Source organism: Bubalus kerabau, chromosome 4, assembly GCF_029407905.1.
Source record: "Bubalus kerabau isolate K-KA32 ecotype Philippines breed swamp buffalo chromosome 4, PCC_UOA_SB_1v2, whole genome shotgun sequence".
Lineage (NCBI taxonomy): Eukaryota > Metazoa > Chordata > Mammalia > Artiodactyla > Bovidae > Bubalus > Bubalus kerabau.
In genome coordinates this window covers 16,361,382-16,938,097 of record NC_073627.1, presented here as the reverse complement: position 1 = coordinate 16,938,097, position 576,716 = coordinate 16,361,382, and the positions used below count along the sequence as shown (strand labels likewise).

The following is a 576,716-nucleotide window of genomic DNA, read 5'->3' as shown; positions in this document are numbered from 1 at the left end:
AAAAATCAATGATTCTTGCTTGCATCAGTTATTACTATGATGGTTGCCAAGTGGCAGTTTTCTACTTTCATCATTTGATCCATACTTACTGGTTAGTTTTCTTCTGTAAGGCAGAAATTTCGCTTCTCCTCCATTTATTTATTTAAATATATATACACACACAGATTCATGTGTTCTTATTTAATGAATCCCTTGACTTTTTTTTTTTTTTAACAACTCTCAAGAACACTTTGTTGTTGTTGTTTTGTCTTTTTTTGTCTCCTTTCCACCTTTTGTTGCTTTTTCCTATTGGAATACAGTTGATTTACAATCTTGTGTTAGTTTCAGGTATACAGTTATACACACACATGTATTCTTTTTCAGGTTCTTTTCTCTTATAAGTTATTATGAAATATTGATTATAGTTCCCTGTGCTACATAGTAGGTCCTGTTGGTCATCTGTTTTATATACAGTAGTATGATGTACGCCAATCCCAAATGCCTAATTTATCCCTCCCCATCTTTCTCCTTCGGTAACCATAAATTTGTTTTCTATGTCTTTGGGTCTATTTTTGTTTTCAGTTCAGTTGCTCAGTCATATCTGACTCTTTGCGACCCCATGAACCACAGCACGCCAGGCCTCCCTGTCCATCACCAACTCCCGGAGTTCACCCAAACCCATGTCCATTGAGTCAGTGATGCCATCCAGCCATCTCATCCTCTGTCGTCCCCTTCTCCTCCTGCCTTCATTTTTGTTTTATATACAAGTTAATTTGTGTCTTTTTTTTTTTTTTTAGATTCCACATATAAGCAATAGCATCTGATATTTGTCTTTCTCATCTGACTTACTTCCCTTAGTACGATTATCTCTGGGTCCATCCATGCTGCCACAAATGGCAATATTTCATTCTTTTTCTATCAGATCAGATCAGATCAGTCACTCAGTCGTGTCTGACTCTTTGCGACCCCATGAATCGCAGCACGCCAGGCCTCCCTGTCCATCACCAGCTCCCGGAGTTCACTCAGACTCACGTCCATCGAGTCAGTGATGCCATCCAGCCATCTCATCCTCTGTCGTCCCCTTCTCCTCCTGCCCCCAATCCCTCCCAGCATCAGAGTCTTTTCCAATGAGTCAACTCTTCGCATGAGGTGGCCAAAGTACTGAAGTTTCAGCTTTAGCATCATTCCCTCCAAAGAAATGCCAGGGCTGATCTCCTTCAGAATGGACTGGTTGGATCTCCTTGCAGTCCAAGGGACTCTCAAGAGTCTTCTCCAACACCACAGTTCAAAAGCATCAATTCTTCGGCACTCAGCCTTCTTCACAGTCGAACTCTCACATCCATACATGACCACAGGAAAAACCATAGCCTTGACTAGACGAACCTTTGTTGGCAAGGTAATGTCTCTGCTTTTGAATATGCTATCTAGGTTGGTCATAACTTTCCTTCCAAGGAGTAAGTGTCTCTTAATTTCATGGCTGCAGTCACCATCTGTAGTGATTTTGCAGCCCAGAAAAATAAAGTCTGACACTGTTTCCACTGTTTCCCCATCTATTTCCCATGAAGTGATGAGACCGGATGCCATGATCTTTGTTTTCTGAATGTTGAGCTTTAAGCCAACTTTTTCACTCTCCACTTTCACTTTCATCAAGAGGCTTTGGAGTTCCTCTTCACTTTCTGCCATAAGGGTGGTGTCATCTGCATATCTGAGGTTATTGATATTTCTCCTGGCAATCTTGAGTCCAGCTTGTGTTTCTTCCAGTCCAGCGTTTCTCATGATGTACTCTGCATATAAGTTAAATAAACAGGGTGACAATATACAGCCTTGACGAACTCCTTTTTCTATTTGGAACCAGTCTGTTGTTCCATGTCCAGTTCTAACTGTTGCTTCCTGACCTGCATACAAATTTCTCAAGAGGCAGATAAGGTGGTCTGGTATTCCCATCTCTTGAAGAATTTTCCACAGTTTATTGTTATCCACACAGTCAAAGGCTTTGGCATAGTCAATAAAGCAGAAATAGATGTTTTTCTGGAATTCTCTTGCTTTTTCCATGATCCAGCGGATGTTGGCAATTTGATCTCTGGTTCCTCTGCCTTTTCTAAAACCAGCTTGAACATCAGGAAGTTCACAGTTCACATATTGCTGAAGCCTGGCTTGGAGAATTTTGAGCATTACTTTACTAGTGTGTGAGATGAGTGCAACTGTGTGGTAGTTTGAGCATTCTTTGGCATTGCCTTTCTTTGGGATTGGCTGAGTAATATTCCTGTGTGTGTGTATGTGTGTGTGTGTGTGTACTGCATCTTCTTTATCCGTTAATCTGTCAGTGGACTTGAGGCTGCTTCCACGTCTTGGCTCTTGCAAGCATGCTGCAATGAACATTGGGGTGCGTGCATCTTTGTCAATTACGGTTTTCTCTGGATATATGCCCAGGAATGGGATTGTAGGATCATATGGTAGCTCTGTTTTTAGTTTTTTAAGGAATCTCCATACTGCTCATCATAGTGTCTGCACCAATGTACATTCCTACCAACAGTGTAGGAGTGAATCCCTTGACTTTTAGGCCTTCTGCATCATGTTTGAGGTATTTCTCTTGTAAACAGCACATGGCTAGACTTTTTTTTTTCCCACACTGACTTTATAACCTTTAAGCAGTGAGTTTTATTCCTTTATATGAGTTGTGAAAATAGTATACATGGACTTATTTCTGTAAAAAAAGATGTAGATCTACACATACTGATGTAGAAAAATGTCTAAAATGTAGTTTTTAGGAAAAAAGCAAATTGCAGAAAAGTATGTACAGTTTGAGACCATCTGTTGGGGGAAAACATATTTGTATACATATTTCCATAGTCATGAACATTTCTGGAAGGTTATACAAGAAGGAAGTTAACCTTGGTTACTTCTAAGTAGCTGGACTGGATGTGGGGCATGGGGTCTGTTCATAGTTCAATCTATTAGTTAAATTTTAGCTTTGTGATCAGGTGTTCTTTTCTTTCTTTCTTTTTTATAAAAGGTATTTATTTGGCTGCTCCAGCTCTTAGCTGCAGATCTTCACTGTGGAATGTAGGATCTTGTTGTGTGTGTGTGTGTGTGTGTGTGTGTGTGTGTGTGTGTAGGTTGCAGCATGTGGAATCTTTTAGTTGTGGCATGTGGGATCTAGCTCCATGACCAGGGGCATCTTAGCCACTGGACCACCAGGTAAGTCCCTTTTCTTTCCTTTTTTTTAAAAAAAAAAACTTTATTTATTTCTTTATTGGGTGCACCATTTTTTTATTGGATGATCCCATGGCATGTGGATCTTAATTCCCTGACCAGGGATCAAACCTGTGGCCCCTTCAGTGGAAGTGCAGAGTCTTAACCACTGGACCATCAGGGAGGTCCCTTTTCTAATTAAAAGGCCCACTGTTTGCCACTAGAAGCTCACAACATAGGACAGTGACTGAGCAACACTTCACTGTGCATTTTGGAGGCAGTTAGAGGAAAGCCCTGGTGGGCGCTGTAAGAGCCAGGCCAGATGAGGGGCAGGGGAGGCCCCTGCAGAAGACAACATCTGAGTGCAGTTCTGAAGTGGGGCGTCTTGGCTTCATGGAAAGATTGTAGGCACTGGAATCAAGCAGGCCTGATCTGAGTTCCTGTTTAGCTACTCATTAGCTGCACGCCTTTCACCAAATTCTGCAGGTCCCAGGGGATCATTGGGAGGATTAGAAATTGTAAAATGTGCATCCAACACCGAAATAGTGCCCATGTCAACATTTCATGTGCTTTTGAAGAACGCATAGGTGTTAAGCAAGGGAAAAGCGTGCTCAAGAGGGACAGGCCATCACTCGGAGGAAGAGCGTGTGGTTTACCAGCCCCAAGCTCTGGGTGCTGGCCTGGGGGAGTGCGGGTGACACGGGACAGCTTAGGAAGAGCCTTAAATTCTATGCTAAGGAGTCTGATTTGTATTTTGAGGGCAAGGGGCATCTATCGAGGGATTTTTTTTTTTTTTTTTTGGCTGAGCTGGGTCTTAGTTGTCACATGTGGAATCTCTTAGTTGCAGCATGTGGGATCTAGTTCCCTGATTAGGGATGGAACCTGGACCCCTTGCATTGGAAGTGTGACGTCTTAGCCCCTGGACCACCAGGGCAGTCCCTATTAAAGGATTTTAAGTGGAAATGGTTCTAAGACCAGATTTGTAATTTCAAAAGGTCATTGGCAACAGATTGAAGGGAGAGGGACTCAAAGTCCAGTGAGGTTGCTGCAGTAATCCAGAAGGTAGGTGGAGACATGAACAAAAGTGCTTGGCTATGAGGGAGGTGGACTCATGAAGACCTTATCACCTATTGGACGCGAGAGTGGAGAAGAAGGAAGAAGTCCAAATAACTTTGTCTTAAGCATGGTCTATGTGGTGGTACATGCAGACAAACAGGTGGAAGAGTAGATCTGGAGGAAAGAAGAGTCTAGCTTTAGGCATATTGAGTTTAAGGTGTCTCAGGTATGTATAATCACTGGATATGTGAGGCCAGAACTCAGAAGGGAAAGTCTGTGCTGGTCCAGCACAGACTTTCCCTTCTGAGTTCTGGCCTCATATCCAGTGATTATACGTACCTACTCTGTTAGTACAAGGGAGAAGGCAATGGTACCCCACTCCAGCACTCTTGCCTGGAAAATCCCATGGACGGAGGAGCCTGGAAGGCTGCAGTCCATGGGGTCGCAAAGAATCGGACACGACTGAGCGACTTCACTTTCACTTTTCACTTTCATGCATTGGAGAAGCAAATGGCGACCCACTCCAGTGTTCTTGCCTGGAGAATCCCAGGGACGGGGGAGCCTGTGACTCTATGGAGTCACACAGAGTCAGACACAACTGAAACGACTTAGCAGCAGCAGCTGTTAGTACAAGAGAGGATGGATGGCCAGAAAGGCAATGATTATTTTGAGTCAAGATCAAACATAACAGGGTAATGACTTGGTCACAATTACTTGGTCTTAAGATTATTTTTTTTTTTAACTGTACTTAAAAAAAAAAAATTGTTTGGCTGCACTGGGTCTCAGTTGTGGCATGCAAACCCTTGGTTGTGGCATGTGGGATATAGGTCCCTGACCAGGGGTCAGACCTGGGTCCCCTGTATTGGGAATGCAGAGTCTTAGCTACTGGATCACCAGGGAAATCCTGGTCTTAAGGTTTTAAATAGAGGTTGATTAAAAGTGTCAGTATCAACAACCATCAAGGCCTAAGGGAGTATGAGAGGCTTAATGATGACACCAGGAGGCTAGTGCTATTAAAATAACCAAATAATATTAGATGTCTCCAGCAAAAGCCTCAATTGTTTGTGCTTCCAAGGGGAGCTATTAATACGACAAGTGTTGAAACACCTTTGGCAAGTGGTAGACTTCACTTGAATCTGACAATTACGTTATTTCTTCAGATTAGAGATCTAAAGATATGGATTGGAGAGTAGCTGATAAAGCCTATTAAATTAGATGAATTCTAAGCAAAACATTTGAAAGCCTATATCCAAAATTTTGAGTGTGGTTCACTGTGGTTCATCAAACCAGTCAATCCTAAAGGAAATCAACTCTGAATATTCACTGGAAGGACTGATGCTGAAGCTCCAATGTTTTGGCCACCTGATGCGAAGAGCCGACTCATTGCAAAAGACCCTGATGCTGGGAAAGGTTGAGAGAAGGAGAAGTGGGTGACAGAGGATGAGATGATTGGATGGCATCACCAACTCAGTGGACACGAATTTGAGCAAACTCTGGGAGATGGTGAAGGACAGGGAAGCCCAGCATGCTGCAGTCCATGGAGTTACAAAGAGTTAGACACAACTTAGTAACTGAACAACACTGTGATTCATAGCAACATCCGTACGAGTATAACTAGGAAAAATCAAAGTTGCATTAAATAAAAATGAGAATTCCAGAATATTGGCTTCACAGCAGGCACCCTATGTAACTGATAGGGTAACCTGCTGTGAGGGAGGCTTCCCATGGATGCTTTCAACCTGGGTCCCTAGATGAGGGTCTTCACAGTTGACAGAGCCCTACAGATGGTTTGCAGCATATTATGTGAATGTGTATAAGTGTACATTTTCTGGGGAGAGAGGCCTCCAAACCACTATTATAGAAATTAATCCTTTTCTTTCTCTGGCGTCCCTCTTCTTTTATTGATTTCCTATTATTTTCTTTTTTGTTCATGCCTGGGGCTTAACAGACCACAAAAGGAATCTGCTTACCCCACGGTCTAGCCCGGTTTATCCACATATGGTTGAAATGACTGCTGACTCTTGGTCTAGAACAGCTATTTCAAGCATCCCACCTTGTTTTCTATAAAAATATATACTAGAACCTCCTCTGAATTATTTTGTTTTATCTAACAAAATCTTGCATGGAGACCAGTTTAGAAAACTGATTTTTTTTTTTTAAAAAAAAAAAGCTCTGTATGTACCCAAGTAGGGAAGTCTGGTCCCACCCACCAGGCCATCCCATAGATGTATATTTGAGGTATATTTTAAAACCACTGGTGTAATGGGAATCTAGAAAAAATGGTATAGATGTACCTGTTTGCAGGGCAGGAATAGAGATGCAGACAGAGAAGGAACCTGTGGACACAGTGGGGAAAGGGGAGGGTGGGATGAATTAGGAGAGAAGTGCTCACACACACACACACACACACACACACACACACACTACCATGTGTAAGCTGCTGTGTAACACAGGGAGCTCAGCTTGGTGCTCTGTGATCTAGAGGGGTGGGATGGGGGAGTGGGAGGGAGGGGATATATGTATATTTATAGCTGATTCACTGTGTTGTACAGCAGAAACTGACACAACATTGTACAACAATTATACACCAATAAAAAATAAAACCACCAGGGTGTTGGGGTGGAGATCAACTCCATCAGAGTCCCTATAGGGAAGCAGGATCACCCACAGTGCCAAGAAGCACAGATAAGAATATTTCTGATCTGCTAGGCTTAAAAGATTAACCCGATGGGGTGGCTCTTAAGGAGGGAAAGGAAGCCAGCCCTGGCCTGTCCTGGTTAGTTGAGCTGTCGAGGGTAATGTGAGTGAAACTGATGTTGCAAGCCTGATATCTTCATCAGTTCCATCAGCTCAATTTCATGCCTACAAGGCACACCCCAGGTTGCAGCTAAATTTCTCTGCAGAGAGTGGGCTATTGTAAGAGCCTTCAAGTAGGAGAGTTTAGAGGGCTACATGCAAATCCATCTTTAATCTGGAAAAAAAAAAAACAAACAAAAAAACACTTCTACTCCCCTGGACTTTGGTGTCCACATTGTAAGCCTAGCTCCTGTGCTTCCCCATCCAGTTTTTAAAATGTTTTCTGTCTTTCTTTATTCGTTCATTTTTGACTGTGCTGGGTCTCTGTTGCTGTGCACAGGCTTTCACTAGTTGTGACGAGCCAGGGCTACTCTCTAGTTTCAGTGCTTGGGCTTCTCACTGCAGTGGTTTCTCTTGTTGCGGAGCACAGGCTGTATGTAGGGCGCGGGGGCTCAATAGTTGCAGCACATGGGCTTAATTGCCCTTCAGCATGCAGGATCTTCCTAAGGATTGAACCCACATCCTCTGTATTGGCAGGCAGATTCTTTACCACTGGACCACCAGGGAAGTCCCCACATCCAGTTCTTTGATGGAATCCATTACACCTTGACCGCAGTTTTCTAACTATCTGGGCTCAACTCTGAAGCTGCCTTCATTTAATGCTTTTATCCCCCTCCCTCCTCTATCCAGATGTTTTTTTTCAGGGTACATTTATTTGGCTGCACTGTGTCTTAGTTGCAACAGGTGAGTTCCTTAGTTGCGGCACACAAACTCTTAGTTGGAGCATGTGGCATCTCATTCCCTGACCAGGGATCGAACCTGGGCCCCCTACGTTGAGAGCACAGAGTCCTAACCACTGTGCCCACCAGGGATTTTATCCCTTGCCCAGCTTGTCCTCGTTCCCTGCCACAGCCTCGCCCCGTTTCCTTCCTGTAGGAGCAGAAACGGCAGAGAGAATCACCTGGAGAGGCCATTGCTTTATTCCAGCTGCCCAGCAATTTCTTTGTAACTCTTCTCTTAAAGCCCGTGTCATGTTATTTTTAAATATCTTCAGTGACTATATTTCAGGGATTGATGTTTCAAATGGCCAGACATTATTCAAGTTCATGCACCACAGCAAAGACTGGGACTGCTCTTTGGGTCACCAAAGTTTTAAGATTTTATTTTTCTCTCATAATTTGCAATCTGGGCTCCAAAAGATATTCTGCTGGACTCTAACTGTGAGGACAGGGAGGACTGCTCATCACTTTATGCTCAGCTTGGAAGACTGTAGGTGCTTATATAATACTTGCTGAATGAATGAGTAGGACTTCCAAAACTGTCCGGAGCAGAAGCAGCATCCTTCGAACAAGTACATGATCTCTCGTGACGTCAGCCATCCTAGGACCCCACTGGCTGAGCACAGCAATCCTGACTCGTGTGTTCTCCCCCTATTCCCTCTGCTCACGTGGAGATATACTGCCAATGAGTTGTGAGCCCAGAGAGTCAGTAACAATTAAATCAGGAATGTAAACCTTGGGATCGTCTACATGTTGAAGCCACGTGTGCAGATGCTGTTCCCAAGGGAACCGCTGCCGAGGCTGCTGGTCAGTACCACGTGTCTAAGCCTTTCCATGATAAATCGTTATTGCCAGAAATCTTTACAGAATGTTTTCAAGTACAGCTCAGTGCTTTAGATAGATTTGTTTTTCTCTTCATGTGGTGGAATCACATCTGGACATTAGTTAGATGTATTTCATCTAAAAATAGCATTTATCCAATTTACTGTCACTTGAGGAGAGAAACCTTTTTTTTCCTTCATTCTTTTTAAAGGCAGACTCCACTGATAATTCTCTGCAGGCTAACGTGGCTCGCTGCCATTTCATAGAGTTAAAAATAATAAAGGTATCAGGTTGTGTGTGTGTGAGTGGATAAATGGAAGTACAACAAAGTAATGGTTTTTATAGATGGAAAAAATATGACCACTGCCTTCTTATGGCCCTTCTTTTTTTTTTTTTTCTTTCAAGTTATCACTGATCTTCCTGGTTATGTGGTTAAGCCCTAAACTCAGCAGCAGGATGAACATCATCCAACTCTCCTGAGTAATTACACCAGGGCCATAGGACATGACTTGGGGGATTTTTGTCTTAGGCTGTCTTCTTATCAGTGATCATTTCATCTCATCAATCAACCATTTGGGTTTTAGAAAGAAAGGCGGAGAGAAATGAGAAAGGAGTCCAGAATAAGAGATGAAGGAAAAAAAGAGTAGCAGGGGTTCAAGCACCAAGCTCCTGGAGCCCTCTGGAACACTTTGCACATATCTGAAGGCAGAAACTGGAATTAAATGTTACTGAAGAAAAATCCACACGCTGCTCCTTCCACCTAAGGTGCTGACCTCAAGTAAATCAGAGTGGGTTCAGGAAGAGACTGTATGGAAGGAAGCACTGACTAGTCAGCCCCAATTTCACCTCTGTCAAGGCCATTGGTGGTTCTGGAAGTATATATCTTCAGGGACAGTTCTTGGACCTTTCTTGCCATGTGACACTTGTCCTGTCTCCCTAAAGAGAACTCTGGCTGCTGCGCTATTTCTCTAAAGACACTTTCTTATTCCCCACCCCACCCCCCGTTTACCAATGAAATCATTATTGTCATCAGTGTGATAGGATGATTTCTGTTTTTCTTTTCTCTCTTTTGTTCTGATGTGAATCATTTTTAAAGTCTTCATTGAATTTGTTACGGGACTTCCCTGGTGGCTCAGTGTTAAAGAATCCACCTGCCAATGCAAGAGACATGGGTTCAATCCCTGGGTCAGGAAGATCCCCTGGAGAAGGAAATGGCAACCCACTCCAGTATTCTTGCCTGGGAAATCCCATGGACAGAGGAACCTGTTGGGCTATTCCACTGGGTAGCAAAAGAATCTGACCCAGCTTAGCAGCTAAACAACAACTGAATTTGTTACAGTGTTGTTTCTGTTTTATGTTTTGGTGTTTTGGCCATGAAGCCTATGGGATTTTAGCCTCATGGGATTGAACCTGCACCCCCTGCCTTGGAAGGTGAAGTCTTAACCACTGGACTGGCAGCAAAGTCCCTGTTTCCCTCTTCAATGCACCTTCCGGCCAGAGTTCATGGATCTGACCCGTCACTGTTAGGAGGTGTTGTCCCTTGCCTGTCAGAGTGGCTTCTCGGGCCTGTCAGTAGGCCCTGAGTTTGGAGTTCCTTTCCATGCAGCAGGGAAGGGTTTGACTGACTCCACATCCTCTCCCCTTCTCATTTGTGACCTCCCCTGGGTGGAGGTGTGAGATGGGAGGTGTTAGCACCACAGCCTGAGCTGTGGACTTGAGCCACATTGGCTGAGCTAAGTGGCAGTTCACTCCAGGACCTTGATACTGATGGTACCGTGCAAGCCTGCAAATGATTTGCCCACTGGGACAGGCTTAAACACATCTGCTCAATTTTCTTCCAATGCATGAACACAGGGGCCTTCTAATTCCTAAGCATATCCAGACTATAAAAACTTCTGCAGCAGCAACCCTGAGATTGGAACTGTCGAGCCGTTTTCATTTCATGAAGTATTTTTATAGATTTTTTTTGCTTCAGATACATCTTGGCATAAATGAAACAACAGACTTAACATTTTAAGAGGAGACTCTCATTTGCTTTCAGTTAGTTGCAACCTTCATTTCTCAGCTATAAAAATTTAACAGATATGTGAGTATCACGGGTGGAATGAAATTAATTTTTACCACCCACAATAGTTCATTAGTGAAATAAGGAAAGTATTTAATGGATTTGTGCTTGGTGCACCTAAAATTATTTCACCGTAATGAAAGGTCTTGAAAGACTAAGAAAAAGTATGATGACAATTAAATTGCCTATCTGAACAGTATTACTGTAGAGAAGGAAAACAGACTATTAAAATAGCTCATTGTAGAGTTGAAAAAGATGGAGAAATCCATGAAGGAAGCATAAAGATGTTGCAAATGGAAGGAGAATCTTTTAAAAAACAAAAAAACAACACGATTCTTGTTCTTTCTTTGCATGAAGTCCCAGATTTTCAGGATCTTCCATTTCATTTTGGGGGGGGTTATGACTTGTTAGATTCCTAAGCAAGCTCTATTTTTCTGCTTTAAAAGGTAAACCTTAATTTTTCCCAAATGTACAAAAAACCATAAAAAAAAAAAACCCAAACCAAATGTACAGTAAAACCTTGTAGTTTTCATGTTTGGAAACCTACTAATTAACAATTTGACACTCCTGGGACTTCCTTGCTGGTACAGAGGCTAAGATTCTGAATTCCCAATGCAGGGAGGGGGCTGGAGTTCGATCCCTGGTCAGGGAACTAGATCCTCCATGCAGCAACTAAGACCCAGTGCAGCCAAATAAATAAATACTAAAAAAAAAAAAAAAAAGAATTTGACACTTCTGATGGGAAAAAGGCCAACAGGGCAGAAAGACAATGGGAGGGAGTATTTAATAAACAAACTTGCCTTCAGCCCTTGAATAGTGTCCTGTCCTATATAATGTCAGAGGTGGAAGGGATCTTAGCAGCCATTTAGTCCAACATCCTTTTTTACAGATAAAGAAGTGAAAGCATAGAAAAGGCAAGTGATTTGCTCAAGGGCACACAGTTAGTGGTCGAACAAGTAGAGAATTCAGTTCAGAGCCTTCTATCACGGTAGATCAAGACTTGCTAGCACTTCAGCACGAATCCATTGTTACACCTATTGAAAGAAAGAGTTGTTCAGTCGTGTACAACTCTGTGACCCCCACGGACCATACAGTTCATGGAGTTCTCCAGGCCAGAATACTGGAGTGGGTAGCCATTCCCTTCTACAGGAGATCTTCCCAACCCAGGGATCGAACCCAGGTCTCCTGCATTGCAGGTGGATTCTTTATCAGCTATCAGATCAGATCAGTCGCTCAGTCGTGTCCAACTCTTTGCCACCCCATGAATCGCAGCACGCCAGGCCTCCCTGTCCATCACCAACTCCCGGAGTTCTCTCAGACTCACGTCCATCGAGTCAGTGATGCCATCCAGCCATCTCATCCTCTGTTGTCCCCTTGTCCTCCTGCCCCCAATCCCTCCCAGCATCAGAGTCTTTTCCAGTGAGTCATCTCTTCGCATGAGGTGGCCAAAGTACTGGAGTTTCAGCTTCAGCATCATTCCTTCCAAAGAAATCCCAGGGCTGATCTCCTTCAGAATGGACTGGTTGGATCTCCTTGCAGTCCAAGGGACTCTCAAGAGTCTTCTCCAACACCACAGTTCAAAAGCATCAATTCTTCAGCGCTCAGCCTTCTTCACAGTCCAACTCTCACATCCATACATGACCACAGGAAAAACCATAGCCTTGACTAGACGAACCTTTGTTGGCAAAGTAATGACTCTGCTTTTGAATATGCTATCTAGGTTGGTCATAACTTTCCTTCCAAGGAGTAAGTGTCTTTTAATTTCATGGCTGCAGTCACCATCTGTAGTGATTTTGGAGCCCAGAAAAATAAAGTCTGACACTGTTTCCCCATCTATTTTCCATGAAGTGGTGGGACCGGATGCCATGATCTTCATTTTCTGAATGTTGAGCTTTAAGCCAACTTTTTCACTCTCCACTTTCACTTTCATCAAGAGGCATTTTAGTTCCTCTTCACTTTCTGCCATAAGGGTGGAGTCATCTGCATATCTGAGGTTATTGATATTTCTCCCGGCAATCTTGATTCCAGCTTGTGTTTCTTCCAGTCCAGCGTTTCTCATGATGTACTCTGCATATAAGTTAAATAAACAGGGTGACAATATACGCCCCCAGGAAAGCCCTATTATACTGTCAGTTTTTATTTATGCATTTAATTGAAAGAAATAAAATTCCTTTGAAATGTCCTCTAATGCAGACTTTTCACAGATCCTGGTTTTTTTTTTTTTTTATTTAAAAAATTGTATAATTCCTTTACAATGTGTTAGTTTCTGCTGTAAAACAAAGTGAATCAGCTGTAATTACACATATACCCCCTCCCTCCCACCTCAGATCCCATTTCAATATTAAGTCCTTTATGCTCCATGCCAAGATTAGATGAATGGAGTCAGAAGGTTTTCCTGCAAATCCTGTCCCAAGCCAGTGGGTAATATGCATCCTTTGGTTTGTTAGGTCAAAGAATGGTGACCTTCCTCAGACTTTGGGAATCCTGTTGGTTCCATGAAGCTTGTTTGTCTGCATCTTACCTCCCTCTGCTCCTCTTAAAAAGAAAAAAACCTAAAAGTTTACTTATTGGTTGCGCTGGGTCTTAGTTGTGGCATGCAAGATCTTCCATCTTCATTGGGGGTAGCGAGATTTCGTTGTGGCATGCAGAATCTTTAGCTGCGGCATGTGGGATCCGGTGCCCTGACCAGGGATCAAACCTGAGTTCCCTGCATCAGGAGCATGAAGTCTTAGCCACTGGACCACCAGGAAAATCCGCTTCTGCTCATCTTGACTCTAGAAGAGGAAAAAAGCAAGGAACAAACCCCAGATTTCTTCCTTGTTGTCTGATGACATTGCACCAAAGCCACAGTTTTACCTTTCTGGTTTTCTAGCTACTTGTGTTTTTATCATCTGAACTTAAAAATAATTTAAACGACAGATAGGTGTCTTCTGGAAGGTCAAGAGAAGGGTGGGTGTGAAATCTAGAATTCATTGTGTATCTTGTCATTTTGTTCTAATAATTCAGTGCTTAACTGTGCTGGGCATTTGATGTGTAAAGGCCAAGAACGAAAAAAAAAAAAAAAGATATGAGGGTCCCCATACTCAAAGAATTGTTAGTCTGGGGGAACTAAAATAAAAACTAGAAATTATAGGTGGGTTGAAAGTGAAAAAGTGAAAGTGTTGGTCACTCAATCGTGTCTGACTCTGCGATCACATGGACTGTAGCCCACCAGGCTCCTCTGTCCATGGGATTCTCCAGGCAGAAATATTGGAGTGGGTCATCATTCCCTTCTCCAGGGGATCTTCCTGACCAACGGATCAAATCCGCATCTCTTGCTTTGGCAAGCAGATTGTTTACTGTCTGAGCCAGCAGAGTGGGTTATCTATAATAAAATAACCACTACAGCTGGCTCTGGCTAACTTCATAGAATGAATCACATTAGTCTCTTCTTTCTGCCCATCTGTGGAGTCTCCCTTCCCTCATCACCCAGAGGGAGAGAGGGGCTAACAGGATTGGAAGTAGGGCAAGGCAAGTGAGGTGCTTGCCTTGGGCACATCATTTAAGGGGGCACCAAAAATCCAGCTAAGTCAAGATTTTAAATAGTGCATTAAAATTAATGCAAAAACCCCATGAACAAAATATCAATATTTAAACAGAGGACAAGTTCTACTGATTTTTCCTTTTTTGCCTCAGGCTAATATAGTTTGGTATGACATTTGGAGTTAATATCCAGAAATAAAGCAGAATGTGTGTGTATGTGAGAGAGAGAGAGAGAGAGAGAGAGAGAGAAAGAAAAAAGAAAGAGGGAGGGAGAGAGAAAGAGAAGAAAGAGGGAGGGAGAGATGAATCATAAAGTGAGAAGAAATCTCAATGCCCCAAATTTAGTTCTGTCAAGTTTATAGGTGAGGAAACTGAGAAGCTGAAGTTTCATCTTAAGCCAATCACAGGTATTTATTTTTTAAACTTTTTACTTTGTATTGGGGTCTAGCCGATTAAGAATGTTGTGATAGTTTCAGGAGAACAGCGATGGGGACTCAGCCACACATACACATGTATCCATTCTCCCCCAAACTTCCTTCCCATCTAGGCTGCCACATAACATTGAGCAGAGCTCCCTGTTCTGTACATAGGTCCTTGTTGGCTATCCATTTTAAATCTATCAGTGTTTACATGTCCATGCCAAACCCTGTAATTATCCCTCCCTCGCATCATTCCCCCTGCAACTGTAAGTTCCTTCTCTAAGTCTATGAGTCTCTTTCTGTTTTGTAAGTTCATTTGTATCATTTCTTTTTAGATTCCACATAGAAAGGATGTTATACAATATTTCTCCTTCTCTGTCTGACTTACTTCACTCAATATAACAATCTCTAGGTCCATCCGTATTGCTGCAAATGGCATTATTTCATCTTTTTAATGGCTGAATAATATTCCACTGGATATGTGTACCACATCTTCTTTATCCATTCCACTGTTAATGGACTTAGGTTGCTTCCGTATCTCGGCCATTGAAAACAATGCTGCAATGAACACTGGGCTGCATGTATCCTTTTGGATCATGTTTTTCTCCATATATAAATACCTAGGAGTGGACTGCAGTGTCATATGGTAGCTCTATTTTTAGTTTTTTAAGGAACCTCTGTACTGTTCTCCATAGTGGCTGTACCAGTTTACATTCCCACTAACAGGGTAGGAGGGTTCCCTTCTCTCCAAATCTCTCCAGCATTTGTTGTTTGAATCAAAGATATCTTTTTAAAAATTATTTTTAATTGGAATATGGTTGGTTTACAATATTGTATTAGTTTCAGGAGTATAGCAAAGTGAATCAGTTATACATACTCATTTTTTTAAGATTCTTTTCTCATATAACAGATACCTTTATTTATTTTTTTTAACAGATACCTTTAGAAACACCAGAGTTTGGGACTCTTAACCACCAGTATGTAAGTATGAATACTTACATACTTATACGTACACAGTAATGGTTTCCAAAGCAGAGGAAACTTGGCTCCCCGCAAAGGAGGCAAGCTAAATAAATTGGTCAATCAGGGCATTTTAATGGGCTATAGACATAGAACTTTTAAAATAGCTAAAGGCCCCAGAGCACATGGAGAGTCTCTCTGTATCCTTTGCATGTGAGGATTCCAGGAAAATAAGGCATGGCCTGAAGACCCAGCCACTGCCTGAGTTTGGATGGCAGTGCTTGCAAGGGGTTGAGGGGTAGGAGGGGTCTGGGTTTCAGGCTCAACTGATATTCCGCATGCCCTGGCTAGGAGACCCACCTGACTTTGGCCATTGGGGCAAATACTCTTGTCCATGTACCCCTGCCTTCTTCTTTGCTGTGCTCAAAGGGGACTTTGCTGGCATGGCTTGTCCTCACATTGGCATGAGTTGGCCTTCAGGACTGGATATGTGCTTTGCTTCTGATTCAGCTCTATGAATGATTTTGGCCAACTCACTGGAGTTTGACAGTAAGGGTTGGGGCCAAAGTGTCAGAGTAAGTATCCTTTTGCTGCACTTTGTCCTCAGTGAGTAGAGGTTCCCTGGTGACCTTGCAGAAGGAGTGGATGGTGGAGGGAAGGAAGGTTTGGGTGTTCCAGGGCCTGGCCCAATTCTGGACGAGTGATACAGTCCTCAACCTACAAATAACCATCAACATCCCATTTTGACAAGACTTAGAATACAGTCCAGTTACGTGGTGATGACGAAAATTCCTGTTCTTCTTGCTCCTTCCCATCCAAGTCTCCAGGGAAACACTCTATCCTGTGCACATGTGAGGGTTCTGACACCAAGAGTTCTGAAAAACTGATCAACTTGTCCTGGGTGGCTTGGGACTTTCCCACTTTTAGCATCAAATACGCCAAAGTCCCAGGTGACCCCTCAGTCCCAGGCAAACCAGCACAGTTGGTCAGCTTCAGTGACCTGCAGCCAGTGGTCACTGGGCCACATGGTGATCTCAAGAGTCATTAGAGAGCTAGCGCATTTGGCCTTTTTTTAAAGCATAGGATGGAACCCCGAGTGAGTGGAGTAAAGGGGCAGCTGAACTTGCTTTTCACGTTTGGGCATGGGAACTCTAGTAAAACTAGTCCTTCAGCCTCTGATAAGAATCAGCTGCTTTTGGCCAGGATCAGCGCTGAGTGCTACACTTCCAAAGCAGTGAGAGTTTATTACTACCCTCATGGAACTTGGGCTGCGGGCCAGAGGTGTCTTGTGAGGACTCTTGGGTAATCGGCAAGCAGTGACGCCAGCGGTACATTTGATCCCTTGTCACCATCAGAATTAGGGCAGAGGAAATGAAGGCAGGAGCTGCAGGACCCAAATCTCCAGGGACAGGCTTTCCAGCAGGATACACCCGCCTGTACCGTCAACCTCAAAGCATCTCCACAGGCACCAGGCTCAGCCTGACCTTGGCCAGGCCTCTCTCCAGGGACAGGGCTGATGGAGCTGTGTGAGCCCCTCAGCACCTGAGTGGTATGTAGCAGTCTCACACCTGGATGTTTCAGAGGCAGCTGAGGACAGGAAGGCAAAAGAAGGAATGGAGGCAGGATCATCAGAGTTACTGTTTCCTCTTTGGTACGTCTGTGCCTGCACACACTCTCCAGTCTGATCAAAAACCATGGAGAACTCTTATGGTTGGAATCAGAAGTGTGAAGTCCCAAATGAAACCAGAAATGAGAGCAGAGTAAGTGTCTGTGTAGCAAAAGAGGTGAGGGTGCCAAGCAGATCAGGAAGATTTTCGGTATTCAGGGTCTTCCCTGGGGCATGTTCAAGGCATCAGTTAACTCAGGATATCTTAAAGGCATCACCGAACCTCCAGTGATAACTTCCATCACACTGGAATACACAAAGGCTGCAGAGGTTTCAAAGAGATCACATGCGATGGGACAACAGAGTATGGTTATGAAATGAGTAGTAGAAAAGCATGGGAAAGAATTAGAAAGATTGGGAGGAATAACAGATGAGGGGTGGACAAAGGCTCTGATCAGGGAGCTGGAAGGGGTTTAAAGAACCTGTGTTGAAGGAGATAATAGTCTTGTCTTCTTTTTAAAAAAAAATTTTCATTGGAGTAGAGTTGATTTTCAATATTGTGTTGTTTCTGGTGTACCACAAAGTTCATCAGTTATACATACACATATATTCACTCTTTTCAAGATTCTTTTCCCATGTAGGTCATTACAGAGTATTGAGTAGAGTTCCTTGTGCTATACAGTAAGTTCTTTTAGATATCTATTTTATATATAGTAGTATGTATATATCAATCCCAATCTCCCAGTTTATCTTCCACTCTTTTACCTCCTGCCCTGGTAACCATAAGTTTGTTTTCCACACTCGCGATTCTATTTTGATTTTGTAAATATGTTCATTTGTACCATTTTTCTGCTGCTGCTAAGTCGCTTCAGTCGTGTCCGACTCTGTGCGACCCCATAGACAGTAGCCCACCAGGCTCCCCCGTCCCTGGGATTCTCCAGGCAAGAACACTGGAGTGGGTTGCCATTTCCTTCTCCAATGCATGAAAGTGAAAAGTGGGAGTGAAGTCGCTCAGTCGTGTCCGACTCTTCGCGACCCCATGGCCTGCAGCCCACCAGGCTCCTCCGCCCATGTCTTGGCTATGGTAAACAGTGCTACAATCACAATGGAGTGCATGTATCTTTTCAAATTATGGTTTTCTCTGGATGTATGCCCAGGAGTGGGATTGCTGGATCATATAGTAGCTCTATTTTTGTTTTTTTAAGGAATCTCTGTACTGTTCTTCATAGTGGCTGTACCTATTTACATTCCCAACAACAATGTAGAAGGGTTCCTTTTCCACACTCTCTTTGAATTTGTTGTTTGCAGACTTCTTGATGAGAGCCATTCTGAGTGCTGTGGTGATACCTCGTTGCACTTTTGTTTTGCATTTCTCTAATAATTAGTCATGATGAACATCTTTTCATGTGCTTTTTGGCCACCTATATGTCTTTTTTGGAGAAATGTCTACTTAGATGTTTTGCCCATTTTTTAATCAATTAAAAAATATTTATTTGACTACATCAGGTCTTAGTTGTGGCACATGAGATCTTTGTTGTGGTTCACGGACTTTCTAATTGTGGCACATGAGCCTAGTTGCCCCAAGGCATGTGGGATCTTAGTTCCCAGACCAGGGATGGAACCCAAGTCCCCTTCACTGCAAGGTGGATTCTTAACCACTGGATCATCAGGGAAGTCCCCCACCCATTTTCTTTCTTTCTTTCTTTTTTAATTAAGCTTCATGAGCTGTTTGTATATTTTGGAGATTAATCCCTTGTCAGTCACTTCATTTGCAAATATTTTCTCCCATTTTGTGGGCTTTTTGTTTACGGCATCCATTCTGTAAAACAAATGCCACTGATATTTTTTGCTAGGGATTGCACTGAATCTGTATATTGTTTTGGGCAGTATTGTTATTTTCGCCATATTGATTCTTCCCATCTAAGAGCAGGGTATATCTCTCAGGTTGTATCATCTTTGATTTCTTTCATCAATAACTTATAGGTTTATTCCTAGGTATTTTATTCTTTTTGATGTGATGGAAAATGGGATTGTTTCCTTAATTTCTCTTTCCGATCTTTCATTGTTAGTGTATAGAAATGCAAGAGATGTCTGTGTATTGATTTTGTATTCTGCAACTTCACCATATTCGTTGATGAGCTCTAGTAGTTTTCTGGTGGCATCTTTAGGATTTTCTGCACACAGTATCATGTCATCTGCAAACAGTGACAGTCTTACTTCTTTTCCAATTTAGATTCCTTTGATTTCTTTCTCTTCTTAGGTTGCCATGGCTAGAACTTCCAAAACTATGTTGAATAAAAGTAGTGAGAGTAGACATCTTGTCTGTTCCTGATCTTAGAGGAAATGCTTTCAGGTTTTCACTGCCGAGAATGATGTTTGCTGCGGATTTGTTGTATATGGCCCTTATTGTGTTGAACCTTATAGGTTCCCTCTATACCTACTTTCTATAGAGTTTTTACCATAAATGAGTGTTGAATTTTGTCAAAAGCTTTTTCTGCATCTATTGAGATGATCATATGGTTTTTATTCTTCAGTTTGTTAATGTGGTGTATCAAATTGATTGATTTATTATACTGAAGAATCATCGCATCCCTGGGATAAATTCCACTGGATCATCATGTATGATGCTTTTAATGTATTGTTGGATTCTGTTTGCTAGTCTTTTGTTAAGGATCTTTGTGTCTATGTTCATCAGTGATATTTGCCTGTAATTTTCTTTTTTTGTGATATCTTTGGTTTTGGTACCAGGATGATGGTGGCCTTGTAGAATGAACTTGGGAGTGCTCTTGCCTCTGCAGTTTTTTGGAAGAGTTTCAGAAAGATAGGTATTAACTCTAAATGTGATAGAATTCCCCTGTGAAGCTATCTGGTACTGGATTTTTGCTTGTTGGAAGTTTTTTTTAATCATGGATTCAATTTCAGTACTTGTGCTTGACCTGTTTTTATTTTCTATTTCCTCCTGGTTCAGTTTTGGAAGGGGGTACCTTTTTAAGAATTTGTGCATTTCTTCTAGGTTGTCCATTTTATTGGCATATACTTGCTTGAAGTAGTCTCTTATGATCTTTTGTTTCTGTGGCGTCAGTTGTAACTTCTTTTTCTTTTCTAATTTTATGGATTTGAGTCCTCTCCCTTTTATTCTTGATGAGTCTGGATAAAGGTTTATCAATTTTGTCTTTTCAAAGAATCAGCTTTTAGTTTCTTTGATCTTTTCTATTGTTTTCTCCATCTCCTTCATTTACTCCTGCTCTGATCTTTATGATTTCTTTCCTTCTACTAACTTTGGGTTTTGTTTGTCTCTCTATAGCTGCTTAGGTATAAAGCTAGATTGTTTGAGATTTTTCTTTTTTCCCAATATAAAATTGTATTGCTATAAACTTCCCTCTTAGAACTGCTTTTGCTGTGTCCCAGAGGTTTTGGATTGTCATGTTTTTGTTGTCATTTGTCTCTAGGTTTTTTTTTTTAATTTCCTTTTTGTTATCTTCAGTGATCCATTGATCATTTAGTAACATATTGTTTAGTCTCCATGAAAAGTGAAAGTGTTAGTCACTCAGTCATGTCCTACTCTTTGCGACCCCAAGGACTGTAGCCCGCCAGGCTCCTCTGTCCATGGGATTCTCCAGGCAAGAATACTGGAGTGGGTAGCCAGTCCCTTCTCCAGGGGATCTTCCTGACCCAGGGATTGAACCCAGGTCTTCTACACTGTAGGCCGATTCTTTACCATATGAGCCACCAGAGAAGCCTCTGTGTTTTGTGTCCCCCTCCACCCTCCACCGTAATTGATTTCTAATCTCATAGCATTGTGGTCAGAAAACATGCTTGATATGATTTCAATTTCCTTTAACTTACTGAGGCTTGATTTGTGCCCCAAGATGTGATCCTGGAGAATGTTTCATATGTACTTGAGAAGAAAAGTGTATTCTGCTTTCAGATGGAATGTTTTATCAATATCAATTAAGTAAGCAGAAAGTGAAGAGGAACTCAAAAGCCTCTTGATGAAAGTGAAAGTGGAGAATGAAAAAGTTGGCTTAAAGCTCAACATTCAGAAAACGAAGATCATGGCATCCGGTCCCACCACTTCATGGGAAATAGATGGGGAAACAGTGGAAACAGCATCAGACTTTATTTTTCTGGGCTCCAAAATCACTACAGATGGTGACTGCAGCCATGAAATTAAAAGACGCTTACTCCTTGGAAGGAAAGTTATGACCAACCTAGATAGCATATTCAAAAGCAGAGACATTACTTTGCCAACAAAGGTTCGTCTAGTCAAGGCTATGGTTTTTCCTGTGGTCATGTATGGATGTGAGAGTTGGACTGTGAAGAAGGCTGAGCACCAAAGAATTGATGCTTTTGAACTGTGATGTTGAAGAAGACTCTTGAGAGTCCCTTGGACTGCAAGGAGATCCAACCAGTCCATTCTGAAGGAGATCAGCCCTGGGATTTCTTTGGAAGGAATGATGCTGAAGCTGAAACTCCAGTACTTGGGCCACCTCATGCGAAGAGTTGACTCATTGGAAAAGACTCTGATGCTGGGAGGGATTGGGGGCAGGAGGAGAAGGGGACGACAGAGGATGAGATGGCTGGATGGCATCACTGACTCGATGGACGTGAGTCAGTGAACTCCGGGAGTTGGTGAGGGACAGGGAGGCCTGGCATGCTGCGATTTATGGGGTCGCAAAGAGTCGGACACGACTGAGCGACTGATCTGATCTGATCTGGTCTAATCTGTCAACTAAGGCTTGTGTTTCCTTATTAATTTTCTGTCTGGATGATCTGTCCATTGGTGGAAGTGAGGTGTTAAAGTCTCCCACTATTATTGTGTTTCTGTCCATTTCCCCTTTTAAGATGTTAGCATTTGGCTTAACCAGATATCGCTTTGGTTAGCGTTTGAGGTACTCCTTTACTGGGTGCATATATACTTGTAATTGTTATATCTTCTTGGATTGATCCATTGATTATGCAGTGTCCTTCCTTGTCTCTTGTAACAGTCTTTGTTTTAGTCTATTTTGTCTGATATGAGTATTGCTATTCCAGCTCTCTTTTGGTTTCCATTTGCATGGGATACCTTTTTCTATTCCACTTTCAGTCTGTATGTGTCCCTAATCTGAATTGGGTCCCTTATTGACAACATATATATGGGGTCTTGTTTTTGTATTCATTCAGCCAATCTGTGTTTTTGGTTGGAAGATTTAATCCATTTACATTTAAGGTAATTATTAATATATATGTTCCTATTGACATTTTCTTCATTGCTTTGGGTTTGTTTTTGTAGGTCTTATTTCTTCCCTTCTTTTTTTCTGTTCTCTTGTGGTTTGATGACCATCTTTACTGCTGTGTTTCAGTTGCTTTTCCTTTTTTGTGTGTGTATCTCTTGTAGTTTTTTGGTTTGCGTTTCCTATAAGGTTTTAATATAGCAATAACCAGGCGTCCCTGGTGGCTCAGATGGTAAAGAATCTGCCTGCAATGTGGGAGACCCAGGTTCAATCCTTGGGTCGGGAAGATCCCCTGGAGAAGGGAATGGCAACTCCAGTATTCTTGCCTGGAGAATCCTATGGAGCCTGGCAGGCTATAGTTCATGGGGTTGAAAACAGTCAGACACGACTAAGCAACTAACACTTTCTACACACACAAAGGTTAAGTTGCTGGTCTCAATTTCAAACGCAGTTCCCATTTTCTGTACTTGTACTCTTCTCCTCCCACCCCCCACATCCCACCCCACCCCACCCCTCTAGATCATCACAGAGCAATGAGCTGAGCTCCCTGTGCTATACAGCAGCTTTCCACTAGCTAGCTATTTTACACATGGTAGTGTATAAATGTTATTGTTACTCTCTCAGTCCATCCCACCTTCCCCTTCCCACCCTGTGTTCACAAGTCCATTCTCTATGATTGCATCTCTATTCCTGCCCTGCTAATAGGTTCATCTGTGTCATTTTTCTAGATTCTATATATGTAGCATTAACATACCATGTTTTTCATTATCTGACTTTACTCTGTGTGACAGACACTAGGTCCATTTACATCACTACAGATGAGCCAATTTTGTTTCTTTTTATGGCTGAGCAGTATTCCATTATATATATGTACCACATCTTCTTCATCCATCCATCCGTCAACATTTAGGTTGCTTCTGTGTCCTGGCTATTGTCTGATTCTTTCCATGAATATAACTCTCTTTAAAATTAGTCCATAAAGATCAGAATATAAACTGTGTAAATCAGAATGACCAGTGTGGATAAATGAGGTCTTTGTAGTATATTTGTAGTACTGAAAAGGCTGGTTCTACATTAGGGACAGCTGATCTTCACCCCACACCTAGAAGGGAGGGTTTATTACTACTTGCAGCAAGAAAGGAGAACATTGGGGATATTTCCCAAAGCAGTGTCTCGCCAAGTAGCAAACTGGGGAAAGTCTTAACTGTGGGTACATGCATATTTGTGAAGGGGCTTTAAAGGTAGGCAGAGTCCAAGTTTTAGTTGATTGAAGGGGACAGGCCGACCTTTAGTGCCAGGGAGGTGCTGACCGCCGGCTGAAGCATTTGTTGATGACATTTCTTCACTCCTCGGTTAATGCATATATTCCTTTTGGCTTTGGTTCCTATTATTTAATTCCCCAGCTTCTATTCTTTTTCTGTCTTCCTGTATTAAAGGGACTAAGTGCCCACATGCCCTTTCACCCTGCACACAGCCCTGCCTTTCCTTTCCCCACCACCTCACTCCCCCGCCACCTCCCGAAGCTGCTGCCCGTCCCCATCCTCTCTGAGGCTCGATTGCTCAGCTTTGTCTCCATGTCCATGAGATCATATAGCCATCACCCTCTTACTTGAACTTGTTTGAGTAGGTTTCTGTTCTTGCAATCAAAGATGTGTCTTGAGCCCTTATCTCTTCCTTCCTCTGTTGTAGGTACCCTGAGGGGTTGCTCAGCCTCCCTGGTGTCCTTCAGGACATGAAAGACCTCCAGGCCTGCATGCTCTGAAGATTCAGAATATTTAGAGATCGGCAGATGGTTGGTTGAATTTTTTTTACCTTTTGGGGGAATGAAATGTTCTTGACTTGTGGACAAAGCTCTTAGGCTCCATTTAAGCACCTTGTTAAGACCATTGGATGAATGTTGTTGGGCAAAACAAGGATCCACATGGAGACTGCCACTGAGGCCTGCCTAGGCGGTAGGCTTAGCTGGATAGAAAGTGGTCAGGGATTTCTTTAATTTTATTTAAGAATGAAAAACACAAAACTGGGAAGGAAAGTGGACTTCATCTCCCTAAATGGAATGACAGTAGAACAGAAAAACCTTTTTCTATCTCCAGAAGGGAATTGCGGCAGGAGAATAGGAGCTTTACGGGGAATTACTGGTATTATCAAAGGCTTTTCAAAATAGACTTGAAATGAATAGCTGTGCGCTCATTTTATTACTGCCTTGTGAGTTTACATTTTGTTTTTGTACGGTGTTTTTCTCCCCCTTATGAGACGGTTGCTAGGGCTTGTGAGCAAATAACCTTTATTGTGTTGAATTTGGGACTGAACATAATTATCTCATAATTTGGGTTCAGAGTGCCATTTTTGACAGTTGTATTATGAGCTTTTAGAGGAAAATTGAGGCCACATGCGGTAAGCTGCTTCCTATTCAGTTGCCCTTCAAGTTATGGTGTCTCAGCTTTCCCTTCCCCCACTACTCGGCGGTAGTGCAGCCTCGGGACCAGATGCTGCCGGAGGCAATCATATGATCCAGTGTGGGCACCACCACACTCCAGCACCATCTCCTCTGAAAAGACCCTGCCCCTGTCAGTGCCTTTCCCGGATGACTCTGTGGACATGCATCTCCAGGGATGCTCCTACCAGGAAAGTTGTGAGTCAACAGAAGTTTTGTAAATTGCATCAATGTTCCTAGCAACCTCCTTGACCATTTCAGAGACGCTTCATCTTCATTTCTGACTGTCTGTCTTGTGGGCGGCACTTTTTCCCTAACCTGTCCTACAGCATTTCTATAAAGGAGGGTAATGCACTGTGAACAAACTCGTAAATGTACCAGGACAGCACACTGCTTACAGAAATCCTTAAATAACCGTCTTTTTTTTTTTTTTTTTTTTTTTTCTGTTCCTTCCTATTGCCTAGCAGAAATTTGGGTTCACCTAGAAGCAGGTCTAGAGAAAAGAGTTAAAGGGCAGATGGTTTATTAGAGAAGGCACGCCAGGAAACACCAGTTGTTGTTGTTGTTCATTCGCTTCGTTGGGTTCGATTCTTTGTTGCTGCAGCATGCCAGGGTTCCCTGTCCTTCACTGTTTCCCAGAGTTTGCTCAGATCCATGTCCATTGAGTCGGTGATGCCATCCAACACCAGTAGGAGAGGGCGAGTGGATACAGGCAAGGGAAGGAAGTCAATACAAGGTGCATCTTGGAGCCGGTTACTACTTAGGCAAGGTAGCGGGTCTCGGTCCTTCTGGGGATCTCTAGGGAAGCAGTGTAAAGACACCCCTCAGATCTGTGCCACGTGAGGGTGAGGAACTAGGGTTATTTATATCAGACTCCTTCAGTCACTGGTGGAGGGCTGCTTCTGGGGGAGAGAGTGGATGATATTTAATCATTTCCTAGCACTCTACCTTCTACCCAGGCAGGGCTGTCGAAATCCAAGGCAGCTCTTGGATGGTAAATGCTGGCAAATGGAAGCCAGGCCAAATGTAAGTGGCTGTGGGCAGGACACCAGCGCATCTGCTACATTCAGCTTCTCCGTCATGCCTGGGAGTTACTACACCCACTCTTCTTCATCGTTAAGTGTCTTCTAGCTGAATTCTCTGCAAATCAGAAAAAGGTTCTTAGAAACTTATTATTAGGAAAGTGAAGTTTTCCTTCAAAATATTTTCTTTATATAGAAACACTAGGAAATGGAACCAGTGGCCACAACCAAGGCTTAACATCAAGGCTTTTCAAAATGCTCCATCCATCACTTGCAGTGGATGGAGGATATAGAAGCAAGTATAGGCAGCCTTTATAGTCCAGATTGTTTTTATTCCACCGTCAGTGGATTTCCATGATTAGCAAAGACTTGCTTCTTAGATGCTTTTCTTAAAAAATATATATTTTTATTGGGGTATAGTTGCTTTAGAATGTTGTATTAGTTTCTGCTGTACAGCAAAGTGAATCAGCTATATATATTTATATTCACTCTTTTTTTGGATTTCCTTCTCATTAAGATCACCACAGAGCACTGAGTAGAGTTCCCTATGCTATATTCAGTTGTTGTTTAGTTGCTAAGTCATGTCCAACTCTTTTGCAACCCCATGGACTGTGGCCCACCAGGCTTCTTGGTCCATGGGATTTCCCAGGTAAGAATACTGGCATGGGTTGCCATTTCCTTCTCCAGGGGATCATTCTTGACCCAGGGATTGAACCTGTGTCTCCTGCCTTGGCAGGCAGATTGTTTCCTGCTGAGCCACCAGGAAAGCTGTGCTATACAGTAGGTTCTTGTTAAGTATCTATTATACAAAGTAATGTGTACATGTCAATCCCAGTCTCCCAGTTCATCCCACCCCTTTCCCCTCCTTGGTATCCATGTTTGTTTTCTATGTATCTTAGACAATTTTTGAAAGTGTGTGCGTATCTCTGGGTACCTCATGAACCATGGTGTGGCAGGCAGACCATCTATAACTTGCCCAAGTAGGCAGGCTCCAACAGAGGTATGGGATGCTGTCCTTTTGTTTGTAAGTACCAGCTGCAAACACCGACAACTGAAGAGAGTGAGTAAACCCAGGCATCCTAGTTTCTATATCTTGGAGGCCCTGGAGCCTCACGTTCCCGGTGAGTCCTGCTTTGTCTATCCGTAATGGCTCTGTGGCAGCTGAACAAACCATGCCTTGGGTGGTTTCCTACTATTTTGAGGGTTGAAGAGTCTACGTTCCTAACATAGCATCAGATGAGGATCTTGGTGCTGAGAATTAAGCTCATGGAGTCTCTATTGCACAGAGATACTACACATGAGTGGAGCTGAACTTCCCTCAAGAGGCATACTGATGGACTGGCATTTGGCAAAATGGACTCCAGGTCAGTTCTGCATCAGATCTGCCTAAGTGGCAGCCTGTATCAGATCCAGGGACCATTTCTATGCTGACTCCTCATTCTAGTCCCTGATATGTAATTTGTGAGGTTTCAGAGCTAGAAAAAACTTTAAAGATCATCCAGCCAACCTATTTTGCTGATAAGGACCTTGCATTCCAGCGTGGTTGAGTCACTAAACCCAAAGTCAAACAGGGAGTCAAGAGCTGGGCTGAAGGGAGAGAAAGCCAGTCTCTTCTCACTTCCCATGCAGTTAATAAAGCAGCAGAGGTTCTCAGTGGATTCAGGAGAAGTAAACGTTTGGGGCCACATTTATTTCTGGTATACCTGCTCAGAACAGTGCAAGGCTGTCTGGGAATCTGAAGACTGAGACTCTCATGGCTCTCACACCGTCTGCTTGAGCTCTTTGCTTCCCAGCTCCCTTCCCTTACTTCCACTCCCCATTCATTCTCCATCCTATTTTCACTTCTTTTGTTTGTTTTTGGCGCCAAAACCCAGGAACTATTTTTTCTCTCTTCTTATAGCTCATGTCCTTCATCCCAACTCCCTAATTCCCCTTCCTCCACCATTTCTCTGTTCCCACTCTACCAGGTTCTTCCTCTTCTGCACTACTATATTTCTCTTTCTCATATTTATCTATCACGTCTCTTAGCTGCTCTTTCCTAGGCTCCCTGGCTCTCCCCCTCTGCCATCTTGGATCCCGGAAGCATACTTGGTTATGGTGGTAGGCAGCTTCTGTGATAGCCAATGATCCCCAGCTGGTCTCCCTGCCCTCATGGAATCTCTTTCCTCTTGGTACAGGATGGACCTTGTATTAAATAACTCAGTTCTAATGAATAAAATATGACCAAAATGATGGGACATCATTTGTAGGCTTAGGTTTAAGGGGGCTGTGGCTTCCATCTTTGACTATGAGAAAGCCAGCTGCCATGTTGTGAACTGTCCTACTGAGAGGCCCACGGAACAAGGAACTGAAATCTCCAGCTAACAGCCAGCGAGGATCTCAGATCGGCTTACCATCACATGAGTGATCCTCCTCTTGTGGAGCCTGGAGACACCTGCAGCCCCTCTGATACCTTGATGGTAGCCTGTGAGAGACCCCCAAGTCTGAGGCCCCCTGTCGAGATGCTCTTGGATTCCTGACTCACAGAAACTGTAACATAATAAATTAAAAAAAAATTTTAAGTACTGTTGATTTACAATATTGAAATCTCTGCACCCCTTTGAGAGCCCACCAGGCTCTTCTGTCCATAGGATTCTCCAGGCAAGAAAACTGGAGTGGGTTGCCATGCCCTCCTCCAGGGGATCTTCCCGATCCAGGGATCGAACTCATGTCTCTTACGTCTCCTGTGCTGGCAGGTGAGTCCTTTACCACTAGCACCACTTGGGAAGCCCCTTTGGGCTACTACAAAATATTGAGTAGAGTTCCCTATGATATATAGTAGGTCCTTGTTGATTATCTATTTTAATAATAGTGAAGTGTTTGTTTTCATCTGCTAAGTTTGGGGGGCAGTTGGTTATGCTGTAAAACTAAAAATGCACAGTTGTCCTTTACAGACCTCCTCTCAGAAGTGCCTGTGCTCTCTGAGCAAGTTGCTGTGCTGGTTGGGCCTCAGTCTCCCCATCTGTGAGGCCTGGAGCTTAGAGTCTAGTGAGTGTCCCAAGTCTCCTGTCCATAAGGCTGTGTAGCCTGTGAAGTTGCAGCAAGCCCTGTCTATTCAACTGTTCAGCATAGGAAGCCTGGTTAAACCTGCACGTCTTTGTACATTAAGCTCCACATCTTTATATTTGCCTCAGGTTTTTCATCCTAGTATCCGAGGTCTGTTTCTAATTTCTGACAGAATCGCAGTGGCCCACTGTGTGCCTCGCTCGGCCTGACGCACCAGTTGCATTTTGGAGTCACGGCTATTGTCTTCTTCACTGCTAATCTCTTGTTTTGCAAAATCCCCATAGAACCTGTGAACAGAGAGAGTTGCCCTGGTGCCTGATCCAGGCACTCTGTGGCCCCCAAACAGGGTTGGATGATAGACAGACAGACAGCCTGTCTGCCACCCGAGGCATCTTTTCTTGCTTAAAAACTTGCTCCCCAGATTGCAGACTCCTTTCAAATGCTAGCAAAGACTGGAACATATTAAATAAGAGCAGAGCTGAAATTGGATGGAATGTCTCAGCCACTTAGATTCAGACCTTTCTGGGGAGCACGTGAGAAGGGGCTGGATGCGTGAATAACATAGAAGATGTCTTCCATACCTGTCTCATACCATTCAAGCCTTAAGCAATGGTAACATAGTTTTTCTTAAACACGGCCTATAACCCAGGATCCATCACTTATATATGGTGTCCATGGCAACCAGGCAATGGTATGGGATCCCTTCTCACTGGGGAATTCCTTTTATGGCTCATTTCCGAAACCAGCATGGCCAGTGCACGAGTCTGCAGTTTCCCAGTTGCTTAGCAACCAGCTCCTATGCTCTAGTCACTAGGAACAGCAGACAGTTAAAAAACTGTCATCAGAATCATATGTTACATTCTCTCTACTTTGTCTCTTTAGAATCAAATAATTAGTGTGTGATAAGGATGCGGGAAAGGGCACCCACTCCCTGCGGTTAATGCCTCCACTGCTCCTGGCGGGCTGCTGCAGGCAGAGGGAGGGAGGAAAATGTTAGCATGCTTTCAGCTGGTAATTAAGCAGCGCAAGCCATCTGCACATTGAAAGCTCTACATTTTTCACATCTCGTGGGGGCATCGAGTAAGTACAGGGCCAGCAATCTGTGTACTTCATTCCCTCCCCCAAAGCAGAAAAGCCAGGCTTCACCCACAGGTGTTCACTGGACCACCGCTCCTTGGCTGAAATTCCTGGGAGGGCTGAGTTGGTTTGTTGGGTTTTTGGTAGAAAGGCAAGGAAGGAGGCCATGTGGCCCCCTTGAGTGACAGCCTTGGTTTTCAACCAGGGGTGATTTTGCCCCCTCTCTCTTTCAGGTGACATTTGGCAAGGTCTGCAGACATTTTTGGTTGTCATAACTGGTGAGGGAAGGGGATGTTATTGCTAACTAGCAGGTAGAGACCAGGGATGTTGCTAACCATTCTATGATGTTTAGGCAAAGGACAGTCCCCAACAACAAATTAGTAGCCTACCCACAATGCCAGTGTGCCGAGGTTGAGAAACCTCAACATTTAGAGAAATCAGATCTACCGCCTTGTTAAAAACCAACACAATAGCCAACTAGACAAGACAACTTGTCAAAATGTTGACAAGGTAAAGATGGGACTGATGAAAATCCACTCAATAGACAATTCCAGGGACTTCTCTGGTGGTTCAGTGGTTAAGACTTCACCTTCCAATGCAGGGGGCAAGGGTTCGATCCCTGGTCAGGGAGCTAAGACCCCACATGCCTCATGGCCACTAAACCAAAACATAAAACAGAAGCAATATTGTAACAAATTCCATAAAGACTTTTGAAAAATAGACAATTCCAACTGGAATTTCTGTATGCATGGGACTCCTCTGCCCCTACCAGCACTCACTTGGCACGTGTAGAGCAAAGTCCCCCAGGAGTTTGTGGCAATGGAGGAACCTCTGAGGTTGCCTCCCTGTAGGAAAGAGAGAGAGAAGGGATGCAGCTTTGGCATTAGACAGATTGGGTTTCATATAACGAATCCCTTGACTATGCACTGGGGCCTCTTAGTAAAAGACCTAAGAAGACTGTCTTCTCAACTCCAAAATGGGTTTTGTGAGAACTACATGTCAGAACACGTGAAAGCCCTGACCCCTATCCAGCTCTATTTCCCTTTGTGTCTCAGCCCCAGGACCCCAATTGTTCTTTCTTGTACTTTGAACTTTTGAGGAATATGAACAAATGTGCTGATCTTACAATGACTGAGGTCATTTTATTTAGCCATGAGTCAAGGACAGAAGCATCATTTGGAGGATTGTTGGCTGGTTGGGTGTGTGCGCACGCACATGCCTGCTCAGTCATGTCCAAGTCTATGACCCCATGGGCTGTAGCCCACCAGGCTCCTCTGTCCATGGGGATTTTCCAGGCAAGAATACAGGAGTGGGTTGCCATTTCCTTCTCCAAGGGATTGTCCCAACTCAACACAGGATCAAACCTGTGTCTCTTGCTTTGGCAGGCAGAGTCTTTACCACTGCACCACCCGGGAAGTCCAATGTTACCATTAAGAGTGTTACAGAGCCTCCATTTTACTGGTTCTGTGACCCTGAAGAGTTATTTAACCTATCTGAGCAATTTCTTGTCTATGAAATGGGGATAATTATTACCTCTTGTGTTATTATAAAGATTAAAGATCATGTATAAAGTGCCTAGCCTGGTATCCAATAAAAGGTAGGCACTTGATAATATGACAATATACATATCATGCAGGCACCTTACCTTATTTTTTTAAAGATTGGCATGTGTAATTCTAACCCAAGATCTTTTCCACTCATGATGAGAATTAAGCTAACGCTGTGTGTTAGGAAGACACAACTGGCCTCTCTATTTCATCTATGACAATCAGATTTCACTCAGTCATATATGGTAGTTCCAGTGGGCACAATATTATGTAAGCAGTTTGGAGGCTATTTCTATTTTCAGTCTGTGCTACCTCTTTGTGGGGGGTAACGAATGCCATACATTTAGTAACCATTTTTTTACTTGCTTGAAATCTTGAGACTGTCTCAGGACAATTCCTAGTTCTAATAAGTGTATTTTGGTCTGTGTTCCTATTACCTGAACCTTTAGTAATTTTCTAGACTGTAGCACATCCCCTGTACCCTCCACCCTGTCCTGAAACAGAAGCCTGTCCAATCCCTGGGCCACTTGAAATGCCTCGTCACCTTTCTCAAAGTGCATCAACCCGAGCTACACATTCCTTACAAAGGTAATATTTTCTGTTTTTGTTCCTTATTCTTCCTAATAATTTCACAAAACACGTAGGCCTCTGTGGGCCCAGAGTCTTTGCTGCACACGCTTGCAATGAATCCCAAGTCCTTTTTCTGGGTCACAACAGCTGGTTCATAGTGGCAGTGCCATCTTCTATAGTTTGTACTCTCCCTCCCTGTCATGCCCTTATTCTCAGCAAAGTTTGTCTGCTAAGATTTTGCCCACTCAGCCAGCCTCATTTAATCTCACCCCCGTTGGTTTCTTGTTCAACACCCAACAGAGACAGTCTCAAGTCTCTAAACACTTAGAAATTCCACTGCTTATTCCAGACGGTTGAGTGATCCCACCTAATTTTGCCCAATCGACTCAAGGAGTACAGCCCTCACATGTCACTGCTAAGATTTTTCTCTTCCATGGGGGGATAATCAAATGATAAATTTAGAGGTTGCTTGCTCATCTTTTCCAAGCAGAATGATAGACTCTCACCTGGAAGCTGCAACCACCAGAAATGGCAGAAGGATATTTCTCAGACATGCATGAGCCCAGCTCCCCAGAATGCAGCAAACAGGAGCCTCATTTCTGAACAAGTGACAGAAGCCAGATCCACAGTCACCCCATGGCTGTGAGTGGGGAAAGCTTGAGGTTTCCCAGGAGGACCAGAAGCACTCAAAAAATGTGGCAACCAGAGCAGTGGCTAAGAAAGAGCCCAGGCAGGTTGGGGGCATCAGGCAGCTGAGTGCTGACACCATGTTTGGGATCCAGGATGACAGGAGACTTAAAACAGGGTACTATCAGAGCTCTGAAACAAGGCAAGGTTTTATCAGGGGATGAATCTGAGTTCCAGGAATGAGAGTAGTACAACTGAACCGAGCTGAAGACAGAGGCTTAAAACAATAGAGCACAGGGGTTAACAGAGAGGGAGGGAAGGGGTTGATGGCTTCTCTGGGGGCAAAGAATCTTCTCTGTATTCCTGTAACACTAGTACAGGCTCCTAGAAGGTCTGTCAGTTGATCAGTTAGCAGGTAATGTTGACCTGTGTACTCTGTGGGCATCATGCTTTGCACAAAGTTCCAGCAGAATGCTAACCTCATGAAGTGCCCAAGAAAAGCATTCTACAATCAATAAGTCTGGGATTTTTGCAAACTGCAAGTGCCTCTTGGAAATCTACAGTGTATATAAGCATTTTAGAAGCTCAAACTTCTATGTTATAGAAATCTGTGTGTTTTATTCAATGTTTCTCCAACAGTTGACAACAGGATTCTTTTGTTACATGAAAACGATGAGCATCCTGTGGACATATTGTGAGAGACATTGTTCTAGAGAATTCCTAACCTGGTGTTCCCAGGCCCTTCACAACCTGGGCCCACCCTTGTTTCCCAACTTTTCCTTTATTTTCCTACATTCCAACCACATTGAACTCTTTCCCCTTGTACCCGCCCCTGTTTCACATTTCCTTCTTTACTGTTACAGCAAGTGATTCACATCTACCCCCAGAAAAGGAAAAAGTGCTGAGCCTTTCTCACTTCGGCACCCGCCCTCCCCACCCCCCCACCCCCACCACCACCATTTCTAGTGATCTTTTAAGGATCAACTCAAAAGAGACACTCTGCCCCAGCCTCCCTGTTTCTATAAATGATCCATTTTCTCCTCTGATCCTTTGTGTCACTATATCTGTTACTTTTAGAGCACTCAGTACTTTTTGATTTGTATGGCCATTTACGCCTTTCTTATTAGAATACAATCCATGACGGATTCATTTTTATATTCCTAGCCAAGAATACAGCTCGCTTGTAGGATTGTTCAAGGGAACAGAAAGTAAGAAGCTATGAACAACAACAAATGATGTCCAAGGCAGAAGTTTCTCAATGCTCAGGCTAGAGATGGCAGCTCCTCTGGCTCACCTGTTGTCGACTCATATACTCACCTTTGTGAACAGACTCATCTATCATCACGTGATGCCCCTGGGGCCCAGATCGCCTCGCGCCCCACAACCACCACCACAATGCTTTTCAACACAGTGCTCTGGAGAGTCCCAATCAACAGGTCAGGGTTGGCATGACAGAGAAATCTAATTGTCATCACTGATTTGGACTTTTCCATGAAGTGAAAGTTAGAGGTTAGCAGGCTGAGCGTTGGAGGTGTTAATAATTTGGATCAAGGACTGTCCATAACAGAAAAGAGCAATTAGCAAAACTATTCATTATACTTTCATGTTCATGTCTCGTCTCAAGGCTAATTATTTGTATAATTAACATGTTACCAAATGCAAATAATTGATGAGCCTGATCTCTTAGAATGGAACACGAGTCTTGTGAAATGTAAATAGCTGTGAATTACTAACAGTTTCCTTTACATAGCCTAATAGGGCAACGCCTGTAAAATTAAACCTTTTTAGTGTAATCCCATGTATGCTAACAGACTGACAAAGTAAAACAATACGATGTGTGCTTAAAGGCACTGAAAAAGCACAGGTTTTTAAATTCTCACTCTACTACTTTCTAGCTGTGACCTTGGGCAAGTTACTTAATCTCCGTTTACTCATGTTATTTATAAATCTCAGTTTCCGCATTTATGAAATGGGTGTAACAGTGGCCCCTAGTTCACAGGATTGTTGAGAATTAAATGAGGGTTGACTCATTTGTAAAGAGTGCACAATAAATGAGAGCCATTGTTTTCATTATTATACTTCGTGTTGCTTGGATTTTATACAGAAAGAAATATTAGAGGAATACATGTATATGTGTAGCTGAATCCCTTCACTGAAACTATCACAACATTGTTAATTGGCTATACTGCAATACAAAATAAAAAATTCAAAACAAAAAAAATTCGAGGGAAAGGGAATGTATACAGATGTCCCTGCTACAACACCATCTATGTGTTCCTGTAAAGTTCCTATGGTCTACAGCATAGCCCATTGAAAAGAACTGAACTGCCTGGGATAAAAAAAAAAAAAAAGGTTGGGAAGACCACTCAAAAAACCAATACAGTTTTGTAACCCAAGCACTAACAAAAACAATGTCAGTACTAACAAAATATTAGCCCTACTAAACCTTAGCTTGAACACAGCACACTGCATTCCTTGAATTCAGGGACTGCTGGTGCTTTTTTGAGATAAAAGTCCTGGAGAACATTCATTTCTAAGAGGGATCAGTTTAATCAAAATTAAACATGTGATTTAAGGAGTAGTGTTGTAGTTTAAAGGGAAATGTCTTCACAGATTCATCGTCTGTACCCTGAACTTCTCGTAGAAAGCACAACATGATGATAACAGGGATTCTTAAAGTCACTGAATCAGTTACCTTCTGCAGCTAAAAAAAATTCAGCTTTTCTTAGAGGTAGTTACTATAAGAAAGAGTGCCTCTGTGTCTCTGGTTGCTTCAAAATATTAACATGCTAAGAAAAATAATTGCATAGGAAACAACATGACTTCCGTGTTATATCAATTCCCTATTTACCTATGGCAGGTAAGGTAATTCACATGTAAAACACATGTTGTAGCAGTACAGTTTGCATTGCCTATCTCCTACCAGTTGCTGTGACAGGAGCTAAGTATAATCATATGATTTAATCTGCACATTTTTAATCTAAGGTGGTGGGTATCCTTATCTCTGATAAGGCTCAGGGACATTAACTTGCCTGAGCTCACAAATTCTTAAGTAGCAAAGCCAGAACTCCTCTTTGGAATCGAACTGATTCCCAAATTCACATTCTTTATGACATTATACCCTTTAGAGTGGATGCAACAGGAAAGCAGACAGATACCCCTGGCTGTGGTGATGAGTAAAAGCCTGATTCCTAACCACAAATCACTAACACTTAATCTCATTTAATTCTCACCACACCCCTCCTACTTAGCTATTCTTATCACCACTTTATAGATAAGAAAACTGAAGCTCAGAGGAGTTACAATTGGCTGATAGCCAAGCCAGGATTCAAAATTAGTCCTGCTGCTAAGTCACTTCAGTCGTGTCCAACTCTGTGCGACCCCATAGACAGCAGCCCACCAGGCTCCCCTGTCCCTGGGATTCTCCAGGCAAGAACACTGGAGTGGGTTGCCATTTCCTTCTCCATGCATGAAAGTGAAAAGTGAAAGCAAAGTTGCTCAGTCGTGTCCGACTCTTAGCAACCCCATGGACTGCAGCCTACCAAGCTCCTCCATCCATGGGATTTTCCAGGCAAGAGTACTAGAGTGGGGTGCCACCCAGTTCCTAAACTGGGGTGTTTCTCCCTATGTCCTATATATGTCTTTATGTTTAAAGACAGCATTCCTAAATATCTTAGTGTGTCTGCCTGCTAGTTTTCTAAAAAGCTGAGTTATACATCCCCACTCTCCCATTCCCTCAGTGGGTGAATTTCACTGCATCATGTGCACACACACACACACACCTGGAAATTCTCACAGCTGCAATTTATCAAGCATGCTTCATAGCACAACCATAAAATACTAGCCTCTCTCAGTGTTTATTTTTCTCTTTGTGCTATTTAAATTTGCCTTTTGAACAGCCTAGAAGAGAACCTATAACTAGAAAATGGTTACCTACTTAGGATTCAAGAAAAGCAATTTGTTAAGCAGAATATCGTTTCTTGATTCTGTTAATGTATTTTTATTTTGTAATTCTTAAAAATAAAAAATAAACTACTATTGCCCTCTTGGTTAAAGGAGTGACAGTGTATTTGATCAACAAATTAACAAATACCAGATTTTTTTGCCATAATAATGCTGTTCTTCATATGGAAATGTGATACCAATCTATTGATTGGAAAGCTAAGTGAAATTAGGAAAGCCATGCATCAACAAAATAAGAAGTTTGAAGAAATGGAAACCATCAAACCCCAAATAAATCCTAAAGCTGAAAAATACAATGACTGAACTGAAGAATTCAATAGAGTTTCAAAAGCAGACTCAATTCTGCAGAAGAAAGAATCAGTGACCTAGAAGACAGGACATTTGGAAAGTGAAAGAATGAAAGAGAGTGAAAAAAAGCCTATTGAACCTGTGGGATATAATCAGTGGAAGCAATATTTGCATTATGAGAATTCCAGAAAGACAAGAGAAAAATGAACAAAGTATGTTTAAGGCAATAATGGCTGGACTTCCAGTGGTTGAGAATCCACCTGCCAATGCAGAGGATCGCTGATCTGGGAATGCTGCAGAGCAACCAAGCCCATGTGCCACAACTACTGAGCTTGTGTTCTAGAGTGTGTGAGCCACTGTTAAATTACATGCTGCAAGTACTGAAGTCCTCACACCTAGAGCCTGTGCTCCACAGCAAGAGGAGCCATCCCAGTGAGAAGCCCACATGACACACAGAGCAGCCCCCACTCACTGAAACTCGAGAAAGCCCACAAGCAACAAAGACCCAGCACAGCCAAAAATATATATTTTTTATTTTTAGAAGTTTTAATACTGGCTCAAAACTTCCCAAACTTTGGGAAAGAAATGGACATCTAGATCCATGAGCCCAAAGGACCTCAAATAAGTTGACCTTAAATAGGGTTACACCAGGACACATCATCAAATTGTCAAAAGTCAAAGAAAGAATTTTGAATGCAGCAAAAGAAAAGAGAAGGTATCTCACAAGTTTATCAGTAGATTTCTCAACAGAAATTCTTTAGGCCCGAAGAGAATGGCATGATAAATCCAAAATATTCTGAATGTCTTTTGATACCAGTATGCTTTGATTTCTTTATCTTATTATCTTGTGTAACTTCTACAGGTTTCTCCCTTGTGGGTATCATGAGGCTTTTATAAAATAAGTTAAAATACCCTATTTTAAAGTGATAACCTCAATAGAATTCTGACTTTTACACTTTTCATTCTCCAACCCCCTCCCCCCATCTTTTAGATTATGTTGTTGGTTTATGTACAATTTATAGTGACAGAAAAAAAAATAATAAACCTATCAACCAAGAATTCTATACCAAGCAAAGCTGTCCTTGAGAAATACAGGAGAAATAAAGCCTTTCCCAAACAAACAAATGGTGAGGGAGTTCATCATTAGACCAGCCTTACCAGAAATGCTAAAGGGAGTTCTTTGAGTGGAAATAAAAGGATGCCACTCAACATCATAAAAACATAAGAAGGCAATGTAAAACTCACTGCTATTGGTAAATATATAGTCGAAGTTAGATTCTGTAATATGGTAACAGCAGTATGTAATTCACTTACAACCCTAGTTTAAAAGTTAAAAAATGCTGCCACTTCCTCTGACCACACCAGTCCCAGTGGGTTGGGCCCTGCTGATGCCATTCCACCCCCACCCACCTGGGCAGGTGAGTGCACTCTGGGGCAGCCTCCACAGGAGATGCTGGAGGGAGGCCCCCACACAGAGGTGGGGGCGAAACCACAGCTGAGCCTCAGAGGCTGTGCAAGAAGAGCTGAGAGATCTTGCAGCTGTAGGAACCAGAGATTTACACCCCTGCGGTTGGCTTTGTGAAGTCAGTGCCTGGGGAACATCCAAATGGGGGATGGGTCTGGCTTTAGCAGATGTGGGCTTTGTGAGCAAGTACACATAGGGATTGGACCAGGCCAGAATCTGAGCTTCCTTCGTAACTCCCACAGCGGGTCCAGGTGCATGATTGCTGCAGTCCAGGGACCTGACTTCAGTGAATCTGTACAGGTGGCCTGGTGGAAACAATGCCTGAGAGACATCAGGGCCAACTGCCAGCATACTCACGGTTAAGGTGGGGCTGAGAGCAGTTCCAGTGACGGTGCAATTTGTGAGCACAATGGGTGAAAAGTGACACAGCAGAATACACTCACAGGTGAACAGCTCAAGAGGAGGAAAACCCAGTGACCTCTCTCAGTGAGAGTGCTCCAACTCTGCCTACCTCACACTGAAATCAGCAACCCAGCTCAGAAACAGATCTGGGGCCCCCTATTCTAACAACTAGGGAGCAAACCCTACCCCTGACAGGGCAGTAACCACCACAGAACAAGGGAGAGGCCCCATTCAATATGCAGTGCAGATTCAAGTCACCACAACATCAGACATACCTCCTATCAAGGGATAATGGCCAGTGTACATTCAGAAAAGAGGTGGAAGACATTTATACTATAAACAGCCCTTGCATCAAAAAGTATTAAAGTCACACAGGCTACACAGGAAAGTTCCCACATAAAAATAGCCCTCCAAGTCAGTCTTGAGGGTCAGGCATTGGGAGGAAGAACTCCAAGAGCATTTGGCTTTGAAGGCTAGCAGAGACTGAGTGCAGGAGCTCCACAGGGCTGGGAGAAACAGAGGTTCCACTCTTGGAGGGTGTATTCAAGACTCTGTGTGTAGTGGGACCCAATACAAAGCAGTACCTCCATAGGAACTGGGGCTAGACCTAACTAGGGGCCTTGAAAGATCTTTTTTAGAGGCAGAAGTTAACTAGCTCACCTTGGGGGCAAGGACACTGGTGGCAGAGACCCTAAGGAATATTTATCAGCATTAGCTCTCCAAATGATCCCCATTTTGGCAACAAGACCAGGCCTCACCAACCATCTACAGGTTCCAGAGCTGGAATGCCTCAGGCCAAACAATGAGCAAGACAGGAACACAGCTCCACCCATTAGCAGACAGGCTGCCTTAAGTCATACTGAGCTCACAACTTCCTCAAAACACACCATATGACACAGCCCTGCCCACCAAAGGGATAAGACCCAGCTCCCCCGACCAGAGGGCAGGTACCAGTTCCTTCCACCAGGAAGCCCCCATAAGCCCCTGGACTAGCTTCATCCACCATAGGGCAGACGCCAGGCATAGCAATAATTATGATCTTCAGGCTGCAGACAGGTGACCACAAGCACAGAAAGTTAGATAAAATGAGATGACAGAGAAATTTGTTGCAAAGAAACAAGGTAAAAATCCACAAGAACAACTAAATCCAAGAGGAGATAGGCAATCTACCTGAAAAAAAAAATCAGAGTAATGATAGTAAAGATGATTTTTAAAATCTCAGGAAAAGAATAGAGGCACAGCTTCCCTAGTGACTCAGTTGGTAAAGAATTTGTCTGTAATGCAGGAGACCATTTGCCAATGCAGGAGGCACAGGTTCAGTCCCTGGGTCAGGAAGATCCCCTGGAGAAGGAAATGGTGACCCACTCTAGTATGCTTGCCTGGGAACCCCCATGGACAGAGGAGCCTGATGGGCTACAGTCCATGGAGTCAAAAGAGTTGGACCCAACTTAGTGACAAAACCATCACCACAGATAAAGAAGATACAAGAAATGTTTAACAAGCAGCCAGAATATTTAGAACAAACAGAAATGAACAATAAAATAAATGAAAAATACACTGGAAGGAATCAAAAGCAAAATAAATGAGGCAGAAGAACAAATAAGTGAGCTGAAAGATAAGATGGTAGAAATCACTGTCACAGAACAAAGAAAAAATAATGAAATGAGACAGTCCCAGAGATTTCTGGGACGATATTAAATGCACCAACATTAACATTATAGGAGTCACAGAAGGAGAAAAGAAAGAGAAAAGACCCTAGAAATCTTTGAAGATATTATAGCTGAAAACTTCTCTAACATGAGAAAGGAAACACAAGTCCAAGAAGCACAGAGTTCCATATAGGATGAACTCAAAGGGTAACACACTGAGACACATATTAATCAAATTGACAAAAAGTAAAGACAAAAAAAATCAAAACCAAACAAGGGAAAAGCAACAAATAGCATACAAGGAATTACTGTAGGGTTACCAGCTAATTTTTCAGCAGAAACTGCAGACCAGAAGGAAGTGGCACAATATGTTTCAAGTGGTGAAAGGGGAAAATCTGCAAACAAGAATATTCTACCAGCAAGGCTGTCATTCAGGTTCAATGGAAACTCAAAAGCTTTACAGACAAGCAAAAGCTAAAAGAATTCAGTACTACAAAGCCAGCTTTGAGCTTCTCTGATAGCTCAGTTGGTAAAGAATCCATCTGCAATGCAGGAGACCCTGGTTCGATTCCTGGGTCAGGAAGATATGCTAGAGAATGGATAGGCTACCCACTCCAGGATTCTTGGGCTTCTCTTTTGGCTCAGCTGGTACAGAATCCGCGTGCAGTGTAGGAGACCTGGGTTCGATCCCTCAGTTGAGAAGATCCCCTGGAGAAGGGAAAGGCTATCCACTCCAGTATTCTGGCCTGGAGAATTCCATGTGTATAGTCCATGGGTTGCAAAAAGTCAGACATGACTGAGAGACTTTCACTTTCACACCAGCTTTACAACAAATGCTAAAGGAACTTCCCTAGGTGGGAAACAGACCAACAACTTAAAACAACCTTGTGTGTGTGTGTGTGTGTGTGTGTGTGTGTGTAGACTGCTATATCAAAACTTCATTGAAACAGCAAACCAAAGGACTACAATAAATACATGCATGAAAAAGAAAATGCAATCGAAACACAACACTAAAGATAGTCATCAGAGAACAAGAGAACAAAAGGGAAGAAAAAAGACCTACCAAAACAAAAAACCAAAACCACAAAGCAATTAAGAAAGTGCCAATAAGAAAATATATATCAATAATTACCTTACCTGTAAATAGATTAAATTAATCAAGAAGAAATAGAAATTATAAAAACAGACTAATCACAAGTAATGAAATTGAAACTGTGATGAAAAAATTCCCAATAAACAAAAGTCCAGTACCAGCTGACTTCACAGGAGAATTCTATTAAACACTTAGGGAAGAGTTAATACCTATCCCACTGAAACTCTTACAAAAAATTGCAGAGGAAAGAAAACTCCCAAGCTCATTTTACCAGGCCACCATCACCCCAGTGTAGGAACCAAATATACTACAAAAAAAAAAACACTATAGGTCAATATCACTGATGAACAAAAACACACAAATCTTCAACAAAAATACTAGCAAAGGGAATCTAACAACACATTAAAAGGATCATATACCATGAACCAGTGGAATTTATCCCAGGGATTCAAGGATTCTTCAATATTTGTAAATCAATGTGATATACCACGTTAACTGAATAAAAACTATATGATCATCTCAATAGATGCAGAAAAAGCTTTTGACAAAATTCAATACCCATTTATGAAAAAAAAAAAAAACTCTCTAGAAAGTAAGCATGGAGAGAATATGCCTCAACATAATAAGGGCCATATATAACAAACCCACAGGAAACATCATTCTCAATGGTGAAAAACTGAAAGCATGTCCTCTATTGTGGGGAACAAGACAAGGATGTCCACTCTTACCACTTTTATTCAACACAGTTATGGAAGTCTTAGCCACAGCAGTCTAGAGTAGAAAAAGAAATAAAAGGAATCCAAATTGGAAAAAAACTGTTTGCACATGACCTAATACTACACATAAGAAATCCTAAAGATGCCACCAGAAAACTCTTGGTGCTAATCAATGAATTTAGTCAAGTTGCAGGATATAGAATTACTGCACAGACATTTCTTGCATTCCTTCACACTAGCAACTCCTTCATGGATCACAGCATTGTTGTAGTAAAGGAGCTTGCATAACTCAGTGAAGCTATGAGCCATGCCATGCAAGGCAACCCATGACACATGGGTCACAGTGAAGAGTTCTGACAAAACGTGGTCCACTGGAGGAGGAAGTGGCAAACCATTCCAGTATTCTTGCTGTGAGAACCCCATGAAAAATATGAAAAGGGAAAGATATGACAGTGGAAGATGAGCCCCACAGGTCAGAAGGTGTCCAATATGCTACTGGGGAAGAGCAGAGAGTGATTACTAATAACTCCAGAAAGAACGAAGTGACTGGGCCAAAGCAAACGATGCTCAGTTGTGGATGTGTCTGGTGGTGAAAGTAAAATCCAATGTTGTAAAGAACAATACTGCATAGGAACCTGGAATGTTAGGTCCATGAATCAAGGTAAACTTGATGTGGTCAAGCAGGAAATGGCAAGAGTGACCATCAACACCTTAGGAGTAAGTGAACAAAAATGGACATGGATGGGAATGGGCGAATTTTATTCAGATGAGCATTATATCTACTACTGTGAGCAAGAATCCCTTAGAAGAAATGGAGCAGCCCTCATAGTCAACAAAAGAGTTGAAAATACAGTACTTGGATACAACCTAAAAACAACAGAATAATCTAGGTTCATTTCCAAGGCAAACCATTCAATATCACAGCAATCCAAGTCTATGCCCAAACCACTAATGCTGAAGAAGCTGAAGTAGACCAGTTCTATGAAGACCTACAACACCAAAAAAGATGTCCTTTCCATCATAAGGGACTGGAATCCAAAAGTAGGAAGAGAAGAGATACCTGGAGCAACAGACTTTGGCCTTGGAGTAGAATATGAAGCAGAGCAAAGGCTAACAGAGATTTATCAAGAGAACACAGGTCATAGCAAGCATCTTTTTCCAACAACACAAGAGACAACTCCACATGACCATCAGCAAATGGTCAATACCAAAATCAGATTGATTATATTCTTTGCAACCAAAGATGGAGAAACTCTATACAGTCAGCAAAAACAAGACCTGGAGCTGACTATGGCTCAGATCATCAGCTTCTCATAGCAAAATTCAGGCTTAAACTAAAGAAAGCAAGGAAAACCACTAGGCCAGCCAGGTATGACTTAAATCAAATCCCTATGAATATGCAGTGGAGGTGGCAAATAGATTTAAGGGATTAGATCTGGTACAGAAGGTGCCTGAAGAATTATGAATGGAGGTTCATAACATTGTACAGGAGGCAATGACCTAAATCATCCCAAAGAACAAGAAATGCAAGAAGGCAAAGTGGTTGTCTAAGGAGGCTTTGCTGAGTAAAGAGAAATGAAAGGCAAGGGAGAAAAGAAAAGTTATACCCAACTGAATGCAGAGTTCCAGAGAATAGCAAGGAGAAATAAGAAGGCCTTGTTAAATGAGCAATGCAAAGAAAGAGAGGAAACCACAACAGGATGGGAAAAACTAGAGATCTCTTCAAGAAAACTGGAGATATCAAGGGAACATTTCATGCAGTTTGGGCACAACAAAGGACAGAAACGGTAAGGACCTAATAGAAAAGATTAAGAAGTGACAAGAATACACAGAAGAATTATACAAAAGAGGCCTTAAAGACCCAGATAACCACGAGGGTGTGGTCACTCACCTAGAGCCAGACATTCTGGAGTGTGAAGTCAAGTAGGCCTTCGGAAGCATTACTATGAACAAAGTGAGTGGAGGTGATGGAATTCCAGCTGAGCTATTCAAAATCCTAAATGATGCTGCTGTAAAAGTGCTGCAATCAATATGTCAGCAAATTTGGAAAACTCTGCAGTGGCCACAGGACTAGAAAAGGTCAGTTTTTCAATCTGAAAGAAGGACAAGGCCAAAGAATGCTCAAACTACCATACAATTGTGTTCATTTCACAAGCCAGCAAGGTAATACTCAAAATCCTTCAAGCTAGGTTTTTGCAGTTTGTGAATTGAGAGCTAACGGATATACAAGCTGGGTTTAGAAAAGGCAGAGGAACCAGAGATCAAATTGCCAACATCGTTGGATCATAGAGAAAGCAAGGGACTGCCAGAAAAACATCTGCTTCACTGACTATGCTACAGCCTTTGACCGTGTGTGGATCACAACAAACTGCGGGAAATGTCTTTAAGAGATGGGAATATCAGACCACCTTACCTGTCTCCTGAGAAACCTTTAAGTAGGCCAAGAAGCAACAGTTGGAATCTGACATGAAACAATGGACTGGCTTAAAACTGGGAAAAGAGTACAACAAGGCTGTATATTGTCACCCTGCTTATTTAATGTATATGCAGAGTATATCATGCAAAATGACAGGCTGGATTAATCACAAGCTGGAACCAAGAATGCGGGGAGAAATAAACTCAGATATGCAAATGATACCACTTTCACACAAAAAGTGAAGAGGAACTGAAGAGCCTGTTGATGAGGGTGAAAGAGGACAGTGAAAAAGCTGGCTTAAACTCAACATTCAAAAACTAAGATCATGGCATCTGCCCCATCTCTTCATGGCAAATAAAAAGGGGAAAAGTGGAAGCAGTAACAGATTTTCTTTCCTTGGGCTCCAAAATCACCACAGATGATGACTGCAGCCATGAAATTAAAAGATGGTTTCTCCTTAGAAGGAAAGCAATGACAAACCTAGGCAGCATATAAGAAAGCAGAGACATCACTTTGCTGTCAAAGGTCCATATAGTCAAAGCTGCTTTATATAGTAGTCATGTATGGATGTGAGAGTTGGACCATAAAGAAGGCTGAGTGCCAAAGAATTGATGCTTTTGAACTGTGGTGCTGGGGAGTCACCTTGAGAGTCCTTTGGACTACAAGGAGATAAAACCAGTCAATCCTCAAGGAAATCAACCCTGAAGATTCATTGGAAGGACTGATGCTGAAGCTCCAATACTTTGGCCACCCGATGTGAAGAACTGACTCATTGGAAAAGACCCTGATGCTGGGAAAGGCTGAAGGCGAAAGGAGAAAGGGGTGGCAGAGGGTGAGATGGTTAGATTGTATCATTGACTCAATGGACATGACTGAGCAAAGTCTAGCAGACAGTGAAGGACAGGGAAGCCTAGTGTGCTGTAGTCCATGGGGTGGCAAAGAGTCGGACATGTCTTAGTGACTGAACAACAACAAATATACTAGTGACACAGGACTAGAAGGAGAAATTAAGGAAATCCCATTCACCATTGTGTGAAAAAGAATAAAATACCTAGGACTAAACCTACTTAAGGAGGCAGAAGACCTGTATTCAGAAAACTATAAAATACCGATGAAAGAAATCAGAGAGAACACAAACAGATGGAGAGAGATACCATGTTCTTGGACTGGAAGAATCAGTATGGTGAAAATGAAAATATTACCCAAAGCAATATACAGATTTAATTCAACCCCTATCAAATTACCAATGGCATTTTTCAAAGAATTAGAACAACAACAAAAAAATTACAGTTGGTATGGAAACACAAAAGGCCTCGAAGAGTCACAGCAATCTTGAGAAGTGAAAATTGAACTGGAGGAATCAGGTCCCTCACTTCAGACTACATATACCACAAAAGATAGAGTAATCAAGACAGTATGGTTCTGACACACACACACACAAAGAAATGTGGATCAATGGAACAAGATAGAAAGTCCACAGATAAAATCATGCACCTAATCTACAACAAAGGAGGCAAGAGTATACAATGGAGAAAAGACAGTCTCTTAAAAAAGTGTTGCTCAGAAAACTGAACAGCTGCATGAAAAAGAATGAAATTAGAACACTCCCTAACAGCATACATGGGCTTTCCTGGTAGCTCAGACGGTAAAGTGTCTGCCTACAATGCGGGAGACCCGGGTTTGATCCCTGGGTTGGAAAGATCCCCTGGAGAAGGAAATGGCAACCGACTCCAGTATTCTTGCCTGGAAAATCCCATGGACCGAAGAGCCTGGGAGGCTGCAGTCCATGGGGTCACAAAGAGTTGGACACGACTAAGCGACTTCACTTTTCAACAGCATACAAACAATAAAAATCCTCAAAATGGATTTAGAGACCAGAGAAAACCATAATTCAACGAGACACATGAACTCCAATGTTCACTGCAGCACTATTTACAATTAGCCAAGACATGGAATCAAACTAAAAGTCCACTGACAGATGAATGGATAAAGAAGATATGGTACATGCATACAATGGAATAGTACTTAGCTATAAAAAACCAAAATAATGCCATTTGCAGCTACGTGGATGGACCTAGAGATGGTGTTACTGGGTTAAGTACATCAGAGAAAGACAAATATCATATGATATCACTTATATGTGGAAACTAAAAAATGGTACAAATGAACCTATTTATAAGACAGATGTAGAAAACAATCTTATGGTTACCAGGGGGAAAAGGTGAGGTGGGCGGGGGGGATAAATTGGGAGATTGGGATTGAAATATACACACTGCTATATATAAAATAGATAACTAATAAGAACCTACTGTATAGCACACAGAACTCAATTCAGTACTTTGTAATGACCTATATAAGAATCTAAAAAAGTGGATATATTTATATGTAGAATTGATTCACTTTTCTGTACAGTAGAAATTAACACAATATTGTAAACCAACTATACTCCAGTTTTTTTAAAGATAAGTTCAGTTCAGTTCAGTCGCTCAGTCGTGTCCAACTCTTTGCGACCCCATGAATCGCAGCACGCCAGGCCCCCCTGTCCATCACCAACTCCCGGAGTTCACTCAGACTCACATCCATCAAGTCAGTGATGCCATCCAGCCATCTCATCCTCTGTCGTCCCCTTTTCCTCCTGCCCCCAATCCCTCCCAGCATCAGAGTCTTTTCCAATGACTCAACTCTTTGCATGAGGTGGCCAAAGTACTGGAGTTTCAGCTTTAGCATCATTCCTTCCAAAGAACACACAAAATATTAAAAAAAAAAAAAAACGAAAAACTTCAATAACCTACAATAATCTCTTACTGGTTTCACAATATAAAAAATATTTAAAGTATACCATCACAATCTAAAATGTGAGGGGGAAGAAAAGGACAAGTAAAAGTTTTGAAATGCTGTTGAAGTTATCACTTTAAAATAGGGTGTTATTATTTTAATATACTTTATGTAAGCCTCATGGTACCCACACGGGAAAATTATCTGTAGTAAGTACACAAAGGAACATGGTACAGAAGTTCTGATACATGATGCTGATACCAAAAGATATGAAAACACACTCACAAACAGCAGCAGCAGAAGAAATAATGTATCTACAAAAGCCGGAACATATTAACAAAGTGGCAATCATAAGTACTAACCTATCAATAATTACTTTTCTTGTAGATGGATTAAATTCTCCCATCAAGAGATACAGAATGGCTGAATAAATATAAAAACACGATCCAATGATATACTGCCTATATGAGAGTCACTTTAGCCTTAAAGCACACAGACTGAAAGTAAAGGAATGGAAAAAGGTATTTCAAGCAAAAGCTTAAAAAAAAAAATAGAGCTAGCTGTCAGACTTATCAGACAAAGGTATAGAGGTAGCTATCAGATACTTAGACAAAACAGACTCAAAACTAAAAATGGTAAAAAGTGATTTGGGAGAATGGCATTAAAACATGTATAATAACATATAAGAAACGAATCGCCAGTCCAGGTTTGATGCAGGATACAATAAGCTTGGGGCTGGTGCACTGGGATGACCCAGAGGGATGGTATGGGGAGGGAGGTGGGAAGGGGGTTCAGGATGGGGAACATGTGTACACCCGTGGCGGATGCATGTTGATGTATGGCAAAACCAATACAATACTGTAAAGTAAAAAAAAATATAAATAAATAAATAAAAATGGTAAAAAGAGACAAAGGTCATTAATGATAAAGGGATCAACACACCAAGAAGATGTAACAATTGTAAATATTTGTGCGCCCCCATGGAAGCACCTAAATATATAAAGGAGAAATTAAAATATCTAATAGGAGAAATAAACAGCAACATAATAGTAGTTGGGGATTTTAATACTCCACTCTCAGCAATGGATAGATCATCCACACAGAGACTCAATAAGGAAATAGTGGATGTGAACAACACAAAAGAGCAAATGGACCTGACAGACATATAGAACACCACTGACAACGGCAGAATACAAATTCTTCTCAGCCACGCATGTAATACTTTCTAGGACAGACCATATACTAGGCCACAAAACAAGCCCTAAAAACTTAAGATTGAAATCAGTCTAACTGTTAATATTTCTGACTATAATGATGTGCAACTAGAAATCGATAACAGAAGGAAAATTGGAAAACTCACAAATACATGGAAATTAAACATTCTCCTGAGCAACCAATACATCAAAGCATCAATTAAAAGGGAAATCCTGTAGATTTCAGTTATAATTGGGCTTCCCAGGTAGTGCTAGGGGTAAAGAACCCACTTGCCAATGCAGAAGATGTTAAATGTAATCCTTACCAAGAGTCCAATAGCGGTTTTTTTTTTTTTTTTTTTTTTAAATTTAAGAAAAAGAGATCATATTTGTGCCCCCATAGACTGTAGTCCCGGAGAAGGCAATGGCACCCCACTCCAGTACTCTTGCCTGGAAAATCCCATGGACGGAGGAGCCTGGTGGGCTGCCATCTATGGGGTCACACAGAGTCGGACACGACTGAGCGCCTTCACTTTCACTTTTCACTTTCATGCATTGGAGAAGGCAATGGCAACCCACTCCAGTGTTCTTGCCTGGAGAATCCCAGGGACGGGGGAGCCTGGTAGGCTGCCGTCTATGGGATCACACAGAGTCAGACACAACTGAGGTGACTTAGCAGCAGCAGCAGCAGCAAACTGTAGTCCACCAAGCTCCTCTGTCTGTGGGAATTCCTAGGCAAGAATACTGGAGTGGGTTGCCATTTCCTTCTCCAGGGGATTTTCTTGACCCGGGGATTGAACTTACATCTCCTGAGTCTCCTGCATTGACAGGAGGATTCTTAATCACTGAAGCCACCAGGGAAATCCCCATAAGGTGCATCAGTTCAGTTCAGTTCAGTCACTCAGTCGTGTCCAACTCTTTGCGACCCCATGAATCGCAGCACGCCAGGCCTCCCTGACCATCACCAACTCCCGGAGTTCACCCAGACCCACGTCTATCGAGTCAGTGATGCCATCCAGCCAGGTGCATACTTAGAGTTAAAAATAAATTCTGGGATGTAATGTACAGCATTGTAACTATAGTTAACAAAACTATACTGTATATTGGGCTTCCCTGGTGGCTCAGAGGTTAAAGCATCTGCTTCCATTGCGGGAGACCTGGGTTCAATCCCTGGGTTGGGAAGATACTCTGGAGAAGGAAATGGCAATCCACTCCAGTACTCTTGCCTGGGGAATCCCATGGACGGAGGAGCCTGGTAGGCTACAGTCCACAGGGTCGCAAAGAGTCGGACAGGACTGAGCGACTTCACTTTCACTATACTGTATATTTGCTAAGAGTACATTTTGAAAGTTTTAATCACAAGTTAAAAAACCTTGTAACTATGTGGTGATGAATGTTAACTAAAATTGTGGTAATCATTTCTCAACAGATACATAAATCAAGTTATTATACTGTACCCCTAAAATTGACACAGCATTATATGTTAATTATGTCTCAATAAAGAAAAAAACTTTTTTCTTTCAGTGTTGGTTTGTATCTTTCAGTGTTGGTTTGAAATTGGAGATACCAGCATGAACTTATGATTGTATGTGTTTGCGTGTGTGTCCACTTGCTGTGAGCGCCTAGAAACAATATCACACCAGTAGCAATCAGCACATTAAGAATTAAGATCTTGATTTCAAAATTCTGAAAGCAAGCACTGGAGAAAAGACTACTTCCAGGTCTGAAATGGGAAAAGTGTAAGATGAGCCTAGAAGATCTTGTTGCACTGGAGAGGACTTGAAGATGCTCCTAGTTGCCAGATATGAGAAAATATGAGCATCATAATAATGATAGTGATAGATTATAACCTGCTTAGCAAAATAGGAATCTATGAGCCCATATTGACAGAATGTAAATGAAAAAATAAATGTGGGAGAGGCGAGTAGCAAGGCAATAAGAATATAGAGGAAATGATGAAGTTGGGTAGTCATCAATGGATGCTAAAACCTGTGGGTAAATTTTTTGATGTGGAATAGCATATTTACATAGTCTCAAAGTAGTTCCCAAAATACTACTAATCACAAAGGGAAAAAGAATAACTTTATAGTGGAGGAATTGAGCAAACATTATTTAACCTACAGATCAAATTTAACATCACCAACATTGGGAAAAACCTCTACTCTGTGGCATGATGTTTTCAACTTATTTTCAGTTTGCTCAGAATATGCATGTGTGCATTTATGCACACACATATACAGAATGATAAAAGCAAATGAGACAAACCAATTAGCAGACACAGGGGTATAAGGGCTTTCCTTGAACTATTCTTGCTTGCAACTTAAGATTGAGGGTCTTGCTTGCAACTTAAGATTGGGAGCTTCCCTGGTAGCTCAGACAGTAAAGAATCTGCCTGCAATGCAGGAGACCCAGGTTCGATCCCTGGGTTGGGAAGATCCCCTGGAGAAGGAAATGGCAATCCACTCCAGTATTTTTGCTTGGAGAATACCATGGACAGAGGACCCTGGTGGGCTACAGTCTACGGGTCACAAAGAGTCAGACACAACTGAATGACTTTCAAGATTGAAGTTATATCAAAATAAAAAGTTGTCCAAAAATGTTAGAAAAAATGCGAGGAGACAATATTCCATGGGTTGTCCGTGTTTTCTTTTCCTATCTTGTGAGCAGGGACACTGGCAGCTTTTGTCCCAGCCTAACTTTTCATGGATGTTTGTATCATTTAAGAGCCTTAGAAGAAAGAGATTGTATCCCCTACTGGAACCAAGGTCAAGTTTGTTTACTGTCAAATATAATAATATAATGTCTCCCTACAGGGCAAAGTTTGAGCAGGATTATTTGCAGTCTATTTAAAAATTCAGATCACCTGAACTTAAGGTTCCTCAGCCTTGAGACATATCTACTGTGTGCAGAGAATCCACCTAGAGCCCTCTATATTGCTCTTTGAGACTTTGAGGGCAAGAGGAACCAATGGAATCATGAAGCTTATATTGCTGGATGTTCCATGAGTAATAAAGTCCTTTGTCTCTGACCTTAGAGTCTGACATTATCTGCCAGGAACCAGGAAACCATGACAGGCTAACTTCTTAATTTGCATGTAGGGGGAAATCTCAGAACCATCATAGTTCTTGGCCAAAAAACAAAAGCAGTGAAAATGAGAACTGTCAACCAATTTGCCAAATGTTGATATGTATTGTTCTCTATCGTGCTGTGTGATTTAGCAGACCCCTTAAGGAAGGCATGGGCTTCCCAGCTGCTGCTGCTGCTAAGTCACGTCAGTAGTGTTCAACTCTGTGCGACCCCACAGACGGCAGCCCACCAGGCTCCGCCATCCCTGGGATTCTCTAGGCAAGAACACTGGAGTGGGTTGCCATTTCCTTCCCCAATGCATGAAAGTGAAAAGTGAAAGTGAAGTCGCTCAGCCGTGTCCGACTAGTATCGACTCCATGGACTGCAGCCTACCAGGCTCCTCCACCCATGGGATTTTCCAGGCAAGAGTACTGGAGTGGGGTGCCATTGCCTTCTCCGGCTTCTCAGGTAGCTTAGTGGTAAAGAATCTGCCTATCAATGCAGGAGACACAGGTTTGGTCCCTGGGTTTTGAAGATCCCCTGGAGAAGGAAATGGCATCCCACTCCAGTATTCTTTGCCTGAGAAATCCCAGGGACAGAGGAGCCTGACAGGGTGTGGTCCATTGGGGAGCAAAAGATTCAGACACGACTTAGGGAGTGAACAAAAAAAAGAAGGTATGGGAAACAATATATATATATATGTATAGGGGGGAGTGTGGCTAGGGGGGACTCTGGAAGAAGCAGAGAACTAAACCAACCAAAAGAGAAGGAAGGACGGAACAAACAGAGCAGAAAACAGTCATCAGGGAGCAATGATTAAGATCAGAATTCTGAGATTTACAGTAATAGAAGTAGTAAAAATTCATTTTGGGGGGAATCTGGAGGCATTGTTTGCTTATTTCTCATCACCTGTGTACACATAAAATAGAGACTGGAGTAAATGTCTCCATTTGAGTTTTTAAGCTAATGGGGGCCAGAGAAAGTGACTATTTCTTTATTTTGCCCCTAGTAGCATATAACTCAATGATAAACCCCATAAATAGCTTTTAATTGATCGATTCTGTAAGATATAGCCCTGTTTTTGTGCTGGTAATAGTGGCAGAAAATTAGTTTTCATGAATCTCCCTATTATTTTTAAAAAATACCTTTAAGTCATTATAAAAATTTAATAAATGTTTATCATTAAAGAGAAAATATCAGAAAAATTAGATCACCCTCTTTATACAATCCAGAGAAAAATCACTGTTAATATTTTAGCTTATTTTCACTTTGTACAAAGTTTAAATTCTACTGTCTACAACTTTCTATCTTGTTTAACTTAATATTATATTAAACTATATTTATATCATTCAATTTTCTTTGAAAGCATGACTCTAATGGCTGCATAAGATTATATCTAATGAATCTACCATCATATATCTGTAATTGTTTTTCTGGGTTTTGTCATTTATACTGTTTTTAATTTTTTGTTTTTATGGGATAAACTCTGATTACTTGTTTAGGATTAATTTCCATCAGTGGGATTACTGGATGAAATCATTGTCAACTAGCTTTCTAGAAAAGTTCTGCTACTTTGCCATTCCATATAGAAACTTTCTGGTATGTATGTATTACCTAGTGAAATCAACCAAATTTAAGTAAAAACATGTGTTTTAATTAACATTTATTAATGGTTTAAATTTTGGAATATAATTATTAACCAAAACAGTATGCTATTCGCATAAAAACAGACACGTAGATCAATGGAGCAGAATAGAGAGCCCAGAAATAAACTCATGCAAATATGCTCCATATATTTAAGACAAAGGAGCCAAGAATATGGAAAAATACAGTGTCTTCAATAGATGCTGTTGTGAAAACTGGACAGCCATGTGCAAAATAATGAAACTGGACCCCTATCTTATACAAAAGAATTAACTCAAAATGGATTAAAGACTTGAATGAAAGACCTGAAACCATAAAACTCTTAGAAGAAAACATTGGCAGTACGCTCCTTGACATTGGTCTTGGTGATGAAAATTTTTTAGATTTGACACCAAAAGCAAAGGCAAAAAAAGCAAAAAAATAAAACCAAAAATCAAGTGGGACTACATCAAACTAAGAAGCTCCTACACTGCAAAGAAAACCATCAACAAAATGAAAAGGTAACATACCAAATGGGAGAAAATATTTGCTAGTCATATAAGAGATTAATATCCAAAATGTATAAAGAACTCATACAATTCAATAGCAAACAACCTGATTTTTAAAATGAGTAGAAGATCTGAACAGACCTTTTTCCAAAAAAGACATACAGATGGCCACAAGGTACATTTTTATGTATTTCAGGTACATTTCAGGTGTTCAAAATCGCTAATCATCAAGGAAATGCAAATCAAAACCAAAATGAAATATCATTTCACCCTTATCAGAATGACTTGTTACCAAGTCTTGTCACCCTTGTTACCAAAAAAAGGAAAGAAATGACAGATATCAGTGAAGATTTTGAGAAAAGGGAATGCTTGCATGCTGTTGGTGGAAATATAAATTGGTTTAGCCCCTATGGAAAAGGATATAGAGGTTCCTCACAAAATTAAACATAGAAATACTATATGATCCAGAAATTTCACTTCTCAGTATTTATCCAAAGAAAATGAAATCACTAGCTTGAAAGGATACATGCACCCTCCTCCACCATACTCACTGCAGCATTATTTACAGTAGTCAAGATATGGAAGCATCGTAAGTGTCCACTGATGGATGAATGGATAAAGAAAATGTTACAGGAGGAGGGCATGGCAACCCACTCTAGAATTCTTGCCTGGAGAATCCCATGGACAGAAAAGCCTGGCAGGCTACAGTCCACAGGGTCTCAAAGAGATGGACATGACTAAAGCAACTGAGCACGAATATCCGTGTGTGTGTGTGTGTGTGTGTGTGTAGCGGACTATTACTTGGCTATAAAAAAGAAGAAAATATTATCATTTGCAACAACATGGATGGACCTTGTGGGCATTATGGTCAATGAAATAAGTCAGACAGAGAAAGACAAGTACTATATAACCTCACTTGTACTGGGAATTTAAAACAAAAAGTCAACTCACAGATATAAAGAAATTGGTGGTTGCCAGATGTAGAAGGTGGGTATGGGTGGAATGGGTGAAGGAGGCCAAAAGGTTTAAACTTCCAGTTATAAAATAAATTAATACTGAGGGTATAATGTATAGCAGGGGTTATGCTTCTGAAAATCACTTTAGGAGTCATATAATCTATTTCATTGATCTAGTTATAAATTCTTATGCTTTATTAAGCTCCTGCTTACTAGGATAGCAATTCTAATTATATTAAATGAGCATGTTAATTTTTAAGGCATTTACATTTCCTTCACATTTAGATTTAATATCTTTATATGTCTTCCAGTAATATTGTATGCTTTTCTTCATATAGGTTATAACTTGAAACTTTATCCTACTAGGTCTTCATTCATTTTTGCCAGAATCCAAGTTTCACTCACTTTTGCCTTTTACACATTCTCGCATCTAGCTAGGCTCAATGATTTCAGTTATTTAATGTAAGGCCGCATAGTATAACCGCCTGCTCTCAAACTTTTGTGTGCATCAAATCACCTGAAGAGCTTGTTAAAACACAGATGTTCTGATTTAGTAGTTCTAGAACTGGGTCCAAGAATTTGCATTTCTAACAAGTCCCCAGATAATGCTAATACTGCTGGTCCAGAGATTACACTTTGAGAACCACTGTTTAGACCAATGCTTCTCAAGGCATTTGTATGCTTTAACACGCATACTTTTCCAAACACCTTGTTAAATGCAGACTGGTTCTGATTTAGTAGATCTTCAACAGGACTGTGTGATTCTGCACTTCTAACAAGCTCCCAGATAATTCTCCTTGTGCTGGTTCACATATCATATTTTGGGTATCAAGGGAATAGAATGAAGAGTGTGGACTTTGAATTCAGAGAGAATTGAGCTTTTGTTGGTGGTGGGGTTTTTTTTGCCACATGGTATGTGAGACCTTAGTTCCCTGACCCAGGATGAAACTTGTGCCCCTGCATTGGACGCAGAGTCTGAACCACTGGGTCATCAGGGAAGGCCAAAGATTTTTGTTTTTTTTCAGAACTGAGTTTTAATGCTGGTGTATATGAACTAATGGATGACCTTGAAAAGAAGTTCCTTTTCTTCAGTTCAGTTGCTCAGTCGTGTCCTACTCTTTGTGACCCCATGGAAGGCAGCACGCCAGACCTCCCTGTCCATCACCAACTCCTAGAGTTTACTCAAACTCATGTCCATTGAATCAGTGATGCCATCCAGCCACCTCATCCTCTGTTGTCCCCTTCTCCTCCCGCCTTCAATCTTTCCCAGCATCAGGGTCTTTTCAAATGAGTCAGTTCTTCCCATCAGGTGGCCAAAGTATTGGAGTTTCAGCTTCAGCATCAGTCCTTCTAATAAATGCTGCTGCTGCTGCTGCTAAGTCACTTCAGTTGTGTCCGACTCTGTGCGACCCCATAGACGGCAGCCTACCAGGCTCCCCCGTCCCTGGGATTCTCCAGGCAAGAACACTAGAGTGGGTTGCTATTTCCTTCTCCAATGCATGAAAGGGAAAAGTGAAAGTGAAGTCGCTCAGTCGTGTCCGACTCTTAGCGACCCAATGGACTGCAGCCTACCAGGCTCCTCCATCCATGGGATTTTCCAGGCAAGAGTACTGGAGTGGGGTGCCATCGCCTTCTCCATTCCAATGAATATTCAGGACTGATTTCCTTTATGATGAACTGGTTGGATCTCCTTTTAGTCCAAGGGACTCTCAAGAGTCCTCTCCAACAGCACGGTTCAAAAGCATCAATTCTTCAGTGCTCAGCTTTCTTTATAGTCCAACTCTCACATCGATACATGACTACTGGAAAAACCATAGCTTTGACTAGATGGACCTTTGTTGGCAAAGGTCCTTTGCTTTTTAATATGCTGTCTAGGTTTGTCATAGCTTTTCTTCCAAGGAGCAAGTGTCATTTGATTTCATGGCTGCAGTCACCATCTGCAGTGAATTTGGATCCCTCCCAAAAAATAAAGTCTCTCACTGTTTCCACTGTTTCCCCATCTATTTGCCATGAAGTGATGGGACCAGATCCATGATCTCAGTTTTCTGAATGTTGAGCTTTAAGCCAACTTTTTCACTCTCCTCTTTCACTTTCATCAAGAGGCTCTTTCGTTCTTCTTTGCTTTCTGCCATAAGGGAGGTGTCATCTGCATATCTGAGGTTATTGATATTTCTCCCAGCAATCTTGATTCCATCTTGTGCTTCCTCCAGCCCAGCGTTTCTCATGATGTGCTCTGCATATACGTTAAATAAGCAGGGTGACAATATACAGCCTTGACGTACTCCTTTCCCTATTTGGAACCTGTCTGTTGTTCCATGTCCAGTTCTAACTGTTGCTTCCTGACCTGCATACAGATTTCTCAAGAGGCAGATCAGGTGGTCTGATATTCCCATCTCTTTAAGAATTTTCCAGTTTGTTGTGATCCACACAGTCAGAGGCTTTGGCATAGTCAATAAAGCAGAATCGGATGTTTTTCTGGAACTCTCTTGCTTTTTTGATGATCCAACAGATGTTGGCAATTTGATTTCTGGTTCCTCTGCCTTTTCTAAATCCATCTTGAATATCTGGAAGTTCACGGTTCACATACTGTTGAAGCCTGGCTTGGAGAATTTTGAGCATTACTTTACTAGCATGTGAGATGAGTGCAATTGTGTGGTAGTTTGAACATCCAGCATTGCCTTTCTTTGGGATTGGAATGAAAACTGACCTTTTGCAGTCCTGTGGCCACTGCTGAGTTTTCCAAATTTGCTGGCATATTGAGTGCAGCACTTTTACAGCATCATCTTTTAGGATTTGAAATAAGTCAACTGGGATTCCATAACCTCCACTACCTTTGTTCACAGTGATGCTTCCTAAGGCCCACTTGACTTCACATTCCAGGATGTCTGGCTCTAGGTGAGTGATCACACCATCGTGATTATCTGGGTCGTGAAGATCTTTTTTGTATAGTTCTATTGTTGCCACCTCTTAATATCTTCTGCTTCTGTTAGGTCCATACCATTTCTGTCCTTTATTGTGCCCATCTTTGCATGAAATATTCCCTTAGTATCTCTAATTTTCTTGAAGAGATCTCTAGACTTTCCCATTCTATTGCTTTCCTCTATTTCTTTGCACTGATCACTGAGGAAGGTTTTCTTATCTCTCCTTGCTATTCTTTGGAACTCTGCATTCAAATGGGTATTTCTTTCCTTTTTTCCTTTGCCTCTCACTTCTGTTCTATTCACAGCCATTTGTAAGGCCTCCTCAGACAACCATTTTGCCTTTTTGCATTTCTTTTCCTTGGTGATGGTCTTGATTCCTGCCTCCTGTACAATGTCACGAACCTCCATCCATATTATTTAGGCACTCTGTCTATCAGATCTAATCCCTTGAATTTATTTGTCACTTCCACTGTATAATCATAAGGGATTTGATTTAGGCCGTACCTGAATGATCTAGGGGTTTTCCCTTTCTTCAATTTAAGTCTGAATTTGGCAATAAGGAGTTCCTGATCTGAGCCACAGTCAGCTCCTGGTCTTGTTTTTGCTGACTGTATAGAGCTTCTCCATCTTTGGCTGCAAAGAATATAATCAATCTGATTTCAGTGTTGACCATCTGGTGATGTCCATGTGTAGTTTTTTTTTTTTTTTTTTTAATAAAATGTTGTTGTTGTTCAGTTGCTAAGTCATATCCTACTTTTTGTGACCCCATGGACTGCAGCATGCCAAGCTCCTCTGTCCTCCACTATCTCCCAGAGTTTGCTCAAATTCATAGTAAAATACTTTATATGAAGTCAAGAACAATAAAATTATTTTATGAAATAATACTGCCTGGCACATAGTAAGTACTTAATACAAAGTTGTTCTCTGTCTCATATCTCAGAAATATATCTGCCCTACAGAATTTTCAGTACCAGAGTCAAACCAAAGTCCCAGAGCTTTTGTTTACAGATTAATCACAGATACCTTCACTTGAATCTCTAAGGTAGTATTACTCTGTGTTCTCTAGATGTTCTTGGTATTCTGTGATGAAACTCGGGAAACAATTTCATCGTTCATTTTATTCATTCACGATGCACATGAACACATTTAAAAATTCTGCACTGAAGCAATCTGTATAATTTTAAGATTATATTTTTTGGTTGTAAAATTTCTATTTTTCTGTTGAGATTTCCTATCTTTTCAATCATTGTGAGCTTATTTTCTCTTATAATCATTGAACTTTGTTATAATGGCTACTTCACATTTTTATTTAATTTATTGGAGCATAGTTTTTAATGGATTATTTATTTTTTTGTATTTAGCTGTGCTGGGTCGTCTTTGCTGCGTGCAGGCTTTCTCCAGTTGCCACGAGTAGGGGCTACTCTCTAATGGTGGTGTGCGGGCTTCTCATTGCAGTGGCTTTTGTTGTGGGGCACAAGCTCTAGGTTGGGCGGGCTTCAGTACTTGTGGCACACAGGCTTGGCTGCCCTGTGGCATGTGGGATCTTCCCAGATCAGGGATGGAACCAGCATCTCCCACATTGCAAGGCAGATTCTTAACCACTGGACCACCCAGGAAGCTTTGGAGTATAGTTGATTTACAGTGTTGTGTTATTAATATTTCCAGATATACAGCAAAGTGAATCAGTTACACATAAACATATATCTACTCTCTTTTTTTTAAGTTTCTTTCCCCATATAGGCCTACTTTAAAATTACTGTCTGCAGTCCCATTATCTGGGTCATCTAGAGGGGCTGGTCTCTGTTGATTATCACATTTCTTTGTGTGCTGAATTTTGGATTGCATCCTGGACATTGATAATAATACACTGTAGAAATCCTGAATTCTATTATCTTCCTTTAAAAAGTTTGTTTGTTTTTTTAGTAGAAAGATAATGTGGCTGAGCTCAAATTACACACACTTATCTTTTCTGAGAAGGGAATCAAATGAAATCTCAGTATACTTCTTTTAGGGTTGCTTGGAATCTGTACCATACATGCATGGTACAAATATCTGACAGATTTGAGCAGAATTTATGCATAGAATGTGGGCCTTCCCCTTTCTGGTTCTTTTTCTGAAATTCCTTCCATTTTCTAGCTGCTGTGGTCACCCAAACTGTGTCTTCTAGTTCTTCAACTCAGTAATACTGAGTTTTTATTTGAGTTTTAGCCACTCTGCTTGGGGCAGCTCTCAGTAGGGGCCTGCTTTATATGAAGGCAAACAGCTGTAAAAATGGGAAGTTCATCCCATGCCATTCCCTTGTGAATAGTGTTGGCCACATTCAGTATCTGGCTCCTGGGCCATCACTGGAAGTGGAATCTCGCTAATTTTCTTTAACCTAGCATTCCCTAAAGAGATTCTTCTTTTGGTAAAACCTTACGAGTATATCACAAGCCTTAGTATTTCATAGAACTTATTTGGGGAGATGCCATTCTAAGATTTTTATCCTGGGAGACTTAAAAAATGGTGATAAAATTAACAGATTAGATAGTTAAAAAGCAAAATGGGTTTTGAGGGAAAGATGATGAGAAAGGCATTAAAAATGCAATCTCTCAATATTCTCTAAGGGACGTTCAGTGGGAAAAGTGGTGGTTTTCCATGATAACGCTCTAAGAAATTATGGATGTACCCCAAAATTACTTAATTCTTCTAAATCTATTAGGCAGCTGAGATCTACAAATTTTTCTCAACCTTTCTCAAACCTGTTTATGTTGTCTACTATCATTTAAGGTCACAGTTAAAGAGAAAACAAGATGTTTGTTTGAGAGATTAAGGCCTATAATTTTGCCTAAAGTCCTTGGGCCCAAATGCTGATAGCAGGCCATAATGGATCTACACAAGGAAGTAAATAATACCAAATACCATATGGAATCTACACAATCAATATTCTTAAATATTGGGTTGGCCAGAAAGTTCATTTAAGTCTTTGTACACTTTTATGGAAAAACCTGAACAAACTTTCTGGACAACCAAATAATTACTTTTTTTCTGGCCTCTCATTTTATTAGAAAAAGCAATTAATAATTTGATATTAGAATATGACATAGGATCGTATAGTTGCAGCCTAACCTATTCCTGTTTTATTTTTTATTGTGATGGATATAAAAGTAATAAGATAAAACTAAGCCTTGATAGCTGCTGTTTAGAAAAATAAAACTTGGAGATAAAGTGCCTTTTTGATCACAGTAGAAGATTAAGTTATTTTCATTATGATTTTACTGTCAAGTAAATTTTATTGTATTCTCTTTCTCAGAAAATTGGCAAACCATGTGCCATAATGGAATAGTGAGGGAGGATCTCAAGCTTAGAAGCCAGACACCCTGGGGTTTAATAATTCTTCAGTGTTGTAAAAATTAAATTAGATAACATTTATGAAATATATACTGTATATAAAGTACCTAACATAATGCCTGACATTCAGTAAACTATTGGTTTTCTTCTCCAATCTGGTTTTCTGGGACTGCAAAAAGGAAATTGATACCAAACATGGATAGGAATATTTTCCTATTATTATTTTAACTTTGGACAGGCAAAGGAATGAAAGAAATGAGTCTTTCTCTTGACAGATCAACAGCCTAGATCCCAAATGAAACCAAAATTTACAAAAGATGAACCTGATCTTCTAGCATTTTTAATCCAGTTTTTAATGTACTTCATGAGAATTGTTTTCCCACTTATACCTTTATTCCCAAAACTGTCAAAATATTAATAGAAACTTCCTACTTAAGTTATATTTATACAAGCACATAAAGGGCTTTTTAAAAAATTAAATTCACTTTTGGTTGAATTAGATGGAATCTTTTAGAGGAAATAAATCATTCTCGTAACAGTGAGGAAGTTGACCTTGTGGACTCCTTCCTGAGAAGGATGTTTCTTAAGTCCTGGATCAGGACTGCAAGGCAAATCTTTTGGTGACTGCAAGACAAATTCGAGATCTGGAGACAATGAGCAGTTTCCCTCACATCCACACTCCACAGGCTCTCTATCTGGGTCCTATTGACTTTACCTTTGTCTTCATTCTTTGTCCTTGTTACATAGACTGATACATTTGAGATAAAAACCAATCCGAAGGTAGGAAACCTTTAAAGATGAAAATGAAGGGGGACTTCCCTGGAGATACAGTGGCTAAGATTCTGAGATCCCAATGCAGGGGGCCCAGGTCCCATCCCTGGTCGGGGAACTAGATCCCATATGCTGCAACTGAAGATCCTACATGCTGCAACAAAAATGGAAGGTCTTGCATACAACAACTAAGACCCAGTGGGGCCAAATAAATAAGCACATAAATATATATATATATATATTTTTTAAAAAGATGAAAATGAAGCTGTTCACTATGGTCCATTGTGAAAGAGGTCCTTTGATTCTCGTGTCACAAACGGAGCAGAATAAAAGATGGGATTAGTAGAATGAGATGGAAGAGGGGTGGGGAGGGCAGAAATAATGAGACAGACAGTGAGGCCCTTGGTTTCTCAGCCCACAAATCCTGACTATGTTGAGATATGGGTGCACAGACTTTCTAAAGATGGCTGAGAAGTCACCTGCTAACTGCATTCTGCATGTTGGATTTGGAAGGAATAGGCTTTACCCAATACCTCTTTTGTTTTTTTTTTTGTTTGTTTGTTTTTTATTTACTGCAGATACATGTGCCAGCCCCCGAGGAAACTGATGATAACCAATTGTCTATATGCTTTTGTTAGTGCCTCTTTCCTGCTGTGCTTGGCTACGTAATTACTGGAGCCCGTGCAAACACCGATTGTCAATGTGAGTAATTTCACATCCCATCCATTTAGTGAAAAGCTGTGAAAGTTGATCTCGGTTCTGCGGTAAGACTGGAACCAGACACAGGCTACCAATGCCTTGGAAATAAATATGTGCCCATCATTGTTTTCATTAGGTGTTGCTGTAACTCAGCCTCCAGGGAAATGAACTCAAGACTGGCTGTCTTTCTGTAGAAGTTCAGATGTATTCTCAGTTTGGTGAAGTAGGCTGTCAGTTTCATTTATTGTTAAATTTTTGTAGTGGTTGTCAAGTGAGAGGTTGGCAGCCTCAAAGAACACAGTTCTCTGTCTTATCCACGGACTGGGGACATTGTAATTTGATACTTGCCAACAAAGAGGAATTCGTCCTTCCAATTTGGATTATTGTTGGTTTTTTTTTTTTTTTTCGTTACAGGCTGTTTATGGTTTCAAATGTTTTCTTAAAAGGACAGCAAAATTAGCCTTAAGTAGTATTTCTTGGATTGCTTTTAACAATGGCAATAAGGCCAAAGCTTCTAGTCTTGACAGAAGTGGTTTCTTTACAACTTGCTTTTATCTTGCCAGAATAAGAAACTTAAAAATGTGTTTTTGTTATAGCTAAAGACCATGTTTTAGCTGGTATCTTCCACAAGGAGAGAACAACCTGCAACCTCCTGGATTCTCTCTTTAGCTTTGTGCTCCTGAGGCAAAAAGTAGGTTTGCTTATTTGTTTGTGTTTTATAGAGGACTTCTGCTTCAATTAGCACGTTTAACATAACAAGAATTTATATGGCCATAAGTTCTGCACTTCACTGCAAGGAATCACCGTTTTTAAATGACATTTACTTACCAAGAGCTGTAATCAAGATGAAAATCTTTATCTTAAAAATTCACCTTGGAAACAGAGGCAAAACAAAAAAAGGCCTAACTAGAAACTATTTTCCAACTCTTCTTTTCCCCTTGCAGGTGACACTGGCCCCACTTTGATCTACAGACATGATATCATCTACAGGGTGCACCCAGCGCCAAACTGCTGCATTCTTTTGACCAAAACAGTGGTTTTGTGCAGCCTTACAGATGCAGGCTGAATAGCTTCAGAGTTGGCCTGTGTCTTCACAAACAGGTCAGAGCAGATTTGAGTTACACAACCCCTGTAGACAGAGCTGCTTTCCCCATAGCCAGCTGGCGAGTTTACATTTGTCAATTACTTCCTTCAGGGCCCGGCTCAAGATTAATTTCCTCCAAGACTCCCTCTTTCACGAATTTACCTCACTCAGCCATTCCCTTCCACCGCATCTGCTGATTACTCATCTGATGCTCTTTGTTCTGCTCTGCCATGCACTGTTATGTTTTACCTCGTGATCATTCTCTAGATTTTTACTTTATCCTTCAGCTAAATTAAAACTGCCTTGAAAGTAGGGCCTGTCTACTTCTTTTGTGTACTTCTATAGCACATAAGTATAGTGCAATAGGTACATAGCTTCTTCATAAAAGAGGAATGCTTTGTGGTTATTGTCTTGGGGCTGGGATCCTGCCTTTGCTTTCTGTGCCTGAAAACCAGACTCGCCGCTTCCACACCATGGGATGTCCCCAGTCTGCTCTGGTGTTGGTGTGCTGCCCTGCTATATTCTTCTCTGCTCTGACCCCAGAAATCGGTCACAAGTTTCTCTCCTAACATCCCATGGATTTGATTTTCCCAAAGGTTAGATTTTCCATAATCAAGATAGTAAGGGTAGGGAGGCACAGAAAAGAGATCTGCAAAGAATGATATTAAGTGGATAGTAGAGGATCCAAGAAGGAATAGAAGGGTACTTGCTTGGCCCAGTGGCTAAGACTCCATGCTCCCAATGCAGGGAACTCAGGTTTGATCCCTGGTCAGGGAGCTGGATCCTGCAGGCTGAAACTAGGAGCCTACATGGCCACAACTGAAAAAGACCCTACATACCTCAGCGAAAATCTTGCACTTGGCAATGAAGATTCCACGTACCACAACTAAGACACGGAGCAACCAAATAAATAATTTTTTTTTAACTTATCAGCTTTAAAAAGAAGGCGGCGGCGGCATAGGAGGGGCTTCCCTGATGACTCAGTGGTAAAATATCCGCCTGCCAATGCAGGAGACACGGGTTCGATCCTGGGTCTGGGTAGATTCCACGTGCCACAGAGCAACTAAGCCCATGCCCACAACTACTGAGCCTGAGCTCTGCCACAAGAGAAGACACTGCAATGAGAAGCTCTCATATCGCAACTAGAGAAAAGCCCTAGCAGCAACAACCAAAAATAAATAAATAACAATAATACACACACACACACACACACACACACACACATATATATATATAAAGAAAGAAGGCATGGGAGCAAACCTGTAAGTTTTGGAGAGAGTGGTGGGAAGAATAGGTAGCTGGAATAAGACATAGCAAAGAGCTTAAACTCTTCGAAGGCAGCTCAGATTGGGGAGGGGCTGGGGAAATTTAAAGCAAAAGTGTTCTGAATCAATGCTGATTTGAAGACTAGAGTTGGACACGACTGAGTGACTAAACTGAACTGAGATAAAGATGCTAAGGCCTCACACATGCTGAGGGCATACGTGACCATGTGCAGGGGTAAATATGAAGCCCCAGGATAAACAAGGCACTTTTTCTGGAATGTCTATTTTACTAAGCAATTGTTGAAATTGTTCCATCTCAAATGAACTAGCTTAAACAAACCTACCTGCCTTTTATTGGCAGGACTCACTTATTTGGAAAGCCCATGCAACTTCAGGTACTGCTGGATATACAGGTGCTCCAATGATGTTGTCAGAACTCTCTCCATCTATCTGGTCTGCTTGCCCCCTTCTGTATGGAGGCTTTCTCCAACTTACACTTAAGCTGACTGTTAGCAACTCAGATCCTTATTTACCTTACTTAGCCAACCACAAGAAGGAAAAGAACTTTTTCCTTATATCCATACACCTATGAAAAGACAGGGCTTCCTTGGTGGCTCAGGTAGTAAAGAATCTGCCCGCAATGCGGGAGACCCTGCTTTGATCCCTGAGTTGGGAAGATCCCCTAGAGAAGGGAATGGTACCCATTCCAGTATTCTTGCTTGGAGAATCCCATGCACAGAGGAGCCTAGCAGGTTACAGTCCATGGGGTCACAAACAGTTGGACACTATTTGAACAAATAACACTTTCACTTATGAAGACACTGCAATTGTTCCTTGCTTGAGATATGTGCTGTGTCAGTGGGGTGCCATGATCGGTACAGAATTGGTACCCTTCCCTGGTCCATGCCAGCAGCTCAGCCCTGTGACTAGGGATCAAAGCCATTATGAACAATACACCCCCGGCAATGATACAGTAGGTGGACAGTGATTTCCCTCAGGAAATGATGCTGGCAGACAAAACCATCATGTCCACTACATGCAGTGTTAAATAATTTAAAACATTTTATATTCAAATAAACCCACTTTGGGCTACCAGCAGGGTTGAGGGTACATGGTTTAACTTTTTCTGTTGGTATTGGAACTGATGAAAACGTTTGAGGAGCACTGACCAATACACATGGCTTTTTAACGCCGCAGCTACTGTGTTAGCTGTGACTGTCCTTATCACACTGGATGTTGTGCTTTTCAAATGGAAATCTGACACTGTCTGTAGGTGTTGTAAAATTGCAGGGCCTGCATTTCCAATTTCATAGCATCAATCTTCTTGCTCCAAAGACTAGACAGACCTGGGGCTGTCAAGACTTGTGGGCAGCTTACAAAAAAAGCCAGTCATGGGTATTGCCACCCGTCTTCACCCCAGAGGAATGGATACAATAGAAAGTAATAGGAGGGATAAAAAACGACTGGAAAAGTCACAGGAAAATGTGCATAAGTATATATATATTAAAAAAAGACTAGCATGGGGAAGCACGTGGAGTCCTACTTCTCCCATCTAATCTGCACATTCTTGATCCACCTAGCACTCAGCCTACCACGATTTCATGCTCCCCAAATTGAGGCAGAACCCCAACAGTAGCAACAGACACATCAGTACCCCCACCCTTATCCCCTTGCCTTATCACTCTGGTACAAGACGATTAGACTTCTGATCACCAGCTTTTGCATTTCCGTGTCTGAGTTTTTCTGGCCACTGCTAGTGTGGCTGGAAGTACCCAGATGTTATACTCCTGTGGCAGCCTTCAGACAGAGTGACTGTCCAGAGGTGAAGAAATACCCCAGTTCCCTGTGCCTTGGATGGGATTACTCTGAGGAATGTTCAGCACCGGCTCTCAGCTCACCCAGTGTGATTGAGCTCCAGTTGTTCATAGTAGCTGACATGCGAGTGTGCACGCATGCTCAGTCATGTCCAGTTCTTTGTAGCCCACCAGGCTCCTCTGTCCTTGGGATTTTTCAGGCAAGAATATTGGAGTGGGTTACCATTTCCTCCTCCAAGGGATCTTCCCAACCCAGGGATCAAACTTGCGTCTCCTCTGTCTCCTGCATTGGCAGGCAGATTCTTTACCACTTGAGCCGCCTGGTTTGGCAACACATCTTTTATTGTCTAATATCTGCTCCCTCCCTTATATCACCCACTCCCACACTTACACCACTTAAACTACTTGCACTTGAGTCCTTATCTCAATGTCAACTTGTGGAGGAACCCAAGCCAAGATGGAGGTTTCAGGTAAAGTTTCAGGAATTTTCTTGAGGCTAAGGAAGGCTTTCTGTGGTTTTGGATAGGAACAGTGGACCCATTATGCAAATATCCACTACAGTCTCTGTTGACGCATTTGGTTATTAACCCTTATGATATTAGGGCTATTCTGAGGTTGTAGAACTACCTGAGTCAATATGACCCCATAACACCTCTGTGGATTAGTTGCTATTGCATAACAATAGTAATCCACCATAATAATAACAATCCTTTATTATTACAGTTCATGCATCTAGAGATTGGCTGGGGTTGGCTGATCTGGACTGAGCTTGCTCATTCATGGGCAGTCAGCTGAGGCTCTCTTGCAGACTGAGCTTAGCAGGGCAACTCTGCCCATGTGTCTTTCCCTCTTCTCCGGGAACCAGCCAGTCAGCCTGGGCACATTCTTCTCTTGGCAGTGGCAGAGGTGGAAAAGTAAGATGTTCAATGGAGCAAGTCCTTCTTTAAGCCTCTATTTATACCATACATATGAATGTTCCTTTGGCCCAAGTAAATCAGATGGCCAAACTCAGAGTCAAAGGGTAGGAAAATCTATTCCTTCCCTCTTGAGGAGGATCTACAAAATGCCCTGGTAAGGGACATAAAGAGAGGAAGGGATTAGAAACTGAGGCCAAATCTACCCCACACCTATAAATTTGTCCTCATAAACCTTCACCTTTCTACTTACCTGTCTCCTGGGAGAGTCCCGCAGGAAACACTTGACTATCATCACTTTTTGTAACTTTTGTAAATTACATTCTGACTTGCTTAGGAAGGATGTTTATCTCTGTCTCTGACAGTCAACAACCTGTTTTTACAATTTAAAGCAGATTCAATAAAGGTGACCATCTGAACTTGCCTTAGTACTGAAGGAATGAATTTGAACTGAAATGTATATTTCAAAAGCTGAAGCATGACAGGAGAAACCAATTAGCAACCAGGCAGCACTGCTTCAAGACAGCACACAGATTTCCAGAAGTGTTTAATTGGAGGGATTCCTTTTCATGATGATTCAGACAGTGTTATTTCTTAAACTTGACATAGACGATCCTCCCGCCTTCCCCAGACATGCTGAAATGGCAGTGAAATGGAAACACCTATCATCAGTATTCGGTGCAGCCCCTTTTTTATGTATTCTCTGTCCATCAGAGTTTAAAAAAAAAAAAAAAAAAGATTTATGACTCATTGTTTTTCAAGGATGCTGCTTCCTCTGCAGTTTTTCAAGTTGTTTTTAGATAAGGTATTTCTCCTTGTGCATACACTGCCCGCTGAAGTTCTTTTTATATCCCAGGTTCGTATGTTTACGGGCCCATTAGGCAAACTTCATAACACTGTTTTCTGCCCCCCAGTTGTCTCTGGTGCTTTGAAACAGATGGTCCTCAAAAGAGAAAGAAAATGTGCCTAGATTCAGCCAGAGCCATGAAAAACAATCATACCGTCTGACCCTGTCCCTCTGATGATAACCTTTTATGAGAGCTCTGTTTCCTTAGATCTGCCTTTTGGGATTGCCTTTGTGCCACTTCTGAAGTGGTAGGTTTCTGAGGTCCTCCAGGGAATTGTCCCATTATCTGTGGGAGCACGAGAAGGAATTTTACAGTAACTCTGCTACAGTGAAACATTTGCCTTGAGGCCGGAATCGAAAATAGCAGCTGGAAGGACATTTGGAAAAGAGGGGAAGGAGGAGGTGTGGGAGTGCGAGAGAGGTGGAGGGACAGAGTTTTTCACATTTGGATGAAAAACACTAGCTCCAAGGCAGAACTGAGACAGGCCTGGCATCTCCCACCCTTGAAACTATCCCAAACTCAATTCTCTGAGGGCTTGGCTCTCAAAGCCGGTGATTTCAGTGCCGAGCGTGCTGGCCGGGGTCAGCGCACTGCTCTTGGCAATGAACAGTGAGCACCAAGATTCCTGGATGTCGACCAGCATCCCTGGCCTCTCTTCCATCACACCAAGAGGCGCGGAAAGACTGCTGCTCCTCCCACAGCAAGTTAGCATCCAAAACAGAGACCAGTTTCCTGGAGTAACTAGGAACTGAATGGCTAGTGTCAGCCCTCTGAACACTTGAGGGAGAGATGCTCAACTCCTACCCATAAGTGTCCTTGCAGTAATGGACACAAGTTATAGAAGGTGAGGGGAAGAGCCTAAGACAAATAAACAAAGGGATGTAAACTGGGAATGAAAGTGAAAGTGAAGTCGCTCAGTCGTGTCCAACTCTTTGCGGCCCCGTGGACTGTAGCCCACCAGGCTCCTCCGTCCATGGGATTCTCCAGGCAAGAACACAGGAGTGGGTTGCCATTTCCTTCTCCAAAACTAGGAATGGAGGCACCTATATTATCATGATGTAAGAGGCCGTGGCAACTAGCCTGCAAATATGGCCCCCAGGGAACCATGCTTCTCAGTACTAGCCCTTCATGCCCTTATAAAATTTCCTCCCTTGAATGTGGCTTGCCTGTGACTTACTGATCACTAGTAGAATATGGGTTAAATGACAATGTGGGACTTCTGAGACCAGGTCATAAGAAGCCATGCAGCTTCTGCCTTGGTCTCCTGGGCCAGTGGTCCACAAACTTTTTGGCACGAGGGACCAGTTTCATGGAAGACAGTTTTTCCATGGACGGGGAATCAGGGGGTGTTGGTTTGGGGATGATTCAAGTGCATTACATTTATTGTGCAACTTTATTTCTATTATTATTACATTAGCTTCAGATCATCAGGCATTAGATCCCAGAGGTTGGGGACCCCCTGTCCTAGACAAAAGGAGATACTTCTTTGGGACACTCCTTCTCGAACCTGGCCACCAAGCCCAAGCCACACGGAGAATCCAGGGGTAGACATTCTAGTTGACAGCCCAGCTCTGTTCCCTGTTGACAGCCTGCATTAACTGTCACTTCAGATGACTCTCGCCCCAGCTGCCACCTAATGGCAACCACATGAGAGACCTCAAGAGAAACTGCCTGGTTGAGAACACTGGATACATAGAACACGAGATAATAAATTTGTGTTAAGCCATTAAATTCAGTGGTTTGTAATCCAGAAGAGGTAACCAGAAGTTACATATTCACAGATGTCCATTCACATGGACAGATACACTTATGGATGGAGCCATCCATTGATAGATCAATTGAATAGTTTTTTATTTACTCGTTTATTAATTTCTCCACAAATATCTATGGCGCATACATGTTCCAGGCACTGGGCTAGTCTCTGGAAAACAGTGGTGAACAAATTAATTATAGTGCCTGCCTCCAAGGAGCTTACAGTGGGTGGGAGCCTGTGTGGTCAAGAAAGCTTCCTCTGAGATGTGATTTTTATTTTTATTTTTTGGCCTTCCCTAGTGGCATGTGGTATCCTAGTTCCCCGACCAAGGATTGAACCAGTGCCCACTTCAGTAGAAGTACAGTCTTAACCACTGGACCACCAGGGAAGCCCTGAGGTGTGATTTTTTTATGAATAAATTTATTTTTTAATTGAAGTATAATTGTTCTACAATATTGTGTTGATTTTTCCAAACATCAACATGAATCAGCCACAGGTATTCCTATGTCTCCTCCCTCTTAAACCTGCCTCCCACCTCCCTCCCCATCCCACCCCTCTAGGTTGTTGCAGACTCTGGTTTGAGTTCCCTGAGTCACACAGCATATTCCCACTGGCTATCTATTTCACATATGGTAATGTATATGTTTCCATGTTAGTCTCTCCATACATCCCACCCTCTTCTCCCCTTCCCTGTGCCCCCACCCCCTTGCCATGTCCATAAGTCTGTTCTCTACTGTCTGTGTCCTGAGGTGTGATTTTAAAGTGGATATCTGAAATATGAGGAGTCAGCCACGTTAGAGGTTGAGGTAGGTACAAAGAACTTTCTAGAATAAGGGAATAAAGGGAATAGTTAGGACATAGCTGGATGGCATCATCGACACAACGGACAAGAGTTTGAGCAAAGTCCGGGAGATAGTGAAGGACAGGGAAGCCTGGCGTGCTGTAGTCCATGAGGTCGCAAAGAGTAAGACGTGACTTAGCAACTGAACAACAAGTACCCTAAAGTGGTGAGCATGGAGTACTGGAAGAACTGAGAGAAAGCCAGTGTACTTGAGCCGAAGGAATTCTAGGGGAGAAATACTGCAGAGGGAGACCTGGGCCACAGTGGGCAGTCTTGCAGGCTGTGATAAAGGGTCTGGATTTTCTCCTAAATGCAGTGGAAAAGCGTGAAGGGCTTTTAAACGGAGAAGTGACAAAATCCAATTTACATTTTAAAAAGGTCACTCAGGCAGCCCGATTGGAAGAGGGCAAGAGGGGAACCAGGGAGGCAGTCATCCAGGTGAGATGATGGAGGCCTACGAAACGCCAGTCTAAGAGCCTAAGAGGCACCAAACGGCACCTGCTTCCCACTGTGTCACTGGGGCCACCGCTCTTCAAAGTGCCCCAGCTGCTTCTGTTCTAAGGTAGCTGGTCTGTGGCCTGTGTTTCTGACTGATGACAAATGCCACAAGTCCATCAGTTCACATCCGGAAAATCTCTAATTGTTTCAGCCATGCAAACGCTCCCCCTTGTTCTATCCTGATAAGACAAGCAAGGTTTACAGCTAACCCGCTCCGGTGAGGGTATGCGTCAGGTGTATTCAACAAGCTTATTCCTCTCACCCCTTCTCCCCATGCACCCTCACTTCACACAGGACACCCACCAGCCCAGGGTGCCTATTGGCGAGGAGCTACAGCAATATCAGCATCCCCCACGCCGCCATCCCCACCCTGGAGCCAGCATCTTGGGACACTTTACATTCCAAGTGCCAGCCCATCTGGTTGACCAGATTTATTGCCTGGGTGAAGCTGTCTTTCCTGACCAAGTTGGCTGCTGTTACTAGCAGATACCAGGTCCTTGCGCTGTCATTAAATTAGTTGTGAATAAAAGGGAACCAGAGTAACTAAAGCCTACAGTCCTCAGAGGCTAGAGAAAACCTGTCAATAGTAATTATTCCCCAGGATTGTCATTACAAAGGTATTTAGCTCTGTAGGCTCAGCTTCCCTCAACTTTCTCAGGGTTCATAGACTAGATTTTCATAGAAACTGCCAGCCACATTTCTGACCAAAAAAGCCAGTCTGCATATAAATATGTGTGTGTGTGTCGGGGGGCAAGCACTGAACGAACCCTGAGGGAAGAGATCTCATCACTGATACCCTGCCTTCCCATCAAATCTGCTTCCCCCAGGTCTCCTGCCTCCCCTAGCACCATCTACCCACTGCCTGTCTGGTAGTCGGCCTCGACCCTCTCCCTCCCTCTCTCTACCTATTACCACTCACTGACTCTCTCCCGAAATCATTCACTCCCTCTGCCCACTACTACCTTAGCCCAGGACACATACGGCAGCAACCTCTCTGGTCTTCACATCCAGATTCCTCCCGTCCACTTTCTGCAGCTTTGTTCTCTTTTAAAAAATATTTATTTTATTTTGGACTTCCCTGTGAGTCAGTGGTAAAGAATCCGCCTGCCAGTGCAGAAGATGTGTGTTCGATCCCTGGTCCAGGAAGATCCCACATGCTGCAGGACAAATAAGGCCCTGGACCACAACTACTGAAGCCTGTGCTCTAGAGCCTGGGTTCCGCAAGAAGAGAAGCCACCATGATGAGAAGCCCTTGCACCTCAACTAGAGAGTAGCCCCCGCTCACCACAACTAGAGAAAAGCCCATGCTGCATGGAAGACCCAGCACAGCCAAATAAATAAATAAAATTCGAAAAAATACTCCATTTTGTTTATTTGGCTGCACGGGTCTCAGTTGCAGCATGCAGGATTTTTAACTGCAGCTCATAAACTCTTAGTGGCAGGATGTGGGACCTAGTTCCCCAACCAGGAATTGAGCCTGGGCCCCCTGCATTGGAAGCATGAAGTCTTAGCCACTGGACCACCAGGGAAGTCCCTGTAGCCTTGTTCTTAACTCCTCAAACTCCTCCCTCCCTGCTCCCACCCCATCCTCTCTGCACCAGCCATCTTAATGGACTCTTAGCACCTCAAATAAGCTTTCTCTGAACTCTGGGCCTTCCCATTTACTAAGGAGATGGCAAACTAGGATCTTCGAGCCTGCTACCTGTTTTGTAAATAAAGTCTTGTTGGAACACATCCACACCCATACACTTATGTTTTGTCTACAATACACATAGCAACATATTTTTACATACAACAGCCGAGTTGAGTAGTTGCAACAGAGACTGCATGACTTGCAAAGGCTTAAATATTTACTATCTGATCCTTTATAGAAAAACTCTGCTGCTAAGGGGAGTATGAAGGGGAACGGATACAGGTATATGTATGGCTGAGTCCCTTCCCTGTTTACTTGAGATTATCACGATGCTGTTGATCGGCTTTCCCCCAATACAAAATAAAAAGTTTGAAAAAAAAAAAAAAAGGATAGTTTTACTACTCCTGCCATACACTGTTCCTTCTGGCTGGAACTCTCAACCCATGTCCTTTTCCCATTTCTGTTCCTTCCTGCTCTTGACCTAGTTAACAGCTAATTAATCCTTTAGCTCTAAGCCTAGAAATAGCTTCCTCCAGAAAGACCTCCATGACCACATCCCATCCACTGAAAACATTTCCCTAGCACTCTATTATTTTACAACAACAATTACAACGGCCTACTAGTCTCTCCCTTTAGACTATGAGGTCCTTAAGTACAAAGATCGGGTCTTACAGACCAGCTTCTCCATTTGAGGGCCCTGGGGCAAGAGTATAAATTCCCATATATCATTTGCCTAAATATTAAGCGTTATAAACTACAAGCTAGCAAACAGGTAAATAAACAACCTTTAAACTCTTGTTACCCTGACAAGTATTCCTTCATATGTGGTGAAAAGTACACATCAAGGTACTGTTTTGATATGATTAAAAGCTGGCAACATTTTAAAGACAATTATGAGTGAATGAGTATTCCAATGATGGACCAATGTTTATCTGAGTAATGAAAATGACACACAATTTAGGAACTACTGTATTATTTTATAAATTTATTTTTGTCTTCATTTTGGCCAAACCACATTATATTATTATAATCTAGGTTTTCACATAATGTGTGTTCAATTGCTTGTAATAATCTAAACGATTAAAAATAACATTTATTAAAAGTACAAAAAATTTGGATTACTTACACCCAAAACGTAAAGTAAAAATAAGGAAAACGTGATTTTATATATGCTATTTTTCTTCTAAGTTATTCAAAACCATGCATTAAAAAGGCAAAATAAGGGAATTCCCTGGCAGTCCAGTGGTTAGAACACTGTACTTTCACTGCTGAGGGCCCAGGTTTGATCCCTGGTAGGGCAACTAAGATCCCATACCATGCACAGCACAGACCAGCAAAAAAAAAAAAAAAAAAAAAAGGCAAAATAAAACATATAATGAATGGCAAAATTTTACATTGAAATTGTTTAAAGTTAAACATTAAATTTAATTTTGTAAAGATTTGATGAAATCTTATTAAATAGATACATAAATAAAAGGATTTCAATTCTAGTGTGCAAAGCCTATTAGTTGACAATGTAAAGAATTGGCATCACTCTTCATATAGTATATCTAGACCTACAAATGCACAAATGTAATACGAATGGTTTAATACAGTTAATATCATATGATTTCATAAGTACTCTGAGAACCATAAATTGGAAGGGTACTAAGAGAAGAAAATGGACCCTCAGCCCCACTGCAAAATCATACGTCGTGTTGCAACAATCTACTACTGGAAGGAAGGTTTGACCACATATTTAATTTGCCTTGATCTTACCTGGGACTTCCCTGGTGGCTCAGACGGTAAAGTGTCTGCCTGCAATGCAGGAGACCCAGGTTCAATCCCTGGGTTGGAAAGATCCCCTGGAGAAGGAAATGGCAACCCACTCCAGTACTCTTGCCTGGAAAATTCCATGGATGGAGGAGCCTGGTGGGCTATAGTCCATGGGGTAACAAAGAGTCGGACAGAACTAAGCAACTTCACTGAGACCTCCCACTGCTCAAATTCTCCCTGTGTGCCAAAGAAGTGTTTTTCTCCAACATCAGCAGTGGCGCAATCCACAAACCTCTGTGGTATTGACAAAGTCATCTAGAATTTTGAGGACATACTGTCAGGGATGTAGTGAATCATCTCCCTGGGATCTGAATAAGCTGCAAAGAATCATTGCTTAGAGTTATAGGTCATACTCTGCCAATGCTCAGCATGAGGGTGCAAGTGACAGAAGCAACACGTATTCTTCCATAAATTTGTGTCTGTGTATATTGGTAATATGCGTGACTTTCTAAAGTGAGGAACCAACCCCTGGTAGGGGTCCCTCTCACTGGAGTATAAGGACAATATGGTTCTCTTGTCTAGGATTGTATCCCTACTGCTTACTATAGAGTCTGGCACATAGTAGGTGCTCAGTAATGCCAACTTGGTTACACTGCAAAGGATCTATTATTTTGGACCAGTGAGACACTAATATATAAATGACTGGTCTCTGGCCTCTACACCACCATTAGGGTATATCATCTATTACAGGGGTCTGCAAAGCTTTTCTGTAATGGGTCAAATAGTAAATAGTTTAGGCTTTGTAGGCTACTATTGTCTTTGTTGTAAATACTCATAGTGCAAAAACAGCCATCAGTTCAGTTCAGTCACTCAGTCATGTCTGACTCTTTGTGACCCCATGGACCGCAGCACGCCAGGCCTCCCTGGCCATCACCAACTCCCAGAGTTTACTCAAACTTATGTCCATCGAGTTGGTGATGCCATCCAGCCATCTCATCCTCTGTCATCCCCTTCTCCTTCTGCCCCCAATCCCTCCCAGCATCAGGGTCTTTTTCAATGAGTCAGCTATTCGCATGAGGTGGCCAAAGTACTGGAGTTTCAGCTTTAGCATCAGTCCCTCCAATGAACACCCAGAACTGATCTCCTTTAGGATGGACTGGTTGGATCTCCTTGCAGTCCAAGGGACTCTCAAGAGTCTTCTCCAACACCACAGTTCAAAAGCATCAGTTCTTCGGTGCTCAGCTTTCTTCACAGTCCAACTCTCACATCCATACATGACCACTGGAAAAACCACAGCCTTGACTAGATGGACCTTTGTTGGCAAAGTAATGTCTCTGCTTTTTAATATGTTGTCTAGGTTGGTCATAACCTTCAAGGAGTAAGTGTCTTTTAATTTCATGGCTGCAGTCACCATCTGCAGTGATTTTGGAGCCCAGAAAAATAAAGTCTGACACTGTTTCCCCATCTATTTCCCATGAAGTGATGGGACCAGATGCCATGATCTTAGTTTTCTGAATGTTGAGCTTTAAGCCAACTTTTTCACGCTGCACTTTCACTTTCGTCAAGAGGCTTTTTAGTTCCTCTTTACTTTCTGCCATAAGGGTGGTGTCATCTGCATATCTGAGGTTATTGATATTTCTCCTAGCAATCCTGATTCCAGCTTGTCCTTCTTCCAGCCCAGCGTTTCTCATGATGTACTCTGCATATAAATTAAATAAGCAGGGTGACAATGTACAGCCTTGACATACTCCTTTTCCTATTTGGAACCAGTCTGTTGTTCCATGTCCAGTTCTAACTGTTGCTTCCTGACCTGCATATAGGTTTCAACCATACAAAAACAAGTGTGACTGTTCTCCAATAAAACTTTATAAAAACAGGTGGCTGACCATCACCTTGATATCAAAACCAAAGACACCATTAAAAGAAGAAAACTACAGGCCAATATCTTTGATGAATATAGAGGCAAAAATTCAAAAAAAATATTATCAAATCTAACAATACATAAGAAAGATCATACACCACGACCAAGTTGGACCACCCCAGGGTCACAAGGATGGTTCAGCGTATGAAAAATCAATATGATACACCACATCAACAAAAGAAAAGGCAAAGACCACCTGATCATCTCAACAGATGCTGAAAAAGCATTGGATAAAAATTCAACAGCCATTCATGCTAAAAACTCTTATGGAAGTGGGTATAGAGGGAACATATCTCAACATAATAAAAACTATGACAAACACACAGCCAATATAATATTCAACAGTGAAAAACTGAAAGCCTTCTCACTAAAATCTGGAGCAAGACAAGGATGCCCACTCTCATCACTTCTCTTCAACATAGTACTGGAAGTCCTAGCCACAGCAATCGGACAAGAAATAAAAGGTATTCAGATTGGTAGGGATGACAAGATACTATACATAGAAAACCCTAAAGACTCCAGACAAAAACTACTAGAACTAATAGATGAATTCAGCAAGGTAGCAGGATCCAAGATTAACATATAGAAATGGGTTTCATTTCTTTACACTAACAATGAAATATCAGAAAAGGAATGTAAACAATCTTTTTAAAAGTCCCATCAAGAAAAATAAAATACTTAAGAATGTAAACCTCAAGGAGGTAAAAACTTATATGCTAAGAACTACAAACCATTAATAAAGGAAATGGAAGATTATTCAAAGAAATGGAAAGCTATCCTATGCTCTTGGATTGGAAGAAATACTACTGTTAAAATAGGCATACTACCCAAAGCAATCTATAGATTTAATGCAATTCCTATCAAAATACCCATGACTTTTTTAGTTTACAGAACTAGAGCAAATAATCCTAAACTTTATATGAAATCAGAAAAGACCCAGGATTGCCAAAGAAATCCTGATGAAAAAGTACAAAGCAGGAGGCATAACCCTCTTCGACTTCAGACAATACCACAATGCTAAAGCAATCAAAATAGCATAATATTGGCATAAAACTGACATATGGATCAGTGGAATAGAATAGAGAGCCCAGAAATAAACTTACACACCTATGGACAATTAATCTTTGACAAAGGAGTCAAGAATATACAATGGAGAAAAGACAGTCTCTTCAGGCAGTGCTGGGAAGCTTGGACAGCTGCATGTAAATCAATGAAGTTAGAACACACCCTCACATCATACAAAAATAAACTCAAAATGTCTTAAAGACTTAAATATAAGACACCACAAAGCTCCTAGAAGAGAACATAGGCAAAACATTCTCTGATATAAATAGAAATAAAAGCAAAAACAAACAAATGGGACTTAAGCTCATAAGCTTTTGCACAAAAAGGAAATCATAAACAAAATGAGAAGACAACCTGCAAACTTGGAAGAAAATTTGCAATTGATGTGACTTAATTTCCAAAATATACAAATAGTTCATACAATTCAAAAGCAAAAAAACAAACAACCCAATCAAAAAATGGGCAGAAGACCTAGTTTCTCCAAAAAAGACATAAGGGCCAATAGGCACATGAAAAGATGTTCATCATTGCTAATATTAGAGAAATGCAAATCAAAACTACAATGAGGTATCACCTCACACCAGTCAGAATGGCCATCAACAAAAAGTCTACAAATAATAAATGCTGGCACAGGTGTGGGGAGAAAGGAACTCTCTCACACTGTTTGTGGGAATGTAAGTTGGTGCATCCACTATGGAAAACAGTATTAAGGCTCCTCATAAAACTAAAAATAGATTTGCCATGTGATCCAGCATTTCCACTGCTGGGCATATACCCAGACAAGACTATAATTTGAAAAGATACATGGACCCCTATGTTCATAGCAGCACTATTTATAATAGCCAAGACACTATTTATAATAGCCAACCCAAATATCCATCAACAGATGAATGGATAATGAAGATGTGATACATACAATGGAATATTACTTAGCCATCAAAAAAATGAAATAATGCCATTTGCAGCAACATGGATGGACCTAGAGATTATCATACTAAGTCAAGTACGTTAGAAAGAGAAAGACAAATACCATATGATATCACTTATATGCGGAGTCTAAAATAGGACACAAATGAACCTATCAGCAAAATAGACTCATAGATATAGAGAACAGATTTGTGGTTGCCGAGGAGGAGAGAAGTATCAGGAATTTGGGATCAGCAGATACAAATTATTATATATAGAATGGATAAACGACAAGATAAACAACTCTTCAATACTCTGTGATAAACCGTAAGGAAAAGAATATGAAAAAGTATATATATGGATAAATCAATCACTTTGCTGTATAGCAGAAATTAATGGAACATTGTAAATCAACTATACTTCAATAACATTTAAAAAGAAACAACAACAAAAATCAGATGGCTGGCCAGATTTGGCCCACAGGTCATGGTTTGCCAACCCCCATACTGGAGCAGAGGAGGAAAGGGACAGTGCTGATGGAGATGAGGAGGCAGAACTGGAAAATAGGAGGTGGAATTATCAGGAGCTGATGACTGCTGAGGGCTTGGCCACTCTACCCTTATCCCCTTAATTACTCTGCGTGCCAGTGGAAGCCCAAGCTGAAACTGTGTCGAGATGCTAAAGGCCTCCCAGACGCTGGCTTTCCTTTATCTGGGCTGCTGCTCCTTGGCCTCCCTGGTTAGTCACCGCATTTGTCTTTTTATAGGTATCTCTAGTTTTCTGTCTGGCTCAGTGCTTCTCCAACCCAGCTTGTGCATTAGAATCACTCAGGGAGTTTATGAGAGAGATCCCTGTCTAGACTCTCGACCAGGTATTTTAGTTTGCTTGGGATGCCATAACAAAATACCACAGATGGGGTGGCTTAAACAAAGATTTAGTTTACTCAGTTCTGGAGGCCCAAAGTCCAAAATCAAGGTGCTGTCAGGGTCGGTTTCTGGTGTAGCCTCTCCTAGGTTTGCAAAGGACCCCCTTCGTGAGTCCTCATGTGGCCTCTCCTCTGTGCATGTGCTGCGAGAGCGCATGTGGGAACTCTGGTATCTTTTTTTTAATTGGGGTACAGTTGCCTTACAACATTATGTTAGTTTCTGCTGTACAACTAAGTGAATTGGTCGTATGTATACATATACCCCTTCTCTCTTGAGCCTCTCTCCCAACCCATCCCCCTCCCATCCCACCCACCCAGGTCATCACAGAACACAGAGCTGAGCTCCCTATGCTATACACCAGGGTTTTTTTTTCTTATAAGCATACCAGTCCTAGGGCTCTATTCTTATGACCTCATTTAACCTTAATACCTCCTGAAAGGTTTTCTCTCCCAATACAGTCACATTGCATTGCAGGTTAGCGCTTCAGTATATGAATTTGTTGGGTGGGGGCGGGGGTTAGTGTGGGAGAGACAGAGTTCAGTCCTGTGATATTGTGATTTACAGTAAGAAATATATATTTGGTCTTTGTCCACTGTTCTAGCACGTAGTTCCTAAAACCCTTGTGAAGAACCATAGGGTCATCTTTTGTTATACTATCTAGCTTTGCGCTCAGTTCTTGAAATAGCTTTAGGCTAAAGCAGAAAGGTGAAATGGGTGTCTTTTGTTATTCATAACAAGCCCCTATCAACCTCACTAAGTTTATGTTAATGAGGTAATTTTTGGAAAGCTCCAGAGGATGGGGCTGGCTGCCAGGGGAACCGATCACTTTTAGAGGGGTGGGGCCTATAGTTCCACATCCCAGGCCCCCACCCCCATCTCTAGGGAGCAGGGAGCTCCTGAGATTGAGTCCATGAGTCCAGTTGTTAGGGGAACCACTGACTGAAACCACTTGCCCTGGTCAGCTAGTAGCCACTTGCATGAGTTGTCTTACAATGGGAGGTCCTGGGAAGGAATGTGGAAATAAGAAGCTACCACCTATGGAAAGAATTCTGGAAAGGTCAAAAGGAGAGAGGAGACAGATGCCAGTCCATATGTCCTACCAACCTCCCAGAACCCTCCTCCCTGTTATCCATCTTGTCTGAGAGATGCATGCATCACCAGGAAGGACCTTGGGTCAGAACGATTGGCCAGAGACAACCCGGAAACTAACCCCATCACCATAAAGCCTGAGACTGCAAGCCACATGGCAGAGCAGTTCTCCTGGGTTCCCTTACCCTGCTGATCTCCTCCCAGATGCCTCTTCCCAACAGTCTCTTGCTTTGTCAGCACTTGTGTCTCCTTGGACATTTCATCTTTGAGTATTAGACAAGAGCCCACTTTTGGGCCCTGGAAGGGGTCCCCCTTCCTGCAACACACTCACCAATGGCCTATAATCAAATCATAGCTATGTAATGAGCCTCCTATAAAACCCCAAAAGGACAGGATTTGGACTGGATACAGCTTCCAGGCTGACGAACAAGCAGGCACCCACGGGAAATTGGCGCATCCGAAACGCGACTGGGACAGAAGCTCCTGTGCTCAGGACCCTCCCAGACCCTTCCCTATGTATGTCTTCATCTGGTTATTCATATCCTTTAATGTCCTTTGTAATAAACTGGTCATCTAGTAAGTAAACTTGATTCCTGACTTCTGTGAGGCAAGCTAGCAAAGTAAACAAATGGGAGGAGGGGAGCCTGGGAAGCTCAGATTTTAGCCGGTCTGACAGAAGCACAGGTGAAAACCTGGGCTTGCACTTGGTGCCTGACGTAGGGGAGGCAGCTTGTAGGACTAAACCTGCACCCCTCAGTGTCTGCCACTATCTCCAGTGTCAGAGTTAAGTTAAACCGTAGGACACCCAGCTGGTATCACAGAATTGTTTGCAGTATGGAAAATCTACACATTTGGTTTCAGAAGTGATGTAGTAGAGAATCAGAATTAGAGGCGACGCATGGGAGGTGTGTCTTCTCTAAGTTCTTAACACCAGAGTCTTGGATTAATTGGTTCAGGTGAGGCCCAGGTACCCAGAAAAATCTGATGCTCAAACACAGTTGAGAAGCCGCTTAGATTGGATATCCTGGTTCGGGTCTTATTCTCCCAGCTCTGTCATTCCTCCAGGACAAATCCAATTAAAAGCTCATCATTTCTGCACTTGAGCTCTTCTTTGACCCAGTCTCCACTTCAAGGTAAAGAGAAGTGGACACTATCTGGAAGGTAAGGAACTAGAGGAAGGAGATTTCAGGGTTTCTGCCTGGACCATTGGCAGGGCCATTCACTTGGTGGGAACCATAAGGGGCAGGTCTATAGGAGAAGCTGATGTGTTTGGCTTTTCCATGCTGACTTTGAGAAGCCAATGAGACAGTCCCATGTTGCTGTCAATAAATAAGTCTGGAATTGAGATGAAAGGTCTTGGCTAGAGACAAAAGATTCAGTCTTGAATCAGCCAAATTACACACATGGAGTGATTGAACCAGGGCAGAGCATCAGAAAAGAAAACATGGAGAATTCTAACACTCGAGAGGGGTAATCTTGTTTCCAATGAACAAGACTAGCAAGGACCCATTTGAATTAGTTAGGAAACTGAGTATAAAGGACAGGGTAAAAAGGAAGAGAAGAAGTCAACTGTAAGTTACAACCAAGAAGCTAAGTTTAACAACATCTGAAGCATCTCCTGGATCTGACAATTAGCAGGCATTGGCAAACTTGGTGAGATATGGTGGCGCCTGTGGATACCCTCAGTTTGTCCCTGCTCTGAGCCCTGGGGGGTTGACCTGTATGGGCAGCATCAGTGGATTTCCTGGCCCCACGGTTTCAGGCTGGGCTTGGCCAAAGGAAAGCATTGACAGGAAATCAGAGGGAGAGAGGAGAGGAAGGTGGAGGTCCATAATCTCTTCAGTTCCAGTTTGAGGAGGGTCACCAGAGACTGGCCACACTCTCTGATAAAGATCACCACTCCTATTGGGTGCTCCTCTCCGCATAGTACTCTCTCAAGCTCTGCTCCTATAAAGGCTCCTTTACCTTTTCCTTCAGGACAGTGACAGCTTCCTGCTGTTACCTGGGGCGCCATACTTGGCTTCCCTGTATCCTGTCAGCATCTTTGTAAATAACCCTTATATAACCACCCCCCACCCCCGCCGGAGAAGGCAATGCACCACACTCCAGTACTCTTGCCTGGAAAATCCCATGGACAGAGGAGCCTGGTAGGCTGCAGTCCGTGGGGTCGTGAAGAGTCGGACACGACTGAGCGACTTCACTTTCACTTTTCACTTTCATGCATTGGAGAAGGAAATGGCAACCCACTCCAGTGTTCTTGCCTGGAGAATCCCAGGGACGGGGGAGCCTGGTGGGCTGCCGTCTATGGGGTCACACAGAGTCGGACATGACTGAAGTGATGCAGCAGCAGCAAACATTACCAAATTGACACCCTTTCTAATTCCCTGAAAGTAGTTCTACAAAGTTCCATAAGCAGTGGATACAGATTGTTATCTTTTCATTTCCTGGTCAACATTTTATGCTGTTAGAGTTTAGGATTTTTTAAAAACTCTGATGACTGTAAAATCGCTACACAAAATCCAGTATACAACTGTTGCTATTAAACATAAATATGCTTTTGGAGTAGAAAATGCATGTACACAACATAAACTTCAGAGAGGACAAGAGCACATATAGTAGAAAATAAATCTTCCCCCAAACCCTGTCCCTCAGCCACCTAACTCTGTGGCCTGTATTCTGTTTCTTGTGTGTTTTTCAGATATATGTAACTGCGTAGAATGTATGAATGGGCCAAAAAGTTCATTCAGGTTTTCCCATAACATTGTGGAAAAACTCAAACGAACTTTTTGGCCAACCCAATACGTAATAAAACATTAAGACAATTCATTCCATTGTACTTCTTCTGTCTCAGTAGGTTCTACACATTTTACAAACTCAATGTTAATTATTTCATTTTTACCATAAGCCCTGTTTCTATAGATCCCACAAGCATAGGTTTGGGTGACAACTTGAAGAGCTTCCATTCCCAATGTCAAGGGCCCATCAATTCCAAGGGTCCCATTACAACTGCTCTAAGGGGCTTGGGGAACATCTATCGCTATATCAAGTGCTATTCTTCTAGAGTTTCCTAGAAGCTTGTGGACTAGGTCCTATTATTATCTGTCATGGTACCATCAGGAAAACAGCACTCCAGGTATTTCAAATAGGAAGGGGTTTAATGCAGGGAATTAGAGGCTTTCATGACTCTGGGAAAACTACAGGAAAGATGGTGGTTAGAATCTCTTTCAGGAAGTCTGAAAGTACAGGGATCATAAGGAAGCTACTGCCATTATGCCATTTACTGCCATCTCAGCTGCCTGTAGAGCAATGGGAGGATTCTCAGACCACCCGCCTGAAAGCTGTAGGCAAAATCCCAAGTCAGCCATTCCATCTGCTGCTGCCCATATTTTGCCCATAACTGCCTCTAGAAGGGGCTTCCCTGGTGGCTCAGATGGTAAAGAATCTGCCTGCAATGCAGGGGACCTGGGCTCAACACCTGCGTTGGGAAGATTCCTTGGAGGGGGGCATAGCAACCCCCTCCACTATTCTTGCCTGAAGAATCCCTACGGACAGAGGAACCTGGCAAGCTACAGTCCATGGGGTCACAGAGTCAGACATGAATGACTGAGTGGCTAAGCACACAGCCTCCAGAAGACAATGGCTTCTCCTCTTCCCTGCCAGGTCTCATGCAAGTGCCTCTCATTAGTGGAGTCTAAGACAACATGTTCTCCTGTGGGAAAAGACAGATACCGAATAGCCACAAACAGCAACTAAAAGGGTTTTCAACATGCCTGAAACTCAACTGAATAATTTGTGGTGGGCTTCCCAGGTGTCACTAGTGGTGAAGAATCCACCTGCCAATTCAGGAGATGCAAGAGACAAGGGTTTGATCCCTGGGTCGGGAAGGTCCCCTGGAGTAGGAAATAGCACCCTACTCCTGTATTCTTGACTGGAAAATTCCATGGACAGAGGAGCCTGCCTAGCTACAGGCCATGGGGCTCCAAAGAGTCAGAATCGACTGAGCACTCTCCCTCTATACATAGGTGATTTTATTACTTAACTTTATGGTATTACATTCTGCCTCTATTAGAGGCAGAGCCCATGAGAATTGGTTGGATAGCTATGATGTACTTCATAAGTTTTATATAGGGTAACAGTAATTAAAACACATTATTGATTGGGGGATTTTTGCAGAAACTAATGCCTGTGGCCAGCTGTTTGTTATATAAGTGAACACTGAAACATCTCTGGTCAATAATACTGGGTAACAAAAGGTGGATTCATACATCTCTGGTCATGAAGTTGTTAAGCATCTATTTTACCATCCAAGATCACCAAGTATGTGAGACAGACTTCGGGAAGAGTAACAGAAAAGGAAGGAAAAGACCGATTTCCTATTCTCAAGCAAGCAAGCTTTATTCTTTCAACAAACTTTGAGATCCTACTATATGTTCACGTCAGAAACCTGAGGAAAGCAGAACTTGATATGGACTCATACATACGAAATCAAGGATAAAAATCTGAATATGAAACAAACTTATGGTTACCAAAGGGGAAAGGTGGGGGAGACAGACTAGTTGGGAGTTTGAGATTGACATGTACACATGACTATATTTAAAATAGATAACCAGCAAGGATCTACTGTATAGCACGGGAAACTCTGCTCAATATTCTATAATAACCTAAATGGGAAAAAATTTTGAAAAAGAATAGATATATGTATATGTAATAACTGAATTGCTTCGCTGTTCACCTGAAACACAGCATTGTAAATCAACTACAGTCCAATAAAAAAATAAAAATTAAAAAAAAACATACTATTTCATAAAAGGTAAGTACAAATTTCAAGATAGAGATTACTTATGGGGAGAGTGGGGATATAGGCAGTTTAAACTGGATGAAATGTCTATGTTTGTATATTTTGCTTTTACTTCTATTGTTCCCTCTGACTGAAATATTTCATAATAAAACAGACTAAGAATGTCAGAAACCGAAGTTGGGCTGTGCTCGATCTTGGGTCAGAGAGTTTCTTGGGAACCAACCTTTGTGGTGCTGATCAACTAGATCAAGAAAAGAAATTATACACGCTGCAATAAAAGATAAATTTAGTGTTGGCATAAACTTTTCATTTTTATATCAAGGTGTTCAACTTGAAATCTTTCTGGCTTTGGGAGGGAAGATAGAATAAAGCCAAAGTCCTACCTTTTTGTGATTCTACATCCAACAGAACGCTCTACAGACCAAAAACGCAAGTATAAAGGGATATGAGATAGGGGGGTGAGCAGCACGAGACAGGGTTTCGCACAGAAGAAGGAAAGGGAAAGAAAAGAAGGGGGGAAAGGGCAAGCATTCAAAATTCACTTACAGTTAGGGCTATATATATAAAATGCCCTGGAAAATTAAAAGACAAGACATGTTCCCTGGCCTCAAGGGACCTAAGGCAGGATCTGCTCAAAGGCTCAGAGGTGTCTAGGAGGAGAATGAGTTTGCCATGTGCTTTGCAAGAATAGTCTCATTTTTCAATTCACACATTAACCTCACAAGGCAAGCACTTCTGAGCTTATGTTTCAGGTAAGGAAACCAAGGCACAAAGAATTTCCATAACTTGCTCCCTTCCAGCAAGAACTAGAGCCAGGAGTTTATGTCGGCACTATTCTTCCTAAAAAAAAAAAATTTTTTTTTTTTTTTTTTGGCTGCACTGCACAGCATGTGGGATCTTAGTTCCCAGTCCAGGGATTGAACATGCATCCCCTGTGTTGGAAGCACTGAGAATTTTTTTTGTTAAGAGGTTTTTTTGGATGTAGACCATTTTTAAAGTCTTTATTGAAGTTGTTACAATATTGCTTATATGTTTTATGTTTTGGTCATGAGGCATATGGGATCTTAGCTCTCTAACCAGGGATCAAACCTACATCTCCAGCATTGGAAGACAAAGTCTTAACCTCTGGACCACCAGGGAACTCTGAATGTCGGCACCATTCTTAACTGATGCCCTCCCTAGGGCAGAAAGACTCTGGTGGGCAATGGAAGTGCTATCTCCTAGAAAAATGTGTCTCTAGAGGGTAGAAGTATAACTCATTCATTTCTCAGCCCCCTTCTCCAGGTCCCACAGATATATTTTCTAACTCTGTATTATTTTTAAAAATCATATTTCTTTCTTCTCTTGCCTTTCCTAATTCCCTTTTCTCCAAGCTTATCTTCTCTTTCTGTCCCGCTGCTCTCCCAAAGCCTGAAATATATACATAACAAATGTAAGCTATGCTTTTAGTCTTTCCAAATTGTCCTCTCTATTTGGGTCTATGCTTGGAGGAGATGGAAAAGGTGACCTCTTAGACTATAATTCTCCCCTCTGTCCAGCATCATTCCCATCAGCTTACACAGTTTAGTACTCTCATCTGAAAATATATAGGCTTTCCCAGTGCCTTAGCAGTAAGGAATCTGTCTGCAATGCAGGAGATCCAAGAGATGCGGGTTTGATCTCCAGGTCAGGAGGATCCCCTGGAGGAGAGCATGGCCACCCACTTCAGTATTCTTGCCTGAAGAATCCCATGGACAGAGGAACCTGGCGGGCTACGATCCATAGGTTCACAGAGTCAGAACTGAAACGACTGAGCATGAGAACTTAAAAAAGTATATATACACAAGTATATATATATGCATATATATTCATATAAACTATTTTTAAGAAAATAGTCCTTGACCCCTCATGCTCCTGCAACTGTATTTCTCTATTCTCCACTTACAGTGCCACCTTATAAAAAGCTGTCTGTAGCTACTGTCTTCATTTCTCACCTTTTCATTCTCTCTTCAACCCACTTCATTGGCTCTTGCTTACCCTCTATGCTGACATCTCCCAAATATGTATTTCCTGCTCCAACCTTCTTAACCAGCTGTCTGTGTGCCTGCTCAGTTGTGTCCAACTCTTTGTGACCCCTGCCTACTTCACACCTCATGTGGATGTTTAATTTCCAAATTAACATGCTCCCAAGGCAAAACCTGCCTCTTGAGAAACCTATATGCAGGTCAGGAAGCAACAGTTAGAACTGGACATGAAACAACAGACTGGTTCCAAATAGAAAAAGGAGTACGTCAAGGCTGTATATTGTCACCCTGCTTATTTAACTTCTATGCAGAGTACATCGTGAGAAACGCTGGACTGGAACAAGCACAAGCTGGAATCAAGATTGCCAGAAGAAATATCAATAACCTCAGATATGCAGATGACACCACCCTTATGGCAGAAAGTAAAGAGGAACTAAAAAGCCTCTTGATGAAAGTGAAAGAGGAGCGTGAAAAAGTTGGCTTAAAGCTCAACATTCAGAAAACTAAGATCATGGCATCTGGTCCCATCACTTCATGGGAAATAGATGGGGAAACAGTGGACACAGTGTCAGACTTTACTTTTTTGGGCTCCAAAATCACTGCAGATGGTGACTGCAGCCTTGAAATTAAAAGACGCCTACTCCTTGGAAGGAAAGTTATGACCAACCTAGATAGCATATTAAAAAGCAGAGACATTACTTTGCCAACAAAGGTCTGTCTAGTCAAGGCTGTGGTTTCTCCAGTGGTCATGTATGGATGTGAGAGTTGGACTGTGAAGAAGGCTGAGCACTGAAGAATTGATGCTTTTGAACTGTGGTGTTGGAGAAGACTCTTGAGAGTCCCTTGGACTGCAAGGAGATCCAACCAGTCCATCCTAAAGGAGATCAGTCCTGGGTGTTCACTGGAAGGACTGATGCTAAAGCTGAAATACTTTGTATAGCTCCATTACCCAGTATACTCCATATACTCAGTATAGCTCCAATACTTTGGCCACCTCATGCAAAGAGTTGACTCACTGGAAATGACCCTGATGCTGGGAGGGATTGGGGGCAGGAGGGGAATGGGACGACAGAGGATGACATGGCTGGATGGCATCACCAACTAGATGGACATGAGTTTGAGTGAACTCCGGGAGTTGGTGATGGACAGGGAGGCCTGGCATGCTGAGATTCATGGGGTCCCAAAGAGTCGGACACGACTGAGCGACTGAACTGAACTGAAGGCAAAATCTCCTTTCCCCAGCCAGATCAATGCCTCTTCCAGCCTGAAGCCCCCCCTTATCTGGCAAAAAGCTCTAACAGGAGCCCAGAGAGCCTGGGGGCATTATCCATTTTCTCCTCCCCCCACCTTGAACCCACCACCAAGAGCTATCTAGTCTACCTCAAACACATCCCAAACCTATCTATCTGCTTTGCTCCATTTTGATCCTGATCCAAGCTATCACTATCTCTTACTGAAATTGTTATAGACAGTTTATATAATCCATTCTCCATGTGGTAACCAAAGTAATATTTTTATACTCAAGTAATATCATTCCTCTGCTCAAAACCCTTCAATGTCATTCCATCATGATTAGTATAAATTCTGGCTTTCGCGGCTCTATATTGCTAGGTTTCTGGTCCTCCCTCTGACCAGATCACTCCTTCTGCTGCTCTCCAAGCCCTAGCCATACTATCTTTCTGTTCCTTGTGCAGGTTAAGGTTTGGAACTTCTGTATTATTTGCTCCCTCTCCCTAGATTATCAACTCCCTTGATCTTCCATTGCTGACTTCTTCCAATACTCAGGTCTCAATTCAAATGTCACTTTCTGTGGACTTCCTTGGTGGTCCAGCGGTTAAGAATCTACTGCCAATGCAAGGGACACAGGTTCACTCCCTAGTCTGGGAGGATCCCATATGCTGAGGGGCACCCAAAACGAGAGGCCACAACAATGGAAAGCCAGGGCACTGCAACAAGGAGTAGCCCCAACTCATGGCAACTAGAGAGAGCCTGTGCACAGCAATGAAGACCCAGCATAGCCAAAATGAAATTAAAACAACAACAAAAAACAAATGTCACCTTCTCAGAATGGCCTTCCCATATCACCCAATTGAAAACATTCACTCATCTGCTATCACCCTATCCTAAATTATTTGATATTAGCACTTACTGGGGCTTCCCAGGTGGTGCTAATGGTAAAGAATCCGCCTGCCAATGTAGGACATGCAAGAGACATGGGTTCAATCCCTGGGTTGGGAAGAACCCCTGGAGTAGGAAATGGCAACCCGCTCCAGCATTTTTGCCTGGAAAATTCCATGGGCAGAGGAGCCTGGTAGGTTACAGTCCATGGGGCCATAAAGAGCTGGACATGACTGAGTGCGCAGGCATGCACCCACACACACAGAGTGCTTATTACTACTTGATGCTTCATTGCTTTGTGTGAGTCCATCCACATTAGAATGCAAGCTCTGCGAGAGCTGGAGCCTCATCTTTCTTGTGTTTTGCCAAACACCCTACACTACTAAAAGGGTAGTTTTGCCATACACACTAAAGGGTGCCTAGCACATAGCAGGTACTCAACATTTAATAAATTAGTACAAGATACGATCTTTGAAATCTGGGACCATTATGACTCATAAACCTCTACATAATTTCCCCAATTGCCTAATGACATTGCTACAGATCTTATGAGCTCTCAAAATATGATTCATGATGATGAAAGCATAGAAAATAAATTTCCTGTAAAAATTCTGGAGAGACAGGGAAAGAGAAGATCTTAATGTTTGCTTTTATCTTAATGAAAAGCCATTTTTTCATTTTTCTTAGGGGGCATGAGGGGCTTCCAAATTGTTTCAGATTTCATTCATTACTTCTATTACTCTTAGTGAAATTTTCCGGTGAAAATCTGTTATGATAAATCTAATAGTTATACTAACTGCGGTCCACCAAATATGGGATTCTAGTCGAATATGGGATTCTCGTCTAGGTCTAAGGTTCAGACCTTTGAACCAATAAGTGGTTGATGAGTCCCAAGGGCAAAGCCTCCCCTACACCCTCAGTCTGTCACACTTAACCTCCTTTCCCCCTTCTACCCTGTGAACTATAGAAGCAGTGAGTATTTACAATTATTTGAGAATTCTTCTCTTGCATCAAGAAACAATGTCAAGAATTCCACGCCCTGAAGAATTTTCTAGGGTTTTCGAGTCTCTATTATGAAACACTTTTTTAAAAATGGGTTATAGGCACTTTTCTATCCACTTTGTATAACTCAAATAGATTGTGTAATGCCTCATGAAGGGCCTGAATACGCACCACCCACATCTCCAGTCTAAAACTAGGTTATGAGTAAAATGAAAACTCTGCAAAAAAAAAAAAAAAAGAAAACTCTTTCTCATAAAGTCCTCAGCTCGATTCATATCTCACAGGCATGGAAATCCAGATCATGTAAAGAGGTCAAGAACCTAAATAATTATTCAGCTCGTGATGAACAGTAACAGACACTCCCTCTAAAATTGTGGAAATTCTCATTTCCACACTGAAGCCAAGAGAACACAGGCATGACGTCAGCAGGCAAGAAACTGAAAGGGTACTTTCCTTATCTACCTGAAAGTTCTTGCCCTATTTCATCCTGAACAAAAGCAAGCCTGCCACACCTAGGGTTCAGGGAATTTTAGGGTGGAGGAGGGGTAGGATGGAATGGAGAGGCTTTATCTAGTCTGGGAAAGTGCCCAAGTGAAAACAATTGAATACCAAATCATTTTCCCACGAGGCTGGCAGAGTTCTCCATAGACTGTTAAGTTTCAACCATTCTGCAAACTCTATGAAGACATCTTTAAGGCGCTACTTTTTCCCCCCTCTGGGGAAATGTCTTCACTCTAAGAGGTTAGCCCAGGAAGATAACATTATCTTCAGACCACAACAAAGCCCCTAGTCCCCTCATATTGAAATTCCTGTGCTCCACCCTAATTGAGTTTAGGAAACTGATAAGACAGCTGTGAAAATAGAGTGAAAAACATTCTCTCTCATTCAAATCAGCTGGCACGGTTTGCACTTTTGAAGAAAAGACCAGGAGATTGTGTTTTTTTTCCATTTTTAAAAAAAATTGGTTATGGACCAAAACACAACTAAGCAACCACACTTATATTGTTGCAAAGTCAATTTGTCAACGCATTAGCTCATATATAGCCCATGTGTACATAATCATTTAAAACTCTGTATTATCAACATCTTAAAATGTCCACAAACATCAAACATAGAGCGAATAATACAACAAACCCCAGCTTGATACCCAGCTTCAACAATTATGCACATAAATTCATTCCATTTTAATGTTTGTATAATAAGATACACAATTCTGCTGTGAGAAATATGCCCAAGCGTTTAATAGGTTATAACGTGTTATGATACATAATAACTTCTTCAGAGTTTTGGGGCAAAAGAATAAAAATTCACAAATTCTGGCTAATTGGCTACAACTCTGTCCAAACTATTGAAAAAGCTGCCCTATACAATGTTTTAAAAGGCAGTTTTATCACTTCCAAGTTAAAGAGTATCATATAAAACATCGGCCAAGAAGAGGCTTAGCTTTCCTTTAATGAACACACACATAAATGATAACTATAAAATTACTAATTAGCCTTACATGCAAATAGGGACTTCTAAAGAAATGAAAGATACATTTATCAGCTCAGGTTACCGTAACATCATAACTGGGTGGCTTAAATAACAGAAATTAATTTTCTCACGGTTGTGGCGGCTTCAAGTCCAAAATCAGGGAGCTGACATGGTGGGGTTTGCTTCCTGGTTTGCAGACGGCCCAACTAGCTGGCTGCTCAAGGCAGAGTGAGTGCATGAGCTCACTGCTATCTCTTCTGATCAGACACTGATTCCCCTCATAGATCCCACACTCCTGACCTCACCTGAACCTAATTATCTCTCAAAGGGCCTCCTTAAGTACCATTGAATTTGGGGTTGGGGCGTCAACATACAAATTTGGGGGATATGCAATTCAGTTCATAGCAAAAGACTTTTTTACCCCCCTTCACTTTAAGCTCTTTTCTTTGCAAGTTACAATTATGCAGATATTATTTATTTGCCTAGCAAATTCTTGTAATTCTGGTGCAAACACAAACTTTGGACAAGTTCAAAACAAACATCACAAATTCCACATTAGATAAATTTTATGGAAGAGGTTTTACAGCATGTGAAATAACTAACCAGTTAGTACCTGTCAAACTATTACACTTCTCTGGGGATACATTTTTCCCTAAATAAACTGATAAGGGGCAAAAATAATGAGTATGTAGGGCTTCCCAGGTGGCTCAGTGGCAAAGAATCTGCCTGGCAATGCAGGAGACGTGGATTCGATCCCTGGGTCAGGAGGATCCCGTGGAAGAGGAAATGACAACCCCTTCCATATTCTTGCCTGGAAAATTTTATGGACAGAGGAACCTGGCAGGCTGCAGTCCCTGGGGTCACGAAGAGTCAGACACGACTGAGCACAAGCACCAGCAAGCCGGCTTTCTGAGTATGCTCCTGGACCTGAAGGTGGGGGCAGAGTGGGGAGGGCAAAGCTGATTTTACAACAAACAGGCTACTCTAGGGTTTATGGAGTTACTTATCAAAGATTACCTAATGATACTCAAAAGAAATACCAAGATTTTCTAAAAGTAATCTGAATTTAAACCCTGCTTGTGCTTTTCTAAAGAGCAGTAATTTTTTTATTAACTGAAACTAGGATGCTTACCAAGAACCTGGAAAAACACCAGGCTCTCAAAATTCCCCTTGAATCTTCAAGTGGGCAATTCATTATTCTGTTCCTGTCCCGTGGACGCCCAGCTGTGGGTGGCTGAACTCTCTGGCAAAGGTGACCCCACTTGGAGAAGTGAAGTCCTGATTGCAGAGCACTGCTGAGAGTTCACCTTGGGATGAAAAGGGGCATCAGTTCTCTTCATAAGGACTCTCTGACTACAGATGAAAGTGCTTTAGGGACTCAGGGCCAAACCTCATGAACTAAGTGGGGGGCGGGTGGGGAGAAAAGGTACTTTGTGAAGGGTATTTGAGTTGCTGATATCATGCGATATAACTTAAGAATGATCTGTAACTGACCATAGTGAAACTTTGTCTTGACATTTTCCTGAAAATGGGAAGTAAATATTGAAAATCACTACTGTGTATAAAATAGATAACTAATGAGAACCTACTGTATAGCATAGGGAACGCTACTCAATGCTCTGTGGTAACCTAAATGGGAAGGAAATCCAAGAAAAGAGGGATATATTAATACATATGCAGGTGGCTGATTCACTTTCTGTGCAGCAGAAACTAACACAATGCTCTAAAGCAACAATGTTGTTCTTTAGTTGCTCAGTCCTGTCTGACTCTTTTGCAACCCCAGGGATTATAGCCCACCACACTCCTCTGTCCATGGGATTCTGCAGACAAGAATACTGAAGTGGGCTGCCATTTTCTCCTCCAGGGGATCTTCCTGACCCAGGGATCAAACCCATGGCTTCTGCTTGGCTGGCAGATTCTTTACCACTGAGCCACCTGGACCCCAAAAAGCAATGATCAGATCAGTCTCTCAGTCGTGTCCGACTCTTTGCGACCCCATGAATCCCAGCACGCCAGGCCTCCCTGTCCATCACCAACTCCCGGAGTTCACGCAGACTCACGTCCATCGAGTCAGTGATGCCATCCAGCCATCTCATCCTCTCTCCTCCCCTTCTCCTCTTGCCCCCAATCCCTCCTCTAATTAAAAAAAAAAAAAAAGAAAATCAGAATGCTTAGATTGAGAAGTAACAACAAATTAACTCAAATATGGCAAATTATTATATATAGTCTTATTTTATTACTGTTTGCAAGGCTAAGAGTGTGGGCTTGGGATTTCATGAAGTTCTGAATTCAAATCTTGACTCAGACGTTCAGCACCTATATGACCTCAGACTAATTTCTAAGCCTCCCCATTTCTCCTTTGGTTTTTTAAATCTATAAAATAGAGATAATACTACCTACCTTCACTAAGTAGTCGTAAGGAATAAATAAAATATATAAACAGCTTGGCAGAGTATCTAGTATAGAGTAAGAGCCAAATAAGTGGTGACCACTATTTTTAGTGTAGCATAATTGAACTTCAACAATTATAATTCCTTGCAAAAGTCTGAGTAAAAGATGGCCTTACTTAACAACCAGAAACTTCTCAAGGGGAGGAAAGTGAAGTTCAAAAACTCTTGTGAGTATTAGTTTGCATATCTTTGGGGGATACTGAAAGGTGGTAAGCAGGTGTTTTTTTTCTTTTTTTTTTTTTTTAGCACTTTCTAGTATCCTTTCCTGGAGAAGGCAATAGCACCCCACTCCAGCACTCTTGCCTGGAAAATCCCATGGACGGAGGAGCCTGGAAAGCTGCGGTCCATGGGGTCGCTGAGGGTCAAGCATGACTGAAGTGACTTAGGAGTAGCAGTAGCAGTATCCTTCCAGTTCATAGGTTTTGGGAGCTTATTTGCTGCTTACATAAGAACCTGTGTCTTCCTGAAGTCTCATTTTGCAGCAAATAGTGGGAATATTTACCAAGCATTTTTCAGAAATAAGAGGTAAGAAATTCAAGGTTCTGGGGATACATATTCTGGGCAACAACATAAATAAGGAGTCTCAACATAATCTACAAAACCACTAAAAATAATAGTTTACTTCCCCAGTGATGTAGGAGTTGCTTGAATGGGCTTCTCTGACGACTGCAATCACAGTGAAAAGACCAGCTTGAGCTGATGGTAGCCCTGGGGTGCATCCAGCGAGACAGCCCAGCCTAGATACACCTGTTTCTCATTTATGGCAAGAAAAGCAGTGTTTGCCTCTGAGAGTGTGAAACTCATCTGCAGATTTCAAGGGGGAAGCTGGAGGCCAAGGATTAAGTGAGAAGACATGAAATCTTTTGGTAAAACATTGTGAAGTGGTAATATGAAAATGACGCTCTCGAGTCCTATTTCCCACCCATGAGGTGCTTGAGAATAGTTGATTTGATGAAGACGAAGAAAAAAATATTCATGAGCCAGAAAATGAGAAATGTAAGTCTGGCTTTGTGGTCTCCTTCCTCACTACAAATATGTTCTGTGTACTAAGAACTATGAATGAGGTGGTGGGAAAATCAGCATTTAGGAATGGTGTAAATCAAGTTTCACTGTCGGAATTCTAGAACAGGGGGTGATTAGAAAAGTGTGCTTTGTCAGTGTGAAAGTCTTGCCACTGCTGCAGTTGGCCTTCTGTTAATAATATATCTCTGGGTAGGGACTAGTGATCCAGTGGATAAGAATCCGCCTGCTAATTCAGGGGACACGGGTTCGATTCCTGGTCAGGGAAGATTCCACATGCCTCGGAGCAGCTAAGCTTGTGTGACATGGCTACTGAGTCCACAATCTAGAGACCCTGAGCAGCAACTGCTGAAGACCATATGCCTAGAGCCTGTGCCCTGCAACGAGAGGCCACTGCAGTGAGAAGCCTGTGCCCTGCAAAAAAGAGTAGCCCCCGTCTCTGCAACTAGAGAAAGCACACACGCAGCAATGAAGGCCCAGTGCAGCCAAAAATAAATAAAGTTAAAAATATGTATGACATATATCCCTGGGTAGAATTATGGCATACTGGTGCCCAAGAGGGCTCTTGCTGTTGTGAAAATCGCTCAGTTGTGTCCGACTCTTTGCAACCCCATGGACTATACAGTCATAGAGTTCTCCAGGACAGAATAGCAGGAGCTATTTCCCTTCTCCAGGGGATCTTCCTAACCCAGGTCTCTCACATTGCAGGTGATTCGTTACCAGCTGAGCCACAACGGCAGCCCAAGAACACTGGAGTGGATAGGCTATCCCTTCTCCAGCAGATCTTCCTGACCCAGGACTCGAACTGGGGTTTCCTGCATTGCAGGTAGATTCTTTACCAACTGAGCTATGAGGGAAGCCCCAAGAGGGCTCTAGTTCATCCAGATTTGATAGGATCCTGACAATCATACCACTCTGTGGGCCTGGGACTCTGTGTTACAGGTAAGGTGTTCAGGTCTCTTCATCCTAAAGGCTTTCATAGTGTTTCTCAATCTTGGGTAATATAATGACCCATTCTTTTTTTTTTAATGAATATTTATTTAATATTTATTTGGCTGCATCCAGTCTTAGCTGTGGCACACAGGATCTTCCTTGTATCATCTGGACCTTTCACTGCAGCCCACGGACTTTCTAGTTATGGTGCTTGGGCTTCAGTAGTGGCAGTGCTTAGTTGTTCTGCAGCATGTGGGATCTTAGTTTCCCGACCAGGGATGGAACCCACCTCCCCTGCTTTGCAAGGCAGGTTCTTAACCACTGGACCACCAGGGAAGTCCTTAAAATGAATTATTCTAAGAGGAATGAAAATTCTCCAGTGATTCTTATATTTATTTAAATTCAGTTCAGTTCAGTCACTCAGTTGTGTCCAACTCTTTGTGACCCCATGGACTGCAGCATCCCAGGCTTCCCTGTCCATCACCAATTCCCGGAGCTTACTCAAACTCATGTCCATTGAGTCGGTGATGCCATCCAACCATCTCATCCTTTTTCATTCCCTTCTCCTCCTGCCTTCAATCTTTCCCAGCATCAGGGTCTTTTCCAATGAGTCAGTTCTTTGCATCAGGTGGCCAGTATTCCAGTTTCAGCTTCAGCATCAGTCCTTCCAATGAATATTCAGGACTGATTTCCTTTAGGATGGACTAGTTGGATCTCCTTGCAGTCCAAGGGACTCTTAAGAGTCTTCTCCAACACCACAACTCAAAAGCATCAATTCTTCGATGCTCAGCTTTCTTTATAGTCCAGCTCTCACATTCATACATGACTACTGGAAAAACCATAGCTTTGACTAGATGGACCTTTGTTGGCAAAATAATGTCCCTGCTTTTTCATATGCTATCTAGATTGGTCATAGCTTTTCTTCCAAGGAGCAAGCGTCTTTTAAGTTCATGGCTGCAGTCACCATCTGCAATTATTTTGGAGCCAAAAAAATAGTCTGTCACTGTTTCCATTGTTTCCCCATCTATTTGCCATGAAGTGATGGGACCAGATGCCATGATCTTAGTTTTTCTGAATGTTGAGTTTTAAGCCAACTTTTTCACTCTCCTCTTTCACTGTCATCAAGAGGCTCTTTAGTTCTTCACTTTCTGCCATAAGGGTGGTGTCATCTGCATGACTGAGGTTATTGATATTTCTCCTGGCAATCTTGATTCCAGCTTGTGCTTAATCCAGCCTAGCATTTCGCAAGATGTACTCTGCATATAAGTTAAATAAGTTATTTAAATTATCCTTAGTATAAATGTTATCTTAGTATGTACACAAATAGAACTAGGTGCAGGTCTTCCCTGGTGCTTCCGTGGTCAAGAATTCACCTTGAAATTCAAGGGTCACCTGGTCTGGGAAGATCCCATGTATCATGGAGCAACTAAACCCGTGGGCCAGAACTACTGAGCCAGCACTCTAGAACCCATGAGTCACAGCTACTGAGCCCATGTGCTGCAGCTACTGAAGCCCTAGAACCCGTGCTCTGCAACAAGAGAACCCATTGCAATGGGTAGCCAGCCCCTGCTTGCAGCAATCAGAGAAAGCCCATGTGCAGCAACAAAGACCCACCACAGCCAAACAAAGAAACAAAGAAATCTATAAAAAAAAATAAAACTAGGTGCAAATTCCTAAAAGTTATACTTCTTATAAACCAAAGGCTTTTTTAAAATAATAAATTTAAATAAAACTAAGGAGCCAATGATATTTAAATAGACAGTACTAATTTAATGAGATGAATGATGCTATTTTGCAGCAACTCCATAACTGATTACAGAGTAAACAGGGTACTGATTGCCACAGGGTAGGCTCTTTTGATGTTGGTGCATTTATGAAATAATCTCTCCATTTTTCTTTATTTGAACTATTAGATTATTTTCATTAATACAGTGGTAATGCATTATTTCCATACTAAGGTCAACTCTATTCTTATTTGCCTGGGACAATTAGGAATGCCATGTCATGCCAAAATGATCACAGACACAAAGCAAACAGGAGCAAAATCCTGAGACAGCACTCAGTGATAAAGTATTCATCTTACTCTTAGTTACAATGTTCTATATCTGGCATTGTCCAACATGGCAGCCCCTGGCCACATGTGACTATGGAGAACTTAAACGGGACTAGTGTAACCCAAGAATGGAATTTTTATTCAATAATTAATTTTCATTTAAATAGACATATGTGGCTAGTGGCTACTGCGTTGGACAGGGCAGCATCCTAGTTCATGTATTTATTATAATTTTTTTAGATGATCATTAAAATGAAATCACTAGTTGTTTGAGTGAGGGAATGTATTTAACCCCTCTCAACCTCACTGCCTTCTTCTATAAATTAGGGATAACGAGATATAATGCATATAACACTTAGTACCCCACTCCAGTGTTCTTGCCTGGAGAATCCCAGGGACGGGGGAGCCTGGTGGGCTGCCGTCTATGGGGTTGCACAGTCGGACACGACTGAAGCAACTTAGCAGCAGCAGTGCACTTAGTACAGTGTTAGGAACAGAATCAACACTCAATCACTAGAGATGTGAATGGGTGAGAGGCCAGGAGGAGGGTTGGCGCTTTTTCAAATTCTCCATCACTGGCCCTTCAAGCCACCTCTGAGTGTGCTTACTCTTTGAAACATGCAGTTGGGACTTCCCTGGTGGTTCAGTGGCTAAGACTTCACGCTCCCAAAACAGGAGGCCAAGGTTCCATCCCTGGTCAGGGAATGAGATCCCACACATTACAACTAAAGATCCTCCATGCCACAACGAAGACCAGGTGCAGCCAAATTAATCAATAAAAATAAGTCCTTTTAAAAAAAAATGTTCAATTTTCTCCATTTTATGTTAAGTGCTAATGAAGGCATCTTTAGACAGCATTGCTATCTTTATTCATCTATAACAGGAAAACTAGGCAAAACTAGAGAAAAACAGTGTTTTTTATGCACATGTAGCTTTGATTAGTCACAAACCTTCCAATTAGATTATCCTCCTGATCCCCTTCTGTATTGAAATTTTGAAGCTGCCGGTGATCTTAACTCATAGATGCATCAAATAGCCAAAGTGTTTAGACCTCATTTTTATTTCTTTGGAAAACAGGAAGCCTAAAGCCCTCTCAGGTTGTAGTGGACCATTATGAAATGGGTTACATCATACTACAGTACTTCCTGCCTCTCTCGCTGCTCCAACAGGGAATGCTCTTCCAATCCCCAGGCCCAGCTCACACCCCATCTGCACCTGGCAAACATTCAGCATCATTTTCCAAAATCTGCTCAAGCTTCACCTCATTCATACCACCTTTCCTGACTCTCCCAGGTAAAATTTATCTTCTCTATCTCTGCCCTCACCATGTACTAGATACCAACTTCCATCATAGCAACCCTAAGTTTTCACATTCATTTCACATGTATTCTCACTTTGTGTTAGGGACTGAATTGTGTCCCCCACAGAAAAAGATGTGTTGAAGTCCCAACTCCTTGTACTTCAGAGTATGACCTTATTTGGAAATAGGGTTGTTGCAGATATAATTAGCTCAGAGAAGATGAGGTCATACTAGAGTAGGGTGGGCTCTGAATCTATTATGATTGGTATCCTTAATGGAAGAGGAAAAGAGACAGAGACACAGACAAAAGAGGGGAGAATGCCATGTGATGATAGAGGCAGAAATTGAAGAGCTGCAGTTATAAGGCAGAGATTGCAGGCAAACCACCAGAAGCTAAGAGTCTAGGAAGGATTCTCCCATGTGAACTTCAGAGGAAGCGTGGCCCAGCTCTTAACTTGATTTCAGACTTCTAACCTCCAGAACTCTGAGATAATAACTTTGTGTGTGTGTGTTTTAAAATAATAGTGACAGGGCTTCCCTGGTGGCTTAGACAGTAAAGAATCTACCTTCAATGCAGAAGACCCAAGTTTGATCGCAGAGAGTCTGACACGACTGAGTGAATAACACTCAGAGTTAGTGATGATTTTCCTATTTGGTTTTTGGGCTGCACTGGGTCTTAGTTGCAGCACTTGAGATCTTCCATCTTTGATGTGCCACATAGGACCTTTTAGTGTGTTGCACAGACTCTCTAGTTGTGGTGTGTGGGCTCAGTAGTTGCCATGCATGGGCTAAGTTGCTCCATGGCACGTGGAATCTTAGTTCCCAGACCAGGGATCAAACCTGCGTCCTCTTGCGTTGCAAGGCTGCTAACCACTGGACCACCAGGGAAGTCTCAAATTTGTTTTTTTTTAAGCCACTTAGTTTGTGGTACTTTATTATGGCAGCTCTAGCAAACACCTTACTAAACCACAAGCTCCTTAAGGACAAGGATCTTAATTGATATATTATTGGCTGTTGTCATGGTGTCTGAACCAATATGTTGGATGTTTAAATAATTGAACACACAACCTATTCCTCTGCCCCTGATGGTTCAGACGGTAAAGAATCCACCTGCAATGCAGGAGACCTGGGTTCGATCCCCGGGTTGGGAAGATCCCCTGGGGAAGGGAACAGCTACTTACTCCAGTATTCTTGTCTGAAGAATTCCATGGACAGAGGAGCCTGGCAGGCTATAGTCCATGGGGTCGCAAAGAGTCAGACATGACTGAGCGACTTTCACTTCACTTCTTCAATCTGGTCTCAGATCGGAACAGCAGAAAAACACTTTAAATACATTCAGTGCTGCTGCATATGGCCACACAGGCTAGGCACTGCATGGCTCCAGAGCTGTGTGATGTGGTGACCTTCAGTTATTTATTATTGTGTAACTAAATCTACATAAGGAAAGTCAATAGAGCTGTGAACCTCCAGGCCATCTGTTAGAAAAACACTACTATTGGGAGGTTCAGCTCTTACCCAGCCTAACAGGAGAAGCCATAAATAATTATCCTCTAGATAGGGAATCAGTGAACTACAAGCTTGGGCCAAGTCCAGCCTGCTGTCTGCTTTTGTAAATAAAATTTTACTGGAACACAGCCACACTCATTGATATACATATTGTCTACGGCTGTGTTAGTCCTACAAAGAGAGAGTTGAGTGGTTGTGATGGATAGTGGTTGTGATATAAAACCTAAAATAGTTCCTCTCTGGTTCCTTACAGAAAGAGTTTGCAGAGCCCTACTCTAGATAATAGACATTGGTAGACATTGCCAGAATGTTTTATATTAAGTGGTAAAAAATTCCACCTTGAAACTGAAACCATTCATTTTGTCACACTTTGGAAGATTCTACATTACTACTGTTAATATCAGCACACCAGAAAGAAAGCTATGTGTAGAAAATAATTCATTTCTTCCTCAAAAATGGGATCCAAGGTTATATATATATATATATATAAGTGTATACACTTATTTATGTGTGTATGTGAATAGGGAGTGTGGGTGGAGTAAATTTTCAAGCAGCTACAACATATGCAACTGACAAAATTAGGTGCTCTATAAAGGGAATTTTTTGAACCATGTCCAGCTCCCCAAATGGGAGAGAAGAGAGAAATGGATGGAGATCTGTCATGAAGTCCAAGAGGAGAAATGTTATTCCAATGTTTATGAGAACAGTCCTGCTTGCAGTTTTATTCTTTCTGGAAAGTATTGTGAGAAGTCTTTGACATTTCTGAGAAGCCCCTTATGCATCAAGTACATGCCGTGTGACCCCATCACCCTGACCTCAGCTGATTGGGCCAAGGCTGGACACCTGATCCAAAGGTCAAAGACCAATGTAATGGCCTGATCTAAGGACTGTGTTCAATAGGGTTGAGTACTAGCCATACCTATCTCATGCTCACTCTCGGGGAGTTTAGAGACTTCTGGAGATAGTGAATCTATGTACCAAGATTAGCAACAGTGGACTTCCCTGGTGGCACCTGGTCTGCCTGCCAATGCAGGGGACACAGGTTTGATACCTGGTCTGGGAAGATTCCACATGCCATGGAGCAGCTAAACTGGTACGCCACAACTACTGAGCTCATGCCCTAGAGCCAGGGAGCCACAAGAAGAGAAGACACTACGATGAGAAGCCTGAGCACCACAACGAAGAGTAGCCTCTACTCACCGAAACTAGAGAAAAAGCAAGTGCAAAGCAACAAAGATCCAGTGCAACGGCCCCCTCCTCACACGCACACAAAATTAAATTTTATATATATATATATAATAGCAAAAGCAAAAATAGAGTGTACTTGTCACCACAATGACAGGACAATTGTTACCGAAGGGGTAGGTAGAAAACCTGCTCACAACAGCAACACTGCATCCTGAGCGATGCTGCCATTTCTGGGGGTGCCACTGGGGCGCTGTCATCGACCTTTGTCCAGTCTGTTCCATTTTCCTGTTACCATTGGGGGATGGGTTTAGCTCAAGGTCAGCTCAACTTTTGTACTTCATCACTTCATCCACTCGCTTCCCATCCTCTGGACCCTTACCTGACTGTCCTTTATTTGTAACTGCCTTGCAAATGCTAACCGTCTACCAACCCAACTATGTACTTCTCTACTGTCTCTATGTGAGCAGTTTAGGGCTTACTCAGCCCCTAAATACATTACCTAGCCTCTGTATTGGTGCATTATAAATCACAGTTTCCATCCTAGGCTTGTCTATTTGGAATTCCTTGTATGTATGCATATGTGACTCATTCTCCTATTCCTCACAGCTGATACTGCAAAGCTTCCATGCTTTCCAGGCTTCCAACTCCATTGCTCACCCTATATCCAACCACAGAGAAAACAAAGGTATCTGACCCCTGTTTCTAGACTCTCCCCAATAACTGAAGTAAGCCTGTACCCTTTCTTTCCTGCTTTCCTGTTTTTAAGGAAGAAGTGAAGCTACTCTCATTCAAAGCTAATTCCTCTACCTGTGCTCCAAATCCCAAGATCTTCCATTCTTGAGTCAAGCCTTGTTTCTACACATATTATTCCGTCTCATTCCTGATCTGTCATTTCTCCCTTGTCCATGGTCTCTCTCCTTGTGCACAGGTATATGCTCCTCTCTCATCTCTAAAAAAGTCTTTCATGACTCTTCATAACCTTCTAGGTAACATCTTATTAACTCATTCATTTAAAGGCTATTCATCTTAAAAGATATGGGAAATTCTGCTCAATATGGAGAATGGAGGTAATTTAAAAGAGCCCCATTTCCAAGTCCATGCACATAGAAATGCTGCTTAAAATATACTCAACTATTTTTTTTCTTAAATAAATGAGCTCAATAAATAAATAAATTATGTTAAGAGGTAAGGAGTAAGATCATACTGAAATAGGGTGGGCCTCTAATCCAGTTTTTTCTTTTCAGTATTTAATTCTTTCCACTTATAAAAATAAATTTTTAGTGGAGTATAGATGTTTAACAATGTTGTGTCGGTTTCTACTGCACAGCAAAATGAATCAGCCATACATATACATAAATCCTCTCCCGTTTGGACTTCCTTTCCATTCAGGTCACCACAGTGCATTCAATAGAGTTCCCTGTGCTATACAGTATGTTTTGATTAGTTATCTATTTTATACATACTTATCAATAGTATGTATATATATGTCAATCTCAATCTCCCAGTTCTTCCCACCCCTCCCCTTCCCCCTTGGTATCCATACACTTGTTCTCTACATTGGTGTCTCTAGTTCTGCTTTGCAAATAAGATCATCTATATACCATTTTTCTAGATTCCATATATATGCATTAATGTACCATATTTGTTTTTCTTTTTCTGACTTACTTCCCTCTGTATAACACTCTCTAGGTCCATCTGTGTCGCTACAAATGACTCAATTTTGTTCCTTTTTGTGGCTGAGTAATAAATAGTAATAAATAGGACTTCCCTGGTGGCTCAGACAGTAAAGCGTCTGTCTACAATGCGGGAGACCTGGGTTCGATCCCTGGGTCGGGAAGATCCGCTGGAGAAGGAAATGGCAATCCACTCCAGTACTACTGCCTGGAAAATCCCATGGACAGAGGAGTCTGGTAGGTTACAGTCCATGGGGTCGCAAAGAGTCGGACACGACTGAGAGACTTCACTTCACTTCACTTCAATAAAGAGTCCAATGAATATATGTAACTGTAATCCAGTTTGTTGGGTGTCCTTGTGAAAAATGATGTCATGTGATGAGGCACAGGGAGACCGCCACATGATAATGCAGGATTGGAGGGATGTATCTACAAACCAAGGAATAGTAAGGACTACAGGCAAACCAGGGTAAGCTAGGACTGGGCAAGCAAGGATTCACTAACAGGTTTCAGAAGAAGTATGATTTTGGATGTCATGTGAGAGTTGGACCATAATGAAGGCAGAGTGTTAAAGGATTGATGCCTTCGAACTCTGGTGCTGGAGAAGACTCTTGAGAGTCCCTTGGACAGCAAGATCAAACCAGTCAATCCTGAAGGAAATCAACCCTGAATATTCATTGGAAGGACTGATGCTGAAGCTGAAGCTCCAGTACTTTGGCCACTTGATGGGAAGAGCCAACTCATTGGAAAAGACCCTGATGCTGGGAAAGATTGAATGCAGGAGGAGAAGAGGGCATGAGATGGTTGGATGGCATCACTGATGGAATGGCCATGAACTTGGGCAAATTCTGGGAGATGATGAGGCACAGGGAGGCCTGGCGTGCTGCAGACCACGGGGTCACAAAAAGGCAGACACGGCTTGGCGACTGAACAACAACAACAGCCTCCAGAACTGTGAGATAATAAATTTCTGTTGTTCTAAGTCACCTAGTTTGTGGTTCTTTGTTATGGCAACTAACTAGGAAACTAATGCAGATGGCAAACCTATCTTTCCTCTCTGCCACACCAGTTTAAGACATTCAGGACAGAACTGTCTTATGTGGGATGAGCAGAGAAAGAATGTGTGCGTAAAGGATCTGGAGGCTTCATGGAAAATTCCAAAATAGGTTCAGAAAGTCCCTCAGCCATTCAGTTCACGTCATATCTATGAATGTGAAGAAGTAAGTTCCACACTTGACAAGTTATGTCATCAGGTAGAGTCCACCAGGGAAAATTACATGTTATGCTGGGCACCATCCCCAGTGTTTATCGTTGTCCATCTTACCACCCCCAAATCCAGGGTGATACCTGCAGACCTCCCTAATTATACCCAGGATGCTTCCTTCTGTTCTCTGTTTTTGTTTTTTAAAGGCTTTTTTTTTTTTTTTTAAGATTTATTTATTTATTTTTGGCCATGCTGAGTTTTTGTTGCTGTTCGTGGGCTTTCTCTAGATGTGGCAAGTAGGGGCTACTCTGTTGCAGTGCATGGGCTTCTCATGGTGGTGGCTTCTCCTGTTGCAGAGCACAGGCTCTAAACATTTTCGCTCAGTTGTTGTGGCACACGGGTTTAGTTGCCCTGTGGCATGTACGATCGTCCCAGACCAGGGATCGAATCCATGTTCTCTGCATTAGTAGGTGGATTCTTAACCACTGGACCACCAGGGAAGCCCAAGTGTTTTGTTGTTGTTTATTGATGTGGACCATTTTTAAAGTCTTTACTGATTTTGTTACATTATTGTTTCTGTCTTACGATTTGGTTTTTTGGCCATGGAGCATGTGGGATTTTAGCTCCCTCACCTGGGATTGAACCCGCACCCCCTCGATTAGAAGGTAATGTCTTGACCACCTGAAGGTCCTAGAATTGACTCTTGATGTGGCACAGTCTATCAGTTCAGTTCAGTTGCTCAGTCGTGTCCAACTCTTTGCAACCCCATGAACTGCAGCACGCCAGGCCTCCCTGTCCATCACCAACTCCCAGAGTCCACCCAAATCCATGTCCATCGAGTCGGTGATGCCATCCAACCATCTCATCCTCTGTTGTCCCCTTCTTCTCCTGCCCTCAATCTTTCCCAGCATCAGGATCTTTTCAAATGAGTCAGCTCTTCTCATCAGGTGGCCAAAGTATTGGAGTTTCAGCTTCAAACATCAGTCCCTCCAATGAACACCCAGGACTGATCTCCTTTAGGATGGATTGGTTGGATCTCCTTGCAGTCCAAGGGACTCTCAAGAGTCTTCTCCAACACCACAGTTCAAAAGCATCAATTCTTCGGTTCTCAGACTTCTTTATAGTCCAACTCTCACATCCATACATGACCACAGGAAAAACCATAGCCTTGACTAGACAGATCTTTGTTGGCAAAGTAATGTCTCTGCTTTTGAATATGCTATCTAGGTTGGTCATAACTTTCCTTCCAAGGAGCAAGCGTCTTTTAATTTCATGGCTGCAATCACCATCTGCAGGGATTTTGGAGCCCGCAAAAATAAAGTCAGCCACTGTGTCCACTGTTTCCCCATCTATTTCCCATGAAGTGATGGGACCAGATGCCATGATCTTAATTTCTGAATGTTGAGCTTTAAGCCAACTTTTTCACTCTCCTCTTTCACTTTCATCAAGAGGCTCTTTAGTTCTTCACTTTCTGCCATAAGGGTGGTGTCATCTGCATATCTGAGGTTATTGATATTTCTCCCGGCAATCTTGATTCCAGCTTGTGCTTCCTTCAGCCCAACGTTTCTCATGATGTACTCTGCATATAAGTTAAATAAGCAGGGTGACAATAGACAGCCTTGACGTACTCCTTTTCCTAATTGGAACCAGTCTGTTGTTCCATGTCCAGTTCTAACTGCTGCTTCCTGACCTGCATACAGATTTCTCAAGTAAATATTTCTCAGGGTATTTCTGAGGTCAAGTGATATTTCTTGACCTCAAGTGAAATGTCTTTGAAATTTCAAAGATATTTCTCAGGTCAAGTGATCTGGTATTCCCATCTCTTTCAGAATTTTCCAGTTTATTGTGATCCACACAGTCAAAGGGTTTGGACAAATATGTGATGACATGTAGCCACTATTAAAATGTTATATAGAAGAGTTTCACCGCCCTGCAACCCCCTGTGCTCTGCCTGTTCTTCTCTTCTCACCCCCTGGACCACCAGGAAAGTCCCTGCTCTTTGTTTTCCTCCCTACTCCCTACCCCCAACAACGATTTTTTTCCCCTTCCTGGCTTACCTTGGTTTTGCTTTAAAGCTGGCAGTGGCATCCAAAATAATTTCTTTAATCCCCTTGGAAGAAAACAGAGTACCAAAATATCTAATCCCTGCTCTAGCACTTTAATCCACATATATTCCTTTGAATAATATTAAAACTCTCCCTGGTGCTGCTGTCAAGACAAGGAGTTGGGGGTGGGGAAGGCAGGGAGAGACAGGATCCGTGTCGCCAGGAGAGGAATAGAGGGTAAAAAGGAACATGAAAGCAGACATGGAGGTGGGCGACTAAAGGTCACCAGCCTTTCCTCCTGAAATGGATGTTCTGAAACCTCCTGACCCCTGGGAAAGAAGCGTTTTCCAATGCTTCCTCGCCTTCTGCTCTGAATCTCTGGTATTCTGATTTTTAGAAGTGAAAAAAATATTTTGATTTAAGCCATATGGCCTTTTCCTCCTTACACTGGAGCTGTAGAAAACTCAGAGGGGCAGGTGTGGAAAGCAATAGCGGCAGAGTGGGTGGGTACATAGGGTCTGCGTGTCTATAGCTCGTGCAGCTCCGTAGCTATGGCAACTGTGTGCAATGCCACTCGCATAGCATCATAACATGGCCCTAGAGTTACCCCTGGCTCCTCAACTATTCCTTTTTATTGCACTATCTGCGCTGCTGTTTCCTAGCTACCATAGCTCTGATACAATTTTTTGAAGTCCTGCTTAAGTACTGTTTCTGTCTGTTATGCTTGTTGTCAGTACACCTCAGTTCATCTGGTAGGAAAATAGATAGCCAAACCAGAAAGCTACTTCTTACAGAGATTGTTAATTGTTAAACAATTGTCTGTACTAGATATAGGAAACAGATTTATGGTTACCAAAGGGGGAAGTCAGGAAGGGAGGGATAAATTAGATGTTTGGGATTAACAGATATACATTACTATATATAGAACAGATAAACAACAAGGACCTACTGTATAGCATAGGGAACTATACTCAATATCCTGGAATAACCTATAATGGAGAAAAATCTGAAAAAGAATACTTGAATATATATAGTGGTGCTCAGTGGCTCAGTCATGTCTGACTCTTTGGGAACCCCATGGACTGTAGCCTGCCAGGCGCCGCTGTCCATGGGATTTCCCAGGCAACAATACTGGAGTGGGTTTCCATTTCCTCCTTCAGGGGATCTTCCCAACCCAGGGATCAAAACCGCATCTCCTCTTGGCAGGCGGATTCTTTACTGCTGAGCCACTTGGGAAGCCTAGATATATATGAATCACCTTGCTGTAAACCTGAAACTAATACAACATTGTAAATCAACTATATTTCAATTAAAAAAATTGTTTGTACTTGTTAGGTTCTGGAGGCAGAATCTAACTGGATTGCCCGGATCTCTGGTCTGGAAAAAAGACTTAAGACTTTCTAGTTCTATAAGTCCATGCTAGATTCTTTTTAGAGCTAATGATAGTATTGAATGATTGCCCGCCTACTAAAGATCAAAAACTTTTTTGCCAGTTGTTACAATTTCCTAAGTACAAGAGCCATAAAATTAAAATAAAATTTATAATGTATGCAAATATATTATATCCTATGGAGCATGTATAAAGTAATTTATGCATATGTACCCCATAAAAGAAAGCTGCACTGTGTTAATTCTAAGCATATATACACAAATGGTTTCTTTCATTTGTTGTTAAAAGCAATCCCCACAACCTCAGAAATATTTCTGCTGTAATTAAATTTAAAGGTTTTTTAAAAATTCATGTGAGTTGGCAATTTACTATGTTCATATTTTAGCTTCCTTATGTTTGGTCATTAATTGTGGTATCCTAAACAGCTAAGATTTAAAGCCCTTAACCTTCTCAGACCCAAGCAGAAGCAAAATGTCAACACCCATAAGTTATGAGCAGACTCCCAGAGGGACTGTAATACAAAATACACTTATAATTGAATTAACTCAGGAGAGGATTCTGGGAAGATGACAGCATCAGTAGCATATTTTTCATCTCTCTGAATTTTTACATAAAAACAGACAGAACAAATGGATAGCAAAACCTAAAACCCATGAACAACATTTTCAACAAAACCAAGTAACAAGGTGTTTTCACAAACTCCAAAAATGCAAGCAGAGGGGTACCAAGCATCAATAGCCCCAGGATCTTCATGGTATCAGTTCCACGTGAAAAAAACAATAAAGAAGTTACACCTGATGGACCTGAGAACAGGAGACCCCCAAAATAGCCCAAAGGCATTGACTGGGATGAGGACAAGCAATGTGAGAACACCAGCTGAAGCTGGAAGGGGTTTTAACCAAAACCAGTGTGCTCAGTCACTCAGTTGTGATCAGCTCTTTGCAGACCCATGGACTGTAGCCTGCCAGGCTCCTCTACCCATGGGAATAAGGTCTGATGAAGCTGGAGCAGCCTAGCTCCTATGAACTCGCAAAACCAACCTCTTCGTAGGACAGAACCTCAAAAAGATAAAATACTTGGAATAGAATAAAAGTTAATAGGACACGGACAACAGACAGGAGGGAAAGAAAACCTCCAGACCAAAGTGGTGAAATACCATAAAGCAAGTTGCCTGATTTTTTGACATGCCCCCAAATCAGAGGAAGTTTTATGAAGTAAGGAAAGTTTTCCCGAATGCCACCTTATAAGAAAAGTTCAGAAAAACTAGGGACTTCTCTGGTGGTCCAGTTGCTAAGACTCCATGCTCCCAGAGCAGGGGGCCTGGGTTCAATCACTGGTCTGGGAACTAGATCCCTCATGTTGCAACTATTCATAAGTAAGCTTTCATATGCCACAACTAAAGATCATGCATGCTGCCACTAAGACCTGGCACAGACAAATAAACTGAAAAAAAAAGTTGAGGGAAACGAATTTCACATTAAAAGAAGCAAGAGAAAAATTTCGAGGTCACATAGTTCTTTGAAGGAAAGAGAAAGGGAGACAAAGAGCTGAGTAACATCCCAACAGACAATGAAAGCACTCTACAAAGACAACCATAAAACAGATGACAAGCGTAAACTTCTAGTTCCAGATGAGCTAAAAGACACTAAGAACATAATAAAAGATATGAAATAACAGAAATAAAGAATTTGAAACTCAGACAAGAAGTGATAGGATTCTGGAAATAATAAGAAATAAACAATAATTTAAGAAATAAAGAGTATTCTAGAGAGGAAATAAGAGCAAATAAATTGAACAGTAGTGCCTGACAAGAAATCAGTCAAACAGAAGAAAATATTTTTTAAAATTTTTGGATGAAGGGACAAAAAAGGATTTGAAAGAAAGTGACAGATACTGAAGAGTGACGAAGAAGATCCAAAATACGGACAACAGAAGACCCTAAAGAAGAAAACAAAATAAGAGAACAATTAACAGTAAAACTATATTCAAGAAATTCTTTCTGGAAAAAATATTTGAAATGACACACTGGTAGAACATTCCAGAAGCACAGAATGACAAACTCTAGTAAAATTACTAGACATCTATGAACTCAAGAAATATTATTCCAATGAGCCTTTTCTGAAGAATCTACAGGTAAATGAGCTTCAGACAAAACAAAATGACTGGGGAGACATCAGTGTAAGGCTTGGTGGTAAACATTACAGTTTCTTACATAAGTAAGACCAAGTGAGGGCGCAAAGAAAGAGTATGTTATATAATGGCTATATGCTCTGACAATGTCGATGTAGTTCAACTATAAAAAAAGGAAGCAGAACATTAGTAAAAAAAATTTTTTTTAAGTTTATCCACAATGGTGATAGTATTAGTACTGGTAGTAGTATTTCGAGATTGTCCTGGGAAACAAAAGTTGGAGTTCATGGTCTATATTAGTCAGGGTTCTCTGGAGAAACAGAACCAGTAGGATGAATGGATGGATAGACAGCTAGATAGATAATAGAAGAGATTTATTATAGCAATTCTTTTTTTTTTTTTTGGCCACCCTACCCGGCTTGTGGGATGTCAGTTTTCTGACCAGAGATCAAACCCGTGCTGCCGGCAATGCAAGCGTCGAGTCCTAACCACTGGACAATCAGGGAATTCCTAAGACTTATTATAGAAATTGACTCAAGGATTTATGGAAGCAAGTCCCATTATCTTCCATCTGCAAGCTGGACACCCAGGAAAGCTGGTGGTATAATTTAGTTCAAGTCTGAAGCCCTGATCACCAGAGGAACTGATGATTCACTCCCAGTCTGAGGCTGAAGTCCTGAGAGAGGGGACCCACTGGGGTAAGTCTTGGAGTCTAAAGGCCCAAGAACCTGAAGCACCAAGGCTAGAGGGCAGGAGAAGATGGACATTCTAGCTCAAGAGAGAGACAGAAAATTCTCTCCTCCTCCACTTCTTTGTTTGGTTCAGACCCTCAACAGATTGGATGATGCCTGCCCATTTTGGTGAGGGTGCTCTTTGTTACTTAGTCTACTGATTCAGATGCTAAAGTCTCCAGGAAACACCCTCACAGACACCTCCAGAAATAATGTTTTTATCAGCTATTTGGGTACACCTTAGCCCAGTCAAGTTGGCACATAAAATTAACCATTACAGGGCTGCTTAAGGAGAAAGGACTCTGATAAACAAAGAAGGTTTTAAGTTAAAGTCCTGGAAGGGCTATGCCCTAGAATGAGGGTAAGCCAGTCTTACCTGGATAAAGACAATGTGCCTGAAGTGTACCTCACTGCCAGAAGGTGAAAGGTGAAGTCTTCTTTGGAAAATAGCACCATCATCCAGAGTCTTACAATTTTATAAAGTCTAGCATTCAAAAAAAAAAAAAAAAAAGATCAGTAATGCCAGGAAACAGGACCCAATGATTGAAAATCAAGAGACAAAATAGACCATGGAGGTAAACCTACAGGGGACAAACATACTTGAGTTATTTATTTAGTCACAGCTGTAAATATATATATATATATATATATATATATATATATATATATATATATATATATAAATGTAATTAGTATGTTCAAGGAATTATATGAAAATATGGATAATTTCAGCAGAGAATTGGTATTAATAAAAAAGAATTTCTTGTGAATCCTAGAATTAAAAATTATAATAACTAAATTAAGAATCCAATGGATGGGTTTAACAGTATTAGACCTAGCAGCAGAGCTTACTGAACTAGAAGATAGAGCAATAGAAAATATCCAGATTGAAGCACAGAGGAAAAAATGTATGGAATATAGAGAAAAGAATATGAGACATATAGGACATGATGAACGGTATCATTATGATTGTCACTGGAGTCCCAGAGGAGGAGAGACAAGGAATGTGGCATGAACCATATTTGAAGAGATACTAGCCAAGAATGTCCCCAAACTAATAGAAGACATCATGGTATAGAATCAATAGGATCTATGCATCTGTTGTTCAGTTGCTAAGTCATGTCTGACTCTTTGCCACCCCATGGACTGCAGCATGGCAGGCTTCCCTGTCCTTCACGATCTCCCAGAGTTTGCTCAAACTCATGTCCATTGAGTCAACGATGCCATCCAACCATTTCATCATCTGTGTCGCCCCTATGAATCTGAATCAGGATAAATACAAGGAAAACCACACTTAGTCAAACCAATGAAAACTAAATGCTAATATAAAAATGTTTAAAATCAGCCAGAGTGAAAAAAAGTACATTATCTTCAAATGAGCTACAGTAAACTTGACAGTACAATAAAACTTTCAAAATAAATGATGGAAACCAGAAGACAATGGAATTACATCTTTGGAGTGGGAAGAATTACAGCAAACTTAGAATCCTATACCTAATAAAAAATAGTCTTTAAAAATTAAGGTAAAACAGTGACATCTTCATAAGAATAAGAACCTACAGAGTTCATTGTCAACAGATGTGCACTAAAAGGAAATAATAGAAGGGATTTTTCAAGTAGAAGTCCAAGAATCTGAGCTAGGGGAATTCCCTGGTGGTCCAGTGGTTAGGATGCTGCTCTTCCACTGCCAAGGACCTGGGTTTCATCCCTGGTTGGGGAACTAAAATCCCACAAGCCACATGGTGTGGTCAATAAATAGTTTTTTTTTTAAGTTTCAGTATTAAAAAAAAAAAAAAGAAAGAAAATGAACTAGAAGCCCAGAAACGCAGGAAGGAACAAACAGCACCAGAAAGAAGATATCTAAACTGGTACCAATTGTTCAAAACAAGAATAATAATGATGTTGTTGTTATTGTTTAGTAGCTAAATCGTGTCCGACTCTTTGCAACCCCATGGACTGCAGCACACAAGGCTTCCCTGTCCTTCACTATCTCCCAGAGTTTGCTCAAACTCACATCCATTGAGTTGGGGCTGTCATCTAACCACCTCATCCTCTGTTGCCCTCTTTTCCTCCTGCCCTCAATTTTTCCTAGCATTAGGGTCTTTTCCAATGAGTCAGCTCTTTGCATCAGGTAGCCAAAGTACAGGAGCTTCAGCTTCAGCATCAGTTCATCCAATGAATATTCTGGGTTGATTTCCTTTAGGATTGACTGGTTTGATCTCCTTGCAGTCCAAGGAACTCGCAAGAGTCCTCTCCAGCACCACAATGCAGAAAGCATCAATTCTTTGGTGCTTAGCCTTCTTTAAGGCCCACCTCTCACATCAGTGCATGGCTACCAGAAAAACCACTGTTGTTCTTCAGTCACCCAGTCGTGTCGACTCTTTGGAACCCCAAGGACTGCAGCACACCAGGCCTCCCCATCCCTCACCATCTCCTGGATTTTGCCCAAGTTCATGTCCATTACATCAGTGATGCCATCCAGTCATCTCATCCTCTGATGCCCTCTTCTCCTTCTGCCTTCAATCTTTCCCAGCATTAGGGACTTATCTAATGAGTTGACAGTTTGTATCAGATGACCAAAATACTGGAGCTTCAGCATCAGTCCTTCCAATGAGTATTCAGGGTTGATTTCCTTTAGGATTGACTGTTTGATCTCCTTGCTATCCAAGGTATTCTCAGGAGCCTTGTCCAGCACCACAGTTCAAATAAATTCTTTGGCATTCATAGCTTTGACTATACGCACCTTTGTCGGCAAAGTGATGTTTCTGCTTTTTAATATGCTGTCTAGGTTTGTCATAGCTTTTCTTCTAAGGGCAAGCATCTTTTAATTTTGTGGCTGCAGTCAGTGTCTGCAGTGATTTTGGAGCTCAAGGAAACAAAATCTGTCACTGTTTCCACTTTCCCCCCTTTTATTTGTGATGAATGGATGTGATGTTTAAAAAGCTTTTCATAGAGATGGAACAAACATCCACTGCCACTCAAACACGGCATATACATTCTTGTCTCTGGGCCTATGGTCTCTCCCTTGCTCATTCTCTAAAGCCAAATTTACAACACAACATCTTCAGGAAGAGTTCACTGACACTTCAATTATATCTCTTCTCCCACCCTCTAACTCAGCACCATGTTGTATGGCTCACTTATTCAAAACCTAAACTGACAACTTTTTGTGCTGTTTTTTTTTTTTTGTTTTATTTCACTTTGTGTTTCTTGGTTTCTTCTGTAAATTTAATGTCTTTTAAAAGTGTCTACTATATGTTTTCTATACAGTATGTGCTCAGTAAATATTTGTTGGATAATTAAATCTGTTGAAGAATAAGTTGGTAATGAGTGAGATGACCTTGTGTTTTCTAGGACAGAACCTTCTATCCATTAGTTAATAAACTGTTATACTGAGATTTGATAAAGGTAATTACTATAAACATATATAGGAAAAGCTTTAGTAACTTCTGAGATGAAAGAATCACAAGGGACAGATTAGATGTTCATCTTTAATCTTCTGGAATTGATTTGATACCTGTTTAATGAAATCTTTCTTGGTATCACTGTCAAATGTCTACAACTGGTTGGAGTTTATCACAAATATGGTATTTAGTTTTTGTGAGTTGTTCTATTACTAGATGCTAAAGAAATAAAAACCACAGCTCTCTAACTCTTCAAAGAACGTAAAATCTATTAATAATTTGGGGCTAAAACATGTGCACACAACACATTTTGAGATGAAATCCAAATAAATATTTTAATAGCTTCAAGAAAAAGAGAGTATAGTGTAAACGAAAGCTGTAATAGCTAAGGAAACTAAAAATAATAAATGATCACATTTGCGATGTGATTCCTAGGAAAGGCATATGAAAAGAGATATGTTCTGGTTTTGAAGGTTAGATGGGAATATATAGAAGAGAAAGGGCATAGATTTTTCTAAGCAGGGAGAAGAACACCCAAGGCAAAGAGTCAAAATAGTAAGTCATGTTCAAGCAACTGTGTACAGATAAGCTTGAAGAATGGAGTGAATATGTGAATCCAGAAAGAGGCAGAGTTGATAGAAGAAATCAAATATGTTTATTTTTGAAATAGTGTGGGTTCTCTTTGTCTTTTCAACAGAAATAAGCTTCACCATCAACAGCCCAGTCTGACCCTTTAGCTGATCTAATGACGATCCCAGCTTTGTAGGCTATTATTTGCAATAATTTCTGCCATATGAGTGTAATGGGGAAAACACATTGCAAAGTGAATTACTTTTGAAATGGATTGCATGCTGACATTTGGGAAATTAGATCCTGAGCACAATGCATCCTGATTATTTGAGGTGCCGTCTCATCCTGAAAAGATAAATTCAGTCCAACAGTTTTTTAAAATCTGCAAGTTAAATTAAAGTTCTATCCTTTGGGAAGGTCCTTCTAAAAACTTTTGGTCACTATTCAGATAAATAATCATGGGCAGGGATTGTTATTAGCCTAAATAATCTAATTGGGTCTGAGGAGTCCAGAAATACCATCACTCAAACATATCTTCTTTATTTCTTTATTTTTTATTATTTTTGGCAGCATCATATTGCTTTGTGGTGCTCTTCATTGGGGTGCCTGGGCTTAGTTGTCCCAAGACATGTGGGATCTCAGTTCTCCTACCAGGGATCGAACTTGCATCCCCTGCATTGAAAGGCGGATTCTTAACCACTGGATCACCAGGGAAGTCCCCCCAAACATATTCTAGGCGAGCCCCGAGCAGCTACTGCCAGCCTACCCCCATCTTATGAAGAATTCTGTGGTGCCCATTCTGTGTGCCCAAATGTCTCATTGCCACACATGATTCTGCTCAGTTGGCTTTCTTTCCATTTTCTGAAAAAGCACAGCTGTGCTCTCTAATGAAGAACAAATGGCTCTTCACTTCTCCATTCCCACTCAGCAAACTCCTCTGGGACCACTGGTCCATCTTGTCATGAACATATATTTGCTTTGGCCTTTCCTCCTCCTCCAATAAGTTTTTGTGTTGATGGGCTTCTGAGCTGAACCACAATGAGTCCTGAATCTGGGAACACAGCTAGGGAATGAGTTTGACAAAGGCCCTTCTTAAAGCTACCATAAATGTTGCTATTTGAAAGCAGAAGCCTCCCTATTTTACTGAATGTCTTCAATCTGTGTACCAAATTGAACAATGCGATGAGAAGATGGGAAGATGGGCAGAGAGAAAAACGAGACCTACAAGAAGATTAGAGAATGAATCTGGAAATTAATTAGGAATTCTAGAGAGGAATTAAGGATATGAATGCAATAGTTCAATTCAGTCCCTCAGTCATGTCTCACTCTTTGCGACCCCATAGACTGTAGCACGCCAGGCCTCTCTGTCCATCACCAACTTCCAGAGTTTACCCAAACTGATGTCCATCGAGTCGGTGATGCCATCCAATCATCTCATCTTCTATCGTCCCCTTCTCTTGTCTTCAATCTTCCCAGCATCAGGGTCTTTTCAAATGAGTCAGTTCTTCACATCAGGTGGCCAAAGTATTGGAGTTTTAGCTTCAACATCAGTCCTTCCAATGAACATCCAGGACTGGTTGGATCTCCTTGCAGTCCAAGGGACTCTCAAGAGTCTTCTCTAACACCATTGCTCAAATGTATCAATTCTTCAGCACTCAGCTTTCTTTACAGTCCAACTCTCACATTCATACATGACTACTGGAAAAACTATAGCTTTGACTAGATGGACCTTTGTTGGCAAAGTAATGTCCCTGCTTTTTAATATGCTATCTAGGTTGGTCATAACTTTTCTTCAAGGAGCAAGTATCTTTTAATTTCATAGCTGCAGTCACCATCTGCAGTGATTTAGAAGCCCCCCCAAATAAAGTCTCTCACTTTTTCCATTGTTTCCCCATCTTTTTGCCATGAAGTGATGGGACCAGATGCCATGATCTTAGTTTTCTGAATGTTGAGTTTTAAGCCAACTTTTTCACTCTCCACTTTCACTTTCATCAAGAGGCTCTTTAGTTCTTCTTCACTTTCTGCCATAAGGGTGATGTCACCTGCATATCTGAGGTTATTGATATTTCTCCCGGCAATCTTGATTCCAGCTTGTGTTTCATCCAGCCCAATGTATCTCATGATGTACTCTGCATAATAAGTTAAATAAGCAGGGTGACAATATACAGCCTTGACATACTCCTTTCCCTATTTGAAACCAGTCTGTTGTTCCATGTCCAGTTCTAACTGTTGCTTCCTGACCTGCATACAGATTTCTCAAGAGGCAGGTCAGGTGGTCTGGTATTCCCATCTCTTGAAGAATTTTCCACAGTTTATTGTGATCCACACAGTCAAAGGCTTTGGTGTAGTCAATAAAGCAGAAGTAGATGTTTTTCTGGAACTTTTTTGCTTTTGATCCAATGGATCAAAATGATCCAATGGATGTTGGCAATTTGATCTCTGGTTCCTCTGCCTTTTCTAAATCCAGCTTGAACATCTGGAAGTTCATGGTTCACATACTGTTGAAGCCTGGCTTGGGGAATTTTGAGCATTACTTTGCTAGCGTGTGAGATGACTGCAGTTGTGTGGTAGTTTGAGCATTCTTTGGCATTGCCTTTCTTTGGGATTGGAATGAAAGCTGCCCTTTTCCAGTCCTGTGGCCACTGCTGAGTTTTCCAAATTTGCTGGCATATTGAGTGTAGTACTTTCACAGCATCATCTTTCAGGATTTGAAATATCTTAACCTCAATATCTCAAGGTGATTCCATCACCTCCACCAGCTTTGTTCGTAGTGATGCTTCCTAAGGGCCACTTCACTTCGAATTCCAGGATGTCTGGCTCTAGGTGAGGGATCACACCATTGTGATTATCTGGTTCATGAAGATCTTTTTTGTATAGTTCTGTGTTTTCTTGCCACCTCTTCTTAATATCTTCTGCTTCTATTAGGTCTATACCATTTCTGCCCTTTATTGTGACCATCTTTGCATGAAATGTTCCCTTGGTATCTCTAATTTTCTTGAGGAGATCTCTAGTCTTTCTCATTTTATTGTTTTTCTCTATTTCTTTGCATTGATCACTGAGGAAGTCTTTCTTATCTCTCCTTGCTATTCTTTGGAACTCTGCATTCAAATGGGTATATCTTTCCTTTTCACCTTTGCCTTTAGCTTCTCTTCTTTTCTCAGGTATTTGTAAGGCCTCCTCAGACAACCATTTTGCTTTTTTGCATTTCTTTTCGTTGGGGATGGTCTTGATCCCTGCCTCCTGTACAATGTCACAAACCTCCGTCTGTAGTTTTTCAGGCACTCTATCTATCAGATCTAATCCCTTGAATCTATTTCTCACTTCCACTGTATAGTCAGAAGGGATTTGATTTAGGTCATACCTGAATGGTCTAGTGGTTTTCTCCACTTTCTTCAATTTCAGTCTGAATTTGGTAATAAGGAGTTCATGATCTGAGCCACAATCAGCTCCCAGTCTTGTTTTTGCTGACTGAATAGAACTTCTCCATCTTTGGCTGCAAAGAATGCAATAGTGGAAGGTTAATAATTTCCATATAAGTGAAATTAGATTGCTATTTTGATCATTAAATTGATCTAAGCATGCATATAACCATGGATTTTCATATAAAATAATAGCTCTTCTTCACAAACTTGTACTCAGGAGAGACCTGAGTTTGAATTCTGGTTTTATTGCTTACTATATTAATGATCTTGGTTCTATTATTTAATCTCTCTAAACCTTCATTTTTTTCTTTATAAAATGAGAATGCTAAGAATATCTACCTCAATATGTTAATGTGAGGATAAAAAAGCTAATAGTTATAAAGAGCTTAGCACTTTGCCTAGCATGCAACAAGCACAAAATAAATGTTAACTTTTATTATTTTTGAAATTTATGTTAAGTCTAATATCTCTAAGGCAATTGGTTTATATTCACTAGGAGGAGTGTCTAATTAAAAGAATCTTACATTGAGTCTTTGGGGACAGCAAATTATCGCCCTCTGACTGATCTTTTTGTATTTTCATTGGGTGGGCTTAAACGAAGTTGCACCTGTAAATATAAATATGCCTCTGATACCACTGAGCAAGGTGTTTTCTTTTTTCTTTTCAGAAAGCTAGGCAAATATTTAATAGTTAATAGAGTCTGCAATTTTCCCAAAGCAGATTAAGTGAATACCCCTAACACCAATTCTAATAGTTAGTTTATTTTCATTACAATACTGCAATTTTATAAATCAGGAAACTGTATCAGAGAAAGAGTGAGGTTATTGCCTACTGGACACATCCACTTGACCATTTTCCAGGTGTCTCATGCCAAAGTTTGGTGCAAAACTAAAGTTATTATTTAAGCCCACACATTTCTTCTTTTTATATTTTTTTTCAGTTAATGTCACCACCATCCACCCACTGACCCAAGCCAGAAATCTGAGTCACCTCAGCCTTCTCCCTCCCCCTCATGCCTCATCACACCAAGTTTTGTAGAGTTTTACCTAATATTTTTTGAACCTGACCTCTTCTCTATTCGTACCACCAGAGCTTTCATTCAAGCTTCCACTACTTCTCATCAAACTACTGCAACTGTCTCCTAACTGATCTGATACTAGCCATGCTGCCTTCATAGCAGTTTTCTACACAGCTGCCAAGATGATGTATCTAAAACACAAAACTGATCATGTCAATTCCCAGCTTAAATTTCAATGATTCCTTACTGCCTTAATGAAGCCCAGGTTTCTTAGTATGACCCTCATGATCCCAAAGCACACCTCTATCTTAGTCCTAACCAAGTTCAATTAAAATGAAGTACGTATATGATGATCTCCCCTTTTAGACTCTGGCCTCTTTAAAGGTAGGAACAAAGTCTTTTCACCTTTGTATCTGAGCATCTAGCAGCATCAGTAAAAAATTGTTCAACTCAAATGAAATGGTGATTTTAGGTTTGAAGTCATGTGGATCAGCTGATACTTTTTAAAGTGACTTTTATATTTTAAAAATGAGATGTAACTCATGTACCATAAAATTTACCATTTTAATATATTCAGTGGTTTTACTATATTCACAGTTGTATAACCATCATGACTATCTAATTCCAGAACATTTTTTATCACCTGAAAAAGAAACTCTACCCATTAATGTCCTCTTTCTATTATTCCTTCTTCCTCATCAAGAAAGTGAAAAGATAATCCACAGAATGGGAGAAAATATTTGCAAACCATATATCTTGTAAAGGACTATTATCCAGACTACATAAAGAACTCTTACAATTTAACAATAAAAAGACAAACAACCCCATTAAAGAATGAGGAAAGGATGAAAATAGCTATTTCTCTGAAGGAAATATACAAATGGCCAATAAGCACATGAAAATATGTTCAACATCATTAGTCATTAGTGAAATGCAAATTAAAACCATAATGAAGGGAATTCCCTGGTGGTCCAGTGGTTAAGAATCCACCTTACAATGCAGGGAATGCATGTTTGAGCTCGGGTCTGGGAACTAAGATCCCACATGCTGTGGGGCAACTAAGCCTATGCACCACGATTATTGGGCCAATGCACTCTGGAGCCTGTGCACCATACCAAAGATCCTGTGTGATGCAACTAAGACCAACATAGCCAAAAAATGTAAAAATTAAAATAAATAAATATTTTTTAAAAACTACAATGAAATACCACTTTAGACCCAACAAAATAGCTATAATCAAAAGAACAGACAACAGCAAGCATTGGAAAGGATATAGAGAAACTAGAGTCTGCATACATTGCTTGTAGGAATGTAAAATGGTACAGTTGCTTTGGAAAATAGTTTGGAAATTTCTCAAAATGTTAAAAATGGTACATACAGTGGAATATTACTCAGCCATTAAAAAGAATGAAATAATGCCATTTCCAGCAACATGGATGGACCTGGAGATTATTATACTAAGGGAAGTAAGTCAGACAGATAAAGACAAACATATGATATCACTTGGAATCTAAAAAAAGTGATACAAATGAACTTATTTACAAAACAGAAACAGACTCACACACAGACTTAGAGAACAAACTTATGCTTATCCTAGGGGCTTCCTTGGTGGCTCAGTGGTAAAGAATTCTCCTGCCGATGCGGGAGATGCAGGTTCGATCCCTGGGTGGGGAAGGTCCCTTGGAGAAGGAGATGGCGACCCACTCTAGTATTCTTGCCTAGGAAATCCCATGGACAGAGGAACCGGCAGATTATATAGTCCATGGGGTCACAAAGAGTCAGACATGACTTAGCAACTAAACCACCACCACCCTGAGGGGAGAGTAGGGGAAAGGGATAGATAGACTGGGAGTTTGGGATTGATATGTACACATTGGTATATTTAAAATAGATCACCAACAAGGACCTACTGTATAGCACAGGGAGCTCTGCTAAATATTCTGCAATAACTTAAATGGGAAAAGAATTTGAAAAAGGAAACTTGTGTATGTATAACTGAATCACTTTACTGTATACCTGAAACTAACATAACATTGTTACTCAACTATAATCCAATATAAAATAAAAATTAAAAAAGAGAAACAAAACCAGAGAAGCATCCTCTCCCCTCCAAAAAGGTTAAAAATATAGTTACCAAATGATTCAGGAATTCTACTCCTAGGTATATACCCAAGAAAACTGAAAATGTATATTTGCACAAAAACATGTATATAAATATTCATAGCAGCATTATTCATAATAGCTCCAAAGTGGAAGCAACTCAAATAGCCATAAAATGATGAATAGATAAATAAAATGTGATATAGCCAAACAATGGAATATTATTCTGCTACTTAAAAAGGAATGGAGTATTGACAATGCTACAATATGGATGAACCTCAGAACATTATATGAAAGAAGCTATACATGAAAGACTACATTTATATGAAATATCCAGAAAAAGCAAATCTATATAGAAAGAAAGAGAGTAGTAGTTATCTAGAGCAGGAGGGAAAGAGATATGGGGAGTGACTGCTAATGGGTAAACAGTTTCTTTCTGGCGTGATGAAATGTTCTAAAGTCTATGGTGGTGATGGTTGCTCAACTCTGTGAATTTACTAAAACCCACTGAATTATTTAAAGGATGAATTTGGGGGGCTTCCCTGGTGGCTCAGTGGTAAACAAGCCGATTGCCAATGCAGGAGATGCAGGTTCAATCCCTGCTCCAGGAAGATCCTACATGCTGTGGAGCAACAAAGCCCATGTGCCTCAACCATTAAGCCTGTGCTCTGGAGCCCAGGAACCACAACTACTGTGCACCCTAGAGCCCGAGCTCTGCAACAAGAGACGCCACTGCAATGAGAAGCCTGTACACCACAACTACAGAGTAGTCCTCCGCTCACCACTACTAGAGAAAAGCCTGTGCGACAGCAAAGACCCAGCACAGCCCAAAAATAAACAAACAAAAATTATTTATTTAAAAAGGATGAATTTGATGGTATGTGAATTACAGTTCAACAAAATATTTTTATTTAAAAAAAAAAGGCCAATAAAGGGGGGAGGGAAAGGAACGTAAATACAAAATTGGCCATTTACACTTAAAAAGATAAAAGAAAAATAAAACAGATGGCTAGCCTGTATTTCCTGTCTTAAGAAAGGCTAAACTGAGGATCTGATCAGGTCAGCAGAAATTATTACTATGATAAACTGCTTGGAGCAAGAGAAAAGAAAGGGAATTTAAATATCTTTTAAAAAATGATAATATAGGTCAAGGAGGCAGAGGAGGAATTTGACATTTTCAAGTTCATCCTACAATTCAGGTTTGAACAATTGTTTCCAATTCAGGCTGCGAAGGCACTCTTGGAAACAGCTATCTAGTCCTGCCTGTTCTGATCAAGGTCTTGAAAGCATAACTGAAAAGTGCTGGCACAGTTTATCCCAGTCTAGGGCTTGGCTACGATGCCAAATTTAGCCTCTGGCAACTTCTTTTTGTTGAGAATCCCCGGGGACTCGTTTGACCTCCTTTTGGAGAGCTGCAAGGGAATTCGCTTCTGGATGGTGGCCTGGCAAGCAAGGAGTGGCTCAGCCAGCTGCCTAATCTTCTATTAAATTAATGATCAAGTGTACCTGGACACCTTCACTGGAAGATCAGTTCTCTATATGTGGGGGTTGGACTAGGAGTTTTCCAGATAACCCGAGATAATTGCCAGCATTAAATATTATAATCACCTTGAGAGGAATTCTTTTAGAATGTATTATATACATTTCTGCCTTTTTGTTCTTAGGCTTCTTTTTTCCAACTGATAATGAAAGTATTACATGCATGAGCTTCCCTGATGGCTCTGTGGTAAAGAATCCTCCTGCCAGTACAGGAGACATGGGTTCGATCCATAGGTTCGGAAGATCGATCCCCTGGAGAAGGAAATGGCAATCCACTCCAGTATTCTTGCCTGGGAATCCCATGGACAGAGAAGATTGATGGGCTACAGTCCATAGGGTTGCAAATTAACAAAACGTGGAAAATATACTATTCTCCTTCCCTAGAGTTAACCACTGCTAATAGCTGGATGTGTATTCTTTCAGACTATTTTTAAATATATTTATAAGCATGGATACACACACATACACACAACTTACAACTGACACTTAAAGCAGGTTTTTTAAAAACTTAAAAAAACCCCCACAGATGGGGGACTTCCCTGTGGTCCAGGGGTTAGGACTCTACCTTCCAACGCAGGGGACATGGGTTCAATCCCTGCATGGGAACTAGATCCAACATGCTGCAGAGCAACTAAGCCTGTGCATGATAACTACAGAGAAGCCCACACACCCCAACAAAAGATCCCAATGAAAGATCCCAGGAGCCACAACTAAGACCCAATGTGGCCAAATAAATAAAAAAAAAAAAAAAAAGAAAGAAAACCACAAATGGGATCATACTCTACCTCTTGGTTTGTCACTTGCTATTCCTTTCAATACATCCTGGAGATCTTTCCATGTCAGTACATTGTCAGTACAAGTAAATCTACCTTATTCTCTTTTATGCCTGCACAACATTCCATGGAATGTTTATAATATAATTTATTTAACCATTCCCTATTGATGAATATTTCCTACATTTTCTCATTATGATTTCTAAATATGAACTCATACATGTACATCTTTGTGTATATGTGAGATACTTGAGGGTACAGATCCTACGAAGGAGGATTACTTAGATTTTGATACATCTGGAAATTATTTTTACAACTTTTTACTTTGAAATAATTTCAAACTCACTGAAAAGTTGCAAGGGTAGCATCATGAACTTCCATAACCTGTTCACCTTGATTCCCCAATTGTTATCATTTCATTGCATTTTCTTCTTCTCTTCTCTCTGTTTCCCCACCCTACATATATGTTATATACATACAGTTTTTTTTTTTTCCTTGAACCATTTGAGGCAGCTGATCCATTGTGGACATGAAGCCCTAACCTCTAAATACTTCAGTGTACATTTCCTAAAAACAAGGACATGCTCCTATAGAACTTTAACACAAGCATCCAAATTAGAACACAGATATATAAAACTTTGAGTTCACACAAATTCCTCCAATCCAAAATTACAGAGTTCATTATGGGCTTCTCACTTTCCATGTTTGCAACTCCCTCCTCCAAAAGAGAGAAGCCTGCTTTCACCATTCTCCTTTATTTCCTTGTTTGCCCAACAACACTGGATAACATTAAACCTTGCAGGCTGTTGTCTCGTCAGTCCTTGACCTTGACTGTGCCGGTTTCTGGGAAGGTGAAGAATTAATTTATTTTTGAATATTGTGATATAAGAAATATATCTTTTGTTTGTTAGTTTAACAGATAACCAGGGGCTTCCCTGGTGGCTCAGTGATAAAGAATCTGCTTGTCAATGCAGAAGACATGGCTTTGATCCCTGATGTGGGAAAATCCCACACGCAATGGAGCAACTAAGTCCCTGTGCCACAACTACTGAGACTCTGCTCTAGAGCTTGGGAGCCGCAGCTACTGAGCCCACTCACAGCAACTACCGAAGCCCCTGTGCCCTGGAGCCCATGCTTCACAATAACAGAAGCCACGGCAATAAGCAGCCTGTGCACCTCAACTAGAGAGGAGCCCCCCCTGCACTCTGCAAGCAGAGAAAAGTCAGAGCAGCAGTGAAGGCCCAGCACAGCCAAAAACAAACAAATAAATAAATAATTTTTAAAAATGGATAATCAACTGTCTCAACACCTATTTTCAATTATTTTGAAATGTCTCCCACATATGGTTGTATCAGGATTTGATGATCTATTCCCTTTCATTAATCTATTTTTATAACTTTTTTTGGGGGGGCTATGCCATGTGGCATGTGGGATCTTAGTTCCCTGACCAGGGATGGGAAACCGTGACCTCTGCATTGGGAGTGCAGAGTCTTAACTATTGGGCCACCAGGGAATCCATCAGTAGTCTATTTTTTAAAATTTGTGATCCATTACCACACTTTTATGTGATTACATATTTTGATATCTGGCAAGAAGAGGCCTCTCATTACACTTTAAAAAATACCTAACTATTCTTAAGTGTGCATTCTTCCAGATGAATTTTAGAATTAGCATATCAGTTTCATTAACAATCCTATTATAAATTTGATTGGAATTGCATTGATTTAGTAAATTATTTGGGTAAAACGGCATCTTTACAATATCATGAGTCTTCCCATCTGGTTGCATGGTATGTCTTTTCATTTGTGCAGTTTAAAATTTTCCTTCAGTGGATATTTCTAGTTTTCTTTACGAGGGTATTGCACATACAGTTTTTTTCCTAGGTTTAAAAACCTTTTTGGTGGCTGTTATTAGGGAGAGCTTCTTATCTTCTTTCTATGTGTTCTGTACACTGTACAGATTATGCTACATATACAGTTTTGTATCATGTTTTTTTTAATTGTTTTAAAACTATATATTTATTTGGTTTAATTGTTTTAAAACTATTTATGTATTTGGTTGCACTGGGTCTTAGTTGTGGCACACAAGTCTATCTTCGTTGGGGCATGAAGGATCTTTACACGCAGCCTGTGAACTCTTAGTTGTGGCTTGTGGGATCCAGCTCCCTGACTTTTTGGATATGATTAGAAAGTAACAAGGGAGAAAGCAATGGCACCCCACTCCAGTACTCTTGCCTGGAAAATCCCATGGACAGAGGAGCCTGGTAGGCTGCAGTCCATGGGGTCGCTAAGAGTCAGACACGATTGAGCGACTTCACTTTCACTTTCCACTTTCATGCATTGGAGAAGGAAATGGCAACCCACTCCAGTATTCTTGCCTGGAGAATCCCATGGACGGAGAAGCCTGGTAGGCTGCAGTCCATGGGGTCGCACAGAGTCGGACACGACTAAAGCGACTTAGCAGCAGCAGCAGAAAGTAACAAAGGGCTTCCCAGGTAATTTAGTGATAAAGAATCCTCCTGCCATGCAGGAGACATGGGTTCAATACCTGGTTTGGGAAGATCCCCTGGAGAAGGAAATGGCAACCCACTCCAGTATTCTGGCCTGGAAAATCCCATGGGGCCTGGTGGGCTACAGTCCATGGGGTCACAAAGAGTCAAACACGACTTTGCAACTAAACAACAACACATAACAACAACAGAAAGTAACAAAACTGTGAACAAACAAATGGCGGTGTCACATTTGAGTTGATGCAGTGAGAATCTGCGTGGGGACAGAAGTCATGCAAGACTGACCATGGAAGGCCATTATCTCCTTAAACTGGCAATTTCTGGCCTTGCATGCTCACTCTGTGGTGTTCATCTACACACTTGACTTTTTAAAAAATATTTATTTATGTATTTATTTGGCTGCATTGGGTCTTAGTTGTGGCATGTGGGATCTTCACTACATCATGCAGGATCTTTCCTTGTAATGCCTGAGCTCTCTAGTTGTGGCACACAGGCTCAATAGTTGCCGTGTGGAGGCTTCATTGCTCCAAGGCATGTGGGATCTTAGTTCCCCAACCAGGGTTCAAACCCTCATCCCCTGCATTGCAAGGGGGATTCTTAACCACTAGAGCACCAGGAAAGTTCTACACACTTGACTTCTTTGCACTTCTCAACGTGATATAAAATCTCTCATATCTTCAGAACCTGACTATGTGCCTTGTGGAACTGTTTACATAAAGTCGAGTGCTGCACAACTCTGAGACAGGCTGTATACTGAATATAATCTAATTTTCTTGATTACTCAGGACTCATACAGACTCAGATAGAAAATTTTTCTTCCCCAAGCCCTATGGAGGTACGTGGAACTCTTTTACCCTGTGTTAAAGGCACTAAATTGCTATGCTTTTTGATCATTAAGTCGATATTTATGCCTCTTTTCATCTCTACCTGCTTACAGACCTGCAGCCTTCTCTTCTCACTGCTATCTGCGTGTCTACATGGGATAGTTTCTCCTCCCTCTTCTAGTTTACTGCTTTTAATTTTTTATGTGTTTGGAAACCAGATTGCCAGGTCGCTTAGAATCGAATCCAAGTAAAAATTAATAGCCTCTGAGAAAGGGCTTCGATAAATCCCTAGGAGTAATGGGCATGATCTCTAGGGCATGGACTTCGGTGAGCTCTATTTTGTTTTTGCAGAGGTCTTTTTCCATCTCCTTTATTTCCCTGATTCCTTGCTGTACTTCAGATAGATGAGATTGTCAGAGAGCAGAGTTTCACACAAATGAAGTTGCATTACAATCACCAGGTTGGTAGCATAACATTAAAATGCCCTCTTTCCTTTTCCTCTACTGAACTCTGATTCTTTACTTCCTTTTGTTCTTTTCACTGTGTGTCTCAGGTTGCCTAAACCTAGAGAAATTGTTTCTGGAGTTTCAGGTCCAGTCAAAACCTTCATTTCCCTTGCCTTTTCTGTCTCCCACCTCTTTTCAATAATTAAAACATCTCCGCATTTCACATCAACAAAGCTGTAATTCCCTTATATTAAAAAAACATTTCCTTGGTGCAAATGAACTTACTTACAAAACAGAAATAGAGTCACAGATGTAGAAAACAAACTTATGGTTACCAAGTGGGAAAAGAAGCGAGGGAGAAAGGAGTAAATTGGGAGATTGTGACTGACATATACATACTGCTGCTGCTAAGTCGCTTCAGTCGTGTTCAACTCTGTGCGACTCCATAGACGGCAGCCCACCAGGCTCCCCCGTCCCTGGGATTCTCCAGGCAAGAACACTGGAGTGGGTTGCCATTTCCTTCTCCACGTATACATACTACTTCATATAAATAGATAACTAATAAGAATCTGTTGTATAGAACAGGGAACTCTACTCAGTACTATGTAATGACCTATATGGGAAAAGAATTTTAAAAAGAGTGGATATATGTATAACTGACTCACTTTTCTGTACAGCGGAAACTAACACAACATTGTAAATCAACTATACTCCAATAGAAATCATTAAAAATAATTTATCTAAGGCCTCTTTTGATTAAAAAGAAATTGTATACTCCATTATATGAAGAAAACATTGACAACTTACACAACTCTACTGCATTCTTAACCTTTTTTCTCAGTCATAGCTCATTGATAAGGGCTGTGGTACTAAACCATGATTGTGTGGTCATTCTCTTTACACCAGTCATTCTCCCTTGGTTACTGATGGTCTCTCTTAATATTTAACTAACTGGCAACTACTTAGGTGCTTTGAGTGAGGGGATGTGGCAGGTTCAATGAAACCCATACAATACTGGAGAATCAACTACAACTTCATGTCTTACTAGTAGGGGGTCAGTGGCATCATCTTTATGTTTCGGCACAATAAATACCCTCAATGGTGACAGTTTTGTAATTTCTTTAGCATGTTGGCCTAAAAAAAAATGTTTCAACTATGAGTGTAAAATGGGTGGTCATCAATGTTCACTGTTTTAACTCTGGATCAACTCAAACTTTCTTATACAGTGATTCCTCAGTCATTTTTCAATACATTGAATTGTGACATTCATGTATTTGCACATGAATGAACATTTTAAGCTCTTACAGGGTGGAACAGCCTACCAATCAAGAGTTCATTTCCAGCAGCAGCATCATTTTCAATATTTGTTTATGCAATTATTTGAACATTTTATTGCATCTTTATCACTAGTTATAAATACGAGTAGAAAATGGAAACACTGATACTAGTAATAAGAAGCATGCTGTGTGCTTAGTCGCTCAGTCGTGTCCAACTCTTTGTGACCCCAAGGACTGTAGCCTGCCAGGTTCCTCTGTCCAAGGGATTCTCCAGGCAAGAATACTGGAGTGGGTTGCCATGCCCTCCTCCAGGGGATGGAGTCGAACCCAGGTCTCCCACCTTGCAGGTGGATTCTTTACCATCTGAGCCACCAGGGAACTCCAAGAATACTAGAGTGGATAGCCTATCCCTTCTCCAGGGGATCTTTTCAACCCAGGAACTGAACCAGGGTCTCCAGCATTGCAAGTGGATTCTTTACCAGGTGAGCTACCAGGGAAGCCTCCCAATTAAGAAAATCAGTTCAGTTCAGTTCAGTTCAGTTGTGTCGACTCTTTGTGACCCCATGAATCGCAGCACACCGGGCCTCCCTGTCCATCACCAACTCCCGGAGTTTACCCAAACTCATGTCCATCGAGTTGGTGATGCCATCCAGCCACCTCATTCTCTGTTGTCCCATTCTCCTCCTTCCCTCAATCTCTCCCAGCATCAGGGTCTCTTCCAATGAGTCAACTCTTCACACGAGGTGGCCAAAGTATTGGAGTTTCAGCTTCAGCATCAGTCCTTCCAGTGAACACCCAGGACTGATCTCTAAGATGGACTGGTTGGATCTCCTTGCAGTCCAAGGGACTCTCAAGAGTCTTCTCCAACACCACAGTTCAAAAGCATCAATTCTTCGGTGCTCAGCTTTCTTCACAGTCCAACTCTCACATCCATACATGACCACGGGAAAAACCATAGCCTTGACTAGACGAACCTGTTGGCAAAGTAATGTCTCTGCTTTTGAATATGCTATCTAGGTTGGTCATAACTTTCCTTCCAAGGAGTAAGTGTCTTTTAATTTCATGGCTGCAATCACCATCTGCAGTGATTTTGGAGCCCCAAAAAGTAAAGTCTGACACTGTGTCCACTGTTTTCCCATCTATTTGCCATGAAGTGATGGGACCAGATGCCATGATCTTAGTTTTCTGAATGTTGAGCTATAAGCAAACTTTTTCACTCTCCTCTTTCACTTTCATCAAGAGGCATATTAGTTCCTCTTTACTTTCTGCCATAAGGGTGGTATCATCTGCATATCTGAAGTTTTTGATATTTCTCCTGGCAATCCTGATTCCAGCTTGTGCTTCTTCCAGCCCAGCATTTCTCATGATGTACTCTGTATATAAGTTAAATAAGCAGGGTGACAATATACAGCCTTGACGTACTCCTTTTCCTATTTGGAACCAGTCTGTTGTTCCATGTCCAGTTCTAACTGTTGCTTCCTGACCTGCACATAGGTTTCTCAAGAGGCAGGTCAGGTGGTCTGGTATTCCCATCTCTTTCAGAATTAAAGATGATGCTGTGAAAGTGCTGCACTCAATATGCCAACAAATCTGGAAAACTCAGCAGTGGCCACAGGACTGGAAAAGGTCAGTTTTCATTCCAATCCCAAAGAAAGACAATGCCAAAGAATGCTCAGTGCTGTGCTAAGGCACTTCAGTCGTGTCCGACTCTGAGCGACCCTATAGACGGCAGCCCACCAGGGTCCCCTGTCCCTGGGATTCTCCAGGCAAGAACACTGGAGTGGGTTGCCATTTCCTTCTCCAATGCAGGAAAGTGAAAAGTGAAAGTGAAGTCGCTCAGTCGTGTCCGACTCCTAGTGACCCCGTGGACTGCAGCCTACCAGGCTCCTCCGTCCATGGGATTTTCCAGGTGTGAGTACTGGAGTGGGGTGCCATTGCCTTCTCCGAAGAATGCTCAAACTATAGCATAATTGCATTGATCTCACACACTAGTAAAGTAATGCTCAAAATTCTCCAAGCCAGGCTTCAGCAACACATGAACCGTAAACTTCCAGATGTGCAAGCTGGTTTTAGAAAAGGCAGAGGAACCAGAGATCAAATTGTCAACATCTGCTGGATCATCGAAAAAGCAAGAGAGTTCCAGAAAAACATCTATTTCTGCTTTATTGACTATGCCAAAGCCTTTGACTGTGTGGGTCACAATAAAGTGTGGAAAATTAAGAAGATATATTTCCTTGCTGCTAAGTCACTTCAGTCGTGTCCGGCTCTGTGCGACCCCATAGACGGCAGCCCACCAGGCTCCGCCGTCCCTGGGATTCTCCAGCCAGGAACACTGGAGTGGGTTGCCATTTCCTTCTCCAATGCATGAAAGTGATATTTCCTTAATGTAATACAATTGAGCAAAGGTGGAGTCATTAGCCACATATAAAGCAGGGACACTATCCTTGGTCAGGTAGATGTTAGTACAAAATTAGAAAATATACTATATGCTGGAAATACTTATCAAAGATCATATCTTAAACATGATTTGAAATAGCAACTGAATACTATTTTCAGCTCTTTTGAGGGAAAATGTTCTTGTAATATGCATGCATTTAATTTTTTCATAATTGGTTTTTGTATATGTTAACAGGATTGTATTAAGAAATTGGGTAGGAATGGGGAGGAAATAAAATAGGGGTTCACTCTTAGAGAGTTCCGAGTGGAACTTATACTCCTTTTCCCTTCCCAGTGTCTTTCGTTGAATTTACATTATCAGTACTAAGTACCTTCAAGCTCTGTAGAGAAGGAAGAGGTCTGTGCCTAAAACACAAACAGATGTGCTTTCGGCCTGTTGCTTCTGTGTCCTTTGCTGACTTCCCTTTCCCCAAATAAAGGCATTCCTCAAGGTTCAACCATAAACGAGGGTGTCTGATTTTATTTAAAACATTTTTTATTGTTTATTTTTTGTATTTATGTTTAACTGAAGGATAATCGCTTCACAGTACTGTTAGCTTCTGCCATACCTCAACATGAATCAGTCGTAAGTATACATACGTCCCCTTCCTCTTGAAGCTCCTTCCCACCTGGGTGTCTAATTTTAAATGGTAAATTTATTTTCAGAGTTTCAAGTTGTAACAAACTGAAAGGGCATGGTGGACTTTCCTGGTGGTCCAGTGATTAAGGATCTGTCTGCCAGTGCAGAGGACAAGGGTTTGATCCCTGGTCTAGGAAGATTCCCCATCCTGCAGGGCACCTAAGGCTGTGTACCCTAGAGACTATGCTCTGCAACTGCAGAGAGAAGCCTGCACACCGCAGCTGGAGAGTAGCCCCTGCTCATCACAACTAGAGAGGGCCTGCACGCAGCAACAAAGACCCAGTGCAGCCACAACCAAAGAAATAAACAAATCTTAACAATAAAAAGGGCATGGCAATAAGATGAGGGTTCTTTGAGGAAGTTTGGTTGCAAGGTCAACTAGATCCAGAGCTGTGTCCTCAGTCCTGTAGGGCCAAATTCTAGCCTGTCCATAACGTAGAGTGGACTGGACTCTATGTTATGGATGGACTCTAGGTCAAAGGGTGATTAAAGCTAAATAAAAAATCACAAGAAATGATATTTTCCACAGGGCCAATTTTTAATTTTATTATGCAAAATTATACATGGATTAGAGTGCTTATGGTGGTAAGAGTAGTATTTTCATCCTCTCATTTTTACAGATCTTGATTATTTAAAAAATTTAATTCAAAAACATGTATTTAGCATCTATATGAGATAGATGCCACATGAGATAGCTGCTGAATAAATATATATACATAATTAGTATCAGTTCAGTTCAGTCACTCAGTCCTGTCCGACTCTTTGCGACCCCATGAATTGCAGCACGCCAGGCTTCCCTGTCCATCACCAACTCCCATAATTAGTATACACACACATATATATATACACACACATTAATTCTTAGGTAGCATGTGCTATTAATTGTAATTAAAATCTTCCTTTTCATTTTTTATTCAAATATTCTATATCTGTATTTTAATTTGGATTTTGTCACTTACTGTGGGATCTGGGGCAAATCATTTTGAGTCACAATGTTTTCATCTAGTAAAATGGGCATAATAATTTCAATCCTCTGATTGGAATCATTTCACATGTTATTTTATTTGCTCTAATCCTCATTAGAGCAAATAAAATAACATGTGAAATATCTAGGCACAGGCATGTTACATTGAATGATAACAATCCACAGAGACTTTCTATTGACCAGGTACTTCTACCTGTACCAACTTAAGCCTCACATCAACCCTATAAACTACACCTATAAAGGTGTAGTTTTCAAAGCCCAATTCACAGGTGAATATCTTGAAATCTAGAAATGTAGAATAACTTGCTTATGGTCATGCATTTAGTATTAGGTAGGCTAAAAAGTTCGTTCAGATTTTTTAATACATCTTATGGAAAAACCAGAACGAATTTATTGGTCAATCCAATAGACTACTGAGTTAGGATTTGAGTGCAGTCAGTCTGGGTTCAGGGTCCATGCTCTTACACACTTGTGCTATATTTCCTCTCCCTGAGTATTTATTATCTTCCTTTTCTCACCTAAATTCCAACTCTCTACTGACTATTTCCACTTGGGTGACTTTCCATTATCTTAAATCAGGAATTTCCACCTGGAGCCTATAGGGTGGGTTTCAATCAATATATTCAACCTGTAATTAATTCAACTTTATATATAAATGGTGGAAATGTGGCTCAAACAAGCATAGCCATGGAGGAATTTCAACAAATGTCCTGGGATCCAAGGATAGGAGTGTGATGAATCCATGAGCTCAAATCTATTTGAGCATTCTCTGTTTTCCAGGCTCATAGGTTAGGAAAAACATCAGTTAACAGTACCCATAGCTTCAGCTACTAGGGAGAGATTGACTTGATCCTTTGGATGTAAAGTACAAACATTCCAAAAAGGGCCTTAAAGTGCCCAGCTGGCATCAAGAGCTCTCTGGCAGTCAATTCCATGGGTGTCCATTAAAATCGTATAACATGTCTAAGTACAAATACACTTTTTTCCTCTGAAAAAAGGATCCACTGATTCTGTCAGATTCTCAAAAGAAGTGATTTGTAACTCAAAAGCAGTAAGAAAACTACTACAAACACAAAGTATGCCAAAACCATCTCTTTCTTCTATACACCAATCCTTCTGCCTCCTCTGCTTCTGTCACAGGGAGCAGCCTTCTAGACAGTCTTGTCGCCTCGTTGTATTTTGATTTCTCACTGTTCTTTACCCTCTGCGTTCAGTTATTCAGAAATAATAGTAGTAGTGCTCAGTCGCTCCATCCTGTCTGACTCTGTGTGGCCCCATGGACTGTAGCCCGCCAGGCTGCTCTGTGCATAGCATTTTCCAGGCAAGAATATTGGAGTGAGGTGCCATTCCCTTTACTCCATGGGATCTTCCCCACCCAGGAATTGAACCCGCATCTCCTGCATTGGTAGGTGGATCCTTTACCACTAGTGCCGCCTGGGAAGCCCCCAGTTATTCAGAAAGGTCTATTAATTCTTCCCATGCAATGGCCGTTGAATTGTTTCTTGCCATCTTTACTGCCACAATTCTTGACTATAGTTGTCTTCTTCTTTACCTCCTTAAATGATATTAATAGCATCTTCTTAACCAAATGATTATTACTGGTCCCGCCTTGCTCAGGTCAACTCTATTAGATTATTTTTTAAAGATATTTATTTATTTATTTGGCTGCGCCAGGGTTTAGGTGTGACACGCGGGCTCTTTCACCTTCACTGCGGCATGAGACTTCTTAGTTGTGACGTGCAGGCTTTCTTTTTGGTTGTGGTGCCCATGGGGGCTTCTCTAGTTGCACTGCATCTGCTTAGCTGCCCCAAGGTGTGGGATCTTAGTCTCCCCCCTGCAACCAGGGATTGAATTCGTGTCCCCAGCATTGGAAAGTGAATTCTTTAACAGTGGACCACCAGGGAAGTCCCTGGTTCACATTTTAAAAGATATTGTATTCTGTGTTCTCATTCACATCTTATATCCTGAGGTTAACTGATAAAGGTGTATGTTTGGGTTCAGACTGGGACTCTGCCAGCCATCCAGTGTGACCTTGACTTAACTAACTCCTCAGAGCCTCTCTAGCACCCTTATCTAGAAAAATGAGATAATAATACTCACCTGATAGGATGCAGTGAGAATTAAATGAGGTAGTATATACAAGGCATTTAGTAAAGTATTTGCAGCCAGTAGGTACTGGGAGCATCATCGACTCAACGGACATGAAGTTGAGCAAACTCTGGGAGACAGTGAAGGACACAGGAGCCTGGCATGCTGTAGTCCATGGGGTTGCAAAGAGTCAGACACGACTTAGTGACTGAAAAGTGAAAGTCTCTCAGTCCTGTCCAACTCTTTGCAACCCCATGGATACTCCATGGAATTCTCCAGGCCAGAATGAGGGGGTGGGTAGCTGTTTCTTTCTCCAGGGAATCTTCCCAAATCCAGGGATTGAACCCAGGTCTCCTGCATTGCAGGCAGATTCTTTACCAGCTGAGCCACCAGGGAAGCCCAGTGACGGAACAACAGGCAAACAATCAACGATGGTGGAGTTATGACTCTATTCGGTAGGGAGTTAAAGGCAGGCCTGGTGGTTTACTTAAGAGATTTGGAGGTATGGGGAAGACCTATGCCATACGCAGAGGTGAGTAACTGTGCAGAGTTGATAGAGCAAGGAAGCTCATTTTGAACGGTATAGATCAGCAGTACCCAACGTTTTCGGCACCAGGAATCTGTTTCATGGAAAAGAATTTTTCCATGGACCAGGGTGGGGGTGGGGGGATGGTTTGGGGATGATTTAAGCACATTACATTTATTGTTCATTTTATTTCCATTATTATTACATCAGCTGAACCTCAGATCATCAGGCATTAGATCCTAGATGTTGGCTGCTGCTGCTGCTAAGTCACTTCAGTCGTGTCCGACTCTGTGCGACCCCACAGACGGCAGCCCACCAGGCTCTGCCGTCCCTGGGATTCTCCAGGCAAGAACACTGGAGTGGGCTGCCATTGCCTTCTCCGCCCAGAAGTTGGGACTCCTGCTATAGATGGCTTGGGAAGTTGGGAGGTATACTGTATGGTTGGGTCACTTTATGGACAGTTATTTGCAGGTTCCTTTTACACGGCATACATTAAGTCATAGACTAAGTTACCATCTTGATTAGAATGGAGTTTTAATAGGTAAAAAAAAAATTAGCATTCTCAGGATTTCAGGTATTAGTGACAGAAAAGGGAATCCAGGGTGAGGAGTTAAGAACACAGGTGGCTTCTCTCTTCAGTGCTGCTCCCCATCCCTACTGTACCCCACCCCTTCCTCCATCAAGGACAGATTGTTTCTGCCACAAAGTTAAGAGCATGGCAGCACATTGCAAGACCTATGTGGAGGAAAACTGGCTGACTAGAATCATGTTAGATGATCTAAACAGCGAAAGAATAAGTTCATTCCAGTGGACACTGGCATTGCTCAGTGTGAACAAGGGATCTTGGAAAGGTCAGCCAAAAGAAATGGAGACTGATCTTTGGAAGTATGATGAGGATAGTGAGTCAGAGTTACTCACTTCATCAGAGCAAGAGACCCTGTGGGTTATAGTTATTAGAGCTTACTGTGGGAAACTCCCAATAAAGAGCTCTGCTGCTAAAATTGAACAATTACGGTGTTTTTCTAATTTCCAGGAAGAATGGATCTAAAGGTTTTCATTTTGTGAACTGTTATTAAACTTTGGGTTTTTCTAGTGAAAAGTTGCAGACAAATTTCAAAGGAAAAACACAGATGCATTATTTCTTAAAAATACACTATTTTTTTTTAATATGGGGGAGATCTGCACAAACATAATATAGCCAGATTTAATGCTGGTAAAATTGTGTCAAGTCCATATGGCAGGATTCAATCTAACAATATTTCATGGTGTTCCACAATAAGCACCATAATTTCTGAGTGCCGCCACCTGAACTAGTTTGAAAACCAACACATTACACCCCTGACTGCCTTTTGTTATTTCTTGGGGGAAAGGAATGTTATTAGCTCAGTGAAACTCACAGGCAAAGGCTTACAATCAAAGTAGTCTTTAAAATAAATAAAAAAGACCCAAAGAGAATTAAATAGGGTAAATTTGAGTGCAAGAATAACAGAACAATAGCTAAAGTTTCCTGAGCACTTATTTTATACCAGGTTCTGTGGTAAGTACTTTTCAAACATAATTTCACTTAACCTTCCCAACCATCCTGTGAGGTAACATCACCCATATTAGATGCCTGCGTGCACGCTCAGTCATGTCCGACTCTTTTTGACCCCATAGACTGTAGCCCGCCAAGCTGCTCTATCCATGGAATTTTCCAGGCAAGAATACTGGAGTGGATTGCCATTTCCTACTCCAGGCCCATATTAGATAGATGAAGAAAAACAAGTCTCAGACTTGCTCAAGGTCATATAGGCTGGGAAGTAGTAAGTGACACTGAGATTCAAGGCCAGGTTTCCAGACTTCAATCGTGATACTGTTGTAATGCCTCTTTGGTGTATACTATTTTTACAAAACTCCAAAATTTTAGAGATACAGTAAAGCCCACCAATCTTTTTGCACCAACATTAACCCTTGTAATCATGAACTAGACTAAGATAGTGAGCATTTCCAGCAACCCAGAAGACTCCCTCCTGCCCCCTTCTTAGTCAATTCCTCTGAAGTAATCACCACTTTGCCTCTATCACCATAGATAAATAGGTTTTAGTTAGAGCAATCTAACTTTCTGTAGTTATCACCAAAAGATCCCATATACCAATCCTTCATCTTGCCAGTTTAGCTGTAGTATTTAAAGCTGCTCTAGCTCTGACTTTTTAAGAACTCACTGTAGACACTAGCTGTTGCACATGGCTTCATATTTCTTTCATTATTCTGAAATTAACACCAACTTTGAAAAGAAAAAACACAAAGAAAATCCTGGAGGAAGCAGATTAAAGGACTGTTGCCAAAACTCTCTGGGCTCCCCAGGTGGCTCAATGATAAAGAAACCTCCGGGCAACGCAGGAGACACAAAAGGGGCAGGTTCAGATGCCTGGGTCAAGAAGATACCCTACAGGAGGAAATGGCTAGCCACTCCATATTCTTGCCTAGAAAATCAAATGGACACATGAGCCTGGTGGGCCATAGTCCATGGGGTCACAAAGAGTTGGACAGGAGTGAGCACCAAACCTCTCTATGGCAGAAACACCACAGACACAGTTTGCTTGACTGAAGTTAATCTGGTGCATCAATTTCCAATCCTGGTGTCTCGTTAGGAAACAGATGACCAGGAAAAGTCATCTCAGTTCATGGAACAGAAGACTAGCCAGGCAAGACTGGTAATAGTGATAGCTTTGCATCATTTTACAGCATGCCAACAGATTTATGTCCAGGTATCTTCCACAGTTGAATTGCTGCTCTAAGAGAAAGAAAGAGTAAGGAGAAGAAGATCTAGGTAGAGTCAAGTGAGGGAAATAGGACCTCAAGGAGGCTTTACTGCGGTGGCTTTCCGTGCTTGGCCTACTAGCTGTAACTACATTACTTCTTGTCCAACCAGGCAGTGACAGAACCGGCGTCACAACTTCACCTCAGGCTCTCAAGCTGCCGTTGGTGAATTTCAGCAATGATTCTAGAAAATAGATCTCTCTTCTCTTTCTCTCCCCTCCATTCCTGGTTTTGCACTTCATTGTTTCCTGCACCAGTTGACTTCAGACAGCAATTTGAAGCTGTCTACAGACTACAATTGAATATCAGGGAAAGAAGAACTGACAGCTGTGGGACTCAAAGATTCTAGGAGCGACATGTGTATGAGGTGACTTAAGTGGGGGGAAATCTAGAGGACCGTTCTGGCCATCAAAGCAGCAGGACAGGCCCAGAAGTGGGCGCACGTGACAGCAGCAGCACCTCGAGAGTGACATCACTCGGGGGGCGGAGCCGAACCATCCCAGGCCTTGTCTGCTATTGAGCTGCCCTCCCCTCTTCCCCACTGAATGCCCACGACCCCGCCAGTCAAAGCCCCCTGAGGAAACAGAAATGCCCGGACCTTACAGAGCGGCAGAACCAGGGCCCAGCCTCTCGGCGCAGAGACGGGTTCGGTCTCGGCTCTCTCTCCTCGCCACTCCCCACCCCCAAACGGTGGAGGGGGCGGGGGCGCGCGCGCTCCACCACGCACGCGCCCCCACGCACGCGCTCTCCCTCCGCGCTCGCGCTCCTCCCCACCCCGGCCCGGAGGGGGCGGGGCTGCGGGCGGCCTCGGAGGGTGCGACGCCCCCGGCGCGGCGGCGGCGTTAGCGAGCGGCCGGCTGGGCGCGGGTTGCAGGGCGCGCTGCTCCGGCGGGGCCCGCTTGGCACAGCCGCCTCGTGCGAGCCGCCCGACCGGCGGGGTAAGCTGCGAGCGCTCCGAGCGTCGGACCCGGGGCCACCGGCGCTGCCCTCCCACCGCCGCCCTCGGTGCCTCCTCTGGGCGGTCCCGCCCCCGTTCCCATCCCCCTCGCGCTCACCTCCCGGCTGTGCCGCGCGCGAGGCGGAGCAAGTCGCCCGCCGCCGCCGCCGCGCTGAGGGGCGAGAGCCTGCACCCGCGCCGCCGCTGACAGGGGGACCGCCGCGGGCTGCGCTCGCCGCCGGGAGGCCCCGCCGCGCCTTTCCCGGACGCAAACCCACCGCGGGCGTCGGAGCGCAGCGAGGTGCTCTGGGATCGCGGGCGGCGCCGGCGGGCGGCGCGGTCCTCACCGGAGACCCCCGGGACTGGGGCTTGACCCGGGGGTGCAGCGAGCCCCCCTCAGAGCGGCAGGTGAGAGACCGCGGGAGCCCGGGAAAGGAAGGTCGCTTCAGTGACAGGGGCGTTCGCCTCCGAAGCCCGGGCTCCAGGGAGAGGGGTGGAGGCGAGCGGGGAGGCAGCGAAATGGGCAGCGGAGTGCCTCCGGTGTGGAGGGCGTGGGGAAGGTTGGTTCCCAATGTGGCCCTCGGGGTGGCTTCGGATGAGTCCGGGATCGGTCACTTAGGTGTCACCGAAGGTGTCATGGAATTTGGTACCGAGAGAATCTCCGGATGACGGGGACCCCAGGAGGAGATGCCAGGCAGATTGCTAAACGTGGCAGGGAAGGTGGTGCAGAACGAGTTGCAAAATGTGCCCCCAGAATGCAGCATAAAAGTAGTTGTGAAATGTGCCAGGTAAGGTACAGGGTGGGTTGGCCTGTATGGCGTTGAAATTCACAGCAGAAGTGTTCTTTAGTGATATCGTTAATTCCTCTGGGAAAGGAGGCGTAGTCTAAGAAGAGATTAATAAGGCTCATGGCTAGATATTTTATCACAGGAAATCGAGAGGAGCTATGATATGCTATTTTTTGAGACAGAGTGAGTGCCCACGTGAAAGAAACAAGCAAATTGTGTCTGGTTGTGAGATGGGAAAGAAAAAATAGGGCTAAGATAATTCTGGTTTGCCGTCAGCGTGTAGAGCACTGATACAATTGCAGCCTGTGTTCTATTCCAGGTGTAGGATGTTTAAAATGGTTTTCATCAAACATAAACAATGATAATTAATATTAGGAAGATTTGGGTGTCTTTCACTGTCTTCTCTCCTCCCCTCCAGGAAAAGAAAAAAAGAAAAAAATACAAAAGACACACACAAAAACCCACCCCACATCTTGACCATAATTCTGAGTTCAAGATCATTAGGCAAAGGGACATTTTTTCATAGGTGCCCCTTTCTTCATTTTTATACAAGTGAAAATTTCTGGAATGAGGAAAACAAAACAATATGGTGAACAAAAGGGATAAATTTTCAGGCATTTTGAGGGTTGGAGCCAAAAGCTGTTGCAATGGTTAATTGCGGTAAATGACAGTAGTGAAATATTCTTGATTGTTGGGGTAGCAAAATAGAAAAAAGAAATTGAATACAGTAAAGGTGGCATAAAAAGCAACAACATGGATACTGTCAGTGGAGCGCTTCTTTCAGCCTTTCCCAGGTAGATCATCTTAGGAATGTGAGCACAGAAATATTAAACATTGTCATCCCCCCTCCATACATACATGCGTGTGTGTGTGTATATATATATATATAAATATAATTACACATGCTGCAAAACATTGTGACTTCCATTTAAGAAGAACATCTGTGTTTTGAGAGGATTGTCAGAACATAGCTGGAATTTCAGAAGTAACAAAAGACAGCTCCATGAGCTATTTAATGTAACTTATATACATTCAGTGAGTGTCTGTATACTATGAAACAAGCAGAAATGGCTGCATGTGTTCATTAGGGTATAGTTAATTATTGATGAGATTTTAGTGCCTTCTGTTGCAGTTCTTGCAGAGAAATGGAGTTATTTGCCTGAATGTTGTTCTTAGAAGAACATTCGCCAGATAATCTGAAAATTCATACTGATTGGCTTCCTCCTGAATCCAGATTCAGCCATTGAGGGATTGTTTGCTTCAAAGACAAACCTGATTTTGCTCCATGATTAATTTTGGGTTTTAGTCATTTCTGTTGATGTGTCCCTCACTTTGGGGGTGAGTGGGGGCTAAAGCATGAGGAGAGGGCCTGAAGAGAATAAAGAGCGATTCTGTTGGATCTTCCTGTTTTGTTCTGACTGTAAGCCATATGTACTGCCACCCCCTACTGTCTGTAGGAAGAGGTGTTACAGAGCCCCATTCTTTTCTTGTTATCACTGCCCCCTTGTGTAAGGGAAGAAATTGAGAGTTGTACTTTGGGAAACCAAAGCTCTCTTCAGATTGTTCTTGATAGAGTGGTTATGGAGATTTATAATCACCTATTCAGAGTCAGGGCTTTAAACTTACTATCATTCAGGCTTCAGATTTAATATCTGTTTTTAATAGTATCAATTATTGTCAGTAATTCAAATTGCTAAGAATGTTTTTCAATATGTTTGAGAGTAATGTCATACCCTTACATAGCACCTACTCTGTGCCAGCCCTGTTATGCAGGTTTTAATCGGTTCCAGCACCCTACGAGGTATGTACTGTTATTTCCATTTTACAAATGAGATATTGAAACACTGAGATGTTAAATATCTTGCCCAGGTTTATTTAGCTAGCAAGTGGAAGAGCTGAGTTTCAATTCAGGAACTCTGGCTGCACACCCTGTGCTCTTCATAAGTGTAGTATGTTGCCCTCTCAATCAAATTGGTGTTGACACACATCATTAAAATGCAGGTGCCCATCATACAAAAGCAAATATATAGATGTGGATAAGCCCAGGTAGGTAGTAAGACACATAAATGTTAAGCCTACAGATACACCAAAAAATACTTACAATAACTGTAACTTATTCAGTTGCAAATACACCGAAAAATACTTTATGTTACTTACAACTGTACAAAAATCTTGGTTATTTAAAGTATGAATATTTCTCTTTAGGAATTTATTTTTGTAGTTTTATTTCTGGGATTATGAGTAGAGGAGTGTCAGTACTTTTTATGTGGTTAAGGAAATATTTATGAGGGAGGTTTTGGTTTTGGGGGGAACTTTGGAGTTGAAAGTTTTACTTTCAAGTAGTTTGGTGTGTGTGTGTGTTTGTGTGTGCACATAGTGTTCAGTAAAGTTTTACTGGTGCCTTTAAAGAAATAGTTTACTGGTGCCTTTAAAGCGATCTCTGTGTAGAGCAATAGAAATAATTTTCTATAGAGAAATTATTGATTTTTCCTATCTGCTTACATTTTTATGATCCTATTTAAAAAAGAACAAAAATGGGTCAGATGCATTACCTTTTTCTTCAACAAATATTTGCTCAGGTTTTTCTTACACTTACTGTTTTATAGATATTGACTACATATGAAATAATATTTATAAAATTATAAAATTTGTAAAGTATAAAAGAATAATCATGCAGCCAACACGTATATACCTTCCACACGGTTTAAGATATGAATATCACCTCCTATACTTAACAGTTATTTTCTTCTCTTAGTCAAACTTTCTCCCATTCTGTGAATCACATGTCATGTAGTCAAACACTTACTTCATTTTTATATACATTGTTTGATAAGACAATTCAATATAATCTACTGATTATGACTGAGACTAATTCATGTATGTGTATATACTTTAGTGTATTTAATAAATTGTCTTAGAGCCAAGTCCTGCTCTATATTTATATTGGTCGTTGGCTCATTTTAGCATACTTGAAAAACCTGATTTTGTGTTTGCATCTTTATCATAAAGTTTTACTAAGATGATTAAACATTAGTAGATTATTTCCCTCTTCCGTCATTGATTCTTGACTGTCCTGTGCAAGCTCTCTAGCTGCCCCCCACCCCCAACTTCCTTAAGGCCTTTGTTCTTTTAGTATTTTCTGAATGACTCTGTATGCATTGTTTTGAATGGAGAAGGAAGTAAGCCTGGAAAAGAGTATACTAAACCAGTGTTTCCAAAAGGGGAGTTTTAAGGTAGTTGATACTAATTAGATTTAAGGAAGAACAAGTATGATTAAAAGAATGCATCAAAATTCTCTCCTTGTCGTATTTCTTCCTCTTAGAATTAAAATTGAATCTCTGAGATATACTGATTGGGCACACTCATTGAATTATGTTGGATTGTACTTATACAAGGGCTTCCCAGGTGGCTCAGTGGTAATGAAGGAGATGCAGGTTCAATCCCTGGGTTGGGAAGATACCCTGGAGGAGGAATTGGCAACCCACTCCAGTATTTTTGCCTGGAAAATCCCATGGTAAGGGTAGCCTGGCGGGCCCAATTCCATGGGCTGCAATTCCAGTCCATGGAATTGCAAAGAGTCTAAAAGAGTCTACATGACTAAGCGACTGAGCTTATACAGGTGCTCATACAGGATCACCAGTGTTTTCTGTCATATTTGTACTGATGGTACCCAGATTTTATTTCAAGGAACTAGAACAAACAATTTCAGATGGTTGTTTACTTTTCTAGTACTAGTCTGATCAAGGTGTCAAATATTATAAAATAGTTTGAAAACTAGTTTAATTGTTTGGAAATTTTTTTCTCAACATTGTATCTGCTCAGAGCCTATGGTTATGGAATACTGCTGTCATTTGGAAAGAAGACACTGTGTAAATAAATAGTTTTGTCTTAGTTATTATACCATGAAAACACCACTGGGTTTATTTGAATAGCATCTTTTGCAGTAGTTTGTATTAGATGAAGATTGTTTATGACTGAAAAAATGAGTCAAGGAGCTGTGTGTGTGGTGATTGAGACTACATCATGACCTTGATGAGTCTCTAAAAATTGATGGAGAGAAGTAGGTTACAAGAAGAGCTTAAAGACTTAACGTTGTGTTTCCCCACCCGATGGTCCTTTTTCTTCCTTTTAGAGGATATTTTTACCTTAAATATTTCAGATTTAAGATAATACTGGATGGAGAATGTGATATTTGGGCCTGGGTTTTAGAAGGCTAAAGCAGTTTGAGGATGTAATCAGAGAAAAAAGTTTCTGGTGGGGATCTTTCATATTCTAGAAAGCTTTAAGTAAATAATTGTAATTCCATAATTTTTTTTCTGGAAGCACATTTCCTTTTTTAGGTCAGTTTATTTTCTTTACAAAATCTTTATAAGTCATTGAAAGCTGTGTTTGTGGATGTTACAAGCATTAGGTAAGTTGCTTTTCTATGGGCCACACATTACCACAGTGTCTTATGTTCAGCTTCTGTTTGTTCTTGAATAGTGAAGGGTAAACATGACTAAGTTTAAGAGGCAAAGAGTTAACTTGATGTTAGTAATTGTTCACCTTTATCCTTTCCTTCCCCGTGATACTAATTTCTGCCTTTATTGAGTGCGTGATATATCCCACCTCTCAAATGCCTTTCTTTTGATCAGAACTTGAGAGATTCTGATGTCAGTTATTTAAACTGAGTAGTTGCATTATAGTGAATAATCTTGTTGGTATGCTTCTTAAAAAATTTAATTGCCTTGGTGGTGTTTTATCTGAAAAACTCGTCTTACGCCTCGTTAGGACACCCATATTATGTCTAACTCTGAAGAAGTTTTTGACAAAATGTATTATTCGATTCTACCTTTTTTTTTCCTTCGGAAGAGGTATCTCAAGTGGAAAGATTTGGAGCACAGCCTGTAAGAGAGCATTCTTCCTTGTTTGCTCTGGTCTCAGTCTCATATATATATATATTTTGTATACGTATAACAAAGTCATTGTTATGTGAAAAAACCATTGGTTTTCCAGGTAATCATGCTTATTTCCTTGTGTGTAAAACCATGCTTGCATTATAAGATTATATTAGATGACATATCTGATCATAGGGGGACAACATGAAAAATGGCACCAGTTTTTTTTATCGCCATGGAAACTCTTTTTCCTTTCCTTAGGATCTAGCCTTATAAATGGATTAGTTATTAAATTTGGAAATGGGAGTGGGTATGTAGATACTGTGATTTAATCATTTAGGCAGGAGACTCCACCTCAGATCTCACTAAATTCCCTCTGCTAATTGAAGGAAGTCTCTTCTTAGCCCTTTGTTCCTAACCTTGTGTTTTGGGGGTCTCACAATTTCTAGCTGTAATAGCTGAAGTTTGATAAGGCAAAGTTAAGGAAGCTTGATGGGTATTTGTACTCTAGAATTCTATTTCAATTCGAATTCCATGGAATCCTGTAGAGCTCCTGAAGACTGTGAATTAGGGTGAATGAAGGTAATTAGCTTTAGTAGGCATGTGGGATGAAGACTTACTACTACACATTCAAATCCTGCTTCAGCGTCAGAGAATCTTAGCTCTTCCTTTTTAGGGATTTAAAGAGGAAGAGAGACTTCCTTTGGAAGTTGCTCTTCAGACGTTGTTATATTGTAGGATGACAATGCTATTGTTTGGTTGTAAGAAACTTTTGAAATCTTAACGATCCTGAGACCCCTTGTATAGTAGAGAGAACATGAACTTGTGAGTTTTTGAATCCTGAAAACAGGTTCAGATGATCACTCTGTCACTTACTAGCTGTATGAGGAGTTAAAACCTCTCTTGCAGGGTTTTGATGATGATGAATAAAATAATATCAGTGAAAAATCCATAGGACAATATCTAATTCTTAATACTCATTTTTTTTGGAGAGTGTCCTGGATTTCTGGTTTTTTGATGTTCTTCACATAATTCCTCCCCATGATATTTTGCTAGTATTGTCAGTCTAGCTTTTCCTTGTTGTTTTGTCTTGCTCTTCTTTTCAGCCTAGTAAGGTATTAAAAATAGAAACCTATGGTAATTCAGCTACTCATTAATTTATGTCTTGAAATTTTCATTTATGAAAGATTTGATAAGAGCTGAGAGAAAAAGTTCTTGAATAACTGTAAACTTAAAAATAAAAACTCTTAGGCAGACTCCTAGTATGCATTTCTGTTGGTTCTGTTTCCCTTTAAGTACTACATACTTGTGAAAAATTAATTTTTAATTTCCTCTGAAAATAGCAAACCACGACACTTCTTGGGACATTGAGCCCTTTGGCAGATTTTTTTTTTTTTTTTTAATTTGATCATGCGCACATTTTCTACTTTTACAAGCATTTCTCTTTTTCGTGAATAACCAAAACTTCCTCTGTGTGATGACTGAATCCCCCGCTTGCCTGCCACCGTGCGCCATGTTGTTAGCTTTTTGTAATTTTCCTCTTTAAAAAATTTATAAGTGACAGTAAGTCAAGGTGGTTGATTGTGATCTACTTAATAAAAAGGACTTATCTACAGTGTAAAGGAGCAGCCGATGGCACCCCACTTTAGTACTCTTGCCTGGCAAATCCTATGGACGAAGGAGCCTGGTAGGCTGCAGTCCACGGGGCCACACAGAGTCGGACATGACTGAAGTGACTTAGCAGCAACAGTATAAAATAATATACCAGAAAGAGTTTGCCCCTCTTTTTCCAGTATAACAAGCTAGTATTCAAAATCTCATTTTTTCCCCAAGCTTTGATGATTTCTATAATGTTTTGCCCATTTCTGCTCATCTGTGTGCATATCATGCAAACAGTAATTCATTGACTCTTTTTCTTTAACGTGACTCACTTTTTATCTTAGATTTATCCTTGGTTGTCATATTATACACACCTAATAAGTTTGTGCTAGTAAACTAAAAACTAGTTTATCATGAAGACATCTTGCCTTTAGAAAGGCCACTCATATGCAACTTTGGTTCCAGATTGGATCGTTTTGTATTTTTAAGTAAATGAACTTCATAATGATACCTCTTCTTATTTTAGATAATATAATTCTGTTTTGCCTTTGGATGTATTGGGTAGCCATTTATTGAGTGAGTGAGTGAGTGAGTAAGTGAAAGTTGCTTAGTCCTGTTCGACTCTTTGTGAATGGACTTAGTCCATGGAGTTCTCCAGGCCAGAATACTGGAGTGGGTAGCCTTTCCCTTCTCAAGGGGATCTTCACAACCCAGGGATCCAATCCAGGTCTCCCACATTTCAAGTGGATTTTTTACCAGTTGAGCCACAAGGGAAGCCCAAGAATACTGAAATGGGTAGCCTATCCCTTCTCCAGCGGATCTTCCTGACCTAGGAATCGAACTGGGGTCTCCTGCATTGCAGGAGGATTCTTTATCAACTGAGCTATGAGGGAAGCCATTTATTAGTTGTCAACAAATGTTAATTTGTCATTCATTACAGTAGATAACTGTTATCTCCTTCCCCCACCTTCTACTTAAAAAAAAAAAATTCCAGAAGTATTCCTCTGCTTGCAGCCACGGAAATAAACAAACCAGGGATGAAGAAAGAAAAAAATATTTTCCTCTCCTCCACTTTTACCCTTGTGCTAACCAGCATTAACTAACACTTCGAGTATTTTTTTTTTATCATCTTTCTCTTTGCTCAGAAACCATTAAGCATGTATGAAAGTGAAAAAGTGAAAGTTGCTCAGTTGTGTCCAACTCTTTGTGACCCCATGGACTATATAGTCCATGGAATTCCCCAGGCCAGAATACAGGAGTGGGTAGCCCTTCCCTTCTCCAGGGGATCTTTCCAACCCAGGTCTCCTGCATTGCAGGTGGAGTCTTTACCATCTGAGCCACCAGGGAAGCCCAAGCATGCATATATATATGTGTGTGTGTGTGTGTGTGTATATATATATATATATAAACACATATATAGGCTTTTTGTAACTTGCTTTATTCATTTAAGAATATATCATAGCTAGCTCCAGTTTAGTAAATGAAACTCTAATTAATTTTAAAAAGCTGAATAACATTGCATAGCATACAGCACCATAATTTAGTCTGTTTTTCTCCACCTGATGGATATTAAGATTGTTTTCCTCTTTTGCTATTACAAACAGTAGGCCACTCTTATTCATGAGTAGACAAGCAAACATTCTAAATAAACTATTAGCAAAATAAATCTAGCAGTGCATATAAAATAGATACATCTTGATCCAGTAGAATTTATTCCAGGGAAGCAAGAATACTTAAATATGAACATTTTTTATATTACTGAAGTTAAAGATAAAAAGTATATGATTATCTCTCTCTTTGTGGGGGAGTTGGGGGACTTTGTATTGTGTTTGTGTAAAACAGCAAAAGGAGATTCCTGCCCGTTCGGACGGTAGTCTTAAGTTTTGTACAGTCCTTTGATCCTCAAAGTTGATAGACAAAAACCGTTTTTCTGGAGTCTTTAGGTGGACTATGTAGGACCTGGACTGTGACTCTGACCTTGGCCTTACTACCAGCTTTTGATTGCCAAAGTCTAGTCCTCTTGACAGTATGGAAATAAGCATCCTTCTAGAGATTGGGATGGATGATATGGGTGAGCCTGTCCAATTTAGGGCTGGCACTTTTTAAGATCTTTTATTTGATTACCTTTGGGCTTAATGACCACCTTGTTGGCCTCTGTACAGGTGCTCATTGTCTTGGAAACATTGGCTGGAATTTTTCTGAGGGCTTGCTTGTTGTGCTTGTTGGCAGAATATGTGTTCCTTAGGATCTATTTTTCTTGAAGTCATTTCTAGGACTGGTCATATATGATATTTTTCTTGGATTCGGCCACATCTCTGTTGCTAGCTGCAACTCGGGGAGGGTTGGAGACTGGAAAAAAAGAGACCTTGACTATCTTGCTGCTGCTACTGCTGCTAAGTCGCCTCAGTCGTGTCCGACTCTGCGCGACCCCATAGACGGCAGCCCACTAGGCTCCTCTGTCCATGGGATTCTCCAGGCAAGAACACTGGAGTGGGTTGCCATTTCCTCCTCCAACGCATGAAAGTGAAAAGTCAAAGTGAAGTCGCTCAGTAGTGTCCAACTCTTAGCGACCCCATAGACTGCAGCCTACCAGGCCCCTCTGTCCATGGGATTTTCCAGGCAAGAACACTGGAGTGGGGTGCCATTGCCTTAATAGGTGCCAGAAAACATTTGATAACATTTTGGAGTAATTTCCTCGGAGTGTGTGTGGCATAATTTCTGAATGTTTGCTTAGGTGAAGATGCCTTTCTTTTCTCTTGATCAGTTAAAGGTTATCTTGACTGGATATAGTGTTTTTGGATCATAATCACTTTTCCCCCCCATATAATGTAGATACCTTATTACCACTGTCTTTAAGCTTCTTGTGCAATGGAGAAGTCTGATGCCAGTCTGATTCTCCTTTCTTTTGAAGTATTAGTAACTCATTCTTTATCTTCTGCACAAAAAGTCTTCCCTCTTTTATGTGCGCTGTGATGATCAGGTCTAATCTCATCATGTACTTTATCATTTTTATACTATGAGAAACCAAATACTGCCAGCTCATCTCTGATTTTATGGAGTCTGTTTTCTGTCTGTATAGTTCTGTATCTCTCACTTTCTGCCTTCAGTTTTTCTCTTCCTCTCTTCTTATTCTTTACTGTTTAGTGATAGTAAAATCATTTTGATCATTCTGAGTTGATAATCTCAGATATACCTTGTACCTTTCAAAATGTAGTCTCAAATTTTTTTTTATTTCAGTGAAGTTTTTTTAAATTATTGTTTTTACTATATGTTCTATTCCTTGCTTTGATCTTCTTCAGGAATTCCTATCAGTTGTATGTTCAATCTTCTTTGCCATCTTCAATATTGGTCACTTTTTCTCAGATCTTTTCAATCTATTTTTTGAGTTTAATTTTTTTCTCTTTTTTACCTTCTGTTTTTCTTAAGGGACTATCTTTTTATTTACTCTTGTCTTCGTTTCTGGAATATGTCTTTCCTTTTATTTTTAATTCTTACTCGAGTCATGTCTCATTTTGTGTTTTTATAATTCTTGTATTTGTTTTTCTTTCGTGTCTTATGTCATTTTCCTAAGGTCTTTTCTCATTCTGAAATAGCAGGTTTTAATTTTGATCTGTTACGTGGGTATGTCTTTCCAGCACGCTTTCATTGTCTGCAGTGATGTTATTCTGCTTCATATTCTCTTTTCTTTTCTGGTTGCACTGGGTCTTCGTTGCTGCATGCCCAGGCTTTCTCTAGTTGTGGAAGGTGGAGGGAGCTACTCTCTAGTTGGGTTCGTGGGCTTCTCATTGTGGTGGCTTCTCTCATTGCAGAGCTTGGCCTTCAGTAATTGCAGCACGAGGTCTCGGCAGCTGTGGCTTGCTGGCCCTGGGGTGCAGGGGCTTCAGTAGTTGTGGATCAGGGGCTCATTAGTGTGGCTCGTGGGCCCTAGAGCGTGTCGGCCGCAGTGGTTACAGCACGCTGACTTAGTAGTTGTGGCACACGGGCTTAGTTCCACGACACGTGGCATCTTTCTGGACCAGGGCTTAAACCCGTGTCCCCTGCATTGGCAGGTGGATGCTTACCCACTGTGCCACCAAGGAAGTCCCTGTGTTCTCTTCTTATAACAACTTTATGTGGGATTGACCTTGATATATTTCTGTGACTCATTTTTACTTGAATTTACTTGAAATTAATTACATGCATCTTTTAGAATGTGACTGGGTTCAGGAAAGCTTCTAACTTTACTGAGCTTTTTATTCTATTGTTTTTGTGTGGTGTTTAAAAATATGGGGGCTTGCTTTCTGAGATTTCCTAAACTCTTCTAGAGGAGGTTCTTCTCTAGTAGTTCTGGACCTTCTCTTCATCTCTCTTGCCTGATCTGACTCCACCCCTTTATGACCATGAAGCCCTTCTCTGCGCCTTCTGAGTCTCACTGTCTGTCACGCAAAACTCCCTTTTATCTTTAACCTCCTCTACTAAACAGCACTGTCTTCATTCTCTAACTGAAACTTACCTTTTGCCTGAGGGCACTTACTTCTCTTGGCAAGTTCTGAAGTGGTGGTTCCTCCTAGTGAGGTGGGTTAAGTATTCTCTTTGCTTTCTCATAGTTGCTTCTAGACTTCTTCTGGGTTCACTACTAGTCTCCTGCTTCTGCACTTATAATTATGGTGATTTCAGTATTCATGTAGATGATCCTTCTGATATTCTGGCCTCTTGACTTTCTCTTCTCCACTGATCCTGTCTTCTGTCTCAGCCATTCACTCTGTTGCACATCCTTTGCAGATATTTTTAAAGTCTCAGTGCATCTGCATTAACTGGGGAGCTTTGGCAAACTACAGGTGCCAAGGACTAACTCCCAGAGATTCTGATTTGCCTGGTCTGAGGTGTGGCCTGAGATAATGTTTTTGACAGTTTTCCACAGTGACTTTAATGCACACTCAGGATTGAGAGTTGCTGTCCTAGAACTCCCTGTGACTCAAAACTACAACTTTCTATACTGTCGGTTTCTGGCATTTTACTCTCCACCTACCACCTCTATTTTTTCAGGCTCATTTATTACCCAACAACCTTAATTCCTTGATCTCACAGGGACCTTTTAATTTACCACCTTTTTGCTCTTCCTCAGTGCATTCATGTCCTCAGTTTTTTCTTTTTTACCTTCAAACTAGCTGAATTCCCATATTGCATCATTACAGTTGATCTTCTCCATCTACCTCAACCCTCTTGATTTGACCTTTCTTCTTTGGTGGTTCTTGCCTGGTTAAAACCAACTCTACCAAGGATTTCCCTGATGGCCCAGTGGTTAAGACTCTGTGCTTCCAAAGCAGGGGGTGTGGGTTCAATCTCTGGTCAGGGAGAACTGAGATCCAACGTGCTGCATGACATGGCCAAAATTTTTTTTTAAAAATTCAAAAAGTTTAAAACCAGCTCAACCTGTTGTACGCCTGTGCAATTGTAGCTGAATGTGGCTGGAGCAGAATGCCTGTTGACTTTCAATTCTTGGCCAGTACCCGATGACTTTCAATTCCTTGCTTAGTGCTGCCAAGCACTGTATTATTGTAGTTCTTCCATACTGCCATTCACTTAGATGATCCTATCTTTCCCTTGTACTCAAATTTTCCACATTCCGCTTTCTGTCTTCTCTTTCAGCTAATGACTTTGCTTTCTATTTACTGAGAAAACAGAAGAAGTCTTCTCACCACCTGCATCTTTACCAGTGTTACTGTGAATTGTCTTTTCCTCTCTTGAAGGCCATTCCCACTGAGCTCGTCCATTAGAGCTCACCCCTTCTTGCCTTCTCAAAGACATTCTTCTTGTAATTCTTGCCTGTCTGTCCTTTTCTGGATCACTGTCAACAGAATAAAAACATTGTAATTTCTTTCATCTTAAGCCTTCTTTTGACCTTCTTCCAGCAACTTCGCCATTTCTTATCTCAATTATACCAGACTCTGCAGAAACAGTTGTCTTTGTTCACCTTATCAAACTCTCCTTTTTACAGCTTTATTGAGGTATTACTCACATTTAACAAAATTCACCTCTTGTAAGAGCATAATTCAATGATTATTATGCATCACCATCATCCAGTTTTACAGTATATCCGTCACCCCCCAAAATTTCACTGAGCCTATTTGCATCCAGTCTCCATTCCAGCCCTATCCCTAGGCAACAGAAAGGTCTGCTTTCTGTTTCTATAAATTGGCCTTTGGACATTCATATAAATAGAATCACACAATATGTAGTTTTGTTTTATACTGTTCAGTCTTTTGCTTCTATCTCTTCATCCAGCATAATGTTTTTGAGATTAATCTATGTTGCCCATGTATCAGTACTTTTATTTTGATTGCTGAATATTACTGTTCTTTTGTGTAGACATACTGTGTTTTGTTTATCCATTCACCAAATAATGGACTTTCTGATTTTTTCTGGTTTTTGTTTATTATGAACAATACCGCTATAGACATTTGGGTACAGACTTTTTTTTTTTTTAATGATTCACAGATGTTCCTTTTGCTTTTGAATATTTATTTGTTTATTTTGGCTGTCCTGGGTCTTCATTGCTGCATGCGGGCTTTATGTAGTTGTGGCAAGTGGGGGCTACTCTCTAGTTGTGGTGTGCAGACTTCTCATTGCATTGGCTTCTCTTATTGTGGGGCGTGGCCTCTAGGGTGTTTGGGCTTCAGTAGTTGTGGCTCATGGACTTAGTTTCTCCTTGGCATGTGGAATCTTCCTGGACCAGGAATCGAACCTGTATCCCCGGTGTTGAGTACAAACTTTGAGTGTGGTTATATGTTTAATTTCTCTTAGATTCCTAGAAGTGGAATTGCTGGGTTTCTGATCCATTTTAAGTTAATTTTTTATGTGGTGGATTTAAGCTTATTTTTCTGTGTATGGCTATTGAGTTGCCCCAATAACATTTGTTGGAAAGATTATTCTTTCTTCCTTCGAGTTGTTTTGGCACAATAAAAAAAATCAATACCTAGGGTATTAGAAGGGATTATCAACCTCCTTTGGTTATCTTGACACCTGGAACTTGCTATTAAATCCCCACGTAGTCCATTAGTCCATTGTTGCTCCAAACAGGACTACAACCTCTTGGGGATACTGACTCTTCCTGTTCTCTGGCCACTGAGATGGCTACTGTGACTGGCAGTGCTGCACATTGAATCTTGTTTGGCAGTGGCAGCTAAGCTGCTGGTTTTCATGACCTTCCCACCATGGTTGAAGGCTGCTTGTTGCAGACAGAAGTTCTTTTTGGGAAGGAAGAGAGTTCAGTTCAGTTCAGTCGCTCAGTCTTGTCCGACTCTTTGCAACCCCATGAACCGCAGCATGCCAGGCCTCCCTGTCCATCACCAACTCCCGGAGTCTACCCAAACCCATGTCCATTGAGTCGGTGATGCCATCCAGCCATCCCATCCTCTGTCGTCCCCTTCTCCTCCTGCCCTCAATCTTTCCCAGCATCAGGGTCTTTTCAAATGAGTCAGCTCTTTGTATCAGGTGGCCAAAGTTGGAGTTTCAGCTTCAACATCAGTCCTTCCATGAACACCCAGGACTGATCTCCTTTAGGATGGACTGGTTGGATTTCCTCGCAGTCCAAGGGATTCTCAAGAGTCTTCTCCAACACCACAGTTCAAAAGCATCAATTCTTCTGCACTCAGCTTTTTTTATAATCCAACTCTCACATCCATACATGACTACTGGAAAAACCATAGCCTTGACTAGATGGACCTTTGTTGACAAAGTAATGTCTCTGCTTTTTAATATGCTGTCTGGTTGGTCATAACTTTCCTTCCAAGGAGTAAGCGTCTTTTAATTTCATGGCTGCAGTCACCATCTGCAGTGATTTTGGAGCCCCCAAAAATAAAGTCAGCCACTGTTTCCCCATCTATTTACCATGAAGTGATGGGACCGGATGCTATGATCTTAGTTTTTTGAATGTTGAGCTTTAAGCCAACTTTTTCACTCTCCTCTTTCACTTTCATCAAGAGGCTCTTTAGTTCTTCTTCACTTTCTGCCATAAGGGTGATGTCATCTGCATATCTGAGGTTATTGATATTTCTCCCGGCAATCTTGATTCCAGCTTGTGCTTCCTCCAGCCCAGCGTTTCTCATGATGTACTCTGCATATACGTTAAATAAGCAGGGTGACAATATACAGCCTTGATGTACTCCTTTTCCTATTTGGAACCAGTCTGTTGTTCCATGTCCAGTTCTAACTGTTGCTTTCTGACCTGCATATAGGTTTCTCAAGAGGCAGGTCAGGTGGTCTGGTATTCCCATCATCCCTGGTGGCTCAGACGGTAAAGCGTTTGTCTTGCAATGCAGGAAACCTGGGTTCAATCCCTGGGTTGGGAAGATCCCCTGGAGAAGAAAATGGCAACCCACTCCAGTACTCTTGCCTGGAAAATTCCATGGACTGAGGAGCCTGGTAGGCTACAGTCCATGGGGTCGTGATAGAGTCAGACATGACTGAGTGACTTCACTTTCTTTCTTTTCAGGATTTTCCACAGTTTATTGTGATCCACACAGTCAAAGGCTTTAGCATAGTCATTAAAGCAGAAATAGATGTTTTCTGAAACTCTCTTGCTTTTTCGATGATCCACCGGATGTTGGCAATTTGATCTCTGGTTCCTCTGCCTTTTCTAAAACCAGCTTGAACGTCTGGAAGTTCACATATTGCTGAAGCCTGGCTTGGAGAATTTTGAGCATTACTTTACTAGTGTGTGAGATGAGTGCAATTGTGTGGTAGTTTGAGCATTCTTTGGCATTGCCTTTCTTTGGGATTGGAATGAAAACTGACCTTTTCCAGAAAGAGAGGAGCCACAGGCAAAAAGATGCCGCAGGCTTGCTTTGCTGTAATCAAATGCTTTTAGTTGATTTTCAGATTGCTTGAAAGTCAAGATCTCCATTCTCTTTTGAACCCGTTCCAACGAGGCATGTTCTCCCACCATTTCACTGAAACTGCTTATTACGATCATCAGTGGCTTTCACGTGGCTTAATCCATTGGTTGTTTTTTAGTTTCTATCTTGCTTGAGGTATCAGCACGATTTGATAAAATTGATTACTCTCTCCCCTGGAAAGGCTTTGGCTTCCAAGATGCCACTAACTCTTGACACATAATCTGTGTCATGGATGCTCCATCTTAGTGAATTTCTTTCACTGACTCCTTCTCATCTTCCCAACCTAGAAGTTTAGTGCTTTAGGAATTTTCTCTCTCTTGAGAGTTTGGCTTCCCTTTTTGCTCTCTCAAGTGATTCCCTCTTCCTTTCCATCTTTATATAACTCTCACATCACTGGATCTAGAGATGGAGTAGATAGTCTTTTTATTCCCCTTTTCAGCATTCAAATCATTCTCCTCACTTTCCTAAAGTTATCTAGCTTTGATTCTCATGTCATCAGATTTTATTTGCTACCACCCCTTATTATTGCCATTGAGCGTATCTCCTGGTTCATTCCCTACAGTGACTTCTGATGCTTCCTACCCAGAGTTAGGCCAGACTTCACAAGCTAAGGGCATAGCCCTAAGATCACTCTCACTTCAGACACCAGCTGCAAGTGTCTCCCTCACCTCTCACTCACTGGCTTCAGATTTGAGAGTTCTTAATACTGCCTCAGATTTGATAATTCAGTAGAACAACTTTTAAAACTCAGGGAAGTGCTGTACTTATGGTTGTAGTTTTATTGTAACAAAAACGATACAAAGCAGAACAAGCCAAAAGAAGGGACACAGGGCAAGGTCCAAGAGGCTCTCAGATGTGATGCTTCTGAAATCGGGCTATGTCACCCTCCTGGCATATCAGTGTATTGTGTACACAGAGTTTCCAACCAAGGAAACTCATCTGAGCTTCAATGTGCGGAGTTTTTATTAGGGTTTCAGTAGTAGTCATGATTGATTTAATCATTGACCTCTTTTAATTTCAGCCTTCAGCCCTAACCTACCTTTGTGAAGGTCAGACTGATAGCCTGTGGCACAAAGCCTCAACCCTCTAAACATATGGTTGGTCTTTTTGGGATAGCCAGTGCCCATCCCGAGTCCGTACCCTCGAACTTCCACCTAATTTCTCTGTTCATTTTGTAGCTAACCCTTCAAGAGTTGTCCATATGCTCTTTCCAGTTTTTTTTCCTCCTCCTCTTTTTTTCAGTTTTGAAATGAAAATATACAAGAAAGTTGGAAGAATGGTACAAAACCATGTCCTTCATGTACATTCACCAGTTGTTAACATGACATTATTCTACCTTGTACACTTTTTTTTGAGTAGTGTGAGGGTAGGTTGTAGTCATGTGTTTACATCTAAAGACTATAGTATTTGTTTCTTAAGAATAAGGACTTTCTCATCTATCTCCTATAATTTTCGAAATCAGAAAATTTAGTGTTGATATAATACTTTTATCTACTCCACAGTCCACGTTCAATCCTCTCTCTTCACCCAGTGTGTCCTACAGCATCCCCCTCACCCTGCCCCTGTCTGGGATTCATTCTGCTGTCATGCACTGCGTTCTGCTGTTGATTTAGTCTTTAAAATGGAGCAGTTCCTTGGCCTCTCTCATGTTTCTTGGCATGGGCACTTTTGGAAGAGTACAGGCAGTTATCTTGTAGACTGCATCTCGGTTTGGTTTGTCTGTTTCCTTAGATTATATATTTGCAGGGCAGGAATACTGTATAGTGACGTATCCTTCTCAGTACCTCGGAGGCATGTAATTCTGATTTGACCCATTATTGGTAATATTGACTTTGGTTACTTGGTTAAAGTGGAGTCCACTGGGTTTCTTCACTGTAAAGTTACTATTTTATTTTTTGTAGCATATAAGTAATTTGTTGGAAGGTATTTTGAAATTATGTGAATCTCTTGTTGCTCATCAAAATTTTACCTACCAGTTTTAGCATCATTAATAATTCTCACTGGAATTAATTATTACTGGGTTGGTTGCCAAATGAGAGTAACCCAGCCACTTTGTCTGTACTTATTAGTTGATATTCCGTTATGACAGAGCCAGCCAAACCTCCCTGTCTCTCTTCCTTGAATTACAGTATGAGCTTATGGGTTCCTACTTTATTTAGCAGGTTATGATCTATTCCTGTCATTTATTTTGAAGCTCAGATTGTTCCAGGTTTCCCAGTGGATCCAGCTTCAGGCCGGCTTCTTTGTTGTGTGTCCTTATCGTTATTATTAGCTCTTCCTTACTTTTTTGGAACAACAAGATATTTGGGCTCCTATTTTGCTTTCCTGCCCCAGCAGTAGAATCAGATGCTTCTCAATATGAAACCTGGGATTCCTTTTTTTTCTTCTTTTAATTGAGGTATTATTTATAAGCAGAGATATGAACATTCAGTTTAATAGATTTTGACAGTTGCGTACATCTGAATAAGTATCACCACAGACAAGATGTAGAATATTTCTGTCTTCAAAGTTTAGTCATAACCTCTTTCTTCCAGTGCTCCTGCCCCACAGCTGAGAGGCAGCACTTTGTTAAACTCCTACCATAGATTAGTTTTCATTGCGCTTCTGCTTCATGTACATGGAATCGTACGTTAAGTAGTTTTTGGTCTGGCTTCTGTATCAGTCTGAGTCCAATCATGAGAGACAAACTATATAGTAATTTGAACATCAAACATTTAATATAAATAATTATTGACTATAACAGAGAAATGCAGTAATGAGGCGTTGGCTGATAAGAAGTAAAGAATGTGTGTGTGTTAGTCTCTCAGTCGTGTCTGACCTTTTGTGACCCCCTGGACTGCAGCCTGCCAGGCTCCCCCGTCCATGGAATTCTCCAGGCAAGAATACTGCAGTGGGTTGCCATTTCCTTCTCCAAGAAGTAAAGAACGTAGGAATATTAAAAGCTATACGGAGAGGCTACTACTCCAGGGTAGAGTACTCTCCCCAGCCACCAGCTGATATTCAGACCTTGTTGAACAGAGCATGGCCAGAACTCACTGAATGGTAGAGAAATTGCTGTGATGCCACACTGGCAGAACTTTCTGGAAGTCTGCCCTTCAGAACTCACTGAAGATCACCCCGCCAAGGAAGGCTATACAAGGGAAAGGGTCTCACCTAGGGCAGTTCACTATAAAACCACCAGAGCGAGGGTCTTGGGAGACGGTGCAGGTCCCTGCGTCCTCGTGGCCACTGTGCAGTCTGCAAGAGAACCCGGAGAAGCTGTAGGACCCCGTGGGCGCCCCACTAGAGAAGGGGCCAGTGCTGTGGGAACCAGGTCCTGGAGAAGCCGTGTGCACTGTCCGGCCTGCTGAGCAAGCACGCTGGGATCCAGAAACAAAATGCTTTCCTCCCGAAGTTTTTACTACAGCTTCTACTGACAAAGCTTAACATTATGCCAGCTGGCAAAGGAAAAAAAATATTTAAAGGGCTCAGATCCATTTCCACAGAGCAGGCAAAAAAAAGGATGAATTTGGAACTGAGAGGCAAAATTGGATTATTAGCGCAGGTTACATTTTCTTACTTCTTTGGAATCTTTTAAATTTTTGAGAATAGTAGAGACCAAGTGATACTATTTACCTCCAGAGAAGAGCTTATGCTACCTCTGTTTAGGAAGTAGAACGGAAGGCTGAGTTCTGATTTATCTTTGACCTGTGGCTGGGCCTTGTTGTACCTGAGTTTGTTTTAGTTCACTGTTTGCTTCAAATGTATTGAGGGTGGTGTCAGCACTGTTTTTTGTCAAGCGGGCTTGGTATCTGACCACTGGGGTTTTCAGAGATCTCTTATGCTTTACAGTCGTGCCCCCAGCTTTTTGAGATGAGTAATATTTCTCTCTGTTTTATAGCCTTGGCTGCCAAATGTTTTTGCTTTGTCTTTCCTGTCTTTATTCTTCTCAAAAATTAGCATATACATGCATATTTTATTTTATCTTTCTTACAGGAAAAGTATTTGCATACTATAATACTCATGTTTTGCTTTTTTTTTTTACTTAGCATATGATAAAATCATTTTATATTACTTCATAGAGAGTTTTATTCTCTATTTTTTTTTGATCGGTTGTATATAGTACTCCATGGTGTGTGTTTGTGTCAATGGTTTTTTTAGTCAGTCTCCCATGTTTGGCTATTTATGTGGTTCCCATTATGTTGCAGTAAGAAATTATACTGTAATGAAAAATCTTTGATGTATGTATTTTCACATTGTTAGAGTATATTCTCTCTCCAACCCTTTCCAAACAGAATTTTGCCCTCAGTATTCTAGTGCAGCTACTCTTGTCAAGGACTTCGGTGACCTCCATGCTGCTAAATACTGTAAACAATTCTAAGTCCTCATCTCATATGAACTCAGGCTGCACTCACTCCTTTGATAGTGTCATTCAGTCTTATGTCTTTATTTACTATCTACATGTTGATAACTCCCAGATATCTGTATCTAATCCACGTTTCTTTCCTAGATTCCAGACTCATATATCCAGCTGCTTACTTGACATTTCTACTTGGGTGTCTAATAGATATCTCAAGCACATTTGCCGGAAATTAACTTTTCATTGTTCCATCTCCCACCCCCAAGCCCCATCTATTCAACCTGTAGTCTTTTCCATTTTGCTGATGGCAGCTCCATCCTTCTACTTGTTCAGAATGTCGAGTCATCCCTGATTTCTCCCTTCCATTCCCCGTATCCAATCTGTCAGGAGATCCTTTAGCCATACTTTAAAAACATCTGGAATCTGGCAGCTACTGACCACCTCCACCCAGGTCTGAGCTATTAATCCTAATATTGCTTACCTGGATTACTGTAGCCAGCTTTCTAACTGGTTGCTTCTACAGTTGTATTTTCAAAACGGCAGCCAGAGTGATCTTTTAAAAATATGTCAGATCATGATTTTCTTTAGTATCTGCCCTCTGACTTCCCATCTTACTCACAATAAAAGTTAAAGTTCTTCCAGGGGTTAATAAGGCTTAGACATTGTGGCTCAAGTCATTTCTGTGATCTCATCTATGTTCCTAACCCCTCTTGCATGCTGATCCCTTGTACTCAAGGTACACAGGCCTTCTTGCTGCTGCTGCTGCTGCTAAGTCACTTCAATCGTGTCCGACTCTGTGCGACCCCATAGACAGCAGCCCACCAGGCTCCCCCGTCCCTGGGATTCTCCAGGCAAGAACACTGGAGTGGGTTGCCATTTCCTTCTCCAATGCATGAAAGTGAAAAGTGAAAATAAAGTCGCTCAGTTGTGTCCAACTCTTAGCGACCCCATGGACTGCAGCCTACCAGGTTCCTCCGTCCATGCGATTTTCCAGGCAAGAGTACTGGAGTGGGCTGCCATTGCCTTCTCCACAGGCCTTCTTACTGTTCCTTAAATAAGCCCAAGCGTCTTTCTGGCTTAATGACCTTTGCCGTTGCACTTCTGTTTCTTCTGCCTAGAATTTTATGCCCCTTGCATAGCTTGCTTTATCATCCTGTTCGGGTTTTTGCTCCTCTCTTTACAGTTACAACCCTCTGATGTCTCTTTCCCTCAGCCCTCCGGTATTCTTGTCATTGCTGCGTGCTTTTTTCCCTCCTTTAAGAGTTTATCATGTTGTGATATATACTATGTACAAGTTACTTGTTTATATAAATATTTATCAAGATCCTGAGCTCACTAAAGGGATTGCTGACTGGTTCCTTGCTATATTTCCAGTACTTGGAATAGTGTTTGTCATGTAGTAGATAATCAGTAGTTGTTGAATGAGTAATATTGAATGATTGAATTAGTCCTGTCTGAAGCTCAGAGCTCTTTAAATGTTAAGCTTTAATCATTTTTTTCAACATACAGTGTTTCTCAAACTTTAGCCTGCCTTGTGGTCAGAAGAAGGAAAAACTGAAATTTCCATTTACTGTAGAAGTACATCTAGAATAATTGTTTTAAATATTATAAATGTATGTGAAAATTATCAGAAAAAAAAATGGTAGAAAAAAATAGGATTTTTATAGGGCTTCCCTGGTGGCTCACTGTGAAGAATCTGCCGATGCAGGAGACATGGGCTTGATCCTTGGTCCAGGAAGATCCCACGTGTGTGGAGCAGCTAAGCCCCCGCACTACATCTATTGAGCCTGTGCTCTAGAGCCCGGGGAACTGCACCTGCTGAATCCCTAGAGCCTGTGCTTCACAACAAAAGAAGACACTGCAATTAGAGAGTAGCTCCCACTCGCTGAAACTTGAGAAAAGCCTGTGCAGCGATTTAAGACCCAGCACAGCCAATAAATAGATAAAATTAAGAAGAGGATTTTAATAGATCTTGCAGGACTCACAAAGGGAAGGAATGGGGTATTAGAGGGGGACAAGGATAATTTATAGAGAATATAATTTAAAGAGTAAATAGAATAAATATGTTGCTTAGATGGCAAGGAGAGATCTGACAGGGTGTAGGTGAGTGGGGTTTAAAGTTGTTAGTAGGTGAAGTTTGTTCTTTTTTGTGGGAGTGGTATTCTTTACAGACATTAAAAAAAGTTTTTTAAAATTTTTAATTGTAAGATAATTGCTTTACAATAAATGTTGTGTTGGTTTTTTGCCATACTAAACTTGGTTCTTAAAGCTTATGTCTCTTTTTACCCCTGATTTTATTTTCTGACTCTGTTTTCACACTTTGCTCCTTTCCCTGATTGTAGAATTACCTATCTATTCTGACTGTCTTGCTTTATATTATATTACATACTCTTCTATATTATGATTCAGAAAATTATCTTGGTAGTATTGTCCTTTGGCTGTATGTGTGCATGCTAAGTCGCTTCAGTTGTGTCCGACTCTTTGTGATGCTATGGACTGTAGCCCTCCAGGCTCCTCTGTCCATGGGATTCTCCAGGCAAGAATACTGGAGTGGGTTGCTGTGCCCTCCTCCAGTGGATCAAACCTGTGTCTCTTATGTCTCATGCATTGGCAGGCGGGTTCTTTACCGATGATTTGTAATTTATTTCATTATTTTAAGGTAAGAGCTCTGTTTTTTTTTTTGTTGTTGTTTTTTTAAACTACATCTTTTCTTAGTCTTTATCTGTCATTCAGTTCAGTTCAGTTCAGTCGCTCAGTCGCGTCTGACTCTTTGCGACCCCATGAATCACAGCACGCCAGGCTTCCCTGTCTGTCACCAACTCCTGGAGTTCACTCAAACTCACGTCCATCGAGTCGGTGATGCCATCCAGCCATCTCATCCTCTGTCGTCCCCTTCTCCTCCTGCCCCCAATCCCTTACCTCTCCTTTAAAATTTTTACTTTATCTAAAATAGAATTCTTAGTTCTAGTTGTATTTACTTCCTGCTCCATCCCTCTTATCTGAGCCTTTATTTTCTGATTTCTTACAGCTGCCTCGGGTTCGTATAGATTCCATAGCATCTAGGATTTGCATATTGTGGTGTGGATGTGCTGTAAACATTAGTGAATGAACTTCTAAGCTATAATAATAGAATTTCTACCCAGTTGTATTTTTTTCTTCTACCTCATCAGGGATGCCTTTCTTGATTAAAGCCATTCATTCTTTGAGCCTATACTGATGGAATGTTTATCTTAATGAGTACAGTATAATACCCCATTTTTAATAACTGGGTTGTGTGGTATATATGTGTATGTGTGTGTGTTAGTTGACATCCTACTGTTTCATTGCTTTGCTGATGAATAATTGAACATATTCTGCTAAATGGGAAGTTTTGTGGAGTAATTGTTTTTACCTATCTTTTGGGTGGATTCTTTGCCTGGTGCTTGTATACACATGTTAGAGTGTGACAGCTTCATATGATGGAAACTCAAGTAGAGTGACTTAAACAAAGAGTTTTTTTTTCCCCCCCTTTGGGTAACAGGAAATATGGATATAGGCAGTCCAGGGTTTATGGCTTTCCCCCCATGCCATCAAGACACTGGCTCCTTCTGTGTTTCTTCCCTGCTATCCTGGGAGGGAGGCTTTTGCACTGTGGATTGCAGGATGTTTACTTCCCAGACATCTTAGGTTTTTTTTTCTTCTTCTTTTTTTTTTTTTTTTTGTAGCAAAACAGTAGTTTTCTTTCAGTCCTTGCTCCTAAGGACTTATGCTTTCGTCTCATTGGTTACAGCTGGGTCACGTGGCTGTTGCAGGGAGTCTGGGAAGTTTGATATTTTAAGCATTACAGATGCCTTATCCAAAATTAGTGTTCTGTTAATAAGGAAGAAAGTGAGAATTTGAGGTAGGCCACTTTAGCAGTTGTTGGATGGTATGCAGTCACACAACTCTCCATTCCTTAAAGCAGCCTTGCAAGTTAGATAGTGTGTTGTTTGTTGCACAGTAGAAACTGGGAGTCACAGAGGCTAAGCAGTTTTTTCAGAGTCATATAGCTAGTAATTGATAGACTCAGGGTATGAATATATGTGAGTCTCTCTCCAGTGACCATGCTCCTTCCATTACATGAGCTCTTTATACTGTCCTTTTAGCAGTCTAAGTAAAGAGTTTGTACAAATAGTATTTAAGATATCTTAATAAAATGTGACTTTTTTTTTTAGGCTAGTTTGTTCCTGTTTAAAAAATTATAGTGAACACCACCAGAGGGTTTCTGATGCTTGATCTTCTGGATATGTAAAACCGATGAAATTCTTGTTATGTCAGAATCAAGATAAATTGTGAATGCTTTGAATAACTTTTTTGAGGTTCAGATAGAGAATTATCACGAGGACTGGGCCTGACTCTTCAAATTACCCTAGGCATAATGATATTTAATAAGCTGGGGATTGTCAGAAAGTGAATCATTTCATGTTTTTTTTCCTCTTTTTTTTACTGAGTTCATTAGTGTTCTGTGATTTATAATCACCAAAACACCTAAATACTATTGCAGTTGACCCTTGAACAACATGGGTTTGAACTGCACAGATGTACTTGTACTTGGATTTTTTTTTCCAATAGTACATATACATTAGAAGTGAGTTGAATCTCTGGATGAGGAACTGTGGATACAGAGGAGCTACCTAGATGGAGGGCTGACTATAAGTTATAGGTGGATTTTTGACTGCTCCAAAGTTGTTCAAGGGTCAGTTGTATTTCTTAGCATATCTGACCAAAAAACCAATATGTCAAACCATAAAATGTCCCTAGTCTTATATTGATCAGTGTCCTCAAATTGGCGAAACAGTACCCATTTTGTTTTATATCCTTTAAATTTTTTATTTGCAAATATTGTTACTTTATATACCTGTTTGGGCTGCATCTTTTTTCCCTTTGTAGTCTTACTGGGAACTACTTATTAAAATGTGTTTGTGTAACTTATAAAGATGTCAAAGAGCTTATAATAACATGTGTATAGGTGGATATATGACAACAAGTAGAAATTGTTAATTGGGAGAAAAGCGTAAATTCTCTTCTTCTCCACTCTCCTCCTCTGCCAGAATTCAAGTCTCCTAGACCTCAAGATTTATAATTTGGTTGGGGAAGAAGGTTTGTCTTAAGGAATAGTGGGAATTTCCTTATCTTTCCCAGTGGGGAATCTTTGAATGTCAGAATAATTAAACTTATCCATTCACAAAATATTTACTGAATTTTATATGCCAGACATGCTAAAGACATTTTAAAACATTTTCTCATAATATATAGGGAGGAAGTGATTATAGGCACAGGTTTGGGAGTTTGACAGGTCTGAGTTCACTTGTTTTGTTTGCTGGGTGTGTGATTTGTGGCAAGGTATTTGATCCCTGGAAGCCTCAGTTTTTTCATCCTATAAGACTCATTTCATAGGATTTTGTGATGAAATGAATGTACCTAAAATGCTTATCCAGTTTCTGGCTAAGTGAGCATTTCAATAATTATCTGCTGAAGTGATGATAATGAAGATGTAGTAGGGAGTCAATACAATGGAGGGAAAATGAAGGTTTTTTTGGGGGGGGGTGAGGTGGGGACAGGAGACTAAATTGTAGGAATAAGAGAAATAACATGATTAGAAAAGCGTATTAGGAAGATTGACATCCTCCGTGGTTTATATAGTCAACATAGTAAATCTCTACTAAATATAATCTTTTTGATTGACCCGTGGTATTTCTGCTTGATGAGAACAATAATTTTTCTTGAAAGTAAGGGACAACTCTCTGGGAAATCAGATTGCTTTGGTCTCAGAATGTCTTAGACTGGGCCTACTTTCTTGCTTTAATTGCCTTTTTGTAGATTTTCTTCAGCTTTCCTCATACTATACTTACACTTAAGCTTCCTCTGTACAATAATGAGGTATTTTTCTGATTGTATGTTGAGAACAGCAATGGTGTTCATGTGTAAGAATGATTTTTGAAGTTTAAATGCAGTTGATGTACAGTGAGTTTGTGTATTAAGTTGTAGTAACAATTACTTTGGGTTGTAGTCCAAAATAGGCAAGTCAGGATTTGGGCGGAAAATACGGGAATATTTTTTAATGGTGTACAATTTGGGCTACATAACTGGGGTAAATATAATAAGACGATCCTCAATATGACTTAAATACCCCAGATTTACATATGCAGCACTCAGGGGCAGCTCTGAAGTTCTTTTCAAAACACAAAACCAGTGCCAGCTCCCACTTCTTCAGCATGCCCAGGAAGTGAGCATAGAGGCAGAAAGAAGCAAGGCTCTCCACTTCCTTCATGATGGAGAAAAGAAGACATAGTTTTTATGTAAACTTTCCCTTGAAATTTATCTCAGAGAAGCTATGAAAAATTATTTTACTTATGCAAAAGTCTACTCTGGGAAGGTGACATTTTTTAAAACTTCATTTCTTTATCATGGCTGTGCTGGGTCTTCGTTGCTGTGTGCGGGCTGTCTCTAGTTGCGGCAGGTGGGGGCTACTCTTAGTCGCCGTGTGCAGGCTTCTCACTGCAGTGGTTTCTCTTCTGGTGGAGCACAGGCTGTAGGCGCAGAGGCTTCAATAGTTTGTGGTGCACAGGCTTAGTTCCCCTGCCGCATGTGGACTCGTCCCAGACCAGGGATTGAGCTCACGTCCCCTGTGTCGGCAGACAGATTCCTATCCACTGTACCACCAGGGAAGTGCATGGGACATTTTTAAAAGGAAGAAATAGGCAGCTAGCGTAGGAAGCCTGTTATAAATCAGGAATTAAGGGGTTTAGAAAAGTGATGATCAGAAGATATGGGAAAAAATGACAATGGTTTATATCCCCAATTAATTCTGATTTTCATTTGATACTTTATTGTTTATCAATCGCTTCGTAGGTGCCAGACTGTGCTAAGTGCTTTTTACTTGCTGTAGTTCCCTTAATTTCCACAACAGATGATTGGAAAGGTACTTTTCTATTACTAGGTATAATTTACAACGTGGGAAATTGAGGCTTTGAAAGGCTGGTTTGTTCATGCTCACCCAACTAGTAACTGATGAGGGGAATGTCCCCCAAATTGCGATTCTTGCCATTACACTATTATGTCTCTTACTTGCTTTGTGTGATGATTCAGGATAGATATTGGGAAACGTGATTTCTATTACTGGTTCTGACTTGGCGAAAATTCTGGGAAAATTGAGCCATCTGCTTTGCATCTTCTTCTGAGCCTTCTTCTCATCAAACTTGGCCTCCCTTCTGGTATCTCTGCTTCCTGTGTCTGTCAGTTTCAGAAACCAGAGGCTGGTACTGGCATTATCCATAAATGTTTGAAACAGACAGCTGGGAATAGGGTAGAAGCCAAATAAAGGGATATATAGCATTTTTGAAATTTTGAAAATGATCCGAATCGATCAGTTTGTTTGACTGTGTCCATATTTCATAATGAAATAATGGAAAAGCTTGCCTTGACAGACAGATAACCTGATCAGAGTAGTTAATTTCTTACTACAACCAATCATCATTATTGTTATCCCTGCATTAACTGTTTTGGTCAACAAAAGTTACTGTTTTTGTAGGTAACTTATTTTGATCTCCTTAATGATAACATAGCTATTGTATTAATTGCTTTCAAGACTATGAGTTCATTGACAGTTTTGGGTTTTAGAGTCTGAGACCATCCAGTCATTGCTTGCAAAGTAAATTATTTCCCAATTAATGTATTGATATAGATGGATTCCTGTTGTTATAAGCCTTATTAGTGTTTTGTCACTAATAAGAATGTTTGATTACAGTGTCTTGTGTAAACTGTCCTAGAAACCATCCTTAGGTTCCTTGGTGGCTCAGACGGTAAAAGCATCTACCTACAATGTGGGAGACCCGGTTTCGATCCCTGGGTCGGGAAGATCCCCTGGAGAAGGAAATGGCAACCCACTCCGATGTTCTTGCCTGAAAAATCCCATGGATGGAGAGGCCTGGTGGGCTACAGTCTGTGGGGTCACAAAGAGTCGGACACGGCTGAGTGACTTCACTTTCACTTTCATGAAGAGAGTGGGTTTTATGATTGTATTTTTAAGATAGGGGATATGATGAGATCATATTACTTACACTTTTTTCTTTATTTTTTAGCCCCTAAAAAATGGTCAGTAAGCCAGCAGCATAATTTTGTGTTAATTCATTAGGATTATTTTCACCCACTATCTAAAAGGTGGGTAGATAAGCATGTAAAGTTTTTTGTACTACTGGACATTGTGTGAATACCTCTATCACTGAGTTTTATAATAAGCATTTTTAAGGTTTCTTATTCACCTATCAGCTCTAAGTTTCTTGAGGGCAGGATGGTGGCACTATCCTAGTATCCAGCATTGTGCTGGGCACATATTAATAGACACTTAAGAAATGTTTTCTTAATCCTGTCAGTAATCTCTCTCTCTTGTAAATTCCATTACATTTTGTATTTCTCTTGTGATACCTCACACTTTCTATTTTGCATTTTACTATGGTTCTCTTTTCCTTAATTCTGGTTACCAGACTGGATACTCCTTTTAGGCAGGAACTGTTCTTAACCTTTGAAAAGTTTCCTTCTATTCAAGGCCTTATACTCAGCTCATTCATAATAAATGTTGAATAAATAGTAGATCAAAAAACATTTTATTTAAATAATTTATTTCTAGGTTAATATTTCTAGTAAAATTTATTACTAGGTTAAGATTGGAGGCAGTTTTGCCATCTGTATTTTTTGTGTTTTAGAAGCAGAGGAACCTTCTTAAGTGCAAGAATATAATTTGTAAAGAATTTTAGCTAACCTCTGTTACTAAAATAAAGTTTTTGTTGCGTGTGTATGTGTTTTGGTTGTTTCTTGATGTTATTTATAAGAATGCTTAGTGCCTAAACTTTGTCTCTAAAATAGCAGTGTAATTTTAACTTCACAGGCAAGCTGGACTGGTTCATTATATGGTTTGGAGAAACCAAGGGAAAGCAAACGATGCAGGAAGTGGTAGTGGCAGTTCTGTAAATACTCCACTTTTCACTTGACCTTTTACTGACCTGGTGACAAAACACTTCTGTAAAGTAACTTTGAACTATTTTATTAGAAAATGGGTGTATTAAGAAGGATCTAAACTTAAAAATGGTCTTCCCTAATAGCTCAGTTGGTAAAGAATCTGCCTGCAATGCAGGAGACTCTGGTTCGATTCCTGAGTCAGGAAGATCCGCTGGAGAAGGGATAGGCTACCTACTCCAACATTCTTGGGCTTCCCTGTGATTCAGCTGGTTAAGAATCTGCCTGCAATGTGGAGACCTGGGTTTGATTTCACATTGCAGACATCCTGGAATATGAAGTCAAGTGGGCCTTAGAAAACATCACTACGAACAAAGCTAGTGGAGGTGATGGAATTCCAGTTGACCTTTTTCAAATCCTGAAAGATGATGCTGTGAAAGTACTGCATTCATTATGCCAGCAAATTTGGAAAACTCAGCAGTGGCCACAGGACTGGGAAAGTTTTCATTCCAATCCCAAAGAAAGGCAATGCCAAAGAATGCACAATTGCATTCATCTCACACGCTAGTAAAGTAATGCTCAAAATTCTCCAAGCCAGGCTTCTGCAATACGTGAACCGTGAACTTCCAGATGTTCAAGCTGGTTTTAGAAAAGGCAGAGGAACCAGAGATCAAATTGCCAACATCCGCTGGATCATGGAAAAAGCAAGAGAGTTCCAGAAAAACATCTATTTCTGCTTTATTGACTATGCCAAAGCCTTTGACTGCGTGGATCACATTAAACTGTGGAAAATTCTTAAAGAGATGGGAATACCAGACCACCTGATCTGCCTCTTGAGAAGCCTATACGCAGGTCAGGAAGCAACAGTTAGAACTGGACATGGAACAGCAGACTGGTTCCAAATAGGAAAGGAGTACATCAAGGCTGTATGTTGTCACCCTGCTTATTTAACGTATATGCAGAGTACATCATGAGAAACGCTGGGCTGGAAGAAGCACAAGCTGGAATCAAGATGGCCGGGAGAAATATCAATAACCTCAGATATGCAGATGACACCATGCTTATGGCAGAAAGTGAAGTGGAACTAAAAAGCCTCTTGATGAATGTGAAAGAGGAGAGTGAAAAAGTTGGCTTAAAGCTCAACATTCAGAAAATGAAGATCATGGCATCTGGTCCCATCACTTTATGGGAAATAGATGGGGAAACAGTGGACACAGTGGCTGACTTTATTTTTCTGGGCTCCAAAATCACTGCAGATGGTGACTGCAGCCATGAAATTAAAAGATGCTTACTCCTTAGAAGGAAAGTTATGAGCAATTTAGATAGCATATTAAAAAGTAGAGACATTACTTTGCCCACAAAGGTCCGTCTAGTCAAGGCTATGGTTTTTCCAGTAGTCATGTATGGATGTGAGAGTTGGACTGTGAAGAAGGCTGAGTGCCAAAGAATTGATGCTTTTGAACTGTGGTGTTGGAGAAGACTCTTGAGAGTCCCTTGGACTGCAAGGAGAGCCAACCAGTCCATTCCAAAGGAGATCAGCCCTGGGATTTCTTTGGAAGGAATGATGCTAAAGCTGAAACTCCAATACTTTGGCCACCTCATGCGAAGAGTTACTCATTGGAAAAGACTCTGATGCTGGGAGGGCTTGGGGGCAGGAGAAGGGGACTACAGAGGATGAGATGGCTGGATGGCATCACCGACTCGATGGATGTGAGTTTGAGTGAACTCCGGGAGTTGGTGATGGACAGGGAGTGCAAAGAGTCGGACACGACTGAGCGACTGAACTGAACTGAAATGATATCTAGTACAGGTCAATACAGCTCATAGTTTTTAAATTTGTAAGTCTATACTGAATGTATTGCTCTGTGACTTGCTTTTTTGCACTTAAAGCTTGGAGGGTTTTAACCTTAGAATAGATGTACTGCATACCGTTTAAACTATACATAGTGTTCCATCATTCATAGTATTTCGTATGAATACTGTGAAATTTGATCATTTCCCTTTTAATGGGTCATCCCTTCCCTTCTGCCTCCCTCATTCTCTTTTTTAAAAAAATTAATAAGCTTTATGTTTTAGAGCAGTTTTGGATTCACAGCAGAATTAAGGAGAAAGTGCAGAGTTCCTGTGTACCCCTATCCCCACATACATACAACCTTCCCTGTAGTCGATATCCTGCATTTCAGTGGTCCATTTGTTAAAACTGATGAACCTACGTTGACACATCATTATCACCCAAAGTCCATGGTTTACATTAGGGTTCATCCTTGTATATATTCTGTGTGTTTTGACAAGTGTATAATGACATATATCTACCATTATAATATCTTACAGAATAGTTTCACTGCCCTAAAAATCCTCTACTCTGCCTGTTCATCCCTCCCTCCCCTTCAGCTCCAAGCAGCCACTGTTTTTAGTATTCATAGCTTTGCCTTTTGCAGAATGTCATGCAGTTGGAATATTACAGTATGTAGTCTTTTTAGATTGGCTGCTTTCACTTTTTTAATATGCACTTAAGTTTCCTCTATATCTTCTCATAACTTGATAGCTCACTTCTTTTTCATGTTGGTGATAATCCAATACCTGGATCCTATAGTTTATTCGCTCACCTGCTTAAGGACATCTTGGTTGTTTCCAAGTGTGGATAGTTATAAATAAAGCTGCTATAAACTCCCACGTTGTCCTTTACTTTTCATATGCTGCTAGAGGGAGCATCCTCATGTGGCCATCACAGTAAGATGATTGAGCATAAGATGGAGCCTATTACCAGTTTCTCCTCTTGCTTGAGAAGCTAATTGCCCTGCATTCCTTCCTGTGCCCTCAAATCTTGAATGAGATTGCATAATTTGAAGCTCTTCAGTGCAGTTCAGAATTGATATGTTAGGGAAATTATCAGAGTTTATCTGTGGACAGAACTCAGGTAATTCTGTTCAGTCCAAGACTTCTCTGGATATAACCTGTGCAAAAAAGTTCTAGAAGACATTTTATGATTGTTGTATATTGTAGTGGATATTCTAGATTTCCCTTAGTCCTTCCATCTCTTATGTTTTCACTCTTTTATCTTTGATTATGTACTTCCAAAGTTATTCCATGGAATGTGTCTGAGACATTTCACAATTTACCTATTCAATGGAAAGCCATTCTTGATAATATACTGGTCATTCTACATGCCTTTCAGAGATGAAAAACATGCAGCTTCCAGATAGTGGGCAAATGATTCTTCTTTCTTGTATTGATTTTGTCCTTTTATTGTTTATCTTTTTTTTAATGTAGAGTTTTTCAAAAGTTCCAGTTTATGCAGCTGGATTTATTTTTTTAACTATTATTCCCATGGTTCACATTATTGCATCTGTCATTGGTTATTTCCTTTTCCCGTTATAGTTATGTGCATACTCTTTTGAGCTCTTCTGTCCTCTCTCTTTTAGATTATTTATGAGTCCATTTTTTGGAACCTGTTAGGTCTTTAAACAAATATTTGCTAAATGCTTTTTATGTACCAGCTTCTGTGTCAGGTGCTAGGTTTTCTCTGGTGACCTTGCTGATGTGGAAAAGTTAAAGGGAATACTGTGATTATTTAGCCCAAATGGTACAGATGTGCTTAGGAGTTAATTATATTATTATATAAATATTTAAACGAAGGAGGCCTGTTGTGCTCCTTTTTGAGTAACAGAGTAAGAAAAGGGCTTTAAGTGTGCAGGAGGGGTGAACATTGAAAATGAAAATTGATTGCCCACTAATAAAATAGTTCAAAAAGGTATGAGATATATAGGATATTGAGCGTCCAGCCTTGATGGAACATTAGGATGAGAATAGTCATTACTTCCTGAACTGTTCAGACCAGGTGTCACAAACATAAAAGCTTAGGGTCCGTGTAGATAACATAAGGTCTGAATCAGTTATAAGACAATTAGAAATGATTGGGGTTCTATGAATGTTATTTGTTATTCTCCTGCCAGAGATTCACTTGCCAGGAATTTGATTTCTCCTAGAGAGTTAACATTAAAAAAGAAAAAATTGGATCTGAAACTTGGAAAAGTAGAATGAAATTTAGCCATATATTACTCTCATAAATCAAATTAGATCAAACTGTCATTTTCCACTTAGCTTCAATTTTGTAGTTTCTATATTAATATTTTATTACAATAAATTTTCTAGTGGGGTGTTAACTTAAAGTCATTTTTATCAAAATGTAGCAATGAGATGGATAATTAGCCTTAAATAAGTGTTTTATGTTTCATTTCATTCTTTATACATTTTAGTCAATTTTTATAAAATGTTTTAGGACTAGCAAAGACAAAAAAACCTCTGTACTTCAAAAAGTGATTATAATTATAATTAATTTCACTCATCAGTTTTTCTTAACTTTAGAATGTTGTCTTGGTTTATTTTTAGGTATAAAATTTTTAGTCTTTTTGACTCCTAGTTTTAGTAAATTTTAAGTAGTAATTTTTCTTCTAATAATAATCTGTACCTATATGTTTGTTTTCCTTTTGCAACTTTGAAGAACTGTACATAGTAGTAAGGTCTGAGTTAGGCAAAAGTTGAAGTATGACTAGAATTTCTTGGTTTTTCTTCAGATAAAAATTTGAACTTGCCCAGAATTCGTATACCCTTCTCTGACACACAGTCACCTTAGTCTTTATTCCGGTTAGTTCATAACCGGTTTTTGTCTATTGAAATTATATTAGTCCCTTTACCAAGTTCATAATCTAATGAATCAAGTCTTTGCTCAATTTTTCATTGATTTATTTACTAATTTAAGAAGTGTTGAAAGCCTACTATGAGCTGGGCATTGAGTATAAAAAGGGTAAGATGAGGTTGCTCTATGCGGGTTTTCTTTGAACAGTGATATACCAGCTGAAGAAATTAATTGATAAATTTATTAAGTATTTGGTACCTACTGTTTACCAGGTATTATTCTACAGTTGGATAGCATATTCAAAAGCAGAGACATTACTTTGCCAACAAAGGTTCATCTAGTCAAGGCTATGGTTTTTCCTGTGGTCATGTATGGATGTGAGAGTTGGACTGTGAAGAAGGCTGAGCGCCGAAGAATTGATGCTTTTGAACTGTGGTGTTGGAGAAGACTCTTGAGAGTCCCTTGGACTGCAAGGAGATCCAACCAGTCCATTCTGAAGGAGATCAGCCCTGGGATTTCTTTGGAAGGAATGATGCTAAAGCTGAAATTACTTTGGCCACCTCATGCGAAGAGTTACTCATTGGAAAAGACTCTGATGCTGGGAGGGATTGGGGGCAAGAGGAGAAGGGGACGACAGAGGATGAGATGGCTGGATGGCATCACTGACTCGATGGACATGAGTCTGAGTGAACTCCGGGAGTTGGTGATGGACAGGGAGGCCTGGCGTGCTGTGATTCATGGGGTCGCAAGGAGTCAGACACGACTGAGTGACTGATCTGATCTGATTCTCCAGTTATGGGCTTATCACAGTGAGTTAAATAAGCAGCTTTCATGACCTCTTGACGATTATATTCTAGTAGGGGAACTGATAATAAACAGGTTATAATATATCATTTAGAGATAAATATTTGAAGAAAAATAAAGGCTAGAAAGAGATGGATGAGAGCTTTGGCACATACATCATTACACCCAGTTGCTCCCCTTGAGTTAAAGGAGGTGGTCTTTTGTACCCCTGTACTAATGAGTCATTGGTGGCTGTCATCAGTACTGAGCAGTTCTCTGCCAGTAACTCCTGAGGATATGGATGTGCTGATCCTATAATGAGGATCAGGGTGGGACATCATGGTGTCCACTAAAGCAGGATCTTTTTTCTCCCCCCACCCCCAAATGAGTTGTATCAAAATTTTTCTTTATGCGTTGGCAAAGACTAACGCCAGTCTGTAACAGTACTTAATTTTTTTTTTTTTTTGCTAGAGTAAGGTAAAATATGTTGAAGTGTATAGTAGTGCCACACACAAAAATAAACAAACATTTTAAAAACAAGAACCAAATGGAATACTACTTATGGAATTTTTAATTTGGATCACTGTATTTAGAAATTTTGTTTCAGCTCTTTTAAACAGACTTATTAAGTGTTTCTTATTTAAGAAGAGATGCTGAGGAGGAGGACAGCCCATGTTTGAACATCAAATATGGCCTTAAGCATTTATTAGCAGTGCAACTGTGAACATGAGATTTCACTTTTCTTTATTTCAGCTTCCTTTTAAAAATGAAGCAGATACTACCTGTGTTAAGGAGGTTTTGATGAGGACTAAATTAGATCATATATATATAATATTTTGCATAGCATTTTCTCACTTGTATACACACAGAAAATCTGATACATAATTGTTCTAAGAAAATTTTAAGAGTTATAAAATTTACTATTCAAATTTCATTGTATGTTTTAAAACATGAAGTATATTTTTTATATACTGCAACATATAATTTTTTCAAGTCTTTCAAATATTAGTGAAGTAAGTACCTATCAAGCTTAGAACTTTTGCTTCTCAGATAGTCTTTTAAGATTAGAAGGGGAAAAAACCCTATAAATTGACTCTCTAGATGAATACATAAAAGGAATATTTCATAAATGCTTTAATATTTTTAGGATTCATCACCACATTTATTTTCACTGGTAAAAAGAATAAGTTATTTGTTAGTATTCACTTTAAATCTTTGTTTTATATTGTATCTAATGGCCTTGCTAAATTCATGTATTAATCTAATAGTTTATAAATTCTTTTAGATTGTCTAAGCAAATCATACTGTTTGTGAAAGTGGCATTTTTGTTTCTTCTCCATTTTTATACTTTATGTTTCATATTCTTATGTTTTTGTACTGACTAAAGACCTCTTGGACCATGTTAAGTGCAAGTGGTGATATTAAGTGGTCTTATTCTTCAGTCTTGGGGAATGTTTGCAGTCATTCACCATTACGTATGATGGTTGCTCTAGGCTTTTAAAAAGATACACTGTGTAGTATTAAAGAACTTCTCTTTATTTCTAGTTTTGTATAAGTTTTTAAAAAATCATGAACAAGTATTAAATTTTATCAATGCTTTTGTTTCACTGATAAAATTAAATTATTGATAAAATTAAATTATCTATTGATTATATGGTTTATTTCTTTTTTTACATGGTTAATTGATTTTCATGTGTTAAGTCATTTTTGCATTTTTGAATTAAACCTCCACTTCATCCTGATCTATATATTGGTATATTTGATTTTGCCAGTATTTTGTTTAGAATTTTTGTACCTATGGCAAAAGAGAGGTGTGTACTATTCTTTCTTATAGCAATCTTTTTGGCTTTTGTTAGCAAGGCTTCTGCTATCTTTAGAAAACATGTATGGAAATACTCCCAATTTTTCTGCTGTCTGGGACAGTTTGTATAAAATTGGTATTATTGCTTCTTTAAATTGTTGAAATCATCTGGTCCTAGAGTTTCTTTTGTGGGAATGTGTTTTTACTTCACTAAAAAAGTTCAGATTCATAGACTATTTAGCATAGTTTTACATTTAACACATGTATACCCACTGCTTAGAATCTTGTGTTCGCATATTGCTATAATTGCTCTATTATATGTGTGCCTTCCTTTCTTCATCCATCGTTTTGTCTTATTTTTTAATGCATTTCAAAGTAATTGGATATATAAGTATGCTTTCCTCTAAATATTGAAGCATGAATATCATTAAGTAAAGTTCAGTATTTTCTTTTATATTAAGTAAAATTTATATGGAATATAATCCATAAATTTGGTGTGAACATTGACTTAGTTTTGACAAATACATGCATTTGTGTATCCCAAGCTCCCTCAAGATACAGAATATTACTATCACTGGAGAGTTTACTCATCCCTTTTCTTAGTGAATTCTCATATCTGCCCTAAGAGACAACCGTTCTGATTTTGTAATTCTAATTTTTTCTTACCATATTATTGCATACGTTTTAATGTAAGATGTTTTTACTCAGTGTAATATAGAGATTGATCTGTGTTGTTGAATATATGAATAGTTCATACCTTTTAATTGCTGAGTAGTATTCCACTGTAAGAAAACATCATAGTTTACCCATTTTCCTGTTGATGGACATCTGTGTTAGATTTTGGCTGTTATTAAATCTGCTGTGAAAATTGTACTAGTCTCTTTAAGCACCTGTGTTTTCATTTCTTCTGGGTAAATATGTAAAGGGTGGAGTCATATGTTAGGTTTATGCTTTGTTTTAAAATAAACTCTCCAAAGCAAATTGCACCATTTTACTCCTGAAATGGTATATTAAGAGTTTCAGTTGTCCTCCATCCTGGTCAATATTTGATATCAGACTTCACAAAAGTAGTTCTTATGGTGGGAATACAGTGGTGGCTCACTGTAATTTTTACCTGCCCAGTGACAGATGATGTTTGTCTATGCAAATCTTTCACCCTTTTAAAACCTGTCTCTTATAATTGAATTGTAGATATTTTAATATATCTTGGAGATATATTTGTGTTTATGTTAGATATGTTTTGTTAGATGTTAAGATATGTTTCGTACATAATTTCTCCCAGTTTGTGACTTGTCTATTCATTTTCTTAATGCTATTTTTGATGAGCAGATTTTTTTTTTTAAATTTTAATGAAATTTTATGGTTATTGGTTTCTGTGTCTAAGATTCCTTTGCCTTCTAAATAATGAGGATATTTTTCCTGTGTTTTCTTCTGAAAGCCTTATGATTTCAGCATTTATGTGATGTTTGATTTACTTTGAATTAACTTTCATGTATAGTGTGTGAGACACAGATCAAGGTTAATTTTTTAAAAATAGATATCTATTTGTTCCAGCACAATTTGTTGAAAAGACTTTGCTTTACCCATTAGTGATTGTTGAAAACAGCTGACGGTGTAGGTATAGGTCTTTTTCTGGACTACCTATTGTGTTCCATTGATCTATTTGATGAATCTTAGGCCAGTACTGTATTGTCACAATTACTGGGTCTTGTAAGTGCTTCAGCTTTTTGTTAGTTTTCAAGATTGCTTTGGATGTTCTAGGCTTTTTGCATTACCATATGCATTTTTAGAATCAGCTTCTCAGGTTCCACATACACAGAAAATGCCTGCTGGAATTTGGCTGAGATTGTATTGTTTCTTTAGAACAATATATGGAGAATTTATGTTTTAAAGATATTGAACCTTCCATTCTATGAACATAGTATACAGGCATACCGTATTTTACTATACTTTGCTTTATTGTGCTTGGCAGTTACTGTGTTTTGTTTTGTTTCACAAAATTGAAAATTTGTGGCAACCCTGAGCCAAGCAAGTCTGTTCGCACCATTTTTGCAACACTATTTGTTCACTTCATATCTCTGTCACATTTTAGTAATTCTTGCAATGTTTCACATGTTTTCATTTTTTATTATATTTTTTCTGATGATCTGTGATCAATGATCTTTTTAAAATTGAGGTTACAGTATTAGTTTCAGGTATACAGCATAAAGATTCAATAATTTAAAGATTATACTGCATTAAAACGTCTTACAAGACAATGATTATAATTCTGTATGTTATATAGTATCTTGCTTATCTATTTTATGCCCAGTAGTTTGTAGCATATCCCTTATTTGCTTGTCCCATTTGGTAATGCTAATTTATTTTCTATATGTGATCTATATGTGATGGTATATCTTTTCTCATTTTATATTTAATCTTTATGTGTCCATAGTCTTTTAGTAGAGTATTTAACAGAATAACAATATAATTTGAGTTTAAAGCTACCATCTCACTGTTTCCTATTTTATCCACACATACTATGCTTTTTCTCTCACTTCTTACCTTCTTTGGTTCACTCATATATTTTAATTATTCTCTCTCTCACCTCAGTAAGCTTTTAATAGCTATGCTAGAAAGTACTACATGAATTTTGAGTTATTGCAGTTTTCTGAAATTATTACTTCTGCCACATCCTGTTCAATGCAGATGGATATCTTGGACACTTTAACTCTGTTTATTCCACTCCTGACTTTTTTGTTTTTGTTGTTATGCATTGAAAAATCTCTGTGGGATTCCCAGGTGGTACATTGGCATAGAATCCACCTGCCAATGTAGGAGGTGCAAGAAATGTGGGTTTGATCCCTGGGTCAAGAAGATCCCCTGGGGAAGGAAATGGCAACCTACTCCAGTATTCCTGCCTGGAAAATTCCATGAGCAGAGAAGCCTGGTGGGCTACAGTCCATGGGGTCACAAAGTGTTGGACATGACTAAGGACCCACACTCATCATATATTTTAAGCTTAACAAGTTATTAATGTAATTTTTTTTAACAATTCTTGTTCATTTATATTTGCCAATATACTTACCTTTTTGTGGCTCTTCCTTCTGTGTTGTTTTTCTAGCTGTCATTTTCCTTCTGTTGGAAGAACTCTGTTTTCGTATTTCTTTTACTGATAAATTCTTTTTGTTCTGAATCACCTTTATTTTATTTTAATTTTCAGAATATTTTAAACTGTTCATAGATTTCTCGATTGACACCTCTTTTCCTTCAAAAATTTTAAGAAGTCATTCCATTTTCTGTGTCATTCATCATTGCTGTTGAAAGTTTCCTCTCAGTCTACTGATTGTTGCTTCTTTCAGTGTGTTTATTTTTTCCCCTAGCTGTTTAAAGATGTGGCTTTACATCTTATCAGTATTAGGGAATTCTTGATTATTATCATTTCATATATTGCTTCTTTCTTATTTTCTCCTTTCTTTTCTTCTGGGATTTTAATGATATGTATATTAGAGTCTTTCAAAGGATTCCATATGCCTCTCATACTCTTCCATATTTTTCAGCCTTTAATTTCTGTGTGCTTTGGTTTGGAGATTTGCTGTTAACCTCTGTTTTAAATTCACATTTGCTCTGTTCAGTCTGCTGCAGGTTTCAGGTACTGACACATGGGAAATTTTGCTGTTAAGAGCAAGCATAAAGGAGCAGTAATTGGACCATGTGGGAATAAAGAGAGGGGCTTACTTATTGGCTTTTGGTTGGGACATACTAGCATGTTTATGTTATGACTGGAGTGATTCTGTAGAGAGAAAAAAATGAAAGCTGTGTGAGAGAGAAAAGAAAGATGATTTTTAGATGAAAGTTCTTAACAAGGTGAGAGAGGACATAGCAAAATTAAGGAGTTTTCTTTTGACGGGAGTGGGACATACAGAGGTTGGTATTAATAGTATATGTGTACTGATGGACTCATGTATCAGTAGTCTTGTGAGATGAAATTCTGGCTTGACCAGTGGAAAATACACAGCTGCTGTGAGTTCTGGACTCTTACACTTTGGGTGTATGTTTTGGGAAAATTGTCCAAGAAATGGAGAGTCTTGTGGTAAACTGCATTTATAGCCACCTAATTGTTTTCTGTTTCTGTGTGCCCTCAGTGATATCTGCCTTTGTCTCTTAGGGAACTCAAGTGTTATACTTTAAAGGGAATACCTAAATGTCTAATTAAATTAAATTAAATGAACGTTTCTGTCATATAGTTACAATTTCTGTATTATATATGTAAACAGAGTGGTTGATTCCTAGTAGCACATTTAAAATGAATTCTTAATAGTATTTGCATAGCAAACCAAGTTTTCTAACATATTTCCCCACATTTTCTTTTGTAGTTTTGTGAATCCTAGAATAGTACAACCATGTTTCGAAATAGTCTCAAGATGCTTCTTACTGGAGGAAAATCAAGTCGTAAGAACAGATCAAGTGGTGAGTAGCTCTGCTTCATTTATTTTGTGTTATGATTTGGAAAAGAAAGTTATCTTAGGGATCTGAATTAATGCTACCACAGTTCATATATTTTATTAAATGGCTTATGTAATTTAGCAAAAGTTTACATTCCTATAGGTCGTCATATTCTTTATTAAGAAGAACACTTGAACACTCATCAGGAATAGTCAAGTAAATGAACAGTTTGTGAAAGAAAAATGCTTATTTCAGATATATGAGAGTGTAGTGTTTCTATGTAGTACACATTAAAGACCTTCCAGACTTAAATTTACTTTATGAATTAACCTGTAAAATTATTTCAGTCCCAGATACTCTTTGAGGAATGAGACTAAAAATAATAGAGATAGTCCTCAAAGGGTTATACAAAAAATGATATGTAAATTGAACATTTTTACAATCATTAAAAGATACTAAAAAAAAAATAAGTGTGTAATTCTTAGACTTTTAAGGTAAAAACAAACCAAACCTGTATAGATAGTTTTTTGGGAGAAATCTTGAAGATTAATACACTATATAGTGGAGAGTGAAAAAGTTGGCTTAAAGCTCAACATTCAGAAAACGAAGATCATGGCATCCGGTCCCATCACTTCATGGGAAATAGATGGGGAAACAGTGGAAACAGTGTCAGACTTTATTTTTCTGGGCTCCAAAATCACTGCAGATGGTGACTGCAGCCATGAAATTAAAAGACGCTTACTCCTTGGAAGGAAAGTTATGACCAATCTAGATAGCATATTCAAAAGCAGAGACATTACTTTGCCAACAAAGGTCCGTCTAGTCAAGGCTGTGGTTTCTCCAGTGGTCATGTATGGATGTGAGAGTTGGACTGTGAAGAAGGCTGAGCACCGAAGAATTGATGCTTTTGAACTGTGGTGTTGGAGAAGACTCTTGAGAGTCCCTTGGACTGCAAGGAGATCCAACCAGTCCATTCTGAAGGAGATCAGCCCTGGGATTTCTTTGGAGGGAATGATGCTAAAGCTGAAACTCCAGTACTTTGGCCACCTCATGTGAAGAGCTGACTCATTGGAAAAGACTCTGATGCTGGGAGGGATTGGGGGCAGGAGGAGAAGGGGACGACAGAGGATGAGATGGCTGGATGGCATAACTGAATCGATGGACATGGGTCTGAGTGAACTCCAGGAGTTGGTGATGGACAGGGAGGCCTGGCGTTCCGCGATTCATGGGTTCGCAAAGAGTCGGACACGACTGAGCGACTCATCTGATCTGATCTGATTTGTTTTCTACAAATGGATTGTTGATTTTTATCATATTTTCTTTCATTGATGTGTAGCTATTTACAATATTGTGTTAGTTTCAAGTGTACAACAGCAAGTCAGTATTTTTGCAGATTATATTTCATTTATAGGTTATTATAAGAAAATGGGCATAATTCTCTGTTTAGTTCAGTTTGGTCACTCAGTCGTGTCCAACTCTTTGCGACCCCATGAACCGCAAAACGCCAGGCCTCGCTGTCCATCACCAACTCCCGGAGTCCACCCAAACCCATGTCCATCGAGTCGGTGATGCCATCCAACCATCTCATCCTCTTTTGTCCCCTTCTCCTTCTGCCCTCAATCTTTCCCAGCATCAGGGTCTTTTCAAATGAGTCAGCTCTTCTCATCAGGTAGCCAAAGTATTGGAGTTTCAGCTTCAATATCATTCCTTCCAGTGAACACCCAGGACTGATCTCCTTTAAGATGGCCTGGTTGGATCTCCTTGCAGTCCAAGGGATGCTCAAGAGTCTTCTCCAATACCATAGTTCAAAAGCATCAATTCTTCGGCGCTCAGCCTTCTTTATAGTCCAACTCTCACATCCATACATGACCACTGGAAAAACCATAGCCTGGACTAGATGGACCTTTGTTGGCAAAGTAATGTCTCTGCTTTTGAATATGCTGTCGAGGTTAGTCATAACTTTCCTTCCAAGGAGCAAGCATCTTTTAATTTCATGGCTGCAGTCACCATCTGCAGTGATTTTGGAGCCCAGAAAAATAAAGTCAGCCACTGTGTCCACTGTTTCCCCATTTATTTGCCATGAAGTGATGGGACCAGATGCCATGATCTTAGTTTTCTGAATGATGAGCTTTAAGCCAACTTTTTCACTCTTCTCTTTCACTTTAATCAATAGCCTCTTTAGTTCTTCTTCACTTTCTGCCATAAGAGTGGTGTCATCTGTATATCTGAGGTTATTGATATTTCTCCCAGCAGTCTTGATTCTAGCTTGTGCTTCCTCCAGCCCAGTGTTTCTCATGATGTACTCTGCACATAAGTTAAATAAGCAGGGTGACAATATACAGCCTTGATGTACTCCTTTTCCTATTTGGAACCAGTCTGTTATTCCATGTCCAGTTCTAACTGTTGCTTCCTGACCTGTATACAGGTTTCTTAAGAGGCAAGTCAAGTGATCTGGTATTCCCATCTCTTGAAGAATTTTCCACAGTTTATTGTGATCCATGCAATCAAAGGCTTTGGCATAGTCAATAAAGCAGAAATAGATGTTCTTCTGGAACTCTCTTGCTTTTTCCATGATCCAGCGGATATTGGCAATTTGATATCTAGTTCCTCTGCTTTTTCTCCCATCCAAGTACTAACCAGGCCCGACCCTGCTTAGCTTCCGAGATCAGACGAGATCGGGCGCGTTCAGGGTGGTATGGCCGTAGACCCTCTGCCTTTTCTAAAACCAGCTTGAACATCTGGAAGTTCACGGTTCACGTATTGCTGAAGCCTGGCTTGGAGAATTTTGAGCATTACTTTACTAGCATGGGAGATGAGTGCAATTGTTCAGTAGTTTGAGCATTCTTTGGCATTGCCTTTCTTTGGGATTGGAATGAAAACTGACCTTTTCCAGTCCTGTGGCCACTGCTGAGTTTTCCAAATTTGCTGGCATATTGAGTGCAGCACTTTCAGAGCATCATCTTTTAGGATTTGAAATAGCTCAACTGGAATTCCATCACCTCCACTAGCTTTGTTCATAGAGATGCTTCCTAAGGCCCACTTGACTTCACATTCCAGGAGGTCTGGCTCTAGATGAGTGTTCACACCTTTGTGATTATCTGGGTCATGAAGATCTTTTTTGTACAGTTCTTCTGTGTATTCTTGCCACCTCTTTATATCTTCTGCTTCTGTTAGGTCCCTACCATTTCTGTCCTTTATCGAGCCTGTCTTTGCATGAAATGTTCCCTTGGTATCTCTAATTTTCTTGAAGAGAGCTCTAGTCTTTCCCATTCTGTTGTTTTCCTCTATTTCTTTGTATTGATTGCTGAGGAAGGCTTTCTTATCTCTCCTTGCTATTCTTTGGAACTCTGCATTCAAATGGGTATATCTTTCCTTTTCTCCTTTGCTTTTCACTTCCCTTCTTTTCACAGCTGTTTGAAAGGCCTCTTCAGACAACCATTTTGCTTTTTTGCATTTCTTATTCTTGGGGATGGTCTTGATTCCTGTCTCCTGTGCAATGTCATGAACCTCCATTCATAGTTCATCAGGCACTCTATCAGATCTAGTCCCTTAAATATATTTCTCACTTCCACTGTATAGTCATAAGGGATTTGATTTAGGTCATGCCTGAATGGTCTAGTGGTTTTCTCCACTTTCTTCAATTTCAGTCTGAATTTGGCAACAAGGAGTTCATGATCTGAGCCACAGTCAGCTCCTGGTCTTGTTTTTGCTGACTCTATGGAGCTTCTCCATCTTTGGCTGCAAAGAATATAATCAATCTGATTTTGGTGTTGACCATCTGGTGATGTCCATGTGTAGAGTCTTCTCTTGTACTGTTGGAAGAGGGTGTTTGCTATGACCAGTGCATTCTCTTGGCAGAACTCTACTAGCCTTTGCCCTGCTTCATTCTGTACTCCAAGGCCAAATTTGCCTGTTACTCCAGATGTTTCTTGACTTTATACTTTTGCATTCCAGTCCCTTATAATGAAAAGGACATCTCTTTTGGGTGTTAGTTCTAGAAGGTCTTGTAGGTCTTCATAGAACCATTCAACTTCAGCTTCTTCAGCATTACTGGTCGGGGCCTAGCCTTGGATTACCGTAATATTGAATGGTTTGCCTTGGAAACAAACAGAGATCATTCTGTTTGTTTTGTTTTTTTTTTTGTTGTTGTTGGCAAAGTAATGTCTCTGCTTTTCATTTTTTTTATTTTTTTTTTAATTTTATTTTATTTTTAAACTTTACATAATTGTATTAGTTTTGCCAAATATCAAAATGAATCCGCCACAGGTATACATGTGTTCCCCATGTACTGCATTTCGGACTCTTTTGTTGACTGTGATGGCTACTCCATTTCTTCTAAGGGATTCCTGCCCACGGTAGTAGATATAATGGTCATCTGAGTTAAATTCACCCATTCCAGTCCAGTAAATCCTTCTTTCTATTATATTCCTTTAAGCTTTTCCGTTTCCTATTTTTATGCATTTGACAAGTTTTCATGGGTGGTATGGGCTTCCCTGGTGGCTCAGTCTTAAAGAATCTGCCTGCAGTGCAGTTGACACAGAAAACTGAGGTTTGATCCCTGGGTCAGATCCCCTGGAGAAGGAAATGGCAGCCACTTCAGTATTCTTGCCCAGAATACCCCATGGACAGAGGAGCCTGGCAGGCTACTGTCCATAGGATCACAAAGAGTTGGACACAACTGAAGTGACTTAGCATAGCATTGTTGGTATATTCTTTTTCATTCTCTTCAAAATATTTTTTAGCACTGCTTGTAATTTCTTCTTGACCCATACGTATTTAAAGTATAATTGTTTATTTCCAAACAGTTGATGATTTCCTGGTCATCTTATTATTAACTTAGCTAATTGTACTTTTATCAGAGAACCTATCCTGTATTATTTTACTGTTTTTATATTTATTGAGGTTTTCCTTATAGCTTTGCATACAGTCAGTTTGGTCTAATGTTCTTGATGTACCAAGTAATGTGGATTCTGCAGTTACTGGGTACAGTGTAGGTCATTTTTGTAAATGGTGATCCTCAAATCTTTTATGTCCTAACTTTTAAAAAATTATTTACTAAGAAAGGTATGATTAAATCCTATACTATGATTGTGGAATTGTCTATATCTGGAAGCTTTCTTATTAGGGAAGATCCCTGGAGTAGGAAATGGCAACCTACTTCAGTATTCTTGCCTGGAGAATCCCATAAACAGAGGAGCTTGGAGGGCTATAGTCCATGGAATCGCAAAGTCGGCCATGACTGAGCCACTAACACACACACACACGCATGTGCACACACCCGATGATGAAATGTTCCTCTTTATTTTTAATAATGCCTTTTGCTTGAAAGTTGACTTTGTCTAATGTTAACATAGCTGTCTAGCATTGTTTGGATAGTATTTAAAAGGCATAATTTGTTCTGTTCTTTTATTTTCAACGTATCTATATGATTATACTGTTAGTAACACATAGCTGCATTTTCTTTTTGTATTCATTCAGACAAGTTTTTCCTCTCAAAGGATTTGTTGGAATACATTTACATTAATTCAGCCAGTGATACAGACTTCCCTCGTAGCGCATTCAGTAAAGAATCTGTCTGCAATGCAGGAGACCCAGGTTTAATTCCTGGGTCCAGAAGATCCCCTAGAGAAGGAAAAGACAATCCATTCCACTCTTCTTGCCTTAAGAATCTCATGGACAAAGGAGCCTGGCACGCTGCAGCCCATGGGGTTGCAAGAGTCAGACATGACTTAGTGATTAAACCACCACCAACCAGGGGTATATCTGGGGTTGAATATAACATTGCTCTTTGTTTTGTGCTTGTCCTGCCTGTTCTATGCTTTTTCCCCCCCTCTCTTTTATTGCTTTATTTTGGATTGATCAGAATATTTTTTATATTCCATATCTCTCCCTACTGATTTGGGGATTATGAAGTCTTATTATAATTCATTCAGTAACCACTTTAAGATTAAAACATTAATCAAAGTTTGGTGTCAGTTGGTACTTTTACCCTCTCCTTGGACAATGCAAGAGTCTTAGAATCTTTACATTAGTTTAAATGGTTTTTATTTAAACTCCACAAGACATTATTATTGTTGTTTTATGTAGTCACTGTTACATAGATTTATTCACAGATTTGACCTTTTTATTGATTTTTATTCCCTGCTTCCTTCACTGTCTAGATGGAATCACCAAATTTCTTTTTGTTTATATAACACCCTTTATAATTTCCTTTAGTTGGAATCTTGATGTGGCAGATTTGCTTCTGTTATCTGAAAACACCTTTATTTTGCCTTTATTTTTGCAGGATGTTTTTGCTGGGAGTGGAATTATATATTGTCACCTGTTTTCTTTCAGCACTTTGAAATATTGTTCATTGTCCTCTGGCTTCTTGAATTACTTCTGGTGAAAAGTTAGCTATCAGTCTAAATGCTCTCTGCAATCTGTCTTTTATCTCTTTGTTTTTAGTTTTCTAGATGTTACATTGATGTGTGTAGGAGTGCTTTTCTTTTTAATCTTTCTTTGTTTAGCTTCTATTTATGTTTGGTAGGGTTTTCCGAATATGTGGCTTGATGACTTTCATCAGTTTGGGAAAATTATTTCTCATTATCTTTTTAAATTTTATTTTTCCCTCTTTTCTATTTGTTCTTTCTTTCTGGGACTCCAGTTATGCTTTTGATAGACTACATGTGTGCCATTTATGTCTCTTACACTTTCTTTCTATCCTTTTGTCTCTGTGCTTTATGTTGGATAGTATAAAAAAATCTGTTTTTGTTGTTGTTGTTCAGTCGCTAAGTCATGTATGACTCTTTGCAACTTCATGGACTGTAACATGCCAGGATCCTCTGTCTTCCACTAGTTCCCAGAGTTTGATCAAATTCATGTCCATTGAGTTGGGTGATGTTATCTAACTATCTCTTCCTCCACCACCCCCTTCTCCCTTTGCCTTCAATCTTTCCCAGCATCAAAGTCTTTTCCAGTGAGTTGGCTTTTCTCATCAGGTGGTCAAAGTAGTGGAGCTTCAGCTTCAACATCAGCCCTTCCAATGAATATTCAGGGTTGATTTCCTTTCAGTCAGTTCAGTTCATTCACTCAGTTGTGTCCAACTCTTTGCGACCCCATGGACTGCAACAGTCCAGGCTGCCCTGTCCATCACCAACTCACGGAGTTTACTCAAACTCATGTCCATTGAGGCAGTGATGCCATCCAACCATCTCATACTCTGTCGTCCCCTTCTCCTCCTGCCTTCAGTCTTTCCCAGCATCAGGGTCTTTTCCAGTGAGTCAGTTCTTCGCATCAAGAATGGCCAAAGTATTGGAGTTTCAGCTTTAACATGAGTCCTTCCAATAAACATTCAGGACTGATTTCCTTTAGGATGGACTGGTTGGATCTTCTTGCCGAGCCAAGGGACTCTCAAGAGTCTTCTCCAACACCACAGTTCGAAAGCATCAGTTCTTTGGCACTCAGCTTTCTTTAGAGTCCAACTCTCACGTCCATACATGACTACTGGAAAAATCATAGCTTTGACTAGATGGACCTTTGTTGGCAAAGTAATGTCTCTGCTTTTTAACATGCTGTCTAGGTTGGTCATAACTTTTCTTCCAAGGAGCAGGCGTCTTTTTATTTCATGACTGCAGTCACCATTTGCAGTGGTTTTGGGCCCAAGAAAATAAAGTCAGCCACCGTGTCCACTGTTTCTCCATCTATTTGCCATGAAGTGATGGGACTGGATGCCATGATCTTAGTTTTCTGAATATTGAGCTTTAAGCAAACTTTTTCACTCTCCTCTTTCACTTTCATCAAGAGGCTCTTTAGTTCTTTGGGACTCGCAAGAGTTTTCTCCAGCACCACCATTCAAAAACATCAGTTCTGGTTCTTAGTCTTCTTTATGGTCCAACTCTCACATCCATACATGACTACTGGAAAAGCCATACGCATCTTTGTCAGCAGCACCTTTGTCAGCAGAGTGATGTCTCTGCTTTTAATACAGTGTCTTGGAGAAGGAAATGGCAACCCACTCCAGTGTTCTTGCCTGGAGAATCCCAGGGACGGCGGAGCCTGGTGGGCTGCCGTCTATGGGGTCGCACAGAGTCGGACATGACTGAAGCAACTTAGCAAGGAGCAAGTGTCTTTTAATTTCATAGCTGCAGTCACCATCTGTGGTGATTTTGGAGTCCCCCCAAAAAAAATTTCTCACTGCTTCTACTTTTTCCTTTTCTATTTGCCGAGAAATGATGGGACCAGATGCCATGATCTTAGTTTTTTGCATGTTAGTTTTAAGTCAACTTTTTCAGTGTCCTCTTTCACCCCCATCAAGAGGCTCTATAGTTCCTCTTCATTTTCTGCCATTAGAGTGGTATCATCTGCGTATCTGAGGTTGTTGATATTTTTCCCAGCAATGTTGATTCCAGCTTGTGATTCGTCCAGCCCAGCATTTTGCATAATATACTCTGCATGTAAGTTAAATAAGCAGGGTGACAATATACAGCCTTGACATACTGCTTTCCAAGTTTTGAACCAGTCCATTTGTTTCATATCCAGTTCTGCCCCTCCCCACCACCCCCACCATGTCCAGTTATAACTATTGCTTTTGACCCACATACAGATTTCTCAGGAGATAAGTAAGGTGCTCTGGTATTCCTGTCTCTTTAAGAATTTTCCACAGCTTGTTGTGATCCATACAGTCAAAGGCTTTAGTGTAGTCAGTATAGCAGAAATAGATTCTTTTCTGGAGCTTCTTTGCTTTCTCCTTGATCCAGAGAATGTTGACAATTTGATCTCTGGTTCTTCTGGCACTTTGAAACCCAGTTTGTGCATCTGGAAGATCTCAATTCACATGATGGCGTAGCCTTGCTTGAAGAATTTTGAGCATAACCTTGCCAGCATGTGAAATGAGCACAGTTGTATGGGAGTTTGAACATTCTTTGGCATTGCAGTCTCAAAGAAGGGAAATGCCAAAGAATGTTTGTTCACTAATTCACTCTTCATTGGTCTATAATCTGCTTTTAACTGCATTCAGTTCTTAATTTTAGTTTTTGTGCATTTCAGTTCTAGAAATTCCATTTGCTTTATTAATTTTTTTAAAATTTGGAAATAATTTTAAGTTTGCAGAAAAGTTGCAACAATAATGCAAAAAATTCCATATACCCCCCCACAGATTCATGAACTTTTCACTGTATTTGTGTCAGCATTCTCTTTCCATGTGTACATACACAGAGCATCTCCTCTCCTCTACTTCACCTTTTCTGTCTCACTCACTCTTTTTTATTTTTTTAATGTGGCTTTTTATACGTTTTATTTTACAATAGAAAGCGTTTAAACATTCTTTTGCAAAACAAAGAATAAATGTGTGAAGCAAATCTAATTAGCCTCCTAAATTCTTTTTTCTTGGTAAAACTATGGTTTATCAGATCGTTTGTTCAGAACAAATATATGTGTGTTCTGGGAATGTGTTTTCAAGAATTATTACAATCTAATTAATCAACAAATGTTTATTAAGTACCTACTCTGAACAACAGAGAAGGCAATGGTAACCCACTCCAGTACTCTTGCCTGGAAAATCCCATGGACGGAGGAGCCTGGTAGGCTGCAGTCTACGGGGTCGCTAAGAGTCCAGCATGACTGAGCGACTTCACTTTCACTTTTCACTTTCCTGCATTGGAGAAGGAAATGGCAACCCACTCCAGTGTTCTTGCCTGGAGAATCCCAGGGACAGAGGAGCCTAGCGGGCTGCCGTCTATGGAGTCGCACAGAGTCGGACACGCCTGAATCGACTTAGCAGCAGCAGCAGCACTCTGTACAAGATTCCACTGGAATTGTTTCATTGGCTTATATCTTCAGGTATTTGAAGATGGGTCAAATGCATCATGCCCCTTTACTCTTAAAAACTTCAGTATGTATTTCTTAAGGAGATTACTGTTTATAACCACAGTACATGGATTCACCTCAAGCGATTGTTGATATAATACTTTCATCCTGTTTACCATTTATTCTCTAAATTTTGTCAGTTTACCTAGTGACTTTGAAATAGAATTTTATCCCTTCCTTTCCAAGATGCAGTCCAGAAAAAGGTATTACATTACTTGTTATGTCTTTTTACTCTCATTTAATTTGTTATGGTTTCATAGCCTTTCTTGACATGTTTGAAGAATAACTGAACTGCTCCTAATTGTACTTTTTTTTTTTTTTTTGCAGTGATTAGATTCAGGTTATATATCTATGGTCTGAATGTTACATAAATGTATATTGTTTTCTTCTTAGGGCATTATAGCTGGAGGCACACAATGTCCATCTGTTACTCATATGTGATTCTGATGACCAAATCAGGGTACTCTCCACTTTCTCTGCTGTACAGATAAGAATTTTCCCTTTTAACTTGAAAACAATTTATAGGTAGACACCATTAAGTTTTTTTTTTTTAATTCTTTCTGTTCTTTGTGAGTAGTATTTCAATCTTGTCTCTTAACCTGTCTGAAAAATGGTAAGTTGCTATTTATATCTATATCTGTCTTAAAGTCTGTACCTATGATAGACACACTAAATATATCTGTTTCTCTTGGAATTTACTTACATAATTATATTTCCTTCTATGCCAATTTTTTGTGTGTGTGTGTGTGAGCTTTTTATTTTGGGTTAATTTTAGCTTTATAGAAGAGTTGCCAAGATAGTTCAGAGAATTCCTGTATACTCTTTACCTGGTTTTCCCTATTGTTGCATCTTTGTTACCATGGTGCATTTGTCAAAACGAAGAAACCAACATTGGTACATTGCTATTAACTAAACTCCACATTTCTATTTGGATTTCATTAGCTTTTTCATTAAAGTCCTCATTGTGTTCCAGAATTGAATCCAGAGAACTATATAGCATTTACTTATTGCATCTCTCCAAACACTGATTGGATTTGACAGAAGACAAATAATAGTTGACATCACCATACTGGTTAAGTTCCCCCAACTCCACTGACCACATTTTGAAAGAAGCGCACATATGCGTGTGCGTGCACACACACACACACACTCACTCACTCACACATTCATACATGTCAGAGATCTGAACTGCCCTCAAATTTGACATTTAAAGAACTAGTTTATCCAAAATTTGTCTTCTGGCCAAGAACTGTGATTTTCTTAGTTTTTCAACTTTTGATACCAGCATTAGGATTTTCTGTCCCTTCATAGCAACTAATCCATATGAAATAGGTAGTAGGAAAAGCCTAAAGCCATATTAAGAAGCAGATGCTGGGTAGACTTTTTGCCCTGAGCACTAGGTGAGTGATTCATTTCTAAATACTATGCTTATTAGAGGTAGGCACCAAATTTGTGCTTTAGCAAGATTACCAGTCATTGTATTCTAGACATTTGAACAACTGCTGCTTTAGTAGAGATCATATTATTAAACCCATATATGTCAAGATTCTACTGTAGTATTAAAGCTTATTATTTTGATTTACTAGGCATTTAATTATGTCTATAATGATTTTAGGGGGTCTTATTCTAGTATTTTTTCTTTTCCATGGTTTTTCATGTGAAATGTTTATAATTTAGAGTAGTTATAAAAATAGTGATTTGTGTTCTGTATGGCAGGAATTTGTAGAGAAGCAGTCTGTTTTTCTTAAAGTGTTCACTGAGAAATTCCAAAGCAAGAATAAATTTGATATTAAAAGGAAAAAATGTGTTTATGGAATGATATCATTATTGTTTTCATCATCACAGTTTTTTTTTCTTTAATCATTAGTGAATAATTGGGTGGGTGCTTTATTCTTTATATTATTATTTTTGGCTCATGGCATATTTTTAAAATTAGTAAGGTAAGTTTTCTCATGGCTTAATCATTTGTTTTGTTTTAGAGAACCATTTTAATTTTTAGTTTGAAAAGAATTCATAATAAAGGAAATTGGCCATTCTAATTCATTCTTTGAATAGTTGATCTGAACTTTTATGTGGGCCACTAGATGAAGATTTAAAAAATAGATTTTATGTCAAGTAATAACAAATGAATTTTCTCAGGCAAAGTTTTCCCTCAAAGGACATGTGAATATCAACTTTGAATTTTGTAGCTTACTTCAGATTTATAATGTGGAAATTGTTTCTGATGTATGTAGGACTTGGAACTCTTGTGAAAAGACAACTGTGTGGTTCTTTTGAATTATGAGTGATAAAGGAAAAATATGTGTTTTTGTGTTTTATAAAATTTAAATATTTATATATTTTTTAACTGTTGTTTTTATTGTTTACAATCATGCAAGTAATTAGTAAAAATTCCAGTATGGTTCTTTGATATAACTATTGCCACTATTTGGTATCATTGTTTTGGTAAATCATCATTCAGGTATGAGGGGAAAAAATACTATCAAGTTCAGATTATTCAGGAATTCAAAAAGTATAGTACCCCTAGTATAACACAGCCATTGGAAGAAAAAAATATCTTGAGGCTATCTCCTTTCCAAAATAAAAAATGAGCATGAGAAAGCAGAAATGCAGAAAGAAAAGTAAGCAAAGTAAATAAAACTATAGTTAAATGTAAATAATTCCTGATAATATACTACAAGTATAATTTGTTCCAGGAAAGCAAAGATGTTTCTGTATCAGAAAATCAACACAAGTTTTTACTTAGAAAAAAAGTAAAACCACATTATTATATCATTATATTCTGCTAAAGCATTTTATAAATCTGAGCAACCATTAAAAACATCATTAATATAGAAGGATACTTTAATAAAGGGTATTCACCAAATCCAACAGCAAATACCATTCTAAACAAAAATGAATCAGCCATTTCCATAAAAACAGAAACGTGATAGAGATTTCTCCTATTATCAACCTTTTTCAAAATTGTTTAGAAGTTCCTAGTATCCAGTAAAGACAAGAAATTGGAAAAGACAAGACAACGCCATTTTTATTTTTAGGCAAGGTAAAAAACCCAGAATCCAGTAAATATCTATTAGAAATAATAATGTAATTTGGCAAGGTGATTGACACTTTTAGCTCTGCCAGTATTTACTGATTAGGAATGTAAATGAGAAAAAAAATTACATTCACAGGTATAACAGCCATCAAATTCTCAGGAATAGATTTAACAGGAAACTTTATTGAAGTGTGTAAGACTTTGGTTCAGTTCAGTTGCTCAGTCATGTCCAACTCTTTGCAACCCCATGGACTGCAGCACGCCAGGCTTCCCTGTAAGACTTGGACAGATGGAAAGACATATCATGCTTCTGGATTTACATATAAATTTATTTCAGTTCCATTCAGGAAACAGGTTCATTTTCAGTTGGATTCAGTTCAGTTCAGTCGCTCAGTTGTGTCTGACTCTGCAACACATGGACTATAGCACATGAGGCTTCCCTATCCGTCACCAACTCCTGGAGCTTGCTCAGACTCATATCCATCGAGTCGGTGATGCCATCCAGCCATCTCATCCTTTTTTGTCCCCTTCTTCTACTGCCTTCAATCTTTACCAGCATCAGGGTCTTTTCCACTGAGTCAGTTCTTCACATCAGGTGGCCAAAGTGTTGGAGTTTCAGCTTTAGCATCAGTCTTTCCAGTGAATATTCAGGGATGATTTCCTTTACAGTTGACTGGTTTGATCTTGCTGTCCAAGGAACTCCTTAAGAGTCTTTTCCAGCACCACAGTTCAGAAGCATCAGTTCTTTGGTGCTCGGCTTTCTTTACAGTCCAACTCTCATATCCATACATGACTACTGGAAAAACCATCAGTTCAGTTCAGTTCAATTCAGCCACTTAGTCATGTCCGACTCTTTGTGACACCATGGACTGCACCACACCAGGCCTCCCTGTCTATCACCAACTCCTGGAGCCTACTCAAACTCATGTCCATTGAGTTGGTGATGCCATCCAACCATCTCATCCTCTGTTGTCCCCTTCTCCTCCCACCTTCAGTCTTTCCCAGCATCAGGGTCTTTTCAAATGAGTCAGTTCTTCGGATCAGGTGGTGAAAGTATTGGAGTTTCAGGTTCAGCCCTTCCAGTGAATATTCAGGACTGATTTCCTTTAGGATGGACTGGTTGGATCTCCTTGCTGTCCATGGGATCTCAACTCCAACACCACAGTTCAAAAGCATCAATTCTTCAGTGCTCAGCTTTCTTTAGAGTCCAACTCTCACATCCATACATGACTACTAGAAAAGCCATAGCTTTGACTGTATGGACCTTGGTTGGTAAAGTAATGTCTCTGCTTTTTAATATGCTGTCTAGGTTGATCATAACTTTTCTTCCAAGGAGCAAGTGTCTTTTAGTTTCATGGCCGCAGTCACCATCTGCAGTGATTTTGGAGCCCAAGAAAATTGTCTGTCACAGTTTCTGTTGTTTCCCCATCTATTTGCCATGAAGTGATGGGACCAGATGCCATGATCTTAGTTTTCTGAATGTTGAGTTTTAAGCCAACTTTTTGACTTTCCTCTCACTTTCATCAAGAGGCTCTTTAGTTCCTCTTTGGTGGTGTCATCTGCATATCTGGGGTTGTTGATATTTCTCCCAGCAGTCTTGATTTCAGCTTGTGCTTCATCCAGCCTGGCATTTCACATGACTTACTCTGCCTAGATATTAAATAAGCCAGGTGACAATATACAACCTTGATGTTCTCCTTTCCCAATTTGGAACCACTGCGTTGTTCCATGTCTGGTTCTAATTGTTGCTTCTTGACCTGCATACGGACTTCTCAGGAGGCAGGTAAGGTGGTCTGGTATTCTTGTCTCTTGAAGAATCTTCCACGGCTTGTTGTGATCCATACAGTCAAATGTTTTAGCATAGCCAGTGAAACAGAAGTAAAATAACTTTAAAATTCTATGGAAGAATAAATGAAAATAATGAAGTATGGAAAGGAATCATTGATTCTGGTATGACTTATAAGATATTAAAACTGATAAAAATGCATGGTTACATAGGCAAATAGGCTATATTTGTCTGGGACAGAGAGGAAGAAAATCATAGTATTAATAAGGCCAGAGCATTATTGCCACTTCATTTTGTGGAGCTGTCCGACACATTGTAGGACACAAATGCCGTTATGACCAAAAGATACCTTTTGAATGTTGAACAGCCAAAATCTGTCTTTGACTTGGACTTAAGGTAGAGATAGGATGGAGGTATTGGAGTGGAATTGCTGGTCATTTGGAGAAAGGTGCAGGGTTTTGTGTGAACAAGTGCTTTTGTTTCTTTGGGGTAAATGTCCACGAGTACAGTTCCTAGGACATGTTTTAGTTGCATGTTTTGTTTTTAAAGAAAGTTCCGTCTTTTTTTCAGAGTGTCTGTACCATTTTACATTCCCACCAGCAATGTGCAAATACTCTTAATTTCTTCTCATCCGTGCTAGCATTTAGTGTTGTCACTGTGTATGTATATTGGTATCTCATTGTAGTTTTAGTTTGTGTTTCCCTAGTGACTCAGTGATACTGAGCATCTTTTCATGTGCTTATTTGCTTTCTATATGTCTTCTGTGGTGAAATATCTCTCCATGGCTTTTGGTTGTCTTCTGGTTGAGTTGTTTTTGTTCATGTGTTAGGTTTTGAGAGTTCTTTATGTAATATATTCTAAACTTTGTCAGATAATGTTGTTTGCAAATATTTTCTGTCAGCCTATTGATTGTGTTTCTATCCCTTAGCAGAGTCTTTTCATAAAGTTTTTAACATGATGAAGTCCAGTTTATTGTTTTACTTTCATAGATCATGATTTAGTTTCTGTCAACAGATACTTATTTGTTAATCACTAAGTACTGGGTAGTCAAGGCTATGGTTTTTCCAGTAGTCATGTATGGACGTGAGAGTTGGACTATAAAGAAAGCTGAGGGCGGAAGAATTGATGCTTTTGAACTGTGGTGTTGGAGAAGACTCTTGAGAGTCCCTTGGACTGCAAGGAGATCCAACCAGTCCATCCTAAAGGAGATCAGTCCTGAGTGTTCAATGGGAGGACTAATGTTGAAGCTGCAACTCCAATACTTTGGCCACCTGATGCAAAGAGCTGATTCATTGGAAAAGACCCTGATGCTGGGAAACACTGAGGGCAGGAGGAGAAGGGGATGACAGAGGATGAGATGGTTGGATGGCATCACTGCCTCAATGGTCATGAGTTTGGGTAAACTCCAGGAGTTGGTGATGGACAGGGAGGCCTGGCGTGCTGTGGTTCATGGGGTCGCTAAGAGTCGGGCATGACTGAGCAACTGAAGTGAACTGAGTATACTCTCTGAAATATGAAATCTCTTGGTATTTGAGTTTGAGTTAATTTCTCTTTAATCACTTTATGAGCAAAAACTCTGCCCATCTGTGAAAACAGGGCAGTTTGTTAGAAGAATTTGTTATAGGCATTCCACCCCCACTCCTCACTGCCCCTAATTGGGCATTGAAATTAATTAAAACCTTCACTGCTCTCCGAATAGTGAATGCTCATAACAAACTATAAAGAAATATGTACAGCAGTATTCATATAAATATATTTATGCTATAAAAGTATCTTTTTCCTTCCAGGGACAGTAAGTTTTATTTCACTAATAAACCATGAAATTACAGCATAAGCTTTTCAAGGGTTTTTACCTTTTCTGTACCTTGGTCTAACAAATTTGGTTAGAAAACACTCCTATTTAATATGAAGAAAGGATTTTCTTATTTAATTATAGAGCTGCAACATCTTTTGTAATAAAACCCAAACCTGTCATATTTTTATTGACTACTGTTTCACTTTCTGGCCCTTGGCCATCTATTTGCCCAATTTGTTTTGTCAGTTGAGATGTCTACTCTTTATGAAATTCATTTGTCCTTGCCAATTAAGATAGGCTGTCATAGAATTTGAGGTGAAAAGTCATTAGTGAAAGTGACAGAGTGTGCCTGTATTAAAGAGAAGAAGGATTCTTATTTGGTGGTAGGCTGCGAAAATGAATATGACTGAGAGTGAAGAAAAGTGGTGAGAACCTTGAAATTGCATTTTGAAACATATCTGATTTGACTGGTTTTATTTATATTTCAGGTATTTGTAGCAGTTTAGCAATTAAACTAATATCACTTCTCATCAGATAGACACATACACTTGCACTCATATTTTCACCTCTATTTCCAATTTTGTTTTTGTCCTATTTATTCAGAGTTGTTTGAGCTATGCTAAACTTCACAAGATGAATTGTCATGACTTCATCTTTTACTGTGCTTCATGTATCATATAAATTATTTATTTCTTGAAAGTTTATTGGAACTCAGACATAAAAATGGCTAGCCTGAGTTTCTTGGGGGGTTTTTTAGGTAGTTTTTTGACAATATTTTGTATTTTATTGTCATCAGTCTAATTAGGTTTCCTCTAGACCAGCTTGGATAATTTATTATTTTCCTAGAAAGTGTCCATTTCATCTGTTCATGGCATTTCCCAGTCAAGAATCCTGGAGTGGCTTGCCATTTCCATCTCCAGAGGATCTTCCTGACCCAGGGGTTGAAATATTATTTGATTTATAATATTCTCCTTATTAATTTTTTAATAGTGTGATTTTATTGGAACATAGCCACACCCATTTGTGATAGAGACTGTACAGTCCACACTCCTGAAATATTTATGATACAATCCTGTGAAAAATATTTTACCAGTTGAGGTTGGTTTTCTTTGTTTTGTATTTTACTCTGACTGTATTTTGATCAGATCTTATAACTACCTCATGGATGCTAGAAAACAGAATGTATTTACTCTTGATAGAGTGAACTTTACTCATTTTTTAGCTACTGTATGTTAATGTTGACTTTCTGATACTTTTTCCTCAAATCTATCTAGTTTTTGTATTTAAGATGTATCTCTTATAAATAGGTAGTTTTCTTATTGTTAAATCCAGTCTGATTATCTATTTTTAAATGGTCTATTAAGCCCATTTCACTGACTATATAACTACTGATGTGATTTGGTGTAAGTCTCATCTTTTTTTTTTTTTTTTTTTTTGCATTCCATGTGTTCCTCATTCCTTTTTTCCCCTGCTCTTTGTCTTTTTTAGAATTTATGAAATATTTTAAATTCTATTTTCTTGGGCTTTTAGCTATACCTTCTTGGATTTTTTTTAAAAAAGAGACTATGTAAAGAATTGGGTTTCCCAGTGGCACAGTGGTAAAGAATCTGCCTACCAATGCAGGAGATAAGGGTTCATTCCCTTGGTCCAGAAGATCCCCTAGAGGAGGAAATGGCAACCCACTCCAGTATTCTTGCCTGAAAAATCCCATGGACAGAGGAGCCTGGTAGGCTACATAGTCCATGGGGTTGCATGGACTGTAGGTTGCAAAGAGTTGGACATGACTGAGCAACTGAGCACACACATGCAAAGGGTTACCATATTCATCTTAAACTTTTTATGGTCCAACTTGAATTTTTATTCTACTACTTTATGAGCACTGTAAGGACTTTAGGATATTTAATTCTACTTATATCCCACTTTTTGTTGTCCTGTATTTTACTTCTACTGTGGTTTATATGCCACAATACATTTCTCTTGCTTTAAGTAGTCATTAGTTTTTCAGATGTTTTTCAAATGTCTTTTTAAAAAGTTGGCTCATATATCTCTTTCTTCTAGTATTCTTCATTTCTTCTTTTAAAATGATGTTTTATCTGGAATAACTTTTTTTTCACCCTGCAGAACTTTCTTTGCATTTCTTGAGGTGTAGGTCACTATAGTGAATTATCTCAGCTTTTGTTTTCTCATAATATTGTAATTTTACCTTCATTTTTTGAAGGCTATTTCCCCTGGGTATAAAATCTTAGATTGGCACTTTTTTTTTTCTACACTTTAAAAGATGTTAATTCTGTTATCTTTTGTTTCTGATAATAAGTTGGCAGTCATTCTCATTGTTTTTACCTTGGAATGAAATGTGACTTATTTATTTAGTCTGATTGATTAAAATTTTTTCTTTATCTTGGGTGTTAGCATTTAGCTGTGATGTACCTTTCTTCCTGTTGTTTGGATTTATGTGTTGAGTCTATGTGTTGAAGTCTTTCATCAGTTGTGGAAAACCTTAGCTATTATTTCTTAAAGGATTTCTTCTATTCTTTTAGCATCTATGTTTTGGAACTTTAATTTGTACTTAGATTGTTTGACATTACCTCATGCATCTCAGGGCTTCTCAGGTGGCACTAATGATAAAGAACCCGCCTGCCAGCTCAAGAGATGTAAGAGAAACAGGTTTGATCCCTGGATTGGGAAGATCCCCTGGAGGAAGGCATGATAACCCACTCCAGTATTCTTGAGTGGAGAATCCCATGGACAGAGGAGCCTGGTGGGCTGGCGTCCCCAGAGTTGCAAAGAGTTGAACACAACTGACACAGCTTAGCACAGCACAACACATGCATCTCAAACTGTGTTATTTTTCTTAGCTTTTGGTAATTTTTTTCACTTTGGTCAATTTTTGTTGGCCTGTCTCCAGGTTTATTGACATTTTTCTGCTGAGTTCAGTCAGTTTTTAAGTCTAGTTGGTTAATTCTTAATTTAGATGTTGTTTTCAATTATAGAATGTTCATTTGGTTCTTTTTAAGATGGTTCACTTCTCTGATGAAATGTTTAACCTTTTCATCTGTTGTTTTTCTGTTTTTAACCTTCTTTTTTTCCTAACTTTTATGTAATAGCTAAAAATAATAGTTTAATAGTTGATATCTCTGCTAAATCCAACATTTAAGTCATATGTGCATCTGCCTTCTTAATTCTTTTGTTTCTTCACACATCTCATCATTTTTCTGTTGTGTACCAGATACTATGTTTCTGTAGAGGTTAGAGTAAATATTAATAGTATTTTTCTCTAGATGAAATAAAATTTATATTTTAAGGCAGGACAAGAAAGATTAAACATAAAATTCTTTGTGTTTATTTGGAACTTCTCCCTCCCTAATGTGCAGTGTGCATATGCATTATATATCAACCTGAGCTTCTGAAAAATGAGAGTGTCTGCTTAACCATAAACCATCTTTTTTCTTTCTAACACTAGCAATGTAACTTCTTAAAAGAATAGTATTTTTTCCCAGCTCTGTAGGGAGTCATGGTGACTTGCTGTTTACTTGCTGTTTGCTTTGTGTTTACCTGGACTGTTGTATCCTTGGTGAACTTTATGGAAAATATCAGTACGTGATTTTGACATATGATCGTTTGTCTCAAAAATGTATTTGACTATGCTTTCAACTTCTAACAAGTGAAATAGTTCTCAGAGCTTTCTGTGATTCTGCTTTCTGGATTGTAATCTTCAGTTTGGCTTGAATAAAATTCTCTTTTTTCTATTTGATAATTGAATTTTCTGTTGAGACTTGAGAAGGAAAGCCTTTTCCTGTGTAAGACAGCTATGATGAGGGTCTGGCTCTCTTGGATTTGATGGAGGGTTGAGGTGGATAAGGCCTAGGTTATTTTGTCTCAGTTTAGTTTGTCTCAATTCACATGTATTTCTGATGTCCAGGTAGAAGTCTCTTCTGTGTGTATGTCAGTCCTCTCTCTTTAACAGGACTCTGGGATCTAAGTACCATTTCATTATGGTCTCTTGCTCAACATTATTGTCAAACTTCCAGCCCCCCAGATTGTTGTCACCTTGAACTTGGTAGAATGCCTGTTTGGAGAATCAGGGGGCAGGGAAAACTAGCTTTGAATTTGTAGAAAGGGGTTTCTTCACTTTCTATACCAGGAGTTGACACACAGGGTCTCCAGACTAAATCTGGCCTACCACCTGTTTTTGTAAATAGAATTTTGTGTGGACATGGCCATAATCATTTGTGTATGTATTGTCTATATTGTCTGCTTTCATACTGCAAGAGCAGAATTATGTAGTTGGAAAGGAGATTAAAGTATTTTCTGTTTGGCCCATTATAGACAAATTTGGTTGCCCCTGTTCTACAATGTCAAACCCATTCACAGGGTTGTTAAAAAAATTTGCTGATTTCTCTTACCCCCCTCCATTTATTTGTTGTTCTTTTTATTTTTTAATTTCCTTAATTTATTTTTATTGAAATATAGTTGATTTATAATATTGTGTTATTTCACAATAACCAGTCTTTGTCTTCCTACCCATGTTTTGACTTAGTAAATATCTGTAGTGATCTTAAACTTCATCAGATTTTATAAACCCTAATCTTCAGTTCAGTTCAGTCACTCAGTCGTGTCTGACTCTTTGCAACCCCATGAATCACAGCACGCCAGGCCTCCCTGTCTATCACCAACTCCTGGAGTTTACTCAAACTCATGTCCATCGAGTCGGTGATGCCATCAAGCCATCTCATCTCTGTCATCCCCTTCTCCTCCTGCCCCCAATCCCTCCCAGCATCAGGGTCTTTTCCAAACCCTAATCTTAGAACCCTATTAGATTTCAGTAGGTTTTAGTATAAAGTTTAAAGTCTTTCACTGTACTTACAGAGACCTTGATAATAACACTGCCTGCCTCCCCAACCTTCTTCTTTTTTTAATAGACTTTTTTTTTTTAAAGAGCTCTTTTATGTTCTTGACAATATTGAGGGAAAGATACAGAGATATCCCATGTACTATCTGCCCCTCATATGCCTACAGCTTTCTATTTTTAACACTCACTGAGCTTCCATCTCAGCCTCCACCACATTCAAATCCCCTTGTTACCCTTTCTGTCCTTACTGTTGTACATATGCCTCTTTGAGATATTTTTCTTTGTTTGCACGGTTTATATTCCTTAATAGATGTAAGTCCTACAGGTTCACTGACTGTATTATTCCCAGCATCTAGAATGGTGCCTGGAAATTAGTAGATCAATAGATATTTGTTAAATTAACGAATAAATTTACTATATTCTCTGACTCAGTAGCACTCTCCCTACTCTTATCTTGCTGCTATATTAATTTTCCTGATTAGAAAATTCTTAGCTTGGCACCTGACCTTACTTAACTTCCTTCTCTGGCTTTATTCCCTATAACTCTTACTCAGAAACTTTCTACTTTATCCAAATTAATCTTAAGGCTTTATGTTTTCTGTGCCCCTTTGATCATGACATTCACCCTGTCTGGAATAAACTTGCCATTATACTTGTCTCTTCTTTAAATCCTACCCAATCATTAAAGTCCAGCTTATATCTTATTCAGGTTCACAGTGATCACTCTTGTGCCTCATGTACTCTAGTGTTTATTCCTAATGTGAAACTTAGTGAAGTGAAGTCGCTCAGTCGTGTCCGACTCTTTGCGACCCCATGGACTGTAGCCTATCAGGCTCCTCCGTCCATGGGATTTTCCAGGCAAGAGTGCTGGAGTTGATTGCCATTTCCTTCTCCAGGGGATCTTCCCGACCCAGGAATCAAACCTGGGTGTCCCGCATTGCAGGCAGACGCTTTACTGTCTGAGCCACCAGGGAATGTGAAACTTAAGGTAAATCCATGGGATTTTCCAGGCAAGAGTGCTGGAGTGGATTGCCATTTCCTTCTCCAGGGGATCTTCCTGACCCAGGAATCGAACCTGGGTCTCCCGCCTTGCAGGCAGACGCTTTACTGTCTGAGCCACCGGGGAATGTGAAACTTAAGGTAATGCCTTTTATTACATGTAAACTTTCTAGACATGCTTCGCTAACATAGTTTAACTGTCCTCAGGGTAAGAAGTGTTCACTGCCTTTTTACCCTCCACAGTTCATACTGTCATTATATTGACATTTATATTTTGTTGAAAGAGAATGTAGGAAGTCATTTGGTTACATTTCTTGTCTTTGATAGAGCATGTGTTAAGTAACAGTTAACTTACATTCCCTGTGTTCTATATTTCACAAGGGAAAGTACTTTAACATGTTATTACCTCATTTAATCTGTACAGCAAATACCATTCCATTTTCCAAATGAGAGGTAAAAAGGTTTACCTGAGATTTAAAGAGTTTATCTAGTGTTTGTAGCTAGTAGACATCCATAGGAATAGAAACAGTTGAATTCTCACTCTTCCGTATATTGCCTGTCACTGAATAAACGGGACAGTTAGTAATGGAATTAAGTCTAAACTGAGATCTGAACTCTAAAGGACATTTCTTTGAAGTAGTGAGTCAGTTTTTAACAAATCTTAAGGATTAAGGATTATATCAAAGCAAAAAGTAGCCAAGAGTTTGGTGACTTCCTTTGGTAGTTGAAAGAAATTTTATTATTTTAAGTTGTGTGTATTTTTGCTCTCTGTTTTTTCTTTTTCTTTTTTGATCTCTCATTTTTTCTGATCATCATGAAAACATGTTAAATATGCATAACAATTAGACATTGTGAGTTGGTTTGTCAGTATTTTGTATGTTTATTATTTGAACAGTCACCTTAGATGTAAACTAATTACATGAGTATCTTTGACTTTCCTGATTTTTAAATGGACTCTAATTCAATTGATATTAATTTTAAAAATAAAAAAAAAATTATACCATTTTTAAAGGTTACACTCCATTTACAATTATAAAATATTGGCTATATTCCCTGTGTTGTACCATATATCTTTGTAACATATCTTACACCCAATAATATGTATCTCTCAGCCTCCCAGCCCTTTATTTTACCCCTCCCCTGCACTGATAACCACTAATTTTTTCTCTATATCTGTGAATCTACCTTTTTTTAAATTAAATTCACTAGTTTGTTGTATTTTTTAGATTTCATAAATGAGTGAATCACTGTTGTCTTTCTCTGACTGACTTACTTCACTTATCATAAAGTCCAAGTGTGTTCATGTTGGTGCAAATGGAAAAAATTTCCTTTTTTTTTTTTTTTAAGGCTGAGTAGCATTCCATTGTATTTTATACCACATCTTCTTTATCCATTCATCTGTTGATGGACACTTAGGTTACTTCCATATCTTGGCATTTGTAAATAATGCTACTGTGACCATTGGGGTGAATGTGTCTTTTCTACTTGGTCTTTTTTTTTTTTAAATCAGATATATACCCAGGAGTGAAATTGCTGGGTCATATAGTAGTTGCATTGTTAGTTTTTTGAGACACCTTCATACTGTTTTCCACAATGGCTGCACCAGTTTACATTACCACCACCAACATGCGAGGATTCCCTTTTCTTTGCTATCATTTCTTACATGTTTTCTTTTTGATGATAACCATTCTGACTAGTGTGATGTGATATCTCATTGTGATTTTGATTTGCATTTCCCTGATAACTAGTGATGTTGAGCATTTTTCCATTTACCTATTGGCTATCTGCGTTTCTTCTTTGGAGAAATGTCTATTCTTTTCTTCTGCCCATTTTTTAATCAGGTTATTTGTTTTTTTGATGTTGAGTTTTATGAGTTGTGTGTATTATGTTTAAATAAATAAAAATAAATAAACAACATTTTTAATGCAGTAGAATATTGGTCTCGGTTATTTTTCTGCCCATACAGTCCTACAATATTTACTGAAAATGTTAGGGAGTCTTAACTACAGTGGAAAATATGAAGATTAGAATTGAAGGAATTAAGTTAAATAATGGCTCCAAATAGTTGTGGATGTTTTCTCATCCATTCTTACAGGCTTAAAGTAGAATATTTGGGGATGGGCATGTGGGGAAAGAAGGTTGGCAGGCAGAAGCAAAGGCCATTGTGAGAAATTTCAGCAGTGAGGTGCCCAGTACAGTCATTAGAGACTGCTGTGAGTTGTTTAGAATCCTGTGTCCTTCCATAATTCTATAAGATCTGGTCTTGATTACTTTTGGCTTCATTTCCTTTACCTGTACCTCTTGTTCTTGTTCACATCTTTTCAGTCATATTAGCCTCCTCCTGGCTTAGGAGTTTAATGCTTGTTCCCTTTGCCTGAAATGATAGCTCCCTTTCTCCATTAGGGACTTTATTTAGAAGTTTCCTTCTAATTAACGTCAAACCCTAACCCCTTCTTTATGTCTCCCTTTATTCTGTCTCCCCTTTTATATTTTCTCTCTGTTGTAATTATCACTATCTTATGATATATCTTGGGTTTTTTAAAAAGTATGTGTCCTTCCTATCTAATACAAGTTTCATGATGAGTTTATTCTCTTTTCTACTGCTGTATCTTAGCACCTGCCTGGCATATAGTAAATACTCAGTAATATATGTTCCAAGAACGAGTAACATTTTAAAGAAGATAACTCTGGCATCAATGTAAAAAAATGGACTGTAGTGAGGAGATACTAGTTGAGATGATGAAAAGGCTAAAGAAGTGACAATAGGAATAAAGAGGATACACAGGAAAGACATTTTAGAGGTAAAATAGGAAGGAAATGTCCACCCACTCCAGTATTCTTGCCTGGAGAATTCTGTGGACAGAGGAGCCTGGTGGGCTGCTGTCCATAGGGTGGATACGACTGAAGCAGTTTAGCAGCAGCAGCAGAAAGGATTTAATTAGTAGAATGGCTCAGAAAGGAAAAGAATGGGAGGAAATAATTTGTCCTGAAATTTCCAGATAGAGAAGCTGGCTAACTGGTGACATTGCCTTATTCCAAGCTTACATTAGGTACACAGCGATTCGTATATTGAATGAGTAATTATCCAGAGATAGTTACCTTTTGCACTAAATTTTGCTTTCAAATGTAATTTATTTAAAAGTAAATAAATTTCTGTTTTTTTCTATTTCTATTCTTCTGGATTCCTTTCTAGTTTTCCCTTATTTGAGCTTTGGGATTGTGCTTCCCCTGAACTTCAGGAAAGTTTAATGTCACAAGCCTTTTTAGTACTGCATTGTAATACTCAGTATTTCATCCCAAAGATCCGTTTTCACCATCCATTGTCTGCTTTCATAGTTTGGTACCCTTATAGTTGACTGTTACATTCATGTTGCTAAAGAAGGAAGCTAGAGGAAGCTATATAGGGTTTATGCTGTCAGCCCAAGCCCTTTTGTGAGTGATATTTTCTGATTTAAAAGAAGTAAATGTCCATTCTTCCATTTAGTTTCTGCCTATCTTCAACTTGTACAGGGTGCTTAAAGTTTGAAATAGTGGTCTCTTAATACTGATTGCAGTTCCCTTGATACAACTGTTTTTGACTATTAATTCAAGCTTACATATTTTTAACAGCAAGGCTTTTTAAAAAGAGTAAGTTATTTAAACTGGTTTAATTTGCACACTGTTCCTGAGACCAATTTCTTTAAAAATCCAAGTGTATATTAGATATGTACTTAAAATCGTACATTCATATATCTGAGAGTGTGCAGATTTGAACAACAGATTAGACTATTTAGGAAATAGTCTAATTTTTAATTTAAAATTAGATTTAAATAGTGAGTTAAATATGTAATTTTTTAAATGCTTTATTTTTCATAAGCATATTTTAATATATAGTAATACTTTTATCCAGTTAAAATTGTTGTTTTAACATCAAATTTTTACAGTGAATATCTAGCTTTTTGTTTTCTTAGAAAATTTTACATATTTCAAATAAATAAAACTCTTATAGATTTGTTTTCTGTAAATTTGTGATATTCTATAGTCTAGTCATCCCTTAATCTCCTCATGTATAATATAATCACACTCACTTCCACTTGTGATATATGGGAATTTTAGTAAATATACATACATGTACTCATGATAGTACAAGTTAACAATAGAGCCAAGAAATAAATGAATTGCTAAAAGGAAAGTAGTATCTTTTAAAAATTGCTATGGTATAGCATTCATAGACTCTTTCTAAAAAAATATATTTATTTATTTGGCTGCATTGGGTCTTAGTTACTTCTCTCTATTGGTGGCATGTGGGCTTGCTTTCCCTGCAGGGAAAACAAGTTCGATCCCAGTGCAGGGATCGGCCCCTCATCCCCTACCCTGTAAGGCAGATTGTTAACCACTGGGCCATCAGGGAAGTCCCACATGCATAGACTCTTGTCCTCAAGGAACTCTAGAATATATTTTTATAAGAGGAAAAGCACCTGTAGTACAAGTTGTATGTCTTTAAAGAAACTCAGTAACCAAAAATTTAACCTTAAACACAAGCTCTGCACACCCACCTCATTTTCTTAAATTTTTTTGTGTTCATGTTTTCTTTGATTTCTTGGAGAAAAATAGGTTAATTCGCTTTTTCTCTAGATTCAGAGTATTCTGACTTGGGAGTCATGATTTTCTTTTATTCATCCATCAGTATCCTGTCATCAAGAATCCTGTTTTTTTTTTGTTTTTTTTTTAAGAAGAGTTCCAAATGTATCTTCAATGCCTTGAAAGCCGTATCTGCCAATAGATGAAGGTGGGGGACCATGTGGTGTATTCTAGCAGCTATAAGAGTTCTCTATTCCTGGAAACTAGGGTGAATTAGAAAGTTGCTGAAAAGAATGGACAGATAATCACTCAACAGTTAATGCAGTGTTTTGTGTTACATGCTAAAAAGTTAATGTTATATCCTTAAGGCCTCAATGAGCCATTGTAGGATTTTAAACTGGTAAGTAAAGAAAGATTTTAACCTCTAAACTTAGTACCTCTGCCCCAGATTTATTAAATTTGAGCTTTCTAGAGGAAAGAAGAATTTTATGTTAAAATTTAAATTGGATTAGATCTTATAGTCATTTTTTATTTGCTCTTATAGCAGTTAGAATGGTTATAGTTACCAAAGATCTAATTTAGAATGACCCAGATATGAAGGGAATTTATTAGTTCACATAATAAAGAATTGTGGAGGTGTGGTGATTATAGATCAGTTAATTCTGAAGCTTGATAGCATCATCAAGGACCCAGTTTCTTTGCAACTTTCTGCTCTGCCATTTAAGAATTTTTGTTATTCTTCTCAGGCTTATCCTTGTATAGCTACACAAGGACTGCCATATCTTCAATTTGGATATCCACACACTCTGTTGTTCAAAGTCAGGTAGAACAACTGGCCCTTTCCTGGGTCCATCTTTAAGATGAAGAAGAACTTTCCTAAAAGCTACTGCTTTCCCATTTGCCTCATGTGCCACTGGCCAAATTACAGCACATAACCTTTTTTATACCAGTTCATGGAATTGCAATGGATATTCTTAAGATTCCTTTACTAATTAAGGTTTGGCTCTGAGGCTAGGGAGAAGATCAGCCAGCCTCATTTGAAAAATAATAATAAAAATTGGGATTTTATTAGTATAAAAGAAGGTAGATAACCAGTGGAGCCTACCACTTTGATTTACTGATGTAGTAAATTTGTTTGTTACTGATGTCCAGATTTGTTTGTTTTTTTTTTTAATTAGTGGTGTTTCCCATGCCAAGAGTTAGAAAGCAAGCCCATATTTGCCCCCAAATAGGAAAGACACGACCTCTTTACATTTGTCAATAATGCTGATATTTTGCTATGAATTTTTAGGTGATACAGAGCTGCTGTGGTGTGATTCAGTCTCTTTGAGTTTTACCCACTTTGAAAATCTTTAAAGACTTGGTTTCTGATCTGCAAAGCTGAGGATTGGGTCCTAAACCATAGGATTTTACTCCTAACCATAGGACAGAGACTTTGCCTGGTAAACAAACCTGCCAGTCATCTCAGAAGACAGATTTCTGTGATTGTTCCTGGTCAGGAGAATTCTTTTTGTGTCTATAAGGGACCAGGTTTTCAAAAACAAATATTTGGAATAGATTTGTCTGCTTTTTTTTTCAGTCAGATAACCACACACACACACTTGTAAGAACTTGCCTGCTTGAGAAGGGGAATGTTTAGTGGGAGAAAGACATTATTGAAATAAAAAAAATTTTTTTTTTTTTTTTTTTTTCAAAATAATGCCTAGGTTTACTCTAAAATTTTACATTTTAACAGCCTCATTCTGTTACTGCTGATATTTTTCATATCAGCCATTTCTTTACTCAGAATTTTGTGTTACCTTGCCATTCTTTGTTCCCATCTTAAAGACTGATAGTCCAGCTGCTAGTAAATCTCCATCCTGTTAACCTTCCAATTGCTTCATACTCTGAGGCTCCAGTACTATCAGATACTATTTAAATGCTGCTTTCCCTCCTCCCTCTCTGTGTTCTGTCTTTTCACCCCTGATTATACAGTGAGCACCTACTATGGGCCAGGTAAAGTCCTGAGGGGTGCAGTTTATTTACAGCTATACGACATAGATCCTGTTAGATTTGATTATATGGTACAAGTAATTCAATATGATTAAAATATAATACAAGAAGTATTATGATAAAGTTCTACACAGGATACTGTTGGAGTATAGAGTAAGGACTCCATCTGAGCCTGGGAAATAGAACAGTTCTTGGAGGAGGTAGTGGCTCTCATTGAACCTAAATGGTAGTTAGCCATTCTGAGAAATGGAGAAAGGTAAGTTTCAGGCAGAGGATACAGCAGATATAAAGCCATGAAGTTGTGAGAGAGCTTGACAATTAGTAGATGGAATAAGGATTGCTAAAGGGTAGTTCCCAGAAAGGGGGTGTGTGTGATGGTGGGCAGGCAAAATAATACATCATCTTTAAGAGTAATTGCAATGGCAAGCAAGTGAGAGTGATCAGAACCTAAAATAAGAGGGTGGCAGTGAGCACGGAGAGATGTCAGGAAAGGATCAACTGAACTTGATTGATTGGGTGTGGGTCCAGTGAAGTAAGAGCCATGGCTTTATTCATTCACTCAACAGAATACTGACTGAATACTTGTGTGCTAGGCACGGTTAGAGCTACTGGAGGTACAAGTGGTGCTATAGATCAAGTTACTGTCCTAGATACAGTTCAGTCTCTCAGTCGTGTCCAACTCTTTGGGACCCCATGGACTGCAGCATGCCAGGCCCCCCTGTCTATCACCAACTCCTGGTGTTTATTCAAATTCATGTCCATTGAGTTGGTGATGGCATCCGACTAGCTCATCCTCTTTCATCCCCTTCTCCTCCCACCTTTAATCTTTCCCAGCATCAGAGTCTTTTCAAATGAGCCAGTTCTTCACATCAGGTGGCCAAAGTATTGGAGTTTCAACTTCAGCATCAGTTCTTCCAATGAATATTCAGGACTGATTTCCTTTAGGATGGACTGGTTGGATCTCCTTGCAGTCCATGGGACTCTAAAGAGTCTTCTCCAACACCACAGTTCCAAAGCATCAATTCTTTGTTGCTCAGCTTTCTTTATAGTCCAACTCTCACATCCATACATGACCACTGGAAAAACCATGGCTTTGACTAGATGGACCTTTGTTGGCAAAGAAATGTCTCTGCTTTTTAATATGCCTAGTTATGTAGTAACTCACAGGATTGATTCAAGGGTGACACCTTGTTCTGGCTTGGGTGCCTGGGTGTACTGTGGTTGCCATTCACTTGAGGTTTGAGGGGAATGTAATGAAATCAGTCTCAGGACAGTAAGTTTGAGGGGATGATGGGATATCTGGGGGAAGTTAGATATTTGGGTTAGGCTTCCGGATGAGAGGGCAGAGTAAGCGATTTTATTGGGGCTAGTGCACTGGGACAACCCAGAGGGATGGTATGGGGAGGGAGGAAGGAGGAGAGTTCAGAATGGGGAACACATGTATACCTGTGGCGGATTCATTTTGATATTTGGCAAAACTAATACAATTATGTAAAGTTTAAAAATAAAATTAAAAGCCAAAAAATAAAAAAATAAAAAAAAATAAAATATACTATCAGTTCAGTTAAAAAAAAAAAAAAGAACTATATAGTAGTGATTGAAGTTTTAAAAACTATCATAAGGTAAAATTTACTTGGGAGGTGTGTGTATGACATTCACATTCAATTAGTTTTAATACACTCATTGATGTATGTAGCTGCTGCTGCTGCTAAGTCGCTTCAGTTGTGTCCGACTCTGTGCAACCCCATAGATGACAGCCCACCAGGCTCCCCCGTCCCTGGGATTCTCCAGGCAAGAACACTGGAGTGGGTTGCCATTTCCTTCTCCAATGCATGAAAGTGAAAAGTGAAAGTGAAATCACTCAGTCGTGTCTGACTCTTCAAGACCCCATAGACTGCAGCCCACCAGGCTCCTCCGTCCATGGGATTTTCCAGGCAAGAGCACTGGAGTGGGGTGCCATTGCCTTCTCCGATGTAGCTGCCACCACACAATCAGTGTACCTGATGGTACAGATTCTGTTATGATATCCCTTTCTACTCATAACCTTCCCCCACCACTAATTCTAGAAACCAGTGCACTATTTATTCTCTATCTCTGTAGTTTTTAAAATTTTTTCAAAGAGTGTCATTTAATGGAAAATGGAATAATATGGCTTTTTTAAAACTGGCTCCTTTCGTTCAGCATAATGCCTTTGAGATTCATTCAAGTTGGTCCTGCACCATTGTTCTTTTTTATTGTCCAGCGATATGCCATTGTATAGATATAATACAGTTTGTTTATTCATTCACATTGTTTATTCATTCACCCACTGAAGAACATTTGGATTGTTTCCCATTTTGGGGCAATTATGAATAGAGCCACTATAAACATTCATAGACAGGTTTTTGTGTGATCATAAGTTTTTATTTCTCTAGGGTCAGTGCCTAGGAGTAAGACTGTTGGGTTTTATGGTAAGATTATGTTTAACTCTATAAGAAACTGCCACACTGTTTTTCAGAATGACTGTACCATGTTCATTCCCAGCAGCTGTGTATGACGGTTCCAGTTGTTTCACGTCCTTGCTCGCACTTGATATTGTCAATATACATATTTTTCATTTTAGCCACTCTGTTAAAATGTGTACTGGTATCTCATTGTGATTTTAATGTTCTCTAATGGTGAATGATGTGGAACATCTTTTCATGTGCTTATTTTGCTTTTTGTATATCCTCTATGGTGAAGTGTCTGTTTAGATCTTTTGTCTAGTTTTTAATTAGGTTGTTTGTTTTCTTACTATTGAGTTTTGAGAGTTCATTGCATATTCTAGATATAGGTCCTTTTTGGGATATGTGACTTGCTTGTTTTGTTTTTCTCATAATGGTGATTTTTGCAGAACAAAGTTTTAATTTTGATGAAGTTTAATTTTTTTTTTTTAATGGATCATGGTTTTGGTGTTTGTGTGTGTGCACATGCTGTCTCTCAGTTGCGTCCAACTCTTTGCAGCTGCATGGACTGTAGCCCACCAGGCTCTTCTGCCCATGGAATTTTTCAAGCAAGAATACTGGTGTGGAGTGTGTTACCATTTCCTTCTCCAGGGGTTCTTCCCCATCCAGGGATTGAACCTGCGTCTCCTGCATTGGCAGGCGGATTCTTTACCACTGAACCACCTGGGAAGCCCCCAGGCGTTTGGTATCATAGCTAAAAACTCTGCCCAACCTAGCCATAAAGATTTCTCTTACTTTTTTTCCTTAAAACTTCTAAGTCTTTTTATATTATGTCTGAGGTAAAAGTTGATGTGTATGTTTGTTTTTTTTGCATCCGCATGTGCAGTTGTTCCAGCACCATTGTTTTTCTTTCTTTTTTTTTTTTTTTGTTCCAGCACCATTGTTGAAAAGGCTATATCTTTTTTGCTCTAATTGGTTTTACACCATTGGCACCAATCAGTTGACCATACTTGCTTGGGTCTGTTCTGTTCTGCCGATCTGTTTCTTTCAGTTTACCAGTACCACACTGTCTTGATTACTGTAGCTTTATAGTAAGTCTTAATACAGAGTACCATGATTCTTACCACTTTGTTGTTTTTTCATACTTGTTTTAGATATTTTAGATCCTTTATCTTTCTATATACGTTTTAGAAATGTATGAAAGATGTAACAATCTATGAAAACATCCTTCTGGGATATTTGTTAGAATTGCATTAAATCTGTGGAATTGGAGTAGAATTGAAATCTTTCCATGTGGGATCTTCCAGTCCATGAACATATGTTTTTCATTTATTTAGGTCTTATTTGATGTCTTTCATCAGCACTTTGTAGTTCTAGCATACAGATCTTGTATTTGTTTTGTTAGCTTTGTAACTATTTCTTTTCTTTTAACAATTGTGTGTTTGAAGTTTTGGTTTCTAATTGTACATTGCTAAATATATAAAAGTATAAATGAATAACTTAAAAATATGATTTTTTTTCACATTGTGCTGTGACCTTGCTAAACTTAATTCTTAATTTTAAGAGGCTTTTTGGGAGAGGGGATTGTTTGCTTTGGATAGATTTGTTTGAATTCTTTAAGTGTAAAATAATGTCTTTTGAGAACAGGGATAGTTTTATTTCTTCCTTTCCAGTCTGTATGCACTGATGAGTACTTCTAGTCTGATGATGGCTAAGAGTAGTGAGAGGGTGTCCTTGCCTTGGTCATGATCTTTGGGGTTTACCACTAAGTATGATGTAGGTTTTTTGTAGATATTCTTTATCCAGCTGAGGAAATTTCCCTCTACTCCTAGTTTTGTGGGTTTTTTTTTTTTTTTATCATGAATAGATTTGAAATTTGTTAAATGCTCTTTCTACATCAAGCGATGTGATCAAATGATTTTTCTTTGAATCATTAATATTACGTGAGTGATTTGTTTTTGTTGTTCAGTCTCTAACTCATGTCCAGCTCTTTTTGACCCCATGGACCGTAGCCTGCCAGGTTCCTCTGTCATGGGATTTCCCAGGCAAGAATACTAGAGTGGGTTGCCATTTCCTTCTCTGGGGGATCTTCCCCACTCAGGGATTGAACCTGAGTCTCCTGTATTGGCAGGTGGATTCTTCACCACCGAGCCACCTAGGAAGCCCACATGAGTGATTATGAGAGTGATTTCCAAATGTTGACTAGCTTATTAGCATTCTCAGGATAAATCCCTCTTGGTGTATGTGGTTGTTGTTGTTGTTTTAAATACGTTACTGAATTTGATTTGCTAATACTTTGTGGAGGATATCTGTTTTTATATTCACGAGAGATGTCGGTCTATAGTTTTTTGTAATACCAGCTTTGATATCACACTGATTTTGTCTTCATAAAATGAGTTGGGGATTTCCCTTTACTCCTGTTTTCTGAAAGAAATTATGTAGAATTGTTGTTTCTTTAAATGTTTGTGAATGTAGAATTCACCTGTGAAACCATCTGGGCCTGGATATTCTTTTTGAAAAGGTTTTTTAATCACAAACTTTATTTAATAGTTATAGGGATATTCAGGTTACTATTTAATCTTGGGTGAGTCTCAGTAGTTATTAATTATTTATTAAAAGATGTGTTCAGAAATCCAAGTTTTGCTACTGACCAGCTATGTGACCTTGGGAAAGGTACTTTAAACATGACTTAATTTGTTCATCTGAGAAATTAAAGCGTTAGATTTGTCTTCTTTAGGTTTCTCTCAGTTTTCAAATTCTGTAGTTCTGGTAGAATGAGAATGTGTATGTTTGAAGTTTATGTGAAAGAATTGTGAGCCTCTGTTTTTTGTTTCATCTGTCAGTGTTTGAACAATGGTTTACTTAGATTCACTTTGCCTTTTAACAGAGAAGTTCTATATTTTCTTCTTATCAGTGGATTATTTGTTGATGAAAAGTTATGGTTAGAGGCAGGCCTTTTTATATACTTATTCATGACATACTTAAATGGTATGTGAAAAATTACTTTTATAAGCTATTTATATAAGAAGATGTGAGACATACCACATTGCTTTCTAATGTTATACTTTCTTGAAGAAACTATTAAAAATTTTTTAAATGTTAGAAATATTTCAGTGATTATTCTTCTGAATCTTCATAATTTGGTAATTATTCTCCTGATTTAAAAAGCCACTGTTTTTTGGTGACTTAATAAAGTCTGTGTAGGTATTTTCTGTGAAATTCATTGTCAGAAGATGCATACTGCTGTTTGAATCCTGTACATTTATTGGGTTAAAAGAAAGTGAAAGTAGCATACAGATCTGCTGCTGAAGGAAACATGAAGTTGCAGGCTGCAGCTGGAGGATTTTACGTAGGCACCTGTGGGTTTGAGTGCGTTCAATATACAGACCGCAGTGGGAGGCTGGCACTGCCTCTGCTGGCTCCACTACACTCCTTCGCTGCTGTTCTGCCGATTTCTCCACTGTCCAGAAGACAAAATGCTGCAGCACGTAGAGGGCATGGGGAAAAACAATCATCAGTATAATCCAAAGGTGGGTTTGCTACACGGAATGGCAGAGAAAATTACTTAACAAGATGAAAAGCTTAGATATGGTTCAGTATGTCAGATATCCTTGGCTGTTTTAATATTTGATTACGGCCACTTAAGAATGAAAATGTATAGTTCTGAAATTTGCATGCCCTCTCTCTATAGAGGTTTCAGGTATATTGCATGTGTAGCATTGATAAATGCATGCCTGGCAGCTTATAAACAGATTTATATTTGTACTAAATATGTATAATGTGTATATAGAGAAATAGATGTACATGTACATGAATACATGAAGGTTTTTTTTCAAGCACTAGTTTTTTTTAAAAGTAAACCCTGAGAGGTTTTTTATTTTCTGTTGCACATTTGTCGCAGCTCCTGGTATTGTTCTTTTCTTATAGTGTTCATTTTTATAATAGTAGAGAGCATTAGTAGAGCATTCTCTGGTGAGATGGAAAATAAGTAGAATGAACACTGGAGTTGGCACTTAATATTTTATTGATGAGTGTGATGCAGTGTGAGTTCGCATTGCACATAGTCATGATTTAAATGATTACCTCTTTTAGGAAAGCAAAATGTTAGTAAGATCGGCCATGTTTTAGACAGTGAGTATAAAATAAGGAGAGGAAGTAGGACAAGTAATATTTCTCTGTCCTTGGTTTCTTGAGCAACGCTCAGTGTTGACTCAAGGCACTGTCATTTCAGAAGTACAGTATAGAAACAATTGAACATCAAGCATAAAAAAACATGGAGGTTTAGTTTCCCACCCACTCCCGGAAGCACTTATGTACTCACATATTTTGGGTGTCGGTGACTGCATGTTACTGAGGAGCTGTCCAGTTGAGACAAGATATATTTACTTAAGCCACACCCAACAGACTCAGCTTTTTTATGCATTCGGTCACTATTTTAATCCTCTGCTAATTTGTAAGCATCATATGTGGGATGCCTTTAAGTTGTAAAAAGAAAGAAAAGACTAGATTCACAGGTTCCAGCCGAATCTGTTCTGAATATCTGAGTTGTTATATTAATAGCACAGAAGAGCAGTGTTTTAAGTTATGCAGTGTGATCTCTAGCAGGGAGAGAGAGAATATGAATATTTGTGTGGTTCCAGTATAAGTGTACTGCAAGTATTCTGATCATATAGGTAACAGTGCTGCTCGTAGACGGTTTTTTGGTTGCTGTTGTGGGTGTTTAATTGGGCTATGACATTTAGAGTTCAGATTCTCTTGTTTGAGAAAATATTTAAGTATGAAATACTTAATTTTTCTGTGCTTTAAAAAATTAGTGAAGATTAAGCCTAGGTTTAAAAATCCATGTTTTATTCTATACTAATGTCATGTTGTATGTGGTAAGAATTGACAACTGTATGGCTGTTTGGTGCTGTGTTGAATTACCTCACCCACTTTACTGTAGACAGAAATAAGGAGGGATCAGTATTGATCTTATTAGTCTGCAGAGGGCTCATATTTTATATTTGCAGAAACTCTTTCTTTTAGACAAAGCAAGCTCACGCTATCTTCTCCTCCCAAAAGAAATATAACCTTCTCATCTGTACTATATTCCTTTGATTTTATAGAATGACACAGAATAATAATATGGGATTTTTATGTGCCAACTTTAGTGACAATAGATAACTAACTATAGATGGAAATACACTATATTATTAGGATGTTTCATGTATCTTAAGATGTTATATAACCCTGATGGAATGTTGCAGATGAAACAAAGAAATCTGATTGGTTCCTCACAAGACACAGCAGCCTTGAAAACCATTCTAACCAGAGGTTTCTACAGCAGCCTGGATGGTTAGTTAGCATCACAGTAAAAACAGAAAAATGCCTTGGAGACAGGGAGGGGTTTGGAAGAGAAAATGAAGTTCTTAAAAGCACTTTGGTAATCCTTATCCTTGAGCATTATATTTTCTTGCAGGGTTTTTTCCCTCTTCAGACTCTTTGTTGTTGTTTATTGTTACTTAAAGGAAGTGTTGTATTCTATTAAGTTAACAAACTTTCTAGATAGTATTATTTAATGAGCTAGAAGAGCCTCTTAAAAGAGTGTTATGCTAAGTGATGGAATGGGTTAATGAATAATATAATTTCAAAACATGTATTAAATATAGGTGAATGGGACTTACTGGGTGAAGAGGAAGGATGGGATAGAAAAGAGTTCTGAAGAACAGCACACTGGTAGAAACTCGTTGGTCCTACCCTTTCCCATCATATTAAAATTGCTTTAGATAATTTGTCATCTAAAACTTTAGTGATATTTGGTGAGGGCACGTTAATGTTGACATTCAAACAGCAGGCTATTGCAAGTCAAAACAGGTGAAGAATTGTTTGCTGTCTGCTGGCTACTAGAAACACCCTTGAGATGTGAGAACAATATATGTTAGCTTTTATGTGTTTTTTATTCTTGGCTAGTTGGCCTCCTGGAATATAGTTATAAATTGCAGCACCATATATCCAACCCCTTTATCCTTTTAAAAAACATGTAAAATACATTTGTAGTTTATTCTATTAAAATTTGAAAAGTCTTATATTTAAACAGTGATAGGTCAACTTCACTTATAGAACCTGGGAGAAGGAAAAATTACTGTGTGCAGGAATGAGCATTTATATTAAGAAAATAATGATTACTTTCAATTATTATACTGAAAAGAAGAAGCATGTTTAAAGAGTTTATCTAATGTATCATATCTAATGTATCATTTTATTCTGATATAAGCCACCATATCTTCTGTGCTTATTTTGTAAATTATCCGATATGCTAATAGAGCCAGGCTGATGGCAGCTGGCTGCTAGTGTTACAAGCTGAAAACAAAATGGCTGGAAGGATTAGCACTGTAAATTTTCGGTAGAGAGCTGGATGCAATTAAGATATCTTTTGTTGAAGGAGAATGTTGCAAAGTAAGTTGATGAGGGAATAACTAGATGCTTTTGACAATAAAGAAACATCATTTTATTAAAGAAAATGTACAAATACTCTTAAATAATAAAAACCAAACGGTTTCATGCTAAAGAGAATAATTCGTTTTCAACTAAGCAATAAAAAAATTCTTGTTAATATTCATTCAACCATCTTTGTCTTTATAGTTCTAAGATTCAGGTAGTTTCTTAGGGTATTATTTATGATTTCACAGTAACAGTGTAGTTAAGAATAAAAGAAATTAAAAAATAAAAACATCCTTAGAACAGGGAAATTTAGAGATAAGTTTCTAGAAGTTTTATTTCTTTGTGAATCTTTCAGATTAGCATTAGATTTGTTTATTTATGAATTTTTTAGATGAGAACCTTTCAGGAGGATAGAGGAAACAGAATAACGTACAAATTTAGAGATAAGAGTGAGAATATAGTTTAGAAAATGACAACGTCCATAGATTTGTATATTAGTAACGATTTTTTTATGTGTAATAAGAAGCCTTTTCCATTGATTTTTAGCAATTGTTGAAAGATTAAATGACATTAAAATTGTTGATGGCCTCAGATGGATTGAGAATTAGAATCAGGAATTGTTACTTACTTAGGGTGGAGAGAGCACATTAGGTCACATGCCTGTCTTTCGGTGTAGATGGCTATTTACTGTAATTGAGCAAAAATGTAAATTTCTCATTTCCACTTCTCTAGCACATAGTACACTGTCCCAGCACTTGGTGGGTACCCAGTATGATGAATGAATAATAACAGCAAACACATACACACACACACACACACACACACACACACACACACACATAAATACAAAAAAAACACGTAAAAGACACACATACATACATACATAAATACACAGTTATATTCATTTAATTTCCACAACCTTATGGGATAAAGTCTATTATTTTATTTTACTCATTTAGTAGCAGCAGAGATAAAGAAATAGAGACAGAGAAGAAGTTAAATGACTTGACCAAAGTCATACAGTAAATGTTGGAGCCAGGATTTGTAGTTATGTGGTCCCAAACTCTTTGATCATATCTTCCTTCAGTAATTGAAGATTAAGATACACTAGTACTCAACAGTATCCTTAGCCCTCAGGAACATATACTGTGACACACACTTTGTCAGAAACTACAGAGCAGAGAAAAAACCTTTCTGCTACATCTCTTTCAAAATTGCTCTGATATTTTGTTTTCTAAAATGTTTTTCTATCACTTAGCTATCGCTGATGGTCCATTATCAGCTAATGCAGATGTCAGTTCTAAAAGCTATTTAAAAGTCAGAGCAAGTGTAGTCAGGAAGCAGTTGGAAAACACATGAAGCTTTCTACACTCCCCAAAATGACTGCCAACATCTAATCAATCAGTCATCAAGTCCCGCTGATGAAAATTTATGAATATTTCTCAACTTTGTCTTCTCTTTTCCTCTGCCATTCTCACATCTTTATATAGGATTTCCTCTTTTCTCACTTAAATCATTAGGTTGGTGCAAATGTAATTGCGGTTTTGGACCATGAATTTTAAATCATTGTAGCTAGGCTCAAACACATCTTTATAAATCAAAATAGGAACCATTACACTCAATACATTTTTTGCTAGTGAGAAGTAAGTTTGTTTATTCCTATAGCATAAAAATCTGTGCTTCAGGACTTGACGAACTCTTGGAAAGCATTTTCTGCCTCCATCTGGTTGTGGAAGCGTTTTCCCTGCAAAAAGTTATCAAAAAGCTTGAAGAAGTGGTAGTTGGTTGGCAAGAGGTCAGGTGAATATGGCAGATAAGGCAGAATGTCGTAGCCCAATTCATTCAACTTCTGAAGCTTTGTGTGGTTGGGCGTTGTCATGAAAAAGAACTGGGCCCTCTCTGTTGACCAGTGCTGGCTGTAAGCATTGTGGTGTTTTGGTGTGCCTCATCAATTTGTCAGCACAGTTCTCAGATGTAATGGATTCACTAGCATTCAGAAAGCTGTAGTGGATCAGACATGCAGCAGACCACCAAATAGTGACCTTGACTTTTTTTTGGTGCAAGTTTGTCTTTGGGAAGTGCTTTGGAGCTTCTTCTTGGTTCAACCACTGAGCTGGTTGTCACCAGTTGTCATGAAAAATCCACTTTTTGTCCTACGTCACAGTCCAATCGAGAAATGGTTTGTTGTTCTTATGTAGAATAAGAGAAGGAGACACTTCAAAATGATGATCTTTTTGATTTTCAGTCAGCTCATGGGGCACCCACTTACCAAGCTTTCTCACCTTTCTAGTTTGCTTCAAATGCCCAGTGACCATAGAATGGTCAAGGCTGAGTTCTTTGGCAGCTTCTTGTGTATTTGTAAAAGCATCAGCTTTGAATGATGACTCTGAGTTGTTGTCACCTTCTGATGGCCAGCCACTGTACTGCTCATCCTCAAGGCTCTTGTCTCCTCCTTGAGCCACCCCTGCACTGTACGTTCATTAGCAGTTCCTGGGTCAAATGCGTTGGTGATGTTGTGAGTTGTCTCTGCTGCTTTACAACCCATTTTGAACTCAAATAAGAAAATTGCTCAAATTTGCTTTTTGTCTAACATCATTTCCATAGTCCAAATATAAACAGCAAGCAACAAGTCATTAGCAAAAAAAAAAAAAAAAAAAAAAAAACGAAAGAAAGAATTGTGCATTAAAATGACATATAGTTCAGTTCACTTGCTCTTTCGTGTCCGACTCTTTGCGACCCCATGGGCTGCAGCACGCCAGACCTCCCTGTGCATCACCAGCTCCTGGAGTTTACTCAAATTCATGTCCATTGAGTCAGTGATGCCATCCAACCATCTCATCCTCTGTCATCCCCTTCTTCTGCCTTCAGCCTTTCCCAGCCTTAGGGTCTTTTCAGATGAGTCAGTTCTTCGCATCAGGTAGCCAAAGTATTGGAGTTTCAGCTTTAACATCAGTCCTTCCAGTGAATATTCAGGACTGATTTCCTTTAGGATGGACTGGTTGGATCTCCTTGCAGTCCAAGGGACTCTCAAGAGTCAACACCACAGTTCAAAAGCATCAATTCTTCGGCACTCGGCTTTCTTCACAGTCCAGCTCTCACATCCATACATGACTACTGGAAAAACCATAGCCTTGACTAGACAGACCTTGTGAAAGGACCATGTGAAAATTATATGAAATTCAGATTTGTGTCCATAAGTAAAGTTTTATTGTAGCATAGCCATACTAATTTAGTTATATATTGTCTATGGCTGCTTTTGCACTATAGTGGCAGAGGTGAGTAATTGCAACAGAAAACATGTCTGCAAAGCCTAGAATATTTGTTTTCTTTTCAGAAGTTTGTGGACCTTTAGATTGATTCACAGTCTGTGACATTCATGGCAGATATCTTCTCTCAGTCTCTGTCTGGTCTTAAAACTTTGTTTTTGGTTATGAGACTAAAACTCGAAACTCATATTGAATAGAAGTTTAAAATTTTAATTTATTCACATTTAACATTCTTTCCCCCTATTTTGTTTCAGAAATCTTTCTTTAAGAGATCACAGATATATACTTCTATATTTTCTTAAAATGGTTAAAGTTGTGTTTTTCAGTTTCAGATTTTTAATTTTTTTTTTCTTTTTTCAATTCATTTTTGGTGATAGGGTTATGGTGTGAGAATGGGATCTTATTTTCTTTTTCTCCTATGGAGAAAGACAATTTTCCCACCCTATTTGTTGTCTAGTAGCCTTTCCTTACTCCAGTGTTTTTTAGTAATGCTATTTTGTCATATTCAAAGGTCCTTATTTACATGAAAGTCTGTGTTCTGGTTCTTTATTCGGTTCCTTCCATATTCTTTGATTAAATATTTTTATATTCTGTTTGATCCTAATGATCTCTAGTATTCAACCACTTCATCATTGTATTCACATTTCCTAGTTTCTTGGGAGAAAAATACAGAATGGTAATACTCTAGTAAGAACCTTACTAATGACAAGCTTAAAGAAAGGAATATTATTTTTGAGTTTTGTATATTATGTATATCAATAGAGTCAACAAAAACAAGACTGGACATGACTGAGACTCAGGTCATGAGCTCCTTATTGCAAAATTCAGGCCTAAGTTGAAGAAAGTAGGGAAAAAAACCATTAGCCCATTCAGATATGACCTAAATCAAATCCTTTATGATTATACAGTGGAGGTGACAAATAGATTCAAGGGATTAGATCTGATAGAGTGCCCTGAAGACTATAGACAGAGGTTTATAACATTGTACAGGAGGCAGTGACCAAAACCATCGAAAGAAGAAGAAATGCAAGAAGGCAAATGGTTGTCTGAGGATGCCTTACATATAGCTGAGAAAGAGAAGTGAAAGGCAAAGGAGAAATGGAAAGATATACCCAACTGAATGCAGAGTGCCAGAGAATAGCAAGGAGAGATAAGAAAGCCTTCTTAAGTGAACAATGCAAAGAAATAGAGGAAGACGGTAGAATGGGAAAGACTAGACATCTCTTTAAGAAAATTGGAGTACCAAGGGAACATTTCATGCAAAGATGGGCACTGTAAAGGTCAGTAATGGCAAGGACCTAACAGACGCAGAAGAGATTAAAAAGAAGTGGCAAGAATACACAAAAGAACTACATAGAAAAAAGTCTTAATGACCCGGATAACCACGATGGTATGGTCACTCACCTAGAGCCAGACGTCCTGGAGTGTGAAGTCAAGTGGGCCTTAGGAAGTATTACCACGAACAAAACTAGTTGAGGTGTTGAAATTCCAGTTGAGCTATGTCAAGTCCTAAAAGATGATGCCGTTTAAGTGCTGCACTCAGTGTGTCAGCAAATGTGGAAGACTCAGCAGTGACCATAGGACTGGAAAAGGTCACTTTTCATTCCATTCCCAAAGAAAGGCAATGCCAAAGATGGTTGGAATACTATACAACTATGCTCATTTCACAGGCTAGCAAGGTAATGCTCAAAATCCTTCAGGCTAGGCTTCAGTGGTATGTAAATCAAGAACTTCCAGATATACAAACTATGTTTAGAAAAGGCAGAGGAATCGGATATCAAATTGCTAACATCTATTGGGTCATAGAAAAAGCAAGGGAATTCCAGAGAAATATCTACTTCTGCTTCACTGATTACACTAAAGCCTTTGTGTGGATCCCAACAAACTGTGGAAAATTCTTCAAGAGATGGGAATACCAGACCTCCTAACTTGCCTCCTGGGAAACCTGTATGCAGTCAGGAAGCACCAGTTAGAACCAGACATGGAACAACGGACTGGTTCCAAATTGGGAAAGGAGTACATCAAGGCTGTATATTGTCACCCTGCTTATTTAACTAATATGCAGAGTACATCATGTGAAATGTGAGGCTGGATGAAGCGTAAACTGGAATCAAGATTTCCGGGAGAAATATCAATAACCTCCGATATGCAGATGACACTACCCTTATAGCAGAAAGCAAAGAAGAACTAAAGAGCCTCTTGATGAAAGTGAAAGAGGAAAGTGAAAAAGCTGACTTGAAACTCAGCATTCAGTAAACAAAGATCATGGCATCCGGTCCCATCACTTCATGCAAAAAGATGGGCAAACAATGGAAACAGTGACAGACTTTCTTTTCTTGGGCTCCAGAATCACTGCAGATGGTGACTGCAGCCATGAAATTAAAAGTTGCTTGTTCCTTGGAAGGAAAGCTATGACAAACCTAGACAGTGTATTAAAAAACAGAGACATCACTTCACCTACAAAGGACCATATAATCAAAGCTGTGGTTTTTCTTCTAGTCATTCACGGATGTGAGAGTTGGACCATAAGGAAGACTCAGCACCAAAGAATTAATTCAAACTGTGGTGCTGGAAAAGACTCTGAGAGTCCTTAGACTGCAGGGAGATCAAACCAGTCAGTCCGAACTGATTTCCTAAGGAAATCAACCCTGAATATTCACTGGAAGGACTGAAGCTGAAGCTCCAATACACTGGCCACCTGATGCAAACAGCCAGCTCATTGGGAAAGACTCTAATGCTGGGAAAAATTGAGGGCAGGAGAATAATGGGGTGACAGAAGATGAGTTGGTTGGATGACATCACCAACTCAATGGACATGAGTTTGAGCAAACTCCAGGAGATAGTAAGAGACAGGGAAGCCTGGCATGCTGCAGTCCATGGGGCCGCAAAGAGTCAAACACAACTTAGTGACTGAACAAAACCAACAATGTATGTTAAGGTCATGTTGTTAGCTTTAATAACATTTTTTTCTTAAATCATTTTGATTGTGAATTTTCATTTTCCTTGCCATCATTATCACAAATAACACAGTAAAGATTAGGTATTACACATAATATCATGCTGAGTATTTGAAAAAAAAAATTTATGTATAAACCAGTGCCAGCAAAGTATTACTTAGTAATACAGGGTAAGAATAATTTATTTGTGAAAATTGAAGCTCTTTAGATAATATATGATTTGTGGGCCTTTTTTACTTTGGGCTTTTCAATGTCATTGTATTTAAACGTAGTTATCAGTCAGAACAGAAAGATGATGTGCCTCAGGAATGAAGTGGGGAGGGAGAGATTTGAGTTTTAGTCTGTCAGTAGCTATCTTTCTTTTTAGGGAAGAAGAGAAATAAATATGAAGCTTTCTTTTATTATGAACTATATGATATAAAATTCTGTGTTATTAGTGCAGTTGAAACTTATCTTCATATATGAAGGCAAGAATTTTGGGTGAAAAAAGCATTTTATCCTGACTCCCTGAGTTTATGGTAGTTATTTCTCAGGTTTCTGCTCTAGATATCCTGAGGGTAGAGATTAGAAAATGAAAGAAAGCCAATATTAGGAAAACAAAGGGAGAGCTAATTAGAAATGAAGCTGGAAAAAAATAAAACCTTATAGATCATGTTAAGAATTTTTATCTCATCTGACGGGAGAGCATTTAAACATTTTAAACATTAAATGGGATAACTACTGGATTTGCATTTCTAAGTGATTACTCAGAAGAGTAATATAAACATTCAAAAGAGAATGGATACAGGAATGGATGCAGATTGGATATGGAGACAGGAAGATGAATTCAAGAGATATTTAAGAAGGAGAATCACAATATTTGGTGATGAATTTATTGAGATGGGGAGCTTTGCTACAGAGTGTCAGGTTTGAAGGGTGAGGGAAAGGTCAGAATTTCATGTTTGGATATTTTGAGTTTGAAGTGTATTTGAGACATTGAAATAAAGATTTCAAAAAGCTAGTTGTTATGTAGATGGATCTTTCCAGTTTTCAAGCAGTTAGATGAGTAAGGAGCGCCCTCGTAGAATAATGGATTTTAAAGTAAAGCAAAAATATTTGGGTTGAGAATCATTACCGAACTCTTATTTGAGAGTGGCTAACTTGGTTTTCAAGGGATTAAATTATTCTATTTCTGGCCCTTCATGTTTCCCTCCACCTAGTTCTAAATTTAGAAATTGATGCTGCTCTAAATCAGATTTTAAATTGAGTCCTTGCTTAGAGTGACTTATTTTTTCTCTTTCCCAGTCTCCCACCTTGTATCCTATAGCTTGGTTAATGACATTGTAATTAGTGCAGTGAAATACCCAAGTTAATAATTCTAAGGCAGCCAGAATTTCTTCCTTTTACTCATTTCACCTAGGCAAATTAATTAATTCAAGAGTTAATTTTTGAGCACATCTTATGTATTGGATACTGTCCTAGGCATGGGGATAGAACAATGAAGGCAAAATGATTTACTCTCATGGAACTTAAATTCTAGTGGAGAACATGGCCAAAATTAAGATAAATAAGTAAAATGTAGAATATGTTAGTGATATCTACTAAGAAAAATGAAGCAGGGAAGGGAGAAAAAAAAGTATATCTGTGTAAATATGGTGTGTGTGGGTGGATACAGTCTTACTTAGGGGTGGTGAGGGAAGGCTTCATAGAGAGGACAGTTACGTATCAACCTGAGGTAGGTGAACAAACAAGCCAAACGGATATCGAAGGAGAAAGTATTCCAGGCAGGGATTTTGATATGGGTACATTCTTGGGGTGTTTGAAACATAGTGAGGGGAACCCAGTACCCCTCAGTCAAGCCAGAGAGGCAAGAGTAATAGGAAGTGAAGTCAGAGAGGGGATTATATGGCACCTTGACCTATGAATTTTGACTTTTATTCTTATTAAGATGGGGGAATCTTTGAAGGGTTTTGAAGAGAGGAGTATCATAGTCTGATTTGTGTTTTCATAGAAGCATTCTGATTGCCATGTTGAGACTAGGTTGAAGCCAGGCGGGGGCAGGGAACCAGGTTATACATGAAGGTGGCTTGGACCAGTAGCAAAGGGTGAGAGGTAGTTTTGATATGTTATGAATGTATGGCTGACAGGATTTACTGTTGGCTTGTATGTGCAGTGAGAGAGAAAAAGATGGGTTAAGGATGACTCCAAGGTTTTTGACTTGAGCAACTAAAAGAGTGAAGTTGCTCTTTACAAAGATGAAGAGGGTTGTGAGAAAAGCAGTTTTATGGAGTAATATTAAAACATTAAATCTTGAGATGTCCTTCTGATATTCATAGTAGAGATGTAGGGTAGGTAACTCCATAAATATGGATTTAGTTCATGGATGAGGTCCAGGCTAGAGATATAAATTTGGAAATCATCAGTGTATAGATGAAACATAAAACCATGGATCTGTTTGAGATGACCAAGGGAATTACACAGCAAAGAGTACAAATCAGAAAAATGAGCCCTGGGGCAGTACACCATTTAGAGATGAGGGAAATGAGAAACAATAAGCCAGGGAGACGGACAAAGAAGGAGCCACAGAGGTAGGAAAGTGTGGGCTCTTGAAAGTTAAGTGAAGAGAAAGCTCCAGTATGATTAACAGCATCACATGTTGTCAATCAGTCCAAAAATAAAACTGACCATTGGATTTAGCAGTGGACTTTATAGGGGATCTTGGTAAGTGTAAATTTTTTGAAGTAGTGTGGGCAAATGCCTGGTGGGAATGGATTTAAAGAAGAAAAAGAGAAAGAAAATTAATGACAGTGGTTAGAAACAACTCTTTTAAATGGATACAGAGTCTTTGTTCTAAGTCCCAAATAGTCCATGAATCTAGCTTTTCCTCTATATTCTTAATATTAGTGCATTTATTCAGGCATTCTTTTCTCTGGACTTATTGCAGCTATCTCTTTGCCTTTAGCCTGGGACCCCATAGTGCCAGTTATATATGCATTCCAAATTTATCTTCTCGGAACACTAGTCAGATCATGCTCCTCCCCTGCTTAATGCCTGTCATTTTCTTCCCCCCACTTACAGAAGAAAGGTCAGATTGATCATCATGAATAATGATTATGCCTTTTGTGATTTTGCCTCTGCCAACTTTTCTACTTTTATATCCTGCCTCTTCCCCCTACTTGCTGTTCTCTAGCCATTACCAAACTCTTTGAACTTCCCTCAGTGCATGATGTTCTTTTATTCCCACCTGTCTTTGCAAACTGGTACTGTTCCTGAACATCCCATCTCATACTTTACAGGCTGTGACTCCTCTGAGGCCCAGATTAATAGAAAGAAGCAGAGGCTATTCTAGTTTTTAGAATCTTAGGAAACTTTACATTTAGATAAAATCATCATCTCGGTAATATAACTTATCAAGCCCAGTACAAATTTGGACATTCAGACTAGTTAACTGTAGGTTAAACTCTTCTCTGCATTACGCAATATTACCCCATTTAGTCTACAACATCGCCACCCCCAAGTCACCAAAATAAATGATAATAAAAGGTAAACAGAAGAAAAGAGATCAAAGAGTAAACCTATGAATATAATCTTTGTCCTTAACTGAGAGATCATATCCTTCCATGCAGTTAGTAGCTTTGACCTTCAGCATTAGCACTGGAAAATTTCGGATGGATTCAGTTCATCACTATCACAGCACAACTTAATCTCTACTCATATTTCCCAACTATGGCTGCAATTTGGAATCATCCAGGGAGCTTTAAAGAAATATTCCTGTCTGGGATTCAGGCTCAGTTATTCTTACTTAATTGATTTGGGAGAATAGCTGGAGTTTTGAATATTTTTCAAAATCCCTGGGTTCCTAGATCATTCTGATGTGCAACTGAGATTGAGACCCATATATGTCCTCCTCAGCATCTGGTTTCAATAGATAAGAACACTAAATATAAAGTATGAAGTGAAGTGAAAGTCACTCACTTGTGTCTGGCTCTTTGCAACCCCATGGACTATACATTACATGGAATTCTGTATGCCAGAATACTGGAGTGGGTAGGCTCTCCCTTCTCCAGGGGATCTTCCCAATCCAGGAATTGAACCCAGGTCTCCCACATTGCAAGCAGATTCTTTACCAGCTGAGCCACAAGGGAAGCCCAAGAATACTGGAGTGGGTAGCCCATCCCTTCTCCAGCAGATCTTCCCAACCCAGGAATCAAACCAGGGTCTCCTGCATCACAGGCAGATTCTTTACCAACTGGGCTATCAGGGAATCTCCTAAAAAATACATGTGTATATATACAGTTATTGTTGACATTCATTTATATTTTTAACTATTACAGATTGCTATGCTGGACGTTACTTTAAAGCTTCAGCTTCACAGAATGTAAAAAAATAAAATAAATTGACAGAGACAAAGAAACCTCCAATTCCTTCTGGCTCTATCATTCTATGCTTCTAAGAAGTATTTATGTGTGGAGATATCTATGCATACTAGGAAACTCCATGTGGAGAAGAAAATGTTAGATCAAGCTCAAGAACTATAGTGAACTCTACTGAGTACCCAATCCAAGAGGAAGAAGTTTGAAATCAGAGATTATTTCAAATTCACCTTGGAATTTTTTCATCTTGTTTTCATCTCCTACAACCATATTGTTAGAGCTCCTTAACATGTCATGGTATGTCTGTGTATAGATGCAAAAATAACTCTATTCCCTTTTGCAGGGAGGTGACCTTGAATGGTGGAGAAGAGAATGGGCCTTAGAGAATCAGGCCATCTCAGATCTGAGTCCTGCTCTTAATAATTCTGTAGTTGTGACCATTTTTGCTTAAAGTCTCAGCTCTTGTTTCCTGATCTAGTAAAAAAAAAGAAGAAGAAGAAGAAAGCTAATATTTATTTCATAAGGTTTTATTGAGAATTGAGTGACATGAATTCATAAGACATTGACCATAGTCCCTGGCCCATAATGTAGACCAAGTAGGTAATGACTATTTTCATTAATGTTGGCGCAGTCTAAGAAGCTTGAGCTTCACTTTTTCCTTTTCAGTTATGTAGGATATTTAACGAGTTTCATGCTATTAATAGTGTGTCCTCTTGATATGATTAGGATGGCAATTTGCCTCTGTGTCTTTCTCCCCAAAACCTATAATCTGAGTCTAATCCCAATCCAATCATGAGAAAAGCATTAAACAAACCCAACATTTGCTGGATCATAGAGAGAGCTAGGGAATTCCAGAAAAACATCTACCTCTGTTTCATTGACTATGCCAAAGCCTTTGACTGTATGGATCATAATAAACTGTGGAAAGCTCTTAAAGAAATGGAAATACCAGACCATCTTACCTGTATCCTGAGAAACCTGTATGCGGTTTAAGAAGCAACAATTAGAACCCTGTATGGAACAACTGTTTGGTTCAAGATTGAGGAGTACGACAGGGCTATCTGCTGTCACCCTGTCTGTTTAATCTACACTGAGCACATCATGAGACATGCCAGGCTGGATGAGGTGCAAGCCAGAATCAAGATAGGGGGGAGAAACATCAACAACCTCAGATATACAGATGATACCACTCTAATGGCAGAAACCAAAGAGGAACTATAGATCCTCTTGATGAGGGTACAGGAGGAGAGTCAAAGAGCCACCTCAAAACTAAATATTAAAAAAAATTAAGATCATGGTATCCAACCCCATTACTTCACGACAAGTAGAGGGGGAAGAGGTGGAAGTGGTGACAGATTTCCTCTTCTTTGGCTCTAAAAGCATTGTGGATGGTGACTGCAGCCATGAAATCAGAAGACGGTTGCTTCTTGTCAGGAAAGCGATGACAAACCTAGACAGTGTGTTGAAAAGCAGAGATATTACTCTGCCAACAAAGGTCCGTATAGTCAAGGCTATGGTCTTGCCAGTGGTCACGTATGATTGTGAGAGCTGGACTGTCAAGACGATGGAGTGCTGAAGAATTGAGGTTTTCGAACTATGGGGCTGGAGAAGACTCCTGAGAGTCCCCTTGGACAGCAAGAGATCAAACCAGTCAATCTTAAGGGAAATCAGCCCTGTGGATTCATTGGAAGGACTGGTGCTGAAGCTCCAGTATTTTTCATGTGATGTGAACAGCTGACTCATAGGAAAAGTCCTGATGCTGGGAAAGATTGAGGGCAGAAGGAGAAGAGGGTGTCAGAGGATGAGATGGCTAGATGACATCACGGGTGCAATGGACATGAACTCGGGCAAAGTTCAGGAGATGGTGAGGGACAGGGAGGCCTGTTTTGCTGTAGTCCGTGGGGTTGCAAAGAGTTGGACACTACTGGGTGACTGAAGAACAACAACAACTTAGTGTTAGGCTTGTGCACCTTGAAAGCACAGTCATCAGCGTTTAAAATACTGACATTATTACTGGTGATTGCTCCATTTACAATTAGCAGAGCTGTTTTGTTTCCCTGTTATTAGTCATCATTACTGATGCACTAGCTCCATCATGAGAATCAAAACATTCTGTTGAGCAGAACTTTTCTTGAGCTACAGATCAGACTTTCTAGGACATTTTGGATGCCTTAGGCAAATAAATTAATAACTCATCATAAAAAAGTTACTCTTTTTTCAATTTAGAGTATACAGGCTAGGTCTGTGAAAACCTGTGAACTAGGCAGTTTTATATTCTGGCAAACTTTGAAAATATCTTATAGTATGCTTTTGAAAAGTAGGGGGAGCCTGATGGGCTGCCGTCTATGGGGTCGCACAGAGTCGGACATGACTGAAGTGACTTAGCAGCAGCTATAGTACTGATGGCCTGCTAATCAGTTGTTTGTTTGGTGTACAATCCTTTTTCTCTTTAGAGAAACTCTGTACATGTCTTCTTAAGAACTAAATAAACTTATAGGTAGATCTGAGCTTCCCTATGAATATTTTTACTGAAAGATAAAGATTATACTTCTCCAGGGGACCTTCCCAACTCAGGGATCGAACCTGGGTCTCCTGAATTACAGGCAGATTCTTTACCATCAGAGCCACCAGGGAAGCCCCCCAAAAGTGTTAGTCACTCAGTCGTGTCTAACTCCTCTTTGAGACGGCATGGACTGTAGCCCACCAGGCTCCTCTGACCATCGGATTATCCCAGCAACAATACTGGAGTGGGTTGCCATTCCTTTCTCCAGGGGATCTTCCTGACCCAGGGGTTGAACCCAGGTCTCCTGCATTGCAGGCAGATTCTTTACCATCTGAGCCATCAGGGAAGCCTGTATAGAATACTTTTGAAAACTACTAGCTGTAGTACTGATGGCATGTTGACCAGTATATTTTGTCTGGTGTGGAATGTTTCCTTTTCTCTTTAGAGAAACTCTGTGTATATTTTCTTAAGAACTAAATAAACTTTTAGATGGGCCTGGGCTTCCCTGTGAGCATTTTTATTGATAAATAAAGATTATGGAGATTGAAGTAGAAGATAAGGTCATAGTGCTTTAGAATGATGCTGCTCATCTTTTCTTTTTATAGCAATAGTTGGGATAAGAAAAGATAAACACTGAACTTCTAAAACTGTATCTCAAACCATTTCAATACCACTTTTTTGTTTTTTTTTCCTTGACTTGATTTGATAAAGGCATTAATTTTAGAGCTGGGCCTTGACAAAATTAATTCAACTTCTTTTTTTTAAGGAATAGCTATATATTCCAAAGTTGGCACTGAAAATACCATATGAATAAGGCTTTCAGAGACAAGCTTTGAACATTTTACAGTCCAGAGATAGTCATATAAATAATTATTATTCAGTGTGGCAGTGCTGTAAAACAGATAGGTATAATGTGCTTTGGAAGCACAGAAGAGGGAACATTTAATTCTGATAGGCCACCAGAAAGTCTTTACAAAGAAGATAGAAAGTGACATTTAAGCCATCTTTTGGTGAAAGGATGTTGTTGATCATGATGATGATAGATGAAGAGTACAGTTATCATTTAATAAGTGTTTACTTTAGTGCCAGATGGCATGCTGTGTTTACTATTACATTCATTTCTCACCACAACTTCATAGGGTGTTACTGTATCACAGTAACACAGAAGTATGTAAATGAGTGATCATGACCATATTCTAATAAAATTTTATGGACACTTAAAATTTCAATTTTATACCATTTTTATTTGTCACAAAATATTATTTTTTAAACTTTTTTCCAGTTACTTGCAAATGTAGAAACTATTCTTAGCTCACTGGCTGTCTTTAGGGAAAAAAAAAAGGTAGCAGGATGGATTTGGCTTGTGGACTAGTTTACTGACCTGTGCTTAATATGACGAAGGGGATTTATTGGGTAACATAGTCCAGAGATAGGATAGTTTTCTTCAGTAATTCAGTATCCACAAGGATCTTGATGTTTTCTATCTTTCTGCCAGAATTTTCATAGTGTTAACTTGATCCCATATTGTAAGATGGCAGAGAGAATATCCAGGGTCTCCATGGGTTATCTTCCTTGTCTAGGAAGAGACAAGACCTTTCCCAGAAGCTCTTTCTAATCTCTCTTGAACTTAATCCATTCAGATTTTACCACTTCACAGGAACCATACTATATCAAATACATTAACCAAATTCAGTGATCAGTTCTCACTGTTTATATTACTTGACCTATCAACATTTGATCTTTTCCCTTCCATGAACTCTTTACTTGACTTCTGTACTCTTCTGGTTTTATTCCTCTTCTCTGACCACTACTTCTTACTGTCTGCTGGTGTCTCCTCATACCCACAGCCTCTGCATATAGAATTCAGCCCCAAGGCTTAGACCTCTGACCTCTTTTCTCTCTCTCTCTGTCTGGCTCTTGTCTATACTCCCTTGGGGATATCATGCATTTAAATGTGATTATGTAATGACTGTATTCACGTATGTCTGTCCATATCTGCTTATTTGTCTAATAGGCATCTCAAACTCAGTATGTCCAAAACAGAGGTCCAAACACTCTTCTCATCCCCAAACCTGTTCTCTCACAAGTTGCAGATCCATCATTTACCCCAAATGTCAGAATTAATCCTGACTTCTTTTCTTTATTTTTCTCTTCTGACAGCAGATTCTCTCCACTATACTTCAGAATATATCCAGAATCTGACCGATTCTCACCACCTCTACTACTCCCTTAGTCCAAGTGCTCATCTTTTCCTGGGTTTTTGCAGTAGACTCTTAGTTGGTCTCTACTTGTGTTCTCTTTCTACTTCAGTTGCAAACGACTACCCCCACTACCTTAATGATTTCTTTGTTATTGTAAAAGGCAGTGGAGGGTCTGGGAATGAAGCCAGATTTCTGAAACCAGAGACTTAATTTTAGGAATGCTGTTAGGTTGGTGCAAAAGTAATTGCAGTTTTTGCATTGTTGAAATTTTCCATTTAATGTTGGAATACATTCTAAGTAAATGTGATTATTTTACACATAATTTTAATGTACATTTCTCTCTTTTATTTTTTTTGTAAATGACATTACTTGCTGTTTATTTTATATTTATTTTAGACTATAGAAATGATAGCAGACAAAAAGCAAATTCAAGCAGTTTTCTTGAGTCCAAAATGGGTCATAAAGCAGTGGAGAAAAGTCACAACATCAACAATGTATTTGACCCAAGAACTGCTAATGAGTGTGCAGTGCAGTGGTGGTTCAAGAAGTTTTGCAAAGGAGATGAGAGCCTTGAAGGTGAGCGCAGTGGCTGGCCATCAAAAGTTGACACCAACGACAGTTGAGAGCTGTCATCAAAGCTGATTCTCTTACAACTACATGAGAAGTTGCCAAAGAACTCAGTGTCGACAAATTCTGTGGTCATTTGGCATTTGAAGCAAATTGGAAAGGTGAAAAAACTTGATAAATGGGTGCCTCATGAGCTGACAAAAAGTTGTCATTTTGCAGTGTTGTCTTCTCTTACTCTATGGAATACCAGTGAACCATTTCTCAGTTGGAGTGATGACCAGCTCAGTGGTTGTACCAGGGAGAAACTCCAAAGCACTTCCCAAAGCCAAACTTGTACCAAGAAAAGGTCATGGTCACTGTTTGGTGGTCTGCTGCCCATCTGATCCACTAGAGCTTTCTGAATCCTAGCAAAACCATTACATCTGAGAAGTATGCTTAGCAAATCGATGAGAAGCCCCGAAAACTGCAACACCTGCAAGCCAGCATTGGTCAACAGAAAGGCCCGACCACACATCTCCCAACCAATGCTTCAGAAGTTGAACGAATTGGGCTACAAAGTTTTGCCTCATCCGCCATATTCACCTGACCTCTTGACAACCGACTACCACTTCTTCAAGCATCTCAACAACTTTTTGCAGGGAAAACACTTCCACAACCAGCAGGATGCAGAAAATGCTTACAAGAATTTGTCGGATGCACAGTTTTTTTATGCTAGAACAATAAACAAACTTATTTCTCATTATTAAAAATGTGTTGATTGTAATGATTTCTATTTTGATTAATAAAGATGTGTTTATAATGATTTAAAATTCATGGTCTGAAACCATAATTACATTTGCACCAACCTAATACGAACTGTGATTTTGGGGAAGTTCACTTTACTTATCTGAATCTGTCTTACATTTAAAATGGGCATAATACTTGTTTCCTAGAATTATTGTTAGTATTAAATGGAATAATGTAGAGACCTACTGAACCCATTGCCAGTAGAGAATAGATACTGAACAAATTGTAGTTCTTTTCTCTTTTCTACACCAAACTGATGAGCTGTTTTTCATCTTTTCTGTTTATCGTTGTGCTTATGTAGCCAGGGACCATCTTCTGTACTTATCTCTTTGTAAATAGCCCTTGGCTAATAAATAAATCCAACCTATGTTCCTGGGCCTTTTGCATTTTCATTACATTTTGTATGCCATCTAGTTCATGTCTGTCCTTGTTGGCATTAAGTGTGTAGAGTTCTTGTAGATTCACACCGGATAGTAAAACTTTATGTGCATAATAGATTATATGTATGTAGTCATAGTACCTCCCACCCCTTCTATTAAGGTCATATATTTATGCTTCTAAAGGAGGATTGAAGACAATCAACTTTAAAATCTTAATTCACAAAATCAAGTCTGATATTTATTCCGGCACATTATCTAACTGAGAATGCTGTAGTGGGCTGGGGCTACCTTATTTTTCAGCTGTAATATTTTGATCCTAGACTGAGAGGAATCATCATTTAAAGTATCCTTTACTTGCGGCAAAGGAAACATTTGTCTTGGAATTAGGCACTGTCTTATTAGACTTTCTCTAACTTAAATTTCTTTGTAGGAAATCACTAAGTACAGAATATCCATATGTGGTTGGTTTTTGTTTGTTTGTTTGTTTAACTAACATTGTTGTAGTACCTTTATAACCTGAGTTGAAAGCTGTTCACCTTAGGAAGTAAATATTCCTATGACATTTTTCCCTTTTAAGTAATGGACGAGGAAGTCTATTAATAATGTTTCTTAGTATTAAAAGTGTATTGTTCTGTATCACTTGCTGGATTTAATTTAGTATGCTGATTAAAAAACAAATGTTCTCTGATCTAGGAAATCTAAGCTCTGATTTTAAAAACTAGCACTTAAGTTGGACAATCAAGTCTTTTTTTTTTTTAATTTTGTACCTGTTATATATAAAGACTATGCCAAAGCCTTTGACTGTGTGGATCACCACAAACTTTGGAAAATTCTGAAAGAGATGGGAATAGCAGACCACCTGACTTGCCTCTTGAGAAATCTGTATGCAGGTCAGGAAGCAACAGTTAGATCAGGACATGGAACAACAGACTGGTTCTAAATAGGGAAAGGAGTATGTCAAGGCTATATATTGTCACCCTGCTTATTTAGCTTATATGCAGAGTACATCATGAGATACACTGTGCTGGATGAAGCACAAACTGGAATCAAGATAGCTGGGAGAAATATCAATAACCTCAGATATGCAGATGGCACTACCCTTATGGCAGAAAGCAAAGAACTAAAGAGCCTCTTTATGAAAATGAAAGTGGAGAGTGAAAAAGTTGGCTTAAAACTCAACATTCACAAAACTAAGATCATGGTCTCCAGTCCCATCACTTCATGGCAAGTAGATGGGGAAACAGTGGCAGACTTTATTTTTTTGGGCTCCAAGATCACTGCAGATGGTGAGTACAGCCATGAAATTAAAAGACTCTTACTCCTTGGAAGGAAAGTTATGACCAACTTAGACAGCATATTAAAAAGCAGAGACATTACTTTACCAACAAAGGTCCATCTAGTCAAGGCTATGGTTTTCCCAGTAGTCATGTATGGATGTGAGAGTTGAACTATAAAGAAAGCTGTGAGTGAGTGAAGTCGCTCAGTAATGTCCAACTCTTTGCAACCCTGTGGACTGTAGCCTATCAGACTCCTCTGTCCATGGGATTTTCCAGGCAAGATACTGGAGTGGGTTGCCATTTCCTTCTCCAGGAGATCTTCCTCACCCAGGGATTGAAGCTGCGTCTCCCACATTGTAGGCAGATGCTTTACCGTCTTAGCCACCAGGGAAGTCACCAAGAAGAAAGCTGAGTGCTGAAGAATTGATGCTTTTGAACTGTGATGTTGGAGAGGACTCTTGAGAGTCCCTTGGACTGCAAGAAGATCCAGCCAGTCCATCCTAGAGGAGATCAGTCCTGAATATTCATTGGAAGGACTGATGCTGAAGCTGAAACTCCAATACTTTGGCCACCTGATGCAAAGAACTGACTCATTTGGAAAGACCCCGATGCTGGGAAAGATCAAAGGCGGAAGGAGAAGGGGACGACAGAGGATGAGATGGTTGGATGGCATCACCAACTCGATGGACATGAGTTTGGGTAAACTCCAGGAGTTGGTGATGGACAGGGAAGCCTGGCACGCTGTAGTCCATGGGGTGGCAAAGAGTCGGACATGACTGAGCAACTGAACTGGACTGAACCTGTTATATCAGTGGGCTTTCCTCTGTGAAGTTTAAATAAGTGTATTTGAAGAAAGTCTGAACATCTGAACTCAAACTTGATGAGTAAATTTTAACTTAAATTTTAACAGACACAGTTCTGTTCTACCTTCTACACCCCAGGATGAGGTAATCAGTCTTATGCAAATAGTTTGACTTGCTCGATGACTGAAGGTCTTCTGTTTTGTCCATAAATGTAGATGTATGTATAATGTGTGGGAGGTCTTATCTGTAGTGAAGAAAGTGTGTCTTAAGCAAAGCAAAAAGATTTAAAATACTGTACATCATTGCAGTCTTGCTATTTTGGATAATGGAGTCATTGATTGCATAAGCATACCACAAACACTTCTAAAGAGCTTGAACTTCTTCTCTACACCATCTTGGGTCAATGGTGAGTTTATTATTTTTAAAAAATCTTTAACTGTTACTTTTACCTGAGAGTTAATCTCAACACTTATGACTAGCCTCCTCTGGGGTAAGACATGGTTAAGATTTCAGTCTTAGAGGAATGAATTGCTTAAATTTACTGCCATGGTTTTCAGATTTAATTTTTAAAATTCAGGCAATTTAAACATTTTAGATTATGATGGTATCAGAATTGATGACTTTTTGTCTTGCCATTGGCTGGATGACTCAAAACTGTCTTAAACCATTACTGTCTGTATTTTTCCTGTAGGTTGTTTATTGATACCCCAACATTCTGAAGATTGTGCAAATTTAATACTATTTGAAGTCTTGTTTTTTATTTCTTTTTCTCCTTTTATTCTTTAGAAAGACAGTGCTGGTAGGGGGAAATGTCTGTATTTTAGTCATATTATTTATCACACACTTGAAGGGCATGTTTTGATGTTAAAACAGAATGTGATGTGTATAATATAATTTTATCCACATGGAAAAATGAAAATTTAAGACATGCCTGAATATGTGTTGCTCATTGTAATTTATTCCAAAGTAAAAGAGAAGAAAGAAATTTGCATTAAAAATTAGATGATTACTAGTCAGTAAAATTGATTAGGAGTATACTTACACATCCTGATACAAGATACCACAGATTTCTGGTACAGTTGTATCTTTTCATAAAATGAACCATAATTTCATAGTAATTTAGGACTTCATAATACTTTCTTTTTTCCTTTATCTGTTGAGAGACCTGGGTTGGTTGTTTGACCTGTAGAATTTCCCACAGTCGGTATTTTGTTGATTATACACTCAAGAACAGTCCAACCTTTTTTTTCTGTCCTTCGATTTTCCTGAAAAGTGACAGCTAGATCGAGAGGTTTGACCAGACCCAGGTTTGATTGCTTTGGCAAAACTGTGTTTGTTGTGTTTCTATCATCAGGAAGTATATCATGTCCAGTTTTGTTTTGTTTTTCTCTTTTTTGATGTTATTAGCCATTGTTGCTCAATGCCTACAGAGATATTAATTAATCTCAAGTTGTGAAATAGTGGTGTTTTATCTTTTGTTTCCCACTTATTACCTGGAATAATTTTAAAGAGAGCTCTTTCTTATATACTTTTTGGCTACTAGTACAGTTCATATAGGAAATGTGAGATGAATTGCTAATTCTTTCATTTCCCCAGTTTTCAAGATAATGAACTAGATCCGTCTCAACCTCAGAAAGTGACCAGTTAGTGTGGTGGTGCTATGGGTTTTTTTTTTTTTTTCTCTCTTTTTTCAGTGTCATTATGATCTACAATCAGTTGTACCCTTAGTTAGTTAGTTCTTTGGCAGAGCTAGGAAGAGGTCCATGGGACGATGATACTCCCTGAGTTCTTGCATGTTGATGAGCTGTTTCACTCAGTCTTTCTGTTATGACCTCAGTTTTACATTGTTTTTGATAGTGTCTTTACTGTTGCATATGTCAGGGTGATCCAAGTTCAACTAGTACATTTCCTTTGATAAACCAGCTAGTTCTTTCTTTTAATGGAGAATGGCATTTTAGGATCACAGCCTGGGCCCTAGGGATGGACATCACTACTTAATCAGTCAAGGTGCTAGATATTTTAAATGGACAGAGCTAAGGCATATGTGTGACTCATAAGATTGTACTAATGTTTGTAATATAGATTCAATACTATAGAGTTTTTATTTAACTTCTGTATTGTTATACCTATAGTTCCTTTCTTCCACACTGAGAATTCTGATTCTGCAAGGGGACGATGTCAGAGTATCCAATAGTTATTCATTGCTTTATCCCTCTTTTTAAAATACAGTGGTCTCACAACTTTACCACTACCAATTTTGATTACTGAAATCAGTTTTTTTCTGTTTGTTTATTCTTTCTCCATTTGTTTTGGTTGTACTGTATCTTCATGCTCAGATTTTATAGCTATTACATACTATAATCTAAGACCCTAATTTAGGGTTAATTCTACAGTCAACCCTATGTTTATTGCTCATCGCCAGTCCTTATTTAATGTCTCTCTAGTCACTTTGATTGCCTCAAATGAGTTCTCTGTTAGAGCTAGGAAGAGTCCCATAGGAACAATATTCCCTGAGTTCTTGCATGTTAGTAATAGTTTTTCTTTCTTCTTTATACTTAAAGGTAAGTTTTACTCATTGTAAAGCCTGTGACTCAAACTTTCTTTGTGTTTCAAATATGTTATTCCATTTTCTTCTATTGTTTTCCCTTCTTTATCATATGATACCTAAATACTCAAATTATTTTTTTCCTTTTTTCTTTATTTTTTTAATTTAAATTTATTTATTTTAATTAGAGGCTAATTACTTTACAATACTGGGATGATCCTTTTTTCTTTAAAGTCTAGTAATTTTAGTAGAAAATGTCCTGGTCCATTGATCTAACTTGATTAAGTAGTACACAAGGTGCTCTTAAAATATGTAATTTCACATATGAAAGTGAAAGTGCTAGTCACTCAGTCATGTCTAACTCTTTGTGACCTCATGGACTATAGCTCCAGGCTCCTCTGTCCATGGAATTCTCCAGGCAAGAATACTGAAATGGGTAGCTTTTCCCTTCTCCAGGGGATCATCCTGACTCAGGAATCAAACCCAGGTCTCCTGCATGGCAGACAGATTCTTTACCATCTGAGCCACCAGATATAATAGTTTTAAATATATATGTATGTACATGTGTATATATAAATGTATTTATACATGTAACTATATATATTACATATACATAGCCACTTTTTTCCCTCTGAAAAGCTTTCTGGTTTTTAGTATTTGTTCTGTCCTCTCACTTCGGTTTTCTTCCTTAGGGACTTCTATTTTTATCCTTATACTAGATCTTCTTTGCCTATCTCCAATATGTATCCCCTTTTTGAAAATACTTTTTAATCTATTTCTTCCTTTTAAAAAATTTGCTTAAGATTTTCTTCCATCTTACTTTGTATTTCTTTTTAAGATCTTTTGTATTTATTTGCTCTTGTATTTCTTATACTTCAGACTTCATTATTGAAATGATTTTTGTTTGATTTCTAACTCTTTCTTGGTTTCTGCCTTGTCATTTCTGAGTTTTTCAATTCTGATTTGTATTGCTCTTTCATGTATTATATAATTTTCCTATGATCTCTCATAAAACATGTAATTTTTATTATAGTGAAACATATAGCCCTAAGGATTATTTGACATACTATAGATAAATAAGCAGCTATAATTAACTTAGACATTGCTTTAAATCAAGGCTTTTAAACTGAAATTCTGTGAATGAAATTCAGAGTAGACTACATTGCTTCATTATACACAGAGTAGAGTATGTATGTTTGGTGGTAGTTTAGTTGCTAAGTTGTGTCTGACTCTTGCTACTCCATGGACTATGGCCCACCAGGCTCCTCTGTGCATGGGATTTTTCAGGCAAGAATTCTGGATTGGGTTGCCATTTCCTTCTAAAGGGGATCTCTCAACCCGGGACTGAACCCAGGTCTCCTGCATTGCAGGTGGATTTTTTACCAACTGAGCCACCAGGGAAGCCCTGTGTATATGTTTGGGTGTCAGGAAAGAACGCATTCACTTTCTTTAGACTTTCAGATGAGGGTGTAAACCATCCCCAGAAAAATAAGGGTGAGAACCTTTGATTTGTGTATGATAAGAAAACAAATGACAGATATAGGAATTTTAAGATAAAGATGTCATCAGGGCTGGTATTACATCAGCTTCATTATCTATTTGCTTATGGTCTTTCTGATTTTGTTCAGATGGAGGAAGCGAGGAACCACCGGATCGAAGACAGTCAAGTGTAGACTCTCGCCAAAGCCGCTCTGGGCAAGGTAAGTTTTCATTAAATTTATTAATAAATTAAAAAGGGAAGATATCAGCTCTTCCTTTCCAGTACTTAATCTGAGGACTGAGGTTTTCACTGGGTCTAATTTAGATATTCTCATTTCTCATTTAGGAGTTTAAATGTTATAATCTAATTGGTTCTAGGTGATAATCATTTCAGTTCAGTTCAGTTCAGTTCAGTCGCTCAGTCATGTCCGACTCTTTGTGACCCCATGAATCGCAGCATGCCAAGCCTCCCTGTCCATCACCAACTCCCGGAGTTCACCCAGACTCACATCCATCGAGTCAGTGATGCCATCCAGCCATCTCATCCTCTGTTGTCCCCTCCTTCTCCTGCCCCCAATCCCCCCCAGCATGGTCTCTTTTTTTAAACGATATTAAAGTTTTAAGTAATTTGGAGCACTGTGGTATATGTCTGGGTAACACTTTTGGAATATAGCCAAAAGTAAATTTTTAGAGGTAGTCTTTGTTGCAAGTATTATTATTCTGCCTTTTAAAAGTATTTGTCTAAAAAAAAAAAAAATTTGTCTTAAGTCTCTCAGAAGAAATAGGTTTTGTTTGTAATTGCTCTCAAAGATTAGGGTCATTTTACTTCTTTTCCTTTTCTGTTTAAAATTTATTATTGTAGGCTTTTGAATAGTTTTTTTAAGTGACAACCTTAAAACTAGGTTAAAATACTCTATCAGTGGATTTTCAGATAGGCCCTCCCTAACTAACATTTAAATTTTGCAGGACTAGCACCTCCACGTTCCTTTTTCTTTGTAGTATTTATCACCTTTATTTTCTCCATCTAAAACTAGAATGAATGTTCCATGATTTCAGAGATTTTTGGTTTTCTTTATTCACTGTTGTATTTCCCGTGCCAAGATTAAGTACCTGGTAGATAGTAGTTACTAAATAAATAGTGTTGGATGAGTGAAGTCATTTCCAAAAGAATGAGAGTTGGAACCCAAGCCAGATGAATATATTATAAAATTTAAGGCAGTAATTACTGAGCTTAGTTTTTAGAAAGTCTTTATTTACAAACAAAATAAAGCCTTAGATATACAAATGTGAGGTGTTTTAATCCTGTAAAAACTCTGGTTCATTTATTCTATAATCCTTCTCTTTTTCTCAAACTTTGCTCTTCCCAAGTTTTAGAAAGTACTATTTTTACTAAAACTGTTTGCTGCAGAATAAAAAGAGGAATAATATATGCAGATTGATTTGGAATTTTTAACCTACACTAGTACTTAATCGGAGAAGGCAATGGCACCCCACTCCAGTACTCTTGCCTGGAAAATCCCATGGACAGAGGAGTCTGGAAGGCTGCAGTCCGTGGGGTCACTGAGGGTCGGACACGACTGAGCGACTTCACTTTCACTTTTCACTTTCATTCATTGGAGAAAGAAATAGCAACCCACTCCAGTGTTCTTGCCTGGAGAATGCTAGGGACTGGGGAGCCTGGTGGGCTGCCGTCTGTGGGGTCGCACAGAGTCGGACAGGACTGAAGTGACTTAGCAGCAGCAGCGGTAGCAGTACTTAATCATTCTTAATATGCATGCATTATAAATACATTAGAAACTTGTCCTATTTTCACTTTTTTCCCTTATTATAAGTATTTTGATACAAAAAAAGAAATTAAAAGAAAAAGATGAATTGTAATATAAAAGAAAATCACACACATTATACACGTTAAACTTAAATAACGCTTTATGTCAGTGATCTCAGTAAACCTTAGTGGGGGCAGTGAGATATAAAATGAGCTTGTGTATATAAAATCCTTGTTGGGCTGCACCCTGCAGGCCTGCATGCCTATACTTGCCCAGCCTCAAGACAGAAGAAAGAGCCCAGACTCGGCAACAGAGGCATCGGTGATTTAATGGATAGGAGACTCTTACACATCTGAAGCATGGTCCTGTGTGTGGCACAGCAGGCAGGACATTGCAGCACTCTTTACTGCTGGGAGAGGAAGGAGTGGGTGGAAGTCTTTACCATGTATAGGGGAAATTGACTTTCAGTTCAATTCAGTTGCTCAGTCATGTCCGACTCTTTGTGACCCCATGAATTGCACGATGGCCTCCCTGTCCATCACCAACTCCCAGAGTTCACCCAGACTCACATCCATCAAGTCGGTGATGCCATCCAGCCATCTCAGCCTCTGTCGTCCCCTTCTCCTCCTGCCCCCAATCCATCCCAGCATCAGGGTCTTCTCCAATGAACCAACTCTTCTCATGAGGTGGCCAAAGTATTGGAGTTTCAGCCTCAGCATCAGCCCTTCCAATGAACACCCAAGACTGGTTGGTCTCCTTGAGGATGGACTGGTTGGATCTCCTTGCAGTCCAAGGGACTCGCAAAAGTCTTCTCCAGCACCACAGTTTAAAAGCATCAATTCATTGGTGCTCAGCTTTCTTCGCAGTCCAACTCTCACATCCATACATGACCACAGGAAAAACCATAGCCTTGACTAGATGCACCTTTGTTGGCAAAGTAATGTCTCTGCTTTTGAATATGCTATCTAGATTGGTCATAACTTTCCTTCCAAGGAGTAAGCATCTTTTAATTTCATGGCTGCAGCTACCATCTGCAGTGATTTTGGAACCCAAAAAAATAAAGTCAGACACTGTTTCCACTGTTTCCCCATCTGTTTCCCATGAAGTGATGGGACCAGATGCCATGATCTTCATTTTCTGAATGTTGAGCTTTAAGCCAACTTTTTCACTTTCCTCTTTCACTTTCATCAAGAGGCTTTTTAGTTCCTCTTCACTTTCTGCCATAAGGGTGGTGTCATGTGCATATCTGAGGTTATTGATATTTCTCCCAGTAATCTTGATTCCAGCTTGTGCTTCCTCCAGCCCAGTGTTTCTCATGATATACTTTGCATATAAGTTAAATAAGCAGGGTGACAATAAACAGCCTTGACGTACTCCTTTTCCTATTTGGAACCAGTCTGTTGTTCCATGTCCAGTTCTAACTGTTGCTTCCTAACCTGCATATAGGTTTCTCAAGAGAAAGGTCAGGTGGTCTGGTATTCCCATCTCTTGCAGAATTTTCCACAGTTGATTGTGATCCACACAGTCAAAGGCTTTGGCATAGTCAATAAAGCAAGAATAGATGTTCTTGAACTCTCTTGCTTTTTCCATGATCCAGCGGATATTGGCAATTTGATCTCTGGTTCCTCTGCTTTTTCTAAAACTAGCTTGAACATCCGGAAGTTCACGGTTCACATATTACTGAAGCCTGGCTTGGAGAATTTTGAGCATTACTTTACTAGCGTGTGAGATGAGTGCAATTGTGCGGTAGTTTGAGCATTCTTGGCATTGCCTTTCTTTGGGATTGGAATGAAAACGGACCTTTTCCAGTCCTGTGGCCACTGCTGAGCTTTCCAAATTTGCTGGCATATTGAGTGCAGCACTTTCACAGCATCATCTTTTAGGATTTGAAATAGCTCAACTGGGATTCCATCACCTCCACTAGCTTTGTTCATAGTGGTGCTTTCTAAGGCCCACTTGACTTCACATTCCAGGATGTCTGGCTCTAGGTGAGTGATCATACCATCATGATTATCTGGGTCGTGAAGATCTTTTTTGTACAGTTCTGTGTATTCTTGCCACCTCTTCTTAATAGCTTCTGTTTCTCTTAGGTCCATACCATTTCTGTCCTTTATCGAGCCCATCTTTGCATGAAATGTTTCCTTGGTATCTCTGATTTTCTTGAAGAGATCTCTAGTGTTTCCCATTCTGTTGTTTTTCTCTATTTCTTTGCATTGATTGCTGAGGAAGGCTTTCTTATCTCTCCTTGCTATTCTTTGGAACTCTGCATTCAGATGCTTATATCTTCCCTTTTCTCCTTTGCTTTTTGCTTCCCTTCTTTTCACAGCTATTTGTAAGGCCTCCTCATACAGCCATTTTGCTTTTTTGTATTTCTTTTCCATGGGGATGGTCTTGATCCCTGTCTCCTGTACAATGTCATGAACCTCCGTCCATAGTTCATCAGGCACCTTATCGGATCTAGTCCCTTAAATCTATTTCTCACTTCCACTGTATAGTCATAAGGGATTTGATTTAGGTCATAACTGAATGGTCTAGTGGTTTCCTCTACTTTCTTCAATTTAAGTCTGAATTTGGCAATAAGGAGTTCATGATCTGAGCCACAGTCAGCTCCTGGTCTTGTTTTTGCTGACTGTATAGAGCTTCTCCATCTTTGGCTGCAAAGAATATAATCAATCTGATTTCGGTGTTGACCGTCTGGTGATGTCCATGTATAGAGTCTTCTCTTGTGTTGTTGGAAGAGGGTGTTTGCTATGACCAGTGCGTTCTCTTGGCAAAACTCTATTAGCCTTTGTCCTGCTTCATTTGTATTCCAAGGCCAAATTTGCCTGTTACTCCAGGTGTTTCTTGACTTCCTACTTTTGCATTCCAGTTCCCTATAATGAAAAGGACATCTTTTTTGGGTGTTAGTTCTAAAAGGTCTTGTAGGTCTTCATAGAACCGTTCAGCTTCTTCAGTGTTACTGGTTGGGGCATAGGCTTGGATCACCGTGATGTTGAATGGTTTGCCTTGGAAATGGACAGAGATCATTCTGTCGTTTTTGAGATTGCATCCAAGTACTGCATTTCGGACTCTTTTGTTGACCATAATGGCTACTGCATTTCTTCTGAGGGATTCCTGCCCACAGTAGTAGATATAATGGTCATCTGAGTTAAATTCACCCATTCCGGTCCATTTTAGTTCATTGATTGCTAGAATGTCGACATTCACTCTTGCCATCTCCTGTTTGACCACTTCCAATTTGCCTTGATTCATGGACCTGACATTCCAGGTTCCTATGCAATATTGCTCTTTACAGCATCGGACCATTCTTCTATCACCAGTCACATCCACAACTGGGTATTGTTTTTGGTTTGCCTCCATCCCTTCATTCTTTCTGGAGTTATTTCTCCACTGATCTCCTGTAGCATATTGGGCACCTACCCACCTGGGGAGTTCCTCTTTCAGTATCCTATCATTTTGCCTTTTCATACTGTTCATGGAGTTCTCAAGGCAAGAATACTGAAGTGGTTTGCCATTCCCTTCTCCAGTGGACCACATTCTGTCAGACCTCTCCACCATGACCTGTCCGTCTTGGGTGGCCCCACAGGGCATGGCTTAGTTTCACTGAGTTAGACAAGGCTGTGGTCCATGTGATCAGATTGGCTTGTTTTCTGTAAGTATGGTTTCAGTGTGTCTGCCCTCTGATGCCGTCTCACAACACCTACCATCTACTTGGGTTTCTCTTACCTTGGACGTGGGGTATCTCTTCACAGCTGCTCCAGCAAAGCGCAGCCTCTGCTCCTTACCTTGGACGAGGTCGCCCCTCCTGACCTTGAATGTGGAGTAGCTCCTCTTGGTCCTTCTGTGCCCGTGCAGCCGCCGCTCCTTGGACATGGTGTTGCTCCTCTCTGCTGCAGCCCCTGACCTCGGACATGGGGTAGCTCCTCTCGGCTGCCGCCCCTGACCTCTGCTTCCCTGGTGGCTCACACAGTAAAGAATTGACTTTAGGTTGGCTCATTGGTTACCAGGGAAACCAGCAAAGGCTCCCCTCACTGCCCCTTTGATAAGTTATCAAAGTGGTGGAGATGTTCTGATCTAAAGGTTACACCAGGCATTTACTGATTAGGCTCTGTGATTAAGAGGGAAAGTCAGTTATATGAGTAGGGTATGGGTGAAGCAGTGACTGGTTAAGCAGGGGATGTACACAGAGCAAGAGAACAGCCATCTTGGGTGGCCTCACCATATAACCCTAAAAATAAAATTAGCACAAATTAATAGAAAAAGATGATACTAATACTTATTGAAGTTTAATGTTATTAAATGTCAGATTAAATGTCAGATGTAAATTTGGGAGACTATTAATTTACCTTATACCTCTGAATTATGTCAGTTGAAATAGTTTTCAAATCAATGAGTGTAATTGAATTTTAGTAACAATAGCTGAACTAAATAACAAAAAATCAGTGATTTTTCATGATCTTAGCACAGCTGCCTGATCTCCCTTTATTCAAATGACGGAAATAGAAGTACAAAGCCATTTATAATGACTTGGAATGAATAAGAATCCATATTACCAGTAGTAAAGAGATAGGATGGATACATACTTCTACTTTTGCTCCTTCCAGAAACCCATTAAAAGATCAGTAAAGGGGAATTAGAGAGGAGACAGCATCAACACGATTTTAGAAACTAGAGAGTATATGAATAATTGAAGACTAAGCGTTAAGCTCAGTAGCAGTGAAAATCAAGAAAATAATCCAGCGTATCCTCCAAAAGACAGAAAGTTCAGGAATGGCAGCCAGTAGAAGTGAAAGGAGGACTGGGTGAAGGTTGAAGAAGCCTTTGGACCCTGGGATGTCGTCCTCAAAGTAATCTAGCCAGTCAGCTGGACAAGTGCCCAGCTCTTCACCCCTAACCTTGGCAAAGTCCAGAAACTTACTCTTTGGAGAGGGCAAAAGTAGAGACTCTAGGACAGAAGACATCAGCATAGTGGAAGGCAAGAACCCCAGACTAAAGATCACCCTTTTAGTCCTCTTCTCTTAATTATGCAGAGAAGGCGATGGCACCCCACTCCAGTACTCTTGCCTGGAAAATCCCATGGATAGAGGAGCCTCGTAGGCTGCAGTCCATGGGGTCGTGAAGAGTCGGACATGACTGAGCAACTTCACTTTCACTTTTCACTTTCATGCATTGGAGAAGGAAATGGCAACCCACTCTGGTGTTCTTGCCTGGAGAATCCCAGGGACAGGGGAGCCTGGTGGGCAGCTGTCTGTGGGGTCGCACAGAGTCGGACACGACTGCAGCGACTTAGCAGCAGTAGCAGCAGCTCTTAATTATGAGAGCTAATCAAGGATTACTGGATATTTGAGGAAACCCTGTAGTGTATGAAAATAGAGATTAAATAAGGTAGAGCAGCTTGGAGAAGACAAATCTTTTGCAGAGGAAAATATTAGAACCATTATTAACATCCTCAGGGAAATAAGAGAAAACAATACAGCCATGAAATAAGAAGGAGTTAACTATAAAAGAGTAGTACTCTGATTTTTAAAAGAGGCTCTCAGGCATTAAAATTTTGATTTCAGAGATTAAAAAAGCTTTGTAGAAGTACTTAGAAAATTAATAATGAAAAAATCTGGTAAAAAGTTGAGCAAAAGGACAGAGGTTATAGAACAGAAGTGAGGAATATGAAGAAATTTACAGGAGCTGTCCAGGAATTTCAATATTCAAATAATAGTGGTTTCCAGAAGAAACAGAGGAAGTGAGGAAGAAATCATCAGGATGATTAAAAAACATTTTCTTGAGCTAAAGAACATGAGGTTGAAAAGGCTTATTGAGCGCTCAGTACAATGGATGTATATAAACACAAACTAAGACACATCAGGGTGAAATTTCAAATCCCTGGGCCAAACAGATCTTTCCATGCTTCCAGAGAGGGGAAAGATTTGTTAACTAAAGTAACAGGAATCAATTGGCTCTGGACTTCTTTGTGGTAACTTTAGAAACTAAACAGGCAATGGCTCATCACCTTCAAAATTCTGAAGGAAAGTCATTTCAACCTCATTTTATTTCATGTGCATTGAAAGTATTAATCAGATATATGAGTGAAATTACGATGTTTTAAGACATGTAATGTTTTCTGGTTTTTTTGGTTTGTTTGCCTACCTTGTACCTTTCTTAGAAATCTGTTGGAGGGTGTGATCCATCAAAATGATAAAGTCAGACAAATAAAAACAGAGAAAGATGGCAGGAAATAGGAAATTTAACAAAAGAGAAAGGTAAAGAAATCTTCCACATACAATGACAGAACAGGGTTGAAGGGCAAACAGACCAGATTGGAGTAGGTTAGAAGCTTACAGAAGAACCATTCTCAGGAATGAGATTGTTAGAAATCTGATGCCTTTAATTATCTTTAGGAAAGTTGTAAGTAATTGATGAAAGACTCAGGGTTGAATTGGTGATAAATACATAAAGTAGTAAGTGAAAAAAATTCTAAACACAAGTAAAAAAATAAATAATTTATAGGAAAGGAGATGTTAGAACAATTTCTTAGTCCTTAGGGTAGTGTCTAGAGTAGCTGATGTTCATGTCAGTCACTTCCAGTAGTAAACCTTATCAGTTTACCCCAATGTGATACAGACATTTTTATTTGATTTGGACCATTATGGTCTAGGGCTTCGCTGGTGGCTCAGATAGTGAAGAATCTGCCTGCAATGCAGGAGACCCAGGTTTGATCCCTGGGTCAGGAAGATCCCCTGGAGTATGAAATGGCAATCCAATCTAGCATTCTTGCCGAGAGAATTCCATGGACAGAGGAGCCTGGTGGGCTACAGTCCATGGGGTCGAAAAGAGTCGAACACGACTGAATGATTAACACTTAGCAAATTATGGTTGGGAAGTAGTGCTTTAAAACAGGGTGAGCAAATCTGGCCTGTGTTGCCTGTATTTGTACAGTTGACAGGTTTAATTTGCTAAGCCAGTTTTAATTATTTTTATATCTGTGCTCATGTGGGATATTGGCCTTTAATTTTCCTGTCTTAGGATGTCTTTGTCTGATTTTTGTATCAGGGTACTCCTGGTTTCATAGAGTAAGCTGAAAGTTGAAAGATAATTCTTCTTCAATTTCCTGGAGTATATTTTATAGAATTGATATTACTTCATCCATAAATGTTTGATAGAATTTTCCAGGGAAACCGTCTGGGCCTAGAATTTTCTTTGTGGGAAAGTTTTAAGATATAAATTAAGTTTCTTTAATAAATATAGGACTATTCAAATTATCTATTTTTTCTTGACTGTCCGTTTAAAAGCTGTGGCATCTGTAGTGGTGCCACCTCTCTCATTCCTGATATGGATGATTTTGAGTATTCTTTCTCTTTGTTCTGGTCATTCTAGATGGAGATATGTCAATTCTGTTGATCTTAAAGGATCAGAGTTTTCCTTCATTTTCTGTATTGTTTTCCTGTTTTCTTTTTTATTGGTTTCTGCTTTGTTGTTGTTGTTGAGTCACTAAGCCATGTCTGACTCTGAGACCCTGCTGCCTGCAGCACACCTGGCCCCCCTTTCCTTCACTGTCTCCCGGAGTTTGCTCAAATTCACATCCATTGAGGCAGTGGTGCTATCTAACCGTCTCATCCTCTGTTGCTCTCATTTTCTAGTGCCTTCAACCTTTCCCAGCATCAGGGTCTTTTCCAGTGAGTCACCTCTTCACATCAGGTGCCCAAAGTATTAGAGCTTCAACTTTAGCATCAGTCCTTCCAGTGAATATTTGGGGTTGATTTCCTTTAGGATTGACTGGTTTGATTTCTTTGTAGTTCAAGGGACTCTCAAGAGTCTTCTCCAGCACTGCAGTTCAAAAGCATCAATTTTTCGGTGCTTATTAGCCTTCTTTATGGTCCAACTCTCACATCTGTACATGATGCCGGAAAGACCGCCATAGCTTTGACTATACTCACCTTTGTTGGCAGAGTAATGTCTCTGCTTTTTAATACACTGTCTAGATTTGTCATAGCTTTTCTTCCAAGTAGCAGTGTTGTTTAATTTCATGGCTGCAGTCACCATCCACAGTAATTTTGGAGCCCAAGAAAATAAAGTCTGTCACTGTTTCCACTTCTGTTTGCCATGAAGTGATATAACCAGATGCCATGATCTTTTTTTTTTTATGTTGAGTTTTAAGCCAACTTTTTCACTCTCCTCTTTTACCCTCATCAAGAAGCCCTATAGTTTTTTCACTTTCTGCCGTTAGAGTGATATCATCCGCATATCTGAAGTTATTGTTGATTTCTCCCAGCATTCTTGATTCCAGCTTGTGATTCATCCAGCCTGGCATTTTTCATGAATGTACTCTGCATATAAGCTAAACAAGCAAGGTAACAATAAACGCAGCCTTGTCATATTCCTTTCCCAATTTTAAAACAGTCTGTTGTTCCAAAGAGTGTTCAAATGACCATACAAAATGAGTTGCACTCATCTCACATGCTAGTAAGGCTATGCTCAAAATCCTTCAAACTAGGCTTCAGCAGTATGTGAACTGAGAACTTCTAAATGTACCAGCTGGGTTTAGAAAAGGCAGAGGGACCAGAGATCAAATTGCCAACATTTGTTGGATCATAGAAGTTGGGAATTCCAGAAAAACGTCTAGTTTTGCTTTATTGACTATGCTAAAGCCTTTGTGTGGATCATGATAAACTGTGGAAAATTCTTAAGATGGGAATACCAGACTATCTTAGCCATCTCCTGAGAAACCTGTATGCAGCTCAAGAAGTAACAGAACCAGACATGAAACAGTTGACTGGTTCAAAATTTGGAAAGGTTTGTGCTTTGCTCTTTATTGTTTCCTTTCTTCTTCCTGCTTTGGGTTTAATTTTCTCTTCTTTTTCTAGTTTCTTAAGGTAGAAACTAAGATTGCTGATACTGGAGCTTTATTTTCTAATACAGAAATTTTAGTGCTATGAATTTCCCTCTGTGTATTGATTTAGCTGCATTTCACAGACTTTAATGAATAATGCTTTTATTTTCTTTTATTTCAAAATACTTCCAGTTCCCCTTTTGGTTTCTTCTTTAACATGTATGTTATTTAGAAGTGTGTTTATAAAGTTTTCAAACATTTGAGAATTTTCTACATATTTTCCTCATATTAATTTCTAGTTTAATTTTGCTATGGTCAAGGAATACACATCCTATGAGTTAAGTCACATTTTATTGAGACTTGTTTTATGGCCCAGGAAATTATCTTTCTTAAATGTTCTTTGTGTACTAATTAAACTTAAAAGCTTTTGCACAGTGAAGAAAACTATAAGCAAGGTGAAAAGGCAGCCTTCAGAATGAGAGAAAATAATAGCAAATGAAACAACTAACATATAATTAATCTCCAAAATATACAAGTAGCTCATGCAGCTCAGTACCAGAAAAATAAATGACCCAATTAAAAAATGAGCCAAAGAACTAACAGACATTTCTCCAAAGAAGACATACAGTTGGCTAACAAACACATGAAAAGATGTTCAGCATCACTCATTATCAGAGAAATGCAAATCAAAACTTCAATGAGGTACTATCTCACACCAGTCAAAATGGCTGCCATCAAAAAGTCTACAAACAATAAATGTTGGAGAGGTTGTGGAGAAAAGGGAGCCCTCTTAACACTGTTGGTGGGAATGCAAACTCGTGCAACCACTATGGAGAACAGTGTGGAGATTCCTTAAAAAACTGGAAACAGAATTGCCATATGACCCAGCAATCCCACTGCTGGGTATACACACTGAGAAAACTAGAATTGAAAGAGACATGTGTACCCCAGTGTTCGTTGCAGTACTGTTCACAGTAGCTAAGACATGGAAGCAACCTAGATGTTGCATCCGTCAGCAGACAAATGGATAAGAAAGTTGTGGTACATAATGGAATATTACTCAGCTATAAAAAAGAATGCATTTGAGTCACTTCTAATAAGGTGAATGAAACTGGAGCCTATTATACAGAGTGAAGTACGGCAGAAAGAAAAACACCAATACAGTATATTAACACAGATATATGGAATTTAGAAGGATGGTGAAGATGATTCTATATGCAAGACAGCAAAAGAGACCCAGATGTAAAGAACAGACTTTTGGACTCTGTGGGAGAAGGCAAGGGTGGGATGATTTGAGAGAATAGCATTGAAACGTGTATATTACCATATGTGTAATAGATGACCCGTCTAAGTTGGACGCATAAAACAGGGCACTCAAAGCCAGTGCAGTGGGAGGGGATGGGGAGGGGATGGGAGGGGGGTTTGGCACAGGGTGGGGGACACCTGTATACCTGTGGCTGATTTATGTCAATGTAAGGCGAAAACCAAATTGTAAAGTAATTAGCCTCTAATTAAAATAAATTTTTTAAAAATGTGTATTATGCTCTTTGGAGGGGAGGTAGAAGGTGCTACAAATGTCAGTCTGGTCAAGTTAATTGATGATATTGTTCAAGTTTTCTGCATCTTTGCTGACTTTATATCTGCTCATTCTGTCAATTACTAGGAGAGGAATATTGAAATCTCAGACCATAAGTGTGGATTTATGTATTTCCCCTTGCAGTTCTGTTACATTCCTCATACCACTGATCCTTTGGTCAGAATGGATTTAAATATTCCCTACAGCTGCCATTGGCTTCTTTGATGGCTCAGTGGTAAAGAATTGACCTGCATTACAAGACACACAGGAGATGTGGGTTTGATCCCTGGGTCAGGAAGATCCCCTGGAGAAGGAAATGGCAACCCACTCCAGTATTCTTGCCTGGAAAATCCCATGGACAGAGGAGCCTGAGGGGCTACAGTCCATGGGGTCACAAAGAGTCGGACATGACTGAAGCAACTTAGCACATGCTTACTTCATTTTCACCTAGAGCCAGAGCCCTTCCATTTTATTATATTTTGTGTTTGCCTGTCTAGAGGGTAATATTCAAAATATTTAATAATTAGTATGCCATAAATACCAACCAACCACAACAGATGCCAGTCTGTTCAGAACAAACGTTGTTTAGTCGCTAAGTCATGTCCAGCTCTTCTGTGACCCCATAGACTGTAGCCCGCCAGACTTCTCTGTCCATGGATTTCCCAGGCAGGAATACTGGAATAGGTAGCCATTTCCTCATCTAGAGAGTCTTCCCAACCCAGTGATCGAACCTGCATCTCCTGCATTGGCAAGCAGATTCTTTATCACTGAACCCTCATGGAAGCAACAAACATTGTCTTTAAACATCTGTTACGCCTGTAGAGGGCCAAAATGCATGATAACCTGCCCTGCCTGATTGCAGATACAGTTGCTATTTAATGTCTCTTCTGGTGGCTTCCCTGGTGGCTCAGACTGTAAAGTATCTGCCTACAATGCGGGAGACCTGGGTTCAGTTCCTGGGTTGGCAAGATCCCCTGGAGAAGGAAATGGCAACTCACTCCAGTTTTCTTACCTGGAAAACCCCATGGACGGAGGAACCTGGTCCACTACAGTCCATGGGGTCACAAAGAGTCAGACACGACTGAGCCATTTCACTTTCTTTCTATAGTTACAATGGCAAACATGTAAGATAAGGTGCCTGGTGAGGTGTCTTATCCTTTGGACATGAAGGCTCTCTCCTGTGTGTTAACTAACTAGCTTGGCCTTTGTTCTGTCGCTCAGACACAGTGGATTCTGACTCAAATGTACCCACACTCACTGTCCTAGTTTAGGGGGCAGAGACCTCTGATGTCATCTGCTCTCAAGTGTAGGAGATGGGAGATGGCCTGACTAAATCAGATTCCACCCCACTCCTTAAGATTGCTGCCCCTGGGCACTTCCTGCTCCTTGCATCTCTTGCTTTTGTGGTTAAAACAGACCTGGAAGCACTCTCATCTTTCACAGTTATCCTCCTACACATACTCTGGGCTATAATTTGCCCACTCCAGTTGCATCTAGTTTCTGTCTCCCATGGATTTCTGAACATTTCTCCTCCATTATTGATTTTTTGTTTTGTTTTATAATGCTTTAAGAGTTTATTCTTTTTTAAGATACATTTTCTGTCATTTCCACACCACCTATGTTGTTGCCATTTTCATCTGAGCTACCATCATTTCTTTACTTTACTACTGTTAGAGTGTCCTAACTTTTTATTTCTATTCTTGCCAACATATAATCTGTTGTCCATTTGATAGCTTTTACTGCTTTTGTTAAAACAAATCAAGCCATTATTTCCCCACATTTGAAAAGAAATTCTCTAGTGTCTTCCTGTCACATTCAGAATAAAGTGTAAAGCCTTTATCATTCCTTGTGTAACCTGACCTGAGCTGCCCTTTTCCTAGTACTTTACAACCTCCCACTCCCTTCATTATCCACTTTGTTTCATCTCTGTTGGCCTTTTTGCTTAAACATGTTAAGAGTGTTTTCAGGGCCTGTACGTTTGTGCCTTCTTGACTGAAGAACTATGGGTTTCTGCTTGGGAAAGAGTGGCCTTCTCTTTGACCTCCTAAACACTCAGCTCTAATCTTCGTAATAATTGCCACTACTCGTGTTTATTTACTTGTTCATTGTTGTCTGAGCAACTGGAAGATTAGTTTCATCTGAGCAGAGACTTTGTCTAATCCACCACTCTAGCCGTAGAACACTTGCACATAACGTTTTTTCAGTATTTGTCGAATGAAGGAACGCTCGAATATCTAGCAGTCAGCGTGCATGGGAATGTATGTGGATATACCCAGGGCACATGTGAATCCAATATTCACCTCTTACTTACGTAGCTGAGGAAGTAAAGCAGCAGTGTGAGAAATTTGTTGGATGTGTGTAGTTTGTCAGACTGTCAACTGTCTGTTGATTTGTGAAATGAGGCTCTTTTTAAAATAAGACTGTAAACCTGATTGTGACAGTTTGACCCTAGTATAATCTTCTAAGATTGCGTGGTTATTTTCTGCTTTCCATTGTAGCATTTTGTATATTATTGGGTTATGTTATTTACTATATTTGGTCTTATTTGTCTGTTGGATCTCTATTTTTCTTAGCAGTCTAGAAGTTCATTAATGGTAAGATCTTAGCGTCTAGCACAGTGCCAGTGTCCACATTTAGGCCATTGAATTGATGAAGGAAGCTTATCAGTTCTAGGAATTCTGTTTCTGTATTTTAGGAATCATGGGCTACTTCATCAAAATTGTTTTTTTGTTTTTGTAGTAGCTCCATTTTCTGAATCAAATGATTTTTCATTATAGATAATCTATACATAAGCAGAACTTACTGGTTCTAAATACTGAATAGATACATGAGCCATTGTGATATGGTTGAAACTCAGTTTTGATTTACTTCTGCAAAGATAGCATCACGCAGGCATTAGACTCTGGTATGCAAGATGTATATTAGTATAATAATGCCTAAGATCACTCATGCTGGAAGACTGGGAAATTGTACAGTGTTTGAGTTTGTGTAATTCCCATTATTTGTAGCCAATTTCATTTGATTATTACACATTGGTGTATCTATAGTAATAATAATACTAAATTTTCAAATATGCTGTCTCCTGGTTCTTTGTCTTTGCTTATAAATATAAAATTTATAAAAGTGAAATGCTCATGCACTTGAAACACTTACAAATTATTCTTTAGTCTGGTGACAATGATTTCTTTAGTAAACCAATAGTATTATATAGAATGGTAAGGAAAATGATTTCAATATTCAGTATATCATTTCTTCATCTCAGTGTAATAGTGTAACTGGCATAGTGGCATCACTCATGTACAGGATTGTTTTGTTATTTTAGTACTTTCTCATTCTGATAAAAATTGTTTTGCTTTCAACATAGATTGCTTTAGGAATAAAGAAAAAAATTAATAACACATATGTGCCGGGCTCTGAACTAGGTGTCTTCACAGAATCCTCATTTAATTCTCTAATTTAATTTAATTTAATCCTCATTTAATTCTCAGAATAATGCTGTGAAGTGTGTATTATTTTCAGTAGAAAAATATTTCAGACTTTAACACTAATCTACACAGAAAGTTTCAAATCAGCCTTATTGGTAGCATGTGTTTAGAATCTTTTCATTCTGATATTTAAAACACAAATTTGTTTGTTGGTGGTTGGATCAACAGACTTGAAAAGATCTGATCTTAAATGATAAACCTCTCCTTGTGTGCTAAGTTGCTTCAGTTGTGACTGACTCTTTGCAACCCTGTGGATTGTAGCCCACCAGGCTCCTCTGTCCATGGGGTTCTCCAGGCAAGAATACTGGAGTGGGTTGCCATGCCCTCCTCCAGGGGATCTTCCCAACCTAGGGAATGAACCTCAGTCTCCTGCCTTGTGGGCAGATTACCACTGAACCACCAGGGAAGCCTGCCGAAGTGTCTCTATTTCTAGTCGTCTGTGTCTTCTGAGATTTAACTTCTTATTGATATTCCTTCTGTAACACTTTCTTCCAAAAATATTAACCTTGAAATTGGCCCTCCGGTCACCAGTTTTTTTTTTTTTTTTTTTTTTATTTTATTTTTAAACTTTACATAATTGTATTAGTTTTGCCAAATATCAGAATGAATCCGCCACAGGTATACATGTGTTCCCCATCCTGAACCCTCCTCCCTCCTCCCTCCCCATTCCATCCCTCTGGGTCGTCCCAGTGCACCAGCCCCAAGCATCCAGTATCGTGCATCGAACCTGGACTGGCAACTCGTTTCATACATGATATTTTACAAGTTTCAATGCCATTCTCCCAAATCTTCCCACCCTCTCCCTCTCTCACAGAGTCCATAAGACTGTTCTATACATCAGTGTCTCTTTTGCTGTCTCGTATACAGGGTTATTGTTACCATCTTTCTAAATTCCATATATATGCGTTAGTATACTGTATTGGTGTTTTTCTTTCTGGCTTACTTCACTCTGTATAATAGGCTCCAGTTTCATCCACCTCATTAGAACTGATTCAAATGTATTCTTTTTAATGGCTGAGTAATACTCCATTGTGTATATGTACCACAGCTTTCTTATCCATTCATCTGCTGATGGACATCTAGGTTGCTTCCATGTCCTGGCTATTATAAACAGTGCTGCGATGAACATTGGGGTACACGTGTCTCTTTCCCTTCTGGTTTCCTCAGCGTGTATGCCCAGCAGTGGCATTGCTGGGTCATAAGGCAGTTCTATTTCCAGTTTTTTAAGGAATCTCCACACTGTTCTCCATAGTGGCTGTACTAGTTTGCATTCCCACCAACAGTGTAAGAGGGTTCCCTTTTCTCCACACCCTCTCCAGCATTTATTACTTGTAGACTTTTGGATCGCAGCCATTCTGACTGGTCACCAGTTTCTTATTCTCTTACCAGTTTCTTATTATCTTAGTGTGCTCGAGATGTGTCAGAATGTGTTTATATATATCAGTCACACCATATTTTTAATGTGAGTTATAGTAATCATATTAAGTAAAAAAATTATTTTTACCAAACAATGTAGACATACAAAAAGGATATGTTAGGGCTTCTTCCTCTTCCGCTCCCTGGAAGTAACTAGTATTAACTATATTCAGTCTGCATCCTTCCATGTTTTCCCCTAAATTCATACTGGCACAGGCATGGATGTGTGTATTTGTGTTAGTTGGAATATTTAAACATATAAAATGCAATTTTAGTTTTCTTCTCCCTCAGTTAACAGTATAGCATGGCCATCCCTCCAGGAACATACTTAAATTCTAATTTCTTAAAATCTGTATAATCCTTTTTAGCTAAATAATTCATAATTTATTCCACCGTTTCCTCATCTATGACTGTTCAGATTTTCAGAATGGTTCATGATAATTTATTTAGCAATATCTTACACACTTGGAATATGCAACCCTAAGCACATTTTGTGTCAGAACATATTAAGGATCCTACTTAATATTATGGTAATTGGCCTAGTGAACACTAGAAGGCTTATAGAAGTCACTCCTTGCTTATACATATTTATGAATGAAAAGGAATAAAAGTAGAGCAGCTAAAAATGTTGGAAAAGGTATGTTGGACGTTTAGAAATATTTTCATTTAAAAATTTATCTGAATTTTTCTGGTAAGAGATAAAAATGACAAAACCTCTTTGAAAAACTTCATGAATTTTAATGAAGAGTCATGAAGAGTTGAGTAACAAAGGATGAGGAAGGAACCTACTAGTGAAGCCTAGGGTAAAATTATTATCTAGTAAATACACTTCGTGCTTTGTTTTGTTTGAGGACTAGGCTGGATTTAATGTTTTATTTTTACTGAAAAATTCAAGCGTTGGTTCCCACAAGGGGGCAGACTAAGACAATCTGAAAACCTTGACACTATAAGCAATATTTATTTTAAATTCATAATATATTTACTATGAAGGAAGAGGAAGTCTCTAGAGACTAGAAATGAGTAGCGAGACAACTGACTGACCATCCTGAGAAGGGTACCATATTGGAGGCATCCACCTGCCTCTTCCCCAGTACATGTGTGAACTTTTGGTGGGTTGGACACTCAGCTGTGGCTATAGTCAGGTTGGCCTTGGTAAGCAGAAGTCCATATTGCAGAGCCCATGTATAAACTGCATTCCTGCTATCATGGCCTCTTTGTTAACAAGCCCATTGGACAAAGATAGAATGGCTGGATAAAGAGACTAGCTGAGTCCTCTAAACTGGTCATCTTATTTCCAGGGTTATTAAGCACCTTCTCTGTAGAGTTTGCTCTTTGGTAAGCATTCACAGGGCACATAAATTTTTTCATACTCTGTGCCCTTTCAATGAGGTCTGTCTATATACCTTATCTCCAGAATTCCTTGTCACCAGTTCTCTAATTATTCCTTCTGAATCTCTGGATATCCAGTCATACCATTAAACACCATCCAGGAGTTGGTATAGAACAGTATCTCTGTCACCTCTCCTTCCAGGCAAAATGAACGACTAGATACCCTGTTCAAACTTCTGCCCCAGAAGGTGTTCCCTTCACCACTGTCCTTCAGGACTACCCCGGAATCGTGCAGTAGTAGTATTGTTAGCTGCATGTTATCATGCAGAGCTATGAGTCAACCAGCTTACTTTTTTTTTCCTTAGGTTTTTTGTAGAGAATTCTCCATGAGATAAAATATTAATGCGTCCAAGTGGAGAGAAAATAGTACTATAGCAGGAATTAGGAACCTTGGGCTTCTGGGCCACTTGCTTATGCAAATTATTTATGCATTCAGAATCTGCTCAAGCCCAGTCTCCTGTACAACTCTTCCTTTTGATAATGAAGTACTTCAGTACACACTCATGGCTTCCCTTGTGGCTCAGCTGGTAAAGAATACACCTGCAATGTGGGAGACCTGAATTCGATCCCCGGGTTGGGAAGATCCCCTGGAGAAGGGAATGGCTACCTACTCCAGTATTCTGGCCTGGAGAATTCCATGGACTGTATAGTCCATAGGGTCACAAAGAGTCGGACGTGACTGAGTGACTTTCACTTCACTTCAATACACAACCAACCATAGTGTTTTGTTGATCCAACAGAGCTTAGTTCATGATGGGCTGCCCAGGTCACATGGTAACATGGTGGGCCATGTCAGTCAGTCAGTTCAGTCACTCAGTCATGTCTGAATCTTTGCAACCCCATGGACTGCAGCACACCAGGCCTCCCTGTCCATCACAAACTCCCAGAATCTACCCAGACTCATCTCTGTTGAGTCGGTGATGCCATCCAACCATCTCATCCTCTGTCATCCCCTTCTCCTCCTGCCTTCAATCTTTCCCAGCAAAAGGGTCTTCTCAAATGAGTCAGTTCTTTGCATCAGGTGGCCAAAGTATTGGAGTTTCAGCTTCAACATCAGTGCTTCCAATGAACACTCAGGACTGATCTCCTTTAGGATGGACTGGTTGGATCTCCTTGCAGTCCAAGGAACTCTCAACAGTCTTCTCCAAAACCACAGTTCAAAAGCATCAATTCTTTGGCGCTCAGCTTTGTTTATAGTCCAACTCTTACATCCTTACATGACTACTGGAAAAACCATAGCCTTGACGAGATGGACTTTTGTTGGTAAAGTAATGTCTCTGCTTTTTAATATGCTGTCTAGGTTGGTCATAATTTTCTTTCCAAGGAGTAAGCATCTTTTAATTTCATGGCTGCAGTCACCATCTGCAGTGATTTTGGAGCCCAGAAAAATAGTCAGCCACTGTTTCCCCATCTATTTCTCATAAAGTGGTGGGACCAGATGCCATGATCTTAGTTTCCTGAATGTTGAGCTTTAAGCCAACTTTTTCACTCTCCTCTTTCACTTTCATCAAGAGGCTCTTTAGTTCTTCTTCACTTTCTGCCATAAGGGTGGTGTCATTTGCATATCTGAAGTTATTGACGTTTTTCCTGACAATCTTGATTCCAGCTTGTGCTTCCTCCAGCCCAGTGTTTCTCATGATGTACTCTGCATATAAGTTAAATAAGCAGGGTGACAATATACAGCCTTGACGTACGCCTTTTCCTATTTGGAAACAGTCTCTTGTTCCATGTCCAGTTCTAACTGTTGCTTCCTGACCTGCATACAGGTTTCTTAAGAGGCAGGTCAGGTGGTCTGGTATTCCCATCTCTTTCAGAATTTTCCACAGTTTATTGTGATCCACACAGTCAAAGGCTTTGGCATAGTCAATAGAGCAGAAATAGATGTTTTTCTGGAAATCTCTTGCTTTTCTGATGATCCAACAGATGTTGGCAATTTGATCTATGGTTCCTCTGCCTTTTCTAAAACCAGCTTGAACATCTGGAATTTCATGGTTCAAATATTGCTGAAGCCTGGCTTGGAGAATTTTGAGCATTACTTTACTAGCATGTGCTGCTGCTGCTGCTAAGTCACTTGAGTCATGTCCAACTCTGTACGACCCCATAGATGACAGCCCACTAGGCTCCCCTGTCCCTGGGATTCTCCAGGCAAGAACACTGGAGTGGGTTGCCATTTCCTTCTCCAATGCATGAAAGTGAAAAGTGAAAGTGAAATCACTCAGTTGTGTCTGACTCTTCAGGACCCCATGGACTGCAGCCTACCAGGCTCCTCCGTCCATGGGATTTTCCAGGCAACAGTACTGGAGTGGGTTGCCATTGCCTTCTCCATACTAGCGTGTGAGATGACTGCAGTTGTGTGGTAGTTTGAGCATTCTTTGGCATTGCCTTTCCTTGGGATTGGAATGAAAGGTGATCTTTTGCAGTCCTGTGGCCACTGCTGAGTTTTCCAAATTTGTTGGCATATTGAGTGCAGCACTTTCACAGCATCATCTTTCAGGATTTGAAATAGCTCAACTGGAATTCCATCACCTCCACTAGCTTTGTTCGTAGTGATGCTTCCTAAGGCCCACTTGACTTCACATTCCAGAATGTCTGGCTCTAGATGAGTGATCACACCATCATGATTATCTGGGTCATGAAGATCTTTTTTGTAAAGTTCTTCTGTGTATTCTTGCCACCTCTTCTTAATATCTTCTGCTTCTGTTAGGTCTGTACCATTTCTGTCATTTATTGAGCCCATCTTTGCGTGAAATGTTCCCTTGGTATCTCTGATTTTCTTGAAGAGATCTCTCGTCTTTCCCATTCTATTGTTTTCCTCTATTTCTTTTCACTGATCACTGAAGAAGGCTTTTTTATCTCTGCTTGCTATTCTTTGGAACTCTGCATTCAAATGGGTATATCTTTTCTTTTCTCCTTTGCTTTTCGCTTCTCTTCTCTTCACAGCTATTTGTAAGGCCTCCTCATACAGCCATTTTGCCTTTTTGCATTTCTTTTTCTTGGGGATGGTCTTGATCCCTGCCTCCTGTACAATGTCACGAACCTCCGTCCATAGTTCATCAGGTACTTTGTCTATCAAATCTAGTCCCTTAAATCTATTTCTCACTTCTGAGCAAGCATTTATTCTATGGCCCTGTGGTAAGCCAAAAGCTGTTTTTCACAAAATGGTAATAGTTATTTGCACAGGATGGCATAGCTTTTTCATAAAATTCTAGAGATCTGCCCAGAGTTCACCTAAAGTTGTGCAGTAACCATTGAAGAATCCCTAACTAGCACTGATACATCAAGCACTTGGGTTATATAAGCCAAGTGGCAAAGCAGCTGTTACAGCAGCCCATAAGTGTTGCAGAGCCCTCAACTGTTGTGAGCCTCCTCACATCAAACAATCTTGGTAAATGGTTCATAGTTGCCTACCCAAAGGAGGTACAGATGGCTTCAAAATTCCAAAGAGGTTTCTTGGGCATTGTACCTCTTTCTCAGTATTAAAACAGAGTAGGTGCAGCACCTTCTTCACCTTGGAAGGGATGTCTTGAATTGCCCAAAACCGTACGGCTCACGGAAAGTTTACCAGCGTGGAAGACCTGTGAATTTCTGTGGAGTTTATTTCCCACCCTCTGGCATGCATGCATGTGTTTTATCACAGTATTTAGATCAGTTGCTGCCTCTTGTTCACCAAGTCTTATCAGCATGAAATTATCAAAGTAGTAGACCAGCATGGTGCCCTTATAGAATAGAAAGGCAGTTAAGGTCCCTGTGGATTAGATTATTATTAAGAGCAGGAGAATTAGTAGGTAAGCACAGTGAAAATGTATAGCTGGCCTTATAGCTGAATGCTTACTGTTTTGATGATCTCATTCTCAGGTCTGTAACTGCAAACCTTGTGCCAGGAGTATGTTGACTTTCTTTAGGAACAAAATCATACCTAAAGCAGCAGCAGCAGTGGTATTCACAACCTGAATAAGTTACAAAAATGCACTGTCATTCTCCAAGATGTGTCTGTCTTCTGCACAGGCCGTGTGGATGAGTTGAATGGGGATGTAATAAAAGTCATCAAGTCATCATCCTTCGCTCCTTCCAGTGTTTAGTGATTGGATCATACTTTTTATGTTATACTCTGGAAACTAACTGAACTTCAGTACAGTAGTCATTGGCCACATATAGCTGTTGAGTATTTGAAATGTGTCTGGTCTAAAAGGAGATGTGTTGTATGCATGAAATACACATCAGATTTTGAGACTTTCTGTCTTTCTGTTCATTCAAGAATGTTTGCCTTTACATTTTGAAGCATTGTTGTAATAGTTGCTTTAAGGTCTTTGGTATTTAATTCGAGTATGTATAATCTTGGGAATAACATCTGTCTATTGACTTTGCTTTCTCATGTTGAGACGTTCGTGTTTCTTCATATGCCATATGATTTTAGATTATATCCTGGATGTTTTGAGTATTATGATATGTGACCCTAGGTTTTATTTAAGTTCTAAGGAGAATGTTTTGCGCGTGTGTGTGTGTGTGTGTGTGTGTGTGTGTTTGTGTATGTCAGTGGCTGGTTGACCGGATTATATTCAGGCACACATTCCTACCTGCATTCTGGGCCTGTGGTTCCAATGTCCGTTCAGTTTTCTGAGCATTTCATGTGATTCAATGTCCATTCTGGGACCAGAGTGGTAGTAAGTACATCTTATTGTTCAGTTCTCAAAGCCTGTGGTAAGGCTGTTCAGGGTCACACCATGCACACAGAACTCAGAAGTGAGCCCAGAAGTTCATATACAATTTGATGGGATTGTTTGCTTGTTATTCCTCCGTACCCCAGTGTTACCAACATTTTCCAGTCCTCAGACTCTCCTTTAGCCCTCTGGCTAATTCCATTCCATTGTTCAGTTCCTGAGACTGTGTCTGTATCCAGGTCAAGTGATAAGCAGAGAGATTCAAAAAACAATGAGAATTTGCCTCACATTCTTGGGATTATAATTCTTGGGGTCATGAAAAAGAGCTCCCTTCTCCCAGAGTTCTAGGTACTTGCCCGTCACCATGAACATCTCTTTGCTGCTACTGCTGTAGAATTGGTTGGATACCAGAAGAGAAGAGAAGAGAGGAAAGAGGGATTTCCCCCAGTCCCTCACACCAACATGTTGCCCCCTTTCATTTTCCTCATGAGAAAGGGAGGGATTTTCTTAGTCTTTTCTTAACCTCATGAACACTTCTGAATTTGGGGCTGTCTTTGAGTCCAGGCCGGGCAATTCCTGAGAAAAAACATGGTAAACTCACACAACTTCAGTGGGACTTCATATTCTGTGCTCCTTTCTGAATCTACCTGCAACTGTTTATTTTCATAGCCTTCAGATAGCTTCCCTGATAGCTCAGTTGGTAAAGAATCTGCCTGCAATGCAGGAGACCCTGGTTCGATTCCTTGGTAGGGAAGATCCCTTGGAGAAGGGATAGGCTACCCACTCCAGTATTCTGGCCTGGAGAATTCCACGGACTGTATAGTCCATGGGGTCACAGAGTCGGCCATGACTGAGTGACTTTCACTTGATGTATTCTTTTTGTTTGGTTTTTGTTTGTGTATTTACTTTTACTAGATTTTATATTTTAGAGTAGTTTCACTTTCACAGCAGAATTGAGTGGAAAATACAAAGTTTCTGTTTGCCCCTTGCACCCACACACCCATAGCCTCCCCTACCAGAGTGGTACATTTACAATAGGTGAACCTGCATTGACACATCATTATCACCCAAAGTTCATAGTTCACATTATGGTTCACTCTCGATACTATACATTCTATGGAGTTTGACAAATATATAATGGTATATATCCACTATTATAGTATCATATAGAAAGACTTCCCTAAAAATCCTCTATACTAACATAATTTCTATAGTCTAAAATAAACATAAACAGCAAGTAATCAGTCATTAGCAAAAAAATAATAATAAAGCAAGAAATGCACATTAAAATGATGTATAACCTAAACATGTTTATTTAAGAATGTATTCTAATATCTTTCCCTCTCTACAGTCCCTGGGAACCACTGATGTTTTTACTGTTTCATAGTTTTGCCTGTTTCAGAATGTCATACAGTTGGAATCATACAGTATGTACCCTTTTCCGATTGGCTTCTTTCACTTGGTAATATACATTTAAGGTTCCTCCATGACATCTCATGACTTGTTAGCTCATTTTTTTTTAATGCTGAATAATATCAGTTGTTTGGATGTCCTAGTGTATCTATCCATTCACCTACTGAAAGGGCATCTTGGTTGCTTCCAGGTTTTGACAGTTGTTAATAAAGCTGCCATTAATATCCATGTGCAGGTTTTTGTGTCGATTTCAGTTCGCTGAAATGAGTTTTCAGTTCATTGGGTAACAAGGAGCATGACTGCTGGATTGAAAGGCGAGAGTATGTTTAGTTTTGTAGGAAACTGCCAAGTTGTCTTCCAAAGTAGCTGTACCGTTTTTTCGTTCCCACCAGCAGTGAATGAAAGATGCTGTTGCTTCACACCCTCACCAGCATTTGGTGTTGTCAGTGCTTTGGATTTTGACTGTTCTAATAAGTGTGCAGTGGGATCTTGTGTTGTTTTAATTTATAATTCTCTAATGACATATGGTGTTGAATATCTTCTTCATATTGCTGATTTGCTTCTGTAGTGAGGTGTCTGTTCAGGTCTTTTACCCATGTTTTAATTTTTTTTTCTTGTCATTGAGTTTGTATACTTTGGATATTTTTAAATTTTTAAATATGAAGCTTGGGTTCTCATTTTCTTAGCAGTGTCTTTCACAGAGCAGACATTTTAAATTTTAATGAAGTCTAGATCATCAATTATTTCTTTCAGGATCATGCCTTTGGGACTGTTTCTGAAATCTCATCACCATACTCAAGGTTATCTGGATTTTTCCATGTGATATTCCTGGAGTTTTACACTTTTGCACATTACATTTAACTCTGTGATCCATTTTCAGTTAATTTTTTGTGAAGGATGTAAGGTCTGTGTCTAAATTTATTATTTGAATTATGGATGTCCAGTTATCTAGAGATCATTTGTTGAAAAGACTTCTCTTTTCTCTGTTGTGTTGCCTTTGCTCCTTTGGTGGTATTTACGTGGGTCTGTTCTGGGCTTTCTGTTGTGTTGCATTGATTTCCCTGTCTCTTCTTTCATCAGTACTACGCTGTCTTGATTACTGTAGCTTTGTAGGACGTCTTGGAAGTTCAGTAGTATTGGTCCTCCATCTTTGTTCTTCTCCTTCAAATATCAGGTTGGCTATTCTGGGTCTTTTGCCTCTCCACATCAATGATAAAGTCAAGGTCAACAAAATAAATTACTGAGATTTAATTGGGTTTGTAGTAAGTCTCAGAGAAGGCATTGGCACCCCACTCCAGTACTCTTGCCTGGAAAATCCCATGGACGGAGGATCCTGGTAGGCTGCAGTCCATGGGGTCACTAAGAGTCAGACACGACTGAGCGACTTCCATTTCACTTTTCACTTTCATGCATTGGAGAAGGAAATGGCAACCCACTCCAGTGTTCTTGCCTGGAGAATCCCAGGGACGGGGGAGCCTGGTGGGCTGCCGTCTATGGGGTCGCACAGAGTCGAATACGACTGAAGCGACTTAGCAGCAGTAGTAAGTCTATTAGTTTGAGGAGAATTGACATTTTTATAGTTTCGGTCCTGTGCATTCATGAACGCGGAGTTTCTCGCCATTTGTTTAGATCTTCTTTGACTTCTTTCATCAAGAGGTTTTGTAGTCTTCCTCCTGGTCTGGTGCGTGTGCTGTCTCCTTGTGCTGCGTTGTTGTGTTTGTTTGTTTGTTTTTATTTAACTGTGCCTTGTAAGTTTCTGCTGAAAGGTGAACATAGTATACTGGATAAAATTAACTGCAATAAATAATAATGTAATTTTAATGTGGGAGTAGGGGGGGCAGCATCTTTCATCCTGTGATTTTGGTGAGCTTGTGCCCCTGCACTGTGAACTTTGCCAGTGCCTCTGAGTTATTGTGTTCCATTGATTTTGTGTCCATTCTTTTTGCCAATACCACCTGCTGTCTAGATTGCAGTGACTTCACATTAGTCTTGAAGTTAGGTACTGCGAGAGTCCAAACATTGATTTTATTGTTCAGAATTAGTCTATCCTAGTTCCTTTATTTTTACGTAGAAATTTAAAATCAGCTTTTTGATTTCTACAAAAATAATTGCCCACTGGATTTTCATTAGGATTACTTTAAATCTATAGATTAGTTTGACACTTAGCATCAAAAAAATCTTCTGATCCAGGAACATAGTATATCTCTTCATTTAGGTCATCAATTTCTTTCATCAGTGTTTTGTAGTTTTTAGCATACAAATATTGTACATATTTTGTTAGATTTATTCCTAATTTCATGTTTTTAACGGTGCTGTTTTAATGTTACTGGTTTAATTTTTTTTATTTTCCACATATTCATTGCTGGAATATAGAAAGACACCTGCTTCTTGTATATGGACTCTGTAACCTTTGAGTTTGCCTAACTCACCTTTTTTGTTTTCCTAGTGGCTTTTTTTTTTTGTAGATTTCTCAAAATTTTTTACCTAGGCAGTCATGCTATCTGATACATGACCCTGTACTAGTTATTACTCTTCTCTTGGCCTGTTTCCTGCTTGATATATGGACTTGTTATGAGACTATTACTGAGTAATGGAGTGATATAAGTTAAAAGGACGTTTGGAATAATTTTAGGCAAAACTCCTTTGTTTGTGAAATATGTAAAAGCCCATTGGTTTTAAGTTTATCACTGTGCTGTGTTTTGTTTCTCTGAGTACTTTTTAAGAATAAGCTTTTAATAACATATAAACTGGAAAATTCACAAATTATATCAAAAGCCTTTAGCATGATAATTCATTAATGAATTATCATGCTAAAGGCTTTTGATTTATAAGTTTTATTTGTGGTCATTTATGCAACTTGAAAAATTAGAAGGCAGTTCTGTAGAACAGGTATGGCCTTCGGCTGAAGAATTTCTTTAATAACTTGAAATTTAGTATTTCCTAATCATCTGTACTGAATATAATACTTAGTGAAGACTGAAGTTTTTAATGAATCATAATTGCTCCTAACATTACTTTAGTGTCCATATACTTGGTATCCTTGTGCTTTCTCAGTGCAACTTTTGAATGCTTAATTACCAGGTACCTAGCATAATTGAATTTTTTTCTGTGATATTAGCAGTTTATTTTCTCTGCCCATATCTCTATCACATTATTTTAGTAATTTTTATTCTGAAGCAGGACAAAGTGAGTAGTAAGAAAAAGAAAGATAGAAAATGAAGGTTGAATAGTTTGGGGTGCCAGTAGATACTATCTTGCATGCATACCAGGTCGCGTCAGTCATGTCTCACTCTTTGTGATCCTATGGACTATAGCCTGCGAGGCTCCTCTGTCCATGGGCATCTCCAGGAAAGAATAATGGAGTGGGTTGCCATGCCCTTTTCCAGGGGATCTTCCCAACCCAGGGATAGCACCCATGTCTCTTCCATCTTCTGCATTGGCAGGTGGGTTCTTTACCACTAGCACCACCTGGGAAGCCCCAGATACCATCTTACATGCTTGGTAAATTGGATTTCAATTTTTTTACTTCCTTACTGGTTATAAAATTGTTCATCCATTCCTTTTACTGTGTAGCTTTTTCGTGGTTCCCACTGAAATGGGCCAAGTGTATTTCCATGCTCCATTGATGTCTTAACTTGGACTTACTTGGGCCAGTAAAGTGTTAGTGAACAGAGGTCTTAAATACACTCTTCTGATTTAACTTGGTCTCCTGCAGCCCTGTGATCTTCCATGGGAAGAGCATGCCCCACGTATTCACTGAAACATATTTTTATAGTTTTTTCTCTATAGCTACAATGAGTTCAAGCACAATTTATAGGGCAGAGAAGATAGAGGAAAAATATTTTTAAGCAGAAAAGTAAACTAGGACATCCATACTGGACTAATTGCAGTATTATTCCTTAAGGAGTATTATTAGAGTCTAAAATTATCAGCCAAGATTTAACATTGGAAAATTTCAAGTGAAAAGAAGTATTTCACTAAATCCAATGCATTCTTCTAGATGCATATATATTTTTAAAAAACCTAATTATGATTTTTCTTTAACTAGGGAACTATTACACTGATGATATACCTCTTTGTTTGTAAACATGTAAAATACTACATGCAAGTGCACGTGCTCAGTCGTGTCTCTTTGTGGCCCCATGGACTGTAGCCCGCCAGGCTCCCTCGTCCATGGAATTTGCCAGGCAAGAATACTGGAGTGGGTTGCCATTTCCTACTCCAGGGGATCTTTCTGACCCAGGGATCGAACCTGCATCTTCTGCATTGGCAGGCAGATTCTTTCCCATTGTGCCACCTGGGAAGTGTAAAATACTATAATTCCATATAAATTATAGTAAAATACTATAATTCCTTATAAATCAGTCTAGACATGAGACTGAAAGCCCCCAAATTAGAAATCTGTTAAGAAAGAGACTTGACAAATAGGTCTAGGAGATATAGTATTCATCTGATCACAGCTCCAGAGAGAAAGAGAAAAGAACCATTGGAAGAGAAGAATTAGTCACCATAGCTAAAGGAAGGACCTAGTGACTAATGAGAAATAAAAAGTTAAGACCTATTCTTGTAAAAGTTCTGAAATCCAAAGATAAGGAATAAGTCCTAGATTTCTACCAACAGAAGTTTTGGGGAAAGATAAGAGGGATCTGGACTATGGTAATAATAGAAGAAGTGAAGAGAACACGGCAGATTTGAATTCTATTTGAGACTGATAATCTGCAGAATAGCTATTGCATTTGTTGCAAAGGGATGTGATGGGAAGAAATGAATGATTACTAGGCTTTTGGTTTGAGTAAATACATAAGATATGTAATATTTTTAATTGAGACAATTTTAACCATTTTATTGTGTACAATTCAGTGGACTTGAGTACATTTACAGTGTTGTGCAAACATCACTGCTGTATAATCCATCACCCCAAAAGGAAACCTGTACCTGTTAAGCATTCAGTCCCCATTCCGGTAGTCGTTCTTGGAACCCTAATCGCCTTTCTGTCTGGATTTGCTTTTTCTGAACATTTCATATAAATGGAATCATACAACATGTAGCATTTTTTAGTCTGGCTTCTTTCACTTAGTATACTGTTTTCAAAGTTTTATCTGTGTTGTAGCATGAATCAAGCCTTCGTTATTTTTATTGCTGAATAATATTTCATCATAATATATGTCACATTTTCTTTATTGATTCACCAGCTAATGATGTTTGAGTTATTTCAGTTTGGGGCTATTTTGAATAATGCTGCTGTGAATGCCCTGGTTTTTCCTTGAAAACCTGTTTCATTGCCTTTGGGTATACACTTAGAAGGGGTTCGACTGGATTAGATGGTAATTCTGTGACTAACTTTTTTTTTTTTTTTTTTTTTTTTGGGGTTTTATTTCCTTTTATTTAAAAATATCTAAAATGGATTCAAATGGATTGACACCATCAGCTAACTATTTACATCTACTATGATTAACATGGTTTGATACAATCATAAAAATAAAATGATTAAATAATATGCTTAACTTGAAAAATTTTAACTATGCATTAATTTATTGAGAATCTATTGCAAAATTTTCATTCTCTAGAATTATCCCTTGTATTAAGAAGTATATTCCTAAAAGGAAAAAGCTAAATGATTGAAAACTACAAAGTAAAAGTCAATTTCTTATTTATAGTATGAGACATTAAGTCTCATATCCAAAAATCCACTTTGTTAAGATATTAAGTATTATGATTTTGAAGTAAGTTCATTACTGACCTTACTGTTAGAAGGATGCTGTAATTCTACACAAAGTTCTAAAATTATACCTCAGATTAGAGGAGCATCTTAGTAACATAAAAAATAAAATGGCTTGAGGGTTGCAATATTGATTTTAAAATTGTTTCCTGAACCAATTATCAATGAGGCATATTTGTTCCCAGTAACTCTTTAGTTAATATATGCCTGTCCTGTTTGATGATTATTTTTTAATCTTTTCTCACAGACTCATATTGGCCTTTCCATGAGTCAAGAGATGGGCTTTCATGTTATTTGACTGAATAAATTTCTTGCGACAGCCTACAAAAGGACACACGTAAGGTTTCTCCCCAGTGTGGATGCGCACGTGTGTACGCAAGTTGAAGGACAGGGAGAAGCGTTTTCCGCACCCTTCAAAAGTGCACGGAAATGGCTTCTCGCCAGTATGAACCAGAAAATGTCTTTTTAGCTTTGCACTCTCCTTGAAGGCTTTCCCACATTCTGCACACATATGATCTCGGGGATTATGAACGCGGAGATGCTTCCTCAGGGATCTTTTATTCTGGAACTCTCTTATGCATCCGTTGTGAGGACAAGCATGTCTTTTAGGAGCACCATATTCTTTATTTGTACTTGGCCTCCTAGTGCATCCTGTGAGCTGTTTAGGTTCTGAAAAGTCCATGTTCGGTATTCCTCCTGGAGGAAGCTTCTTGCTTGTCTTGTACTCAGGAAGCTCAACAAGTGAATTCTCTCCAACCATCTGTTGAGGAAATTCTTGTTTTGTGTCCCTTTTCATGTATTCCAAGGAACATTCAAGAAGTGAGCTTGCCGCAAGAACCTGTTGAGAAACGTCTTGTTCTGATCCTTCTTTCAGACGTTCAAAGGGCTGAAGGAGTGGGTCCTCTTCCACGACAGGTTCAGAAAACTCACCTCTTATTATGCACTCTATGTAACAGTCAGAGAAGGTAGCATCTTCGACAACCCGGAAGCTAGCCTCATAGCACACATCCTCATCACCTAAGATGCATGTCGTGTCGGGAGGTTCCCGCTGGGCTGGCAGTGACTTGTCCGTGCTGGCAGCTCTTCTCCCCAGGCCTTTCTGGCTAGGTATCATTCCCCTTTTCTTCAGTTGCTGGTCCATGGTGTCCGGTTAGTTGCCTCTTTGAAGGTTTACACCAGGATAGATCAACCGCTTCTGGGTGGGAGTGATCAGCCTGAATTGTCTTCAGCAAGCACCCATGCTACGGTGAGGCACTCTATCTCCTATTCCAAGTCCTTTCGAATGTAAGATGTAGAAGAAACTGCTCTGTGACTAACTTTTTAAGGAACTGCGAAAATGTTTTAGACAGCAGCTATAACGTCTCATATTCCCACCAGCAGTGCATGAAGGTTCTAGTTTTTCCACATCCTTACCAACACTTCCCTGTTGTTTTAACAGCATCACACTGAGTGTGAAGTGATACTGCATGTAATACCGTGTGCTTGTTTTTTAAAAAAATTTCCCCTCAGTTTTATTGAGATATGATAGACAAATAAAAATTGTATATATTTAAGGTGCGCAATATGATGTTTAATGAATACGTACATTGTGAAATGATTGCCACAATCAAGCTGATTAAGATATCCATCACCTCACATGTTGGCCCTTTTTGTATGTGTGAGAATATTTGAGAGCTACTCTCTTAGCATATTTTAAGTATACAGTATATTATTATTTGCTGTAGTCACGGTGTACATGAGGTCTCCAGAACTTACTCATCTAATAACTGGAAGTTTTTACCCTTTGACCAACATCTCCCTTTTGCCTCTACCCCCTAGCCCCTGGTAACCACCATTCTCCTCTCTGCTACTATGATTTTCACCTTATTTTTTTAGATTCCACATATAAGTGAGATTATGTGGAGATATTTCTTTCTGTGTCTGGTTATTAGCATAATGTCCCCCAGGTTCTCTGTTGTTCCAAGTGAAAGGGGTCCTTTTTTTTTTTTTAAGGCTGAATAGTATTCCTTGGAGAGAGAGAGAGAGAGAGAGAGAGAGAGTGTGTGTGTGTAAAACCACATTTTCTTCATCCATCCATCCATCGGCAGACCCTGAGGTTGTTTCTATATTGTGGCTCCTTTGAATAATGCTGCAGTGAACATGGGAGTGCAGAGATCTCTTTGAGATAGTGATTATATTTCCTTTTGGTGTATACTCAGAAGTAGGTTAGTTGGATCATATGATAGGTCTATTTTTAATTTTTGAGGACTCTCCATTACTGTTTTTCATAATGGTTGTACCAATTTATATTCCCACCAACAATGTATAGGGGTTCCTGTTTCTCCACATCATTGCCAGTACTTGTTATCTTTTGACATTTTGATAATAACTGTCCTAACAGGTATGCGGTGGTATCTCATTGTGATTTTGATTTTTGTGATTGATGATTGTTGATGTTGATTGCTTTTTCATGTGCCTGTTGGCTATTTGTATTTATTCTTTGGAAAATATTTATTCACATCCTTTGCCCATTTTTAATTAGGTTTTATTTTTGTTATTGAGTATGGGTACCTTACATATTTTTAGTATTAACCCCTTATCAGATATATGGTTTGCAAATATTTTCTCCCATTCTGTAGGTTGCTTTTTCATTTTGTTGATGCTTTCCTTTGCTGTGTAGAAACTTTTTAGTTTGATATAGTTTCACTTGTTTTTATTGGTTGTACTTTTGATGTCAAATCCAAAACAAAATCATTTTCAAGATGAATTTCATGGATTTTTCCTCCAAGGTTTTCTTCTAAGAGCTTTATAATTTCAGGGCTTATGTTTGTCTTTAACCCATTTTCCGTTGATTTTTGTATGTGGGGTCAGACGAGGATCCAGTTTCACTTTTTGCATGTGATTGTGCACTTTTTCCAATACTGTTTATTGAAGAGACGGTCCTTTTCCCATTGTGTATTCTTGGTGCCCTATCAAAGATTAGTTGACCCCATACGCATGGATTTATTTCTAGATTCTCTGTTCTCTTGCACTGATCTGTGTGTCTGTTTCTATGTTAGTACCAAACTGTTTTACTACTGCTTTGTAATATAATTTGAAATGAGGAAGTGTCAGCTTTGTTCTTCTGGCTCAAGATTACTTGATTACATTAGCTGTTTAGAGCTTTTGTGAAAGATTGTAAAGGAATTTTAGGATTGTTTTTCTTTTCTATTTCTGTGAAAAAATGTCATTGGAATTTTTATAGAGATTACATTGGATCTGTAGATTAGTTTGGATAATAAGAACATTTTAATTATTATTACAGTCTATTAACACAGGAAATCTTTCCATTTATTTATGTCTTCAGTTTCTTCATCAGTATCTTATAGTTCTCAATGTACAGATCTTTCACCTTGGTTAAATACATTCCTAAGTATTTTAATCTGTTTGGCATTAAGCATACTACTTTAAATTCTGTTCCTTATTGTTCTGTGTTCCCTCTGAGACTGTTTATTTTGGATAGTCTTTCTGACTTGCTTTTTTCATGTTATGTTTCTTTGTTATTGTTAGTTAAGGGTCAGATATTATATATGAAAATGGTGGAAATAATCTGAGACCTATGATGATGTTATCTTCCTCTGAGAAGATTTATGTTTGTTTCTGGCAGGCGCAAGCAATCTGAGATTGCCTTGATTAAATTTTGTGGTACACATTTGGAGCTGAACTTCAGTCCTGTAAAGGCCAGTCTAGTTTTGGTTTATACTCACTCCTAGAGTGTAGCCCTTTGGGGTTCCAAACAAAGTCCCTCTTAGAAACTTGGTTCTCCCAGCTTGTCCTCCCAGCTCTGTAAAACTGTCAGTGAATTCTTAGCCTTTCAGATGCCACAAAATGAAAAGTGACCCCACATACAGGTCTCAGTCGTCTTGTAATTCTTCATCATGTCATTAACTCTCCAGTGCCTTTAGGAAGATTTTAAAAACATATACAGTTGTAGTTTTCTTAGGGCAAATTGGTCTGAAGCATGTAATCTGCCATTACCAGAAGTAGAAGCCAACAGCATAGCCGTGGAAGTAAACAACATATCATTTACTCTTTTTTTAAATGTTTGAGCAGATTCAAAAATCACTGTATAATGTTAGTCTTACCCACTTGTATTTTCATGTACGTTCTTGGAGAAAGAGAATAAGAAATAGTTACAATGATCCTACCAGGAATTACACAGATTACATTGTCAAGCAGATGAATATCTTCTTTCATGTTGGTCTTATCAGGGACAATTGAAGATCGATGTTCTAATTATAACACTTGTTGTGTTGTACTACAATTATTATTTTTTAAAGATTTTTTTTTTTATGTGGACCATTTTCAAAGTCCCCGTTGAATTTGTCATAATATTGCTTCTGTTTTATGTTCTGTTTTTTTGGCCATGAGGCATGTGAGACCCCAGCTCCCTAACCAGGGGTTGAACCTGCACCCCACCCCTGCATTGGAGGTGAAGTCCCAACCACTCGATCGCCAGGGAAGTTCCCTGTAATTATTGTTTATATGACTACGTTGCTCATGAAACAGTGAACCCTTATAAGGAGGAATCCTATCTTATTCTTGTTCAGTTTCTTAGTGCTAGACCTCAAAGTAAGTACCCAGTAATGGAGAAATGAACGAATGTGTTGGGAATACCTTTTTTGTCTTTTCAGAGTGAAGAATCAGTATCAGTACACACCGTGCTGAGTCATCCAGAAAGGTCAGTTTTAATAGAGAAGAATTTTAGGAGATGAACCTCTTCTCACCAGCTCTTTCGTCCTGTCTTCTCCTGTTTCACAGGTGGCATCTCCACAGAAAGCGACTGTGCTTTTGAGCCAGACTACGCCGTCCCACCACTTCCCGTGAGTGAAGGTATGCAGCACATTCGGATTATGGAGGGCATGTCTCGCTCTCTTCCATCCTCCCCCTTACTCACACATCAGTCTATCAGTGTTCGGCTCCAACCTGTGAAGAAGTTAACTGGTAAGGACTTTACCTACATTGAGTATGTTTGACAGGAAACCTAACAGTATGCACTCTAGATCATAGCAAATATGTTTATGTGCATCTCTAGGTTTTTCCTCATTGGCCTTTCTAATGTCACAGACTCTTGCAAAGTAGAGCTCCCACTGATTTTAATTTAGGAAATGAGACTAGTGCTCCGTTTGACAGATTGATGTATTTATTTTCTAAATGATCCATCTGTTGTGGACATATTTTTCCAGGCTTTCAGGAAATTTCTGGTTTGCGAGAATATACTGTTGTTCTGATTGCATTTATCAGCTTGTTCATGTCAGATTACCAGATGGAGATATTGTAATTTTAGAATAATGAAAGCTTGATAGTTCAGTAAGGGTACTTATTTTTTGTTTGAAATCTTGATTTGTATTTTTCATACCTATTTTTAACAGCTGATTTAGATGTTAACCTCTCCATGGTACTCTCCATGTTTACCTCTCCAACTTCTTAAAATATTCACTATAGTATAGGTTGTGGATTGACTTTAACATGATCTCACAGTATGTATGGTACAGTCAGATCAAGTTGTTAGGTATCAAACTGTGTCTTTATTAAGTGAACTTTTATCTCTTAAAGATTTTTCAGGAAAGAAGTTAATATGTTAAATGATACTTAAGTGCAAAAGTATGTATTCCTGGGTCATTTTATTAGATTTCTTTTAATGTTATTAGTTTATATCCAGTATCAGTAAGTTGACTGGCATTGAATGGATTATGAGTGTATGGAGGCAAGAAATGAAGTCATTCCCAAAGGATGTATTGACTTCCTCCTATGTGTCTGGCATTGAGTTAGACAATAGAGTTGATTATCAAACAACAGTTCAAAAGAAAATAAAATGATGGGGGGAAATGAGATTTTCAGATTCTTCCATCTATTTTGAATAAAACTTGTATTACAGTGTTTATAATTTTCATTAAAATGATAGTATTTATTCTGTAGACAGAGCATAAGAGCATAAGTTATGCTCTTATATTGTTTATTTTTGTTTTAGGCATCTTCAAATGACTGACTCAAAGTCTGTTTTGATTCTTGGATTAGGTGAAAATCAATAAAATAGCTTAATAGCATTTTACTAAAATACTTATTCCTTCTGTTATCTAAAAATAGGAAAATTATATGTAATTGGTCTTGAATAAAAATGTCAATGCTTAGAAATTTCCCCTTTTTCTTATAGTTTAAGGTATTATTGATTACTGAAAATGCAAATAACCAAATCTGATGGCTGGCTACCAAGTGATGTGCTTCATTTTACCACACATATGGGAAGAAATAGCAAGAAAAATTGTTTCCTTATTTAGCTGTATTGCCCAAGATTTTAGAGATACCACTTTCCTGTCCCATTTGACTACCCCAGTTTGAACTTCAGGTTAAATAGACAACCTTTAGGTAACCCAAAAGATAAGTACATATAACAACAAAGCCAACAACATGCCTGAAAACAGAGCTGGTAGAGGGAAGCAGCAGTAAGTATCCTTGGTTAATTACATGTGTGAACTATTCAGGTTTAATATTATGGTGCTTGAAAGGTAAGTATCCTCTCAGATAATTTTGTTTTATTCACTGAAGAGATTTTCAAAGCCCTAAGAGTTTAAAGTTTGAAGATGCATTTTAAAATATCTGAACAAAAGAAGTCTATCTCCTGAAAGAGGATGCCATGAAAACTTTTCTGTGGCAAATTTTCGGCCAAGTGAATTAGGTGATAAAAATCTTCTGGTTTAACCCAGAATAAAATTACTTCGGAATTTAAATTAAAAAGATTATTTAGTAGATTACTCATCAGTTATCTTTCCTTTCCTAATTATATTTTGGTATAAATAAGTAAAAAGAACATTGAATGGAAAAAGATTAGCTGACCATAAGGGAATGTCCTCCAGAGAATTGTTCTTAACAAAATACATTAATTGAATATGGCCATTAGGGCTACACTTACTAATTTATCCATTTCCATTCATTTAAACTTCCAACTACCTTATCTTGCTTATATTCATATTACAACCAAACTGAATTAGTAGGGCCAGAATAGTTACCTTTTTCTGTTTTCTTTCTGACTTTATCTAATATTTAGTCCCCTGTCTCTGCTACCATCAAGGGGGTTTGCTCGCTTTTCTGTGCTCCTTACTTATCATTAAACAAATATTTGTTTAGGACCTACTGTATCAGGCACTGCTCTAGATACAGTAAACAGAGTGCAGGAAAAGACAATTGAAGCCCCTGCCTTCGAAGATGTTTCTATTCCAGTTGTGAGGGAGCTGTAATAAACATATAACCAATAAATAAATAATTTTAGATAGCAAGTACTGTAAGCATAATAAAGTAGGAAAAGGAAGTGAGAAAGACTGGGGTAGAGGTAGGTTTCTCTCTATGGAGTGATTGGGGAGAATCAGAGGAGATGTTTGAACTGAGGCTCAGTGATAAAGAATGTGCCTGCAGTGTAGGAGCCCCATGTTCAATATCTGGGTCTGGAAGATCCTCTGGAGGAGGGCATGGCAACCCACTCCAGTATTCTTGCCTGGAGAATCGCATGACAGAGGAGTCTGGCTATAGTCCACATGGTCTCAAAGAGTCAGACATGACAGAAGGTACTTAGCATGTACACATGCTGAATAACAAAAAGAAGCCAGTCATGGGAAGGTCTGGGGTCAGAGCCTTCCAGGCAGAGGGAACAACCAGAACAAAAGTCCTAAAGCAGAAATCAGTGCTGGTGAGTTGAAGAATTAGAGAGAAGGCAGTATGACCTCAGCAGAGTAAGTCAGAGGGGAGGGGTGTATCAAATAGTTGAAGACATGGGCAGAAGCCAGAGTTTTTTATGATCATGGTAGGGAACCTACTCTGTAGGATTTTTAGCAGAGCTGGAATGGGAAATATGATCTGATTTACCTGTTTATCAGAACTTGATGGCACATGTGTTATGAGTGGCCTGTGAGGGTCTAGAGCAGCGGTCCACAACCTCTTTGGCACTGGTTTCATGGAAGACCATTTTCCCAGAGACCAGGTTGACGGGGTTGGTTTAGGGATGATTCAAGTGCATTATATTGATTGTGCACTTTATTTCTATTATTATTACATCAGCTCTACCTCAGATCATTGGGCCATAGATCTTGGAGGTTGGGGACCCCTGGTCTAGAGAATCCCACATTCATTAACCATGGGTGTGTTTTCCAGACCTTTAACAAGTCTTTACCTTCTAACAAGTTAAGAGAATATTGAAGGACAATCTTTCTTTTTGTTTGTTTTATCAAGTAAAACATAACAGAGTAACATTTCCCTATTACTGTTTTTTTATAACCTTTGTACTTTCAACATGTTTGTCTTGGTCCTTCACACAGTTGTATATGAAGATCTATTTCCAAATACTTTGACTTATCTTTAGTCTCACGGGAGTGAGAATGGGGAAAGGCCTGCTCAAGAATAAAGATATGTAATTTGGAGCTTGAAAACTATGTGTGTGTGTGTGTGTGTGTGTGTATAGTTAGTGTGTGTGTGTGTGTGTGTGTGTGTGTGTGTGTGTGTATGTTTAAAGTATATATAGCTCTATCCAGTACAAAAACAGGTTACAGTAAAAATGGTTAAGAGAGGAATGGGTTCTGTGGTCATGCTACTTGTGTCTGTACTCCCTGCTTCTGTTTCTCCACCTGCAGAGTGGGGTTAATGATCCCTCCTACCTCATGGATAGTCAAACCTGTCCCTTGATGGTTACCAGTTGCTTAATACATGCATAAATACATGTATTTGTTGTTGTTGCTAAGCCATGTCAGACTCTTTATGACCTCAGGGACTGCAGCACACCAGGCTTCTCTGTCCTTTGCTATTTCCCAGAGTTTGCTCAAACTCGTGTCCATTGAGTCAGTGATACTATCTAACCATCTCATCCTCTGCTGCCTCTTCTCCTTTTGTCTTTGATCTAAATGCTCAGAATGTATGAGCAGTTATTGTCGACAAAACTGTTTAAATTTGGTGAGAAGTTTTTAAAAACTCTATTGAACATTAGATACCAATTTGGAACTTTAAAATTTGTCATGTTTTAAAAATTATACTTTTTAATGAGTAATAGTAACAATGATAACAATTCTCATTTGAGTGCCTGTTGTGTGACATACCATATAAACACATATTCTTCACATGTATCTCTATTTTACACATGAATAAATGAAGCCTTAGAAAGGTAAAATGTCTCGCTCAAAATAATACAACTAAGAAAAGATCAAAGCCAGAATTAACACCTAAGCCTTTAAACTCCAAATGAGGTTCATTTTACCAATGAAAAAAATTGAGGTTTATAGAATTTACCCAAGGCATCTGGTATATCAGTTAAGACTTTTTGTTTAAAAAAAAAAAAGTAATAAGACATAGCCATGGTTTAAGCAATAAAGGGAAACGAGAAGACCTGGAGGTTGGTCATGCCTCAAGGTTCATTTGACTTAGTTGGATATTGCTTTGCTTTGGGGGGAGGCACGGAAGAGAGTGCAGAAACACACCATCGGCCCTAGTTAATTCTGTGGTAACAGAATTGCCACTGTTCTCGAGCTTCTTATTCAGTGATCTTTCCAAGATGTTTTTGTTCATAATATCATAAAGTCCCTTAGGGTGCTTCTTAACATGTAGAAGCCAGTAGTTTATTCATCAGCACTTAATGAATTTACACTCTGAGTTTAGTAGAAGTTAAATTTTGAGTATTCATACTGTTAGTAGAGCTGTAAATTGGCTCACTGTTTTTGTAGGACAGTTTGAAATAGGTGTCAGAATTGTAATGCTCATCATCTTTGACCCAACAATTTTATTGCTAAGAGTTTATTTTATAAATAAATTTGAACAAATTTAAAAATTATGTGTGTGTATATGTAATATTGTTTATGTAGTAAAAAAAAAAGACAGTCTATTTATCAGTAATAGTCATCTATTTATGTTTTTAAACGATATGCAAGCATATACATATCACTGCTAAGTCACTTCAGTTGTGTCCGGCTCTGTGTGACCCCATAGATGAAAGCCCACCAGGCTCCCCAGTCCCTGGAATTCTCCAGGCAAGAACACTGGAGTGGGTTGCCATTTCCTTCTCCAATGCATGAAAGGGAAAAGTGAAAGTGAAGTCTCTCAGTCGAGTCCAACCCTCAGCGACCCCATGGACTGCAGATTTTCCAGGCAAAAGTACTGGAGTGGGGTGCCACTGCCTTCTCCGATACATATCACACACGCATTCATTTGGTGGTGAAGCGGAGAAATGATAGCTTGAACTCAGAAGCAGGAGGAGGAAGACGTGAACTTTGTTGTACGCCCTTCTGTAATGTTTGTGTTTCTATGTGTAAAACCCTTTCTCAAGAGGCAGTCTAACAAAATGGACCCTGACTGCCCTTTCCTAATTGTGTCAGCTTGTGCAAAGTTGCTTCAAGTCTCTATACTTCAGTTTCCTTGTTTCTAAAATAAGGATTAAAATAGTATTTACCTCATAGAACTGTTAAGAGAATTGGATGGGTTGATTTGTATAATGCTCGTAAGACAGTGTCTGGCATAGAATAAGCAGTCCAGTAAATGTTAATAATGATCATTATTAAATTTTAAAATAGATTTAGGTGAAATAAATAATAAAATAGATTGCTGTCAGCTGTCAAATATGAATTCTGAGCCTTTGAAACATGACCTTCAAGTAATTTATTTAATTGCCTTAAGTAAGTCCCTCTCCTGTTGTAGGGAGTTAACATTAGAATACTGATGTCAAAAAACAAAGAAAATACTGATGTCAAATGGATTAGTATCTAGCCTCTGGGAAAAGATTTTTTGGCCTGATTTTTAAAGGATTTGCTACCAATAGGTTGTAATGACCATGTGGCAGTCCAATTTAGATGGTAAATAATTCACAATATCCAGTACAATCATGCTGCAGCCTGGTTATTTTAGATGCTAGCTAAGGCCAAAATATTGTTTTCATTATTCATAAAATGAAATTATTAACTTGTTTCTGAGACATCCTGGGAAAATTGCTTAAAGCTATTTTGACATTAAAAAGAGCCTACATAGTTTGATACATTGTAGTGTACTTATGATATGTTCTTTGCAAAGGAATAATTGTCTTGCAATTTTTAGAACCACTGAAATTCAAGATGTACATTAGTAAATTTTATTAGAAAAAAAATAACAGGTTTGCTATAAAGATTAACATTTCTTAAACATAAAACCTAGCTAGTGTATAATAAGCATTGATAAGTGTTACTTTTCTTTTAATTTTATGCCTTGGATAAAGTGGAAACATAGTTTGAGAAAATTATTGAAAAGCCACTTTGGAAATATAAAGAGCCTGGAGATCATGTTAGTCTCTGTAGTCTGATTTATCTCAGTGTACTCATGCTACTATAACAGAAGAGTAAATAACTAGGTTATAACTAGGGAGTTATAACCAAGGAGCAAGTTGGGCAGGGTGGCAGTGGATGAAAAATTCCTAAGAGGAGAAATCAAGGGTAGGGGAACTCTTGCTGAAGATCTGGGTAATTAGACACAAAGTGTGGGATATTCTTGCTGAACTGACTTCGTAGGATTCTTGCTACAGCTGGGCTAAGCTGAGGCCTTGTCAAATAATTGGGTTTGACATCAAACAATAGGGATTGGCTACAAGGGTGTGTTGTACTACACAGGGAATATACCAGTATTCTGCAATAACTGTAAATGGAGTGTCACTTTTAAAAATCGTCACTGGGACGACCCAGAGGGATAGTATGGGGAGGGAGGAGGGAGGAGGGTTCAGGATGGGGAACACATGTATACCTGTGGTGGATTCATTTTGATATTTGGCAAAACTAATACAATTATGTAAAGTTTAAAAATAAAATAAAATTAAAAATAAAATAAAATAAAATAAAAATCGTCAGTAGGTAGATGGGTGGCTACCTACTGATGGCTCAGTGGTAAAGAATCCACATGCCAAGCCGGAGACAAGGGGTTGATCCCTGGATTGGGAAGATCCACTGGAGAAGGAAATGGCAGCTCACTCCAGTGTTCTTGCCTGGGAAATCCCATGGACAAAGGAGACTGGAGGGCTACAGTCCATGGTGCTGCAAAGAGTCAGACATGACTTAGCAACTGAGCAGCAGGTAGGTAGGTAGGTAGGTAGGTAGATAGAGGACTCAGAACAGCCTGATTACATTTTAGTTAAGGAGACAGTCTCTGTCAGCATATATATTTTGAACACCTAAATGACAACATACATTATCCAACAGAGTTCTTTATTTAGTGTTTGCACATACAGGATTTGCAAGATAATTAAATTTGCTCTTTAGATTTTTATAGAAACATAAGGTAGAAGTTTGTATTAATATATAGCAAATACTTTTCTACTAATTTTTGCATATTTGAATGGAAGTTATTCATACAGAATAAAAACATTATGCTATCACAGTATTTATTTATAGTGGAATTATGTAAGGTAGTTGTAGTATTGCTGTGTAAATTCCACTGAAATACAGTTGTTCTGTCTTCCTCTCTGTTCAACCACTACTAGGTGAAGTTTGCAAAAATGACAGAATGTCCCTTTATGGAGAAAGGGCCAAATCCTCTGGTGAGGATCGGCAATGTAAAGGAACCTCTGGACTCAATTATTCAAACATTTGAGGGTCAGTTGACTTAGCCAAGTATATGCAAAATTGTAGGAAACCATGATAGTATTTTTCAATAGATCTCTTGTCAGTATTTACCTGTGGGAAGTCGTCCTTTTATAAACTTGTGCTCGGTTTCCCATTTCCTTGTATCTCTCTAAATGGTCATTGCCTCCTACAATGTATTCTTTTTTTGTTTGAAAATCAGTATTTTCTAAAAGAAAATAGTGTCTTCCTAGGAAAATTACAGCATATACTACAGATAAGGATAATTCCCAGCTAGATGTTTTTATAATTTTCCTGTGAAACAGTTATTATTGACTATCATCTGTGTTCAAAAAAAAAAAAGATTCCTGAGATGTGTTCTTTTCTTTGATGTACCGTTTAACTGGGAAGCAGATGAGCTGATTCGCTACTTTCTTTTTCTGTCTTAGCATTATTAATTGTTTGGTTCTGACTTTGATCATAGAACACTGAGTCACCTTGGCTAGTCTAAACAGAAAGACTTTCAGTAAAGGTTTATGATGGCTTTCAGAACCTCTCAAGAAGGCCTGACTGCAGTCAGACACTTCACCACCCTACAGTCCTAGAGGAACAACATGACAACCTCCGTCACAGTTGCCCTGGAGGAGCCAGATGCCTCTTCACCGCAGAGTTTATCATATACTAATGGGTTTTCTTTTTCCCAGTGTGCATATATGTGTTTATGTGTATGTTTGAGTGCTTTTATTAGAAAACAAATACTGAAAGTGAATTTACTATTCATTTAACTCAAGGAGACAGAAGAAGCATAAGTAAACATAAAAGAAGTAATCAGAAAAAAATTAAAAGCAAAAATGAATACAAGTAAAATACAGAATAAAATCTTTGATCAGTGAAGCTGCAAACAAGTTCATTGAAAAGATTAAGAGAGTAGAAAATTCTTTTGACCAGTATAATTTTCCATCATAGTGGAAAAGAGGAGAGAGATGAGTTAAATAAATAACTCATAGGGCACATAGAGCAAGAAGTGAAATAGCCACTGATAATAATGTTCTTTGTTGTAATAAATATATAGTATACAGGTTTATAGTAGGACCACATAAAAACTAGATAAATGGAAGAAAACAGACTGTAAAACTGACTCAAGTAAACAAAAATATGACTAGCCCAGTAACCAGAGAAATCAAAGAACCCTAAGAATCAGCAGGTCCAGATGATTTTGCAGTTTTACTAAACTTTTAGGTAATAGTAATAATAGGTAATGTTTATTGAGCTGTTTCTGTGTTCCAGACAGCTTTACATAGTGAACAGATTGAATCTTCATGGCAATCTAAGTGGATAGTCAGTGGCTTCTACGTCAAAACTTTCAGTAGTGGCAAGCTTTCTGCTTTGTCCTTAGCCTGTTCTTTTGTTGAATAGTTTTAACCATCAATTTTCTATTTAAAAGTGAAAGTGTAGTCACTTAGTCATGTCCAGTTCTTTGCAACCCCATGGACTGTAGCCTGTCAGGCTCCTCTTCCGTGAAATTCTCTAGGCAAGAATACTGGAGTACATTGCCATTCCCTTCTCCAGGAGATCTTCCTGACCTAGGAATCAAACCCAGGTCTCCTGCATTGCAGGCAGATTCTTTACCGTCTGAGCTACCTGGAAAGCCCCAATTTACATATGTGCAAATATCCTCTGTTGTTTCCACCTAGTACTTGTGTTCATTTATGACATAAATGAACTTCCGCTTTCACACAGCAGTCCTTTATATCCTGGAAAGCCATTTTCATATCTGCTTTCTCTAGCTTAAGAGACTTGTTTAAGACCTATCCAGTATTAAGGTGGTACTACATCTGTGTTACTTTCTTTATCTTCTAGTCTGATAATTATATCAAAATGAACATGAGATAATTTCAGAATTACTTTCCTTTGTGACCCTTTATTGACTCTCAGTGAGCATTTTTCCTTTTATTAAGATTTTGTAGAAGCTATTATGATATTCATATGTTCTCACTTTCTAGTCCTGTAGTCCTCCTAATTTCCTGCGTGGATTTACAAAGATTTCTATTAGTAGTCTCACGTTCTGTCTTCATGTTCTTTTAGAACTCAAATGTAAATTGTGTGGTCCTGGATTTCAGGTATGTTTTTAAACTCATAACTTGGACTTCAGTTACTTCTTAACAATGTTTATTTTACCCTTTTTAGTTTAAATATGATTAATGGAGAAGATTACAGCAGAATAAGGAGTGAGTAATTGTTCTGTCTCTTGCTTAGAGGCAGGATGTTAAGCATGACAAACTCTGCAGTCAGTTAATACTTGTTATACAGGGTTCAAGCCCTGGCTTTGCCACTTACTAGCTGTATGACCTTGCTCAAGCCACTTAAATCCTCTGAGCATGTTTTCTAATCTGTATCATAATGGTATCATTATTCTTATAATTTCTGCCTCACAGGGTATTGTATGGATTAAATAAGATAATATGTATGGTCAAGTACAGCTGATTGATTCGTAAATGGAAGCTTAGAACAATATCATTACATTTATTATCTTTCCCATACACTGGATCTGGCCTTCTCATGTTTATGTTATTTATTATTATTTTTTATTATTCTCATGTTTTATTCTAAGACTATCCAGACCTTCTTTTTTTTTTTTTTTTTTTTTTGCTATCTTAAAAACAGCTCTTCTCGTTAGGGGCTCTGTTCTTCCTTAACAATATAATTAGAGGATTTTCCACTCTTCATCTTTGATTATATCCTTCTCCCCTTGTATGTTTCTATTCTGGACACAAATCCATATTTATCAGAGAATTCATGGTATGCCCATGTTTCTTTATATTATTTCGTACATTTGTGGTTGTGTAAATTCCTTTTTAATTTTTAATCTATACTCTCAAGCTGGCTTCTCTGTTAGAATTACTGACTATTGGCCCACAACTTCCTTTCTGTGTTTTTTATTTGGAAATCTACTTGCCTAAAATCTGAAGTGTAGAGTTGACTTTTTCCAGCATTCCTATTAGAGTGGTGACCCAATACAGAGATGTTTGTGTAGATACATTTCTCTGTGTGCCAAGCGGTCACTGTGTCAAACCTGTAAATATGGTTTGACAGTTACTGCCGTGAACCCTGTTACCGTCAGTACTGTGCCCTGGATGTAATTCTCAATATTTAAAAGGGCCTAAAAGAAAATGTACATTTACTTGTCGTAAAGTTATAGAGGCTAGCTTATTTTTTTTGGATGAAACTATATCACCTTTTCTGTGATCAGCTTATGTTTACTTGAAACTCCAGTTAATAGTTTGTTATATCTGTTTGAATTAATAAATGAAAATTTTGGTAGATAAAATCTCTTAAAATTTAAGTCTGTGTGGAGGAAAATAACAAAAGGAATCCTGACAGGTTAAAAAATTGACAATTACTTGGTTAATAATCTCTGATACTCTTTTGAGCTAACGTGGTGTTTCTCAGAACTGAATATCACTTTTAAAGATGGTAGTGAAGTTTATAGAAAAAAAAATTCTTCATTGTCAAAGCTTCCTTTGTGATTTCCCCCAGAAAACTTACCACAGTTTTCTGGCACAGTTCCTAGGAAGTCTATTTTTAAGCCTAATTGTCCCTGTTTTCCCTACTTACCTACCCACCTGCTATGCAATATGAGCAGTTCAAAAAGTGTCAGATGTTGAATATAAGTACTAAATAATATTGGTCATTAGTAATACCCTTCAGTCACAAAGTATTATGAAAGGCAAAAAAGTAAATATCCATGATTCAAAAGAAATCCTCTCAGTGACTCTCCAGACAGGAAGTAAATTATAGCATGGGATTATATAAAGCTTGTGTGCTCAGTTGCATTTGACTCTTTGCAGCCCTGTGGACGACTCTTCTGTCCATGGAATTTTCCAGGCAAGAACACTGGAGTGGGTTGCCATTTCCCATTCCAGGGGCTCTTCCTGACCAAGGGATTGAACTTGCATTTCTTGCATCTCCTGCATTGGCAGGCGGATACTGTACCACTGCGCTGCCTGAGAAGCCCCATTTAAAGCTTAGCAGAGAGTATATATTCACTTTATAATAACAGAACTTATTATAATGCTAAACCAGTTTTTTTTCTCATTATAGAAAATTATGTGCTCTAAATGATGTATTCCACTTGTAAGAATAATAAATCCATTGTTACTGTTAAGTGGCTCAGTCCTGTCCCACTCTCTGTGACCCCATGGACTGAGGCATGCCAGGCTTCCCTGTCCTTCACCATCTCCCAGAGCTTGCTCAAACTTATGTCCATTGAATTGATGATGCCATCCAACTATCTCATCTTCTTTGTCTCCTTCTCTTTCTGCTGTCTTGTCTTTCTGAGAATCAGGGTCTTTTCCATTGAGTCAGCTCTCCACATCAGGTGGTCAAAGTCTTGAAGCTTCAGCTTCAGCATCAGTCCTTCCAATGAATATTCAGGGTTGATTTCCTTTAGAATTGACTGGTTTGATATCCTGGAAGCCCAGTGGACTCTTAAGAGTCCTCTCCAACACCACCATTAAAAAGCATCAATTCTTTGGCACTCAGCCTTCTTTATGGTCCAACTCATGGCAGGACAGAATTCTCCCTCTTTGATGAACATTTTAAACACCAGAGGGCAGAGTGTTTCAAAGGACATTTTCTTTATCATAAATACATTATCCCATTATCATTCCTTCTTTCATGTCATTGGCTGCATATTAAAAAATAAGAAATACGCCCGTTTCAGAGTCATCTTTGTGTCTGAGTGATCTGTTTTGTTTAGACAACAACATGAGTGATATTCTGATATATACAAGTTAGTTAATCTATGTTTTCCCTCCTTTTCTAGTTAAAGTCTGTACTTCTGGCTTCTGAAAGTGACTATATGTACATCTATTATCATTTAGTGATTTTCATACATTCAAGATTTACTTAGTGAATTAAAATGAGAGAAAGGAGATTGATAAGTACACGCTTTTAGGCTTTTAGTTCTGCTGCTGCTGCTGCTAAGTCGCTTCAGTCGTGTCCAACTCTCTGCGACCCCATAGACGGCAGCCCACCAGGCTCCCCCATCCCTGGGATTCTCCAGGCAAGAACACTGGAGTGGGTTGCCATTAGTTCTACTTATCCATAAAAACTTTCTGAAAAAGCCACCTGCCAGCTAATAATCTTTTTCAAATATTGGGATTGTAATTTAGAGATCACATTGAGGAAATTTTATTCAAGGGTTAGGTAATAAAGTCAACATATCAAGTAAAAACTGTATATAATAAAAGTTATCCCCAGAAATCCCTTAAGTACCATTCATAGCATTCATTAAGCAGAAATACTGCTTCTCACTATGTCCAACCTTGCCAGTTTTTAAAACTTCTTTACTGACCACCAGATGAATAGTTGGCTCATGGGTAGAGGCCACATTATATGATTTTTAAAGAATATGTTTCCTTTCTCTTCTCTGTTAGTCATCAGTCTTCTCTTAGATGTTGAAGTCCTAATCTGGAGCAGTAGCCATTCCTGGGAAAGAAAAAAAAAACAAAATTAGAATTGAGCCAAGGCTTGAGTTTCTATAATAAGTAGTATGAATACTTTCTTACTTCTGTGACAATAGAGAATTCATATATTCACCTTTTCATAAGTATTACCCTACCTTTAAACACTATAGGGTTTAGCACTGATGTTTGCTGCTGCTGCTGCTGCTAAGTTGCTTCAGTCATGTCCGACTCTGTGTGACCCCATAGATGGCAGCCCACCAAGCTCCACCGTCCCTGGGATTCTCCAGGCAAGATCACTGGAGTGGGTTGCCATTTCCTTCTCCAATGCATGAAAGTGAAAAGTGAAAGTAGAGTCACTCTGTCGTGTCTGACTCTTAGCGACCCCAATGACTGCAGCCTACCAGGCTCCTCCGTCCATGGGATTTTCCAGGCAAGAGTACTGGAGTGGATTGCCATTGCCTTCTCCAAGCACTGATGTTTACTCCTTAGCAAAAGCTTATAAAGGGAGATGATTGGGAAAAGAATAAAAAGGATATAAAACTCTGTGTAAGGTTTAGAATGATTTACCTAAATTAATCATAAGAGAGTTAAAAATTAGTACTCAGGGGAATAGCTTAGTCCCTTAAATCTCTTCCTACCCTTAAGTTAAACGTAATTTAAAAAAATAAAAGCAAAACCTATGTACTTTGTCTTTTAAAATATCTTAACCACGTCCTTATCCCTATCAGCCCCTACAAAGCATAAGCAACATTAAAATGAAAATCAGTGAAAAAATGATTTGTTACCCAGGTTTGCGTTTTTTCCAAAAGTATTTTGGAATCTAACGTGGGGATCAGCTCAGCATGATTTGGAGGAGAAGGGAACTTTCCCTCTTTTTTTCTGAATTACTGAGTTACTGGTATTTTAAAAGATACAAAGAGAATTTCCCTTAAAAATAACCACTGAGGCCAAAAAAATTGATTAAAAAAAAAAACACACACACTAGGTAGATTAGTCTATCAGGGTAACAGAGAACAGAGGTATGCTATCCATGAAATTTTCAAATCTTACCTGTTAGTTGCTCAGTCTTGTCCGACTTTTTGTGACCCCCATGAACTGTAGCCTGCCTGGCTCCTCTGTCTATAGGATTCTTAAGTCAAGAATACTGGAGTGGGTTGCTATTTTCTTCTCCAGGGACTCGTTCCAACCCAGGGATAGAGCCTGGATCCCTGAATTGCAGGCAGATTCTTAACTGTTTGAGCCACCAAGGACGCCTTCAAATCTCACATAAATGCTCATTTTTAGGTTTGCCTTACAATTTCCTAGTTAACTGAGAGAAAAAGTAATTGAAGATGATTTGAAACAAGTTTCTTATTTCGCATGGTCTTTAGTGTTACCATTCTATAGGGATCACTTATACTTCTTTATCTCCAAGTTATTATCTAAAGATGTTCATAAGTTACGTTGGGCCAGTAGAATTACATGATTATCTTTATACACCATTAACACTAGTCCATGGAATCTCTGTTTATCATGATTCCAAAATGAAATTTTGTTGTTTTTATTTGCCAGGTCATGTCCAACTCTTTTGTGATCCCATGGACTGTTGCCCACCAGGTTCCTCTGTCCATGGGATTTCCCAGGCAAGAATACTGCAGTGGGTTGCCATTTCCTCCTCCGTGGAATCTTCCTGATCCAGGGATTGAACCCACATCTCCTGCATTTGCAGGCAGATTCTTTACCACTGAGCCAAGTGGGAAACCCCAAATGAATTAGCTCCTGTGGCAAATATGTACAATATGTTGACACCAAATATTCAAACATAAAAACTAGCCTGAAAAAGTATTTACTTTTTTTTTCAGTATTTACTCTTTTAGACTATTTGTCATGTCTATTGAGTTCTATTGAAATCCATTTTTCCTTTTCATCTTTGCTATTTTGCTTAATTAGGTATTTTAAAATAATACGACATAGATTTTTAGAGTTTCAAGCCTTTGCCTTGCATTATTTTATTTCCACAGTAGCTTTAGGAGGAAAGTAGAAAATATTTTGTTACCTACCCATATTTTACTGATAAAGAATTTGAGGGTTGGAGTTAAGTGACTTACCCAAGGTTATATCTAGAAAGCAACTGAACCATTATCAAAACACAGAAGACTCTCCAAGTGCATGCCTTTTCTACTACATTGCAGTCCTTTTATTCACATTTTACTGAGCTTATCATCATTTATGGAGAGTAATGCACCATAAATTGATGACTAACAAATTATAATTATCCCAAAATTATTATTACAGTGGTAAGGCTGCCCACATGAGAGAACAGTATAATAAAACAATTATCTAATTGTTTTGCTTTACTTTGTTTCTGAATACTTCATTAAGTATGTGGTGATGGGAAAGAAACCCATATTGATATGATACAGAACAATTCCATGTAGAATTGCCCTATCTAAAATAGGTGTATAGTACCAGTGAACCACGCTTCAGAAGACGAGTGAAAGATTGTTTTCTCTGAACAAGTCAGTTCAGAACCTTGTCTCCAGTACTGCAGAGTGCCATTACCACTGCTGAATCCAAACATTGACACTTTCCCTAGCTCCCTCTTCTCCATGGTTCTTTTTTGAAGCTCTTCTGCCATCCCCTGAAAGAAAAGGGACTCCTCTGGATTCCAGAGAGGTGAGGAGAAGCTGTGACGGGAGAAAAGTTCTCCAGGCTCAGGGCAAGGTCATCAGAAGCATGAAGTGGGATACTAACCCGTTCTCAGCAGTGACTGACATAGGAATTTCCTTGATCACATATGAAGGTTGTGAGCATTTTCAGGGCAGTTAGTGTCTTTTGCACCTTTCTCTATCCATAAGGAATACAGAGGGTAGTATGCCTCTCTTTGAAATTGAAAGCATGGCTACTGTATTAGTCCACTGATGATTCTGCAGTTTTGGTGTATCTGGATGCTCCATCTGAATGGAAGGTGTTTAATCAGGTTTTTAACATCTCTATTTAGAAATAAATTTTCTGCTGTCTCACATTTTAGTTCCTTATTTATTATTGTCTAATTTTACCATTTAACCCGATGAAATGTAAAGGTATTATAGGCCCATATTCACTTGCTAAAGTATTACTGATTTATTTAGAAACCTCAATTTGCAGTTTTTTGTTTGTGTCTATTTAGTTACTGTATTTTGCAATACATATTCGCATAGTTCTGATTTAGGAATTCAGAAGAATAAGATCCAAGGAGGAATCAGTAAGAAAGTAGTTTATTGCTTTAAGGCATGAGGAGCTTACAGCTCTTTAATATAAATTGTTCCCAGAATCCATGTCACAGCTCCTTATATGGCGCTGCTTTTTTTCCCTTCGGTTGCTATGACAACAGCAGCACTGCACCATTCATCAGCTCTGGACCTGGGCTGCATTGCTAGCCTTCCGTGTTACTCCTGAATGTTAAGAACATCCGTGAATCATTCACTATGTTAACGCTGCGCCATTAGAAACCTAAGAACCAGTTCTTCCAGCAATTTGCTCTAACCGAAGGATAAAGTAAACTGCGCCACAGAGAAAAATTATGTAAAAATATTTTTTTCCTAAGAGAATCTTACAATCTACATTTGCTGCAGTATTCTGAAAGGATAAGCTTATATCAGGCAGTCTAATGAAAAGAACTCGTCTATGTAATCTTTCTTGAAATCATTAGCTGTTCAAAACAAATACCACCTTGAATCTCTGGATACAGGAAGAAGCAGGTGATGTTGTTAGGGGTTCTAAGGTCCTCTGGGAGCATCACTTGTGCTTTGGGACCATAACAGCATCTGCTAGAAGAAGTATCACCTGTAACGCACAGTAAGTTCTGGGCAGTGTGAATTGCTGGCTGGAGGAGATTAAAGTGTGGATCATTACTGATGTGTCAGATCTGATAACAGCATGACTAGTGAATAAAAAGAAGCCTTTCAGGTTTTCAGGAGAAAAGACTGTATAGTATTGACTCATGAGGAAGAAAAACTAAAGCCTGTGAGTATGATCAGTAGAGTATTTGTGTGTTACAGGGAATTTGTGTGTTACAGGGGTTTCTGAGCTGTGAGGCCTACTTTGAGCTTTGTAGAAAAAGAAACGCAACCTAAGAGAATTTTACACTTAGTTTTCAGGGAAGCCATTAAGAAATGTCATTAGGCACATTATTTAACTTTCAATTGTGTGTTCTTTTACTGGTGTGTGTATATATATAAATCTTTTTTAAATAGTTTTATATTTTTAAAAATAATACTTCACTGTAAGGAGAGCTGTTTAAGTCAGTGTTTTAATGAAATATGAAGGTCAGGTTGTCTTTTTTTGTTGTTGTTAGGTTGTGATTCCAGAATAGATTTCTACTTCCTATTGCAGTATCTTATAAATAAATATATTTTAAAAAATTAACAGTATGGAAAACTAGAATTTTGTAAGCGTATTTCTTTAGTACATCAAATATTTCTTATTTCATTAACTGGAGTGCTTACAGATGGATGTTCTTGCATAGTTTAAGGATTTTTTTTTTAACTTGACCTTATTTGTTAGTTATGTTGATTTATATTGTCTGTTTTCCCAGGTGAGAGGGGTGAATTAGAGAGTTACCATTCATACTTGTATTTTTAGACCACTTGGTAATTATCAATTTTAAGAGAAATTGGATTTATAGATTAAATTTTCTCAAAAGACTCTGCTTATCTCTGGCTTTTCTTTTTTTAGTTCTTTAGCTAACCATGACAACTTAGAAATTTACTAAAAGTAGGAACTTGATTTTTCAAAATTAGAATATTTAGACTGATCTTCAGCCACCTAACAAAAGAAAAAAGCATTTCATCTGGGCTTATTTTTTCAGTTATTTATCTTCTTAAATTGTTCTTAAATACATGTTGTTCAGAGTAGATAGATTCCAAAGACATAACTGGTTTCCTTTATTTTAGATTAAATTACTGTAAATCTGTACGTATGACTTTGCCTAATGTTTAAGAACCTTTAAGTAGGGAGAATTAATATATTAAAGGATAGTGAAAGTACCAGTCACTTATACTTACTGTCATTAGTAGTAATATTTTACTTCTATTTGAAAACCTGTAATTAATAGGTTAAATTGATTCACATTTTAACCATTTCTATGTAAGAAAATATGAATTTTAAAATTTATATTTAGTAAATTGTACATTGTAAGTTAACACTCCTTTTTGACTAATCTATCTCATAATTGTATATATACAAAGGGTTTTATATTCCATTGTCTCTGAAACCACAATTCTCATTAATAATAACAAAGACTGATTTGGATATTTTTAATAAAGATAGCATTTTTAATAACAGATTTACTCATTTTAAAGTAATCTCCCTTGGCAGATGCTATGATTTTTTTTTTTTTTTTTTAATGTTTGGGTCCTTGCCTAATGGATATATTCCTGAAAGATTATATGTAAGTGTATTTGTTTGTAAATTGTCTAATTTAAAATCTGCTAGTGAAGCTCCTTATTTTGAGAACTTCTGCATTTGATTTGATGAATCTGTATATCGTATCCTAGGTTTTCTTAAAGTAAGAGCCATCCAGTTTATTTCAGTATCTAGGGTTTCAACTTGCAGATTTAACTGGCAGCATTCTGTGAAAAATATTAAACCTTATGCTTTGGACTTAAAGTTTAACCCCTCAATTTCAAGATAGTCTGAAATCTTTTAAAGTCTTTACAATACTTTTCATATAACAGATAACTGGGTAAAATTTTAATTGAAAGCAGGCATTGCTTTCATTTGGGGGGAAAAGGTCTAGTGAATAAATAATATATAAAATCTATAAGTATAAAAGGCTTAGGTTTCTTTCCTAGTTTCCATTAACTAAAACTTGTCATCCTAATACCAATTCTGAATGTTTGGAAAATTGTTAGTACCACTAATAAACTTTTACTAGAAAATAAGTTCCTTATTTCTCTCAGGATCTACATTAAGATTAAAAGTCTCATATTGGCCATAAGTTATTTTAAAAGAGTGATTCCTAGTTATTATTTCTCATGGGCATCAGTTCTAATGTATCTCTGATAAACGTGTCTTCTTTCCACCCCAGCATTGTATGTTAACGCATTTGGGGGACTTCCCTGGCAGCCAGTGGTTAAGACTTTGCCTTCTAATCACAGGGTGCTGGATCAATCCCTGGTCAGAGAACTAAGATCCCATGTGCCTCTTGGCCAGAAAAAACCTCAGAACATAAACAGAAGCAATATTGCAACAAATTCAATAAAGACTTATTTTTTTAAGTTTTAAAAAATTAAACATTTTGACCACTTTTGTAATCTCTGCAGCTTGGAACACGTTTACCTCTCTGAAGTTTCTCTTTTATAAAATTAATGAAATAATGCCTTTTGTAGTGTCATTGTTGGCATTAAGAAAGAGGATATATATGTGAAATACCTGGTATAGTAGTTAGCACAAAGGAAGCATTTTCTGAGTAATAATTCTCTACCCTTCCTCTTCATTGTCCAGCAGTTCTTAGGCTTTTCTTTTGGGGGTACCTCAAGACATAGGAATTTGAATGCACATCCAAGGGTTCTGGGATGTAGCCTAAAGGGGCATTTACAAAGCAAATCTGGGAGTTTCACAAGAGTCTCATATTTTCCCTTTTAAAATAGTCTACATTCTATATTTTTAAATCATAAGAATGTTCCCCAAAACATCTTTGAGTAGAACTCAACTCTTCAGGAAAATATGCCACATTTTCTCCTATAAATTTGCATACCCCAACATACTGCTGCCTGTCCTTAGGAATTCCCATATTTAAAACATACTACTCAGATCTCTTCATCTGGGTATCATTTTATTAGGAAGTAAAGATCATTTATTAAAAGACGTATGTGTTTCTCTGGAGATACAGATTAAGAATCAAGCGGCAGAGATGAAAAATTAATCTGGTAAAAGCTGAAGGGCCATTACTCGGTTCAAAAGAGCAAGTAGTGGTCTGGAGCTGGGTCGAGCTGTTGTGGACGAGAATGGAATACGTTCACGTCAGAAATGAAGAACTGTGATGGAGGAATTAACAATTTTAACATTTTTAAAGCTGCAAGAAGTCCTGAAATGTACCTATTTAACTGCTTAATCCAGCATCTCTGAAACTTAGATCAGTCTCCCCCTTTATTCATAAACTCCTACAAAATCATGTGCAACAAGTAAGTGTTCTAAGGAGTACATTAAATAAGTGATCAAAAGAAAGTTATGTCATTTAGAAGGAAAGAAGAATGGATAACTGGGGATTCAAGTTGCATTATTCAATGGATAATGGAACAAAGTATGAAAACAATCATCGAGCACTCCAGATGATTATGGAAAAGTTACATTTTATTCAAATTCCCCAGATAAGTTGTGTTTTAATATTTCATAGTATTCTTTTTAATGAGAGAAAAGGTATTTATCATGTGTATTAGAAAGTGAAATGATAAAGTGACTTGAGTGAGAACTTGAAACAAGAGTGTACAGGACACGGATTTGTCTAGGCAGTTTTCATAAAGGATACTGTGGAAGAGAGAAACAGGACTGGATTGAGGAGGCCTTTGGTTTGGTAAACTAAGTGGTAAACTAAGGTGGTAGCAGTGGAAAAGGTACAAAGAGAAGATTTTGAGGAATAAGTACATTGATGACTGACCAGTTATAGAATCAAGGAAATATGAAAGGTCTGTCCAAGATGAGTCCAAGACTTTAAGAATGGAATTGGTTGCCTCATTAATAGGATCAGAGAGATTAGGGCTGCTGGTTTTGAGAGAATGAGACACTCGGTTCAGGTGATGAGATAATAGAGTGATATGGGTTATGTAGTTACAATGCTTAACAAGAGTAAGATTTTAAGATGTGAATTTGCAAATTATACCCTTAGAGAGTAGTTAAAACCCTTAGAATAGGTAAACATTTCTTAAGAATGAGAATTGAACAAGTAAACCGAAAAAGATGGGAAATAAGCATTTTGCAAGGGTTTACCAAGCGTTATCACTTTAACTCATTTGAACTTTTCAGTGGCAGTTTGAATTATGGCCATGAAAACAAGACCTAATCACCTTAACCATTAAGCAATTCAGGCATTAAGAGATCAGTATTCCAACTTGGGTCTTTCTCTAACTATAGTTCCTACTCTCAGGAATGAAGAGGTAAACCTTAAGGAATACTCCACTTAAGGAACCAAAAGAGAAAAACTCATGTTAAATAGGCAGATGAGATGAATAAGCAGTCTAAAAGACGCTCAGAGAACCAGAGTGGTACAACTATTACAGGAGAACCACAGTGGTGTAACTATTACAAAAGCTGAGGTTTGGGAGGGTTTTAGGGAATATTTAATCACTATTTTCAGATTCACTTAGAGGTCAAGAATACAGGTTCACATGGGGCCATGAATCTGTTTTTATGTGATCTGCTTTTTGCTTTCCTGAACTGGAGCCCAAACTCCTAGCTGCAGTGCTCTGCATTAGGCAAATAATTGGATTCCGTTTCTTTACAGAGGAGAAAGGAGATAAAGCTGTGTAACAGAACAGGTGGGAGTGGAGCTGAGAGAAGGAAGTATCTAATGAGAAGTTCACAGCCCAGTGCACTTACAGAGTTCTAGTAGTTTTTTGGTGTCTGATACATAGTCACATACAGGACTCATCAAGGCTTTTGAAGTTAAAATGTTTCTCTTAATTTAACATCATTACTACAGTAAATTTCCCAGGAATTGAACCGGAGTCTCCTGCACTGCAGGCAGATTCTTTACCAACTGAGCTATCAGGGAAGCCCTTAACATACTTAAGCTATCCCTAAAGCAGGGTGACTGTTCTCCATTGACTCCTATGGTATGGTGTAGTAGTTCAGGTTCTGCCACTTAACTAGTTTTGTGATACTGAATGTGTTAATGTAACCTGTGTTTCAGTTTTCTCATGTGTGAAATAGATGTGTAACAACTCCCATAAGGTTTGTAAGGATTAAGTGAGCTTTTATAGATAAAATGCTTACAATGGCCTCTAGTAGATAGTTAAGTACTGAATAATAATAATTGATGCTGATGTCACTTATTGGCAGTTGCAAGACCTGATTTATCTCTTTTTGTACCTCTTTTACTTTTCCGGTTTCTCCTTTAGTGAGAAGGGAAGCTGTTTTCACTACTACTTCTTCAGTTCAGTCTCTCAGTCGTGTCTGACACTTTGTGACCCCATCAACTTCAGCACGCCAGGCCTCCCTGTCCATCACTAACTCCCGGAGTCCACCCAAACCCATGCCCATCGAGTCGATTATGCCATCCAACCATCTCATCCTCTGTCGTCCCCTTCTCCTCCTGCCCTCAATCTTTCCCAGCATCAGGGTCTTTCAAATGAGTCAGCTCTTCTCATCAGGTGGCCAAGTATTGGAGTTTCATCTTCAACATCAGTCCCTCCAGTGAACACCCAGGACTGATCTCCCTAAGGATGGCCTGGTTGGATCTCCTTGCAGTCCAGGGGACTCTCAAGAGTCTTCCCCAACACCACAGTTCAAAAGCATCAATTCTTCGGCACTCAGCCTTCTTTATAGTCCAACTCTCACATCCATACATGACCACTGGAAAAACCATAGCCTGGACTAGATGGACCTTTGTTGGCAAAGTAATGTCTCTGCTTTTTAATATGCTATCTAGGTTGGTCATAACTTTCCTTCCAAGGAGCAAGCGTCTTTTAATTTCATGGCTGCAGTCACCATCTGCAGTGATTTTGGAGCCCAAAAAAATAAAGTCTGACACTGTGTCCACTGTTTCCCCATCTATTTGCCATGAAGTGATGGAACTGGATGCCATGATCTTAGTTTTCTGAATGTTCAGCTTTAAGCCAACTTTTTCACTGTCCTCTTTCACTTTCATCAAGAGGCTCTTTAGTTCTTCTTCACTTTCTACCATAAGGGTGGTGTCATCTGCATATCTGAGGTTATTGATATTTCTCCCGGCAATCTTGATTCCAGCTTGTGCTTCCTCCAGCCCAGCGTTTCTCATGATGTACTCTGCATATAAGTAAAATAAGCAGGGTGACAGTATACAGCCTTGACGTACTCCTTTTCCTATTTGGAATCAGTCTGTTGTTCCATATCCAATTCTAACTGTTGCTTCCTGACCTGCATACAGGTTTCTCAAGAGGCAGGTCAAGTGGTCTGCTACTTGTTAGGTTATTTTTTAAGTGAGTTGAAAGTATTAATGAGCAGAAGGTATAAAGCATAACTGGATTTAGAAAACATCTTGCTGTCAAGAGCAGTGGGTACTGGTGTTGACTTCTCTCTGTAACATTGATCCAGTAACTATTAATGTGCAGAGTATTTCATTATGAATTTATATTACTTCCAGTGAAAACTAGTTTTGTAGTCAAACAGAAACAACTGAGAAGTATATTATTTCCCCTTCTTTGTTGAATTTAAAAGAACCCCCTTCCAAAAAAGTATGAATAAATATGTTGTCATATTATTATGATATGATGGCAAACTTAGAATTATGGTAATGTTATACATTCAGTGCACAGTAGGTTTTTCCATTTTAGCATTTATTACAATATAAGTTTTAAACTATTTAGCAATGTGGTGGTGGTGGTGGTGGTTTAGTTGCTAAGTCGTGTTTGACTCTTGTACCCTCATGGACTGTAGCCCACCAGGCTTCCTCTGTCCATGGGATTTCCCAGGCAAGAATACTGGAGTGGGTTGCCATTTCTTTCTCCAGGGGATCTTCCTGATCCAGGAATCAAACCTGGATCTCCTGCGTTTCGGGTGGATTCTTTACCATCTGAGCCACCAGGGAAGCCCCATTTAGCAGTGTAGTATAAAGGCTGTATACCATACTTTGTCGACTCTGGAGCCAGACTGTTTGGATAGGAGTCCTGACTGACACTAGTTCTCTGTCCTTGGGCAAGTGATTTAACCTCTTCTGTGCCTCAGTTCCCTCGTCTACAAAGAGCAGGCAATAATAGTATCTACTTCGTAGGGTTATTGTGAGGATTAAATGAACAAAATACTTGAACAGTTCAGATCATGATTGCTCAATCTGTTACCATGTTAGTTAGCATGTGTGTAATTCATCTCTTGTCTCATTACAAGGCAGAAGCAGTATTTATCCTGTTTATTATTATATCCTCAATCTTTAATATAATGCCTGGTATGTAGTAGATGGAGAAGGAAATGGCACCCCACTCTAGTTCTCTTGCCTGGAAAATCCCATGGACGGCGGAGCCTGGTAGGCTGCAGTCCATGGGGTCGCTAAGAGTCGGATACGACTGAGCGACTTCACTTTTCACTTTTCACTTGCACGCATTGGAGAAGGAAATGGCAACCCACTCCAGTGTTCTTGCCTGGAGAATTCCAGGGACGGGGGAGCCTGGTGGGCTGCCATCTATGGGGTCACACAGAGTCGGTCATGACTGAAGCGACTTAGCAGCAGCAGCATGTAGTAGATGTTCAGTACACATTTGTTGATCAGTAAAATATTCTGAGCTTACCTAGGGCCTCAGTAATAGTCTTAGCTTGAATACTTTCAGCCAAGCGGACCAAAGCAAATAACTCATGTAATGTTAAGAGCCTTTGTTCACTGAGTGGTTTTTTTGGTTTTTCTGTTTTTGGTTTTTTTTTTTTTTTTTGGATGAAATCTTAAAAAGTCACTGTTTCATTTATTGGTCATACTTGTGCCAGTAAGCATTTTTAAACTGAGGCTGGAAGTAAGTGTGACAAATGAATGAGGCTCCTTCTCTCCTCCTTGATTCTTAGGATTCTCTATAGACTTTGTAATGCCTAGAAAAGGAAGAAATAGCTTTCTTCATGCCAGTTTTGACCCAGTTTGAAAACATCTTGCTGAAAAGTTGCTCTAATGTGTGAGGTCAGTTTACCTAGGTCTGAGGTTGGAGACATACTCTAGGTATGGCAAAGTTTCTCATTTTTAAGTACCATAAAAGGTCAGATGTAACTTGGCAAGACTGAAGTTGAAATCTGCTCTTATTTTGTTATTTTCCCCACTAGGCGTTCTCAGTTGTGTTGTGGAATCTTCTTCATTGTACGGGGTGCACAGTGTTAGCTACTCACACCCATTCTGAGGATAAATCATTCCTTTAATGAGCAGTTTCTATATCCAGGTCAAAATGTAATCTACTCAGCATAGATTATTTTAAACAATATTCCTTTTGTCTAGGCAGTGTGATTTGGAACCATGGGCTACCTCTTCTACGTTGAATTTAATTTTAATTCATATTTCCTAGATTATGCCTTGGGTTTTGAAAAGTCATTTTTTTGGCCAACATCTCTGTCTGAAGTGGCTTTGTTTTATGTTTCTAGTATTGCTTTTGATCCTTTACTTCTCAAATACTTTATTGTTAAGAATATAGCTAGTATTATTGATTTGATTTTTCTCCCTTTGTTTCTTGATGAGTCTGGCTAATGGTTTGTCAATTTTATTTATCCTTTCAAAGAACCAGCTTTTGGTTTTGTTGATTTTTGCTATGGTCTCTTTTGTTTCTTTTGCATTTATTTCTGCTCTAATTTTTAAGATTTCTTTCCTTCTACTAACCCTGGGGTTCTTCATTTCTTCCTTTTCTAGTTGCTTTAGGTGTAGAGTTAGGTTATTTATTTGACTTTTTTCTTGTTTCTTGAGGTGTGCCTGTATTGCTATGAACTTTCCCCTTAGGACTGCTTTTACCGTGTCCCACAGGTTTTGGGTTGTTGTGTTTTCATTTTCATTCGTTTCTATGCAAATTTTGATTTCTTTTTTGATTTCTTCTGTGATTTGTTGGTTATTCAGCAGCGTGTTGTTCAGCCTCCATATGTTGGATTTTTTAATAGTTTTTCTCCTGTAATTGAGATCTAATCTTACTGCATTGTGGTCAGAAAAGATGCTTGGAATGATTTCTATTTTTTTGAATTTACCAAGGCTAGCTTTATGGCCCAGGATGTGATCTATCCTGGAGAAGGTTCCATGTGCGCTTGAGAAGAAGGTGAAATTCATTGTTTTGGGATGAAATGTCCTATAGATATCAATTAGGTCTAACTGGTCTATTGTATCGTTTAAAGTTTGTGTTTCCTTGTTAATTTTCTGTTTAGTTGATCTATCCATAGGTGTGAGTGGGGTATTAAAGTCTCCCACTATTATTGTGTTATTGTTAATTTCTTCTTTCATACTTGTTAGCATTTGTCTTACATACTGCGGTGCTCCCGTGTTGGGTGCATATATATTTATAATTGTTATATCTTCTTCTTGGATTGATCCTTTGATCATTATGTAGTGACCATCTTTGTCTCTTTTCACAGTCTTTGTTTTAAAGTCTATTTTATCTGATATGAGTATTGCTACTCCTGCTTTCTTTTGGTCCCTATTCGCATGGAAAATCTTTTTCCAGCCCTTCACTTTCAGTCTGTATGTGTCCCCTGTTTTGAGGTGGGTCTCTTGTAGACAGCATATGCAGGGGTCTTGTTTTTGTATCCATTCAGCCAGTCTTTGTCTTTTGGTTGGGGCATTCAACCCATTTACGTTTAAGGTAATTACTGATAAGTATGACCCCGTTGCCATTTACTTTATTGTTTTGGGTTCGAATTTATACACCATTTTTGTGTTTCCTGTCTAGAGAATATCCTTTAGTATTTGTTGGAGAGCTGGTTTGGTGGTGCAGAATTCTCTCAGCTTTTGCTTGTCTGAAAAGCTTTTGATTTCTCCTTCATACTTGAATGAGATCCTTGCTGGGTACAATAATCTGGGCTGTAGGTTATTTTCTTTCATCATTTTAAGTATGTCTTGCCATTCCCTCCTGGCTTGAAGAGTTTCTATTGAAAGATCAGCTGTTATCCTTATGGGAATTCCCTTGTGTGTTATTTGTTGTTTTTCCCTTGCTGCTTTTAATATTTGTTCTTTGTGTTTGATCTTTGTTAATTTGATTACTATGTGTCTTGGGGTGTTTCGCCTTGGGTTTATCCTGTTTGGGACTCTCTGGGTTTCTTGGACTTGGGTGATTATTTCCTTCGCCATTTTAGGGAAGTTTTCAACTATTATCTCCTTAAGTATTTTCTCATGGTCTTTCTTTTTGTCTTCTTCTTCTGGGACCCCTATGATTCGAATGTTGTAGTGTTTAATATTGTCCTGGAGGTCTCTGAGATTGTCCTCATTTCTTTTAATTCGTTTTTCTTTTATCCTCTCTGATTCATTTATTTCTACCATTCTATCTTCTAATTCACTAATCCTATCTTCTGCCTCTGTTATTCTACTATTTGTTGCCTCCAGAGTGTTTTTAATTTCACTTATTGCATTATTCATTATATATTGACTCTTTTTTATTTCTTCTAAGTCCTTGTTAAACCTTTCTTGCATCTTCTCAATCCTTGCCTCCAGGCTATTTATCTGTGATTCCATTTTAATTTCAAGATTTTGGATCAATTTCACTATCATTATTCGGAATTCTTTATCAGGTAGATTCCCTATCTCTTCCTCTTTTGTTTGGTTTGGTGGGCATTTATCCTGTTCCTTTATCTGCTGGCTATTCCTCTGTCTCTTCATCTTGTTTAAATTGCTGAGTTTGGGGTGTCCTTTCTGTATTCTGGCAGTTTGTGGAGTTCTCTTTATTGTGGCGTTTCCTTGCTGTGTGTGGGTTTGTACAGGTGGCTTGTCAAGGTTTCCTGGTTAGGGAAACTTGTGTCGATGTTCTGGTGGATGGAGCTGTATTTCTTCTCTCTGGAGTGTAATGAAATGTCCAGTAATGAGTTATGAGATGTCTATGGTTTTGGGGTGACTTTGGGCAGCCTGTATCTTGAAGCTCAGGGCTGTGTTCCTTTGTTGCTGGAGAATTTGCTTGTTATATCTTTCCCTGGAACTTGTTGGCCCTTGTGTGGTGCTTGGTTTCAGTGTCGGTATGGAGGCGTTTGATGAGCTCCTGTCAATTAATGTTCCTTGGAGTCAGGAGTTCTCTGGAGTCAGGGTTTGGACTTAAGCCTCCTACTTCCAGTTATCGGTCTTAATTTTACAGTAGTTTCAAAACTTCTCCTTCTGTACAGCACCACTGATAAAACATCTACGTTAAAGATGAAAAGTTTCTCTACTGTGAGGGTCACTCAGAGAGGTTCACAGCATTACATGGAGAAGAGAAGAGGGAGGAGGGAGTTAGAGGTGACCCAAATGAGATGAGGTGGAATCAATAGTGGAGAGAGTGGGCTAGCCAGTAGTCACTTCCTTGTGTGCACTCCACAACTGGACCGCTCAGAGATGTTCACGGAGTTATACAGGGAAGAGAAGAAGGAGGCAGGAGACAGAGGTGGCCAGAAGGATAAAAGGGGGAAATGAAAAGGAGGGAGACAGATCCAGCCAGTAATCAGTTCCTTAAGTGTTCTCCACCGTCTGGAACACACAGAAATTCACAGAGTTGGGTAGAGTAGAGAGGGGTTAGGGAGGAGATACAGGTGGCCTGGTGGAGAAAATGGAGAGTCCAAAGGGAGAGAGAGCAGTCAAGCCAGTAATCTCGTACACTAGTGAAAAATGGGTCCTGAAGATTGGGTTCTTAAAGGTACAAAATTGGTAACAAATACATAAAAACAAAAATTAGAAATCTAGAGTAGAGTTTGGAATTTCAAAAATGCGATGTTAATGAAAAGAAGAAGGAAAAGAAAGAGAGAAAAAACGAATAAAGAAAAACAAACAAGGTCGTGAAAGTAATAAAGAAACTACAGGTACAAAATTGATAACTAATACCAAAAAGCAAAAATTAAAAATCTAGAGTAGAGTTTGGAATTTCAAAAATACAACGTTAAAAAAAAAAAAAAAAGAAGAAGAAGAAAAATAAAGAGAGAAAACAAACAAACCAACAAAAACAATGTCGCAAAAATTATAAAGAAAATACAGGTACAAAATTGATATCAAATACCAAAAAGCATAAATTAAAAATCTTGAGTAGAGTTTGGAATTGCAGATATACGATGTTATATAAAAGAAGAAAAGAAAGAAACAGAGGGAAAAAAAAGTCACAGAAATTATGAAAAAAACTATAGGTACAAAATTGATAACATATATCAAAAGGCTAAAATTAAAAATCTAGAGTAGAATTTGGAATTTCAAAAATACAATGTTAAAGAAAAGAAGAAAAAGAAAAAATAAAAAAATAAAAAAAAAAACCACGGTCAAAAAATTATAAAATTATATATGAAGTTTGCTGAAGAAGAAAAAAAAAATAGGGTCTTTTTTTTTTTTTTTTTGCAAAGTAATAGTTATAAAAGTGAAAATTAAAGGACAATAGAGGACTTAAAAATCAATAAAATTAGAAATGAAAATGGAGAGATCACAACAGACAACACAGAAATACAAAGGATCATAAGAGACTACTATCAACAATTATATGCCAATAAAATGGACAACGAGGAAGAAATGGACAAATTCTTAGAAAAGTACAACTTTCCAAAACTCGATCAGGAAGAAATAGAAAATCTTAACAGACCCATCACAAGCACGGAAATTGAAACTGTAATCAAAAATCTTCCAGCAAACAAAAGCCCAGGTCCAGACGGCTTCACAGCTGAATTCTACCAAAAATTTAGAGAAGAGCTAACACCTATCCTGCTCAAACTCTTCCAGAAAATTGCAGAGGATGGTAAACTTCCAAACTCATTCTATGAGGCCACCATCACCCTAATACCAAAACCTGACAAAGATCCCACAAAAAAAGAAAACTACAGGCCAATATCACTGATGAACATAGATGCAAAAATCCTTAACAAAATTCTAGCAATCAGAATCCAACAACACATTAAAAAGATCATACACCATGACCAAGTGGGCTTTATCCCAGGGATGCAAGGATTCTTCAATATCCGCAAATCAATCAATGTAATACACCACATTAACAAATTGAAAAATAAAAACCATATGATTATCTCAATAGATGCAGAGAAAGCCTTTGACAAAATTCAACATCCATTTATGATCAAAACTCTCCAGAAAGCAGGAATAGAAGGAACATACCTCAACATAATCAAAGCTATATATGACAAACCCACAGCAAACATTATCCTCAATGGTGAAAAACTGAAAGCATTTCCTCTAAAGTCAGGAACAAGACAAGGGTGCCCACTTTCACCATTACTATTCAACATAGTTTTGGAAGTTTTGGCCACAGCAATCAGAACAGAAAAAGAAATAAAAGGAATCCAAATTGGAAAAGAAGAAGTAAAGCTCTCACTGTTTGCAGATGACATGATCCTCTACATAGAAAACCCTAAAGACTCCACCAGAAAATTACTAGAACTAATCAATGACTATAGTAAAGTTGCAGGATATAAAATCAACACACAGAAATCCCTTGCATTCCTATACACTAATAATGAGAAAACAGAAAGAGAAATTAAGGAAACAATTCCATTCACCATTGCAACGGAAAGAATAAAATACTTAGGAATATATCTACCTAAAGAATCTAAAGACCTATATATAGAAAACTATAAAACACTGGTGAAAGAAATCAAAGAGGACACTAACAGATGGAGAAATATACCATGTTCATGGATTGGAAGAATCAATGTAGTGAAAATGAGTATACTACCCAAAGCAATCTATAGATTCAATGCAATCCCTATCAAGCTACCAACAACATTCTTCACAGAGCTAGAACAAATAATTTCACAATTTGTATGGAAAAACAAAAAACCTCGAATAGCCAAAGCGATCTTGAGAAAGAAGAATGGAACTGGAGGAATCAACCTACCTGACTTCAGGCTCTACTACAAAGCCACAGTTATCAAGACAGTATGGTACTGGCACAAAGACAGAAATATAGATCAATGGAACAAAATAGAAAGCCCAGAGATAAATCCACGCACATATGGACACCTTATCTTCGACAAAGGAGGCAAGAATATACAATGGATTAAAGACAATCTCTTTAACAAGTGGTGCTGGGAACTCTGGTCAACCACTTGTAAAAGAATGAAACTAGAACACTTTCTAACACCATACACAAAAATAAACTCAAAATGGATTAAAGATCTAAACGTAAGACCAGAAACTATAAAACTCCTAGAGGAGAACATAGGCAAAACACTCTCTGACATACATCACAGCAGGATCCTCTATGACCCACCTCCCAGAATATTGGAAATAAAAGCAAAAATAAACAAATGGGACCTAATTAACCTTAAAAGCTTCTGCACATCAAAGGAAACTATTAGCAAAGTGAAAAGACAGTCTTCAGAATGGGAGAAGATAATAGCAAATGAAGCAACTGACAAACAACTAATCTCGAGAATATACAAGCAACTCCTACAGCTCAACTCCAGAAAAATAAATGACCCAATCAAAAAATGGGCCAAAGAACTAAATAGACATTTCTCCAAAGAAGACATCCAGATGGCTAACAAACACATGAAAAGATGCTCAACATCACTCATTATCAGAGAAATGCAAATCAAAACCACTATGAGGTACCATTTCACACCAGTCAGAATGGCTGCGATCCAAAAGTCTACAAGTAATAAATGCTGGAGAGGGTGTGGGGAAAAGGGAACCCTCTTACACTGTTGGTGGGAATGCAAACTAGTACAGCCACTATGGAGAACAGTGTGGAGATTCCTTAAAAAACTGGAAATAGAACTGCCTTATGATCCAGCAATCCCACTGCTGGGCATACACACTGAGGAAACCAGAAGGGAAAGAGACACGTGTACCCCAATGTTCATCGCAGCACTGTTTATAATAGCCAGGACATGGAAGCAACCTAGATGTCCATCAGCAGATGAATGGATAAGAAAGCTGTGGTACATATACACAATGGAGTATTATTCAGCCATTAAAAAGAATACATTTGAATCAGTTCTAATGAGGTGGATGAAACTGGAGCCTATTATACAGAGTGAAGTAAGCCAGAAAGAAAAACACCAATACAGTATACTAACGCATATATATGGAATTTAGAAAGATGGTAACAATAACCCTGTGTACGAGACAGCAAAAGAGACACTGATGTATAGAACAGTCTTATGGACTCTGTGGGAGAGGGAGAGGGTGGGAAGATTGGGGAGAATGGCATTGAAACATGTAAAATATCATGTATGAAATGAGTTGCCAGTCCAGGTTCGATGCACGATACTGGATGCTTGGGGCTGGTGCACTGGGACGACCCAGAGGGATGGAATGGGGAGGGAGGAGGGAGGAGGGTTCAGGATGGGGAACACATGTATACCTGTGGCGGATTAATTTTGATATTTGGCAAATCTAATACAGTTATGTAAAGTTTAAAAATAAAATAAAATTTAAAAAATAAAGAATACATAAGATCAAAAAAAAAAAAAAAAGAATATAGCTGGTAGAATGTCACAAAATAGTATAGTTTTAGAGAGTGAAATATGACAAAGTATAAACAACTCACTCTGTGGAAATGTGTTCATGTTTTAATTTCCCACTCCATCAAGGTCCTTTGAATTATGGACACTGGCTCTCATTAATCACCATAAGGGATTGGCAGAATTCTATACTCTTGTGTTTTATTTTCAAATCTCAGTCTTGTTCATGAACTGATGTAAATTTTCATATCTGTCTATAATTCTTTCAGTATTATAGACAGTATATGAAAATTATCTTAAAGGGCCTCTAAGAACCCATCTTTTTGATTTCCCATTAATGCAAAGTGTTATGAAATTAAACTCTACAGTTTGGAATGCTTGTTAAAACTAATACAATTATGTAAAGTTTAAAAATAAAATTTAAAAAAATTATGTAAAGAAGGAATGTTTGTATTTTTAAAAAATATTCTGGAAAAAATCATCAAATTTACAGTATAACTATATTATGTGGAAATGCATAATTAATCTATAATATCATTGACTTACACCATCTCAAAATATGAAGAGTAAATATCTAAGTATCCTCTCTATATCATAAGTCCAAGATTGACAGACTATGGCTTGAGGGCCAAATCTGGCCACCTGGCTGTATTTTTATGACCTGTAAGCTAAGAATCCTCATGATAAATCACAGCCCTGTTATGACGAAGGGCTTGCATAACCCAATGAAGTTATGAGCCATGCCATGCAAGGCCATCCAAGATGGATGGGTCAAAATGGACAGTTCTAACTAACAAAATGTCATCCACTGGTGGAGGGGATGGCAAGATCACTGTGGACAGTGACTGTAGCCATGAAATTAAAACACAGTTGCTCTTTGGAAGGAAACCTATGACAACCTAGACAGTGTATTAAAAAGCAGAGACATCGCTTTGCCAACAAAGGTTGGTATAGTCAAGCTATGTTTTTCCAGTAGTCATGTAAAAGAGTCATGTGAGAGTTGGACTATAAAGAAAGTTGAGTACCAAAGAATTGATGCTTTTGAACTGTGGTGTTGGAGAAGACTCTTGAGAGTCCCTTGGACAGCAAGGAGATCAAACCAGTCAATCCTAAAGGAAATCAATCCTGAATATTCATTGGAAGGACTGATGCTGAAGCTCCCCACCTGATGCAAAGTAAAGTGCAGTTAAATTCATGGCCATTGTATATCCTCTTAGAAAAACATGATTAAATTCTATACATTAACTAATAAAATACAAATGTAAGAAGGAAAGCATTTATAAAGTTATCATTCCTACTAAATTATGTTAAAAACTTGGGGAAAAATCAATTAAAATGTCAGTGAAGGTACTTTAAAAAAAAAAAACCAAGTGCTGTAATGAACTAGTGCAAAAACACTATGGGGGGAGTGGATAAGATTGTTAGTATTTAAGGGTAAAAAAATTACAGTGAGTAGTAACATAGAGATCTAATGCAGAGTATAATGAATATAGATAATAATACTGTACTATAACCCTAGTGGCTTAGACAATAAAGAATCTGCCTGCAATGCAGGAGACTTGAGTTTGATCCCTGGGTTGGGAAGATCCTCTGGAGAAGGATTCTTAGCTTACAGGTCATAAAAATACAGCCAGGTGGCCAGATTTGGCCCTCAAACCATAGTCTGTCAATCTTGGACTTATGATATAGAGAGGATACTTAGATATTTACTCTTCATATTTTGAGATGGTGTAAGTCAATGATATTATAGATTAATTACGCATTTCCACATAATATAGTGGATACTGTAAATTTGATGATTTTTTCCAGAATATTTTTTAAAAATACAAACATTCCTTCTTTACATAATTAACAAGCATTCCAAATTGTAGAGTTTAATTTCATAACACTTTGCATTAATGGGAAATCAAAAAGATGGGTTCTTAGAGGCCCTTTAAGATAATTTTCATATACTGTCTATAATACTGAAAGAATTACAGACAGATATGAAAATTTACATCAGTTCATGAACAAGAAACCCTTTAAGAAATTTACAAGTGAGAGAATGGGGGAGAAAAGAAAATGCATGATAATATGAAGAGAAATTAGTTGTATTTTATGAATATGTAGACAAATTCAGCAAAGTTTGAAATTCATAAACTCTTTAGAATTTCATAGCCTAAGCTATGCATATGCTATGTATCTTCCTGCATAGGAGGAAAGAGGAGTTATTGGGGACTATTTCTTGTAATATTTTGGAAAAAGTACCCAGTATTGACTTATTTACTGAAGCAGAACAGGATAGGGACAAAATATGCACAAATAGGAGGCTGGGGCCAATCTTAACCATAAGTCACGAAAGGATATCTCATTACTTGAGAAGAATGTGGTGTTAGAAGTTCTCTCTCTCTTCCCGTTCTGTCTTCCAGTTGATCTAATATATTCTGATGACTTTAAAATATCATCCATGTATTCCTATCAAGAACTCAGAAATGTCTTATTACTAGTAAATCCAGCTGTTCTACTGACAACTGTATAGAGTGTGTCAAGGACTTGGTATTGAGGAAGAAAAAGCAGATTTTGATGCCTGTCATAATGTCTTGCATACCAAAATTACCCAATAAATACTTAGTGTTCTCAGAATTCTTAGATGGGAGGAACATTGGTTCCCTATTACTTTTATGTATGTATTCTTATTTTAATGAAGGTATAAATATACATGATTTTCTAAAAAATCAGTTTGTACAGAAGGGTTTGAAATGAAAAGCTACAATCCCCAGATTCATCTTTATCCTCCTCTGGGAGACAGTTGCTTAAATTTTTGCTATTTCCTTGGTGTCTACATTCATATCTCTAAATTATTATGCTTCTGCTGAAATTCCTCAATTGAACAGGTTAAATATGTCTCATAAAACAGTAAGCTTATTTGCACTGTCCCGTTTTCCTCCCAGTGTAACTGTCTTTGTTTTTTGTTTTACTGATTATAGCTATAAATTCAGTTCAGTTCAGTCGCTCAGTCGTGTCCGACTCTTTGCGACCCCATGAATTATAATAGCTATAAATACTGTTTCTTCTTCTACCAAGCATAAGCAGTATTCCTGATTTCTGCTTTATAAGAAGATGACATTGGCACCCCTGCACACACAGTTTCTGATGAGAAGTTAGACATCACTCAAATTGTTGGCTCACGTATGTTTATGTTGTCTTTCTCTGGACGCTTTTAAGATTCCGATCTGTTTTTCTTTGGTTTTCAGCAGTTTGACTGTGACAAGCCTAATGTGGTTCTGTTTATATTTATCCTGCCTGGGGTTTATGGGCTTCTTGATATAATATTTAGCTATCATTTCTTCAGATATTTTTCTGCCCCATTTTCTCTTCTTCTGAGACTCTAATTATATGTATATTTGACCATTGGATATCCTCTCACATGTCTTAAGGTTTATTTAGGTGTTTTTTTTTCCTTTTAATGTTTGTTCTCTGTAGTTCTCAGATTGGATAATTTCCACTCATATATCTTTGAGTTCACTGACTTATCTATCATTTTAAACTATTTGCAATGTACTATATATTATATTTCTCTGTGTGTACTGCATATATGATATACATATGTATACACAGTCATTTAAATTATCATGTTTATAGATTTTTTTATGGTGAGCACACTGTAGGATATGCAGAAATAAAAATATAATGTACATATGAAATTTACCATAACCCAGTGGTAATCCCAATTAAAAAATTGTCTTGTTTAAACACTTAGATATGTTATTAAATCCATTCAGTGATGTTTTTATTTCAGCTATTATATTTTTCTGTTGTAGAATTTCTAACCAGTTTCTAACTCCAATACTCTTGCCTGGAACATCCCATGGACGGAGGAGCCTGGTGGGCTGCAGTCCATGGGGTCGCAAAGAGTTGGACACAACTGAGTAACTTCACTTTCATTTTTCACTTTCATGCATTGGAGAAGGAAATGGCAACCCACTCCAGCGGTCTTGCCTGGAGAATCCCAGGGACAGGGGAGCCTGGTGGGCTGCAGTCCATGGGGTCGCAAAGAGTTGGACACAACTGAGTAACTTCACTTTCACTTTTCACTTTCATGCATTGGAGAAGGAGATGGCAACCCACTCCAGCGGTCTTGCCTGGAGAATCCCAGGGACAGGGGAGCCTGGTGGGCTACCGTCTACGGGGTCACACAGAGTTGGACACGACTGAAGTGACTTAGCAGCAGAATTTTTATTTAGTTCTCTTTTTATAGTTTCTACTTCTCTCCTAAGATTTCCTCCATTTTTTAAATTAAGAGAATATATTTCTTTACCATGCTGAAAATACAATAGCTGCTTTAAATTTCTCATCTGCTAATTATAGTATCTGGAGTGTTTTAGGGTTAGTCTCCCTCTTTTCTTTGATAATGAGTCATATTTTCTTGGTTCTTCTGTATTGATTAATTTTGTATTGTAAAAAAAGAAAAGAAAAACAATTTTGTATTGTATTGTGGACATTTGATTTAATGGATATTCTGAATTATATTCCTTCAAAGAGCATTAATATCTTTTCTTTCAGCAGGCAATTCTTGGTTTGACTCAGTGAAAAATTCTGTCTCTTAGGCATCAGTTCATTCAGTTGTTTTAACATTAGCCAACCTGTTCCATGTGTACATGGTTTAGGAATCAGCCAGAGACTTGAATGAAGTTTATGCACAGAATCTGGGCTACCTCCTGTAGCTCTCTCTGTTTTCTGGAAGTCCTCCCCCCCTCACTTCTCAGAGACTGTTGTTACTGCAACCTCTGTCTTTTGATACTTCAGACTAGAAAAACTGTAGGTTTTCTGTTGGAGTTTCAGTGATCCCATCCAGTGGTAACTGTGGGCTGCTTTTAAACCAAAAGATGAAAGTCAGAAAAAAAAAAGAGAGAGAGCGAGAGAAACCATTCCAGTCTGTTTCCTCAGGATATATATCCAGTAGTGGGATTGCTGGGTCATATGGTAGTTTAATTTCTAGTTTTTTAAGGAATTTCCATACTGTTCTCCACAGTGGTTGTATCAGTTTGCATTCCCACCAACAGTGCAAGAGGGTTCCCTTTTCTCTGCACCCTCTCCAGCATTAATGTTTGTAGACTTTTTGATGATGGCCATTATGACCAGTGTGAGATGATGCCTCGTTGTAGTTTTGATTTGCATTTCTCTAAAAAAGAGCGATATTGAGCATCTTTTCATGTGTTTATTAGCCATCTGTATATATTCTTTGGAGAAATGTCTATTTAGGTCTTCTGCCCACTTTTTGATTGGATTGTTTGGTTTTTTGGTATTGAGCAGCTTTCTTGGAATTGTCAGCTCTCCTCCAGAATCTCTCTATTGTTTTCAATCCAGGGGCCTTAAAGGTGGTTGTTGTGTTTTATCCAAGTTTATAGTTACTATCTATGTGAGGGTCCATCTGATAGAGAATCTTACTTGGCTCTACAGAAAGAGAACTTCCTCAAATAGGATTTTGAAATTTTTATCTTTGATTAATACTGACATTTTCTCAGGTTACTTATTACTAACCATAGAAATATTTATGTGTTAGGGAGCTTACATGTAATTTTTTAATACCAAATTTTATAAAAACTGATTTTTGTGTTCTTTTCCTTACCACTTATGGTTGCATACTTCCATGTTTTCTCTTCTCCATACATCCCGTGAGATATATTATTAAAGTGACAGAAATCATAAGAAAAAATGTATAAATGTTTTAATTTCAGATTACTTTTTGGCTTCTGTTCCTCTTTACTGTATTACATAATACTGCTTCTTACTAACAACCAACCAAGAAGAAACAATATTTCATCCTTTTGTTTATTTAGAGAAACCAGAAAAAAAAAAAAATCTCTGCTTCTTCTGAATCAAAGCCTTGCCTGGTAGAGCAGTAGTTCTGTTCTTCCACCAAGGAGATCCCACCAATCCATCCTAAAGGAAATCAGTCCTGAATATTCATTGGAAGGACTGATGCTGCAGCTGAAACTCCAATACTTTGGCCACCTGATGTGAAGACCTGACTCATTGGAAAAGACCCTGATGCTGGGAATGATTGAAGGCGGGAAGAAAAGGAGATGACAGGATTAGATGGTTGGATGGCATCACCAACTCAATGGACATGAGTTTAAGTAAGATCCAGGAGTTGGTGATGGACAGAGAGGCCTGGCGTGCTGCAGTCCATGGGGTGGCAAAGAGTCGGACACGACTGAGCGACTGAACTGAACTGAATTTGCATTAGAGGCTACAATTCATCTTTCCATACCCCGTTCATCTCAGGAGTTAATCATCTTATTTTCCTCCCTGTTCCTTCCTAGTCAGGTAATCCTAAGGTTTCAGAGTGATGTGAAGCAACTTGCATTGTTGCAAAGACTGGAAATTGCTGACAGATAGTCTAAGATTAGAGAAAGATTGTGATTCTTTACCCGCAGCTAGTGGATAGTGAAGTATTCTCTGTTGTGAGTTCTTTATTATAAGATCAATAGCAACTGTGCACTCCAAAATCAAGCCAGAAGGTTATTGGGTCTCCACACTTAATCTTTGAAAATGTCTCAGGAGTCATTTTTGTCCATGGGACAAAGACTCAATTTGTTGTTTTCTGTCCTTGTAGAGTTTTATTATAGTCTAGCCCAGTGTTTCCTTTTATGGCAGATTACAGCAGTCCTCTGCCTTCCACACTGACTGCCTAGGACCTTCTTCAGCATACTTTCCTGAACTTTCATAAAAGAAAAAAAATAAATAAAACTGATTTTAGCCTCCTTTCTTTAACTGTTAATTTTCTGAGCTTTTTAGTTTTCATTGGAGATAATTGCTTTACAGCATTGTGTTGGTTTCTGGCATACAACAACGTGGATCAGCCGCAAGTATATGTGTCCCCTCCCTGTTAAACCTCCCTGCCACCCCCCATCCCTTCGCACGTCTCTAGATCATCACAGAGCACTGGGTTGAACTTCCTGTGTTATGTAGCAACTTCCTAGTAGCTATCTATTTTACACATGGTACTGTATATGCCTCAGTGCTACTCTCTCAATTTGTCCCACCCTCTCCTTCCCCCACTTTGTCCACAAATCTATTCTCTGTCTGCATCTCTGTTCCTGTCCTACAGATAGGTTCATCAGTACATTTTTTTAGATTCCATGTATATGCGTTAATATACAATATTTGCTTTTCTCTTTCTGACTTACTTCATTGTGTTTAATAGGCTCTAGGTTCATCTACCTCACTAGAATTGACTCAAATGCATTCCTTTTTGTGGCTGAGTAATATTCCATTGTATGTATGTACCAAACTTCTTTATCCATTCATATGTCCATGGACAACTAGGTTGCTTCCTTGTCCTGGCTGTTATAAATAGTGCTGCAGTGAACATTGGGATCCATCTGTCTTTTTGAATTATGGGTTTCTCAGGATATATGCCCAGTAGTGGGATTGCTGGGTCATATGGTAGGTCCTTTCGGAGAAGTCAATTGGGAATTGTCAGAAATTGATGGCTGACCATTATTTACATGCTTACTATTCAGATTTATTTCACTTCATTTCTTAAGTGTATGTGAAACTATTTTTTCCAAGGAATTTTATATTGTTGCACCTACTCAGCATATTTTCAGCCTTTACTGATAGTTGATGCGAGATGGAAAACAGCAGTGTAACGGCATCACGCATCATCCTCAAAGGACTTTTCTGAGATGATTATTCTGCAGTCCCTGCCTTAAAAGAGTAGGTTTCACAATTCAGACACAAATAATAGAGGGATGGAATTTGTACTTCAAATTTATAATTTCTGGATCAAATAACTTAACACACTTTTAAATTATACTTTGTAAAATGTTGAAAAGGAACTAACTACTAGCTTTCTTTTATTCTAAATACCACTCTTTCAACAGACTGTGCCTTTCCCCATCATACAGGTAAGAGGACCTAGTATTTTTGTTATAATTCATATTCCAGTAAAGAAAGTAACTTCACCCATTAAAAAGCTTCTGGGTTTTTTTGGGGGGGGGCGGGTTGCAGAACAACAGACAGAACTGAGGCAAGAAGCATGAGTAAATTAATTCTTTGACATCATAAACCATCCCCTCTGGATACCAAATTTTGATCAGCCTTTTAAAATTTACTGTGTATATCTCCATGTTCCTCCATTACTTGTTACATCATCATCATCACAGATACTAATAACAGTGACAACATCCAGTATTGAGCACAGTTCTGTATGTAAGCCACTGTGCTAATTGCTTTGCAGAGATGAGTTCATTTACGTCTTTACAGTAATCATGAGAGTAAGTGGCATACTATTAATGTTACTATGATTTTGTAGGCCACTTAGTTCAGAGATATACAGAGTCTCTGCTGTGGCATTACGGTTGATCTGTGAGTCCAAGATCCACATTTTAGTTTCTATTCCAGGGTTAGCTCTGTCTGTGGCCTTGAGCAGCACATTTTGTTTCAGCTGCGTATTTCCAAAGAATAATAAGTATTAATGTCTTCTTTTATCTGTACTTTATTCTTTAATTTAATCTGTATAACAATTCTAAGAGAGAGATTATGGATCACGTTTTAAAGACGCAGAATCCAGGCTTGGAAAAGTTAAATAATGTGTTGAACCATATAACATAGGCCCTGTAACATAAGTCCCACTTTAAAGCTCTTTTAATCAGTGTGTTCTTTTTTTTAATCCTGTTTCTTTCTTCCTACTTTCTCATAGGTGTATGATGAGAAAATATGAATTATACAGATGTAATACTTCTATCATAAAGGTGCTAGAAAAGATACGTGTCTCCTCTAATTTGGGAGACATGGAGACTAATTTTTAGAACTGATTTTCAGAACATTTACAAGTGCATCTAACCTCTTGCCTTCCAGTCTTATCACATCTGTGCTGTATTATTGCATAAATTACATATATGTTTCACATATAAATGCTGTATTTTCCAGCTACATATGTAAAATTTGTTTGAAACATTTTTTATTTGAGGAGGTATACCTTTAGGATAGGAAAATAGGAAAGGCCATATACTCTGAAACTTTAAGAGACGTAGGATTCTGATCATTTTTAGTTGCATTATTTTCACTGCTTGTAGTTTCATATTTTCCTATGACAAAACATGTTTGTGTAATACTGTAAATTTTAATGTCATTATATAATCTAGGTACTTTAAAACTCAGAAGTTGGCCTGACAAATATATAGAATTGCTTATCTATCAGTAAGCCAACATACTGAAATATTTTAAATTTGGAACTACTTTTCATATTATCAAAAACCTAGCCCTTCTTCAGATGCACGGAAATGAAACTTAATATTAAACTAATTGGTATTTGAATATTGTGTTAGAATATTTAAAAGGCTTTTCTGAATTCTTGATTGTTGATTTGCATATGCAAAGATATTAAAATGGACATTTGACAGCTACACTCCATTATTTTATCTAAACACACTAAGGTTTGGCATTTACAGAGTGAGTTGTAGGCTGTAATAGTTTGCCTTTTTCTTTGTAACAATACTGTGTATGATAAACACAGGATTCCCTGGTAGCTCAGCTGGTAAAGAATCCACCTGCAATGGAGGAGATAAACAAAGATTTAAATTTCAATTTCTTATTGAAATGAGAATTTCTATTTAATATTGTTAAAAATTCCATTGAAGTAATGTCTTATGGGAATGTCCGACAAGTCATCGCCTTCATTTTTGACGTAACTGTTCCTTTGGGGCACCGTGTTGTCTCCGTGTTTATTGCTTGTATAGTCTACCTATGTATCAGTTTGTCTAGTATATCTCTTTATGTCACATAGCATAAGTGCATGAAAATAGAACTTATGTGGGAGTTACCTTGGATACAGCTTAGAATCACCAGTTTTCATCACTAGATGGATGATGAATATAAAACAGATCATTTATACCTCCAAAAATATGTAGATAAGCATAGTTAACTCATTTAACAAATAATAGTACTTGCTCTGTGCCCTGCACTATTACAAGCATCACTAAGGCTACAGCAATTATAAGCAGACAAAAGTTCTGCCTTTTGTCAGCCACATTATGAATACTAAACATCTGGAAAATGCAAATGAAAACACCATAAGAGACTTCTTCCCATCATGATGGATTAACCAGTACCAGACTTGCCCTGCCACTAGAAACAACTTTTTCAGATATTGGACAGTTGACAGCATAGAAATGTGGTGGAGGAGGAAACTAGGTGAATCCTGGCTTTTTGCCTAAAGGTATTCTCCTGATGATGAAACTCAAGCAGAGAATGGCAGTCTTGCTGAACTGAGGAAACAGAGATCAGAAATTGGGATTGGTTAGATGTAAACTATTAAATATAGAATGGATAAACAACGAGGTCCTATTGTATAGCACAGGAAACCGTATCCAGTCTCCTGGGATAAACCATAATGGAAAAGAATATTAAAAAAAAGAATGTATATATGTATAAAACTGAGTTACTTTGCTGTACAGCAGAGATTGGCACAACATTGTAAATCAACTATATTTCAGTTTAAAACAGAAAAAAGTTTGGGAATTTACAGAAGAATGGGGAGCTTAACAGAAACAGAACTACGAAATTCTGCATAGGGGCCCTTTTGAGTCTGTAACATAATACTGAATTGCACATCGGTGGGGTGAGACTCCAGGAGGCTGAAGAAGGAATAAATCCATAACAGTTCTTAGGGTTCTCCCAGATACGGGAGTTTTTTTTCATTCTGACTAACCAGACTGTAGAGTTCTCGTTAAAAACCTGGAGCATTCAGTAGCAATTCAAGAAAGGACTCACTTTGGCAGTAGTGCTAAACATCTTCAGAGCAGAGGGTTACTCCAGACCTGCCTAAACAAAGGTTTTAAATGAAGCTCAAAAAGATCAGACTGATCAGCTAGGGACTGATATGCCTTGGAGGGTCAGAAAACAGCTGCGTAGCCTTCCTGGTGAAAGTCAAGAATAAAGAGGATGTTGGCTTTGTTTGTTAATGCATCCTTCAGATATCCCTGAATGTGGAAGAACTTGAACACAGCCAAAGTATCCTTTCTAGTGTTTTCCTTTTGACTTAACTATGTTCTCAGCATGTTTTCTTGGCTATTATTTATGGAAAGTAAAGCTGGAAATTAAATAATTATGGTCTAATTATAATGATGATTTATACAGTGTTTGTTTTCTGGAAGTCTCAGTCTCTCAGTGAGATGATTTATAGTGTGATTAACTTTTATATTATCCATGAGTGCTTTTTAAAACTCATATTTTAAGACATTTCTTTTATTAAAGCTATTATTTATAATTCCTTATTTGCTTTGATTTTCTACTGTATATATTCTTCACTAGCAAATAATTTACCAGATACCGTGTGTACTGCAGTATTCTAGGCACTATAGTCTAAAGAATTGTGCATGAATGAAAAGAATTGTGTATATTTAGGCTGCTCCTAATTCTTAATGATGTATGTGCAGCCGATTTAAAAGAAAGGGGCTAAGTTTATATAGAATTTGCTGCTTTGTTCATTAGTTCTGCATCTAATTTGTATGAGGGCTTCCCAGGTGGCTCAGTGGTGAAAAATTGGCTGCCAGTGCAGGAGACACAGGAGATGTGGGTTCAATCCCCAGGACAGGGAAGATCCCTTTGGAGAAGGGAATGGCAACCTACTCCAGTATTCGTGCCTGAAAAATTCATTGGACAGAGGAGCATTGTGGGGTCGCAGAGAACTGGACACACCCGAGCATGCACGCATTTAACTTGTACAAATTTCAAAGCTATTTTGTAGAATATGGCAAAGAATACTACACATTCACCAAAACCTATTCCTCTTTCCACCTGAGCACACAGTAAACTATATATCCCAGCCTTCTTTGCAGATAAATGTGCCATGTGCCTGAATTTTGACTAACATGAGTGGAAATAATACATACCAACTCCAGACTGGGCTATAAAAGCTTTACACATGCAGTTGTTTTCATCTTGTAACTTCTGAATTTCTTCAGAAGAATTGAAAGATAATGGAAAGGGAATAACATTGTAGCTATTCCATTAGTCAGAATAGGCTAGACTATTCTGTCATGACAAAAAAACCTTAAAAATCTCAGTGGCTTAATACAACAAAGGTCTATTTCTAGTTTAACCAGCAAGCCTGGGCAGCTCTCCAAGACAGCTGTCATTTATGCAATAACACAGCAACCCAGGCTGCTTCAGTCTTGCATCTCTACCGTCTCAACATGATACCTCTTTATGACTTTTGTGCCAGAGGAAGAAACAGACTGAAAAATCGTACAGGGACTGTGTCACCTCTGCTCTTATTTAATAAGCCGGAACTAGGCATGTAGTCATCAGAAGCTGGCAAAGGGAATGCCTAGAAAGGAGTGACAGCTGCAGGGTGCTGGTAGGCACCAGTAAAGTCTACTATACTATGTAATTCAGTTTACTGCCGCTTATGTAAAATCATCTCTTCCTAAAATGAGTGCTGCCTTTTGAAGGACTGTATTCAAGTGTGAACAAAACAATACAGTGTTCTAAATCAAAAGTCTGTAATCTACCACTTGAATATTGTGATCTTGGGCAATAGATCTTTTGAGTGTATTTTCCCACTTGTTTTGGGTTTAATTATGAAGGTTTAATGAGTTAGGTATGGGCTTCCCTGATGGCTCAGACAGTGAAGAATCTCTCTACAATGCAGGAGACCTGGGTTCAATCCCTGGGTTGGGAAGATCCCCTGGAGAACGCAAAGGCTACTTATTCCTGTCTTCTTGCCCGGAGAATTCCATGGACAGAGGAGCCTGGCAGGCTGTAGTCTATGGGGTCTCAAAAGAGTTGGACACGACTGAATGAGTAACACCTTCACTTTTCAATGAGTTAGGTAAAAATATAAATAAAGGTGTAAAATAAACTGTTATACACATGTTAGCTGTTGTGTTATTGGTTATTGTATAGCTTTTTGAAAGTGAGCTATTTGTTTTTAGAGCTGTGTACACAGTGTTAGAATTAGGCTCCAGCAAGAAGTTAGTTTCACTAACAGAAGAGGCTCTGGAAGTCTCAAGCAAAATTACCCTTCCCACTGATCTTTCTGAAACAAAGTTTAAGCATATTTTTCTACTACTAGAATGCTCTTTCTACAAAATTATTTTTATTCTTATTTTTTAATTTTTACTCTTAATTTTGCTTTGCTATACCAAATAAGGTCAGAGCAAAATCATATTTTTTATAAAGCTTTGTAAGAAAATGATTATCAATAGATGTAGTATTGGGAAAAGCTTAGTTTTTAAACTTTTTTATTTAGTAAAACTTAAAATGCTATCATAACTAATTTTTAAAACAAGAAAAAATGTGATGATATTTATTTAAGTGCTTAAACTAAATATGAATAAACTAAATTCATAAATCAAATAAATATCACTGCAGATTTCTTGTAGACTGTTGATATAAAATCTAGCCACAGGTACCTAAACTAACCTTTTTTAGGTCTCTTGCTCTTGTCACAACATTTTTCCTAATTTTCTGATTGAGTTTGTAAAAGAGTGCTATTAACTTCTGCTTTTTTGGAGTATTTGATAGAATTCACCAGTGTTGTCAAGTAGAACTGGGCTTTTCTTTATAGGGAGATGTTTAATTGTTAATTCAGTTTCCTTGCATGTAACAGTCTATTCAGATTTCCCATTTCTTAATGAATCGGTTTTGATCATTTGTGTCAGGAATTGTCCATTTCGTCTAAACTGTCTGATTTCTTGGCATAAGTTATTCATAACATTCTCTTATGATCTTTTTCATTCTATAGAGTTGATAGTGATGTCCTGTCATTCATAAGTTTTGGTAATTTGTGTCTTTGCTGTTTTTCTTGGTCAGTCTGGTTTAGGATTTTTCAATTTTTTGTAGGTATATAGTCTTTTATTTTTGTAAAATATCAAAGTTATATGTATCTTTAAAGTATAATGCATCTGTTCTGTTTGCTTTTTGTTTGTTTATTGAAGTATAGTTGCTGTTGTTGTTTTTCAGTCTCTCATTCATGTCCGACTCTTTGCAGCCCCATGGACTGCAGCGCGCCAGGCTTCCCTGTCCTTCACCATCTCCTGGAGCTTGCTCAAACTCATGTCCTTTGAGTCAGTGAAACCATCCAACCATCTTGTACTCTGTTTTCCCCTTCTCCTCCTGCCCTCAATCTTTCCCAGCATCAGGGTCTTTTCTAATGAATTGGCTCTTCACATCAGGTGGCCAAAGTGTTGGAGCTTCAGCATCAGTCCTTCCAACGAATATTCAGGATTGATTTTCTTTAGGATGGACTGGTTTGATCTCCTTGTAGTCCAAGGGACTCTCAAGAGTCTTCTCCAACACCACAGTTCAAAAGCATCAATTCTTTGGTGCTCAGCCTTCTTTATGGTCCAACTCTCACATCCATACATGACTACTGGAAAAATCATAGCTTTGACTATACAGACCTTTGTTGGTAAAGTAGTGTCTCTGCTTTTTAATACGCTGTCTAGGTTTGCCATAGCTTTTCTTCCAAGGAACAAGCATCTTTTAATTTCATGGCTGCAGTCACCATCTGCAGTGATTTTGGAGCCCAAGAAAATAACGTCTTTCACCATTTCCATTGTTTCCCCATCTATTTGCCATGAAATGATGGAACCTAATGCCATGATCTTAGTTTTTTGAATATTGAGTTTTAAGCCAGCTTTTTCACTCTCCTCTTTCACCTTCATCAAGAAGCTTTTTAGTTCCTCTTCGCTTTCTGTCATAACGGTTGTGTCATAGTTGCTGTACAATATTATAGAAGTTACAGGTATACAATAAAGTAATTCACACTTTTTAAAGGTTTTGTACTCGATTTATAGTTATTGTAAAGTAATGGCTGTGTTCTTTCTCTGTGTTGTGCAATATATCCTTGTAGCTTATTTTATACCTTATTATGGGTTGACCAAAAGGTTCATTTGGATTTTTCCATAAGATGTTACAAAAAACCCCAAACTTTGGCCAACCTAATAGTCTGTGCTTGTTAGTCCTCTACCCCTGTTTTTCCTTTCCTCTTTTCCCTGTCTCTGGGCCTCCCTGGTGGCTCAGATGGTAAACAGTGTGCTTGCAGTGCGGGAAATCCAGGTTGGATCCCTGGGTCAGGAAGATCCCCTAGAAAAGGGAATGGGCCCTCCTCCTTTCCCTCTCTCTATGGGTAACCACTAGTTTTTCCTCTTAGATCTGTGAGTCTGCTTCTTTTTTGTTATATTCATGGGTTTGTTGTATGTTTTAGATTTCACATGTAGGTGATATCACACAGTGTTTGTCTTTCTTTTTCTGACTTGGTGTTATTGCCCTTCAAGTCCGTCCATGTTGCTGCTAGTGGCAGAATAGTATGATGGCTGAGTAGTATTCTGGTGTGTGTAAGCGTGTGTGCGTGTGTTTGGTATACCACATCTTCTTTATCCATTCATCTGTTGATGGATGCTTAGGTTGCATCCATATCTTGGCAATTGTAAATAACACTTCTAGGAACATTGGTATGCATGTATCTTTTAGAATTAGCTTTTTTTTTTTTAATATATACCTGGGAGTGGCATTGCTCCGTCAAATGGTAGTTCTCTTTTTAGTTTTTTGAGAAACCTTCATATTGTTTTTGACAGTGACTGCACCAATTTACATTCCTATGAACAGTGTATAGGGGTTCCCTTTTCCCCACATCCTCACCGACATTTGTTACTGTGTTCTTTCCGATGATAGCCATTCTGACGTGTGTGAGGTGGTATCTCATTGTGGTTTTGATTTGCATTTCCCTGATGATTAGCAGTGTTGAGCATCTTTTTATAGGCCTATTGGCCATTTGTATTTCCTCTTTGGAAAAAGTCTATTCAGTTCTCCTGCCCATTTTTAAAGATTTTTCATTTTGTTCATCTTTTCAAAGAATTCTTATTTCATTACTGTCCTCAGGCTTTTTATTTACTATTTAATGCTTCTGCTCTGAAAAAAATTGAGCCCTGATACCACATCCTCTAAATTTTGGTCAGTAGACAGCTTTATGAATGTATTCATGGTATTCTCTGACTTTGAAGTTATTACTTGAAAATAAATACTACTAATGTACTATCTAATGTCTAGGTTGGTCATAACTTTTCTTCCAAGGAGCACGCATCTTTAATTTCATTGCTACAGTCACCAACTGCAGTGATTTTTGAAAACCAAAAAAATAAAGTCTGTCACTATTTCCATTGTTTCCCCCATCTATTTGCAATGAAGTGATGGGACCAGATGCCATAATCTTCGTTTTCTGAATGTTGAGTTTTAAGCCAACGTTTTCACTCTCCTCTTTCACTTTCATCAAAAGGCTCTTTAGTTCTTCTTCGCTTTCTGCCAAGTGTGGTGTCATCTGTATATCTGAGATTATTGACGCTTGCTCTTTGGAAGAAAAGTTATGACCAACCCAGACAGCATATTAAATAACAGAGACATTACTTTGCCAACAAAGGTCCATCTAGTCAAAGCTATGGTTTTTCCAGTAGTCATGTATGGATGTGAGAGTTGGACTATAAAGAAAGCTGAGTGCCAAAGAATTGATGCTTTTGAACTGTGGTATTGGAGAAAACTCTTGAGAGTCCCTTGGACTGCAAGGAGATCCAACCAGTCCGTCCTAAAGGAGATCAGTCCTGGGTGTTCATTGGAAGGACTGATGCTGAAGCTGAAAGTCCAATACTTTGGCCACCTGAGGCAAAGAACTGACTCATTGGAAAAGACCCTGATGCTGGGAAAAATTGAAGGTGGGAGGACAAGGGGACGACAGAGGATGAGATGGTTGGATGGCATCACTGACTCGATGGACATGAGTTTGAGTACGCTCCGGGAGTTGGTGATGGACAGGGAAGCCTGACGTGCTGCAGTCCATGGGATCGCGAAGAGTCGGACATGACTGAGCAATTGAACTGAACTGAACTGAGTATCTAATATACCATCTCAAATTGCATTTTTTGTCACTTCTCTGTAGCAGTTGGCTGTATTACTGTTCGTAAACAGTCGTTCTGTACTTTATTGAATTATTTATTTATTTAAAATTATTAATGTCATTTTAGTTATTTAGGTTTTACTTGTTTAGAGTTTTTTGTTTTGTTTTCATTATTAGGGAGTTAGTATTGAAGTCTTTAGGTGATAGATACTTTCTTTAAAAGACCTTACTTTCGTATTCAAATCCCTAAATTTTCAACAGATTGAGTGTTTTCTCTGTACTTGGATAGCTGCTGTATTCTTTGTGTTATGTTCAGGTGAGCTCCTCCTTTTCATTGGGACCATATTGCTATAAGTTGATGCTGATCAGCTACCTTTCAATTTTTTTAGACAGTAGATATAGTTGCTATTAGTCTTGGAAATTGTAAAACTACATAATATTGCTTTCTCCTCAAATAAAATAAATTCTGAATTTCTTCTTTTTAAAACTGTTCACTATGATCAGTGGAGATAGGGAATGTTCGTATGAGAGTCCATCATGGATAACTAGTGGCCACACACTGACATTTTTGTATCAGTAAACACAGTTGACTTCACTTTGCCACACTGCACACATTTCATATACTTAAATTCATACAGGTTTCAAAGAGATCACATTTCAAATAGTCTGTTGTCAGAAATAAATATTATGTTGTGTTTCTAATAATATTAATGTATCTTTATTCAGATTTAAAATAAATGTGTTCTGATTATTTGATACTTCACAGAATAGTATGGATGTAAAACAACATGCAAGCATTTTTGTTTGTAGTTTTAAGTCAGGAGAATGGGGAGACTAAAGACGGTAATACATGGTATTTGGGGAAGAAGCAAGGAAAAGAGAAATATATAAAACATATACTTCATTTTTTATACTTTATAGATGAAAAGAGAACCAGAAAGGTACTTTGCCAGCTTAATGTTAATTTTGTAATTGGTTGGAGCAGTAAAGTTTTATTTTTCATTATAATGTGTCAGAAGCTCTTTCTACAGTGGACTAGCCATTATTTGATAAAGACTGTCATGTCACATTTTAATTTCCTCTTTCTGGGTTGCATCTGAGGGTGTTCATTTCTTTTATATGTTTTTTATTTTCTATGAATAGATACTTTCTTCTTGCTAAAAAACAGGAAACTATATGAATTACAGTTCTTTCTTTTCATCTGCTTTTCACTTATATCTAGCCCGTGTCAAATTGTCAGATTCTATTGGTTTTTCTCTCTCAATTTTTTTAAACTTGTTTTTGATCCCTCTGTTTTAGGGGATTCATTTGTTCTTTGTTGCATAACTAACAAAAGTTCCATGGCATTCTTCCTTTATTCAGGGTGTGGTTTGTGTCACCATTTAAGCACAGTTATGAGAAGAGGTTGATCAGGATATTGGATAGATACTATTCTCACAATTTTCCAGTTTTAAACCACCATTAGATTGGGGGTTAAGAAGGAGGAAATAAAGAGTATCACAAACAATCTCTCTCCTTCTACCCTTGCTTCCCACCCTCACTCCAGGAAATCCATTGTTACTCAAAGGTTTATTTTTCTAGTAAATGTTTAGCAACTAAAATATTATGAATGTTATAAGAGTTTGCCTATGAAAGCTCTGTTAAAAACTTTTTAAACTACAGATTTTTCTTTCCAAATAAATTTTCCACTCTCTCTCTCTACTTCCTTAACAGTTAAATTGTTCATATCTTTCCTCCTAAGTTTTCTTCTAAGAATTATATAACCTTAACTTACATTTAGGTCTTTGATCCATTTTGAGTTAATTTTTGTATTTGGTATAAGATAAGGTTCCACCTTCATTGTTTTGCATACACATATCCAGTTTTCCCAACACCGTATATTGAAAAACTTGTCTGCTTGATCCATATGAATTTTAGGATGACTTTTTTTATCTATGCAAAAAAACCTCTGGGATTTTGATAAGGATTGCATTGAATCTATGGATCATTTTGGGTAGTATTGCCATCTTAACAATGTTAAATTTTACAATTCATAAACAAGGGTTTTCTTTCCATTTACTTGTATCTTCTTTATTTTCTTTCAGCAACATTTTGTAGTTTCAGTGTTTCAGGTCTTTAGCTTCCTTTATTAAATTTACTTGTAGGTATTTTTTGTTGCTATTTTAAATTGAATTGTTTTCTTAATTTCCTTTCCAGAATGTTCACTGTTAGGGAATTTTTGTATGTTGATTTTGTGTCGTACAACTTTGCTGAGTTCATTTATTGGTGGAATCTTTAGGATTTTCTATATTTACGATTTTGTCATCTGCAAACAAAGATAACTTTGCTTCTTTCTTTCTAACTTGGACGCCTGTACTTCTTTCTCTTGCCTGTAACTAAAACCTTTTTATCCTCCTTTCACATTTGACAGTGAATTTGTCTTTAGATTAACCTTACTAGTTCAGTTCAGTTCAGTTGAGTCCCTCAGTCGTGTCTGACTTTGCGACCCCATGAATCGCAGCACACCAGGCCTCCCTGTCCATCACCAACTCCCGGAGTTTACCCAAACTCATGTCCATCGAGTCAGTGATGCCATCCAGCCATCTCATTCTGTGTCCCCTTCTCCTCCTGCCCCTAATTCCTCCCAGCATCAGGGTCTTTTCCAATGAGTCAAGTCTTCGCATCAGGTGGCCAAAGTATTGGAGTTTCAGCTTTAGCATTAGTCTTTCCAGTGAACACCCAGGACTGATTTCCTTTAGAATGGACTGGTTGGATCTCCTTGCCGTCCAAGGGACTCTCAAGAGTCTTCTCCAACACCACAGTTCAAAAGCATCAATTCTTCGGCGCTCAGCCTTCTTCACAGTCCAACTCTCACACCCATACATGATCACAGGAAAAACCATAGCCTTGACTAGACAGACCTTTGTTGGCAAAGTAATGTCTCTGCTTTTGAATATGCTATCTAGGTTAGTCATAACTTTCCTTCCAAGGAGCAAGCGTCTTTTAATTTCATGGCTGCAGTCACCATCTGCAGTGATTTTGGAGCCCAACAACATAAAGTCTGACACTGTTTCCACTGTTTCCCCATCTATTTCCCATGAAGTGATGGGACCAGATGCCGTGACCTTCGTTTCCTGAATGTTGAACTTTAAGCCAAATTTTTCACTCTCCTCTTTCACTTTCATCAAGAGGCTTTTTAGTTCCTCTTCACTTTATAAGGGTGGTGTCATCTGCACATCTGAGGTTATTGATATTTCTCCCTGCAGTCTTGATTCCAGCTTGTGCTTCTTCCAGCCCAGCATTTCTCATGATGTACTCTGCATATAAGTTAAATAAGCAAGGTGACAATATATAGCCTTGACGTACTCCTTACTAAGTATGCATTTAATCTCAAAACCAACTTTGTAAAAGTACTTTCTTGGTACTTTATGTTCCACTCGTCTTTATATTTATCCTTCAGTTCTCATTTTCCTGGTCCTTGCTTTTGTTTGATCTGTCTCCATACCATTCTCCCCTGAGTATCTGAGTCTTATGCCATTTTCTCCATAGAAGTTCCCCTTTGCTGTGAAACATTTAATGAAGACAAATACTTAAGTAGTTATTAAAATTTATATTTTAATGTCTTTATAGTTGCTTGGGGCTTCCCTGGTGGCTCAGCTGATAAAAAAATCCACCTGCAACGTGGGAGACCTGGTTTTAATCCCTGGGTTGGGAAGATCCCCTGGAGAAGGGAACAGCTATCCACTCCAGTATTCGAGCCTGGAGAGTTCCATGGACTGTGTAGTCCATGGGGTCACAAAGAGTCAGACACAACTGATCGAATTTCACTCATAGTTGTTGAGCAGGGTGTGCTTCAGCATCATCTTCAGCATCTCAGTTTACAGAGGAACCTCCATAGATGGATTTTCTTTTTCACCATTAACATTTCTTTATGATCTATCTGATTGCTCTTAATCCCCTGTCCTCTACCCCTCAGTGATCTTGGTAAAAATTAACGAGTACAGACACATTGGTTTCTCTTCAAAACAGGCTCTGAATGATGGATACTTTATAACTGGGATTGGTTTAAAAAATAAATAAACCCATAACACAAGAGTTGTAGTGCTAAAATAGTGATTGAGAAGAAATCCTAACTTTTACCCATAGATGTGAATACTTTCAGAGATGAGGCCTTGATTTCTATTTTGTTTCAACTTTTTTTGTCAGATGAGGTCTTTTAGTGATCCATTTTCATGAGGTATTTATAGATCTCTCTAATCCAGTGTCCACAAAGTTTAGTGTGCTTTCGAATCACTTGGAGGGTTTGCTAAACACAGATTGCTGAGCCTATACTGTCTCAAGTTTCTGGTCCTCAGCTGGTTTGACATGGGGTCTGATCATTTGCATTTCTAACAAATTCCCAGATGATGCTTTACTGCTGGTCCAGGCACCACAGTTTGAGAACTAGTGGTCTAAATTATACCGTTTAACTTTCTATACCCACATATTTCTCTTTGTCTAACTTAGACCATTTTGACTTGGGTTTTCTACCACTTTCTAAGTTATAGCATGTTTTCTTCAACATTATTTCCTTCTCAGTTTTAAAAATTTAATTGGTAATATTGCTGTTCTTATCATTCCCGCATGGCATCTTAGACATCTTTGTTTTACCCCTCTGTCACAGACAGTTCAGACTTTGCAAAGCATGCTGTATCTGTGATGGTGATGATGATGATGATAGCAGCAGAAACAGTGATAAAAACAGCTAGCATTTATAAAGGATATTCTGTGCTGGCACTTTTCTAACCATTTTATTTGAGTTAATTCATGTAATCCTTGCAACTGTCCCATGCTGTAGCTACTGTTATTAATCCCAAGTAACTGATGAGGAAACAGGCACAGAAAAGTTCTCACAGCTAGGATAAGGTCGAAGAGATGGGATCTAACTTAGGCTTTCTAGTTTCAGGGCTCAGATCGTTCATTCCTCTGTTATCCAGTCCTTCCCTACTCTTCTGTTAAATTGACCAAAAAGTTCTGTTGGGTTTTCCAACAAGATCTTATACCATGTTATGCTGCCTCTCCATTCTCTGTCTTGAAACCATGTGCTTACTTTGTTTTCTATAATCATAGACTTTTTGCTCCGGGCCTAGTAAGGCTGACTTGCCCAGTTTCTTATTACCTGTAAGTGCTAGAGCTACAACCTCAATCTTTCAAATGACTAAGCCCATACTCTAATAGGATTCCCTGGTGGCTCAGACAGTAAAGAGTTTGCCTGTAACGCGGGAGATCCGGGTTTGATCCCTGTGTCGGGAAGATCCCCTGGAGAGGGAAATGGCAGCCCACTCCAGTATTCTTGCCTGGAAAATCCCACGGATGAAGCCTGGCAGGCTACAGTCCATGGGGTCACATAGAGTCTGACATGACTGAGTGACTTCGGTATAGTCTAATCAGTATGCATCCTCTGCATACAGTATGCATCTCAACTCAGCCGTATACCCAAACTCAAGTCTCGTACAGCATAGGAATCATATACCCAGTATTGGTTCAGATTTCAGATTAGTGGTTTCCTGTTATCTCTTATATCACAATAAAATACCTGGTTTGGTTTTAGAGTCCCCTTTGTTGTTTAGTTGTGAAGTTGTGTCCAACTGCTTTGCAACTCAGTGGACTGTAGCCCGCCAGGCTCCTCTGTCCATGGAATTTCCCAGGCAAGAATAGAGTAAGGTACCATTTTCTTCTTCATTAGAGTCCCCTACTCATCTTATTTCAACCACTTTAAAAAAACTGTTTGGTAAACCCTTTGACACAGAGTTCTTCTACCCATCTGATTCATCTTTTATACCATTTTATTTTATAGAAAAATGTATTAGCATTCTAGGCTTCCAAACTGCTGTGTCCCATCTTTCATGTTGACTGATTATGTTCTCCACCAACTAGTGTTAAGCATCTTGGACAATCTGTCATGCTTGTGATTGTATCTTCTGTGTGTGTTTGACTTAAGACAATACTAGTTCTTTATAATTTGAAAGAGAGCAACATTATAATCTACCTTATAAAATAACATAAATTCATTATTAGACATGTACAGTGTCCCGTAGATGACAGTTAGAGATGAAGGTAGAAAAGCAGAATTAAATGTCCACTGTGAACTAAAAAGGTAACAATTGGAACTCCCTGAGAAAAGAAAAGAGAGAAGTCTACATGGTATTGAGTTTTCCATATCTCTAGGATCTTGATTTTCCCCCTTGACTTCATCTCATAATTCTTAAACATTGTTCCTACCTCCCTCAACTTCTCCTGCCATCCTTCAATTTCTTTCTTATGTATCTGCCCTCAGTTGCTGATTTCTGTCTGTCTACTAGCCCCAAATTTCATTATAAAAATTGTTATTAAAATTTTTAGATGTATAGAGTCCCTTGAGCAGGGACCAGGGCTGTCTTTGTCAGAACTCAGCAGGTAAAAGAATTATTCTACTGCCATGATAAAATAATAAAATTCTAGGAAAGGACTTAAGAGATTTAAGAATTAAACTATTAATAATTTCTCCTATACAAAGCAATTTTGGATAAGTAAAATGTTTTATTATTTTTGAATTGGTGAGATTACAATGAAAGAGGTTCTAATGTTGGCTGCAGATAAAGTAGCCTGCAGATATGCATATAAGTCACTTGAGATCTTCATTTGTGATACTGATTTTTTAAAAATAGGCTCAAGTTTTACAGTTAACAGAAGTGAGAATTCTCCTGTTCCAAAGCTTGCTTTTGGCAGAGAACCATTCTGTTAGCACCCTCAGTCTTGGTTGCCATGGAGACAGTAGACTTTATTTTAACATACACTTAAAATATACATACATACCCTAAGATTTAAGTGTGATTTAGTTGACTGTAGGTTTTGAGTATCAAAAATACTTTCTATTTTTTAAAGACTTTGTATTTTTGACCTCCAAAGAAAATAGAGTAGAATTCTGGTCATGGTAATGACAAAGTTTTGCATTACTTTTTACAAGGTCTTTTAGAATAACTTAGAATCCCCCTGTGAATCAGTAATGGATGAGGATTTTGAAGAACATGCCGAAACTTTTGATAAAAGAAATGTGATCTTAAGCACTCACATGTCTGGAACACCTATAGTTATAGTGTATATAATGCATACAAATCAATTTCAGATTTGGCTGGTACTTTTGCCACCAGTATTATACTAAGCACATTCATCCTATTACAGTTTATTTAATAGAATTCAGTTTAAAAGTACCAAAGTGGTCTTCAGAATTTTAACTTTTAATATATTTAACTATTTAAATGTATATCAATAATGTTCTTTAACATTTTTGCCTAAAAGTCATTTAATAAAATTTACACTAGCTTTTAATATGAAAACTTTCAATTCATGAATTATGCTTTTTTCATTCATTCATTCCTTACAAGATTGAGTGAATTCCATGGCATGGAATATTGCTGTTCCATAGACCTCATAATTGTATTTGTAAGCAAATCACATCTCTTTATCTTTAGCAGCCAGTTGCAAACTCTCATGGCCTAGTTAATATCTTAGTCCACTAGCAGTTTTGACTTCTTACCTAATAGCTGAGCAGTTAGGTAATTGATTTCCTTGTTAAGCTAAATAGGTTAATCCTACTTAAGGTAGTTATCACAACCCAGTATTGTATTGATAGTTATTTCTGGATAAAGAAAACTTTTGGTTACATTTATTATAAACAAAATTTTAAAGCTTAGTCCGATACTTCAGTCAGTTAATACCTGCATTTAACAGCAAAGGAAGACAAAATCAGAAAGCTCTTTGCTTTATAAGGAAAGAGAAAATAGCTAAAGGTAATAGATGATTAGATTTTAGCTTTTCCAGTTTGCAGTGACTTTTTAACAAGACCCATCTCCTCTATGAAGAATGCAGTTAATTTTTTTCTGGCACAAAAAAAAAAAAAAAATAGGGTAACCTGATCTGAGTCTGACGAGTGTGTCGTTCATTTAAGTGCTTCCATCTGTTGCCTGCTGTTCCCCTTACTCATGACCCCTCTATGTTTCTCTTTCCTTTCTCTTTCCCTGTTTCTCTTTCCTTTTTCTTCCTTTCTTTCTGTTTTCCTCTCTCTCTCTCTTTTTTTTTTTTTTCCCTCTCCCTCTCTCTCTGTCTCTTTTCTTGTCCTTAGCCCCTCTGAGGAAGGCAAAGTTTGTTGAGAGCCCACGAATTCCAGAATCCGAGCTTGGCTCACCAACCCTCACTTCAGCTCAGAAACTGGACGTGGATGCATACTGCCCTGGTAAGCATGCATGCAAAGTATCTGCTTTGAAAGAGGGAGGTTTGGATTAGGCCCATCCAACAGAGCAGTGTTTTGCATGTATATTATTCATAAAATCACAGCTGTTATCTCTTGTGCAACTGACTGTGTATTTTCCTTATTAGAGCAGTTTCTACTGAACATCCTTTTTGATTTATTGATATAATTATGTAGATATTGAAAACAGCTTCAAGGATAATTTTCAAAAGAATCAAAATAATTTGGTAGATACATTCTCAGGGTGATTTGTGTGACCTGAGATACTTGAAGAAATTTTGCTTTGGCCATGTCCACTCAGCAGTGTTCAAGGGTGAATAAGAATGTCAATTCAACCCTAGTCCTTTGCATATGATCTTTTTTTTTTTTTTTTGTCTTAATCCTTATTGGTTTTCTGAACAGTTATAGAAAATAGTTGTGATGTTGGAAACATTATACTTGAATTAGGAAAAAAAGATACAGTTTCCTGATTTGGACTCCTGGACACTCACTGTTAGAAATACCTCTTCTCATGAATGGCCTGTAAGCACATGTGGGAGTTCACTAAAACCCTTCTTGTGTGGGAGCCAAGCTGACACAGACTCATTATCAATGCTTAGATTCTTCCAAACTTAGATGAGTTGCTTGGCAACATCCTTTACACTTACGCTACAGTGAGTCTATAGAGCTATGTTAGAAATGTTCACAGCTCTAGTTGAGTATACAGATCAGAGCTTCAGTAAAGAACTTTAGAAGACTTGGTTTTAGGTCTTTTGTTTATTCCTGCTCATTAAAATCAGTGTTAAACCACAGTGGATACAACTACTACATATTTACCATACTAGAGATTAGCAGAATAAGATGATTTCTAATTCTAGGTAAGATATCAGTAGCTGTAATCTGAAATGTCAGGCTAATATACCTCTGAAGCCAGGTGAGACATGTATTTTTTAAAAAAAGACAGGAGGCAAAAAACTTGAGGCAAACCTAATCAGAGACATTTGATTTTATGAACCAGCTTTCGCTTTCAAGTTGCAGAACCTTGGTCTTCATCTACTGTTGTAAATGACTTTCATTTTTAAATCAATCACAGGTAGGTATTAGAAACTAGCTTTTCTGTATCTAAAAGGAACAAAGTAGCATCCTAAAATGACACAGTAGCACATTGTTAAAAGAATTCCTGTTTTGCGGTATTGTCATGTTTCTTGGACATTGGAATATTATACTCTGCATTTCTTCATGCAAATTTTAGTATAATAAAGTAAAATAATTAAATGCACTAATTCTCTATTCCTGCATTGAGGTTTGGAAGAGAAGAGAGGTCTTTTCTTTTTCAGATTTGCAAATCAGATTTAGTGTGGGGGGACTAATTTTTCACTTCCTGATTGCCTATCTGACATCTTTAATCTAATCTAGTGATTGTTACTGTCAAGAAGCAAGGGAGCTGCTGTTATTTAGAATGCCAGTGCTGAATCATTATGAAAAATCTTGTCCATGTTATTACTTATGTATATTTTCCACAAACATGAATCTTCACTGAATTGGAATTGAACCAAACTAAACCTCAATTAACATTTTCAGAAAACCAGGAAGAAACTAAAACACATTGCCAAAATGTTAATTGTCACACTCTGCAGTCTCTCCTTTTCTTATCCGAAGCAGATTTAAGGCATAGAAACGTCTTAGTGATTTGTTCTTTTATAATAAATTCTGTGAAAATAAGTTTCTGCAGAGATAAGATTAGTGACCTGGGGGTTGAAGCTGTAATCCTCTACATAGTACCAAAAATTAACAATAAACAAGTAAATTTAGTCTACTCATAAAACAAACAAATAATCCATTCTTTCTGAATTTCTCTTACATAGGATATACTAACAGAATAATGATCATATTAATATTTTATGATATACTCATACATAATGCAGTTAAAACTAGTGATCTGACATCTTCCTTTATTTATTATCACATGCAAATTTGGAGAAAGAGTATATGTCACAGAGGCAACAAGCATAAGCTAAAGGTTAAATGAGCCCTGGTTCTCACATTTTAGCATGCTTCTCTGGTGGCTCAGTGGTAAAGAATCCACCTGCCAATGCAGGAGGTGCAGGTTCAGTCCCTGGGTTGGGAAGATCCCCCGGAGGAGGAAATGACAACCCATTCCAGTATTCTTGCCTGGAAAATCTTATGGACAGAGGAGTCTGGTGGGCTACAGTCCATGGGGTTGCTAAGAGTCCGACATGACTTAGAAACTAAACGACAACAGCAGCAAGACTTGCCTGGAGGATTTCTTCAAAGGCAGATTGTGGGACCCAGCCCCAGAATTTCGGATTCAATAAGCCTGGGTAGGTTGAGAATTTGCTTCTCTGACAAACTCTCAGCTAGTGCTGAAGCTGCTGGATGAGGTGCCACACTATGAGAACCAGCTGGGTTACAGGGTGCCTGCCAGCTGCACCCATCAGGCTCATTCTGCTGTTGACTTTGAGGAATAATTGGTGATGTTGTTTCTTTATTATCCGGACCTCAACATTTTGGTGTCTGTATTTTAGGTGGGAAGAAGAAAGCTTTTGTTTCTGAGAGATGGACATGTATTTTCCTTGGTTTGTCTTTTGGTCCATGGTATCTGTGTACCTGTAACGAGTTTTCAGTGTTGTCCTGCAAGGAAAAGGAAATTGTGGATCAAATCAGAGCAAGTTGTTGATGTTTGGTCTACAGGGACTGGGGAAAGCTACAATGGGGTATAGGTGTTGATCCAGATTATTTGTCTAATAAACTGAGGGATTCAGTCTATATAGCATTAGATTTTAGAATACTTAAGTTTTACTGTCCCTCAAATCAGATTTGTTGTATACAGAAAATGTGAGGAACAGTATGAGTAAACAGTATGTTTTGGTTCCGCAACTGAAACCATAGAGATGATCAATGATGTTACATAACTGAACTTCCAGAGTCGGGGAGGTCAAGCGAATTGTGTTTGATAATCGTCTTACAGTGAGGAAATTAGGACCTAGAGAATTTAAGTGATTTGTGTGAGGGTATAAGCAGGAATTTATTGTTGAACTCTTGGAGTGGACACAGTGTAGTCCAGAAATACAGTGCCCCTAACTCTATTACTGTGTAAAATTCTATAAGCATCCCTTGCTTGACCCTTAAATTAAAAAGTAGAAAATTCAGTTTTTAAGTATGAGACAAGGCTGTATTCTCTTTTTAGGGTAACCAACTGATATCAGTGATTTCAGTGAAACAATTGCCTAAATGAGAGAACACACTCGTCCTACCCTCTAACTTTTCTGCCTACAGCATTGGTTATTAGCTGTGTGATTTTAGGCAAGTCACTTAACTTGTCTAAGCTTCAGTTTCCTCATCTGTAAAAATGGAAATGGTAATCTTAAATCAAATTAATAAATACAGAGCACTTAGCAGAATGCTTGTTTTATAGTAAATGCTTATAAATGTTAGCTAATTTTGTTATTATTATAGTGATGATCCTGAGTGTATAACACAAGATCTTAAAGTGTTTTTAAACAGGAAATACAAGATGTAAAGGTTTAGGGTCATTTTTAGTTAGAATGTGTCTGCCTGTGTTTCAATTACAGTTTTCTCCTTAGTAGTTTTGTGATCTTGAACATGTTGTGTAATTTCTTCGTGCCTCAGTTTCCTATCACAGCAACGTTACATATAACATGTTACTTGATAATTTAACAAATTAAATATATATTTGCATAGATACATGAATACACATTCAAAGGGGGAAATGTCCAGAAGAATACACCAAACTAACCTTGGTTGCCTAAAGAGGGAGAGAATTGGGATTCTGTTTGTTGTCAGAGGAGAGAGTAGCATTCGTGAGATAAGAACATTGTCTTATGTTAGCAGTGATTGTGGCTGGCTGGTGGGATTACAGGTGATTTTTCTTTTCTTTATTGGGCAGTATGTGTTAGTTTCAGAGAGCTCAGTTTCTGAAATTAACTCTACATTTAATTCCTGACTCTGCCGCCTACTAGCTGTATGATTACATGCAACATTCATAGTCTTAAATTCCTTGTAGGATTGTGATTAAAAACAGCTCTTTTTTTTTTTAACAATAAATCTTATAGAGTTGTTAAGATTAAGTAAAATAATGTATATGACAAATGCTCAGCTCAGGTGAAATAAGAAATGTATTACCCTTCCTGGTGTTCATCATCATCATTATACTTTTCTTTTTTTTTTTTTTTTTTAATTTTATTTTATTTTTAAACTTTACATAACTGTATTAGTTTTGCCAAATATCAAAATGAATCCGCCACAGGTATACATGTGTTCCCCATCCCGAACCTCCCTCCCTCCTCCCTCCCCATTCCATCCCTCTGGGTCGTCCCAGTGCACCAGCCCCAAGCATCCAGTATCATGCATCGAACCTGGACTGGCAACTCGTTTCATACATGATATTTTACATGTTTCAATGCCATTCTCCCAAATCTTCCCACCCTCGCCCTCTCTCACAGAGTCCATAAGACTGTTCTATACATCAGTGTCTCTTTTGCTGTCTCGTACACAGGGTTATTGTTACCATCTTTCTAAATTCCATATATATGCATTAGTATACTGTATTGGTGTTTTTCTTTCTGGCTTACTTCACTCTGCAGGGAATTTGTATTGAGATTTTTCAGTAATCAGATGCTACTAAAGGATAGCAACATTCCTTCTTAGTTTTTTCAAGCTTTTTATGTTGCACATTATAACAACACATAATTTCAGGTGTCGAAATGAACCTTGATACAGATGGCAGGCCAAGTTGACAGTTTTATAGGACTTTTGATACATGTGCAAGGTTAAGAGCCAAAGTCCAGACCAGAGTTCTGAAAATAGACAGGCTTTTATCCACAGCAGATACTTTCAGAGGAATTTGAGATTAATCTTTTTGTAATAGATCCTTTTGAATCTCTTTAAAAATGGCACTGTCCTTCAAAGGACAATGTTATTTAAGGTGACAGCAAAATTAGGATGTATTTGAAACTCAAGAATGGAAGAGAGTTTTATGATACTTTCTTTCTTGAAGGTGCATATTCATGTTTATATAGTTTTTGATTCATAAAAGACTTTTCATTTGGATTTATTAACAGCATTGTGTACTTTATAGCACAAGTGCAAGCCACTGTACATGATGAAATATTTCACATAAAGTGAGTAGTTCCTTGATTCCTCTTTTCCCAACTCCTGTGTAGTCATGGTCATTCTACTTAGAAGAAAAGGATGATCTGTTTTCTCATCTTCCGTTGTTTGTTTTTTTTCCTGAAAACATTATCAGATGTTACCTTTATTCCAAATGGTTTGGCATTCTTCTTTACTTTGCTGTGAATTTTATTCTTTAGAGATAAAACCCTCTGTCTGGTTTTTGATTGGCTTATGGGTACCACGAACCTTTTTCTTGTAATTCACAGCTTCTATTATGTTGTATTTGTATTTCTTATGTCTACTGTGTTGAAAACACATGTATACTGCAAGATTTTTAACCAGAGTTAAATTGGTGAGTTTTGGGGTGAAGGGTTTCTAAACCCCTTAAAATTATATACAAATACTGTTCTACATGCACATATATACTTCTTTCTGTTAATATAACAGCTTCTCAGAGCGATCTGTAACACATCTTTCCCCACTACCCGCCCCCAAAAAGAAGGAGAAAAGAAATGCTGTTATAAATGTTGAAATGGAATGAAGGTGGTTAATGGTACAACTGTTAGAACAATAACAACAAAAACCCCACCTAAATGTTCGGTAGTGGACAAACTTATCAATCAAATGAAGGTAGAAATGCACTGTAGTGCTGCCCTAACCAGGATGTGAAAGTCCGCATAACAACTAGAGAGAGGAAGCAGAGAGAGAAACGGGAATGATCTCAGTATATTTCAAGCCTGAGAGATACTGCCTGAAAACGCATTATGAGCATAAGCACACCAAAGAGCTAGAATAAGAGAATGAATAGCTTTCCATCCGCATACTCCTTTATCAACTAATAAGTTCTTAGCATGTTAGAAAGTTCTTCCAGTGGACAGGTGCTTTATAAAATAGAACTTTTCACTTTGAACATTTTTAGTTGTTTTCTTGATTTACATTTTATCATTATTTAAGACATTAATCATCTTTTTAAATCAAAATTAGTGAATTTACAATGTGTGCTAACCTCTGCTGTACAGCACAGTGACTTGGTTATACACATACAGACCTTTTTTTTTAATATTCTTGTCCATTATGGCTGTTCACAGGCTATTGAATACGTAGTTCCCTGTGCTGTAGTAGGACCTTGTTGCTTATCCATCCTCTGTATACTGGTTTACATCTGCTAACCCCTAACTCCCAGTCCTTCCCTCCCCCATTAACTGTCTTCTAACTGACCTTTAGATTAACTCTTGTCAAGGTGTTTTGCATCACAAATTATAAAGACTTGGCCTGTAAGTATGGTGCTTAGATCTGTAATTCAGTTAGATATCCAAATGGAAGTTTTTTTATTAACTCTAAAACCTGTCTTAACTTTGGGTTTTTTGAGGCAGTGAAATGCACTAGTTTATAGACTGCAGACCCGAGAGCCAGGCTGCCTGTGTTCAGACACTGAGTCAACCACTTTGTGCTGGTTGACCTTGGGCATATTACTTAACTGTAAGACTGATTAATTTCCTTATCTGTAAAATGGGGATTATAATATTACCTGTATCGTAGGAATGCTGTGAAGATGTAATAATTAAAATATATAAAATAATGACAATTATGTAGTCCAGAGTTAGTTTTAATAAATCTTAGCTACAGTTAAAGTGTTCCACAGCCTTTACTGCTTTCCCTCTAAGAATGCTATGTGTGGAACTTTCCTGATGGTCCAGTCGGTTAAGAATCTGCCTCCCAATACAGGGAATGTGGGTTCAGTTCCTGGTTGGGGAATTAAGAGTCCACATGCTGTGAGGCAACTAAGCGTGTGCACAACTAGAGAGAGGCCTGCGTGTCACCACTAAGATCCAGTGCAGTCAAATAAATAAATAAGTATTGAAAAAAGTGCTGTGGGTAAGATTATCACTATCCTTTTTATGAGAGCACTTCACAAAGAGGATAAAATTGCACCTGTAACCTGCTGTCACTGGCCTGTTTTCATAAGCAGTCTATGTATAGATTCTAAGCTTTGTGGGTTTTCGTTTTTTTTTTTTTTTTAATGAAGACAGTTTTTCATAGTGATAAATAGCCCTGGGATCATATAAACTTGGCTAAGTCTAACCATGCCACTTACTAGTTGTATAACTTTTATTATTTAATCTTCCTAATTTTCTGGTTTTTCATCTGTAAAGGACAGAGAGTAATATCATGTACTCCATAGGGTGTTTGTGATGATTAATTAAGATATAAGGTACTTATTAGCACAATGTCTGGAGCACCAGTTATTATGATGAATAACATCTCTCACATATATATATATTATAAATTTATTTCTGAAAAAAAGTGCAGCTTTATGTTCTTCTTTCCCTATGCAATATATATATGTTCCTGCATCCCAGTATTCATGAAAAATTCAGTGGGAACAAAGAAGAGACAGAAAGATATTCTTGACTTGTGTTTTGATACTCAAGAAATTAGAGATTTTAGGAATTCTGTATTTGATGTCACCACTGCCATCCTTTATCTCTAAGTCACTTGAAATCCTCTTTGTTTCTCTGTTTTTCCTTGTTTAGAAGTTGTTTGTTATAACATTTAAATTTAGGGAATTCCCTGGCAGTCCAGTGGTTAGGATTTCATGCTTTCACTGCCAAGGGTCCAGGTTCAATCCCCAGTTGGGGAACTAAGATCCCACAAGCTGCCAGGATCATCCCCCAAAAAAAAAATTAGTTTAAAAAAAAAAAAATGACAGCCTAGGCTGTAGTCACCTCAGGGATCAACTGGAGAAGGCTCCTCTTTCAAGTTTATTATGCTTATGTTTGTTGAAGGATTCGGTTCCTCTGGGCTGTTGGAACAGAGGGCCTCAGTTCTTTGTGGCTTTTACCAGAGGCCGCCCTCAATTCCTTGCCATGGGTGTTTATCCACAGGTGACCTCACCCATGGCAGCTTGCTTCCTGAGAATGAGCAAGATGAGAGAGACAGTTCTTTATAACTTAGTCTCAAAAGTGGCAATGTATCACTTTTTGTTGTATTCTCTTCATTAGATGCAAATCATCACATCCATCTCACACTCATGGGAGTCAATTGAAATTTTAAAGAAAGTTGTTTAAATGAAGCACTGAATTCTCCTTGCTTTTTCTGTATATTGATACATACTATTTTGTATTCTCAGAGAAGACAATGGCACCCCACTCCAGTACTCTTGCCTGGAAAATCCCATGGACGGAGGAGCCTGGTAGGCTGCAGTCCATGGGGTCGCTGAGGGTCGGACACAACTGAGCGACTTCACTTTCACTTTTCACTTTCATGCATTGGAGAAGGAAATGGCAACCCACTCCAGTGTTCTTGCCTGGAGAATCCCAGGGACGGGGGAGCCTGGTGGGCTGCCGTCTATGGGGTCGGACACGACTGAAGTGACTCAGCAGCAGCAGCAGCAGCAGCATTCTGTATTCTACTTCCCTGGTGGCTCAGATGGTAAAGAATCTGCCTACAATGCGGAAGACCTGGGTTTGATCCTTGGGTTGGGAAGATCCCCTGGAGAAGGGAACAACTACTCATTCCAGTATTCTGGCCTGGAGAATTCCATGGACAGAGGAGCCTGGCAGGGTACAGTCCATGGGGTCACAGAGACTAGGACATGACTGAGCAACTTTCACTCCACTTCAATCTGTATTCTGGAAGCACAAATCCTTCTCATCCTTGTCTCCATAGTATTCCTAGTATCCCTCCCTTTTATCTTCAGAATTCCCTTGCTGTTCTTCTAGTAACTGTCTGTAGGTCTTTCCTCTTGCCTAATCTCTACTGTTACGGTTCAGTGAAATGTTTTTCTCTTTAAGTCTGAGTAACTACATCACATTATTTTAATGTGCAGGTTCTAGAATAAATTTCAGATTTGGAAGCCAAGAGAGAATACATTTGCCATGTAGACAAAGGTGACTTTTGAAGATAATAATTTTCCTACTGTAATGAGTATACAATTGCTTTACTTTCCACATTAAAATAAATTGTAGGATGGGTAAGGAAATCCAGGTCATTAGGGGAATAATATGGAAATATTTGTATTACACAAGTAACGCATTTTTGCCATATTTTGTATCTCACACATATGTCTATTCAAAACAGTCATTGGAAACCTCAGTTTAAAACCCAAAGGAGCATTCGGTGATGAACAGTCTTACAGATTTTTATGAAACATTTAAGGTTCTTTTAATACTGCTTTTCATTTCAGCCAAATAGTCATCCTCATACATAGATGTGCACATAGTATTTCTCGTGCACTGGAGGCAATTTTGTAGCAAGGAGACTCTAGTGTAAGAGTTGCCAGGCAGTGAGTGCTTTCTGCCTCTTTGTGTCCTGTCTCTACAGTGATTCTCGCTTCCAGTGGGAGAGAATCGGAATAGTGGGATGTTGTAATGGAAGATTATAAGCATTTAAAAGCCTCTTCTCTAAGCTAAGTGCCAAACTAATGAATTTTTTAAGATGCAGAAAGTCCCTAATCTTATAAAAATTTTATCCCCAAATAGCGCAAGGGAGAAACACCGTGTGTGTGTGTGTGTGTTCAGAGGATTTTTTCCCCCATTTGTTTCTGTATGTCTATAAGTTATTGGTAAAAAGAGTATAGGATTATTAGTAGATAAATTTACTTCTTAGGCAGCATTTTTTCCTTATCTGGCTTTATTGAGATAAAATTTACATGTAATATTGTGTAAGTTCATTGTGTATAACATGGTTTTTTTAGATATGGATTATTGAGGAAATTTATGGAATCTCTCCAGAAAATTGTACCCACATACAAAATTTTACATATTGTCTGAGTTTTGAAAAAATTAAACTTTTGGTCTGTTTGCCATCTGTTAACAGTTTTTTTCTGAAAACCAGTCTAAGCAAACCAAAATGAATAAGAATCCATGAGTAGAATTTTCCAAGGAAGTTACATTACTGCTAACTCCTATTCTGTACCCTAAAGCTAGGTATCTAAATACTGCAACTAAAGAGATGCCCTAAAAGTTGATTCTTTAACTTAGGTTCTAGGTGAGTTAATTTAAAGAAGGCAGTCATTAGGAAGGAAGTAGGTGAAAGGAAGGGTAAATAGAAATTCAAACACTTCTGCTTCTAAGACATGGAGTCCTGTGATTATAAGTTCCTTAGATTTTTCTCCACCTGTCCCAACTAAGGCACTTTTTCCCCCTCAGTTGAGGATTAACAGTAACTTGTGTCATTGATAGCCTGACGTGGATCTCGTTTTCTCATCCATCTCCAGGGACCTTTCTTCCCCACCTTTCTGCCCTCTAGACCCTCCATATTGAGAGGTGATTCTCACCTAGAACTGTGGAAAACATATTAGACCACTATCTTAGCCTCTGACTTACGTTTAATTTTAAAACAGACAAATTTTTCTAGAGAAGGTATTCAGAAACTGTTTAGCAATCACACTGAAAAGAAATAGAGTGCTTTCAGGCTGGCTGTATATTCTGCAACTCATCATGCTCTTTATCATTCCTACTGCCATTACTGCTAGCCATACCAGATGTATTAAAATTGCTTATATCCTGAAAGCATTTGAGTTTGCAACCTCTGCTTTGGGTTACAGGGAGTGGTCACATTTTCTAGGAGGTGGCAAACTAGGTGGCTCAGTGGTAAAGAATCTGCCTGCCAAGCAGGAAACTCGGGTTCGATCCCTGGGTTGGGAAGGTCCCCTGGAAATGGCAGTCCACTCCAGTATTCTTGTCTGGATAATTCCATGGACAGAGGAGCCTGATGGACTGCAGTCCATGGGGTCGCAAAGAGTCAGACGCAACTGAGCACACACACAGAGAGAAATGGATGAGGAAAGAATGAAAATTTCCCTTACTCCCTCCCTATTAAAACATGCAATTTCAGGAGATTCATAGACTTCCAGGAGAGTGTGTATCAGAGGATCTCACATCAAGAGTTCTTGATTTAGATCCTTCAGTAGCTTTACATGTGCTACTATTTAGTGTATGGTTTGTAATTAGCTACTATGGTTTAGCTGTACCAGAAGTATTATGCATGATTGAACAATTGAAATCTCATGTTACTTTAAAAAGAAAAAAACTAAAGGAGAATTTCCTCAACCAGTAACCTCTAGTGGTGTTAGGGAAATAGTCACCCTCTCCAACACAGTGATCATCAAATGTGACTCTTAATTTTGTAACTCTTCCTGTGTGCTCAACTTCCTCCATCTCCACCACTCATCTCACAGACTCTAGCTCTTTTCTGCTACATTTTTGCAGTATTATATTAAGAATAAGCTGACAAGATTGCCTACACTACTCTAATCCTGTGACGTTTACCGTGATTTCTTTTGCGTATTATTCTGCTAATTCTCTTGCCTTTTCATACACCTTATTATTTTTGGGTGCTGGATTTAATATTTGAACATATGTATAGAAATGATTTTTTTTTCCCTCCCCCAGAGAGGGTTTTCATTTCTTCTGCCACCTGTGAGCAGTTCAATCCAGGTTCTGCGTTGAAAGTTTTCTGGGCCAGTGAAATGACACAAATCAGGACTGTAGAAACTACTTTACTTCTGGCTTATCTTTACCCCTAGCATGTAGCTCTTAAGGGCCTCAGGTATGGGTGTTTTACTAGAGTTCCCATTCCTGGCAGATTCTAGACTCCAGTTTTGTTCCCTTGACCTTGTGAGACAGCTAAATGCACAGTTCAGCTGCTCAGTTATTTCTTACCTGTTAACAAATGCCCCCTTGCTAAAGTGGCCCTCTGTGCTGGGCAAGATCTCCATTTCGGATTTCCATCTTCTCCCTGTTGTTATAATGATACTCATCACCTCCTTGTTGGGTCTTTAATGTTTTTAAAAGATTTTTAAAATATATTTTACCCAGTTTTTATTAATTGTTATCAGCTGGAAGGTCTCCAATTCCTGAAAAGTGTCTCCCACCATTATTTCCTTTGGGGAAAGAAATTCTAGCATTTTTTTTTTAGATTGTACATATATCTAAAAGTATGTGAAAGAAGCGTTTTTATTTTTCTGTTCTGTGCTCCCCATGAAGCTACATGGGAACAGACTGTACACTAATAAAACAGTCTTAGAACACTACCTCTTTGGACAAACCAGTCTCCATAAATTCTGGTAGAGGTCTACTAAGAAATTGAAATTATATTATTAGCCAGTTGATTAAATACAAAGAAATTCTCTTTCAAACGAACTTTTAGAGTTGGTTCATTTTGAGCAAGTTGTTTCTTATTTGGACTTGGAAATTAGTACTTTACATCAAAATTTCAACAAGTTTTGCATACTGTGGTTATGATATTACCCATGATACTGAATTGTTGAAAAACTTGCCTTTCTGCCCCTGATCTCAATCTGCTGTTATTTGACCTGCTACCATTAAATTGGGGAGGAAAATATCTGCTTCATCCAGTAACAAATCCCAAGTGTAGTTCATAGATCTGATATCAAGTTAAGTTCAACATTATTGTTTTCAGCTTTTATCTTACCCTCTACAATAGCCATAATAGTTAAATTATAATTCTGAGTGGATGAAGCTGTTTATATTGCTGGCAGAAAAAAAATTAAATAGGAGATAGGAGTCATCAAGCAAAAGATTGGAGAGTTTCTTTTAATGTTTGAAGAGGATCATGAGACCCAAGTTTCCTACAGTCTGGCTTCTATTTCTTGGCTCTGTTGCAAACCAGTTTTAAAAGGAATGGTCTTATCTGCTGATTAATGTTTCATTAAAACATTGGGTATCAAAAGCTGTGTAATACATTTTTTGTATCTACCATAAAATGCCTAGTGCGTATATTAAAGACTCAGTCTTCTATTAATCCACATAAGTCATCTTTGGTTCTGTAGAACAGAAGCGTACCCTTAAAATGCAAAGGTATTATTTATTTTGTATAAATAATTTTTCTAAGTCTTAAAAAAATGAAAGAGCTCTGGATAGAACTTATTTGTATACAAGTAAAACTTCAATTATAGTCAAGGGCATAAAATATGGATGCTATTTTGGGGTACCTTACCAGAGAAATGATGTTTATTTTCTTAGTTAAAATTTATTCTACACAATAAATTCTCTAGTATAGCAAATGCCTTATCTGTTCCCTAACCAAGTAACATTTTTTATAATGACCCAGGATGATATGCTTTGTGGCTAAGAGAGAAGAAAGAATTAAGCTGTAAGTGAATCACCACAGCATTTTTCTAATGAATGTTTTCGAGTAACAATTTTCCTAAGTCGTTTCTTCTCAAATATCCAAACAAGAAAAACATAGAACACTAAAATGATCAAAAACACTCATGTGGACAATTTATGCATTTTCTCCTTGATGCTTCCACTGTGTCCACAGCGCATTAGTGTAGTGACTAATACATAGTAGATGTTCATTCAGTGTGTATTCACTGAATGAAATGAACCTAAAAAGTCAGAGGAAGGCAAAATGAAAAAATTTAGTATGCTATAAATATGTGTAAATTACATAGTTTTCTCTTTACTTAAGAATGTGTCTTTTCTGGGAATTCCCTGGAGGTGCAGTGGTTAGGACTCTTGTGCCTTTACTACTGAGGGCCTGGGTTCAGTCCCTGGTCAAGGAACTAAGATCTGACAAGCCAAGTGGCACAGCCTAAATAGAAGGGAAGAAAAAAAAATATGAAAGAGAGACAGCAGAGACAGTACCATTGGGCTAAAGAAGAGGTTTCTGCCTTATTCATTTTGATATTTGGCAAAACTAATACAATTATGTAAAGTTTAAAAATAAAATAAAAATTTTAAAAAATAAAATAAAATTTAAAAAAATAAATAAATAAAATATATAAATAAATACCCAACTAAGATAGTGGTATTGTCAAATATTCTTTTTAAAAAATGTCTTTTCTCTTTCTAATTTACTGCAGAGGGCTTTGTACGCTTGAAAAACCAGAACCATGATTTCTTATCTGTTCTTATAACATAATTTCACTATGATGTTGAGAAAGGAGGAGTGGTATTTCTTTCAGTTTTGTTTTTTTTTTAATGTATAGTATCCCATTTGTTTTAAATTCATAAACTTTCTCCTCCTGTGGAAGAAAGACTACCTGCCAGTGTGACTAGCATATGGGAACGGGCATAAAGCTTCACTGGATCAGGATTCAGCCATGGCAGCCAACTGAGATCAATCAGCTGTAAGCGAACTGTAATAAATGTAATTTGGGAACATAATCAGTTAGTGTAAAACAAAGAATGAGAATTTCAGGAAATCCTGCTGGCCAGACATGACACATGTGTGTGCACTCAGTTGCTCAGTCATGTCCAACTCTGCAATCCCGTTGCCTGTAGCCCACCAGGCTCCTCTGTCCATGGGATTTTTCAGGCAAGAATACTGGAGCAGGCTGTCATTTCCTACTCTAGGGGATCTTCCTGACCAAGGGATCAAACCCTTGTCTCCTGCATTGGCAGGTGAACCCATATATCCTCAGAGGTCAGGAAAAAGAAAATAAATACATGAGTAAACTTAACAGTATCCTTTGAGAAACTGGATATATATACAAATGACCAGACCGTCTATAAAAATAGAATTCTGACACCCAACTTTCGGCAAATAGCCTAGGAACACAGCCTATAGCTACAAGTCAGATTTGTAGGAAGTAAGATTACTATCTCAAGCAACCAGTCCAAGAAGCCAACAATAACCCCTGGAACTACAACAGTAACAGCTGGAACTAAATCACCAGGACTTGATTATTAACTGACAATTTCCCTAGTATTTGCCCTCACTTCCAACTTAAGACTAATGAGAGAAAGCTAAATATGCACACTTAACCTGTCTTATAAGATGCCCACTTCTAGTTAACCCACCTTCAGCATCTCTGTGCCAAGTGCCTCCAGTCGGCATACCTGAAGCCTGTCCTTTCATCCACCTATAAAGCTTTTCCACTCCACTGCCTGCCTTTGAGTCTCTGCCAGGTCCAAGTGATGGTAACTGATGCACTTGCTACAGCAAGCTCTGAATAAATAAATAAGTAAACAAATAAACAAGCTTTGCTTGTTCTTATTTGGGTGGTTGTCATTTATTTCCATGCCTTTTTTCCCACATAACATGATTATGGTATTCTGACCTAGAACATAATATATTGACTTCCATGCTTGAACGTAAATAAAAACACACAAAAGAAATGCTTTTTTGATAAGACTCAGATTAGGCATGTAAAAAGGGAATGGGTAGAATTAGATTCCTTACACATCTTGAGAACAACAACATAGCATTTGTGTTAGTTAAAATGGAATTTCACCTGGAACATCATAGCTGCTGTCGTTCCACCGTGCAAGGGATCTCTTTTCCTGATCCGGGTCGTTTATGCCTTTGTCTCAGCCTCCCCCTCGACAGCTACTTGTGCCATTCTCTCATCTGCACTTTGTGACTTATGTGGCAGCTGCCATCCTGTCACTCCCAATGACAAAGGCAGAGATTGGCATGGCTCTGGAGTCTGTTAAGGCCTGGGTGATGTATCACTTTCCACATTAATTGATTTTGACTTAGTCATCTCATGGCCCTGAAGCTATGCTGTGTGAGGTAAAGCGCTTTTCTGGTATACCAGTGTTACAGCTTCTGTCAGACTTCTACATTAGAATTAACTTACCCTTTCAGTTCTTCACAGGGCCCCTAGTTTTATAGCTCTTTTATTAGTGTCATTTTCGTACCATCTTACATTACCTCCACTCCTCTTACTTTTATCCCCAACTAGAGTAAGAACCAGGTTCCTGGTGTTAAGTTAAAAAAATATTGTAAATGGCACCTTCTCTTCCACCCCAAATTGTTTTCCCTAGGAACTCTTAAAAACAAGTTCCTGTATATATTTAGAGACATGCCTGAGGAGTTTAGGATATAGTCACAGACTTTCCTGTTTAAGAATCCTAATCACAGAACTAGCTAATTTCTGAGTGTCTCATCATTGTTCCTCCCAAATTCAGTGTAAAGCAAGCCTCTGATGAGCTGCCTTGATATATCAGTGTTCTGTGTGGATGTGGAGATTCCCTCCCCAACTCTCAACTACCTTTATTTTATTTGTTATTTAATTTTTTGGCCAAACCGTGAAGCTTATGGGATCTTAGTTCCCTATCTGTCTGTAGTCTGTAGGAAGCACTGGAAGATGACTGTGCTCAGTCGCTCAGTCTTGTCCAACTCTTTGTGACCGCCATGGACTGTAGCCCACCAGGCTCCTCTGTCCATGGGGATTCTCCAGACAAGAATACTAAAGCGGATTGCCGTGCCCTCCTTCAGGGGATATTCCCAACCCAGGAATCAAACTCAGCTCTCCTGCATTGCAGGTGGATTCTTTACCATCTGAGCCACTAGGGAGCACAAAGGGATGCATAGTCAGCAGGATTTGAATCTGCGCAGGGAGACTCCGTTGGATTTCTAGTCCATCACCTTAACCACTTGGCCACGACTAGTTCCCTGACCAGGGATCAAACCCAGACCCTCTGTAGTGAAATCTTGGAGTCTCAACCACTGGACTGCCAGGAATTCCCTAACTACCTTTGTATTGCATCAGTCAGTTCAGTCACTCAGTTGTGTCCGACTCTTTGCTACCCCGTGGACTGCAGCACGCCAGGCCTCCCTGTTCCATCACCAACTCCCAGAGCTTACCCAAGTTCGTGTCCATCAGGTCGATGATGCCATCCAACCATCTCATCTTCTGCCGTCCCCTTCTCCCCCAGCCTTCAATCTTTCCCAGCATCAGGGTCAGTTCTTCGCATCAGGTGGCTAAAGTATCAGAGCTTCAAGTTCAGCATCAATCCTTCCAATGAATATTCAGGACTGATTTCCTTTAGGATTGACTGGTTTGATCTCCTTGTAGTCCAAGGGACTCTCAAGAGTTGTCTCCAACACCACAGTTCAAAAACAACAATTCTTCAGCACTCAGCTTACTTTATGGTCCACCTCTCACATCCATACATGACTGCTGGATATGTTTATATACCAGCAGAGTAATACACAAACACAAACTAATACTTGCAGCCTACTTTTCCAATAACATTTATAGAAATGTACTTATGTAAGTTTAAAAGAGGAGACAGTAAGGTCATTATATAAAAATCAGTATTTCTATATTCTAGCAAAGAACAGTTGGAAAAGTAAATCTAAACACAATTTCATTTACAGTAACATTAAAAATCATGAAATATATTGGGATAAATTTGATAAAATGTGTATACTGAAAGTTATAAATAAAACACAAAGATCCAAATAAATGAAGAAGCTATATCATATTTATGGATTAGAAGATTCAGTATTGCTAAGATAGCTATTTTGATTTAAAGGAACCCCAAGAAAAAGTGTTTTTAGAAATCTATAAGGTTTACATGATTGCAAATTTAGATATTTACATGATTTTAAAATTTTTATAGGAATCAAGTGACCCATAGTGGCTACAGCAAGTTTTCAAAAGAACAACAAAGTTAAAGGACTTCCATTCTTCTTCAGTAAAGGTGTCAGGGAAATGAGCATGAACCCTTACCTCTTACCATGCATATAAGTTCACTTAAAGTACTGTAGACCCAGGGGATATTTTTACCCCCTATAGTGTGTGTATAGCTGATTTGCTTTGCTGTACAGTAAAAACTAGCACAATGTTGTAAAGCAGCTATATTCCAATAAATTTTTAATAAATAAAATTTAACAAAAATAGTACCATAGACCTAAATGTAAGGGCTAGGAGCAAATCTATGGAATCTTAGAGTGGGCAAAAATTTCTAGGATAGAAGTGTGAGCTATAAAAAAAAAAATTAGAAGTTGCGCTTTATCTAAATTTAAAACAGTCACTCTTTAAGACACTTTTGATAACAGGAAATGGCAAGCCATATAATAGGAGAAAATATTAGCATACATATGTCTGACAGATTTGTATCCAATATAAAGAATCCTTACAAATAATAAAAGAATCTTAATTTTTTTTAAGTATAAAAAATTTGAAGAGATAATCACAAAAGAAGATGTAAGAAGGGCCAGTAAATACATGAAAAGATGCACAACATCATTAGTCATCAGTTCAGTTCAGTTGCTCAGTCGTGTCCAACTCTTTGTGACCCCATGGACTGCAGCACGCCAGGCTTCCCTGTCCATCATCAACTCCTGGAGTTTACTCAAACTCATGGCCACTGAGTCCGTGATGCCATCCAACCATCTCATCCTCTGTCATCCCTTTGTCCTCCCACCTTCAATTTTTCTCAGCATCAGGGTCTTTTCCAGTGAGTCAGTTCTTCGCCTCAGGTAGCCAAAGTATTGGAGTTTCAGCTTCAGCATCAGTCCTTCCAGTGAACACCCAGGACTGATCTCCTTTAGGATGGACTGGTTGGATCTCCTTGCAGTCCAAGGGACTCTCAAGAGTCTTCTCTAGCACCACAGTTCAAAAGCATCAAATCTTCAGCTCTCAGCTTTCTTTATAGTCCAACTCTCACATCTGTACATGACTACTGGAAAAACCATAGCTTTGACTAGATGGACCTTTGTTGGCAAAGTAATGTCTCTGCTATTTAATATGCTGTCTAGGTTAGTCATAGCTTTTCTTCCAAGGAGCATTAGTCATCAGAGAAATGCAAAGTGAAACCTTGAAATACCACTGTACACCCTTGGTATGGCTAAAATCAAAGTGTTTCACGATAGCAAGCATTGGTGAGGATATAGAGAAACTAGAACTGTTACATACTACTTGAGAGTGTGAACTGAACAGTCACTTTGGAAACAAGTGATTTCTTATAAAGTTAAACTTTTAAACTTTATAACCCAGCCATTATACACCTTTGTATTTGTCCTAGAGAAATTAAAATATATATCCACACAAAGGTGGGCTTAGTTGCCAGCAGCATGTGGGGTCTTCTTGGACCAGGGACTGATGAACCTGTGTCTCCTGCGTTGGCAGATGGATTCTTTTTTTGCCTTCATCCATGCTTTTTTTTCTCTGGGTTTTTTATTGGTTTTTGTTTTGTTTTGTTTTGTCTATTGTTTTAATTATTTTAATTGGAAGATAATTACAATATTGTGGCAGTTTTGCCATACATTGACATGAATCAGCCACGGGTATACATGTGTCCCCCCATCCTGTACCCGCCTCTACCTACCTCCCCACCTCCCTCCCCACCTTATCCCTCTGGGTTGTCTCAGAGCACTGGCTTTGGGTGCTCTGCTTTATGCATCAAACTTGCACTGGTCACCTGTTTTACATATGGTAATATGCATGTTTCAGTGCTATTCTCTCAAATCATCCCACCCTCGCCTTCTCCTACAGAGTCCAAATGTCTGTTCTTTACATCTGTGTCTCTTTTGCTGCCCTGCATGTAGGATTATCATTACCATCTTTCTCAATTCCATATATATGTTATTATATAGCATTTGTGTTTCTCTTTCTGTATGATAGGCTCCAGTTTCATGCACCTCATTAGAACTGACTCAAATGTGTTCCTTTTTTTAGCTCAGTAATAGTCCATTGTATATATGTACCACAACTTCCTTATCCATTCATCTGCCGATGGGCATCTAGGTTGCTTCCATGTCCTAGCTATTATAAATAGTGCTGCATGAACATTGGGTGCATGTGTCTCTTTCAATTCTGGTTTTCTCAGTGTGTATACCCACCCGTGGGACTGCTGGTTCATATGGCAATTCTGTTCCCAGTTTATTAAGGAGTCTCCACACTGTTCTTCATAGTGGCTGTCCCAGTTTTCATTCCCACCAGCAGTGTAAGAGAGTTCCCTTTTCTCCATAGCCTCTTCAGCATGTATTGTTTGTAGACTTTTTGATGATGGCCATTCTGACCAGCATGAGATTCTGTGTCATTATGGTTTAGATTTGCATTTCTCTGATAATGAATAATGTTGAGCATCTTTTCATGTGTTTATTAGCAATCTGTATGTCTTCTTTGGAGAAATATCTGTTTAGTTCGTTTGCCCAGTTTTGATTGGGTTGTTCATTTTTCTGGTATTCAGCTGCATGAGCTGCTTGTATATTTTGTAGATTAATTCTTTGTCAGTTGTTTTGTTTGCTGTTATTTTCTCCCATTCCAAGCTGTCTTTTCACCTGGCTTCTAGTCCTTTAGTTGTGCAAAAGCTTTTAAGTTTAATTAAGTCCTATTTATTTATTTTTGTTTTATTCCCATTACTGTGGGAGGTGGGTCATAGAGGATTTTGCTGTGATTTATGTCTGAGTGTTCTGCCTGTGTTTTCCTCTAAGAGTTTTATAGTTTCTGGTCTTACATTTAGATCTTTAAATCCATTTTGAGTTTATTTCTGTGTATGGTGTTAGAAAGCATTCAAATTTCATTCTTTTATACATGGTTGACCATTTTTCCCAGCACTACTTGTTGAAGAGACTGTATTTTCTCCTTGTATATTTTTGCCTCTTTTGTCAAATATAAGGTGTCCATAGGTGCATGGATTTATATCTGGACTTTCTATTTTGTTCCATTGATCTATATTTCTGTCTTTGTGCCAGTACCATACTGTCTTGATGACTGTAGCTTTGTAGTATAGTCTGAAGTCAGGAACGTTGATTGCTCCAGTTCCATTCCTCTTTCTTAAGATTGCTTTGGCTATTTGAGGTTTTTTGTGTTTCCATACAAATTGCGAAATGATGTGTTCTAGTTCTGTGAAAAATGCCGTTGGTAGTTTGATAAGGTTTGTATTGAATCTATAGATTGCTTTGGGTAGTATACGGATTTTCACTATATTGATTTTTCCAATCTGTGAACATGGTCTATCTATTTGTGTCATCTTTTATTTCTTTCACCAGTGTTTTATAGTTTTCTATATACAGGTCTTTTGTTTCTTTAGGTAAATTTATTCCTAAGTATTTTATTCTTTTTGTTGCAATGGTGAATGGGATTGTTTCCTTTATTTCTTCTGATTTTTCATTGTTGTTGTATAGGAATGCAAGGGATTTCTGTGTGTTAATTTTATATCCTACAGCTTTACTGTATTCATTGATAGTAATTTTCTAGTGGCATCTTGAGGGTTTTCTACGTAGAGAATCATGTCATCAGCAGATGGATTCTTTACTACTGAACTACCAGGGAAACCCAGGTGTTGCTTTTATTGTTGATCACTGGTAGGCAGTGACTTTAAAAATCAGGAGCTCAGTTTGGGGAGGATGTGGAAGAGCTCCATGTCAGCTCTAGAGCTTACTGTGACAGATAGCAGCCACTATTTATCAGTCACGTTTCCAATATTCATCAGAACATCAGTAACTCACTTCCAGTTTCATCAGAAAAGAAAAAATTTAGGTTACCATTTAAGAGCTAGGAAATGAAAACATGACCAGGTTTACTCTGGCAATTGGGCTAAGCTAATCATAGGTTTTGTAACTCTGTTAGAGAGAAAGCATGGGTTTCTTTATTTGATTAAATGTGGTACAAATTTCTGAGTCTTGAAATAGATGAGAACAGGCAGTTTATAATTAACAGATCATAAAGGAAAATGTAAACAACCCGATGAGAAAATGCTAAGAGAATGCTGAGAATTAAAAGTCTGTGGAACTATTCTTTGTGTAGCCTGCCATGTTAGGAATACAGATTAGCGATTTGGATACATTAGCTATTAGACATTCATTTCTTGGCACAGTTTAAGTCATCGTTTAATCCCTCTGCAGTTTGAGAACTTTAAGTAGAAGGGACTTTTTGCAGATGTTGTGAAGTTTAAACCACCTCTGAAAAGAAAATTCACGTCATCCAGAAAAATAAACACCAAAATATTCTGAAATATTTGCCACTTGCTTTTTTGCAGCATCCTGTTTTTTGCCTGCATTAAATTTCTCAGCTTTTAAATTACTATGATTAAATCAAATTACTTTCTTTTCCACACGAGACTATAAGTTCCTTAAGGATAGGGACTGTCTCCATTGTCCATAAATGTGTATCTAATACCTCACACAGTGCTGGACACACAGAAAGTACTTAGTAAATATTTATTGAATTAATTCTTTCCTATATTGTCTGTGGAAGTTATTCTGCTGGATACCATTAATAAGATAACCATTTAAACAATTTGTACTTAATAATCACATATTTCCTATCCACATAATGAGTCCAACAGCCAGGCAGCCTGTACTTCAAAATTGACTGTCACTGCGTAGCTCAGCTGGTAAAGAATCCATCTGCAATGCAGGAGACCCCAGTTCGATTCCTGGGTTGGGAAGATCGGCTGGAAGAGGGATAGTCTATCCACTCCAGTATTCTTGGGCTTCCCTTATGGCTCAGGTGGTTAAGAATCCGCCTCCAATGCAGGAGACCTGGGTTCCATCCCTGAGTTGGGAAGATCCCCTGGAGAAGGGAAAGGCTACCTACTCCAGTATTCTGGCCTGGAGAATTCCATGGACAAAGGAACCTGCCTGGCTACAGTCCATGGGGTCACAAAGAGTCAGACACCACTGAGCGACTTTCACTTTTTCACTTTCATGCCTAACTCTTGAAAAGGGAATGGCTACCCCCTCCAGTAGTCTACTATTCTTGCCGGGAGAATTCCATGGACAAGAAGTGCCTGTGGGCTACAAGTCCATGGAGTCATAAAGAGTTGGACATGACTGAGCGACTAACACACACTGTCTTAACTCTGTAACCATGGTCAAGCAAAAACTTGGTCTTTGTGTGCCTTACTTTTACTATCTGTAAGATAAGGAATGTTGTGAAGATTAAATGATTTAATATATGTAAAGCACTTGGAAAAGTACCAGAGAGTAATATCTCAATAAGTTACTGTTACTATTACTGAAAGTGAAAGTGAAGTTGCTCAGTCGTGTCCAACTCTTTGCAACCCCATGGACTATAGCCTACCAGGTTCCACCATCCATGGGATTTTCCAGGCAAGAATACTGGAGTGGGTTGCCATTTCCTTCTGTAGTACAGAAATACAACACTCTTTTAAAACAACACTAAATATGCTATATTTTCAGTTTTTTTTTAATTTTATTTTATTTTTAAACTTTACAATATTGTATTAGCTCCGCCAAACATCGAAATGAATCCGCCACAGGTACACCCGTGCCCCCAATCCTGAACCCCCCTCCCTCCCCCCTCCCCACACCCTCCCCCTGGGTCATCCCAGTGCACCAGCCCCAAGCATCCAGTATCGTGCATCGAACCTGGACTGGCGACTCGTTTCATACATGATATTATACATGTTTCAATGCCATTCTCCCGAATCTCCCCACCGTCTCCCTCTCCCACAGAGTCCATAAGACTGATCTATACATCAGTGTCTCTTTTGCTGTCTCGTACACAGGGTTATTGTTACCATCTTTCTAAATTCCATATATATGCGTTAGTATACTGTATTGGTGTTTTTCTTTCTGGCTTACTTCACTCTGTATAATAGGCTCCAGTTTCATCCACCTCATTAGAATCTTGGAGTTCTGTCTTTATGTTGAACTGGTAAGTCATACAGAACTTGAATCTGAAAATTGTTCCCTCTTCTCTTTTTCCCTCACTCTGTTGTTAAGAAATCAAATAAGTATTTCAAGTGTGGTCTCCTGAAAAAAACCTACTCTCCACCTTTTCCTCCTCCATCCTTCAAGGACAAGTGTAATTGTTTATCTCTCAACTCACTATTCCTTTAATTTACAGAGTAGTTCTTGTATATATTGGCTTCTTTCTATCCTTATGTCATTTTTCCACTTTAAGTTGTTAACTGGTTTAAGGAGGGGGGGGGGGGCAGGAAATGGCAACCCACTCCAGTATTCTTGCCTGGGAAATCCCATGGACAGAGGAGCCTGGCAGGCTGCAGTCCATGGGGTCACAAAAGAGTTGGACATGACTCAACGACTAAACAAAAACAATGTAAGAGAGGAATGGTGAGGTAATTTTTTACACAGATTTTAACTATATATAGCATTATTTAGTTTTTCAATAGTTGTAGATTTCTTTCTTGAAGGAAAAAAAAAGTATTGAGACTATTGTTTCATTCTTAAACCCAGTGTCCTATGACTTGAGTACATTTTCTATTATATTTAAAAGTTAAAATATAACATAAATACAGAAAGATATCAGAGAGACAACTCATTGGAAAAGACTCTGATGCTGGGAAAGATTGAGGACAGGAGGAGAAGGGGATGACAGAGGACAAGACAGAGGACATCATCGACTCAGTGAACATAAGTTTGAGCAAACTCCGGGGGGTAGTAAATGACAGGGAAGCCTGGTGTGCTGCAGTCCATGGGGTTGCAACAAAGAGGACACGACTGAACAACAATTCAAATAATAATTATGCATCTCTGTGAAATTATGACATGAACACCTGTATAACCACTACCTAAGTTCAGACACAGAACGTTCCCAGCACCTCAGAAGCTTTTCTCATGCTTCCTCTGCATCATATTCCACTCCATGTAAGTGTGACCTTTAATCTGACTGCATTATCATTTATTTCCTTTGACAGTTTTCACACTTTACATAAATGAAATCATTTAACCTGTACTCTTTTGAGCCTCTCTTCTTTTGTTTAATTGTATGTTTGTGAGATTCTCTTTTATTGCTGTCGTGATTCATTGTATGTCTACTATTGATGGGCATTTTCAACTTTGGCTGTTATGAACAATTTTATGAATGTTTGCCACATCTATTTCAAAGCCCCTGTGTTTACTTTTCATTTTGGTATATAGTAGTGGACTTGCTGGGTCATGGGGTTTCAATATGTTCCATCTAATTTTTTTTTCCAAATTTTATGCTACCAATTTACATTCATACCAGAAAAACAGGTTAACTGTCTTTTTGCCCCATATTCACTTCAGTCGCTCAGTCGTGTCCAACTCTTTGCCATCCCATGGACAACAGCATGCCAGGCTTCCTGTCCATCACCAACTCCCGGAGCTTGCTCAAACTCCTGTCCATCGACTCGGTGATACCATCCAACCATCTCATCCTCTGTTGTCCCCTTCTCTGGCCTTCAATCTTTCCCAGCATCAGGGTCTTTTCACATGAGTCAGTTTTTCCCATCAGGTGGCCAGAGTATTGGTGCTTCAGCTTCAGTCCTTCCAGTGAATATTCATGACTGACTTCCTTTAGGATTGATTGGTTTGATCTCCTTGCAGTCCAAGGGACTCTCAAGAGTCTTCTCCAACATCACAGTTCATAAGCATCAATTCTTCAGCACTCAGCTTGCTGTATAATCCAACACTCACATCCATACATGACTACTGGAAAAACCATAGCTTTGACTAGATGGACCTTTGTTGGCAAAGTAATGTCTCTGCTTTTTTATATGCTGTCTAGGTTGGTCATAGCTTTTCTTCCAAGGAGCAAGCGTCTTCTAATTTCATGGCTGCAGTCACCATCTGCAGTGATTTTGGAGCCCAACAAAATAAAGTCTCTCACTGTTTCCATTGTTTCCCCATCTATTTGCCATGAAGTGATGGGACCGGTTACCATGATCTTAGTTTTTTGAATGTTGAGTTTTAAGCCAACTTTTTCACTCTCCTCTTTCACTTTCATCAAGAGGCTCTTTAGTTCTTATTTGCTTTCTGCCATAAGGGTGCATATTGATATTTCTCCCAGCAATCTTGATTCCAGCTTGTGCTTCATCCAGCCTGACATTTCACGGGATGTACTCTGCATATAAGTAAGCAGGGTGACAATATACATCCTTGACGTGCTCATTTCCCAATTTGGAACCAGTCCATTGTTCCATGTCCAGTTCTAACTGTTGCTTCTTGACCTGCATACAGATTTCTCAGGAGGCAGGTCAGGTGGTCTGGTATTCCCATCTCTTGCAGAATTTTCCACAATTTATTGTGATCCATACAGTCAGAGGCTTTGGCATAGTCAATAAAGCAGAAGTAGATGTTTTTCTGGAACTCTCTTGCTTTTTTTGATGATCCAGTGGATGTTGGCAATTTGATCTCTGGTTCCTCTGCCTTTTCTAAATCTAGCTTGAATGTCTGGAAGTTCTCAGTTCACATGCTGTTGAAGCCTGGCTTGGAAAATATTGAGCATTACTTTGCTAGCATGTGAGATGAGTGCAATTGTGCAGCAGTTTGAACATTCTTTGGCATTGTCTTTCTTTGGGATTGGAATGAAAACTGACCTTTTTCAGGCATGTGGCTGGCCCCTGCTGGGTTTTCCAAATTCGCTGACGTATTGAGTGTAGCACTTTCACAGCATCATCTTTTAGGATTTGAAATAGCTTAACTGGAATTCCATCACCTCCACTAGCTTTATTTGTAGTGATGCTTCCTAAAGCCCACTTGACTTCACATTCCAGGATATCTGGCTCTATGTGAGTGATCACATCATCGTGATTATCTGGGTCATGAAGATCATTTTTATATAGTTCTTCTGTGGATTCTTGCCAGCTCTTCTTAGTATCTTCTGCTTCTGTTAGGTCCAGACCATTTCTTTCCTTTATCGTGCCCATCTTTGCATGAAATGTTCCCTTGATATCTCTGATTTTCTTGAGGAGATCACTAGCCTTTCCCAGTCTATTGTTTTCCTCTATTTCTCTGCATTGATCACTGATGAAGGCTTTCTTGTCTCTCCTTGCTATTCTTTGGAACTCTGCATTCAGATAGATGTATCTTTCCTTTTCTCTTATATCTAATACTGTGGGCAAGAATCCCTTAGAAGAAATGGAGTAGCCCTCATAGTCAACACAGGAGTCTGAAATTCAGTACTTGGATGCAATCTCAAAAACAACAGAATGATCTCTGTTCATTTCCAAGGCAAACCAATCAATATCACAGTAATCCAAGTCTATGCCCCAACCACTAATGCCGAAGAAGCTGAAGCTGAATGGTCCTATGAAGACCTGCAAGACCTTCTAGAACTAACACCAAAAAGAGAAGTTCTTTTCATCAGAGGGGACTGGAATGCAAAAGTAGGAAGTCAAGAGATAACTGGAGTAACAGGCAAGATTGAGTTAAAGATATTCTTCCCACTTTGTAGCTTGCCTTTTTACTGTTTTAGTGGAATCTTTGGTGAACAGAAGTTTTTCTTATTAATAAACTTAACCTATCTTTTTCTTTTGTGGGTTAGTGCCTTTTGTGGCTTATTTGAGAAATCTTTGCCTAGTCCTAGTTCATGAAGATATTCTCTTAGGCTGCCTTCCAGAAAATGTATTCTCTTTTGTGTTTGGGTCCATATTCCACCTGGAATTGATTTTTGTGTATGGGAAGAGGTAGGGACAGGTTTCATGTTTATTCGGACATAGAGATCCATCACCGTTTACTGAAATGCCATTCTCTCAGGGTCACCCTGTAATATCTGAGGCCCTGTGTGAATATTTTTGGTGGGATTTTTGTCTATATATACAATTTAGTTAAAACACATATTATAAAATTAATGGGTCTACTTGAAGCACATTGTTTTATCAAAGAAGATTTGGAGTAATGGATAGGGATGTATACTTATCTGTTTATTGTTTCATCATTGTACGTAAAGATTCTTCATAGTAGATGGACACCATCTCTTTACATTAATGTCCAGAAGATATTGCTTTATAGTCTTTATTGTCAAGTGTGCCATTATTGTCAAATTTCATATTACCCACTGCAAGTAAAATGTAGCATACTCATAAAAATTAAAAAAGAAGAGAAAATGCCATTCTCTTACTAAACAATTGCAGTGGCATTTCTGTCCTAAATAAGGTGAATCCACTTGTATAGATACGTTTCTGGATTTTTTATTCTGTTCTCCTGGTCTTTTCGTCTATGCTTGTACCATTCATACTCCCTCTTAATTATTTTAGCATTATATTAAATCTTGATGTTAAGTAACAGCACTCATTCTTCTTCACATTTTCTTTACTATCCCCAGACCTTTCCATATCCATGTAAATGTTAGAATATTTAGTTTTAAGGTGCTGTCTTCCTCATTCAATCAAAGCTTATTGCATAAACACACTGCTTCCAAATAGCCAAGATAAATTTCAGTAGCTTTAATCAACAAAATGTATAAATGATATATGGTTTATTTTGTGTATAATAGTCTTATAGTGATTATTTTTCAACAACCTACCAGCCATCTTGTTTTGTGTATCATATTCCAAGTTCATCGTTACTAAAGAAGTCACACTAGGATCCCACTCAAAGAAAGTGCTATCTTTGTTTAGGCTCATACCTTCATTGGGCATAAACATGCCTAAACCAAACATTAGGAAGATGACACATTCTTCACGTTGCCTGAATGGTCATGGATGAGACAGAAAGATAGGTAAGATATTCGGTATGACAATTTCAGAGGAATTTTGAGTTTTGAACAAATATGCTCGGCAGAGGGGAGGTAGGAAATGATACCTAGCAACATTGTGAGAGGCTGGAATCAAGGATGACAGTAGAGCTTAGGGATTAAGAGCCTGAGGTCTAGATCCAGATTTCCTAGTTCAGTTACTTAATAGTTTATGGGTTTTGGCAAGTTATTCAAGTCTCTATTATTCACTTTCCTTATCCATACAATGGGGATAAGACTGCCTACCTCATTGGGTTGTTACGATCATTAAATGAGTTAATGTATATAAAATGGTTAGAAACAGTACCTGGCATATAAACTAATGCCCATATGTTCTGGATGTTGTTATAATTTTTAAAAGATAATCTGAAAAACTGAGATATATTTTTAGTTTCATTTACTTGTTCTGTGTCATGATATAATCCCCCACCCTTGACATATACAATATAACTCCAATAAAGTCCTGTCCCTGCACCATTGGCTTCCAGGTCACTTAGTAGTAAAGAATCCTCCTGGCATTGCAGGAGCCCCGTGTTCAATCCCTGGATCAGGATGATCCCTGGAGAAGGAAATGGCAACCCACTCTATAGACAGAGGAACCTGGTGGGCTGTAGTCCATGGGGTCGCCAAGAGTTTAACATGACTGAGCAACGGAGCATGCATGCACACACCACGCACCGTAAGACTAAGGTTCATTGAAGACTGAAAAGACTATAGCAGAATGTAGTAGTGCAGAAAACAGGCCCTACACTCAGGAAGGAAATGGTCCAAAGAGTAAAAATGCATAGTAAGTTGGAAATTGAAGCAATTTTATTAATAAGAATCCTCAGAAGTAACAGGTTGAGCACTTGTTTTCCTGCTATGTTGAGTTCATTCAATTTGATAGATTTTTAAAGGATAAGAGGTTGCAAAGAGTCAGACACGACCTGGCAGCTGAACCGACAACAAAGGATAAGGTGATTCGAGCTGTTTCAGGGTTTTTCAACCTTAATACTATTTAATGACTTTCGGGGCTAGACAATCATTTGTTGTGGGGAGATGTCTTGTGTATTGTAGGATGGTTAACAGCATCCTTGGCCTCTACCTACCAGGGGCCAGGAGCAACACCCCTCGCCACAGTGTGACAGCCAGAAATACCTCTGGTCATTGCCACATGTTCCCTGGGGGCAGAATTGTCACCATTTGAGAATCACTAAGTTATTTAAAAGAAACTTCCCTGCATAATTTTTTCTCAAAGTTCCAAACATTCACAGTGATGGGGAATAGAATGGTGCACTGCTATGTACTAACTTCCTAGCTTCAATAATTTTGACAACTTGTTTTATCAATATCTTCCCCGTTTTTTTCTGTAGTAATTTCAGCAAAATCTGGTCACTATATCATTTCTCCCATCAGTCCTTTGATGTATATAAAAGATATGAACTTGGAGACTTCTTCAAAATAATAAATATTAGTATCCTTTAAAAGAAATATTTAGGAAAACAATTAAGACACTAGAGTGACATAGTAAGAATAACTGTAACATGAGTAAAAGAGCCTAAAAGAAAAAGGAAGAATTTGGTTTATTTTTCTGCTGGCCTCTTTCTTAAGTGAGTAACATTTGGACTTTTGTGAATAATGCATGAAATGATAATGTAGTTATAGTCTCTGCCTGCCATTTGTATGTATTGTGTTAGTATGTTGTGAAATCTAAAGAGGTCAGGAACTTTTGCATTTTATTATAAATATCTTCAAAATAACTTTTAGTGTTTTACCCAGAATCTGTTTACTTTTGATTTCATGTACTATAAGTATTCTTGTTATTGTAGTAGGCTTTGATAAATTTTAATAGTATTAAATAGATGCCTTAGTAGTTTAGAAATTCCACACACTCTAGTAACAAAACAAAAAATTCTTTCTAGCAAGGGTTTAAAGGTGGAAATTTGCTTGAATGAAGAGAGGGGATTTGTTTGTTTTTATTGAAGTATATTTCACTTAAAATATTGTGTTAGTTTCAGGTTTACTACATAGTGATTATTTTTGCAGATTATATTCCATTAAAGATTATTATAAGAAAATGGGTGGAATTCCCTGTGCTGAACAGTATATCCTGTTGCTTATCTGTTTTACATGTAGTAGTTTGTATCTGCAATCCAATACCCCTGATTTAACCCCCCTCTCTTCTCTCTCCCCTTTGATAACCACAGGTTTGTTTTCTCTCTCTGTAAGTCTGTTACTGTTTTTTATATACATTCATTTGTGTTATTTTTTAGATTTAGGGTACTTGTTTCAAAGATGCATTTGCATATGTAACAACTTTTTCCTGAGATTTTTTTAGAGTACCTTAGTTGGGCAGAGGCAGAAAGAGAAGGAACTGTCTATAATGTTGGGTGTTATAGAGGTAATAAAGCCCCAGGGATATCTTTCTGTTCTGTGGCAGAGAAATCCATTTTTGTTGTTTCTTGGAGAGGAAGTGGAGAAGGGAATGTAGATCCTGTTTTTCTACTCTGACATAAATCCAATAAGAATTCTATACAGATTTTCCACACTTTGAGTTCAGTAATGCTGTACAAAAATGTGGGGCTTCCCAGGTGGCTCAGTGGTAAAAGAACTGCCTGCCAATTTAGGAGACATAGGGGACATGGGTTCGATCCTGGGGTCAGAAGATCCCCTAGAGTAGGAAATGGCAACCCACTCTAGTATTTTTGCATGGAAGATCCCATGCATAGAGTAGCTTGGCAGGCTACAGTCCCCATGGACTTTTGGGGCTAGATAATCTCATTTTCTTGCCATTTGGCGTGATTTAATGTGTAACACAGACTATCCAAAGAAATTAAGCTATTTTGCTTTTGTATCAAACCATATGACACACTATAGTTAATGCTTGCTAGGGTGAAAGGATAGCAAAAAAAAAAAAAAAAAGATTTTGGTAATACCATATATGGGATATGTGCTACTGTGAATTGTTATAAATATACTTGAGCGTAAAACAAAATCTGAGAAAATGTTGACAGTGAATCAAGTTGGTGTAAACAGATAAATTCAGTTTAGGTAAATTAGTTCTGCATCACATTTAAAATAGATCATCTTGAGTTCCCTGGCTCTTTTTTATATCTGTAAATTTCTATAAATTCTTTATTTGGAAATAAATTTATTTTGACGATGAGGCTAAGGAGGATTCTCATATTGACTTTGTTCAGCAGCCTTCAGTGAAAAGGTCTGAAAAAACAATATCTGTAGTTGGTAACCCCTGAAAAATAGCCTAAATACAGAAGCTTAAAAACTGATTGTATGGAATGAAGATAGCAGACTGGAAACAGAAGATTACAGTGAAAGCCATAGATCAAAAAATTTAGGGGTCTAAATTGCAGGGCGAAAAAGTAAACCTGAGTGGGTTTCTTTTTGGAGTGATGAAAATGTTCAGGAATTAGAGTGGTGATAAACTTATGAATATACTAAAGCCACTGAGCTGTATACTCTAAGGGGGAAGAGCTTATGGTTTATGAATTACACATCAGTTTTGAAAAAATGACCTGACTGGGAAAGTGATAGTTCAGGTAGGAACCCAACCAGAGTGAGTAGAGCACCTGTGTGCAGGGTAGCAGTGAGCAGCAGTGAGATTTGTTACATGCAAGGAGAATAGATTAAATAAGTAAGGAAAATGAAGAACAGGTTTTTCACTGTTGCAGAAAAGTTACAACCTTGGAAAGGAAGAAATTCAGATTTAACCCTGTGGCATTGAATTAGGCCTCATCTGTGAACTTTAGGGGGAGTGTTTATATATGGATTTACAGATTAAAATGAATATAGAGCTGTGTGTATGCATATATGTAAGAACATAACTGTCTAATTTTGCCCATGTGGTGGACCTGCAGGGCAGTGGCATCCTCATCTGATGAGCATATCTGATATTCTAATACGTTTACTCACTTAAAAAAAAATCAGGCTTTCTTGGAAAAAAGGACTGATTCCAGGGCTAGGGCAGAGAAAATGCGTGAGGAACCTGCAGCATCTCGTGACAGAAAGCAAGGAGGTACTCAGAAAATGACAGGGGTGTGTCAGAAGGCTACAGGAGCCAAAGTGAAAAGGCTTGCCTGGCCAACTCTGGGACATTGGAGCAACAAAATAAATAATAACAGTAACAGATTATAACTCATTGAGTAAAATAGGAGTCTGTGAGTTCAGATAGGTAGGTACATAGACACATAGATAAAGGAAAAGAAACTAAACTGTAAAAGAGTGATGGATTTAGAAAACTTACTATTTGGCAAGCATGATAGTAATTAATTTAACTGGGAAACATTAATGGATGCTAAAAATAGTGGGCAAAAGTTTATTGAGGAGAGATTCAAACTGTTGTTGTATACCAGTGTTGATGCAATCATTATTCATAATATCTAGTAGGTGGAAACAGCTCAAGTGTCCAGTGTGATGGACAGATGACTAAATAAACTAAATGGGTATGTACATAAAATAGAATAGAATTTAGCCGTTACAAGGAGTGAAATTCTGATACATGCTATAACATGAATGAACCTTGAAAATGTGCAAAGTGAGATAAGCTAGACATAAAAGGACAAATATTGTATGATTCCACTTACATGAGGTGCCTAGGATAGACAAGTTCCTGGAAACAGGAAGTAGAATAAAGGTTACTAGGCTTGGGAAGTTTGGTTGAGTGGAGGCAGTTTCTCTGGGCAGTGGTTAAACAGTTCTGAAAATGGAGATGGTTGCACAATGTTGTGAGTGCACTTATTGCCACTGAACTGTATGCTTAAAAATGGTTAAAATGACAAATATTGTTACGTGTATTTTTATCAAACATTTTTTTTTAATTTCAAAATTTGGTGAGGGCTGGAATACGTATATATTCTCAAAGTATCCCCCCACAAAACACTTACTAATTACAAAGAGAAATTGTATAATTTTAGAGTGGAAAAACCTGGCAGACACTGCCATAACCAAGTGATCCAAGTTAACACAGCATTAATTTTGTGAAAGTGCTGCCATAAATGCTTACCCTAAATTAAATTGTGAGATATCATGAGAAAAGTTGAAATTGAGGGACATGGTATATTATCTGACGTATAATCTTCAAAAGTGGTTGTGAAAAGTTAAGAAAAGACTAAGGGACTGTTTGAGATTCAGAGAGTCAAAGAAAACTGAGAACTAAATGCATTGCTTAATCCTGAATTGGATCTTTTTGCTAGAAATGACGTTACTGGATAAAAATCAAAACTTAAATGGGGTCTGTGGATGAGATCATAATGTAAAATGTTAGGTTCCTGATTTCTCTGTTGGTACTGTGGTTATGTAAGAAAATGTCCTTGTTCATAGAAAATGCATACTATCTGGGCCTGATGGGGTAGCGTGTCTATATTTTAAAGTGATTAAGGGAAAAAAAATTGTTCTTTGTACTATTCTTGAAACTTTTTTGTAAGTTTGAACTGATTTTAAAATAAAAAAGAATATTTACACAAACTAAGAAAAAAGAGATAAAAGAACCTGAATGAAGGCAGTGATTGTGGCCAGGAGCTAGACCCCAAGACTAGGACTTGTATTGGAAAGCCAACTGCCACAGAAATGGGAAACTTCTTTTGAGTGAGTTATAGAAACATTCTCTCAGACTCAAGGGTTTCAAGTAAATATATTGAGAATTCTGAGTAGACTGTCAATTGTAATAGGTAACAGTGGAAAAATAAGCTTCTGGTCAGGGACTTCATAATTTTGGATTTAGAATGTGAAAACAAAGGAAATGACCAAACAGAATGTAAAAATAGTTGTAAAACTGGCCGTTTTATTTTGAAAGATTCAGGTGTTTCAATGCCTTCCTGTTGCAGGTGATGCTGAACAGGAACTTGGTCCCCCTCCATCTGTAGATGAGGCAGCAAACACACTCATGACTCGTCTGGGTTTCCTCCTTGGGGAGAAAGTCACGGAAGTTCAGCCAGGTGACCAGTACAACATGGAAGTCCAGGATGAAAATCAGGTAAACTGCTTCCCATCAACTTATTGAAACATGGGATGAATCGGCCTATTATAACCAGGAAAGAAAAACTGTTGCAGGGCGTGGATGTGGGTCTTGTCAGAACAATGATCCCAAGTGTCAAATGCCTTTTCAGGCCTGGAATATAACTTCATTTTCCATAACCACTGTGTTTCTTCAGTTTATGGAACACCTTTTAGTTTCCATTCTTAAGTTTAAAAAGCCACTTCAAGGTTTTGATTCCTTTATTGAATGAATGAGGAAATAACTAAACCAACAAACAAGACGTGTGTGTGTGTGTGTATAAAAGCACCATACCCCTAAATTGCAGAATACACATTGTTTTCAGATACACATGGATTATTTAGCAAATTTACAATATGCTGATTCATGGACCAGATCTTGCCAGATGTAGGGCTTTCCCGATAGCTCAGTTGGTAAAGAATCCACCGCCAATGCAAGAGACCCCAGTTCAATTCCTGGGTCAGGAAGATGCTCTGGAGAAGGGATAGGCTACCCACTCCAGTATTCTTGGGCTTCCCTTGTGGCTCAGCTGGTAAAGAATCCTCCTGCTATGTGGGAGACCTGGGTTTGATCCCTGGGTTGGAAAGATCCCCTGAAGAAGGGAAAGGCTACCCAGACCAGTATTCTGGCCTGGAGAATACCATGGACTGTATAGTCCATGGGGTCTGAAAGAGTCGAACACAACTGAGCAACTTTCACTACTTTAGTAGAATTAATTGATTATAAAATAACTTAGAAAATGATAGCTAAAAGATAATATATAGAAAATCAAAATCCCCAGGTATTTGGATATTAATATACTCCTAAGTAGCCTTTAGGTTGGAGAATCACAAAATATTAGAAAATATTTTAAACTGAAATAATAGAAACAAAATATAACAAAACTTGTAGTATATAAAGATATGCATTTAAAAACTTTAGGATACATACATTAGAAAAACTGAAAATCTGAAAAATTAATGATCTAAATATTCATCTCAGTGCAGGAGACACAGGAAACTGGATTGGATTCCTGGGTCAGGGAGGTCCTCTGGAGTAGGAAATGGCAACCCACTCCAGTATTCTTGCCTGGGAATTTCCATGGACAGAGGAGCCTGGTGGACGACAGATAGGCCATGGTGTCGCAGAGAGCAGACATGACTTAGCGATTGAGCACACTCGCATTTACTGCTGTATCCTCTGCACCTGGGACAAACTCTTCTATTAGTAAGTGTTCAGTAAGTATTTTACTGCCTGAATAAATGGCCTCCTAACAGGGCTCTGCTTCCACTTTTGCCTCCTGTGGTCTGTTTACACAGAATCCAGCGCGACCCTTGTAAAATGTGAATCTGGTCCTTTTATTGTGTTGGCCAAAAAGTTTGTTCAGATTTTTTTATAGGCCATTGTGGAAAACCTGAACAAACTTTTTGGCCAGCCCAGTATTTTTCTGCTCTCAATCTTCTACTGTATCCCCCAGATTTAACCCTAAATCTGAAATCCTTAGCATGACGAGAAAGGGGCTGCCTGATCTGACCCCTCGCTGCCTGTCCTGTATCATTTCCTGCCCCTGTCCCTTTCACTGCAGCTCTCCAGCAACACTGGCCTTCCTGTCATTCCTCAGACACATAAAACATTCATTTATACTGGAATGTTCTTCCACATAACTCACTTCCTCACTTCATCCAGTGATCTACTCAAGTGTTATCTCCTCAGTAAGGCCTTCCTTAGTTATTTTATCTAATAGCCCCTGCCCATCACTGTATCCCCTTACCCTGCTTTATAGCTCTTATCATTAATTTATTACATGACATATTTAGTTGTGAGGGGTTGTTTGAGCTCATGCAAGAAGGTAAGCTTCATGATGACAGGTATTGATTTCTTTTCATAACTAATTTACATTGTAACCATGTCTGTATCATGTGATCTGAATAGAAAATTAAAATGATATGTGTTGAGGGCTTTTTAAAAATTGATATAAATAAAACATCTATTTTACTTATGAGTTTTTGATATTCATGTCAGGTTAAAATATGACTGCTATAATAATGACCAAGCGACATGACATTACAATCTGAGAATTTGCCAAGGACACTGTTGTTTCTAAAATGCGACATTTCTTCAGGTGCTAAAATTTATATTGGGTTGCTTTTGAGATGCCTTATTGTCACCGCATGTTGCAGTGATTTCTGAATTAAGCCCCAAGTCAATAGAGTGTGCCTTACTTGTGCATTTACTACGTGATTCATCATAAAATAAGTAAATGAGTAGTATCATTGATTTGATGTAGCTAAAGTGATGCCGTAATAGAAAAGTCACTGAACCAGGAGGTAGAAAATCTGTGTTCCGGTTCCAGCTCTACCACCTACCATTTTGTAAATTTGGACATGTCACTTAACCTCTCTCAGCTTTAGGTTTTTCAAAGTTAATAGTAACTAACATTAAATAAGTGTTTACTATGTATAATCATTGTACTAATTGCTTTATTTACACTGTTTCATTTAAGCTTCCTTACAACTCAGTGTGGTAGAGTCCTTTTAATATTTCAACTTTCAGATAAGAAAAAAAGAAACACTGCCAGAAAGTGATGGACTAGTATTCAAATCCAGGCAGTCTGCTTTTACAACTTATGTTCTCAACAGCTACACCATACCAGTCCAGAGTAATATGAAATAATGACAGGATTGTTGTGAAGATCAAGTTAAATCATGAATACGAAAGCACTTTAAGCTGTAAAATGTCATGCAAACAAAAGATATAAAACAGTATGTAATATAATTTATATGTAAATGTATTCAGAAACTGTATGAGTTGGAGGAACTTGCTTCATAGCTTTTATATTTAGTGTAGTTTTTACACTTCATACTTGGTTGATAAGAAGGAATAAGGTAGTAACATTTTTTTAAAAAAAACTTTAACTTTGAAACATTAAACAAATGTAAGATATTAATAATAAAACTACATGATAGCCTGCTTGAAATGTAATATACCATGACACTGTCTTGGAACCACCTAAGAAAGTGGCTGAATTGATCACTGAAATTTCTAGTCTTAGGAAGATTATTAGTGACTTTCATCTGTGCTAAAGAGCATACTAACAAAGATATGCTTTGTTTAAGAAGACCTGTGGTGATGGTGTCCTCAGAACAGTGTTAATAATGACAGAATCCAGCACACACAAGTTAGCATATAACATTTTTTTGCAAAAGACAAGATATTCAAAGTGATAGTCATTGACCACTGTATTTTCTTTTCTCTGTAGTTTCTGGAGTATTAGGATGTAGGACCTTGAAGAGATCCAGATTGGGAGTTTGGGATCCAATGGGATCAATGGGAAAACCACCGAAAGGTTTTAGAAGTAGAGTGGCTTGATTAGGTGTCCATTTTAGCCTACAGTATGGCGAGTAAATAATGTTGTCTTTCTGTGCCTAAAAGAGTATCTCATTAACTAGCCTCCTTAAGTAAATACTGGAGTGGGTTGCCATTTCCTTCTCCAGGGGATCTTCCCGACCCAGGGATCGAACCCAGGTCTCCTGCATTGCAGGCAGATGCTTTAACCTCTGAGCCACCAGGGAAGCCCTATGTAAATATAAGACTTGCCTTTAAATTCATAAGCCATGAAACAAATTTTCTGCTTTCTGAATGAGTTGATCTTTAAGCTTTGCTTTTACAGTTAAAGCTTTTAAAGCATATATTCTGTGATAAATGCTTTATTTTCCAGAAAATAACTTACAGTAAAAATAATATGTCATTTGAGCTTAACCTTCACTTTTGCTGTATTATGCATATAATAGTTTCCTTTCTCAGAGAACAGGCTGAGAATCTTGTCTGGAAATGGAAATGAGTTACCATAGAAGTAATAGATTCATACCAAAATGAAACTTTTTCAATATGGAATGACTATAGATATATCTAATGTAAAAAGATTCTAGTACAATTCTAATAAAGTACCCACATGTTTCTTGAATGAGAATGAGGCGGTTAAAAATTGCTATGCCATATTCTAACTAGGGAGGATTCTAATTTAGTAAGACTGGGGTGGGGTTCAGTATCTGTCAGTTTTGTAGTGAAACTTGTTTTTTACATTCCACAGGTAATTCTCCTGCAAGCCCTACTCATGCTCTAATAGACTAACATCATTTTGTAGAAATAGAGGAAATTACAAAGAAATTGAAACTCCTCCCTCCAATGGTGAAAAATTATATAGAAGAGAAATGGCATAGATTTGAGGGCTTATTGTATTATTAAGAAGAATCAGTTTCTAATATTAGTTATATGATTAAAAAGATTTACTTGATTGCAGTGTTCTGAGAAAGTCATTTATGCTTGGTTGAGTTCCATGTATCTTTTATATCCTGGTTATAGCATTTAAATTAAAATCAAAACCTGAATTCAACACAGATAATTAAATACGGGGGATTGCATCTGGCACTCATTTTGGGACGAGTCAAAGAGCCTTAGTATTCTCATAACCAGTGATCAACATATTTTCCAATCAAGTTATAAAATGTAACTCTTCAATTTATCAAAGAGATTATGAGTAGACTCTATATGTAAAGAAATTGAAATGCTTTTTTTTTCAAATGTCAAGTTTATCATTAGTCCTCCTTCAAGTAATTCTGCCATTGACCAGTTACTGTTTTGAAAAGGAAAAAATTTCTTAAGTTTTCGAAAAAACGTATATACTTTCACTCATTATTTCATTAATTTATTTGGGTAGAAAGAGCTAAAGAAAATGAATTATCATTAAACTAGGTAAACCAGAATATATTACCATCAGTCTCCAATCAAAAATGTAAAAAGGAGGTAACTTCAGGTATAAGAGTTACTCGGTGATCTGTCTGTAATCAGTTTTTACAGAGAAATTATTTTGTTTGTATTAAATTAATATTATTCTACTTCATTTGACAAACTTTTAGATAGGCATTTTCCCTACATTCATTTATTACCTCTGTGAAGCCACCTATGTATCAAAAAAAGCCCATCTTATTACTTCTTGGCTGCAAAGATTTTTTTTTTCTATCCAAAGCAAATTATTAGCAAGACCAAGTTCTAAGCCTTCAGAAAATTTATGTTGATTGAAAGCAGCAAGAAAAATTTTTGATGAATTAAAAAAATCATCTATTAATTCATAGCAATAATAAAGACTACTTGTCACTGTAAATTTCCTAGGCAGAAAAAACAGACCACAGTCTCTGCTCATGTTAAATTTATCAAGTTTCACCTTAATTATAGAACACAGAATGCTTTATACCAGAAATCAAAAACAAACAGAACCTAGTAGCTGTAAAAGCTGTGCATGTAGATTTTTTGTCTTTTTGTTATCAAAGCATATGTTTTACCATAAGATACACTTTCACTTAACAGCTGATCAGCTTATCTTGTTTTTCATTTCAATTCTCCAGACCTCAGCAATCACCCAGCGGATAAGTCCCTGCTCCACCCTGACTAGCAGCACTGCCTCTCCACCAGCCAGTAGCCCCTGTTCCACTCTCCCACCAGTCAGTACAAGTGCGACCGCCAAGGACGGCAGCTATGGGGCCGTCACAAGTCCAACCTCCACCCTTGAGAGCAGGGATAGTGGAATCATTGGTGAGTTGGTTTATATACTAATCATTTTGCGTCTTTTTTCTTTTTGTAATAATTATACAAGCTTAAGGTTTTCAAAAATTCTGCTTTTCAGGTATTGAGATATATTTTTATATATATGTATAAAATATGTGTCCTTTTCTTTTTAATGTTGCTGTAGAGAGGCATAAAGCATAAAAAAAAAAGAGGTGGCCCTCCCTGCTTAACCAGTCCTTTAAAGACATTATCTCACTGATCGTACAAAAGTCTGAGATTGTCTACTTTATGAAAATAAAATACCCTGAATAAGCAAAAATTAAATAAATAAAGATACTATCTGGTGAAAGAAGGGGTGAATAGAAAAAGTTCTTCCTACTTCTTCTTGTAAATTCACTTACATCATCCATCTACCGACAGAAGTCATTCAGAAAAAGTTCATTTCTCACTAAACTAGTAGAGTTTCTTGGTATTTCTCAGTCTGTCATATACTTACTGCCTGTTGTATTCTTGTTAAGGGGACTCAGTCACGTGGAAATGAGGAAAGTTTGGGAAAAGAATCTGAAGAAAAGAAGTGCAAAGGGGGGAAACAAGACTGAGCACAGAATCTTAGGGAACATTCTGATTGATCAGGGGGAGGTGAGAGGTGTGAGAATGAGCCAGTGGATACAGAAATGGAGTGATCAGACAAACAGGAGAAAAATTAAGGCAGTATATATAACCAGTGCCAAGGAAGGTAAAGGTTTCAGGGAAGGAATGAGGAAAGGCTGCTCAACAAATGATAGGCACTGAAGAGGGCAGGAAAATGGAAATAAGACAATAAAGTATTTTTTCCTCATTTGTCTTGCTTCTGCTGCTGCTGCTAAGTCGCTTCAGTTGTGTCTGACTCTGTGCGACCCCATAGATGGCAGCCCACCAGGCTCCCCCATCCCTGGGATTCTCCAGGCAAGAACACTGGAGTGGGTTCCCATTTCCTTCTCCAATGCATGAAAGTGAAAAGTAAAAGTGAAGTCGCTCAGTCGTGTCCGACCCTTCGCGACCCCATGGACTGCAGCCTACCAGGCTCCTCCGTCCATGGGATTTTCCAGGCAAGAGTACTGGAGTGGGTTGCCATTGCCTTCTCCTTGGCTTGCTTCTAAAGGTTATCATATCAAAATATTTGTTTAGATGTTATGGCAAATAATTTAATGCCATGTCAACTAAGCATATCTCTTTCACTTAAATGAATTATATCAGCATGTGAATTTATTCTTTTTAAATAATGAGCCAATGAAAAGAATATTTTTACAGGATGCAAAATTAACATACAAAAACCAATTGCATTTCTATACTTTGACAATAGATAACCAAAAAAGTTAAGAAAACAGTTCCACTACAATAGGATCAAACAGAATTAAAGACTTAGGAGTAAATTTAACCAAGCAGGTAAAAGACTTGTACACTAGACATTATAAAACATTACTGAAAAAATTTTTAAAAGACTTAAATAATTGGAAATACGTCCTGTTCATGGATTGTTAAAAGATAGTATTTCTCAAAGCAATCTATAGAATTATTGAAATCCCTATCATAATCCCAACAAAATTGTTTGTAGAAACACCCATTCTAAAATTCATGTGGAATCTCAAAGGACCATGAATAGTCAAAACAGTTTTGAAAAAGGGAACAAAGTTGGAAGACTCAAACTTCCTGATTTCAAAACTTATTCCAAAGCTCCTTAAAGGCAGATTCCTATCTAATAATTTTATATACTCTCAGTATTTAACATAATTTCTAACTTGTGATTTCTTTATATGAGGAGTATTTATGAATATACTATCATTAAAGAGCTAAATATTTTAACAAAACAAAATACATACATAAAATATGATGAAAAATAGCCTCTTTTCCTAATCTCTGAAATAATTTGTAGAAAATTGGAATTATCTGTTTCTTGACCGTTTAGTAGGCTCTACCATTAAAGTGGGCTTTTCTGATGGCTCAAGCAGGTAAAAAATCCACCTGTAATATAGGAGATGTGGGTTTGAGTCCTGCTTCGGGAAGATCCTGATATTTTCTTCATGCAGATTTTTTAAACTACTACTTCAATGTATTTAATACTATAGGACTTAAATTTTTTTTTCCTTCCTGAATCTGTTTTCCTTAATAATTGTTTAAATCTTTTTCAGATTTACTTGCATAAAATTGTCTAAAATATCCTTATTGTGACATGACTATCTACTCAGGAACCAAGCTAGAAAGCCAAGGGGAATCCTTGCCTCCTTCCTTCCCCTGTATTTCTCATCCCTGTGTTTTCTTTTCATCTCTCCTAGCATTGCCTTCATAATCCTCATTACCTTAAACCTAGATTGATACAGATCTAACTGTTCTCTCTGCATTTTCTTCTTGTCCTTTCTAAGTCTGTTTTTCCCACAGCCAACCAAAGCAAATTAACTGAAAAATGATTACTACTTTGATTCTGTTATCTGTAAGGTGCAGTAATCTACCTGGAAACCAAATCTGATCAGATCACTCCTGATCTGTCCACAGCCAATTTCTCCAGCCTTTAATCCCACTACTAGAGTCTAACATTAAATTTTGTGGTAACCTGACACATTGCAGTTTTTCACCTCTCTACTTTTGCCCGTATTGATCATTCTGCCTGTAATCTCCTCTCCCCCTCTTAAATTTGATTAATTCCCACATACTTTTAAGAATCACCTTAGGTATTCAGTCACCACTGCCACCACCCCCTCTCTTCATTTCTCCACTCCACCTCCTCTCCAGTACCTATTACTATTCCATGTTCCCAGATAGAGCATATCTGTATCATTGCATTTAACACTAGTATTATAATCCCTTTGAGACCCTGCTTTTCATCCTTAGACTATTTAGAAAGTGTGCCTTATTCATCCATATCTGTAGCGCCTAGTCCAATAACTGAAAATGTGGTAGCATGGTAGGTGCTCAGTAAATATTTATAAAAAGGAAAGAAAGCTTAAGAGTGAAAGGGTGGGAGATGAAGGATGACTGACCTGGTACTTTCAGTTACTTTTTTGACAGTGTTTAGAGTGACCATTCGGAGAAGGCAATGGCACCCCACTCCAGTACTCTTGCCTGGAAAATCCCATGGACAGAGGAGCCTGGTGGGCTGCAGTCCGTGCGGTCACTAAGAGTCGGACACGACTGAGTGACTTCACTTTCACTCTTCACTTTCATGCATTGGAGAAGGAAATGGCAACTCACTCCAGTGTTCTTGCCTTGAGAATCCCAGGGATGGGGGAGCCTGATGGGCTGCCGTCTGTGGGGTCTCACAGAGTCGGACATGACTGAAGCGACTTAGCAGCAGCAGAGTGACCATTGGGTGCAAGATGGAACATTATTATTAAATTTTTAATAAATAGTAGAGTTTCAAATTCTCCATTGACTATTCTCCTATGTTCTTTTTATGATTCATTTTGGCACAGTGACTTCTATAATCTCTAGCCAAACCTCTTCCTGGGTCCTTCTGTCAGTATTATTAGTGTCTGTAACTGCATGTCATCAATATTGACATACCAAAAAAGAGTACTTTAGAAATATATTTATTCAAGCAGTGGGCATGGTGCTGACAGATTGGACAAAATCCGTTTGCAAGTACATTCTAAGTGGAAGCTTAACATGTCAGTGGATGTTCAAAATAAATGTTCATAATGTTCTGAAATTAAAAATGAGATTCCCGCTTTGACATGTAACAGTGTTCCTCATTTTTTTCTGGTTTATTTCCAAAATTGTGTTCCTTGTAAAAGTAAGTACCTTTGTGGATAACAGAGCTAATTTGGAGAATAGTAAACTTCCATTATTTAATGTATATAAATACTGAAACATTTACTTGCAGAATCATGAGACAAGAAAGAGAATAATGTCTTCTGCTTCTAAAATTACTTACATTGTAGAGTAGTTATCAAATTATATATGTGCAGCTTATCTTGAGAAACAACTTGTTTCTCTTCAGTTTTTTTTCATTGCATTTGAGTTAGAAGAAAATTGTATGTGGCGTAAGTAATAATAATCAAAGATATTGTTATTACCGTGGAAATATCAAGGCTTGCCTGTCTTAACTGTTTTAATATGTTTTGTTTAAGTATTTTCCCCACTGATAATAGAAATATCTACTTTTCCAAATTAAATATTGCTTACATTATTTCAAACAATAACATCTATTGTTTGTTAGTGTACCTTTTTTTCATATTTATTTTTTTAAATATACATTTATTTATTTTAATTGGAGGTTAATTACTTTACAATATTGTATGGGTTTTGCCATACATCAACATGAATCCGCCACGGGTATACACGTGTTCCCCATCCCGAACCCCTCTCCCTCCTCCCTCCCCATACCATCCCTCTGGGTCGCTTCAGTGCACCAGCCCCAAGCATCCAGTATCATGCATCTTGCCCCATCAGCAAAAAACACAAAAGCTATTAAAAGTTATCATTTGAATTATCCATTTTTATTCCTTTATATATCAGTCAGTTCAGTGTGAATTCCTTTTGATTACATTTTGTAACTATAGCGATCAGAATTTTAGTGATTCCTGCCTGTATCACTTTCATAGCTTGCCAAAATATGTAGAATTGTAGTTATAAAATCAGAATATTAGAAATGCAGGCTTCCTGAATTTTAAGTCTTATAAGTGTAAAAAGTTCCTCTCTTGGATTCTAAAGGATTGGAAATAGCTGTGACTTCTTATATTCTCTGTGATCTGAATTCACCCCATATGTGATTTAATTTCTACCGTAGAAAGCATTCTCTGTAACAGTCATAGCTTCTCTGTCTTCAAACTCACAGCTTTCTTAAATATGTGGTAAAATATCACTGACATGATTGTCAGGTATTTATAGTATAATTTCATATTTATGACTATTTTATTGGTATTAATTTAATGGTATGATGCCCATTTATATATGTGCCTAGGTAGATACCACTAACTACGCATAATCTATCAGCTATACATAGCTTCAAGCAAAAATCCTGATAATCATAAACTCTGTAAGATACACATCATTTTTCTAGCCTATCCTCTTTCATGTGAAGTTTTAATAGTGGTCTGTTTTGGCATGGTGTTGTTTAGTAAAACAAATTTAAGCATGGATCCATTTTGTTTTGGCCTTTTGTTTATTTGGGGATTCACAGTTCCTTCCAGAAAGGTATAATTCCTGAATTCCCCCTTTTAATCAAATCTCAGTGTTTTGTTTTGTCTTTAGGTCCTGATTTATTGCCAAATTTGGTCTTATATCTTTTAGCCTTGTATCATTAACACCTAGGAAAATGAAATGCCTACAGCTTTACTTGTTCAGTGATTTTTTTCCCTAGTATTTCACATTAGTAACTAAAAAGCAAAATCAGAAACTCCTCATCAAAGACCCTTGTTCCTTTAGTAACATATATTCCAATAGGCAGGGCTTCCCAAGTAATGCAGTGGTAAAGAATCTGCCTCCAATGCAGGAGACCTGGGTTCAATCCCTGGGTTGGAAAGATCCCCTGGAGAAGGGAATGGCTACTCCCGTATTCTTGCCTGGAGAATTCTATGGATAGAGGAGCCTGGTCCATGTGGTCACAAAGAGTCACTAAACGACTGAATGACACGCACACACATTCCAGTAGGGTGTAATGTGTTCTCTGGTCCAAATTGTCACATTTAAGAAGTCACTCTTCTGAGTCACAAACTGAGCATTAGATAATTTTTCATATTTTCTACAACCTGTTCTCAGAAATGTGCAATTGTATCTTCACTAAGCTCTTCCAGTTATTATGCTAGTGTCATCCTTGGAGGTGGTTTAGTTGCTCAGTCGTGTCTGACTCTTTGCGACCCCATGGACTGTAGCCCACCAGGCTCCTCTGACCATGGGATTTTCCAGGCAGAAGACTGGAGTGGGTTGCCATTTCCTTCTCCAGGGGATCTTCCCCCACCAGGGATCGAACCTGATTCTCCTGCATTGCAGGCGGATTCTTCACCAACTGAGCCACCAGGGAAGGTTCACCTTCTAATTACTTAGCACTAATAAATTTTGGTAGTTATATTGCATGAATATTTGTCAAAGATGTCTGTCTGGACACTGCCTATTTAAATGATCAAGAAGACCAGAGCATTTCCCTTGCATGATTGACCTAACTAATATAATAATAACAATGACAGCAATCATTGATTGTGTACAGAGTATGAGGCAGGCTGTTGTTGTTTAGGCAGATACCATTATTTAATTCTTACAGTCATCTTATAAGAAAATAAAGAGTCCCCAGGATCAAATAATTGAAAAGATACATGACTCCACAGAAAAATTCTTCCAAAAAGCTTTTAGTAAAGATATAGTCCAGCAGGCGAAAAAGAATGCAAGTGAGCACAGAGGACCCAAGACCCTCCCAGGTGGAGCTCTCCAGTTTCCTTTTTAATCAAACAGGATGGATGCACTCTGTCCCCAGAGTGTAAATCACCAAGATTTGTATAAGGAATCTTGGTTTCAGGAGAGCTCCCCAAAAGTTGACAGTGAAGCTTTTTGTCCATCTCTGGTCCCATGGCTAAGCCAGGCTGTCTAAGTACTCCAGATGTAAGCTGTCAATAAACAACTAGACCTGGGTGCTACCTGGGGAATTTCAAACGTTAAACAGCAAATTATAAGTTGTTAGTTATCCCAGTTGACCTTATCTTGGCTAAGAGTCAGTTCCAGACTTCCAGTCATCCCTAGAGATAAGTATAGGACTGGCCCAGTCTAGCTGTAAATTAACTGTGTCTTACATAATAGTATAATGATGTTTCTTAGACTTAGAAAACTAGGGTTCAAAAATAATTGGTCCCAGATCACACAGATGTTGAGAGGCAAAGCTGAGATTCAAGTTCAGGTCTGTATAACTTCAAAACCCACACTGCATAGTTCTAAATCATTCTCTCTCAGAACAGATGACCTAACACCATTATTTAGCATTAAAAACTTAGTCTTTATCAACAAAAGCAGAGTAGTGAATCAAGATAAAAATGATTACTATCAGATTTCAAAAAATGATTACTATTGCTATTACTGGAAACATGATTTCTGGGTCCCTTAGGACTGACACAGATGCCAGAATAAGGAATGTTAAGCTTTTTTGAAAAATTATTGCTGTCAGTTTTAAAATATTATTGACAACAAGCAAATGTGCCTATATCCATGTATCAGTCTGTTTACAGAGGGTGTATTTTATGGTATGTAAATTATACCTCAATAAAACTTTTTTAATATATGGAGTTAATTTTATTCACAATGAGGCTATTTATAAGCCTGTAATTCCTACTTCCTCACACTGTCTTACTGTCCTATATGGCTGTGTCAGCACTTCTTTATACTGAGATAGCAATTTTTTTTCTATATCAAGGAAAGAAAATGCAGAAATTCTCAGAAAAATCTCTTTAGTTAGTTACAACTCAATATTTTCCCACCATTCTTTGTTCCACCTGGAAATAACTAGATCTAAAGAATTAAAGGAGGGACAGAATAGGTCTATTGGAAAACAGATACGTATATTTTTCAGTGAGAGGCCATGTCTTCCTCTTCAGCTCCATTCATAGAAATTTTGCACATACGGGTTGTTAATTCATGTAGGCCAACATCTGATATATAGATTGTGTGGGCTTTAGACTTTTGAAATTTTTAGTTACCACATGAATCAAAAATATCATTGCATTCTCTGATGCTTCATTCACTTTGGTAACTTTAAATTATATGATACGGTCTCACTATAGAGGAATAGTTGAGTAAAATAGAAGCATCTGTTAAATAATATATGGATATTAGCATGTTGTTATTAAAAATAGCATTTCATTTTGTGATTCTTCATTTTTTTCTTTGTGTGGCCTCTTCTGTCACAGAATTGTCCTTTTTCTGGGATTAATGATTTAGGACCTATCTTGTTCACCACTGTACTCTGACATAAACTAGTTGCTCAATAAAATTTTATTGACTAAATAATTGAATGAAGTTAACTCAAAGTCACCATGCTCTGGGAAAAGCATCAGTGAAGCAGAAATGTACAAAATTCCTCAGTGGGAATGTTTACCCAGAGACTCTTAACTTCTGGTACTTTTTGTGAGTTGTCTGTTTTCACTCTGGTCCCCAGTGGTTCTGGCCCATTGAGCATCCAGTAAAACTAAGTTATTCATCCTCTCAACAGATACGTGTGGATCATAGTTTAAACTGTGTGCCAGAGCCTAGATACATTTCTCTTTAGTGAAAAAGGTCAGAGGATACTTTGGGTTCAAAAAACAAATGAAGTATGAAGTATCAGGTTTGGTTTATGCAGATAGTACAATTGAAGTGCAAAATGACATCAGAGCTCTTCTTACTTGGGAAACTAGATGTCTTCCTTGTTTTTACTTTAAATACCATGACCATAGATGGCCTTCCTTATTGTAAACGTCATCATTTAAATGATAAAATAGGGTCCGTAGGCCACTGAATATTTCTGTCTTTGTACCATGAATTCAGTTTCTTAGATCTTTTCACCACCAATGAGGACTTTCATAATTTTTATTGATAGACCTCATGTTTTTGAAAAAATTTTCGACATCACACTGTGCATCATCAAATAGGTTATATCTCATTTTTATTTATCAAATATATATATGTATGATGTGTTTATGTATCATGTTGTTGTTGTTATTGAATTGCTCAGTCATGTCCAACTCTTTGTGACCCTATGGACTATAGCCCTCCAGGCTCCACTGTCCATAGAATTCTCCAGGCAAAAATACTGGAGTGGGTAGCCATTGTCTTCTCCAGGGGATCTTCCTGACACAGGAATCAAACCCTTGTCTCCTGCATCTCCTGTTGGCAGGCAGATTCTTTACCATTGAGCCACCTGAGAAGTGGTATATTATGTGTATATATACATATGTGTGTGTATATATATATGCCAAAATTTCTATTCAATATGTAGGTAACTAGTGTTATCACCCCTGATGTAACTGCAGCTAAGTTTATAGAAGCTTCCCATTTTAGTTAGCTGGTCACCAGTAAACATATTATTTCTTAGAAATTAATTGAAATATTGAAAATAGTGAAACCAATTACTACCTTCTCAGACCTTTAAAAAGTGTAGTGTTTCAATGTTTGGAACCTACTGAATGTGCTCATGGTTTATCTGGGGAAAAGGGCTATATTTCGGGAATATATACCAGGGTAAGACCACACAGATACAAGTGAACCTTAGCCAGCTCTTGATTTGGAACCTAAGGATAAAAACTTCTGCTAGGACACACCACCAAAAAAAAAAAAAAACAGACATGAAAGGCAAAGGGTTAAATAACAGACACTTTCCATGTGGATCAGTCCTTTGGGAAACAGAAGTTTGCATTCTCCATCTTTCAGGATACTGACCCTAGCAGCTGTGTGAACTCCAAGCTTCTAGCTAAGAATACAAAATCAGATGAATCACAACATCTTTATCCCAAATGAAACTATACTTCAGTCAGATTTTTCTGAAAGAAAAATGTTGAAATGTATTTTAAATGAGACAGTTTCTATAAATTAGGATAAGAAACACGCATCTGTTTAAAAAGAACACCCACAGACACATAAACACATAATATAAATATACACTATATACTATCACTGAACATATTCAGAGATTATAAAATATGCTGTAGAATCCATAAAATCTCAATGGGGAAGGTGTAACATTGTTTTTGGTGGCAGAAAGGTTGTGATCCATTGGGCTATTTATGACTGAAAGTCTGAATATATTAAACGAATTAATTAATAATGGAGGAGAGGGTAGCTATTCAAGAAGTCTGTGTAGTGTTTCCTTATTTAGACAGCTTCTTTCTCCTGTATTAGGGTCTACTTAGGGACTGTTTATATGTTCTAATTCTTTGTTACATGAAAATGGCCAGGAAATAATTTAAGTGAGGAAAAATATAGGATAAAAAGAGTATAAAGACCTTTTTGATATCTTTGACACTGTCCAGCAATCCTTGAAAAGTATATAAATTCCCTTTTGATGGAATCCTGAAGTTTTTACCATTGATAGGCCCTAGTTGTAAGTCCTGTAGCACTGATATATGAATTTCTTTTTGTTTGTTTGTTTTGTTTTGTTTTTGTTTTTTAATTTTATTTTATTTAACTTTACAATATTGTATTGGTTTTGCCATATATCAAAATGAATCTGCCACAGGTATACATGTGTTCCCCATCCTGAACCCTCCTCCCTCCTCCCTCCCTATACCATCCCTCTGGGTCGTCCCAGTGCACCAGCCCCAAGCATCCAGAATTTCTTTAATTCATTCAAATAAGAGTTGTTAAAGTAAATATGGAATCTGTGTGAAAGAAAGTTATATTTTGGTTTCAATTATTTAATTTCATGAGGGAGGTACTTCCCTGGTGGTCCAGTGGCTAAGACTCTGAGCTCCCAATGCAGGGGACCTTGCTTTGATTCCCGGTCAGGGAAACTAAAGCCCACGTGCCTCAACTAAGAGTTGCATGCCACTACTAGAGATACCACATGTAGCAACTAATGATCCTGCGTGCTGAAACTTAAGACCCAGTGCAGCCAAATAAATTTTTTTAATTAAAAATAAATAAATTTCATGATGGAGATGAAATGATTATCGTAACTTTTTAAAAATAATGTTACTAATATTTTTATTATCTAATCTTGCATTTGGGTAATTATAAACAGATTAATCTCTCGGTTTTCATTTTACTCTTTTTCAGCTACCTTGACAAGCTATTCTGAAAACATGGAACGCACAAAATATGTTGGGGAAAGCAGTAAAGACTTAGGATCTGGAGGAAACCTAAAGCCTTGGCAGTCTCAAAAATCCAGCATGGATTCCTGTTTGTATCGAGTAGATGAAAACATGACGGCATCCACCTACAGTCTGAATAAGATACCAGAGAGGAATTTGGAAACCGTTTTATCACAATCAGTACAGTCTATTCCTCTTTATCTTATGCCACGGCCAAACTCAGTAGCAGGTAAGTTTTATTTTTTTAAATCACCATTTTACTGGCATATGTACTGAAATGAAGATTAATTCTGCTCTTACAATATTTAAATTTTCCGTTTATTTTCTTCAGCTAAGCTATTATTTTGTGTTTGGGTAATATACTTGTGCCGGGGTCCAGCCTCGGCTGATCCAGGGTATTCGAAGCGGGGACGGCGTCGGCGACCTATTTATATTTATTTATTCATCAAAGATTCAAAGAGTAATAGAATGAGGATAGCTCAGTGAGGAAATTCAGTGGAGAAAAGCGGCTGAAATAAGGATAGCTCAGTAGGAAAATTCAGTGGAGAAAAGAAGCTGAGTGGCTTGGTTTACGCGGAAAATCAATATAACCCGTGACACCAGGTTAGCTCTGACCACGGAGGCCGCAGGCGCCCTCTCGAATAGCGGAAGGTGCCCCACCTTAGACACCTTCTCGAGTGGGTCTTAGAAGCCCAGGCAAATAAATGGTCGCAGAGGACATCTGCGCTCCAGATGGACACTCAGCTGGAATTTGGGAGAGAGAGTGACATGGGGAGACCAAGTTTCAGTGAACAAGGCCCGCACTTTATTTTCCAAAGTAGTTTTTATACCTTAAGTTATGCATAGAGGATAATGGGGGAAGGGGTAGAGTCATGCAGCAAGCCAGGCTTTTTTCCTGTAAACTTATCATATGCAAAAGTTCAGGTGATAGACATCATCTTCTGGCCCGGAGGCCTGTTAACATTTTAAGAAACTTATCTTTCTCTAAAGGTGATTATTCCAAAGTCAGGCGCCAGCCTTCCAAAAAGCATTGAACAAAGCTGCATTTTACATTTCTATACACCCATTATATCAATCAATACACTGCCAAGGACACAGTAGGTAAGGAGTATGGAGACTTAGCAGCAAACATTGGCCCAACAAGTGAAAAACCCTTCACCAATACATTTTCTAATCAATCTTTTAACTACTCAAAGGAATCTGTGTTTAGGCAGTTTAGAACATCTCCTGCCTCTCACAGTTGGGAGGCTCTGAACAATCACATGTGGCCGGAAAAACCCATTCAGGCAGGCTAGAGGATTTCCAAAGGAGTTTGTAGGTTAAACACTGTCACACCCAGGAATTATTAACTGGAGCTGTGAGCTAACTCTTTTTTCAGAGAGAGGTAGTGGGGGACAGCCCCCCGTAAAGTCAGAGGTGTAGGTGAAAGCACAAAGCAGAAAGTAGGCAGACTCTGGTTTTGGGGGGTAGATGCTCGAGAATTTCCAGGGGGACTCCTGAGGCTCGATCCCGCCTTTGCGTATGCCGAGCCTCCTTCCTCATGACCTTTGTCATGGGCGGAGTGCCTCACGCTGGCTCCCGGCAGTGATAGAATTCCAGTTGAGCTATTACAGATCCTCACTCAATATGCAATATGCCGGCTCCCAGCATACTTGTGTATATCTTTTTGAACCTGGGGAAAGGTTCATGTTCCTTAAGTGACATTTTAATTCTGCTTCCAAAATACAGTTATAAAATAAAAACATGCATAAAATCAAAAAGGGGCTTCCCGGGTGGTGCTAGTGGTAAAGAACCTGCTTGCCAATGCAGGAGACATAAGAGATTCAGATTCCATCCCTGGGTCTGGAAGAGCCCCTGAAGAAGGGCATGGCAACCCACTCCAGTATTCTTGTCTGGAGTATCCCATGGACAGAGGAGCCCAGAGGGCTTCTCTCCAGAGGGTTGCAGAGTTGGACATAACTGAAGTGATTTAGCACCCAAAATCTAAAAGAGAACCTATGAAGTATATTGTCAGTCTCTTCAAAGTCTTTTCTCACATCAGAAGTCTTTTGAAGGATTTAAATCTGAGATTTTAGATTTTAAAAACTTTGGTTTTAAAAATATAATGTGGGAATTCCCTGGGGTCCAGTGGTTAGAATTTCACACTTTCACTGCCGAAGGCTCAAGTGTGATCCCTGGTCGGGGAACTAAGATTCCACAAGCTGTGCAGTGCAGCAAAAAAAAATAAAAAACGTTATTAAATTGAAGCATATTTCAGTAGAATTTACATTATCAGAAATCATCACCTGTAGTTTGAGAGTGTGGCAGGAAGGCAGCAAGAATTAACTTCCCCATTCAAATAGCTAGGTATTTTCGCAGTACTCTGGCTATATTATCAAAGTAGAATCACCAGGTGCCTACATTGCCTGAGAATAACTCAGACACCACTAGCAGTCTCAGTCATAATGGGGTGATACAGAAAATAAGTGGCTGGAATATGAAGCCATTTTTCTTTAGCAGCTGTTCAGAACTACGTCAGGGGATCATTTTAACCCCACTAAGTTGCTGTCTAATAATTGAGACCAAGACTTTTGCAGAACAGTCGGGCACGCTGACATTATCAAAATGAACCATCATATCCGGACCTGGTCCAGACTACAAAGTCAAAGTTACATTTGTCTCTCTTACTTACCTGATGAGTGCCTAGATAGGTTTATCTCACTGACACAAGAAAATAAAATATTTACTGTAGGCAAGAGCTCCTAGTTTCCAGATGAAATTGTTTGTTATGCAGATGATAATGCGATGCTTCTTGACTTCCCCATCTCCCTTCTGAACCTTTTCTAAGCCACTACTCTGTTCCATCCTCTGGGAGACCATCAGCATCTGTCATCAGATGTGATTATGAGGAGAATGGCTCATCCAGAACATCAGTGACTGTGCAAGATGTTAATGCTCATTTCCCAAAGAGTATTCACTTCTATATAGTGACAAAATTTTCTCTCCTAGGTTCTTTTAAATATGGTGATCCCCAACCATGATGTCATTTTAGAATCCTAGAATGCTATATAACTTATGAGAAATTGCTAGGTAAACTCAGTCTGTCTGAAAGAGAAGCATTTAGATCCTTACTTACATAACAATGGAAACTAAAGCTACCAACCTTCATGGTGCATCCCAGTTTACTTCTTAACTAAGCTGCAGTGACTCCTAGAGAACTCTGGCTCTGTTGAGAAGGGCCCTGAGCACTTCTTAGGAAACAGAAGTGTAAGCTTCTTGTGTTCTCTTTTGAGTTTACTGAAGAGACTATGAATTATTTCCCTTCTTGAGCATGCATGTCTGTCGAGATTCATTATTTTGCCCAAGGCAAACACTAACATTTGTTGTTGTTGTTTAGTCGCTAAGTCATGTCTGAGTCTTTTGTGACCCCGTGGACTGTAGCCTACCAGGCTCCTCTGTCCATGGGATTTCCAGGAAAGCAGTACTGGAGTGGGTTGCTATTCCCTTTTCCAGGGGATCTTCCTGACCCAGGGATCAAACCCATGTCTCCTGCAAAGGCAGGCAGATTCTATATCACTGAGCCACCAGGGAAACCCAATACTAACTTCAGGTTTTACAAAAAGTTGCCCACATGTCCATCAACAGACTGGATGAATGGTGTACAACAAAGAAAAATAATGTACTACCACTGCAGACAACATCATGAAGAGTGCATACTGTATGAAGTATATATGTTTATATAAAGTTCAGAAAAACAGCCAAAGCTATGGCACTTCTATGGTGAAAAACTAAAGTAGTGGTTACCTTTGGTGGGAATATCAATTAAGGAAGCCTTCTCTATATTGATCTGAATGGTGGTTGCCTTGGTGTATACACAGATAAAAATTTATTGAGCTAAACATATAAGATTTATGTACTTCATGTATGTAAACTATACCTAAACCTAAAAATAAATAAAGTATATGTTTAGATTCTTGTCTTTCTAAAAGGGTTTTCCCTTGTCTTTGGTTTAGAAATAGCAGTCCTAGGTGACATAACTAGATCTTTGAAAACATACCTATTTTTTAGTGCTGATTAAAAATATTCAGATAATTTCAACAACTGGTTGATTTACTTAAAGCTATCAGAAGTTTGTTTCTTTTTATTGCAAATAGTCAGAGAAGGCAATGGCACCCCACTCCAGTACTCTTGCCTGGAAAATCCCATGGATGGAGGAGCCTGGTGGGCTGCAGTCCATGGGGTCTCTGAGAGTCGGATACGACTGAGCGACTTCACTTTCACTTTTCACTTTCATGCATTGGAGAAGGAAATGGGAACCCACTCCCGTGTTCTTGCCTGGAGAATCCCAGGGACGGGGGAGCTTGGTGGGCTGCCGTCTATGGGATCGCACAGAGTCGGACACGACTGAAGCGACTTAGCAGCAGCAGTAGCATTGCAAATAGTATTCCATTGTATACCTATAGCTCCTTTTATCTGTCCATCCGCAGTTGATGGACATTGAGGGCTTGGTTGTTTTTTTTTTAGCTATTCTGAATACTGCTGCTATGAACATTCTAGTGCAAGTCTTTGAGTAGATACATGTTTTCACTTCTCTTGAATAGACATCTAGGATTGGAATTGCTAGATCATAGGGTAAATTTATGTTTAACTTGTAAAGAAACTGCCAAAGTGTTTTCCAAAGTGTCTGCGCCACACACAGTGTCTGAGGGTTCCTGTTTCTGTGCCTCCTCTCTGCCGTTTGGTATTGTCTTACCTCTTATTATGGTTATTCTAGCAGATGTGAAATGCTGTCTTGTTGTGGTTTTAATTTGCATTTTCCTAGTGACTAATGATGGTAAGCTTATTTTGTGTGCTTTTTAGCTATTCATATATCTTCTTCGGTAAAATATCAATTTTTTTAATGGGTCCTCTGTCTCTCTATTATTGAGTTGTAAGAATTTGTTGTATATTCTGTATACAGATATTTATCAGAGATATGTTTGCAAAATATTTTCACTCTGTTGCTTATCGTTTTGTTTTCTTATTGGTATATTTTGAAACAAAACTTTTTAAATGTTTTATTCCTTTTTTGAAGTATAGTTGATTTACAGTGTTTCTGGTGTACAGCAAAAGTATTTCAGTTATACATATATATTTGTATACATTATTTTTCAGATTCTTTTCCATCATAGGTTATTACAAGATACTTAATATAGTCCCCTATGCTATACAGTGGGTCCTTATTGGTTATCTATTTTTTATATAATAGTGTATATCTGTTTATCCAAAGTTTCAAATTTTTCCCTCCCCCCTTTTTCCTTTGGTAACCGTAAGTTTGTTTCTATATCTGTAAGCCTATTTCTGTTTTGCAAATAAGTTCATTTGTATCACTTTTTAGATTCCACATGTATGTGGTAGCATATGGTACTTGTCTTTCTCTGACTTCACTTAGTATGATCATCTCTAGGTCCTTTCGTGTTACTGCAATGGCATTATTTCATTCTTTTTTATAGCTGAGTAATAGTCCATTGTGTGTGTATACCACATCTTTTTTACCCTTTTATCTGAAACACAAAAATTTTGATGACATCAGTTTATCTGATTTTTCTTTTTTGGTGCCTTTTTTTAAATCACTTTAATAGAAAGGAAACTGTTTATATTAGGTATCATAACAGTGATTTTTCTTAGTTATTGGGGTTTATTTTAATTTGGATATTGAAAATTATTTACTTACATACTTAAATGCTCTCTCCTATCTTCATTTCTGTCTCCCCTTCCCCATGTTAAAACATAAATAAAAGGGATAATATTAGTCTAAATTGTTACTCCTATAAACCTTAATTATTATGTTTTCATCTATCACAATGGTCATCTCGTAACACTGGCTTTTCTGGCTAGCAGAGATTTTCTGGTTCTTAAGCTAATCATGCTTCTTCAATAGCTCTGTCCTGGGATTAGGATTAGAATAGGGTTTATACTGTCAGAGTAACATTTACTGTGTTGAATAAGATACTTCATTAGAGAATTATTTCTTGTCAGTATTGAATGTAATTCAAACTGACCACTAGTAACCTACAAGGCAAATCATAAGTCAGAAGTAGTTTGTATTGGGTTGTTTTCTCTATCTGGAAACCATGGTTTCACATCCTCACACAGGGAGGAAAGTAAACCAGATTTCTCAGGATTTCTCAGTTATTTTCAAATCTTAATAGGTTATACATTGAAAGTGTTTCCAGAATGTAGAAAGACAAAATTACTTTCACCTGCTAACTATGTGATGCCTGTAAATATTTGATAAGATCAGAGTTTCCAGTAGTTTATGTGATTAGATTTCTAAATCTGTTTTTGAAATAAATTTTCTTAGCCCAGGAGGGTCCTCTCTTCTCATTTTAGCTCTAGATATACATGTTTTGGACTTCCCCGGTGGCCCAATGGGTAAAGAATCTCCCTGCAAAGCAGGAGATGCAGGTTCGATCCCTGGGTCGGAGATACCCTGGAGGAGGAAATGACAACCCACTCTAGTATTCTTGCCTGAAAAGTGCCATGGAGAGAGGAGCCTGGCAGGCTACAGTCCATAAGGGTCACAAAGAGTCAGACATGACTGAGCAACTAAGCACACGAAGCGAACACATGTTTTCCTTTACTTTCTAACATGTACGTAGACGTGGTTCCCCAAAGTGGTGGAAGAGCAGATGCTCAAATCTCCTTGGTGAACAGGAATAATTGAGGATTTCAAATATGAGATGACCTTGAAATAGGGGGAAATGTTAGTATATTATGCTTACTAAATTGTTCTAAGCATATGAATGAGATGGGGGTGATGAATGCCAATAATAAAATACTGTTTTTCAAACCCAACTTTTAAATTTCCCTTCTTTTTTAAACTTTATCTCAGTATGACTGATGTAATTATTTATTTTAGAGACTAATTAATGATGAATAATGATATGAAAATACCATTTGCATCACTTAAAAAAAACCTAGGGGATTAATTGTTTGATCCGTCCTTGCTGTGTTATAGACTTACCGCTTCGGGAAGCAAAACATCCTCTTTAGCCTGAGCTTTATGGCATCTCTGTAAGACCACATCTGTCAGGACGAGGAAATTGTCAAGGAGTTTATTTGAGGCTAATGCAGGATTGAACTCTAAAGAATAAAACTGTTATTCGTAAGATTCTGGAATTTGAAAGGAATTGGAAAGGATTTGAGGCTTTTATAACACTTTTATTTGCAGGGAATAGAGTCAGCATGTATAAAATGCTGTGGTGGGACTTTCCTGGAGTCGGACGGTTACAACTCCGCACTTCAATGCAGGGTCCACAGCTTTAATCCCTGGGAGGGAAACTTAAGATCCCATATTTTTTTAAGTAAAAAATATTTTAAAAACAAAAACCATAGCCACTTACAGTTTTAAACAGAAAAAGACAGATAAACCACTTTAAGAATGTCCTTGATGACACAATAAAAAAATTTTTTTAATGTTTATGGTGATTTTTAAAAAAAAATATTTTTGGAGATTTTCAACTCACTACAACATAAATTGAAGAAATATAGGTAATAAAATTTTTTGAGTAATCATGTCCTTTTCATTAATTACTAAAGTAGGTCTGATTAAATAAATATATTGCTCAATTAGATTTAGCTATATACTTTTAGAAACATAAAGATTCTTAAACAAGTGAAGTCTGAAGTTAATGTACCAATTAAAAGTTTCATATGCCACGTATGAAGATAGTACTATTGATAGTACTATTTAGTGAAAACAAAAACTCTTAACTTGAATAATGAAGTGATAAAAGGTGAGTTTTGACAGTCTAGCATTAAGGCTTGGGTTTTTCCTGGAGCAACTCAGTTTTCTGAATATAAATTTAGATATTTATGCAACTAAATTAAAATTCTAAAATAGGAAAAAATAAAAACTGTCTTATTGTTTTCAAAATGTAAATCACTATTAACATTTATTTTTAAGCCTGTTGTGTTGGAAGGAGGTAAAGAAGTCTGTGGATTTGTGGTTGCATGGCAGAAATTATCAGAGTAGGCTGTCTGTGGTCATCCTTGATGTCTTAAAATGAGATTGGCAATGAATTGGAGGGATATGGGAAGCAGGAAATGTTCACTTACAACAGCTGTCCTCAGTGCTTTGTGTGAAAATAAAAGAGTATCATGGAAACATCCAACAACAGAAGTCAGTTAAAATATAAACTCTCACCATCAACTTCTTAATGTTTGGAGCTGCACATTTTCCTAAGGAAAGGATCTTAAAAATCAGGTAAATGCCAAATGGGAATCTGGGGAATTTAAATGAATCCAGTCAGAAACTGGTGGCTCAGATGGTAGAGAATCCGCCTGCAACACAGGAGACCAGGGTTCAATCCCTGGGTCGGGAAGACCCCCTAGAGAAAAGAATGGTTACCCATTCCAGTATTCATGCCTGGAGAATTCCATGGAGAGAGGAGTCTGGCAGGCTGCAGGTTCATGGGGTCGCAGAGTCGGACACAACTGAGTGACTAACACTTTCATTTTCAATCAGAAACTGTAATAAAGATTTTTACCCCAAAAAAAGAAAAAAAACAGAAATAGGCTTTTCCACAGTCAGAATGTTGGCTTTATGAATCAGTGGTGTTGGGACAGCAGAGTGGCTTCTTGCCAGGCTGTAGCAAACATAAAGCATCCTTCCAGGCTCCTGCTCGGGTCAGCCAGAATGGCAGTTACACTTCTAAAATCCGTTTGTGTAAGTGGCAACTGATATAAGAAGAAACGATTTAAACTGATTCCAAACTCTGTAACAGAGAGTTGCCTCTGGAATGTCTTGTACCAAATGTTGTCTGCTGGATTTTTTTCCTGCCCACTTGTGTATTAAATTCAAGAAGTTTGTCAGTTAATTGTTGTGTCAGTGAGTCAGCTGTTCCAATCTGATGAAATCCCAGGAAAATATATGCTCCCTTTTCCACTTCCCTCTTCCTTCTCTGAAAACAAGGCCTTCCTTTTAGTGACATAGATTTTTATGAGCTTACTTTTTAAAAGCATTTTCTCTTTACATAAAATTTTTTATTGTTAATTTGTTTTTATTCTTTTGTCAATTCACTTCAGCTAATCTAATTATCTTTTTTTTTTAAGCATCAACATATATACACTACCATGTGTAATATAGATAGCTAATGGGAGCTGCTGTATAACACAGGGAGCTCAGCTCCGTGCCCTCTGACAGCCTGGAGGGATGGGGGGGTGGGAGGAGGGGGTTGGAGGGAGGCTCAAGAGGGAGGGAACATGTATACTTATAGCTGATTCACACTGTTATACAGCAGAAACCAACACAATATTGTAAAGCAATTATCCCTCCAGTTAAAAAAAAAAAAAACTAATTATCTTATATTTGTATCTGTATTTGTTCATTACATATTATAGTACTAATTTAATTTGACAGAAGTATCTCGAAAGAAATCATCAGGACAATTTCACAGTAAAAGTGGCTCTACGAAGTGGGCATATGTATGTCCCCATAGATCTATCACCATTGTTCATGTAGAATGATGATGTGCAAGGTACCGTTGCTGCCAGCCTCCTTCATCCTTAGCTTTCAGATAACCCAGGGAGACAAAGCCAAATTTGTTATTCATTGATTGTTTAAATATAGCCAAAATGCAAATGTGTCTGTTAAACACAATCATTTAGTCATTAGACTAGCACTTATATATGCCAGGCACTCTTCAAAGCACTTGAGAATTATCAATAAACAAAACAAAGATTCTCACCTTCCTGGAACTTGCATTCTCACCAGGAAAAGTAAACATAAATAAGTAATTTATATAGTACAATAGAAAGTGATATGTGTTCTATAAAAAAGGAAAAGGTCAGCAGTTCCTGAAGGAAGATGGTATGAACGTCACTGGAGCCAAGCGTGTTAGCACAGTGATGTCTGCTCGACATTAAGCAGAGCGGTGAGGGAGGCGAGGACAGAGCCAGACAGATCTCTAAATCAGAGTAGGACTAGCCTGGAACTTAGTTCTGTATGGAGCATTATTGCAGGGCTCTGAATTTAGGAATGGAGTTATCGAAGATGAATCAGACATTGCCTTCTTATCCTCAGGAACTCACTGTAATCTAGTAAGAGAAGACAGACATGCAGACAATAAGCTGAATAACGCAAGTTCTAATTAGCCATATATGTATGTGATTGCTGAAAGGGAGAAGCAGTTAATTCTGACTAAGGCAGCCATCAAGGAAGCAGAAAAAGGGTAGCCTGAGCAAGTTCTGACAATAAGTGAGATATCTGACAATGTGTGACAGAGACTTTTTCTCAGAAAGTGGCTTGCAAATGGAAAAGATTAATGTGACTGTGCTGAAGAATACAGCTCTGTACAGTTAGTGAAACAAGGGCCACAGCGCACAGTCTCCTGGCAGGTCTTCCCAATATTTGTCTCACATGCCTCTAAATACTGTATTTGAAGGACAAGAATTTTGAAGATGATTTAGCAGAAAGAAAGAAAGTAAGACTAAGGAGAATAGTAAGGAAAAAAGTAAATAAATAATTTTGGGTTATTTGATCAAATAGTGATGGATTCAGAGGCCAGCAAAAAAAAAAAAAAAAAATATTAATTGCTAAAATAAGAAAAGCATTGAATGTTTTAATAGACTTCAGTCAGTTTACTTTCAGTCGCTCAGTCGGGTCCGATTCTTGCAACCCTAAGGACTGCAGCACGCCAGGCCTCCCTGTCTGTCACCAACTCCCGAGTTTATTCAGTCCATTGAGTCGGTGATGCCATCCAGCCGTCTCATCCTCTGTCGTCCCCTTCTCCTCCTGCCTTCAATCTTTCCCAGCATCAGAGTCTTTTCAGATGAGTTAGCTGTTCACATCAGGTGGCCAAAGTATTGGAGTTTCAGCTTCAACATCAGTCCTTTCAGTGAATATTCAAGAACTGATTTCCTACTTGGGTAACCATAACTCAGTTGCAGTCCAGATTAAAACAATAGTTTCCCATTGGTTTCAGGATCTCAGCCCTGGATCAGGACTTCAGAGCTATTGTGCTTAATATTGAATATCTCCGCTTTTCCTTAGTTCAGTTTGCCTGTGAGTATTTGGACTTGTAAAGGAATGAACTGTTATTCAGTTCAGTGATTACAGTATTTTTTCTTTTTCTTCTAATGTCTTCTGTCTGAATTGAGAAATGCTCAATATGTTTTACTACATTTTTTGTTTTGTGAAAAAAAAAAAAAAAGGCAATAGAACAACTGATATTTATTTTCTAGGAATTACTGAGGTAAAGCTTAGTTTAATAAAACTTGTTAAGTTCACACTAAACATTTATATTTTACAAAAGCTGCCAATAACTCATCAGTGAATTTAAGAAATTGAACATGTAAAACAAAAGCTATGCCAAAAGATTTTTTAATACAAAGTAATTAAAATGGATTATGTAACTTATTTAGTTTAAATCCATACTCCCTGTATAGATCTCATGTAGTTTAAAAGATTCATAGATGGATATAATGTATAAAAAGAAGAGATTTTATGTTTTTAACAAAACTTTTTGCTATACTTCATGTTGTGTGTTTCTATTATCATTCTGCCTACTATCAATGAGAAACACATTCTCTTTTTATTAAAACATGTCAAATCATTTTATTGTGTTAGCACCCCAGTCAGGGTAGTGTCATTGTGCCTGGTATTTTTAAATAAGAGATTAGATAGTTATCTGTTCTGGATAGTTTGATTTTCAGAATGCATAAATCAAGATTGTTTTTTATTCTTCTGATATCCTCTTCCTCCCTCTGGTATGTAATGTGGTATTTGTCTTCCCTTTCTTGATTCGAGTTCCTTGGACTAACTTTCAGAAACTTTTATTTCTTTTTAAAAACCATATGTGTAATTCAGATAAATTCCTTTTGTCTGAGTTTCCAGTAGATCCAGGTAAATAAAACAGTCGCAGTAACTGAAGAGTGAAGGGGATACATGTCTCTTGCACTTGTTTTTGCATTCTTTTCTCTTCCTCTCCCTCTCTTCGATTTTCTCCATCTTTTCTTTTTTTCAGCTCATGGAACACTTTGTAGCTCTCTTTGTGCCACTTTCCATAACCCACTTTCTTGTTTGTGTCCTACCTTGCTTGGGGATGTGGACAATGCTTCATTGGAACTCAGCAGTCAAGAGGGATCTCAGTGTGCTTCCGCTCACCCACTCTCTATAAAACAGTCACAGAGGTGGACCGGCAACAAAGCCTGGCATATAGAAGGCTCTCGGTAAATCACTGTCGTGGAGTTACTGAACTGTCCCCCAGCGCACCCTACATAGTTGGCAACAGACTGAATGAACAGTTACTTAAAACATACATTTTTTACAACTGTATTTATTTAGCCTGTGCTGGGTCTTTGCTGCTGTGTGGGCTGTGCTGAGCAGGGGCTTCTCTCACTGCTCGGCGCTAACGCTGGGGCACACGGGCTTCAGTAGTTGCGGCTTCTGGGCTCCAGGGCACAGGCTCAATAGTTATGGTGCACGGGCTCGTTGCTGCATGGCATGTGGGGTCTTCCCAGACCAGGGAGTGAACCCGTGTCCCCTGCATTGACAGGCAAATTCTTAACCACTGGACCACCAGGGAAGTCCTAAACAACCATTTTCTGACTGAAGTTTGGTGTTTTGTTTTTCTTTTTTTAAAAAAAACTTTTTTGTCTTCAGCACTTCCTGAGTCTTGATTTCTTCACTTTTCTCTTCGTTGTGAGTGGACCCAACAACTCTGAGTGTATAGCAGTGGCATTGCATTCCCACTCTCTTCTACCATTTTCTCTCTTTTGTGGCTAGGTTAGGGGTTAAAAGATTTACAGATTCAGTGGGAAGCCATTATTATTTGATTATCTTCAGAGAGCAACAACATGTTTTTTGGAATTCATGGACATTGGCAGTTCCCTAAATGCTAACATTTCCATAACATCTTACAGGGGGGGAAAAAAAACCTGAATGAACTTTTTTGGCCAGCCCAGTATGTGCAGTTCTCTGCTCATCGTCCCGGGTGTCCACCTTTCCATTATATACATACATATACACACATGTAAACATTGTTTTCATATTTCATTCTTTACCATGAAGGGAAAATGTCGAAGATAGAGTTTCATGATTCTTTTACAACTTAATATAATCTGGAACAGATTTCTTCACTGATGGTGTTTACACAAATGGGTTTGTGACCCAAAAGAAGCAAACACTAATCATCTGTGCTGTCAGGTAATGTGTTTGCCAGCCCGTTCTCCATAAACTCAGGCATTTGATAGTGAAGAAGGAGCTGTGGACAACTCTTGACATATTTCTCCGGTCCGTATTTCAGACATTGATGAGGACTTTGAGTTGAGCAAATTCTCGGTAAAGCGTCTGCTCTCATTCCAAAGTTTGGAGATACAGACTAACTGAAAGTTTTCTAAACTTCTGTCTTCTGACCAAGCTCTTCTGTCTTATCAGCCACAAGCTCTGCCCACTTGGAGGACCTCGCTTACCTGGATGAACAGAGACATACCCCTTTGAGAACTTCTCTTCGAATGCCAAGACAGAGCATGGCCGGTGCTCGCACGCAACAGGATTTAAGAGGTTAGAACCACAGAAGGGCATTGCATGGGGATACCCAGGGGAAAATGGAAATGGGCGGTAGGCAAAAAGTTCCTTTAGTTCCAATTTTCACACTTAGGTAAGCCTCCCTTAAGATGTGAGCATGTCACCAGTTCACTTCTGCTGTCTCTAGAGAGAAAGATGAACACAAATATGTTGTAATCATCATAGAAAGGCAGTGGGATTACCAACAGTTGGAAGCACTGATTCCTTGAAAGTCTGAAAGAAAGCAAGTGGAACGGGCTGGTGTTGATGGGGGAAAGTCTTTTAAGGTCTTGGATCTTAGAAGTAATTATTGATCAATTTCAGCCCTCACCCTATTTCAGGTGTATTTGATGCTGTTATGTGTTTCATTAAAGAATGCATCTCATTTACAGTCTAGTGGCCATTTCTAGTTAAATAAAATACTGTGATTTTCTTAGAATTTTAGTGCCTCTAGTCCTGTTCTGGCAGCATGTAAACAATTTATCCTTTCCCACTCAAACGCCTTCTTGACGCTCTTTGTGCTTCTACAGTCAGGCACCTGAGCTTTTTGAAGACTTTCATTTCATTAAAACCACAGTCTAGTTGAAAAGCCTGTTATTGGTATCTCTGCTTGTGCCTCTTGTTTGCACAAATGAACCAATCTGTGATAGCCTTTAACAAACCGTCTCGCTTTTTCTCGTATCTAGTAATCCATAGCTCTACTACATCAGGTGCAGCTTATTTTATCTTTAGACTGTCTTCATCTTTGCTCTGTTCTCCTCACCCCGTCCCATGCCCTGCCGTAATCTGTGTAGCACCATATGCATAGTTCACACAAGAAGGGACTCAAAAAGCACATGCCTGCTGTCCATTCTGGAAGTCATTATGCTGATGGTTTCTCACTGATGGCTAGGCAACTGTGAGCATGAAGTAATTGCTTGTGTTGCTGCAGTTACCATACCTGTCACCAGCAGTGGTGAGTTGATACCCGCATTCACGGGTTTAGTTCCCAGCCCTGTCCATCCTGCTTTTCATCATTTCTTCAGTAAGCCACATACTAGTTGCTTATCCCAGAAAGTGGAATTATGTCAAGTACTATTTTGATGCTGGTAGATTATGTCCAAAGCCTGAATAAATTTAATCAAAGACCAAATAAATTATTTGTGCCAAGGCCAAAATGCATGGCTATAATAAAGAAGATTGGCTACAACTGTTAATCTTATCTAGACCTTCAGATTTGATTGAAAATCTGCCACATTGGCATAACCTTGCATCACATTCTGAAAAACATACTGATATTGTTGATAATATTTTCTGCTTTGCTAGTTATTAAATAATGGATTTGACACTACATCAAAAACAAAATGAATGACGTGTATTTTTTGTATAATATTGCTGTGTATTTTTTGGTAGTGTACTTTAAAAATTTTTTTTAATTGGAAGATAATTGCTTTACAATGTTGTATTCGTTTCTGCTGTAAAACAAAGTGCATCAGCTGTGTACATATACATATATACCCTCCCTCTAGAGCCTCCCTACTACCTTCCCCACCCCACCCCCATCCCACTCCTCTAGGTCATCAAGAGCACTGAGCTGAGTTCTCTGTGCTACACAGCAAATTCCCGCTAGCTATCTGTTTTACAGATGGTTCAGCTGTGTGTTTTTGAGACCTCTTCATGTTGGGCTCCACTGATACTTGATGGCACATGTCTGCTTTTAGTATCTAAAGATTTAGTAAGATCTTTGACAAATACACTCTGGTGAGTTTGATGTTTACACATAGATGTCAGCTGTGTAAAGAATACAACAAAAATCTTTTCCATTTCACTGAGCTTCAGCCTAAAGTACATCCAAAGATTTTTTCCAAAGCGTACCTAAATCTTTAGGAAGCTCTCCACCTGAATAATGCATTCCTCACAAAACTAATATCCTGTCCCTTGCAGATAGGGTTTCAACTTATTGTTTACATTCATACTTAAAGATGGAGTTTGTCCATTGTAGGGAAAGAACAAATCAGCCAAGATGGCGTGGTCAGTCTCCCTCGCCCCACACCCTCTCGCTCTCGCCCCACATTTTGTGAATAATGATATGTAACAGCTAAGATCACTTACAGCACTGCACACGCACATCACAAGGTACTCGCTTGACCACAGGCTACGTATGTTCTGTAAGCAAATATAAGCTCCACCTGAAAAAGTCTTTGCGGCTGCATTATGGTGGTGAGGCTGCGTTAAGGCTGTGTCCGCTGGGTCAACCACAAGAGGAGAGAATACAGCATTGTCTGCCGCTGCAGCTGCCGTGCCACTCAGGAGAGAATAAACGTGTTTGCAGTTCCTAGGACTCCTTGAGTTTTCTTCCAGCTTCCCTGCTCCCACCGTGCCTACCCTGGGCTCAGTGAACAGTGTGCACAGGGAGATACAGTGAGGCACTTGGTGTAGTTGACAGGATCAGCGAGACATCCACTGATGAAGATGCTGCAATATTGATATTAGTGTTTCAGTTCCTTAAAGTTGTCTTTTCTTTCGCGTTTTAGCAGTCAAAGGTTGGAACATGCCATCCAGATGACTGCATTAATCCATGAGATGAGTGTTTACTAAGAAGTATTTTGTCTTCTAAAATTAGTTTGTTAATTTAGAACTTTGAGGCTCTAGACAATGACCTTCCCTCAAAAACATGTTATCTTGATTACTGTTTACAAATGAACTCCATAGCTTAGACATTGACAAGAAAGGAAAGCAAACAAGGACAGACTTCCTCGTGTTTCTGTAGACCTGTTTGGCAAGCCTTTATAACTTGTGATTGTTATATCGAAAACATTACATTTTATTATAGATACAGAATCATATTGTTTTCCTGGCATAATTTTAAAAAAACATGTCACGTCACATTTTCTAATTTTATTTAAAGGAACATACAAATTGCAATTGTATTTCAGTTTTATATCTTTCCCTAACTCTGGTTATGATTGAAGTAAAGCAGCTTTACCCCCAAAAAGTAATAAAGTGATTGAAGACCTTTTTTAGTGTACATTAAGATATATCTTTCTGCATTAGACATACATCTTTCTATATTTTAAAGTATAACTCAAACAAGTCCTGTTAGATAGTTTTTCGATCACAGTTCTGGTTTCAGATGAACCTGAATCTTCACAGAAGGTAGTTAATGGTCATGTACAATGTAGTATATCCAGTAGGTATTAAAATTATGGACAGATTTCAAGTATAGAGATTATCTGAAATAAAATCCCTTGAATATATGAAGAGGTGGCAAGCATTGGACACATCATACAGGGGTCCCATACTAGTTTGTTTAGAGCAGTGATTCTCAAACTTTTTGGTCCCAGGAACTCTTTACACACTTAAATTATTGAGGACCCTACAAAGTTTGTGTTATGCCAGTTATACCAATTGATATTTGCCACATTAGAAATTAAAACTGAGAAATTGTTAAAATACTTGCTCTTTTTTTTTTTTTTAATAGACCCATTGTGTGTTAACATCATGTAAGCACTGAAAAATTCCACCCTACCCTTGAGAGAGAATGAGAGTGGAAAAAGGCAAATAACCTCTTAGTATTATGAAAATAGTGTTGCCTTTGTGGACCCCTAAAAGCATCTTGAGAAGCCCCAGGGGTTCCAAGATCACACTTTAAGAAAAACGAATTTAGAGGATACCATTGTAATTGACAATTAGTTTTATGCCTTTAAGGATCACACAGCCTGTTTGCAGAAATCTGAAAAAGTGTAGTTTGAGAGTTGGTTAGAAGTTATTCATGGACATGGCTTAATAGTATAGGCATAGTTCATTTAGCAGTTACCTTAATAATAACTACAGTTGTTTGACCATAATAATAGTCTTTTGACTGCTTGAAGCAAAAGTTGCTGGGATAATCCACGAGCTACAGTTTGGATCTTCAAGTTGGGCATTAGTATTAACATTTGCTTCATTAGTTAAAAAAAAAAAAAAAAACCTTTTTTTTTTTTCTTCTTCACTTCTCAAGACAGCTGTTTTGAACAACTGTTCTAGCGAAATTTATGTTTCCAGAGACCCAGCCCAACAATGAGAAGGAGGTCACATGAGTACACTGGTCAGAGTCTTAGTTCAGCAAGTTAGTAGTTTCCTAGCTGGCAACCATCCAAGAGCTTGAACTCTAATGACAAAAGAGTTACAGTAGATTGTGTCCCAGTGCAGAGGATACAGCTGACTAACCTACCGCAGGTGCCTTTCGGGTCCCAAAGCCGGAATGTCCTTGACAGATACTAATTTGAAACCTTCAGGTGTTTAACTCAAGTCTTAAAAATTGTTTTGAGGGTCCACTTTTAATTTAATCACACTGTGTAAATGTGGAGTTTCATGCTAGACCTGAAACTTCTCACTCTTTCTGACCATCCTAATGGAATCTCTTTTTACCCAGAAAAGGACGGAAACTAAATTTGCTGTCCAGTAAGAGGAAAGAAGAGGGTGTTGGTTTTTATGGATAAATATTGTAAATCATATGACGGAATATATAAATGGAACCAGGGGCGTTAAAATACGCAGAGCATACCATAGCATAATGACTTTGAATAGTGGTAGCTACTTGGGGTAAATTAATAACAGATTATTAATGATAAGATGCTGGAAACTGCCTGATACGAAATCACGCTGTTGTGCTTAAAGAGATTATACATTCCTTATTAAAATTTCATTTCTCGATATGTGTTGGTTTCCTTAGGGCTTTTACCAAATCCCATTACATGAATGGCCATTCACAGGCACTGGATTTAGGTAATAGCCGCTTTAATAGATACTAGGTTGGTGGGCGTATATGCAAATGATAGTCTTGACTCACTGGCAGAACTGATGTGAAATTGACCCTGCCACAGTTAACTTGGCTTTGTCAAAGCAAAGAATTGGATTTTTATCAAATGAAATCAGTGCTTCATGCCATTTGTGCATCCCTTCCTTTTCCAAAACAATGAATCCTTTCTAAAGATGACTAAGATGTATGTCATGAAGCTAATCAGCTTGCATTAAACCACTGAGTCACACATCCCTGAGGTTGCTTAGTCATCTTCATCATTGCCTGGCTTGCTCTCACATTTACAAGGGGATATTTCCATCAGTCTTTTCTGTCTCACTGTTCATTATTTTATTTTTACAAGATTAAATTTCTTTCTTTTTAGGTAAATTGAAAATCCAGAAATAAAGTTGCATGCGCATAACTGCCTATATATAAATATTGGAGTAGGTTGTAGGTTTTGGTTTATGAGGTGATACTCTCACCCCTAGCCAGCTCTTTTGCATAGTACCCTAAAATTTGAAAATGCAGTGCTCAAACTGGATGTCTTTGAATGTCTGCTAGAAAAGGATTTATACATTTTGGAGTAGTCAAACTGTAATTTTTTAAAACGGATCACTACTTGTTAAAGTAGCTAGAGACAGGCCCACAGGTCTGGTTTTTATGTAAACCAGCTTTAGTTGGTAAATTTTATCTTAAAATTTGAAAGCATGAACAGTGGCTAATATACACCAAAGTTCTCCCAGAAAGACCTGAAAAGAAAGAATTAACCTTTGAGAGAGAGAAGAGTCTATAAACCATTTAATCTTCTAACAGGCATGGATCAACCTCTTGCATTAAATAACACACTACTTAAAGAAAGGCTGTGGAGTAACATGAAAGAAATTCTAATCATGATAATTAATTCTGCAGGAATAAATCACTGAAAATATTTTTAAATGCCTTAAGTGCAATAAAGAAAAATAAATAACCATTAAGCCGTTTTTATGTTTTGATCTAAATTAGATTTAAAGAATAGCTTCCCAGTTAATCTTTCTATTTATTTTCTCCAAAAGTGACTAAATCTTATTAAAGTTACCATAATGCCAGGAAATTTATTTAGGTAACACTTTGTAAAACATTTTTGATTCAGTAAAATGATCTTAAGCGTTCCAACCTTGCAGTATGTAATAAAATATTTTTTATGGAATAACTTCCCCAGATAGTAATAAAATATAGCACTGGAGAATTTCCTTTGTAGGTCATAGCTATTTCATCACTGAGTGTTCAGTCCAAAAATGTTTAATCTTAAATTTCAAGTAATTAGTCAGTTCTTATTCTCCAGTAAATATCTTACCTTCAAGACCAACAATCTAATAACAAAAAACATACTTTTTATCAGATGTTTCACATTTTAAAATCTTTACTGTTTTTATATTTTTCCTACATCTTGAGGTATTAAATGTGAGGAAACATGTAAAAAGTGGCAGCATTAGGGAGAGTTGGATTTTCCCTATTTCTTTAACTGTTTGTCAAAGATGATTGTTCCCTTCCTGAAAATTCCACTCAGTAACGACTCCAAAGTTTTTCTCAACAAATGTTCTTCTATAAGACCAATGTCTGAAAGCTGAAATTTAATATTCAAGTTATTTAAAGGCTCAAAGTATTATTTCCCAGAGTAAAGTAAGCCTTTTACCTTTTTTATCCTCACATTAATAGAATACAATAGACTTCCCAAAACACTAAGACAAATGCTGAGAATAGGAAACTTTTAAATAGATAACAAATGATAGCTTACATTTATTGGGGTTCTTATTCTTTACAGACACAGGGCTAAGAGTTTTAAACATGTTATTTAATCCTCGAAACTCTTTGATGCAAGTGGTAGTAGTAAGGAAACTGGGACTTAGGGAGGTTTATAACTTGCTTAGAGTTACAAAGTCTAGTCATTGGCAGTGCGAGGATTCATTTCATATCTGGTAGACTCTGGAGCCTGTGCTCTTAACCACCATGCTATCTTATATCAGAGACAATATAATATAAAAATCTTTAATAATAGCAATACAATAGCTTATTGTACTTAGTTCAGTACACTGGGGTGTTAGGAATGGGAAACAGTTGCGTATAAACACTAATTGCCAGATGGTGGTTGCCAAGGCCTGCAGGGAATGGAAAATGGGGAGTTGCTCTTCAGTGGGCATGAGAAATTTGAGTCACGCAAGATAAAAAGGTTCTAGGAATCTGCTGTACAACATTGTGCTTATTGTTAATCATCTCATATGATTCAGTTCAGTTAAGTTCAGTCGCTCAGTTGTGTCCAACTCTTTGCGACCCCATGAATCGCAGCACACCAGGCCTCCCTGTCCATCACCAACTCCCGGAGTTCACCCAGACTCACATCCATCGAGTCAGTGATGCCATCCAGCCATCTCATCCTCTTTCGTCCCCTTTGCCTCCTGCCCCCAATCCCTCCCAGCATCAGAGTCTTTTCCAATGAGTCAACTCTTCTCATGAGGTGGCCAAAGTACTGGAGTTTCAGCTTCAGCATCATTCCCTCCAAAGAAATCCCAGGGCTGATCTTCAGAATGGACTGGTTGGATCTCCTTGCAGTCCAAGGGACTCTCAAGAGTCTTCTCCAACACCACAGTTCAAAAGCATCAATTGGCCATCAAATATCTTTTTTAGTGAAGTGTCTGTTCAGATATCTAGTCTACTTTTGCATTGGGTGGTTTCTTTTCTTATTAGTGAGTTTTGAGAGTTTGTTACATAATTTGGATACCAGTCCTTTATCAGATGTGTACTTTCCTTGTGGCTCAGTGAGTAAAGAATCTGCCTGCAATGCAGGAGACCTGGGTTCGATCCCTGGGTTGAGAAGATCCCCTGGAGAAGGAAATGCCTGGAGAAGGCAACCCACTCCGTATTCTTGCCTGGAGAATCCCATGGACAGAGGAGCCTGGCAGGCTACAGTCCATGGGGTCACAAGAGTCAGACATGACTTAGCAACTAAACCAACTACCACCACTTTGCAAATATGTTTTTCCGGTTTATGGCTTGTTTTTTCATTCTCTTAACAGTATCTTTTGAAACAGAGGTTTTTAGAAGTTCAGCTTATGAATTTTTGTCTTTGATGGATTGTTCTGGCATTGTATCTAAGATTTCTTTGGCAAACCAAAAGTCACAAATACTTTCTCCTATATTTTCTTCTAGACATTTTACAGTTTTAAGTTTTATGTTTAGGTGATTGATTGATTTTGAGTTAATTTTATATGTGGTGCATTGTATGTATTCAGAGTTTTTGGTTTTTCTTTTTGGCACATAGATTTCTAATTGTTCTAACATCCTTCATTGCAGAGACTGTTCTGCTGAATTCCTTTTGCACCTTTGTACTGTCAAAAATCAATCATCCATATATGTATGGATCTGTTTCCAGACTACTTCTGTTCCATTAATCTTTGTCTATTTTGATGCTAATACTACACCTCTTGATTACTATAACTTGATAATAAAGCTTAAAATTGGGATTGTTAACCCTTCACTGTTACTATTTATTTTCAGGGCTTTTCTAGGTTCTTTGTATTTCCATGTGAAACTTGTAAATTTCTACCCAAAAAGTCTGCAGGAATTTTGACAGGAACTGCATTGGATCTGTAGATCAATTTGGGGAAAACTGACTTTTTATCAATGTTGAATGTTCCAATCCATGAACATAATATGTCTCTCTATTCATTTAGGTCTTCCTTAACTTCTCTCAGAAATGTTTTGTCATTGTACAGATGTTGAAAATATTTTGTTATATTTATCTTTCAGTATTTTGTATTTCTTATGCTATTAAAAATAGTATTGCTTTTATTCTGATTTTATATTGTCCATTGCTAATCAACAATTATATAGAAATACTATTGATTTTTTATTTTTGAATATTGTTCCTGTATCCTGAAACCTTGATAAAATCACTTGTTATTTCTTATGGCTTTTTTATAGACTCTGTAGGCTTTTCTACAGAGATAATCATGTTGTTTGCAAATAAAGATAGTTTTATTTCTTCCTTTTTCTTTTTCTTGCCTTATTACTCTGACTAGAACTAGTACAATGTTGAATAGAAGCAAAGAGAGCAGAAATCCTTGCCTTATTCTGATCTTTGGGAGACAGCATTCAGTTTCTCACTCTAGGTTTTCAATAGATGCACTTTACTTTGTTAATGTAATAAATTACATTGATATTTCAAATGTTAAGCCAACTTTGAACTCCAAGTATAAAATCCACTTGATCATGATGTATTTTTTTTATATTGGCCTCAATTTACTATAATTTTGTATATGTTTTTTGCATCTGTGTTCATGAGATATATTGGTTTGTAGTTTTCTTGCAATATCTTTGGCTTTAATATCATAGTAATGAGAAGGTAGTGTCTCTTTAGGTTTATAAAGAGTTTGTGTAAAATAGATATTATTTCTTCCTTAAATTATTGGCAGAATTTGTTCATGAAACCATTAAGGTGTGGAGTTTTTATTATGGGGAGATTTTAACCATCAATTCAAATATTTTATTAGATATACATTATTCAGGCTATGTGTTTCTTTTTTAGTGGGTTTCACTAGTTTGTGTCTTTCAAGAAATGTGTCTCTTTTATATAACCTGTTGAAATTTATTGGTGAAAAGTTGTTCATAGTATCCCCTTACCCTTTTAATCTTTAGTCATTTTGCCCATCATTTTTTATTCTCTTCTTACTGGTATTGTATGTCTTCTCTCTTTCCTTATTAGTCTGCTTAGAGGCTTATTGGTTTTATTAAGCTTCTTGTGATCTTTTATTTTCATTAATTTTTTCTGTTGTTTTTCTGTTTATTATTTTGTTTATTTCCACTCTAATTTTTATTGTTTCCTTCTGCTTACTTTGGGATTTTTTTCCTTTATTTTCTAATTTGCTGAGGTAAAAGATGAGGTCATTGACATAGACTTTTCTTCTATCCTAACAGGCATTTTAATGCTATAAATTTCTTTATTTAGTAATGCATTAGCTGTAGTTCACAGATTTTGTATTTTCACTTTTAAAATACTGTTTTGCTTTTTGACTTTTTCTTCAACTCATTGATATTTCGCAGGAATTTCCAGATATATTTCTGCTATTGATTCCTAATTTAGTTGTGTTATGGTCAAGACCATACTTTGAACAGCATGAATTCTTTTAAATTTATTCACAATTTTTTATGAGCCAAAATATGGTCTCTCTTGATTAATTTTTCAAGGCATTTATAATACTTGTGTTTGGGGTGCCCTCCCCCGAGATTCACTAATTGACTAGAAGGACTTACAGTCCACAGCATATAGTCATTCCCATAGTTATGCTTTATTACAGTAAAGTGGTACAAAGCAAAATCAGCAAAGGAAAAAGATGCATGGGGCAAAGTCCAGAGGAAACCAGACAGAAGCTTCGAAGTATTCTCTCCCAGTAAAGTCACACAGGATGCATTTGATTTCTCCAGCAGTGAGCTGTGACATGTGTGAACATGAGAGCTCATAGGGTTCAGTGCCCAAATTTTTTATATAGACCTCCTTGCCTAAAACTTACCAAAATTCCAGACTCCCAGAAGAAAAGCAAACATTCAGCATAAACAGTATTGTTAGTACAAACAAATTAGGCACAGTGAGCCATTCTTTTTAGTTCTGGGAATCATGGGAATCCTCTTGAAACCACATTCCCAAACTTCAGGTAAGGATCAGCCTTGCAAGCAGGCTTTCTCAGGGTAGCAGTCTCAAGCCTGTTATGGTAACTGTTTTGTTTGCTGTAGTATAATTTTGTTTCTGTCCTCCCAGCCTTTATGTTATTGTTGTGAGACAGTTTACTTATCTAAATGTTATAATCCCCTCCCCCCCCCATATAAAGGTCATTATCTTTTAAAGAGTTTTCTAAAAATCTTATATGTTAATCCACACAGTTCCCATTTCTGGTGCTCTTCATTTCTTTCTTTGTATTTTTCTATCTGGTGTCATATTTATTCTGCCTGAAGGACTTTTAACATTTCTTATGTTACAGATCTGCTGGTGACTAATTATTAATTTTTTTGCTTTTATATGTATAAAAGTCTTTATTTCACTGTTATTTTTGAAAGATATTGTCAATGGGTATAGAATTCTAGATTGACATGTTTTTTTCTTTCCATAAATTAAGGCTTTAGGTCTACTACCTTTTCATTTGCATTGTTTTTGACAAGAAATCTGCTATCGTCCTTAGCTTTCTTCCTCTGTACTTAACATGTCTTTTTATTCTCTGACTGCTTTCAATATTTTTTTCTTTATCACTAGTTGTGAGCAGTTTGATTATGATTTGCCTTGGTGTCATTTTCTTCATGTTTCTTCACTTGAATCTCATTGAGTTTCCTTGATCAGGAAATTTATAGTTTTTGTCATTTTGAAAATTCTATAACCATTTTTCTTTAAATGTATTTTTTGTCCCCCACCTTCCAAGACTCTGATTACACTTAGTATTTGACCACTTGGAGTTGTCTCACTGTTCACTGATGCTTTTTTAATTTTTTTTAATAATTTGAAAATTTTTATCTATTTTCTCTGTGTATTTTATTTATTTGTTTTTGGTTGCACTGGGTCTTTGTTGCTGCATGCAGGCTTTCTGTAGTTTTGGCGAGCAGGGTTGCTGTTCATTGTGGTGCACAGGCTTCTTGCAGTGGCCTCTCATTGTTGAACACAGGATCTAGGTGTTTAGGCCTCAATAGTTGTGGCACTCAAGCTCAGCAGCTGTGGCTCACAGGCTCTAGAATGCAGGTTTGTTAGTTGTGATGCAAAGGCCTAATTGCTCCATAGCATGTAGAATCCTCCTGGACCCTGGATTAAACCCATGTCTCCTACATTGGCAGGCAGATTCTTAATCACCGGACCACCAGAGAAGTCCCTCTCTGTGTATTTAATTTTGCATAGCTTTTATTACTATGTCTTTAAGGTTACTCATCTTTTGTAATGTCAAATTTGTCACAAATACCATGTAGGTGTTTTATTCACTTCTGATTTTTTTCTCTAGAAGTGCAATTTGGGTCTTTTGTACCTTCCATGTCCCTTTTGAACATGCTGAATATAGTTATAATCGTGGTTTTTAATACTTTTCTCTGCTGATTCTAACATCTGTGTCAGTTCTGGGTCAGTTTCAATTGATTTGTTTTTCTCCTAATTATGGTGCATATTTTCCTGCTTCTGTGCATGCCTGTTAATCTTCACTTGGATGCCAAGCATTATGAATTTTACCTTATTGGGTGTTGCATATTTTTGTATTCCTATAAATATTCTTCACCTTTTTTCTGGAATGTGCCTTAGTTATTTGGAAATAGCCTGATCAGTTTGGGGTCTTGTCCTTAAGATTGGAGTAGAATCAGAACAATATTTGCAGGTGTCATTATTCTGTACTACTGGGTCAAGATCTTCCTGGATGTATCCAGTGTCCTGTACATGGTGAGGTTTTCCATTATGGCTGGAAGAAACAGGCACTATTCCTGGCCCTGTGTAAGCAGCAGGTACTCTCTTTAACCCTCACACTTGTGTCAGTCACTGCTCTGCTGATGACTCAAGGGTTACTCCACAGGTTTCCAGAATTATTTCTTTGTAACTATTTGTCCTGTAAACTGTCACTGCCTTAGTCTCCCTGGATTCTCAGCTCCGTCTACTCAGCTAAGGGAGTCTGTCAGAATCTGACTGGATTCTCCCTCCCTACATTGTGGTCTGAAAATTCTGTCAGTGTTGTGAGTGGGCATAGAGTTTACCTCATTTGTTTTCCATCTCTCAGGGATTATTATTACTCATTGCCTTTGTCTAGTGTCTTGAAAACCATTGTTTCATATATTCTGTCTAGAGCTTTGTTTGTTTATCTTGGTTTTAGGTGGGAGGGCAGATCTAGTCCACGTTTCTTCATGTTGGCCAGAAATAGAAATTGGATGCCAGATTTTTAAAATGAAAATTATAGAAGAAATGAACCAAAGCATCAACCCATCTTTCATCAGAAAATGACTGTCTTGATGGTTAGAATTGGGTTTTCTGTAAGCTAAAATGCATATTTTACCTATAATAATGAGGAATTTTAAATATAGTTGTTATTTACATAAAATAAATCCCACATGTCACATTAGCAAGACATTAGTTATTAAATGGATGTTTGTGGCATCAGCCTTCTCAGTAACTTTTCAAAAAGAAAGGGAAAATAATCTTTAAAAAATATATATTCTATCTTCTTTGGATACTAGCTCTAAAGCACATTTTCTCCCTTCTCCCAGCTTCCTGTGGGAATATGATTGTTTGATTATCAGTGTCTTGGCCAGCATCCAGGCCTTGCCTGTGATATGCAAAGAGCTTGGAAAATAACAGTTTTTCTTCCCCAAATGTCTTGTTACTTAATGGCTCTCTTATTTATGACAGTAAACTTTAAATAAGAATTTATCCCTGAAAGGTGGGAAACAGATGATTCATTTATTTTTGTTATTTTTGTACAGTTCAAGTGATTTTCAAAGACCTGAGTTTGCATCCTATAACTGTTTTCCTGTAGCCTTCCTGTTCTACCAGAGACAAGTCTGTGAACATTTCCCTGCAGTTGAGAATGGAAAATTCATATTCACTGTTTTCATTCATGAATGCATTTATTAAACATTATTGAACGTACATTCCCTATGACAAGAGCTGCCCTAGTTAGTAAGGACTTACCAGGTTGGATGATTGTGGTAGGGTTAAGTTGATGAGATACAAGGGTAGAAGTGTAGGTGCTGACATGATTTTATCAGATACATGTAGTTGATGGCTAAATACAGGAAGAATATGTGGGATGTAAGGTTAATGTATGGCAAAACCAATACAGTATTGTAAAGTAATTAGCCTCCAGTTAAATAAATTTTGTATTTAAAAAAGCTTGTTGAAGTATATGGTGAAAAGCAAGAGATGTTGAGAATCTGAACCATATGACTGTCAGTTGAGGATTAATTAGGTTCTGAACTAAGAAATTAATGTGCATTTTCTTATTTAGCCTTATGAAATAGATATTCTTATTACCCTCATTTTACAGATAATTTAACTGAGGCTTAGAATGATCTGCAAGCTCCTCCAGAGGTTATATCACTATAAATAGCAGTGGAATGGGAAAAGAAAACAGGAAATACATCTGAAAGAAATTCCTCAAGAATCATTGATAGGTCCTGTGACAAATCAGATATAAAGGTTCAGAAAGAAGTCCTGATGAGTCCCAGGTTTCTATCTTGGGAGACCAGACAGATGGGAATATTTAATTAACTGAGACATTGAATGGAAAATAAAGAATAGGTTAAGGTGAATGAGATCAAACTTTAGTTCTAAACATTTTAAGTTTAAGATATTTACTGGAAATCCACAGAAACAACTCTTATAAGTTGCTGAAAATGCTGTACAGGAGTTTAGAACTGGGATCTGGAAGAGAAATATAAGCCATCATCACTTAGATAGTTGTAAAAGCCATTAGTCTATTCCTTTGTAATTACCCAGGAAGATCATGAAGAAGAAAAAAACAATAAAATATAGAACCTAAGATTGGCAGTATTTCAGAGAGAGGCAGAAGAGAAGAATCATTAAAGAAGAGGAAGAGAGGGCCCAAAAAGAGCTAGAAGAAAGTGTTACTATGTCAAACCCAAGAAGGAAATATATTTCAAAAATTGGGGATTTGTTAAAAGTATTAAGTACCCAGCTGTGGTTAAGCATAAAAACTAAAAATAATTCACTGGACTTAAAAGTTAGAACGTCTTTAGTGTCATTAACCAAAACCATTCAACAGAGTGGGAGGAAGCTAGACTAGAATGAGTTACTATTATGGAACTGAAGACAGCAAGTGTGGTTCTTTCAGTAGTACGCATATACCATGGAATAGTACTGAGCCATAGAAAGGAATAAAATAGAGTCAGTTTGTGTGGATGAACCTAGAGCCTGTTATACAGAGTGAATAAGTCAGAAAGAGAAAAATAGATATAATGTATTAATGCATATATATGAAATCTAGGAAAATGGTATTGATGAACCTATTTGCAGGGCAGGAGCAGAGGCGTTGATGTAGAGAGCGGATTTGTGGACACAGGGGTGGGAAGGAGAGGGAGGGACGATTTGAGAGAGTAAGGTTGACATGCATAAATAACACTACCATGTGTGAAATAGATAGCTAGTGGGAAACTGCTGTACAGAACAGGGAGCTCAGCTTGGTGCTCTGTGATGACCTTGATGGGTGGAATGGGGGGTGGGGTGGGAGGGAGACTCAAAAGGGAGGGGATATATGTATAGTTATGGCTGATTCACGATGTTCTACAGCAGAAACTAACCCAGCATTGTAAAGCAATTATATTCCAATAAAAAAATTTTTTTAAATGTTGGGGGGGAAAGGATGAAGGGATGTAAGTTGGCAGTTCAAAGGGGTGAGGGCTCTAGGAGAATGCATATGTTCTCAGTATCCTTTTCACTGTTTCGTTTAAATAAATGTGTGTGGGAGGAAAGTGATTAGGTTACACTGGATTCTTTTGGCTTGATGGTGTGGACAGAGGTACCCATGACTGCAGTTAACCAACAGACACTGTCCTGGGCACACTTTTGTATTAACTTGCTTTAATCCTCCCATGTCATGATTATCCCTGATTTAAAGATGAGGAAAACTGAGAGATCAAGAACATAAGTAACTTTCCTAAGGTTGCACAGCTAGTGAGTAACAGAGACAGGATATCACCTGAAGCAGCCTGGCTCCAAGTCTGGTTTTACCCACCCTGCTGTAGGTTTCCCTGCTGACCCCGAAAGTGACTCTGCTTTATTTAATCTGTTTTGTTTGTTTTTTTTTTAAGCAGAAGTTATCTGGAATGAACATTTCTCAAGCTATTATCTTTAGATTGTTTTTTAGGACCTGCTTCAAAATGCTTTTACATTTTTCAAAAACTCCATTTCCTTGGGTAGGAGGACCTGCCTACTGTAGTTCTTTTCTTGAGTGCCATAAATAAGCAACAGACCCTAAGCAGATTGACTCTTGTAAATGAGAGTGTGAGCCTTCGAGAAACTCAGTAGGCAGACGAGCCCTGCCTTGGTTTCATAAGCATACTTAAGAAAAAATTAACATGTTTTTTGACGTATGTTGGGTGCTGATGTGATACCAGGTTTTGTCTGAAGCACATGTGTTTTTCCTGTGCTGTGTGGAGAATAACATGCACAGCCTGAACCCTAAGAATAAGCCTGAAATTATCTTTTGTTCTGGGGAACAGAGGTGCTTCCAGGCTAGACTTTACAGCCATTGTGGAAGAATGTGAGGAAGTACAACCCTACTCCTGTTTGCACCAGACCTTGGCTGTATGACACAGACCCTTTCTTCTGCCAGTCCTGTGACTGACTTCTTTTCAAATGATTCCTGGTTGTTTTCCATGAGTAAATATGCTTTAGTCTAAATCCAGTTAGAGCTCTTTTGCCCCCACTTCCCTTTCCCCTTTTCCTTTGGCTGCAGCTGTTTATATTTGCGTTGGGACAAGCTGGTCTATTAGCCCTAATGCACTTTTGTTTGTTTTTTAAATGTTTACTCTTTGCTGTAGCTAAAGAAAGGTCAGTTTTCTCTGTAAGTCTAGAGACATGATTATTCATATTGATGGTCTCACAGAGACCGCTTCCTAGAGAGCTTTCATTTGTCTGTCACAAGCCTAATTTGCATTGAAGAGATGTACACACAGATCTGAGTCTTGAGTGGTTATTACATTTCTTAAAAAGAAAAAAAAACTGCTTTCCAAAACTTTTCATATTTGTGTACTCTACTGGAATGTTTTTCCTTTCGCTGCTTTTTCTTTCAACATTTTATTAGCAGTATTTTCAGATATACCCCAAAAAGACAAGTTTCACAATAAACACTCATATACTTGCCTTGATTATGTCATTAAAGTTTTATTATTTCTACCATATATCTATCCATTCTGCCCTTCTCTTCAACCACACATCATTTTTTTTTTTTTTTACAAATTTCAAAGTAAATTCCAGATGTCAGTATACTTGGGAATGTTTTGAGAAGCTTGGGACGATCTTCCTGTCTCTTGCTGCCCTGGGACAGCCACTTCAGGGCTTAGAGAACTGAATCTGTTGCTAAATGTATGGTTTAGCTCATTTTTTTTTCCCTTGGCTCAGCTACAGTTGCAGTGGTCCTTTCTCACTGAATTATTTCCGTGGTTTCTGCTTTAGAAAATCTCTTGGAAGCCAGCTGTTCTCCTAAACAAAGAAACATTTATTTAGGAAGATGAACGCCACAGAAAGTATTCATTCCCTGCATGTCCCACAGCGCAGGCCAAGGTGCCTTCTTGTTCATATGCCCTGAATTTACTGTTGGTATATAGAGAGTGTGGCTTTCTTTCATCATATTGATCTGACAAAAGCCTTAGGTTCTGAGGCACAGAAATCGTTTCTGGGCTGTTCTTCGTGTCTACAGTTGTTTTACCATATGGTGCTGGGTTAATTTTGTCTGTTCTTCCCTTGAGGCTTTTGTGAATTGATTACATTTTTAGAAAATTTTTAAAATAACTTTTCAAAATGTCAAAGCTTTCTCAGTAGAATAAAATATGATGAGAGATTACGTCAACGTGAGAACAAGTTATCTTAATAGAATTTTTCTCAGAAACTTCAGCATTGAAGTTGAGTCTGTACTTACCCCATATTATAAATCGGCATCGGTCATATTCGTGAAAGCCTCTTTTGAGACAAAATGTTAAGTAAACTTAGACCTGAACAGGTAAGTCGGTTAGTCTAGAAAGCACCTGAGTGTCTGAGAAGCTCTGCTCTCTCTCTCTCTGGCCAGTCATGCCATTTCTGAAGGGAAGCACAGGAGAGGTGAAGGAGAAAGAAGCCAGCCTAGCCAGTCAGCCAAGTCCGCTCAGTTCTGGTCATCAGTGATATCACTGATGATCAGATTCAAATTTAATACTGATATGATATAGAGAAACAGCATAGTATAATGCAAAAAAACCCTGGATTTTGGAATCAGAATTAGGAGTTTTTTTCTTTATTTACCAATTCTTTTTAATTGGAGTATAATTGCTTTTCAGTGTTAGGCTAGTTTCTGCTGTACAACAGTGTGAATCAGCCATATATATACATATGTCTCCTACCTCTTGAGCCTCCCATCTCACTCCCCAATCCCACCGCTCTAGGTCATCACAGAGCACCAAGCCGAAGTCTCTGTGCTAAACGGCAGCTTCCCCTTAGCTATCTGTTTACACATGGTAGTGGACACCTGTCAGTGCTCCTCTCCCAGTCCATCCCACCCTCTCCGTCCCCACCCCCCATGTCCACAAGCCCATCCTCTATGTCTGTGTCTCTATTCCTGCCCTACAAATAGGCTCATCAGTACCATTTTTCTAGATTCTATGAAGAAAGTGAAAGTGAAATCGCTCAATTGTGTCTGACTCTTTGAGACCCCATGGACTGTAGCCTACCAGGCTCCTCCCTCCATGGGATTCTCCAGGCAAGAATACTGGAGTGGGTTGCCATTTCCTTCTCCAGGGGATCTTCCTGACCCAGGGATTGAACCGAGGTCTCCCGCATTCCAGGCAGATGCAGGCAGACCCGTTAACCTCTGAGCCACACAGACGCATAGATTATATATATATGAGTTAATTTACAATATTAAAAAAAAAAGATTTAGGTTTTGATTCTGGTTCTGAAACCAGCTTTTTGTGACCTGAGATCTCTTCTTAGACTCACATCAAGCCAATTGATCTTCTGTTCTCTCCTTCTTCTCTGGGAGTCCTGTGATTGCTCAGCCAGAGCTCAGCAGGTCTGTGTGAGTGTCTGCCCACCAAGGGCACTCAGCTACCCAGGAAACCCCTTGCATGGTGAACAGCCCCCTGCTGTCAAGTGACATAATTGGAAAGGGTGGAGTGAAGAGCTCCAAGGATCAGTCCTTCCACTGAAGCAACCGTTAAGCTGGCGAGTCTGACAGAATCCACTTTTTCAGAACTTTGGAATTGCTAAGCAAAGCAAGAAAAGCAGGTTATGAAATGGTATCTATAGTACGATTTTTATTTTAAAAATAAGTATCTGTTGGTACAGACAAAACTCAGGAAAAAAGTGAATTGTGTTTCTCTCTGGCTAGTGGGAGTAAGATTATTATTCTGTTTATCTGCTATCCCTAAATTTTCTGTAGTGAATATGTATTACTTCCATAAAAAATAACAAAACTAAAATAGAACAGTTTGGCAGTCTATCAAGAAGCTAAAACTTAGAGTTTCCATATAACCCAGCAGTACGTTCAGCAGTACCGCTCCTGGAAGTATACCCAAGAGAATTGAAAACACGTGTACAAAAACCTGTACATATTATGCAGCAGCATGCTGTATAATAGCCAAAAAGTGGAAATAGCCCAGATGTTTGTCAGATGATAAATGGATAAACAAAATGTGATATATCCATATAATGGAATATTGTTCAGCAGTAAAAGTACTGATACATGTTACAGCATGGATGAACCTCAAAAACATGCTAAGTGCAAGAAGCCAGACACCAAAGGCTATTATTGTTTGGTAATATATATGTGAAATGTCTCAATAGGCAACCCTGTAAAGACAGAAAGTTTTTGGTTGCCAGGCACTAGGGAAATGGAGACTGGAGAGTGACAGCTAATGGGTAAGTGGTTTTCTTTGGACAATGATGAAAATCTCTAGGAATTAAATAATGATGGTTGTGCAGTTTTGTGAATGTACTAAAAAACCAGTGGTTTACATACTTTAAAAGGATGAATATTACAGTATGTGAATTATAGCTCAATAAAATAATATTTAAGAAAAGTAAAATTTAAAAGAAAAGTAGAATCTATTTAACTGTAAGACACTAGAATTAAGAGTATTTTTAGCAAGTCAAAGTCTAATTTTCACCTAATTCTGTAATTATATATGTATTTTAAAAAAGTACATTTTGATAAACAGATGTGAATCAGGAAATTATGAGTAACCATGTATCTGTATCTCCACAGCCTTTTCTTTTTTGAAGTGAAAATTTGGGATATTTTAAAACTGACATAGGAAACTATTTGCTTCTATTATTAGAGTTTGACTTTATATTTTTAACTTTTGTACTACTTTTGGAATTATCCTTTTTTAAAATGCTCAGTTATCATTCAAATGGCTTTGCAATAGTTTTAAGTGAGAGTGTTTACATGTGTGTGTTTTTCTCAAGTAAGCTGCCATCTCCAGATTCTATATTAAGATATTGGAATGGTTTAAATATGTTCTAGAATAATATAAGCAGGATAAGTAGACCTAATTTCCACTTTTATGATTTCCTTTCTCCTGTCTTATCCCCTTCCCACCTCTGACGTTTATTCTCCAAAATATAATATGGGGTTAGAATGTAATGCTTTGTTTTTAATTAAATCTTTCAGTAAGCATTTATTGAGCACCTACTGTGTGTCAAGTTACTGTGCTAAGGTTAACGATACAGAAATAAAATTCAAAAAAATAAATAATAATATAAAAAATAAATGATACATCTTGGTCAGTTACTCAGTCATGTCCAACTCTTTGCGATACCATAGATTGTAGCATGCTAGGCTTCCCTGTCCTTAACCATCTCCCGGAGTTTGCCTAAACTCATGTCCATTGAGTCAGTGATGCCATCCTACCATCTCATCCTCTGTCATCCGCTTCTCCTCCCGCCTTCAATCTTTCCCAGCATCAGAGTCTTTTCCAGTGAGTCAGCTCTTCACATCAGGTGGCCAAAGTATTGGAGCTTCAGCTTTAGTCCTTCCAATGAATATTCAGGATTGATTTCCTTTAGGATGGACTGGTTTGATCTCCTTGCTATCCAGGGGACTCTCAAGACTCTTCTCCAACACCACAGTTCAAAAGCATCAGTTCTTCAGCACTCAACCTTTTTTTATTGTCCAGCTCTCACATCCATACATGACCACTGGAAAAACCATAGCTTTGACTAGATGGACCTTTGTAGGCAAAGTAATGCTCTGCTTTTTAATACGTTCTCTAGTTTGTCACTGCTTTCCTTCCAAAGAGTAATCATCTTTTTAATTTTGTGGCTGCAGTCACCATCTGCAGTGATTTTGGAGCCCAAGAAAATAAAGTCTGTCACTGTTTCCACTGTTTCCCCATCTATATGCCATGAAGTGATGGAACCGGATGCCTTGATCTTTGTTTTTTGAATATTGAGTTTTAAGCCAGCTATTTCACTCTCCTCTTTCACCTTCATCAAGAGGCTCCTTAATTCTTCATCACTTTCTGCCATATATGCATATCTGAGGTTAATGGTACATCTAGAACTACTCTTAAAACAGTTAAGAAGACATTTAACTCAGATATGAGAGGTCAGGCAGGACTTCTTTTTACCATCAGTATTATTTGGAGGTTGACTGTTGAAACCAAGTCACATTACGGTTTTTAGAGAACCATTGCACATAGAGCTCATGCTTGGCACCTAGCACATCTCACAACTACACAAACACAGAGGAAAGCAATAGAGATTTGTCCGCAGTACATGTGTGTAGAAGCCAGAAATCCTCTTTAATTGGCATGAATATAAGCAGTACAGGTGCAGAGACATTAGTGAAAGTTGAGTTTCTGCTTTCTTCACCACTTAACGTACTGAAAACCTTTTATACCACCAGAGCTTTTACTTCCCCTAATATGCTTGCTATACACTTTTTTTAAATATCATCATGAACTTAAAGGAATCACTGCTTTTTATTAGTGTTTTTAAAGAAACAGACAAGGTCTCCTCACATTGCTTCCCATGGGACCGATGTGTAGTGGTGTGGTCATATTGGTGGTTAAATACTGAAATATGACCTTGCAGGTTGGTAAAGAGTTGATGCTGTCAGCCGTGTGGATTCCCTGCCACACCCCAGCCTCTCCTGAGACTCCAGCCCTACAGACCGCCACAATCCAACATTTTAAAGGTTATCCCCAGGCCAAGAAGGAGGCTTGAGGGACCCTGCATTTTCACTACTGTTCCTAATTGCCAGCACCTGGCCAGCCCTACTGTTAAATCATTTTGCGTATCACGCTGACTCGCTGACTATAACATAAGTTACTGCTGTTTCAACCATGTTTGGGTTCTTCGAGCTGCAGTCGCAGGTAGCTCTAGCTCATGTATCGTTGCCTCTCTGTACAGAACCAAAATTCAGAGTTTTCTTATTTTCTGAATAACCCAGAAAACCCTCACAGTGTAACTCTCAGTGGTCTTCTAAACCATACTGCTTTTTTGCTCTTTATTTCTCTCAGTGTTGACAGTTTGGCCTAAGTCCCCTGTTCTCTTATTGTTCCTTCCAGTCCGCTTTGCACCTTACAGACCTCCCGATATCTCCCTGAAGCCCCTGCTGTTTGAAGTGCCCAGCATCACTACGGAGTCCGTGTTCGTTGGTCGGGATTGGGTTTTCCATGAAATAGATGCTCAGCTTCAAAGTTCAAACGCCAGCGTGAACCAGGGAGTCGTGATCGTGGGAAACATTGGGTTTGGCAAAACCGCCATCATCTCCAGACTGGTGGCCCTCAGCTGCCACGGAACACGGATGAGACAAATCGCCTCCGACAGCCCACACGCCTCCCCCAAACGTAGGTACCCTTTTTTTTTTTTTTTTTAAAGAATTCTGCTACATGGCTCTTAAATTTCTTTTCATCTTTATATTAAGTCTCAGATCCTTTCATTTTCTGATCTGCAAAACCTCATTTGCATGTGAGGATCTTCAACTCGGAGTTGGGAGAAAGAATGTAATATTCTGCTGACATTTAGCCCGACAATCACCTAAGTGTGACAGAAAAACCCTTTCTCTCAGAATAAATGTATGAGTCTTCCCTCCTGCCTGGCTAGCTGGTCCGTCCTTCGGGTAATGACTACAGCTATTGCCTGGTAGAGCTCTTTGCATCCATTGCTGTCAGCTTTTGCTCAGCCTGTGCCCAACCTTGCTGGCTCAGTCTTGTTTGCAGCCTCCGTTTCTTTGCGACTGGTGTCTGTTACACTGCTTGGGCGTGAATTTCATTGTGTCCTTGAAGAATTTCTCCTGCTTCCTTGTGAAGAGATGCTGAGATCTCACATATATTCATGCTTCTTTCATCACCAGCAGGGCGCAGTTTAACGATCACAGTCAGGATCTTGTTTGTTTTTAAAATACTTAATATGGTCCTTAGTGCCAGGTGCTCTCTAAGAGTTTAACAAATATTAGTTCATCCAGTCCTCTCAGCAACTCAAATGAGGTAGTTCCTGTTTTCTTCCTTTCACAAATTAGTGGTTTGAGGCTCAGAGAGGTTAAGTAAGCCCCCCAGGTTTCACAGCTAGTAAAGAGTGAAACTAGAATTTGCACCTAATCAGTCTGATTTCAGAGGCCAGTCACATCCATTTTGCTGTGCTCCCCTCTGTTTATGCCTGGAACTCGAGTTAAGGAGCTAAAAGGAAATGTATGGGTATTCTTATACATAGTATATGTAGAGAACCACAAATTTAGATGATCTTTTAAGATTGACTCCTATGCTAAAATCACACTCCTGTGTGATTCTAAGATGTCTCCTATGCTAAAATCACACTCCTATGTGATTCTAAGATGTCTTCATGTTTAAAAGTAACTGTTCATACCTATTCCAGTATTTTCCTTAGAGTTCTTACATATCACACCAGACTACTACTTATCTGAGTCATCCAAGAGGCTAACTGTTTGAGTGTGTCTACCTGGCTTCTGCTAGTTATAAGAGAACAAAAAGAAACTATTGCTCTACTAGTCCAAATGAGTAATCTAGCTCATCATAGATTTCCAGACAGCAACCACTAGAAATGATTGGTTTGAGGTCATAGTAGCTACAGAGTCTAGCACAGTGCTGTGGAAACTCAAGAGAAACTCATTGAACACTCCCCCAATATCCTGGCTTCTCTTGACATTAACAATTTCGTGTCTTTAGGTAAGCACATCGCCACTGGTAAACTTACAGATAATCTGACATGTAGAAGAACTACTGTCTAGAAGGAAAACCAGTTGAATCGAGAGTCCCTGTTTGCCTGGGTGTAGTAAGAATTAGTACAGAAGAATTCATGTCATAAGAACAATATCATGCTTAGTTTCTGGATGAAGCTTTTCTGAGGTAGATGGACAGAATGTCAGAGGAGTCCAGAGTCCACAGGTTGAGTCCCAGTGCTCAAATTGACAATACTTTGTAACCTTGAGAATCTTACTGTAATTCTTTAGACCTCGGTTTTGTCACCCATAAAATGCATCAGTAGGATTTGGTGATCTTTAAGATTCATTCCTGTGCTACAGTTCTGTGATTCTAAGAAGATGTCTTCATGGTTAAATGTAACTCGCCATACCTATTCCAGTATTTTCTTATTTTTTTCCTTTTTTTTTTTTTTGGTATAATTTTTTTACTATGTTAGTACACAAGTTGTTAATTTTCAATAGACTTTATTTTTTTAATTTATTTTTTGAACTGGATCTTCATTGCTTTGCTCAGGCTTTCTCTAGTCGTGGCAGGCGGGGGCTGCTCTTTGTTGCAGTTCAAGAGCTTCTCGTTGCAGATGCTTCTCTTGTTGCGGCACACGGGCTCTAGGCATGTGGGCATCAGTAGTTGTGGTGCATGGGCTTAGTTGCTCCCTGGCATGTGGAATCTTCCCGGACAAGGGATTGGTCCCGTGTCCCCTGCATTGGCAGGCTGATTCTTAGCTGCTGTACCGCCAGGGAAGTCCTATTTCAGTATTTTCCTTAATGTGTGTACATATCACACCAGACTGCTACTTATCTGAGTTATCCAAGAGGTTAACTATTTGACTGTGTCAGGAAGAAAACCAGAGAGGTGATAGTCTCTCTGACTCACTGTGGCAGATAACAGAATGGTAGAATCATGACTCAAGGGCAAGAAGAACTGCCTTCTCTGAAAGCAAAAGTACCTGGGAGTGCCCCCCACCCCAAGCCTGAGAGAGCAGGAGCTAATAGAAAACCACCATGTGCTCCCCAAAACAGAGGTTCTCTAAAGGTAGTTCATCAAGTTATTCTCTAACATCCATTGCCTTTTACCTCCATCTGCTACTGCTAAGTCATGTCTGACTCTGTGCGACCCCATAGACAGCAGCCCATGAGGCTCCCCTGTCCCTGGGATTCTCCAGGCAAGAACACTAGAGTGGATTGCCATTACCTCCAGAGAAACTCTAAAAATACCAGGACACTCCCATTCATGTGATAAATGTCCACATGTTAGATTGGAGATTTGGCCTGATAGGTTAACTTTCACAACTTGAAAAGGTGTTAAAGGGATAGAGTATGTGGCCGTGTATTTATCAGAATTACACAGAACCAGCACTGCCTTGTTATAATCTTTGACGCAAACCAGACCACTACCCTTTAAGATGGATTAGAAATAAGTGGTTGACGTCATTTACTGGTATTTAAATATTAACTCTGAACAACAAAATCAACTCTTGGAATTACCCCAAAACTACACACTTTTATAAAATTTTATTTTCCGCTATGCAAATGATTAATGATAAAATGTAACATCAGTTTGTTTTAGAACTGTCTCATTAAATTTTCTAGTTTTGAGGGCACATGTTTTTTCTTTCTTGTATTATTATCCTCATGAGTTTTGGTTAAAACTTTTCAAGTATTGGGGCTCAAAAATACTACTTTTAAAAAAGCAGTGATCTGTATGTTTCTATTTTATATTTCTGTTATTTCTGTAAACAGATATGAATTGAATATATATTAACCAATTTAAAGGTGTTTCTTTGAGGGAAAAAAAAGAATAAAGAACAAGCTGTTTTTCAGCATCGACCTTTTACTATAGGAGCCAGCACTGGAAATGTCACTGGCAGTAGCAGAATTTTTTTCATGAGTGAATAAGGATGATGTCTATAGAGAGAGAATTGAATTCAGTTTTTACAGTTTAATTTACATTAAGCTTTGATAGGTGTATTCGCAATCCCTCTGGCCTTCCCAAGCCTCCGTCAGCGATGTAGTTGTAGTAATGATGAAAACAGGTGAAACGTTATTGGAGCTCCTGGCCTTCATCTCTGCATCCCGTGTCATTCTTCTTTCTGTCTCCGCCTCCTCCGCGCTGAGCAGCACTGCTCTGGCAGATGTGAGCAGTCTAGCCTGCAGCACTGCGTTGCCTGGCTCTGTCCTTCCCCCACAGACACCCAGCCCCCAGCCGCCCCCTCCTTGTCATTTCCCTGGGAAGGCACAGAAGAGCTGTCACGGCAGGCACTAGCCTGTCATCCTGTTTGCCACCTACACCCCTTCCCAAACCTTACTCCCCCATCAGTCTCCACCACCACCATCACCCACCCCTCAGCACACACACTCTTCTAAGAACAAAAACATTTTGTGAAGATGGACCTGTTGCGTAATCGGGGTATTATCACATGAACTACAAAGATACTCAGTACAGCCGTTAGGGAAGTTCAGTCTAACACAGGACTCTATTCTCCTATCCCTAGGAGGCTCAGTGTAGTTATTGTTCGGATTTGATATTTGCCAACAGCTGCCGTGCCCCCAGATAGCTGTGCAGTGAGTAGCTCCTCCTCTCCCAACCCTGCTCATCCCAGAAATCCGTTTTGCCAATTTGCTGTGTACACCGGCAGCTCCTCCCAATTTACTTGTTTTCTACTCTTCTCTGAATACCAAGCAGAAAGTAAAGACACCCAAACAGAAAGGAGGGTGTCTCCAGAAGGGAACAGCTAGAAGACAGAAGACCATAATTACCCACAAAATCAAGTACCAGATAAAGGGAAACGGGGTGGAGCAAGGGAGTGAACAACAGGCATGATACACTGACAGTCGCTGAACTTACTGTTTCCTCAGTCTTCTTTCAGTGCTGTCTCCCACACCTCCCCTCCTACAATGTATTCAGAACTCTAGGCAATGGCCAGTTGGGTGGAAGAGGTCTCAATTCAGTCCTCCTGGTAGGGAGTTACATGAAAACCATTTTCCCGGTTCCTCCTCCTCTTCAATAGCTGTTGACCATCCAGTTACAGCCTACTTATTTTGTACCCCTTGTTAAAATATTATCTGTATTCACAAATGTAGTCCATGATTTCTAGTAGTAGTTAGCGTGTGTGTGTGAAGTCGCTCAGTCGTGTCTTTGCGACCCCGTGGACTGTAGCCCGCCAGGCTCCTCTGTCCATGGGATTCTCCAGGCAAGAATACTGGAGTGGGTTGCCATGCCCTCCTCCAGGGGATCTTCCCAACCCAGGGATCGAACCCCAGTCTCCTGCATTGCAGCCAGACGCTTTATCCTCTGAGCCACCAGGGAAGCCCAGTAGTAGTTAAGATATTACCTAAATAACATGAGCAAATGGAATTTTTTAAAAGCAGCTTTATTAAGCTACAATTCACCTAACCCTGTAATTCACCCATTTAAATTGTTCAATTCAGTGCATTTTAGTGTATTCACTGAGTTGTAAAGCAGTCACCATAATCTTAGAATGTTTTCATTCCCCCCTAAAAGAAATCTCATACCCGTTAGCAGTCCGTCTTCATTTCCCTGCTAAGTCCCTATCTCCACCCCTAGGTAAGCACAAATCTGCTTTTTTGTCTCCTGTGGATTTTCCTTTTCTGGGCATTTCACATAAATAGAATCATACACTATATGACCTTTTGCAACTGGCTTCTTTGAGTGAGTGTAACACTTCCAAGGGTTGTCCCTGTTGTTTTGCATGTATTGGTATTTTATTTCTTTTTATTGTCAAGTAATGTTCCCTTGTGGGGCTGTGCCACATTTTATCAGTTCATCAGTTGATGGACATTTGGGTTGTTTCCACTTTGGAGCTGATATGAATCTTCCTTCTTTGAGCACTTGTCTACAAGTTTTTTCATGGACATACATTTTTAATTCTCTTGGGTACATACCTAAGAGTAGAATTGCGGGATTGTACAACACATTGAATTTAGCCAGTCTTCAACCAGTCCAGAGTTTTATGATGATCTGATGCAAATATCTCATCTTTTTAAACCAGATGTGGATGCCAACAGAGAGCTGCCACTCACACAGCCGCCGTCAGCCCACTCTTCCATCACCAGTGGAAGCTGCCCAGGAACTCCAGAAATGCGCAGGCGGCAGGAGGAGGCCATGCGGAGACTAGCCTCACAGGTACGAGAGGATCCCCAGGGTGCGGGCACGCCAGCGCCATTTTAATGTCAACAGAACAATGGTAGGCAGACCCCAGCAAAGCGAACAAAAGTATATACAGGTATACCATTAACATATAGAGAAAATTTTCTCTTTCTTTGCTGTTCCTAGAAAAATACTTTGTTATTTTGGAATCAGAAACATTGTTGGAAGGACCCTTAGAAATAACCAAAGTCCCATAACGAATAGATAAGAAAGTAGAGACTCAAAGTTATATGATTTACCCAAGATCACAGTATAAGTAATCAATATAGTTTTTAAATTTTCATTCCTAGCTCCTAACTTCCTGCTGTACTGCACTATCCATGAATTTTTTATATGTTGGATTGTAATTTTCTTTATTATTATCAAAGCGATATATACACATAGTTCAGGAAATCAAATAATGTTCAAAGACTTATAATAAAAACCAGGAATTCTTTTCTCCTCCCCAAGCCACCCTCGCCCCAAAGGCAAACACTTTCAATGTTTAGAGATATTTCTCTGATCCATACCTCCATCTTTGTAAATAATATTTATGGTCTGCTATAACTGTTTTGATCAGTTCTGTGCATTATCTATTGCTTCTTATTATGGATGATGAGAATTTTAGCTCTTTTACCTTCCTTGCTCTGTCCACCATGTCACTACTGTTATATCATGATTTTTGTCTGAATCCGTGTTATATTATATTCAGTATTAATACTGTGGCAATACAGTTCACTGTAGAACCAAGAATAACATTTTCTTCTTGAGCAGTTTTGTTTTTCCTGGGTTATGAAATGCCTCATTTTAAAATTTGCTTCTTTTTCTTCAAAACAATGATTGTCGTTCCATAACTCTTGCTGCTGCTGCTAAGTCACTTTAGTCATGTCCGACTCTGTGCAACTCCATAGATGGCAGCCCATCAGGCTCCACCATCCCTGTGATTCTCCAGGCAAGAACACTGGAGTGGGTTCCCATTTCCTTCTCCAATGCTTAAAAGTGAAAAGTGAAAGTGAAGTCGCTCAGTCGTATCTGACTCTTAGTGACCCCATGGACTGCAGCCTACCAGGCTCCTCCATCCATGGGATTTTCCAGGCAAGAGTACTGGAGTGGGGTGCCATTGCCTTCTCCATCCATAACCCTTAATGCTTTGTAAAATGGCTCTCAGGACAGTTTTCCACATCAGTTATATTCCCCCCCCCCCGCCCCCCCACACACACACACACTCTGGAAGCCCCAGAGTTCTCCATCAAACTAACCTGGACCTCGGATGCTCTCAAGGCTTACCACCTAGTTGTTATCCTGGAAATTTTGTTGCTGTGTTTGATCACATGTCATGATCTTTCTTGATTATATTCCTTTCTTTGATGGAGCACATCATGTAGCTTCCCAAGAAAAAACGCCAAGGAGGTAAATTTTCTGAGATTTAATGTTCATAAAAGTGTCTTCATTCCATTCTCATACATTACCATTTGTTTGATATCATAAAACTGGAGTTTAAAAATTATTCTCCCTCAGAATTTTGAAGGCATACACCTTTTTTTTTAATTTTTAAGTTAATTTTTATTGGAGCATAACTGCTTTAGAGTGTTGTGTTAGCTTCTACTGCACATAGCTTGGGTCAGCCATACATACATATATGTATACATATACATATATCTACTCCCTTTTGGAAGATATCCATCTTGAACTTCCAATATTACTATTTAAGTAATACGGTTTTCTTGTTCTAGTTGCTAAGTCATATCTAACTCTTTGTGACCCTGTGGACTGCAGCACACCAGGCGTCCCTGCCCTTCACTGTTTCCCGGAGTTTACTCAAACTCATGTCCATTGAGTTGGTGATGCTATCTAACCATCTCATCCTCTAGTTCCATCCCAGTATGGTACTATTCTTATTCCTGATTCTTTATATATACTTTTTTTTCCTTCCAGAAGCTTTTAGCTCTGTCACCAGTCTTACTAGGTCTTTTTTCTTTTCATATTCTATTGGTGCCTAGTGAACCCTGGGTTTATTCTTTGATTCAGGGAAATGCTTTTGTGTTATTTATTGATAATTTCCTTACCACCACTTCCTCTGTTATCTCCTTCTACAACTCCTTTTAGTCAAAAATTAATTTCCTATGTTAATACTCTTTACTTCCCTGTTCCCTATACTTTCATTTTCCTATTTTGTTTTATGATCCACTTTAAAGAGATTTCCTCAACATCACCTTGCAATACTTTCACACACAAAAAAAAATTGGCTATCACAGTTTTAATTTCCAATAGGTCCTTTCTTCCCCCAGTTGCTCCCCTCTTTTTTAGAGCATACTGTTTTTGTGTTATGGATGCAGTATGTTCTCTTTTCTCTTCCTTAATAGTTAGATAATGAAAACCTGATGGAAGCCAGTGTATGCAGAGAGCTTCACTATAGAGAATTAAGATGACCTGTCAGCTTTTACTGCAAAACCCCAAAGTCAATGTCCATAAGTTTTTTTCCTGCACTGTTCATCTTATCTAGCAGGGAATCCACCAATCTCCTGCAGGGTGTATATCCTGGCTGCCAGCATTCTGAAGCTAGTGAGAGAAAGTGAAGTTTCATCACTTAGATTGCAGACTTTTACATAAGCCCCTTGTTTCATTCCTGCACCTGCTCCTTACCTACCCTGTGTCTGGTGTCCCTAAGCCTGGATTCTCTTAGTTTCTTGAGTGAATATAATCCTCTTTCCTGTGGGTTTTGGGGAAGGTAGTCACCCAGCTGGGCAAGATGGGAGGGATATCTGGGGATCCAACTGCTCCTTCCATAAACGTCAAATAATGTCTGTGTTTTCAACTTCCTTCCTCACCCCTCTTCTTCCACAGTATCTGGTGCTTATAATTCCTGTGCTTTTCTGAGGTTTGACAGATGAGTTGGCCTTATATCCTCAGCTAGCACTTGCTTCACCTTCTTCTGTTAAGCCATTTAATCCTACATTCATATTCCATCTTTATATATTATAATCAGAGATTAGATATTTCTCATCAACAGAGTTTGCATTTATGTTTCTTTTTTTTCCCCAAATCACTCTGTGATAATCTTTTCTTTATTTTGTGACAATTATTTATTTATTTGGTGGCATGGTGGGATCTTAGTTCCCTAAGCAGGATTGAACCTGTTCTGCTCCCCCACCCCTGCAACGGAAGCACAGAGCCTTAACCCCTGGACTGCCCAGGAAGTCTCCGCATTTCTGTTTCTTATTCTCCTTATTTTGGAGGAATGCCATCTCCAGTGTTTGAAGAAGTCTCTTGTCATGGTTAATTAGTAATGAGGAACAGGAAGGCATCTTCACTGTCATAAGCTTCTAATTTCTTCATAGAAATCCTGTCCAGGTATGAGCCAGAAATGGTATGTTTCCCCCAACTACATTTTCAGTTGTCCCCACTTAGTGGTACACACCCATTTATAAATGGGCTTCTGAAAACAGTTTGAGACTTCCCTCATTTCACTGCTAACTCAGTGCAACTTTAAAAGATATCTTTGTTTTTTATTTTTTCTAAATATCCCATGTAAGCTGACTCCAGCCTCTTCTTTAGAAAAAATCAGAATAAATGTCATCTAGAAGTACACAAATGCTAAAGAGCTTTCATCATCACAGTCATTTATTTATTCATTTGGAATAGATGTTTGGAACACCTGTAATACAAGATTGAAGCTAAAGCAGTGAACCAGACAGACACAGTCCCTGTTATCAGGTAGCCTACGTTTTTGTGGTGGGAGAAGGCCAATGAACAAACAAATACATGGTATATCGGATGGTGACGAGTGCTAGAAAGAAAGTCTTCACTTGTTGTCACTTCGTAGTCTCTCATCAGGAGAAAAGTCCCAGGACTTCCCTGGCTATCCACCCATTAAGACTCTGCGCTTCCACTGCCGGGAACCCAGGTTCAGTATCTGATCGGGGAAATAGGATCCCACATGCCTTGCACTGCAGTCAAAAAGTTAGGAGAGAGAGAAAGAAAGAAATCCCAAGATTCCATATGTTCAATATTTGGAAAATATTATTTATTTTTAGTAGGAAATTAGTAACTATATTACTTGAAAACTGATCGTGTTTTAAATTCCATGGTTGTGCCTTCCTTAAGCACAAGATAAATCAATCTCTTTTGTACCTAGAAATGGGATATTTTTATGGGGTCGCACAGAGTTGGACACGATTGTTGCAACTCAGCAACAACAGCAGAAAACCTTCTATAAGAAATGGCTCCTTAGATTAAAGTTGACCTTTGATTCAATATTTTGAAGATGTTAAATGTTAGAAGTGAGATATACTAGTCATTATTTACACTTAAGGAATATATTTAAAATTTCATGCTTATGTCTTCCTTAAGCCAAATATAAATACCTCTGTTTGTATTTAGAGATGGAATATCTTAAAATTTACACTGAACATTGTGAAACAAATGGCCCCTTAGATTAAAATTGAATGTCATCCCAGTAATTGTGCCACATGTCCCAGTTCAAACACAGGTTTATGCTATAGAAGCATAGAGCAGAAGCCAGCGACCTTGCTTCTCATCAGTAACAAATGATGAGATCTTTTCAAATCAGTGTTTTGAGAATGCAAGCTACTATATGAAAATTAAAAGTACCCTTGAAAAACTGCTTGATTTGATAGAGTTCTTAGTGTCAGTTCTTGCGTATCATTCATTATCATTGATATTTCATAGTATTCTTGAGGCTTTCTATGCTTCTTCATAATTGAGAACATTGAGTTCTTGTCACAACTTTAGAGCAACTTTATTTATTGAAGAAACACTTTCCACTTGAAGTAACAGGTTTTGCTAGGTCTAGATCTCTTAATGTATTTCCAGTTAATATTATGTATTTCTTCTGAAGTACAGCTGAGGTGTGTGGGGATCTTGTTCAGAGCCTTTCCTGGGTGTGTGGCTTTAGAACAACCATCACTTTTCCAGGGTTTCATTCTGTTATCTGAGTGGTCAGACATGTAGAATTCTCCAGACAGAGAGACTGACTTCTATTTACTGTGGGCATAATGCACATTCAGCTTAGTACTTTTTACATTATATTTTTATAATGTAAAAATTATATTTTTACATTATAAAAATACATTATATTTTTATAATATATTACATTATATTTCGCTTCTTCATTCTTACCTTGAACCTCCGAGGTGGTCATTATCATCCCCATTTTACAGATGAGGACACTGTGCTTCAGTGATAGTTAATTTTTCCAGTGTCTTCCTATTAGTAAATAGCAGAGCTCGGATACAGAGTCAGTGTTCACCCCAATAAAATGAGTCATCTTCTTCCCATTTAACAGATACAGAAACTCACCTCATACTGAGGTTATGTAACTCGCCAAGATAACTAGAACATGACTTGAAACCACGATTTAAACTGAGGTAGGCAGGCTCCAGAGTCCAGGCTTTTAACCACTGTAGCGCTCTCCAGTGCAACAGGAAGGATTTTTGTTTAGTGTTCTTTTGGAAAAATCTGTCAATAATTGAAAGTGGCTTCAAAGCAAGAAACTTATAATGAAGGAGCACCTTCCAGAAATTTCGCTGACCTCAAATTCTTCTTCAAAAAGTTTTCTTTTTCAAAAGTGACTAGAAGCTCTTGTCACATTAGGTAAGTTGTCACTGGCTTAATCCTTAGACTAAAAAGCTAATACCTCTTAAATAAGCTAATTAGAGAAACTAGCTAATTTTAAGAAGTGTCACAGAAACACAAAAAGCAGAAGATTTTTCCCCCCTAAGGAAATCTATGTAAGAAAAAAAAACTGAAATGTCATCCTTGCCAAGAGACTAGTTCTATACTAAATCAGGATGATGTCAAGTGATCATGGTTCCTGAGCTAGTTGCTGCTGATGTTAAAGGTATCAGCCAAGGAAGTGATCCTGTCAGCAGTTCAGAAATGCATGTTGAGCCTAATAAGAGACTTACACCACACATACACACACACTCATAGGAAGAGAGGAAAACAAAAAATAACATCAGCGAAGTATGAGATTCAGAAAAAAGAAAAAAGATTTGGTTTGGGTTCCAGTTGACTATTTTGAAAAGATTTACATTTTAGGAGAAATGTGATCCAAACTAAACAACAAATAACCTATAGATGATGTTTTATAAAATGTGTCTAGGGTTTTTTTTTCCTCTAAAAATTAAATCAAAATTTTATAGTGAGACCCAGATGCATCTACACTCAGGATACTGAATATGGAAACAACCTTATTTATTCATTTCTCAGGTTTTGGTTTTTTTTTTGTTTTTTTTTGTTTTGCTTTTTAATCTTGTCTCTTCCACTAGATGGGTCAGTATTTAAATTATTGTTCACCACTTTGTCACCAGCTCCTAACACAACGCCTAGCACAGAAGTATGTGTTAAATGAGTGAATAAATTGTAATCTGTTCTCTGTACTGAAGTCTGAGTAATCTTTCTAAAACCGATTTTTGTTCTTGCTACTTAAAATCTGTCAGTGGCTCCTCCTTGCCCTTGAATGGAGTCCAAACTCCCTTCTTGAAACATGACTATTATCGCAAAGGACCTTTACGTGCACGGGTACTAAGTTGCTTCAGTTGTATTGGTGCACAACCCCATGGTCTGTAGCCGGCCAGACTCCTCTGTCCATGCGATTCTCCAGGCAAGAATACTAGAGTGGGTTGCCGTGGCCTCTCCAAGAGATCTTCCTGACCCAGGGATCGAACCCAAGTCTCCTCTGTCTCCTGCATTGGCAGGCAGGTTCTTTACCACTAGCACCACCTGGGAAGCCCAGAGGGCCTTTACATTTTTTATCTAGCCCAGGGTTTCTCAGCGTAAACACCGTTGACATTCTGGGCCAGATAACTCGTGGTCTGTGGGCTGTCCTGTTTAGTGTACTGTGCTGAGGAGTATCCTGGGCCTCTGCCCACTGTCCAGTGGTATCCTGCCACCCACAGTCGTGTTGACCAAAACTGTCTCCAGACGTCACCAAATGTCCCCTGGGGAGCAGAGCCACCCCAGATGACAGCCTCTGCTCTATCTGCTCATGTCTCCCGCCTCTCCCCACTCACTCGCATTCTGGCCGCACTGGAGGTGGAAAGCTGTGTCTTGCCTGAGGGGCATCACACATGCTGTCCTCCTCTGCCTGGGACACACCTGCCCCAATGCGCTTCTCATCATCCTTTAGATTTCAGCTTAAGTTTCACCTCTAAGGAGGCCTTTCCAGCTCTCCTCAGTTCCTTAAATGGCCCCGCTTGTGTTACACCTGCATCTTGTATTTCCTATCTCATCATGCTTTTTCCCCAGTTCTATCAAGATTAACTGACATAGAATATTGTATTAGTTAAAGATGTATGGCATAATGATTTGATATGTGTATAAATTTAGTCAATAGCCATCACCTCACATAGTTACAGAATTTTTTGTGTGATAAGAACTTTTAAAATCTACTCTCTTAAGTCATTTTCAACTATATAATGTAGGACTGTAAACTGTAGTCACCAGGTAGTACATTATGGTAATAATAATAATGTTGCAGATGGATACTGAAATTAGTGGGTAACAGTTTGGGGAGGAACAATATTTGCACTGACTCAAAGTATCTCCTCTAAGATATTTAACTATAAAGGGTAAGATAGTAGCTTTATAGTAAAGAAACCTGGCAGAAACCTTTACCTTAGCCAAGCAATCCAGGCCAGCACCACCAGGATCTGGACGCATCACATCATGAACCCTGTGACATGATCCACTGAAAAGGACAAAACATTGTTTTTGTGGTAATCTTGCCAAAAAAAAAATCTCAACTGGAAAATGAGGAAAACATGAGAGGATCTCACATTGACTGATATTCAACAAAGTAATGGATCAGTACTCTTCAAAAGTGTCAAGGTCATGAAACACAAAGACTAAGGAGCTCTTACAGACTCCAAGAGTCTAAGGAGAAATAACAACTGGATAGAATGCTGGAACAGAAAAAGGTCATAAGTGGAAAACTGACAGAATTTGAATACTGCCTCTAGTTCATAGTGTGTGCCAGTGTTATTTCCTGGTTTCAATAATTATGCTATGATTATGTAAGATGTTAAGGGAAGCTGGGTAAGGAATATACGGAAACTCACATCTTTTTGCAACATTTAAGTCTAAAATTAGCTCGAAATAAAAAGTTTAAAAAAAAAATCCTACTGCAAAAAAAAGAGCTCCAAGCTGGAAAATTACTGAGGCCAAACCCAAGTCTTGAGCTATTCCTAGCTGCCAGTCCCAGGATGCGAATTACAGCCATAGTTGAGGGAGAAAGGGTAAAGAAAATGTTTTTACCCTGAGCCGCGAGGTCACTAGACACAGGAAAATCCAAACTGAAGTATTGGAAGGGATGTGCCGAGTAGGAAATCAACCAGGTGGTAGTGAGAGAGTTCAAGAAAGAGTGATGAGAAAGAGATAGGGAATAAAAATATGAGAGCGTGAAGGAAGGTCAGTGGCAACATTAGAGTTTGCTGGGACCTCCCTGGTGTTCCCATGGTTAAGAGCCTGCTCTTCCACGGCAGGGACATGGATTCAATCCATGGTCGGAATCCCCCATCCTGCATGCCATGTGGCATGACCCCCAAAAAATTTTAAGTGATGCCAATGACAGCTGATGTGAGAGTTGGACCATAAAGAAGGCTGAGCACCAAAGAATCGATGCTTTTAATTGTGGTGCTGGAGAAGACTTAAAGAGTCCCTTGGACAGAAAGAAGATCAAATCAGTCAGTCCTAAGGGAAATCAACCCTGAATACTCATTGGAAGGACTGATGCCGAAGTTGAAGCTTCCTGTACTTTGGCCACCTGATGTGAAGAACTGACTCATCAGAAAAGACCCTGATGCTGGGAAAGATTGAAGGCAGGAGGAGAAGCGGGCAGCAGAGGATGAGATGGTTGGATAGCATCACCACATCCATCAAGTTGGTGATGCCATCCAGCCATCTCATTCTCTGTCGTCCCCTTCTCCTCCTGCCCTCAATCTTCCCCAACATCAGGGTCTTTTCTGATGAGTCAGTTCTTCACATCAGGTGGCCAAAGTATTGGAGCTTCAGCTTCAGCATCAGTTCTTCCAATGAATATTCAGGATTGATTTCCTTTAGGGTTGACTGGTTTGATCTCCTTGCAGTCCAAAGGACTCTCAAGAGTCCTCTCCAACACTCCAGCTCAAAAAGCATCAATTCTTGGCGCTCAGCTCTCTTTATGGTCCAACTCTTACATCCATACATGACTACTGGAAAAACCATAGCTTTGACCAGATGGACCTTTGTTGGCAAAGTAATGTCTCTGCTTTTTCATATGCTATCTAAGTTGGTCATAGCTTTTCTTCCAAGAGCAAGCGTCTTTAAATTTCATGGCTACAGTCACCATCTGCAGTGATTTTGGAGCCCAAGAAAATAAAGTCTGTCACTATTTCTACTGTTTCCCCATCTATTTATCATGAAGTGATGGAACTGGATGTCATGATCTTTGTTTTTTGAATGTTGAGTTTTAAGCCAACTTTTTCACTCTGCTCTTTCACTTTCATCAAGAGGCTCTTTAATTCCTCCTTATTTTCTGTCCTAAGGGTGGTGTCATCTGAAGTTATTGATATTTCTCCCAACAGTCTTGATTCCAGGCTGTGCTTCATTCAGCCTGGCATTTTGCACGATGTATTGTGCATATAGGTTAAATAAGCAGGGTGACAATATACAGCCTTGACATACTCCATTCCCAATTTGGAACCAGTCCGATTTTCCGTGTCCAGTTCTAACTGTTGCTTCTTGACTTGCATACAGGTTTCTCAGGAGGCAGGTAAGGTGGTCTGATATTGCAGTATTATTATTCCAATAATACCAGTTGGTCTGGTATTATTGGAATAATAGTGACTGAATACAGGCCATGGTCACTTCCTCAGAGCTGTAGGGAGTGATCTGTTGCCCTTCACTGAACATTAGCACAGTGAGAGATCGAAGGTAAAAAACTGTGTTTCCTATTCGTGTATGTGGGAAAAGTTGTTGTAATGTCAACAGATAAATCGGGAGAAATACCAAGTGTTTTTGACAGATTATATGTACATTTACATACCGTGTAGCTGCCTGGAAATATCTAGTAAGTGACCTATTTTGAGTCAAAGTACAAATTTCATGAAGATGTTGAATGGTCTTTCTGCCTGAAGTCTGCAGAGGAGTTACGATTTTTTATTTGGAATGCCTAAAAATTTTTAAACTCAAAGAAACAAAGGCAGCCCCAGAAGGGGCAACTTTCTCAGTGATCTCTGTTAGGTGAAACTTCAGATAGCCAAGAGTGTAGATGATTTTTAATGAAACCAGGGCAAGAACCCTCTTCCTAAATTTTAAACTTTTTATCTTCAAACTCGTATCCCATTACTTCAGGTAAAGAGTAAGTTATAGCTGATTTGCTCAGCTGTACTTTGCCTCGACATAGGAAATCAATTGAGATAAAATATGATGAAAGTTCATATTGATTCAGAGATTTGCTGTTTTCTTTCTATAAAGTGGAGATTTGTGTCCGTGTGGACATAACCACTGACTTTCACTGTTCACTAAGAGGACAGATCAATTGCTGTCAAGTTTTCTCTTTGGGTTCCTTACCTTGTGTTTAAGATCAGTAATAAAGCAGTGATCAATCTATCTACAGAAGAGAGTGGAGATTTCTAAGTACACCTTCTCATTTCCATTTCCACACTATGCTCAGACTTCATTGCTTCACTTACAAGCAATTCCTGTCCTCAGCTTTCCAGGTGTAGTAACATTTCCTGTGTTGTTCATTTTTTTTAAATGTTAGTGAGAAGGATTTCAGATATTTTTTAAAAAGTGATATTTCCAGCATTTGTTAAAGAGCTAGGATGACGATACCTACAGGTTAGGAGTCATTTCAAAGCAGAACACTTTCGTGGATGATTCTGTTCTTTGAGAGCTGGGGTCCCAGTAGTATATCTGTGCATGCTCTTAGGGCAAATTTCAAATGCCTGAGGCACAAAGGCAGTAGCTGAAAAGAAGAAAGTGTACAGAACCTTGATGATGACCGTGATAATGATGGAGAGGAAGAGGAGAAGAAGACATTGCTGGTGGTGGTGGTGGCGGCATCAGCTAACATGACTGGGCATTATGTTTTGAGCACCATGTCAAGTGTGGTCTGTACATTCAGGCTAAATCTCCCCTGCAGTTTCTACATAGGCCCATCACTTTTGTAGGTAGTACTGAGCCAACAGAGTGGTCTAGATTAAAATCACCCTCTGCCCTTTGTGCCCTTGAGGCAAAAGGAACAACCAGAAGATACAAAGCAAACACTGTGCAAATTTAAACAAATAAAAAAACAGAGCTTAAAATTGCAAGTTCCAGCCAGACTGGTAGACCCTAGATGATATTAAGATGCATGCATTTTCTGAGTTCTTTGAATTTAACACGTGCATCTGACAAAAATCTCACTCCTTCTTCCTATTATCTAATTCTTATCCTCTCTGTCTCTGGGTGCTTAGAAAACTATTTAGTGATAATTCTTAAGTTTGTGTTATTTTATTTTCTATAAGACTGATTACAACACAATTATAATTTTTTAAATATGCCTTATAAACATATGTTTGTTGAGTCTAACATATGGTATTTCTCTGGTTATTTTATTCCTGATGCTTTGTTACAGTATCAGATTGTTTCATGTACTACTTCATGCTGAATAAATATTAGAGAGATTAATCTTTATTCTCAGGCCTGCTTCCTATTTTAATCTAGAGGAAAAGCTCAGTTTGTATTTATAAGTTTTAATTATGAATTATGGTACCAAACACATACAAGAGAACTATTGGGTCAAATTTGTTATCTTAGATAAATCAGGGCAATTTCCAAGTTAACAGCTTTTGTTTTCACTTCAAGAAGTTGAGGAGTGGGGTGACAGAAGACAGTGTTAGAGAATAACCATACAGTAACCATGACCGACTTGGTGACCAAGCACACACACACAACCATGACCGCTGCTCTTGCTGCTGATCAACCTGTCTGCATGCTCATCTTTCTTTCTTAGGTGGTTGCCTATCACTATTGCCAAGCAGATAACGCCTACACCTGCCTGGTGCCTGAGTTCGTCCACAATGTTGCTGCCCTGCTCTGCCGCTCCCCTCAGCTGGCAGCCTATCGGGAGCAGCTTCTCCGAGAGCCTCACCTCCAGAGCATGCTGAGCCTTCGGTCCTGTGTTCAAGACCCCATGGCCTCCTTCCGGAGGGGAGTGCTGGAGCCCCTGGAGAATCTCCACAAAGGTACAGATGAGGTGCAGAGCAGGTGGAAGGTGGAGACTCTGGAGCCCAAGTTCACCTGGGGGCATGTTATAGAAATGATTATTTTTATCACACTGCCAAAACTTAAATGTTCCTACAGGGTATAGTTAACAAATAAAATATTTTACTCAGAGGAAAAAAAAAAATAAGAAATTCCTCCAAGAATTGGTAATTCCTTCTCTCTGCATAAAAATTCTCATTCTCATTTCCAAATATAATGCATTCTTCTTGAAGTAAAGATAGTTGAGCTTCCAGTCCTTTCTGTGGAGTTCAAATAAATCACTAAAGCCATGGCTCCCTCTCCATGCCATGGAGTTTCTATGGTTACAAACATCCTCAGTCTTTATATTTGCTTTTTTTTAATTACTCCACAGTCAGGTAAAATGAAAGGGTTACATAACTATGTGTATGCAAAAAAAATTACTTAATCATCCACTAAAAGGTATTAAGATATTTTTAAGAATTAGGGAGAAGTGATCATGTCCATGCCTTTTCTTTGTTTTAACTCTGCAATTCTGGTGGCATTGTTTTTCATTGTGTCCGACTCTTTGCAGCCGCATAGATTACAGCATGCCAGGCTTCCCTGTCCCTCACTATCTCCTGGAGTTTGCTCAAACTCATGTCCATTGATTCGGTGATGCCATCCAACCATCTCATTCTCTGTCACCCTCTTCTCCTGCCCTCAATCTTTCCCAGCATCAGGGTCTTTTCCAATGAGTCAGCCCTCTGGTGTTGGCCGAGGCCTAAGTGTAACCACCTCATTCTTCACCTCTGCCCCTTCCCCAGCATGTTCTGTCCATGCTGGGAGCCGAAGAAAAGGACCTGAGTAAGCATGAGATGCCTGAGCAATCCTGTTTATCCCTGAGAGACTTACATACTTTCCTTGAACATTTCTCAGGTACTCGTATAAGAATTTGCATTCTCCTGGCCACTGTCTCGTTATGTCGACTTCCATGCTGATCACCATGTATCGGAGTTTTTCTTCTCGACTCCGATAACCTCTGTCTATAGCTCTGCTACCTACCAATCAGCTTTCCCACACCCTAGACTTTTTTAACATTGAGATTTCACCACAAATATTTTAAACATGTTTTCTGTCCATTCAGTCAACCTTTAAATCCCATTAATTGTGCCTTCTTGGTGTTTCTCACGTCTCAAAATCATTCCTGCCACTGTCACCCTAAAGGCTGCTGAGCTGCCTGTGACATCACATCTGTGTTGCTGCCCTTCCTGGTCTTTGCTTCTGGTCTAGTGCTGTGTTCACATCATAACACATTTGGAAAATTATTCGAATGTATATAGCACACAGGGATAAAAAATCAAGACTTCTCATGGCTGGACATCACTGGCTCTGAGGCTACAGCTGCATGGAGCTCCTGATGCCCACAGGGCTGAAGGAATTCATGTTTAGGCACATCTCTAACCCATTCATGGCCTGCCTGGCGGGTAATATCTGCCCCAGTCTCTACAGTCTTCTAGACTTTATGTACTGCTTCCAGATAAAGCTTTATAAAACAGTGTTCTGGTCACTGAATTTCCCTGTTACCTCACTGAATTAACTTCCATCTCCTTAGTCTGTCATTTAAGGTTTTTAATGGCCTGGATCCAACCTACTTTCTAGCCTTATGATCCACTTTTACCCTTATGAACCCTGTGTTTACATATAAACCAAAATATTCACAAATCCCTAAATACTTCCTTACATTTTCCTGCCTCCATACATCTGCTCATTGATTCCTTTTCTTGATACGCCTTCTCACATCTCAGAATCCTACCCATCTTTCATGGACCACCTTAAATACCACCTTATTCATGAAATACCTGCTGATCCACCTGCTTCCTCCAGTAAGTTACAGTGTCCTTCCAAATTGACATTAGGTTTTTTTTATATCTTACTTATGGTATTTCCTATATTACTACATGTTTAATAGAACTTCAATTTTTGTTAATAACATTTATTGAACTTTTATTATATGTCAGATATACTTTGTGCTTTATAGGAATTAGTTGTTTCTAAACTTATTCCTTTGTCTGAATTATATGCTGTTGAGGCTAAGAACTCATTCAGCTTTTATCCTTCATGGTGATTACCTCAACCATGAACGTAGCGGGAATTTCAGGACATAAATTTTGAACAAATAAGATAGAAATTGCTCCCATATAGAGGTACCTTGAGGGAAGGTCAGTGATACAGGATCTAAATCTTAATGCTAATTTAAGGAAAATATTCAAATGCTTGCAGGCTCAGCTCTAGAATCTCAACCGTAATTCATGTGTTTTATAATTTTGCTACTAAATATATTTGCTGCTCATTTAGGTCTCCACAACCAGCTCTAGATATCCCCATTGATAAATGTTCTCTGAGTGAATTTAATTATTCTATCAAATTACCATGTTCTTACCCTGAAAACAAAATCACCATCATAAGCAACAGCTGGAAACACAATTTGTAAAATAAATTAAATACTGAAAATTATTTGATTAATCCCAAAGAAGACTGGAAAGAAAAAACAGAATATATATATATATATATATATATATATATATATATATATATATTTTTTTTTTTTAAGTATGGAACAAGCAAAATGAAAAACTTAAATCAGCTGTTATCAGTAATTACATTAAATTTAAATGGACCAAATAATTCTGTTAAAAGGCAGAAACCATCAGACTGGATTATAAAAGCAAGACCCAGTAATATGCCATGTGCAGGAAAGTTTATTTAAAGACACAGATTCAAAGTGAAAGAGTAGAAAAATACGTACCCTATAAACGTGGAGCATAAGAAAGCTGGAGTGAGGATATTCATGTGAGGAGGAGTGGACTTCAAGACAAGGAGTATGACCAGAGGGGCATCTCATAAACACAAAAGGACCAGTTCATCAGAAGATAAAATAATCCTAAATGCACATGAACCTAAGAGTGAAGTTTCAAAATACATGAATCAAAAACTAAACTAGAACTAAAGAGCTGAATAGACAAATAATTATAGTTGGAGATTTTAACTTCTCTGTCTCAATAACTGTTAGAACAAATAGACAGAAAATTAGTAAGTATATAGAAGATTTTAACAACACTGTCAACCAATGTGACCCAGTTGGCATTTATAGAACACTGTCAATAACTGCATAATACACATTCTTTTCAAGTGCACAAGGATTGTATCTGGGCCATAAAATAAGTCTGAATTCAAAAAACTAAAATCTTACAGAAAATGTTCTCTGAGATAATGGAATTTAATTAGAAATTAATACACAGAAAATCCCCAGATATTTAGGACTTTAGCCGTGCAGTTCTAAACAACCCATGAGACAAGGAAGAAACCACAAAGGAAATTATAAGAACTTCAAACTGAGTAGTAAAAAACCAATGATTAAGTTTATGAGTTAATAAACTAGAAAAAAATGAGGAAAATAAACCCAGAGTAAACAGAAAAAAATAATAAAAAGCAAGAGCTGCAATCTGTGAAATATAAAAAAAAATTTTAATATTTTTTAAAATTAGAATTTATAGCAATAAATTCAACAACTTAAATTGGGCAAATTCTATAAAAAACACAACTTACACAAAAGTGACTCAAAAGGAAAGAAAAAAATCTGAATAGCTTTTATCTGTTTAATTTGTAGCTCTTACCTATTTAAGTTCAAATGAAAACAAAACCTCTAAAAAGAAAACTCCAGGCTCAAATGGTTTTATTAATGAGTTGTATCCAGCATTTAAAGAAGAAATAATATAAATCTTGCATAAATGTTTTCAGAAAATAAAGGAGAAGAGAACATTTCTCAGTTTGTTTTATTAGACATGCATACTGCTGAAACCAACATTTGGTAAGGACCATACAAGAAAAGAAAATTACAGGCAAGAATTCCTCATGACCATAATAGCAGAATTCTGGGAAAAACAAAATAGCAAATTGATTAGTTCTAGTTGATCAGGAATACAGTGTTTAACATTTGAAAGTTAATTAGTGTGACTCATCATACTAGCAGAATAAATGAGAAAATCTATGTCTTTATGTAAACATATATTTATAATCTCAATAAATGCAGGAAAAAATAATTACAATTAATAGTAAAAACGGTCTGCAAACTAGGAATAGAAGAAAACTTAGTTTCATAAAGGACAACACCAAAACATATACAATGAGATGTTAAATACATTTCCCCTTTTATCAGGAGCTTGGTGACTTACTTTTGACATTCTTCAGTGGTCCAAGCTAGCACAGTTAAGAAAACAAACAAGCAAACAGTATGAAGATTGGAAAGGAAGAATTTCTTCAATAAATAAATTGCTTTATTTGCTGATGTGCTTGTTTACTGGAACACTCTACGGAATCTACAAAAGAAAAGAAAAGCCTGCTAGAATTAGTAAATGTAGAGCTACCGTCGATATGGTCAGTATGTGGTATCTATTGTGTTTATTTTGGATGGCATCACTGGGTTTGAGCAAGCTCCAGGAGTTGGTGATGGAGTTGCAGCCCGCCATGCTGCAATCTATGGGGTCACAAAGAGTCGGACACAACTGACTGACTGAACTGAACTGAATTGTGTTTATATACTAGCAGAAAACAGCTGAAAAGTGAAATTTAAAAAGTAGTATGGCAGTTTTAAAACATGGCTGCAAATTCTTTGACATTCCTCCCATCCAGAGTTAGAGTGTGTGTCTCCTTCCCTTGAATTTTAGCAAGCTTGTGACTGCTTCAACCAAGAAAATATGACAAAATGATGCTGTGTATAGTTGAGGCTAGGTTATAAATGGCCATGCTGCTCCCATCTTCTTTACTGAAACACTTGTTTGGGGGAGATGCATTGCCATGTCACGGGCTTCCCTGGTGGCTCAGTGATAAAGAATCCACCTGCTAATGCAGAAAATGCAGGTTTAGTTCCTAGGTCAGGAAGATCCCCTGGAGAAGGAAATGACAACCCACTCCAATATCCTTGCCTGGGAAATCCCATGGACAGAGGATCCTGGCGAGCCCATGAGGTCGCAAAAGAGTCAGACACAACTCAGCAACCAAACAACAATTGCCATGAGAAAAGACTGACTACTTGGAGTTTATCAAGAAGTACGGACCACATGTAGCAGCCATATTTATGTAAGTTTTCCAGTTGACTGTTCTAGTCAATAAAGTCATTCTGGCCCTGATACCAGACATGTGGGTTTTTGTTGCAGATGATTCCATTTCCCAGCTATTTGAGTAACAGCTTTTTGATACAACAGTAGATAACTGGAGCAGATACTATTTTCTATAGAATCAAAATGCTTAAGAATAAATTTAACAAAAGGTGTGTCAAAAGTTTTGCCGTGAGAACTATAAAACATACAAAGCAAAATTAAAGAAGTTAGTAGATGGAAGTGGTATGCCATGTTTGTAGATTGAAGTTTTTCCCCAAATTGGTCTATAGATTCAACATAATCCCAATCAAAATCCCAGCAGGATTTTTTTTTTATTGTTATTTACAACTTTCAGAGATTCAAAGAACTGTGAATAGCCAAAACAATCTTAAAAAGAATTGGAAGACCAACAGGTACAGGCCACCAGTACCTGGTTTCAAGACTTAATATAAAGCTATAGAAATCATGACAGGTAGTAATGTGTTAGTAAATGTTTAACAATCAGCCCAGGGATAGGGGCCTGATTTGACCATAAAAAAACTTAACAATCAGCTCTCATGAACCAATCTGAGCCAGCTCTAGCACTCCACTGACAGAGTGGTATTCCCACAAGGAGAGATAAATAGATCAATGAAACACAATGGAGAATCTAAAGATAAACCCGCAATATGGAGTCAGTTGACCTTCTTCAGAGATGCCAAGATAATTTGGAAAAAAGAATTTTTTGTCATCAAATGATGCTACAACAACTGGTTACCAGTATAGGAAAAAAATGAATCTCAATCCTTATCTTGCATCATACACAAAAATTAACTTGAGATTGTATCCAAAATATAAAAGCAAAATCTCTAAAGCTAATAGAAAAAAACTTAGAATATCTTCACAACCTTGGGGTAGGTAAAGATTTCTTAGGTCTTGAAAATCATCAATCATGTAAGAAAAAATTAATAAATTGTACTTTGTCAAAATTTTAAATGTCTACTCAACATAAGATACTACTAAGAAAAAGGAAAAGAAAATCACAAAGGGGGAGAAAATAATTCACTCTCTGTGTGGGCACACTCATATGTGTATGTGACATAGTGCTTATATCCATGATATTTAAAGAATTTCAGTAAGTTATTGAAGAAAGGATAAATCAATTCTGAAATGGACAAAAGATTTAGGTGCTTCACGAAAGAAGATATATAAATAGCCTACCAGCACATAAAAAGGTGTTTGCCATCATTAGTCATCAGGCAGATACAAATTTAAATCACAATGAGATACCACTTTACATCCACCACAATGGTTAAATTTTTTAAAGCTGAGCATCAAATGTTGATGAGGTACACAACTAGAACCCTTACATATCACTGATGGGAGTTTAAAATGGTACAACTACTTTGGAAAACTAGTTGGCCGTTCCTTATAAAGTTAAATATGAATCTGCCTTATGACCAAGCAATTCTAATTCTTATGACCAAGCAGTTTCAAGCAAAATACATTTTAGGTAAATGTATTTACCCAAAAGAAATGAAAACATATATCTACAAAAAGACTCATGCAAGAATGTTTATATCAAAGATTATTCATAGTGGTTAAGAACTGAAAACACCCCAAAGATCCTTCAACAAAAGCATACATAAACAAATTGTATATTCATTTGATGCATAATAAATGAATTATTAATATGCTTCTTAGTAATAAAAGGAACAAATTAATAGTAAACTCAACAATGTGTTGATAGATAAATCTCAAAAACTTTATGTTAATCATAAGAAGCAAGTATAGTCAATGGTGATGTGAATCAGAACAGTGGTGCCTATTGAGCACTGGACCTCTGGGGTAATGGACATGTTCTATCTTTGCTCAGGATGTTAGTTACAAGGGTATATGTGTTTGTCAAAACTCACCAATGTGTATAGTTTAGATCTTCACAATGAATTGTATTAATTATATATAAATTTTTATCACAATAGTTTTTAAAATAGGAAATTTTTTAAGGTAACTGGAGTTTCTTCCCAGGAAGGTTCAGTAGAAACAGTGTCTTTTTAAATTCAGGAGCTACATTTCAACTTATATATTTTTCTTTAAAAAATGAGAGTCAACATTTTTCACATTTCTTTAAGGTTCTACAAGTGTGGTGACTAAAACACAAATACAGATACATATAAAACAAATGGAAATGTTTCAGAGTTTCTTGATGAACTTTTGCTTTGGCCATCAAGATGAAATGAAAGGTGATACTTGTTTGTTATCACAACTAAAAGGAAATGCACGTAAAGTGCCACTTTTTTGAACAAAAAATGTCTTATTTGAGCCTTCTTTTCATTTTTGAGAATCCCTATGCAATACACCAGTAATATTAATACAGTAGAATCTCATGCACTAGGATCCAGTTTGCCTTTGGTTCTAGCTGTCCCCTCTTCTCTTGCAGTCTGTTTACTTCTTGTTTCTCTCGTGTATCTAGAGAGTCTTAGAACAGGACTACTAAGGAAGACAGTGCCAAGTATTTATTAAGCATATATGTAAGTGAGGGCAGTGGGGCATCCCTGCTGAGTACATATGTACAGGGAATTTAAAACAAGGGTTAACGGGCTTCAGAGACCTTTCCAGGGACTTGTCAGCCAGAACAGTGGCTCCTGAGCATCAGTCCATTTAAAATTTTCATTAGTTCATGACAAAATAAGAAAATAGAAACAGCCTAGAATTTGTGTGGGTGTAAAACACAGATGTGGTTTTGCATAGACATATATGTAAAAGTTAGATAATATCTCTCTTCTTCTAATGTTAAAATATTTTTATTCTATGAAATAATGGTAGTAGTTGTACTATACATGTTCTTACATGGCAAATTATGAAGCAGATCCTTCGTTGATCCCCAATTTTTTTTTTATATTTTCATTGATAAAATCTTTTAAAAGCTACTGAGTCAGAGTATGTATTTAAATATACAAAGTTTGAAATGAGCAAGCATTCTTGTAAGGCTGGTTGCATTTGAAAGGCAAAGTCTAAAGATCACTAAGGCCTCACTTATTAAATTTATAATTGAGAGACCTCATTATTTAGCAAAAGAAAAAGAAATTTTTTAGGTTTAAGTGAGTCACATTTTTTAAAAAAGAAATGATATATTGTCTACTCATTGGATGAATATTATAGTCTACTGGGAATTTATGGAAATGAAAATTTAATGTTATTAGCATTTGAGTTATTTCATTCATTAAAATGTTCAGATGATAATTTAGAGCATGTTCTTGATCTTGATGCTTGAAATGTTTTCCCAAAGAAAATTTCAACAAATGCGTGCATTCTCATCAGCGTTTTTCCTCCACTTGACAATCATGGCTTTCTTACGACGGAGCCTGGGTGAAGTTAAAGGAGGTCTTACTGGGGTGGTGGAGACAGTGCTGTGCTTGTAAATTTTAACAACCAGCTGTAGGAAGGAGGGCTTGTAACATTTGCAGTTAAGAGTTAGAGTTAGTCACTAAGAGTTAGCGACTAAACAACAACAAATTGTATAAATAAATAGTCCCACTTGGACCGCTTTGAAGCTACCAGTTGCTTAACAACCAACTCCTGAAAATATTTCAGTGGATTCTCCTGAACCAGCACAGGATGGCTCCAGCACAGCGCGGGGTGGGGTTGGTGGTGGTGCTCACTAACCGAGGACAGCTGTAATGCATCTGCCAAGCAGAACGCAATAAAGACATGATTTTGCTTAAAGGAGCCAAGGTCCTCAAAATCAAGAACTTAAGAACCCCCCCATTTGGTGGGTAAATTCCAATTCATTCCAAGCAGCTCCTCTCTCTTGCTAAATTCTTTTTACTCCCTAAAGGAACAATGTATTTTCTTAGCTCTACATCATCTAGAATGACATTTCATTAATAATCATTGTTAATAGAGCTGAAATCCATCATTTCTCTTCCTAAAGTCACCAGATGAAAGTAATACTTGAACTCTTCATAATTTGAGAACTGATTTATAGTACTTAAGCTATTGAAATTAAATTTCTTTATGTAAAGCTAGTACTTTAGAGGGAAAATATAAAGTTGTATTAATCATGCAAAAAATCTGCATACAATTTGAAACAAAAATATATAGAGTTTTGACTGGTTTTGACTCTTTCAAAGGCTAACGGAACCAATGTGGTACTGAAGTCCACAGACTTCCTTCTGTCCCCAGTTTCACCTTCTTTTTCTTCCTCACATGTTTCCTGCTTCAGGCATCCCAGTGACTTCTCTGTTTCTTCCCCCATGCTTTCCTCTTTCCAGAGCCTGTAAGTTCAGTTCAGTCACTCAGTCATGTCTGACTCTTTGCAGCCCCATGGATTGCAGCACGCCAGGCTTCCCTGTCCATCACCAACTCCTGGAGCTTACTCAAACTCATGTCCATCAAGTCAGTGATGCCATCTAACCATTGCATCCTCTGTCGTCCCCTTCTCCTCCCATGTTCAATCTTTCCCAGCATCAGGGTCTTTTCCAGTGAGTTAGCTCTTTGCATCAGGTGGCCAAAGTATTGGAGTTTCAGCTTCAGCATCAGTCCTTCCAATGAATATTCAGAACTGATTTCCTTTAGGATGGACTGGTTGGATCTTCTGGCAGTCCAAGGAGTCTTCTCCAACACCACAGTTCAAAAGCATCAATTCTTCAGTGCCGAGCTCTCTTTATAGTTCAACTCTCACATCCATACATGACTACTGGAAAAGCCATAGCTTTGACTAGATGGACCTTTGTTGGCAAAGTAATGTCTCTGTTTTTTCATATGCTGTCTAGGTTAGTCATAGCTTTTCTTACAAGGAGCACGCATTCTTTAATTTCATGGCTGCAATCACCATCTGCGGTGATTTTGGAGCCCCCCAAAATAAAGTCTCTCACTGAAGTTTCTCACTGTTTCCATTGTTTCCCGAATTATTTGCCATGAAGTGATGGGACCAGATGCCATGATCTTAGTTTTCTGAATGTTGAGTTTTAAGCCAGCTTTTTCACTCTCCTCTTTCACTTTCATCAAGAGGCTCTTTAGTTCTTCACTTTCTGCCATAAGGGTAGTGTCATCTGCATATCTGAAGTTATTGATATTTCTCCCAGCAATCTTGATTCCAGTTTGTGCTTCATCCAGCCCAGCATTTTGCGTGATGTACTCTACATATAAGTTAAATAAACAGGGTGACAATATACAGCCTTGATGTACTCCTTTCCCAATTTGGAACCAGTCTGTTGTTCCATGTCCAATTCTAACTGTTGCTTCTTGACCTGCATACAGATTTCTCAGGAAGCCTTCTGCCTCAGAACCTGTAAAGGTCCTGCCAACTAGAAACTTTTACTTGTTCTTTGCAATTCATTTATACTACAGCGTTCATTCAGCCTGAAGATTTTTTAATCTCTAATTGTTGAATATTGTTTGAGAATCAGTAAGCATTTCATGGGAGTAGAAGCCTGAAATCTTACCAAGCCTTCTTCTACAGTCCAGCCCTAAAGATAAACTGATTTTGTCAATTAGGATAATATAGAGTCCAGGAGGGAAAAGGAAACAAAAGTGGCAGATATTTGTCTTTCCTACCTGACTCCTTTCCTGGGAAAATAACGTGAGGGTCTGGTCTCATTGAAGCTGCTTCACATGTAGTCTAGGAAGCTGCTCGTTCTCGAAGATCTCAGAATCCAGCCTGCCTGGTGTAGGTCTGTCTATTGGCTGGGATTCCTTTTCTCTGTCCCTTCATCTTTTCTATCCCACTGCATATTCACATATAGTCCTATATACTGCTTTAGACGTCAGTTTAAACTTTTTATTTATCTGTTTATTTTTGGCAATTCCCAGAGGAATGGCACCCCACTCCAGTACTCTTGCCTGGAAAATCCCATGGACGGAGGAGCCTGGTAGGCTGCAGTCCATGGGGTCGCTAAGAGTCGGACACAACTGAGCGACTTCACTTTCTCTTTTCTCTTTCATGCATTGGAGAAGGAAATGGCAACCCACTCCAGTATTCTTGCCTGGAGAATCCCAGGGACGGCGGAGCCTGGTGGGCTGCCGTCTGTGGGGTCGCACCGAGTCGGACACGACTGAAGCGACTTAGCATAGCATAGCATAGCATAGCATAGCATAGAGGAACATGTGATATTGTTCTCTTTAAGACTGTCAGAAGGGGTGGAAAAACCATTCTTTTCCAGCTTTTTCAGGTGTGTGAGAAAAATGAATTTACATGTGCAGATTCTCATACATGCAATGCTCAGACTGTCTCACAGCTGATAACATGGAAGAAATGTTGATGATGATACATATGCTTTATAGATTATTTATGTGACAAACATGTTCGTACCTGGTGAAAAAAAAATCAGCTCACTAAATGAATTATTCCATGTCTTTATAATAAATTATGTGTGCTGAGCATTTACTAAACACATGAGAGACCTTTTTAAATTTTTCCTTCTGAATAGATATGTGATCAAAGACCCAAAAAGAGCTTACTTACTTGCTAATTATTTAGTAATTTGTTTCTTTCTATCTCAGAGAGAAAAATTCCAGATGAAGATTTCATCATCTTAATTGATGGATTAAATGAAGCAGAATTTCACAAACCGGATTATGGGGATACAATTGTATCATTTCTGAGTAAAATGATTGGAAAATTTCCTTCCTGGCTCAAGCTAATTGTAACAGTTAGGACCAGTTTACAGGTATGTGTTTGTTTCCCTTTGGACCCATAAATTATTTCCCTTGAAGAGTGCTTAAACTGAAAAGTTTAGGTCCTTGTACCCTTAGTAGTGAGCTTTTCTAAATCTCTGCCATGTTTTAGAGCATTAGCAAGAGTAATTCCCGAAAATAATATTTTGAGAGTAAGTGGTACAGTCTAGAGAGACCATTTTCAATATTTGACTGTCTTAGCTCAAATTCCCATCCTCATTGCTCTGGGTAAATTTTAATAAAGTGTCCCTCAAAATAGCATGAAAGAAATTCTATTTTTCTAGGCTTTGTCCTGAGGATAGCAAACAAATAGATCCTCTAACATGTTTACTGTTTGACTTTTGTTTTATATTTTCTATCATTTAATGCCAGGAAAAATCCAGTTCAGTGTACAGTGTAGAGTCAGATTTTCTAGTTCTTCCTTCTGTTTCTCAACTTTTCATAGCATGAAGATGGACTTTCTTCTGTATATACCTTTTTTAAGAAATATTGGCACTATTCAGGCTTTATATTAAATTTACTACCCCTGGGAGATAATTTTTTTCAATTACCTTCTCTGTTTACTCACTGATCACTCACTTCATGGCCTGGAAGAATGACTAGGAATGTTGGAACTGAATCTGTAGACACATGGGCTAAAGGGTAAATGAAATGACTCTACCTTCTTTACTATTCACGGTATACCTGAGTTGATATTTTCCATTCTTTACATATTCACACTTGGTTTGAAACAGGGTTTCTCAACTTTTTTCCCCCAAACCATAGCTTTTGATGAACATTAAAATCTCGCATTGGGACTTCCCTGGTGGTCCAATGGCTAAGACTCCACGTTCCCAATTCATGGGGGCCCAGGTTCAATAACCTAGTCTGGGAACTAGTTCCCATATGCTGCAATTAAGAGTTCGCCTGCCATAACTAAAGAGCCCATGTGCTTCAACAAAGGGCGGAGATCCCAAGTGATGGGACTAAGGCCTGGCACAGCCAAATAAATAAATTTTTTAAATATAATAAAAATTAAAAATAAATAAAATCTCACATGTTATACATCCATCCCACTATTTTGATGCAACACCCTTATATCAGTAGTTAACATACAGAAAATAGCCTCAATGCCCTCCTTTTCCCCTCTCTCAGGCACTTAGTATTTTTCCTGTAGATTGACCAATTAAGGTCAGTCTGCCTTCCTTGATCAGAAACTGTACTTCTAATCCTGACCATCAACTTGCAGATGTTCGTTATTAAGATTTCAAAGTAATTTGAGTTAAATTAAAATGAATCAACATAAATGCATCTTTGTAACTAAAAGTTATGTACTCTACCATTATTGGTCAGTAGCTTGATTGTTAAAAGATGAAGGGTGAATAAAATAAACTTCCAGGAACACAGTCTGACTAGTTTTACTAAATATACACTTAGGAGATAATATCTTTGCTTATATTTTTACATTATGCCATGTGCAATCTCAAAAGATGTTTTAAGTATGACTTGGTAGACCAGATGACTAACTTTTCAGCTGTGCCAAAGAACAGGGAAAGCATTATATTCACAAAGTTGAAAAGTCAGTGTCTTCATAAATCAAGGCCAGCAACTCATAACCTTTTTTTTTTTTTTTTTTTGGTTTTTAAATTATGAAAGTATGATAATGCATTTACAGGAGACTTGGAAAATACAGATCAAGGTTGCATATAGTTCCACTATATATTACAATTATTTTAAGTATCTAAATTAACCAGTAACTTTTAAAAATTATTTTTATTTACCTCTGACAATGAAACAATTCACAGATCTTTCTAAATGAACCCTCATAATTGATCATTCATTATTTCCACAAACATTTGTTAAGTATATCAAGTGTAAAAGCTTACTTCTAAGAGCTGAGAATAGGACAGTGAGCAAGATGGACAATATCCCTGCCCTCACAAAGCTTATTTTCTAGTGAGGAACACACATAATAAGACAGATTAGCATATGTTAAAATTTAGGCAGTGTCAGTGCTATGAAGACAGATATAACAGTGAAGAGATAAATGGGGATGACAGTTATTTTACATAGAACAGATAGGAAAGGCCTCTCCAAGGAGCCTTGTAATGTGATGAAATCTGATTTACCTTTTTAAAAGATTTCTTTGGCTCCTGGCTATGTAGATAATAAAATGTAGGGGATCAAGAATGGAAGAAGTATAGATGAAAGGTGATGGCTTAGACTAGAGTGGGAACAGCAGAGATCCTTTGAAGTGGTCATATTTGGACTATATTTTGAGAAGACGGTGACGGGCTGGATGTGGACGTGAGCAAGAGAAGAGGTTCAAGGATGAATTGTGGGGTTTTGGTGAGTAATTGGGTAGATGCTGGTATCCTGTGAAGTCATATTTGGAGTATATTTTGAAGAAGATGATGATGGGCTGGATGTGGATGTAAGCAAGAGAGGAGGTTCAAGGATGAAATGTGGGATTTTGGCGAGCAATTGAGTAGAGGCTGGTTTGAGGAAAAAATCTAGATAGTTCCTACTATTTGATGGTCAGGTCAGTGGTGATACTGTTTATTGACATGGAGGTTTGTGGTGGGGGGGAGTTTTTGTAGTTCTGATTTGGTCACAGTAAGTTTGTCTATGAAACATCCAAGTGGTAATGTTGACTCAGTGGAGATATAAGAAGAGAGCCCAGGAGAAATGACCAAGCTGGGGATATAAAATCAGGCATCATTCATGTATAGACTATATTTAGAACCATGGGATCCAGCTATTCTATGGAGTGAAGGTAGCCAGATAAGAGGAAGAATGGAGATGGGAGCCCTGGGTAGACCGAGAAATGAGACAGGACCCAGCAGAAGAGGCTGAGTAGGAGTGGCCAGTGTGCTGAGAGGAAAATGAGGGGAATGTGTTATGGAAGCAAGCTGCAGGAAGGGACTTGAGAAGCAAGAAGTGATCACCTGTGTCAGAGACTGCTGAGAGGTTGAGGAGGATGAGAAATGAACCTCCATTATTTGGGAAGATGTAGATGACTGCTCATCTTAACAAGGACCATTCCAGTGAAGTGATGAGATTGAAGCCTGATTGCAGCAAATGGAGGAGAGAATGGGAAGGGAGGAATGAAATACAGTAAGCAGAGAAAACAAATTTTCTGTTACGTTTTGCAAAACATGGGATCAAAGATACAGTAGTTAGAGGGAGGAATATGGAGTCCCATGTCTGTGTGATCCAGGAGAGAAGAAGAAATTGCTGCAGGAGAGGGAATGGATACTTACAAGAGCAGAGTCTATAAGCAGATAAGAAAAGATGGATTCCAGAGCAAGAGAGTCACCCCAAAGCCCTGTCACCTTCCCCCAGTATAATTTCCACACAGATCGCCAGGGTGCCAGGCTTCCCACTGTTAAAAGATTTTTTCCTTTGGACTGAGGCATCTCCCAAAGACCCCAGTTAAAATAAAGTCATTTTATACTTATGGCTGATTCACATTGTTGTATGGCATAAACCAACACAACATTGTAAAGCAGTTATCCTCCAATTAAAAATAAATTTTAAAATAATTTAAAAAAATATTGAGGGATAGAAAGTCAAATTCCATATGACATTCTTTGAGTCTTTTGGCATTCTATTTTCTGTTTTAGGAGTGTTATTTAGAATATTGACCATTCAGTCGCTCCTAAAATACCCTTTATGAAGACTCATAAAAGTTATTTTAAGTCTCAATTTTAGGGAAAGTTGTGTCCCTTTTAGGCAACTAATAATGTTTTAATCCTTAGACACTAATACGTCGTCATATCTCCCCCTTTTCTTTGGCCACTCAGAAGTTAAGAATAAATCCGTGGACCTGGCAGTTTATCACAAGAGTTAGGGGAAACTGAAGGTCTTTCTGTCTCTCTGTCTGTCTCTCTCCATCTGTTTTAGGAAATTACCAAGCTGCTGCCTTTCCATAGGATTTTTTTGGATCGACTAGAAGAGAATGAAGCCATAGACCAGGACCTGCAGGCCTACATCCTGCACCGGATACATAGCAGCTCAGAGATCCAGAATAACATTTCTCTTAATGGCAAAATGGACAATACTACATTTGGCAAACTCAGTTCTCATCTCAAGACCCTCAGCCAAGGGTCCTATCTGTACCTGAAACTCACATTTGACCTCATAGAGAAAGGCTACCTAGTGTTAAAGAGCTCTAGCTACAAAGTAGTTCCTGTTTCGCTCTCTGAGGTTTACTTACTCCAGTGCAATATGAAGTTCCCAACCCAGTCTTCCTTTGACCGGGTGATGCCTCTCCTGAACGTGGCAGTGGCGTCTCTGCACCCACTGACTGACGAGCACATCTTCCAAGCCATCAACGCCGGCAGCATTGACGGCACGCTGGAATGGGAGGACTTCCAGCAGAGAATGGAGAACCTCTCAATGTTCCTAATCAAGCGCAGAGACATGACTCGCATGTTTGTACACCCTTCTTTTCGAGAGTGGCTTATCTGGAGAGAAGAAGGCGAGAAAACCAAATTTCTCTGTGATCCCAGGTAAGCCATAGATCGGTAATAAGCAATTGTGAGCCTGTTTTGTATTTACTACATGGAATGTGGGTATTGGAAGCAGTGAGGAGTGGTCTTCATAGAACATTTCACATAAAGGTGACATCACCTCTGTTTCTTCTTAACATAAGGCTATGATGACGTTGACTTGTTTTGTCACAGTTTTACTTCCTTAAGATTCAAAATCTGCATAGATATTTAGAATGCTCCCTACATTCCTGTATTTTTCTAAATAATTTTCTCTGATAGCCCTTTCAGAGAAATCCCCTATAGGGATCACAGGCTATAATTTAACCTTTCAACAAACTTCCTCAGTGCTTTTCAGAAAGATTTCATACACTGTTCACCTCTTTGACTCAGAGCAGAATTCTTTTAAAATTGTGATTGCCCGTTTAAAAGCCAGGCCATTGTTAAAGTCACCAGCGACTGACCTCATTAGAGCCCAAGCTGGTCCTAAGATTTACGCTGGAAAATGGAATCTTAAACCTTATATCTGAAAAAGACTCAAAAAGATCAGCACATCTAGCCACTCTACCTTTAGATAAATTAAGTGTTATTATCCCCAGTTTACTATAAAGGCCTTAAAATGCTGAATCACTTGCAGAAAAGCATAAAGGTAACGGAGGAGAAAGGAACAGGGGTTAGAAGAGGAATGACAAGTGTGTCATGCGTACTGCTCCTCCCCTAACCCCCACACCCGCAGCAGATGTCACTGGCTTACCCCAGCACTCTTTCCCGATGCACTTGACTATGACTTAAGAATCTTTCTCAGTTCTACAAACCACACTCCACATAAGACTATTTCCCATCCTCTTGGGTAGGACCTAGGTCTCTAGCATCCTAATGAGGTGTGCTTTCTACTCCTCCACACACACAGAATTCTTTCAAAGAAAAGAATTATTCCTGTAATAAGTTGATGTTATCAAAAGCAGGTGTAGTCTTGATTTCCTAGAAACGAAGAAGACACGAACAACATAGCTGCCAAATGCAGAGCTTATTCTGGCTCAGAAAGAAGATAGGCCACCTGTGACTTCTTCTGTGACTCATCAGAGAGGCTGACAGTCTTTGTTCTGGGGTTTTATTGTTACTCCTGGGGCATGTTCTTCACCCTTGTTAGAGACACCTGTGCTTGTGGGCACACTTCTCGGCCTACTTCCTGCCGACTGATTAGAAAATTAGTTCCAGATTCTGATGATGATATTAAGCCAGGCAGATTTTGTGCTATCTTCCCTAAGAGTTAAACTTTTTAAAGAAACATTCTGTAGTGGAAAGAACATAAACTTTTGAGTCAGATGACCTGCTTAATAACTCCTACCTTTTCCAGGAACTGTGTGACCTTTGGAAAATTATATAATGTTTCCGAGACCGTTTTCTTACCTACATAAAAGGAATAATAATTCCAAGAACTGTTGAGAATTAAGTGAGGTCATGTAGTGTAATGCTTAGACTTGTACAGAGTACAAAGAAAGTGGTTGGGGAATGTTCTTTGTCTTCCCCCTCTCTTTGTGAAGCTGCACACCTCAGACTGGGACTTGAACCCACGTGCCGGGACTTGAACATGGCCAAAACCCAGTCTTCCAACTGAGATCACACACTTGATTTCAGGACTTAATGAAGCTCAGGTTCTTGATGTCTCATCACAGAACAAATTCAGTGAGAGAAAAAGTGATAGTTAAGAAGTGGATTTATTTAGAAAACAACACACTTCACGGACAGATTGGGCCTCCTCAGAAGGTGAGAGTGGCCTCGAAATGTGGTGTGTTTAGTTTTTATGGGCTGGGTAATTCCTTAGGCTAATGAGTGGGAGAATCATTCCAACTGTTTGGAGGAAGGGGTGGAGATTTCCAGGAACTAGGCCACCACGCTCTTTTTGGTTTCTGATGGTCAGCCGTGGAACTGTCATGGTGCTTGTGGTTATACCATTTAGCTTGCTGATGTGTTGCAGTGGGCAGTACTGAGGATTAAGGTCTGGTGGAAGTTGACTTGTCTGCCGTCTTGGACCCATTTGGTCCTAATCAGTTTGTCGTGTCCTCAGGCTGTGTCTTCTTTCAAAGATTGTGCCCTGCCCCCCTTCCCTCCTGTTTCACGTGCAGTAATAGATCTTTCAGGTTTGCTTTAACTAAATCCCTGTGGCTAATTGGATAGGTTGCAACAGTCTTCTGCTATTAGTATTTGGGAGCACAAGATTTAAAAAAAAACAACAACTGGGTCTGAGTTCTCTATGAATTGTATATGATTCCCAAGAGGATTTTATTGTAAATCCCGCTAGTACTGCTGCTGGTGTTAATACAGAGTTGACAGTGACATATTTAAGAAAAAGAGACCAATCTAGAATTGCCTAATAAACACTGAAATCAGTTTCCAAAGGAACTTTGCTGGCTGATCTGCTCTCTTATCCTGGAACATCTCAGGGAATTGAAAACTGAGGTCCAAGGCAACCAGACTAACCCTGAATTAAGAGTATCCTTACAACAGATAAAAACCCTCAGGCTTCCAAAGGAGAAAAGATGGTATTTATGCAGCCACATCATGGCTTTCCAGGCTTACCTTCTCAACATTGTTTATTAACTAGGATCATTTTGGCAAGAGGCTGATGCACTGGGACAAGAAGAGCAAACACTCCTAACTTCAAATGCTGTGTAGTCTATTCCCTGGTGGTTGAATAACACTCGAGACTTCCAAGGGATCATCATATATCCCTTAATGGCAGAGAGTAAACAGGACCGGGAGTTATCAGAAAAGCTTCCTTCCATGTTTCATCTCAGTTGGAATTCAGCCTTCTATGCAGCACCGTCTGGCACCAGCTTTGTTACTACGTTGTTGATCTCAGAGCTTGAGGCCCCCTGGGTCAATGAGATGGAAATTCACTAAGAATTTGATGTCACTGGCAAAGCCCAGGCTGGCCTTTCAAAGAAACTGGCTATAATTGCTTCCCATTGTGGGGGAGTCTGGTTAGCAGGACTCTTCTCCAGGCAGGGTTTGCCTGGGAGGCCCTGAGCCTCTACTTGCTGTACGTTGTTTCCCGCTCTGTTCTCCACTTTCTCTCCAGCTGCTCTCTGGAGCGTTTCAGTAGACCAGGGAAGGCCAACTCAGTGCCTCTGAAATCACAGTAAGTAGTGCAAAGCCTGACTCTGCGTAAGGAGAACTTTCAGAAGCTACAGAACATCTCTTCTGGTCCGTTTTCTTGGGCTTTCAACACCCACTTCTTCACCCTGAATTTGTTGACCTTATTAGGGAATTAGTCACAAATGAGAATATTCTGCTGATGCCAAAAAGTAGTTGACCTTCATCAGAAGTAGGCCACCCAGGGCGATCCTTTCTGCTACGTGAAGAGAGTCAGTAACCTGAGGATGGTGCTAGAAGAGGAAGTAGCAGAGCTGGGGGTCAGTGCTTCAGCTGAGAGAGGGTTTTCCTTATTTTAAATATCAGACTGCCTATTGCTCCAGAATCAGGGCACACAATTAACATCCCAGGAAGAATGACGGAAAGTTGCGTACACATCTGACTGCCACAGAAAGACGAGTTATAGATGCCTTTTCTTGGCTTGGTAATAGGGTAAGGGTATCTGTATATATACGCATGTTTATGTTTCTCAAACTGTAAGCAAATTATAGTGCAAAATCTTTTATTACATCAAAACTTGGAAGAATTTAGGTTTGCAATCTAGTTAGAACTTTGCCCTTTGCAGCACTCAGAAGCCTCAGACTGCACCACTTCATTCTGCCTTCTGTTTCCCGCTATTCATCACTGTCATAGTCTGTCATACTCTGAAATTAACCTGTCCTGTATGTTATTCCCTTGGGCACTGAGCTATCAGATTAACTCACTAATAAACTAATCTCTGCTATTATGCTAATAAAAGGGAAGTAGAAAACGTTCAAAGCAACTTGTGCCTTTTAAGTAAGGCATTTGAGAGATGTCACCAGCCATTATAGCTCAGTCAGTAAAGAATCTGCCCGCAATGCAGGCAGGGTTGAACCTGGGTTCAATCCCTGGGTCGGGAACATCCCCTGGAGAAAGGAATGGCAACCCACTCCAGTATTCTTGCCTGGAGAATCCCATGGACAGAGGAGCCTGGCAGGCTACAGTCCATGGGGTCACAAGAGTCAGACATGACTTAGTGACAAAACCACCACCAGCCTTTATAATCTAACCTATTGATGACTTTGATTCTTGAGATGTGAGCTTGATAGAGTAGACAGTTGGAGCCACCAGCCTTGTGGTGCTGTCCAGTTACTGCTTAGTATTTCTACGTAGCTTTAGGCTAGCCCTGAATGAATCCCCACTCTTTCTTCTCTGTTTCCTATCCTGTTATCTCTGTTCTCATGGTATTGTTAGCCTTCCCTTCCCAAGGAACAGCTCTCAGATCAACATTTTGTTGTATATATATGTAGCATTCTGACATAGAAATGAGAACTCTGCTGCCTTATTTTTAACTGTTCAACTAAAAGGTTGTAAACTTTCACAAGTATTGAGCTGCGCCGCCTGATGAGGTTTGATTTGAAAGCCTATTTTGGGCTGACCTGGTTTCCTCAAACTCAATCAAATTTAGGCTGGAAGGAAGGGGGAAAAGGCTACTCAAGTCCTACCTGTACCTATAGGAATAGTTGAGAACTTACTCAATTCTTTGTGGCCAGAGCGGAAATCTTACAATAAATGTTCTTTAATATTTTAAAAAATTATTTTTACTATGTTGGTCAGCAAATTACACATTGGAGACTGGGTGCTCTAAAATCCACATCACAAAGCAGAATATCAGAGAAGAAGCAGCTTGTCACAGGGCAGGGGGAAAAGAGGGCATTCTCCCTGTAAAGGAAAACTAATGTGTGCTAGGGACTTGTACAGCCTGGCTTCTGGTAGGATGCTTAAGTCTGAAGTGACCAACTCACCACCATGGTGAGTTGAGGATTGTGGTGGTTTTATTTATTTGGTTTTTTAATCCACACAGGAGCCTCCCGGCAGGGTGACCCTTAACCTTCATTTTCACGGAAACACAAACTTGAGGTGACTACTTCTCAGAGCCATTGCAGGCTGCCACAATAACCCCTTGAATAGGTAGATAGATTCTTCTTTCTAAAAGCATTAGGGATGAATTCAGCAAAGTGATAGATCATGGGAAGAAAAAAAAGGCTTGTGGAGCTAAATCAGCCCTTAGGGTTTGGAAGAGTTAATGCAAAGAGGAGAGAGATACACCAAACACCTTTTCCAGCACGTGACCCTTAGTAGAATGACCTTTGAAACCATAATTTTGCTGTGATTTTCATTGATCTCTAATAATTGGCAGAAATTTTTCTGATTTGCCAATAAATATTTTTCCTCTTATTTAAACCAGTTTCTAACTCCCTATTAGAATCAAGAATAAATGTTATCAAGAATCAAATTTGAGACTCAAAATAATAATGGAATAACTGTATTATTCTAGCAACCCAAGTCATGGTTTTGTAATACAATGCAAGGGGATACTGCATGAAGCCTAAAGTATATCTTGGACTGTGTCCAGTTTGCCCATGCATAATGGGCATGGCACACATGCCCTTCAACTTGACAGATTTGCTTCTCTGAGCATAGATGATAGAACCCACAGCTATTGGTCAAATAGGTAAATTGTTCCCATTGTTAAAACTCTCATATCTTCAAAGATGGGAGCAATAATATATATTTTTTTCCTTTTACAAGTCCAAAATTAAGTTTGGAAAAAGTTGGTAGTCAAAATTCTTCTCCAAACCAATTTAAAACTGAGAGCTATTTATTTTTACTGTCATAAAAACTCATGTGAAGTTTGCTAAGTTAATAAACATATGGAGAAGTAGTCCTGCTTATAAAATGGAGAGAAAGCATCATTTTAGGACCTTGACAGGCATGCAGAAGAGCCAGCTAATGAAAACACACAACAGACTTGTACTCTTGTTTTTTTTGATAGATTTGTAACAAAATATTTGATTTTGTTACAAAAATAATATTGCTTCATATATTTAAATTTTATATATATATGTGTGTGTGTGTATATATATATGTGTGTGTGTGTGTATATATATATATATATATATATATAGCTTTTTTAAAGTGGATGTGTCCAGTCTGGTTAAAGCAAATTCACCTAAGTAGTTGAGCAGAGAAATTTTAAGGGAGATTTCTGGTACTGAAAGTAGCATAGGAAATAGAGGCTCATTTGTCCTGTTAAATGAGTCTCTGAAGCAACACTGGCTGAATGAAAAGATGGGAATCCCACAGGCTCTCCTAGATTGTCAAACCAAGATCCATGGCACAGCATTCAGGAGTTCCTGCCAGTTTAGTGGGATATGACAGCACATTTTGTTTTTTTGTGTTTGGAGCAACTTCCTTGGCTGTCTCCAGACTTTCAAAAGCAGCTGGAGCTCCACATTTCATAAAATCAACACTAATAGCCTTCTGTTCGCCCAACCATAAGAACCCACAACTGTAAGACATGTATTCACTGTGGCCATCAGCATATCCAGTTGGTTCTACCACCCAAATCTTGCTTGTTAGTGTCCACTTATTTCCACCTCTACTGACTGCACCCTAGGCTCTCACATGGACTGGTTTAGCGTCTTAATTGGTCTCCCTTTCAATCCATTCTCCACCAGCACACAAAGTGATTCTTAAAAAATACAAGTCAGACCATGTAACCTCCTCCTAAAAAATCCTTCAGTGGCTTTTTTTTGTGATTAGAATAAAATCAAAGCCAGATTCTTCAAAACCCTGTATTATACAAAGATAGCTTCTGCCTCCCTCTCTAATGAAGTTCATTCATTCTCCCTGTTAGTCACAGTATTCTGGTCATAAACAGTCATGTGCCAGTTCCTAGAATTTGCTAAACTCTCTTCTACTCCTGATTCTTTGCACTTAATAATAGGTCCCTCCTATTATTAAATAGGAGGGGAAAGCGTGCTTTCCCTCTGTCATCACACAGCATAATCTCTCACTCCTTCCGGTCTCAGCCTAACAGCCACCTCCTGAGACTTCATCATGTCACTTATCTAAGAAAGTCCTTCCTGGCTTTACTGGTCATAGCAATCTGCTTACTTTTAATCTTTTATCAATGTATTATCTGTGAATACTTGTTTATTTTCCACTTTCCCTTCTAGAATGTGAGTGAGCTCCATGAGGACAAGAACCTTCCTATCACGCTCACCTTGGTCTTCCTAATGATTGATAGAGTTCCTGGCACACAGTCAGCACTCAGTAAATATATTGTTTAACAGTGAATTAATGAGTGAACAAAGAAGTGATCAGTTCAGTTCAGTAGCTCAGTCGTGTCCGACTTTTTGCAACCCCATGGACTGCAGCATGCCAGGCCTCCCTGTCCATGACCAACTCCCGGAGTTGACCCAAATTCATATACATTGAGTCGGTGATGCCATCCAGCCATCTCATCCTCTCTCGTCCCCTTTTCCTCCCACCTTTAATCTTTCCCAGCATCAAGGTCTTTTAAAATGAGTCAGCTCTTCACATCAGGTGGCCAAAGTACTGGAGTTTCAACTTCTATATCAGTCTTTCCAATGAACACCCAAGACTGATTTCCTTTAGGATGGACTGGTTGGATCTCCTTGCAGTCTAAGGGACTCTCAAGGGTCTTCTCCAACACCACAGTTCAAAAACATCAATTCTTCGATGCTCAGCTTTCTTTATAGTCCAACTCTCACATCCATACATAACTACTGGGAAAACCACAGCCTTGACTAGACGGACCTTTGTTGGCAAAGTAATGTCTCTGCTTTTTAATATGCTGTCTAGGTTGGTCATAACTTTCCTTCCAAGGAGTAAGCATCTTTTAATTTCATGGCTGCAGTCACCATCTGCAGTAATTTTGAAGCCTAAAAAAATGAAGTCTGCCACTGTTTCCACTGTTTCCCCATATACATGCTACTAATTTTATTTATTTTAAAAATTTGAGAAGCTCTTCACGCAGTTCAATAGAATACGTCTTGTTCGTTCTGTTACCGTGCATCAGGAGACAACAAAGACATGCGTGTCAGCACACGTCCACTGAACATGTATTAAGTAATATATTCAAAGCTCTATGTTAAGCACTGCAGGGGATACACATATGAGTAAGATAAATCTGTCTACCAGGACTTACAGGTTAGTGGTTTTAACAAACACATTTATAACCAGCTATAATTTAAGACAGAGTGCTGTACTAGAGGTACAAGCAAAGAACTGAGGAACGTGGAGAACGAAGAACTGATTGATCTTCCTATGCCTATTGTTGGTGTTTCAAACTGTGACAGTTTGATGAAGTTATAACTCTTCTGCCTTATAAGCCCTGCCAACTGCCTGAAGACTTCATTGGCAGAGGAGAGGCGGAGAAGTGTCCGTTCTCCTAGGGCCAGTGCTGCCTTAGTGGAAAGAAGGACGTTAGGAAACTGTGAGGCCAACGGGGAGAAAGCAGCGGATTTCTATCTGAGTTCTGTGAGAAATAATGTCGTTCCACCCATTTCTACAAAGGTACATCTCGGGCATACTTCTAGTCTCCTACTTCCCATCAGCTCTTTCATTCCCACCTTGAATATGATACAGCAAGACAAGCTGACTAGAAATGGGTTTTGTATTCCAGTTCCATGAGAAAGCCATGAAAAGAGCATGCCAGGGAAGTTACTAACTAATACGCTGAAGATGGAAGCAAGCGTCTTTGCAAAGATGTGGGTGCCATTTGCAACAGGCCGACTGACTGTAAAGCATCAACCCCCAGACTTAACTGCAGGCAGAATTTTTAAGATGAGAGATGAAAAAGATCAGGATTGTCAGTCTGTTCTCAATATTTGAGTCATAGTCACATTCATTTCACAGTTGATCAGTGGCAACAGAGATGCCTGCAAATTCAAGGCTGAATTGAGTAGTGAATTAGAAAGTGGATCTGGAAGTCCTTGTGTTGCTCTTCCTCAAACCCATCTACTTGGTGTTTATTTTCATGAAACATTTATTGAACTTTACTGTACACCAAAGACTGTGCTATACACTAGAGAAACTTAGGTAATTAACATACCCCTTGACACTAAAGCCATTAGCAAGGAAGGTCAGGTACATAGCAACCAATAACAGTGCCACAGTACAAAGTACCATAGGAACCTAGACGAGGAGAAAATGCTCTTCAGGGACTACCCTGGTGGCCCCATGGTTAAGATCCACCTTGGAATGCAGGGGACATGGATTCAGTCACTGTTCCGAGAACTAAGATCCCACATGCTGCAGTGCAGCTTTTGAGCCCACGCACCCTGGAGCCTGCACCACAACTAGAGAGTTCAAGAGCCGCAACCAAAGGTCCTGCACAATGCAGTGAAGATCCCACGTGCTGCAGCTAAGACCCGACGCAGCCTAATAAATAAATTTTTTTTAAAGAGAGAAAATACTTTTTCAGAGCAAGTAACAGTCAAGTTCAACCTTTAAGGATGAGTTGATCCCGTTTAGCTGCAGAGGAGCAGGAGAACACTCTAGGGAGGCTAGAGAGCGGAGCGGCAGGAGGAAAAGCAAGTTGAAGATATTAAGTGCCCTTGAGGAATTATGAGAAGCCATAACTAGAAAATAAGACATGCAGTCAGAGAATGATAGGAAGTGTCACTAGGAAAAAAGTCTAAAAAGTTTAAGACTTCTCAGTTTATTCCGTAGATAACAGAGTCTCTATAATTTTTGAGAAAAGAAGAGACAGTGATCAGATAAGTCTGATCAAGTACAAAATAGCTCTGACAAGCAGTGTATGGAAGATGGGTTGAAGGAGAGACTGCAGTCAGGGAAACTAGTCACGGGTCTAGAACAATAGTCTAGCTGAGAAATACTAAGACTGCAATGTGAGAACAGAGAGCTGTGTAGACATTTTAGAGATACTCAAAAGCACCTGGTCTTTTTTTGTGTATGGGAGGTAAGGGTGGAAGAATCAAAAATGATTTCAGAACTCATCTTGGATGATGGAAAATAGTGAAGCTGCTGATGGACATAGAGCATTCTGAATGGGGGAAGACTTCTAGCGTGAGTGAAGGCAGGAGGAAGAACAGGCTTCTGGAGAGAGGTGAGTCCTATTTTGGACATGTTTATAATGAATTGCCTCCAGGGGAGGATGCACAAATGTATGTAGAAATATGACCTTGGAGAACAGGAAAAGAGAAAGTTGAAGGCATAAGGTTATGGATTGAGGAGTTACCAGCAAGTAACTGACAGTAGAAGCCATAGAACTTAACAAGGTCATCCAGGTTAAGAGTATAAAGCAGAAAGTTTGGATGCATGAAAACAGAATAGGTTTTTTTTTTAACTGAAGTATAATTGTTTTACAGCATTGTGTTAATTTCTGCTATACAGCCAAGTGATTCAGTTATACATACAAATATACATTCATTTTTGTAGTCTTTTCCATTATGGTTTATCATAGGATATTAAATATAGTTCCCTGTGCTATACAGCAGGGCCTTGTTGCTTATCCATTCCGTGTGCATTAGCTTGCGTCTTTGAACCGCAGCCTTCCACTCTGTCTGTTCACCAGCCTCTTCCCACTGGCAACCACAGTATGTTCTCTATGTCCGTGAGTCTGTTTCATGCACGTGTGCTAAGTCACTTTAGTCATGTCCGACTCTTTGCTACTCTAAGGACCCACCAGGCTTCACTCTCGGTGGGATTCTCCAGACAAGAATACTGGAGTGGGTTGCCATGCTGTCCTCTGGGGGATCTTCTGTTTCATAAGTAGGTTCATTTCAGAATAGGTATATTTAAACACTAGAAGAAAATGGTGAGCCAAGTAATAATTTACAAGAGTAATTTTATAGAAACAAGAGAAAGTAATAAGGTTGTGAAGTCAAAGATGAAGATTTTTCTGCGCTAGGTCTGATGTGATGAATATAATTTCTGCCTATGTTCCATTAGCCAGAACTCGGTCACCTGACCCCACTTGAATGTGAACGCAAGGTCCCTGGCAAAGTAACTGCTTCCCACCATCACCCTTGACTGTGGACAGGAGCACAGACCTTTTGTAGACAGGTATCCATCTCTGCCCCATAATTCTAATCTCACTAGGTCTCCCTAAATAATTCCCACATGTACCTCTATAACATAAAGACATTCCACAGCAGCACATGTCATTTCAGCCCACACTGTAAGATAGCTAGGACAGGCTTTAGATTGTACATAGTTCCTTGCCAGCTGGCTGTCCCTGTTCCACTTTATCACATCCTAGCACCACACAGAAGAATATCAGAACACTTAAGTGCTGTTTCTCTGAAACGCTGAAGTGTTGTATATTGAGTTTGCCCTCCCAGGAGCTGATGACATGTGTGACCACACGTTAAGTGACTCTGACTAGAACAATGGAGGACCCATCCATGCTGGAGATATTTGAGTACATTTGTTAGTACTACAGGTAGAGACTTTAAGATCACTAACTCTCGGAGTTGCTAAGTGAAAATCTATTAGAAAAACAAACTTAGCACCACTGTATGTTTTATAGTTGTATAAAACTAAAACAGTTGTATAGTAACTGTTAGGCAACTTCCAAACCAGTAAATGGGTGGAGGGTAAGGATGTTGCTTCTTGCCTTAGAAAGCGTTGCCTGAGCGACTCCACAGCTCTGAATTCTTTGAGGTACTGGGGCATCAGGTAAGAGCAGCTCCTCATTGTCTTATCATCTGTAGTTGTCCAAAGATGACTATCACTTGTCTCCAATAATTCCGTGCCATGGGGCCGCTGAAGTCTGCAGCTGGAATTGAGATTGGATCTACCCTGTGTTATGCTGGGTACGACCTTCCCCGCCTTTTATTGGGAGAGAGAAGAGAGGACAATGCTGGGGGAGGAATCTTCAACTCTGACATGTGATTGATTCTCTCCTAAAATATGTCCAAGCAAATCTATCTTGAATATAAGGCTTGTATCCTTCTGAAAATCTCTGATGGACGTGAGAAATTCATATTCCTCCTGTTAGCTTAACTTTTACCTTACTTCTTAGGATCTGGTTAGCTCTGTTCTTGTCCCCATTCTCTGCCTGAATACCAGGTTTTCCTCCACAGCTAACTGTGAATGGCACCCATCCCCAATCATTTTCCCCTGATCCATGGGCTTCCCTTCAGGCTGTAAAGTTACAGTGAGTTTAGTGGAAGGGCAAAGATTGGAGCTAAGGATAGGGTATCACGTTTCACCATGCTGTACACATTAAAACTCTGAGCACACAGTCATCCTCCTACATGTTTTAAGTCTTCTGTGATTGCTGTTCATTCCTTTAGTTTAGCACTATGCTAGTGACTACGGAGGATATAAAAGAAATACAAAATACATTTACCTAATATCTCTTACTTAATTCCCACCCCAGTCCTGAGAGAGAGGTGTTACTCTCCCTGTCTTTCAAAGAGGTTAGAAAGCTTGTCCACTGCTGAAAGCTTGAAAGCGACAGAACTGGAATTTGACTTTATTTCAGGGATAAGGAAGCAATGTTGTGAATGCAGATAAGAGTCTGCAAGGTGACTGAATCACAAAGCGACCTCATTATAGAAACTATGTGGAAATCCTAATACTTCTACCCTCACCATGGCCACCGCCCATGGTCTTTATAACCACATATGAGCTCACATGAGAGTCAGTTTTTATCACCATCATCTGTAATTATAGGGGGAAACACAGTTGTGTTCAGTCATACTTAAAATGTCACGAAGACTAGGGCTCTCTCTATTTCTTAACTGCTGTCTCCCAAAAACGCTAATCGAAAAATGTCAAAATTAACAGTTGCCAATTTTGATTGTAAGAATTCAGATTGTGTACTATAAAAATGAACATACTATTCTTTATGTTTTAATCTTATCAATGTGGCAGTGGAACAAGGTTTCAGAAGACCTTGGATTCTCATCTCTTTATATCCTAGCCAGGTGAGCTAGAGTCTACAGTCTTGCTGAGTCTCAGTCAGTCTACCACGTTAGTAATATTCACGCCTGTGCCCATAATAAAGGTGTACGAGGGAATCTAAATAAGTGCTGTAGTAATTTTGGAAACCATAGGTAGTGTACAAATGTATATTTGTACAAAAGGGACTGTTATTCATTCTGCAAGTATAGACTCTTGGTAGCTCAGAGAACGTATGTGAAAAAGCATAGCTTCTGTCCTGAGTAGAGTCTAGCAGGAAGACTCACGTGCAGACACACACAGTGCATGGCTGTAGCAGGTGTGACGGTGGAGCTGCGTGCCAGATACATCAGAGCCTAAAGGAAAGAACCACTGACCCCATCTGGGGGGACCAGAGAAGACTGCACAGAGGAGACGCTGTGAACTAAGGCTGGAAGACTGGGAAGTAGTTTGCCTGATGAATTACAGGCAGAGGGAAAGCATGTTCAAAACTCTATAATTTACTCCATCTGGAATTAGAAGTACAAGGTTAGGAGGTAAAGAAACGGATAAGGGACAGATTATGGGGAGGCTTTGAATACCATGTTTAGATTTACAATTTAGAGTTTAGATTATGTATAGGAGGAAATATAGAGCCATTGAAGGATTTTGAAGAGAAATTTCATCAGGTTTCCGCTGGATAGATAGTGGTATGAGCCAGGGAGGAGGCAGTGGCAAGAGTGAAGCTCTTACAGTTATCCATGAGAGATGATGTACAGGGAGGAGAAAACAGCTGCCTGGTGTTCTGCCTGAGCAACTGGAGGTGGTTTTTATTTTTTAATAAGTCTTACGGGGATTTGGTTTTAAGGGAAATCTTCAACTTCAAACAGCCATCGTTTGACAGGTCATTTGGAGGTAGAGGGGACCTGCGGGCAGCTAGAGAAGCAGAGTAAATCTCAGTGCTGCGATGTCATTGCAGTGAGAGCCGAAGCCGGGAGTCGAGGTGAGGGCTGCCTCTGAAAGATGAGTAAATGGGGAATAGAGCAAAGAAGTTATGTAACCGAAGGAAAGTGGAAGAAAAGTGCCAAGGTAGTGTCTTAGATGTCAAGAGAAGAGACTGTTTCAAGGGAAACAGTCCATAAGACCTAATGCTGGATGGAGAAGAAAAAAAGAGGAAAAACAAAAGATCAAAGGCAAAAAGAAACCCTATTAATAGGCTGCTGGTGATCTTAGAGAACAGTGAGGCTAGAAGTCAAAAGGAATAGGCCTCAGGAGTGAGCAGATAATAAGAAAAATAGAAATGAATGTAGACAAGCCCACATGTAGACCCATGCAGACTGGGTTAGCCAGTGGCATCATAGTTTGTCAGAACAGAAAGGTACGAATGGGAATGCCAGCACGTAACGGAAATTGCTGTTTTACCTTTCATGTCCTCAACACCATAAGCTTTGAGTCCAGTGAACTGATGGGAGTCATTCTTTCATGAATAATACAGCAGCTTGTATCCAGAAAGAAGGAAACTACGGTTGTCACCATCTTTTCCTTGACCTGTGTGGCTTGCCGTTTCTCCTCGGTGCTTGATCAACAATAACAAAAGCAAGCACTGTCCTGTGGGTGGCTGAAGGCACGCTGGAAAGAGGCAGAAGCATCTTCTCAGGGTGTCTTAGTCACGGTAGTAAAGTGAAAGCACTGGGGCAGGGTCAGGTCTGCGTCTACCTGACACTTCGTGTCCTTGTCCTGAGCTTTCTCCTTAATCCTCATAGGCATGGATTCTCCTTAATGGCCTGAAGCATAAATGATGGATCAGAGGCCTGTGGCCAGGAGTTCTTGTCTCTATGGACAGTCAGAGATGAGTCATTTAATTCTTATACCAGGGAGGCTGCAGTCATTTCATTGTTAATAACCAGATAGGATTTTGAGAACTCAAGTTAGGGCTCTTTTATAAATGGTTCTCATTAACTTCTGTTAAAATAGCCTATGAACTACATTGGGCTTTCAAGGGCTATGTAAACGTTCAATAGCAATTTCTGGATTTTGTGAGTACGAAACAATTCCAGGCTCATGCCTTCAGATGACAGGCTTCCCTGGTGACTCAGCTGGTAAAGAATCCACCTGCAATGCAGGAGACCCCGGTTTGATTCCTGGGTCAGGAAGATCCTCTGGAGAAGGGATAGGCTACCCACTCCAGTGTTCTTGGGCTTCCCTGGTAGCTCAACTGGTAAAGAATCTGCCTGCAATGTGGAAGACCTGGGTTCGATCCCTGGGTTGGGAAGATCCCCTGGAGAAGGGAACGGCTACCCACTCCAGTATTCTGGCCTGGAAAATTCCATGGGCTGCATAGTCCATGGGGTTGCAAAGAGTCGGACACGACTGAGCGACTTTCACTTTCACCCTTGCACCTTCAGAGGACACTGCTGACTCATGCAGGATCAGTTGTCTGAGACAGTCTGTCAATGAAGTAGCTCTCTCTCCTTTATGGTCAGTCTTAGCTAATCGAATAAGATGACCTGGTATCCACTAGAATCCAGAAATTCTATGAAGCCAAAGATTAGAACATGGTAGAACTTCTTTTTAAAGCTTTATAGGATGATTCCCACACAAGTGGGTAGTCTTTCCCTTCTCCAGGGGATCTTCCCCACCCAGGGACTGAACCCAGGTCTCCTGCATTGCAAGCAGATTCTTTACCATCTGTACCACCAGGGAAGCCCACCTAAGTAAGATGGGGGCTGTCTCATCTTCTGTTCTCCAGGTTCTTTACTGAAACTTTATTTATAGAAGAAGAAAGGAAGGACTTGTTTATTTTTTCAGACTTCAGTTTTAGGCATCTTCAAATGTTAAACCTGGCAGCATAGCCAATGTTAACTGTGAGAGAAAATCTTCCAGTAGACATTTGGGCCTTCTCTCAAGTAGATGTCACCAACAAAAAATTCACTTGATGTTTTTCCTTCTGTTTGATGAATTCGTTGGGCTTGAACCTGAGATCACAGTTTGATTTCCCTCCTTTGTGGCGCTCCCAAGTGAAACGAGTCAAAGAGCTGGGTTGTCAGTGGACACAGAACTCTGCTGACTGCTCAGCTGATGGGAAGCAGAGGGACAGTGGTCACTCTGCAGTGTCCCAGTTCCTACAGACTGTAGCAGGGTGGTAAGAGGGCAGAGCCCAGAAGTGACCCAGTGTCCTTTGTTTAATGTCTAATCTTGCTTTGTGAAAATTTTATTGAGAATTTTTATGTGCCATACACCATGTTTGGCACTGTGGAGAGCATAAACAACTCGAGATTTCTGTCATAAATGTAAATAAAAAGAGATATACAACCCTGTATTTATACATATACTTTACATATATACACATATATTAATACACTCACACTTAAAAGAGTATATCATTAGGACACTTTAAGCTGGAAGAAATAGAAAACATCAACTCAAATGGATTAAGCAGTAAAGAAATTTATCACTTCATATAACAATGAGTCCAAAATTAGGACAGCTTCCAGTGCTATACAGTTAGGACCCAGGCTCTGTTTTTTGACAGTTCTCTTAGCTTAGCCTCTCTGTTGGCTTGGTCTTCAGACCAAGCTTCAGACAAAGCTGAGTGTGTGATTCCAAGAGGCCTGTGGCGTTTCTGAGCATCGTGGGCAGATAAGACAATGTGCAGAGGCAGAGAGAAGGGTTTTCTGTTTCATGAACAGATTGGAGATGTGTTGGCAAGCAGATGGGGGCCGGGAATGATTGCCGTCAGGAAGGCTACAGTCTAGTACAGGAGAGAGCTTGTAGCAATGTGGTAGATCCTGTACTAAAGGCATATACAGCCTACGATGTAGCACCAGAGAGAGTACTCCCTTCTCAGCTGGAGGAAAAATAAATGCTAAAGAGAAAGAATAGAGGCTTGGTAGAGGCTGATCAGAGAAGACTTCCCTTGAGGAGGTTTTTAGTGCAGTTTGGGACACATTGAGTTTAAGGTGCTATTGGACCTCTAGGTAGAGAATCCAGTAAGCAGTTGGATGTATATTGAGCTAAAGCTGAGACGTCTAGATAGAGGGAAAGGTAAAGGGTTTAAGTAGTGGCAAAGGCTCTGAGGATGGATGAGCTAATCCAGAGGACAGACTGGGACCAAAAACAAGATCCCAAGTAAGCAACACTGACATTTAAAGCATGGGTGAAATAAGACGAGCTGACAGAGACAGAAAATAAAAATGGGTCTTTTAATGCCATCTGTGTGTGGGAAGGGTGTAAGCCAGCTAGAAGTGACATTTTGTGATATTCACACATGTGATGTGGGTAAAGGACCAGGAAAAGCTCGGAACCTTTCAGTACCATTTCTTGCCCAGGAGCGGGTGCCCTTCCCTAAGAAGTTGGGTGAACAAGACAGAGTTTCACTGGAGGTATGGCTCGACGTGCACAGTCCTCCACCCACAGGAGAGTTGGAGCATTAAATTTCCTAAAATGAGTCTCTCTTTGCAGGAGTGGTCACACATTACTTGCCTTCTGGTTTTCCCGCCAAGAGGGAAAACTAAACCGACAGCAGACAATTGAACTGGGACATCACATCCTCAAAGCACACATTTTTAAGGTAATTAAAGAAGTTGGGGGCGTTTTTCTTTCCATTTCCAGCATGCGTTCCTTAACACTGTGTGTATGAAGCTGCCCGCTATGTCAGTGTGGTCCCTGCTTTCTGAAATTAGTTTGTTGCAGAGTCGGTCCATCTCCTAAAATGTCTGGCCTGTTCCTCCCTAGGACTTCGGAAAGAAAACCACATTTCTCATCTCCCAGTTCAATGGATTGCTAGGCTTTCTAGGAAATGTACACATACAATTGTTTAGGTAAGAAGCTTATAGTTGTGTATACTTCATACATCAGAGGTCCGCAACTTCTGGGATCTAATGCCTGATGATCTGAGGTAGAGCTGATATTATAATAATAATAGAAATAAAGTGCACGATAAATTTAATGTGCTTGAATCATCCTGAAACCATTCTCCCCACCCCAATCATTGGAAAAATTGTCTTCCCCAAAACCAACCCCTGGTTCCAAAAAGGCTGGGAACCACTGTCCTGTGACCTGCCATCTCCTGAGAATAGTCATATAGCATTAGTTATAGGTTTTTACAGTGTTTTTCAAGTCTCTGAGAGCAGTTACTCTTTCCATGTTCTTATCATTATGATTTTAATATTCCTGGTGCTGTGCATTTCAAACTCTTTCTCTAGAACCAACTGTAACCTTCCTTTAAACTACTTTCCCCATTCTCTTTTGAAATTATAATCCCAGTTTCTCGCCCAGTCGTTTCAAAACTTTCAAGAACTCTTAAGCATCGGCTTTCTCTCTCCCAGCATCCACACAGCTAGGATGGAGATCCCAGACAAGGGCACGTATCTGTCTGTTGGTGCTTGTATGCATTTGTTTGTTTATTCAGTGCTTGCTGAGGCATTGTACTAGGGATACAAAAACCAAAAAAATACAGCCCCTAATCTCAAGGAATTTATAGTCTAAATAGCAGTTGTGGAACACAGCACAGAAGTTGAGGAAGAAACTTGTTCTCCTGGTTTTTCTAGTCTGCAGTTGGCTAGTGCATCTGCCACCTCCAATCCCAGTTTCTTCAGACCACTTTGGCTGCCTCTGGACTGAGAAATTCAGGGATCTTAAATAATCCTCCGGCTTGGACTTCCCCCAAGAGATACTATTAAAGATAAAACAGTTCTCTTCAGATAGAAAACAGCATGAAGGGCAACTTTAAGAGCCTAGCGAATTCTCCCCAGCATATAAGCACATAGCTGGGGAAGGCTTTTCATCAGATGGACAGAAGTTCAGCCCACAGTGGCAAGCCCTATATTTGAATCATAATTGTCTTTCTAACAAATCACTGTACCCAGAAATGACCTTACCCAATGACCTTACTTAATGGGAGCAGAGTGAGACTATTTTAACAGGCAAGGTGTCTCATTCCATCTTCAAGTGGACCAAAAAGTGCCTGCCACTTCTACAGACTCTGAGGTGATTATCCTTCAGTTAGACGGGGAAATAGCTTCAGTATTAAGCATCAGGACTGTAATCACTTAAGCTTTTAGCATCACCTTCTGCCTGGGATCAGAGGCAAAGAAGTCGATGCCTGTCTGTATGCCCTGCACCCTAAAATAAATACCACATGAAACAGATAAATGATATGAAATTTCATTTGATCCCGTGTGACTGTATCCAATACATGGAAAACAATGTTCACTTATTTTTTTACATCCCTGTGACTTGTTTATTTTATAAGTGGAAGTTTGTACCTCCTGATGCCTTTACCCACTTCATCGTCCCCTCAGCCCCCTCCTTCCTGGCAGCCACCAGCCTGTCATGGAGACCTGCACTTAAACCATACACTCCTGTCATTGACACAGCGTTATCTTATTGTGCTGCAGACGACATGGTCGCCTGAGATATGACTGGCTCCCCGTGTGTTTCAGGCCATAAACACTGGGGTGTATACCGTGTGGTGATGACACGACTGTAAGCTGAAGAATGTGGACTTGGACCATGGTTTTCCTAATGCTGCACTTTTCAGGGTCCTTCAAATGCAGAGTGCTCCCTACCGATCGACTTTAGCTTCTCCCAGGCTGCTAGAATTCTCAGTTCCTATCAGCTGAGGGTCATGAAAAGGCAGAGACAGACTCAGTGCTTATAATCAGTATCACTTAGAACTGCCAATCAGCAGTAACATATAGTCCACTTTATATTTTTTTCCAATTAGTTTTAAATTTCCCTTATTTTATCTTTGTTCATGAAGAATTGCATATGATTATTAATTGCATAAGGTCATTAATTAACCTTAAAAATATAAGGTTGAGGGTCTGTAATTCAGGATATTTGGTATATTTATCAGTTCAATTCAGCCGCTCAGTCGTGTTTAATTATTACCACTATTATTTTCATCACCTTAAAAATAAACCTGATGGACTTCCCTGGTGGTCCAGATTAAGAATCTGCCTGCCAGTGCAGGGGACATGGGTTCTATCCCTGGTCCAGGAAGATCCCACATGGTGCAGGGCAACTACGCCCGCACTCTGCAGCTAGAGAAGGCACCACAATGAGAAGCCTGAGTTCCACAATTGGGGAGTAGCCCCAGCTCGCCGCAACTAGAGAAAGCCCTCGTAGCAGCAAAGACCCAGCCCAGCCATAAATAAATAAATATTTTTTTAAAAAGAAGAGAGAGGCATTGAGTAGGTTTGTTGTCACAGGCTGCCGGGGTAAAAGCAGTTTAGTTAGCTTGTTCCTCCAGGACCAGTCTGTCCCCCTCAGTGGGCTGGCTTGGTTATGCCCGATGTCATTAGAGCAAGACTCTATTCTCATTTGTTAGTACCACAAACCTAGAGGCTCCTAACTTACTGCGGAGGGTGCTTTTTAGCTGGGCTGATCACTTAACTGTGTCTCTGTTTCTTTTTCAGGGTTTGAGTAAAAAAGTTGGTGTGTCATCCTCCATCCTCCAAGGCCTCTGGATCTCCTACAGCACAGAAGGTCTGTCCATGGCGTTGGCATCTTTACGAAATCTCTACACGCCAAATATAAAGGTAAGGGCATCTAATTACAGGCAGATTGAAGGATTAACTATGAAAATGTAAAACTCAGAGGACATTTAGGAGTTATTTGATTGATCTTTGACTGTCCTGTTAATTAACCTTTTATTAATAGTTTGATATATTTTAAATTGTTACATTTTATTCTGTGAATTGAAAATCAAACCTGTTGATCTTCTATAAGATGAGTCTGATTTATAGACTAACTCCTGCTCCTTCTAGGGAGTAAAACATTCTTAGATCACTTTTGTTTCAGTAGAAGTTTTTCTGACCAAAGGTTCACTTAGTGGAGACTGCACTACAGTGTGTGTGGTGTTTACTCTAGTTCCTGGGTAGTTTGTATAAAGGAGACGTTTCACATCCCTTTCCAAAGGCAAGGTATTAAAAAAGGAACAAATGAAGATTTTAAAATAAAGAAGTTACTCGGTGTTTCTGGGCACTTATTGAGGGTGACTTAAGGCTTCCCAGGTGGTGCTAGTGGTAAAGAACCTGCCTGCCAATGCAGGAAATGTAAAAGATGCACGTTCAATCCCTGGGTCGGGAAGATTCCCCAGAGGGGAATACATGGCAACTCATTCCAGTGTTCTTGCCTGGAGAATCCCACGGACAGAGGAGTCTGGTGGGCTGTGGTCTGTAGGGTCCCAAAGAATTGGACACAACTGAAGCAACTCAGCATGCATGCGTGCAGATGACTTAAGAAAAGATGACTGATAGGCTATAACTGATATTTATGTGAGTGTCGTTTCCGTTTGCTTTCTTATGACTAGGTCAGCCGACTGCTGATTTTGGGAGGTGCCAACATTAATTACCGGACAGAAGTTTTGAATAATGCTCCAATTCTGTGTGTCCAGTCTCATCTTGGTTACACAGAAATGGTGGCCCTGCTCTTGGAGTTTGGGGCCAACGTGGATGCCTCCTCTGAAAGCGGCCTGACTCCCCTGGGCTATGCCGCAGCGGCAGGCTTCCTGAGCATCGTAGTGCTGCTGTGCAAGAAACGGGCCAAGGTAACGGCTGCCCGGCACTTGTTCTTCCTTCCCTGTGTCTTTCTTCCCGTCTTAGACTCGTCCTTATCTCCTGCGTTGCCTCACGAGTGTAGGTAGAATATACATCAGATCCTATTAGGAAGCAGATCAAAGGAAGAACTGGCTCTGATTACATCCTACTGTTTGTCTGCTTGCCCTGGGCCAGTTCCAGGCTGCTTCTAAAACTTTTGAGAGATACTTAGGAAACTGCATTTATCAGCAGCCACAAAAAGTCCCTAGCTCACAACCAAGAAATTCTCTCCTGAGCTCAGAGTGAGGAAAGAGGAGTGGCAGAGCAAGGAGACTGCACTGTGAGATCTGATCTGAACGGCGCCTGCGAACTCTCAGCCTTTCATGTTAGTCATGGACGTAAGAGCAGAAATCAGGCGCCCTCATCTAGCCTCGAAGACACCCCTGTAGACGTCTGAGATGACTGTCCGACCAGAAGCACTCAAAAGTGTTTCTGTTAGTGTATTTTAATTCTCTCAAAACATTTCTTTAAAATATATTTGCTTTATAGTACCTCAAGAGCCACTGATATGATAAAACTCAATTTGAAAATATTGATGGAAAAAAAAATACCGGAGGGCTTCCCTGGTAGCTCAGTGGTAAAGAATCCACCTGCCAATACAGGAGACACAGGTTCAATCCCCAGTCCGGGAAGATCCCACATGCTGCAGAGCCCCTAAGCCCGTGTGCGACAAGTACTGAGCTTGTGCCCTAGAGCCTGGGAATCACAACCACTGAGCCCGTGCGTTGCAACTGCTGAAGCCCGCGCGCCCTGCTCCATAATAAGAGAAGTCACTGCAGTGAGAAGCCCATGCACCACAACTAAAGAATGGCCCCCGCTCTCGCCACAACTAGAGAAGAGCCCACACAGCAGTGAGGACCCAGCACAGCAAAAGATAAAATTTTAAAAATAAGTATTTTTTAAAAAGGAGAAATGCTGGTCTCAAAAATGTAGACTTTTATAGAACATTTTATTTCCATTCTGAAAACAAACTGAGGATTTTGGTGGATTTTCAGTGAACTGTAAATAATATGCAACCCTGACTATTCATTGGAAGGACTGATGCTATAGCTGAAGCACCAATACTTTGGGCACTTGATGCGAAGAGCCAACTCATTGGAAAAAACCTGGGAAAGATTGAAGGCAAAAGAACAGGGCGGCAGAGGATGAGATATCCAGATAGCATCACCGACTCAATGGACATGAACTTGAGCAAACTCCAGGAGATAGTGAAGGACTGGGAAGCCTGGCATGCTGCAGTCCACGGGGTCGCAAAGAGCTGGACACGACTTAGCAACTGAACAACAGCATAAGTGACCTCATCCTGAGGTGTCCAGTGTTCTCACCAGGGAGAACTGGGTCTGTCTCCCAAGACTCTCAAGAGCTGGGGCCTGGGGACCGCAGTGAAACCCCTGAGCTGTAAATGCTAACTGTGACGCAGAAACGGCCCGCCTAGAATGTCCCAGTCATGGACAAACGCCTCCAGGAACAGCATGATAACTGGCCTTATGATCATTGCTATAAATTCATACTCTAATCTCAGCTAGGTCTTTCCTGTTGCTCAGCTATCGTTTTATTTATTTCTCATTTTCCCCAGAGAAGATACAGAAATCATCTATGATCGTCTTGAGACCCCGTCAAAACTCTTTTGTCCTCCAACAACTACCAAGATTGTGTTTGTCTCACAGTGCCTCTATCTGAAAACTCTGTTCATCCTTACAAACTTTTACTTTACTTCTGCCTCAGAGAAGGAAGTGTTTGCCTTCCTCTTCAAAATTATTGCCTCCTGTATACATATACACATATATATACACATATACATATATATACACATATACACACATATACATATACACACACACACATAGGCTGCACCACAAGGCTTTTGGGATGTTCGTTCTCCAGCCAGGAATTGAACCTGTGACCCCTGCAGTGGAAGTGTGGAGTCCTAACCACTGGACCGTCAGGGAATTTCCCACCTATATTTTTTAATCTCAGTATGTTGCTCTTTCACTAACATCATTTCATTCTCTTTCTAAATTCACGCTGCCTTTCTTCTCAGTTTCTACAAACCTACAAATGTCTTCTCTAACCCTAAAGAGAGACTTTACTGTCTCCTAACCAGAAACCACTGTCCCTTCTCTTCCCGCCCACATCCACTGAACCTGTCCTAAGAGTCCTCTCTGCTTGCCACCACCGCTTCCTTACTGCTCTTTAACCTCTTACAGTCGCTTCCATGAGAGAGAGGAGGCAAGTCATCAAAATCGTCAACTTTGGCATCAAGCACAACCTGGTCGAAGCCTGCATTGATGCTTGCTTTCTATGAGGGCTTGGACAAGTCATTTGAACTCTCTCAGCCTCACTTTGTTCATCTAGAAAAAGGATTAAGAGCACCTTGCACACAGTAGGCATTCAGTAAACATTTGCTATTTGGATGGCTGGATGGAGCTAAAGCTGCAGAGAAACAGATACAGAACTTAGGCTTCACTTGCTCTAATGAGCACTGGAACATACCCTGCCCACCTGCCAGGAGAGGCTGTTCATCCATTGAGACTTATGGCTAGGGACCTTCTGGTAGCTTGTTCTTAATCAGGCTCCTCTTTCAGCCTAAACCTATAACCAACACCACAACTGTAAAACTGCTGCTGGGACGTAGTCTAGCATTGAGTTCCAAGTCCCTCCAGCCATTTTGGCCAAATCGTCGCGATTCCACCCTCCCATTGGAAGAAAGAAGTGGCATCTGCCAGAGCTTAGTGGTTAACTGTGTGATTCATGATATGAGATACTTTGCTTCTTTGGAACACCAAAAAATTTAAGCTTCAAGATGTTTTTCTTCCCTTTCATGATTTCAAAGACAGTGTTTTGTGCCAGTAGAGCTTATAAGCCTTTCAGATTTGAGTCTGAAAAGACCTATTTGAGGACAAAGGAAAGTGTACATCAGGAAAGCAAAGCTGGAGTTTGGGGTCGTTTGGGGCATATTTTTGGTTTCTTTTGATGTGAAAACAAAAGCCTGACGTTATACAAAGAGAGTCTCCCCAGAGGAGCATCTACCAGAGTTGTAGCTCAGTGAAGATCTAGCCTGAGTAAGAGAATATCACCTGAATTTTCTCAGCAAGTGGTCCAAGGAATATGGGAGAGGGTGAATCTTCGTGGTCCAGACCTGTGCAGTGAGTGGATGAAACGAGACTGGGGAGACAGCCACAGGCTTTTTCACACAGGTTTCTCTGTCCCCTCCCACAGGTGGATCACTTAGATAAGAATGGGCAGTGCGCCCTGGTCCATGCAGCACTCCGAGGTCATCTGGAGGTCGTCAAGTTTCTCATTCAATGTGACTGGACGATGGCGGGCCAGCAGCAGGGGGTGTTTAAGAAGAGCCACGCCATCCAGCAGGCCCTCATCGCTGCCGCCAGCATGGGTTACACTGAGGTAAGAAAGCAGCCAGTAAGGCTTGGGTTGTTTGTTTTTTTTTCAAGTTATGTCTTGAAGGAAACCAGGGAAAAAATAGTTGCATTATTACAAAATTGCCATGTTAATATGAAGTAGCTTTTTGGTCATTGGTCTGAGAAATAGGGAGATGCCAGGGTACCTACAATGATGTTGGAGAGGACCTTGGGAATTATCTAATCTGATTCCTCCTCATCTTCCACCCCTATTGAACAGACAATGACACTGGGCTGGTGGGGGCGGGGGGTTATTCCTTGACCTTTGTTCACATGGGTGGGTGGAGTGGAATAGGGAGTTGGAATATCAGAAGGACCAGGTTTGAAGCTCAGCTTTCGTCCCCGTTGGCTCTGGGCTCTGGGCAATGTAACTCATCTCTTAGAACCTTAGTCTCCCACCAGTATAGAGAGGCTTTCTAATAAATTCTTTTTTATAAGGTTGATATGAAAGGTGCTTTGTAAACTGTTAAACACTGTGCAGATGGTATTTTTGCTAAGTTATTTATTAATAAAAGTAATGTAGTGGCACAATATGTGGAATTGGTAGTGTGCTAGGAAATGTTTAACAACCAGCCTTGGAGAGGGGAGTAGAGAGCAGTAGGAGTGTTTTGTGTGTGTGTGTGTGTACAAACAGACTTAAATTTATTATAAATTTACTGATATAAAAAAACATGTCACACATAGTTTACAAATAATAATGAATTGTGTAATACTCTTAATTGAATGCTTTTGTCAATTTTTGCTAAATTTATATCCATACCCAACCCTGTGGTTACAACTCAACCATGGTTTGATAAATGAAACTGTACCCGTTTGCTCTTTTCCAAATAATTTTGTCTTTAAATCTGGTGTGTGATTCACTGTCAAACTACATTTTGCCCTCATACAAATTATATTCATTAAACTGGAACCTCTTTCAGCTTTTGCACTAAATCAAATCCTGATCTGCAGAATTTGCCAATTTTCAGAGTATAGAATTTGAGCAAACTCCAAGAGATAGTGAAAGACAGGGAAGCCTGGCATGCTGCAGTCCATGGGGTCACAAAGAGTCAGACACGATTTAGCGACTGAACAACAGCAGCAAATACCCCCACCATGACTGATTTCAAGCTACCAACACTGAACACAGAGTTTCGAAGAGATGCACAGGAGCACACCATTATGTAAAATTGCCACCATGCAGACATAGTCAATATAAATAACCTCATGAGCATACATAATAGTAAAATGTAATTTAATAATTAGAAAGTTATGAGATTTTATATTTTAACCTATTGATGTAATTTCTTTCATTATTATTTAATTTTTTTTTTTTTCTCTGCTGCTTTGTTTGTGGAATCTTAGTTCCCTGACCAGGGATTGAACCTGGGCCCTGGCAATGAGAGCAGAGTCTTATCCACTGGGCCACCAGGGAGTTCCCATCATTGCTCTTTAATTGTTTTTAAATCCATCCCTGTTATTTAGTTTTTAATAAACATCTTTGTTTAACAACCAGCTTGCAAAACTCTGAAAATTGAAGAGTCAGCTTTCACGAGCCAGGACAAGCTGGTTCACACTGCATGGGATGCTTCAGTGAGACAGCCACCTCTTCCACTGACCTGATATGTCCCCAAGGGAATATTAAGTAAAATTGGAACTTTTACTATCTGTGGAAGGTTGTTTAGCGCTCCTTATAGTCAGATTCCTGAAAACAAAGCTGTCACTTGCCATTGTTGTTAGCAGACATTCTCCTTTTACTGTCCCCAAACAGTCCTTGTAATTCCAAGAGGAAAAAAAAATAGAAGATAATAGCTCTACTCTGAAAAAGTACAGGCCCTCAGTTTTCTCCATATTTATTTTCTGGTTTTTGCTTATTGATTTTTTTTTTTCTGTTAGTTTTATTTTTTTCTGGTAGTTTTATTAGGAGGAAGAGGGATTGCTTTTTTAACTCAAATGTGATAAATATGTAATTTTTTAAAATCACGTGCTGTATAAGTTAATTGCATTCAAGGGAAACATGTAGACTGTACCTGGAGAATGCATGCTCATCTTGGCAGCTTTGCATTTTTTTGTGAGGACAAATTGTTCTGACTCCTGTGGTGTGCAAGAGGGTGGCACTGGGTTATCCAGATATCTCCCAAACCTCACAGGTTCACAGTATCAGTGTATAGTTTTCCACCTGAACTTCGAGCTGACACAACTTCTTGTTTCAGATTGTCTCCTACCTACTTGATCTTCCAGAAAAAGATGAAGAGGAGGTAGAGCGAGCACAGATCAACAGCTTTGACAGTCTCTGGGGAGAGACAGGTACCTCTCGTGGACAGCTCTTTCTTCTCTCATGAATGTACTGTGTGTGTGTGGAGACACTCTGCATCTCACTCCCCAGTGTTTTCTCTGCCAGATCTTTGGCAGTCTCTCTGTCTTATGGCTCTTGTACTGGAGACCAATTCAGCCAAAGTAAAAAGTCAGGCAATTTCCTTCTTTCAACCCTCTCTCCCTTTGGATGCACCATGCCATTAGCCCTGGAGTCTTCTTTCAAACAAAACTTTCCCTGCTCTTGTTTCCAAATATTTTAAAAGACTGAAAGTTTCCTTCCAGTGTGCCAAACCAGAACAGAAAATAGTTGTGGACTTTATGTGTGTGTGTGTGTGTGAGAGAGAGATCCTCATAGTAGTTAGGAATAAATATTTCCCCTGTAGTTAGAAACCAAGAAGTTGAATTTTTATCGACACCTCCAGCTTAATGAACCAAATGTTACCATAGTAAAGTGAGTGGTACCTGACATGATTAAATTGATACGTCATGAGAACAGTTGGCATCAGGATGCAAAATGAAAGCCCTGCCCCCTGTAGGGTACAGCCCTGCGTAGTCTCTCTCCATCTATAGCAAAGCTATTTCTATATTGCTTGGTACTTACTCCATAAACAGAAGCATCTTCCTTGTGGCCTTTGCAGGAAATGTTTATTGTCTTTCCCCCAAGTCTAAACTGGAACATCTGGGGAAACATTAGTAACCTTTTATGTGTTTTTATGAAACCAGGGCAGTGAAAACCGTAGTGTCGCTACAGATACGTGTCGTATTTGCCAGGAGAAGGAGACCAGCATTGAGATGGCCAATTTAGGGAGGATATTTTACTAAACAAGAAGGGGGATACATTTTGATTTGGGTCAGAATGTTATTAAAAATCAAAGAAAATGCTTGAATTCACTCCAAATTTATAATTACCTATTGAACTGGGATGTTTCCACAATGGCAGAAATCTTACATGGGTTTCATGGCTTCCTCAACACCGTGTAGAATGGTCCAAAGCTCAGGAATTTGCTTCTCAAACAATCCTTCCCTCTGCAGAGCCAAAGGGAGCAGATGCCAGGCAGCTGCAGCTTAAGAGCCCGTGACAGATTAAAGGAAAATGTGCAGCTGGAAACAGCTGCTGTCTCTGGGGCTCCACCCTGAGGGAAGCCAGAGGACATACTGAGGGGAAGGGGCTGGCCGGGAACAACAGCGTGGCGTCCTGAGACCCAGAGCTGTGGGAGGGGCGTGAGGGTTCAGGCCCCAGCAGTGCAGCCTCCCAGCACAGCGCAGCCGTCCCCCCAGCGTCTCCCGTTCCAAGCCACGTGTGTGTGACCGCCGTGGAGGGCAACAAAAGTAGCGGCCCAGTGGTGACAGTGGACAGAAGTTACAGACTAGCAATCGCCTGCCAATGCAAGAGACATAAGAGACTTGGGTTCAGTCCCTGGGTCGAGACGATCTCCTGGAGGAAGGCATGGCAATCCACTCCAGGATTTCAGCCTGGAAAATCCCATGGACAGAGGAGCCTGGCGGGCTACATGCAGTCCATGGGGTCGCAGAGTCAGACATGACTGAAGCAGCTTAGCACGCAATCACAGTGATGACTATCACACATATTCTAGTGCTCTCCTTGAAGGAATTCCTTCAAAGTGTTCGAGAAGGGTGTGAGCTCAGACCTTTTGGGGGCAATTAACCCTGAAATGGAGTTTTAATAAGAAAAATAACTTCCTGGTAAAGGAAATTTAAACCATACTACATCCATTGCCAAAAGTAAAAAAAACATACAATTTAAAAAAAAAAAACACAACGCTTGTAAAAATTATGAAGAGAGGAAAAAGATCAGTGGTTGCTAGGTGTTGCGGAAAATGGGGAAGGGTGAATAGGTGGAGCACAGAGGATTTGAGGGGCAGTTAAAACACTTCATATGATACTGTAACCGTAGATAGCAGGTTATTATACATTTGTCCACACACTCACAGGATGCGCAACACCAAAAGTGAGCCCTAATGCAAACGATGGACTTTGCGGTGATCATGATGCATCGGTGTAGGTTCATCAGTTGTAACAAATGGACAGCTCTAGTTGGGGTGTATACAAATGTGGGGGTAGTGGTGTGTGGGAAATCTCTGTATCTTCCCCTCAGTTTTGCTTAGCCCATTAAACTGCTCTAAAACAACAACCACAAAAGGGTGTGAACTAAGTGGAAGACTTACTTTTATTGATATGAATTTCTTATTAGAGTAAAACTTTATGGCCTCAGGACTTTTAAAATATTTCCTGCATTAAAGTGTGTAATAAAGTTTGTTATATTAATTTTCTTAATATGTACCATATCTCAAGATTGTATAAAAAATTAATTTCATGTCAGTTTGTTTATGGTCAGAATTGCGTTGTGCTTAATTTGATACTTAGATGAACTAATTTCAGCATTATGAACATAGGATGTTATTTAAATGAGTTAGGATGAAATGCATGTGTAGTATAATTTATAGAGCTATAAAGTTATTTGACTTCAGAAAACTTTCTGAAAAATCATGTCTCCGCTATGTAAGAGACGTCTCTAGAACTCACCACTATCGTGGAGTAGGCTCTAGTTGCTTCTCTGTTGCACACTGTGCTCAGTTGCTCAGTCATGTCTGACCCTTTGTGACCCCATGGATTAGAGCCTGCCAGGCTCCTCTGTCCATGGGATTTTACAGGCGAGAGGACTGGAATGGGTTGCCATTCCCTTCTCCGGGGGATCTTCCCAACCCAGGGATAGAGCCAGAGCCTCTTGGGTCTCCTTCATTGGCAGGCAGACTCTTTACCACTAGCACCACTATCTATAGTGATGGCTTTACTAAGTATCCATGTTTCTTTCTAACTTACAGCACATAATCATTTAAAATTTATGATAACCCATTGAATCGTGTATCCTCCAATGGCAAAATCTTATATGTCTCTCTTATATAGAGGGTGAAAGTGTGTGACCTGCAGCCAGCTGGTTAGGGTCTTATATCTGCAACCCTGGCCCCAACACACAATATGTATTAATACATATTTACTTAAATATGATGGTCATGATGTTTCCAACAGTTTGTATCATTTACTATATTGCTGTATAGCCATTATTTTATGTACCATTCCAAAAAGAAAAGAAAAACGCTCTGCCTATTAAACTGACAGAGTTCTTTATTACCACATCAATTATAAGACACATCCTGACTTCGAGATGTTAAAATGCAGAGGGAAGAAAGTGCCTCTTAGAGTCAGTGAAATATATCCTAGCATAGAGTGAAATATTTATTGAGATGTAATTTTTACATATCAGATTTTCTAAAAGCAGGTCACTAGAATATTCTGTTTGTTTTCATCCTACTTTTATGGCCTTTTTGTCCTTCCAAAGAGCGTCTGCCTACATCGAGCGTTCATTCTGACTGACCCCCTCCCATCCTGCAGGGCTTTCACAGATTTCTTATAGAACTACACAGAAGACCAGCACTTAAGGTGACAAGATTATTCAGTGGTCCCTCCTCTGCTCTGTCTCAACACAAAACCAGCATTAAAAAGCTTCTAGCAACTCTGGAGAACCTGAGCCATCCCATGGCCCAAAAGTAGCAGAAGTTCAAAAAATAAACAAGATGCCCTTAAATCACACCTTCATCATCTTTTATCTAGTTTATTGCAGCTACCTCCTAGCTGATCTGATCTCAGGCCTTACCCTTTTGTGACTTATCTCGCAGACTTCAACCAAAGTGGTATTTCTAAGCCACAGTCTGTCCATGTCACTCTCCTGGTTACCACCCTTCATTGACCACCTGTAGCTTTAATATAGCATAAAGAGACTTCCCTGGCGGTCCAGTGGTTAAGACTCCACGCTTCCATTGCAGGGGGCACAGGTTCAATCTGGGGTCAGGGAACTAAGATCCTACATGCCATGCTGTGCAGCCAAAAAAATAAATAAATAACTAGCATTAAAAAAACCAGTCATGATCTCTAGCCTCCTCTGTTGCCCGTCTTCTCCAGCAATGGTAAACGTGCTGTCCCCACCTTGGGGCCTTCACACATGCTCGCCCTGTGCCTAGAAAGCTTCTCCATGCCCTTGCCTATAAGTCTCCTGTTTCTCTTTCAGCATCTGATTCAGATTGTCATCTCTTCCTGGAGACCTTCCCAGACACTCTTGCTCTGTGTCACCTCCAGACAGCCCCCATGGACTTATCTCTTTTGTGCTTATCACACTGTATAGCAGTATATTTGTTTATTTGTCTCTTATCCTTACGCAACCCTGAGTTCCTTGAGAGCAGACAGGATCTGACAAATAGCTCCGTCAATGCTTACCTAATGACTGTTGTTTTGGACAGCAGTGATGTTTGTGTCTCCCCCACCACCTCCAGCACGTTGGTCTCACATGACCTGTCTGTGCTGTACTCTTTCAAGGTTGACAAAAGATAAACAAAAGAACCGTTTGCTCCTCTGCCTTCTATTTAGCATCAGCATTATCCCATCCAAGCAGACTTTGGCTGTTTCCTCAACTCTGAGCTGCATCCTGTCTGTCTCTTCAAACTCCTTAGATGTTTCCCTTTGAAAAAGGATCATTTTGGTCAGATAATCTCATCAGATGCTGGCAAGCCAGGGAACAAATTCCATTACTGGTCTCTCAGGAAAAGAGATTGGGCTCCCGGCTGTTAATGTTTGCTCTAAGAAGCAGTTTGTTGTTTTACAGAACTGGCTTTGCCTTAATCGTCTCTCTTTCAAAAAGTTTTAACAGTTTCTGATAAGACTCATATAAAAAGTCCAGCCAAAGCAACTCCTTGCTCTTGTGTTTTGAAAAGTACAGACCCAATTTTCCATAGTTGTGTTATTCTGAGATGAAGTTGGCCAGCTGTGTTAATGACCATGTCCAGCAATCAGCAGGAGATTTTTGCCAAATGACATCAGAACTTAAGCAGCAGAGATGATACAAGGAGAAAGGCCGAATGGAACATTCCCTCTCATGTAATGTGTTGTCCAGTGGGTTGAAAGGGGCCAGCCCCAGCAACATGACTCCAGATTAGAGTGGATAGTGTTAATTTTCAGGACGGGCACTGTTTGTGAATTTTCAGCTGTGTTCTGTGAACCATCATCATTGATGAGAGGCTTGATTCCGAAATACTGTCTGTATTTTCTCCAGAGTGCTATAAATTCTTTTGCAAAAAAGAATGTATTTGCACACGCGTGCGCCACGCAATATACAAGACATTGAACGGAGATTTGCTGCAACCCTGTCCCAGCAGCTGCTTTAAACTTGGGAGAGTTAGTAATTTTTCAAACCCCTTGTTTTATGTACCAACAAGATGATTTCTTACGGTTCCTAACAAGCATCAAAGCCAGTCAAGCTCTTTCTCCACCCCTCCACCCCCTGCTTTACTGAGATATAATTGACATACAACATTATGTAAGGGAAAGGTTGAGGGCAGGAGGAGAAGGGGGAGACAAAGGATGAGATGGTTGGATGGCATCACCGTCTTAAGAGTGTGAGCAAACTCCAGGAGATAGTGAAGGACAGGGAAGCCTGGCGTGCTGCAGTCCATGGGATCACAGAGAGTCAGACACAGCTTAGTCACTGAACAACAGTGTATACGACGTGAGGATTGTCAGATTCTTAAGCTACTCTTGTGTTCTGACCCAGGAACTGAAGGTTTTTCTTTTTCCCTCAACTGTTGGAAATGTGAACTTGAGAAAGACGGAATCTCACTTTGATTTAAAGAACAAGAGACAAAACTTCTCTGTCAAGTAAACAGTCAAATCCATCAGTACCTGTAACTCACCTTGGAAATGACCCTCACCTCAGATGGAAGGAAGCCTCTGCCCTTCTGTGAGGAACAGAAGAGAAAGTACCTAGGTTAAGCATGCCAGAATAAAACAAAAAACACACATCAAACAAGGCCTACATATATCTAGTTTAAGAATGAGCATACCTTCTAAAATAGTCACATTTTCTTTCAGACATCCTTCTATCCTTGAGGAAGGAAAAGATTACTCTTTGCAGGTTTAACTTAGAGAAAATTACAGGTAGTTTTGCATATGAGTCACTTGCGGATAAATTTGGCCAATCTCAAAGACAAAATGCCATAATCTGTGCTTAGATGAAAAAAAAAGTGACCATTTGATTTGAATTTCAATTGCTTCCCTGATTAGATCCCAACATTTGCAAACTGAAATCCTGTCTGCACCTGCCAAATACTATCTTCTTCTGATTTGTCACTGGAGTAGGTGGCCCTTAGAAAGGAAGAGCCTGCTAATCACCACATCAGGTTTTCAAGTCTCTGTGGGAAAAAAGGTCTCTGTCCTCTTTGTTGAAAAGTACAACTCCTGCCATTTTCTGACAACGTTTACCATCCTCCCTACCCTCATCCATTTAAAACACTAGGTGTACATGTTTGAAATCCCTGGTTAGAAAGAGACAAACACATATTTGTTCAAATATGGACTTAGTAGAAGGTATAGGAGAAGGCAATGGCACCCCACTCCAGTACTCTTGCCTGGAAAATCCCATGGACAGAGGAGCCTAGTAGGCTGCAGTCCATGGGGTCGCGAAGAGTCGGACATGACTGAGCGATTTCACTTTCATGCATTGGAGAAGGGAATGGCAACCCACTCCAGTGTTCTTGCCTGGAGAATCCCAGGGACGGGGGAGCCTGGTGGGCTGCCGTCTCAGGGGTCACACAGAGTCGGACACGACTGAAGCGACTTAGCAGCAGAAGCTATATCTACAGATTCCTCTTACTACTGTTGAAATAGCACTCAAAGGATGAAATAAGTGCTCTTCAGATCTCCACTCTATCAGAGGTCATAAACATGGACTGGAGCACAGAAAGAAGAATGTTTACGTTTCTGCCTGCACGCGGTGTCCTTTTTCCTCTCTATAGTTGCTTTTTATCTGCGACTCCATTATTCTGTCTTCAGAAGAAAAGAGCCTTTGTCATATTTCTTCTCTCATCTTTAAAACTTACCCTGAACAGTTTTGACCTTCATATAAAAATGGTTGCACATGTACTAGAAACTTCTATCTCAACTGATGAAGAAAAGGAATGAAAACTGGCCTAAAGCTTAGACTGAAGTTTCTTTTTTTTTTTTTTTTTTTTACAGTTTTTTGTATATCTTTATTGTAAAAACTCTCTTAAAAGCAATACAGCAAACTGTTATTTAAGAAACGAGCAAAATTAAGGCTGCCATTTCTGACTTTGGTTCTCTGAATTTAAGGGCCCACAAGTAGAAATTGGCCCAGAGGTGGTTCCCAGATAATTCTAAAGAAAGCGTTCCTCTGCAAATACCCTTTTTTCTTTAGTCTTACCCATGCACATACCAGTGAAAGGTTTGTAGCTGGAAGGGGTACCAAAAAAGAGATAAGTCGAAAGCAGAAAAAAGACAGTCTGGGTAGGATAAATGAAACCAAGTAGGTTTTGGTCAAAGGTGATTTTTCAATAAATTTATTATCATTATTGTCTCCATATATGTAAGCCCTTTGAAATGTGGTTTTATTCATTATTTTTCTTTGAAAATTTCCTTCCTGGCGAGAGTAGCCAGAATCATCATTCTTGAAGGTAAAGTAGCAATTACATCCATCAGACACAGGTGTGCTGCCCTGCTCCCGGCAGAGGCTGGAGAGGGCGAGCCCCCCTGTCCTCACGCTGCACTCTCTACCCTCAGCCCTGACAGCTGCAGCCGGAAGGGGCAAGCTAGAGGTGTGTCGTCTGCTCCTGGAGCAGGGGGCAGCTGTGGCCCAGCCCAACCGCCGGGGAGCTGTGCCCCTCTTCAGCACCGTTCGCCAAGGCCACTGGCAGGTAAGCAAGTAGCTACTTTGAGACTGTGTCAGAAAGTCAGTATGCAGAATCGTCCTGATGATCTGTACTGGATAGAAGGACTGGCTGCTTTTGACTGGTTATTTCACAGCATCCACAGGTTCTCTGGCAGGTTCAACAGATGCCTGCCAACCACTTACTTGCAGGAGTCTCTAACTTACAAAAAGAAAATGTGATGTATGTAAATTTGCGAGGAGCCAACTCATTGGAAAAGACTGATGCTGGGAAAGATTGAAGGCAAAAGGAGAAGAAGGCAGCAGAGGATGAGATGGTTAGAGAGCATCACCGACTCAATGGACATGAAGTTGCGCAAACTCTAGGAGATAGTGAAGGACAAGAGGAGCCTGGCATGCTGCAGTCCACGAGGTCACAAAGAGTCAGACGCAACTTAGTGACCAAAAAACAACAAATATAAATTCTATTAATAGTTATGCGATCTTTCCAGATGTTTGAATTCTGGGTAGGACAGAAAAGAAAGCATATTGGTTATAATCTTTGAAAAAAATTGAGTAGTCCTAGGAGCCAAACAGTGCTGAAGAGTTGTGAGAGGCACTGTATGTGTTCTGTTTGGTGGTAAACATTCACTGCAGGCAGGTTTGCAACACCTGGAAGTCAATAAAATGGCCCTGACATAGGCAGTGTGACTCGTGTTGGTTCTCCCATTATGGGATTGTTTAGTCTACATCTTGGCCTCCGTTAATCTTGGATTTTTTTTTTTTACTTAGTGGCTGAGCCAGACATTTAGAGTGAGTTCTCATTTGGCTCTCCCTAAGAAAGTCAGTGATCAAATCCCATGGTACTAGACCATGTGGGAACTAGAGGAGGTTCTTGCAGTGGCAAGTTTCGCTAGAGGTGATTTGCAGGGAACTCACATGGTGTGGGCATGGCATGCATGTGTCTGCTCAGCAGCACTTCCTGGCTCATCCATCCCCCCTTCTCTGCCCCTGCAGATCGTTGATCTTTTACTTACTCACGGAGCTGATGTCAACATGGCAGACAAGCAAGGCCGTACTCCCCTGATGATGGCAGCTTCTGAAGGCCACCTGGGAACTGTGGACTTTCTCCTTGCTCAAGGTCAGTCCTAGGATGCCAGAGCTTGATGGTCAGTACCCATCAAAACCCAAAGCTCGTGATTTCCAGGGATGGATTCCAAGAGGTGTTAAGAATGAGTATTCTTAATCCACTTGATTAGAAAGTGAAAGTCTATCTTCTCTCTTCTCTTCTAAATTCTGATGTTCTAATTCTAACATGGTGCCTCTCTAATTCTGACATTCTCTATTTCTTTATGGCTTGAGGGATTTTTGGTATCCTAATCAAATTTACATGGTATAAGTTCTTTAATTCAAATCAGTACTCTCCCAACTTTGAAGTTTTAATATGCACTTAATAAATGTTCATCTTCCAGAGACTGTATTTTGACTTTAACTTTATCAATTCTTTTGTCAACCTGCACAGCTAATATTTTTCTTGTATCCAAAGGAAGCAAATGAAGGTTTAAACGATTGTTGACCGTGGGACCCTATTTGAGGAATCAGGGTATTAATATTATCCTCCTATTGTAATAAATTCCCTTTAACATTTACCAGCATTCACATATTTCTGGTGAATGAGAGGTAAGTAAAAGGAGACTGTGGTCACACCATCCAGAGCATTCCAGGCTCCCCTCGAGGGTTGTGACCTGATTCACCTCTGCAGACCAGTGACGAGTGATGCGGGAACCTCTGTGGTAGAAGCGCTCCAGTCGCTGACTCTGCAGTACCACCTAGTGGAGCTTGAGTGTTTCAGTGAAGCAGGAGGTCGTGTGACTGTGATCAGCCTTGACCCCCATCCCAGTGAGCCTCCCCTATGAGTAAACTGGATCTGATCATCCATCATTCATAATTAATATCCACAAGTGCATACGCTTCAAGGAGGGCAAACTCCTGAAAATCATGCCCAGGCCGGAGCTGCTGAAGGGTAGTTGATGTGGGAAGAAGGCAAGGTTTGTTCTCAGATTTCAAATTACAGCTCAGTCAGAGACTTACTGGATCTTTAGCTCTCACCCCCAAAGATGTGTCTTCACTACCTCGGACTCACAAAAGTGGGTTCGAGTCAGAGAACTGTTTTCCCCATGTGCAAAGTGGGTCTTGCTGCCCTAGTACAAACCACCAGACCAACCTGGTTTCACAGTATCTATCCTTCATTCAGAAAATAAAGATCACGGCATCCGGTCCCATCACTTTATGGCAAATAGATGGAGAAACAGTGGAAACAGTGGCAGACTTTATTTTGGGGGGCTCCAAAATCACTACAGAGGGTGACTGCAGCCGTGAAATAAAAAGACACTTGCTCCTTGGAAGAAAAGTTATGACCAACCTAGACAGCATATTAAAAAGCAGAGACATTATTTTGCCAACAAAGGTCTGTCTAGTCAAGGCTATGGTTTTTCCAGTGGTGGAAAAACCATACAATATTGTGTTGGTTTCTGCCATACATCGACATCTTGAATGGACATGAGAGTTGGACTATAAAGAAAGCTGAGCGCCGAAGAATTGATGCTTTTGAACTGTGGTGTTGGAGAAGACTCTTGAGAGTCCCTTGAACTACAAGGAGATCCAACCAGTCCATCCTAAAGGAAACCAGTCCTGAATGTTCATTGGAAGGACTGATATTGAAGCTGAAACTCCAATATTTTGGCCACCTCATGCAAAGAGCTGACTCATTTGAAAAGACCCTGATCCTGGGAAACATTGAAGGCAGGAGGAGAAGGGATCAACAGAGGGTGAGATGGTTGGATGGCATCACCGATTCAATGACTCAATGGACATGAGTTTGAGTAAACTCCAGGAGTTGGTGATGGACAGGGAGGCCTGGTGGGCTGCAGTCTATGGGGTCGCAAAGAGTCAGACACAACTGAGTGACTGAACTGAACTGACTGATCCTTCATTCTGCTGACATGGGTGTTGGGGAGCAAGGGAGGATATCCCTAGATGCTCAGGATAAGACATGGCAGTAGTAAATGTCCCAGAACAACCCAAGTCTGCTGGAAAAGGGAGGACCCTTCACCACAGATAAGCAGTAGATGACCGCACAGGGTCTGCCGCACACCTATAGAAGCAGCTCGTCAGATGTCGATGTACGGCAGAAACCAACACAATATTGTAAAGCAATTATCCTTCGACTAGAAATAAATAATATTTTTTAAAAAGAAGATCATCGGACACAGATTTCAGAGAGTTGTCCTCCTTCACTGCAGGCACTCTGATCTCCATACTGTTTCGTTCTTTCACATTTAAATCAGAGACTTTCTCTCAATCACCGAATTCTACAGATGTATATTTAGCCTACATTATTTGCAAAACACTGTGCTAGGAACTGTGATCTTTTTTTAATTAATACACTATAATCCGTGTCTTCAAAGGGTCTATCATCTGGCAAGGAGGGGATGAAACAAAGAGAAGTAACTGCCTTAAAAAGCAGATAATCCTGAGTGTGCTGATAAAGGTATTTGAGTTAGAACAGGACAGACTTTGAAATTTGAGTAGGAAAAATGTTCTGTATTCAGGGAGGGGATATAATGTAAATGAAAGGTCAGAGAAGAGGAACAGGTACACAGCAAGACTGGGGAAATATGCAAGTTGTCCAGTGATGTACATGAGGACTGTTGGAAACGTACATGGAAAGAAGTTGAAAAGGAAGAGACTGGGGCTTCCCTGGTGGCTCAGCGGTAAAGAATCCAAATCTGCCTGCCAAGGCAGGGGACATGAGTTTGATCGCTGATCCAAAAGGATCCCACATACTGAGGAACTCCTGAGCCCATGTGCCACAACTATTAAGCCCACACTCTAGAGCCCAGGAGCTGCGGCTAGTGAAAGCCTGCCTGCCCTAGAGCCCGTGTTCAGCAACAAGAGAAGCCACCACAGTGAGAAGCCTGAGCACTGCAACCAGAGAGGAGACCCCACTCTCCACAACGAGAGGAAAGCCTGCACAGCAACAGAGGGCACAGCCAAAAATAAATAAGTAAAGTTATACTAAGAAAAGGAACGGATTAAAAGAGTTTGGACTTCTCTGAATGCAATAGGGAGCCTTTCAAGATTGTTTTAAAAGGGAATCAATCAATGCCAAAGTTGTGCTTTAAAAAAAAATTTGGCAATAGTATGAATAGTTGAGTTGATGAAGAGATGATAATGGACCTGGGGATCAATTAGGAAACCATTGTCATTGAATAGATAAGAGGTGATGCCAAATCCAGGTGCAGTGGCAGTTAGCATAGAACAGAAGGGCCAAGTGCAAAAAAAGATTGTGGATATAAAGATTGATCATATGTAGGACATATGGATAGATGAGTTGATAAGAACTCCACATAGTTCTAAAATTGAGACTTGGTTTGGGATGGACCTCTCAATTCAGTTCAGTTCCGTCACTCAGTCGTGTCCGATTCTTTGTGATGCGATCAACTGCAGCACACCAGGCCTCCCTGTCCATCACCAGCTCCTGGAGTCCACCCAAACCCATGTCCATCGAGTCGGTGATACCATCCAACCATCTCATCCTCTGTCGTCCCCTTCTCCTCCTGCCCTGAATCTTTCCCAGCATCAGGGTCTTTTCAAATGAGTCAGCTCTTCGCATCAGCTGGCCAAAGTATTGGAGTTTCAGCTTTAACATCAGTCCACACACTGCTATATTTAAAATTGATAACTAACACAGTCCTGCTGTGTAGCACTTGGAACTCTGTTCAATGTTATGTGGCATCCTGGATGGGAGAGGAGTTTGGGGGAGAACGGATACATGTGTATGTATGGCTGAGTCCCTTTGCTGTCCAACTGAAACTATCATGACATTGTTAATCAGCTATACTCCAATATAAAAATTTTTAAAGTTTTAAAATAAGTAAATGTTTGGGAGAACTGCAATTCTATTAACTTCTGGGAGAAGGAAAGAGAGAAGAATAAGGTTTCAAATAGAATTTTCAGAGTAAATTGAGTAATATGTTTTTTATATGTATCTCCTTTTCTTAAATTCCAGCTTCCCTCATCTTTGTAAAAATCAGTTTATCTGTAATATACATCCAGAACCTTCTTCTTCTGCTTATTCAACCACTGGAGACTCTGTCCAGGAAATTTATAGATGCTGCATCTGAGAAACCTCCTTAGATTCTGTCCCATATTCAAATTCACTCCGTGTTAGAATCAGCATTTGAGTCACAAACTAGAGGACCCAGTACATAGATGACTTTCCTCAGGGTTAAGAATATGGTACCATCCAGCCCTTCATCCTGTCACGGGAAGCCAGAATCTGGTTATCTGGCACAGAGGGGATAGGCCACATGACTGCCGAGGAGCTCCAGAGCCTGGCTGTGGCAGGTCCTGAGCTTAATCTGACATCCGAATCAGATCGGACATGTGAATCTGACATCCAGCGAGGAGGCAGCCTGAGAAGTGTACTGTGTGTGCAGTAAGTTGATCTCATTTTGTTAGTGAGCATGACACACCAACTGTGTGGAAAGAGTCACCTTAGGTACTCTTCAAAACCCGCAAGGCAATGACAGGCTCTTTGCCACCCAAGAGCTGACAACCTAGGCTAAGGACCAAATGTAGATTGAATTTTTGACTAATTACAAAACCGAGTGTCAAGTATGCTTGCTCCTAGAGAAACGCTGAAGGGAAGAAGATGCAAAATATAAAACAGGCAAAGCGAGTGGGGATGGAATTGTTGAAGGCTGACTAGTTTAATTAAACTCCTAGTTCCCTTCCTGGCCTGGTCCCAACCTCTTCCCTTGAGTCCATTCCCTTCCCACTCTAAGGAGGGAGAAGGTGGCCTGGTGCTATCATCAATGATAAACATGTTCTGAGCTCCTTATTCTATGAGAATCTCTCAAGGAGTTTATACTATTAAAAATGAAAGACTTTTGCTGAGTTCAGAAAACATTCCCTGAGAATTTATTACATATAAGTGGCATACATTAAAAAAAAAGATGAGTAACAGAATAAGGTGACGTGTGTCAGGCAGATTCAAGATGAGGTAATAGTGAGCAGGAGAGGCCTCTTGGAGACAGGGAGGTTTCAGATGGTTCCTAGAGAATGGGGGAAGTAAGGCAAGTCCCATATGGGGAAAGAAAAGGTGTCCACATGTGGGACCAACATAACGGGAAGTGAGGGTACAGGAACACTTGCGGGGGATTCTCAAGGCGGGGAGCACATCCATTTTGGCCAAAGTAGAGGATTCTCACGGGGAGTAGTAAGCTTCAGGATGCATAACCTAGGATGCCCAGAGAATGGGACTCTTCTACTGACCACTCATGGTAGCAGTTTTGTTAACAGCTTTATTAAAAGGGAACACACCAGAAGCAGAGGCTGTGCTTTGGCCGAATATACACCTTGAATGGCTCAGTGGTAAAAAATTTGCCTGCAATTCGGGACACCTGGGGTGGGAAGATCCCCTGGAGGAGGGCATGTCAACCCACTCTAGTATTCTTACCTGGAGAATTCCATGGACAGAGGAGCCTGGCGGGCTACAGGCCGTGGGGTCACAGAGTCGGACACAGCTGAGCACATGCGCACACCTTGAAACCCGGCTTCCACTCCTGCTGTGACTTCTCCCGTTGTTCCTGTTTCCTCAGCCCTGTGGTGTGCTTGCCCTGTAGGTGCCTCCATCGCTCTCATGGACAAAGAAGGACTGACCGCCCTCAGCTGGGCTTGTCTGAAGGGTCATCTCTCGGTGGTCCGTTCTCTGGTGGATAACGGGGCTGCCACTGACCACGCCGATAAGAACGGCCGCACCCCGCTGGATCTAGCCGCTTTCTACGGCGACGCTGAGGTGGTGAGTGCCTTTAACCAGCCCCCAGGGTGGGAGGAGGAGGGAAGGCTCTCCATCCACAGTGTTGTCTGGGGTTGATGATTCCTGATATAAAGTTCTCAGATCTGTACTTGCTTGAGCTCAGGAATATTCCAAACATGACTGAAAACCAGGAACAGGGGTCTGGCCCTGGAATACCAGCGCTGTCCTGCCTGGTTCACACCTGTGCTATGCTCAGTGGCTTCAGTCGTCTCCGACTGTACGACCCCATGGGCTGTATCCCGCCAGGCTCCTCTGTCCATGAGATTTCCCAGGCAAGAATGCTAGACGGGATTACCATTTCCTCCTCTGGAGGATCTTTCTGACCCAGGGGTAAAACCCATGTCTCCTGCATCGGCAGGCGGGTTCTTTCCAGCTGTACCACCCTGGGTTCACACCAGCAGTTAACTACAGGGCAGGCAGCAGCTGGAGCCCTCACACCTGGGTTGACTGTGCTGCTTGATCATGTCCTAGGTCCAGTTCCTGGTGGATCACGGGGCCATGATCGAGCACGTGGACTACAGCGGAATGCGCCCTCTGGACAGGGCTGTGGGGTGCCGGAACACTTCTGTTGTTGTCACCCTTCTGAAGAAAGGAGCCAAGATAGGTAGGAGAAAGGAGGAAGGTGCTGGCCATCTGTGCCCAGCGGCCAGACTGGCCCAGTGGTCTGGCTGCCCTGGGCGTTCAGCGTGAACATGTATAGTCTCCCCTCTGCCCGGCCCAGTTATTATCTGAGTGAACAGAAAGACTCTTGGCCCAGAGAAGAGCCCTGGTCTACACTACCCTGTGTCCAAAGTCACGTGGTTATCTGCCATGCCCGAGTCGCCTTAGCCAGGAGGCTGCTCTGACCTTAAGTGCATCTCAGCGCTGTTGCCTCGGCAGCAGCCCCGCCCTGTGAGCATCCTGGATCCCTGTGATGCCGCGAGCCTTCGCTTTGCCCTGCTCTGTATGTGCTTCGGACCCTCGGGTCCCTGCGGCTGCTGCCCCTCCGCTGCCCCTCCCACGGACCCGTAGACGAGGGTTGGCTGATGTGCTGGCTTTTTTGCTGCCTGCCTCTCACTGCTGCTTTTTCCTTCTTTTTTTTTTTTTTTTTTCACCTTCATCCATTTTTTTTTCCTCTCCTACAACTTTTTGTTTTCTCCTTTTTTTGAAGGTTGTCAGACGTTACCGAGTCGCCCACGAGGTATATTCACCGCTGTCAGCATCAGGCGTGGTCTGATGGCTTGGTCAGCTTTGCCTTCTCCTCTTTGATTTAGCCTGCATGAGTCCCCAACACCTCTAATCTTTTAATTTACTTCACCTTAAAAGAAGATATTTTTTTTAAATGACTGTTGTAGAGAATAACTTGAACTTTTGATAACTAACCCAGAAAAGCTTAGTTGGTAAATAGTTCAGGCATCTGTAAACTAATCGAGTTAACCTTTTTTCCTTCTCTTTGTGGGTAGAGTGGTCCTCTGTCACGATGGCTTGTTTCACACTGGAACAGTTCAGTGTGAATCCTAGGGGTCCTATTCGGTGCTTACAAATTAAGGGAGCCTTTAGAAATGTTCATGGTTTCCCTTCTGCAAAGTACATGCTTAAAAATTAAAGAGACTGAACAGCTAGGGGTTTTGAGTCCCAGATTCTGAAATAAATTACCCTTTTTGGATTTTTTAAAATCTTACAGTGACATTTAACGTAAACCCTTTTCTCCCAAGTTCCTTATTTAAAGTAACGCCAGACTAAGCATCGCCTGCCTGAATACAACATGCAGGCTCTGCTGCCCTCCGATGGTGCAGACTCTGACCGTTCAGAGATTCTTATTTTAAGGTGAATACAAATCCAACGCGGCTTGTTGGCAGTGGGAGGCGCTGAGACACTCCCAGTTCTAAAAGACGAGGCCAGTGTTGTGGAGCAAGTTGTTCTCTCAGCAGAAATCCCCCCCAGGGTGTTTTTTTCACCTAGCTTCCTACCACCCTTACATTGTATGAGTTTTTTACCCATCATGCATCCTGTACACTACAGGTCCAGCCACATGGGCGATGGCCACCTCCAAACCAGACATCATGATCATCCTGCTGAGCAAGCTGATGGAAGAGGGGGACATGTTTTATAAGGTGAGGGGAAGAAGGAGGTTTCTCCCGATGGCTGCTGACTCTGCCCTGCACGTAGACTTCACCAGAGTCTTGGTAGAATGACATTGGTGTCAGTTCTCCTCCTTGGTTCTAGAGTCATCAGGAGAGTGCCATCCCTCAGTGGAGGGCTCATAAGCTGAGGATCCCAGATTTTTGCTTTCTCAACGTGGGCCTACATGTGTCCACAGCTGATCAACCTAAAGACCTGGTTTTTACCTGGTCATTGATAGGTGGTGCCATAGATTCTACATGGAATCTGTTTATCGGAGCCTGGAAACCATGGGACAAGGAGAAGAAAAATAGGTACTGCAGGTATTCCCAGTCTGCAGGCAAGAGGCATTGATGTTAGCATTTATGTTTACTATATGTGTAGATTTAAAAGTCTGTAGTAATAATAGCTTATTGGCATCCCTGAGTAAGAGAAGGAAACCGAGACAAAGAGCAGTTATAGATTTACTTGAAATCATTAGCTGAATGACAACAAAAAAAGATATGGAGTCTTGTATTCACGGTTCGGGCTGAAGGCTCCATACCCTAACACACACAAACTCCCAGGGGCTGTAGGAAGGCCGTTAAGAACTTTCCATGTCAGAGCCATCTCATTGTATGAGGACTAGCTGAACCTTCTCCTCCTGAAGGTAAATACAAATCCAGCCCAGCTTTTGGCGGCGGGTGTCACTGAGACATGCCCAGGCCCAGAGATGAGGAAATGACTGTGACACGCATTATTTCCGCTTTATGTAAGGAGTACAGAGCTCCTGTGAGTAGAGTTGTATTTCCTGAGGACCATTGTGTGAAAGCTTGATAATCTAGGTCCCTTAGGCTTCTGGGAAACGAGCTCTGGCCCAGTCCTAATTTTACACAGCTTCACAGAAGGGCCTCTCTAGGCGTCGTGCTGATGGACTTGAGAATGGCGGTGCTGTCAAGAACCTAAGCCCTCTTTATGATATAACTTCTGGCATCCTGAGACAAGGCGTCCTGCCTCCTAATGAGAACAGCCAGAGCTACTCCTGTTCCCACCCAAAATTCTGCCTTGGAAGACTCCAAGTCTGTCCTCAGTGAAAGAGAAAATACAAGCTCAGGATCTCTGGCTGGAGTTACAACTACACAGAAGGAATGGAAGGAATAAAAAGATGAGCTAACAGAATGGGAGATGCCTCCCGCACCATTCTGAGCTCCGCTTACAGATTTTCAGAAGAAAAATGTAAGAAAAGTTCAAGGGCCCTGTGACCTAGGTCCCTCAGTGACTCATAGATTTACTTGGAAAATGCCTCCTACCTAGTCAGGTGGAATCACAGATTCTCAGTTTCACGTCTCTACCACCACTGCACCCCATGCCTCTTCCAAAAACAGAGAAAGACTCACTGAGACTGTTGTATCAGTAGTATTAGGGAAGCAACAGATAGACTCATTTAGCTCCCACATCCTCTGTGAGGAACAGCATGGCCTTTTCTAGAGGACTGGCAAGGTGGAACAAAAAGAGTTTTCCAGATAGGCCAAAGGTCAAGAAATAGTGATAAACTTGGAGCGATCAGGACTAGGGAATGCTGTGTCCCGGGGAGATTGGGCCAAGAACAGGCTCCTTTGGAATGAATACGGTCAGTCGTTCGGGAATCCAGTTGGGAAGCCGGGGCCCCAGGTCTTTGATTTGCCAAGGCTTTGTGTCTCTGGCTTGTGTCTTGGGAATCCCTCACCACGCCTTGCCTGCCAGGCGAGCTCCCAGTGGAAAAGATGGGACCTTGTCCTTGCGCCACGGGGTGTAGCTGGGGAGGGCTAACCCTGAGTGGTAACCGCGGAGAAAGGACGGGAACGGGAGCAGACCTCCTCAGCTGCTCAGCAGACCAACACTGTGTTTTGCCGTCTTGTGCTCCCACTAGAAAGGTAAAGTAAAGGAAGCCGCCCAGCGCTACCAGTATGCCCTGAAGAAGTTCCCTAGAGAAGGGTTTGGTGAGGACTTGAAAACCTTCCGGGAGCTGAAGGTGTCTCTCCTCCTCAACCTCTCTCGATGTCGCAGGAAAATGAACGTAAGTGCTTCTCATCCCAGCTCCTTTCCACAGCCCTGAAAGTTGATGATCCATGTCACGCCCTGGCTTTTAGCAGGCCCCCAAATCCTTGTCTGCCCCCATCTGGAACTTGGTTGTCCTTCACAGAGCACTGACATTTGCGATTTGAAAGAAATCAAGACTTAAGTATTACAATCTGTATCTCAAACTGTAAAAAATGAATTCTGTGGGCGCTTTGTAGCTTTCTGAATTTTCCTGATTCCCACTGAAAGTAATTGGAATACTCATCACCATCCTGCCCTGCCCCCCAAGTCAGGTTTCTGGTCTTTGGGAAAAGGTGAGCGCAGTGGACCCTGGAACTCCCAGCTTCAATTAGATACAATTGTAGTCATTCCCTTCCTTCCTGGGAGACCCCCTCATCATTTAAGGAAGGGCTGAAAAGAAGGCACAGGACCACGGACTTCAAGGTTTAATGTCTAAGGCTAATCTTAAACTTTCACTTCTTTCCTCATCCTTTTATTCTAACATGCCAGGTCCCTTCTTGTCACAGAAGGAGTCTCAGAACTCCTCCTGGTCCTTTGGTTCATTAGTTTAGTCCCTAAGTCATGTCCAACTCTTTTGCAACCCCATGGACTTCAGCCCACCAGGCTCTTCTGTCCATGGGATTTCCTCAGGTGAGAATACTGGAGTGGGTTACCATTTCCTTCTCCAGAGGATCGTCCTGAGCCAGGGGTCAAATCCGCGTCTCCTGAATTGGCAGGTCCACCAGGGAAACCCCTCCTGGTCCCTTATTATCTCCTAAATAGCCCTTGGTTCTTCTTGCCTGCCTAGATACAGCCTGTGATGCCCTCAGCCACTGCCCTCTTGATATGCAGACACTGCTGAGCCAAGAACCCTCTCTCAGATCCTAGGAATAGCCAGGCTTGTATCAGGAACCTCTGACATCCACCAGCCTGAGGTCTCAGGTTCCTCAGGAGACAAAAATAATCCTAGCCAAACAGGAACGTTTGAACAACAGAATAAAGAACTCAGGTGTCCAGCAGTGACCTTATAGCCTCTGTGGCAAGAGATCTGCTGTCAGCTCCAGAAAAATGACTTTTTGATCATCCATCTAAAAGCTAGCAGTGAAAAGAGCCCTGATAAATAAGCAGACTTGGGTGTCTCCAAGAGCACAGTGATGCCCTAAGAGGCAGAGCTTCTCTAGGTGCTTAGGAATATGGGGACATGGTGGAGGTTCTCGGGGGAAGCGGTGAGGTTCTGACATGAAACAGGAGGCAGAGCCCCGAGGGTCTCCTACAGCTCCAGCTAGTGAGCGTGAGATGAAGCTCCGAAGCTGCCACTGACCTACTGGCCACTTTATGCCTCACAGATACTCTGCTTCTTGAAAAAGTTCTAATCATCCCAGAAATAATGATCATCGCAAAAGAAAAAAATTAACAGGTTAGGTTGAAAATAGTAGAGCTGGAAGCCGATGCTATAAGATAGGAGATTTCCTCTTAGGCACCACATCAGATTGCATGCCAGGGCCACCTGAGATCTGTCAACTTTGGTAGAAAGTTGCCTGTTAACTTTTTTTTTCATTTTACCTCCACCACAGGGCCTTTGCTCTGCTTTAGGAATCACAAGCTTAACCAGAGGCTCCTGTGCTGTCCTATGGCTTTGATATTAAAGAGGAGAAAACCTTCCCCTTTAGTGTGTAAGGGTGTCTTGAAAATGATGGCTTTGTTGCCATGGTTCCTGTTCCCCGGGCTTCTTAAGACCAATGAAACCGTGTTCCTCCAGGGAACCTCAGTGACCAAGAGATGAGGTGACAGCAGACACCCCAGTCACAGCCCGGCTTCTCTCTTGTTTCAGAATTGTTTTTTAAACTTTAAATGTTTCCTAAGCAAGGAACGAGTTAAGAGAAGGAGCAGGCCCCAGAAGCCTCTGTGAAACAGAAGGGAAACTGCCGTTCCTTGAGCATCTCCTGTGTGGGGGACTTTCAGATGCTTCGTTGCTCTTAGTCCTACCTGGGAGGTCGGTGCGGATGAGAAAACACAGGGCGGGCTCTGTGGGCTTACAGAGCAGAGCTGAGAATTGAACCCAAGCCTGCCTGACACCCCTCCTCCGTCCACTCCCCTTAGCCAGTCAGTTCTTTTTCACATAGCCCCATCTTCCTGGATTTTTCTTGCCCCTTAAAAGTCAAGGAATAGTGGGGGAGGCAGGAAGAGGGGGGGTACAATGAGGGTCCACACGAGATGCCAGTGTGGGTGTTTGCCTCATACACAGGTGTGCAACAAGAGTTCAGGTTTCCAAATTCAGGAGCTTCAGTGGGTTGACATTTGGCTTCTGGGACAGAAATAACGTTGTTCCAAAGGCAGAAAGAGGGAAGACGAAAAACACTTTTGTCCTTTAGGGCAGATAAATTCCCAGGAGCCATTGCAGGACCACACAGGGCAAAAGGCCGAAGGAACTTGCATTTGGCCCATGTGGCTAGAGCCACGCCAGGCATGTCGAGAATCCCAGGTGCCCCATCCATAAATGTCAAAGAAATGTACCTGTAATCTGTTTTATTCCCAAGCTGTCTATTTCTCATATCTCTTCAATGACTCATTTGCACACCTATTGTAATGACAGGATTTTGGAATGGCGGAGGAATTTGCTACTAAGGCCCTGGAGCTGAAACCGAAATCTTATGAAGCTTACTATGCGAGAGCAAGGGCCAAACGCAGCAGCAGGTGAGGAGAGAGAGAGAGGGTGAGGAGCAAGAGGTCTCTTTCTGGAAATTTGGCCATGGTGACATTGGCCACCCTGGGGCATCTGTACCCACTGTGTGTGTCCCCGAGGACTCTCGGGGCCAAGCTTTGGGGATGGCCCCCACCCACCCCAAGCACAGAGCGCCTCTTCAGCTGGCACACCTTTGGGGCTGTGGCGAGCTAGAGCACCGTACTGTGGGAGAAAAATGCCTTTTCACTGTTGGAGACTGGCACCTTCTTCCAAGAGGCTTCTGCCATCTCTCAGTCGCTCTTTTAACCCCCAGAACAGACAGCACAAAGAGACACCGGTCTCTTGAGAGAGAGCAGAATATCCTCCTAACCCTTCTAGAGGGAAAAGTAGGACGGGTCACGTATCACAGACTCCTCTTTCTTTGCTTAGAGGCATTCGGGGGGTCCCCGGATCACTTAGTCTTCCTTCTGGGACTCCCCTCCAGTCTGACGGCATCAGACCTCCTTCGTATCTACCCGCCCCTCCCAGCACCACACCATAAATGCATGGAACACAGAAGGACCTGGGCCAGGACTGCGAGGGCCCCAGAGAAACCCCATCCCTCACGCCCAGGGGGCAGGAAAGGCTCCAGAAAGATCTAGAAACTGCCATCAGTGATCTTTATAGATCATTGATCCCTGTCCTTGATGCCACCTGGCCAGCGCCCTGCCCTTCTCCCCAGCTCTGCCTGTCGAAGAACTGCTTCAGGTTCACATCCATGACCAGGGAGCTGTTGTCCTGAAAATCAGACCCAGGTTAAGTCTAGAGATGACAGTGGCCGTGATCTTAGTCTTGGCTAGGTGGGGCAACAGAGGCCTCACAGAAGCTGAACGATCAGATTCTCTTTCCCCTGGGATGGTTCCTTCCTCACAAGGCCAACTGCCTCTTTTCTGGGCAAGGTTGACAGAGCGGAGGGGAATATCTCCGACAGTTTGTGTCCTTGTTTGTAAACGATAGTCTGAGTTTCCTAGTCAGCAAACCTGATACCTGCCCAGCTCTGCCGTAGCCAAGTGGAGGAGCCACAGCGCAGCGGGGCAAGAGGTAGACAGGGCAGAAGAGGACAGGGTTCTTGCCTGGGATGGAACAGGCCTGAAAATTGGGGCCAAAATGTAAAGAAAAAATTCTGCTGGATCAGCAAGATTCTTTAATATCGTAGTTACTGATTTGTTCCTAAGCTAATTGACAGTGACCCTGTAAATGACAACCCCACCCAACCCTCAGACTACCTGGTGTGCATTTGAGCACTAAGAGACACTTCCTGAAGGGCCTAGCTGGACTGAACCAAATGGGGACGTTTCTCCACTGATCCCAGAGAGGCCAGAAGGAAGATGGAGGCTGAAGGAGCTAGGGAATCATTCTGGGCTCTTCCGGAATGACAGCCTACCTATTTCTTTCCTTACAAATCAGATGCAACCAAAGCCCCCGGACGCCCCCCACCTGCACCCCACCCCACTCAGGCGCTAACAGTTGTCTGAGACCGTGACCAGGCCCTCAGCTCCTGGTGACTCCTGTGATTCAGAATAACTCCATTCCTGTGTTTACGTTTCGTCAAGCAGACAGTTTGCAGCAGCCTTAGAGGACCTGAACGAGGCCATCAAGCTGTGTCCAAACAACCGTGAGATCCAGCGGCTTCTGCTGCGGGTGGAGGAGGAGTGTCGACAGATGCAGCAGCAGCCGCCGGTGCAACAGCAGCCTCCGCAGCAGCAGCTCCCAGAGGAAGCAGAGCCTGAACCCCAGCACGAAGACATCTACTCCGTACAGGACATACTCGAGGAGGAGTTCTTGGAACAGGACGTGGAGAATGTGTCCATCGGCCTCCAAACGGAGGCTCGGCCCAGCCAGGGGCTCCCCATCATCCAGAGCCCACCCTCCTCCCCGGCCCCCCGGGACTCAGCCTACATCTCCGGCTCGCCCCTCGGCTCGCATCAGGTTTTTGACTTCCGGTCCAGCAGTTCCGTAGGCTCTCCCACCAGACAGAGCTATCAGTCCAGCTCACCCGTGCTCTCTCCAACTCACCAGAACTCACACTATCGGCCTAGTCCCCCGCACACTTCCCCGGCTCATCAGGGGGGCTCCTACCGCTTCAGCCCCCCTCCTATGGGAGGGCCAGGCAAGGAATACCCAAGCCCGCCCCCTTCCCCTCTCCGCAGAGGCCCCCAGTACCGGGCCAGCCCTCCAGCGGAAAGCATGAGTGTCTACCGTTCCCAGTCAGGCTCCCCTGTGCGCTATCAGCAAGAAACAAATGTGAGTCAGCTTCCTGGCAGACCGAAATCTCCGCTGTCCAAGATGGCCCAGCGGCCCTACCAGATGCCCCAGCTTCCCGTGGCCGTGCCCCAGCCTGGGCTCCGGCTCCAGCCGGCCAAAGCCCAGATTGTGAGGAGCAACCAGCCCAGCTCGGCCGTGCATTCAAGCACCGTCCTCTCCACGGGGGCCTATGGCCAAGTGGCCCATTCAATGGCCAGTAAATACCAGTCTTCCCAAGGAGACATAGGAGTGAGTCAGAGCAGGCTGGTTTATCAGGGGTCAATTGGGGGGATCGTAGGGGACGGGAGACCTGTGCAGCACGTCCAGGCCAGCCTGAGTGCAGGTGCCATCTGCCAGCATGGAGGGTTGGCCAAGGAAGACCTTCCCCAGCGACCTTCGTCAGCGTACCGGGGCGGCATGAGATACAGCCAGACGCCCCAGATTGGGCGCAGCCAGTCTGCATCCTATTACCCAGTGTGCCACTCAAAGCTGGACCTGGAGCGCTCCTCCAGCCAGCTAGGCTCCCCCGACGTGTCGCATTTAATCAGAAGACCTATTAGTGTCAACCCCAGTGAAATCAAACCCCACCCACCGACTCCCAGGCCACTGCTGCACTCCCAGAGCGTAGGCCTGCGTTTCTCTCCATCTAGCAATAGTATCTCATCTGCCTCCAACCTAACACCTACCTTCCGGCCATCCTCCTCCATCCAGCAGATGGAGATTCCGCTGAAACCGGCGTACGATAGGTCATGTGACGAGCTGTCGCCAGTGTCTCCCACGCAGGGAGGTTACCCTAGTGAGCCCACCCGATCCAGGACCACACCATTCATGGGGATCATAGATAAAACAGCCCGGACTCAACAGTACCCCCACCTTCACCAGCAGAATCGGACCTGGGCGGTGTCATCCGTGGATACCGTTCTCAGCCCCACGTCTCCAGGCGGCCTGCCCCAGCCTGAGTCCTTCAGCCCACCATCGTCCATCAGCAACATCGCCTTTTATAACAAGACCAACAATGCACAGAATGGCCATTTGCTGGAGGACGATTACTACAGCCCCCACGGGATGCTGGCAAACGGGTCCCGCGGAGACCTGCTGGAGAGAGTCAGCCAGGCCTCCTCTTACCCTGACGTGAAGGTGGCGCGGACCCTCCCTGTGGCTCAGGCCTACCAGGACAACCTGTACAGACAGCTGTCCCGGGACTCTCGACAAGGGCAGACATCCCCTATCAAACCAAAGAGACCATTTGTGGAGTCTAACGTTTAAAAGACGTGTGTTGGAGTGAGACCCATATGTTTTCACTGCACATCTTCAGGCTTGGTTTCCCACATCCGAGGTAGTTCTCTGGCTTAATTTCTCATGTAGTTTCTGCGTGGTGTTCAGAGGTGGCAGCCCACGTGCCAAAATCCTTTGCATGCAGCCGACTGAGAAGCTGGCCTCCAGGGAGCCGGGACTTGGGTTTCTTTGGTCCGTGCCCCAGCCACACGCTCTCTCCCTCTTCAGACGCCAGCGAGGAGATTGCTGTGCCCGCGAGCTTCAACCCAGGGAGATCAGATGCGCTGGTCGGCTTTTTCCACGAGACAATCGCTTTCACTGATGTTCTTGTTGTGTAAAATGTCTTTTTCCTTTTTTACGAAAATGAGATGAGATGTTCGCGTTCGTTTTCTTCTAGGAACTTGTAGAAAGAGTGCGACGCCCCTCTGCCTTTGCATTCTTATCCAGTGTTATCCAAATAGCAGCCCTCCCCACCCCAGAGCATTCTTGTGCCGTGGTCTCCTCCCCCTGGACTGCCAGGTCCCTGCGGCTGTCAAGTCTAGAATGTTCATTTAGATTTTTGCTGGTGTCCCTATGGGGGTAAAGGATCGAGGAGAAAGAGAAGACATAAGAAAACACCAATACAGTTATTTGAAATGTCACTCCATGGATTGCCCAAGAGGCATGGTAGGAACATTCAGGAAACAACCAGCCCTTTAATATTTCAGTCAGCCGAGGAAATTGAATGGGAATCGTACATGTTTTTAAAATACTTCACTGCGAGCTATTCTTTTTATGTTTTTAGCCAAATTAACCATTAAACGCTACTGATTTTCCATGAGTGGGGGAGAGAATAAATAAGTATATGGGGAGAGAGAGAAAAAAGAACTGTTCTGGATTCTCAGTGAAAGGCTGTAGAAAGTTCTTGTCTTGGAGAAATCTATTTGTTAGCCCCTGAGGTGTCACTGAGGGTTGTATTCCATGCAGAGTATATATGTTCTCCCCAGAGATTGACTGGCGTGGCAATCCTGTCAGTTGGATCTTTGCCTAGAGCCAGATTTTGTTCTACTGGTCCTCTTTTTTTTTTTTTTTTTTTTTTTTTAACCCAGATGGTTTAGTAAAGAATTGGTTCCTTAAAAAGGAAATTGAGTCCTCTGGGGATGGTAAGACTGATTCCCAGAGCTTGCGCCCAGGGCCATTGCATTCCGTGGTAGATGTGGTCACAACTCCACCCACCGTGGTTTCATTATCTGTCATTACAGGAATTGTTTATTTTTTTTTTCTAAGTAGGAGTGTTTGGCGGGGGGTGGATGTTTTTATTTTTTTGCCACTCATCACGTGGCATCTTGCTTCCCTAACCAGGGATCGAACCCACACCCCTTGCAGTGGAAGTGCAGAGTCTTAACCACTTGAATGCCAGGGACATCTCAGGAGTGATATTTAAAATCCAGATACAGTGAAGTGTTTCAGGGTGAAGAAAGACCCCTTTCAGCCCTCTGTGGGAGAGCATGAGATGGACAGTAAGCCTTCTGACCCCATAACCTGCACCCATCGCCTGTGTCTTGTGGTCATTTGCTAACCAGTCCTTTTGAGTGACTGAGGCCAGCAACAAGAACTCTGGAACCAAAGCCTTAGCACAGGCCCGGTAGCAACTGTTTGTCAGCTCTTAAATTAACAAACTAAACAACTAAAACTAAACAAAAGGGAATTTGTTCTCTGTTACAGGAATCATTCTGCTCTTGTTAGTAAAGGGCTACAGGAAGGGCAGTTTCCTGAACAGAAATCCAGATGTGACCAGACCTGTTTGTAATACTAAGTGTCCTCTGAAAGAATTGTTAAGTCATGGGGACCGTGAAGCTGAAATCAGAAACACTTCTGTACTAACATAGATTCTGCCAAATAGATGCACCCCTCCGCCCTGCAAGCCTGGAACAGGCCAGGATGTGTGTGTCTCAGTGCTGGAAGTAAACGGCAGGGCTGGTCCAAGACCCAGACTCTGTCCACTCTCTGATTTTTAGGGACTGTCTCCCACTCAGCTAGCCCAGAGCGGACATCAGTGTCTCTTCTCTCCTGTCTCTCTCTCACCGAGATGATGAAATGCACAGCTGTGGCATCAGCCCACGACCAGGAGCCCAGCAGCCTCTCAGCATTTTCTGTCCAGGTCTCGGCCCTGTTGGGCCCTTTGCATCTCACCCTTCTTAACCACCTCTCACTGAGGAGCTGCTGCCGCATCTTGAGAATTTCTCAGTGTCCATTAGAAAAGTGCCCCTGTTTATTCACAGCACCACACATACCACCTGCTCTTGCCTGAGTGGGTGAGCAGGTTCTGTAGTTTTATAAATATGCCATCGACGCCACTTCTCCCAAGCATGTCTCTTAGGATTTTCTAGGGCAAACAGGTTTAGGGTCCATGCCTTTTTGGACAAAACGCCTAAGCTGTCAACAGTCAAAATACAGTCCTTTTGTGGCCATTGTAAGAGGGCGTGAATGCCACTACTGGGTGCCGGTTGTTTTTGCCTAAAAAGTGCCAGCTGGACCTTACTGGAGCAGGAGGCAAAGCTCTTCTTTGTCAGCAGACTGCCTGTGCCCTGTTTTGCTACTTCACTGCCACGGGATGATCTTAGTACTGTATCTTAGAGATGCCCCCTCACTTGCTGGCATCCATGTCTGGCTTCAGGTGGGGGGGCGTTTTTCAGATCAGCTTGGTAAGTTCCACTCACCCCCTTCACGTCACCCTGAGCTGGAGACAGTGACAAACTTCAGCTTACAGGTTTCTCATCAAATAGTACCTTCCTCTCACCAGAATTCCTCTCACCAGAATTCTTGCACTAAATGCGTTTCCATCACATCATGTCTATAATGGGTGCACTTTATTGTTTGAATTTGTAACTCTGATAAGTAACTGGATATTTAAGTGTGAGTAATGTCTTCATTAGAAAATGGCAAAAGCTCCCTTGTCTTTTAGTGTGTTTTTCAAAGGGATTTAAAAAAAGGAAAGCAAGCAAGCAAGCAGTGGATCACAACATTTATAGCACAAGAAATAACTTGTATATAAGCATCAAAAAGATTAAGACTTTTTAAAGACAAAAAATATTTGCAGTGATTTTAAAGTGCTTTTCCAGCAATTTTCTTAGGGACTCCTGAGACATGGTTACTTTATTTACTGGATCAGTAAGGCACACAATTAACAAAAATTAATGTTTATTTACAAAGTAAAGGGAAAACCCTGTGTAACATGAGAATTTGGCATGGACAAAATGGAGACCATTTTGTATCTGCTCTTGTGTCTTCTCCGGGTTGCAGACGTGCACTATTAAAAGTCCCAAGTTAATAGAGCACAAACCCTTCCCGTCCCCCTCCCACGTGCCCTTCTTTCTAGACGTGTTTAACTTGAAGGCTCAGGAAAACTCCACGAATTAGAATCATGTACAGTACCCAAGGTTGTTGTCCAGAGATATGAGTTTGCTAATTTAGTTAAGCCTGGATTATTAAACACTTTTCCTAAGTTACTGTAAACAGAACAGCTTAGAGAAAGGTATTCTCGGTCCTTATATTGTACAGTAGTTTATGAACCCCTGTCTCTAAATATTGGTATTTTTATATCCCAGAGATGTACCCAATAGAAAAATGAATCCATATCTAATTTAATATCCATTAGTATTTTCCTTAGATTTTAGTCACAGTGGGGTTTTTTTGTGGATGTCACCTTGCTTCACCACACTTCACCACTAGGTGTCACTGTGGCTCTGCACCAGGCTTGTCTGGTAGCAAAGAACGGCAGCATCTCCGGGGAGCCACAGCCAGGCCGACAGGCAGGCCCATAGGCTCAGAGGATCCAGGAAGGAGGGAACAAAGGCCTGGAAAGGGGTCTCCACACATCTGTGCCAGTTGTGGCAGGATACACTCTTTGAACACTACCTGCTTTGGACCTTCAGCCAGGCAGAGACTGGGGGTAGGCTGACCAGATCTCCCTTGCTCTCTCCGGTGGGTGGATGGGAATGTAGAAGACCCCTCCCTTCCCCATGAGCACCCTCTCAGTTCCTCTCGGCCTCCAACTTTTACAACTCCAGAGGTGTCACAGTTGGATGGTTCGATTCAAAGAATTCAAAGTTATTTTTCTACTGCAGAATTGCCTTGGATAACACCTGTTGCTCACTGAATCTTTGCCACAAAAATGGAACAGGCACCCCCGTGGGGCAGGGTGTGCCCAACCCCATCCCAGCCTCCCCACCCCCACCTCGCCTGTCTGTCCCTGGGCTGCCTGCTTCTTGAAAAGCCACCCCGCAGAGGCAGCTGCTGCTGCTCCCACGCCAGGCCTGTGGTGGTGGCGTGCGCGCTGGGAGGTATGGCTTTCTCTTCCTCCTCTAGGAATTCCAGACTGACCATCTACCATGACTAACAACAATGAACAAAGGGCTTAGGGGTAGGAGCTACCTACAAAGACGTGTCATGGAAACCTTCACCATGCAATGCCTTGAACTCCACTCTGGCTGCTCCCAAGACAAGGTGGCTGGCTGGGGGCCTGGACACAAGCACAACGGGGCTGGTGGAGCCACTGTGCAAAGGTACTTGAATACTCACTGGGTCTTCATCAACTTTTATAATACAGACCACTCAAGGGCTGAAGTGTTGGGAACCTGCATTTCGGTGTCCAGTGCCTCGCAGCAGCTGAACCACCCTGAGATGCTTGTGGCCAGCTGATGGCCACAGCCAGAGCTTTGAAAGTCAGTACCAAATGAACATGTAATTGGACACCAAAAATCAAGTGTTAACTTTCATGTTTCCTCACCCGTTCCATCTCATTTCTTCCTGCTGACTCTGTGATATCTCTGCTAAGCTGACCTGTCAGGTTTTTGCTGGACACACACAGGTGCAGACCAACATCCCTCTTGTTTTTTTTTACACCTACTCTGTGGAAAGGAAGGAGCCTAGCTGCTTTATTGTTGTAGCACTCGCTGGCTGGATTTTTCTTTTGCCTAATCACTAACCAGAACACCTGGTTAGGGGAACTCGACTCAATCCCTTTCGTCCCCAGGACCAGACAGAGTTATTTCTGGAAAATTCAGTACTTGAATGTACCTGCCTTATTGTGAACCAACTTACTGGAAAAAAATTAGAAATGCTGGCTCCAGATCTCTGCTTCCTTCACGGGTTATTTTGGAAATCCTGTAAGTTACACTTCCTGTTCCAGTTCGGGTTGATTTTTTTTTTGTGGGGGGGTGGGGGGAGGTGTTTTCATTTCTATTTTTTTTTCCTCTGGCTGATTCTTGCTGAGTGGGGCCAGTTCCTCGTCAGGCTCAGGGCAGGTGCCATTCTCAGGCTTGGCCTCCTTTCCATCCAGCATAGCATCTTTGTCTCTGTTCTGTCTCCTCCAAATCCAAGATGATTTTAATTAGTACAGACCTGTACAGTCTACAATTAAAGAGTGATTTGTACTAACATGATTTTGATTCTTCCTCCTCTTTGCTGTCCTTTCAAGACACTTGCTGGAAAAAGCTTTAATGCACTTAGTTTTCCTTTAGGTTTTCTATAACTCAGATGTAAAGGACTTTCTCTGTACAGTATATTATCCAATGCATGTTTGTTCTCTATCCTGATATATTGAACACCACACGGTTGTGAACTCGTGCAGTGGGGAGGTCCCACACCCAACAGAGGCATCTAGCCCCCTGTGTATAAGGAAAGACATTTTCCTTTGCTGTCCTTGCTTGAGCAGTTTTATTGTCTGTACATGTGAGCTGTGTGAGATAGATGTGAAAAGTTAAATGAATGCAATTTCCTGACCATGTATACAGATCGCCATCTGTACAATGAACTGTATGTATGAAAGCAAATGTACTTATTTATAAATGGGTAACACTTGGAAAAACATGGTGTTGTGGTGCTTTCTCCTTTCATTACAGTACCTCTCCAGGAGCTGACTCGGGCCACTGTCTCTGAGGCCCACCATGCTAAGGATGCCTCCCTCAGGGACAGCTGGCTGGGCCCAATTCCTAATGATTTGGCTGGTCGTTTGTGGGATATTTAGAGTCACCCCTTTGGGCTCTTGTTCATTCAGAGAAGTTACAGAGCTCTCTTGAGAGCTGGACACCGAGGGGCTCGAGAGAACCCTGGACAAGACAGTCCTGAGGGCCCATCAGCCAAGGCCCACTGCGTTCATTGAGAGAGAGGAGGCTCTTTCTTCCATGGAAGAGGTCTCTCCAGCCAGGCCAAGGGAACACTGAGTTCCTCTCCTTGTTTGATTTTAATAGCTGAGGCTACACCTCAGTCCAGTGACCGTCCCCAAATCCAAGGCTGCCCGTTAGAGGCTGCATGCCCAAGGCAGGGGGACAGCACGGGTTATAGTTCCCAAGGCTGACTTGGTTAAAGCCGGAAGCCCACTGCTTCCAGTGACTATTTTTTTTCTTCAGAAGTCCGGCCAAGGGACTTCCCTTTGGTCTGGTGGTTAAGAATCCACCTGCCAGAGCAGAAGACACATGTTCAATTCCTGGACCTGGAAGATCCACATGCTGTGAAGCAACTAAAGCCCAAACGCCCAGCCCCTGCTCCACAGAAGAAGAAGCCGCTGCGAGGAAGAGAAGCCTGCACACCGCAGCTGGAGTAGCTCCCACTCGCAACAAGGGCCTGGTGCAGCCGCAAAGAAAATACAGTTTAAAAAAGAAAGAAATCTGGTCAGAAATTTCCAGTCCTCACCATATAGAGAACTAGGCAGCTATGCTGTGGAGAGGGTACAGATTTCCGGAAACTGGCTGGAGACTCAAAACCTTTCCTCAAGGACAGAGTCAGGGGTTTTTCCCACCCAGCTGCGACCTGTCTGTCTGCTTCAGGGACAAGCAAGGAAGGAGACCTCTTCCTCGCAACACCAGACTGTGATAAACAAACATTTCTGCTGTGTCACTACATCCATTTCCCTCAAAGCACCCAACTGGGGAAGCAGGAGAACACCAGGTGTGCGGTCATCCCAATCTGGACGCTAGAACTGCCTTCAAAGAGCGGAGAACTCTGGAAGTTTAGCCTGAGCAGAAACGATAAGGGGATAAGTGGCTGGGAGGGGGAAAAAAAAAACAAAAACAGATTTTTAAGGATTCCCGAGGCAATGGTTGAAAGGTAAAAGGAATTCTACAAAGCTAATTCTGAACAGTTGTTGGCTCTGAACCAGACTACAGAGCCACTCGAGCGGCAGGAAGCCGTGCCCTCAGTAACACTCTTGTAGGTCTTCCCCTTGCTGTTTTCATTCCCTGACAGGTGCTCTTTGTAGTCTGACACACCGCTGTGCAGACATGCACGTGGGCAGTCACACTCCCACAGGCCGAGGCTGAGTGGAATCGGAGCATCATCTTCTTTCACCTTTAAAAATGGGAGCTCTGAAATTGTATTCCTTCGGAGACACAACTGTGCCTTGGGCAAGAGAATTCTGTGACCTCTCGAGGTTCCCAACCCAGTGGGTAGGCGATCTGCCTTGGAGAGAGAGGCAGCCTGGAGTCTGGCATCGTTCGAATATTCAAGCACAGAGGCCCTTAAAATTCAGAAGCTGGTGCAGAAGCCATAAGAGAGATGGCACACTCACTGGGTCGGGATGCCTCTGCCCTCGCAGACAGCCACCCCTGAGCCTGACCACGAGGCCACCTCATGACGTGACGCAGAGCCATAAGAGAGATGGCACGCTCACCGGGTCGGGATGCCTCTGCCCTCGCAGACAGCCACCCCTGAACCTGACCACGAGGCCACCTCATGACGTGAGGCAGGCCACATGGTGCGTGTTCAGGCTGATAAGCAGACGAAGGTCCACACAGACACCCTGATTCAGGAGGCGCTACAGATGTATCAAGCAAAGACCTCTCAAGCTCTGGCTCAGACACGCTCAACACCAGATTTGATACAGAAAAGAGAGTGCTGGGAAGTAAGAATCAATGTCACCGAAGGATGACTTAACCTTACCAGAGGATGTTCTGTAGGGTCCCTTTCAATAGTGAGCCCCCGGGTAAATTGCCATTAAGTGACAGGAGCACGTGGTGCATCCTGGTGAGATCTGAGGTCACACCCAGCTTCGTTGGAAACACATTTGCCTGACCCTCGGGGATTGATCTAAAGTAGAATCTCAGCTTGTTCTCAAAGCTTTGCTCCTCTTCTTAAGGAATGAAGAGACATATTTTTATTTTTTGAGACATTTTTAAAACAAAAAAGGTTAATGGAATAGGCAGGGCAACTTCTTGCCTAGGTCCCATCAGGCTCTTGCGGTTCCACCCTCCTGGACACCCTGTCTGGGAACAGAATTTCTCTAACCCTTTGGAAGAGCCTCCCTCACTGGGGTCCAGAGCGAGGACCATTTCAGAGCCTGTAGTGCTCTGAAGTGATAAACAGCATGAGTCACTTTACTTTCTGTGCCCAGCCTGGGGATATGCAGTTTCTCTCGACCCTGGTAGGCAAACCTCACGTATCTGCTTTTTAAAAGAGCTGGCTCCTTTTACTGCCACAGGAAATGAAGATAACAGGCCAGAGATCTGCTGTAGACGTTTATTGAATCATCTGTTGTACCAGCACTACACTGGACTTCTTCGAAGATTGGCCACAGGCAAAATAAAACAAGCCACCACGGATCAGCTTGGCTGGGGCAGGTGAGGAGGGGGGTGCCTTTTTGGCTCATTAGTTATCCAGCATATGCTTTGGCAAACAGGCCAGTGTTCAGACTTTTTTTTTTTTCTTTGCAAATCCAAGGTTCTGTTTCTCTCTGTGCCCTTCTGGCAAGAGAGATACACAATCCTACTCTGGTAGTTTGTCTAAGGTGGAGTTTTCCCACGTGTAAACATCGACTATACCAGGCGATCAAAGAACAGTGTAAACGGCATGCGGTGGTGTGCGGAGGTGGGCAGCCGCAGCAGAGCCCAGAGCGGCCACGGGGTGGGGTGGGGAGCAGGCAGCCCTGCTGGGGAGGGCGCCCACCTCCGCCACCTGCCCAGAGGAGCAGCATCGCCTGAGGCGGGACCCCCCACGGCAAAGGCCGAGTTGTAGGAATTCAAGTATTAAAGGAGATGAGCCCCCTTTCTCGAAGGCAGCATTTAGCTGGGAGAGGCAGCTGCTGAAAAACGGTAGTCAGAACTGGAAATTTTATTAATGTCTTAAGTCAAGTCTGTCTTGTCTGAAACTGCGTCATGTTCCTCAAAGCCCAGAAAATGAGGAAAACAAGGAGAGAGCATTTGCCAAGTCCAAGAAGCGCAGATCAATGCTCTAATCACGTTATCTCTAGACCAAAGGCAAACGGCGACTCAGCTAACAGCGTTACACACTCACAGGGTTGGGGAGGGGTGGGGGGGGGGTTGGATTAATCTGATTCCGTCTTGGTCCCAACTTCCTGCAAAGACCGGCCGCAGGTAGGAGAGGAGCCCGTCCTCCCGAACCCTCCTCATAGAAATCGAAAGGGGGCACCTTATCCTTTTTAGCGGCAGCTTTTTGTTTAACGGGAAAAGGCCTGTGCCCTCTTGTCAGAGGAGCCTCCCGTGAGCTCTGGGGGTCAGGAGCGGAGGCCTGGCCCAGCGGGGACAGAAGCCCCTGCAGGTGGCCCAGCACCCCCCAGCGCCCACCTCCAGGCTCTTCTCTGGGCTGCCCTCTGAAGCGGCTCACGGCAAGTTTGTCCCAAGTCTACGGCCCCCAAGGCAAAGCCACCTCGGGGCTAAAGGGTTAAAGAAAGGGAAGGCTCCAGAACGCAGCTGTGCCAAAGCCTGGGTCCAGAGAGTCCCAGGGAGTCCCTCCCCTGTCCTGGGGAACCTGGCCCTGACACCAGCATATTTCACATATAATGTCACTAGCTCCGCTGCCAAAGGCTGGGCCCCTTCAGAGCGCCGGTCCTTCGGGCCGCAAGACTCCTGCCAGGAGTTTGGGGTCACACAAAGCAAGTCTCAGCTTCACTGCGGCCTCGAGAAGGGAGCGCCCCCAACTCTCGGACCCATTTAGGCCCAGAGCCTTAACCCAAAGCTGCTCCATCTTGGGGAGGAAGTCGGGTGGCAACAGGGGCGGGGGTGGGGGAGTGGGGTGGGGGTGGGAGTGGGGACGCGTGCTCAGGACTAACACGACAGCAGCAGCAGCGAGGAGCAGGAAGCGGAGGGGGCCTGAACCCCAAAAATCTGCGCTCAGAGAGGACTTCCCCCCCTACCTCCGCTGTGCCCAGCCCTGCCCGGACCCTCAGCGGCGGTTGCGGGACGGACACCTGCCTGGGCCCCTGGAACAGGAGGGGCCAGGATGGGGCACCCGTCACTGGGAGCTGGGGCTGTCGCCCTCCGTCAGCGTCTTGAAGTCCATGGAGAGCGCTTGCTCTTCCGCCTGGAGGGGCCGCTTCCAGTCGGCGCGGGTCAGGATGTAGAGTATGACCGTGGCGAAGGTGGCCAGCAGCAGGCCCAGCACGTTGGCCAGGACGCCCTCGGGCTCGAACATGCTGTACTTGGTCCTGCGGGGTTGAGGCGTCGCCCTTAAACCCAGTGCCCTTCACCCCAGCCGGAAAGACGCCCTGGGGTCCCAAGCCCGAGTCCGCCCCCCACCCCGCCCCGCCCCGGGAGAAAAGCCCCTGCTCGGCCGCCCCGCACAGAGCCGCCGGGAGGGGGCGCTCACCCGAGCTCGAACAGCAGCGCCTCCTTCAGGCCCAGCAGGGCGGTGGCCACCGAGAGCAGGAAGATGGCGGCGCCGAAGAAGACGTGCTGCGGGCGGTAGCGGCTCCGCAGAGAAAACGAGGCGCCCGGGAACAGGAAGAAGCTAAAGCCCACGAGCCACTGGGAGAAAAGGCGAGGTGCTGCCGGGGACCGAGCTGCGCCCGCTCCGCGCAGCCCGGGGACGCCCTGGGCGCACCTCCGGGCGCACACCTGGCCGCAGCCGGTTCGGGGCCTGCTCCCTGCCCCTCCCCGCCACCGTGGGGCCGCGAGGACTCACCTGCGCAAAGAAGAGCGCGAAGACCAGGATGCCGCACCAGCTGTGCAGGCTGTACAGGTCGGCGTAGCCCTTCTTCCTGTGGTGCTCGAACACCGCCACCAGACCTGGCGGGAGGCGGGGGTAGCGTGAGGACAGGGCTGATGGGGACTGAGGGGATGCGGTGACCCGAGGGAAACCTGCCTGGGCGGGACTTCTGGGCTCCAGTCCCGGCTCGGTGGCTGCCAACACCCAGTGTCCCTACCTGGGGGGCTGCTGGGGAGGGGCAGGGACTGGACAGTGAAGCAGCTACTTCCCCAAGTCAGCAGAGGTGGAGGAAGGGCGCGCCGGCCCCCAACTCACCCACCAAGGCGATGACGAAGGCGAAGACGTGCAGCAGCCCGTGCAGGACTTTGGTGGTGCGTTTGGCCTCATTCCTGAAGACGCGGTAAACCAGCAGGGCTTGTGGGCCGTGAGAAAGGGAAGGTCAGCACGCTAACCCCAGCCCGCAGCCCTCCGGCCAGGGCAGCGAGGAGACACACCCTCGGCTGAAGAGGGGACCTGAGTCTAGGGCTTGTCCAGGTACCCCAGCCACAGGAAGGGGGAAGAAAACAAGGCTCCTGCGCCCTGGCGCGCCCACCCCGCACCTTCTTATCAGCTGTCCCCGGGTATTCCAGGCTGTTTTAGGCTCATCAAGCAGGCACACCAAGGTGCCACATACTTCTGAGTTCACCCCTTAGCTTTGATGGTCTTCAGTTTGTCCAGCACCCTGATCACATATTCACTACTTTTAGCAAGTAGGCTCCCTGGTTGGGAAACCCCTGGTTCTCAAAGCAGAACCTTGTGATCCGAAATGAATTCCCCCTCTTCCGCTGAGGTGGTCAGGGCCAGGGGGCCTGGGGAACGCCTCTTAGGAGCCTGCTGCTGAAGGGGTTGCTGACACCAGGACCACCTCGAGGAAAAATGGATAGATCCAGCTTTCTTGTTTCTAGAAGGAGAAGGCCATGGCCTCCTGGCCTTGAGGCAGAGTGCATGGCCAACCACAGCCTGGATCCTACCCCAGAGAGAGGAGCTCTAGCTCTGCCAAGTCCATCATCTACACACACTTTTAAGTCAGAAAGGAGTTGCCACCCAGCAGCCTCAGAGGGCCCTGATTTGGATTCCCAGTGTCCCCAGGCTCTGAGCCAGCTTCCGGGGTGAAAGGGTCCCTCAAACCCGCTCCCAGGTGGTGTCACCCAGAGACTCACCGTCTCCCTGCAGGAAGACCAGGCCTATGATCATGCAGAGGGGGTGCACGTTGAACTGCAGGGCACTCTCCCAGGCAATGCCGCCTCGGTACATACCAAGCCAGGCACCAGTCATGGCCACCACGATCAGGCCCAGCAGTTGGGAGAAGGCCATGTAGTAGGGCAGCGCCCTGGGGACACGTGCTGGGCTGGCAGGGCCCTCCATGCTGAGGCGGCTACTGCGGAGAAGATGGCAGAGCTCAGAAGAATGGCTCACAGCCTCCAAAGATCCGCCCCATGCCTGCCTGCCGCCTCCCTCTCAGCCTGCTCCCCGGCCTCTGTGCTCATGTAGCAAGCATCCAGCGGGAGGGGCCTGGCTTCCCGCAGAACTGGACCACACCTGGCTGCACTTCCACCTGCAGTGAGGGTGCAAGTCAAGGCCCTCCACATTCTGAGCAGAGCAGGAGGGCCCCATGGCAGTGCTTTCTGTTTCACGAGGCCCTGGGTTTTCTCAGGTCGGGTTCATGGGTGAAATACAGAGAAGTGAGCACATTCCTTGAAGATGCAGGAGTTTTTCCTCCAGATGAACCATAAAGGGCATCTGGGGTGAGAAATGGGAGCCTGACTCCCCTTTGCCTGCTGTTTCAGCTTCAGCCCCAGGTGAGAGAAGTCCTGCCAACAGAGCAGCCCCCAGCAGCGTGGCAGCAGCCAGTAGAGGGATGTGCTCTGAGCTGCTTCACCAGAAATGACGTGGGAGACAGGAGCCTTCAAGCAGCCCTTTCCCTTCCTGCCTCCGCCTGCTCCTCCCTGCCACACCTGGGGCGGTAGGCCTGCACTGCTCCCAGGCCAGGCTTCCTGAACTGAGCCCTGCAAGGTAAGAACGGACTCCTGGGGTCACGTAGCTCCCAAGGATTCGGTGCCAGAGCATGTGTGTCACTGCTCCCACCCAGCAGACAAGGAATGGGGGCAGGTGGGAGGGGAGAGGTCTCAATGGGGCTTGGGGAAGCCAAGCCCAGGGGCCAGTGGGAGCCATTTCCTGGCTCCTCTGCCCAGGCCTGGTTGTCACCAAAGCCAAGCCCCAGCTCTGACAGGCCTGTGTGCCAGCTCTTCACCCGGAACCTACTGGTTCTTCCCACACTCGGGCGGGAGTGGCAGCCAGGGGGGATGGGAAGAGAGGAAGCAGTGGATAAGCAAGTATAGCCTCGGTGCCCGTGTCCTATGGCCACAGAAAGGCTCTGCCAGGGCTCCCAGAGGGCCCAGCGCTCCATTCCCCTGGCTCGCCTCTTGCAGTGCCCCAGCCTCTCCCAGTGGCCCTGGAAACACCCTCCTCCTTATTACTGGCAGAGAACAGCAGCTGAGCAGAGAGGTTTGACTAACACATTGTGGGATCCCTCCTAATACATACTGAGCACAGTGGGTTCCCTGGTAGCTCATACACTAAAGAATCTGCCAGCAAACCTAGGTTCAGTCCCTGGGTGGGGAAGATCCCCTGGAGAAGGAAATGGCTACCCACTCCAGTATTCTTGCCTGGAGAACCCCGTGGACAGAGGAGCCTGGTAGGCTGCAGTCCGTGGGCTCGAAAACAGTCAGATGCGACTGAGCGACTGACTTTTCACTTTCACTTTTCACCCTCTACCCTGTGCAGCTCAAAAGAACTAGCGTCTGGTCGATCAGGCCGTGACCTCCTGGTAAGCGGACCATCTTTACCCCCACTTCCCTCAGCCACCTTGGACTACTGTTGGCAATGCCACCGTTTTTTAAAGTGGGGGCCGGGCAGGCAGTGTTGATAACCCACTCCCTGTAGTAAAATACAGATAAGCAAAAAAAAAAACCAAAAGAGAGAAATTACAAGTAATCAATGTTTTGATTTATACCCTTTTCATACTTTCTTTTACAGAAACATGACTACCAATTTTTAACCTTTCTTCACTTAATTCTAGACCACGCACATCTTTTCGTGTCAGTGAACATACATCCACATCATGGTTGTCTTATTACACGACAGTTTCATATTTTAACCAATCCCTTATCTCCTGTTGTTAAATATTTAGCCAGCTTTCTAGACACTAGGTTATCATCACTGCACACCTAATTCCTAAATGGGATCCTGAGCAAGGGCTAGGTTCTTTTTTAGATTTTGGATACATTCTGTCAAAACACATTCCCGAAGCACCCCCGTTGCAGGTGGGAACACCTGCTTCCAGAAGCCCTGGACACAGTGATGCCACACTTCAGGAACTCTCGCTTGCTCATCATCAGCTCAATACCCACGCTGGAGACTGCTAACCCTAGTGCCAGTCTGCCTCTCCTCCAAATTCGAACCCCGTTTCTAGCTGTCCACTAACACGTCTACCTGGACATCCCTCAAGCACTGCAAGGTCTGCACATCCAAAGCCACATTCCTCTCCTGACCCCCAGGTCGCCAGTGTGGCCATCTCCCCCAGGCCTCGCCAGCACTTCCCTCCCAGCCACCTTTATTGCCCCCACCCAGCAGGGCTAGAACTTCTGCCCCCATCTCCCTACCCTCCCTACCCTCATCTGCCTGACCCACAGGGACAGGGACAAAGCCAGCTCCCTAGTCTTGTTGCCCCTCCAGGCACAAAGGGCCGCCAACACGTGATGGTCAAATGCCAACTCCTTAACTAATCCCATGCGGGTTTCCACCCGCAGCCCCCACTGTTTTCCTACCAAGTCCACTGGCGGAGGTGCTCCCAGGCCACGGCTCTGACAGCGCAACTTGGCGGTAACCCCTCTACCTCATGCTCCCCTGCGCTTCCTGCCCCACAACCTGAAATGGGCATTTTGTTCACCACTTTGTCCCCAAGGCTGGCCTAGGGCTTACTTACCCCGGTCCTGCCCTGAGCTAAGCCCACATGGGCCTCTCTGCAGCAGAGCCCTGTGAGCTCCCTGCAGGCAGGGACTGCATCCGCCTCCCCCTTGGGTGTCCTCTGGGATCTGATCCCTTGTGCTGACTCCAACAGGAAAACTGTTCTGAACAGAGAGATGCTGTCCTCCTCCTTTATTAGATTCCTCTTGAGAGCCCGGGGCACAGTCAGAATCTGATTAGCTCTGAATTAGGAAGAACAGAAAGAATGGGCTCTGCCCCAGCCGACCTGCCAGTCTGCCCGCCCATTAGACAGCGAGGACAGAGCGGGGCTCAGGGCTGCCGAGAACTGCACTCCTGGGTCCCGAGCCACTCCGCTGTGACGCAAGCCACAGCCAGCTTTTTCCCTTCCCAACTGGTCTCATCATGAGATGGGCAGAAGTGGGAGTTCTCTTCTTAGCCATGGTACTCTGATTTATAATATGAAATGTATGCAACAGAGCATCTAAAACCCTAGGAATTTTCAACGTGAAGAAAGCCTTAAACGTTTCTTTTGTTATGTTAATATTATGTTAATGAAGCCCCTAGAAAACTGGGGGATGGTTACCAGGGGAACCAACCTTGTGACTGGAGGGTTGGAACTTTCAGTCCCGCCCTTGACTTCTGGGGAGGGAGAGGGGCTGGAGATTGGGTTCAGCCACGAATGTCCAATGATTTAATCAGTCAGACCTGTATAACGAAGCCTCCTTGAACCCCCAAAGGACAGGGTTTGGAGAGCTCCCAGGTTGGTGAACACATCCACAAATTAATTGAACCCGAGAAGAGGGTCATGGGAAGCTCTGATCTGTAACCTATTAGTCAGCAGCACCGGTGACAACCTGGACTTGCAGTTAGCATCTGAATGGGGTCAGGGGACAGTCTCGTGGGACTAAGCCCTTAACCTCTGAGATCTAACCCTGTCTCCAGTTAGGTAGTGTCAGTGTTGAGTTAAATTGTAGGACAGGGACTTCCCTGGCAGTCCAGTGGTTAAGACTTCAAGCTTCCAATGCAGAGGGCACAGGTTTGATCCCTGGTTGGGGAACTAAGACCCTACATGCTGCAAGCTGTGCCCGAAAAAAAACAAAAACAAAACCTGTAGGACACCCAGCAGCCGCTGAGAAATGGAGGCTCGCCTGGTGGTGCTGAAAACACGAGGCCACAGTGCAATGACAAAACGTGGCCTCAGTGTCCTCACTGAAGACCTCCTGAGTCCCCGGGAGTCCGAACCCTGGTGCTGTTGGCACCCTGAGATGGTAGCCTGGAGATGTGAGCTTTTGTGCCTCAAGGGCGGGAGCCCTGCTCTGTACTCAGCTCTTCCTGAGTTCTCTCTTTCAGTCTTCACAATAATCTATGATGGTAACAGGAGTATTACCCCCATTTGACACGTGAGTAAATTGGGACTCAAAGAGGATAAATACTGAAAGTGAAGGTGTTAGTCGCTCAGTCTTGTCCGACTCTTCGAGATCCCAAGGACTGAAGCCCCCCAGGCTCCTCTGTCCATGGAATTCTCCAGACAAGAATACTGGAGTGGGGAGCCATTTCCTTCTCCAGGGGATCTTCCCAACCCAAGGATCAAACCCAGGTCTCCTACATTGCAGGCGGATCCTTTACCATATGAGCCACCAGAGAAGCCCAGAAGGATTCTGCTGCAGATGATTTTGGACACGAGGATAAATGACTTGTCCAAAATCATCCGTGGCAAAGAACTGCTCAACTCAGTTGTTTATCAAGTGCCTGCAAAGCAGTAGCCACACTGTTGGATGCTGGAACATAGAGATGAGACGTGGCCCCCGCCTTCTGGGGCCTTGCAGACAAGATGCAGAGCAGAGGCAGATTCTAGAGTAAAGGGCCCCTGAGTTAAACTCCACTGGGCACTCTGGATTCATGCTGGAGTGGCCATCTTACAGGGGGTGCCCACTAAGGGGTGTGGCTCTGCGCTTTCTAACGCCAGTAACTAGGCGAGAGTGGAAAGCTTCCTCGGCACTGAAGCAAGGATTCAGAGGACCTGACTGCTCAGAAACACGGCCCTGGCACAGCCTCTCCCCTCCCATGCCATCCTCCTGGGCCCGCCTCACCCTCTCGAGGACCCACTCTAATAAGGCAGCTCACACCCACCATTACTTCAAGCATTGGTGTCCCCCATGGGCTTTCTGGGGAGAAAAGGCTACAGGTAGAAACGGGCAGGTTAGAGAGAAGAGGTGACAGGGACAGACTACTGCAGGATCTTCATGACACCTGCTCCAGAGGCATCTCTCCTGTTACTTCACCCCAGTAACGAGGTGTCCCAGGGAAGTCAGAGATAAGGAATGACCACGGACTCACCGAAGCCTAAGCAGTGCCCTTGTCGCACCTTCCAGTCTGAAGGTGGTTCTAAACCTGAGTATGAGGGATGACAGGAAAACCAAAGGAGCAAGACCAGTCCCCCTCAGGCAGGGGAACCTGTAGGCTCCCCTCAGCTGGCCTCACAGCCAGTAAGATCTAAGTGAAAAAAATCCAGATATACCGAAAAGACAAAGCTCCGAGCAGGTTCTGTGCTTCACGGAAAATGAGCTGAGACCCCTTCAGCAACGTAGCTGCCCATCACTTCTGCGGTTCATGTAACTGACAGCACGTCTCTGGGCACAGACGGGCTGCTTCCAACAACGAGGGGTGCAGAGAAGATACTGCAAGGACTCTGGTTGGAATCCAACTTACCCACAAACGGTGGGTGAGTCTGCTAGCCCTGAAATCAGTTGGGATTCACTCCCTAGTAAGCAAATGCCCTGGAATCCTACCCCTGCGCTTCCTTCTCTCACCCTTCCCTCTTTCCTAACGGTGGTACCTCAGAACACTGGCAGCTTTGGGGCCTCCTGTGTTCCCAGAGCCATGTGGGCAGCAACGTCAAGGGCCTGGAAGCAGCCCACCTGCACCCCAAAGGCTTCCTGGCCCTCCAGACCAAGCACCTGTGCAAGCTCATGTGGACCCTTACTCGGCTGCCCTCCTTCCTGTCAGAGCACAGGATGGGGATTTGGGGTCTCTGGCAGCTTCTGGGATCTCAGGCTGTGACCGTCACCCCACCCTGCCCCCACACACCTGCAGTCAGGCCCCACTTAACTTGGACAACCAGGGCCAGGAGCTGCCGCAGGGTTTGAACGTGCCAGCAAGCATCCCTCTCCCTCCCTGAGCCCGGGGGGCTTCACTGAAAGGCCACCAGGCCTAATCTCATTATGAGGACCAGACACCACACACGTCCACAGCCTGGAAGCAGGAGCCTGGCCTGGCCGCAGACCTTATCGGCAGCAGCGTTTTAATCGGGTTAGAAAAGATTTTGTTGAGGGCTAGGTCTTTTCTTGGGTACCCCCTTGGGTACAAGGGGTAAACGACTCAATTGTCTTGGAATATCCTCGAATGTGATGAAAGATGAGGCAAAATGAGGGCTGGGCTGTTAGATGGGGCACTCTCTTACCACTGGCACCCAAGTAACCCCCAGGAAGGAAGCTTGAGGTCAGACACCAAGCCCAGTTCTCCATTAGGTCCAGGGGCTCAGTGTCAGGGCTCTCAATACTTGTAGGGACTCACAAAAAAAGGTGTTGGTTTCTGTTAAAATCGTAAGAAAAAACAAACTAGGATTGAATAAAATATTTTAATTTTTAACCCAGCCTGGATTATATTTGTCTTTATACTGTTGTGACTGTAAAATACAATTATCTTTATTTATTATTTTTTTTAATGGAGGAAGGAGAATGTCACAATGCAGCCCTGGTCAGATGGATGTGATTTCAAAGCCAGCCCCACTGTTCATGACAGGGAGCCAAGAGCCTTCTATGAGCATGATTCCTCTTCCAAAAGGTAGGGGCGTGTTGAGATCCACCTTACTGGCCTGTAGCAAAGATGAAGCAGAATATGTACCAGTGCTGGCACCTGCTGGCCACATAGTAGGCATTCAGGTAAATAGCAATCTCACAACAACTAAATCTTTTTCTAACAGCACCTTAGGAAGAGTCACACTTCAGAAGCTGTTGACACATGAGGTTTAGGGCTGTAGACGGCCAGATGGCAGCAGACAGCATGACTCCCTCTAATAAATGCACACCCTCCCTTCTGCCTACCAAGAATCCCCACACTTGGGCAGAAAGCCCTGGATCTGGGGTGAATTCCTCCACCAAAATCTTCTAGCATTAGAACCACTTTGTATTAGAAGCCGCCCAAGGGAAGATGGCGCAGGCAGGGAAGCAGTGGGACAAGCAAAGCCTCCACTCAGGTCCTGGAGGCCCCTCCTGCCCAGGGGTGGAGGTGGGAGGTTGTAGCAGCCCTTTCTGTGTATGGGGCTCCCCTTGGCATTTACAAGTTGCCTGTATTTTCTGCCTCAATCCAATTGCACAGAAGAAATCAAGATATGTATGAGAAGGTAGCAAAGCTTTGTGGGTTTTTTATTTGATTTTGCTATGAAAACGAAGGAACAGAAGCCAGATAAGATAGAGCTTCATTTAATGAGTCTTAGAAAATCGTCAAAGCCAAGGTGGCATGAAAGAGGAGAGGGGCAACCAAAAGGGAGAAAGACCTGGGAGGGGTGCCAGCCTCTAAAGATGTAGCTGAGACTAAGGGGTCCACCTGGATCCTCCTCTCTGTGGTGCCCTGGGGTTCAGGACAACCGGGGGGTGCCCCCAATACCCAGGTGTCAGAGGCAGCAGCAGATCCCTTCCCCCTCTTAATTCTCCAACCCCTGTACCCACAGTTCAGGGCCTACCACGGCCAACTCGAGGGGAAAGGATTTCCCAAACGGGAGACTCCTCGCCCACCAAGAGGCTGGGGGTGTTCCAGAAGAATAAGGGACCTCCAAGCTAGACACCTCACCCCAAAGGAAAGAGGCAGAGGGAGGGAGGCCTGGCCACTAGAAGCAGTTTGGCAGCTCCGTTTCAGGTGTGGCAAATGTTGGTTGCTGCACTTCTACCCTGCCTGGTTTCTGGTATATGGCAAAACATTAACCGTGCATCTACACATAAACTTGCAGTTCCCTGCCGCTCCGTTCTAACTTCCAAAGAGACGAGGCGCAGAGGCAGACCGGGACCAACGGCCGACAGCTAGCGAGTCGAGCTCTTTACTGTCGGGCCGGGCTCCGTGGCCCTGAGCCCAGGGAAAGCAGGTGCAGTGAGTCAGATTGGCGGCAGGAGAGGACAGGAGAAAGACTGGCTGCGGCGCCGGGATCCTGGCCTGTTCCGGCGCGGGTGCGGTCCCGCCCCAGGCCCGGCACCCCTAAACCCACGGTGCCCCGGCATACAGCCGGGCCTCCTCCCCACCGGGCCTCGGCTCACCCCCTCCGGCCCGGGCCGCCTACCTGGCCGGACGTCTGACCCGGACCTCGTCCTCGCTGCTCCCCGCCGCGCCGCCGACTGGCCCACGAGCCGCCCGCGCCGCGCCCGGGCTGCCCCGCCGGTTCTGCCGGCCGCGCTACCACGTCGCCATGGCAACCGGGCGGCGGCGGCGGGTTGGCGGCCAGGCTGGCGACGCGGCGTGCGGGGGGCGCGGGGGCCGGAAGTGCCCCGGCGGGTCCGCGCACCCTTGACCGGGCCGGGTTCCCCATGGTGCCTGGTCTGGCTTCGGGGCCCCACCAGGCCTGAACCTTGACCCCAGCGTGGTAGGGGCTGCGGCGCGAGACCCGCGGCTACAGCGACCCGGCCTCCGGACCCGAGCTCGGGTAACCTTCGAATGCGGGCCTCACGACCTGGCTTCCGGGGTCCGCCACGTTCGGGGGCGTACGGGGCTCTGCTGCCCCGCGGGTGCGGGGGCCGCCTAGTCTAGGCCGGACTCGGAGGCCGCGGGCGACGCTGAGTCGGGGTGGGTTGCCTGGTCCGCCGAGGCGCGACCCGGGGCAAGACGGGAGGGGGAGTACCGGTGAACCTCGACCCTTCTCCGGCCTGGTCTCCGCGCTTCCAGATTCCCTGGCTCCACGCCCTTCCTTTCCCTCCCACCTTCATCCCTCGCTCCGCCCCGGGCTCAGGTGGCCACTAGGTGTCAGACGTGGCCCAGGGCTTGCCCCTCCTCGGCGCTCCCTCAACCCCGGGGGACTCGCCCTCCCTCGCAACCTGGAAGGTGGGGGTGTCACTCTGCAGGGAGGCTGGATTCACTGCCTCCTCAGTTCTGCAGCACCCACACCCCAACACATACACACACACACGTGCACACAGACACACACTAGGTGATGTGCCCCCTTTTCCCAAGCCAGGGACCTTTCCCAGACTGTGCCACCTACCACCCACCCACACCCATACACCCACCTCCCCCGTCAGCAGCCTAAAGATAAATATCAGCTCTCACCAGCCTTTCACGAAGGCCTAGACCTTGCCACTGCAGCCTCCCCAGCCCCAGTGGCTAAGAGAGGAAGGAACCACGGCCGAGACAGGGAGCCAGCCCCTAGCGCAGCCCCATCCAGGCCCCCCTATCCAGGAAGCACTGAGAGTAGATAACAAGTCCAGCTCAGACTTTCTACAAGCTCAGAACAAAAGGTTCTTTCCTGTCGGATGCCTGGCACGACTCACCAAGGGCCTGGAGGTAGTAGTGAAATGGGGTTTCCTCCTGTAGAGACCTCAAAGAGCCTCAGCAAAGGGACACCACCCCCACCCCCCACCCCAGCACTGTGGGCTCCCCATGGGCCTGGCCAAGGCGGCCGTGGGGATCCAGTGCCTCCTTACAGACAGAATATGCTCTCAAGCCATGGCAAGACCTCAGTGTGCCTGTTGCCCTGGGCACACCTTCTGATGGGGCAAACACAGCTGGGCCCACCCCCTCTGAGTGAGCAAGCTTAAACCTGCCACGAACAGAAGTTTTGTTGGGGTAGCGCTCCAGCCAGAGGGAGTTAATGGACATTTTAAATTAAGAAACAGCTTCCTTCACATGCCAACAGGCAAACAGCAGGCCACAAGTACAAGTACCTTGTGAGTTGTGTCCTTGGAAACGAGCCATTTCGCATTGTTTGGCCTGTGTGTTTGGGTTTGGAGGAGGAGGACTGAGGTGGACAGGGCTGCAGAGAGGAGCAGAGCCTCACTGGGGACCTGATTTGAGCGTCCTAGTGTAGGGCTGGAAGCCCCTTGTGAGCCAGGGGAGAGTTGCTGAGGTGGGAGCGAGGTCTCCCCATCCCCCGCGGCCCTGCGGCCTGAGCAGCAGCACTTCCCGCTAGAGGGGAGAGCACCTGGCCCCCAGCCGAGCTCTCAGGAGGGGGTGGAGGTGGCTCTCTGAGCGAGGCAGCTTGCCTCTACCGGGGCCAGTCACACAGGGACTCAGCTCGAAGGACGCATGTCTCCACCCCTTTAAAGAGCAGACGATGCCACCGCACTGCGGTCAAGCAGCAGGGCCGCGTGGCCTTGCCACTGCTGCCGGTATCCCTGAGCCCGGGGGATGGACACTCACTCGCTTCCTCCCCTGTCCCTGCTGCTGAGGCCCTCAGCCTGGGAGGCCAGAGAAGCATCCACCCTGCAGTTGGGGGGTGGTGACCGGCAAGGGGCACAGCCTTAAACCCCTTCTTGGGGACAAGGATGTGGGCCAAGGTTTCCCCATGCAAACCCTCCCTTCCTACGCTCACTGCGCTACACTAACCTCTGTGGTCCTCAGACTCAACAAGTTCACGGGCCACTCTCCTTCAGAATGTTCTTCCCTAATCATCACTTGGCTTATTCCTTCAAATCTCAGCTCAAACATCCCCTCCTCGGAAAGGCCTTCCCTGACCACCCAGTCCAGTAGCTGGAGTCAGAGTCCAGTACCTGGGGTCAAGGACTGAGATGCAGGGAGATGCACTGGATTAAATGTGCTAGTAACAGCCCTGGAAACCGCGCCTTGAGCGTTCTCTGTTCTCTGGCCAAAAGCATTCAAAGAGCAGGAAGAACCCAGACTGAGCAGAATGCACTTTGTAAAAGGAGCTCAGATCCCCTGCGGCTGGTGGGTCACACTGCCTTGCTAGGGTTCCCAGGCTTAGAAGGAAAATACCCTCAGGGTGCCCTGTTAAATTTAAATTTAATTTTTAAAAAATTTTTTGGCACGAGTATGTCCCACATATGACATTGGAGAAGGAAATGGCAACCCACTATAGTATTCTTGCCTGGAGAATCCCATGGACAGGGGAGGCTGGAGGGCTACAGTCCATGCGGTGGCAAAGAGTGGGACACGACTGAGTGACTCACACCACCACCACCACCACCACATATGACATACAGTATACTAAAAACATATTAGCTGTTTATCCAAAATTCAAATCTACCTGGCTATCCTATATTTTATCTGGCAGCCCTACCCTTGCTCCTGCGTGGGAAGGACAGAGGGGCCTCCAGCAGTGCCCACCCCGCCCCGGCCCCCGCCAACAAAGCATCCCTGCCCCCAGCAGGCTGAGACACCAGTCACCTCCTCTTCAGCACGTGCCTTGGCAGCGGCCTTGACCTTGGACTGCAGAGAATACCAAGTCAAAGGCAGTGGGGAGGGGTTCCCCAGCTCTAAGTCACTGTAAGAGGCAAACACGCACAATCTGTTCACCCTTTACAGTTTCCATCAAGTGCCTTCAACGTGCGGGGTGACATTGGGATGTAAGAATGAGCAAGACGGGCACAGCCCCGTTCTCTTCAGGCCCTCACAGTGCAGAGAAAGGGCACTTCTCCCAGATGCAAGGGTCACAGAGGCTTCTGGGACACGGCGTGGTGTCAGAGCCGCAGGGCAAGCGGGGGTTAACCTGGGAAAGAGACAGCAGGGAGCGAGCAGGAGGCCGCCAGAAGGCAGGCGAGGAGGCCCACCAGTACTGCCGGGGCAGGGATCAGGGGTCCGCACGCCAGATCCAAACCCCATGCCGGCTCTGGGAGGTAGGCCTGGCGTTCAGGTGGCACATGGTCAAGGGGCACACCCTCTAGCAGAGCGGCCTCCAGCCAGGGGCGGCATCATCAGACCTGCTTCCTGGAGAACTTGCCCCAACTTCCTGGAGAGAAAACTGATCTGACTCTGAAAGGACATGGCCACTTCGATGAGTTTTGAACGGAACGATGATCACTCAGCAGGGAAATCCTCTCTTCCAGCCCCTAGAAGCAGGGGTGGCCAGAAAGCAGCCAGAGCAGGAGCAGCCAGGCATCCAGCAGGGCCGCAGTGATGGTGGCGGAGCGGCAGCGCTGAGGCAGGGGAAACTGCAAAGCTTCCAACCAAGGCAGTGAGTCACCTGGGGCCTCTGGAGGGCGAGGGGAGGAGGCTGAGGGACGTCATGGGCTATGGGTCCCGGGTTGACCCCGAAGTTGGTCCAGCCTGGAAAAACAAGACTGAGATAAACAAGAGTAACCTGTCCACGAGCCAAGAGAATACCGCAGGATGAATGGAAAAGCCATGAGAACTGGGACAGTCAGGCCAACTTTCATTTCTGCCGCCCAGAGCAAACAGGATGAGGGAGGCACAGCCAGTCGGCCGGTGCTGGGCCCCCAAGGTGGGAGGCAGTGGAAGGGGTGGGTTTTCCCAGCCTCTGTGTGATCTATGCAGTGCTCGGGGGTGCGAGGGCTGAAGATCAGGAGGAAGACCATTTTTCCTTCCTTTCTTTCAACAAAAGTTTATTGGGTGCCCGCTTATGCCTTACATTGTTCCAGGCCCCAGAGAGACAATAATCCATAAGACAGACATGGTCCCTGCTTTCATGAAACTTAAATGAAGTGGGGGAGACAGATAATTAAAAGGTAAGCAAACGACACACACAGAGAGAAACAATTGCGTGTAGTAACGGGTGGTAGGAAGAAAATTAGGCAGGGGGAGGGGGTGGAGTGCCCCGGCAGGGAGGGCTATCATAAAGGGGTGCTGGCAAAGGCTCTCAGAGGAGAGAGAAGTAGGGGTGGAGGGAAGGCCCGGGGAAGTGACTCCAGCTGAGGGAACGTGTGGGAAGAAGGGTAGAGGCCCAGGACGGGAACGATCAGGTTGCCTTGATCCCGCCTCCCCCCTGCCCTGGCCCTCCTCATACCCAACACAGGCGATGTCAGCCACGTATGCAGACAGAGGAGAAAGGAGGCATCAGGTCACTTAGAGGGCAGAGGTTGACGATGTGAGGCGTGTGGCAGAGACCCCCCCACCCAAGGTTCCGGGGTTGTGTCTGGGCACTGACCGTGTCTGTCATCTGAACATGTCATCTGGAGAATCCAAGCGTCCCTCCCGGTCATTAGGGCACCACTAAGCTCCGCCTGCCCAGCCCATGTTTGCCTGTGGCTGGTGGCACAGCAGCCCCAGCCCCAGCATGACCCCCACTCGGACCAGCACCCCCACCCCCATCGTGGAACCGCAAGCGAGCATGTGTCCCAGCTGTGCCGTCAGTCGCACCTCCGCGCTGCGCTCCCGGGGCCGCCAGTCGTTGAGTCAGTCAGCAGACACTGAAGACCCGCTCTGTGAGTGCGAGGTGCACTGTGGAGAGCAGGAGAGACGTAGGAAGAACTTCCCTGGTGGTCCAGTGGCTGAGACTCTGCGCTACCGATGCAGGGGTCTGGGTTCCATCCCTGGTCAGGGAACTAGATCCCACATGCCGCAACCAAGACCTGGCGCAGCCAAATAAATATTTTAAAAATAGAAAGACCCAGGAGAGCAAGGGTGTGAGGCGGGGGTGAGGACTGGCCAAAGCTGGAGTGGTGTCAGCAGAGACAGGAGGAGGAAGGTATGAGCTACCGATAATGACAGCTGTCTAATCACCTCCGCTAACCAGCCATAAACTGCAGGACTGTGCCTCCTGCACTTTGTTCAGAGCTTGTGACAGCCGAGCACTCATCTTGGCTCCTTAAGCTGCTGCAGCTCTGGCCCCACAGCCCCAGGTGCCCAGCCGAGCTCCTCGTGCCAGGAGGGTGGTGAGGATGTGGAGGCCTCTGAGTCGAAAGTGCAAGGTGACCAGGCCACAGTCAGGAGAATGCCCTGAGATGGGCAGAGGCTCAGGCAGTGATCCCAGCTGTGGCTGTGTGACAACCCGCTTCCAGGGCAAGACGCAACTGATCCCCAAGGAGCAGAAGGAAGGGGCGGACAGACCAGGCGTCATCCCTGACGACGCACCGTGGCTGGTGGCTCTTCCATGGTCAGAGCAAGTCAGCCGCCTGCTTGTCCTGAGTCAGAGGTTTCTCTGCCCTGCCCCTCCCCTCATCCTTTTTACTTCTCTTGACCTGGACCATCACCTCCTGCCTGAGTGCTCCTATCAGGCCAGCTGATAGGAGTGGTGCTCCTGTCAGGTCCTTGATATGAGAGCAGATTAGATTAGAAGGTACCTTGACCTTAGCTCTTGGACTGCAAGGAGATCAAATCAGTCCATCCTAAGGAAAATCAGTCCTGAATATTCATTGGAAGAACTGATGCTGAAGCTGAAACTCCAATACTTTGGCCACCTGATGAGAAGAACTGACTCAATGGAAAACACCCTGAGGCTGGGAAAGATTGAAGGCAGGAGGAGAAGGGGACGACAGAGGATGAGATGGTTGGATGGCATCACCGACTCAATGGATATGAGTTTGAGCAAGCTCCAAGAGTTGATGATGGACAGGGAAGCTTGGCGTGCTGCAGTCCATGGGGTCGCAAAGAGTCGGACACAACTGCGTGACTGAACTGACTGACTGACTGACCTTAGCTCAGAAATTCCCTCACCTAAGAAGCCACATTCCTCGGATCCCTCCCAGCCAGTGGGAGACCCTAAGAGGTAGGCAGTTGCCAGGGAGAACCAGGGCCCTCGTCTCTTGCTTCATGGCCCCCTGTGGGGCACTCATACATCCTGCTCTTGAAGGGATCCCAGGGGCCAGAGCCAGGCCTTCCTGCTCCTTCAGTAACCAGTAGCTCAGGTCTTTTGGGGAGCTCACCCCAAAGCTCCAGGGCCCATGAGTGATGACCCTGAGGGCCATCTCTCAGGTCCCATGGACTAAGGCTGTAGGAAGGCAAGGGGACTCGAAGTCATTGCCCTCCTGACATCCCTTTGTCCATTGTGCCCTTCACAGCTTGGAAGGCAAGGTCAAGTCTAAACGGATGTGACTTCGAGTGCTCTCATCCGTGTTGAGTTTTTCTCACCTTCCACGGGCCTGTCTTCATCTGATAAACACAGGCACCTCAGAAAGCTTAATTTGGCCCGGGGCTCAGCCCTGGCTTCACTTGTCCCAGGAGTCAAGACCGATGGGACCATGCCAGTGAGCCCAGCTTCTAAGCCCTTTAGAGAACCTGTGCTCTGCTTCCTGCCCGCATGGCATCCCCACAGCATCCAGGTGGCCAGGTCAGTGGCAGTCATGTGCAGTGAACAGCGCTAGCTTCTCCAACCACCCCCCAAGATGACTGGGTCCCACTGGGCCTGCCCCATCCAGGTTCCTCCATGGAGAGGTGTCTCCCCGGCCGGCTGACCATCACAGAAGTTCTGCTAAGATAAAAGGGAATCAGCTCAGGTTCTTTCTTCCTCTTACGCACGTTGGTCAACCCACCCACTCCGCTGTCCAGGGAGGTGACCTGAGGGGGCCTTTGCCCAGCCACAGAAGGCCACTGCCTCTCTTCCTCCACAGACTTTGTGCTTGATGTCTTCATGAAAAGCCCTCTGGAGACATCTGCTCAATGTCTCCTAAAGCAGGGAAACTACTCCAAGGTGTCGTTTTCACCCCTAGGAACCCCTCCTCTGACCCACCTTTGATGCCTTCTGGGGCATTTGTTTATAGAAGGGTCCCAGGGGAGGGACATGGAGACCAGGGCGGGTGCAGGTTGCTGCTGGGGCTGGCAGTGGGGCTGGAGGCCCTTCGGGGGCCCTGGGTATGTCAAGGTGCAGGCACACTGCCCAGCAGGAGGCTGGCCAGACCCTGGTTCCAGGCGCCCCCTGCACAGCGTTCTGATGGCAGCTGTCCTCCCAGCCCCCGTCTCTGTGGCTCCCCACGTTGCCCTCTCTGCTGCCACTGCAGGCCTGCGTTTCCCTCTGAGTCTTTCTCTCAGCTTCTCACTCGGCTTCTCCCTCTCCCCTCCACCTCTGTCTTCTGTCTGACCTGAGTCCCCAGGCTTCCAGGAGAGATGATCTCCAGGCTTCAGGGCATGGGCAGTTTTACCTAGTTTCCTGGCCCCTCTGGGGACAGTGAGTTAAGGTCCGTTAGGATTCTGAGCTCCAAGCTGGGCCCCACTGGGGTTGGGGAAGAGTCTCTGGCACCCAGTAGGGCCGTCCGAGCAGGACAGAGCTGGCCGTGCCCCGGCCTGACAGCTGAGGCCAGTGGGCGCCTGGGCACACCCACCCACAGCCCCTCACCACCACACACTCAACCGTTCAGCGAACCAGCCAAGTGCGTGGGAGGCTGGGCCCGCAGTAGGCTCGGAAATGCGGACGTGATGATGGTACTGCAGACCTGCTTTGGGGGAAGGAAGGTCCGGTCTTGGGGGACAGTGGTGATAACCAACTCTGGGGACCGTGAGCATTGCAGACGAAAGGGAAGAACAGTAGGAAAGACTCGGGAGCCCAGGGGTCAGGGTCTGCTTGACACGCCAGTGGAGCGACTTCCGTCAGCCCTTGAGCTGCCAGCATACGAAAGGAATCGGACTACAGTGGCAAACGTGTAGTTTGCCGCATGAGGACATTAAAAAAAAGTCATCATTTTTCTCCCAGCACTGATTTATGAGAGAAGTATTTGAACTATTAAAAAATAAAGATAGAAGAACACTTAGAATATAAGATACTGTGACCAAGATAGGGCAGCTGGCAACTTGTCCGATGTGTCCTGATCGATTTTCTGTATCTCACCGTCCTTTGATTTTCTTGCTTTCTTGCTGACTGCTGAACACTTTATCAAGGGCCAGATCTGCCAGGGGACTGGTCCTCTGGGAAGCGCTGATAGAGGGGCCTGTGCAGGTGGGGCAAGAGCTGGAGCCCTGGGGAGGGAGGGGCCACACAGGAGGGACTCTGGACCTCACACTCCAGAGTGCAGATTTTATCCCCCAGCTGATGTGGAGCCAGGAGGGGCTCCCAGGAATGGATGCTGTGGTCAGATCCCCACTTTGGGACAAGCATTCATTGCCACAGCTGTAAGGACAGGGGAGCCTAGGGGAGGGGGCTGGTGGAAATGATGAGGCTCTGTCCCAAGGTGGGGACAGTGGTGGTGGGCCTGGAGAAAGGGGCGGAGCCAGGAAGAGGAAGGTGTCCTCCCCCATTCACGTGGGACCATGAACAAAGATAACCTCGGGAGGGCAGAAGCAGGAGAAGTGCGATTAAGACTAAGTATTAAAAATAAGAACACCCTGCCTGGAAAGAACGTGGCATGTGACACTTTGGTGAGAGTGGACCAAGGCAGAGAGCCTTGCGGAAGGTGGGAGAGGAGTGGGCAGCGGGCGGCTCACAGTGGGGGCACTTGAACTTGGGGTTCACCTCTTGTACCACCTTAGTCAACTCACTAACCTCTCCATGCCTTAGTTTTCTCATCTGTAAAATGGGAACCAAATAGTAGCTGACTCATAGGGTTGCTGGGAAGTTTACATTAAAGATGTGTAGAGCCCATAGATACCCTGCTCCACAGACATGGCCTGACATTAATATGCATTGTCACGTTACCCCCCAGCACCCACACAGCCCCCAGAGCACAGAAGGGATTATTAATTTTGGTGATTGGGGCGTGATCAGGGCAAAATACTAGGCCTGGCTTCATGGGAGGCCCCAGGCTCAGAGCCTGCCTTCTGGGGTCCTGGGCAGTGGTTTGACTGTCCCTGGGCAGCTCTTACCTGCAACTCCCACACACACACCTAACGGCGACCAAGATGGAAACTTGCTGAACTCGTGACAGCACTGGTCCCGGGAATGGAAGGGACTCACACCCCCTAGAAGGTTCTCTGGGGCAGATGCCCAGTCCACCTACAGGAGGCAGGGACAGGGGCAGAGGGTCTGGGCATCACAGGAGGGACTGCGGACTGGAGGAGGCGGGAGTGTGAAGCTGGCTTCTCCGTCACCCGCCTCCCTCCCACAAAGGACCAGCACCCTCCAGAACCAAATCCTCATCCCCTGCGCCCCCCAGACCTGCTGCTCACATGTTTGCCACCGAGGAACACGCCTTCCAAGGCACCGTCACCCCTCAACTCCCCCACCCAGCCCCCATCCACTCACCCTCAGTAGACCCTGAGTCTCCCACTTCCCTTAGGCTCTGTGGGGCCCTGAGCCCTGGCTTCTCCTGCCGCCTCTGGGCTTCCAGAGCTTGCTAATCACATCTTCACTGAACACCCTGAAACACAACTGTGGTCCTGGCGCCATCCAATGCGAGCCCTTCCTCAGGAGGAAGTCTGGCCGCCCACCTCGACTTGGCAGCCACAGCCAGCTCGCCAGCCCCCACTCACAGCCCTGTGCTGACCCGGGGAACTTGCTTTCTCTTTCTCCTCTGCTTCAAATGCGAGTCCTCCAGCGACTGGCCTGATCAAGTCCTACGCCTCCTGTCAGGGCTCAGCCGAGCGACACCCCCAGGTGGGGCTCAGGGCCTGTCACCGCTCTGGGAATTGCTTGATGAACATACAGGGAGTCTGTTGGTGAGACCATCTCCAGCACAAGCAAGGTGCCGGCACCTCGTGGTCTCAGGATGTGCAGAGAAACCAGCGAACAACAGAAAAGGAAGGAGATATTTTTAATGAAGACCAGGCAGGATTAGGCAAGAGGAGACAGAACAGATGTGAGTCAAAGATTACTCAGATGTTCCTGGCCTGGGAGGCAGAGATGGTCGTCACTGTCCACGGCCGTGGCAGAGCTGGGCCTCTGCCTGGGCCTGGAGTGATAAATGCACCTCCCCTTCCCCTGCTTCCTGCAGCTGGGGGCCTGACATCCCAGAGGCGAAGCACAGCGCAGACCGGGGCCACAGATGCTTAAGGCATCTACAGGGCACAGTCCTTGTGTGCCTGTAGATGCCTCCAACATTAAAAAACAACAACAAGAATGTCTTGCTAAAATATAAACAAGTAAAACAGAACAGTAGTTTGCTGACCAAGCATGTGCTGTACATGAAACTGAAGGGAAGACCTAAAAGAAAGGAAAGTTAAAATTTTCTCAAAGAATACGATTGCTGAGTCAAAAGCAGTAAGACTGAATTCTGCAGATATTCTGCATTTAGACAAGGTAAATCAGATGCACGTAAACAAACTGGTAATTTTTCACGTGAAAAAAATCTAAGGGTTTTCAACTCCCAGGCTCAGGCCAAGCCATAGGACAGATGAGACGGCCAGAACAGCCATGGCCCTCAAGCTGCACCAACAAACTCACATTAACTGGGTCAGGACCCCTCTACACCATCTCTGGGGTTTAACCAGCCCAGGGGCCTTCCTCAAACCTGAAATGAGATCTACCAGGAACATGGATACTCTGCGGTCCATTCACTAGCCGACGAGCAGGTATGAGGGGTCTGGGGACCACCTCTTCCCAGGAACCACTGAAAGTGATGGACTTCTTTTGGAGAAAAAGAGACATGGACAGACAGACCTCTTCTGTTTGAGGGAGGTTTTCTTTCCCAAAGACAGAAAACAGATAGTGTTTCTCTAGAGAGCAAAGAGAAGAAGAAGCATAAGTGATAAGGCATCAAGATGATCAGTGATGATGAGAATCATTAATGATCAATCCTGCCGGATTAGCAGGAGAAAGCAGAGAGTCCTTCAGACAGCAAGAAAATCAAACCAGTCAATCCTAAAGGAAATCAACCCTGAATATTCATTGGAAGGACTGATGCTGAAGCTCCAATACTTTGGCCACTGATGCAAAGAGCCGATTCATTGGAAAAGACCCTGATAGTGGGAAAGATTGAGGGCAGGAAGAGAAGGGGGTGACAGTGGATGAGATGGTTAGATAGCATCATTGACGCAATGGACATGAGTCTGAGCAAACTCCAGGAGATAGTGAAGGACAGGGAGGCCCGGCATGCTACAGTCCACGGGATCACAAAGAGTCAGACCCAGCTTAGCAACTGAACAACAGCAACTTATCTGAAGTAAAATGGATCCCATTTTAATATTCAAAAACCTATGTACTGGGGCTTTAGTGGCTAAGACTCTGCACTCCCAGTGCAGGGGACCCAAATTCATTCCTCGGTCAGGAAACTAGATCCCACAGGCTACCATGAAGACCTGGTGCAGTCAAATAAATAAATATTTAAAAATAAACCTGTGTACCATTAATCATCTGATCCTCAGCCTGGCTGGGGGCCTGTGGACCAGAGGAAGGAATGCTCCTATGAAAAGTAGGCTGTGCCTCTCTTTCTGAGCCACCACCTTCCAGTAACTCACCAGAGTGACCAACAAAACAAAGTGGGGAGAGGAGGCTCCTGTTGTACGCTCTCCAGGCCTTTTAGAAAGGGGGAGCTGCTCCTTTGGCCACATCTTCCCCTGAGCCTACGAGAAGGGGGTTGCTGCAGATGTCAAGGGAAGGGGACCATTTAACAAGGAGCACCAGTGTCCCCATGACAAACGGGAAGCGCCTACAACGTACACAGCGTGCAGCTGACAGTGTCGGAAACAAACAAGATAAAGGCAAGATTCTTGCCAAGAGAGTTAAGGTACACACTGAGCACAGGAATTACTCCACCAGCCGAGATAGCTTCCTGAAACACGTGAAAGAACATGATCGGAAAAAGAAGGAAGCAAAAAAGAAAGTTCTTTGGGTTCAACTGAAGTGCCAGCCTGCTCCACCCAGAGAACCCCAGTCTGTGAGAACCAGTGATGGAGAGGCTGCACTGCTGGAACCCGTTCCCTGTGAAGCCATGGCTTGATAGCTGTAAAAATAAATAAATAAAAGTAAAAGACCTCTGTGTGTGGACGTGTCAGTCGCTCAGTTCTGTCCAACTCTGTGACCCCATGGACTGTAGCCCACCAGGCTCCTTTGTCCATGGAATTCAATACTGGAGTATTCCCTCCTCCAGAAGATCTTCCCAACCCAGGGATTGAACCGGAGTCTCCTGCATTGCAGATTCTTTACCATCTCAGCCACCAGGGAAATCCCTAAAAGACCTCTGGACTGTGGGGGGAAAAGAGAAAGAAGAGAGGAAGTGGGAGGAAGAGGTTGTGCCAGAGCTGAAATTTGAGGAGCGTCGGGGTTCTACAAGCAAATGAAGGGAAGTCTTTGTGGCCAGGAAAGACTCAGGGGTGAAAACAGAAGCTTCAGAATAAACTACTGAGTGTAAAGTGGGACTGAGATGAGCCTGGAGGTAGGGGTCGGTCTATGCTCTGCTCCGGAGCTTATCAGTTCAATCGGGGCCACTCAGAGGCTTTGACCAGGAAATCGGCATGGTCTGCAAGGAGCCAAGAGGTGCTAGCCAAAAAAGAAAAAATGGAGAAAATCTAGCTACTTTAAAAGTAAGACCTTCTCTCACTAGGAAATCCAAATGAGTTACAAACCAGGAATAAGTTCTGCACCATGTTTAAATGACACAGGACTAATACCCAGAATATATAAAGAGCTGTATGAGTCAATGAGAAGGTGGGGGTGGGGGGCAAAGGAAACAGCAATAGCACAGAAGAGGAAGCACAGTTGCCCCATAAACATATGAAAAGATATTCAGCCTCATTAGCAACAAAGGAAAGAAAGTCTGTCTTGTCCACACTGGCATAAATTTTAAAAATAGGAGAATCACTAAGTATTGATGAAGGTGTGGAGCGGTGTGGGAACTCCCACCCACTGCCAACCGGAGCTCAGATCAGTACAATTTTAGAAAGCAGTTTGACATTCGGACACCCTTGAACTTTGCCATGTCTCTGAACATCCGCATATCCTTGGCTCAGCAATTTTAACTCCCTACAGCCATATTTCTCAATATTGAGGAGCAGTTTCAGTTTTGTTTTGATTTTTCATTTGTTGGGGGAATAATACTTTTGTAAAATACGGTAAAAATGAATTCCTTAAAATGAGGTGAAAACAGACATACAGTATACAACCCCTGATATCTTATTATTAGATTCAACAGACATCAAATTACTTATGTATATCAAGGAGACGCGTGAGAATGCTCCTGGCAAATTGTTTTGTAGCCACAGAAACAAAAAGTAACTCACATGTCCGATAACAGGATTAGAGCTTGGAGGAAAAAATGTGGAATAATCACATAATGGATTATTATGGACTATGATAAAGTTACAAAAATAAATGAACTGTAATGCTGCAGTAACAACAACAATAAACTCTCAGAAGAATAATTAAGAGAGAAAAAACAAACCTTGCTGCTGCTGCTGCTGCTGCTAAGTCACTTCAGTCGTGTCCGACTCTGTGCGACCCCATAGACAGCAGCCCACCAGGCTCCCCTGTCCCTGGGATTCTCAAGGCAAGAACACTGGAGTGGGTTGCCATTTCCTTCTCCAATGCATGAAAGGGAAAAGTGAAAGTGAAGTCACTCAGTCGTGTCCAACTCTTAGCGACCGCATGGACTGCAGCCTACCAGGCTCCTCCATCCATGGGATTTTCCAGGCAAAAGTACTGGAGTGGGGTGCCACTGCCTTCTCCAAACAAACCTTAGAAGACTCTAATATGATGCCTTTCATTTAAAAATATATATTTATGTATTTATTTGGCTGTAATGGGTCTTAGTTGTGACACGTGGGATCTTTGACTTTCCTTGCAGCATGCAAACTCGTCTGTGGCATGTGGGGCCTAGATCCCCGACCAGCGATCGAACCTGGGCTCCCTGCATTGGGAGCATGGAGTCTTAGCCACAGGGAAGTTCTCTATGATGCCTTGTTAAAAAACAACTTCATCAAAGTGTAATTTACACTTCCCTGTTGTTGCATAATTCACCCATTTTAAGTGCACAATCCAGTGATTAATAGATTATTTGGAGAATTGTGCAACTACCACACTATCTAATTTCAGTGCATTTCCATCACCTTCAAAATAACCCTCGTGCCCATTTTCAGTCACTCGTCATTCCTACCCCCAGCCAACCCCTGATCTATATTCTGTCTCTGTAGATTTGACTTTGCTGGGCATTACATATAGATGGAATCATACCATATGGAGCCTCTTGTGTCTGGGTTCTCTCACTTAGCATTATGCTTTTGGAGTTCATCGTGTTGTAGCATGTATCAGAACTTCATTCCCTTTTATTACCAACTAATATTCTACTGTGTGGATCTACCACGTTCTGTTTACCCATCCGCCAGCTGATAGACATTTGGGTTGCTTCCACCATCTGACTCCTTTGAGCAACGCTGCCCTGCATGCAAGTCTTTGCACAGACATGTGTTTTCGTTTCTCTTAGGTACATACCTAGGTGACACTGTACTTGTAAGTCTCTAAAATAAGCAAATTAAAAAATGTGATGTTTAGAGATACATATAAAATACTGAAACTCTCCTTCACAAGAGAGAGAATGAAAAAAACAGCATTCAGGGGCATGTGGGTGTGGGGCTGGGAGATGAGAGGAGGAGGACGGGACTCAGCTAGACAAGAGTCATGGTGGGTAGAGGACTTACGGGTCTGCATTTTATTCTGCTTCATAACTTACATATACATTAGATATCATATATACATACTGTCTATATTCTACATGACATATACATTGCATAATAAGAAGACACTTGAAAAAATGAAAGCCTGTCTCCAATACTCAACAATCCCACTAGGTTCTCATCTCAGGATAACCAGGCCCCCTTTCTGGCCACCTGTCCACACTGAGCCTGTTCTCGGCTCCCTCTGCTCCAGCCACACTAGCCCCTTAGCTGTTCCTCAAGTCAGGGAACAACCCTTAGAGAGAGAATGGGTAAAAACGTTTGTAGCTGTTTTACACAAGAGAAACAGGCTCAAAGAGGTATTTTGCTCGGGTCACAAGGCTTTTAAGTGTGGCCTGGATTTTTCTGGCCCCTGATCCAGTGCTGTTTCTCCTACAGTTGGCTTTTAGCATCCATGTGAGTTAAGGCTAAATAAATATCGAGAGGTGAGGTTGGCATCAGTTGAGGAGCCAGAGCTCTTCATGTTAGCGTGCATGTGTGGTTAAGTTGCTTCAGTCATGTCCAACTCTTCGCAACCCTATGGACTGTAGCCCGCCAGTCTCCTCTGTCCATGGGGTTTTCTGAGCAAGAATACTGGAGTGGGGTGCCATGCTCTCCTCCAGGGGAATCAGAGGAGGGAATCAAACCCTCCCCTCCTGTGTCTCCTGCATTGGCAGGCGGGTTATTTACCACTGGCGCCACCCGGGAAGCCTCTTCTTGTTAGAGGTAGGACTTATCTGGTCTGAGAGATAGATGAGAGGGTTTTGGTTAAGCAAACAGGAGCAGGTGGGTATCCAGTGAGAGCACCCCGGCTCCCCTGAAAGCCAGTCAATAATCACAAGATTTCTTGATGAACGTAGAATGATGGAAGTTATATTTGGGCATTTAAAAAAAAACTATTTACTTAAAAAAATTTTTTTTCAGCCATGCCCCACAATTCGTGGGATCTTAGTTTCCAAACCAAGGATCGAACCTTAGCCTCTGGCAGTGGAAGTGCTAAGTCCTAACCACTGGACTGCTAGGGAATATTTTTTTTAATAACAGGTTTATTGAGATATAATTTATGTGTTATAAAATCCCCCCTTTTTGGAGAAGGCAATGGCACCCCACTCCAGTACTGTTGTCTGGAAAATCCCGTGGATGGAGGAGCCTGGTAGCCTGCAGTCCATGAGGTCGCTAGAGTCAGACATGACTGAGCAACTTCACTTTCACTTTTCACTTTCATGCATTGGAGAAGGAAATGGCAAGCCACTCCACTGTTCTTGCCTTGAGAATCCCAGGGACAGGGGAGCCTGGTGGGCTGCCGTCTATGGGGTCACACAGAGTTGGACACGACTGAAGTGACTTAGCAGCAGCAGTTACCCTCTCCACTGGGTCTGTGGTGATGCCCTCTGCTTCCCCCACCCCTTCAAGAGCAGGCTGGGTGGGAGTAGATCCAAGGAGAGTTCCTCCTCCCGGAAAAGGCTCACTGTGAGTGTGTGTATGTCTGTCAGGGTGTGTGTGTGTGTGTGTGTGTGCGTGCATTGTGGGGGGAGAAGACAGCTGTTAGAGCCAACTGTGGGCAAGGCCAACCAGTCTCACCCTGGAGTGATTTCTCCTCTGGAGTCCACCACTAACCCCTGTGTTCAGTACAATACCCTCCAGCATATTTGGCTGTTAAATTAAAATTGAATAAAACTTAAAAAATAAAATAAAATAAAATCCCCCCTTTTAAATTGTATGATTTGGTGGGTTTTAGTATTCAGAATTGTGCAGTTGTCATTACTAATTTTAAAACATTTTTGTCATCTCATCAGGAAAGTCCACGCCATTGCAGTCCTCTCATTCCCTCTCCCCCAGCCACTGGCAATCACTCATCTACTTCCTGTCTCCCTGGATTTGCCTATTCCAGACATTTCACGTAAATGGATTTATACAACATGTAGCCTTTCCCTTGGCACCGTGTTTCAAAGGCTCATCCATGTTGCAGCAAATAGTCCTACATTTCTTTTTATGGCTGAATAATATTCCATGAATATACCACATTCAGATCATCTATTTCATCAGGAGATGGACATCTTAGGTTGTTTCTCATTTGGGGCTATTATGCCTAGAAATGGAATTGCAGGGTCATACGACATCTCTAACATTTTTAGGAGCTGCCAAACTTTTTTTCCAAAGTGGCTGAACCATTTTACAATCTCACCAATGATTCAAGGGCGCCAGTTTTTCCATAGCCTCAACAACATTTGTTATAGTCCATCTTTTTGGTTTTAGGCCTCTTGGTGGGTGTGCTTCCCAGATGGCTCAATACTAAAGAATTCACCTGCCGATGCAAGAGACATGGGTTTGATCCCTGGGTTGGGAAGATCCCCTGGAGAAGAACTCACTCCAGTATTCTTGCCTGGGAAATCCTGTGGACAGAGGAGCCCGCCCAGTGGGCTACGGCCCATGGGGTCCCACGGAGTCGGACAAGACTTAGTGCCTAAGGCTGCACACGGACATGGCGGATATGAAGTGGTGTCTCATTGTGATTCGATCTGCATTTCCATGATGACTGATGGAGTTGTGTGTCTTTTTATGTACTTATTGATCAGGTGTGTTTCTCTCGAGAAGGTCTATTCAAATCCTCTGCCCAGTATTAGTTAGTATGTCTTTTTATTGTTGAGTTGTAAGAGCTCTTCATACTTTCTGAACACAAGTCCTTTGTCATATTCATGGTTTGCAAATATTTTCTCTTATTCTGTGGGTTGTCTTTTTTTTTTTTTTTTTCGGTCCACACAGTGTGTCTTCCCTTCACCAGGGATCGAAGCCCAGAGTCCTAACCACTGGATTGCCAGGGAATTCCCTCGTGAGTTGTCTTTTCATTTTCTTGATGGTCCTTTGAAGCATGAAAGGTTTTAATTTTGATGAAGACTATTTTGTCTAATTTTTCTTTCATCACTTATGCTTTTGGTGCCATATCTAAGAAGCCATTGCCTACTCCCAAGATCACAAAGATTTATACTTGTTTCTTCTAGCATTTTAATGGTTTTAGCTCTTACAGTAAGTCTGTGATTAATTTTGGGTCAATTTCTGTAAATAGCATGAGGTAGTGGGTCTAACCTCACTCTTTTGAGTGTAGAAATTCGGTTGTCCCAGCTCCATTTGTTAAAAAAAGACTTTCTTCCCTTTCCCCCTACCCCAAGAGTGCCATTTAAATTGTCCTCATATCCTTGTCAAAAATTGATTGAACATAAATGCAAAGGTTTATTTCTGGACTCTCAATTTTATTTTGTTGTTGGGTGTATTTTCTAAGGGATTTAAAAAAATAATAATTTTATTTAGTTAGTTAGTTTTGGCTGCACCAAGTCTTCATTGCTATGCAAAGACTTTCTCTAGTTGTGGCAAGCAGGGCTACTCTCCAGCCACGGTGCACAGGCTTCCCATTGCGGTGGCTTCTCTTGTTGCAGAGCATGGTCACTCACGCATGGGCTCAGCAGTTGTGGTGCATGGGCTTAGCTGCTCTGTGGCAGATGGGATCTTCCCAGACTAGGGATCGAACTTGTATCCCCTGCATTGACAGGCGGACTCTTAACCACTGGACCACCAGTGAAGTCCCTAAGGGATATTTTTCTAACTGTGATGATTAGTGACCTGTCCTTCCCCAGAAGAGTGATGCAGAGATGGGGAGCTCTCCAAAGCAGACTGCATTTCCTGGGTGGGTCAGGCCCTCGTGGCATCGTAATCACGTCCTCCCCCAGGATTCGGAACCCTCTCCATCGTTCTGCTGGCAGCTAGGCGACAGCTGACTGAGCTAAGGGCCTTATCTCTTTAATACCTCTTAAGGTTATTATAAATACCAAATAAGATAACTTGTACAAAAGAATTTAGAAAGGTCTAAAAAGGTACCCAAATGTAAGTTGTATGTACTTTTAGATCATCTTCCAACCCCTTCAGCCTTTGTTTTTACGGTTTTTCAACGAGGCCAAGGTTGTTCCATGCTGAACTCAGTCCCTCTCCCAGATGTTCTATAGACATGGTCACCAGGCCATGTGTCTGACCTGAAGTTGGAACACTTGCCCCCCAGCCTCCCAGATCCAGTGCTCAAGAGCTCCTCAGAGATGAGGCCCGGCTCAAACCTGGCTCCCTCCTGCTTTCCACGCTTTCTTTCCTGATAGAGGAGAAGGACTCCCTGGTTTCAAGCTAAGCCTCAGACTCTTTATTCTCTCTACCCTTCCTCCCACTCCAAGACCCCTGCTTTGGGGCCTGAAGGGGTGCCACTCTCAAAATCTCCCCCACCCAAGCCTTAGTTGGTGGGGAGACTGTTCCCTCCTGGAAGACAGCAGCTCCCTGTGCACATGACCCACAACCTGAAAGCCTTAGGACCACTGGATTGAGAGCTGGTGGGCTCTGCGGAGGAGAGGCCGGACCCCCGTCCTTGGTGGAACTGCTCTGATCCCAGGTGTCCACTTTGCCAGTCCTGAGGTGTCTACTGGTATAAAGCCCTCCTCTCCCCTTCCTCCCCTCCCCTCCCCTCACACAGGGGGAAAGACTGATGGGGAGTGTGGAAACCTGGGGTGACTGAGAGCAAGCCATTCAACCTGGGTCTTAGCGTCTTCCTCTGTCGTCTCTGTGGTCATCTTTGTAGCTCTCCAAATTGGCAAGTCTGTGTGATTGTTCTTGCCTGAGCAAATGACAGCTTGTGTGAAGGAAGCAGGTGTGCCTGTGGCTCTATGCCTCCCCTTCCAGAACAACCCCCCATTCTTTCCCCCATCTGACCGCCCCCCCCCTCCCCGTCTCCAGGTGAAACGGGGTCCCTGAGCATCCCCCCAGATGCCTGCAGAAGCCTAGGCGCTCCCCAATCCATGCAGGCCACACCCAAGGCCTCGTGAAGAAGCGGGACCGGGTGACGGTCATTAACCCTGTCTCGCGGCACTAGCGACTCTGCGGACAGCTCCCCCACCTTGTCACTCCGAGCCCAGAGAGCCCCGGGCGGTAAGGCCGGAAGACTGAGCGTCAGAGGCCGCTGGGCTCCGGGTCCCTGCACCGAGGCTGAGTGATGGAAGGGGAGGGCACGCCGGCAGACTGGGGTATTCCAGCAAACTGCTGGGTCTCTCAGCTTCATAGGTGTGGGGTGTATGTGTGTGTGTTGGAGGAGGGGGTTTCTCCTTTCTAGCCTCCCCTGCGAGAGCCTGACCTAAGGCCCGTCCGCCACTCCCTCCCACCCCCACCCCAGCTGCATCTCGCCGGGGGCCGCCTCGGCTCGTCCTCGGTCCGGCGCCCCTGCCCGGGGCGGGCCAGGAAGCCTCGGTCTCCGCCTCTCTCTCCGTTAGGCCCGCGCGGCGGCCGGGGGACTTTGGAGCAGAGGAGGAAGCGCGGCGGGGCGGGGAGGTGGGGGTGTGTCGGAAGGCGGCCGGGTTTTATAACCCGCAGGGCGGGCGCTGCACGGGAGAAGGGGCTGCGTTGCGCACCGCACCATGGGGGCCGCGTCGGGTCGCCGGTGGCCACCGCTGCTGCTGCCGTTGCTGCTGCTGCTCCTGCCGCCGCCGCCCGTGATCCTGGCGCTGGACCCCGCGTTGCAGCCCGGGAACTTTCCCGCCGACGAGGCCGGGGCGCAGATCTTCGCAGCCAGCTTCAACTCGAGCGCCGAGCAGGTGCTGTTCCAGAGCACGGCCGCCAGCTGGGCGCACGACACCAACATCACCGAGGAGAACGCGCGGCTCCAGGTGGGCGCGCGGGCCCGAGGCGGGGGCGGGGCCCGGGCGGCCAATCACAGCCCGGCGGCTGGGCGCTGGGGGGCGGAGAGTCCCCGCCCCGCGCGCGCGCCCCCGGCCCCGGAGCCGTGGGGTCCGGGCGGGGCCCGCCTGCCTCCTCTCCAGCCATCACCCCGCCCCTGTTCCCAAAGCGGTCCCCGTAGACAGGCAGTCAGTTCCCTGGCCCGGTGCTGGGCCCATGGTCCTGCCCAATAAGGAACCCAATAAACGAGGCCGGCCACTCTGACCCCGAGTCCTCCCAGGCGGCGGAGCCGGGGGTGCCTCCGGGCTGGATCCGCGGCAGTCTTTGCTTAGGGTGCCCGCTCTGCTCTTGGTTCTCCCCTTCTCTGGCCGCACCACCTTCCCCTCTCTCCCTGTACCTGTCACCTTTCATGGCTGTCTGATCACCCTCTCCTCTCCCTCCCTCTCTTCTGGCGCGTTTCTGCTCCACCGCCTCCCTGAGGCAGACCCCCCCGCCGCCCCAGTTCTTCACCCTCAGGGCCAGTTGAAGGGAGCAGTGCTCCCATCAGCGCCGGTCTCCAGAAGCCCTTGATCTTCCTCCCCTCCCCCAGGGCCATGGCCTCCCCCGTTTACCCTCTCCTGCCCTCCTGGTGCCCACAGGAGGAAGCAGCCTTGCTCAGCCAGGAGTTTTCAGAGGCCTGGGGCCAGAAGGCCAAGGATCTGTTCGACCCGGTCTGGCAGAACTTTACCGACCCCACGCTGCTGCGCATCATCGGGGCGGTGCGCACCCTGGGCCCCGCCAACCTGGACCTAGAGAAGCGGCAGAAGGTGGGCCCGAGGGGTGGAGGCAGAATTCCCCAGGGTACCCTCCCAGTGCCTACGGTGGTGGTGAGAGGTGGGGGTGTCTGGCCAGGAGGGACCCCAGGATCTCTACTGGCCCTGACTGCAGGGGAAGCCCCTATGAGCAGAGTGGATTCCTGAAGTATTGATTTCCCTGGAGATGGGGTGCGAGAAGTTACTTTATATTAAAGCAAGTGTCAAGGAGTAGAAAGCAAAATTCAAGTAAACAGTGGAAGATGAAACAGGGGTTTTCAAAGTTTCTCCATAGGTGGTTTGTTTTAAGGGCTTCCTCCGAAAGGTGGAGAGGGTATCAAGGTCAGGGAATGAAGAAGATTTGGTCTCAGTCAGGTGGTGGCCGAGCTCAGAATTGAACACTGCTCCCTAGTTCTCAGGATGCCAGTCTCCCATCTCCACAGGCGAGCTCCAGTGGAAGCGAAACCCGTCCATTCACGTTCAGATATGCTCCGAGTGCCACGAAGCGGCCTTGTCCAAGCCGCATCCCCCCTCGGGGCGTCTCCCCTGTTCCTCCCAGCAAAGAGAGGAGTGGGTAGCCAGATTACTTTCGAGGGCTGTTCATCACTAACATTTTCTCCACTCTGACTCCCCAGTACAACTCTCTGCTAAGCAACATGAGCAGGATTTACTCCACGGCCAAGGTCTGCTTCCCCAACAAGACTGCCCCCTGCTGGTCCCTGGACCCAGGTAACGGGCCTGAGTCTCCTGTCTGTCTTCCGGGCCTTCCTGACCTTCCCGGCCACCCCTCGGCTCTCTGAGGATGGCACATTTCTGCAGAGGGGGGCAGTAAACCCAAAGGCCTGAACCTCTGGTCAGGACCAGAGTGCCTGATGCCCCCACGCCCTGCTCCTCCAGGCCGACTGACTTCTGGAATCTCCAGCCTCCAGCCCCGACCCCGCCCTCAAGTGTGCTTTTCCTCCCCCATCACAACTGGCCTTCATCGTGGCCACCTGGTTTTCCCTTAATGGGCCCTCTCATCCCCCCAAGAGCCCTCCACAGGCCTTAGACCCCGCCATGGCTTTCCTTACAAACCTCCTCTACTGCTGACTTCGAGGCAGCAGTCTCTGAACTGACCCTGCCCACCTGTGTCTCAGAGCTCACCAACGTCCTGGCTTCCTCGCGAAGCTACGCCCTGCTGCTGTATGCCTGGGAGGGCTGGCACAACGCCGCAGGCATCCCACTGAAGCCCCTATACCAGGACTTCACTGCCCTCAGCAACGAGGCCTACAAGCAGGATGGTGAGCACACCCACCAGCCTCTGTGTGGGCACTACCCTCCCGTCTTCTGTCTCCACTGAGCCCCGAAACACACAGAGCGGCCATTATGATGACTCCCTACACTGGTCCAAGGTCTCACAGATGGTGGATGGCCAAACTGGGCTTTAGCCCCATCAGCCTCATGCTGCCCTCCTGGCGCTCCTCCCAGCTGTAGGGCTCATATGTGTCAGGACCTGTTTAGCTGGAGTTGGAGCAACCATAGTTAGAAAACTGAGAGCGGTAACCCCCAAGCTCTCCCTTGCAGTGAGCAGGCAGATACACTGGCCCTGAACCGGGAGAATGGCCAGGTGATAGCTGGAGGGGGTGGGTGCCAGAGCCTGGGGCCTGAACTGCATCCCCAATGCCACCCACTCCCCCAGGCTTCTCAGACACAGGGGCCTACTGGCGCTCCTGGTATGACTCTCCCACCTTCACGGAGGATCTGGAGCGCCTCTACCAGCAGCTGGAGCCCCTCTACCTGAACCTCCATGCCTACGTCCGGCGCGCACTGCACCGCCGATATGGAGACAGATACATCAACCTCAGGGGACCCATCCCCGCTCACCTGCTGGGTAAGGGCCAGGGTCAGGCTCATCACATTTCACCTTTCAGAGCATCGCATTGCTCACTCGCCCACACGTGAACCTATAAAGTCGATGATCCTTATGATCACTGCTGTTCAGAGGGGGGCTTAGGATGCGTGAGGGACGTGGCACAGGGCAGAGAGCTAGTAAAATGCAGAGCCAGGAGCCACCCTGAAGGTTTTAGCTCCAGTGGAAGAGGAGAAAGAACCCCACTTTATCCCCCGGAAAGCCAGCCCTGTGGGCTGGTGTCAGGGCTAGGGGAGGGCAGGGACCTGGCAGTCAGAAAGGACCCCAGCCGCATCACCTGGGCACCTTGGCCTTTGCCAGCCCCAGGGAATGCAGAGCACTCGGGAGTGGGTGGGACTGCTGTGTGAGCCCAGCAAGTGGACTGTGGCCCTGCCGTGCCCCAGGTCCAGACACCGGGGTGCTGTTCGGTGACACGCCTAGGGAAGCAGGTGCTGGCTGGGCTGGGCACCAAGCTGTCGGTTCCCCTCCCCTGTCTAGGGAACATGTGGGCCCAGAGCTGGGAGAACATCTACGACACGGTGGTGCCCTTCCCCGACAAGCCCAATCTTGATGTTACCAATGTTATGGTGCAGAAGGTGAGCTCAGAGTCAGGCCCTGGCAGGGGCCATGCGAGGGAGTCGGGCACGAGTTGCTGAGGAGCCGCAGCCTGCAGAGTGTCCCCACCGTGCGCTGGGCGCCAGTTCTTCCCTCAGGACCCCGCTGGGAGGGGAGGGTGGCAGCGAGCAGCAGCCTGCTTTTGTGTATCCGCTGTAGCCAGTAGGGGCCCGGCCTCCGGGAAGGGAGGCCACGGAGCAGAGGTGCTCTTCATGAGCACGGAACTGACCCGAGTGGGGGACCCCAGACGCGCCCCCGGGGCAGCCGGGGTGGGCTCCAGCAGCTGGCCTCTGACCCGAGTGTGCCCCCCCACCCCTCCACCCCCAGGGCTGGAACGCCACACACATGTTCCGGGTGGCGGAGGAGTTCTTCACCTCCCTGGGGCTCTTGCCCATGCCACCCGAGTTCTGGGCAGAATCCATGCTGGAGAAGCCAAGCGACGGGCGGGAGGTGGTGTGCCACGCGTCCGCCTGGGACTTCTACAACAGGAAAGACTTCAGGTCTCGATACTGGAGGCGGCTTGCAAGGCTCCCCAAGGCCGGGCAGCCGGGCCACAGGGAGGCCAGCTCCCAGGCCCACGTCTATCCCAGCTCTGAGACCAGCCGGGAGGCTGGGTCTCTTCCAGGGCTGCAGCAGGCTGCTTTCACTAGGCAGCTCTGACAGGCAGCAGCCTTGTACCTTGGAACCGAGGGGAAAGGCTGGGTGTGGCTGGGACAGGGTGGTTTGCCTGTTTCCAACGGTTCCTGGGAGTCCCGGGACAGCGCCCGCCTGGCTTCGTTCCCTCTGGCACCAGCCTCCCTGAGTGTTCTCTGGTCCCCGTCCTGCCCGTCCTTCACCCTCACCCGCACGCTCTCCCTGCCCCAGGATCAAGCAGTGCACGCGGGTCACTATGGACCAGCTGTCCACGGTGCACCACGAGATGGGCCACGTGCAGTACTACCTTCAGTACAAGGACCAGCACGTCTCCCTGCGCCGAGGCGCCAACCCCGGCTTCCACGAGGCCATCGGCGATGTGCTGGCCCTCTCCGTCTCCACTCCCGCACACCTGCACAAGATCGGCCTGCTGGACCAGGTCACCAATGACACAGGTATGCGGGGGTGGAGAGGACCCAGCCCAGCCCACCCAGGCCCCACTGGGCTCCCCAGCAGGACCCCACTGGTCGCTGCTCCCATCTGCCCGCCTCGTTTCCGCCTCTCTGCCCCACGTCAGGCAGGTCTGGGGATCCACCCAGGCCTCGAGGCCTACCCTGCATCCCAGCTCCACTGCCCAAGCATCCTCTTCCAAGCAGGACTCCATGGTCCCTGCCTAGCCTCACCTCCTGCCAGCCTCTCCCCCAGGGCCCCCTATCCCAGCTGGACTCCCCTCTCCCTCTGACCTCTCTCTTCTCATCTCCCAACAGAGAGTGACATCAACTACTTGTTAAAGATGGCACTGGAAAAAATTGCCTTCCTGCCCTTTGGCTACTTGGTGGACCAGTGGCGTTGGGGGGTCTTTAGTGGGCAAACCCCCCCTTCCCGCTACAACTATGACTGGTGGTATCTTCGGTGAGCAAAGAGGGATGGAGAGGGGCCTCATCCCAGGGGCCCTTGCCACCTTCTCGGGTACCCTGCCCCCTGCCTCCCTCCTCTCCAGGAACACCTTCCCCCTCCTCCTCACAGCATTCTTCTTTCCTGCCTAAAACTCCATCAGACAGGTGGTCATCCCCAGTTCTCCAGGGTGGGGAGGGTCAGCCGGTGGGAATGCCTGCTTGGCAGCCTTTTCTGCAAAGGGAAAATCAGCCTGTGTACAACCCTCAGGTCCTAAGACAACTTAACCACATCCTTTTCCAGAACCAAGTATCAGGGGATCTGTCCTCCGGTTGTCCGAAATGAAACCCACTTTGACGCTGGAGCCAAGTTTCACGTCCCAAATGTGACCCCGTATATCAGGTATTGCCCCCAGTTCTGGCACACCTTAGTTCCTTCCCCTACGCTGGGTCCCCACATCCCGGGCTTGTCCCCATCCTCCCCTAGACCCCCAGCAACCTGGAATTTGAGTGGGCCTCTCCCCTGAGCCAAGCTCGGTTCTCAGTTCTCCCCCAAGGCAGCCCATGGTCCAGCCTCTGCCCTGTGGAAGCTAGCTGGGCCCCAGGCAGGGGACCTCTGCCATCCCCCTCACACCTGCCCTGTGCCTGTAGGTACTTCGTGAGCTTTGTCCTGCAGTTCCAGTTCCACGAAGCGCTGTGCAAGGAGGCAGGCCACCAAGGCCCCCTGCACCAGTGTGACATCTACCAGTCCACCCAGGCGGGGGCCAAGCTCCGGTGTGTGGGGGCTGTGGGGGGTGAGGGGAGAGCTCAGTGAACGGTGTATTGGGAGGGGGCACCCACCACGCCAGTGGAGGAAGCGCTTCTCCACTCCCCCTCCTTTTCTTTCTCTCATCAACTGCTTGTTGAGTGGGCTTTCTGGCTGGCATGCATGATAAGTCACTTCAGTCGTGTCTGACTCTTTGCCACCCCATGGACTGTAGCCCGCCAGGCTCGTCTGTCCAAGGGATTCTCCAGGCAAGAATACCAGAGTGGGTTGCCATGCCCTCCTCCAGGGGATCTTCCCACCCAGGGATTGAATCTACATCTCTTACATCTCCTGCATAGTCAGACAGGTTCTTTACCACTAACACCACCTGGGAAGCCCTTCTGGCTGGCGTGGGGCAAGACAAATGTCCCCCTTTCACAGGGCTCCTAGGCCCTGAGACTTAACACTGCCATTCTTAACACTGCCACCCAGTGGGGAGAGAAGTGACCAGAGGCGGAGCAGGTGGGCAGGGCAGCAGCTACAGACCCTGGCCTGAGAGCCCTGTGCCCACAGCACCCGCTCTGCCCAACAGGGCACTGCTGCAGGCAGGCTCCTCACGGCCCTGGCAGGAGGTGCTGAAGGACATGGTCGGCTCAGACAACCTGGACGCTAGGCCGCTGCTCAGCTACTTCCAGCCGGTCACACAATGGCTCGAGGAGCAGAATCAGCAGAACGGCGAGGTCCTGGGCTGGCCAGAGTATCAGTGGCACCCACCGATGCCTGACAGTTACCCGGAGGGCATTGGTAAAGCCCGGGGCAGGGTGCCATGGCTTCTCAGCTCTAGGTTCGTGACCCAGGCCCCCAGTTCACAGTTCCCCATCAGCTTGTCCAGCCAGGCCCTGGCGTCCCCTGAGTGCTCGGCAGGGCCCTGGGGTGGAGTGGGCACATCTTTCCAGCTGGGGAGGGCGTGCCCAGCTCTGAGGCCCCCGGCGGGGGGCTGGCTGGCGGGCACACTGCTCTATGAGGTCATACTGCAGGATCCGCTCTTATTGGCCGGGGGCGGGGGCTGCAGGGCTCTGCTCTCCTGCGGCCATGGGCCACGGTTGGGCTGCTCCAGGACTGCCTCGCCTCCTCCTCCTCCTGCTCTGCTGTGGGCACCCCCTGCTGGTCCCCAGTGAGGGGACCACCGGCCAGGGGACCACCAGCCAGGTGACAGTCAACCATGAAACAACCAGCCAGGCAACAACCAGCAGTGAGACAACCATCCGCCACTCAATCACCCATCCCTCAACAACCAGCAGCCCGAAGAAAACCCAGAGCCCAAGTGGGATTGGCTGGGGGACGGGGCGGGGAGGCCCAGGCAGCGGCGGGAGGGCGAGGGGAGGCCTGTCTGTGTCCCTCTGCTGTGTCCCGTAGACCTGGTGTCCGACGAGGACGAGGCCCGCAAGTTTGTGGAGGAATATGACCGGAGGTCCCAGGTGGTGTGGAACGAGTATGCCGAGGCCAACTGGAACTACAGCACCAACATCAGCACGGACAACAGCAAGTTGCTGGTAGGGGCCCCTCCAGCCCAGCACACGGGCGCTCCTCGTCCCACAGGGTCCGTCCTCTGAAACCCAAGGCACTACAGGCTGCCCTCCCGTCCCCAACATCACCCCGGGGGGACACGTCCTCAGAGTTTGTGAAAAATCCTTGCAGCGTATTGAAAAGTGTCCAATTTCAGGTCCAGGTGGGCACACACCCAGTGCCTAACACAGGTTGTCTTTCATTAATAATCTGTTGTTGGTAAAGGAATAATTTGTGCAGAAGTAAGTGATGCCAAAGTCAGTTTTTAAAAAGACTGAAGGGTCCTGTGTGCCACCATAGTGAGGGCTACACCTGCCCCCCAACCTCGAGCCCCTCCGCATCTGTGTGGCCAAGCGGAGATCATAACCAAGGTGAGCCACAGAGAAATAACATTCGTGAAGACCCATATGCACTAGCCACTGTTCCTTGGCACTCGACATCTATTGCCTCGTGTATTCCTCAACGGTCTTGCAAAGCCAGTGACCTTATTCCCATTTTACAGCTGGGACCCTGAGGCTCAGAAGCCACAGAGAGAATGCCAAGCTGCCTCTGTCCCAACAGCATTCAAGATACGGGGTGGGGTTTCCTTCTCTGCCTCTCCCATGCGATGTCTTGCTGGATGAGGGCATGTGTACTGCACACAGGGCATCGCAGACAGTCCGGGCTGAGGAAGGTCTTTATAGGCAAAGGCAGCAACTTGAGAAAGCCGCCCCCTGACACCCAGCCTCTTCGGCTCCTGCACGATGCCTCCTCCTAGGAGCCCTTTCGAGAGCTCCTCCTGGGCCTCATGATACGGCTCCCCCTGTGCCTGCAGATGGAGAAGAACTTACAGATGGCAAACCACACAGTCAAGTATGGCACCTGGGCCAGGAAGTTCGACGTGACCAACTTCCAGAATGCCACCATGAAGCGGATGATAAAGAAGATTCAGGATCTAGAGCGGGCGGCACTGCCCACCAAGGAGCTGGAAGAGGTGGGGAACTTGGGGGTAGGGTGGGGCAAAGGGGGTGGAGGATCCCAGGTCAGGAGAGGGTCCTAGCTCGAAGGATGGCATGTAGCCTTCATGCTGCTTCCTCCTCCTCAAGTTGTCAAGTCATGACTTCTGCCACGTCTGTGCACACCTCCAGACTCGTCTACGCACACCTCCAGACTCGTCTACGCACACCCCCAGACTCGCTGAGAAGGGAGGGCTTTGGGAGCCCCCTCCCCAACCCATAGCCCAGCAACCCCCCCCACCTCCCACCCCATGCAGTGGTGCCAGGGCAAAGCAGGGGGCCAGATCTGTAGCTCGCTGCCCCTCTGCTTCCCCCGCAGTATAACCAGATCCTGCTGGACATGGAGACCGTTTACAGCGTGGCCTCTGTGTGCCACGAAAATGGCACCTGCCTGCGGCTCGAGCCTGGTGAGCACACTGGGCAGTGAGTGGGAGGCCCGGGGAGGCTGGGGTGCTGTCCACGAAAGGGAAGTGTTCAGTTCTGACTCAGGAGGTCAGCACGTCCAGGGAACTCACTTCCCTCTTTTCCACCCATGGGGCTTCTCTGCCACTGCTTAGAACCAGCCCGGCTTCATCTCTGAGCTAGTCCCCCAGCTTCTGCTCCCTCTGGTCCCATCCTCCCTGCTCTACCCTGCGCTCTGCCCTTCAGAGCAGGTGTATCTCAAATGTTTCTCTCAGGGGCTTGGGCTACCCTCTAGGCACCTACCTCCCCTTGCGCTCCTCCCTGGATACCACCCCACCCCGAAATTGAAGCCTCAGCCAGCAGAAGCCATTCCCACCTCACTCCCTCCAAGGCCGGCAGGAATGGACCAGCTCTGGCGAGTCCTCTTCCTCTTGCAGGAGACTGGCCAGTCCTTCTTAATCTTCCCCCTTCTGAAGGAGCTCAGCCCGACACCCCAATACCTGCACACAGAGACCCCCCCCCGCCCCCTCTGACCACGCTCCCCCCACCTTCCCAGGGTCAGGGAGCCAGAGACATAAACATTGTTCCTGAGGAATCTCCACCCAGAAACAGTCTCTTCCTGGCCCTCCGCCCAACTCCCACTTTAGAACAATCACAAATAGAAATGGAAATGGAAAATAAACAAGAGAGAAAAACAGTTTTCCTAGGACAGGGTTTGGCCTGGGGGTTGTGTATGAGGGTAGGCACGCAAGTGGGGCTGGATGTACATGTGCGTGTGTTTGTTTATGGACAAGAGTGTTAGAGGGAATGTGGCCTCCACCCCCATCAGTCAGCCCCTTGATCTGGGGCTGGGCTGTCAAATCGCTGCCGGTAGTAACAATAAGAGCATCCCCAAAAACAGAACATTTACATCAGCAGAGAACAGATGAAAAATTCTCAAAATGTGTTTTCCTCCAAACAAGTACCTTGAATGTGCTTCCTCTGTGTAAAGGGGATGCACATAGCATATCTCAGCTCAGAGCGCGGTCAGCAAGGGGTGGATCCCCACAGGCCTCCGTCTCAGGCCGGGTCGGGCAAGAAGCAGGGCCACCTTCACACCTGACCCCCATGCTCACGGCCTCCTCACCTGAGCTCTGCGAAGGCCGTGTCAGCTCCATGTAACCCATAGCCCAGGAGGCCACTCATACAGGCATGGCTCTTGACAGGACATGGATCCAAGGTGGTGCTTGAGTGGATCTCTGTACTTGGCCTGCACAGTGGTTATTCAGGCAGTTCAGTTACAATGTGTGAAAGGCACCCTGGGCCCCGTGGGGATGCAGAGATGAAGGAGCCCAGTCCCTGCTCAGGGTCCTCCTGCCCCCAGGCCAGCATTATCCCCATCTCACAGACGGAGAGAGGTCAGGAGGAAACCAACCAAGAACCCCCATCTTTTGACCTCCAGGCTATTTCTCCCAGGGAGGGGTTGCCAGGGGACAAACGGCGAGCAGCAGCTCTGGGGCCTGGGTCCTGGGTTTGTGCCCCGGCTTGGCCGCTTCCTGGCTAGGAGACGCAGCCATGCCACCAGCAGCTTGTGTGGCAGGAGGCTCAAGGGCACCCCTCACGGGGCTGTTGCAGCCCTGTAGTTGCCTGAGGTTGTGTCTGTGCAGCGCCAAGCTTGGGCCTGGCACCTGTAAGCCCATATAAAGGGCACCAGCCTGTCTCCAGTTTCCCCTGACCTGTGCTGCCCCTTCCTGTCTTCTCCCAGCTCTGGAGGAGGTGGGAGGTGAGCCAGGAGTTGGGGGCTCAAGCCATCCCACCCCTCCCGCCCAGATCTGACCAATCTGATGGCCACATCCCGGAATTATCAGGACCTGGCCTGGGCATGGAAGAGCTGGCGTGATAAAGTGGGGCGGTCCATCCTCCCCTACTTCCCCAAATACGTGGAGCTCACCAACAAGGCCGCCAGGCTCAATGGTGAGTGCTCCCTGCAGAGTCACCAGTGCCCTCAGAGGGTTCCTCTGAGACCCGAGAGGTGAGGGGGGCAGTCCTTGAAGGAGACAGGGAGTGCTCCAGGGATGGTCAGGTGTCCAGAGAGCCTGGCCACACCCCCAACCCCCACCCCCACAGGCTACCAGGATGGCGGGGACTCCTGGAGGTCCATGTACGAGATGCCCTTCCTAGAGGAGGAGCTGGAGCAGCTGTTTCAAGAGCTGCAGCCGCTCTACCTGAACCTGCACGCCTACGTGCGCCGGGCCCTGCACCGCCACTACGGGCCCGACGTCATCAACCTGGAGGGCCCCATCCCAGCCCACCTGCTCGGTGAGCACCAGCAAGACGAGCCGCAGTCCAGGGGCAGAGGGCAGACTGGGAAGGCTCTGCAGGGGACACTGGAGCCCGGGGCAGGGCAATGTTTCCAGGCCTGGAGTGGGGTGGGGGGCGGGGGTGGGAAGAAGAGCCCCCTACCTGCAGTTGGTGCCGCATTTGCTATAGATCCACATGGCACCGGTCACTGGGGATGGGGCAGTGCACAGAGTTCACAGGCCTGTGCTGGGGAGACCGCCTCCCAGGTCACAGCACCAGGCGCCATGAGGGTGAGGAGGGGGCTGGGAGTGGGAGCTGAGAAGGCCTCCCCAGGAGGGGGCTGTGAACAGACCCTTGAAGGGTGAGAGGTTCTGACAGCTGGAGAAAGTAGTCATGTCGGGAGAGAGCAGGGTAGACTCGATGTTCAGGCAAAGGAGCTGGGAGAGTGTTGCTGTTGCTCACTCAGTTGTGTCGGACTCTTTGAGACCCCGTGGACTGCAGCACACCAGGCTTCCCTGCCCTTTACTATCTCCCAGAGTTTGCTCAAACTCATGTCCATTGAATTGATGATGCCATCCAACCATCCCACCCTCTGTCTTGCCCTTCACCCTCCTTCAATCCTTCCTAGCATCAGAGTCTTTTCCAATGAATTGGCTCTTCTCATCAGGTTACCAGAGTATTGGAGCTTCAGCTTCAGCATCAGTCCTTCTAATGAATATTCAAGGTTGATTTCTTTTAGGATTGACTGGTTTGGTCTCCTTGCAATCCAAGGGACTCTCAAGACTCTTCTCCAGCACTACAATTTGAAAGCATCACTTCTTCGGCTCTCAGCTACTGTTTATGGTCCAGCTCTCACATCCATACATGACTACTGGAAAAACTGTAGCTTTGACTGTATGGACTTTTATCAGCAAAGTGATATCTCTGCTTTTTAATATGGTTTGTCCTTTTTAAAACTAGGTTTGTCATAGTTTTTCTTCCAAGGAGCAAGTGGCTTTTAATTTCACGGCTGCAGTCACTGTCTATGGTGATTTTGGAGCCCAAGAAAATGAAGTCTGTCACTGTTTCCATTGTTTATCTATTTGTCATGAAGTGATGGGACCAGATGCCATGACCTTAGTTTATTGGATATTGAGTTTTAAGCCAGTTTTTCACTCTCCTCTTTCACTGTCATCAAGAGGCTCTTTAGTTCCTTTTCACTTTCTGCCATAAGGGTGGTGTCATCTGCATGTCTGATGTTATTGATATTTCTCCTGGCAGTCTTGATTCTGGCTTGTGCTTCATCCAGCCTGGCATTTTGCATGATGTACTCTGGATAGAGGTTAAATGATCAGGGTGACAATATACAGCTTTGATGTACTCCTTTCCCAACTTGGAACCAATCTGTTTTTCCATGTCCAGTTCTAATTATTGTTTCTTGACCTGCATACAGCTTTCTCAGGAGGCAGGTAAGGTGGTCGGTGTTCCCATCTGTTTAAGAATTTTCTGCAGTTTGTTGTGATACACATAGTCAAAGGCTTTAGAGTAGTCAGTGAAGCAGAAGTAGATGCTTTTCTGGAATTCTCTTGCTTTTTCTATGATCCAATGAATGTCAGCAATTTGATCTCCAGTTCCTCTGCCTTTTCTAAATCCAACTTGTACATCTGAAAGTTCTCCGTTCACATACTGTTGAAGTTTAGTTTGAAAGGCTTTGACAGTTACCTTGCTAGCATGTGAAATGTCCCCTCAACTCGGGGACCCTTATTCTCCAGGGGTTGTAAACTCAGATGCCCTGAGTGCATGAAATGGGCAGTCAGAGACCACAAGGGGTGGCAGGGACTGGGCAAGCAGAAGCCACGGGGCTCCCATGTCTGTCAGACCATCGGGCCCTGTTCCTGGGGGGCTCCTCACTGTGGACAGAGAGACCAGATGGGACCACACACCGTTTACAGATCATGAGGGAGACCCTCTTCCAGCTTTGGGTCTAGTTCTTTGCAGCTCAAGAGACCAGCCACCCTCGGTCTCTCTGTGGTGAGAACTCAGAATGCCAGCTCATTGGCCGAGAAACACAGACCCCAAGAAGGAAAGCAGGTGCCCATTGGCCTGGGAGCTGGGCTCAGAACAGAGCTTGTGCCCCCATCCCATTCTGGCTTCTCACTCACTCCTACCCTCACTGGCTTGCACCCATAGGCTCCACTCGATGTCAGCTCAAGCTTAGTCTCCTTTGGCCCTGAAGGTGGTAGTTGCTCAGTTCTGTCTGACTCTTTTGCGACCCCATGGACTGTAGCCTACCAGGCTGCTCTGTCCATGGGATTTCCTAGGCAAGAATACTGGAGTGGGTTGCCATTCCTTTTTCCAAGGGATCTTTCTGACCCAGGGATTGAACCCAGGTCTCCTGCATTGCAGACAGATTCTTTACCATCTGAGCCACTTGGGAAAGCTTCTTTACTCTTGTCTTGCCCTAAATGCTGAGACATCAACCTCTCCTAAAGGAGGGCAGTTGGGTGGTTCTTTTTTTTTTTTTTTTTTAATTTTGGTTTTGTGCTGGATCTGGTCCCTCACACTGTGTGACGGTGCCGAGCCTAAAACGCAACATCGTCTCCCCTCTCTCTGCTTCTCGTCCTCTACCTGCCTCCAGGGAACATGTGGGCACAGAGCTGGTCCAACATCTATGACTTGGTGGCACCCTTCCCTTCAGCCCCCAAGATGGATGCCACGGAGGCCATGATAAAGCAGGTCCGCACTGGCCCCCTCCTCGCACACCTGCTCCTCTAGGGTGGCCCCAGGGCGTGGGGCGGGGAGCCCTGCCCCAGGGGGAGAGGGCCCCCTAATTCAGGAGCTGCTTCCAGCTTGGCCCTCCCCCCAGGCCCTCCCACAGTGGCACACAGTCTGTCCCCACCGTCCCCAGCTTCAGCAGAGCTCCGTCTGTTTGCAGGGCTGGACACCCCTAAGGATGTTTAAGGAAGCAGACAATTTCTTCACCTCCCTGGGGCTGCTGCCCATGCCCCCTGAGTTCTGGAACAAGTCGATGCTGGAGAAGCCGACCGATGGGCGGGAAGTGGTGTGCCACGCCTCCGCCTGGGACTTCTTCAACGGCAAGGACTTTAGGTGCGTCCGGGCTGCAGGTCCTGAGCCCAGAGGCCAAGGAGACGAGTCCAAGTCCGAGCTGGGGGCGGAGGGTTCAGAGAGGTGGGCCTGGCCTCAGCGTGGCCACCAGCTTGTGGCAGGGGAACCGCATCCACCACACAAGGGTCTCCGTGAGCGCTGACCAGCTGCGTCAGCTCAGGGTTCCTGGTCGCAGTCCTGGGGGTGAGCCTTGTGTGAGCCGCCAGCCAGCCTCCCTCTCGGGCAGGCCCTGCGCACAGCAGGCCCTCTCCCTGATGCCTGTGCCTTGAGACAGGGGAACACACGGGGGTGTGGGGGCTTCACACAGATCTGCTCTCACCTCTGACAGGGCTCAGGAGCTGTCTTCATTGGTGGACAGTGTTTCAGTTACTGCTCTGAATCACGCCAGCCCAAAACCCAGAGCTGTAAAACAACTATTTGACTAGGCTCATGATTTTTTCATTATTATTTTGAATGTATTTATTTATTAATGGCTATGCTGGGTCTTTGTGGCTGTGCGAGGGCGTTTTCTCATTGAGGCAGGCAGGGGCTCCTCTCCAGTTGCAACATGCGGGCCTTTCACCGTGGTGGCTTCCCTCGTTGCGGCTCACAGGCTCCAGAGTGTGGACTCAGTAGTTGGGGCTCATGGGTTTAGTTGCCCCGTGGCATGTGAAATCTTCCCCTAGCAGGGGTCAAACCCGTGTCCCCTGCATTTGCAGGCTGGTTCTTAACCACTGGACCACGAGGGAAGTCCGCTAGTGATTGTATGGGCCAGGGATTCAGGCACTGCTCAGTGGAAGTGGCTCATCCTGCCTTGCAGGGTGGAGACCTTTGCTGGGGCAGCTCTGATGGCGGCAGAAGGCTGGCATGGCTCAGCGGGGTTTCGGCTGTGCTCCTGGCTGTCAGCTGGCTTCCTTGGTTTTTCTCTGTGTGGCACATGCTGGGGTAGGGACACTCATGTGGGTTCCTGCATTCACATGCTGGGTGCCTGGGCTGGCGTGGCTGGAGCAGCTGGGGTCTGGCCGGACATCTATCTCTACAAGAGCTTGGATGACCTAATGGGGTGGCAGCCTCAGGCGGTCAGATTTCTTACCCAGTGGCCGGCATCCACAGAGCAAAAGCAGCCAGATCTCTTAAAGACTAAGTTAGTCCAGAACTGGGACAGGTCACTCCTGCCACATTTTATTGGCTAAAGCAAGTCACAAGATTCAACCAGTCACAACCCAGGTTCAAAAGAAGATTAAGAAGTTACCACCTCTTGGGAGAAGTGGCAGAGATGGTGAAGTATCTCTGATGAGAAGAGTGGACTCAGAGGTCCTGGAACAAAGCAGGCAGGTTCACTGGCTCCCCTGGCCTTGGGCTCTTCCTTCAGAGGCATGGAGACCAGAGCTTCAGGGCTGGGTGCAAACAGACTCTCAAAGCTGAGGGCTCCTTGGGGAACCTCGCTCGTACTGGGAGTCCTAACAGAAGGTGGGCAGACCCCAACTTCATTGTCACTGGGGCAGCTCTTTCCACTCACCATAGAATAACAGAAAAAGGGGTCCACTGAGCTGAAAAGCTCTGGTTAGATCCAAGGGTGAATTTCCTCAGCTCATAAAAGGTGGAAGGGGAAGTGGAGCCCCTGCTCAGACAGCTTGGTAGATGTCCCATCAGTCCTGGCCCTGAGAAATCCTGGGGTGATCTGCCTGCTGGCATCAGGCACGTGGGGTGCAGAAGAGCCCAGACACCATGGTTTCCTTCAGGAAGTCTAAGACCAGGGAGAGACAGACCGTGAGAAGAGGAACCACAGGACCCACGTCCTGGAAAGTCACTGAGCGTGACTGAGGGTCCCCGTGCCTCCAGAGCACAAACCTCGCACTGTCAGAAAGCCACACACACAGCAGTGCAGGCTCGAGGTGTTCAGGGGAGCTGGAGGCAGGGAGTGGCCTGGAGGACCATGCTGTAGGAGTTTCCAATTCCCAGATCGCCTCCATTTCTCCTTTTGGTTTTCCTCCCCATGATGCTGTGGCGGTCCTGGGGGCCTGCTCTGAGAGCAGGGTTGGCCGCTGCCTTTGCCCAGGGCTCCTTGCTGTCTCTCTCCCACCCTGTACTCCAGGATCAAGCAGTGCACCTCGGTGAACATGGAAGACCTGGTGGTGGCCCACCACGAAATGGGCCACATACAGTACTTCATGCAGTACAAGGACTTGCCCGTGACCTTCCGGGAGGGTGCCAACCCTGGCTTTCACGAGGCCATTGGGGATGTGCTGGCCCTCTCAGTGTCCACCCCCACGCACCTGCACAAGATCAACCTGCTGAGCAGCAGGGATGGCGGCTACGGTGAGTGAGGAACGGGGAGATCCAAGCGGGCAGAGGGGCTGAGAAGGGGCAGCGAGCTTGGGAGGCAGAGAGGAGGCTCCGTGGTCACAGGCAGTGCCAGGACAGAACACAGGGAGCCAGGGGACAGCCAGCGGGGAGAGCAGGAGGGAAAACCCGTCCCAAGAGGCGGGTCACCCCGCTCACTCCACCCATTCCACCCACCGCACACCTGCTCAGCCCCCTGCTAGGCTATGGCGGGAGGCACCCCTGGATCTGACGTCGGGCTCCCTTCTCTTGGCAGAGGAGGATATCAACTTTCTGATGAAGATGGCGCTCGAGAAGATCGCCTTCATCCCCTTCAGCTTCCTTGTCGACCAGTGGCGCTGGAGGGTGTTCGACGGAAGTGTCACCAGAGAGAACTACAACCAGGAGTGGTGGAGCCTCAGGTTCTAGAGCCCTGCTGCGGGGTGTGGGCCGGGGGTCTCCACGGGGTACATGCCGGCACCTGCGTCTGTGTGTACCTGGTGTGTCTGCATGTGTGGTGTCTAGGGGTGTGTGTGTGTGTGTATGTGCGTGCCTGTGTTTGTATGTACCTGGCATGTCTGTGTACCTGGTGTGTCTGTGTGGCATGTAAGTGTGTGTGTGTGTGTGTGTGTGCCTGCATCTGTGTGTACCTGGTCTGTCTGTGTGCATGGTGTCTAGGTGTGTGTGTGTGCTTGCGTCTGTGTGTACCTGGTGTGTCTGCCTGTATAGTGTCTAGGTGTGTGTGTGTGTGTGTGAGCGATGGGGTACCTGCGGGCAGTGACACACAAAGGCACAGCTTGCAGGAGTAGTCAGCACCCTATGCAGGCCCAGGGCAGGCACCATATTGCGAATCAAGAACACCAACTGCCAGCTTGATTCTCCCCCAAAAGTGAAAGTGTTAGTCACTCAATCGTGTCTGACTCTCTGTGACCTCATGAACTGTAGCCCGCCAGGCTCCCCTGTCCGTGGGATTTTCCAGCCAAAAATACTGGAGTGGGTTGCCATTCCTTTCTCTTGGATATCTTCCCAACCCAGGGGTCAAACCCAGGCCGCCTGCATTTTTGATGGATTCTTTACCGTTTGAGCCACCAGGAAGTGCTGATTGTCCCCAAACCCTCCCTCTAATGTGTCTTCCTCCTCCACAGGCTGAAGTACCAGGGTGTCTGTCCCCCACTGGCCAGATCTCAAGACGACTTTGACCCAGGGGCCAAGTTCCACATTCCTGCAAGTGTGCCTTACATCAGGTAACAGGAAAGGGAGGAGGGCATCTGGAGGGGCAGCGCCTCCGCGTGGTGTTCAGACACCTTTGCTACCCCTTCCAAGAGCTACCTGCTCCAGGAGCTGCCGTCGGGGCAACCTGGGGACCCGTGTGTGGTGCACTGCGTCTGGGCCTCTCACCTGTAACCAAGACTGACACTGTTTCACTCTTGTGATACCATGAGAGCCCCCACCCTCCAGACAGTTGAAAATAGAAAGTTCACTATGACCGGCTAATGGTTACAAGACCTTGGTTAGTTAACATGAACCATGACCCATGGCCAGACCATGCCCTGAGCACTATGTTCTCATTTTTACAGCATTCTGTTCCCTTGTATGTATTGAACATATTTCCCGTGACATAATTTGAGTTGTAGGCTCAAATTGAGCCTCAACCCACTGGAGCTAGGATTAGAGGCCCAGCTGGATGGAAGCCTGTATTGTTAGGGGCACAGGGTCACAGCCTTGGGATTAGACAGTACAGGTTCAAATCTCATCTCCATGACTGTTCCCTTAAGTAAATCCTTCCATCTCTGTGAGCACCAGCTTCCTCACCTGTGGAATCCCATTTCATAGGATCGTTGCAAGAGTTCACATCTTAGCACACAGTTGTAATACAGAACACGCTTGGGGACTGGTGGCCATAACCCACCATCATTAAATCACTGTCTTAAATGGAATGCGGAAACACAGCAGCGCCATCAGTCATGCACCCCCCACGTGCATGCACCCAGTCAGCCCCTCTCCCTCTGCGTGCTATAGGGGAGCACAGGCTGGGGGCTGGGAAGTGTGATTAGAGGAGCTGGAGCCCTCCCTCGAGGCAGGGATCTGGGGCAGAGGGCCCCTGTGCTCCCCAGAAGGCCAGTGAAGGAGGCTCATGTCCATCATGCCCAGCCTTCCACCCCAGCACCTGGTGCAATGTCAGCACAGTCAGGACCTAATAAAGAAGCATGAGGTGGGTAAGCTCTGTGCCCGAGTCCAGGAAGGAAGAGAAAGCCTGCTCAGAGGCTCCAGGGAGCAGCGGGGGAGCAGGGAGCCAAGAGAGTCAAGGGCACCTCGACGCAGGCCTGACCAGCCAGTGTGCCAGGGTGACCTACAGAGAGACCCTCCGCCCGCCTTCCCAACGGGCTTCTGAGCTCCTGAGCTGGCACTCACTTTCACACAGAAGCCGGCCCACGTGACGGCTAGCTTCCCGGCTTAGCACAGATAATTCTCCAGGAGGGAGCGGGCAAAGGGACCGCCCTCCAGATTCTGACCAGCAGCCTTGGCAAAGCACATACAGGAAAGGCCAGGAAAGACAGTGCACATGACTTGTGCCCAGCCTTCCCATCTGCGCTGCTGGTTCAGGCCATTCCAAACCTCCCCACATTCAGAGAGGCTGCCCCTCCTTGACCGGCAGACTCCTGCAGGGAATTCCCACTGCTTTGGGATAAAGGAGGTCATTTGGGCTGGCTTCCCTGCCCGATCAGAAGCATGACCCTGGAGGCAACACCTCAGGGACAGAGATGTCGTTTCTGTGTCCAGAGCAGCCCGCCACATCTCTGATGGGCTCTGCCCCACTTGGCCTCGCCCATGAGCATCCCTAGCTCTGAGAGTCTCTCCCAAGATGCTCCATGCGGAGGCAGCTCTGTGGTGAGAGGCGGGGAAGGAGGCCCGGATGACTCTGCAGGCCAGGACGGGCTCACCCTGACACCATGGCAGGCAGCGGGAGGCAGGGTGGCTGGGGCTCGAAGGCGCTGCCCCCAGCGCCCACCCCAGGCCTCGCCTGCCCCCCTGCAGGTACTTCGTCAGCTTTGTCATTCAGTTCCAGTTCCACCAGGCGCTGTGTCAGGCGGCAGGCCACCAGGGCCCGCTGCACAAGTGTGACATCTACCAGTCCAAGGAGGCCGGGAAGCTCCTGGCGTGAGTCTCCTCTGGCCTTGCTCTGACCCCTGTCCTCCCCACGATGACCTACTTCCCAGTGGAGCTCTTCCCAGAACATCTACCATGGCCTTGGCCAGGGTCACCCTTTCCCCAAAGCCCCAGACCTGCCCAGGCCCTCAGTCCCAGGGGGGAGCGGAGGCTGGGAGGTGGGGTAGAGAGAGCTGGTGTGAGACTGGGACGGGGTGGGACAGGGAGCCTCCCAGCCTGTCCCTCTGACTCGGTTCCCCGCCTGGGGCTCCCCCAGGGATGCCATGAAGCTGGGCTTCAGTCAGCCGTGGCCCGAAGCCATGCGGCTGATCACGGGCCAGTCCAACATGTCGGCTGCCGCCATGATGACCTACTTCAAGCCGCTGCTGGACTGGCTCGTGACGGAGAACGGGCGGCACGGGGAGAAGCTGGGCTGGCCTCAGTACAACTGGACGCCAAACTCGGGTACCGCCACCCACCCCCCTGGGCCCCGGGGCAGCCCCAGGGCTCGCTCAGGGCTGGGGCCCTCCCAAGTTAAGGCAGGTTGGAGTCCCGCCTCCACGCTCAGGGTTGGGGAGCCAGCGGTGTGCCCGGCCCGGCCCAGCGCCCGCTCTCCTTCCTCCCCGCCCAGCTCGCCTGGAAGGCCCCTTCGTGGGCTCCGGCCGCGTCAACTTCCTGGGCCTGAACCTGGAGGAGCAGCAGGCCCGCGTGGGCCAGTGGGTGCTGCTCTTCCTGGGCGTCGCCCTGCTGGTGGCCACGCTGGGCCTCACCCAGCGGCTCTTCAGCATCCGCCACCACAGCCTCCGCCGGCCCCACCGCGGGCCCCAGTTTGGCTCCGAGGTGGAGCTGAGACACTCCTGAGAGGAGACCGGGAGGGGCCCTGCGCTGCTCCTGACGCTCACCCCAGTCCCCTGCCCTCCTCCTGCCCCCTCCTCCTCCTGCCCCCGCCCCCCACCAGTCCTCCGGACCTCGGGCCACCGTGGCCTCTGCCCCCCAGTCCCCAGAGACCCAGAGTCCCCCTCACATGGCACCCTCTGCCCGTCTCCCTGTGGATACAATTAAAGGTCCTGCCTTCCCATCTGCGTCTGTGTCCCTCACGGGGAAGCTCTCTCGCTTCCTGCCAATCAAGGGCGTCACTTCTCGGGGGTCTTCATTTCTTTCCAAGAAGAGGCTAGAAAACGCCCCCAAGCTCTGGCCCCAGCACCACCCAGCGCCCAGGCCAGTCCCCTCTCCAGCCCGGGCAGCTGGCCCCTGGCCTGCTGTGGCAGGCAGGCCTGGCCAGGCCTGGGCACTGGCCCAGGAGGGCTCTGGGCGGCAAAAGGGGAGCAGACATTCCGGGCTGCTGGAGCCCTGCCCCCCCTATTCCCATAAACGGTCCAGTCCCCTGACTGAAGGCTCCCAGCTGTCCTCTAGTCCCCGGGGGGAGCGCCAGGCACCAGCTCCATGTCCACTCGCACACATGCTCAGAACCACCGGAGTACTGCCCACAGGGCCCAGGGTCAGCACCCTTTGCCCTAGCCGGGCAGAAGGGGGTGCCCACGCAGGGACTGACTGCAGGGACCACCCCTGCCCATGCCCCCAGCACATGCCCTCACCCAGAGCCTTCCTCAGAGGCCAGCCTGGTGTTGAGGGAGTATCATTTTGAGGGACATTTTAAAATCGTTTATCTAGATGTTTATTGTAGAAAATCTAGAAAATACAGAAATGTGTAAAGAAAAGCCTTTTACATCAACACCAAGAGATAAGCACTGTTGACATTTGGTGTACGTATTTCCAGCCTTTTTTTCTCAACACTATATTTTAAATCTGATCACACTGATTTACAGCTGTGTAACCTTTTTCTAGATAGCATGGCCAAACCTAGAGCCTGGCCAAAGCCTGGCCCCCCTGGGAGGACCCTTGGCCCTGTGCCCTTTGTGGCTGTGGCCCAACCCTAGTATCTGTCCCCCTGGTATCCCCTAGGGCCACAGCTTTTGCAGCCCCTCCCCCGCCAGTCTCCAGCTGCTGTTGTTTCAGTGTATGTGTATCTGTGTATTTGTGTGTCTCTGTTAGTGTGTGTGTCTGTGTTGGTGTCTGTGTGTTCCTGTGTCTGTGATTGTGTGTATCTGTGTTTATGTGCCTGTGACTGTGTGTGTGTTTGTGATTGTATTTGTGTGTGTGTGTTGGGGGGGCACGTAGATGCAATCATGCAGGCCTATTCCATGGGTCAGGATGTGGAGTTGAGGTATTCCGGATTTGCAAGAGGGTGGAAGTTTATGATTACTTGAGACAGTGGAATTTATAAACATAGCCTCTAAATAGTTCCAAGCCTTCTACCACCCAAGACTTCTTTAATGACCCCCCTCCTCAGCCTGATGTTTCAAAAGCTGTTTGGCAGACAGAGGTCATTGTCATATGACCCCCTTCCTATCTTTACAAGCTTCAGGGGTTCCTGCTGCCAGTCAGAGTCTGTGGGCAGCACTCAAAGGTCTGAGCTGCAAAGAAGACTTAACAGCCTTATATCCACGAGGACTTTTGAAATATTAAAAACGTTTAGACTCCTATTTCTGCCTCCTCGGATGATCGAGGCGAGGCCATGCCTAACTAGGGGATAGCTGAGGGGGTGGTGACAACCGGAACAGGGGCCATTCCGACATTTTCTGCCAGTGACCTGAGAGCTGGGCCCTGCCCGAGGCTGCCCGTTGGGGACCAGCTCTGATCCATGCGGGCCGATGATGGTTTGTCCAATCTCCGCACCCTGCCTCAGGCTGCCCACTCTGACTCTGTAGGGAATCGACTGGCTTCAGATTAGGCCTAAGTCAAATCCTACCTCTGAACTTGACCTTGAGCAACTTACTTCCATTTTTTGAGCCTCCAATTTTATGCCTGTGAGATGGTTCCTATGATGGTTCTTATGAACCCTCTCACGATTGCTGCAATTGGTTGGATGAGATAATGTAGAAATTCCTGGTGCCTAGTTTCCTGATCATCATCTCCTGATAAAGATTGCTTCATAACTGCCTCCCACTTCAAGCATCCCCTCGAGTCACAGCCTGAGAGAGCTGGAAGGGCAAAGTTAGACCAGCCCCTCCCTGAAGAGATGGAGAAAACCACCCAGAGAAGCTCACTGCGAGCTGGATAGACATTCTTCACAATTCCTTCCTGTACTATCGGATGTCCTCCCGCTGGGAGTGCAGTGGGCTCGTTCACCTCCGGGCCTGGGCTGCCTTAAGTTCTGGAGACGTTCAGCTGTCATCTCCTCGTCCTCTTCAGTCTCCTCTCTGGGACTCCTGCCAGGCCCTGCTGGGAGCCTCCTACTTTGTCCTCTATGTCTCCTCATTCCCGCTCGTATTTCTCATCCCTCTCTCTGTCCTGCGCTCCAAGTGATTTCCCTGGCTGTGTCTTAGCCTGTGCATTGAGATGACTACTTTTCCAATTCAATAACCATACTTTTTATTTTTGCATTTCTATTAGTTCTAGACCACCAGTGTCTTCACAAAAGTCTATTCTTGCTTCACAGATCCTGTTCCTTCTGTTATACTTTTAAAGACCTGCATTTTTAAAAAATTGCTGTAATATATACCTAGCATTTACCATTTGACCTTTTTTGGGGGGTGGGGGGGCTTGACACAGCACGTGGGATCTTAGTTCCCCGCCCGGGGATCAGACCCATACCCCCTGCATTGGAAGCACAGAGTCTTAACCACTGGACTGCCAGGGAAGTCCCCATTTTAACCGTTTTGAAGCATACAGTTCAGTGGCATTGAGTATATTCAATTACTGGGCAGCCATCACCATATCTATTCGAGTCCCCTTCTCTTGGGTACACATCCCAAATTGAAATTCCTGGGTCACAGAGTAATTCTATACTCTTTTCCACAATGGCTGCACCATTTTAGTACCACCAGCAGTGCACAAATCTTCCAATTTCTGCGTGTGTTAGCCATCACTGGATGTTTTCTGTGTTTTGTTTTTTGGAATTTTTTTTGTAACAGCCATCCTAGTGGTATCTCAGATTTTTATTTGTATTTCCCTAATGATTAGTGATATTGGACATCTTCTCAAGTACTTATGATCCATTTAGAGATAATCTTTAGAAAGATATCTAGTGAAGTCCTTTGCCCATCCTTGAATTGGCTTGTTTGTTTCTTCACTGTTGAGTTTGGGGAGCTCTTTATATATTCTGGCTATTAGTCGCTTATCAGATCTAGGATTTGCAAATATTTTCTCCAGTTCTGTTGCTTGCCTTTTTACTCTGTTGTGAGTGTCCTTTGATGTGCAAAAGCTCTTAATTTTAATGAGGTCCAGCTTGTCTGTTTTTTCTTTTGTTGCCTATGCTTTTGGTATCATATCCAAGAAATTATCGCCAAATCCAATGTCATGAAGCTTTTCCGCTATGATTTCTTCAAAGAGTTTTACAGTCTGCGTTCTTATGTTTAGGTCTGTAATCCATTTTGAGTTTATTTTTGCAGATGGTGTGAAGCCTAGTTAAGTTCCTTTCAGATTTCCCTAATGCCTGTCCTTCCTTGGCTGTGGTCCAATCCATGCGTGTGCCTGGAGTTTAGCACAGACTCTGCAGCCGAGCTATGTGGATTTGAGTCCCACCTCCACTGTTTGCTAGCTGTGTGACTATAAGCAAGTTTCTCAACCTCTCTGTCCCTCCTTTTCCTCATCTATAAACTGGATGTATTGATCACAGTACCTGCCTCGTAGTTTATTGTGAGGATTCATATCCCAAAAGCCCTCAAAAGGTCCCTAGCCCCTGTACAGTGCTTAGTGGTGAGGTCATTACTAACACTAACTGCGTTGGATTTCCTCTTGTACATGGTATTCTTGACCTATGAGCCATCGTCACTGGAATAGCCTTCCACAGGGGAGCCCTTCCCAGGCACACAGCAGGTTGTGAAGGTGTCCTCAGGGTTGGTTTCATGGTTGTTTCTTGCAGGGTCCTTTTACAAAAGAAGCCATCTGCTGGCTCCCCTGATGGAGGCATTGCTTCCACTGTGGCTGACTATTCTCAGGTAGGCGCTGATGCTGCAGCCCTTTGGGCATGGATGCACTTTGATTGCTCACATGGGCTCCCACTCACTGCTGCATGAGCCCTCCTTGTCTCCCAGGCATCTGAATAGTCCCTTTCCTTGCTTTCCATCTCAGCTCTGTATTTTGCATTTTTAAAAATACTATATTTGACCCCAAATAGCCAAAGCAATCTTGAGGAAGAAGAACTAAGCTGGAGACCTCACATTTCCTGATTTCAAACTTTATTACAAAGCCACAGTAAACACAACAGTTCGGTACTGACATAAAAACAGACACATAGATCAATGGAACAGAATAGAAAGCCCAGAAATAACCCCACACATACATGGTCAATATGTTTATGACAGAAAAGTCAAGAATATACAATGAGGGAAGGATAGTGTCTTCAGTAAATGGTGTTGAGAAAACTGGATGGCCACGTGCAAAAGAATGAAACTACACCCCGTCTTATACCACAGACAAAAATCAACTCAAAGTGGATTAAATGCTTCAAAGTAAGGCCTGGAACCATAAAAATCCTAGAAGAAAATACAGAGAGTAAGCTCTAAGACGTCAGTCTTAGCCAAGATTTTTTTTTAATTTGACACTAAAAAGCAACAAAAGCAAAAATTAACAAATGATTCTCATCAAACTACAAAGCTGATGCACAGCAAAAGAAGCCATCAACAAAATGAAAAGGCAACTCCCCGACTCAGAGAAAATATTTGCAAATCATATACTATCTGATAAAGGGTTAAATATTAAACATACATGAAGAATTCATAGAAGTCCAAACAACTACAGAAAAAATTTTATTTAAAAATGGGCAAGGGTCTGAATAGACTTTTTTCCAAAGAAGGTTTACTGATGGCCAAGAAGTACATGAAAAGTTACACAACCTCACTAGTCATCAGGGAAATGCAAATCAAAACCACAATGAGACATCACCTCTACCTCTTAGAATGGCTATTATCAAAAAGACAAGAGCTATTAAATGAGAGCAAGGATATGAAGAAAAGGGAACCCTTGTGCACTGTTGGTGGGAATGTAAATTGGTGCAGCTACTTGGAAAACAGTATGGAGGTTTCTCAAAAAAAATTAAAAATCAACTACCATCAGTTCAGTTCAGTTCAGTTGCTCAGTTCAGTTCAGTTGTGTCCGACTCTTTGTGACCCCATGGAATGCCGCATGCCAGGTCTCCCTGTCCATCGGCAACTCCCGGAGTTTACTCAAACTCATGTCCATTGAGTCGGTGATGCCATCCAACCATCTTATCCTCTGTTGTCCCCTTCTCCTCCCACTTTCAATCTTTCCCAGCATCAGGATCTTTTCCAATGAGTCAGTTCTTCTCATCAGGTGGCCAAAGTATTGGAGTTTCAGCTTCAGCATCAGTCCTTCCAATGAATATTCAGAACTGATTTCCTTTAGGACGGACTGGTTGGATCTCCTTGCAGTCCAAGGGACTCTCAAGAGTCTTCTCCAACACCACAGTTCAAAAGCATCAATTCTTCAGTGCTCAGCTTTATAGTCCAACTCTCACATCCATACATGACTACTGGAAAAACAATAGCTTTGACTAGACAGACCTTTGTCGGCAAACTGATGTCTCTGCTTTTTTGTATGCTGTCTAGGTTGGTCATAGCTTTTCTTCCAAGAAGCAGGTGTCTTTTAATTTCATGGCTGCAGTGACTTTGGAGCCCCCCAAAATAAAGTCTGTCACTGTTTCCACTGTTTCTCCATCTATTTGCCATGAAGTGATGGGACCAGATGCCATGATCTTAGTTTTCTGAATGTTGAGTTTTAAGCCAAGTTTTTCACTCTCTTCTTTCACTTTCATTAAGAGGCTCTTTTAGTTCTTCTTCGCTTTCTGCCATAAGGGTGGTGTCATCTGCATATCTGAGGTTATTGATATTTCTCCTGGCAATCTTGATTCCAGCTTGTGCTTCATCCAACCCAGCATTTCTCATGATGTACTCTGCATATAAGTTAAATAAGCAGGGTGACAATATATGGCCTTAACATACTCCTTTCCCTATTTGGAACCAGTCTGTTGTTCCATGACCAGTTCTAACTGTTGCTTCCTGAACTGCATACAGGTTTCTCAAGAGGCAGGCCAGGTGGTCTGATATTCCCATCTCTTTAAGAATTTTCCAAAAAAAAAGGAATTTTCCAGACTTTGCTGTGGTCCACACAAAGGCTTTGGCATAGTTAATGAAGCAGAAGTAGATATTTTTCTAGAACTCTCTTGCTTTTTCGATGATCCAACGGATGTTGGCAATTTGATCTCTGGTTCCTCTGTCTTTTCTAAATCCAGCTTGAACATCTGGAAGTTCACAGTTCTACTACTGTGGGCAAGAATCCTTTAGAAGAAATGGAGTAGCCATCATAGTCAACAAGAGTCTGAAATGCAGTACTTGGATGCAATCTCAAAAATGACAGAATGATCTCTGTTCATTTCCAAGGCAAATCATTCAATATCACGACCAGTAATGCTGAAGAAGCTGATGTTGAATGGTTCTATGAAGACTTACAAGACCTTCTAGAACTAACACCCAAAAAAGATGTCCTTTTCCTTATAGGAGACTGGAATGCAAATGTAGGGAGTCAAGAAACACCTGGAGTAACAGACAAATTTGGCCTTGGAGTACAGAATGAGGTAGGGCAAAGGCTAATAGAGTTTTGCCAAGAGAACATGTTTGGTCATAGCAAACACCCTCTTCCAACAACACAAGAGAAGACTCTACACATGGACATCACCAGATGGTCAATACTGAAATCAGATTGATTATATTCTCTGCAGCCAAAGATGGAGAAGCTCTATACAGTCAGCAAAAACAAGACCAGGAGCTGACTGTGGCTCAGATCATGAACTCTTTATTGCCAAATTCAGACTTAAAGAAAATAGGGAAAACCACTAGACCATTCAGGTATGACCTAAATCAAATACTTTACGATTACACAGTGGAAGTGACAAATAGATTCAAGGGATTAGATCTGATAGAGTGCCTGAAAAACTACCATATAATACAGCAATTCCACTCCTGGGTATGTATCCAAAGAAAATGAAATTATAGTCTTGATATCTGCACCCCCATGTTCATTGCAGCATTATTTACAATAGCTGAGATATGGAAATAGCCTAAGTGTCCACTGATGGAAATTAAAAATGTAACACATACACACACACACGTGCATGTACACACACAGGAATACTATTCCGCCATGTAAAAGAAGGCAAGCTTGCCATTTGCAACAACATGGATGGAACTTCAGAGCATTAAGCTAAGTGAAATAGGTCAGACAGAGAAGGGCAAATACTGTATGATCTCATTTATATGCAGAATCTAAAATACAAAAGCCTGCCCAGTGGCTCAGCAGTAAAGAATCTGCCTGCAAGGAAGGAGACACAGGAGATGTGAGTTCAATCCCTGAGTGAGGAAGATACCCTGGAGGAGGAAATGGCAACCCACTCCAGTATTCTTGCCAGGGAAATCCCATAGCTGGAGGAGCTACAGTCCATATGGACTAGCCTGAGGGGCTACAGTCCCTAGGGTCGCAAAGAGTCAGACATGACTGAGCAACTGAGCTCACACAACAACATAACAGTAAAAAAAAAACCCAAAAACACCCCCAAACAAAACAAAACAAAATTGAACTCATAGATATAGAGATGGTGAATGCCAGAGGCAAGGGTGGGTGGGTGAAATGGGTGAAGGCAGTCAAAAAGTATAAACTTCCTGTTGCAAGATAAATAAGTCCAGAGGGTGACATGTATAGCATGAAGATAATAGTAACCAAATAATAACCAAGCAACCAAAAAGTACTTTTTTTTTTTTTTTTAATCCTGGTAGATGGCCCCTTACCTTCTGTGCCTCCTGACAGCAAACTCATGGTCTAGGGCTCTCCCTTGGTAAACAGGTGTAAGGACAGTGAAAGAGAGGAGGAGCCCTGGGTCAATCATACTTCCCTCAAGAGAGAAAAAGGCCAAAAAACGTGAACATAAGCGATCAAGTCAGAAGAACATGGAAAGACAACTGTGCTTCCAGAATCCAGAGACCCAGAGAGGT

General features: G+C 41.2%; 4 protein-coding genes, 1 long non-coding RNA gene and 2 other non-coding genes across 13 annotated transcripts; 3 read left to right on the top strand and 4 right to left on the bottom strand.

Annotated features, from left to right (window-relative positions):
* Positions 1 to 3,282: 3,282 nt before the first annotated feature.
* On the bottom strand, positions 3,283 to 3,355 carry TRNAG-UCC (transfer RNA glycine (anticodon UCC)). Its single transcript has one exon. It is a non-coding gene; the product is annotated as a tRNA-Gly (tRNA).
* Positions 3,356 to 7,821: 4,466 nt separating this feature from the next.
* On the bottom strand, positions 7,822 to 7,895 carry TRNAE-CUC (transfer RNA glutamic acid (anticodon CUC)). Its single transcript has one exon. It is a non-coding gene; the product is annotated as a tRNA-Glu (tRNA).
* Positions 7,896 to 140,195: 132,300 nt separating this feature from the next.
* On the top strand, positions 140,196 to 513,098 carry TANC2 (tetratricopeptide repeat, ankyrin repeat and coiled-coil containing 2). Of its 3 annotated transcripts, XM_055575578.1 has the most exons (28): positions 140,196 to 140,596; positions 181,213 to 181,306; positions 242,255 to 242,326; positions 277,128 to 277,310; positions 334,611 to 334,721; positions 368,808 to 368,956; positions 374,359 to 374,545; positions 385,223 to 385,486; positions 398,657 to 398,782; positions 420,813 to 421,094; positions 426,475 to 426,608; positions 438,610 to 438,841; positions 450,461 to 450,627; positions 454,520 to 455,127; positions 472,408 to 472,516; positions 475,368 to 475,490; positions 476,264 to 476,500; positions 479,769 to 479,954; positions 482,161 to 482,254; positions 489,905 to 490,038; positions 491,007 to 491,130; positions 496,679 to 496,854; positions 497,344 to 497,476; positions 498,023 to 498,052; positions 498,874 to 498,965; positions 500,861 to 501,007; positions 503,603 to 503,703; positions 505,288 to 513,098. In XM_055575578.1, exons 2-28 carry the CDS (start codon positions 181,240 to 181,242, stop codon positions 507,239 to 507,241), a joined length of 6,222 nt encoding a protein of 2,073 aa, XP_055431553.1. In that variant the 5' UTR covers positions 140,196 to 140,596; positions 181,213 to 181,239; the 3' UTR covers positions 507,242 to 513,098. The 3 variants fall into 3 exon arrangements, with proteins under 3 accessions (XP_055431553.1, XP_055431555.1, XP_055431556.1); XM_055575580.1 differs by lacking the exon at positions 498,023 to 498,052; XM_055575581.1 differs by lacking the exons at positions 334,611 to 334,721; positions 498,023 to 498,052 and having other exon boundaries at positions 277,128 to 277,199.
* Positions 271,988 to 273,652, bottom strand: LOC129648858 (zinc finger protein 42 homolog). The gene has a single exon (XM_055575582.1). It carries the CDS (start codon positions 273,487 to 273,489, stop codon positions 272,590 to 272,592), a length of 900 nt encoding a protein of 299 aa, XP_055431557.1. The 5' UTR covers positions 273,490 to 273,652; the 3' UTR covers positions 271,988 to 272,589.
* Positions 513,099 to 515,608: 2,510 nt separating the features above from the next.
* On the top strand, positions 515,609 to 521,435 carry LOC129648856 (uncharacterized). Of its 2 annotated transcripts, XR_008712895.1 has the most exons (4): positions 517,347 to 518,200; positions 518,442 to 518,538; positions 519,994 to 520,219; positions 520,991 to 521,435. It is a non-coding gene; the product is annotated as an uncharacterized LOC129648856 (long non-coding RNA). The 2 variants fall into 2 exon arrangements; XR_008712896.1 differs by lacking the exons at positions 517,347 to 518,200; positions 518,442 to 518,538 and adding an exon at positions 515,609 to 515,844 and having other exon boundaries at positions 520,991 to 521,421.
* On the bottom strand, positions 516,320 to 527,746 carry LOC129648855 (transmembrane ascorbate-dependent reductase CYB561). Of its 2 annotated transcripts, XM_055575576.1 has the most exons (6): positions 527,523 to 527,746; positions 519,367 to 519,584; positions 518,483 to 518,581; positions 518,144 to 518,247; positions 517,829 to 517,986; positions 516,320 to 517,667 (listed from the first exon to the last, which is right to left on the bottom strand). In XM_055575576.1, exons 2-6 carry the CDS (start codon positions 519,569 to 519,571, stop codon positions 517,475 to 517,477), a joined length of 759 nt encoding a protein of 252 aa, XP_055431551.1. In that variant the 5' UTR covers positions 519,572 to 519,584; positions 527,523 to 527,746; the 3' UTR covers positions 516,320 to 517,474. The 2 variants fall into 2 exon arrangements, with proteins under 2 accessions (XP_055431551.1, XP_055431552.1); XM_055575577.1 differs by lacking the exon at positions 527,523 to 527,746 and having other exon boundaries at positions 519,367 to 519,661.
* Positions 527,747 to 547,641: 19,895 nt separating this feature from the next.
* On the top strand, positions 547,642 to 568,722 carry LOC129648854 (angiotensin-converting enzyme). 3 transcript variants are annotated; one of them, XM_055575573.1, is made up of 25 exons: positions 547,642 to 548,280; positions 548,929 to 549,096; positions 549,717 to 549,810; positions 550,218 to 550,361; positions 550,760 to 550,951; positions 551,468 to 551,565; positions 551,912 to 552,084; positions 552,449 to 552,672; positions 552,985 to 553,129; positions 553,415 to 553,513; positions 553,762 to 553,884; positions 554,448 to 554,659; positions 555,272 to 555,408; positions 556,236 to 556,394; positions 556,736 to 556,823; positions 558,628 to 558,771; positions 558,925 to 559,116; positions 561,716 to 561,813; positions 562,013 to 562,185; positions 564,278 to 564,501; positions 564,782 to 564,926; positions 565,650 to 565,748; positions 567,541 to 567,663; positions 567,929 to 568,116; positions 568,283 to 568,722. In XM_055575573.1, the coding sequence occupies exons 1-25, from the start codon at positions 548,032 to 548,034 to the stop codon at positions 568,510 to 568,512; spliced, it is 3,921 nt and encodes a 1,306-aa protein (XP_055431548.1). In that variant the 5' UTR covers positions 547,642 to 548,031; the 3' UTR covers positions 568,513 to 568,722. The 3 variants fall into 3 exon arrangements, with proteins under 3 accessions (XP_055431548.1, XP_055431549.1, XP_055431550.1); XM_055575574.1 differs by lacking the exons at positions 547,642 to 548,280; positions 548,929 to 549,096; positions 549,717 to 549,810; positions 551,912 to 552,084 and having other exon boundaries at positions 550,223 to 550,361; XM_055575575.1 differs by lacking the exons at positions 547,642 to 548,280; positions 548,929 to 549,096; positions 549,717 to 549,810; ... (7 more) ...; positions 553,762 to 553,884; positions 554,448 to 554,659 and adding an exon at positions 554,948 to 555,179.
* Positions 568,723 to 576,716: the final 7,994 nt, after the last annotated feature.

Coding starts and splice junctions, on each gene's coding strand:
- TANC2 (XM_055575578.1), top strand. CDS start 181,240: ATGTTTCGAAATAGTCTCAAGATGCTTCTTACTGGAGGAAAATCAAGT. Junction 398,783..420,812: donor CACGCAACAGGATTTAAGAG/GTTAGAACCACA, acceptor TGTTCCTTCCAG/TCCGCTTTGCACCTTACAGA. Junction 501,008..503,602: donor GATGTCGCAGGAAAATGAAC/GTAAGTGCTTCT, acceptor TTGTAATGACAG/GATTTTGGAATGGCGGAGGA.
- LOC129648858 (XM_055575582.1), bottom strand. CDS start 273,489: ATGGACCAGCAACTGAAGAAAAGGGGAATGATACCTAGCCAGAAAGGC.
- LOC129648855 (XM_055575576.1), bottom strand. CDS start 519,571: ATGGAGGGCCCTGCCAGCCCAGCACGTGTCCCCAGGGCGCTGCCCTAC. Junction 518,582..519,366: donor GGTCTTCCTGCAGGGAGACG/GTGAGTCTCTGG, acceptor ACGGCCCACAAG/CCCTGCTGGTTTACCGCGTC. Junction 518,248..518,482: donor CTTCGTCATCGCCTTGGTGG/GTGAGTTGGGGG, acceptor GCCTCCCGCCAG/GTCTGGTGGCGGTGTTCGAG.
- LOC129648854 (XM_055575573.1), top strand. CDS start 548,032: ATGGGGGCCGCGTCGGGTCGCCGGTGGCCACCGCTGCTGCTGCCGTTG. Junction 548,281..548,928: donor AGGAGAACGCGCGGCTCCAG/GTGGGCGCGCGG, acceptor TGGTGCCCACAG/GAGGAAGCAGCCTTGCTCAG. Junction 553,885..554,447: donor CAGGCGGGGGCCAAGCTCCG/GTGTGTGGGGGC, acceptor TCTGCCCAACAG/GGCACTGCTGCAGGCAGGCT.